This window comes from Carcharodon carcharias, chromosome 13 (assembly GCF_017639515.1).
Source record: "Carcharodon carcharias isolate sCarCar2 chromosome 13, sCarCar2.pri, whole genome shotgun sequence".
Taxonomy (NCBI): domain Eukaryota; kingdom Metazoa; phylum Chordata; class Chondrichthyes; order Lamniformes; family Lamnidae; genus Carcharodon; species Carcharodon carcharias.
In genome coordinates, this window is record NC_054479.1 from 20,782,368 (window position 1) to 21,276,577 (window position 494,210).

A 494,210-nucleotide genomic window follows, 5' to 3' on the forward strand; every position below is an offset into this window, starting at 1 on the left:
CTTCAGGTATTTGAACTCACTGTCATTGTTCCACCAAAACTGACAGAAGCTCCCAGAGACTGTATATGTGCAGTTAAATGTGAAAACCCAGAAGTTGCTGTCAATGATTCAATGCTTTTCCATAGGGGGTGTGCGGTTGAAGTCCCCTATCTTTAGAAATCACTGATTTGACATGAATTTCCACCTTTACACTATTTGTCTCACTGTAAAAACCTTTGAAAAAGTTATGTCTAGTTGAATGAGGTGTGACTATGTTTTTAATGGTGCACTAGATGCAAATTTGAGCTGAACAATCTCTATGGTTCTGAGAAACAAATTTTATATTTGTGGAATGTCAATTTTTTACAAAAGCTGCCTCAGGGAGATTGAATAGAGAATAAAACATTTTAATAAATGATGTAAAAATTGATTTAAACATGTCCCCTCATGTAATGTGTCATGAGAGTTGGGACATGTTTGTGAAGGTTGGAAAATTAATTTATTGATTTTATAAAAGCTTCAGGAAATCTCATCCCGCCTGTGGATGAGATTTCCTGAGAAGCGCAAAGGCTGCTTGGGCTTTTTGGTTGCCTGCTACCCTTAAGGTTGGACAGGCAGCATTCTTAACTAGTTTAGTAATTACTTTCTTAATGGTCTTAATAGGTCATTGACATTTCGACGGGTGTGCAGCCGACTCCAGCGCATGCCCGCCAAACGAAATAATGCGATGGCATGTGATGACGTCAGGACACACACCTGACGTCATCACGTATCATTTTACGCATCAGCATATTGGGCCCGCCCCCACACGCCAACCGGAAGATTCAGCCCCTGGGCCTTGGTAAGTCTGGTAGACAAAAGGAAGTGAGAAGGGCTGGATCCTTGGTGTAGTGTCTTTATTGTACTGCTTGTGGGCCTGATGGAGCAGGACTATTTCCTCCAGGTCCATCAAGCTTATCTCAATACATACAGATTCTCATGATCAACTGACCCTCCCCTCCATTCCCACAACAATGACTGATTGATGCCCCCCTGCCACACCCCCCCCCCCCTCCCCCAACACCACAATGTTTAATTTCAACCTCAGTAATGTTAGATTTGCCCCCACCTCCTCCACTGCGACATCTGACCATTCCTCTGCCCCAGCTTTAAGGCTTCTACAGCACTGTCAAGGTGACCTGCTTGAAAAATTTGCAAATAATCCCTTCAGCTCTTAGGAACTGTGGGCTCTGGAGCTCAAATGCTCATGCCAAAAGTAAAGAATTTTCAGGGAGAAGGGAAAAAGAATTTCTGATTGTGAGTCCTTTTAAATTTTTGTACAATTTCATCTACTCATTCAGCCTTAGCATGTTCATATTTAAACTCAGCTTGTGTCTGAAACATACAACAAAATTCACATGATCAAGGTAACTTTGTTTTAGTCTTCAGAAGTTATCTGATTGTATAAATACTCTGTATTGTATATGAATAATATTCAACACTAAGGGTGGAATTTTCTGTGCCCATTGGTAGTGGGTGTGTTTGGTGGCATGAGCAGACAATATGTTGAGAAGGCCAAAAATCATGAAACCGGTTTGCAATTGTCCGTTCTGCCAATCAATGGTGGAACCATTTCCCGCTGTCAGATATCGGAAACTTCATTGTAATATATCTGCATATCTTTATAAGTGCAGCTCTTCAGGATCATCCCCCTACGTCAAATTTACCACCCACTTCGACAGGAAAACATGCTGGTGCACCACACATCTTGGCAAGTGTGACATCCAGAAGTCGGGACTTACTGTCAGGGCCTTGTTCCCATTGCGGATATCCGAGGAGCAGAAGATGCTGGAGTCTGACAGTAACAGGATTCTGGAGGAATGTCCATCACATGTTTGGTGAATTCTGATGGACATAGCTCCACTGTGAAGCAGCTCATGGAAGATGGAAATTCTGGGACTTCAGTGTCTTAGCCATGGCCTGCAATGGATGATTGTCAAGGGGGTGGAGAGGAAGAGCCAGCTGTGAGTGGGAGAGGCAGATGTACCGGGGGGCTGGGAGAGGAAGGTCTAGGTTCAACTAAGAGAGGAAGGTGTGTGGGGGGAGGGGCATAAGTTTGGGAGGGGGGGGGAAGAAGGTGTCGGAGGGTGATGTTGGGAGGGGAGGGACGAAGGTGTCTGGAGGTGAGGTTGGGAGGGGGAGAGGAAGTACAGGGGAGGAGAGGGTGACGAGGAAGTATACAGCAACTGGGGAGGTAGGTGCAATGGGGGAGGAAGGCGTACTGGAAGGAGTTCGGAGGAGGGAAGGAGTCCGGAGGGGAAGGAGTCAGGGGGAGGAAGGTTTCCAGAGAGGGGAAGGTGTCCAGAGAGGGGAAGGTGTCCAGAGAGGGGAAGGTGTCCAGAGAGGGGAAGGTGTCCAGAGAGGGGAAGGTGTTCAGGGAGAGGAAGGAGTTCAGGGAGAGGAAGGAGTTCAGGGAGAGGAAGGAGTTCGGGGAGAGGAAGGAGTTCAGGGAGAGGAAGGAGTCCTGGAGGAGGAAGGAATCCAGAGAGGAAGAGTTCAAGGGGGGGAAGGAACACTCAGGGAGGAAGGACTTTGGAAAGGGGAAGGAGTCCAGCATGAGGAAGGAGTCCTGGGGGAGCAAGGAGTCTGGAGTGTCAGGAAGATATAATAATTTTCATAATGTTATTTAGAATTTATTGTTGAGTAATAGTGGGGTCTGTGTCTATGTATGTGTGTGGGACTTAACTGAACTAAAGACAGCTGGACTGAAGGCTTTGATGTATCAGAAGACAAGCTAGGTTTGAAATGTTAAATAGGCAAATATGGTTGAAGTTGTCGGATGTGAGATGTAAAAGGCAAATTTGCATTTTTAGATAGACCCAAGTCGTGAATTTCAAAGAGGTGATAAGGTATTACACCTAGCCAACAGAGGCTAAGCCAAACAGTGTGCTTATTTTTCCCAAAGCTTACTGACAAAATTGCTACTATGAAGGATTTTTATTATTAGAAAAGTAGAGTTGAATAGATATATTGGGACAATGGGATTTGCATTGAAAAGGGGGAAATCTATATTGAGATGAGGCTGTGTGCAGGAAAGAAGGAATTCTAAGATCTAACAAGCCTCCGGCCTCTGTGCCCAAACTGCTGTCTGCAAGAACTGAAGTTAAGAAAACTCACTTTGAATTTGACTGTTCCGTATATCATGTTACTTTGCCTGGGTGTTTTAAAATCTGTGGGCTGAATTTTTGCTGAGTGGTTGGGTGAGTGCCTGACCTGCTCGAGCATAAAATGATGTGCGATGATGTTGGGCGAGTGTCCTGATACCATCACGCATTTGCACAATATTTCGGTCGGTGGGTGCGTGCAAGAGTTGGCAGCACGCCTGCCGACAATTAACAGGCCCATTAAGGTCTTTAAAATATTAATTGAATTTAATTTTTCGCTGCCCATCCAACCTTATGGTTGGCAAGCAAGCGAATCGACCAGGCGGTCTTCGGATTTTTTATGAAACTTCATCCACGGGTCGGATGAGGTTTCCAATAGGAATTAAAAATAATTTTAAAATGTTGAAATGCCATTTATAACATGTCCCTGCTCATTTGACAGAGTCACCTGAGGGGACATGTTTTTAACATTTGTAAGTTTTTATTTTTGATTTTAAAATTTTTCAGCTCCCTGAGGCAGCTCTGTGCCTCAGGGAACTTTCATTGTGCACGCCCGTGCAAACTTCCATGCTCGCCCTCCTCCTGTCTCCATCCCGGCAGCGCTCAGTATTACACCACGCATTTCACACTGCCTGGCCGTTAATTGGCCAGCCTGCATGAAATCGATGCTGGGGCCTAATTGCGGGCAGTGGTCAGCATCATGACTGCTCCTGGGCCCGCCTGACGTGCCCACCTGATGAAGTAAAAATCCTGCCCTATGTGTTTTTACTGCTTCCTTAACGGAGGTGTAACTGGGAGTTGGTTAATTAGGGGAGTTAAAAGTTATCATAGTAGTAATTTGTAGATCTTTGTATGTGCTTAAAATTTTTTCTTCTATTCATAAATGTTTAATTTAGTTTTGTGAAAAATGAATAAGACTCTGTGGTCTTATTACTACTGAATTCAAGGCATGCATCTTGAAATAAGTACAAATTGCAAATAGTTACGGCAGCTGCTTCAAGCTTCCCACTGGGATTTGAGCAGCTTGGAATTTACCATTTGCCTGCCATAACAGGAGAATGGAAGGAATAAAGATGGAGGAGGAAGTAATGGTGGAGGAAAGAGACGGGAAAGTGGAAGGAAGAAGGCTGGAGGGAAGAGTAAGGCTGGAGGATGATATAACGCTGGAGGAAGAAGAAAGGATGGAGGAAGGAGTCCGGAGAGGAGAAGGAGTGGGGAAGGGCTCTGGAAGCGGGGAAATGGTGTTCCAAGGGGGAAAGGAGCTTCAAGGGGGGAAGGAGTTCCATCGGGGGAAAGAGTCTGGTGGGGGGTAGGGGGGTTGATGTCCAGGTGAACGTGCAAGGGAGGGGTCTGTGGAGTCACTGACTGCCTCCTGGGGAATGAAGTGAGGGCGGGCGTGGTAGGAGGGAATGGTGAGAGTGACAGAGAGCAGAGTGAGGTGGTAAGGTGGGAGATTGAGATGGAAACAACGTCAGTTGAAGGGATGGCGAGTGTGGTTGGTGGGGATTTGGAGGCAGTCAAGGACCCTGGGGGTGGGAAAGAGGAGGTTGGGGAGGTTAACGTGGATGGTAGTGGGAATTTCAGGAAGGTAGGGAACATGCACGTTCACCTGAACATCCCTGAAAGAAAAGGGTTGTGGCTGGTAGCTGATGATGGATAGGTGGAAGGTGATACCGGGGTTGGTCAACAATGATGGGGAAAAGGACAAGGGTGACTGTGTTGGTGGGTGGGGGGTGGAGAGAAAGAGAAAGAACAGGGTCCTGAAGAAAAATGTACCACGTTTGCAAATCTGAAAGTGAAATGAAACTTGTGGTGGGTGGGAATAGGTTCTGCATGGGAATGTGATCAGTGGGTGTGTGGAGATGCAGGTCAGCTCAGATGGACAACTGAAAGCGAACACTAGTAGGCAGCATTGAAAATGCTCTGGACATTGAGATGAGTGTGATATCGGAAGGATCGCCGTGTGTGGATGAGTGCTTGTATGAGGCTCCAAAAGGCTCTGCCACACATGTACTTCCCCCTCCAGAATCACTCATGGGCCGGCTGCATGCAGCTGAACTGCTAGCGGGGGTTGAGAGGGGGATGCAGGGGGATGACTCACAAAGCCCATAAATTAAGCTGAAAGACACCATTACACATTATTCAGTGAAAATGAATATATTTGCAGATTATAAAGTGACAAAATGTGTTCGCCCATGCAACCAACTGTGATCAGAATTTCTTAACTTTTCTAGGCTTTTCACTTCTAGGTATTGCCCTGACATCCATAGCAGGGGTGGAGATAGCCTGTGCAATGGTTGTCCCTGTTGCCTCTGATGAATTTGACGTGGGTCCTCTGGAGACCCAAGGCCTTGGGGGCCCCAGCTTGCTTTGGCTGTCCTCCTGTGAGCCAGCTGCTCCCTCTGCGGTGACAGAGGACGAAGTTGAGGAGGTCACTTGGAGGGAATGGACAGCCTCTGAGATTCCCGAGTGGATGAGCCAGGGGTGTCCAGCTGCCATTCCTCCTCCCTTCAGGTGCCTGAGGTCTCCGGCCTGACTCCTTGAGGGGAAGGAGCACCTGGAGGGACGCTGAGGTGCCCCATTTCCCTCTCGCCTTGCCACTGCAGGAACTTACCCATGGCTACTGCGATGGAGTGCAGGTCTGCGCGTATCTCTGCGTTCTGCTGGACAAAGGTCTCCATGGTGTCCACCATCCACCCGATGGAGACTTCTGTGCGGGTATGTGTGAACACTGCTTCATCAAAGAGCAGGCGGACACACTCCTCTGACTTATGTGCCACTCTATTGAGGGCTTCCAACAGCTCTGTGTGATGTTCCCTGCCTTTTGCTCTCACCACAAATGAATTGTATGGTTGAATTCAAAGGCTTGTCATCTGATTCAGACCTCACAGATGCCTCACAGATGCCTCGGCAGTCCTCCGAGTGCTAGGGAGCTCGGCTGAACTTGCTTCCTCCTGCTGAGGACATGTGCTCATGCGGTGACCGCCAGATTGTAAACCCGAACTTGCTCTAGGTCTAGTTCCCTCAGAGGCATGTATCTCTCTGCTGGTGGAGGGTGTAGGTAAGCTCTGTGACAGGTCTTCCAGGCTGCTTATTTCCAGCTCTTCAATGGAGGCGGAGTCCTCTTGGCTGCAGGTGAGGACATGGATGGAGCTGAGGGGCTGGCTGGCTGAGGGTGTCGGTTGCTTGGCAGAGCTCCCTGTGAGCCAAAGTAGAGATAATTAGTGCATGGCAACAGAGTTGAAAGCAAGAGAGAGAGCACTCACAGTTGTGTTGAGAGAGGGATGATGTGGTGCAGGATCCTCATGTAGATGTTCCCCGCCGACCGCACCATGGCTGCAGGCATGGTCCATGTCCTCACCAGTCAGCACGATGGCACATTCCTCAAAGTGAGTAAGGGGCCTAATGTGGGCCACTCCACCCCTAGTCTGGAACCTCTCCCTGCTGCTTTGAGCCATCTTCTCCTGCATGAAAACAGATGGTGAGAGTGCGAGCAGAATGCATGGCACTGCATGGAATGTTTGTGTGGTGAGTACAGCCTTGGACAGGATGAGGACACGAGCTCCACAGGATATGAGCCTGATGGAGATCTGAGGAGCTGTGTGACAGTTAGCGGTGTTGTCCCTTGAGGTATGAGGTCCCTATGGATGTGGGATGGGTTTGTGAGTGTGTGAGTTGAGGTGAAGAACAGAGTGACATACCTTGACAAAATGAATAAGGCCATTTATCCTCTTTTGGCATTGGGTGCCTGTTCTCTTTTGCAGGGCATTGGCAATTGCCCTCACTGCTACTTCCTCCCATGCTGGATTGGTGACCTTGCTTGCTGGTCTTCACCCAGAGTGGGGGTAGAGGACATCATGGCAGCCCTCTATGGCATCCAAAAGGCACTCGATGGATATGTCACTGAATTGGGGGGCCGTAGTCTTCTTGCTTTTTGGAGCCGTGTCTCCTATGCAGTAGTCTTGGGCTAGAAGCACTAACATGTATGCGTGTGGCTGCAGTTTAAATATGGCAACCAACGTGAAGAATAGGCCAAGTGACGGCATGGTGGCCGAGTGTGAGCCCACCCAACATTGAAACGGCTAGTTTCCCGGGAATGCATGATTAATGAAGTGGAATTGGGATGATGTAGCATGAAAAGCCGCCATTGCGGCTGGCAGGTAAAACATTCTTTTTCCCGCCCGCTACCACACTTAGTATAAATCCGGGACAATTCTACCTTAAGTGTCAGTATTTATATATTCTTTTTAAAAAATCTTGTTGTGGAATTTGCTATTTTTTATTTGCTATTTCAATTAGAGCAGAGAAAGTTCATCATTGACATTATACTACTAATGCATATATACAGCACCTTTAACACAGAAAAACATTACAATGTGCTTCACAAAGGCATAATCAGAAAAATATGAAAGCTGAGTCAAGAATGAAAATAATAAGAGTAATGGGCAAAACTTGATGAGTTGGATTTTGAGGAGGGAGGTGGAGAGACAATGGGGTTGAGCATGGAGTCCAGACAACTGAAGACACTGTAGCCAATGTTGGAGAAAGGGGCAATCCACAAGTGACAAGAGACAGTGGAATGGATTGGGTATCGTTATAGAGCTAGAGAAGGTTACAAAGAAAGGGAAGACTGAGGCTATGAAAGGATATAAACACAAGAAGAATTTTGAAATTGGAAAGTTTGGGGGATTTGGGAACTAAAGAAAACAGCAATGGTAGTACACGGACTTAGCTTAAGTATATGGAAGGCACGATGCAAAACCAGCCAGGAGAGCATTGGAATTGTTGAAGCTGGAAGTGACAAAGCCATGGATGAAACTGTAAGTGGCATAGGCTGAAGCAGTTTGGTTATATTATGCAGGTTGATGTTGTTAATGTGCAGTATTAGGAGCAGAAGGTTAAGTCATGGTTGAATAGGTGCCAAGATTTTGAACAGTTTGGTTCAGCCTGAAATAATGGCCAAAAGGGAGGATGGAATCCATCGTGAAGATACAGTGTTTGTGGTGGTGGCTAAAGACAATGTCTTCGATCTTCTCAATGTTTAACTAGAGGAGCTTATCCACGACTAAATATTGGACATGTGGACTGACAACACATTGGCAAACGAGGGGATGACATAGGTAATGAAGAAGAGGTAGGGCTGTTGTCAACAGACATGTGGAAGTTGATTCCATGTTTGTAGATGATTTTATCAATGTGCAGCATGTAGATGAGGAAGAGGAGGTGGCCAGACAAGATCTTTGAGGACTCCAGAGGTAATAAAACGGGCAGGAAGATGAACCAAGCCGTAGATGGTTTGGGTGCAATTGGGCAGGCAAAAGTGGAACTGGCTATACCACTAAGCTGGACAACAGAATTTAAGCAGGATGCTGTTGCCAACCATGTCTAAAGCTTCAGAGAGGTCAAGGAGGATGAGGAACAACTGTGCATCACATTGGATGTTAGTGCTATGGCAAGGGTTGGAAATATTCATACATGTAATTGTAGGAAAGATAGACACAGATTTGAGGGGTACAACATGTTCAAGAACTTGGGTGAGAAAACTGAGACAGGCAGTACATTTCAATGATGGTGGAGCCAAAGAGTGTTTTTTTGAGGTAGAGACATTGACAGTTCAGAAAGAGAAAGAGGGTCAGTACCTAATGAGAGGGAATCATTTACAATGTCTGCTGTTGTGGGCACCACAAAGGTTGGGTGCTCATTAGTTATGGGAATAGAGTCAAGGGATTAGGAGGTGGGTATCATCGACAACATCAGCTTGGATGAGGGGAAATGGGAAAAAGTAGGGTTGTAGATTCAGGGTAAGGGAACAGGGATACTGGGCAGCCGAACAGATGGTCTCAAGCTTAGTGGCAACAAAGTCTAAAAACTCATTGCAATTGTTGGAAGTGAGGTTGGAGGGATTTAATATGATGATTGTAGAAAATAATCTGGGGTTTGTTCTTTCCTTTCAGCATGATCCTGAAGTAATGGACAGTTTTGGCAATGAAGAGTAAGGTTGCACTTGATGCTTAAGTCTTTGGAATTGAGGCACTGAAAATACAGGAATAAAGAGAAAAATCCTGAAAACATTCAGCAGGTCAGTGACCTTTCAACATCACTGGGAGATATTGGTGATAAACAGCTTTTAAGCAAATACATAGCCAGGGAAAAACTGATGATAGTGGGGGTGTGGGGGTGGGGATGTAGGATGAGGGGGTGGTGGGGACACAGGAAATAACCAAAGGGAAAGTTCTGTGACAGGCTGGAGGACAGGAGTGATTACGTGACAAAAGGGATGATGGTGCAAGGCAAAAGGAATTATTAATGGATGAACATACAAACAGATGGGTCTAGAGGAGTTGTAATTAGTTACAGGATGTTCAAGAGAAAATGGGAGCCATGATTAAGATCTAAGTTTACTGAACTCAATGTTAAGGTTGGAAGTCTGTAAAGTGAGTATTGGAAATATAAGATCGTGTTCCTTGAGCTTGTATTTAGCTTCACTGGAACAATGTAGAAGGCTGAGGACAGAAAGGTCAGAGAGGTTAAAGTGGGTGTGGAATGCTGAGTAGAGAATGGATCGAAAGGAATAGAAGAGAGCAAAGGTTTTGCTGGAGACAAAGATGGATGCGAGGGAGTGGTTGAGCAGATCAATAGCTGTAGAGGTATTATGATGAATAAAGGGCCAAAATCTAGGCATTGATAAACATGGCAGCCATGTGTAGTGATGTGAGAGAGAGCAATGTCAATCAATGATTCATTCTAGGGCAGTCCTGTATAATGGAACTCGTAGGTATTTTGCAGTGATGAGTAGAATTGCTTTGTGGGATTGGCTAGTTACAAGAATATTGCTTAGATATGCCTTTGTTAAAAGAAATGGCAACACTTTTTAAAGCCAGTCTTATTCAAGAGAAAACTCAATGGGTACAAGTCGATGTAAGACAATGTAATAAAGGTTATGCTCACTTTCACTTTTGCAGTACTGTATTGGTACTATTGATCAGTTTCTGATTTAAGAAGTAGCGTTGAAACTGTTCAAAAACATATCAATTGAAATTAAAAGAATAAACTACCCACCTTTTTGGATATCACTAATTTCTCTTGGTAGCGTTTTTGACTTACAAGATTGCCATGCCCGTTTTAAAATATATTGAAACATTTAAATAATTTATATAAACATTTGGATATGCTAAGGTCATGAAAGGTGCTATATAAATGTAGGTTCTTCATGTTTTTCTAATTGTCTTGTAATAGTTTGCACTGCCTTTCCAGAGAAATATCTTCTGGTAAAAAAAAATTTCACAGCTGAGATGCATAGCAATGTAATGATAAAGGATATAATTTTTAAAACATCTGTACAGCATTTTCAGATGGAATAGTATAGATTTTGTAAAGATCTCTGACATATTACAAAATAAATAATCATGTAATGAGATTTGGAGGCCAGTTAGCTCAGTCGGCTAGAAGGATCAGTTTAATGCCAACATTGCAGGGCTAATTTCTCATTCTGGCTGGGGTAGACTTGGGCTTGCCTCTTTGTCCAATCCATAGTAAAAGTCATGGCACTTTGCCATGGTTCAGCAAATAATTGCCAATGACCTGCCTTGGGCAGAGAACTCAAGAAGAAGAAGATGAGGTTTGTAAACCAATGGCTGATCTGTATTGGTTTATATTTGAAAAAATAGCAACTCATGATTTTAATAACAACTCTCTTGATTTTTAAGAGTTTGTCTTCTGATTTATAAAATGATGGTATTGGTATGCCTGTGATAATTGGGGAATTTATCTGTATGAATGAAAGACCAAAGGAGTGAAATAGTGTGCAGCATTTGGCATGTTTATTTATCTGTGGTTATCATGCCATGGCTTATGATAGATGCTAAAATATATTTGCCCCAGTAAAATTACACTCACTGTATTCTGTCCTGTAGAAGAAGCAGGATTGGTCAACTGAGGGTGGGATAGTGGGGAAGAATCAGACTTGAAATTTGGCTGGAAGGGGACTAAGATGGGATCTGTGGGCCCAAATGCTGAAGGGTGAGCTGGGAATTGTAGGCCCATATGCTGAACCTGGAGGCTGAAGCTTGGTGATGGAAGTTCCCGGGAGGGAAATGGAGGTAGTCCTCTAAAGATGCATTGGGCAACTTCAAAATGATTGTGAGGCCAGTGGGGGGACTACTCATGATCCTCCCTGACCCTCCATTGGCAACAATGCTGAGACAACCATCTTCTGAAAGGCAATATGAAGCCATGCCATTTGGTGCACTGGGCTCTGTTAAATAGCCCAGTGCTATTATGTTTTAAAACCAACTATGTTACTTATACAGAGCTGGTGCTACATAACTGGGATAGTGAATTACATTGCAAATAAGTAAAAGGACTGTGATTTGAAAACATGATCACAGGCAATTGAAATTACAGATATCATTGTATGAAAATGAAGCTATTTAATTCACATTGGCCACTAGATGGAGTCTGTGTCTTAAGTTTTTAAACTTATCAATGTGGAAAAACATGTTGGGGAATTGATGTCTGAAATGTGTCGTAATTGCAATCATGGGCCAATAACATTCTCATGTAGTACTCAGCATTTACTTGACTTAGAAAAGAGAAACGTACAAAGGAACTGAATGCTCTCTATAAGTGTAAAAAACAGTGCAAGCTAAAATTTAATACAGGTATCTATTTTGCACATTGGGAGAAAATGGGCATCGTACCTCCCTCCCTAACAGCACTGTGGGTGTACCTACACCAAATGGACTGCAGTGGTTCAAGAAGGCAGCTCACCGCCATCTTCTCAAGGGCAGTTAGAGATGGGCAATAAATGCTTGCCTAGCCAGCAACGCCCACATCCCATCAATTGATAAAAAAAGTATGAATGGGATAGAAATGGCTAACGTTGAAGTATAGATGGAATAGTGGTTGGCATTTAATATGTAAAATCATTGGGAATAGCAAGAAACAAATGAAAGTAGGACAATGTTGTTATATCTGTAAGATTACAGACCAGAAGATATCAAACTAAAACTGTTCTTATTCAGGCTGTACCTTTCATTATTATGTTCAGTTTTGGTAATCAAGATTTAACGGAAACATATCCTGGTATCAGGACATTGAGAGTAAAGAGGGAAAAACTGGACCCTTTAGCTTCGAAAGAAGACAATTGAGATGGGAACTTAGAGATGTACACAAGGTAAATCTAGAGCACTACTTCAAAGTAAGCCAAGATATTAGAACAAGTAGCAATGGTCTTCATGAAAGGTGAATACAGGCCTGATGTAAACAAGAACTTAACACAAAGAGTGGTCTTGAGGTCAGGTTAATTCAATTAATTCAAGATTTGGTTAGATAATATGGATGGAATGATTGTACATTTATTTAAATGGATGAGCCAAGAGGGTCCTATAGCCTCCCAGATCAAGCCTTTTCCAAGTGTCCTGGGACCTACCCTGTCTGTGTATTCAGTTACTCATCATTGAGCTACACAAACTATGAAAGTCCCAGGATTCATCCCTGGCTGATTTAGCTGATCTCAGCTGAAGCAGCTATAAGGACACTATAATTGGCTTTAGCATTCTGACAAAAATGGATTCTGATAAAATGGGTCAAAACTCCTGACTAGCGCAGTGGATTTTTTTAGAATATGGGGGTGAATATATGTGAATATATTGTGTTACAAGTGTCAGACGCCAGGCAGCACCTCACACAAACCACTATTCTTCCAAGTAAAGGTAAGTGTGTTTTATGATTATTAGGAGGCCTGGTGGGGGAGGGGAGGCATCCAGCTGAGCCCAATCCCCCACCTTCATCTGACATTCAAAATGCAGTTGCCAGAGGTAGGGGCTTGATCTGATTCATTTTAAATATAATAGATGCTGAGGCTGAAGTATTTCTACTACAGTCACTGAGTTATTGAGATTATAACCAGGAGAGGGTGCTTTTCTTGCCTGTTTTTGTTTCAGATTTGCTGCGGAGTCTTTAAACCCAGGCGCCATCTGTTCTTTCAGGTGGAAGTAAAAGATCCCATGACATTATTCTGAAGAATGTTGATATTCTCGTCTAAACATCTCCCTCAACCAAAATCACAAAAAAAACAATGATCTGGTTATTTTCACATTACTGTTTGTGGAAGCTTGCTGGCTGCCGCATTTCCTAGATTACAACAGTGACTACACTTAAAAATGAATTCATTGGCGATAAGACAATTCGCGACATCCGGAGCTCGTGAAAAAGTATTATATAAATGCAAGTTTTGTCATTCTAATCTAAAAGTCATCGACGTTAACTTTGTTTCTCTCTCCACAGATGCTGCCAGACTTGCTGAGTATTTCCAGCATTCTCTGATTTTAATTTCAAATTTGAGATACTTTCCCCTTTTTTTAACTGTTGACTATCTCTAAATGGCTGCAATAAAACCTGACTGTAAGCGTAGGAGGAAGATTTATGGACGAACTATGTCTCCCAAAGGTGCACAGATCAGAGTGGGCCGAGCCACAGCGACGGTTGGTATTCATGCTCCAATCACAAAGAAGCTGGTGGCGTAGGCAGGACGCGATAGGACGATATTGGTGTTGTTGGGCGGGGCTTGACGGGGATGGTCGTTATTTGAAGCTCGCGCTGAAGTGAACGGTTGCAAATGGAACGTTCCCGGGATCGCGAGCCAGCAATTTGATAACAGGGAGCAGGAAAAACCTCGGGATTCGGTATCCGGGAGACAACACGATTGAGAAAGGGTCAGGAAGTACTTGGATTGCCTGATCTCCCTGAGCTTCGAATTGTTCCTGATTGTTATTTTTAAGAGGAGACAAGCCATTTTTGTTCTCCCCCCACCCTTTCCTTCCCTCTGCTGGATTGTTGACCGAGCTGCCGGAGGAAAGAGCGCCGCACCTGCAGCGATTAAACTGTCAGTCCCCCGCTCCCTGTCACCGAGTGACAGCCTCTATCTACCTGAGTCCCAGTCTACTTCAGATCTACCCGCAAAGAACAGTGAGGGTGATTCGAGCTACAACCAACTTCCGCAAAAAAAAAAACGTTCTCCGATCAAGTCATCCCGCGATCCCCTCGGGGCTATTGAGCCAAAACCGCCCGGTCTGACCATGTCCGCAGACCGCTACTCCGCTCTGGACGAAGCGGCCCTCAGGAAACTGGTGAGAAAGAGAGAGCCATTGATTCGGGATTAAAATGTTGTCCGAACTCGGTGGCTGTGCTGGGTTCTGCTTTGCTAATGACGAATGTGCCAAGAAGCACATCATTATTATTATTATTGCTAAATCCCGATGTTGTACCTGGCTGCAGAATATGCAACTTTGAGGGATATTTTCTCAGGGTCACAGGCGGGTGCCCCACACCAGGGACAATGATATATTCTGCACCAAGGCACATCGGCACTTTTTAAAACGAGAATTACCTTCTGTGATTTTGATTTTTTTTTGGGGGTCACCTACTGTTTAAAATGGGAAACTGATCGCAAACATTGTTACATTCTCACCATCCCTTTCAACCGGTTTTCTGAGCAGTCGCTGCACTCAATGGAGCATTTAAATATTGTTGGCATCATTCTGAGTCTGTCGTTTCCACTTTAAACTTTTTTTTTAAATGTGGGTTTAAATGAACATTGTTAATTTGACCCGCTGAGACATACAGTCCGATATTTGAACTGATTTGGGTTAGGGCAGCAATTGTGGCATTACAAGTTAATCTCAGTGTCCTTTTCAGCTGGGGCTCTGGACTTCTGATGAACAGAGCACTAGGCTTTCCTGTGATGGCACGATTAATTGAATACCTTTCAGACTTTTCCCGCGAAGGTGAGATGGGGCGATGTACGCTTTAAGCCTCGTCGTACTGCCTACTTTCAAATCTATGTCGATCTCCCTGTGGCCAACTTGATCCAAATTTTGTTGGTTTTCTAATTAGAAAGGATTGAATCTTGCTGGAGAAATAATTATGTGTTAACGATCCTCGCTATTAATGCGCAAACCAGGAGATTAAGAAATACCTATGAGTTGCGAATCTCCAAAAATTTCTGGCTGCTTTCTTCGCGGTTAGAGTTAAAGTAAATATGCAAATGATTTTCAAGAAGGAAAGTTAGTTTCGTGAAATATAGGTGGGTGAGCTAACTATACCTGTACATTCCCACCTCACTTGTAGCCTGATCTCTCATTTGGAAACATAAGGGTGCTGTGATAACGAAAAAAATGCTGGAAATAAAAACGCAAATTGTAGAAATATGTAGCAGTTCTATTCGCATCTGAAAAATAGAAACGATTAACTCCTCAGATGAAGACTTTTTTTGCTGGAATCGGGAATACAGTATGCTATACTACAGTATTAGACAAATGGGATGAGCATCATATTACATCTGTCAGTTCCGATTCCCTGAAATTTGCACTAGCTAAATTGGGGGACAGATTTCCATGATTGCAAAATTATGCTCATGAGAATTAGGATGTGTCTTAATGTCGTAAAAGCCACGCATCCACACCATCACTAAGACCACCTACTTACACCTCTGTAACATTGCCTGACTTGGTCTCTGTCTCAGCTATTCTGCTGCCTGAAACCCTTTTCTGTGACTTTGTTACAATCTAGGCTTGATTTACTCCAGTACATGTCAGCCTGCCGCCTCCATAAATTTGAGGTTATCCAAAACCTTGTTGCTTCTGCCCTGTACAAGTTCCATTCACCTATCACCCTTGTGCTTGCTGACCTACAATAACTCCTGTTTAAGCAATATCTTGATTTTAAAATTCTCATCCTTGTTTTCAAAACCCCTTCATGACCAATCTTGTAATCTTCTCTATCTGCCCAACCCTATCAGTGCTCTTCTAATTCTGGCCTCTTCAGCATCCTTGAATGTAATTGTTCCACCACTGGTGGCAGTGCCTTCAACCGTCTACACCCTAAGTTCTGGAATTCCCTTCCTAACACACTTTGCATCTCTATCTTTTTATGTTCCTTTTCTCTTAAGATGCTCCTTAAAACCTATCTCTTTGACCAAGGTTTTGGTCATCTGCTCTAATATTCCTTATGTGTTTTGGTGTCTAGTTTTGCATTACAATGTTCCTGTGATGCACCTTGGGAGATTTTATTATGTTAATAAATAAATGCTATATAAAACAACAAGTTGTTATAGATGGTATAATTTGCAATCTTGGATTTGGAACCATTGAATTCTTTGTTTAGGCAACATGTTATCTTGCATCGTACCTTCAAGCAGTCAGATATGGAGGGATGTGGAGAATTAGTCTTGGTCTTGCAAGTTATGCCAAACCATTAGTATTTTTATCTTAACGTGACCTCTTATCTCTGCCTGTACTTTATGAAAATATGAGTGTGTTGATTGGCTGGCTAGTTTGTTTTTAAGGACAATTTGCCAATAATAAGGATAGTTATCCTGTTGCACTTAACAACTGATTTAACTAATAAAGTAATTGAAGTTCAGTCCTATAACTTGCACAGTAGTGATTCCTAAGTATTGGAAACACAGATAGAAGCCTGAACTATTGATAAAATAAAGCAATAACTCATAGAAGCCAGACTTTGATCGTAATTTTCCTTTGCTTTTCTCTCTGTTCCTCTGTACCCCTGGGCTGAAAGCAGTAGCTTTCTTGTGCACCAAAGATAATCTGGTACAATGCCTAAATGATAGTTCTTTTTAGTTCTAAGTGCGGGCCTGGATAGTGAGTGTCATTGAGTTGTTTGATTGATTGAATATTGCTGAAAAGAGATATGTTGCTGAAGCTTTTTGTCTTGCATTCATTAGGACAAACGCAAGAATGCCAAATTTCAACTGATAACAACAATTTATACCACAGGAGAGAAAGGGTCCTGATTGGTTAGCAAGTTGACTCTAATTGGCTGAGACATAGCTATACCCAAAACAGTGGGGGACTATAGGCTCCCCATGCTACTGGGTAATTCAAAAAAGGCACAAGGCTTGAACGTATTCCTTTTGTTTGCAGAGAATAGGTCCCTGCATATGATTATATGTTGCTTCTAGCAAGCGTATATGAGCCGTGTTACAAGCTTGACTGATTATCTTAAATTGGTTGTTAGCTTGGTTATTAGTTTGGGTTGTTCATCAAGTGCTTCCCAATCGCAGATTCACATCTAACAGTAGACATTTAACTTTGGGTTTTTCAAGCATTGCCTGGTTGTGTATGGTTTGTACTTTGTATATTATGAACAGCTGGAGGAACATAAAAACAAAAAACTGCGGATGCTGGAAATCCAAAACAAAAACAGAATTACCTAGAAAAACTCAGCAGGTCTGGCAGCATCGGCAGAGAAGAAAAGAGTTGACGTTTCGAGTCCTCATGACCGTTCGACAGGGGTCATGAGGACTCGAAACGTCAACTCTTTTCTTCTCCGCTGATGCTGCCAGACCTGCTGAGTTTTTCCAGGTAATTCTGTTTTTGAGCTGGAGGAACATGTTTGATTTGTTACCTAATCATTGAGACGTATGGCCTACACTCCCAGCATCATACTGGTGCTGAAATTAATACAAGACATTGCTCAGTTCTGTGGTAGGCAGAACATTTTTTTGTATGGGCGGCTGCATCTTATTAGTGGAAAATACTACTTGCATCGGCACTGCATATAGCAGCATGAAATGGCTTGCTTAACCTGTTGTTCAAATTTTTTGCGATACTTTGCCTTTGTGGGCACTGTTCAGGTTCGAAAGTAGCGGTCTTTGGCTCATTTGTGAGTTTGTGTGATAAATGATCTGATCGGGTATGTCCCATTATGTCCTATTTTATCAGTAGTGTTTTAAATATCCCTGAATGTTGCTGTGTGTTTAGTTTGGAAACTGAATTGAATATACACTTGAATGAAATGTTGGGTGTTATAGCTGTTATAAATCCTACTATGTTGTCTGCTTGTTTGGATCTGGAGCTCCACTACAAAATTATGATATCACCTAATAGCCTTTGATGCTCAGAAACAATTTTGTGTGCACAGATTCAATCATTTTTAAAAATGAAAATATGCCATGTGTAAGTATGTTATTTAGGCATAAACATATGGAAAATATGCAAATGTTATCACAAGGAGAAACTAAACGGGTTGTTACATCGCCATAAATATAAACCCAATGCATTAATTATTGTAAAATACATTTTATAACCTTGCTTTCAGTATGCTGCAGTGACTGAATGATTCTGGTTGCTATTGGGAAGTACTTTGGGACACTAAAGCTTTGAGCAAACCTGTTCCAAGTGATCTAATTCATTTCAAATGTTTATGGGATGTGCAAAATCCATTTTATGATTACCAGCTGAAGTATCTGCAAAATCACATACAAAATGTTGAAGTTACAGAAAATTTTCCATTATTACTGTATTCTTGGGAGCATCTCGTTCTTTTTCACTAAGTCAAATTGTATAATAGCAGGTGTAATTTTAAATTTTGGTATAAATTGGCTGCAGTTTTTCTGGCATTTTCTGGATTTTATTGTAGACTACTTTTTGGGGAAGAGGAATGAAGGGAAAAAAGTAGGAATTATATATTTTTATTTTATCTACTCTTTAATTTTGGCAGAGCAGGTTTTCTTCCCATCAGCCCTGAAGGCATTGTCTCTTACTGTTGTGTCATTTCACAGATGCTGGTAAGCTTGCCCAACTAGCTATTTTTCGTTAATGAGCCAAGGTAGTGAGTATTAGCAGGATACTTGATAACCTCAACCCTGCCTTAGCTTGATATGCACACATTCAAATAGAGCTGCTGCATTACTACTGGAAGTGGAAATCCAGGCTGGATTTGTAACCCTGCCTTATCACCATCTTCAACTCTGGAGTGCCATTTTATCATCCCAACTTTCCTTAGTTGAGATCAGCAAACTTTCTCACAGATGAGAAATTGCACTTTGAGACCTGCTGGTATGTATGGCTTGTTTGTTTAGTGATATTACAATTGGGCACCAGGAGGGGACGTTTGTAATAATTGTCAAGGGATAATTTTTTGGAATAAATGGTGAATACTTGATCAGAAATAAAGTGCTACTGGAGAGTGGAATAATCAACTTGTATTTTTAATATTTCAGTAAAAGAAATATACAGAATTAGCTCTATACATGTGAATATAATACATGAGGTCAGTCTCCAAATTCACCTTCAGTTCAGGTCCATAAATTTTGAAACGTCCGGTTACAAAACATTTAAGTAACTTTGGAAATGAAAATGTGTGGGATGCAATCATTTCTTAAAATTTCAAGCTGGCACAAATTACAATTTAATGCAAGTTATTTGTGGGTTTCTTTAATATGCTGTAATTAATGATTAGGGAAGTATTTCAGTTTGACAACTCTAAATTGAACTTACTACCTGGAGGTTTCAAGAATTTCCAATATTTTTGTCATGGCTGACCATTATATTTGACTTTTTGTAGGGGAGGAAGTGCTGTCAGTAGGGATGTTATAAATAGCTGCAGCACCTCTAGTTTAGGAAAGGGAAACATTGTCAGTCATTATTCTGGCTCTCAGCCACTATCCAGTGACTCCAGCTGCAAAGTGCAGGTTGTGGATCTTGGGTGGGAAGTATGGTTAGTCCTTTTTGACCTTCCTGTTCCCATCCCAATCATGGAATAACTTGGCAATATTTTAATCTCCACATATGAAGAATTGCTGCTTGGTTGAGGTACCAGAGGCCTGGTATTGTATATGGAGCCATTTTATATAAGTTTGCTCCTTCAGGAGAAGAGAATTAAAGGAAAGGAATTGGAGATTTTAAAAATGTACTTGTGTTATCCTTGATGTAAGCAGCTCCTTACAGCTGTAAATTTTAAAGAATGCGCAGTTGACACCATGTTCTATGTTGTATGAATGAGGTACAATTTTTTTTAATGCACAAATGAACAATGATTGGGGATTAGTTTGCCAGACACCCTGCTTATGTAGCTCAGTATAAGTGGGGCTCCTTAAAGGTAATCTACCTGGGACAAGGAAAAGCTTTAAAATACAACAGCTGCAAGTTCCAGCACAAGTCAGATAGAGACACATAGATAAAACACCTTTTGTCTGCAGGAGTACGCCTTTGATTTAATCTGCATCTCGGTTTGCAGGTTTCAACATGATTACTTGAAATATAATGCTGATTTGGAAAGCAAACCTGTAGAAACTCCAAAATTATTTGTATTAATCTTGGATTTAATAGATTCTAATCTGAGGTACAAGGCTAATAGAGTATTCCATTACACATTTGAGGTTTAGGTTGTAAGCAAAGGTGGTGTGACAACAATGAGATACTTTCCATTGTCAGATTTAGCTGGATGACATGAAACACCATCAGAGTTTTTGCCTTGCCAAAACCATTTATTACTGTATTCTAGGATGATCCTGGAAAGCGAAAATAATCCCAGCCTCTCTGCACTGTCAAGTGTCATTTTAAACCCTATTACCCCATCCCCCTCCATCCTCTACTCTTTCCACCAGTTAATGAGATTACTGAGCTGCCTCATTCTCCCGTTTGTCTTTTTCACCAAGCCAACCCTCCCTGCTGTTTTCCCCCACCAGCACCCTAGTCCTGAACCTGCATTTTCTTGTTTCCTATTTCTCCTTTTGCTTTCTCAACTCATTTTGTCCATGACACCCACCTGCTCCCTTGATCCTATTTTCAGTAAACTGCTGACCACCCGACTTCCTAGCACCCATGCTAGCTGGCATTGTAAATATTTCCCTTTCCTTAAGTACTGCCCCCTCCATTTTAAAAACTATTATCTCTTCTTAACAATGACTCCTTTTATTGCTGTAAACTACCACCCCATCTCCTACCTCCTAGTCCTGTCTAAAGTCCTTGATTGTGTTGGTGCCTCTTGAATCTATGCCCATCTTCCCTGAACTTAATGTTTGAATCTTCACTGCTGGAAATATACTTGTGAATGCTGGGTGAATAGAGACTCAAGCTCGCCTGTGATAACATGGTCAGTGACGGACCTGGTTCAAACTTAGATGGAAAATGACTGCTTAGTTCAAATGCTGAAATAGGTGCCGGATAGGAAACTTATTGATAAAACTTAAGCTTACAGTATTCAAGGGTCTGTGGTAGCATTGATAGGAAGTTACTGAAGGACAGAAAACAGTAGTAGATGCTTTTTGAACTGGAGTCACTGTTTATAGTATTTATGGATAATCTGAACTTTGCAATGGGGAGATATAAAAAAAAACTATTTTTGACGAAAAATATGGACTGTGGTTAATTATGAAATGAACGATAAAGCACTTCAGATGACAGTTTATTTGTCTGAGCAGAAAATGTTCAATGTAATTTGTTGTGGAGGAATGTGCAGCATTACATTTTGAGGAAAAGTATAGAGATTATAAAAGGAGTAGAAAAGAGGCTGATTTTAGATGTACAAATCTTCAGATATGAAAGGGCACATTAACAAAGCTTTTTCTTTAAAAGCTGATAGGATCCAAGGTTTGATAGATTGGGTACAAAAACAAAGTAATGCTAAACCTATACTTGTCGTTGGTTAGGCAGCATTTAGTATATTGTATCCAGTTCTAAGTGCCCAACTTTGTGAAATTTATCATTGCCTCCAATGGGCCAGCTCAGCTTTAGGCTGGCTGAGGAAAACAGTATTTGAGGACCAGGATCGCAAACCCGAGACTGATGTCAAGGTTTACCGGGCAGCAGTAATCCCTGTGCTCCTTTATGCTTTAAAGACTTGGACAACCTAAAGCAGGCACCGCAAAGCACTGGAGCAGTATCATCAGCAGTGCCTTCGCAAGATCCTCCAAATCTGATGGTAAAAAAGGCAGTCCATCAGCAGTGTCCTCTGCCAAACCAACATGTCCAGCATCGAGGCACTAATCATTCAAAACCAATTCTACTGGGTGGGACATGTCATTCCTATGCCTGACAGATTCCCAAAACAACTCTGTTCTGCTCTGAACTCGATTGTGGCAGGAGACTCCTGGGAGGAGAACATATACTTTAGGGATGTCCTCAAAGCATCTGTGAAGAGAACAAACATCCACACCAACTCATGGGAGTCCCTGGCTTGTGACCGACCAAAATGGAGAAAGTTTATTCAGGAAGGCATCAAACCCATCGAGAGATCTCGTTGGGAGCATGCAGAGGCGAAATAGAGACATTGGAGAGATGCACAAACCTCCAAACATCTCATCTGCCTGACCGCCCCCCACCCCCAGCCCAAACACCACCATTTGGCAGAGTCTGCAGATTGTGCATTGGAATCATCAGCCGTCTCAGGACCCATTGAATCAGAGTAGAAGCAGGTCATCCTCAATACTGAGGGACTGCCTAGTAAGACATCAGTGGTTCTCAAACTTTTTTGATTGAAGAACTCCATTTCAAATGGATTAGTGATCACATTAGTAATTATTAGTAATCAGGGAGGTGGTGGCATAGTGGTGTTGTCATTAGACTAGTAATTCAGAGACCCAGGGTAATGTTCTGGGGACTTGGGTTCAAATCCCACCATGGCAGAATTCAATAAGCGTCACACAGATGCAGCTCCCTGGAGAGCAAGGTTGCACACACATTCTGCTGCAGAGTAGTTAGATGAGGACTTCAATGGGGAACTATACAGAAAAAAGCTGATGGGCATGCAAAATGAAAAGTGTGGTGCATTTGTAAGAGCTGGTAGAAAGTTTGTCATTGACAAGGAGCATGGAAGAGTCCAGCACCAACTTGGCACAGGGCTTTGCACCCATCCTTTCCAGTTGTGAAACAGTGGCCAACTCCATTCGACTAGCCCTATACTCACTGGTGTTTAGGAGAATGAGAGGGGATCCCATTGAAAAGTATGGAATGCTGATAGGGCTGGACAAACTGGATGCATGGAGGATGTTTCCACTGGCTGGAACAAGAGTTCACAGTCTGTGGATGCAAGGTAGACCATTCAGGACTGAGATGAGGAGAAATTTCTTCACTCAGGGTGGTGAACCTCTGGAATTATCTACCACAGAAGGCTGTGGAGGCTAAGTCATTGAATATGTTTAAGAAGGAAATATTACAGAATCACAGTTTAGAAGAGGCCCGTTGAGTCTGCACCGACACGTGAGAAACACCTGACCTACCTACCTAATCCCATTTACCAGCACTTGGCCCATAGCCTTGAATGTTATGACATGCCAAGTGTTCATCCAGGTACTCTTTAAAGGATGTGAGGCAACCCACCTCCACCACCATCCCAGGCAGTGCATTCCAGACCATCACCACCCTCTGGGTAAAAATTTTTCCTTACATCCCCCCTAAACCTCCTGCCCCTCACCTTGAATTTATGTCCCTCTTGTGACTGATCCTTCAACTAAGGGGAACAGCTGCTCCCTGTCCATGCCCCTCATAATCTTTTACACCTTGGCACAGGGCTTTGCACCCATCCTTTCCAGTTGTGAAACGGTGGCCAACTCCATTCGACCAGCCCTGTACTCACTGGCATTTAGGAGAATGAGAGGGGATTGCATTGAAAAGTATGAAATGCTGATAGGGCTGGACAAACTGGATGCATGGAGGATGTTTCCACTGGCTGGAACAAGAGTTGTTATGACATGCCAAGTGTTCATCCAGGTACTTTTTAAAGGATGTGAGGCAACCCACCTCCACCACCCTCCCAGGCAGTGCATTCCAGACCATCACCACCCTCTGGGTAAAAATTTTTCCTTACATCCCCCCTAAACCTCCTGTCTTCTCTGCTCCAATGAAAACAACCCAATTCTATCCAACCACTCTTCATAACTTAAATGTTTCATCCCAGGCAACATCCTGGTGAATCTCCTCTGCACCCCCTCCAGTGCAATCACATCCTTCCTATAATGTGGCGACCAGAACTGTCCACAGTACTCCAGCTGTGGCCTCACTAAGGTTCTATCCAACTCCAACATGACCACCCTACTTTTGTAATTTATGCCTCGATTGATAAAGGTAAGTGTCCCATATGCCTCTTTCACCACCCCACTAACATGCCCCTCCACCTTCAGAGATCTATGGACACACAGGCCAAGGTCCCTTTGTTCCTCAGAACTTCCTAGTGTCATTCCGTTCATTGAATACTTCCTTGTCAAATAGATAGATTTCTAGACACTGAAGCCATCAAGGAATATGGGGAGAGAGCGCGAGTATGGTGTTGAGATAAAGGATCAGCCATGATCATGTTGAGTGACAGAGCAGGCTCAAAGGGCCGAATTACCTATTCTTATTTTCTATGTTTCTAACTCCATGAGAACACTTGCAGACCCAACCATGATGAGTGTCTAATGGCTGGTGTCTCAACTCCCATTGTTACAAAAGCAGAAATCACCAAGTGCCTGAGTACTGCAGTGGAAGCTCAGACTGCATCAGGTCATTGCCATCCACTTATGGATTTCTACCATGCAGCCTCAGACTGCTGCCATCATAGCTACAGATATCAGTGATCAAAGGGGCTGGCAAGCCTTACTGAAGTCAATAATCTACCCTGAGAGCAGATTACTGAGGTGCCCAGGAGAGTGGCAATGGATCCCTGGAACACAAATCTGCTGTCCTCTCTCAGGATGATAGCCTTCATCCTCCCATCGCTGGCACTCCACCAGTGCTCCTGCTGTTGCCTGTCAGCCCAACCCAGGTTGTCACCCATGCAGGTGGTACAGTCTGAAGCTGAGTCTTCTAGGAACAGAGCTGCCCAAGGTTGCCCTGTAAGGCCATCGGCAGTCTTCCCCACTCGAAGTCAACTCCGTTCCACCAGCCATGTGGCAGCCACTGGGACAGCAGTGCATAGGAGCACTAGGTCAGGCAAAGGCACCCCACAAGACAGGTGCTAAACATAGCATAAGAACTAGGAGCAGGAGTAGGTAATTCAGCCCCTTGAGCCCGCTCCGCTATTCAATACTATCATGGCTGATCTAATTTCGGCCTCAACTCGAATTTCCCGCCCTCTCCCCATAACATTTCAAGCTGTTACTAATTAAAAATCTGTCTATCTCCTCAAATTTATTCAGCGTCCCGGTATCCACTGCACCCTCTGAGGTCGTAAATTCCACAGATTCACGACCCTTTGAGAAAAGTAATTCCTCCTCATCTCTGATTTAAATCTACCACCCCTTGGCCTAAAACTATGGCTTCTCGTTCCAGAATGCCCAACAAGGGGAAACATCTGCTCCACGTCTACTTTGTCTATCCTCTTTAGCATCTTATATACTTCAATTAGACCTCCTCTCATGCTTCTAAACTCTAGGAAGTATAGGCCTAAACTGTTCAATCTTTCCTCATAAGACAAGCCCCACATCTCTGGAATCAATCTAGTGAACCTCCTCTGAATCACCTCCAATGCAACTACATCCTTCCTCAAGTAAGAGGACCAAAACTGTGCACAGTACTCCAGGTGCGGTCTCACCAATGCCTTGTACAGTTGCAACAACACTTCCCTATTTTTATACTTTATACCTTTAACAATAAATGCCAAAATTCCGTTTGCTTTCCTTATTACCTGCTGTACCTGCATACTAGCTTTCAGCGATTTCATGCACGAGGACACCCAGATCTCTCTGCACTGAAGCATTCTGAAGCTTCTCTCCATTTAAGTAATAAGTCGCCTTTTTATTCTTCCGACCAAAATGGATAACCTCACACTGATCCATGTTAAACTCCATCTGCCAAATTTTGGCTCATTCACCTAGCCATCGTCCCTTGACATTCAATGGCATTACCATCACTGAATCTCTCACCATCAACATCCTGGGGTTACCATTGACCAGAAACTGAACTGCACTAGTCATGTAAATACTGTGGCTACAAGAACAAGTCAGAGGCTAGGGATCCTGTGTTGAGTAACTCAGCTCCTGACTCCCCAAAGCCTATCCACCATCTACAAGGCACAAGTCAGGAGTGTGATGGAATATCCTCCACTTGCCTGGATGAATCCAGTTCCAACAACACAGAAGCTTGACACCATCTAGAATAAAGCAGCCCACTTGATTGGCACCCCATCTGCAAACATTCACTCCCTCCACCACTGGTGTACAGTGGCAGCAGTGTGTATCATCTACAAGATGCACTGCAGGAACTTACCAAGGCTCCTCAGACTGCACCTTCAAAACCCACGATCGCTACAATCTAGAAGGACAAAGGCAGTAGACAGTTGGGAACATCACCACCTAGAAGTTCTTCTCCAAGCCACACTTCATCCTGACTTAGAAATTTATCACCATTCCTTCACTGCTGGGTCAAAATCCTGGAACTCCCTCCCTAGCAGCACTGTGAGGGTACCTATACCACATGGACTGCAGCGGTCAAGAAGGCAGGTCACCATTACTTTCTCGAGCGCAATTAGGGATGGGTAATAAATGCTGACCTAGCCAATGACGCCCGCACTCCATGAATTAATTAGAAAAATCGCCATCTAATTTATGCTATATGGCACTCAAAATATTGAAGGTTTGCATGTAAAATATATTTTAATAATGCTTTGAATAAAGCAGCTGTTTACTTACAAATATCAGGTGTGCCTGCTTCTTACTGGAGAGTCTGCTTATCCTCAGCATTAGCTCAGATCGAGCTGGAGCCCAAGGATAGTGGAATACAGAGGAAGTATGAAGGGAACCAGGGGAGAGCAGGAGTAATGAGGGAGCACACCACATTGAATATAAAATCATGTGGCGAGCAGGAGCCCAGAGAGTAGGATTGCAGAGGATAAATAGCATGGAGAGTGCATAAGAGGAGTGAGGGCAGCAGAGGATGCTGCTGCTCACTCATTTACTTGCTTCCATGGCTGGTTGCCTGCTTGTGGGCTGACCCTGTGTTGCGGATCCTCTGGAAGGTCTTTCCAGCTCCCCCAGGGATTTAGTACCCAAGTTTGAGAACCATTGCCCTACATTATGTCAGCTCAGTTGGTAGTAGTCTCGCTGACCACTGCTGAAAGTCAGAGCTGCCTTATTCTGACTGTTGACCTCCATTGGTTAGGTAATGTTTCTGATTAGCTATGAGAAGGGAGGCATTGATAATTTTCTTGACACACTTTAGACTGGAAGATGTGAACAACGCAAGTTCCCCTCAGCCCTTTTGCATATTGCAGCATGCAACCACCCCATTTGCAACCTGTAATCCAAAGGAAGTAAGTAAGAAAACACAGTGCCCAGAGGTGGAGTTCTATGGCCCCTCCTGACGGTGGGATGTTCTGGTCCTGTTGAAGTCAATGAACTTTTGAATGGCTCCCTGCATTTTACGCCCCTGCCCCTGCCGTGACGGCCCCATGATGAGCAATGATTGCTTAACGAGGTCAGGGAGGAAAAATCAAAGATGCAAATTGCAAGCTCAAATACCTTGCAGGTGTACTGCTCATAGTGGCGTACCAACCCAAAAGACCTGAGTGTTATCTTTTAAAACCAGCTTGCAGTCTGGTCAGTCTGTTTGTGAAGTCAGTCCTATCGGATTTTATTCATTGGTGTGCCATAGAAAGACATGCCAAGTTAAAATTGCATTGAGGTCCTAATACTGTCATAGAACCTCAATTTGAATTTATTAATAATTCTAGCAGGTGTGTTTTGGAACTATATCAGCTCCAGAGATAAAATGGCAGTCAGTGGTTTCTGGAGTGGAAAGCTGATTTTAACCATCTTCCCATTTCATTATTACCAGGCAGATTTAGTTAAATTTGTCCCTCAACCCTACGGCTTTTTCTGGCCAGGTTTATTCCATCCTGTTTCTACCTATATTGTTGGCGATTGTGGGTACCATCTGACATCTCTACCGCAGTTAGAGGACAATTAAGAAGAAAATGCTGTTTTGATGGAAAACCCAGGGGCAGAGAATTGGATCTGGCTTGATTTTATGTTTCATAATCTTGATTCCATGCAGCACCTTTTGTCAGTAGGGCTAAACCTTTGGATTATCCCATATCAGCTGTTGTTCAGAAGTTGCAATCAGTGTAGAGTTTATTTGGTTTCAGCTAGTGGGCACTGCTAAAAGCTGTTTGCTGTTTTGATTTTATTAGTCACGTTTTTCTATTAATACAGAGCTTTTCACAGGATTAGGATTTGAATTCCACTGTTTTTATGGACATGTGATGCAAGTGTTTTTTTAACTCTGTTTAAAATTTCAAATCATAATCCATGATTAGTCAGACTATAATACACTGGCAACCATTACTGTTCTGGAACTGGACTCTATTAAAATGTGTGATTTAGAAGAACAGTTTTGTACTATCTTTTTAAATATTTTTTGCTTATTCCCTTTTACTAATTTCATGGTGCCTGGGAATTTGGTTTTGCTAAGTTATGGAGAAGCCATGCATGAAGAATTTGTTTGGAAGTATTTCTTCCTGTGCCATGGAGCTGGAGGAGCAAATAGATTTTGACCAAATCTGTTTAATATTGTTTTATTAGAGGGTGTGCAACAGCAACCTAGGTGATTTGTTTTCCTGATCAAAGTGAGTATAATCAAAGGAAAATAGGGCAGCTGTACAGCTATTTTACTGGCAAAAAAATGCATAAGCTCAAACTGATGTCATCTATTAGAATAGAGATGGAAGAGGACAGAGCTCAAAAGGAGGTGGTTAGCATTGAAACAGTAGTGGTTAGTGGGCTCAAAGATAGTGACAAAGTTTATAAGCCTTACATGAGGTAAGAAGAAATTCTTGCACCTGCTGGGGAAAAAAATAAGTGTTTATACTTATGGGGTTAACCATTGCCCACGTGAGCCAGCTGCAGATGCCCTATTCACTGCCCTTGAAAGGATTCTTTATCCTCTCTATTCTGCAGATGTGGAAACGTAGAAGAAAATATGGACAGAGATCACTGCTCCATCACCATTGGAGGCAAGAGTATGGTTGCATATCATATCGCACCTTATTGTGTCTCGTATATAAATATCTGCAAGCATTACATACAGATAAATGCTTTCTCAAATGTGGCACCTGTAAGATTAAAACAATTTTGGTGTTGAGGTTGACCAATTCATATCTATATAGTGCTCAATTCCCTTTTTAGCAGAGAGTGATCTAGTTTTTATTTCCGTTGTCAATTAATCCTAAATTATCTGGGGAAGAATTTTCCCATCGGCAAGCATTGCTGACGCGGAATGAAGTCAGGTGGAACTCCTGTGTCATTTGCATTTTCAGGTTGCGGGGGCGCAGCCGAGTCAGCTGTGCGCCCCTGATCTGTCAACGGCATATTGAGGCCATTCAGAACAAACAATTAAACCAAATAGTGGACTTGCCCGTCCAACCTTAAGGTTGGCAGACAGGTTGGGAGTGTTGGCGGCCACCTGAAAAAGCATGAAACCTCCTCCACGGGTGGGATGAGGTTTCATGACTGAATTAAAAAATTAAGATTCACTTTTATTCAAAGTTATGTCCATGTTCCAACTCGTGACATTGTCACATGGATGGTAAATGAAGTTTTTGACAGAATAACTTTTTCACTTTGGGAACCAATCTCCCCGAGGCAGCACTTAGTCTCAGGGAGATCGGAGCGATCCTTTGCATGAAGGAGCGCACTTCCGCATTTGGCATTCCCACCTCCCCCCACCTGCACAGAAAGCGTATAGCACTTCTGTGCAGACGTCATGGTGGATGCCTTTGGCAGGCACCCCCCCCCCCCCCCCCCCCCCCCCACCCAAACGGGGTGAAAATGTTGCCCCTGGATTTTCAGGTGCTGCACACCCCAAGTCTAGTGGAGTGGGTGCAAGGGTAGAATTTCTTCTTACCTCAGTGCCAAAATTCACAAGCCTTGCATATCTTTGAGCCCACTAACCACTACTGTTTCAATGGTAACCACCTCCTTTTGAACTCTGTCCTCTTTCGCCTCCATTCTTCTATATGATATCAGTGTTTGAGTTTATGCCTTTTTTTTGCCTGTAAAGTATCTGTTCAGCTACCCTATTTCCAACTTGAGTCTATAAACCCAGTTTATTCCCTTCAAATCAAATACAATCTATTTCCTCGACTCTCTTCCAATTCAACCTCTGATTCATCAACTTCCCCTCCATGTTGACATAGTCAACTGCTCCCAATCTTCTGGTACTTCACTCTCCCTATTAAAAACCATTGTAATCATGCCACTCCTTTTAAATGTATCTTTGATCCCTCCATCATTCCTTGACTCTGTCCCATCTCTAATTTCAGCTTTTCTCTTTAGGGTTCTGGAACATTGGGCTGACCTCTATGTGCCCTGCTGGATGTGTTTTCGGCAGGTGCCAACTCCATCACCTTCCTGAGCTCAACCCTATAATGGGGTGGGGTGGGGGCACTGAAATTGGCAACCCGTCTGCCATATTTAAATAAATAATCAAAGGTCAATTGAGCTCGTCAACAAACCAATTGATCCCAATAATACACTGCCTATGCCATAATACAGTTAGCATGGGTGGTCAGGCTGATTTTTTAAAAAACCTTTTAAAAGGGTGGTAAGGAAGGGGGTGTACTTACTTTGGGGCAGTGCCTTTTGTGCATTGGGTGGAGGGGGGGGGCAACCTCCCCTAAGATAGTACTCTTTTTTCCGCCCCCCCCCCCCCATCCCTTCTTCCTACTCTGTAAAATCACCACCATCGCCACCCCCTCCCTAAGCTGCCCAAACCCTCTCTGCTTAATACCCTGTACTTACCTTGCTCTGGGATTCATGAGCCTTGTTCTTGGGCCTGCTTGCAGCCCTGGCAACGACTGTCAATGCGCTCTTGGGGCTGCCTGGACTGCAGGAGCCAATCTGATTAGCTGGCGGCTTCTGAGGGATGGGATTTCTTTCCAGTGAGGGGCAGAGGTTGCACTGGCAGTTTATTTAGCTCACCCACAGTGCGTTCTGACTGTGGGGTGGGTTGACATGGAGCGAGCCATCTGCACCCCCCCATCCCATAATTTGCTGCCAATTGTTCCTGCCCATCTCCATCTGTTTGAATTCCTTTTGGTGCTGTGGGTGTGACAGAAGATAAACAAGACTGCCTAATTTCAAAATTACCAATTAAATTCTATGTGGTTGTGTTAGCCATCCATGTATTCCAGTATCTAGTTTCAATTAAGCAACTGCTATGCATTGAACATACCCTAAAAGTATCTAGCCAATGATCATTCCCAAGTGTTAATGAAGACGCTGTGGAAAGATAATTATTGAATATTAAGATTTCAAGCAACTTTTCAGCAGATGGAATTTTATCACTCCTGAAACTACTAGTTCTGTTCTGAAAATTCTTTATTTACACTGAGAATCAAATCTTCTGCACCACATTTACTGTTACTAGTTTGACAGTATTTGAATTACACTTGGGGCGGAATCTTCTGGTCCCGCCAGCAGCAGCAAGGGTGGTGGATGGGGAAATTAATGTCATGTGAGGCCAAAAAATCAGTTTCCTGAAGCAGGATGAACTGTAGGAATTCTGTTCTTGGGACTTTAAAGGTGGGTCAAGCTTCCTGATGAGCAACGTCTTAAGGAAGGTTGGTAGTGTCATGGTAATGTTGCTGGACTGGTAATCAAGGCCCAGGCTAATGCTCTGGGGACATGGGTTTAAATTCCACCACGCCAACTGGTGGAATTTGAATTCAGTTAATTAACCTGGAATATAAAGCTAGTCTCTGAAATGGTAATCATGACAGCTATTGTTAATTGTCATAAAAACCCATCTGGTTCACAAATACCCTTTAGGGAAAGAAATCTGCCATCCTTACCTGGTCTGGCCTACATGTGACTCCAGACCCACAGTAATGTGGTTGACTCTTAACTGCCCAATGAAATGGCCTAGCAAGCCACTCAGTTTCAAGGGCAATGAGGGTCTGGCAATAAATGCTGGCCTTGTTAGCAACACGAACATCCCATGAATGAATAAAGAAACAAAAATGTCAGTAAATCCTGGAGTCACATGTAGGCCAGACCAGGTAAGGATGGCAGATTTCTTTCCCTAAAGGGTATTTGTGAACCAGATGGGTTTTTATGACAATTAACAATAGCTGTCATGATCACCATTTCAGAGACTAGCTTTATATTCCAGGTTAATTAACTGAATTCAAATTCCACCAGTTGGCGTGGTGGAATTTAAACCCATGGTCATTAAAAGGCCATCTTACCAGAATTAAGTTCCCCCGGCCAATTTAAGTTCCCCACCAGCGCGAAATTAGAACATTCACTTTTACAACTGTATTTAAGTGGTGTGCACCTAGCGAGTACTACTTCCATGACTTTCAGGTGAGTAGATGCTGCTTTCACCTTCTTGGGGACCACTCACAACTTGACACACAAGCTGTGTGAATGCTGGACACGGGAGGCAGGCTAAGGCTGGAAACGGTGGGGGTAGGGTGGAGCGAAGGCTGGACGTGGGAGGCAGGTGAAGGATGGAAGGTGGAGAGAGTGTCTGGGGAAGGAAGAGATTGTCTGCAGTGAGGGAATGCAAGGGTTTGACGATGAGATGGAGGGAAGAGCCTTTCATGTTGGGTCTGTGACTGTTTGGGGGAAGGGGATATATGGGCAAGGATGGTTGGAGAGAGATGGTCCTAGAGGGTGGGATTGATGCTGTCGATGGTGGGTTCCTGGGGGTTGAACTGAGGGTACTCGGCAAGGAAGGAACAGTCAGTCAGAGGGAGTGGGGTGTGGTAGGGTGGCAGGTCCAGGGTGATAGTTGGGTTAGTCAGGGAGACATGGAGGACCGAGATGTCTCCTCTGACGATGAGGGTGGTGATGGGAATAGAGCTGACAAGGGCCTGGATGTCACTGAGCTATATGCAGAGGTCATAGCAGAGCTATGATGTGGCAGGCTGGCTCCTGCCAATCTGATGGCTATCAGATTCCGGCAGAGTAAGCCGCCGACACATTTCTTTAACATTTTGGTTTTCTATCCTCTGGCTGGAAGGCTCTAGCTCCTTTTTTTTTTGGCTACAGACATTATACTTTTCTCTAATGTACCTTGGTTTATGATAGCTGAATTAAATTGCCCCAGTTACCATCTGCCCTGCTGGTGGTTTGATCCTATGCTATTATGCAAATCCTGGCCCTACATGCATGCATGTGAACCTACACAGCACTCTGTTCTCCCATGACCTCGTGCACTTAAGTAGAATAGTGCATGGCAACTTGGAAGCAATATCAAATCTAACCTCACCAGGGATGCACCCATGTCACCCTCATACCTGCTCCCAAAGGCGGGGCCAACCTGGCAGAGAGCTCTTTCAGGCAGAACCAGATAGATGTGTCCACAGGGAGGAGCAACATGAGAACACCATTTGGCCCCTCAAGATTGCTCTTCCATGCAGATTGATGAGGAAAGATAGTGTTCCTGCCCCCCTCCAACCAGCCCCCAATCGCCACTTGCTCATTGTAAACCCATATCCCTGGACATGTTTATCCTGCCAAGAAATTTTGAGATAACCTTGGAGTCCACTCACTGAGTGCCTCACCTGCAGTATGGATTGCTGAGGTGCAACCACTCTGGACCCTTCAAACCCAGAGACTCCAACAAGTCAGTCCTAGATGGCCTTAGCATTAGTGTGAGACTATGACCCGTCATTGTGGAGCTCTCAGCCAAGGTAAACTTCTTCTTTCTTCCATGAACCCTGCAGAGGCCTGTGAGAACTGCTGATGCTCCATATGGATAGTCTCACTAAGCACAGTCCAGCATTCAGGCCCATTATACTCTCTCTCACCTCATGCAATAAAACCCTAGTTCTTCCATGATGTCTGATGCAAACCCTTTGTGAGGTCTACTGCCATCCTTGGTAAGGAAACGAGCAGGCCAAACAGATCTCCGTGTGAGGTGTGACAAAGGCTTCAGTCTGTTGCACACACCTCTTAAATCCTACACTCAGATCCCTTTAGCATTAATGCTAGTTTTCCCATTGCCTTATTACTTGCTGCCTTCACCTGCATGTTAGCTCAAAATGACAAATCACCAAGGAAAGCCATTAACGATTGGACATTTCCACCGCAGCTTCCTCCAGACGTGTAGGGCAGCCTCTGGTTTTCTACTGTTAAGGTGACAGTGTAGAGCTTCACTCTCAGCCCTGAAACTGCATCTACAGTGTTACTTTCCACTTACATAGCAGACTTAACTCCCCTCGAGTGTCTCGCATCAGGGCAACAGCAGCAGTAGGAGATCCAGTGACCTTGATGAACACAGTTTCAGAGGTCAGAACATGGTGAGCTGCAAGTAATGGCTTGCATGATGTGTGGCCAGGTAACACACTCTCAATGATGGCCAGTGCTTTAATCATGCTGATAATGAGAGCAGTGAATCTATAGGAATCATTATTGGAGTTTGAGGGCCCACATTCCAGACCCTTAAATGTAACAACCATTGAAGCAACTAGCAGTAAGATGGAATCCAAGAACTTCCAAACAGTGCAAGTGAATATATATTTACAAGCACCAAAACTATATACAATGGTTATATGCCTGTGTATCCATCTGTGTGCCTTCAGTGCTTCTTAATCATTCTTTGCCTATTGCTACATCCAGGTGCAGCCCCGACATCTGCAGTGAAGGTGGAGGCAGCCTGCTGATTGCTGTGCCCTGTTGACTGTGATGACTTTGGCAGGCATCCTCTGGTGGCCTGGGGCCTAGAGGGCCCTGGAATACTTAATGTCTCCTGCTCAGGTGCAGGTGCACCCTCCTTGGCCTGACCTGCTGGAGGTGATGTGGCACTGGCACAGGGGAGGTGGAATGACAGGACACCCAGCAGCCACTGTGCATTCTGCTGGACCTGAGTCTTCAAGGCGGCCACCACCCTTTCCATGGAGGCAGCCAAGCACTTGCATGTCGGAGCCATGACATCAGATGGAATGTGGATGGACTCTCCAGCCTTCAGTCCAGTCTGCACATGGTCTCTGGCAACTCTCTGATGTTTCCTTGCCTGACTCTGCATCACCAACATGTCTCTTAGGGCTGACTCCAGAGGTCCGTCACTTGCATGGGACTGAGCAGGTGCCTGGTCCAGCAGTCCTCCGAGTGTCAGAGACTTTGGCTGTCACTTCCTCCACCAGCTGTGGACCCATGTCAATGATGTGCTCACCAGATTGTGACCCCAAACCTACTCTAGAATGTGACCGACGGAGGTGACTTTATCTGCACTGGTGAAGTGTGCAGACAAATGCCACGATGGGGTATCCTCCCCAGGTGTGGTTGGACATAGAGCTGTGGCTGGTCTGGGTTGATGGCCTACCTCTTTTCTTGCTGGTACCTGGAATAGAGAAGAAAGATTTAGTGACTGACTAAGCAGGCTCCTTAATTAAATATGTCTCACACTGTGGGTGCACTGACAATTGCAGACCAGAGTCATCCCTCAAGATAGGGAGACCTATCTTGCCTGCTGCACCCCAGCTATCTCTGTGGCCTGCTCCTCATACGGGGTGAGGACTTGAATGTCTGGAATTCCACCTGCGGTCTGGGCTTGCTCATGCTTGTGGGCATTCTTGTCTTGTAGAAGGACAGAAAGATTGTCATCCCAATGGACATTTCAGGAGCATGCATGCATTTGGCAGCTGCTGAGCCTTCCCCAGTAAGTGATTAAGAAGCAGTATGTCCTGCAACTCATAAGGTTGAGAGCATGAAGTGGCTGGCACACATTTATTGCAGATGCCCCATCTGCTGGTGAGTGTTCCAATCCAAACTTGTGTGAAATTCCTGTGCACTCGTAGATTAGGACTGCTTGGTGCATTTATGAGTGTCAGTTTGCAGTGAGTAGATGGTGCACTTACCCTGGTGGAGCACAGCAGATCATTCATCCTCTTGCAACACTGTTGGGCCCTATGAGTGCTTACCTCAGCTGCGACCTCTGTCTAAGGGTGCCCTGGTCAGACGGAAGGGTCTCCTGCCATCCTGGGGAAACAGCACCTCCCACCTTTTCTGGACAGTCTGGAGGAGAGTCTCCAGGGAGGCTTCAGTGAACCATGAGACTACGTGTTGCTTTCTTTTCTGGGACATCCTGGTCTCAGCAGAATCCGGACCCCTTGGCCTGCAGTGAATGAATGGCTGTCTGGGTACCCTTTAAATATGCCCTTGGAGCCCATCAAGTAACAGTGGAGATGGTGACTTCCTGCCTGCCCCTGCCATGAGATTCAATGTGCTCTGCACAGATGCATAGATAATGAGCTAAAGACGGCAAGATCACATGTGGTTAGCTGTCCTCCACCAACTGTTGTCGCTACCCCCCCCGCAACCCACTCACCCACCCACTTTGAATTCACTTAAACCTCTGTGCTGGACTTAAGACTTCAGAGTGGAATATTCCGTTCTTGATGTCTACTCCAATATTAAAAAAAAGCATATTAAATGGACAGATTAGGCTACATTAATCATGTGTGATCGGCTGCTTAATAAATGGATGTATGTTGTATTCATCGAGAATGCTTCAATTCTGAGTTGTTGCTTGAGGGGGATTTGAATGTTGCATATTGGTTAATTGTGTTTTGGATGAGTGTTTAAAAGTTGGGACTATTTTTTAAAAATTTGACAAGCAATTTTCAGGCTTTCATCATTTTTTAAGCTGTACTGGGACCACTGCTGTAGCCTAGTTATCCTATCCTGAATGAGTCTGTTATTTAAAAGGTGAACCTGGCAATTATAACATGCAATGATGAGCAATTACCACATCAAAACAGCGGTGTATAAAAAGATGCAATTAATAAAGTTTATTAAAGGTGATCTTTGTTTAATTAATCAATTTTCATTGTATATGTTGTCTTTGTATATAGTACACTTGGTTTTCGACTATCTGAATTGGCTTAAGAGTTAAAATCTATTTTATCTTCCTTATATTTTTCCAGCAGTTAATTCTTAACTCTCTTATTGCGGTACTGGTTAGTTCTTTTTTATTTGTTCATGGAATGGTGGGTGTCGCTGGTAGACCAGCATTTATTGCCATCCCTAATTGCCCTTGAGAAGGTGGAGGTGTGTTGCTGTTGTTGTCACAGTAGAAATAAATGATTTGTGTTCAGAACTGGGTGGTGATCTATCTTGCCCCATGGAGATTGTAGCTCTAGGGCTTAATTTGTTAATTGTATATTAATTGTATTTGTACGTAGATGGTAAGCATTAATTGGTGATTCTCTTGAATCCCTATAAATAGACACTGACTAAAACTGGTTGTTGGGTTAGGAGGTGTATGCTTATAATATGTAACTTTGTCATTATAAAAGTATGTAAAATTGGCTCCAATTCTATCCTTCACCAACTGTCTTTCTGGAATATAACATCATTAACATATGCTTTCCTTCTCGAAGCTAGCTGAAATAATGTCATTGATAGGTGGGAGTCAAATACCAGCCGCTGCCAGGGACCCATTAAATGGTAGAAGAGCAAAATATTGCTGATGCTGGAAATCTAAAATAAAAACAGAAAATGTTGGAACTGCTCAGCACATCTGACAGCATAGAACCATAGAAAAGTTACAGCACAGAAGGAAACCATTCAGTCCATCTTGTCCATACTGCCCGAGGACACCCACCTAATCCCACCTTCCTGCACCTGACCCATAGCCTACAGCTTACAGCACTTTAGGTGCAGATCCAGGTACTTTTAAAAAGAGTTTAAAGTTTCTGCCTCTACCACCAACTTGGGCAGCGAATTCCAGACACCCACTATTCTCTGCGTAAAAAAAGTTCTTCCTCATGTCCCCCCTACACCATCTGCCACTTATCTTGAATCTATGTCCCCTGGTTTTAGAATTCTCCAAGGGAAACAATTTTATCCTGTCCACTCTATCTATTCCCCTCATAATTTTGTACACCTCAATCAAGTCACCTCTCAGCCTTCTTTGTTCTAAGGAAAATAACCCCAACCTATCCAATCACTCCTCATAGCTACAGTTTTCTAACCCTGGCAACATTCTTATAAACCTCCTCTGCACTCTCTCCAGAGCTATTACGTCCTTCCTGTAATGTGGTGACCAAAACTGCACACAATACTCTAGTTGTGGCCTCACCAGTGTTTTATACAATTCCAACATTATATCCTTACTTTTATATTCTATGCCTCTGCCAGTGAAGGAGAGCATTCCATATGCCTTCTTTACAACCTTGTCTACTTGAACTGCTGCCTTCAGAGACCTGTGTACTTGTACGCCAAGATCTCTCACTTCATCTACCCCTCTTAGTATATTCCTGTTTATTTTGTAATCCCTGTAACTGTTTCACCTCCCTAAATGTATGACCTTACACTTCTCTATGTTAAAATCCATCTGTCACTTTACCGCCCACTCCACCAACCTATCTATATCGTTTTGGAGATTATGGCTATCGTCTACATTATCCACTACTCGGCCAATCTTTGTGTCATCTGCAAATTTCCCAATCATGCCCCCCACATTAATGTCCAAATCGTTAATATATAACACAAACAGCAAGGGTCCCAACACCAAGCCCTGTGGAATACCACTTGAGACAACTTTCCATTCGTAAAGGCATCCATCAACCATTACCCTTTGTTTCCTGTTACAAAGCCAATCTTTTATCCAGTTTGCCACATTACCCTGAAAATCATAGGCTTTTACTTTCCTGACCAATTTGCCATGTGGGACCTTGTTAAATGCCTTGTTAAAATCTCTGTACACAACATCCAATGCACTATTCATCAACCCTTCTTGTCACTTCTTCAAAGAATTCAATCAAATTTGTGAGGCAAGACCTTCCTTTAACGAATCCATGCTGACCATCCCTGACTAGTCCATGCCTTTCCATATGACAATTAATCCTAACTCTCAGGATTAATTCTACTAATTTGCTCACCACTGATGTAAGACTAACTGGCTTATAATTGTTTGGCATTTCCTTTGATCCCTTTTTAAACAATGGAACTACGTTTGCATTTCTCCAGTCCTCCGGTACCTCCCCTGTATCTAGTGAAGATTAGAAGATCATCCTCAGGGCATCTGCTATCTCCTCCCTGACTTCCTTCAGCAGCCTCAGAAACAATCCATCTGGCCCTGGTGACTTATCAACTTTCAAAGATTTCAGCCCTTCCAGTACTTCCTCTCTCTTTATGACTATCCCGTCCAATATCTCGCAGTGTTCCTCCTGGATTACTATATCTACATCCTCCCTTTCCTTTGTAAACATGGAGACAAAATATTCATTCAAAACCTTTCCCACAGCCTCTGCATCTACACAAGTTTCCATCTTCATCTCTGATAGGCCCCACTTTTTCCTTAACTAACCTTTTAGCATTAATGTATTGGTAAAACATCTTTGGGTTATCTTTAACTTTACTTGCTAATCTTTTTTCATGCCCTGTCTTTGATTTCCTTATTTCCTTTTTTACTTCATCCCTACACTTCCTATATTCATCTAGGCTATCTGCAGTACTTAGTTCTTTGTGCGTATTGTACGCTTTCTTTTTCTGTTTGATCTTCCCCTGTATTCCTCTAGACAACCAGGGAAGTCCGGATTTGGCAGTACTACTCTTATTTTTGTAGGGGACGTGTGTACTTTGTACAATTAGGATCTCGCTTTTTAGTGCTTCCCACTGGTTTTCCACTGTTTTATCCTCCAGCAGTGCTGTCCAGTCCACCTCAGCCAAGTCCCTTCCCATTTCTGCAAAATTAGCACCCCCCCCACCCAGTTCAAGACTTCTACTCCTGCCTTATCTCTGTCCTTTTCCATGGTAATGCTAAAGCATCTGCGGAGAGAGAAACAGTTATTTTTAGGTTAGCTTCGTTGGAGTTTTGTTGACTGGCTTGAGATGGTGCGGATTTTAGCCTGCGGCGTTCCTGTAAAATGGTGGGGGGATAAATGGTGGAATGAAAAGGAGGGATTAAAATATCTAACAGGTTACACGATTTTTGTCTGAGGTTGGTTGATATTCCATTTGATTCCAGTATTGATGTACGAAAGGTGCAGCCCTTTCTTCCTCCCCCACCATTCCCTGCCCAATAAAAACACACAGGCATCCAAGATGCACCAACTAGAAAAGACCAGTGTTATATTTATCTCTTCACCTGGAAATTATGGCTAGATCAGGCTATTGCTTTTCTGGCAAGGAGGTTACCCCCACTGTCGTAGTTATGGTGTTGAGCAGATATGGATTATTAGCCCCACTAATCTTTTCTTCTTGCAAGTACTTTTGCTGCTCTTGTGCATATTTCCTGTGGCAGCCAACTTTCAAGAGTCCAACAAGTATACGCAAAACTGGCTATTGCGAGGATGATGTCAACATTTTTCTGCCTCAGTAGAGTTTGGAGCAATGTGACCAAGATTGTTTGCATGTACCCTCAAACATGCTTCCCCACCATTGTCTCACTCCATATGATACTGTGAATTGGGCCACCCCACTATACTTTGCCAATAACAATTAGGGCCTCAATATTATCCTCCCTCCCCCGCCCCACAGAGAATGAAGTGTTAAATGTGAAATGTGACCCCAACCAGCTGCACCTGCAAAATGACAGCAGCTTTCGGAGTGTGAAGTATGCTGTTGTTGAGCGACTGGATGCTTAATTAACATATTTCCTACATTACAACAGTGATAACACTTTAAGAGTACTTCCTTGATTGCAAAGTGTTTTGGAATGTCCTAAGATTGTGAAAGATGCTATATAAAATGCCTTTCTTTTCTTTATTTACATATGGCTCCTAGGCGGAATCTTGATGAGGAGGTGTTGGGGTCTTGCCTGCTGGCTGGTGAGCCAGCGAGTGGCCCGCACAGCCTCTCTTCAGGAAGGCCTGCTGAACCACAAGCAAATCAGGCAGTTGCAACGCCAGCGATGGGCCTTCCCTTGGAATCAAGGCTCCCAGGGGTGGCAGTCTCGTCTATTGAGAGCTGTTGCCTAATCAGAAGCCAGCAGCTCCTGCACTCAGAAGCGCTACAAAGGAGACCTTGGTTGCTGCTGGAAGAATAGGCACTGAAGTGCCAGGTTCACAGAGCGATTCCTCAGGTCGTAGATAAGTAATATGGGTCGGGGAGTGGGGGGTTAGCGGGGTGGGGAGAGGGGTACAGGGGCTGGCAGCAAGGGCAGGGGGGGGCTGGTGACTCTGAGCTTCCCGGAGGTGACAAGCTAGCTGCATAGTTTTAGCTGTCATGCATGCCGCATGGTGACGAATACACCTGCAGCTGAGTTAATATCAGCAGTGGCGGGATGAGGCCCTTAAGGGGTCAATATTTGGCCACTTAAAAGCCTTAATTGCGGTGGGTCGAGAAGGCCAATCATACGCCTTCCCGCCCAGAACTTAATTTGGGTGGAGATGGGGATCCCCTAATTAAATGCCCTTCCCACCTCCATGCTTGCCACCAGCAAGAGCGCAAGATCCCGGCCCTGAAGTATAATTTGGAGCCTAATGTGAAATTGACTGCTGCTACACAGGTTTCCTAATGAAAAGGAGGTGGGATTTGCAAGCTGTGGACCAGGAAGAAGTGGAGTGCTCCCTGCACCCCCTGCCTCCCCACTCACGCCCCTTTAGGAAGCCTTTGACCTTCCCCAGTTCTGATTATCAGGGATTGGACCCAAGGGCCACCAGCAGTGGCCTTCTGCTGGTGCTCCTGTTGGACGGGCTGTCAGTTTGTCACAAGATGTTAATCAGGTCCTACCAAGAAGTTTGGCATGAACTCTATCTCTGGCTGCTTTCAGTCTTGCATACTCCTTCCTTGCCTCTCTACAAGTATCTTCCCTGTGGTTCAGAGGAAAATACTTTTTGACAAGTAGACACGATGATGGTTGCAATTTGTGTCTGAACACATTGCATTTTGAATGTCACTTATGTTTGCAAATGACCTCGATAGAATGGAAATGATGAGATTGCTCTTTCTTTTTGAGATCTCAAAGGAACACATTGAAGGAAGTAATTTCAAGATGTTTATCGTTACCATAAAAAGCTGACTTATCTCTCAAAACTGAAGCTGTCAGCACAGGGGAAATGTTAGTGACATTTATGATCAGCTAAAGTGTCCATGATAGTGAATCATTTATAAGCAAATGGCATTTTGTTTATGTTTGAGATGTACCTTAAAATAAGCCACACTTTAAAAGCAAGTCAAGTGTTTAATAGTTGTAACTGTTTGTTTGCTTTTAGCAGTGGAGATGGTGGTGTAGTGTAGTGGTAATGTTACTGGACTAATAATGTGAAGGCCCAAACTAATGTTCTGGGGACATGAGTTCAAATCCCATCATAGCAGCTGGTGAAATTTCAATACAATTAATAAATCTGGAATGGAAGGCTAGCCTCAATAATGGTGATCATGAAGCTATCATTCATTACTGTAAAAACCTATCTGGTTCACTAGTGTCATTTAGGGAAGGAAATCTACCATTCAGGCCTACATGTATGTGACTCCAGACCCATGACAATGTGGTTCACCTTTTCTGAAATGGCCTAGCAAGTTCTGTAATTGTTGGGTTATCTTGGCAGACAATGGGTGTCTAGTAAGAGGTCTGGCTGTAAGGTCAAGCGTTTTTCCTTCGAAATACTTTTATTAACATAACTAACTATTTACAAGGTTATTAAACATTAGGACACGGCTACAACTCCTTTCTTAGGTGCTTTTTCCCCCTGTGAGTGACATCATCATGACATCGCTACTGAGCATGTACGTAAGAAGCTATTAGTAGATTAATGCTAGAGTTAACCCTTTATTCTGCATCTCCCCCTAAGTCTTTACCTCTAGATTATTATATGCACAACTCCCTCCACCTCCCCCCAAAGCCTCTATTTTTAAAGGGACAGTCTCCTTGGTCACCAATCTCTGAATGTGTTCCAAAATCATTCCCTGAGGATTGTAATTCCCTGCTCCTGTTGTTAGTGGTCTTGCAGGAGTGATGTTCTCTTGAGGATCAGGGTAATAGTCCATCCTGCTAACGATTTCCTGTTCATTGAAATCAAGGCACGTCTGTTTCTTAGGTTGATACCTGTTTCTGTTTGGATCAGCTATGATCTTGGTTGTTGTAACTTCTCCGTTATGGTACCTTCCCACTGCTGGTCTCTAATCCATACCATCTCTCTCCTTTCGAGAATTGAAGGTCGTGAATCCTGTATTGTTGATTGAAAGTGCAGGCTTGACCTGTTCTGTAACTTTCTGGCACAACCATAGTCTTCTACTGATATATTTGGCATCAATATGTGGGGAAGGAAAGGCAGTTGTGTTCTTAGCCTGTGGTCCATCAAAAGCTTGCAAGGGTGAAACTGTTCAGCAGTGGTGCAGAACGATAACTGAGCAGGGCTAGCTCAGGCTTCATTTTCTCTTAGTGGTCTTTTAGAGTATGTACTCCTTTCTCAGCCACTCCATTGGACTGCAGGTATTTTGACCAACTTGTGATATGGACAAATCCATATGCAAAGGATTGGAAACACTCTTGGTGAATTGTGGCCCATTGTCAGAGACAACAATGTCCAGAATGCTGTGTGTGGGAAAACATCCTCTTCAGGGAGGTTATAATGGCCTCAGATGAGGCTATGTAGCTTTTGCACCTCCATCCAGTGAAAGTAATAATCTACTCCTATGAGAAATACTTTCCCTTTGAATTCAAATAGTCTACACCAAAGTGTTCCCAAGGCCTGGAGGAGAAGGAAGAGGGCAGAAGTGGCCCTTCCTGCTCCTGTCTGTGAATGGTGCAGGTGACTCAGTTGGAGAGCATGTCTTTGATAGAGCGTGAAATATCCGGCCACCATATGGACTGTTGTGCCTATGCCTGAGACTTAATACCAAGATGTCCTTAGTGAATCTTCAGGAGGTCTTCCAGGCAGAGAGCTTGTGATACCACTGATCGCTTGTCATAGACAAAAAGGTTGTCTATGATGCTAATGTGGCAATGTTGTTCAAAATACTGCCTCAGAACAGGGTTACTAGGAAAACAACTTGGCCATCCATCCAGGCAGTATGTATGAATCTGCACTCATTCTTCAGCTCGCCTTTGAATCTCTCAACTCTTGCAACTTCCACTTTATTGCTGGCAAGTATTGAGTGGTTAAGGTCGAGAAGGCCTCGACTTCCTTGATGAAAGTTTTATCATCTTGTTCTGAGTAGTTGGTGGGTATCCATAACAGAGGGTGGAGTTTTCAGTGCCCGCTGGCGTCAGGCGCGTTCAGTGTCGTGAGCAGACAATATGGCGGGGGGGCCAGAAATTGGTTTCACAATGTTGTGAAACCAGTTTGTGATCATCTGCTCAGCCCATTGATGGCAGGCTGTGTCTCCTGCCATTGGATATTGGGAACCTCTTATAATACATCTACATATCATTATAAGGCAAGTCCGCTGGAATCATCATCCCTCCCACCCCCCTCAAATGCTGGATTGTCCGCCCACTTCAGGGGAAAACATGCCAGTGCAGAACATGCATTGACAAGTGTGACATGCAGAAGTCGGAACTTAACACCTGGGTCTTGCTCACTTCGCAGACATCCAAGGAGCAGAAGATGCTGGAGCCCAATAGCATTGGCACACTGGAAGAACGTCCATGGCATGCTGGGTAGATTCTCATAGACATGGCTCTGCTGCAAAGCAGCTCATGGAAGTTGGAAAGTCACTGTTGAAGGTCTGCTCACAAAGGATGATGGTTGAGGTGGTGGAGAGGAAGGTCTGTTTGTGTTTGGGAAAGGAAGATGTACTGGGGGGTGGGAAAGAAAGGACTAGGATTGACTGGGAGAAGAAGAGATGTTGGGAGAGAGAGAGGCGAGGTTGGGTGGGGGGAACCAAGGTATTGGAGGGGGGAGGTGAGGTTGGGAGGAGGAGAATGAAGGTGTCAAGGGGTTGAGTTGAGGGGGTAACAGGGGAGAAGAAGGCAGCTGGGGAGGTAGGTATAAGGGAGTGGAAAGTGTAAGGAGAGGAGAGGGATTCTGGGGGAGGAAGAAATAAGGGTGTGTGAAGGAGTTGGGAAGGGAGAAGGAGTAAGGCTTGAGGAAGGAGTCGGGAGGGCAGGGGCTTGTGGACTAAGAGGGGGGTGGAGGGGTTCCAGAGGAGGGAAGGGGTCCGGGGTGGGGAGATGTGCAGATGAACATGCAAGGGAGGGCTCTGAGGGATTTTCGGGAAGGAAGGGAACATGCATGTGCAGCTGGACATCTCTGAAAGAAAAGCATTGTGGCTGGTAGATCACGGAGGTGGAAGGTGATGCCAGGGGCGTCAACAGTGATGGGGGAAAGGAAATAGGTGATGGGGGAGGGGACAGGACAGGGGGAGCGAATGAAATACTGTATCACCACCATGCTGTCTAAATCGAAAGTGAAATGAGAATTGTGGTGGGTGAGATCAGATGCTGTATGGGATTGTCATCAGTGGGTGGGCGGAAATGCAGGTCAGCTCAAATGGATGGAAGAAAGCAAACCCCAGCAAGCAGCATTGAAAATGCCCAGGACATTGAGATGAATGTGATGCAGGAAGGATCTGTGTGCATGGTGGAGTGCTTTTGAGGCTCTGAAAGGCCCTGCCAAACACACACTTATCCTCCTTCCAGAATCACTCATTGACCAACTTCACCCTCTGCATTGACAGAGGATCTCAAGGGACAATGCCACTAACCCTTACATCTTCATGTTCATATCCTCTAGAACTCACATCATTATCCCATCCATGGCTCCATCATGCAGAGCTACTGCATTGACAGAGGATGAGGTTGAGGGGCTCACAGGCCAAGGGGACTTGGAGGGAGAGAACAGCCTCTGAGATAACTGAGTGGCTCTCGCGATGGAGTAAAGGTCTGCACACATCTGCGTTTTGCTGGACCAGGGTCTCCATGGTGACTGACATATTTCCCATGGAAACCTCCATTGCGCAATGTGGACACCATTTCATAAGAGGGCAGGCAGACTCGTTCCTCCGATTCACGAGCCACTTCGTTCAGGGCTTCCAGTGGCTCTGCATGATGTTCCCTCACCTTCTGAAAACTCTCCAGGAAGGCTAAATCTAGAGGTTTTCATTTGACTTGGACCTCACAGATGCCTCTTCCCCAGAAAACCTCCGAGTATCAGGGAGCTCAGTCGCATCTGCCTCCCCCTGCTGTGGATGTGTATCTGTGCAGTGACCACCAGATTGTGAACCTGAGCCTGCTCTAGATCTAGATCCCACCAAGGTGCCTCTGCGCTGGTGGAGGGTGTGGGCAAACGTTTTGATGGATCTTCGAGATTGCTTATTTCCAGCCCTTCAATGGCTGGAGATTTCCTCTTGGCTGGAGGTGAGGACCTGGATGGAGCTGAGGGACTGGCTGGCTGAGGGTGTCAGTCGCTCAGCCGAGTTCCCTGTGAACTAAAGTTGAGATAATTAGTGCATGGCAGCAGAGTCAAAGCAAGAGAGAGAGCACTCACACTTGCGTTGAGAGAGGAATGATGTGGTGCAGCTTCCTCATGAGGGTGTTCCCCGCCAACCTTATTGTCATGCAGGCATGGTCCATGTTCTCACCAGTCAGCGCAATGGCACATTCCTGAAAGTGCGCGAGGGGCCTAATGTGTGCCGCTCCGCTCCTGGTCTGGGACCTCTCCCCACTGATGTGAGCAGGCTTCTCCTGCATGAAAACAGATGGAGACAGTGTGAGCAGGACACATGATACTGCATGGAATGTTTGTGTGGTGAACGGAGCCATGGATGGGATGAGGATGTGAGCTCTAGAGGATATGAACATGATGGAAATGTAAGGGTTAGTGGCGTTGTCCCTTGAGATGCGAGATCCATGTGGATGTGTGATGGGTTTATGAGTGTGAGTTGAGAGTGATGAAGAGTAACTTAACCTGGCGAAACGGATCAGACCATTCATCCTGTTGCACTGGGGGTGGCTGTCCTCTTTTGCAGACCATTGGTGCTGACCACTGCTGCAACCGCCTTCCATGCTGGATTGGTGATGCTGCTGCCCATCCTGCAGCCAGAGCAGGGGTAGAGGACATTTGGTGCCTCCATGGCGTCCAAAAAATGCTCGAGGGATGCGTCACTAAACTGTGGGGGCTGCAGTTTTTTTGCCTTTCGAGGCCATCCTGTCTTCTGTGCAGCAGCCCTGGACTGGAAGCTAAAGGTGTGACGCCCAGTGTGATGAAGCAGTGAGGTGATGGCGTGGCGGGTGAATGAGAGCACGCCCGCCATCGAAGTGGTGTGTTTCCTGGGAATGCATAATTAATGCAGTGGGTTTTGGACGATATGGCACGAGAAACCACCATTGTAGCTGGCAGGTAAAACGTCATTTTCCCACCTGCTACCGAAACTGGGACGATTCTGCCGAGAGTGTCGGCTGTAGCCTGGCATTTACCCTGTACATACTACGTGGTACTGTCATAATGCATGAGCCTCAATCTGGATCTCTCCATTTGGAGTGGCATCTTTATGATTTCCTTTGTGTTCAACAAAGTCATCAGCGGCTTTGAAGCAGTTTTGATCTTGAAATGTAGGCCCAAGATGTAATCAGAAAATTTTTCACATGCCCGAGTTGTTGCGAGGGCTTCTTTTTCTTTAACAGCATAGCACTGTTCTATCTTGGTTAAGGACCTTGATGCATAATAATAGACAGGTCATCTTGTTGCACTACTTTGGACCTGGAATAACTCTGCTTCCAATCCAGTTGTTGAAGCACAGCTGCTACAATACTTGGAAGTTTGGAATTATAGTGAGCTGGGATCTGCAAACATGTAAGAATGTTTTTTTTTGTTCAAATGATTGTTGATGCTCAGTCTAGCACCACACCTCGTCCTATTGCAAAAGTTACTTTAGAGGTTTATTTACTTGAGCTAAGTGAGGCAGAAATTTTCCCAGTTGGTTCACCATATCCATAAACCTTTGTAGTTTGGTACTATTCTTTGGTGAAAATTCTTTATGGCTTTTGCTTTCTTTGGGTCTGCCGTCATTCCTGTTGTCTGTATAATATGGTTTAGGAATTTGATTGTGGATTTGGAAAATTCATAATTCTTATTTCAGTGTTAAGCCAGCATCTTGCTTCTTATTATTTCTATTACCCTTATGTCATTTTCTTCCTTTGTTGAGCCATGAATTTTGGACATGGTCGTTTGGAAAATTTCCGGCACAGACGTGAAGCCGAAAGACAGATGGTTGAAACAGTAATGTCCAAAGGCTCCTTCGACAGCACCTTTCAAGTTCATGAACACTACCATCTAGGGGGACAAGGGCAGCAGACAGATGGGAACACCACTACCTGGAAGTTTCCCTCTAAGGTACTCACCATTCTGACTTGGAGATAGATTACAGTTCTTTCACTGTTGCTGGGTCAAAATCCTGGAATTCCCTTCCTAACAGCAGTGGGTGTACCTACAGCACATGGACTGCAGGGTTCAAGAAGGCAGCTCACTAACACCGTCTCAAGGGCAATTAGGGATGGGCAATAAATGCTGGCCCAGCCAGTGAAGCCCATATCCTGTGAATGAATAATAAAAAAAAATGTAGGTGGTTAGGAGTTTTGACTCCTGATTCAGTGGTAATTGCCAGAATCTGCTGTTGGAATCGATCGAGCGAGATAAAGATTGTATTCTTCGTGAGTTTGGCTCGGTTATTATCTACTGATGCCATTGTATGTACTACTTGTTCTGCTGCCTTGTTGAGTTGCATCAGATTAGTGCTGATTTGCATGGAGCCATTTGGCTTTTGAACTGGTACAATACCAAAGCACTACCTAGTTGGTTTAGTGACCAGCAAAATGACCTCTTTTTGAAGCATTGCCTCTACCTCAAACCTGAACCATTTCAGATGTGGATGTGGGACCTTCCTGTGTGTAAATAGACAAATGAGTTTTGCATCTGTCTTGAATGTGATGTGACACACAGTTTTCAATTTCCCCAAGCCTCAAGTGTTTTGGAAATTCTCTTCTAAACTCATCTTGTTCTTCTCTGCTGACTTCATCAATTTTAAGGATTAGGTTCAGACCTATCCAAGCTTTCCTGCTCAAAAAAGAGCATATCTGATTCTGAATAACAGTGTCTCAGAGATTTTCCTATCTTTGAACTGTAGGGTTGCATCATGCTGACCTTTAACATTCTAGCTTGACTTCACCTGGACCTTGGAGCTGGATTGATGAAGGTAGCAGGGTACTTTCTTTGCAGCCATTGAACTCTGTCAGATAAAACTGAGACTCCAGTTCCTGTATCCAATTTAAATTCTGCATGATGTCCATTGACTTCAATGTTAGAGTTCCAGTACTGACTTGTATCTTTTATTTCTCCTGGGAAGGTAATTTCCTGGTTGTCTGGTTCCTGTATCTTTTTGTATAGAGCTTCATTTAAAGGATCTATCTTTCTGCTTTGCAAACACAAGTTTCTATAAGCAGCATACTATTTTAAAATGATCCATGGCATTGTGCGGTTCAGGTGGGACATTCTTCATGCCTGTGGACCTTTTTCCTGCCACAGTTGCAACAATGGGAAATTGCAGTTGGCACCCTTTCAGTGTGCTTTCCTGGTTGCTGCCTTGATGTACTTTCAGTTTTGCACCTCCACTTCATCGAGCTGTTCCTCTGGGATTTCTCTTGCACCTCCTCTATTCTGCCTTTGCTCTTTGGCCTTGCTAGCCAGTTGTACAGCTTTTACTTCGTGTTAGTTCCTCTGGAGATTGTAGAAAGTCCGCCAAGTTTTCCTCTAAGACACCTACAACTATTCTATCAATGATCAAGTCATCTTTCAATGTTCCGTACTCAATTGTGAGCCAAATGATGATAAAGATCATTTATGAATGAATTGATTCCATCACTTTGTTTTTGACTGTCATTTAAATTTTGCTCTCGGTTACAATGTTTGGATGGAGACTAAAGTATGGGTCAAAGGCTCCAATGACATCATCGTAGGGGGCAGTCTGTTCATTCACCCACTATCAGACCAGCATGTCATCCGCAATGCTGTCTGGCATATAGCAGAGTGTTAACCTGGTCCTTGTTACTCTTACAATACCTGAAGCATTGCAATACTGGATGAAATGCCTTCTCCAGTTTTGCCATTGCTCAGCCTGTCTGGCATCCTATACATTCTGGAATTATCCTGGGAGAAGTAAGGTAGAATCCATTGCTCACCCTGGGTCAAGGTTCTTGTTGTCCACGCTGCTTCCCTGTTAGTCACTGGGCTATCCTGGTGTTTTTCTTCTCTGGTCTTATTGCTGGGTTTACTTTTGAAGTCCTTCATCCGCTGATGTCTGCTGCTGGGCTTCTCTTCAGGCTGTTTCGCACCACTTTTTACTGTTTCCTTGTGGGTGTAGTCACTGCTGCCACCATCTATTATTGGGTTATCTCGGGAGACATTGGGTGTCTAGTAAAGAGATCTGGTTTTATGCAAAGGTCTTTCCTTCAAAATACTTTTATCAATATAACTATTTACAAGATTATTGAACATTAGGACATAGCTATAGCAACTTTTTAGGCTTTCTCACTCAGCCCTCTCTTCTCCAATCTGTTCATGTAACTGAAGTTCCTTATCCCTGGAGCCATTCTCATGGATCTTTTCTGCATCCTCTCTCATGCCTTCCCATCCTTCCTAAAATGTCATACCCAGAACTGGATACAATACCATATTCACATTGAGGCCGAGCCAGTGTTTTATACAGGTTTAGCATGACTTCCTTCTCTTTGTACTTTCTGACCCTATTGGTAAAGCTCATGGTGCCCATGTTTTATTAACTGTTCTCTCAGTCTGTCCTGACACCTTCAATGATTTATTCACGTATGCCCCCAGGTTTCTCTGCTCCTCCATCCCTTTTATAATTGTACCCTCTGGTATTGTCTCGGTTTTACTCCTACCAAAATGAATCATTTCATGTTCCTCTACATGAAATTTTTTCAGCTATTTGTCTGCCCATTCAACCAACCTGTACAAGTCCTTTTGAAGTTCTACACTATCCTCCTCTCAGTTCATAATACTTCCAAGTTTTGTAACATCTGCAAATTTTGAAATTGTGCCCTGTACATCAAGGTTTGAGTCACTAAATATATATCACAGGAAGAGCAGCCATCCTAACACTGTCCCCTAAGAAACTCTGTTATAAACCTTCCTTCAGTCTGAAAAACAACTGTTAATCACTACTCTTTGTTTTCCTGTCACTCGGCCAATTTTGTGTCCAATTTGAGACTGTCCCTTTTATTCCATGAGCTCTAACTTGGTTCACAAATCTTTTTAACTTGTGTGAGTTGTGCTATGTTTGGGCAGAATTTAACGCCTTCCCCTATGGCAAGCTTGTTGGTGGGGTCATTTAATTGGTCAGGTGGGTGGGGTCCTGCTGCCTTCCCACCTCTGCCCCAGTTAAGGCTGTGGTAGGAAGTCACAGTGACTTGCCATGTGGGAAGCCCGTAAAGCAACCCCTGTTGAGATTGCTTGTGAGCTTCCAGTTGGGGAGGGGTGTTGTCCGGGGTTGGGGAAAGGTGGAGTTCCTTGTCAAAGGTATCCAGTGCCTGAACAGCATGAGAAGTAGGTGGGGCCCTAAGAGCCACCCCCTGCCCTTGCTTCCTTCCTTGCGATCCTCCTCCTGCAATCACTTGCCTGTGGCGTGGTGATTCTGAGCCTTGGGTGGGTGCACTAATGGCAGTAGCCACTTCCTCGGTTGTACTGCTGAGCAATGAAGAACTGCCGGCCCCTGGCATCTCTTGGCAGGCAGGACTTCTGCTCCCAGGGTCCTTGATTGGCCCTTAATACAGTGGACCTTCCCGAAAAGAGATGACTTGGGGCTGTTGCTGGCTCTACAGCCAGTGGGCAGACCCATTGTCGCCCACATTAAATTCCATCCTTTGACTCAGTTTGAACTTACATCCTGTGGATGGTACTATACAGATATACCAACATGCTTCACAGCCAGTTAATTACACTTAAAGAGTAGTTGGTGTTATTCAGCAGGGTAGAGGTTAAATGAATCATGAGAACTGTCTAGGTTTGCTTGAGCCCCCTGTTTCTTCACTAATCAGAGTCCAATATCTGCTGTCAGTTTTTGTTTCCTTAAGTCTCCTTTGGGAATTTTAATTATATTCTTGTTTTCTGTACTGGAAATTTACTGTAAACAATTTTTTTAAGGGTATGTAATGCTGGATTGATGACTAAACAAGGAATTCAAGATCTGGGATGTGCCACTGGAATGGACACTAAGGCAAGGTTAAATACAGTTTTTGTCACAAGGGAGAATTGGAAGGATAATTCTGAAAGCATCCTATTTCCTCTCCATCCCTTTTCCCCACCCCACCCCACCCTGTTCAACTTAACCACCCATACCATGACTCTTGCTTACCTCCTTGCATTCCAAGCAATTTAGCATTGCCAGAGGTTTTGTATCCTGCAGCTGGAATGAAAATTATGGGTGGTGTACTATTTTTAACTACTTCATGCAAGTGTAGAACCATAAAGTTTAATAGAGAAAGACTGTTTTAGCCTTTGGGCTTTTGTACACTCTTGTAAAGAGCTATCCACTTAGTTTCCTATTCTTACCCTTTTTCTATATCTTTTTTATGTCGAAGCATTTATCCACTTTTAAAAGCAATTATGGATTCTGCTCACACTTTTTCTGTTAGGACATTGCCAGCAATCATCTACATAAAATCATTTCTGTTTGTTTTTGATGATTATCTTAAACCCATGCTCTCTAGTTACTGACTCAGTGACCAAGGAAAATATTTATCTTATTATAATCACTCATACTTGAACATTTTTATCAGATCTCCTTTTAACCTCCTCTGTTGCATGATGTCAAACATCACTTCCTCCTCCTGCCTCACCAATTTTCTCTCTTCCATTGTGCAAGATATTTATGGGGAAGGTTAAGGGAAGCCCAAGAAAGGCCAAAGAACGGGGACCTCATCTTTTTTCGTTCTGCTTTCCTTGGCAATCAAAATTGATGGGAGGTCAGTGATTGGGGCTGGGGCAGGGGAAGTTGGCAAATGTAGCAAGGGGATGATCACAGATTATGTTAGGTGGGAGGGATGGCATTGGAACCTTGAGGGACTGGGGGCAGCACTCCCAGTTCTGATCCACAAGGAGTGCTGAAAAAGATGCTTGTTTTGTCAAGCCAATAGCTTCCTTGCAATAGTGAAAACCTGATTTTAAATATGTTAATTAAACATGCCTCACCATGCGGGACACTCACACCTTCTGATAACTGCTGCTGTCTTTTTGAGGTGTAATTAATAATTCTATAGCTTGTTATTGTATACATTTTGAGACGTCTAACTAGGGAAGTAGAGAGGGTTTTAAACTGAATAGTGGGGGCAAGGGATCAAATTTGGGAAGGTGTGGTAAACCAAAAAGTCGAGACAAGGCAAGAGAGACAGGTATTAATATGGGAAACGGTAAACAGACTGTGACAGGAAGGGACAGAGTAGAAATCTAAGAGTCAATCAGCCGGTAAGGCTAGATGCTGCAAAAATAAAGGGCAAAACCAAAGGCTGTGTATCTAGATGCACGTAGCATTCAAAACAAAACAGATGAACTGATAGCGCAAATAGAAATAAATAAATGTGACCTGATAGCCATTACAGAGACATGGTTATAAGATCATAGATTGGGACCTGAACATTAAAGGGTAGGTGACATTTAGGAAGGATAGGAAGTTAGGAAAAGGTGGAGGGGTGGCTCTGTTAATTGATGATGGTATCAGCACATTAGAGAGGGATGACCTAAGTTCAGGAAACCAGGATGTAGAAGTGGTTTGGATTGAGATGAGGAATCATAAAGGCAAGAAGTCACTTGTGGGAGTGGTGTACAGACTCCCTAATTATAACTACATAGGACAGAGTATAAAAGAAGAGATAATGGGAGCTTGCCAGAAAGGTACAGCAATAATCATGGGGGATTTTAATCCACACAAACTGGAAAAATCAGATAGGCAAAGGTAGCATAGATGAGGAGTTCATAGAATGTTTTTGGGATAGTTTCTTAGAACAGCACATTCAGGAGCCAACCAGGGAGCAGGCTATACTAGGCCTAGTATTGTGCAACGAGATATTGTAAGGTACGTATCTTTTTATTTATCTTTATTTCTGTGGGATTGTGGTTTCAAAAATTGGACTGTGGCTTTAAAAACTACCATGGTTGCAGTTGAAAGACATGTTCACTGGAACAGGATGTGGAATATACAATGTTGCTCTTTCCTGGAACAAAGTGTGCCAGGTTGGACAAAATGGCGCTGGAAAGGGGAACTGCCTAGCAGCAACATTTTAATTGGCTCCTGATCAGGTGACCAAGATTTTGTGTGAGCACAGAGATCTAGCCTGCAAAGAGAACACGCCTAAAACTGTCTCTCCTGTGTGTGTAAGATTCCATTAATTCTACAAGACTAGCTAGCTGGCTTTTTCTTCATATCTCTATAACCTGCTCTCTCTGAAGAAAAAACCTGTGTCAAGAGAAAAAGGGGAAAATCACCAGTGGAGACATTGAAAAGCAAGTTTTCAACCTGTGAGCAACTGAGCTGGAAAGTGCTGGAAGACCACCTTGGGTCATCAGCAACAAACTGTAAGGAATTTGGGAAGACATCAATCGAAATCAACCCGTCTAATCCCGTACTCTAGATTGGTGCTATTGAACTGTTTTATCTCATCCTTAAGATCCATGTTTCGTATGGGCAGAATTTTTCGCTGAATGGGCGGGCGCGTGTCCGACCTGCTTGAGCGTAAAGTAATGTGCGATGATGTTGGGCGAGCGTCCCGACGTCATTGCGCATTTGCCAGTATTTTGCTCAGCAGCCGCCAGTGGGAGTCGGTGCTGTGCCTGCCATTAACAGGCCAGTTAAGGCCCTTAACGCCCCAATTGATGGCAATTTTAATGTTGCCTGTGCGGGTTTTTGCTCGTCACTGGGCAAAACTGGCAGACCACAATTTGCAAAACCTCATCCATGGACTGAATAAGAAGGGTCAGCAGCATTGTCAATGTGATTAGTGAGGAGTTTTGGAGATAGTTTGCTGCTAGTGACTTATTGAGGCTTGGCAGCTTATTCTCTGATCGAGGCTTCATTCTTAGCATTTCCAGGCCTCATTTCTGGACTCATTGGTGTCTTCCAGGCCCTCTGAGGATTTGGACCTTGTGGACCCTTCCAGGTATCAGACAGCATTCCCACCCTGGTGATGGGGATTGTGGCCTCTGCTGGAGGCACCTCCTCTGAGGAGGGGCAGAAGGGAGAGAAGGCCAGTTGCCCCAGTGCAGCTTCCAGGGCTACACCCTGTGGGAGGAGAGGCACAGGCACAAGGGGTGCAGGGCCAGCATGAAGCCTAAGGCGGAAGGGGCCGCAGAAGATGCCACTATCCTGCTGCCAGGGTTCACAGGCGGCGACGCAGATACCTCAACATGTCTGAGGTGCAATGCTGAAGGAGGCTCGCCTCTCAAGAGAGACTAATCTCCATTTGCCAGATGATCAGACCTGTGATCAGCTCTGACTGTGTAGGTGGACATCCAATGCCAGTGGCTCTGAAGGTCACAGCAACCCTCAACTTCTATACCGATGGCTCTTTCTGGGATCTGTGTGGAGTCTCCCAATCAGCTGTCCATAGTTGTGTCAAGCTGGTGGCAGAAGCTCTGTTCATGCGGGTATTAATCTTCATTCATTACTATATGGACGAGGCCAGCCAGACTCTGTGAGCCAGAAACTTTGCAGCGATTGCTAGCTTCCCCCACGTCGAGGGTGCAATTGACTGCACACGTCGCCATCAATGTGCCAGTGGGTCAGCTGGATTTCTTCATCAACAGGAAGGGATTCCACTCCATGAATGTGCAGATTGTGAGAGACCACAGGATGCAGATTGTGAGAGACCACAGGATGCAGATTGTGAGAGACCACAGGATGCAGATTCTGCAAGGTACCTTGGCAACTCCCATGACACGTACATTCTCAGACACTCCAAGGTACCGAGGCTCTTTAGTACTCCAGCCTGACTGTATGGATGGTTTCTGGCTGACCAGGGCTATCCATTGAAGAGGTGGCTCATGATGTCCCTCTGCCACCCAAGAACAGAGGTGGAGCCTGGTACAACAGGAGCCATGGCTCCACATGGGCGGTGGTAGAGAGAACCATAGGTCTTCTAAAGATACACTTCCAATGCCTGGACTGATCAGGAGGTGCACTGTAATAACCCCAAGAGTGGCTGTCACTGATAATGGTTGCCTGCTGTGCTCTCCACAATCTGGCACTGGCAAGGGGAGACCCACTGGAGGAAGAGGATGTTGACCCAGCTGCACTGGCCACAGAGGATGAATCCAATAGTGAGTTAGAAGAGTAGCACGTTGAGGAGAACGCTGAGAGTGTGGAGCCAGATCTCCGTAACCTTAAGGGAGGCAGGGACACCAGGAATGCCTTGAACAACGCTCCTTCAGCTAGGCTACCAAATGAGAACTACCACGTCCATCATGGATTGCAGAAATGACCCTTTCCTTTACCCCTAAGATACACCCAGTGCCTGTGCAATAAAGGTTCAAGTCACCCATGTCCAGCATTACATACTGGCCTACACTGCACTTACAAAACAAATTAAGTATACGCAGGCCAATAACGCAAATGCCAATTTAATTGCACGTTTGAACTCACATAGACTTAAACAGATAGAAACCGGTGTTGGTGGTCACACCATTTTAAAAAAAAACAAAATAGGGAAACAAAAGATCACCTGTGAGCAGTCCCTCTTGTGCTTAAGTGCTTTAAATTTATGTTTATGGGTGCTCCACCGAGCTGAAAATTCTCCCCCTGGTCTCCTTATTTAAAGAAAATGTTTTTAATGCATTCACATCTTCAGAGAAGGTTTACTAGACTAATAGCAGGAAAGGGTGGGTTGTATTATGAGGAAAGGCTGGACAAGTTAGGCTTGTATCCACTGAAATTTAGAGTAAGAGGCAAGTTGATTGAAACGTAAGATCCTGAGGGGTCTTGACAGGGTGGAAGTGGAGAGGGTGTTTCCTCTTGTGGGAGAACCTAGAATTAGCTGTGACTGTGTTTAAAAATAAGGGGTCGCTCACTTAAGACAAAGGTGAGGCAAGTTTTTTCCTGAGGGTTATGAGTCTTTGGAACTCTCTTCCTCAAGAAGCGGTGGAAACGGAGTCTTTGAATATTTTCAAGGCAGAGCTACATGGATTCTTGATTAACAAGGGGGTGAAATGCTATCGGGTATAGGCAGGAATATGGGGTTGAGGTTACATTCAGATCAGTCATGATCTTATTGAATGGCAGAGCAGGCTCGAGGGGCTGTGGCCTACTCCTGCCCCTAATTTGTATGTAAATAAATTTGCTGTGTCTAAATGCAATGTTATTTTTGCTAAAATTCATACATTTTCTTGGCTATATGCAGATTTTATTAAAGATTTTTTACAAAAAATGTTGCTCAAATTTTAGTTGAGATTTTCAGGTATAACTGTTATGGCACAGCAGGTAGTAAGTGCTCAGCTGCTCAAATCCCAGAGGGAAACTTGAAGCAGCTGTCACAGCTATTTGCAATTTGTATTTATTTTGAGATGCGGGTTTTGAGTTCAGTAAAAAGGCCACTGAGGCTTAGAGGGTTTTTACAAAACTAAATTAACCATTTATTAACAAAAGAAATAATGTTAAGCACATAGCTAGGTCTACAAGTTACTACAACTCCTAGATCCCCTAATTAATCTAACTCCCACTTACACCTCTATTAAGGCAACAGTAAAAACACACAGATTTTAAAAGACCCAGGCAAAGTAACACCATACCCTGAACAGTTGAATTCAAAGTGAGTTTTCTTAACTTCAGTTCTTGCAGACAGCAGTTTGGGCACAACTGCTGCAGGCTTTTCACACTTGTTAGATCTTAGAATGCCTTCCCCTGGACACAGCGTTCTCTCCTTTATACATATTTTCCCTTTTGAATGTAAATTCCCATTGTTCCACTATGTCTTTGGACCTTACCTCTCTCTAATAATAAAAGTCTATCATAGTACCAATTTTACCAGTAATCTTTGGGAAAAATAAACTCACTGTTTCTTAACTTCCTGGATAGGTGAAACATTTCTCCCCCTCTTTTGAATTCATGCTAGTCTGCAAATGTTGCCTTTACACCTCATGTTCTAAAACTTCACCCATTTACCTATTTAGCATCTCAAACCTAGCTTCTCTTCTTACATCAAAGCCTTCAGACTATTCAATCAAGTGCCACACACACAGACACACACTACATACATAGACACAGACCCCACTATTACTGTACTTTACAATAAATTCCAAATAATATTATGCAAATGATAGCTTCCTGACAAACTTACTGTGACATTTTTCAATCTGAGCATAAGAACTTCTGAGTCCCTGCTGGTGTGAGATTTCTGATTTGCCTTCAAGCATTATGAGCTAATTTTATTGCATAAGTACTGTTCAGTGAACTGTTTTCTTTTGATTTTTCAACTCATTTTGAGGCTTTGCTTTTGTGCTGTACTATTCTGATTCTCTTCAATATTTTAACACTGCTAGAGAGCGCTCTTCGTTTATTCCTTAGGGAATCATTTTTCCTGATGACTGGAACATGTTGGAGAGATTTGTAAATACCTTTCTTCTGAAGAGGGTATAATTTTTCTAATCCCTTCATGTGGCATGGAAATCCACATCAGACAGCCCACCAGAAAACGTAGAATTAGTAACATTTTCACTGGTTTTGCTAAATCCACAACTTGGCAGCACAGCTACTTGATGACTGGCTTGGCTTAAATTTGGTCTCTCTTTCAAAAACGTTTATCCATATAAGGCCATTGACTGAGAGACTGCTGGAGGCTCAGCAGTGTGTGTGCAGACATTTGCTCTCCCTCCTCCTGGGACAGCCAAGATGATAGCTTAAGGAAGGCAAATCCAATTGCTGTACAACCACAGATAATTTCAGTAAAAATTGACAATTGTTTAACCTTTCCACTAGTATCTTGCTGATTTTCTATCCTTTAGATGCTAATTTTCTGAAGTTGCTCCTTTTAGATGAGGAATTCTGAAGCAAGTTGTAGCACCACATCAAGATACGTGAGGGGTGAAACAAAGATGAGTGACATTCAAAAGAGAAGTGCAAGATACTGCATATAAGGGAAAAGGATGACAGAATTCTCAATTTAATGCATTTAGGTGTCAAAATAGTTAAAGATAAAGTTGAGAGCTCCAAGAATCTAAAGCCTTGATTAACCTGCCTCCTCCACTCCACTAATGAGTGAGGCAAAGGTTAATGATTTAAATACAGGGAACATGTCCCCAGCCTGCTGCACAAGCACCCATCACCTTTGATATTGGGGGTCAGTGTCCCCCAATTTGGCACTCAGTGCAACTAGGAGCCTGATTTTAAAATTCATTGCTGTTGCACAGGCTTCCTAGGGGCCAGGATACTTTGCAGTGAAAGGGATATGGAAGATGCCAGCTTCATGAGGTAGGTGTTTTTTTTCTGCATTTTTTTTTGTTGTCTAGGAGGAGTAGGAGTGTTCTCTCCCCAGCACCTCAAGAAAGCCTTTCGCATTCTAGGCCTAATTGTCAGACTCTATTGTTTTTTTTCCCCCACCACCCCACCTGATTGTTGCCTTTTTTCTGATCCATGCCTCTCCAGATTGCCAGGGGCGGATTCTTCGATTGTGTTGGCATCACAGATTAACATCCGTATTCTGCCAACGTTTAAAAAAAATTATGGGTAACAATGTGATAATGACCAGATAATCTGTTTTTGTGAAATTTTTGTTTTTGTGCCCATCTCTCACACCTCTCTCTGCCCTCACATCTTCGCCTCTCTCCCAGAACCATGATAGGGTCCCTGCTGCCCTCACTTTTCACCCCACTAGCCTCCGCATTCAAAGGATCATCCTCCGCCATTTCCGCCAACTCCAGCATGATGCCACCACCAAACACATCTTCCTCTCACTGCCCCCGTCAGTATTCCATAGGGATCATTCCCTCTGGGACACCCTGGTCCACTCCTCCATCACCCCCAATACCTCATCCCCTTCCCATGTCACCTTTCCATGCAATAGCAGAAGGTGCAGCACCTTCCCCTTTACCTCCTCCCTCCTCACCATCCCAGGGCCCAAACAACCCTTTCAGGTGAAGACCTGCTTCATTTGTACCTCCTTCAATTTGGTCTGCTGCATCCGCTGCTCCCAATGTGGTCCCCTCTACTTCAGGGAGACCAAACACAGACTGGGTGATCACTTTGTGGAACACCTCCGGTCTGACCGCAGGTTCTACTCTCACGCTCACATGTCCGTCCTTGGCCTGCTGCAATGTTCCAGTGAAGCCAACGCAAACTGGAGGAACAGCATCTCATCTTTTGATTAGGCAGCTTACAGCCTTCTGGACTTAACATTGAGTTCAACAATTTCAGACCATGAAATCGCTCCTCCGTCCTCACCCCCTTTTTTCTTAACCCCCTTCTACATTTATTTTTATCTTTTATCCACTTGTCTTAGTTTTATTTTCATTTTTATTAATTTATCTATAGTTTTATTAATTTTTTAAAATCCCATTTTCTATCCTCCCCCCCTCTCCCCCCCCCCATCCCCTACAGAGCCATCTGTCACTTGTTCCATGTTGTTCTTTCACACAATGCTACCCTTGTCCTGCTGTATTCACCTTCTACTTTCATATCTTTGTGCAACTATTAGCACCTTTTTTAGTACCAACCACCACCATTTAACAATCCCTTTGTCCTTTAGTTCATGACTTCTTTGTTAATCCCTCCTTTGCCCCCTTCTATCCAGCTCCACCTGCCCCACCCCCTTCAGTAGTATAAATTTCATCACATTTCCCCTTCTCTTCAGCTCTGAAGAAGGGTGATATTGGCTCAAAACATTAACTTTGTTTTTCTCTCTCCACAGATGCTGTCAGACCTGCTGAGTTTTACAAGAATTTTCTGTTTTTGTTTCAGATTTCCAGCATCTGCAGTATTTTGCTTTTATCTATTTTTGTGACTTTGATTGAAGAACACCAGTATCCCATGAATTAATAAATTTTTTAAAGGATAGATACTGGCCAGGACACAAAGGGTAACTCCCCTGCTCTTCTTTGAAATAGTGCCATGGAATCTTTTACATCCACCTGAAGAGGCAGATGCAACCTTTAACATTTCATCCAAAAGACAGCATCTCCAACACTGTAATGCTCCCTCAGTACCGCACTGGACAGTCAGTCTTGGTCTTTATGCACTCAAGCCCTGGAGTGGGACTTGAACCCATGATTTTGTGCTTCAGAGGTGAGAGTACTACCAACTGAGCCACAGCTTTGGCTGTGGCCTCTTATTCCTACTGCAGGTGTCCTCTCCTGGCTGCTGATCAGGCTATCAATTTAGCTGGCTGTCAGATGGGAAATGGAACTAAAAATGCATTATTGAACACGTGCTGTTTGTTTCATCAGGCTTTACTGTATTCTTGAGTTGTTTTCAGCCTCACTTGCATCTATCCTGTAATTTGAGGGCCTAAGGCTTAATGCTGAGCATGTTGAGTGCGTATTAATGCCTTTCTGGTGTTCAAAGAAAGATCAGGTACAAGATAATAAAAATGTCAATTAAACAAAACTAGCAACTCTATGCAAATTCCTACTAGGCTGTCCATCAGTCATTCTTGGAGGTAAGCCAAACATTCATAAAGAGCCCATCTGGAAAAACAGATGTCTGGCAATCTGTTCAATCTGCTTCTGTGGATATTATTGCCAAATGGCCTAATTGGGGGATATGAGGGGGTAACGAGGAGGTATTGGGAGTTTGTCAGGGCGCTTGGTGAGGGCTAGAGGGCCTAATGACCATGAATTCAACTGGGCCGGTGTCCCAGAAGTTGAAGGTGGGCCTTTTAAACCACCAGTTTTGTGATCTGCCAGTGTCTGTTGCCACCTCTGGCCTGCCTTCAGAGGCAGCATGCCTGTTTTCAGCCCATGCCCGCCTCCCCGACACGAGAATAGGGCGGGGAGGGGCTCCTCCAGGACAGATGGGATCACAGGGTCAGGAAAATTCCTGACTCCTGATACCCAGGTCCTTGATGAAAATCCGGCCCTATACATGTGATGTGTTATAGTGCAAAGTTAAAATTTAATACATTGGGTAGATCAAGACACTTCGTTACTTTCTCTGGGGAAGCAATGGATTTTGTCATTAAGCAATCTTATATCCTTAAATTTGAGTCCCAAGTACTGTTCTTGTAAGCTATTGAGATGGCCCACAGCATTTCATTCTTTTTCACTGTCAGTTAGAAATGATTCCAGTTGTGCTCTTAATCTATTTAAGATGGCCTTCTGTTCCTGCTACACTTCTTGTGAGTTAGTCTGGCTGCTAATATATACGTGTGCCTATGTGTGATAACTTGAAACATGCAAGAAAGGAAAAAAATATTAAGTTGCTTCAGTATGTTGCTTAGGTTTTCAAGTATCAATGGTATTTTTGATAAAATAAATAAAAAATGAGTGTAGTAATAAAACCCTTCAAATGAAAATGGTTGAGTTGGCTGTGGCTCTCTGGAAAAGTGATTACTAAGTGAAGACCTAATTGAAGTTTTCACCATTATGATGGGGTTTGGTGTGGATGTGGAGAAACTGTTTCACTTGAGTGAGTCCAAAACAAGGGGGATAAACGTAGGACGGTCACTAACAGATCATCTAGAGAATTTAAGAGGACTTTATTTTAGTGGTGAGGACATGGAACCTGTTGCCACAAGAAATGTTGAAGTAGACTGTATTTGAGTGGGGGTGTTGGTGCACATGTGAGAGAGCACGAAGTAGGGAGATATGGGGCAGGGTGGGAAGAGGTAGTGGTAGGAGGGTCATGTGGAGTATAAACACAATTACAGATAAGTTGGGATGAGTTTCCTGCTTCGGTGCTGCAAGTTCAATGGTTACTACAGATGAAAACTGTAAGTTAACTGTTCAGTTCCATTTCTGTTGTTGGGCTTCCAGCCCTACCTACGGTGTTTACAGTAATTTGTTCTTCTAGGACCATTTTGCTGAAAAATTATATCAGGAAACTGTTGCACTTTCAACATTCACTTCTAGATAAACAGTGTGCCCCTAATACAAGTAGTGCATAGGCATAGTTCAACTTTTGAGTCAATACACTTGTAAATGTACTGTTTTAGTTGCTTTCATCAAACAGGAGAACTATTATGAAAACGTTGCTATTTAAAAATGATCTTTAAACTCTTGAGCTTCAATCTTCAGCCTGATATAATAGTTTTTTAAAATATAGGACTGCACCTGTATCCATCACAGTAAATATATAATTGTTTACTGTGACAAATGTACATGCCAATGATACTGTAAAGGCCAATATATTTAACCAAATTGACTAGTTATGAGCTACAATTATGGAATCCATCAAAGCCCATTTTAAAAAAATATTATTTTTTGAAATTCTGTCAGGGCTGATCAATTTGTGGTGTGTGTTTACTCAATATAATCTTGGAGTCACTTATGGCCTACCTGTTCCTCATCTATAACCTTCAAGAGACATGCTGCTTCTGTGATTGCATTTGTGGTTGTATAAAATTAGAGACTGCTAGTTCTGAATTAGTGCTAGGACTTCACACTGAACATACCCTTCATCGTGTTGTGTGGCACTACTATGCTCAATGGGATAGATTCAGAATAGATCTAGCAGCTCAAAACTGAGCATCCATGAGGCACTGTGGTCCATCAGTAGCAGAACTGTATTTGACCACAATCTGTAACCTCATGAATTGGCATATCCCTCTACCATTACCATCAAGCTAAGTCGGTCCTGGTTAAATGAAGAGTGCAGGAGGGCATGCCAGGTGCAACACGAGGCATACCTAAAAATGAGATATCAACCTGATGAAGCTATAGCACAGGACAATTGTATGCCAAACAGTGGAAGCCATATGATAGACAGATCAAAGGTCAATCCTGCCATATCCAGTTGTAAATAAGTGAACAACTAATAGGAGGAGGAGGGCCCTCCAATATCCTCATCCTTAATGATGGGGGAGCCCAACACATCAGTGCAAAAGACCATGTTAAAGCATTTGCAACCATCTTCAGCCAGAAGTGCCCAGTGGATGATCCATCTCACCTCTTCCTGAGGGCCTCAGCATCACAGATGCCAATCTTCAACCAATTCAATTTGCTGCATGTGATATCAAGAAACAACTGAAGGCATTGGATACTGCAAAGTCTATGGGCCCTGACAACATCCACACTGAAGACGTACACAAGAACTAGCTGCACCCCTAGCCAATCTGTTTCTAGTAGAGCTCCGACCCTAGCATCTAACTGTCATTGTGTAAAATTGCCCAATTATGTCCTGTCCACAAAAAGCAGGACAAATCCATTCCGGCCAATTACTGGCCCATTGGCTTCCTCTCAATCATCAGTAATGTGTTAGAAATTATAGTCGACAGCACTGTCAAGTGGCACTTACACAGCAGTAACATGCTCATTGATGCTGAGTTTGAATTCTGCCAGGACCACTTGGCTCTGACCTAATTATAGATTTGATCCAAATATGGACAAAAGAGCCAAATTCCAGATGTGAGATAAGAGTGACTGCCCATGACATCAAGGCAGCATTTGAACAAGTGACATCAGGGAGTTCTTGCAAAACTGGAGTCAATTAAAAAGAAGGGGGAAAACTCTCCTCTGGTTGGAGTCATACTTAGCACAATGGAAGATGGTTGTTCTTGTTGGAGGTCAATCATCTCAGTCCTAGGACATCACTGCAGGAGTTCCTCAGGGCAGTGTCCTAGGCCCAACTAACTTTAGCTGCTTCATCAATGACTTCTCTTCCATCATAAGTAACCCCCAAGATGTTGATGGTGGGGGTTCAGCGATGGTAATGCTATTGAATATTAAGGTTAGGTTCTCTCCTGTTGGAGATGGTTATTTCCCAACACTTGTGTGGCATTAAATATCACCTTCCACTTATCAACCCGAGCCTGAATGTTGTCCAGGTCTTGTTGCATATGGATATGTGACTGCTTCTGTATCTGGCCTCTGGGCGAGGTCCCCCCAATCTGTTATGGTCCTGGATGAGATACCCCAAATTGTTAACTTCATGAATAGGACCCCAATTTTGTTATGCTCCGGGTGAGGAGGAATGAGCTAGCTCCCCTTCTTTATTCAACCCCCTAGGTTGGTCGCAACAATGTTTAATTTAAAAGGGATCTCTCCCCTCATGGATATCTTTTCCCAGCCCAAATATATTTATGTTTTAGAAGGTGTCAACTTAACCAGGCTTTCTTGACACAAAGAATAAGTTTATTAATTTCGAAAAACACAAGAAAAAGTAATAAAATCACCACACAAATACCAATCAAATGAAAGTTGAGTCCAAAAATAAAAGTTAACGGTATACGAATCAGTCTTTGGCTTGTCCGAGAGGAGTAGATTGTGAAAAATTGCAGCCGTTAAGTTGGGTGAGTATGGGAGAGCTTACTTTGGCAGTTGAGCAATTGGTTTGGAGACGCTTGGTCCTGCAGGTTAGCTGAAGGAGTTGTCCTGTTTCATTTTTGACTGTGGCTTTGCTGACTTGCCTCCAGGCACAGAGAGAGAGAGAGAGACTTTTACCTGAAAGCTGCAGGGATGGCTAGTTGATGTTCTTCTGCTGTGACCTTTACAGCACACGAGAACACACTCGTCAGGTTCACAGCTGACTTTTCAACCCATTTCCTTGTGTATTCCTGGAAGGGAAAAAACAAACATGTCATTTGCCCAGAACCTGCTTTCTTTAAACTCATACCATTTCTACATTCTGAGATGTAACTCAACAGTAGATGGTTTCTGTTGAGATGTGGTAATCCATTGTCTCTGCAACCATAGGAGATTAAAGTTCAGTGTTTTGCATTGCATCTCTCCCTTTCAAGTGTCTCTGTCTGAAGTAGGCCTTGGCACCTTTTTTTAGGTACATCATTCCATGTTCTCTCTGGACTAGTTAGTCAAGTATAATCCACTTAGGGATTTTCCAGAAAGTGGTTACTTTACATTCTCGGCCAGCTTTTGCTTGTAGGTCTTTTTTTAAAAAAACACCATGTCTTACTTAAAATGTTCAATATGTCTCTAAGTAATTCAAGGCTGCGATCCACTGTCATGACACCATTGACCAGAAACTGTGCTGGATTAGCCATGTAAATACTGTGGCTATAAGAGCAGGTCAGAAGCTGGGAACTCTGAAGTGAGTAAAATGCCTTTTGACTGCCAAAACCTGTCCATTACTAAAAGGGACAAGGCAGGAGTATGATGGAATGCTCTTCAATGCCTGAACAAGTGTGGCTCCAACAAACTTGAGAAGCTTGATATCATCCAGCACAAAGCAGCCCACTTTATTGGCACCCCATCCACCAACCTAAGCATTTGCCCCCTCCACCACCGATGCACAGTGGCAGCAGTGTGTGCTATACACAAGATGCATTGCTGTAACTCTCCATGCTCCCTCGACAGTACCTGTCAAACCCGCAACCTCTTTGAGCCATAAGGACCAAGGCAGCAGACAACCTGCAAGCTCCTTTCCAAGTCACACACCATCCTGGCTTGGAACTATATTGCTGTTCCTTTACTGTCACTATTTCAAAATCCTGGAACTCACTTCCTAACAGTGCTGAGTGTACCTACACTCCTTGAACTGCAGTGGTCTAAGAAGGTGCCTCAGCGCTACCTTCTCAAGGGCAGTTAGGGACGGGCAACAAATGCTGACTTTGGCAGCGACGCCCACATCCCATGAAATAATTTAAAAAAACTTGGATTCGAAAGAGAAGTGGTGGCATGCATGTGGGGTTGCTTCATGGTGATTCTGGAGCAAGCCTTTGCTTATGGCCAAATAAAATTGTGGCCCTCCTATGTTATTGAGTAGCATTGAATAGAAGTTTCACTATTCAATTCAGCAATCTTAAACAATCTAGATTGCATTCCCAAAAGTGTTCCCTTGTATGGTGATTGTGCGATCCTGTATTTCTTTGAGCTACATGAAATGAATATATTGATTTTTTTTTTAAAAACACTACTGACAGATTGATGACATCTGTAGAATTCCACCACCATTACTGTCAAATTACTTAAGGCATTTTTTTTTTGTCAGCTTGGCTCAGTTGGCCTTTCTTGTTAGAAGGGTGTGAGTTCAAAGCATGCTCCCAAAATTGTGTGTAGTCAAAGCTGACACTCAAATGCATAGATAGTGGAGGTGCAATGCTTTGGATGAGCTACAATAAAGTAAGGGCTTTACCAATGGTTATGGTTGATACTTAATAATGTTTGAAGAGCAAGGAGTTTTCCAGTGTCCTGAGCAACATTCCTTTCTTCACCACAACCACCAAAGATAGATTAACTAGTTATTTATCTCATGGAGCCAAACAACTATCTCATTTACTTATGTAAAACACTGCGCTTAAAAGTAATGTATAGATGAAGTGCTTTGGGATGTTTGAGAGAAATTAGGTACTTTGTACATATTATTTCCTTTTTTATAAGGGTGCAAAACTTTTTTTTCCCTTTTAAATAAAAGCAAGTTACTGAGGATGCTGGAAATCTGAGACAAAAACAAAATCCAGCATTCTGGTAGCAACCGCAGAGAGACAAACTGAGCCAACATTTCGAGTACAATGTACTGAGGAGTGCAGCATTTTCTGATTTTGTTCTTTTTCCCTTTGCTTCTTTCCTCTTTCCTCTAAGGCCATACAACCATCTTTCCTTTTTATTCTCTGATTTGCTGGTTCTGCCACCATTCAACTCTTTTGGATCGAAGGGAACTGGTAACTTTGACTTTATTTTACCTTTGGCTTTTGCTGGGCACCTCCCATCGTAGTGCAGTTGAAATTGGATCTGTGTTGTGAGATGGGCGAATTTGCATCATACAGCCTTTTAATTCCTGTTGATGCTCCAATTTGTAGTATCACCATGCAAGTAGGAAATTTTTTTTTTCCTGCCCCCCAAAATATACATGAGATTAAAATAAAACTGCTTTGTCCACTCAATGAGTCCATGGCCTTATACCGCACCAATACAAATCAGATACATGCCATTGGATTGTAAGATTGAGTCTGGATGCATGTGATTTATGTTCACCTGTTGAATTTTCTTTTGTCAATTTTTTGCCTACTTTCTTAAGATATCAACTCCTGTGTGATACAGTTTCATTGATGTTGGTCACCCTCCAGCACCTTGTCAAAATGAACATTCCCCTTGTACAAATCTTGACTGTACATCTTGGCAGTCGAGTACTGGGGAACATACACAGTAATTTCTTGCTTAACATCATAGTTGTGTTCTTGAAAAATGCAACTTTAAATGAAATACGTTAAGCTAATCAGATTTTCCCATTGCAACCAATGTAAAAGCTTTGGTTAGGTTCTGTAGGACCTTTCCCATCAGAAAACAACAACATGCCCTGTAAGATTAAATACCCTACATTGCTTAATTACTATATCCGTAAACAAAATAACTAAAATAAATTTTAAATATAAAAAAGGAATGTGCTTTTCTGACTTACCTCCCAATCCTCATGTCCTGCTCACCACCTCCTGCCTCCCGACTTTCCGGCTTGCAGCCAATTGTGCATCCTGACCCTTCGGCTGACTGACTGTTTCCCTATCCTGAGCCCTTGCTGAGGGGTGGCGAGTGGGAGTGTTAGGAGCCGGAGGGTCAGCAGGGAGGGTTGGGGAACAGGAGAGGCTGCTCCAAAATGGTGCCAACTGGTCATGTGACCCTATGTCACATCTGGCTGAAAACAAGTTTAATGCAAATCCACAACGTTAAATATGAATTCTGGCCCCATTAAAAACAAACATTAAATCAAAACAACTTAAAATAGGGTGACTTATAGCGAGGACTTAATGCATTTACAAAGTTGTCTGTCTTGCCCTTACCATGTATTAATATATATTTTCCAATAGGGGTCACTGATGAGTAATTGAAGCAGCCTAGTCCCTTCTTCCATTCCAAATTCAGAAGCTGTGGTCACCTTGACTAATTCCGTAAGACTGAAAATCAAATCATCAATCCTGTAGTCCATATTCCTCTGTTTCACCCTGCCAACTGAACCTATTTTGTTTATTCTATTTCAATATGTTCTTGGAATGTGCAAAAAAAAATTATTCCTTAATCATTTTGTTAGATGATCAAAACAAAGTTCAGCAATTATTTAAGTATCAGGCCATCATAATGGCTTAGCCCTTGCCACCACATGTATGGCAAGCAACTGAAGAGGAGCAGGAAGGAGAAGTGGGCTTTCCAGTACTGCTGACCATGATTTGTTCATTTGACTATCCTCTCTCAATGACCATCACAGCATCGTTTTGGCCCCCACAAAGGAACCATTCCAAAGCAACTTAATAAACTAGCCATCTAGTATTTCATAAAAATGTCTAGTAATTACTAGATTGCTAGTGCTTTCCCTTTAGCTTATACAAGTATATAAAAGGAAAGAGAGTAGCTAAAGTGAATATTGGTCCCTTGTAGGATAAGACTGGGGAGTTATGGCAGAGACGCTTAATCAGTATTTGCCTCAGTTCTCACAGTCGAGGACACTAGTACCACCCCAATAGTAACAGGTAGTGCAGAGGGTATAGAGAAGGAGGAACTTAGAACAATCACCATCACTAGAGAAAAAGTACTGAGCAAACTATTGGGATTAAAGGGTGACAAGCCCCCAGGACCTAATGGCCTACATCTTAGGGTCTTAAAGGAAGTGGCAGTGGAGATAGTGGATGCATTGGCTATAATATTCCAAGATTCCCTGGACTCTGGAAAGGTTCCAGTGGATTGGAAAAATGCTTATATAACGCCTTTATCCAAAGGTGGGGGGGGTGGGGGGGGGTGGAGGCAGAAAGTAGGAAACTATAGACCAGTTAGTTTAAAGTCTATCCTTGGGAAATTGTTGGAATCTATTATTAAGGGATTAGTAATGGGGCATTTGGAAAGTCAAAATGCAATCCATCAGAGTCAGTATGATTTTATGAAGAGTAAATCGTTTTGACTAATTTGCTAGAGTTCTTTGAAGATGTGACAAGCAAAGTGGATAATGGGGATCCTGTAGATGTAGTATATCTGGACTTTCAGAAGGCCTTTGATAATGTGCCGCACAAAAGATTAATACACAAGATAATATCACATGGAGTTAGGGGTAATATATTAGCTTGGATAGAGGATTGGCTAACCAACAGAGAGCAGAGAGGATAAATGGGTCTTTTTCTGGATGGCAAGCTGTAACAAGTGGGGTGCCACAGGATTTGGTCCTTAGGCCCCAACTATTTACAATCTATATTAATGACTTGGATTCTGGGATAGAAGGTACTATAGATAAATCTGCAGATGACACCAAAATAGGTGGGAAAGTAAGTTGCAATGAAGAAATAAGTAATTTACAAATGGATGTGGACAGGTTAGGTGAATGGGCCAAAATTTGGCAGATGGAGTTTAACGTGAATAAGTGTGAGGTTATCCATTTTGGTTGGAAGAATAAAATGTGAATTATTATTTAAATGGAGAGAAACTTCAGAATGCTTCAGTGCAGAGAGATCTGGGTGTCCTTGTGCGTGAATCGCTGAAAGCTAGTATGCAGGTACAGCAGGTAATAAGGAAAGCAAATGGAATTTTGGCATTTATTGCTAAAGGTATAAAGTATAAAAATAGGGAAGTGTTGTTGCAACTGTACAAGGCATTAGTGAGACCACACCTGGAATACTGTGCACAGTTTTGGTCCTCTTGAGGAAGGATGTAGTTGCATTGGAGGTGGTTCAGAGGAGATTCACTAGATTGATTCCAGAGATGTGGGGCTTGCCTTATGAGGAGAAATTGAACAGTTTAGGCCTATACTTGCTAGAGTTTAGAAGCATGAGAGGAGATCTAATTGAAGTATATAAGATGCTAAAGAGGATAGACAAAGTAGAGGTGGAGCAGATGTTTCCCCTTGTTGGGCATTCTGGAACGAGAAGCCATAGTTTTAGGCCAAGGGGTGGTAGATTTAAATCAGAGATGAGGAGGAATTACTTTTCTCAAAGGGTGGTGAATCTGTGGAATTTACGACCTCAGAGGGTGCAGTGGATACCGGGACGCTGAATTTTGAGGAGGAGATAGACAGACAGATTTTTAATTAGTAACGGCTTGAAAGGTTATGGGGAGAGGGTGAGAAATTCGAGTTGAGGCCGAAATGAGTCAGCCATGATAGTATTGAATAGCGGGGCAGGCTCGAGGGGTTGATTTACCTACTCCTGCTCTTAGTTTTTACGCTATGTTTAGCACCTGTCTTGTGGGGTGCCTTTGCCTGACCTAGTGCTCCTATGCACTGCTATCCCAGTGGCTGCCACGTGGCTGGTGGAACGGTGTTGATTTCGAGTGGGGAAGAGTGCCGATGGCCTTACAGGGCAACCTTGGGCAGCTCTGTTCCTAGAAGACTCAGCTTCAGACTGTACCACCTGCATGGGTGACAACCTGGGTTGGGCTGACAGGCAACAGCAGGAGCACTGGTGGAGTAGCAATGATGGGAGGATGAAGGCTGACCTCCCAGGGAGCCATTGCCACTCTCCTGGGCACCTCAGTAATCCTAGTAATCAATGCTGTCCTACCTCTGGGCATTTTACTGACGGCGGGACTGGAAGTGGACCCAAGGAAGCAGGCAGCCAATTTACATACTTGAAGGACCATTTTACTGTGCTGTCGGCATATTGCTGACAGTGGGGTGACTTCTCACCACCTGGGGAAGCTGCCAACTAAATGTAGGGAGGTAGGTGACCTCCCAGGAGCAGCCCAGGGAAGATGACCAAAGACGGGGCGGTGGGCAGGGAATGCAGCAGCCTTGGCCCCAATACTCGACCGCATAAATTTTAATATAATTTTTCTTTACTTTCCTGGCCCAGCTCCTGCATTCCTCAGCAATGACCATCGCTCCCACTAATACTATTGAGGCTTCAGAGCTACAGGCTCCATGAATCGGGTGGACAGCATCAGGAGCCTGCCCACCACTCTTAATTGGACCATTTTAATTAGGAGGCTGCCTGTGGGATCCTACTGCTGGCAGGTGTGCCCTTGGGATCCACTTTTTACCCCAACTTCAGGGTTCCCACTCAGCTGATAAAATTCAGCCCCGGGATTTTTTGTGAAGTTGGGAAGAGTCCATGAACCTTTAAAAATGGCAAATGGGACCTGGATGCAAAAGTCCTGCACCCATTTCCAACAGTTCCAGTTTTTTCCAGCAAATGGAGAGATGCAGGAAGCCTAAACTCAGCAGGGCCATTTGAACTTAGTGCCAGTTTCAAACAGACTCCATTTTGGCTTTTGTAAGGGCCTTAACCCACTCCGTGGGAGTCATGAATTGATAAAGTAGACATAAACACTCTTGAAGGGCAGATAAGGTCTGTATGAGTATCATGATATCAAGTTTTAAATATCCCGCTCTTTAAACATCAGGCTGTGGCTGTCAGTGAGTTTTTAAAAATCAGTCTTCTGAACTGCTTTGATTAACAGGCCATCTTGTGTAAGTTAGAAAAAACTAACATGTTTGTGCAGTTTCAGTGCATTTCTTTGTTGACATTTCTTAAAGGACTATTATTATTTCATTATGAATGCTTGGCAGAGTTTCAAAAGCTATAATTTATCATGCAGGGAATTTGAAGTTCACAGTTTAAAGAGGCTGTTAAATGTTTAGCTGTCTTTGTGGGGTCTAAATAGAAGTTTATTTTTCTGAGGGATTAACCACTTGAGATTTAAAAGCTTTGAATTGATTTTATGAATAGGAGCTTTTTCACTTTCAAGCGTGTATACGTAAGAGCTGCATTAGATTTGTTAGAATTTTATTATTTTCATCTCCACGTGGATCCTGAGGTCTGCCCATGGTGGATACTGGGTGAGTGGCTATAGAGATGTCATGGGGGTTAGGGGAGATCATGGGGCTTGTGTTGTGGCCTGTGTCCCGTACACACGCACGCACGCACGCACGCACGCACGCACGCACGCACGCACGCACGCACACACACACACACACACACACACACACACACACCCCCCCCCAACCACCACCACCAACCCTGGAACAGAAATTGCATGTATTAGGACTTTTTTCCGACTTGTGGGAGCCACCTCAGTACATTTACTGACTCAAGCTACTCGCCCTGGTATTGAAAATCTGGCCCCATGTACTCTGGGGTATTGATTTACAAGTAGAAAATATTGTTCATGGCGGGATGCTACAGACATATCAGTGGTAATTTTAGGTGGTTTGCAAACGTGGGATGTGACTGTGTTCCTTTCCATAGGCACTTGCATTACTAACACTTCATGCCTATATAGTGGGACACTTTTGACTTTCTAATACAGCTCTGTCTTTGTCTATATTTTATTGAATTTACATTTAGTTTTTGATACTACTGAGCACAATGAAATAAACCAACTCCCTATTTTCTCACAAGTCTGTTACAGGTAACTTACTTGAGTTAATATCAATTAATTTTCAATTTTCACTTTATTGTCCATACAGAAATTCATTTTGGGTACATTGCTTGTTTGTTTAAAAGTTACACATAAATGAATAATGATATTAAAAAAAAAATGACCCTATGTATGAAAAATCTATTCCAATGCATTAAAATAATCAGTCAGTGTGTTCCCCCCTGAGTGCATATCCTCATCCATACATCAAACTTCTGTTAAAAGTTCTTATAGAGAAAGGCGCAAGCAAATTCAGGAACTGATTTATCCTGTATCTGCGGGATTGTAGCCTAATCTCTGAATTCCTCTAGCAGTGTAACTGAGACGAGGGGTGATTCTCATTGTTTGTGACACTTTCTTTTCTTTTGTCAATATTCTTTGAGAGTAGAATTTGTCGACAAAGATCTGCTCATCAAATACCTTCCTGTCTGGTTCAGCCAGCTCTGTACAGTAGATTAAAAAAATCTACTTTCCTAAGATAATAGTAGCAGGCAAGACATCCAAAAAGGATAGCACTCAAATACAGCTATATGGAAGAATTTTGTGAATGTGGGGTCTACTCAAAAGAATTTAATTTTTCAGAGGTAGTATAATCATGTATATCCCTTGGTCACCACATCTGTACACTGTTCACTCCAATTCAACTTATCATCTATTTGTATCATCTATATGTTGTATAGTGGCCTAGAGATAGTGTGACTTAATTTTACCCATGTTCCCCTTTCTCTTTCCCAGTGAGTAAGTGCTTGACTCCTGTTAACTTTTCCTTCACCACAGTGGCATGGGGTGGAATTTGATGCCCTCACCTGTGGCAAGCTTGGTGATGAGGGGGGCATTTAATCTGGCTGGATGGTGATGGGTCGTGTCCTGATCATCTTCCAGCCTCTATCCTGATTGGGCCTTTCCATCCTGCTGCCTGTCGTGGCCCTTGTGGGCAATTAATGCTCACTTAAAGGCCTCATTCTGCTGGTGCTGGTATTAACCCAGCGGCAGGTGGAGTCTAGCCATATGGAGAACATGACATGCAAACTCTAGCATGTTTGCTTGTGAGCTCCCAGGAGTGGTTGCTTGTTCCAAGGCACTCAGCACCAGATTGAGGAACCTGGCATCGGGAAGTGGGGAGGCCAGCTGAGAGTCACCTCCCTTGCCTTTGCTGCTGACCCTCTTCCCTCCCAACCCCTGTGATTTCCCCCTCTTGCCATCATTCACCAGTGGTCTGGGATCGAGTGATGATCCTAGGCCTTACGTGGGTGTTCGAATGAGTTACAACATTAGAACGGTTAGAACCGGTGCGCTAGCTTTGTGAAAGCTTAATGCTGAAAATTTAATAACAAAGATTTCTAATTGATAATATTGCCCAGGCTTACAAAGGTCTGTGCATTTCTCCAATTAGGAAAGAATTCCCCCTTCACAAAAACAGAATTACCTGGAAAACTCAGCAGGTCTGACAGCATCGGCGGAGAAGAATAAAGTTGACGTTTATCCAAGAATTTCCCCTTGTTCTTTCCTTTCTGTATCAGCAATGCCACTTCCCACACACCAAGATCCTTGAGGCAGCAGAAAGTCCATGCCAACATGTCCTTTTGCAGAAAGATTCTTTTCTGAGAAATGTTTAGGACCAGTTAACTCTTGCAATGCCTAATTCCTCTGTTTGACAGACAGCTTTCTGCGGGTGGGACTTCTGCCCCTGGGGTCCTTAATCCCGTGGATTGCCTCTTGCTGTCCAGTCAAGTGCCTGATCGGCCCTTAATTTGTCAGGACTTCTCTAAAAGAGATGGTGCAGAGCTCCAACTGGCTCGCCAGCTACAGACCCCGTCGCCTCCATCAAATCCAGGCCAGCAATTAGCTGTATGGTCATAGCAATTGTCATTCCAATTCCAATTTCCTGTAATGGTGCTATTGTATTAAATGCCATTTTTAACAGCCATATTTAAAAAGGGGCAAAGTTTTCTAATTATGTTTTGAAAACAATTTTTGGGATTTTAAAAGTACTCAAAGATTGAAGGAAGGAAAATGCTGTCTTGAACATGGGTGTAACTACAGTTCTCTAATGCCGAAGCAGGGTCTAAATTTAGTTAATTGCTACCTGTATATATGATTACAGATAACGCAGACAATTCTCAGTAGTACAGTGTGTGCAAGCTCTGCTGCTTCAAAATGGGTGTTTGACTAAAGTGAGGTATTAAGCATTTCAACATTGTTAACTGGCTTGAAACTATAATATGTAAGGGTCTGAATAAATTCCTTGCAGGATGATATTAGAATTAGGATTCGAGATTACTATCCTTGCACAACCAGGAATCTTTTATGGTGTGTAATGACTGGAAATTATGCTAAAAGTGACTGGTTTCTCTCTCTTGTCTGAAATAGATACTCCGTCCATTTCAAATTCCAACCATACTTCACAAAATAATGATTAACCTGTAGAGAATCCAGCCTGACTTCATCGGTTTACAAGTAATTTCTAAAATAATTGAAGTGAACCAGGTTATATTTGTGATCAGTAAAATATTCAACTAAATATTACTTGAATACTCAAACCTCTGCTCCCAAGTTCAATTCGGTAACCAGACCAAGAAGTTCCATATTTGATTCCTGATGGGCAATTAGCTAATTTTCCTTCGTGAAATGGGTTGGAAATTAAAATGGGCAGAGCATCTATTTCTGGCAATGGGGAGAATCCAGTCACCTGCTGGCCCACTGCCTCCAATCAGTTACACACCATAAAGAAGGTTCTTGGTTGCATAAGGATAGTAATCTAGATACAAATGGCAGCCTTCAAGCAATTTAATCAGACCCATATATCCCTTATTACATGTCAGCAATTTCAGTTAACTCTTGTAATTCCTGGATTAACTGAATCTGATCCAGCTTTTTTTTACTGCAGATTTCATATTCCAGCATGTAAAACTGATACAAATCTTCACATGAGATCATAATTCAATTGCAGTGCAAGAATATATAAAAAGAGCTTGCAATTATATAGCACCTTTCAGACCTCAGGATGTCCCAAAGCCTTTTAGAGCCAATGAAGTTCTTTTGAAGTTATAATGTAGGAAATTCAGCAACCAATTTGTACAAAGCAAGATCTCACAAACTCCAATGAGATAATGAGAACCTGTTTTAATGATAAAAACAAAAAAACTGCGGATGCTGGAAATCCAAAACAAAAACAGAATTACCTGGAAAAACTGAGCAGGTCTGGCAGCATCGGCGGAGAAGAAAAGAGTTGACGTTTCGAGTCCTCATGACCCTTCGACAGAACTACTGTTTTAATGATGTTGGTTGAGGGATAAAAATTGGCCAAGAACCAAGGAGAACTCTTCTGCTCTTCTTGGGAATAATGTCATGAGATATTTTGTGTCCACAAGAGTGCAGATTGTACCTTGGCAAATACCTCATGAGAAAGGTGGCAGTTCCAGCAATGCAACATTCCCTTAGTTCTCCTCTGGCGTATAAACCTGGATTTTGTGCTCATGTCTCTAAAGGAACTTGAGCCCCAACCTTCTGACTCAGAGGTGAGAGTGCTACCCTTGACACCTCGCTCCATGCTTGAAAGAATGATCTCTACGCTTGATGCTCAGCTCCTCCACACCCTGAACCATTCTCCACAAGCTGGCTAGCAGACTGCCCAGTGCACCTGGCATTTCTTGGTATATGCGCATCAGGCTTCAATACTGTAAGTCCTTGGTTAGTATCTGAATCCTCTGCAGCAGAGCCAGTATGTCGTCTCACTTGCCAATGAGTTCATCCTAGCTCCCTGCCCTAGTCCCTGCATGTGTGCCCAGTGATGCACTGTATAAAAGGCCCTTTAATATATGGGTTGGGCCATTCTCTGAGATGGTGCATGTGCGGTCAGATTGGGTGACAGAAAATCTTCAGGAAGTCTGCTCTCCTGAGAGATGATGGGTGCTGAAAGCAGGGTGCAGTGTGTGTACTAAGATAGAAGTAAGAAGAGGGTAATGTGTTAGAGACTTTTTGTGATATATTTTCCAGCATTGCTGTTCGCCACAGCATTCACTGTTTCCTCTGACTGACTAAGACGTTGAATCTATTCCCCAATAGGTTCTGGCTTGGCGTTAACAGGAGGAGAGTAGAGGGATGAAGACCAGAGGTCCGGGTTAGAGATAAAAAGGGAGCTGTTAAACCTTAAAATTTCACTCTGTTGTCATGATGTGAATATTTTGTCTCAAAAGCAATGATCTCACTGTCATCTAACTCTATCCAATTCAGATATTGAAATGCTAGAGACTTAGGCCTGAATTTTTGTGAGGATGGAGAGGGTGTCTGGCTTAGCCAAAATGGCACCACAGCCCCAATTCTGCAAGTCCCGAACTCGGCACCCACCATTTTCACCGGGGGTAGAGAGGAAGGGGTAACAGGGATGGGTTGCAGTTTGTACATCCGTGCTTCATGGAAGCAGCTACACATATAAACATGTACTTGCCTTCAAATAGATCTAGTTTTCATTAATGAGATGTCCAAAGCATGACTTATAGGCTTTATACTTATAAGGTGAAGGTCTAAACTTACTGGAGTTCTTTTGAGAGGTAGGGTAGCCTTTTGGAGAGGTAAGGGATCCCCTTTGATGGGCCGAGGGACACCTTTGGGAGAGATAAGAGACCCTATCGGAGAGGTCATATGTCCTTTGGGATTGTTAAAGATAGGCATAAATGTGCGTAAGAAATTGATAAATTCATTGGTGCTGTCAAGAGATTTATATCTCCTGCCTTTTAATTTTTTTTATAAAACAGCCTGCAGTTTAAAACAAACATTGCTTGCTTTTTGGCTCTGTCTGTTAACATAAGCCAAAGGACTATCATTATAGGATATGTGCTGCACGATTGATTTCATGATCTATCATTATCACAGTGGGTGCGTGTCAGATCAGTTTTTGACAGCTCCAATTGGTTATAAAGTCTTTGATGTGGGGTTATGAATTCAAATACTTGTTTTTTTTATAAGGGTTTGGGTACTTGAAAGAAATGTTTGTTTTTAAAAGGGATTGAGTAGTTAAAGGAATTTAAATGTAGTGAATGGGTTTTTATCAAGTGTTTTTTAAATAATGAAGTCATCAACAGACACTTAAAACTTGACACTATTTCATCTCAGCATAGTTCCTGAGGTCTGCCCATGGTGAATACCAGGTGAGCTAGCATGGAGGGTGTAAGGGCAAAGGGTGATGGGTGGGGGTCATGAGTTGGCACTAAGTTGGCATTGCGGTTATTAAGGGTCATGGGGTGGGTAGAGGGGCATAGGTTGGCATGGAGGATATGAAAGTCCTTAGGGGTGCAGGTCATGCAGTGGCATGAGTTGGCATGGATGGGGAGTGGGTGAGGCCTAGAGGGCTGTATTCTTTTTCTTAAGACCCTGAGCACTGAGGCCAGTCTTTCGCACAGCCCACCTCAGCACCCAGTAGCCCCGTGGCTGCCTTTGCACTGTTTCCAGGAGCAGTGGGCCAGACTCCCCTTAACAACTATCCCCCACTGAACAAAAATTAGAACATCTCCCAAGTCGGGTTTGTGGAGTTGGGAATTTTCCTGACTCAGTGCTCCCTACTCAGGAGCAAAAATCCAGGCCTTAGCTTGAGGAAATTATAAAGAAATTTGACATATATAGAAAGTAAGTTTACAAACTAATCATATCTGAGAATAAAAAGACTTACACTAAAGTGGCATATGATTTTGAGTAATACGCCACATTGCAATCGAGGGAGAATCTTAAATAAATACAAGTAAAGCCAAGTACTTTAAATAAAATATTTTTGTCCAGTTTTCTTTACTTCATAATCTTTTGTGACTGATACCGGAATCTTCATTTCACAGCACTAAAGCAAAAGTTGTATGACTCCAGAAACATATTGCAGCGTATCCTAAAGTATATTTGGAAATGACTGACAAAGCTGGGTTCTGAGCAATGGTTAACTCAGTCTATATAATTAATAGCCAGGAACTGAAATATGAGCAGCTCTGATTTAAATGTTTATAATACTCTCAATTGATGCTGCAGATTGCTAAATTCTAGCTGCATTTTAAGTATTTACCATTTCTGAAGTATGCCATGATGTGAATTAACGGCTTGCTGCTAAAGCCAGAAATAATATTGCTGCAGTTCAACTTTTATAATATTTTTTATTTCTCTTCTGCCATTCTTTTTAATGTCTCTGGTGGCTGTTGAAATCCTGCCCAAGATACTTTCTGTTATGCTGGCACACAGCCAGGATCTCACAGCAGAAGCAAGTCAGTAAAGTAACGGACAGATAGATGTAGCAGAAGATTATAAAATAATCCAGTAGTAGTGAGCTCTAATTTGAGAGTTACAATATTCAAAAGTTTCGTTTCGTAGTCACATGGAGCACTTGCCAATATCAACAGTTTCCTTATTTATAAGGACATGAGCTCAATAAGACAACACACATATGTGTCACTAGAGGTTTCATTAACCGCTATTTCCCAGCTGTGGCTGCTGACTACCTAACAAATTTAAACTGACTATTTATATAACCACTGCTTACATTTTAAGACCATTTTTAAAAGTTTCAACTATCCTTTGTCCAGCAATTGGAAATAATGATCCCCTTGAGTATTAAAAAAATACAAGCCTTTCCTGTATATAGTTTCTAGAAAGAGGCACTGCAGAGTAAAACAGAAATCAAAGATGATCTCATTGTAACGGAATGTATTTATTCTAATTTGAATACAAGTGAAACTCAATTCATCTTTTTTTCTTGTCCCTTCTCATTTTATCCACCTCAAACAATTCAAATAGTTTCTTTGTTTTGATTTCTGGTATCCTGGAGTCATGTCTTAATCTTTGAGGCATTGGAGTTCTTGATTTGGAATACTGGTTGTAAAAAGTGGGAAAATTTTCATTCAAAATGTGATTTTTGGTTGGAATAAGTCACCATTTTTAGACTAAATAATTCTTGCATTTATATCTTTATAATTGTTCAATTATTGGCTGCGGATTCAGACTTTTGCCATGAAACAGTGCCATGCCCCACGTGTGGCATGATTGCATTTGTTCAGGATGTTATATTTAGATGGGGAGAAGGGTAAAGTAAGTTGATCAATGTTTAGATAAGTGTATATTGTACAACTAATCTGTATTTCAGCATATGTAAACATTTGTGCATCCCATGTATATGTTGGACTTCTTGAATACAGAATAAAAATAAAAGATATTTTCCTAATGTCGTCGCCCCCCCCCCCCCACCCCAAACACCGCCATCAGTTGATGTGCAGAAGCTCATGCTATCTTAACTCTGGAACGCTTTCTAACAACACCCTAATGTTTCAGCTTTTTTTTTGTACATGAAGACTTTGCAGTTTTCAAAATGAAATTTCTTATTTTAGTTCTGTAATTTTCCCAGTGTAATTGGGCTGTAGGTAACGGTAGCTCCCAAGTTTAATTTATGCTCTGTGCTAAGCTAACCGATCTCAGACTTAGTGTGATTGGAACCTCCCTGTGACATCTTTATTGTCAAATCGTTTCAGCCTCAGTCAGATAAAATGCACCTTCATGAGGTGAAGAAGGTTAACTGGTGCCAATGCAACCATCATAACTCACGATTTTTGAAGCGATAACATTTGGGATGAGTGGAAGAGGAAGTTGTATTAGCCTTGGCTAGGCTGGATAAAATCATCAATGTTTCTTCAAACTGTAATCCAATGAAGCTTTAATTTATAATGTTGGATGAGAATTGGAGCATCACAGCTAAATTCAATCTATATTCAAATAGTCAGTTGTTACACATGCAGTAGGAATACATGAAGGATGGCCACTTTGGCAAAGTAATATTTCTGCCTTTTTAAATTTGTTTAGGGAGCTATGTAATGTACAGGTTTCTTCATTACATTTTGCAACAGAATTCAGCCTCTGTTAACAAAGCTGCCTCTTTTGGTTGGTGCAATCCAGATCAAATTGATTACTTAATTAGAATATTTTTAGAGCTGAATGTTGAGGGAATATCTCTTGGGTTTCTCTTTCTATTTATTCTTGGGATGGGGTGACACTGGTAAGCTCCTGGGAAGGCCGTCTTCTTCTTCTTCTTGAATGGTTGGCATCCTTGTGGCAATTGTGTTCCAACAGTGATATTAGCTGGGAATTCAAAGAGATTGATCCACTAACAATGAAGGAATACTGATATGTCCAGATGGGGTGATGGGGAGGGTTTACAGCATCAGGTGGGAAAGGTAGTATAAATACTAATTCAGTAGAAAATGAAGAGTGTATTAGAAATTGTGCAGCAGACACCATGAATAAAGATAAAGCTAAAAGATGTAAAGTAATTAAAGCAGGAAAGAAATGAGAAATGTGTGAGGAAAATTACTATTAGAGCAGAAGGACAAGTTAGGTTGTGTGGCCTAAATAAGGTTCCCCATACAACTGATGAGACATAATGACCCACCTGCCTTCTTTAGGTTGAGATGTCTGGTATTAACAGCAATTCATCCAGCTCTCATTTGAATATTTTTGCAAAATTTACACGTACTGCACAGCTATTTGTTTTCAGAGGAAGTTCTTGTCTGCCTTGTTGGTCAATGGTGAGTTGCCACATGAGGCTTTCTTAATGGTCAATAGTCCAATGCAATTGGCATACAAACAAGGACAGCAACTTGTGACACTGGGCAGATAGCAGGCTCTTTGCATCTATGAGTGGGTAAACTTTGCAGGTAAGAGACCTTCTATTGATCAGTAATCCATTGCCACTGGCAGAGTGATTGAACATATGAACAAGGACGGTCAATTAAAGTATGACTTAACTTATGCACATCTTCATTTGTACCCTTCCTCTTCCCTGATGCCCCTTTTTTTGAAATGTTGCCCTTTGTCTGCATCTTCAGTTCAGGTGTATGTTTTAGTTCTCCATGTCATGCATTACAACATCATCAATAATGATTTTTTTCTATAAAATTCTACAGTAGTATATAGTATTTGTTCAAGTTTCGCAAATCAAATGCTACAAACTTTGTGTTGTTACTCAAGATACTTTATATAATTGTTTCCATGATTGGTGCTGATCAAACAAGTCTCACAATAGTGCATTATTTATTCAACTTAATTATCAGATATATGTTCAGTGAACTTGTTTATTACATAGAATTTTCCATTCTGTTATTTCCTCTTTGGAGGTCATTATTTACTGTTCATTGGTGTAACCTGATTTACTAACTGTGGCTAATGTTTATAGACTACATTCTTTTGTGAAGTAAAAGTTTATTTAGATAAATTTATTAAAGATGTAGTTGTTTGGTTAACAAAACCAAAGCGTATTCCTATCTCCCTTCTTGCTGTGGAGTTCAGTTTCCTGCTTGATGCTGAGGTCAGGTTAAAGACACTGGGTTTAGAACAGTATGTGTAAGGTTACCATTACATGACACTAGAAGTGAATACGTTCTAGTAGCTTACTTAACACAATCCTGTAAATCCTTAAAACATTGTTTTTCCATGTTGATTAATGATGACATTCAGATTTCAATATTTCTCAACTTTGAGTTGCTCCCAGTTACATAACTGCTCTGAGGTTTGTTTGGCATTACAACACCTTAAATCAAAATACATCAAGGTCCTGATTACAAGGAACAAGCTATTTGGGTTTTTTTAAAGAACATAGAACATTACCAACTGAAGAGGGCAAGGGGTACAGTAACTGAACAGCATATTATTTTCAAGCTGCCCCTTGTTGCTGTTTCACCTATCGGATTTGTTTAGGATTTATAATGCAATTAAAGTGCGGCAAGGATTACGGTCATGACAAATGGTTCATAGAATCTTACTGCACAGAAGGAAATCGTTCTGCCCATCATGACTATCCCATATTCCAGCCTTTTCTCCATAACCCTGCAAATTAGACCTCAAGTATAATAAGAACAACAATGACTAATGTTTATACAGCACTTTTCACATAATAAAACATCCTAAGACATATCAGTGTTACATTTTGTTTAATAATAAGGCAATATTAGGTCAGATGATCAAAAGTTCAAAGAGGTAGGCTTTAAAGAGTGTCTTAAAGGTGGAAAACTAGGTGGAGATGGAGAAGTGTGGGGAGGGAATTCCAGAACTTACAGTCAAAGCAGCTAAAGGCATAGTCACCAATAGTGGAGCAATTAAAATCAGGGACGCTCAAAGAGACCAGAATTGGATGAGTGCATATATATCTTGAGAGGGTTGTGGGGCTTGTGGACATTACAAAGATAAGGATGGTTGAAGCAGTTTAGAGGGATTTGAAAACAAGGATGAGAACTTTAAAATCAAGACATTGCTAGATTGGGAACCAGTGTAAGTCAGTGGGCACAGAGGTGGTAGACGAATGGGACTTGCTGTGTGTAAAGATATAGGCAGCAGAGTTTTGGGTGATCTCAAGTTTATGGAGGGTAGAATATGTGAGACCAGCCAGGAGTGTGTTGGAAAAATCATGTAACAGAGGCATGAATTAGTGTTTCAGCAGATGAGCTGAGATGGGGGCAAAGCTGGGCGATATTATGGAGGTGTGAATATGTGACTTTGGTGATGGCATGAAATGTGGTCAGAAGCTCATCTCGGAGTCAAATGTGACGCTAAGACTGTGACCGACTGGTTTGGTCTCCTTGCAATGTTTCCAGCGAGAGAGATGGAGTCAGTAGCTAGGGAATGGAGTTTGGAGTGTGGACTGAAAACAGTGGCTTCAGTCTTCCCAATATTTAGTTTTGAGGAAATTTCTGCTTTTACAGTACTGGCTGTCAGATAAGTAGTATGATAATTTAGCAACAGCTGAAGAGTCAGAGGTGGTGGTGAGGTAGAGGTGGATGTTGGCAGCCTTCATGTGAAAACTGTACCTTTTGGATGATATTGGCAAGGGACAGCATGTCCAATTGTCCTTAAAGTTCATATGGAATACACCACCCTTTTAGCTAATGCATCCCTAATCTTGAAAACTCTCTGCATGAAGAAATTTCTCCATTTCTACAATCCTCCATTTCTAATTCTTTTGCCAATTATTTTAAATCAATTAACCTCTGGTTATCAACTCACTTGCTAGAGAAAATAATTTATCCCTACTTTTGTATTCAGTGCCTCTAATTACAAACCCAAGTATCTTTCTTACGCTTTCTTAGTCATTTTTATCAACTTACCCAGCCATCTTCAAATATTTGTGAATTATGCATCTTGAGTGTTAATTCCACTAATTGTAATTGTAATGAGGAAAGAATGAATCTAAGACAGTCTTCCCTCTTAAAGTAGCTTTATTTCCAAGACAACAGAGTAAGAACACAGATTCTTCCAGTTCCCTCCCCCAAAACCTAGTGTGAACAGGTTTTTATATTCTTGCAATGAATCCTTCCCCAGTTGGGGACAGCTGCTGTAAATTGTCAACTTAAATCATGTACTCTATTGCGGCACAATTTCAGCATTAACATTGAGGTCCCTCTGTTCTTGCATCCACCTCCAAAATTGCACACTTTTAGATTACATTGTCCCTGTGTGTTGTTTCTCCCAAAGTACATCACTTCACTTCACATTTGTTGCATTAAATCTGTCATATGACTTCCCATTTTACCAGCTGTCCTCCTGACATATACTGTGCTACCATCACGCTTACTACTTACGATGTTTCCAAGTTTTGTATTGTCTGCAAACTTCAAAATTGTAATCCTAATACCCAAGTTCAAGTAATTAATAATAAGAAAAACAATTCTGGGGCCCCCCACTGCACACTTCTCTCCAGTCAGTAAAACATCTGTTCATCACTACTTCTGCTTCCTATCCCTTAGCTAATTTCAGACCCCAGGTACCATTAACCCTTCTAATATCATGGGCTGAATTTTCTGTTTGGCAGTGGGGATGGAGCTGGCCTTTTTATGCAGGTGGGCCAATTAAGGCCCGCCCAGCGTAATGCATGACTCCCAAGGATAGCGGGAGTGGGTGGGCGGTGGTGTGAGTGCATTGTCCACCGGATCTAATGACAACCTGGTGGCCTGTTTATTTAAAGCTCACAATTGCAAGTGGAAGGGCTCATCAGAGGTCTTCTGGTGAGCAGGCCAGTTCGGAGGGTTGGCCAGCGGAGCAGGCGAGGAAGGAGGTTAGGGCCAGTGTGCCCCTCGTTTCTTGGATGACTGCCTTGCTGCCCACCTCGGAGGGAGGTGCTGGTTCCCCAGGATTGGAGGAGGAGGCTCCCCCACATGATGAAACGTGCCTGGGAGGAGGTGACAGAGGTGGTGAGCTCCTGCAACTTGCCTGTGTGATCTGCAGTACTTCAAAACGCATACCAGCTGCTTGGACTGGACTCTTAACCTTCAGGTCAGCACACTGCAGTGAGGAATCTTTCTTGCATCTGCAGGTTTCAGGAAGCCTTCCCTTAGCCTGGGAATGGGAGCTGAACTGTCCACTGGAGGCTGCGAAGCCTCTAGCTCACTGTGCCTGGCTTGCCTGGTCCTAACGGTAGTGGATGAAGGTCAATACACACCTGAGCAGTGCATCTGTAACCTGCTTTACACAAGTGTGGACAGCTGATTTGGGAGACACAGCAAAGATCACCCACTGATCCCTGGAAGGAACAAGAGGCGTAGAAGTTGAGGGCAGCTGTGACTTTCAGAGCCACTGGCATGGGGTGTCCACCCACACAATTAGCAGAGATCTCAGGTCCTATCATCTGACAGATATAGTTGACTGTCTCCCTTGAGAGATGGAGCCTCCTCCGGCACTGCACCTCAGACATATTGAGGTAGCTGCTTCGCCGCCTATATACCCTGGCAGCAGGATAGTGGCATCTTCTGCAGCCCCTTCAGCCTTGGACTGCCTCTTGAACCTGCACCCCTTGTGCCTGCACCTGCCCTCCCAAAGGTGGCTCCCCTGGAGGCTGAATGTGCACTCCTGGCCTCCTCCCCCTTCTAGCCCTCCCTTCCTCCTCAGAGGAGCTGCCTCCAGTGGACAGTTCAGCTCCCATTCCCAGGCTAAGGGAAGGTTTCCTGAAACCTGCAGGCCCAGAAAGGAATACTCAGTGCAGAGTGCTGACCTGAAGGTTAAGAGTCCAGAAAAAGCAGCTGGAATGCATTTTGAAGCACTGCAGATCAGACAGGCAAGTTTCAAAAACTTTCATAAATAAATACTTGACTGTGCACACTTGCGACCCCAGTGAGCCCTCTTATCCTGCCCATGGATGAGTTTAATACAAGTGTGTCCTACCTGCCTGCCCGTTGTGCCTGTGCGCCGACCCGAAGATTGCACGGGCACCGAAAAATCGGCGTCGATTGGTTCCTCAAGGGCCTTAAGTGGCCTGTTAATTAATGGCGGGCGCATGTCGGACATGATCGCACGCCCGACCAGCGAGAGATCACAATAGCGCGCACTACTGTTGGGACACTCATTTGACATCACCGTACGTCATTTTACAAGCGGACATGTGGCGCCCACCCCTGCACGCCAAAGGGAAAATTCTGCCCCATGTGTATCTATTTTCTGAATAAGTCTGTTAGGTTAGTTACTCATGTTTTGCCTTTACCAAATCCGTGCTAGCTGTCCCTTGTTAACCTATGCTTCTCCAAGTGAAAATTAACATTTTGATTTTTACAAAGTAGGTTACATTTTTATGAGTTATAGTAATTTTACCTTATCTAGGGAAATGAGACCAAACTCAGCACACCTGAAGTGACCAGCCAGCCAGTAGAACTTAAGGATGCCTTGAATTTGCCACCATAAATGCAGAAATCTAGTAAAAGATCTTGTAGGAGTGTGAAGCTTGCCATAAAAGCATTAGTGCAAATGCTTCTTTGCATGATTCCCTTCTCTCTCACACTCTCACTCTCACTCTCACTCTCACTCTCACTCTCACTCTCACTCTCACTCTCACTCTCACTTTCTCTCCTCCTCCTCTCCTCCCCCCCCCCCCCCACCCCAATCCCACACCAACAAAATTTCTGGCATTTATTTTTAGAACACACATTCTGGCTGTGGCAAAAAACTGATGCCCTAGCTCCCTGTTGAAGTTGATGTAAAGGTACCCATGGCACTTTATGAAGGAGCAGGATCTTAAAGTGTCCGATTGGCTTAGTGTTGTGTGGTAAATGGGATAAATTTCAAACAGATGTAGCAACTCAACTGGACATCCATGAGGTGCTGTGGACCATGAGCAGCAGCAGAATTGTATACTACCACAATCTGTAACCTCATGACCCAGCATATCCCCTAAACTCATTACCATCAAGCAAGGGGATCAACCCTGGTTCAATGAAGAGTACAGGAGGGCATGCCATGAGTAGCACCAAGTATACATAAAGATGAAGTGTTATCCTGGTGAAGCTACAACACAGGATTACTTGCATGCCAGACAGCGAAAGCAGCATGCCACAGACAGAACTAAGTGATCCTACCCTTAGACAAGCTGCTCCAGTATAGCTACAACACTGGCATCTACCCAGCAATGTGGAAAATTACCCAGACTGCACAAACAGCTGGACAAATCCAGCCTGGCCAATTACCGCCCCATCAGCCTACTCTCAATCATCAGCAAAGTGATGGAAAAGGTCATTGTCGGTGCTATCAAGCAGCTCTTACTCAGCAGTAACCTGCTCACTGGTGTTCAGTTTGGGTTCCACCAGACCCACTCAGTTCCTGATCTAATTACAGCCTTAGTCCAAACATGGGCAAAAGAACTGAACTCAAGCTGAGGTGAGAGTGACTGCCATTGACGTCAAGGCAGCATTTGACCAAGTGTGGCATCAAAAGGTCCTAGCAAAACTGGAGTTAATGAGAATCAGAGGGAAACCCCCCACTGGTAGGAGTCCTACCTAGGAAGATGGTTGTGGTTGTTGGAGGTCAACCATTTCAGTCCCAGGACATCACTGTGGAAGTTCCTTAGAGCAGTGTCTGAGGCCCAAGCATCTTCAGCTGTTTAATCAATAACCTTACCTCCAGCATAAGGTCAGAAGTAGGGATGTTCGCAGACGATTGCACCATGTTCAGCATCATTCACAACTCCACAGACACTGAAGCAGCCTGGACAACACTCAGGCTTGGGTTGATAAGTGGCAAGTAATATTTCACGCACACAGGTGCCAGGCAATGGCCACCTTCAACAAGAGAGTATCTAACCATCTCCCCATGACATTCAATGGCATTACCATCACTGAAACCCCTACTATCAATATCTTGGGGGTTACCATTAACCAGAAAATGAACTGGACCAGCCAGATAAATACCGTGGTGACAAGAGCAGGTCAGAAGCTGGGAATTCTGTGGAGAGTAACTCACCTGCTGAATCCCCAAGCCTGTCTACTACCTACAAGGCACAAGTTAGGAGTGTGATGGAATACTCTTCACTTGCCTGGGTGAGTGCAGCTCCAACAATACTCAAAAAGCTCGACACCATCCAGGACAAAGCAGCCTGTTTGATTGGTATCCTATTCACTACCGTCAACATCTACTCCACCATTGATGCACAGTGGCAGCAGTGTGTGCCAATTACAAGATGCACTGCCGGAACTCGCCAAGGCTTCAACAGCACCTTCCAAACTCTCAAACTCTACCATCTAAAAGGACAGGGGCAGCAGATGCATGGGAACACCACCACCTGCAAGTTCGCCTCCAAGCTGCGCACCATCCTGACTTGGAACTATATTGCCGTTCCTTCACTGTCGTTGGGTCAAAATCCTGAAATTCTCTGCTTAATAGCACCACACCACTTGGCCTGCAGTGGTCTAAGAAGGCAACTCACCACCACCTTCTCAAGGGCAATTAGGAATGGGCAATAAAAATGCTTTCCTAATCAGTGATGCCCAAGCCATGTGAAAGAATTTTTTAAAAATCGGATTATTTATCTAACTTGATGTTTGTGGGGACCCTGCTAACTACATATTTCCTGTTGGGTTTCTCCACATAACGATTGTGCTTGAAATTTTTGATTTGGATATGAAGTGCTTAGAGATGTGCTTGGGACAATGCACCATAAAAAAAAACTTGTATTTATCTTTTACATGCTGGTAGAATTTTTAAATCTCCAGAATCAATTTGCACAAATTCTCCAGGCCTATGAACTACTTGCAGTTTAAACTAAAATCTTTTTACTCATTTTTGGTGAAATACTTTCATTCCATTTGGCTTAGAAAGTAAAACTGGAAGTAGCACCACATAATCCACGTGAACCAGGGTTGACTTTAATCTTAAAGTCTACCTCCCAGTTTTTCTATATGAAATAGTACCTCTGGCCAGTAAACAAACATTGTGCTGTCTGGGCAAGTGAAGGTGATTAGGCAAGATAAGCAGTCAAGTAGGACTGTAGGGGGTTGCTGGCTCACAACTGTGTTCCAGATTTGATCACCTGTGGAAGGATATGTGTATCATTCTGTGCAGCTGCAAATTGGATTTATTATAATACATTACCATTATTCCATGCATGTTCATTTAGCATTTTCATTTATTGAGAACCCAGTGAAGGGCTGGATAGTGTATGTTTTCAGTTAAAGTCAGGGATTATTAATTAGGGATGTTAAGCAAATGTGCTTACCCACAAAACTTGAAAAATCTGACTAAAAGGTGTAAAGCTGACTTATCCCTCAATATGTTGATAACTGACAAACAGCCCATGAGTGAAGGTTTATGACCAAGACTATTGCTTCAAGGTGACTTAGGTTAAATTTGTCTTTATTACATTTGTGTTTCAAGATGTTTATTCCTGTTTTGGGATTACTCATGCAATTCAATGTCTTTTCTATTGAGACCGAAATCTAATGGTCCCATGTATGAACTAATGATTAAGCTAGTTACAATGAGGGAACTGAGGCAACAACTAATGCTGGAAGCACATAAGAAAGACTTGCATTTATATGGTACCTTTAACTGCCTCAGGGCATCCCAAAGTGCATTAAAGTCAGTGAAGTACTTTTGAAGTGTAGCCACTGTGGGAAGCATGAGGAAGTCTGGAACCTTACTGGTACATTAGCCATCAAAACTCTCCATGTGCAGGGTGGGCAGGGGCAAAGGGAAGGAAGAGTTTACAATTTTTTTTAGACTTAAGGCCACAAGTGTGCACTGCCAAGGATCAATCCTTGTCCTCCCCCATTTCTCATCTACATGCTGCCCTTGATGACATTATCTGAAGGCATGGTGTGAACACATACACTGATGACACCCATCTCTACCTCACTGTCACCTCTCTTGACTCCTCTACTGTTGCTAAGTTATCAGGCTACTTATCTGACATCCAGCACTGGATGAATGTAAATTTCCTCCATTTTAAATATTGGGAAGACTCAAACCATTTTTTCCATCCACATTTCAAACTCCGTTCCCTAGATATCAACCCCACCCCTCTCCTTGGCAATAGCCTGAGTTTAAGCTATTTTGTTGGCATCCTTGGTGTCACATTTGATCCTGAGATGAGCTTCCGACCTCACTTGTACCATCTCTAAGTCTGCCTATTTCTACCTCAGTAACATTGCTTGACTTTGCTTCTGTCTCAGCTCATATGTTGCTGAAACCCTCACCCATACCTTTGTTTCCTCTGGACTTGACTATTCTAACACACTGCTGGCTGGTATCCTATATTCTACCTTCCATAAACTTGAGGTCATTCAAACTCTGTTGCCCGTGTCTAAACTTGCAGGAAGTCCCGTTCCCTTATCACCCCTGTGTTTGCTGATCTACATTGGCTACTGGACAAGGAACATCTTGATTTTAAAATTCTCACCCTTATTTTCAAATCTCTCCATGGCCTTGCCGCTCCCTTTTTCTGTAATCTCCTCCAACCCCACAGCCTTCTGAGATATCTGTGTTCCTCTAATTCTGGCCTCTTGAGCACTCAATTTTAATTGCTCCACTATTGGTGGATGTGCCTTTATTTGCCTGGAATTTCCTCCCTACACCTCTTTGTCTCTCCCCTTCGCTTTCCTCCATTTAAGGCACTTCTTAAAACCCAGCTCTTTGACCAAACTTTTGATCATCTGACCTAATATCCCCTTAGGTGGCTCAACTGTCACACTTTGTTTTAGAATGTTCCTGTGATGTGCCTTCATTATGTTAAAGGTGCTGTATAGCTATAAGTTGTTGTTGTTGCCTGACCTATAAACTGCATTGGCAGCCCCAATTTTTTATACAAAGAGAGGGCAATGAAGGGTCCAATATGATGCATGTATGCATTCATTCATGCTGGGTATGCATTGCATGCCATATTGGGCAGGGCACTGTGTAATTGCCCAGAGCATCTGCCTGAAACTGGCTTGAGGCCTATTGCACATGCAAACCAAAGGTTCTTTCAAGCCCAGTTACAAAATTAGTGAGATAGTTGATGCGTTGGTTTTAATTTTCCAAAATTCACTAGATTCGGGAAAGGTTCCATTAGATTGGAAAATAGCAGCTCCTTTATTCAAAATGGGAGGGAGACAGAAAGCAGGAAACCTCAGGCCTATTAACTTAACATCTGTCACATAGAAAATATTAGAAGCTATTATTAAAGCCGTTATAGCAGGGCACTTAGAAAAATTCAAGGTAATCAGGCAAAGTCAACATGGTTTTGCGAAAGGGAAATCAGATTTAACCAACTTATTGGAATTCTTTGAAGGAGTACCATATGCTGTGTATAAAAGCGAGCCAGTGGATGTCCTGTATGTAGATTTTCAGAAGGCATAGGATGTAACATATTGGCATGGATAAAAGATTGGCTAGCTAAAAGAAACAGTGTAGGCATAAATGGGTCATTTTCTGGTTGGCAAGATATAATGAGTGGTGTACCACAGGTATCAATTTTTTAACAATCTTTATAAATGATTGGATGAAGGGATGGAAGGTATGGTTGCTAAATTTACTGATGATACAAAGATAGGTAGGAAAGTAATCTGAAAAGTGCATAAGGAGGCTACAAAATGATATAGGTTAGAGGAGTGGGTAAAGATCTGGCAAATGGAGTATAATAAGGGAAAATGTGAAATTGTCCATTTTGGCAGGAACAATGAAAAAGAAGCATGGTATCGCAAGCAATTAGGAAATCTAATAGTAAGTTATTGATTATTGTGAAGGGAATTGAAAACAGAAGTAGGGAGGTTATGCTTCAGTTGCACAGGGCATTGGTTTGACCATGGGCAACATTTTCCCCCTGTTTGGGGGGGGGGGAGATGAGTGGGAGCTGGCATGGGCAGGTGGGTTCCCAATTGGTGCCACCAGTTGGGGGCGCGCTGCCATTTTGTGGGCAGGCCAGTTAAGGCCCGCCCCGCGTGATGTCCGCTTGGAAGCACTGTGCGCTCCCTGTGTGTGTGGAGGGGGGGATTCCCTGAGCCGGCAGTGCGCTCCTTCGCGCATGCACGCAAAAGAGTGCACAGATCTCCCTAAGGCAAAGTGCTGTCTCAGGGAGATCGGCTCAAAAGTGAAAAGCAGTTTAAAGAATAGAAATAATTTTACTGACATTTCCCCTCATGTGACACTGTCACATGGGTTGGGACTTGTCCATAACTTTTATTATAAAATATTCTGAAATTTTTAAATCCCTCTTGAAACCTCATCTCGCCTGTGGATGAGGTTTCATGTTTTTTTCAGAAGCCTACCTGGGCTCCCAGCCTGCCCGCCAACCTTAAGGTTGGATGGGCAGGTTCATTAATGGCTTAATTAGTTTTTCAAAGGCCTTAAGTGGCCGTTGACAGTTCAGCTGAACTGAAAATCTAAATGACACAGGGTGACGTCGGGATGCATGCCTGATGACACCCTGCATCATTTTACGCATCAACAAACGGGCCTTACTGTGTACTGTATTGGTCTCCTTATTTAAGGAAGGATGTAAATGCGTTGAAAGCAGTTCAGAGGTTTACTAGATTAATATCTGGAATGCGCAGGTTGTCTTGTGAGGAAAGGTTAGGCTTGTACCCGCTGGAGTTTAGAAGAGTAAGGCGACTTGATTGAAACATGTAAGATCCTGTGGGGTCTTAACAGGGTGGATGTGCAGAAGATGTTTCCTCTTGTGGGATAATCTAGAACTAGGGGGTCACTGTTTAAAAATAAGGGGCTACCCATTTAAGACAGATGAAGAAAAACTTTTTCTCTGAGTTGAGTCTATGGAACTCTTCCTCAAACGGCGATGGAGGCAGTCTTTGAATATCCTTCAGGCAGAGCTAGATAGATTCTTGATAAGCAAGGTGGTGAAAAGTTACTGGGGATAGGCAGGAATGTGGAGTAAAGATTAAAATCAGCTCAGCCATGATCTTTTAAATGGTGGAGCAGGCTGAAGGGGCCGAGTGGCCTACTGCTCTTAATTTATATGTTCATAGTCCTGTACTGTCTGCAGCCTGGGCAATGATGTTACTGTCAGTTTTCTCAAGGTGGAAAACAGTCACAGTAATGTCTTTGATGCAAAGTCTTTAAACTGAGGATCAATGTTAATTTTAGTTTGTCTTCAGTCTAGCAGGGGTTACCCAGTGTTTGTCAACTAAAGAATTTTATGGAACCAAAAGAAGCCATTCAACTTTTAAACTCATACTCTGAAGGAACTATCAACTTAGTTCCTTTTCCCATACCATCTAAATTATCTTTTAATTTAGAGATGGTAACCTGTAAATTTATTTTAACTTTTCTCATTCTTTCCTCTCCGTCAGTTTAAGGTCATGCAGTGAGATATCCAAATGTGCTGGTAACTGAAATTTTAATGCTTTTCATTAAAGGTAAAAACTGCCACCTGCTGGGTGCTACAGAAAACCACAGGCAGCATCCTTCCACATGTTTTATTTGGTAACCCTGTCTTAGAGTTCTGATTTCAAGTACAGTTAAGGGATGACTAGGTATTTTGAATTTATTAAATACCATTAACACAGAAAAATATCCTGGGGTGCTTCATGGAAGTATAAGGGAAAAAATCATTGTTAATACTTGTATTTATGTAACACCCACCCTTCATAGCTGATATAATTGCCATTGTATATGGGCCAGCTGACTCCCCCATGACTACAGCTGTGTCACCAGGTCAGAGGCTAGGAATTCTACAGCGAGTAACTCACCTCCTGATTCCCCAAAGTCTTATCCACCATCTACAAGGCGCAAGTCAGGAGTGTGATGGAATACTCTCCACTTGCCTGGATGAGTGCAGCACCAACAACACTCAAGAAGCTTGACACCACCCAGGACAAAGCAGCCCGCTTGATTTGCACCCTATTCACAAACATTCACTCCTTCTACCACCAACACTCAGTGGCAGCAGTGTGTACCATCTACAAGATGCACTGCAGGAACTTACCAAGGTTCCTTATACAGCATCTTTCAAACCCACAACTGCTACCATCTGGAAGGACATGGGCAGTAGATGCATGGGAATACCACCACTTGGAAGTTCCCCTCCAAGCCACACTGTCTTGACAAGGAAATATATTGCCATTTCTTAACTGTCGCTGGGTGAAAATCCTGGAACTCCCTCCTTCCCTAATAGCACTGTGGGTGTACCTATACCACATGGACTGCAGCGGCTTAAGAAGGCAGCTCACCACCACCTTCTCCAGGGCAATTAAGCATGGGAAACAAATTCTAGCTTAACCAGTGACATTCACATCCCATGAGCTGCATCAGGGAGATTAAGTTCATATTTAAACTTTGAAATAAAGAGAGAAAAAAATTATTCAGACATGTCCCCTCATGTGCCAGTGTCACATATGGAATATGTTTGTGAAGTAAGCACAATTTATTTATTAATTTAATAAAACCTTCATGAAACCTCATCCCACCCGTGGATGAGGTTTCATGAAAAACGTGAAGGCTGCTTGGACTCCTTGCCTGTCCGCTTTGAGAATTAGTTTAATTAGTTTACTAATGGCCTTAACAGGCCTTTGACAGTTCGGTGGGCGCACAGTCGCCTCTGGTGCGCGGCCGCCGAACAGAAGATTGGAATGATACGCGGTGACGTTGGGATGCACACCCGATGTCACCTTGCGTCATTTTACGCATTGGCATGTGGGGCATGCCCTCGCATGCCAATGAGAAAATTCTGCCCCTTGTTCGCATTCCAAATCTAATTGCCCCGCCAGTGGATCATTAGACTGGTCCGATTCACGATTGGATATAAGTGACATTGCACCCTGTGTTTTTGCTTTCTGTGTTTTCCCTATTTTAACTTTTCTCATTCTATCCTCCCCATCAGTTAAGGTCATGCAGTGAGATATGGCGAACTGCACTTCACTCTTGACTTCAAGGCTTATATGCGTAGTGTTCACCTACCTTACACTACACTCCTCTGACTCTGACTCTGTGCAAGGCATGACCAGTGGGAAGGGAAGAGAGGGTGGAAGACACATGCTTGATTAGGGTTGGTGGAGGGTTGACTGGACAGAGCCAATGGAAGGAGTGGACAGAGTCACTTATTGGAGGGTGGTGGTGGTGGGAGGGAGGTTAGTGACTGGAGCCCGGGAGGGAAGGGGGAGGCAGAGACACATGACTGGGGAGGGGGCCGCTGTTGGGCATGACTGGAGCCCAGGAGGGAAGAGGTAGACAGAGACACATGACGAGAGGCATGGGTTAAAGGAAGAGGGGGATTGCAAGGGGAGGCTAAAGGCCCCTGAGGAACATGGGCTCCATGAAGACCCAGAAGCTGTGGAGGAGAGACCAATTCCATGGGAGCATTTGACAAGGCCTAGGGCATACTGAAGACGCCTCTCATACTTGCAGGTAAGTGAGAGAGTGCCACAGACTCCTTTGCTTGTCAAGGTGGCTCACATTGGCCACATTTTTCGGGAGGATCTGACACCAGGGACTGGAAGGTCATCCATTGCCAGTTGCTCTAAGGGTCACCACCACACAACTTTTTTGCAAGTGGCTCATTCCAGGGCTCCACTGGAGGATCTCTGCGGAATATTACAATCCTCCACTTATAAAGGCATACAAGAGGTCATTGATGCCCTCTTCAGTAAGGCACACAATTATGTCTAGTTCTCCCTGGATGAAGCCAGTCAGGCTGCCAGAGCAGTGGGATTTGTAACAATCGCTGGCTTCCCACGTTGACTGCACACATGTGGACTTACATGCTCCCTGGAAGCAGCCACTAAGATTTATCAACAGAAAAGTCTTCCATTCTCTCAACGTGCAGTTGATTTGTGATCACCGAAAGCAGATTATCTTTGAGGGCCCTCAGCGCATTCAGGGTTGGCTCCTCTGTGATAAAGACTACCTGCAAAAGATGTGGCTAATGATGCCTGTTCGGCAGCCACAGAGTGCTTCAGAGGAGGGGCTCAATGTGGCTCTTTCTGCAACATACTCCTTGATTGAGTAAACCATTGTCATGTTGGAGATGTCTTTCCAATGTCTGGACCAGTCAGGCAGTGCTCTCCAGTACTCTTCCCAGAGTCCCAAATCATTGTGGTTTGCTGCGCTGTACACAACCTGGCGCTCCAAAGGGAGATGGGTTGCCAAAATAAGAGATTGAGGAGCTGCACATCCCCTCTGAGGAGGATGCTGAAATGGATGACTTTGAAGAGGGCGAGGATGTTGATGCCTCACAAGAGGGGGCCACTGCACAGGCCAGAAGTTGCAGGCATGCCAATGGGACCCTTACAGTGACAAGGTTCACACCTTCTTTCCTATCCTGAACATCTCACTAAAGGTCATAAATCTCAAAGTGTAGAAACAATTTTGCTTGACGATGGCCTCATCCTTGAAAGGCTAGGCTGCCTATGGAGCATGTGGCCACTCACCCCCTTGAACCTTCTCTGCCATTAATAAGAAAATGGCTGATCTGATGGTAACTTCAACTCCACATTCCCACTTACCCCTTATAACCTTTCACTTCCTTGCTTATCAAGAATCTATCTACCTCTGCCTTAAAAATATTCAAAGACTCAGAGTCTTCCTCTGCCTTTTGAGGAAAAGAGTTCCAAAGACTCACGCCCCTCGAGCAAGGGATGAGTAGGCATGAGGATCAACATCCTCAGGAGCAGATGCAGACCCCTGTACATGAAGAGGAAAGAGGAGGGAAACAAGGGACAGGAAAGCAATGAAGGTCATACCTTCAGCACTAAGTGTACTGCTGACCATTAAGAGGGCAATTAAGCCTATTAAAGCGATCTGTCTAACCTTACAGTTGGTGGATGGGCAAATCTGCCAGGCGGCATTTTTTATGAAACCTTATCCAAGGGCGGGATGAGGTTTCTGTTATTAAATTAAAAAAGTATGGACAGAATTTTCATCATGTATATGTCCATGTGACTGATTCTGATGTGTGGACATTTTTTTCAGATTTCAAAATCTTTATTGGTTTTAAATTCTTCAGTTCCTTGAGGCAGCTCTCTCTGCCTTCAGGGAGTTTTCATTCCGTGCTCCCCCATGCCCACACTTACACCAGCACCCACCCTCCTCCCACCCCACTCCGGCAGCGCTGAGCATTTCAGCGCATACCTCATGCTGGCTGGCCGTTAATTGGCCAGCCAGTGTGCAATCGCAATCGGGGGCCGATCGTGATCAATGGTCCGTTCCCTGGTCGCTCCCGGGCCCACTGATCGCATCCACATGCTGACCTAAAAATCCTGCCCCCTGAGTTGCATTTGCAAGAGATTTTGTTCTGTATGCTGTGCCATGGAGTGGTGTGTTCTGGGATTGCATGCTTAAATTGCCACATGGAACAACAGCGATGAGCTACTCCTCTGGAGTGAGGGACGAAGAATTAAAAGAACACCAGCAATGACCAGAAGCAGATTGCTCACCTGGATGGATGCAGTTACAACAGTCAGGAAGCTCAAGGTCATCTAGAATGCAGCACTTTGCTTGTTCGGTGTCCCTGCCACTGGACTCTCTCCACATTCTCCATTACTGGTGTACTGTGGCCACAGATTATATTCTACAGGATGCACTGCAGCAACTCACCAGGTTACTTTGGTAGAGGTCACAAGGAAGGAAGATGTTATCATTGAGAAATACAAGTGCAGCAAGTCATGGAAACACCATTCCCTCCAGATCATATGCCATCCTGAGATGGATATACAATGCCTATCCTTCATGTTTTGCTCATAATCCTGGAATTCCATACCTAATACCATTGTGGGGCATGATCACCACAAGGACAGCAGTAATTTAAGGAATAGGTCCAGTGTGGCCATGATAGTGTCACCCAATCCTAAGAAGCTTTTATTTTTCAAAAAATGAGTTCCATGCTATGGAATGAAATTGTTATGTTAGTGTTCTTGGTGTGTGTGGCAATCCATTTTGTGCTGGGGAAAGATGACTGTATTTACTACATTCTACATGAGCGAATACTTCTGTGTTTTCAGGGGACAATAAGTTTGCTTCTTTTTACTGATTTGAAACTAATTTTATTTAATCAATGGGCTTTTGAACTTGCATGATTATTACTGCTTGATTTCAATGGGAGTCCACTCAATGGAGGTAAGACTTCAATTGAGAGACAACAGATATGAAGACTGACATTGTGGATTCCATTTTAATAGAAAGAAAATGCAAAATTGTTCTGAACAAGTTTCTGGAAAGCAATAAATAAGCCAAGTGATAAGTTGGGTTTTCTTCATTGAGTTCGTGATCTCATTTGTGTGGCTGTGGTGAGATGTGTCTTGGGGCTGAATTTTCCCCCTGTTGGGGGGGGGGGGGGGTTTGTGTGGGATTGGGCAGGAGCTAATACGAACCTGATCGGCGCCCCCGATTGGGTGCATGCCGCCATTTTATGTGGGCGTGCCAATTATGCCTGAAGTCCTGAGAAATGTAACAAAGGTCAAAAAAATTTTAAGGACATGACCCCTCATGTGAAACTGTCACATGAGCTGGGACATGTCCATTAACTTTTTCAAAAGCTTTGATTTAATTAATGAACCCTTCATGAAACCTCATCCCGCCCATGGATGAGGTTTCATGAAAAATGTGAAGGTTGCCTTGGTTTGCCTGCCCGCTAACCTTAAGGTTGGATGGGCAGCTTTCCTAACAGCTTCAATTACTTGGTTAATGGCCTTAATAGGCCTTTGACAGTTCGGTGGGCACGCGGCTGCACGCCCGCCAAACTGGCAATCAAAATGACGCGCGGTGAGCGGGCCCCGTCCATATTCGCCGATGGGAAAATTCTTCCCTTAGAGTACAAACATCTTATGGGGGAGGAATGACACCAAAGGGGACATTGCGATGTTGTGCTATCTGGAACCATTACAGGAGGTGTCTGAATCTAGGGGTGCCAAAGATGAGGTAAAATAGGGGAGAAGATAATACCATAATGTGTAAGTGCTGAAAAACAGTTGCATAGATTCTCTTTAGTTTTATTGTTGCTAAATCAAGCATTGCAATCTCCACTGATAATTTAATGCGAGTAGCTGCATCATTATAATAGTAAGGTCTGAGGTTTAATTCATAGTCGGTGCTCAGTTAGCTAATATCAGCTTGTGATAGAAAGGACGTTGCAATTCAAGGACAACATCAACCAGTGTTCCCATTCCTGATTGCTATCTAGTAACTTGCTGGAAATGTACATGTGTGCACATTCGGTGAGAACAGGATCAGGCTTGGGCATTATGCCTCTCAGTTGAATTATTTGCATTGCCAAGCATTATGTGAATATTAACCATTTTGTCAAAGTAATGGGCAATTGAATGGAGCTTCTGGAACCACATGAAAGCACAAGTCATTACCTTCAGCAGACTATGGGAGAAAATTGGAGTGGCAAGCAAGGAACTAAACAAAGGTCCTGATGGTGAGGTTTCTGTTTTAGCATTATGGCATTGATTTTTCTGTCATGGTGATGCCTCTCACCCACAAAATTAGAGCTGCTGGATATTCCTCTCTAGAGATTGAGGGAGAAGAGGAACTTGAGGGTGAGGTACTTTCTTACCTGAGATCAGCTAATTCACCATAAACCAGAGAGAATGTTAGACGTTTCTGGCCTGTGGGGTTGATTTGCAAACTAAGAAGGAAAGGGTCAACAAGTGGACATTTTAGCACATTTTTGTCTGAATGCAGCCAATAATTCTTGGCTACAAATTAATTTTTCCATAAACAATTTATCCAAAAAAGATTTATGACATTAATTCTCAAATGACATTGCTCAGCTCATACAATCCATGATTGCTACTCATTTGTTTTAATTTTTTAGCGATCTTGACAGAATGCTTTTTAAATAGCTGCTGTTAAATTGTGAACATTATTAAACACTGCATTAGTTTTGCAGGTCTGGCAGCATCGGCGGAGAAGAAAAGGGTTGTTGTTTCGAGTCCTCATGACCCTTCAGCAGAACAGTTCTGCTGAAGGGTCATGAGGACTCAATGTTAACTCTTTTCTTTGCTGATGCTGCCAGACCTGCTGAGTTTTTCCAGGTAATTCTGTTTTTATTTTGCATCCGCAGTTTTTTGTTTTTATCACTGCATTAGTTTTATTCAGACCCACTTTCTTTTTCCAAAAGACATAAAGCTGTTAATTAGTATCAGTCTTGTATCATTTGTTTCCATTTAGTTGTCAGAAGAGCGCTTGGAGAAAGATTTAATCTTTTAATGAATTTGTGATGTTTTCCCCACTTCAGTTGGCTTTCTATCTGGTTTGTTTAAACTGTTTGTGCATGAAGATCTACCTCACAGGTCTCCAGACTTGCTTGGCGTTAACTATTTTCCCCCATCTTGTGTGGCAGAGATTAATGCTTGGGTACAGTTTCTTATTCAACTGTATATTCTTGGAATGCAATCCAACCATGATTATTTAGGCGACTTAACAATGATGTGCATCACTACGAAGCCCTCACCTGTCTTGTATGTCCACATACATGCAAATGAATGCATAAAGGGCAGAATTTTCTGCCTGTCGGGGGTTTGTGCAGGTGCTTTTGTGGGCGGGTGGGTTCCCGATTGGCTCCCCCTGTTGGGAGCATGCCGCCATTTTACATGGGTGGGCCATATAAGGCCCACCCAGCGTGACGTCTGCCCTGAAGCGCTGTGTGGTCTGTGTGCGGGCAGGGGGGCGATTACCTGAACAGGTCTATGCGCTCTTTCGCGCATATGCGAAAGAGCTCACAGATCTCCCTGAGGCAAAGTGCTGCCTCAGGGAGATCACTACAACCTTAAACTGTGCTGAACGGAGAAGAAAAAAATGATTGACATGTCCCCTCATGTGACACTGTCACATGAGCTGGGAAGTGTCAATTACTTGAATGTTAAAACTTAATAAACATTTTTAAAGCCCTCATGAAACCTCATCCTGCCTGTGGATGAGGTTTCATGTTTATTCGGAAGCCTGCCTGGGCTCCCGGCCTGCCCGCCAACTGTAAGGTTGGACAGGCATCCCTGACAACGATCTCAATTAGGCAATTACCAGGCCTTAATAGGCCTTTGACAATTCAGCGGGCACGCAGCTGATTCGGTTGCCCGCCTGCCGAACTGAAAATCTAAATGACATGGGGTGACATCAGGATGCTCGTCCGACGTCACCCCGCGTCATTTTACGCATCGGCGCGTTGGTCCCACCCCACCGCACGCCGACTGGGATTTCTGCCCAAAGTTTCTAGCAGAAGTTGCTAGAATGTAATCAGGAGCGTAAACCTTTTATTTCCAATCCTTTCCTAACAGAGTGGTTAATTGTATAAATTTCACTATTATGTTAGTGAACCTGAGATCTTCCCGGTCTGTATGAGGCTCTGTATTAAAGTGATTTTTACTATGAGTCATGAGGGTGAGGGGGTGGGGGGGATGAGTTGGAAAAGAGATGAAAAGGGGAAGCCTATCTACCAGACATAAGCCAGCTATTAATAGGTTTCATCTTTTTAGGAATAAACTGATTTTGGGGAGAGTAACTTTAATAGAATAATTGTAGATCCAAAACATTATGTGAAAGATAACATATAACTGGAATCTTACCAATTATTATCTATGAAAAAATAATAGTGGAAGTGAGACATTTCAGTAAGTAGAGGAATTAGGTAGTTGACCAATTTGGCTGCTGTTCCATGACTCTTGACAGTTGGCAAGAGCATAAAGGGGTTTTAGAGAAGGTTGCCTGCCTCTCCCTTTTGATTGATGAATGGAATGTGGTGTGTGGAAGAGATAAATTAAACATCTTTTATTACAGTGCCAAAGATGCATTGAGTTCATTTGTGCAAAAAGGGGACAATGTTGTTTGATTTCTCGTTTTGAACAAAACTTCTTTTTTAAAAACCCCTTAACCAGAGCCAATGAAACAGAACATCTTTTCATTTAAATCATGGCTGTTTATGGGACATCACTATGCTCAAATTGGTTGCTACCTTCCCTTCCATTAGAACAGTGACTATACATTGCAACTATTTCATTGGTTTTCAATTACTTTGGGATATTGTGAGGTTATGAAAGTTAACATGGATGGAATTCATTCTTTCCTTCCTCCTGCCCTTCCTAAAAGCTTCTAAAATGTAAATGGGACATAGTAAAAGTTAAGCAATTTTTGCATTTCCATGTTTTGTGATGTCGAAGCAGCAATTAATTAGTTTCATTTTAGGTTTTTAATTAGCTTTTATCACCCACAAAAGATTTCAGAACTTGATATATGAATTCACTTATTTCTGATGAAAGGCTTGAAACATTAACTTACTTCTTTCCACAGACACTGCCTGACGTCTTGAGTATATTCAGCATTAAGTGTTTTAGTTAAGATTTCCAACATCTGCAGAATTTAGCTTTTGTATTTCACTCACTGTCTGGTTTAGAATCGGCAAACAGTAATTTTATGTGAATCTATCTAAATGTTTTCCTTTTTCCTGGAACAGCTTGAAGTGACTGATGACCTAGATGAACGCAGACTTATTCGTTCCGCTATATGTGAACTGAGGAGAAAAGAACTAAAAGGAATGGAGGAAGCACTATCTTCCAAACGCTTTCGTTCTGAAAGAACAAATGAACGCCTTGAAAACAAAGAGAATCGTCTACGGTAAGATTATATTCAGTACAGCAGTGAGTTTAAATATTCATGGCTTAAATAAACACTGGTCATTAGGCAGGGAAATGTACACTGGTGCCAGCTGTATATGGAAACTTCTTACCTGGTCTTTCTGGTACAGAAATGTATATATCAGAGTTTCCTGAAAGCTCAATAGGGAAACTTACTCCTTCATCTGGACTTGGGCCATACAGATAAGCAGTCCCCAAGGCTCAAACACTAATTCTGTGCCTTGTTATTGTTATCTCAACTGAAGCATTAGTGGAAGCACCACATTTTGTCTGCATGTCTCTAGATTAGGGTGAGAGACAAAGTCTATGATCAATGCTGAAAAGTGCACTTGTGTGGTTCTTTTGTGTGAGGACAAAATTGGACTCAATATGATGGCTTGTCTAGTTGAACTACATACCTACAGATTGTCTGGGCTTTTGCATGAAGAATGGCCACTTGCATGAAGAGCAGCAAGCTGAAAAGAGTTGCAATTGTGTAAAAGCAATAACAATATGGTAATTATAATAGGCGATTTCAACTTTCCCAACATTAATTGGGATACACATAGTGTTAAGGACTTGGATGGAGTGGATTTCTTGAAATGTGTACAGGAGAACTTTTTAGGTCAATATGTAGAGGGTCCAACAAGGGACGGTGCAGTGCTGAACCTAATTCTGGGGAATGAAGCTGGACAGGTGGCTGAGGTAGTGTTGGGAAGTATTTTAGTGATAGCGACCACAACATGGTACAGTTTAAGTTTGTTATGGACAAAGAAATAGACAAGTTGCAAAAAATGTTTTAGATTGGGGGGAAGAGTGGATTTTAGTAAAATAAGGCAGGATCTGGCCAAGGTATACTGGGAACAGTTACTTGTGGGGAAATCTACAGAGGAGCAGTGGGGGGTGTTCAAAAAGGAAATGGGGAGGGCACATGCTCAACATGTTCCCTCTAGGGTGATAGGAAGGAGTAACAAGCCCAGAGAACCATGGATGACCAGAGATATTCAGGTTACGATGAGAAGGAAAAGAGAGGCTTTTAGCAGGTACAAGGGGAGCAAATGAACAGAGGCTTTTTACATGGGTGGGCCATATAAGGCATTTAGCAGGTACAAGGGAAGAAAGTCAGCAGAGGCATTAGTGGAGTACAGAAAGTGCAGGGTGGGGCTTAAGGAAGCAATTAGGAGAGCATAGAGGGGATATGAGAAAGCTCTGGCTGGTAAAAGTAGGGAAAATCCCTAGATATTCTATAAGTATATCAATGAGAAGAGGATAACCAGGGAAAGAGTAGGGCCCATAAGGGACCAAGGGGGCAATCTATGGGTGGAGCCAGAGGACATTGCTAGAGTATTGAATGAATACTTCACATCCATCTTCACCCAAGAGAATGAGGATGAAGATATCGAACTCTGGGAGAGAGACTGCGAGGTTTATGAGCAAATTGATATAAGGAGTGACAAGGTGTTGGAGATGTTGGCAGGCTTAAAAGTGGACAAATCTCCAGGTCCAGATGATTTGTGTCCCAGACTGCTGAGGGAGGCAAGGGAGGAGATTGCAGGGACTCTGACCCAAATTTTTAATTCCTCTCTGGCCACGGGGAAGGTGCCAGAGGACTGGAGAACAGCTAATGTGGTTCCTCTATTTAAGAAGGGTTGTAGAGATAGGCCAGGGAACTATAGGCCAGTGAGTCTCATGTTAGTGGAAGGGAAACTACTGGAGAAAGTTCTGAAGGAGAAAGGCAAAATTTGATCAGGGATAGTCAGCAGGGCTTTGTCAGAGGGAGGTCATGCCTAACAGATTTGATTGAATTTTTTGAGGAGGTGACCAGGTGTATAGATGAGGGTAGTGCAGTTGATGTAGTTTATATGGATTTCAGCAAAGCCTTTGACAAGGTCCTACATGGGAGACTTATAAAGAAGACAAATGCACATGGGATACAGGGTAATTTGATAAGTTGAATTAAAATTGGCTTAGTTGTAGGAGACAGAGTGTGATGACAGAAGGATGCTTTAGTGACTGGAAGCCAGTGTCCAGTGGTGTAACACAGGGATCTGTGCTGGTTCCCCTATTATTTGTCATCTATATAAATGACATAGATGACTATGTGGGGGGTAGGATTAGTAAGTTTGCGGATGACACAAAGATTGGCTGCGTGGTTAATAGTGAGGTTGAGTGTCTTGGGCTACAGGAAGATATAGATGGGATGGTCAAATGGGCAGATAAGTGGCAGATGGAATTTAACCCTGAAAAGTGTGAGGTGATGCAATTTGGAAGGAGTAATTTGACAAGGAAGTATTCAATGAACAGCATGACACTAGGAAGTTCTGAGGAACAAAGAGACTTTGGCTTGTGTGTCCATAGATCTCTGAAGGTGGAGGGGCATATTAGTGAGGTGGTGCAAAAGGCATATGGGACACTTACCTTTATCAATCGAGGCATAGATTACAAAAGTAGGGAGGTCATGTTGGAGTTGTATGGAACCTTGGTGAGGCCACAGCTGGAGCACTGTGTGCAGCTCTGGTCGCCACATTATAGGAAGGATGTGATTGCACTGGAGGGGGTGCAGAGGAGATTCACCAGGATGTTGCCTGGGATGAAACATTTAAGTTATGAAAAGAGGTTGGATAGAATTGGTTTGTTTTCGTTGGAGCAGAGAAGACTGAGGAGCGATCTGATCGCGGTGTACAAGATTATGAGGGGCATGGACAGGGTGGATAGGGAGCAGCTGTTCCCCTTGGTTGAAGGGTCAGTCACAAGGGGACATAAGTTCAAGGTGAGGGGCAGGAGGTTTAGGGGGGATGTGAGGAAAAACTTTTTTACCCAGAGGGTGGTGACGGTCTGGAATGCACTGCCTGGCAGGGTGGTGGAGGCGGGTTGCCTCACATCCTTTAAAAAGTACCTGGATGAGCACTTGGCACATCATAACATTCAAGGCTATGGGCCAAGTGCTAGTAAATGGGATTAGGTAGGTAGGTCAAGTGTCTCTCATGTGTCGGTGCAGACTCGATGGGCCGAAGGGCTTCTTCTGCACTGTGTGATTCTGTGATAACACCTTGTGGAGGGAACTTTTAACCTGAAGGTTATTAACAGTTATGATAAAAAGACTTCAAAAGCAAGGTGACTGGAACAAAGAACAGCAGAGGTACCAATGGATCCATGATTCAAAGGTCAGACATTTTGTGACAAAAAAATTAAATCCATGTTTGGGACCCAACTAGAAGCCTTTGAATCTTGGCTAACACAGAACCACTCAGCTGTGGTAACAGACTTTTCAACATGCTAAAAATAAATTAGTGAAGAGAAAAAACAGTGCCAATGTTTTAAGAGTGTCCAGCTGTAACAAACTGAGCTCAAGTTGTTTCCTTATAAATTCTAGAGAAATATTGCTGCAGTGTGAATTAGCACAAAGGTTCATGAGAGCTTACAACAGTGGTAATTTTAAAAACGATTCTCATCTATCTCCTTTCTCATATCTTAAATGCATGTTCTACATGAATAAACTCAAAGGGTTTGATTTAAAGGTCTCTGCTGGTGGATTTGAAGGCAGTGCGTCTTGTTAAATCCAGCAGCTGGCCTGCCCACTGCCTTCCCACCAGCCCCTGCCTCCACCAGTTATATCTGTGGCGGGAGTGGGGTCGGGTCGGCCACCTGTCAGTAACCCAATTGAGGCCCTTGAGTGAGTAATTAATGGCCACTTAAGTGTTGCATTATCTTGTTCTATAAATACAAACAAATCTGAAAGCAGGCTTAGAGGTTGAACACATCTTTAATAGAGGCTTCTTCTTACTGCTGCTATACATGCTGCTCACTGCAGACTAACTAAGACAGCTGTTGCATCACTGACATTGCATCACTTCCTGTGATGACATAACTATTTATATAACTTTGTTTAATTGAGTATACTTTACATATTAGCAAGCATGCTTTCACAACATTAAGGGCCTCTTCCTGCCACTGCCAGCATTTAACAGATGGCGGGGGAGGCCCAAGCCAAGCAGCAAGCCTGGCAGGTTTGCCGATGCGGTCTTGTGGTGGAGGGAGGTAGATTTCTCTTTAACTGGTCCCCTGGGCTAATCCTAAATTTGCCCTTCCCCCAATATTTAAAACTTTAGCCCACCCAACCCCCATTCACCCCCTATCCCCTGCCAGCTTGGCATCTGATGAGACCCCCAACCATATCTAAGTTATACAGCACTGCATGCCTGAAGTGCTGGAGAGTTGCCAGCCTGTGATTAGCTGGCAGCTTTCTGAGGTGGGACTTGCTGATCCAGAAAGGCAGAAGTCCTGCTTAGTGGTCCTTAAATGGCTGCAGGGAAGCTGGTGTACTCCTTGGTGAGCTCCCACCCCTGACTTCTGAGCCGAGAGGGGTTTGGGAATCCATTACCTCACGTAATTCAGCCTCGTGCGTCCATGTCAGAAACGGATTGTTATGTTTCAGAGGAGACAAAATGACTCTTGAACTTATGTCTTTGTGAAGGTGATGACAACTGTTAATTTTGTCATCTTTTGAGACACTTAGAGTTGTCTTTGAGGTTAGAAGTGGCAAAATTGTAATCTTTGTTGTTTTCATCCTGTCCACTTGTTCAAATCTGAAATCTTGGCAAAGATAGACCAGCCACTTCTCAAGTACTACAGAAACAGAGTTTTGCCAGAGAACTTAAAAGTGACAGAAATTACAAACATGTGTTCTAGGAAAGATATACTATACAATCAATGCATGAACTCTTGCACTGACTTGAGAAGCACTTCAGCAATTTTTCTGGAATTCACAAGCAAGTTATTTAGCTTGGGGCTAGGCTGGTTGTGCAGCCATGAGTTCTATAATCTTAAAGGGAAGGGTCATGAGGACTCGAAATGTTAACTCTTTTCTTCTCCGCCGAAGCTGCCAGACCTGCTGAGTTTTTCCAGGTAATTCTGTTTTTGTTTTGGATTTCCAGCATCAACAGTTTTTTGTTTTTATTTAGAAGAGTATTAATCTTGTTTATAAAAAGGCTAAGAAATTTTCATTTTTAATGTGTGTGCATTCCTCCAGATGAGAAACTAGGGATGTATTTTAAAAAGGTGAGGAATGGGCCGCAGCAGAATTGGAGGAGGGCTTTGACTTCCACCTGAAATTTGCATGAAATATACTCTTCCCCACTAGTACTGGCATCAATGCCAAATGAAATCGATTTTGGTAACAATCACATTGATGTTGTTTGTGACCTTGACGATGACACTGCTGACAAGCATGGGACTAAGGAGCAGAAACTGTGTGGTTAGGAGCTGGAATGTGAGGATGTTGGAACAGGCAGTGTTCTTCATGGACAGCACCTTTAGTGAGTAGTAGGGGTGTCAAGAAAGAGGAGGAGCGAGAGGGAACAGATAAACAACAAATTATATTGATTTTGGACATGGAAGTTTTTGTTCATGGACAGCCAGTAGAGACTGCTTGTTGTGGAGTTACTTATGTTCTCTAAAGATGCCCTTAGTTGAATGGGGATTTGAGGGGAAGATGTTGAAAGAGCTTGTCATGGTTGAACCATATTTGATGTACCTTCAGAAAGTTGTCTTCAGGCACTCGATCTTATTGTTTCAAGCCATGAATGTACTGTGTGAGTTCTGATAGGGATGAGTCTAAAAGGATGAAGTGAGACAGTTTTGCAGGAATTTGACAGAGGCATCCTTGATGAAAGGTTAGTTAAGGGAAGTTTACATGGTCTTGCGCACATGAGGGGGTTGGGGCCCACATGGGCCCCAGCTATACCTGTCTCTTTATGGGGTATGTGGAACATTCCTTGTTCCAGTCCTACTCCGGCCCCCTTCCACAACTCTTTTTCTCCAGTACATCGATGATTACTTCGGTGCTGCTGCATGCTCTTGTCGGGACTTGGAAAAATTTATTAATTTTGCTTCCAATCTCCACCCCTCCATCATTTTCACATGGTCCATCTCTGACACCTCCCTTCCCTTCCTTGACCTCTCTGTCTCAATTTCTGGTGATAGACTATCCACCAATATCCATTACAAGCCTACCGACTCCCACAGCTACCTCGACTACAGCTGTTCACACCCCGTTTCCTGTAAGGACTCCATCCCATTCTCTCAGTTCCTTCGCCTCCGTCGCATCTGTTCTGATGATGTTACCTTCAAAAACAGTTCCTCTGACATGTCCTCCTTCTTCGTTAACGGAGGTTTTCCAGCCACAGTCGTTGACAGGGCCCTCAACTGTGTCCGGCCCATCTCCCGCGCATCCGCCTTCACGCCTTCTCCTCCCTCCCAGAAACATGATAGGGACCCCTTGTCCTCACTTATCACCCCACCAGCCTCCGCATTCAAAGGATCATCCTCCGCCATTTCCGGCAACTCCAGCATGATGCCACCACCAAACACATCTTCCCTTCACCCCCCTGGCAGCATTCCGTAGGGATCGTTCCCTCCGGGACACCCTGGTCCATTCCTCCATCACCCCCTACTCCTCAACCCCCACCTATGGCACTTCCCCATGCCCACGCAAAAGATGCAACACCTCCTTTCTTCCTCTCTCCTCACCGTCCAAGGACCCAAACACTCCTTTCAAGTGAAGCAGCATTTCACTTGCATTTCCCCCAACTTAGTCTACTGCATTCATTGCTCCCAATGCGGTCTCCTCTACATTGGAGAGACCAAACGCAAACTGGGCGACCGCTTTGCAGAACACCTGCGGTTGGTCCGCAAGAATGACCCAAACCTCCCTGTCGCTTGCCATTTTAACACTCCACCCTGCTCTCTTGCCCACATGTCTGTCCTTGGCTTGCTGCATTGTTCCAGTGAAGCCCAACGCAAACTGGAGGAACAACACCTCATCTTCCGACTAGGCACTTTACAGCCTTCTGGACTGAATATTGAATTCAACAACTTTAGATCTTGAACTCCCTCCTCCATCCCCACCCCTTTTCTGTTTCTTCCCCCTTCCTTTTGTTTTTTTTCCCACCTATTTCCATTATTTTTAAATCTCTTATGCCCTGCTAGCCTTTCCACCCCACTCCCACTAGAGCTGTACCTTGAGTGCCCTACCATCCATTCTTAATTAGCACATTCATTTAGATAATATCACCACCTTCAATGCCCCTGTGTTCTTTTGTTCTTTTGTCTGTGACATCTTTTGATTATCTGCTCCTATCACTGATTGCTTGTCCCTACAACCACACCCCCCCCACTTCTCTCTCTCTCTCTCTCTTTTCTCTCTCTCTCTCTCTCTCTCTCTCTCTCTCCACCCCCTCCCCAACCACCACCACCTTAAACCAGCTTATATTTCACCCCTCTCCTTAAGTTCACTCAGTTCTGTTGAAGGGTCATGAGGACTCGAAACATCAACTCTTTTCTTCTCCACCGATGCTGCCAGACCTGCTGAGTTTTTCCAGGTAATTCTGTTTTTGTCAGGGAGTTGAGGTGTTGTTTTTCCAATAAGTTGGAAGTTAATGGAGCTTTTGGGGACAGATACAAGAAACATGGAAGGAATGATGTCCAGAGGAGATCAAGAAAGCTCTGTTTCTGATAGAGATTGAGATCTTAAGGCTGTGTGAGATGCCAAGGTTGGGGTAGAGATGAACCTAAAAGTGGTGAGGGGAAAAGGAAGTTGGTAAAATGGTGGAAAGTGAGTTAAGGTAAATATTCAAATAACCATAAAGTGTTACAAAAATGCAGGAAACACTAAATGTATTCCAATTCTTTCATTTAATTATAGGTAAAAATGCAGTGAAGAATTTGAAGGCTTTTGGCTAAAAGCAGAATGTGCAATATTCCCTTTACCTAGAATGCATCAGTAGCATTTAGCTCCTGAAGCTGCTGGAACATTTTTTCTTCAACTTCTAACAGTTTGTGCTTTGTTGATTTTCAAAATGATTTGAAAAGTTAGGTGACAAATTTTTAAAAATAATTTCAAGTGCAGTTTATTGTGAGCATTTTTAAAAGGTGTGGGTGTGGGGAGGTGATGGTGTAATGGTGTTGTTGCTGGGCTAGTAATCCAGAGACCCAGGGCAAAGCTCTGGGGACCCAGGTTCAAATCCCACCATAGCAAATCTGGAATTAAAAGTCTCATGATAACCATTGTCAATTGTTGTAAAAACCCATCTGGTTCACTGATGTCCTTTAGGGAAGGAAATCTGCTGTCCTCCAGGGATGGGTAATAAATGCTAGTATAGCCAGTGATGCTCACATGAATAAAAAAAAATTGGGCAGAGTGAAGGAAAATCACTGCATTGATCACATACCTGTTGTATCTAGTTTCATATTCTATAAGCTTCAAAAACATAACAAATTGAGAGGCAATTATTAGCTTGATTTTCTAATTAGTGTTCTTTCTTAAAATACAAACATGAGTAAAATTTTGAAGCAAACAGAAAACTTTTACTCACATGATTCTAACCTGTATTTTATTGATAGTTGCAAGATGTAAACAATCTAATTACTAACAACTGTCAACCAGAATCGGTGCTTTCTACATCTCAATTTGAGCTGGTTTAGAACACATGTTGGTTCAAAATTACAATCTTTACATTTTCTGGCAGCTATTAGATCCAGCAAATGAAACACACAAGTAAAAGTCCAGAGACCAATGTTGATAAGTTATTAACAAGTACTGCTACAAATGGGTTGATGCTTGGCCTAAATAGCCAAGTGGTTATGGTACTGGGTTTGTAACCCCAAGATCGAGAGTTCAAATCTCACAATGGCAAACTGTGAAACAATGTAACTTCATCTGAAACAGATGGAAACGGGTTTGTACTCGAAAGAGTTACAAAAGAAAGAGATGCTAAACCACGAAAATCGCATTTAAAAAAAAAAGATTATCAAGAGTTCATTTTCTTAACGATCTCGTGGAGGTAATTGTGGATTCAGTTGGTTTCCTGATACTGAGGAGAGAAGGTGTGTGGTGTTGGTGTTGCTGCTCCTCAGTGTTTCAACTGTTTCTGCTGCTGCCTTTGGGGTTGTTGCTTCTGCTGTGTGCTGCTGCTGCTCCTCCAGTGCTGCTGCTGCTGCCTTGCCCCTGTGGTGCCAAAGGAGAGAGAGGGAGAGAGAACAGTTGCTGCTGTTGTTACAGGACAGGAAGGCCAGGAGGCCAGGACTGAGTTGAAAAACAACATCCTAGGTGGGTGTCTGAACTGTGTATTTTTGTTTAAGGTGGGGGCAATTAAGGACTGTGTTTTGTAGGGGGAGGCAAGAAGACTGCCAGAGGAGTTGGGGAAGGGAGGGAGGGTGTGTGTGTGTGCTGAAACCATCTTTCTGCCACCCCTCCCCCCAACCCAGCCCTTTTCCCAGTAGGGCCAGCAATAGCTGGTGAAGACATCGCCTCCCCCTGCCTGAAGAACATCAGGCCCCCACCCACCGTCCATCCACCATCGAGGACACTCACTTGGACATTTACCTCTTTCCCTCCTGTGCCTCCCTGTCTTTTACTCCTCTCCCTCCTCTCCTCTCCTGCCTAAAAGAGGGGAGGTTGTTTCTACCTCTCTCCCCCACCCCCTTTCCTCAAACAAAATGGCCAATCCTTCCCAGGGTGGGCGTGGCTCTGGCCCTAAGGCCAATTCACCATCGCCTGTGGCCGGGCCCTCGAGGGCTAATGTGGAGGCGGTTTTGTCACCGGTGGCAGGGCCTCAAAAAAAGAAAACCTATGCGGGGGTGGTTGCTTCTGCGGCTCCAGCTGCTCCCGCTGCCCTGTCACCATTCCGCCTCCTCACCAGGGCCCTTGGGGTAAAGAGCTATGCTCACCCTGAAATGACAATAGAGGCCTGCGTAAAGGCTATGGCTGGGGTCGTCGGCCCCTCAGCCATTGTCGCGGCCTCTAAAATGTATGGGAAGGCCATATTCTTCTTGAGGTCCGAGCGGGCGGTGCGCCTCGCCCTGCAAAAAGGACTCACTGTGGGTGGGACTTTTCTGGCGGTGGACCCCCTTGAGGCCACCGCCCAGAGAATTATTATTTCGAATGTCCTGCCTATTCTATCCAGTGAGCTCCTCCTCCCCCACCTTAATAAATTGGGGGAGGTCAGGTCGGGGGTTGCACCAATCCCGCTCAGCCTCAAAGACTCGGCCCTCCGCCATGTGTACTCCTTCCGGCGCCAGGTATTTGTCCGCTTGGCCCAGGAGGAGTGCCTGGAGGGGGCCTTCATTATCAATTTTGAGGGGACCGCCTATCGGGTCTTCTGGACCGTGGAGGGCGTGCGGTGCCATGCTTGTAAGGAGGCGGGGCACGTGAGGAAGAACTGCCCCGCCTCCAAGGCCACGAGCCCCACCCAAGCGGCCACGGCTGGCACCGCCCCTCCTCCCCCCGCCACCACTCCATCTTCCTCCCCGCAAGGGGAAGCGACGCCGGCGGCCACTGCCATCTCGGCTGCCGGTGAGGCGGGGGGAGAGCCCCCGCGCCGTAAGAAGGCGCGGAGGAAGACCCGCAACCTGGAGGCGGCCCCTGAAACGCCCCAAAACCCTCAAACACCTGCAAGCACCGGCTCGGGGGAAAAGACATCATCCGGCCCCGGCGTCGTGTCCGCGTGTGCTCCCGGGCCCGTGGGTGCTAAGGCGCCGAGTGCTGGGCCCGGCGTCGTCCCTGCGTGTGCTCCCGGGGCTGGCGGGGAAAAGACGCGGGACCCCGAGCCGGGGAATCTAACGCCCAAAACCCAGAGGGTGGAGTGTCCGGGAGGGCTGGACAAGGAGGAGGGGGCCTCGGAAATGGAGGTCTCCCTAGCCCCCAGCCTGACCCGGAAGAGACGTCACGCTTCGGAGGAGGAGGTGGGTGATGCCCAAACTGAAGAAGTTGGGTGTGTCCCTTCCCCCGATGAAGAGGTGGTGGCGTCTCCACCAAGTAAAATCTCGCCCTGTCCTCTGGGGGAACTCAAAACCCCTGCACCGACTCCCACCACTGTTACCCCCGTCAACCTGCTGCAGTCCCCTGAACAGGGCCCCTCGGGGGTCACTGAAGGCACCTCCCTTGAGGTGGTGCCCGACTCAGGAACTCTCGATACCCCCGAGGTACCTTCTGGCTCGTCGGGGGACTGTAGCTTTCAAAATTTTAAAAATGTTAACGGGTCATTGGGTGGCGACGAAAAGGAAGGCCTTCCCGCTCCCTCCCAAACCTTAGCACCGGGCGTCCTAGTTTTGGGTCAGGAGCTTGTCCTGAGCTCCCCGGATGACCCGGTGCCGGGAGGAGAGCGGGCATCAGAACTGCCGCTGCCCTCTGACCCAAAACCTTTAGAGGAGACCAGAAAGGACCCCTCTGGCCTTGATCCTGGGGGTGGGATCGAGGTACAGGTGGGGCCAGCTGGCAGCTCCGAATCAGCCCCCGTACTCAATGCGGGGGAGGGGTCGGAAGCTGGAGGCAACGACCTGGAGGAGGACGGGGTGTCCGTGGTGAGCGCTGGAGATTACGCTGAGTCGCTCTCAAGCGAGGTGGTGGATCCCCTGGTGCCCTCCACTGACTCCCCCCTCATCCCCCCAAGGGAACTCCGGGACTTTTTGGCGAGTCATCGCGGTCGCCGAGACAGGGTTCAGTTGGCCTTGGACCGGTGGCATTCTTTTCCGCTGGTGTTCTGGTCCACTCGCGAGGCTCTCAAGTCTCCTGAGTTGGATAGGAACGCGCGGCGGAGGGTCCAAACGTTTCTCGCTGGGCTCCTGAAGGAGAGGAAGGACTAAAAAGTCCTCTTCTTCTTTTTATTGACTTAAGGTGAAGGTTTGATGTACCTTTGACAATGAAGACGACTATAGCCAGCCTCAACATCCGCGGCAGCAGGGCCGCACAGCGCAGGTTCCAGAACTTCTCGGTCCTCAGGGACGGGAAGTATGCGTTGTGCTTCCTGCAAGAAACCCATACCGTTCCGGGAGACGAAGCCACGTGGCTCCTGGAGTGGCGAGGGGGGGTCTACATGAGTAACCTAGCCTCCAATTCTGGCGGGGTGGCTATCTTGTTGGCCCCGCATTTTCAGCCGGAGATCTTGGGGGTCAAGGAGCCGGTGCCAGGCCGGTTGCTGCACCTGACTGTGCGTCTGGGGGGGGCGGTGCTTCACTTTGTGAATGTGTACGCTCCCCTGGGCACGCAGCAGCAAGCGAGCTTCTTTGAAGAAGTGTCCACTCATCTTGGCTCCATCGACGCTGGCGAGTGCATCGTCCTCGGGGGGGATTTCAATTGCACCCTCGGGGTCCGGGACCGTTACGGTACCCCGCACTGCACGCGAGGTGTGAGTAAGTTGCGGGACCTGGTCAGGTCCTTCGACTTAGTGGACGTCTGGCGAAATCTCCATCCTGACTCCAGCGTGTTCACCTTTGTGTCACCTGGAGTCGGAGCGTCCAGACTCGACCGCCTTTACGTTTCGAAGGCGTACGTGTCCTGCGTTCCGGCTGCTTCTATACAGCAGGTTCCGTGCACGGACCACCGTCTGGTGTGGGCGGAGCTCACTTCGTTCTGCGCTCGGACGGGGTCCGCGTACTGGCATTTTAATAACCTGTTGTTGGAAGACCAGCGGTTCCTGGACTCGTTCCGTCGCTTCTGGGCCGGCTGGAGAAGGAAGCGGGGAGGCTTCCCCTCCTTGAGGCTATGGTGGGACGTGGGCAAGACTCACGTCCGAGTTTTCTGTCAAGAGTACGCGAAGGGGTCGACAAAGAGACGCAAATCCAGGGTCGAGGAGTTGGAGAAGGAGGTGCTCGACCTGGAGGCACGTCTCCGTCAGCCCGACGCGGACCCGGCCCTGCGGTCGGTGTACTATGAGAAGAAGGGCGCGCTGCGGGACCTGCAACTGGTCGGGTCTCGGGGCGCGTTCGTGAGGTCGCGGATCTGTTTCCTTAAGGAGATGGACCGTGGCTCTCCCTTCTTCTACTCACTGGAAAAAAGGCACGGGGTCCGTAAGCAGCTCTTTACGCTGCTGGCCGACGACGGATCCCTTGTCTCGGATCCGGAGGGCATCAGGGCCATTGCCCGAGATTACTACACTGCCCTGTTCTCTCCGGATCCGTCCAGTGAGGAAGCTTGCAGAGTTTTGTGGGAGGACCTGCCGCAGGTCGGCCCGGAGTGCGCCGGAAAGCTCGACTCCCCTATAAGTCTGGGGGAGCTGACCGGCGCACTCGACGGTCTTTCTAGGGGCAAAACCCCGGGACTAGACGGGCTGACCGTGGAGTTCTTCAGGGCGTTCTGGGACGTCTTGGGGAGCGACTTCGCGGGGGTCCTGGGGGAGAGCATTGCTACCGGGGAGATGCCCCTTTCATGGCGCAGGGCCGTGATTGCCCTGCTGCCGAAGAAGGGGGATCTCCGCCTTCTTAAAAACTGGCGCCCGGTCTCCCTCCTCAGCACGGACTACAAAATCTTTGCCCGAGCCATGTCTTCTCGGTTCGGCACCGTGCTGGACCACATGATCCACCCTGACCAGTCCTACACCGTCCCGGACCGAACCATTTATGATAACATCCATCTGGTCCGGGACATCATCCACCATTCCCAGAGGGCTGGTCTGTCGAGCGCCTTCCTGTCTCTCGATCAGGAGAAGGCGTTCGACAGGGTGGATCACGAATACTTACTCGGAACTCTGCGAGCTTTCGGGTTCGGGACGCGTTTTGTCGCCCGGATCCGACTTCTGTACACCGCCGCGGAGTGTCTAGTGAAGGTTAACGGGTCCCTGACGGCGCCCCTTCGCTTTGGGAGAGGGGTACGTCAGGGCTGCCCCCTGTCTGGCCAGTTGTATTCTATTTGCGTGGAGCCTTTCCTGCGCCTCTTGCGGAGGAGGTTGTCGGGATTGGTTCTGCGCGGGCCGGGCATCGGGGTGGTCCTTTCGGCTTACGCCGATGACGTGCTCCTTATGTTTAGTGACCCGGCTGACCTGCGGAGGATGCGCGAGTGCCAGGAGGTCTACTCTGCCGCTTCTTCTGCCAGGATCAACTGGGGTAAATGTTCTGGACTCCTGGTCGGTCAGTGGCAGATGGATCCCCTACCCGAGGAGCTCAGGCCTTTCACCTGGAGCAGGACCAGCCTCCTCTACCTGGGGGTCCATCTCTGCCCCGCTGAGGAATTCTGGCCGGCAAACTGGCAGGAACTGGAGACGAAAGTCACCGCTCGCCTGCGGCGCTGGACAGGACTGCTCCGAGTGCTATCTTACCGAGGTCGAGTTCTGGTCATAAACCAGCTGATCGCCGCCATGTTGTGGTATCGGCTGGTCACTTTGACCCCTCCCCCGGACTTTGTCACAAGAATCCAGAGATTGTTAGTCGACTTCTTCTGGGACAAAAGATTGCACTGGGTCGCTGCCGAGGTTCTGAGTCTCCCGCTTAGGGAGGGTGGTCAGGCGCTAGTGTGCCTACGCACACAGGTGGCGACTTTCCGCCTTCTGACCCTACAGCGAAACCTCTACGTCGAGCCTCCTCCTAGATGGTGTGCCCTGATGACGTATTTCTTCCGTCAGGTGCACGGCCTGAATTATGACGTGCAGCTCCTGTTTATAGAACAGCTGGGCCTCGGTGGCTCCTTGCAGGCGTTGCCCGTCTTTTACCAGGACCTGATCAAAGTCTGGAAAGTGGTCGCCTCGCGACGCAGCTCTCCCCCGTCAGGAGTAGCGGCTATCGTCAGAGAGCCGCTGCTCAGGAATCTGCCCCTCCGTCCTTTTCAGTGGTTGGCGGAGAGGAGGGCTGTGGCCGCAGGGGTGACCAGGATCGGGGACGTGCTGGGTGGCGGAGGACTGGGCTGGATGCTCCCGCAGGAGTTGGCGCGACGCGCGTCTGTGAGTGTCCAGGTCGCAGCCGATGCCATCCAAGACCTGAGAACGGTCGTGCTCGGACCCGACGTTATTTTGGGTCTTGAGGTGGCCCAGGTGCGTGGTGGTCTTCCATCTGAGCGTTCCCCTGTTCGGACGGAATTCCACATTGGCCCCAAGCCCCGAACCCTCCCTCGGGTGCTGGTGCCCCGCAATATGAGCCGCCTCGGGGACATGCCCTCTGTGCCTTTTGGCACGGCAAAGAGGGGCTTTTTGTACGGACTGCTGCTGCACACCTTCCATTTTCTCGCCCTTGTCCGTCGACCGGACACGCCCTGGCGTGCCTTGTTGCCGTCCGGCGGCGGAGGCCCCCGATGGGAGGCCCTCTACGGAGGTGTCCTCCCCCTTTCTATCAGGGACCTGGGTTGGAGGGTGTTGCATTCAGCAGTCCCTTATAATAAGAGGATGCATAGGTTCACGGACTCTCAGGACACATGCCCTTTTTGCGGTCTTGTGGAATCCGTGGACCATGTATACATAGGGTGTTGTAGGCTGCACTCCCTTTTTAGTTATTTGAAAAACCTTTTATTGATGTTTTGTTTGCACTTCAGCCCCACGCTCCTGATCTATGGGCACCCGGTGCGGAAGGGGGTCGGGAAGGAGGAGGACCTCCTCGTGAACCTGCTCCTGGGCCTGGCCAAGTTGGCCATTAACAGGTCCAGGCAGCGGGCGATCGACGGGGGAGTCCCGCCCGATTGTTTGTCCCTCTTCTGTGGCTACGTTCGCTGCCGGATGTCCCTGGAGAAGGAGCACGCTGTGTCTGCTGGCACTCTCGAGGCCTTCCGTGCTCGGTGGGCACCGCGGGGACTGGGGTGTTTTGTTGACCCCTTTAATCACATTTTGATTTAAAGTTTGTAAGTTTCCTTTAAACTTTGTTCTTGGTTTTACAGCTGACCTGAATTAGGGGCTGTGCCTGATTTATCCCAATTTTGTTGATTTGGTTTTCATTTAAAAGATTATCAATAGTTCAAATCTCACAATGGCAAACTATGAAACAATGTAACTTCATCTGAATAGGAACAGATGGAAACGTGTTTGTACTCGAAAGAGTTACAAATGGGTTGATAACCTTTCATCAGGTGAAAGGACATTGGCCTGAAATGATGGGCTTGATTTTTGGCTCCTGGTGGGATCAGAAGCAGAGATGGCCAGAGCTAAAAATAGCCATGCTGGATTCCTGGTTCCATCCTGCATCTGGACCCATTTGTGGAGATAGGATTGGGATGGGGATGGTGGTGGCAGCAGGACTGGCTATCCGTCACACGTGGTCAGGTAATCGGGCTCATTATAAACCACTTGAGACCAATTAAAAGAGTTTAGGTGCATGCTGTGGCCTTTAAGTGGCAGGCTTAGGGTGGGGAATACAGGGCCAATTCAGAGGGAAAATTCAGCCCTGTAACTCTGTTTCTTTATCTATGGATGCTGCCCCACCTGCTGAGTGTTTCCAGTGTACTGCTTTCTATTTCTGCTACACTGGGATTCCCTTCTCCTCAGTCAGTGCTATTTGGCACAGCTTCCACCCCACTCCCCTCACTGCTGATTACCAAAAAATTGCATGTGAACTGAACCCCCTCCGTTCCATTCCCAGTTCTGCCAAATCTCAAGGTTTGCCTTCAGCTCCACTGTAGTGCAGTCAAACATCAGAACTGCCAAAGCCCAGGACCATCTTTATTTCTACCAAAGCAAGGACTGCCCCCAACCATCGATAAATCCTGTTCCAGTTCCCCAGTGCTGTCAAACGCAAGAACTACTTCTAAATGGTGCATTTTGCATGCATCTTGCTGTGCTCTCTCTGGTTCAAAAATAGTATGGGAGAAAATTTAAATACATGGGCAAAGGGACGTGTAAATATAATTTACATGTTTTGCCTGATAGCTCCCTTAGGCCTACCCTAGCCACGTCTTTGGCTTACTTCAGCTTAATACCATTCAATTTAATCCACTCATTGGTTTATTTTGAATTTTGGTTGGTGGATTGTGCTGATCAGCGCAACCTGGGGGTGAAAAGGTCTTTGTAATTTTGAGGCCCTGACCCCACTTAAATCAGGCAGGCAAACTGCAAAGTGTTAAATAAGTTGAGGCCTCAAAATTGGGCAGGAGTGGCCACCATCAAGGTAAACTGAAGGGGTGGGAGCGGCAGTGGGGGTTGAAATCAGGAAGGGTTAGGGCCCCAGGACTGACAGTGGCACAGATTATTTTTATGGCCCTGGTGGAGCACTTCTGCCCTTCCAGGGCCCACAAAAACACTTGCCTTTGGCAGACCTCTTTGCTTCCACCATACATGGATTTGATTGGAGCGTGCACTGTGCAGAATCTAAAACAGTTCTAACCTAAAATGCTAATTATGATGTAAATAGGACACTGATTTCCATTTTAAAAGATATCTAGCGCCTGAAACAGGTGGTGCCTTGGATACACAATGGTAGGTACATTTTCAAAATTGAGACAGCTGCATCACAAGTGTTCGTAGACCAGCAAGACTATTGACCCCATTTTAAAGCTATTAACATCCTATTAATGCCCAGTGAAGACAGTCAAAATGAACTATACACTTGTCATCTCATCCTACACTTTTTACAATTCTGGGACCTCCAACTTCCATGCCTTCCCCTTTAGATGGCTGGTAAAACCAAGTATATTTCTCAAACTGAGTTTGAAATTCAAACTAAATTCTCCAGTTTTCCCATCGAACTAAAATTTCTATTTAAACTGTTCAGACATCCCTTTTTTTGTTGAGGTTGACAGTTGACACGGAAGGAGACAAATGGAGATGCACAAAAAGAAACTAAGAAATAGGCTCTGGACAGAAACAGAGATAAGAGATAAAAAAAATTGCACAAAGACAAATAGGCAGATAGAGATCAACTAGTGTAATGAGGCAGCTTGCTGGATTGAGGCCTCAAAATTGGGCTAGAGTGGCTGCCAACAAGGTAAACTGGTGGACAGGGGGTGGGTGGGCAGCATCTTGCATTTATGCAGTGCCTTTAAGCTAGTAAAACCTCCTAACATAAGAGTGTATCAAATGAAATTTGATATTAAGGCAAAGATGGATTTATTATGCCAACCTGATCAAAGAGGTAGGTTTTAAGGGCATCTTAAAGGAGAAAATGTGGAGAGGTACAGGGAGAGAACTAAAGGGCTTGGGCCTTCAGCATCTCAAGGCAAGGCTGCCAACATTGGGGCAATTAAAGTTGGAGATACACAGGATATCAGTTTTGGAGGAATACAGATATCCAAAGGCTGTAGGGCTTTTTTTTCCCTTTTTTTCATGTGATGTGTGTTGCTGGCAAGGGCAGCATTTCTTGTCCATCCCTAACTGCCTTGAACTAGTGGCTTGCAAGGCCATTTCATAAAGCAGGTGAGAGTCAACCACATTGCTGTGGGTCTGGAGTCACATGTAGGCCAGACCATATAAGGACAGCAAATCTCCTTCCCAAAAAGACCTTTAGTGAACCAGATGGATTTTTACAACAGTCAATGATAGTTGGCTGGAGGAGGTTACAGTGATGGGGTGGGGTGAGGCCATGGAGGGTTTTGAAAAAATTTAAAATCAAGGTATTGTCAGACTCTGAGCCAGTGTAGGTCAAAGGGTACAGGGGTGAAGGGTGAACAGGACTTGGTGCAAGTTAAGACATAAGCAGCAGAGTTTTGGATGAGCTCAAGTTTATGGAGGGTAGAAGATGGGATGTTGGACAGGAGAACATTGCAATAGCCAAGACTTGAGGTAACAAAAGCATGGATCTGGGTTTCAGCAGCACATGAGCGTAGGTAGGGGCTGAATCAAGTAATGTTATGGATATGGATGTTGGTGGTCTTGATGATGGCACGGATATGTGTTTGGAAGCTCATCTCTGGGTCAAATGTGATACCAAAGTTTGGATGATGTTGACGAGGGGTAGTGTGTAGATGAGAAATAGGAAGGGTCCAAGGATAGATTCTTGGGGAACTCGAGATAATAAGGTTACAGAGCTAGGAGAGAAGCCGTTGCAGGAAATTCTCTGGCTGTATCTGGATAGATAAGAATGGAACCAAGCCAGTGCAGTATCACCCAGCTTGATGATGGAGGAAAGATGTTGGAGGAAGAAGCTGTGGCCAACAACATCAAAGGATGAAGCCAGGCTGAGAATGAGAAAAAGGGATTGTTCATCATGGACAGAGTCACAGGATATAATTTGTGAGATGAGAAGGGCTATTTCAGTACCACAGCAGTACCAAGGGATGACATTGGACACATTTAAGAGTCAGAGAGGCAAAACGTAGGCCAAGATATCAGAGAATAAACAGATGAACAAGAATAATTACAAAGAGGAGGAGAGAACGTGGCAGGTAACAGATTGGCGTGAACCGAATGACATCAGGGAGAAGAGGCACTAATATTGTACAAGCAGAGAAATCATACAGCGATTGGGGGATGGGGAAGTGGACCACAAATCAGGACATTGAAAAATATGTCTCGAGCAAAGTAAGACATGGCGGGGGGTGATGGACGGAGACAAATATACATTTACCTCATTCGTACAAAGTGGGATATACACGAAGGTCAAGGTGCACAAGTATTCGAAGAAATCTACTAGTAATATATTAAAAATTTATGGTCAGAATTTTCTGGCCCCATTGGCGTGGGGTGTCATGGTGGGTGTGAGCAGACGACATGGTGAGAAGGCAAAAAATTGCGATCGTCTGCGGCACCCTTTAATGGCAGGCTGCATTTCCTGCCGCCGTATGTCAGGAACATCATTTTAAAACATCTGTTTCTAATTATAAGCCCTGCTCGCCAGAATCATCACCCCACTCTGGAACATCCAGGCATGTTGGTGTTTCACAACAGCATTTAAAAGGTGTGCACCTGGTGAGCTGAACTTTGAGGGGAACTCTGAGGTGATTGCACACTAACATTGCGCAACGCTCACGAGGGTTGCCTGTTCGACTTCAGGCGAGGGCACAGGCAAGTTGCTCTTTCCTGGCTGACTGATACTGCGGTGGGGGGTGGGGGGGTGTTGCGGTGGGGGCAGTGGTGCAGTGATGGTGGGCAAGGCAGCACGGTCTGAGGGTAGCGCGCAAGCACATGGTTGGGGGAGGGGGGAAGCGGCCATACATTACCTTGTATAAAGTGAGCATTCTTCTGCAGCTAAGATAGTTCAGGCGCAGCTACATTAACATGCTTGGAGTTGGGCCTCTAACTTATCTGCCCACTCAAGCAATACAGAGGCATGAAAGTGCCACCAAATGCTCCTGAACTTTTCATCCCCTGAGCACAGACTGCAAACTAATGAGTGTTTTAGTGGATTGCAGAACAATTGGATGACTTGGCAAGTTGTACAATCTCCTTGTGAAAACTGGCCATGGAGCAGTTACTGGTGGAGGCACTCACAGTTCCTTGCAATGTCTTCATTCAGTTTTGGACCAGTCTTCCTCATGGTTCAAGCTAACAGCGCTGTCTTGCAGAGCGGGTTAGGAGAATGCCTGCGCCTGAGCTGAGAGCACAGCATGCAGTCCAGTGGGTGAAACCACTGCCACTCGGTCAGCTGGAGTGGGGTGGAGGTGGGCGGGGTTTCAGGCAGCCATGCAGCGCACTAAATCCTGGCCATCCAAGTGATGGCTGACATTCTCTGGCACACATTAAGAGGCCTTCAAACTTAACCAAGAGAGTTGCTAGTACACCCATGCTAACCCACATGTCTCTTTCTTTCATCCAGTAGGAGGAGTACATCAGGAGCATGGAGCCTGGTGACCTAGCTGTATGCCTCATGGCTTACAGGGAGCAGAGACGAAGGAGAAGAGAATGATGGAGGTGCCTGGCTGGGCAGAGGGAGGAGCAGCAGCCTCAAGAAGAAGGGCGGCTGGGACTCCTGTGCATACCGCTGAAGAACCACAGCAAGCCACTGTGGGTCGGCACCCAGCTAGACTACAGATGGTGCTTGTCATTCATGCAGATGACAGAGAACCAATGTCGCCGAAGACTCTGCATGTTCAGGGAACTGGTTGGTCAAATCTACCACTTGCTGCAGGATTTGGCACCACAGGGACATGGAGGGCATCCACTGCCAGTGGCTGTAAAAGTCACTGCGCCAGTGGCTCTTTTCATGGCTCCACAGGTGACCTCTAAGGGATCTTGCAAGTCTCCATATACATTAGATCCAGGTCACGGATGCCATATTCGAGAAAGCAGTCAACGTTATGCCTTTTGCCCAGGATCAGGAAAGCCAGGAAGCAAGAGTGCTGATATTTGCGCATATCTCAAGTTTCCCACAGTTGCAAGGTGCCATCGACTGCACTCACATGGTGCTTAGATCTCTGTGGCAACAAGCAGTCTGCTTCGTCAACTGCAAGGGCTTCCACTCGCTGAATGATCAGCTGGTGTGCACCCACCACAAATCCATCCTACAGGTCCATGCACTATTCTCAGAGAGTGTCCACAACGCCTACATTCTCAGTAGGTCTCAGATTCCTGACGTCCTCCAGAGTCCACAGAGGCTGCAGGGTTACCTCCTCAGGGTCAAGGGCTACTTGCAGAGGAAGTGACAGATGATCCCAGTGCGGTGGCCTCAAAATGAAGCAGAGAGAAGGTACAACAAGGCTCATGCTGCAACTTGCTCTTTGGTGGAGCAAGCCATTGGGATGTTGAAAATGAGGTTCTGGTGCCTGGACCAGTCTGGTGGAGCCCTGCAGTACAGTACACAGAGGGTGTCATGCATCATCATCGCCTGCTGTGCCCTTCACAACCTGGTGCTGCAATGGGGGACGAGCTGGCTGAAGAGGAGATGGAGGAGCTGCATGTCTCCGATGGGGATGACGTCGAAGGGGATGAGGGTGATAAGGTCCTCGAAAGCAAGGATGGCGGCGATGAGGCCATCATGTCGTCCAGACGAGGCAGATGATCTTGTGAGACCCTCGTAACCACTAAATTTGAGGAGGATGACGATGATATGCAGTGAGGAGACTCCATAGATCCTCACATTGCATCTGTGAACGTTTGACTCCTGTCTGGCAGATGGCAAATCGTTTGCACTCTGTGAACAGGGTCCTATCATGGAGATGCAGCGGGGAAACTTTAACTTCTTATTCTATGGCATCTTTTGTGAGCTGAACCCTTCATGATCATGTTGTCAGATGCTAATGAGATTGCGGGGGGTCCAGCTGCACCTCAAAGGTGCTGAGAGCACCCAGAAAAAATGATGGAACTCTGTGCTGCTTGCCCAAACATTCTGGCAGCAATGATAAGCCCCATCAGTATGCTGGGAACGTTGCACAAAGCACAGGGAGGAGGCCCTGCACTGAGACACTTGCCTTTATCTTGTTCAGGAACCAAGGTTTCACATCACATCATAACAAGAAGCCTTAGGCAAGGAGACACGCTTGGGAGTTTATTTGCAATAGTGGAGATTATGTACAAGTGATTAACACCTGTGCTCAGGCTGTTCAACGACATCTTCTTAACCTTCCTAACCCTGCCACTATGTTTTGGCATTCCCCTGACATCCACAGTGGAGGTGGAGGTAGCCTGCTGTGAAACCTGGAGGGTCCTGGCCTGTTTTCGGGGTCCTGCTTTATGGCAGTGGCATCCTCAGCCTGTGAGCTGGAGCTACTGGAGTCACAGGAAGAAGGGATTTAGATGGACTGGACACTCCCATGGTCACCTGGGTGGATGGCCTCGCGGTATGCACCTGCTGATCCTCCTCCCTATGGATGCCTGAGGGCCCCTGGCTGGCTCCATGAGGCGAAGGAGAAGCTGGAATGCGATCGAGCCTGCCTGCACCTCTCTCGTGTTGACACTATTGGAGGCCAACAATGGCATTAGCGATGGAGTTCAGCCTGCGCAGCTGTGCAGGATCAATATCCTGGACCAATGTCTCCATTGCGGCAGCCATCCTACCAGTGTTGGCCACGGTGCCTTGGTATGCTGGTGTTATCACCTCCAGACTGAAGGCGGATGGACTCCTCCATTGTGCCTTGAATCTGAGGAGTGCAGCAGACATCTTTTCCTGATATTCCCATCTTACCTTTGCAGCTTCAGCAGCTGAGGTATGACCAAGTTCCAGAGGCTCCTCATTTGAGTCAGCAGATTTCTGGCCTCCAGCAGTCCTCCGAGTGCTGGAAACCTGGGAGGTCCCTGCCACCTCCTGACGTGGATCAGACAGTGCAATGTGCTCACCAGATTGTGACCCTGCAGCTACTTGAGAACTAAGTCCCACTGAGGTGTGTGTCTCAGCGCTGGTGAAGGGTGTGGATGAGCACTCACGCGGTTCTTCAATTAGGCTGTCATCAGATTCTTCTCCGAGGTGTCTTCGGGGCTTGAGTTGAGGACCTGGCTTGTGGACTCCTCTACTGCTTTTCAAATGTGCCTGTGAAAGCAAGGAGAGATAGTTAGTTTGTGGCAGGGGACTGCGGAACAGGGGAACTCATTCACAGCATGGCAGTCTGATGGATGTTGTACTGCTGGATCTTCACTTGGTTGAGCGCCGCTGACCTCACCGTCAGCACAGGAACTGTCCAGATCACTGCTGGCCAGCTGGATGACTCTATTTTCAAACTCTGAGGACCTTTGATGTCAGGCATTCCTCCACTAGTCTGCGACCTCTTTTGTTGTGTGCCAGCTTGTCCTGCATGAAGACAGATGAGAGTGTAAGCAGGTCAGATGAGCAGGATGCCTGGCAAGTGCGTGTGGAGGGGGTGCCATGAATGGGATGAGGACATGATCCACAGGGCAAATGATGGTGTGTCTGAGAGAGTGAATGGTGATTTCCCTTGAACTGGCAGTGAATGAGATCCTCATGGATGTATGATGGGCTTGTGAGCATGTGAGTTGAGTGAATGAGATCCTCGTGGGTGTATGATGGGTTTGTGGGCATGTGAGTTGAGAGTGATGAGAAGGGTGACTTATCCTGAAGGAGCGGAAGAAATCATTCATCCTCTTTCGGCATTTGGTAGCTGTCCTCTTTTGGAGGGTGTTGGCGCTGGCCACCGACTCCCATGCTGGATTGGTGACCTTGCTTGCTGATCTTCGCCCAGATCAGGGCTAGTGGACTTTGCGGCGGGCTTCCACTACGTCCAGTAGGTGTTCGGGGCGGAGGCGTCACTAAATTTGGGGGCAGTGTGTTTCCTTCCTTTGACAGCCATCTGTTCCCAGCAGCTTCCTATCCCTTGAAGAGTGCTAGCTCAGTGCAGGGGCGACCTTTAAATATGGTGCCAGGTTTACTGAAAGCCTGAGGTGACGGCAGCATGGGCAAATTAGAGGCCACCTCACAGTGACCCGGCAGTTTCCCGGGAATGCATAATTAATGAGATGGGATGCATGAGGAATGGGATGATATGGCATGAAACGCCCCCATTGTGGCCGGCAGGTAAAATGCCCTTTTTCCCACCCGCTACCATGCTTAGTGCAAATCTGGAATGATTCTGCCCTACCTATTGCATGCAATTTCAAAAAGCATCACATATTAGCACATCCCTTGATTAATTGAGAAATGCAATGGAGATCTGCTAACTTGTTATATACTGTGAATCAAGTGCATAATAATGTTTTAATTTCTCTCTTTTTGAATGTGTTTTGTCAGATCACACCGACAGGAAGAGGATCAGAAAGGGTCTTTGGATATCCTTTCGGGGAAACTGGAGTCAATTAATGACATTGATGAGTTGACAACCTTGGTGAGCAGCATCATTTCGTCAAAGAAAGTGTGTTGATAATATATGCAGCCTTTCTCTTTTCATAGTTTTCCAACATATGGGGTGAGCATTTGGAAGACCTAGCTTCTCCATCTTGAGAACCATGTATTGGTGGCACTTATTAGTATAAATATCACTTACATTGGCAGTTGCTGGTAAAATTTAAGTTGATTGGTTATCCTCAACCTTTCAAGAAACCAATTGGTCTGCATTGCTCAGGTAAACATTTAACAGTTTAATATATTTATGAATTTAAGAGCCAGCAAATTATACTGGGCTGGACCAGATTTTTGATTTGTCCTCCAAGGGAACCAGACACACTCAACAGTTTTCCTGGAATGTATAAATAGATTCAGTTATTGTCAGGCAGGTAACCGAGTTCAGACAAGACACCATGCTGATACCATTGCTTTCAGAGAATGCATGGTGCTCATACTGTTGAGTTTGGTTAGGAAGGGGTGAGGCCTTTGAGAGATCTCAACATGACGATGAGAATTTTGAAATTAAGGTGCTGGTGGACAATGAGCCAATGTAAGTCAACAGGCACAGGGGTGCTGGGTGAACAGGATTTGCTGTGTGTTCGGATACATGCAGCAGATGTTTTGGATGAGCTCAAGTTCACTGAGGGTGGTGGATAGGAGGCTGTCCAGGAAAACATTGGAATAGTTGAGTCTGACAAAAATACAGATAAATGAAATGTCGTGCATGTTGGTTGGACCAACACAGAATGAAGTCAGTTTTAAAAAACTATTTATCCATTCTCTGGATGCAGGAAAACCAGCATTTATTGCCCATTTCTTGTTGCCCTTGAAAAGGTGCTTCTTGAACTGCTGAAGTCAGTGTGGTGAAAATACACAAAGTGCTGTAGGTCGGAAGTTCCAGGATTTTAACCTAGTGATAATGAAGGAATGATGATATATGCCCAAGTCAGGATGGTGTGACTTTGAGGGAAACTTGGAGTGATGTTCCTATATGCTTGCTGCCCTTATTCTTCTCAGTAGTAGAGGTTGTAGGTTTGGGAGATGCTGTTGAAGAAGCCTTGGTAAGCTGCTGCACTGCTTCAGTTGTTGATCTCCAGTGGTAGGGGAAGTGAGTATTTCAGTTGGTGGATGGGATGCTGATCAAGCAGCTGCTTTGTCCTGGATGTGGTTGTTGGAGGTACACCTATCTAGGGGAGTGGCCTGTACTCCATCATGAAATTAACATGTGCCTATTGACCTCATCGTTCTCTTCAATGTAATTTAGTCTTAACTGCCCCCTGAAATAGCCTAGTAGGTAACTGAGTTGTATCAAAGCACTACAAAAAAGTCTAATAAGAGTAAAACTGGGTTGATCATCTGACATCAACCTAGGCACCAGAAATGACAATCACATCCTTTCTTGCAGGAGTTTATTTTGGTTGTAATTGACTATACTGTTTCATGATTTTTACCTTTTTAGATTGGAAGGGATTTGGGTTTACCTTGAGATTCGGTTCACAAAGGATTAGCTTCCAGAGAGGCCAAAGCTAACTAGGATGCTGTGTAGGACAAATTGTTTGGAATAGCAAATGTCTGTTCCCGTGCACCAGACCAGTGGAGGTATTTGCACCTCTCTGCCTATTAATCCTTCATGAACTAAATCTTAAATTAAATCCAAATCCCTACTCAACTAAACCTTTAAAAAATCTTGAAACATTTTGGTCATCTGACCTAATACCTCCATATCTGGCTTGGCGTCATACTTTACTTCATAGTGCCCCTGTGAAGCATCTTATGGCGTTTCATTGCATTCAAAGCACCATATAAATGTAAGTTGATGCTGTTAACTGCTCTCATCCAGGGCAGTTATTACATACTAGCATACTAGAATGAGAAAAATCAGCGCCATTTTTGGCTTCTGATTACTGTTAATTACACCTGCTAGAAAATGTGTTTGTCCAAATGTTGTATGACCCCAGGACTAGGCTTGTTTGTGATGCTATATGGTCAAGCAGTTTGATCACACTTGTTACACACAAACATACAAACATATGAGTTAGAAACAGGAGTAGGCCTGTTGCCCTTCAAGCCTGCTTCACCATTCAATAAGATCATGTTGATGTGACTGTAATCTCCTGCCTACCCCTGATAACCCTTCAGCACTTAGATTCTTGAAAAACAAGAAAACCATCTACTTTTGCCTTGAAAGCATTCAAAGACTCTGCTTCCACTGCTTTTTAAGGAAAGGAGTTCCAAAGACCCTGTACCCTCTAGAGATAAAATTTCATCTCAAGTCTGTCTTAAATGGGCGACCCTTTATTTTTAAACAGTCACCCTTAGTACTAGATTCTTCTATAAGAGGAAACATCTTCTCCACATCCATCCTGTCAAGACTCCTAAGGACTTTGTATGTTTCAATCAAGTCGCCTCTTACTCCTCCAAACTCCAGTGGATACAAGCCTAGCCTGTTCAATCTTACTTCCATAAAACAACCTACCCATTTCTGGTATTAGTTTAGTAACCCCTCTCTGAACTGTTCCTAATGCATTTACATCCTTCCTTAAATAAGGAGACCAATACTGTACATAGTACTCCAAAACCTCTAACAGCCATTTGATGACGGAGACCAGAAATCAATCTTTTATTCAGTTTTGATTTATTCTCAATGTGAAATATTATCAGCGTAGAGCTCCTGACCCTACTCATCCTACTCACCCCACCCCCTTTTCAATAAGTATCTCTTTATATGTAGTCAAATAATGAATGCCCTTCACCGGTTTATCCCTACCCTTAATTTATACAATTAACAAGATTCACTATCTAAGTTACACACAAACAGAATTTCTGCTTGGCTGATACCCATTTAATAATAAACAAGCTAGAACCTTTGTAAGAGAAATAGAGGGGAAAAGCTGGCAAAATAATAGCTTTTGAAGACGGATATAAGTACATAGTGGAGCTGCCTAGCGTCATGAAAAAATAGAATGTCATAATCTGGAATGAACTCATTAATAGACCATCCCTATGTGTACTGATAAGTGGAATAGATTTGACTGCTGAACTTTAGCATGAACAGTTTTTACACTCATCCTTATTCAGACTCTGGAACTTGAGTGTGAACCAAAGGCCCTAATTTATACTGTTAAATTTGGCTCCCTTACTTGCTAGCAGAATCACAGTTCTCCAAAAATTTGGGTCTTTGATTCTCCTCCTAAGTTACGGGAACTGGATTGAATAGTGTAAATGTGTGAGATCTTCTCACGGAACACTGGTCTTTTGGGATCTGAATTCAGTGCTGTTGTGTAGTTTGGACAGTGCTGTTCTATGCATTGCCTAAAGAGGGAGCTGCCCTGCAGTGTTATCATATTTGAGTAGGATGGTAGGTCATGTACTCTCATTAACTAACAAAAACAGATTTGTTTTAAAATTTACTTTAAATAGTATTTTTTTAAACACAACCTTTCTGGTTACCAAGGCAAGAGATGTTGGTGCAGGCAAGTAGAGCATTTTCCATTTCAGGCAATCTTTACTGCAGATGCATTACAGCAACTCACCAAGGCTCCTTAGACAGCACCTTCCAAACCCATGACCTCTACCACCTAGAAGGACAAGGGCAACAGATGCATGGCAACACTACCACCTACAAATTTCCCTTCCAAGTTACACACCACCTGACTTGGAACTATATACCGTTTCTTCACTGTTGCTGGTGTTAGAATCATATCTCACAACACTGAAGTTTTCTTTTGCAAAATGGAAGTACCTGGCATGATCTGGTTATCTAGATGCTAATCTGGAATGTTTTTAATAGAAGGACATAAGTTCACCTTGGAACTGTAAACAAGCAGGCCTCTTCCAAGAAATCATCTGACCTATAAGGGCAGAGAGATCTGGGTGTACAGGTCCATAGGTCTCTGAAAGTGTCAACGCAGGTGGATAAGGTAGTCAGGAAGGCATATGGCATGCTTGCCTTCATTGGCAGGGGTATTGATTATAGAAGCTGGGAAGTTATGCTGCAGCTGTATAGAACCTTGGTTAGGCTACTCTTGGAATATTGCATGCAATTCTGTTTGCCACATTACCAGAAGGATATGGAGGCATTGGAGAGGGTGCAGAGGAGGTTTACCAGGATGTTGCCTGGTCTGGAGGTTATTAGCTATGAGGAGAGGTTGGAGAAACATGGATTGTTCTCACTAGAGCGACGGAGATTGAGGGGCAACTTGATAGAAGTTTACGAAATTATGAGTTGCATGGACAGAGTAGATAGTCAGAAGCTTTTTCCCAGGGTGGAAGAGTCAATTACTAGGGGACATAGATTTAAGGTGAGAGGAGAAAATATAAAGGTGATGTGCGGGGTAAGTTTTTTACGCAGAGGGTAGTGAGTGTCTGGAATTCACTGCCAGAGGAGGTGGTGGAAGCAGGTACGATAGTGGTGTTTAAGAGGCAGCTTGACAAATACATGAATAGAATGGGAATAGAGGGATACGGACCCCAGAAGTGCAAAATGTTTTGATTGGCGCAGGCTTGGAGGGCCGAAGGGCCTGTTCCTGTGCTGTACTTTTCTTTGTTCTTTGTACATGGTACTTGAGAAGGAGTTGTTTATTTGTGTTGAATTGCAAAGAACTTTAATTAATGAAAAGCTGGGAGACAAAAAGGCAATCACATGGCAGACAAAAAGGCAATCACATGGCAGAGGAAAAAACTTAAGTTATGAACCTGGCATTGACCTAGGCACTGGAAACGGCAAACCCAGCCCAGGCGAACCTGCAAAGTCGTCCTTATGACTATCTGGGGGCATGTGTCAAAGTTGGGAGAGCTGTCCCACAGTTTAATAAAGTAACAACCTGACAAAGACATACTCACGGAATCATACTTTACAATGTACCAGACACCACCATCACCATACCAGAGGTGGTGGCATAGTGGTATACAGTCGGGAGGGAATTCTCCTTGTAATTCCTTAAATCAACTCTGGACCCCATGAAGTCTCATAGCATCAGGTCAAACATGGACAAGGAAACCGCTTGCTGATTACCACCTACTACACCTCCTTCGGTTGATGAATCAGTACTCCTTCATGCTGAACACCACTTGGAGGAAGCACTGAGGGTGGCTCTGGTACAAAATATACACTAGGTGAGGACTTCAATGTCCACCACCAAGAGTGGCTTGGTAGCTTCACTACTGACTGAGCTGGCTGAATCCTAAATCTGTTAGACTGCGTCTGCGACAGGTGGTGAGGGAACCAACAAGAGGAAAAAACCTACTTGACCTCATCGTCATCAATCTACCTGTCCATGACAGTATTGGTAGGAGTGACCACTGCACAGTCCTTGTGGAGACGAAGTCCTGACTTCACATTGAGGATACCCTCCATGTTGTGTGGCACTACCACTGTGCTAAATGGGATAGGCTTTGAACAGATCTAGCAACTCAAAACTGGGTATCTATGAGGCGCTGTGGGCCATCAGCAGCAGAATTGTATACAACCACAATCGGTAACTTCATGGCCAGGCATATCCTCCACTCTACCATTACCATTCAGCTGGGGGAACAACCCTGGTTCAATGAAGAGTGCAGGAGGGCATGCCAGGAGCAGAACCAGGCATATGTAAAAATGAGGTGTCAATCTGGTGAAGCTACAACGTAGGACTACTTCTACGTCAAACAGTGAAAACAGAATGCGACCAATAGATCAGATCTAAGCTATGCAGTCCTGCCATATGCAGTCATGAGTGGTGATGGACAATCAAACAACTAACTAGAGGAGGAGGCTCCACAAATAATCCATCCTCCATGATGGAGAGTCCAGGACATCAGTCCAAAAGACAAGGTTGAAGCTTTTGCAACAATTGGAAGTGCCGAGTCAATGATCCAGCTTGGCCTCCTCTTCAAGGCCCCAGCATCACAGATGCCAGTCTTTAGCCAATTTGATTCACTCCATGTGATATCACGGAACGGCTGAAGGCGCTGGATACTGCAAAAGCTATGGGTCCTGACAACATTCCAGCAATAGTGCTGAAGACTTGTGCCCCAGAACTACCTGCACCCTTAGGTAAGCTGTTCCAGTACAACTACAACACTGGCATCTACTAGGCAATGTGGAAAACTGTCCAGGTATGTCTTGTCCACAAAAAGCAGGACAAATTACTGCTCCAACAGTCTACTCTTGATGATCAGCAAAGTGATGGAAGAGGTTGTCGACAGTGCTATCAAACGACACTTACTCATCAATAACCTGCTCACTGACACACTTGGTTTGGGTTCAGTCAGAGCCACTCAGCTCCTGACCTCATTACGGCCTTGGTCCAAACATGGAGAAAAGAGCTGAACTCAAGAGGTTAAGTGAGAATTACTGCCCTTGACATCAAGGCAGCATTTGATCAAAGGGCCCTAGCAAAACTGGAGTTAATGGGAAAATGGCTGTGGTTGTTGGAGGTCAATCATCTCAGTCTCAGGACATAACTGCAGGAGTTCCTCAGGGTAGTGTCCTAGGTCCAGCCAGCTTCAGCTGTTGCATCAACAACCTTCTGTTGAACATAAGGTCAGAAGTGGGGATGTTTGTTGATGATTACAGAATGTTCAGCACATTCATGACTCCTCAGATACTGAAGTAGTCATACCCATATACAGCAAGACCTAGACAATATCCAGGCTTGGGCTGAGAAATGTCAAGTAACATTTGTGCCACACAAGTGCCAAGCAATGATCATCTCCAACAAGAGAGAACCTGGACATCTCTCCTTGACATTCAATAGCATTACTATCACTGAATCCCCCACCATCAACATCCTGGGGGTTACATTTGACAAGAAACTGAGCTGGACCAGCCATATAAATACTGTGGCCACAAGAGCAGGTCAGAGGCTGGGAATTCTTTGGATAGTAACTCACTGCCTGACTCCCCAAAGGCTGTCCATCGTCTACAAGGTACAAGTCAGGAGTGTGATTGAATACTCTCCATTTGTGTGGATGAAAGCAACTCCCAGAACACTCAAGAAGCTCAACACCATCCATGACAAAGCAGCCCACTTGATTGGCACCCCATTCACCACCTTCAACATTCACTCACTCCACCATCGATGCACAGCTGTAGCAGTATGTACCATCTACAAGATGCAGTGCTGGAACTCACCAAGGCTGTTTCGATAGCACTTTCCAAACTCGCAATCTCTACCACCTAGAAGGACAAGGGCAGCAGGTGCATGGAAATGCCACCACCTGCAATTTCCCCTCCAAGCCACACACCATCCTGACTTGGAACTATTTTGCTGTTCTTGCACTGTTGCTGGGGAACCCCCCCAAAAAAAAGCACTGTGGGTTTGCCTCCACCACATGGTCTGCATGTGATCTCGCTTTCCTGTGAGTAGCCCCCTACCTACTACTACTCACCTTCACAAAGACATTTTTAAGAGATGTTGGTTGACATTAAGTGGCATCTCTGAAGCCCAGTTTATTGCCCTTCCAACAAAACAGGTGCATAAAAAATAAGCAGTGCAGGTAGCACTAGCCCCGCACCTCATTCCAGGTAATGAATGAGTTTCTGCCAGAACCCCACATTGTTCTTGCTTCCCCGTGATATGTGAAGGATTTTGAGTTAAGAAAAACATATAGACTGCCTATATGTGGAGATTTCTTCATTTCTTTCAGAATATGTGACAGTCGTGTGCCACAATCCCACCTCTTCATCCCCACCAGTGCTGAAACAATACACTTTTGAGCACAAGGTTATCTGGTTAGCGTCAGTTTAGCTTTAGTATAAAGTGAAATTTAAAGTGGCATAATTCTTAGGCTTTATACAATGCAACAGTAGAAACTTGCATGTGGCACAAAGGGATGGTAGAATAATAATGTTACTGGACTAGTAATCCAAAGGCCTGGAATAATGCTTGAGAGACATATGTTTGTATCCCACCGTGGTAGCTGCAGGAATTTAAATCTAATTAATAAATCTGAAATAAATGCTAGTCTCATTAAGAATTGTGGTAACAGCCTATTTGGTTCACTAATGTCCTTCAGGAGAGGAAGACTGCTGTCCTAACCTGGTCTGGCCTACATTGCTCTGGGCTACAGGGGGCACAGAGCAATGCGGTTGATTCTTATCTGTCTCCTGCAATGGCCTGGCAAGCCACTCCAGTTGATTCAAATCACTACAGAAAAGTTGATGAGCAATTAGGGATGGGCAATAAATTTTGGCTTTGCTAACAACGCTCAGATCCTAAGAACAAGTAAAATATTCTGCAATGCCGTTGCATTTTCATCTGTATCTATAGCAATTGGTTTCCCTAAAATCTACCAAACTAATTTATTATTCAACTATATGAGGAAGATGCATATGTTTAAAGAATTCTTATCAGGTAGTTAACTTGCCTTAGTCCTTGAATTGTGTAAAAATCCAATATTTGTTCCAGCATATATTTGCCTGCTCCAGAAAACTCAAAAATATTCAATCATTTCAAATGTTCTAAGTTTGAATTTTCTTGTTAGCTCTGTTTTCAAGAACAACACTTATGACATCTAATTCCACTAACAAATGTGCTTTTTTCAGCAAAGTAATAAATTTGTTTCAGAATAATTAAAACAGCATTTTTCTGAGTCCTGAGGGAATCTGGGCAGGTCTGGAACAAACTCAGTCCTCTTTAATGATAGGAAAAAGGTCAGTGTAGTCCTTTTTGTTGCCATTTCAGGGGGCCAATAATAAATTACCTGGTTGGCTGAAGAAAGCTCCTTTGTCTTGTCAAGGAAACGATGCAAGAAACTAGACTTTCTAAAAACTTCTATCTGTGGGATAATGAATCTTTGGGCTGGTCATGGATGATTACTAAAACTTCAGGCTCTATTAATCTTTTATTTCCATTTGGTGTGTTGTGGGAAAACTGGCATTGATTAAACATCAGAAGATTTAGAAGAGGACTGTTTAAGTTTGCAATTCATTGTATTTATTCAAATGCTTATTGTTTGCATAACGTAGGACATTAAAAGAAATTCAGAATGTTGCATACACTGCAAAAGCTATTTATGTAGCTATAAAACTGTGCTGCTTGTAGCTTATCCCAAATCCAGTTCCTCCTGTACATCACCCCTGTCATCACTGACTAACATTGGCTACCACTCATGCAACATCTCAAATTTCTATCCTTGTGTTTAAAACCCTCTATCTCTGTAACTTTCTCCTGCGCTATAACCCCTCCTCCCTTCCAAACCCTCTGTTTCTACTCTCTTGTGCATCTCCTTCCCTTGTCCCACCATAAATTCCAATGTCTTCAGCCACCATGGCTAGCGCTTCTGGGAATCATTCTTAAGTCCCTCAGCCTCCTTTAGCACTCTCTCCATAAAATCGATCTCTTTGTCTGGGATTTCAGTCATCTCTCATCTCCTTCTTTAATTCACATCTATTTATTTAATTTCCCTATACTTGTGTGAAGCACTGCAGAAGATTTTTCTACGTTGGTGGTTCTGTATAAATGTGAGATACAATTGCTAATGGCAGTGAAAATTATTGGCACTACTAAAGCACTTGCCAAATTATTTTCCAATATGACCCCATTTTAACACTTGAAAATTAACACAACCCCAGCTGCCGGTAGAAACAAAACAGAAATAAAGCAGAATAGTATCATTAAGTATATAATTATTAAAGTTTGCGTATTATGGATCAACATATATAAATTTGAAAATCTGTGTTGTTAAAGTACTTTGTAAAAGTGCTATTTTATGCCCTCACCAGTCCACTATTCATCTCAGCCACTCCAGATCTTGGACATCTGCCAGGAAGCAGCAGAAATGCAGGTTGAGTGTCTTGAGGTGGCTGACATTGGAGGCCAGATCATTCAGCAGTGCTAGGTTGGGCTCAGACAGACCAGAACTCAGCAGTGAAGGCATCAACACTGGGTTCATGGTTGGGGCCGGGCTTCGAGATTCAGTGAAGCGGCCACTGGCAAGAGCCCCTGGCCTGGCGAGAGAGAGAGAGAGACCAAAAAACAGGCTAGGCAAGGGAAGGCTGGACACTACCTGGGGCTTCATGCCAATGAGGAGTACAGTCTCAGAGGATAGGGCACTTGCGAACCCATTCACTGTTTTTGCAATCCCAGTTGGGCTTCTGACCCACAGTTTGGGAATGCTGCACTGCTGAGCCATGTGCCTTTTGGTGAATTGGGACCTTGTATACACAAGTATCTCTGGCTCTAAAATAGTACCACATTCTAATGCATTGACTTCTGCTTGTTTCCTCTAAGGGTTACCGTTACCACGACACTTGGGTTGAAAAAAAAATTTAGACCAATTGCAGGTTTTTATGAATAAAAATAAGGCAATGAATGCCTTCTTAAAGGGATACCACCGATGAACTATAACAGAATAAACAAACATGTAAAGGAAATGTAACAATCAAATTGAAATGATATTCTCCAGGTGTTGATGCACCCCAGTCCCTCTGGTGCCCACCAGTTATGGATGCCTGAAGCATACTGGCGGACACCACGTGTTCCACCTCCAAGGATAGCTGATTGTGGATGTGACCACACTTTGTGCACTGCTGTGGATATCTGAGTAGGAGCAACTGAAGACAATTGCCTTCATGCTCCTGCCTCTGTGTGTAGCACATACTCTTATCACTGCAGCCCAGCCTAATTTGAATCCATTCTGAAATTTAAAAGAACCTGATCCTTGTCTCTAGAGAAACCCATAATTTACAGCCATGAGTGAATATAGGTTGAGGGGATTTCTGCTTATCAACAGGTTGCTACCATTTGAAGTTTGACCCTGCTAAATAACAGCCCTTCGGGTTTTTCATCACCTTGCAATCAAGATCAAGACGTGTGACACAGTCATATGTTAAGGTTCATTCAGGAAAACACTTGAGTCATTGACTCAAATAACATGAGCGGGATTTCCACTTATTCAGTGGGGAGCTGAGAAAAAGGAAGTGACACCTTGTCTGGAATGGATCTCTGGAATAGCTTAAACTACAACAGGAAGGTGCTGCAAAAAATTTGTCATGTGAACAAGATTTTAACGGTTTAGATTTCAGCAATAATTATTAAATTCAGATATATTGAATTCAACTTTTTTATTCCTGCACTTGATTCTAAACTTTGTCTTTGCAACAAAAGGGTTTGTGCTTCGTGCGCACACCATTAAACAAAGGCAGTTGCTAAAGAGAGAAGTAGGAGATAAAGAAAACAAACACAGATTAAGTTGTGCCAATGTGTTCGAGCAACAGTATGGAGAATAGTAGGAAACAGTACAGACCCTTCACTCCATTTGAATTACCAATGACACATGCTGTGGGGAAGGTTAGTCAATGGTGAATCAAGTTGGAAGTTGGTTATGTGGTCCTGTATAGCCTGAAGCTGTTGGATTTTTGTCATATAGCCCACTGACGGTAATCTGTAGTCAGAGTTCATTGGTCTGTGAATTGGACAGCCCCTGAATTGTTGCACCATTTGCATTTCAGAAACAATCGTGTAAGTTGAGCAAGGATTCAGTTCTATGAACTGATAAAATGTTCCGAGTATTTATTGCAGGAAATCCAAAGGACTAGCATGTTGCTGTTACGCTAGCCTGCTATGTTTTGGCCTTCAGTCAAGTGTTTTGATTTGTGTTTGGGATGACCTGAGTGAGAGCAGATCACTTGAAAGCCCTCTCCTTCCAAGGGAGACCTCAAGGCCATGCTTCCTAGGGGCCTAAAGCCACCTTCTACATGATAGCCCCAGAAAGTGGTGGTAGTTGTGGCTGATAGGAAGAAAATTCTTCAGACTGTTTTTCTGGAGAAGTGTGTGGGTAGGGATTAGCCAGTGGCAGCCCCTCCAAGGTGCAGAATCCTGGTTGGGATGGTATGGCATACACTTCCACCTGAATTTATGCCCATTTTCACTGCCAGCTGTATCTTACGAAATATAGAATGTGAAAACAGTGACTATTCCATTCTATATAACTTCCAATTGTTCCCCTAAAAATTGTTATTCTGCAGCTGAAAGAGAGATAGGGATTGCTGGATTGAGATAAAAATGTTCATGGAAATGATAACTATGATTACAATTGTTTTGTCCAGTGTATATGTTTGACTAATTCCATTTTATCCATTTATAAAGAATTGTTTGTCGTTGTTGTTTGGAATGTTTTCTTTCCATTGTTAGTTTCATGTTTTTCAATACCATTTAGTGAATCTGATGATTATCTTTGTGCTTCAACAGCTCCGAAATGCAGGTGAATATGAGGAACGTAAACTGATTAGAGCTGCCATTCGCAAGCTCCGAGAACAGGAAATTGAAGGTGGGTTAATTTGTGTTCTTCATGCACATTTCCATTCAAATGTGTTTTTATTATTATAGTGCTTGTGCCCATGTGACGTGGAGATTTGTTGTCTTTGAGTAGCTGGGTGAATTGCCGTTAGCTACATTTTATTCTGCATTATTGTCCTGTGAAAGTGACATAACCCCACACTAGAAAGTCTAAGTTTAAAGAATGGATTTGGGAAAAAATTGAAACCAAGGGGAATTATCCATGAGCTGTTATGGTCAGTACTTGACCACAAAAAACCCTTCCACCAAATCTCTTTTTAAAAACAAATGTCGGGTTTTAACTGCAGATCTGAGGAATTATCAGACAGCAGTCAGGCACAGGAACTTCAACTGACCGACTGGTTTCTCCACCCTTTGAGAAGAGTTCTGTGGATTGCTTTAGCACCCGTACTACTACCCTAGCTGAGATTAGCTGGCATAATACAGGTTAATAATCAGAATTAGGAGACTTTATTGTCTGTACAGTTTTGCACCTATTGCAGTCAACAGAATACTTTTGAAGTGTAGTCACTGGTAATGTAGGATAATGGGCCCCCAGGCACAGCAATTAAACAGGTGACCAGATAATCTGTTATAAATCTTGATTGAGAAATAAATGCTGGTTATTACACTGGGAGAACTCCTCTGTTCTTTGAGTATTGCCAGAGGATCTTCTGTACCCACCTATGTGAGCAGTTGGGCCTCTTTATTATTGCATTTGAAGGCAGTACTTTCAGTGATGCAATGCATTCTTCAAGGCTGCACTGAAATGTCAGCCTAGATTGTGTGCTCAAGTCTCTCAAGTGGGGCTTCAAGTCATAACCTTCTGACTCAGAAGGGAAAATATTACCAATGAGCGTAGGCAGATACCTAGCAATTTCTGAACATTACCCATGGGTATCACATTGTGTATTTCTGATCATTAATTCATGAGCTAATCTAAGCAAGTTAGGTATGTGTTCCAAAGCTCCTTGTGTAAGGAAATAGAGACAGTTTATGTAAGTTGTATTTGTGGGTGTTAGGAATGAGTTTTAGCTTTAATGTTTAAGTTTGATTTGTATTTCTGTATTTGTGTGTTAAGAAAATGTCAAATTGAGTTTTAGATTCTCCTTAAAAGGTGCCTGAATTTCTAATGAGAGGTTTACGACTGTTGCAGCTAACAAGAGTAGAGAAACTGGGTTGTTGCCTAGCAACAGGGATCCAGAGAGACAGGTCCCTCCCACAGACACACACAAAAACTAAAGAAACAACAGTTTTGAATTCAGTTTTGAAGACCGGTGCCAGGCAGAAGCAGCCTAGAGGGGGCAGATAGCCAGTTCCAAGTTCCAGTTGGTTGAAAGTAGCTGCCAGAGTGAGACTGGAGTAAAAGAGACAGATTACAAGTCCCAGGCTAAAGCAAAGTTCCCAAAATCCAGGGGAGTGGAACAGGGGAAAGTCCAAAGAAGACTTTCTAGTCAAAGGAAGGACAGGAAACTGGAGAAGGTCCTGTTAAGTGAAGTTAAGAGCGAGGTGCAGAGAGAAAGGCTCCAAGTTTCAGATTTAAAGAGACAAAAGCTGCAGAAAGCAGATTGAAAGTGAGAACAGCTTGCAAGATGCAAGAAGGTCCAAAGAGATGGCTATAGCTCTTTGTTATGGGCATGTGAAGCAGTGGTGTACTTTTGACGGCTGAGTTGGTGAGAGAGTGTGTGTGGAAGACAGCTTGAATGCATGTGGTGACCCAGGGAAGAGGAACTCTCAGGAGGTGAGTTCAAAACCCTGGAGGCAGAAGGCATCTGAGAGAAAGCATCGGTTTGGGAGAAGATTCCAAAGCAAGTTCTTAGAGTGGAGATTGAAACCCTTGGGTGAAAGACAGAGTTCATTGAGACTGGCTCACAGTGTGACAAGCGTATGGGAGAAGTTGAGGAGAGATCCACAGCATCTGGTTGAGATGGCATCTGTCACTTGGTTTCGTAATGTGGTGTGTCTGACCATGGATTGCCTATTGGTTTACATGGACTGTGTACTTACTGTGAACATTAGAGTATAACGATAGCTTTTGTAACTTGTGTTATCCTTACAAATCTGTATATATCTGTAAAGGTATTCTTGTGTGTGAAGGAGCATTGTAATATAGTTTTCTTGTTAAATAAATGTTTTATTTTTTAGCTAAAAGTTCATCAGCTGACTTCTGTGACTCTGTTTTGTAGCTACTCCACGTATCTAAACAAACAAATTAAAAGTTAGGATCTATCAAGGCTTGTCCAGGGGTAACATCAGCTGGGGATCATAACACTTGTCTATTACATTAACTTGTGACCTTTCTATTTATTCAGCTGCATCCATTGCAGACAAGCCAGATGACATGCTAGTCCATAATAGAGCACTGCGAAGTGAAAGGACAGCCAGCACTTACCGTCTGGACATTGCACCACAGACAACATGGTCAAGCAAGGACCTATCTACCAAACACAAGGAGAAGGTTCTTCAAAGACGAGTGAGTGTTGTATTAATATAATGAATAATCTAGTTTCACTTCTGCATGTTATGCAGGATCTTAACTGTCTTAAGTGCTTTTAAAAACAGATCACCCAAAAATATGAATTAAGTACTAACAGTTTTACAATTTTGTGTGTTTGTTTCCAGTCAAAAAAATAAATCAGGATAAAAGGAGAGGAAAAGTAAGCACTTAGCTTTACTGCTAAATCAAATGATCCTTGAAGTTTGCTTTGAACTGGCTATGCAACATGATTTGATAAGCTGCCAAAGGTGAACTGGTGTGGCAACTGCAGTTGTGGTTTTGCTTTTGCAAATTTTTGGTTTGTTTGGTATAAGTAGCTTCATTGTCCTTTACTCCCTGTTAGGTGCTTCCTGACAGGCTAATTATTCCTGGTACTGATATTAGATTGCCACAAGTGATAGGTGCTGATGGGGGACATCTCTACTTTCATTGTACTGGATTATTTCTGTGAATCACTCAGTTTCTGTCACCAAATTAACTTGAATATTTTGGATATATGCTGTTCATCTTGACCTGGGTGCAATGTTTCCAGTGTAGGATGCATATTTTACTGAAAAATCCTATTGTTTTCCTCTCCTTCACCCCCCCACATCCCCCCATATTCCCAGAAAATGCTGGCTCATGTTAGCTACAGTTCTACAGGCTGCCTTTTGATTCCTTGGCTGCATTTAAACATAATTGGTATTGTGTGATTGGTTCAAGAACAACAACTTGCATTTATATGTCATCTTTGATGTTAAAGTCCCAAGGTACTGCACAGAGGGGTGATTAAAAAAAAGGATGTCAAACCAAAGAAGGAAATCGTAGGAGTGACTGAAAGTTTGATTAAATAGATTAATATTAAGGAAGGCTTTCAAAGAGGAAAAAGATGTCACGAGGTGGAGGAGTTAAGGAAAGAAATTTGGAGCTTGGGCTAGGGGCGTGGGTACCAGTGGTGGAATAAAAGGAGCGGGGGGATGCACAAGTAGCACAGTTGTAGTATAACAAGAGCATTAAACAGTTTCAGTAAAGTTGTAGAAGATAGACATAGGCCAGGAGGGGGCTGTGGAGTTGATTACTGCCTCCTGGGGAGTGGAATGAGGGTGGGCTTGGTAGAAGAGAATGGTGAGTATGAGAGGGGGCAGAGTGAGCCGGAAGGATGGGATGGTGAGGGTGCGATGGTAGCATTAGAAGGGATGGCGAGGGTGGCTAGTGGGAAGTTGGAGGCAGACACAGACTGTTGGGGTTGGAAGGATGAGGTTGGGAGGTCAATGTGGGTGGAGGTGGTATTCTTGGGAAGATAGGGAACATGCACATTCATCTGGACATCCTGGAAAGAAAAGGGGTCTGGTTCGTAGTTGACAGCAGGGTGTTGCCGGGGAGTCAGCTGTGATGGGGGGGTAAGGACATGGGTGACTGGGCGAGGGGAAAGGACTGGGGAGCTGAAATCAAATCTTACTACAGCCATGCTTCTGAACTCTAAAGTGAGAGGAGCCTCGTGTTGGGCAGGCACAGGTGCTACATGAGAGTGTGATCAGTGGGTACGCAGGGATGCAGGTCAGCTTAGATGAGCAATTGAAAATGCTCGGGACATTGAAATGAGCATGATGGAGGAAGGATCCGTGTGCGTGGGAAAGTGCTTGCACTAGGCTCCTTAAGGCCCTGCCACAAATGCACTTCTTCCTCCAGCGTCACTCATGGTCCGGCTGCGTGCAGCTGAACGACTAGTGGGGGCGGAGGGATACATGGGGTGCACTCACGAAGCCTCTTGATGAAGCTGAAAGACAACATTACACATTAATCAATGAAAGTGAATGTATTTTCAGATTATAAACAACAGTGTGTTTACCCATGCAACCACATGATCGGAAATTCTTAACTCTTCTATGCCTACCACTTCTTCTAGGTGCTGCCCTGAAACCCACAGGAGGGGTGGAGACAGCCTGTGCAATGGTTCGCCTTGCTGCCTCCGATGACTTTGGCGTGGGTCCTCTGGAGAGCTGAGGCCTAGAGAGCCCTGTCTTGCTTTGTCTGTCCTCCTGTGGTAGAGGACAAGGTTGAGGTGGTCACAGGCAACAGCCACTTGGAGGGAGAGGACAGTATCTGAGATTCCCGAGTGCATAACCCAGAGGTGTCCAGCTGCCGCTCCTCCTCCCCTCTGGTGCCCTAGGATCCCGGCCTAACTCATTTGAGGGGAAGGAGCACCTGGAGGGACGTCAAGGTGCCTCATTTCCCCCTTGCGTTGCCACTGCAGGAACTCACCCATGGCTACCGCGATGGAGTGCAGATCTACGTGCATCTCTGCGTTCTGCTGGACTAGGGTCTCCATGGTGTCCATCATCCTCCCCATGGAGACCTCCATACATGCACGTGTGGGCACCACTTCATCAGACTCACTCCTCCAACTCACGTGCCACTCTGTTGAGAGTTTCCAACAGCTCTACGTGATGTTCTCCCGCGTTTTGCTGACTCTGCACAATGAGTTGGAAGGCTGAATCCAGAGGCTCATCATCTGACTCAGACCACAAAGATACCTCTTCCCCAGCAGTCCTCCACGTGCCAGGGAGCTTGGCTGAAACTGCCTGCTCCTGCTGCAGGCATGTGTCCATGAGGTGAGCACCAGATTGTGAACTCAAGCCTGCTCTAGATCTACGTCCCACAGAAGTGTGTATCTTTGCGCTGGTGGAGGGTGTGGGTAAGTGCTGTGACAGGTCTTCCAGGCTTTGCTGTAGGTGAGGACCTGGATGGAGCTAAGAGACTGGTTGGCTGAGAGTGTCAGTCGCTTGACAGAGCTCCCTGTGAATCAAAGTAGAGATAATTAGTGTATGGCAGCAGAGTCAGAAGCAGGAGAGAGAGCACTCACAGTTGCGTTTAGAGAGGGATGATGTGGTGCAGGATCTTTACATGAGTGTTTGGCACTGACCTCACCATCATCGCCAGCATGGTCCACATCCTCACCAGTCAGCACGATGGCACGTTCCCCAAAGTGGGTGAGGAGCCTAATGTGGGCCACTCCATCCCTGGTCTGGGACCTCATCCTGTTGCTGTGAGCCAGCTTCTCCTACATGAAAACAGATGGAGGGAGTGTGAGCAAGACGCATGGCACTGTGTGGAATGTTTATGTGGTGAGAGGAGCCAAGGACGGGATGAGGACGTGAGCTCGAGAGGATGTGAGCCTGATGGAGATGCGAGGGTGTGTGTGAGAGTTAGTGGTGCTGGCCCTTGAGGTGTGAGATCCTTGTGGGTGTGTAATGGTTTTGAGTGTGTGGGTTGGGAGTGATGAAAAGAGTGACTTACCCTGGCGAATGGATGAGAGCATTCATCCTCTTCCTGCACTGGGTGGCTATCCTCCTTTGCAGGGCATTGGTGCTGACCACTGCTGCCACTGCCTCCCATGCTGGATTGGTGACCTTGCTTGCTGGTCAGAGTGGGAGTGGAGAACATCGCAGTAGGCCTCCACTGCGTCCAGTAGGCATTTGAGGGAAGTGCTGCTAAATTTAGGGATAGCATGTTCCCTCCCTTTGGCAGCTATCAGCTGCCAGCAGCTTTCTGTCCCTTGAAGACTGCTAGCTCTAGGTGGATGAACCAGAGGTTGTCCCACCAGCGACCTGGTGTTTCCTGGGAATTAACTATTAATGAGATAAGGCACGCTGGGAATAGGATGATGCAGAGTGAAAAGCCGCCATTGCGGCTGGTGGGTATAACGAACTTTTTCCCGCCCGCTGCCGCGCTTAGTGCAAATCTGGGATAATTCTGCCCTTGGGTGATATTAATAGAACCAAATTACTATAGACATTGCTCATAAACCTGATTTCTCTCCGTGCAATTCCCACACCTCCCCCAACCCCCAGTCATCCATCATTCTCTAAATCTGAGGAAACGTTATTTATCATAGAGCTGGAAATTCTTATTTGTTCTCAATGTAAATTTAATGCAAAAGATTTATTTATTCTCTGCATTCATTTTTAAAAGTTAAAACTACTTTCTAGTAAGAAGCCTCTTTTCTGGCTGATTTATAGAGAAACACCAGAGCCTGAATTTTTCCCACGTTGGGCGGGCTTGGCGGGAGCAGATGGGCAGTCGTGGAGCTGGCTGCCAATTAAGGCCCGCCCAGCGTGGATCGCAAGTGGGAGTGCTGAGCGCTACCTGTGTGGGCGGGAGGAGGAGGGAGAGTCGAGTCCAGCACTTTTTCGTGCACGGAGCTGCCTCGGAAATTGAAGTGCTTTTTAACTAATTAAAAATTTAATGAAACATATCCCCTCATGACTGTGTCGCATGAGATGGGACATGTTTTTATTTTTCAAAAGAAGTTTTTATTCAATTTGTAAAAGCTTTATGCCTTAATTAGGCCTTTTAATTATCGGCAGGCATGCAGCCAATTCCGGTGCATGCCCGCTGAATGAAACATCGCGAGACTGCGTGATGATGTCAGGACGCACGCCTGACATCATTGCGTGTCATTTTATGTTCTGACTTGTCGGGCCCGCCCCTGCACACTAAATGTAAAATCCTGGCCCAAGAGATTTGATTCAGGATTATTTGAACTGAAACCTAGTCTTTTGGTAAAAATGTAGGCATGTAGCATTCAGCTAAGCCTGAGCTGAGCAAATTAGAAAGTCCTGTGAGTTTATTAAGGTTCTCTATGGCTATTTTTTCTGCAAGTGTGTGTGTCGTTTTAAGTTTTCAGTTTGAATGGCAAATCCTGGTTGCCAGAAAGGAAATGATTTATAAACTCTCATTACAAGTTGGTACACATGTAGTGTGTTTAATCATGTATAGCTCTTTTGTGAATGCTATTATTTGATTTTATTAGATGCTGCTTTGCTGCAATATTCATTGTAAGTTGCTGTCAAAATGTTAACTTGGAAATGCACCATTTGAACAAGAACAGCACACACCTTTAATGCTATGCTCTTGGCTGACTGCCCAGTAACTTGGATCACCTGATAAATGATAGTTCATCTTTACTAAGCTCCAGTGTACCATGTGGGGAAAAAATCATCTGCAGAAATCTGGAAATAAGTTTAAAAATGCTGCATTTGCTGAATATATACTAGATTTTCTAATTAAAGAGTTTTCCCCCTGCTGCCTTCCACAAGCATTTCAGATAAGATTAGTCAATAAATATTCCTTGTTATGCTGAAAGATAAATACTGGTATGCATACATTAGGTATTCACACTTGACCTTGAAGTTGTGGGTATGATACATAACAACACAATTTTACATTTGTGTTCATGCTTCATCTGGTCGAGGTGTCTCTGTTAAAGGAATGCTGTGGATGGTAAGATGTGTAGTTCTCGCTTCATCAACAGCAATCACAAATAAAACACTGGCAACCTGTTCAAATACAACTGCACCAGAGATGCACATATCTCTTCATTTCAAGATTTTATTAGAGATACCAACCATGGTCAGCAACAAATGGGGATACAGATCCTGCGATTTACATATTTTTTCAACAATATATTAAAAATTATGCAATTGCATGCATTTCCTTTCTCAATAATTTGATTTTGGTCGTCATATTTTTGTTACACTTTAGTGGTAACATTTTCATTATAAATTCCTATGTTCGCATTAATAATGGTTTCAAGTGTCCTTGGAAGAAGTTTTACAGCTGTCTGTGCTATCTTGGTGATAGCTTGAATGTTTTTTTATTCACTCATGTAATGTCGCTGGCTGGGCCAGCACTTATTGCCCATCCCAAGTTGCCCTTGATAAGGCAGTGGTGAGCTGCCTTCTTGAACCTCTGCAGTTCATGTGGTGTAGGTACACCCGCAGCGCTGTTAAGAAGGGAGTTCCAGGATTTTGACCCAGCAATGTGAAGGAACAGCGATATATGTCCAAGTCAGGATGGTGAATGACATGGAGAGGAACTTCCAGATGGTGGTGTTCCTATCTATCTGCTATCCTTGTTCTTCTAGATGGTGGTGGATGTGGGTTTGGAAGGTGCTGTCGAAGGATCCTTGGTGAATTCCTGCAGTGCATCTTGTAGATGGTACCCACTATTGCTACTGTGTGTCAGTGGTGGAAGCTATGTTTGTGGATGTGGCGTCAATCAAGCCGACTGCTCTGTCCTGGATAGTGTCAAGCTTCTTGAGTGTTATTGGAGCTGCACTCATCCAAGCAAATATTCCATCACACTCCTGACGTGCCTTGTAGATGGTGGACAGGCTTTGGGGATTCAGGAGGTGAGTTACCTGTCACAGGATTCCTAGCCTCTGACCAGTTTTTGTAGCCACAGTATTTATATAGTTAGTCCAGTTCAGTTTTTGGTCAATGGTAACCCCCAGGATGTTGATAGTGGGGGATTCAGTGATAGTAATGCCACTGAATGCGGGGCGATGGTTATATTCTCTCTTGTTGGAGATGGTCATTGCCTGGCATTTGTGTAGCACAAATGTTACTTGTTACTTGTCAGCCCAAACCTGGATATTGGCCAGGTCTTGCTGCATTTGGGCATGGACTGCTTCAGTAACTGAGGAGTCACGAATGGTGCTGAACATTGTGCAATTATCAGCAAACATCCCCACTTCTGACCTTATGATGGAAGGAAGGTCATTGATGAAGCAGCTGAAGATGGTTGGGCGAGGACACTACCCTGAAGAACTACCTGAGGACACTACCCTGAGCAGCAAATAAGTTTCACATGTAAATTTCAGAGTCAGATGTGCTTGCTTTTTCACCAACCCTACCCAATTCTTGTCCCTCTACTTCCCTTCTCCTATTCCTCTTCCCCCTCCTCTTGCTCCTGCTCCCTCTTTTCCACCCTTTCCCAGAGAGTCCGAAACAAGAGAGAAGAGTCAGATATAGCAACCCAAAGGTATCAGAGACTGGTAAAAGAGTAACCATATTCTCTGATGTACTTCATGCAATGCCACAGGAGATTGATGGGAGTAAATTGTAAATTGCATTGCCTGTTTACAAACCTATCACAGCATCCAACTATCTCTCTTAGACATTCAATGGCATTAGCATCACTGAATCCCCCACTATCATCCTGGGATTGTTAGTGTTTTTTAAGTTCTGTTGATAGATGTTAAGCACATAGTAATTTAAGGTCATAAGATAAACAGGTGTTTGGTATTGATTAGTTTAATATACTTAGATGTGTATATAAAGAAGAGTCAGCCAGCACTGGGGAGGGTCTGTTGAGTGGAGAAATAAGCCCTGTGGCAAGCAATAAACAGTCTTTACCAAAGCATCCTAGTCTCAGTGTCTTCTTCTTAAACAGGCTCAGGAGTTTCATCTGACATGGGTTACCATTGACAGAAACTGAACTGGACCAGCCATATAAATACTATGGCTACAAGAGCTGGTCAGAGGCTGGTATTTTGCAGAGAGTAACTTACCTCCTGACTTCCCAAAACCTGTCCACTATCTACAAGGTACAAGTCAGGAGTGTGATGGAACATTCCTCACTTGCCTGGGTGAATGTAGCTCCAACCACACTCAAGAATAGGACAAAGCAGCCTACTTAATTGACACCCCGTCCACTGCAATTGACATTCACTCCCTCTAATACTGGTGCACAGTGGCAGCAATGTGTACCATCTACAAGATGCAATGTGGCAACTCATCAAGACTCCTTCAACAGCACCTTCCAAACCCGCCAATTCTGCCACCTGGAAGGACAAGGGCTGCGGATGCATGGGAACATCACCACTTACATGTTTCATGCACCATACTGACTTGGAACCATATCGCCAATCCTTCACTGTTGCTGGGTCAAAATCGTGGAACTCCCTAATAGCACTGTGGGTATTCCTACAACATGTTGACTGCAGTGGTTCAAGAAGGCAGCAACCATCTCCTTCACGAGGGCAATTAGGGATGGGCAATAAATGCTGGCCTGTAGCCAGCAACACCCACATCCCATGAATGAATATTTTAAAAAAAATCTTCCAGTTTCACCAGCAGTGGAAAGCTTAGCAGTTGGGGGAACTTAATTTGGTAGGAGGGCAAAAATCATTTTCCCTATATTCCACTGTTGTCCTGGTGTGTTTCACAACTCTCCTCCTTGCTTCTTATTCTGCACTGTATTCTGTCCCCGCTGAACTAGTTTGGGTTTTCGTCCCTCAATGAATGAACATTTGAATGTAATCCACGTGCTTAAATCCCTTTATGGAATTGCCCCCTCCTAATCTGTAACCTCTTCAACTCAGCAGCTTTCTCTGAACCCTGAACTATCCATTCCTCTCACTCTGGCTTATTGTGCATCTCTCCCTATTCATTTGATCATTGGAAGTTATGTCTTCAGTTGTCTAAATCCCACTTGCTGCATCTTCCTCACTAATAAGCTTTATTTCTCCATGTGCCTCTCCTACTTTAAGGTCCTTCTTAAAACCTACTTCTTTGATCAAGATTTTTTTCCACCCTTCCATAGCTCAGCATCCATGTTTTGATCATGGCCCTGTGAAGTTCCTTCTGACATTCTTTCTATGTTAAAGGTGCTTATATGATTCTGTGCCACATCCCCAGGGAGGAGAGGTCACTGACCTACTCTTAGGTTTTTGCTAATATTGCTGTGTTCTTGATTACTAATTGGTATGCAAGAACATTTGACAAATCATAGCCCCCAGGCCAGGTACTATTCCACGCCTCTTTAACATATTTTTTAAATTGCCATCTTAGACGAATGGTAAAAAAAAATGATTTTCTATTCAAAGGGTTGTGTATTTGTATTATTTAATATAACCTCCAGGAGTATGGAAAATTGAAATTTTCAGTTGTATAGCTGTTTTTCTTATGTTCTTCAAATATTTTTAAAAAGTGTAAAATTAGAAATGCGAACACTGTGTGAGACAATCTAGTGTGCTATAACCGGGAATCTGAAGTTAATTATTGTTGATGACTTTTATTACAGTATATGTCTGGTATCAATGACAGTTAGTTTATAATGCAATATTTCTACTGGCAACTTGATGAGCAACTGACTGTTATCAGTGCAGAGACAGGATACGCAATAGAACATTTCAGAAAAGTCTACTGACTTTTCCCTGAACTCCTCACACTTTCTTGTTTCAGTTCCATTTTCCTTTAGAGTAGAAAAGATTTGGCTGTAGCCAGATAAACTGATAACACTGATAAAAGATGTGCTGGCATTCCATACAATTCATTTTGTTCTCTTTGCTGATAGGAGTTGGAGAGGATGGAGATGATGTAATCTTTCATGTGCTGAGTTCTGATGACATCTACTGGCAGTAATAGGGCATGGATGCAGTCACAGGAAGCATTGAGTCTGTTATGTTGTGATTCATATCCTGAATTCAGAACTTCCTACATTTCCATTATTTGCACGCCACAGGCTGATGCCTAAATATGGAATTGATTTCTTTGTTGTGTCAACTTGAGTTTAATTCATGAAGAAGGGTTTTTTTTTGATCTGACATGTACTATTGCCAATTCTTTTCCTCACAGTCAAAAAAACAGATTCACAAAATTAAATGAATTGAAGGATTATTTTTTAGAACGTGTTGTCTAATAACTGTACAATTCTACACACCAATGTAATCACTTCTTGGATTTCTCGATAATAGAGGAGCACAGTTAACGTTTCGAGTCTGAATGACCCTTCAACAGAACTAAGTAAAAATAGAAGAAAGGTGAAATATAAGCTGGTTTGGGGGGGGCAGGGGGCAGTGATAGGTGGAGATAACCATAAGATGTCATAGACAAAAGGACAAAGAGGTGTTGAAGGTGGTGATATTATTTAAGGAATGTGCTAATTAAAGGTAGAAAGCAGGACAAGCAACTCCCCCCACCCCCCCAACCTTAAACCAGCTTATATTTCACCTCTTTCGTAAGATTCACTCAGTTTTGTTGAAGGGTCATGAGGATTCGAAACGTCAACTCTTTTCTTCTCTGCCGATGCTCCCAGACCTGCTGAGTTTTTCCAGGTAATTCTGTTGATGTTAACTCAGTGTCTGGTTCTCTCTGTAATAGATACTGGGTTTCACTCTATTTTTTAATATATTATTTCAAGTTTATTTTCTATTTTCTTCCCTTGTCTCCTGGCATTGCTGACTCCTGTTGCACAGGCATCGGCAGGCTCTAATACAAAAGCAAAATACTGTGAATACTGGAAATCAGAAATTAAAAATAGAAAATGCTAGAAATAACCAATAGATCTGGCAGCAGCTGTGTAGAGAGTAAATGATTTAATGTTTTAGATCTGTGACCTATCATCAGAACTCAGCAGACTCCAGTGCCTTTCTCAAGTCGTCATTTTTCAGCTAATCCCAGCTAAATCTGATCCTGCTTAAAAGGCATCCCCAAAATGATCACTTTGAGCAGAAGCCATTGGATTGCAGTCAGTAACGGAAACCCTGCATGATTGTTTTCTGTATCCTTAGCTCAAGATTACTGAGTTCAATTGTAGCCCCCCATGACTGATATCAGCCAACTCGGCAAAAATCAGAATCAAACCTGGGAGATTCTATACTTAGGACTATATGGGAACATGTCTTTACCTGCAATATAACATGTTATTATATGACATGTTATTACCAAACAAGTGGTCAGAGGGTTAATATCCATAGTACTTTCATAGTTGTCACAGAACTCCAAATCAAGTGGAATAATGAGGTAGGCATAAGTAGTTGTACTATTTTAAAGTGCTCTCTTTATTCTTTGTTCCTGGCTGCTCTTTCCTTCTGAGTGTGGTTTACCATGGGTGTAGCTGTCCCACAGACCCATTGATAATTTCCTGCCCTTTGTAACATATTAGATTTCAGCGCTTCTCATTGTGCTTTCCTGCCAACAGTCCTGTGACTCATTTACACTTCATAAGCAAAATTGGCAGCAGCCTTGTGTACCTGCCTGTCTATATGTGCTTCCCGTGTACAGCTCACACAGAGGGATTGACTGTAGGCTGAGAAACAGACTACTCAAGGGACAGCACTAAACTTCCAACGGTTGGGCTTCTTAACTAAAGGTAGGAAAGACTTCTGTACAACAGTTTAATTGATTCAGTTCACAGGAATGAAGGGAATATTATCTTACCAAGTTTGATTATTATTTTCAAGTTTATGTCTGTGTGTGTTGGGATAAATGCAGATCAAGATTGAATTGCTGGTCACATTTTCAGATGTTCTTGTGTTTAACTTTTATGCTGCTCCAGATGTATAAAGAATAGTGTAGCTCCCCTGAAAGTACAGTATGCCTACTGTTTTATTAGTCTATTATGACACAATTTTACCCAGTTACGCCACTTTCCTCTTAAAGCCCATCCAGGCAACTTTCTTTCAAAAATTTTCTCAATTTCTCTCATTTCCTGAATTGTTGTTCTTGGGGGATAGCTTCAACAAATACTCTCTAATATCGTGCAATTCTTCAAATGTAAAAACAGACTCTGCGTTTGGCAAGCTATTCGTAGGATATACTTAGAGGGTATCACAGCTGACACCACTCCCTGTCTGAACCAACTCCGTTTAACAGTGATCAATGAAACACTTACAACATGCTTTTTGCAGCACCTATAGCTTCCCTCTACCCCAAAGATTCTATCTGGCCTTGTGCTGTCCCTTTGAAAGATCTATCCAAATAGTTCCACTTCCCTGCTCTATCCACATATACTTGAAAATGTTCTCTTTTAGAGTATTTATCCAATTTCCTTTTGAAAGTTACTATTGAATCTGCTTCCACCATCCTTTCTTAGATTAAAATAGTAAAACATTCCAAGGGGGCTGACATGGAAACCAGTACGTTGCTCTGTGCTTGGGTTGCATCACTGCATTGGTAGTTTAGTAGAGAGTAGGGTCCTGCTTAATCATTTAAATCAGGTTGTAGTACTCATTATTGTTTGGCCCTGCCGTCTATCAACTTTCAATGATGTTTAGCTTTTATTATAGTCTCCCAGGAGCAGTTTTGATTTTCATCAAATATTCTTTATTTAGGCATTACAAAATGTTCTATTAGCAATACAACACAATGGGCTGAATCGTCCCAGATTTGCATCAAGTGCAATAGCAGACGGGAAAAAGAACATAATACCCTGCCGCAATGGCGGCTTTTCACACTGTATCATCCCATCCCCCGGCGTGTCTCGCCTGTTAATAATTTATTCCCAGAAACACACCAACAAAGAGGACAGCCACCCAGTGCCGCAGCAGGACGAATGGTCGTATCCATTCTGCCAGGATAAATCACTCTCTTCTCATCACTCATAACTCACATTCTCAGATCCATCACACATCCACAGGGATCTCACACCTCAAGAGACAACACCACTAACACTCACGCACATCCTCACATCTCCATCAGGCTCATATCTTCTGGAGCTGGCGTCCTCATCCTGTCCATGTCTCCGCTCACCACACAAACATGCAATGCCATGTGTCCTGCTCACACACTCTCTCCATCTGTTTTCATGCAAGAGAAGCTGGCTCACAACAGCAGGGAGAGGTCCCAGACTGGGAGTGGAGTGGCCTACATTAGGCCCCTCATTTACTTTGAGGAGCATGTCATCATGCTGAATGGTGAGGACATGGACCCTGCCTGTGGCGATAGTGAGGTTGGCGGCGAACACCCACGTGAGGATCCTGTACCACATCATCTCTCTCTCAATGTAAATATGAGTGCTCTCTCTGCTGCTTTTGACTGTGCTGCCATGCATGAATTATCTCTACTTTGGTTCGCAGGGAGCTCTGCCAAGCAACTGACACCCTCAGCCAGCCAGTCCCTCAGCTCCATCCAGTTCTTTGACTCCAGCCAAGAGGACTCCTCCTCCATTGAAGTGCAGGGAATAAGCAGCCTGGAAGACCCATCACAGTGCTTGTGCACATCTCTGTGGGACTGAGATCTAGAGCAGGCACAGGTTCACAATCTAGTGGTCACTGCATGACTGCAGGAGGAGGAGGAAGGTTCAGCCAAGCACCCCGGCACTCCGAGAACTGATGGGGAAGAGACATCTGTGAGGTCCAAGTCAGATGATGAGCCTCTGGATTTGGCCTTCCAACTCATTCTGGAGAGTCAGTAGAAGGCGGAGGAACATCACTCAGAACTGTTGGAAGTCATCAACAGAGCAGCACATGAATCGAAGGAATGCGTCCGCCTACTCTCTGAAGAAGTGGTGCTATATGAGTGCGTATGGAGATCTCCTTGGGGAGGATGGCGGACACCATGGAGACCCTGGTCCAGCAGAATGAGGAGATGTGTGCAGATGTCTCCATCGCTGTAGCCATGTGTGAGTTCCTGAAGTGGCGATGTGAGAGGGAAACGAGGCACCTCGACATCCCCCTCAGGTGCTTCTTCTCTTCAAGGAGCCAGGCCGGGGGCTTCGGGCACCCAAAGGGAGGAGGAGCAACAGCTGGACACCCCTAGGTCATCCATTCAAGAATCTGAGGCTGTCCACTCCCTCTGAGTCCCCTTTGCCTGTGACCCCCTCAATCTCGTCCTCTGTCACCGTAAAGGGAGCAGCTGGCCCGCAGGAGGATGGCCAAAGCAAAAGCTTTCCATAGGACCCATGCTGAATGCATGAGAGGCAACATGGCCAACTATTGCACAAGCTGTCTCCCCCTCTGCTGTGGATGTCAGGGCAGCAACTAGAAGTCTAACGCATTCAAAAGTTAAGAAATTCTGATCATAGTTGGTTGCATGGGTGAATACATTTTGTTACTTTACAACCTGGAAATATATTCACTTTCACTGAATAATGTGTAATAGTGTCTTTCAACTTCATTGACAGGCCTCACGAGTCCTTACTGCAACCTCCCCCTCACTAGCAGTTCAGCTGCATGTAGCTGGCCCACGATTTATTTTGGAGAAGTGTGTGTGACAGGGCCTTTTGGAGCCTCGTGAAAGCACTCTCCTACGCACATGATCCTTCCTGCATCACAGTCATCTCAATGTCCTGAGCGTTTTCAATGCTGCTTGTTGGGGTTCGCTTTCAGTTGACCATCTGAGCTGACCTGCATCTCTGCACACCCACTGATCACACTCGCTTGCAGCACCCGATCTCGCCCACCACAACTCTCATTTCACTTTCGATTTGGCAAGCATGGTGCGACCAACATTTTTCTTCAGGTCCCCCATCCTTTCCCCTCACCCAGTCACCTATTTCCTTTCCCACATCACTGTCTATATCACCTTCCACTCCCCCTCCATGGCCTTCCAGCCACAACCCTTTTCTTTCGGGGATGTCCAAGTGAAAGTGCTTCCCTTCCTTACCAAAAACCCCACACAAATCCTCTTCCTCCTTCCCACCCCCAGGGTCTGTGTCTGCCTCCAAGACCCCACCAACCACCCTTGCTATCCCTTCTACCAATACCATTGCATCCGCACCTTCCCACCCTACTACCTCACTCTGCCCTCTGTCATTTTCACCATTCCCTTGTATCAAGCCCACCCTCAGTTTGCTCCCCAGGAGGCAGTCATGGACTCGTCAGAGCCCTCCCTTGCATGTTCACCAGTACAATCCCCCTCTGGACTCCTTCCCTTGGAACTACCCCCCCACCTTCCAGACACCACTGCACCCAGAATTCCAGCCCACCCCACCAGAGATCCCCTCCCCCTTACTCCTTCCCCCTTCCTGTCTCCATTAGACACCCTTACTCCTTCCTCCACCCTTATTCCTTTCCCCCCCGCCAACTCCTTCCCTTACACCCTCCACTGATCTTTCTCAGTAGTTTGGAAAAACTCAGCAGGTCTGGCAGCATCGGCGGAGAAGAAAAGAGTTGACGTTTCGAGTCCTCATGACTCGAGTCATGAGGACTCGAAACGTCAACTCTTTTCTTCTCCGCCGATGCTGCCAGACCTGCTGAGTTTTTCCAGGTAATTCTGTTTTTGTTTTGGATTTCCAGCATCCGCAGTTTTTTTTGTTTTTTTCTCAGTAGTTTGCTGTTTCTGTTGTATTCAACAGACAAATCAATGAAATAATGTGCTGGTTGGCAATTTATTTCAGTCTAGCAAAATAATGTGCTTTAGCCATCACTATTTTGTCAAGATTAGATCTTGGCTCATGAATATCCCAGATAAAGACTCAAAAGCAAATGATGAGACTGGTGTGGGGGAGGGGCAGAAATGTCTGCAATAGAATGAGATTAACTTGCAGTGATATCAGTGACTTGTTGACTGAACTTAATATACAAAAGAGATAATGTTACAAAGGCCCAATATTCATAATCAGTATTAGCAACTAGGTGTTAAAAGGTAACTTTGAGTAAATACTTGCACTGAAAAGAGATGGCAACTGAATTAATGACAACAAATGTTAATGGAGGCAGTAATTTTCTAACTACTATTACTGATCAGTATTTGCGGTTGATGCACTTTGTTTTTTTCTTTAATTTCTTGTAAGTTTTAAAATTCCTATTTACTGCCTACCTCCATTGGCCCATTTTAAGGAGTACTTGTGCTGGAATGCTAAGGGATGGGGAGCGAAGGATGGCATGTCCATTCATGAGCATTGGAATCAGTGATTATAATCATTTTAAAAGAGCATGATGGTTGGATTTATTTTCTGTCTTTGCTGAGTTCCAGGAATCTTGATTTCCAGAAAAGATAGAAGTGTCCATTGGGGAATTGTGGAAGTAGATGAAACCTAAATCCATGAGACCAGAGGCCAGATGCTTCCTTTTTCAAGGTGAAGCCATTAAAAATTCAGACAGCAGTTGGTCCATCCAAAGCAAACATTAACACAATAAGATAAAAATAACAGCAATCAAACTTAAACAATAAGATCAGAAGAGATTAATCAAAACTATGGGTGGAATTTAATGCCATCACCACCGGCGAGTTTGGAGGTGGGGAAAGCATTTAATCGGTCAAGGAGGTGCGGAGTGAAAGCCTTGCCACCTTCCCTCCTTGAGGGAAGGCTTGTAGATGGCCTTCTGCATGGATGCTAATTGAGGCCCATAAGTGAGTAAGTAATGCATACTTAAGGGCTTCATCCTGCTGCTGCTGGTGTTCGAACAGTGGCAGACAGGGGAGTTGCCACATGGGAAGCTCGAAAAGCAAACCCTGTCTAGTTCACTTATGGGTTCTCAGGAGGACTACCTCGTTCAAAGGCACTCAGAGCTTGATTGATGAACCCGACTTCTAGAAGCGAGGGTCCCACTGAGAGTTACCCCACTATCTTCTCTTCCGATACGCCCTCCCTGGCCTGCCAGCAAACTCCTCTCTGCGACCCCACCCCCCCACCATCCCACCCTCACTCACCTGTGGCCTGGGTCCCTTGGCAATCTTAGGCCTCTGAAGGGTGCATTATGCACAGCAGCCACTGCTCCTATTGGTGCTGACGGACAATGGAGAGCGATGAGCCTCTGGCCGGTAGCTCTTGGTGGTGGCGGGTGGTGGTGGGGGGGGGGGGGGGTAATTTCTGCCTCCGGAGTCCTAAATCATGGGGAAGGTACTTTGGCTGTTAAATACCTGATGCTGCTTAATTCAGGCAGGCGTCCTCCAATGGAGGTGACGTGGGACTCCTGCAGGTTCCCCAACTGGTAGGTGAGACTCCTACTGCCGACATTAAATTCCACTGTACTTGTGAGAAAATGATAAAGATTTGGCCGGGTACTCCCTTTCTTAAGTTCAAAGTTAAATGAGGAGATAGAATTGACAAAATTTATAACTGTTTAAAAAAAAATTAGATGGCTTTTTGAGATGGGCTCTGAGGGAGGAACCAAATTTCAAATACAGACATCTTTTGGTATGTTTTTTAAGTAATAATTGATTTCCCATGGCATTGCACACAGTGGGCAGAATCTTGTGCCAGTGATGGGGTTCTTGGCTGTCAGCTGGAGAGCCAGTGAGACCCTTGTGCCTTCTCTTTCTAGAAAGGTCCACTGGTAGTGCATGCTGGTCGGGCTTGTGAGAGACCGGTGGCCTCCTTTCCCCAGGATCAGGACCCCAAGGGCAGAAGTCCCACCTGCCAAGAGTTTATGGCCAATTAGAGGCTGGTAGTTGTTTTGAATGGCAACACCACCAAAGGGGCAGTGGCCATTTCAGAACGACAACTGCCTGAGGCCCTGGACCCAGGCCACAGGTGAGTGATGGCGGGCGGGGGTTCACAGGTGGGGGTTGTGGGGTCGCAGGTGTAGCGGAGTTGGCAGCAAGGGCAGGGGGGTGGCTCTTAGCGGGCCCCTGCTTCCTAATGCCGGTTCTTTCGATTACCCTCAACACCTGGGAGCCAGCAAACATGTCAGGGTTAGCTTGTCATGCATGCCACATAGCAAGTCTCCTATCCACTGCTGGGCTATTGCCAGCAGTGGCAGAATGAGGCCCTTAAATGGGCATTATTTGCCCACTTAAGGGCATCAATTAGCGACAGGGTGAGAAGGACATCCATGAGGCGCTGTGAGCCATCAGCAGCAGCAGAATTGTGCTCAAGCACAATCTGTAACCCCATGGCCTGGCATATCCCCCACTCTGCCATTACCATCAAGCCAGGGGATCAACCCTGGTTCAATGATGTGTGCAGGAGGGCATGCCAGGAGCAGCACCAGGCATACCTAAAAATGAAGTGTCAACCTGGTGAAGCTATAACACAAGATTACTTGCATGCCAAACAGCATAAGCAGCAAGTGATAGACAGAACTTAGCGATCCCACAACCAACGGATCAGATCTAAGCTCTGCAGTCCTGCCACATCCAGTCGTGAATGATGGTGGACAATAAAACAACTCACTGGAGGAGGAGGCTCCACAAATATCCTCATCCTCAATAATGGGGAAGCCCAGTACATCAGTGCAAAAGATGAGGCTGAAGCATTTGCTACAATCTTCAGCCAGAAATGCTGAGTGGATGATCCACCTCAGCCTCCTCCGGAGGTACCCAGCATCTCAGCTGCCAGTCTTCAGCCAATTGAATTCACTCCACGTGATATCAAGAAATGGCTGAAGGCATTGGATAGTGCAAAGGCCATGGGTCCTGATAATATTCCTGCAATAGTACTGAAGATTTCTGTTCTAGAACTTGCTGCACCCCTGGCCAAGCTATTCCAGTACAGCTACAACACTGGCACCTACCCGGCTATGTGGAAAATTGCCCAGGTATGTCCTGTACACAAAAAGCAGGACAAATCCAACCCAGCCAATTATCGCCCCTTCAGTCTACTCTCGATCATCAGTAAAGTAATGGAAGGGATCATCAACACTGCTATTAAGCAGCACTTGCTTAGCAATAACCGGCTCACTGACGCCCAGTTTGGGTTCCGCCAGGACCATTCTGCTCCTGACAGCCTTGGTTCAAACATGGACAAAAGAGCTGAACTCCAGAGGAGAGGCGAGAGTGACTGCCCTTGACACCAAGGTTGCATTTGACCGAGTGTGGCACCAAGGAGCCCTAGCAAAACTGGAGTCAATGGGAATCAGCAGGAAAACTCTCTGCTGGTTGGAGTCATACTTAGCACAAAGGAACATGGTTGTAGTTGTTGGAGGTCAGTCATTTCAGCTCAAGGACATTGCTGCAGGAGTTCCTTAGGCCCAACCATCTTCAGTTGCTTCATGAATGTCCTTCCTTCCATCGTAAGGTCAGAAGTGGGGATGTTCGTTGATGATTGCATAATGTTCAGCACCATTTGCAACTCCTCAGACACTGAAGCAGTCCATGTCCAAATGTAGCAAGAACTGGACGATATCCAGGCTTGGGCTGACAAATGGCAAGTAATATACGCGTCACACAAATGTCAGGTAGTGACCACTCCAACAAGAGAGAATCTAACCATCGCCCCATGACATTCAATGGCATTATCATCACTGAATCCCCCACCATCAACACTCGGAGGTTACCATTGACCAGAAACTGAACTGGTCTAGCCATTTAAATAATGTGGCTTCAAGAGCAGGTAAGACGCCAGGAAGCCGGTAAAGAGTAACTCACCACCTGACTCCCCACAGCCTGTCCACCATAGGCACAAGTCAGGAGTGTGATTGAATACTCTCCATTTGTGTGAATGAGGGCAGCTCCCAGAACACTCAAGAAGCTTCACACCATCCAGGACAAAGCAGCCCACTTGATTGGCACCCCATCCACCATCTTCAACATTCACTCACTCACTCCACCACCGACGCACAGTGGTAGCAGTGTGTACTGTCAACAAGTTGCACTGCAGGAATTCACTAAAGTTCCTTAGATAGCACCTTCCAAACCCATGACCACTAACATCTAGAAGAACAAGGGCAGCAGATAGATGGGAACACCGCCACCTGGAAGTTCCCCTCCAAGTTGCTCACCATCTTGAACTGGAAATATATCGCCATTCCTTTGCTATCACTGGGTCAAAATCCTGAACTCCCTTCCTAATAGCACTGTGGTGTACCTATACCACATGTACTGCAGTGGTTCAAGAAGGCAGCTCACCACCACCTTAAGGGCAACTAGGGATGGGCAATAAATGCTGGCCTAGCCAGCAAAGCCCACCTCCCATGAATGAATTTTTTTTTTAAATGGGCCTTCCTATTGCGGACTTCATCGGGTTGGAAATGCAAAGGTGGCGGGGTTCCCACCTATCACCCTCCCAGCTGATTAAATGATGCCCACCACCGAACACGCGACAGTTGAGAGTGCAAGAATCTGCCAAGTAAATCAGACAATACGGATCTTTTTCACATGTTTGTTGTTGTTATTGATTCTCTGTGTCTGCTTCTGCTGCTGTCCCTTCTTCTTTGTATCTTTCACCCCAACACTTTTTCTGCTTTCTATCCTTTTTTGCTACCGACTTTTTTTTCCTTCCTTATTAGTTAGGAGATGGCGAATAGGTTGGTGTTGTGTGGTGAGAAGGGAGCTATTGAAAGCTACAGGCTTCATTTTGCTCTGGAGGCTTCATGGAAAATGTGATCCTCACTGGTTGTCTTTTCATTAATACCCACTGTCAGGTGTTATTCATGATCAGCTTCTGCTCACTCAATCTTCCTGTGCTCACACGGGAATCAAATGCAGTGTTATTTTTCTTATAAAAATTAACATTATGAATTTCTAAAAATCTGATGTCTGGCTCTTTGCCTTGGCCCAGTTGAGACACATGATTACTCCTTTGAATGCTCTCTTCTGCCCCCAGACAAGAGTTAAAGGTTTAACATCAATTTATCTCAGTGGGCTGCTTCACCCCACCCTTCCAGTTTGTAGGGTGGTGAAGAGCTCGCAATCAATCTAGGAATTCCAGAATTAGCCCCTTTGCCATAGCTTTCAAATAGTGGGTTATTTATAAAAGTGGCTGCTTTTGAGATTTTTAAAAAAACAGAAATATCCACTTAGTGTATGTTTTTTAACAAAATGTATATGGAGAGATTCTTTGTAAAAAAAAAAAAAGTAGGTGGCTTTTGTGATTAAAAATAAAATATCTTTGTGAAAAAGAGTGAGAATAAGGGAGAGCATTTAAGTGGCAGCTTTTAGAGCTAAGTAAAGGGTCAAGTGGAAGAGGTAACATTGATGAGAGGCCAATGACTTGGCAAACCCACAGAACCAGCAGTGATTGCGACAAAAACAAAAAATGCTGGAAATATTCAGGAATGTGTATTGCTCAGCTGTGGAGAGAGAAGCAGAATTAATGTTTCAGATTGGTGATCTTTTGTCAGTAGTGATTGGAGATGGACTGGTAATGGCAGGTAGAAGGAATACAGGGGAATATGTTGGAAAGTCGAGACAGTTGAGAGAAGTTGAAAGTTGAATATTGGGGACAGAAATCAGGAACACTGGAAAATTGGACAATGAACGGTTGACCAACTGAAGAGTGGGATGGTGAGGAACCACGATTGCCAACAAAGGACTGGAGACATTGGTTTTGATGGCCAATGCACAGCAGTGGGAATCACCCACCTTAAAGATCTGGGAGAAGGGGCAGACATCCCTCAGAAGCAGGAGCCTGGGTAGCACCTTGGGAAGTTTTAATATGTTAAAGGCCCTATATAAATGCAAGTTGTTGTTGTAGTTGCAAGGATAATGTGAGTGGGAGTATAGCTAGGCCCTAATATCTGATTTTAAAAAAGCAAAAACTATAGGAAATGTAGAGAGAACAAGTTACTCCTTGGTGTAATTACTGTTATGAAGATAGTTGTCAGAGGAATTGGAGGAACTAGAAATTGTTCTGTAGAGTAACTCAGTAACCATAGTTAGCTATCATGCAGTCAAATTTGACAAAAACTAGTTTTGTATAACATTTAATGTAATAGAATATCCCAGAGTGCTTCACTGGAGCATCATAAAGCAAAGTTAGACTTTGAGTCACATAAGGCCATATTGGGGCAGATGATCAAAAGTGTTGTCCAAGAGGTAAACTTTAATGAACATCTTAAAGGAAGAAAGAGAGGTAGAGAATCAGATTTCCTATTAAGCTAGTGTCAGCATCATCAGAAAATATTACATAGGACTTTCCAATGAAATGTGGTAGAACAAAGTAAATTTAATAATACATAAATATATTTGAATGGTATCTTTTTGAACTAAATGGCTATTTAAAGTTGTTTGGTACTGTCCTATTTTTAAGTTATTTATCAACATAGTTTTTTTTCCAAGTCTGAGAAGCTATCTGAAATATTCAAATCTGGCAGATACTTTCTGGTACAGTATGAACAAGAAAGAAACTGCCACATTGGAAGTATTCCTTATTATAATGGTATAATGTAGCAGTAATGCACTATTATTTTCTACTATTCCATGAAAAAAGCAAAGTTTAATAAGTACTATAAAGACATATTATTTGCTTATATAAAAACAGAAAATGTTGGAAATACTCAACAGATCAGGCACCATCTGTGAAGAGAGAAATAGAGATGCTGCTTCAGGTCGATGGATACTGCTAAAACTGCTTCACATCAACTGGAAAAAGGTTAGAGTTGTAACAGGTTTTGAGCAAGTACAGTGGCAGGGGAGTTAAGAAGAAAGGGAAAGGTCAGTGACAGGGTGGAAGGCAGGAGAGATTAAATGACCAAAGGGATGATGATGCAAGACAAAAGGACATGGTAATGAGACAAATAAACAAATAATGGTCCTAGAGGGAGAGTAAATGGGAATAGCAGATCCATTACAAACAGCAGTTGTCCATAAATGAAAAATAAAGGTCAAGTTTATGACCTGAAATTGTTGAATTTAGTATTGAGTCTGGAAAGCTATTAAGTATCTAAAGGTAAGATGAGGTGCTGTTCCTTGAGTACCTGTTGAGCTTCATTGGAATAGTATAGGAGACAGAGGTCAGAGTGGCAGTGGAGCGAAGAACTAAAGTGACAGGTGATTGAAAGCTCATAGTCATGTTTGCGGACTGAATGGAGGTGCTCAGCAAAGTGGTCACTGGATCTGCGTTTGGCCTCTCTAATTTAGAGGAGAGTGCATAGTGGGCAGTAAATACAGTATGCTGAATTGAAAGAAGTACGAGTTTTATTTAGAAGGAATGTTCTGACAATGGACAGTGGGAAAAGAGGAGATAAAAAGGCCACTGATAGGGGAAGAGGAGGGAGTTTTGGAAATGATTGAAGAGTGGATCAGGGTGTTGTGGAGGAAATAGCCCCTTTGAAATGCTGAGAGGAGAGGGAACATGTATTTGGCAATAGTACCAAGCTGGAGCTGGAATGAATGGTTGAGAATGATCCTTTGAATGTGGAGGTTGGTGAGGTGGCAGGTGAAGACAAAGGGAACCCTACTGTGGCTCTGGAAGGGAAGAGATAAGAGTAGTAAAGTAGGAAATGGCATGGATACAGTTGAAGGCTTTGTCAACCATGGTGGAAGGGGATCCTCAGTTGAAGAATAAGGAAGACAAATTGTTGGCAACATTTTGTAAGGTGACATTGACTGAACAGATGAGATGGGAAGAAGAGACTGGTTAAATAGAATCAAGTCCTTACAGGAAGCGTGGTGGGTGGAAGTCTAGTCAAGGTAGCTGTGGGAAACAGTTGGCTTGTGGCAGATATTAGTTGACAGCCTATCCCAGAAATGCAGATAGAGAAGTTGAGGAGGGAAAAGGGAAGAGTTGGAGATGACCATGTGAAGGTAAGGAAAAGGTAGAAACTGAAAGCACCATTGATTTGAAATTTCAAGTTCAGGACAAGAGCAGGAAACAGCACCAATACAATCATCAATGTACCTAACAAAGAGGTGAGGGAGGGACCTGAGTAGGACTGGAATAAAGAATGTTCCACATATCCAATGAAAAGGCAGACATAGCTAGGACCTATATGGTTTCCCACAGTAACACTTTTTTTTATTTGGAGAACAAAGCAATATGTAGGCAAGTTTTAAAAAACCTCTCTGGGGCCCAAATTTTCGTCCCCAGGTCAGGTTTGCTGAGTCAGATTTTCTGACTCGGTGAACCTTGACCTTTAAAAATGTCTGCCTGCAGGTGGGATTTTCAGTTAGGGCGGAGGGGATTGGGGGTGTGAGCTGAAACAGGAGTCTGAGCGGGTGACCCAGAACGAATCTGCAGGCTGCCTGACATGGAGGTGGTTGGGTGCAAGGCCAACCAATTTTGGCTATTTCCAGGATTTTGGCCACAATGGAGAGGCTCTCAGCCATGGTGAAAATCCAGGCCTGCGACACAGACAGCTGGGGATCATTTGCAAAAGTAACCTGAGAAATGGAAGTCACAAATATCTGGAGAAATAAAGTAAAGAAATCTGAGAAAATGTGATCATGCAAAACCCATCTTTCATAGAAGCCACCTATTGAATTAGTAGACACTACTCGTGGATCATCTATTTTATGAAAGGCTTGTGGATTGTGGGATCAGCCAAATGATATATCAGCTTCTTTTCCTTTAAAAAGGTGGTGGCGTTAATATCACTAAACACTCGGAGCTGTAGTGCACACCTCTGAATTTTAAACAAATTTTTAACCAATAACAGATCGTTTTAACAGATCATTTTAAACTAATAACTGAACCAACAAAATTAATTTAAAATGGTAAGATTTCAGATGGAATTAAAATAAAGACACCAAGGAGTTTCACATGAGGGTAAGTAATAATGTTTCCTGTGAGCTGTGTGTACATGCGACCACACAGTAACCCCAAAGGGACCACACAAACCGCTTTCAAGATGTCACCTTTAAGATGCCAGGCATGCACGCCATACAAAGAAAATTAAAAGTACTGCACCTTTAAATGAAAAGGCCACACACACAAAAATTTAGAGAGAATATTGGTCAGCAAACAAAATTTAGTTGCTGAAAAGCAGAATGGATCCTAGCTATGCTATCTTTTTATGGGATATGTGGAACGTTCCTTTTTCCAGTCCTACTTGGGCCTCCTCCCTCCACTCTTTTTCTGGTACTTTGATGACTGTATTGGTGTTGTCATGCTCTCACCCCGAATTGGAAAACTTCAACTTTGCTTCCAATTTCCACCCTCTCTTCAGTTTCACGCGATCCATCTCCAACTCTTTCCTTCCATTCCTGGACTTCTCTGTCTCCATCTCTGGTGATAGGCTATCAACTAATTTTCACTATAAACCCACTGACTCCCACAACTACCTCGACTACACTTCCTCACACCCTGCAACTTAAGGACTCCATTTCATTCTCCCACTTCCTCCACCTCCATCGTATCAGTGTTTCTGAGATGTCGCCTTGTTTCCTCAATGAGGATTCCCACCACGGTTGACAGGATCCTCAACTATGTCTACCACATTTCCCACCCATCCGTTCTTACCCCTCATCTCTCAAAACCACGATAGGGTTCCCCTGGTCCTCACCTTCCTCCCCACCAGCCTCTATATTCAACAGATCATTTTCTGCCATTTCTGCCACCTCCAGCATGATGCCACTGCCAAACACATCTTCCCTTCCACTCTGCTTTCAGCATTCCAAAGGGATCTTTCCTTCCCCCCGCAGAGGATAGCAAATATCTAGAATTCACTACGGCAGAGAGTTGTGGAGGCTAGATCACTGAAAATATTAAAAGAGGAGGTAGATAGATTTTTGAAATGTTGGGAAGTTGAGGGCTATGAGGAGCTGGCAGGAAAGAGGAGTTGAGGCCTGGAGTAGATGAGCCATGATCTTATTGAATGGTGGGACAGGCTTGAGGGGCTGAATGGCTACTCCTGCTCCTATTTCTTATGTTCTGTTATACCCTGGTCTACTCCTCAATTACCCCAATACATCATCCCCTCCCATGGCACCTTTCCAAGGAAACACAGATATAACACCTTCCCTTTTTACCTCCTCTTTCCTCACCATCCAAGGCCCCAAACACTCCTTCCAGATGAAGCAGTGATTTAAATGTACTTCTTTCAGTTTAGTATAATGTATTCACAGCTCGCAATGTGGTGTCTTATACACTGGGGAGACCAAACACAGATTGGGTGACCGCTTTGTGGAACATCTCCATTTGGCCAGCAAGTATAACCCCCAGCTTCCGCTGGCCTGTCACTTTAATTCTCCACCTTGCGCCCACGCTGACATCTCTGACCTTGGCCACTTGTTCCAGTGAAGCTCAAGGTAAACTTGAGGAACAGCACCTCATCTTTTGATTAGGTACTTTTCAGCTTCTGCACTCAATATTTGCTGGGATTTTCCTGTAGCAGCCCTAGGTGGCTTCCACTTTTCCAGGACATTGGCATTAACCACCACTGCCACTGCCTCCCAAGCTGGATTAGTGAGGTTGCTGCCCAACCTGCGGTCAGAGTGGAGGTGGAGGACATCACAGTGAGCCTCCGCTGCGTTCAAAAGGCGCTGGAGGGATGCATCATTGAACCTGGGAGCTACAGTCTTTTTGTCTTTCAGGGCCATGTCTTCTTTGCAGCAGCCATAGACTGGAAGCACTGAGAGGTGTGCGTGCAGCTGGACTTTAAATATAGGACCCAGCCTGATGAACAGCGAGGTGATGGCATGGCAGGTGAATGAGAGCCCACCCATCATGGAATCGGCATGTTTCCTGGAAAAGCATAATTAATGTGACGGGATTGGGACAATACAGCTTGAAAAGCCACCATTGCGTCCGGCGGGTAAAACATGGTACTGCACTTAGTGCAAATCTGGGATGATTCTGCCCATTGAGTTCAACAAGTTAAGAACATAAACTCCCCTCATTTTGTTTTTATCTTTGCACGTTTCAGTTTTTCTCTTATTTTTGCTTTCAGATACCAGCACACCCGCTCCAAGCACACCTTTTGTTTATTTTATTGCCCCTTCACCATTTCCTTTGGCTCCATATGACTAACTCTTCTGTCATTCAATCGCTCCTGTTTTTCATCCTATCACAGACTTTATTTACTTCTGGCCTGGGTCACTCTGCGATCCTGGGCCTTGGGTGATGGCAGCCATTGCCTCCCTGGTGGCAATGCTGAGTGAACGAGTTGGACAGAAGCTCTTGGTAGGTGAGATGTCCACCTACAAGGTCCTGATCCAGGGGAAAGGTCTGCAGGTGGCATGTCAAGTGTCTGATTGGCTTGTGATTTGCTGGACCTTCCCCAAAGAAGGCATCCTGGGTCTCTCGCCACCTCTCCAGCTGGTAGGTAAGTCTCCCATCGCCTCCACAAGATTCCGCCCATTAACTCTGTTTCCCAATCCATTGATGCTGCCTGACCTGCTGAGTATTTCCAGTATTTCTATTTTAAAATTAAGTTAACATTGTTCTTTCAGTGGCAGTGAAATTAAGATAGACTGGAAACATAGGAGTGATTTCTAGAAAAATGAATCTAGAATAAATTTCAGTTTTTCAGCATGCCTAATTCCTGTTTGTATACAGTCACATTTATTGCTCTGTACTCAGAGTTTCCCCTGCTTCTTTGCTTAAGTTGATAAAAGCATTCTGTAATTAAGCCTTTGAAACCAGCAAGTCTCAGGTCGGTGCTGAGCAAGCTGATCTAAGTTGGAGCTTGGGAGTGGAAAATAAGCAGGACTTCCTGTTGCTGATTGCTGACACCTGCCAAGAAACACGTGTGCAGACATTCATAAAAATTAGCAAACTTTGAATTGACTGAAGATTGAACCTAGAACCTCTAGTCTGTATAATTCACCTGCTCGAAGTCTTCACCAACTCAGCTGAGGGGAATATTTTGTATGTTATTAATTCTTTCTTTTGGGAGTCTGCATCGGTGGTCTTGATGTCTAATGTCAGCCAGTGTAATAATTCAACTTGTCAAGAATAACAGTAAAAATACAAACAAATTACTGTTCAACGGCTATATAGTGAAGGTGATTGGCTAGTAAATTATTTACTGTAGTAAAGACTGGCCATAGAAATTTGTAACATATATACTTGTCAGGGTGATTTTACTATGATTTGAGCTCTGTTGTGTTAAATAGGGTTAGTCTTAGATTTTTCTCAACCTAGGTGCCCCATGATTATATATTGACAATATTGTTAGAGATTACAACAACAACTCATCCTCTTGAAAGGTGCTTTACAAATATAAAACTCCCAAGGTGCTTCATATGAGCATTATAAAACTTTTTTATATCCAAATGATAAACATATTTGAACAGGTAACCAGCGGTGTAGCGCAAGAGGTAGGTTTTAAGAAGTGTCTTGAAGGTAGAGAGGCAAAGAAGTATAGGGAGAGAATTCCATCTCTTAGGGTCTAGGCCTTACGTATAGCTCCTAATGGTAGAACGATTAAAATTGGGAATGCTTAAGAGGCCAAAATTTGATGAGCACAGATATCTGAATGATATGGGGCTGGAAGAAATTACAGAAGTAGTGAGGGATGAGGCCATTGATGGACTTGAATTCAAGGATGAGAATTTTGAAATCAAGACATTGCTTGATCAAGAACTAATGTAGGTCAGTGAGCACAGGGCTGATAGGTGAATGGAGCTTGGTATGAGTGAGGGCCCAGGCAGCAGAGTTTTGTATGAGGTGAAGTTTATGGAAGCATTATGATATGGCGGATGTTAATTGCCAGGCTGACCAAATCCCAAAGGGAAACTTGGCCAAGCTATCACAATGATTTGCAATTTGTATTTTTATTAAGAGAAGGTATGTGCACTGAAGTCAGAAGTAGAGTCCACTACCACTTTTGGAGACTTTAAATATTAAAATAAAACATTTATTAACAAAAGAAAAAACTTAAACGCACAAGATTACAGTTACAGCTTAATTTAGTCTTATAACATTCCCCAAAAGATTTCTACTTAGCTAAACTCCCAAATCAACACTCTTCTCCAGACAACAGTCCAAATAGATTCTTAGTCTATAAAACATCCAGTAATGTTACCACAAGGCACCCATTGTTGCTAAAAGGGAGGTATTTCACATGACTTTCCTCTCCCTAAACAGTGGAAATCCAAGGCTTGTAACAAACCCTTGCTTTCTAGAACAAACGAGCACTTCTCTGGGATGGCTAGAGACTGATTTTCCACGAGTCTGTCTTTGCACAGCCCGTCTTTCAAATCTCAAATGGCCACTCACCATTCAGCTTTCAATCTTTCCTCAAATATGTTTCCCCTCTTTTATCTCTAAACCCATTGTTCTAAACTTTCTTTGAAACTCAAACTCTTCCAAATATAAGATCTTTCATGTTTCTATCTTGGCTTTGCTTTTGGGTCAATAAAAATATGATATCCTCACTACTGGTTTGCCAATAACTCGTGCAAGATGCAAACATTTTCCTTTTCACCTTCTAATTCGTCTTTGAAATTCAAACAACCGCTCAACTTATCGACAAATGCAAATGTTAGCTTGTCCATTTTCATTTCAAAATGCCTGCTTTTATACGTAACCCGTTTAATGATTTAAACCTTGCAGTCTGACTGTCTGCAGTTTAACTTAATTAGTCACATACACACACACACATGGCCCCCACAGTAATATCAGGAAACATGATCTCTTTGCAAAGGCTAGAATATGAGAGACCAACCAGGAGTGTATTGGAATAGCCAAATCTTGAGATAAAAAAAGGCATGAATGATGGTTTCAGCAGCAATTGAGCTGAGGCAGAGGCAAATTTTACAAGGCTGGAAATAGGCGGTCTTAGTGATAGCATGACTATGTGATCGGAAACTCATCTCTAGGTCAAATATGACAGAAGGTTGGAAAATACTGGTTTAGTCCCACTCAGTTTCCAGGGAGAGGGAATGAAGTCAATCGCTAGCAAATGAAGTTTGAAGCATGGACCAAAAACAATGGCTTCAATATTCCCAATATTTAATTGGAGGAAATTTCTGCTCATCTACTACTGGATGTCAGATAAGTAGTCTGATAATTTAGCAACAGTGGAGGAGTCGAGAGAGATGGTGGTGAGGTGAAGCTGGGTGCTGTCGGTGTACATGTGAAAACAAATGCTGTGTGAATGTTGCTGAAAGGCAACATGTAGACAGATATAGGAGGGGGCCAAGGATAGATATATGGGGGACATCAGAAGCATTGTGCAGGAGCAGGAAGATAAGCCTTTGAAATTGATGCTCTGATGACAATTAAATAACTAAGAATAGAATCAGGGGAGAGCAGTCCCACTCAGATGGGCGAATAGAGAAGTGTTGGAGGAAACTGGTGTGGACAGCCATTACAAAGGCTATAGGCAGGTCAAGATGGATGAGGAGGGATAGTTAGTCTTTGTCACAGCCTTATAGGATGCCACTTATGACTTTGATAAGAGCTGTTTCGGTACAATGGCAGGGATGGAAACCTAATCTGAGGGATTCAAGCATGGAGTTCTAGGAAAGATGGGTATGAACTTGGGAGGTGACAACTTGTTCAAAGACTTTGGAGAGGAATGGAAGGTCGGAGCTGGGGTGGTAGTTTACAAGGACAGCAGGGTTATGGGTTGCTTTTTTTGAGGAGAGGCCTGATGACAGCAGATTTAAAGGACCAAGGGACAACAACAGATGAGAGAACCGTTAACAATATCAGATAACATGGGGACCTGGAGAATTGGGTAGCCAACAGTTAATGGAAATAGAGTTGAGGGAGTGGGGGGGTGGGGGTCTTGGGGATAAGATGAGGGAGATAGGAGAGCAACTAGAGAAAGATGTGAATTCAAAGCTTTGATAGAGGAGCTTTGGAGGAAATTTGTCCTGTTGGGCCAATGGAAGGGAGGGAGACACATGTAGTTGCTCGGATGGCCTTGATCTTGGTGACAAAGTCACCCATGAGCTTCTCACACTTATTGTCGGAGGAGAAGTGGAGAGGGGTTTAGGAAGGTGATTTCCAGTAGAGAAAAGAAACTAAGATTATCTTTGCATTCCAGGATGATCCTGGAACAGTGAACAGTTTTAGCAGATGAGAGCAGAACCCTATAGTAGTTTATGTGGTCTATCCAGATGTGCAATGCTCTGGTGTTTGATGTCATACATATGAACACACAGATTGAGAACAGGAATAGGCCATTTGGCCTCTTGAGCCTGCTCTGCCATTTGATAAGATCATGGCTGATCTGATCGTGGCCTGAACTCTACTTTCCTGCCTACCCCCTAAAGCCTTTGACCCCCTTGTCAATCAATAATCTATCTAACTCAGCCTTAAAAATATTCAATGATCCTGCCTCCACAGCTCCCTGGGGAAGAGAATTCCACAGACTAAACTTTCTCCTTTGAGGGAAAACATTTCTCCTCATCTCTGTCTTAAATGGGAGACCCCTTATTTTAAAACTGTGCCTCCCTAGCTCTAGTTTCTCCCGTAAGGGGAAACATCTTTTCAGCATCCACGCTGTCTATTCCCTTAGAATCTTATATGTTTCAATAAGGTAAACTTCTCATTCTTCTAAACTCTTATTGATCAGCTCTCACTTTCTGCAAATGAGTTCTGGAAAATTACAAATCGATAGAATGAAAAGTACTGTGCGTGTAAACCAGTACTTTAAACACTAGCACCTTTGCCTGAAACTCCATAGCAAATACTGAGTCCACAGCTTATGTTATACCAACAGAATTGTTCATACCTCTCTTGAAAAAATCTTTAAATACTATAAGTAAATAGAACAAACATAAAGCTCTTGCTTATCAAAGATTCAACTTCTTAACGTTTAGATGCACTATACAGTTGCTAAGTACCAGTGAACTGTCTCGACCTTGCTCATTCCCATGTCTAATTGTGGAAATGCACCTTTTATGGGCAAGGAAAAAGAAGCCAATGAAAACATAAATTTGCCGATATTGTCAAACCATTCTAACTATAGTTACCAATTCTGGTTGAACATTCTCCTGGAGGTGTCATCACATGAGTTGAAACTGCCCAACCCAATCAAACAACCTTTTTTGCTATCTCCAATATTTTCAAAATTAATAAATGGAAGTGTTCAAAGAAAAAAAACACTTTTTTCCAATATGCCTATGCTATTTTTCCTCTCCAGCTGCTTATAGCAGTGTCCAAGAGGCTAATCTTTAATTTGTTGAGACTCGCAATGATGGTTGGCTTCCCCAATGCTAACCAACCATCATTGCCTAATAAAAACCTTGAGGAGAGGGAAGGGAGAGTTTGGTTTTTCTATCTTGTAGGATAGTTTTTTAAATTCAGGCAATTGTTGAACAGCAGGAAAACAATATAAGTTAAAGGTTATTTGAAGCACCACCATGATTTGCAATGGCAAGAACTCCATGTATTTTCTCCTCGGGTAAAATTTTTAGCTCAGTGGGTGGGCATGCACTCGACCAGACCGAGCTTAAAATGACGCGCAATGACGTTGGGCTTACGTCCTGACGTCATTGTGCAGTCACGTGATAATTGGGTCGGTGGGCGCGCGCCAGGGTTCGTAGCATGCCCACCGACAATTAAAAGGCTTATTAAGGACATTAAGTTAATTAAAATAAATTTTTCACTGCCCGTCCAACCTTACGGTTGGCAGGCAGGTGATAAGACCCAGCGGCTTTTGCACTTTTTTGGAAACCTCATCTATGGGTGGCGTGAGGTTTCCAAAAGCAAACAAAAACTTTATTTTTTCATTATTAACCTGCACTACACCAAGGAGGCAGGGACACCCAGGAGACTTTAATCCAACGAACCTTCAGCTAGTTCCACACAAATGGATCTGGAGGACCAGCATTACCTAGCGCTTCCATACGCAACACTTAACACTTAACGCTACTTCACCTGCCACTTCATCAGCTGCACCTAAGGGCTTTGGACATAAACCTCAATGTCTACTCAAACACTCATGACATGTCTGTAAAACATACAAATGCAGCACAAAGGAGCCACCCTCAGCCATAGTAACACATGTGGATTTTATTTTGATCCATCATATGGCCCGACAAAATGAATCCAAAATGTTTTTACAACTGCAAAAAATAATCATTCCCTAATCTAGGGCCATCACAAAAGCACCAGTGAGAAACGTGGTGTACCTAAGGTGCCTATGCTTATGTTTACAGCTGCTATGCCTTGGTGCCGCTCCCATCGCTTTGAGTGGCTTCTGAGACAGTCCTGCTGACACTGCTGTGCTGTTGGCCTCGATGACCTTGGTGGACGTCCTCTGGCCCATGGAGCTTGTGCTGGCCCCGCCTGGGAGGGAGCTGCCAGTTCCACAGCTGGCATCTCCCCAGTCATCGCAGCCTCAACAGATGCAACGGTCACGGGCAGAGGAGCTACTGCCCTCATCTGGAACGCCCTGAGAAGAGCCTGCAGAGATGATAGGCAGCTGCTGCGCCGATGTGAGGTCACTTTGGACCTCCCTGCTCACCATGGATGGATGGGCACTGAGCTGGGACACTTGGCGCCCAGACCATCTCCCACATTGCCAATGACCAGCTGTGGCCACTGGCGCTGTGAGGGCATGCAGGTCCAAGTGTATCCCCAGGAGAAACTGGTTGTTCTCCTGGAAGCCCCTCTCCAGGAGAGTTGTCACTCTCTCCATGGAGGAAGCATGACGCTCTGATATGAGGCTCATGACACCACTCATGTTCCACGTGGACTCCTCCACCATGGACACCAAGCCAAGCATACTCTCATGCAACACTCCCAGATGCTCCCACACACCTGGCTGCATTTTCTGCAATTGCTGCATCACGGACGACTCCAGAGGCACATCATCACGGCCCGACTCAGCATGTGCTTGGTCCCCTGAAGTCCTCCGGCTGCTGGTGCCATCGGCACTCTGTCTCTGCCATCCCCTCCAGCGATTGTGAAGTGCCCTCTCCACTCTGCCCCGGGACACTAGCCGATGTTACAGTTCCCACTGATGTGCTAGTATCTGCGCTGGTACCTGCCTCGCAGAAATGGTGTGTCGCAGGTGACATTTCAGGGCCCTCAGGTGTGAGAGGGGGCATCTGCAATGGAGCCTGGTCGGCAGCCTCTGATGATGCTGAAAATAACAACAAGGACAGTGGATCACTTCATCCCTTTTCCCTGGGCTCATAATGCGCTCAACCTTCCAGAACCTAAGGAGATGAACTTTGGTGGGGTGGCAGATAATCAGGAGGAGGCCCAAAAATTACAGGCAGATACAGACGGGCTGGTCAGATGGCCTAAGGAATGCCTAATGGAATGTTATGTGAATAAGTGTGAGGTGATGCACTTGGGCAGGACAAACAAAGTACGGGAATACACAAGGAATGGTAGGACTGTGGAAAATAAGGACGATTAGAGGGATCTTGCTGAGCATGTCGACAGGCCTGTTAAGGTAGCGGGACAGGTACATAAGGCATTTAAGGAGGTAAATCCCATACTTGCCTTTATTAGCCGAGGAGTGGAACGTAGGAACAGGGAGGTCATGTTGCAAGTGCAGAAAATGGTGCTGAGGCCACAGCTATACTTTTGCGTTCAGTTGTGATCAGCGCTTCATGGGAAGGATGTATTTGGAGTGGAGAGAGTGCAGAGGTCACTGACCGGGATGCTTGCTGGCCTGGAAAGTTGGAGTTATGAGGGAACATGGCAAATATCACCAGTGCATGCTGTGGAGTACAGGGGATTAAGGGGTGACATTATTGAGCTTCATAACATTGAGGGGCATAGATTGGGTGGACAGAAAGCAACTTTTCCCCTTAGCGGAGGGATGACTAATCTAGTGGCATTTATTTAAGGTAAGGGGCATGAGGTTGACAGGTGAGGTGATGAGGAACTTTTGCACAGAGTAATGTGGGACCCACTAGCTGAAAGGGTGGTGGATGCAGAAACCCTCCTAACATGTAATAAGTATTTGAATGTGCAATTGCGATGCTATGGCATACAAGGAAATGTGAATAATGGTCAGAAATGGGATAAGGTGACTTGGAACGTGCTAGACACACGCATCTTCGAAGGGCTGAGGGACCTTTGTCTATGACCCACTCATCTGACTCTATCAGTCTGTGAATGATCAGTTTTGCTACATTAATGATTCCAACAATCATCAGTGCTTTGCATGGTGGGAAGACAGAACGGATGGGACTGTGGACCTCATACCTGGCCCACTCCACCCCAGCCTCACCGACATCTGTGGACCTGGGCGCATGGCGCTTTTCAAGCTCCAGGGCCTTCTGCTGAAAACGGCTCAATATCACCAGCTGGGCCTGGCCGCCTCCAGTGCGCAAATGCTCATAAGCGTTCTGCGCATTTTTCTCCTGCAAAACAGAGAAGACCATTTATTGGGGCTGATCTCTCATGTGGTCTGCATATGCACGCTGCACCCCATCCACAGTGGCCCATCTGAGGCCTCCAGTGCCTCCTGTCCATGCTACTGTTGATCGGTCACAAAAATATAGTATGGCTGCTCCCAGTGCCCCCCCGCAATAGCCACCTTGGACACATTCTGCATCCATCACTTTCAGAAACACATGGTCTTAGCTCCCATGGCAAGGAGGCGCAACTAGGTGCGGCACCAATGGCACCAGATGGCTTTTGGCCATGAGACCTTGAGGCTCCCCTTCCACAATCTCATCACTGTGAATAGGACATGAGTTCTGAGTATGCGCTTAGCTGCATCTCCTGCAGTGCCCCCAGATTAGTCATGTGCGACTAAGGCCAACCCATCTTCTCATGAACCACTGATGCTGATGTAAGCATGGTCACTATCTGCTTGCCCACCCAGTGTGCGACAAATGCCCAACATGAGTCAATGCAGTCACAACAGTAAGATGTGGGGGAAGGGAAGATGTGGGAGCCATGGGAGCAGTCATACTATATTTTTGTAACCTCAAAGGCTAAAGCTACCTGCTAGGTTAAATACCCAACACCAACATGGTACTCACCCTTCCAGAGCGCAATAAATTGTTGAAGCACTTATGGCTCTGGATCCAGTATGTCGTGGGAGCTCACCACCTCCGCCACCTCCTCCCAGGCACGCTTCGGGGGGCCATCCTCCTCCCATCCTGGGGAACCAGCACCTCCCGTCATGCTGCCATCTCCTTAACAAGGGCAGCAAGGCAATCATCAGAAAAGCGAGGGGCACATTGCACCCCCCCCCCCCCGGTTGGCGTACAGTGCAGCCTGCCCTGCTCCTGGGCCTTCCCTCAACATTGACCTGCTGTGCAGACCCCCTGCAGTACCACCTGTAGCTGGCCATAGTGAACAGCCTAAAGGAGGCTGCCAGGACTTTTTTTAAACAGACTTCCGGGTGGCCATTGGACCAAGCGGTCTGTACATGCCCGCCACAAAATTCAGACTCCCTCTCTCCACGGGAGTCGGAAATACGCCGGGCCAATTAAATGGTGGCACAGCCCCCCATGTCAGCACCTGCTTCGCCCGCCCGCCAAATGGAAAATTTTGGCCCTGGACTTCTTGATTTGATTACAGCCTATAGTTTGCTCCTTGTTTGCTCCTTGTTGTCCATTATTCTACATGTACACTTTAAAAATTAAAGCACAGAAATGAACTTTCTTTATTGGACTGGTGATTCCTTCCATGGTCAGATAGGCAGCAACATTGTTTTGTGAAACTATCTTATTTATGGTGTAGATACATTTTTCCATGCTAAAGAAAATGACCACTGCAGAACGATGCGGTTCACTGCAGCTGTCATTGCTGTGACTATTTTGATAGAGCTCTTCTTGCTGTATAGACATCTTGTTTAAAAACATTCAATTTTTTTAATTTCAAAAACTTCTTGTCATAATATCCAATTAAATAGAGAATTATTGTTAATTTTAAAAACATAAACTCCATCAATGAACTTATCCTGCAAATAGCTGAACAATTAGACAAGAACCTAGCAATAATTCTTTGTCTGTGTTAAGTTAACTAAGTTTGGCAGTCCTCAGTATCTCAAGCCAGGGAGGGTAAAATTGTCTGGATTCTTGCCCCTGATCATTGTGCAGCAACAACATCAGATTGTGTGCAATCTGAGTAATTGTGTCCCGGGAAGGAATCATAGCTTTCAGTCGGGAAGAGGCAATGGTAAGAAAATTAAAATGATTTTAAAATATTAGGAGGGATTCATTAGCTTGTCTGGTTTTACAAACTGAGGCATCAAGGCAGCTTAGAAGAGAAATTTAATGTGTTGATAAGGCAAACTTGAGTAACTGCTATGAAGGTGGCTGAGGCCAAAGACACCACCTCTGACATCTACTGACATGAGAGTTCTCCACTTAGTTCTGATGAAGTAAATAAAACCTGGCTAACAGCTGGTTTTGTTTATTCCTAATTGCTTGCTCATTTGTACATCAAGTCATTTTGTTCTTAGTAACTATCAGGGTAAGTCTATCAGAACTGTTCCTTTTACTGTTATCTTTGGCTGTATCCTGTTGTTATGCTAGAAAATTTTAAAAGCACATTTCCCTTTATAGTCATAAATATGAGCCAAAAATTGCCCTTCTTTTGAGTGAAGTCCACATCCCTTGAATGAAAAAGAAAGATGCTAACCTCAATTTGTGGTCTATGGTGCTTGTAACTCTTTCGAGTACAAACACGTTTCCATCTGTTCCTATTGAGATACAGTTACATTGTTTCATAGTTTGACATTGTGAGATTTGAACTCTTGATCTTGGGGTTACAAGCCCAGTATCATAACCACTTGGCTATCATACCAGAATTAAGAAAGATACTTACAGTGCAGTGCTCAAGTATGTAATGTAATGATGTGCTTGATTGTGTAACTCATACAATCTGTATTTAAATAGGTTCTGGTTTGTGAGAATGGCTTATGTCTTACCAGCTGCATCAATGAGACTGAAACCAAGCCAGTGGTAGGTGTTACACCAGTAAGATATTCAAATTTGGATTTTCTTTTGACCTGGATGCATGGAACTTCAAATTCAAATATTTTTGCTTACCTTGAAGACATTGATTTCTTGCTTAAATAGCCATTATTAATGTGTGACATTAGACTATGAGTGTTGGCAAGAGTAGTTAGCCTTTGAATAGGGGGTGACATTGCAGCTGAGTCTGATCCTATTCTCACCTGACATCCATACATATACTTCCCAAAAGGACTGCTGGATGGAAATCAGGAGTAGGAATGCTGACTGGAAGCCCCTTTCCCTAAGACTGTAGTGTGAATTCAGGACTTTTCTAGTCTATTTGGATTGACCATTCACTGAATAACCCTGCTGAGCAAATGGTGTGTAGAGTACTTTATTTTTACATCAGATAGCTATTTATAAGGTTGCTTACTCTGAACTTGAGTAAAATGGACCTTTTCAAACCTATACTGCATACCATTCATTCTTTTTCAAAGCAACACTTAGAGAACATCTGATCTAATACCTCTCTAGTTCTGTGATATGCAGAAGCTTTTCATCTATGGAAACTATCATTGTTTGAAGATTCCATTATAGTGGTGACAGCAGAGAAGCAGCTGCAAAAGTTAAATATTGTGACTTTTCACTTACGGCCATAGACTTTCTCTGCATCTTTAGAAAATTTGTATTTGCCAGCAAGACATGGGGCATGGGTTCAAAACCCACCATGGTAGCTGGTGGAATTTGAATTAAATTAATAAAATCTGAAATTGAAAGCTAGTGACCATGAAACTATCAGAAAACAAAAACAGAATTACCTGGAAAAACTCAGCAGGTCTGGCAGCATCGGCGGAGAAGAAACCGCCGATGCTGCCAGACCTGCTGAGCTTTTCCAGGTGATTCTGTTTTTGTTTTGGATTTCCAGCATCCGCAGTTTTTTGTTTTTATGAAACTATCATAGATTGTTGTAAAAATCTATCTGGTTCACTAATGCCCTTCAGGGAAGGAAAACAGCTATCCTTACCTGGTCTAGCCTACATGTGACTCCAGATCCACAACAATGTGATTGATTCTTAACTGACCTCTTCAATGGCTGAACAAGCCACTCAGTTCAAGGGTGATTAGGGATGGGCAACAAATTGCCAGCAACGCCCACATCCCGAGAATGAATAAATAAAATGTGTTATGAATAAAAACCCACTTTTACATCAATAATTTTCTCTTTGGAATTGAAGTATGTCACTTGCCTGCAATTATCTTACAGAACAAAACTTATTCGCTATCCTAATTTCTTTCTTCCTTAAGCTCTTTTATTCATTCATGGATGTTGGCGTCACTGGCTTGGCCAGCATTTATTGTCCATCCTTAATTCCCCTTGTTTAGAGGGCATTTGAGTCAACCAAATTGCTGTGGGTCTGGAGTCACATGTAGGCCAGGCCAGTTAAGGACAGCAGATTTTCTTCCCTAAAGGACATTAGTAACCTGATGGGTTTTTATGACAATCGACAGTGGTTTCATCATTAGACTTTTAATTCCAGATTTTTATTGAATTCAAATTCTACCGTCTGCTATGGCAGGATTTGATCCGAGGGCCCCAGAGCATTACCCTGGGTCTCTGGATCACCAGTCCAGTGAAAACCAGTATGCCACCACCTCCCCTTATTACACACATGGCTGAGTGTTGAGGCATCTCACCCAGTGAAAATGGGGTGGTGATACCAGAAAATGGCATGAAACAACTTAACACATTGTTCCTGCCACTGCTGTTCCCAATTTGCTGGGGTCCTCCGAATAGCGGCTGACAGGTAAATTTCCTTTTTTTTTTGCATTGGGTTGGGATAGTAGGAATGCTCTTGTGACCTCCACAAAAGCAACTTTGGCTGCTGCTGCTCTGGCTTCACCAACTCCCATAATTGGCACCCCGGTGGACCTTTTTTTTCTGGCTTGAGGACCGCCTAGACTGGGGGCATTGTGGCAGACCAGAACTAACAAGCAGCTCTGGGGCACTCGATTTCTGCCTGCAGCTTGGTGCTAATGAAACATGTCCTTCAAAATGACTGATCATCAAATTCTGCAAGCCAATTCATGTAAAATTCATTGTTTTAGAGGCATCAAATTCTCTTGGAAGGACACTTTTTAGTTTTAATGTTTTATCTTATAGGCATAAAAATGAAAGGTTTTTGTTTGTATGAGAAAGCAACGTTATAAATGATGATTAAGTACAGGTGACACATTGGGTCTCATTTAATAAGTAAAGCACAATTCACCAGGAAGGAATAATAGGTCCTTAATTTAAATGGGAAATGAGTATTACTGCCTTTTCCTGATCAATCTACTCGATAAACCTTTCATATTTTTAGGGCTCTTTGTATTTATTAATAACTAAAGCAGGCATTAAAAATTGAAGGATATCTTGAAACGCTTTGGCGGAGTGGGTGGGTTCAGAGCAGCAACCAAAGCTGGCACTGTTGTGCTGGAACGTGACTCTGCTCTTCTGGCTTCATTTGCTCTCTACTGTGACCACCCCAAGTGTTCCAAGTTTCATGCTATATCCCCTGTGCTGTTGGCTGCAAGTGAACCAGGTGTGCAGCATTCCCTTGGTATCACTGCTGAATTCTCTAGGTCTGTCTCAGACTGCTCCAGGCCTGCTTTGCTGCCCAGTGCCAGTTCTGAATGCTCTAGCTATTCTATTTCCAATGCCTCTTCTATCCAGCAGAATTCAACAGGAAAAGCTAATACAGCCAGAGGATGGGTAAAAATTGGCTGAGACTCTTTGAGATAAGGCCATGTGGAAATCTCATGCTTTTGCTGTTAATCTTCCACAAAGCAGCTGTGATCTCTGGTTGGCACTAGTTTTCTCTGAAGATAGCAGACGGAAGTATGAAACTCATATCTCTACTTGCATGTAAAATAATCTGAAATGAAAATTTTATCTTGGGTGAGATTTCTTTTTTTTAAATTCACTATTCTGTTAAATCTAGTCTTTTGTCCATAAAGAAATCATTCCATTTTGCATGCAGACTTTTAAAACTATGAGATACCTTTCAGACTTGATGTGAACTCTTGTAATATGTAGTTGTTCTAGATATGTCCTGCAGATAATTGTGTTGAGATGAAAGCTTCTTTGATCAGATAGAAAACTGAAAAATTAGTCTCATTGTGCATGCAATCCTTAACTTGTTGAGACAACTTTTGGCTCAGCAAAAACTCATGAGGAAGCTGCTGCTTATTCCAGTTATGAAGAAGAGTCATACTGGACTGGAATTGTTTCTCCCTCTATAGATGCTGCCAGACTGGTGGTGTTTTTCCAGCACTTACTGTTATTATTTAAGATCTCCAGCATTCACAGTATTTTACTTTTATTTTAATGAAAACTGATGTCTATTTTCTCATCAACGGCAGTCACAAATGCAATAAGTTTATTGTCCGCTGTCATTGAAGCAGTTATTAGTCAGCAGAAATAGATTACACAGGTACCATTACTACAATTCGTATTGAAATGTGTTTAATAGGAATGAAACTGTAAGTCATAAGGTGATCTTTTGTAAGTTGACTTCTGCTAATACCATTCTGAGAAAAAACACCATTGAGACAACAGCAGTCTATTAGAAATAAAAATGGTAACTTTTAATAAAAGCATACTTTGAATAGAAAAAAAAGAGAAAAATAGAGAAAATACCTTGAAAAATGTTGCTGTGGGTTATTATATTATTTTGCAAAGATTGCTCTTATTCTAATTTTCTTGCTTTTTGTCTCTCCTGAGATGTAATTTTGCATAGGCACTAGTCACCCTAAAAGACAGCTTAGTCAACGAGTGTTGGCAAGCTGTTTGATTGTGCAGAGCGTGATTCTATTTTCAGGCAATATTGGCACCTGCATTTTTTGGCAGAGCCACCCGATAGCATCAACTGTGGGATTCCTGCTTAATTTTCCTTTCTGTAGACCACAGTCATTAAAATCAATTGCAGCAATCCTACTGCCAGTTTGGTTGAGATAAGTTAAATGCTGCCTTTACCAACTGACCTGTCGGAGGAATGCTGTAAACTAATCTGTATGTCATGTTGCTTAGTTGGAACTTACTTAATTTTTTTTCGATTATAATGCAGTTATAAAATATAGAAAAACTATGTACATATGATTGGAAATTATGATTAAAGATCATAAACTGTAATAGACAATGAAGACAGTTTGGATATTTAAAATTTATATACTTGGCAATTTTGCTTAGGTAGTTTACTACCTCAAGCATTGGTGTAAAATTTCTTTGCACTTTTTTAAAACACAATCACTAAACTGTTTATTTAGAACAGATTAATGATAAAATTGTGCACAAAATAATCATACATTGTGCCTTAAACAGTGCAATACTGTAAGAAATTGAACATCCAAAAGGGAATTACTGCAAATGTTAATATCAATGTGCATTTGCTTCGGCTGCAACTGAGATCAAATTGTTTGGCACATGCCTATTTTCCTATTGCTGAGAAAAGACATTTGTCAAAGCTTTTCGTCTTATACTCATCAGTCCAATCGCAAGAATACCAATGAATTCAACAACTTTATCCTGTATGAGAAAAGAGTAATGATTGGTTGGCAAGTGGACTCTGATAGTGGTGTTGCCATAGAAAATGCACCAGTTAATTTAAACCAGGCAGCTTGACTGATTAGTCAAGGCATTGTCTTGAGGAATGAACCAGTGAATGGCGAACATTTATTTTGCCTAACTGAAACAAGCGCAATATGTGTACATGTTCTTTTTGTCTGGAAAGAACAGGGCCCTTTTATTAATATATCTAGCTTTCAGTACATGTAAATGCACCACACTGCGAGCCCGACTGACAATCTGAAATTCGTTGTCAGCATAATTTTTAGCACACTGAGGATTATTTAGCAAATGTTGTCCAATCGTGGAATGACATCTAATGTTGGACGCTGTTTTGAGTTTTGCAAGTATGGGCTGTTTGGGTAAGGTCTGTAGCTTGCGTGTTGCGAACAGCAGAAGGGACATGCTGTTTTTGTCAGTCTTTGGGCAAAAAATGGTCTACATACTCAGCATTACACTGGGACTGAAATTCATATACCACATTACCCATACAGTATAAAGTGCATAATACACTTTACTGCATAATGTGCCAATTATAAAGGTTCTGGAAAGAAAGGCTTGCATTTATTGAATACCTTATCATAATTTTCAGAAGCATTCACATAGACTGATCTGAAGTACATTCACTGTTTATATTTATGTTCCATTAAAGTTTAATGGTCTTATGCACACATCATTTGAAAATGCAATTTGCAGTGATATCCACAATTCAGCAACTGAACTCACTAGCAATTATGATTTTTAAAGGAAAATGCACAAATGCTGGAAATCTGAAATAAAATGCAGAAATACACAGCAGTAAGTCATTATAGATGAGACAAAGAAAGATTGTTTTAGATGAGAATCTTTATCATCACAGCCAAGGGAGAAATTGGTATAGGTGAAGAACGTAGTTAATTTATTTTCCTCGGGTAGCTAATATTAGTTTATGGAATTGTCTTGCTCTGCACTTGTAGTTTATTGTTCACGTTAGAGACCTGCAGATATAATAATTTGTTTTACAAAGTAATTTGGTTATGCGCTTGTAAATAGATTTAAATTTGCTGGAAAGAGCTGGAAAAGATTATATAATATACAAAGTGCATTTTGACTAGCCATTTAAGGGCTGTAGCTGCACTGCACACCACACATTGTACAATTGCTAAGTTTTCGCTTCGAGACTAGACTGGAGCAAGTAACAGCTCAATCATAAAAAGCTTCTCTTAGCACTAGAATATTGCATTTTGCAAGGTATAACATACTTATGAAACAGTGTATCATTCAATTTGCTGTGAGCAATTTGTGGTGTGAGTTCGTGTGTCGTACTTTGGCATTAAATTCCCACTCTTCAAAATGCTGTTGGGCTGCTAGTGCATTTGAAAAACTGATGGCTATTCACAATGACAAGGTCTGGACAGTAGTTTGACTGTTGCTTAACATTCTTAGGCTTTGACAAAGCATCAAATGGTAAACAATTTTCCCAAACCAGAACAAAAAAACAGTAAAAACTGTGAAATAAGAATACTGGTCCGAACTGGACTTGTATACCTTAAAATGGAACACCAGTAAAAACTGGGAAATAAGAATACTGGTCCGAACTGTTTGTTTCCTATTGGGAATCTTTTAGGAAACCATGGAATTAATTGACACTAATTTTCTATTGTAAAATTAGATGATGAATTAGAAGGTTGATATGCTGCTGTCCTAGTAATGATTGTTCACATGTAAATGTGAATATTGCCTTTTAACATTCAAGTATCTTTAGAAAGATAGATAGCAGATCTAGTACTTTGATCAAAATATTCAGTTTGATAAGAAAGATGCTCCTTGATTAAGTAGAAGCAAAGAATCTGTTGCCCTATGTGTGTTTATTTATCCTGTTATCATGTTTGTTTTGGAATGTCTGGACTAAGTTATATTGCTGATATGTTGAATGCTTAAGTCTGCTGCTGAGACATATGGTACCAAGATATGAAAGAGCAAGGTGACTGAGAAGAATGCATTCGATAATTTTTTGTTGTTTTCTCATGTGCTGATGCTTGCCGTGATGTGGTTCTACAGCCTTCAAATACTGAACGCAAGGGGCCATTTTTCGTTTGTGAATGTTTGTCAACAGAAGTTGGGATTGGAATAGTTAGGTACTTGTTTGATAGGCTGAAGGGCCTTTTTCTGTGCTGTAGACCTCTGACTCTTTGACTATGATTCTATGACTCTGAGTCTCTGAGAAGTGACTGTGTAGCATTGAAGATCAAGAACCCTCACTGTTTTTCCCCCGTTATAGTCAAGGGGCACTGAGGTAGTTGCTGCCCCAAGTAAGACACTTTAACTAATTACAGGCTACTAATTGGATCTCTGATCTTCTGATCTCCATGGCTTTGCACTGCCAGGTTGTGGCTTTATTCACTAGGCATAAAAGGTAGTTAAAAGCAAAATACTGCAGATGCTGGAAATCTGAAACAAAAACAAAAACAGCCGGCAAAACTCAGCAGGTCGGTATTTTTTTTCTGAGATGAATATCCTTTCTATTGTAAAGAAAAGGTCAATTTTTCCAATATTACTGTGGGATACTGTGAAGCAGGCTTCTGGGTGTGTGTGTGCATATGTATCTAATTTAATTAAACTGAAGACAGTCACTGCAAGGTTTAAATCATCAAAGGGTTAGGTGCAAAAGCAGGCATTTTGAAGTGGAGATGGACAGCTTGGATGGTATCCACATAATACAACATGATTAGGAATTTGCATTAGGAGATAAATGAGGAGTTGAATTTTTGGCTGTTGAATTTCAAAGAGAAAGAAAAAGGAATTTTACAACTGGCAAAGATCATAAGTGAATAAAGCAAAGTTATTAACTTTACTTTCCCCGACAGTGGTGGCTATGAAGAGAAAATGAAAGATTTTTATATTCTGGGAACGATAAATTTGAAAGAAAGTTAAAATCAATGGGTTTAAAGATAAAAGAGAAAAAAAAATATATTTAAAGAAAGATTGAAAGTTGTATGGGGTGTGGTCATGTGAGATCTTGAAGAGTGCGCTGTGCGAAGACAGACCTGTGAAGGAAGCTGCCTACAGCCACCCCAGAGAAGTGTCTCGTTGTTCCAGAAAGCAAGATTTTGTTACAAGCCTTGGATTTCCATTGTCGAGTGAAAGAAACCCTGAGATGCCTCCCCTAAGGCAACAGTGGGTGCTTTGCAGTAATATTGCTGGATGTTTTATAGATTAAGAACAGATAGGGATTGTTGCCTGGAAAAGGGTGCTTATTTGTGAGTCTAGCTAAGTAGAAATCTTGTGGGAAATGTTATAGAACTAAACTTAACTGTGTAACTGTAATCTTATGTGTTTTAAGTTTTCTTTTCTTAATAAATGTTTTAATTTAAAATTTAAAATCGCAAAAAGTGGTAGTGGAATCTTTACTTCTGACTTCAGTACACATACCTTCTTGTAATATCTACAAATTGCAAATCGTTGTGATAGCTTGACCAAGTTTTCCTTTGGGATTTGGTTAGTCCAGCAATTACCACCTGCCATATCATAACACTGTTAATTGGACATTAATTGTGTTTAACTATATGACAGTAACATGTGCTTCACGCGAACCTCTATAAATATACACTGACTGAAACTGCAGTTAGTGGGTTAGGAGATGAATGCTTGTAATGTGTGACTTTGTAAACCAGTATAAAGTGTATAATGTTTGGCTCCACTTCTGTCCTTCACCAACTGGTTTTCTGGTAGTAGAGGATTGTAATTTAAAGGTGAAGGTTGGAAGCTAAGAAAAGAAAATAATCCAGACGGAAAACTACAATTGCAGTAGCTATGATGGAAAATGGCAGAAATCAAGTGTAAATTGTCAGGGTACGATTACCTTCTGAGGTTCTCAGAGTTTGAAATTATGAAGAATGAAGTGGATATGTGGATTACATCCCTACTAAAGAAGAAACAAGCTTTGGCCTTGATGGTACACATCCTACAAGAAGTAAAGTCAGAAGTAAAGTACTTTGTGAGCTGGATCCCCATCAGCTGGATAGTGATGAAAGGTTGGACCTTCTGTTTGAGTTCTTGGGTGAAACATGCAAGATGATTTGTTAAGTGCCTATAAGGCATCGTCGGTCTTTTGTAGATTTTGGAACACAGATGGACATTCAATGGAAGAATATATCATGGACTTTAATAGATTGAAGTTTGTCAGTCTTTTATACCGTATAGCCTGGTTCAGTGCTAGCATTTAAATTGCTGGATTGTGTAAAGGTGTTGCATCTGGACAGGCCCTTGGTTCTAACTGATGTTTAATCCTCAGAGATTCGCTGCTGGTAGCATGCTTACCTTTGAATCACCAAGTTCTGAGTTCAATTCCCACTCTAGAGCTTGAGCACATAAAGGGCTGACACTCCAGTGCAGTACTGGGGGCATACCATTTGTCTGCTCAGGTAAGTGTAAAAGATCCCAAGGCACTACTTTGCAAGGGAGTAATCCCTGGTGTTCTGGCCAATATTTATTCCTCAATCCCAAAAACAGATCATTTTCACATTTTCATTTGTGGGAATTGGATGTGTGCAACTTGACTGCTTCAATCCTACATCACAACTACACTCCCCACACTTGAAAAGTACTTAATTGGCTATAAAGTGCTTTGAGACATCTGGTGGTTAAAAAAGTGCTAAATAAATGCAAGTCTTTAAAAGATGCTGCTGTAGTTGATGAAGTGTATATAAGGCTAACAGAGATTAGTGAAATCTGTAAAATGTATCAGAGGATGCAGCATGTAAGCCTTCCATTGGTATATGATTTTAATAAGGTAGTTTCCAGAAGTCTTGTGGCACCGTGGGGAGTGTCCCTACCTCTGAGTCAGAAGCTCTGGATTCAAGTCCCACTCCGAGACTTGATGACCAAGGAAAGTGCGTTCATAATGTGGCCAAAAAGTTTGAGTATCAATCTGCAAATCCTTCTAACATATGGCAATGGCAGGTGGTAAGAGCAGGGGAAATTCCTGGTTAGCCATCTGATGGAAAGAAAATTGGAGTATCTACTGTCATTATACATCTGAAATACAACAAGTGTCTAAAAGTGCATGTTGCCACAGCAACTCGGACTCCTTAGCGGGGCTGGTTGGCTCAGTTGGCTGGATAGCCGTTGTGGATCAGATTGGTGCCAACAGCATGGGGTTTGATCTCTGCTCTGGCTGGGGTGGATAGGGACGGGCCTTCTTGCCCTGCCCATGGTGGAGATTGCAATGCTGTGGTTCGGATCTACCTTTGGGCAGAGAACTGAAGAAAGGATAGTTGCCATTGATCAAATGCATGGAATAAAGATGGAAATATTTTCATTCTACATTTTGTAGACCTGGCAACCAGCTAAGAACAAAAGGATTATTATAGACAAAATTCATGGAAACTGGACCTGGGGATCTAGCAAAGTTTCTGACTAGTAATGGAGGAGGATTTGCCAATGTCAGTTCAGAGTCATTTGTGAAAATGTGATCATTACGTCATTAATACCTATGGATTCTGAAAGGAATCATGCAGTGATTGAAGAAATGTGCATAAAATTTTAGCTGATCTACCAGACAGGGTGGTTTATGCAAAAGGTTAATTCCAGATGGTTGGAGGGTAAGTCCCTATCAATTACTGTATGAGGGTCAAACCTCCTCCTGGGCCCATACATGCAGTGTGCAGGCCTACTGGCAAGTTAACGTGACCCGGCACTCATGAACCAAGCTCTCATCTGTGAGCGAATAGCTCCAGTACCTCGTGGATACCTCAGAAGAGTTGAAGGCTAGGGAAGTGAACCCTGACAAAAAAATCTGGAGTGGAGCCCAAAGGCGGATTGATGTCTAAATATGTCAACCTTTCGGCACCTTCTGCAACCAAGCTGGTGTCAAATATAGTGCTTTGCAGTTCTTTGGGCTCGACTGGGTGGTCAAGAGGGGGTCCCTGGCATTTGGGCAGCTTAGGGTCTCTATAAATATTGCCCAAGCTTGTGCTCTGGAGTTTCACTGCATAGTGTGAACACAACATGGGAAGTTGCAGTTCTGAGTGAAGAGCCCAACACACTTGGCATAGAGAATGAGTGCATACAGGCTTTCTCTGACGATGGGAGGGACCATCATGTCCCACTGGTCAGCCACTGCCAACCTTGAGTTGGGCAGCATCTGACTAGTAAGGTGCTGTCACATCATGGTCCATCTATTTTAGTGGGTGCTTTGAGTTTAGAGTCTCTGTTGAGCAAGCAGACAATCCATTGCACCAGATAAACAAAGAAAACATACAAAAAGAAAGATGCCAACTCTTCAATGGCAATCTGGAACATCAAGACCACATGCACAGGATTGACAAACGACTTAAGGTTGGCGGACAACTGAAAAGCCCAAACGGCTTTCGCGTTTTTAAGGAAACCTCATCGACTGGTTACAACCCTGCCAGAATATTCGGATGTCCTTCGACGCAGGGAATGTTGGGGTATGTAGACAAAAAGGCAACAGGTTCATCAGCAAATAAAATGGCTCCATTAAGAACAAAGGCAGGGAAGGTCATCACTGTCTGCAGTAAATAGTTGGATGCTTGGGTGGAACACTACCTTGAGATAGGGAGAACACTGTCACTGAGGAAGTTCTAGATACCAGAGAAAGCCTGCCTATCATGGAAGAGCTGGATATCTAACCTACAGTGGAGGAGCTCAGCAAAGCTATTGACTCACTTGCCATTAGCAAAGCTCCAGGTGCTGATGTCATATAACCTGAACTCATCAAGCATGGGAAACTGGCATTCCTGCAGCATCTGCAATAACTTCTCTGTCTTTTGCTGGAGGGAGGGACAGTGTGCCAGAATATCCATGATGCAAAGATTGTGACCCTATACAAAAAACAAGGGTGACTGCAGGGATTGCAACGACTATCGAAGCATCACCCTCCTGAGCTTCATGGAAAAGTATTTGCCCATGTTGCCTTTGTCATGCTGCAAATCTTGACTGAATGCATCTATTCAGAATCCCTGTGTGGTTTCAGAACTGGAATGTCACAATTGAAATTATCTTCAGTCCAGCAACTGCAAAAAAAAAGCCGTGATCAAAGGAAACCACTATATTTTGCCTTCATTGATCTCACCAAGCCATTCGACCACGTGAGGAGAGGTTGTCTATTTAAGTTGCTGGAAAAAATTGGTTGTCCACTGAAGTTTCTCAATGTGACCTCTTCTTTTCATGACAACATGATGGGTAAGGTCAGCTATAACAGGGCAATATTAGAACTCTGAGATCCACGGTGGGGTCAAACAGGGTTGTATTCTGGCACTGACCCTCTTTGGCATAACCTTCTCTTTGCAGCTGTCATATCCCTGCATGTTATCTACAGAGGGTGTCTATTTACATATGAGAATTGACATAAAGCTGTTAAACCTTGCTCTCCTGAGATCCAAGACAAAAGTGTGCCAAGTCCTCATTAGAGAGTGCTCTACGCCTACAGTACCGCACTAAGATTCCATATTGAGGAACGACTACATTGCCAAATGTACAGGCTCTCTCACGTCTGTAAAATGTTTGGTTTGACCATCAGCATCAGGAAGACAAATGCCATGGTACAGGAGATTGCCATACTGCTACCTAGCGGCATTGACGGTGTGACACTGGAGGTTGTTGATAGCATCACATATCATGGCTCCACAATCACCAGCATCTGTCACTTGATGCAGAAATCAGCACATGCATTGCAAAAGCTGCAGCTGTTATGCCCAAGCTGAGTAAGAGTCTGGAAAAATAGCAAGTTAACTGTGGACACCAAATTGTGAGCCTACCAAACCTGCCTTCTCAGTGCATTCCTCTACACTAGTAAGACCTTGACAACATACAACCTGGCAGAAAAAAGGCAAGAGAAAAGGCTGAACAGTTTCCACTTTTGCTGTCTCAGGTGTATCCTCGGCATCTCTTGGCAGGATAAGGTCACCAATTCTGAAGTCTTGAACTGTGCTAATTCCATCAGCATATGCGCTTTGCTAAGCCAATGATGTCTGTGTTGGCTAGCTATGTTCACAGCCGTGTACCCAAAGACCTTCTGTACCGTGAATTGGCCACCTGATCGTGACCACCTGGGTGTCCATACCTCCACCACAAGGACACCTACAAATGAGATACAAAGATGGTGGACATTGACAGGGACAACTGGGAGACGGTCTCTGATGGTCGTGATTTCAGGAGCCTGACTGTTTGGAAGGGCATTGAAAGAGGCAAGCTGAAACTGAAAACTCAGCTGGCCTTGAAGAGGGCCCAGAGAAAACAAGAGGTTAGTGAATCGTGCACCTTCTCAACCCATTGTTTTCCTCTGTAGCAAATGTGGCAGAAACTGCCATGCCAGAGTGGGGCTCCTGAGCCACACAAGATGGTGCTTAACACAGTTGATCACCATGACGCAATTACATGATCTTAAACACCGAGCAGCGGATAGAAGTCAGCAAGGTACCTTATACCTCAAGTGCTCATGTGTTTTGTAATGAAGATCCTGAGGAACAGAATACCACAGATCATGTTGGAAAGTGGTAATGAGAGTGATCATAACACACAGGGGTTTCTTATGTGGTGGTACTGCAGAATTTGAGAAATGTGTTTAGAGTAGAAGTTAAATTTAAAATTGGGAGTAAAGCTTGAGGCTTTTAAATATATTGGTTTAAATGTTAAGTAGAGTGGGTCTGGAATAGCTTTAAATCAACAATCCTATTTAGAGAGCATTACTTCCATCCCAATTCAGTGTACCAGATCCTCAAAAAAACATGAAAGAGACCGAGCATTTGTGAAGCCTGATTGGACATTTAGACTAGATCAGATGCTAGTTTTAATGTTTTGGTGTTAAGTATTACAATGAAACACCCTAAAGTCAAGAATGTTTTAAGGGCAAATTAAACATTAAAAAATTAAAACTGGAAAAGTATATACTTAAGGCCCGAATCTTCTGGTCAGCATGCGGATGCGGGCCCCACTTGTCGACGCATAAAATAATGCGTGATGACGTTGGGCATGCACCCCACGTCACCGCACATCATTCTGACCTTCAGTTCGGCGGCCGCGCACCTGAGTCGGCTATGTGCCCGCCGAACTGTCAAAGGCCTATTGAGGCCATTTAAAAACTAATTGAAGTCCAACCTTAAGGTTAGCGGGCAGGAGAAGAGCCCAGGCGGCCTTCGCATTTTTCATGGAACCTCATCCACTGGTGGGATGAGGTTTCATGAAGGCTTTATTAATTTAATAAATTGTTTCATGTGAATTGATAAACATGTCCCACATCATGTGACAATATCACATGAGGGGACATGTCTGAGTAATTTTAATTTTTTATTTATCAAATTTTTTGACTCCTTTCTCTCCCTGAGGCAGCTCCATGCCTCAGGGAGATTTTAGCGTGCGTGCACGAAAGGGCACAGGCCCCGGCTCTCCCTCCTCCCCCCCAACCGGAACAGGGAGCGTTGAGCACTTCTGGGTGTGTGTCACACTGGGTGGGCCTTAACTGGCCCATCCACGCAAAATGGCGGTGATCGGCTGTGAGCCCACTCCCGCCCAGCCCGCCTGATGGGGAAAAACTTCTCTCCTAAGTTTCCATCCTTAGGCCACCCAGAGAACATGAAATTAGTCAAGTAAGTAGCACACAGTTGGAGCTTGATTGAGTGTAATGAGACAGAGTGTTTAATTTTGGGAATTTGGTAAGTGAGAGAATTTGGTGCAGTGAGGAAGGAAGCACAGTTTTGGTCTTTTAACAAATAAAGGATTGGCTCAACAAAGGGAGCCAGGGATAGTGAGACCTGAGAGCTGAAGCCGGAGGTATTAATTTCTTTCTCTAAACTGGGACAGTAATTTAAACTGGTACTGGGGGAATTATTGTAGTATTGAATTTATAGCGTAGCTAGTCAAACTCCATAATATAACTACAAACAATCATCGAGTAATATTCCTAAACTAGAAGCCTAATTAGTTAAATAAAAATCAATAAAGATGGCAGGGATGGTGATGTGTTGCAGCTGTAGCCTGAGGGATTTGGCGACAACTGTGTGATTCACAGCAAGCACATCTGTAGTCGGTGGCTGCGGCTGGTGGAATTTCAGCTCAGGGCTGATGAGCTTGAGTCCGAGCTTCGGACACTGTGATGTATCAGGGGGGAGGAAAGTTTCCTGGATACTTTGTTCCAGGAGGCAGTCACATCCCTGAGGCTAGGTACTTTAGATTTGGTCCATGGTCAGGAACAAAAGAATGCAAGACTGCAAGACAGGCAGATATGGGGATCCAGAGCAATGCAGAAGACTCAGTCCCCGCAGGTTTGGTGTTCTTGTAGCTTGTGTGGATGACTGGAGGGTGGATAAGCAAACTGACCACAGCACCATGGTGCAGGGGACCATTCAAGTGGTGGGAACAAAAGGGAACATAGTTACAGTAGGGGCCAGTATAGTTAAGGAGATAGGTACTGTACTCTGCAGCCAAGAGTGTCAGTTCTGAAGGTTGTGTTCCCTGCCCAATGCCAGAGCTAAGGGTATCCTCTTGGGAGAACTTAGAGTGGGAGGGGCAGGATCTAATTATTGTGGCCCACATCAGTACAAATGACATAGGTAGGTCTAAGAAAGAGGTTCCACTGAGGGAGTATGAGCAGCTAGGACCTAAATTAGAAAGTAGAAGCAGAAAGATAATGATCTCTGGATTGCTACCTGAGCCACAAGAAAATTGACAAAGGGTAAATGAAATCAGAGATTTGAATGCATGGCTGAAAGATTGGTGTGGAAGAAATTGGTTTCAATTCATGGGGCACTGGCACCAGTACTGTGGAAATAGGGAGCTGTACCGTTGGGATGATCTTCATCTGAACTGTGTGGGGACCAGTGTCCTAGCGAATTGTATAACTATGGATGTAGAAAGTGCTTTAAACTAAATAGTAGGGTGGGGAGTTCTCGTGATGGGAGATTCAAAAAGTTAAAGAGAAAGGATAGGGCAATAGTACAGGGTAGTGACATGGTTAATGACAACCAGAGTGTGAAGGAAGGGACAGAGTGCATAAACATAAGAGTGCAGCAGTAAATAATGTCAGAGTAGGGAAAAGTAGTAAATGGACAATTAAAGACTGTATCTGAATGCATGCAGCATTTGTAATAAGATGGATGAATTGGCAGCAAATACCGAAATAAGAGTATGATATGTTGACCATTTCAGACACCTGGTTGCAAAGTGACCAAGGATGGGATCTGAATGTTTAAGGGTATTTGACATTACAGAAGGACAGGAAGAAAGGAAAAGGAATTGGGGTAGCCCTATTAATAAAGGATGAGATGAGTACAATAGTGAGAAATGATCTTGATTTGGAGGATAAAGATGTAGAATCAGTTGGGTGGAGATATGAAATAGCAAAGGAAAGAAGTTACTGATAGGAGTGGTTTATAAGCCCCCTAACAGCAGCTACACTGTAGGACAGAGTGTAAATCAAGAAATAATGGAGGCTTGTAAGAAAGGTGCTGAAATAGTAGTGGGTCATTTTAATCTTCATGTAGATTAGAGTTAAAGAGGGATATTCTTGCATTGGAAATAGTTCAGCTAAGGGTCACTAGGCTGATTCCTGAGATGGAGGTTTTCTTCTGAGAAAAGGTTGAGCAGGTTGTACTTATAGTCATTGGAGTTTAGAAAAATGAGAAATGACCTTATTGAAACATGTAAGATTCTGAGGGGGCTTGATAGAGTAGATACTGAGAGGATATTTCTCTTATGGGGGATTCTCGAACTAGGGGGCACAATTTAAAAATAAGGGCTCACCTTTTTTAAAAATTCATTCATGGGGTGTGGGCGTCACTGGCTAAGCCAGCATTTATTCCCATCCTTAATTGAGAAGGTGGCAGTGGGCTGTCTTCTTGAGCCACTGCAGATGGAGTTAGTGATAATTTTCTTCTCTGAGGGTTGTTCATCTTTAGAATTCTCTTCTGCAGACAGCAGGAGAGGCTGGGTCATTGAGTATATTCACAACTAAGCTGGATGGATTTTTGATCTACAAGGGAGTCAAGAGTTATGGGTGGCAGGCAGTAAAGTGGAGTTAAGGTCACAATCAGATCAGTCATAATCATACTGAATGGCGGAGAAAGCTCGAGGGGCTGAATGGCCTATTCCTGCTTCTATTTCTTATGATATTTTTAGCAATGCTTCACATGCTACTCTTCCTGATGGGGTATTCTAATGTAGCTGATATTTCTGATCGGTGAAAATGGGAAGTATTGTCTTTAGCTTGAGAAGCTAAGAAAGTTGAAGAGGTTGTTAAAAGTACTTTGGCTTCTGAAACACGGGCTTTCATGTAGGTGATGAATATGGGATTCTCTTTGAAAAATATTTTATGTGAGATTCTGTGCAATAGGAATACTATTGTAGATAATATACCCATTGAATGTTATGTAGATAATTGTTCCTTGTGGGATAATGTACACTCCACGAAAAGTGAGTGAGTTAAGGTTATGGATTGACCTTGCTGGCTTGAAACAAATGCTGGAAAGGAAATTTGGAAATTAAATGTGTGGATGATGGTCAACAACTGTCTGACTGCTTTACTGGAAGAAGCTGTTAGGGGTCCTAAAGGAGGGATGTCTTGCAATGAAATGCTTTCTACAAAATATGGAGCATTTTGATTTATTTAAAAAATAGCAGCAGGAGTAGGCTATTGGGCGCATTGAGCTTTCCCCACCATTCACTTAGCCTACCTAAATCCCTTTGCAGACTTTGTATCCTACCTATCTTTGTACTGTAGCCAAATTTGCAGATGATACAATCAGTTCTTTCAATTATGTCATTAATATAGATCATAAGTAGTTGAAGCCTCAGCACTGATCATTGTGGCACACTACTCGTTATAGTTTGCCAAACTGAATTTTATCTTGTGCCATAACCTTATATGTGGCACTTTATCAAATGCCTTTTGGAAATCCAAGTACACATCCACATCTACAGCTTCTCCTTTATTGACCCTGTTTCTTACCACCTCAAAGTGCTCTAATAAATTTGTTAAACACTATCTCCCATTCACAAAACCCCATTGACTCTGTCTGATTGTATTATGATTTTCTAAATGTTCTGCAACTACCTGTTTAATAATGGATTCTGGCATTTTTCCAATGACAGGTGTTGCACAAACTGACCTATAGTTTCCTGCTTTCTGTCTCCCTCCTTTTTTGGAATAGAGGTGTTATATTTGAGTTTTTCCAATCTGCTGGGACCTTCCAGAATTTAGGGAATTTTGGAAGATTCCAACCAATACATCCACTATCTCTGCAGCCACTTCTTTTAAGACCCCAGGATTTGGGTCATGAGGTGCAGGGAACTTTTCAGCCTTTCGTCCCATTAGTTTTCCTGGTTCGTTTTTCTCTAGTGGTAGTGATTGTTTTAATTTCCTCCCTCCTGTTTGCCTCTTAATTTCATATTAATCTTGAGATGCTTCTAGTGTTTACTTCTGTGAAGACAGGTACTAAAAGTACCTGTTCAAAGTCTCTGACATTTCCTTGTTTCCTATTGTTAACTCCCCAGTCTCACCTTCTAAGGGACCACCGCTTGCTTTAGCTACTCTCTTCCTTTTTATGCACTTGTAGAAGCTTCTACTGTCTTTTTATATTTCTTGCTCATTTTCTCTTTACTCCAATATCTCTCTCTACTATTATTTTAGTCATCCTTTGCTGATTTATTTGCCAATTTAATTTGTTTCGAGATCTTTGTTGTACATATTAATTTTTTTATTTAAAGAGAAATTAGACTCTTAATTGTTCTGTATATAAATTATATAGAGGTGGTGGACATTAATGGGACATTTACTTGCTCCACCTATAAATGGACACAAATTGAAGCTATGGTTGCTGTGTTAGGAGATGTATATTTGTAATGAATAACTTTGTAAAAATTGGATTCAGTTCTATCTTTCACCATCTGGCTTTCTAGAATAATGCAATGCCCGCACTCCCGCATTCAAAGACCTAGTATCTGCATCTCTAAAGCTCTTGTTTAAGAATCGTATTATTTGGTGTATCCTTCCTATTACCGATCTTGTTCTCAAAGTTTCCAGTTTACGGAGGTCTTGTACGCAGTGGGTAGCATCTCTGTGTCTGTGCTAGGAGTTCTGGATTTGACTATCACTCCAGGACTTGATGGCTATGGAAGGTGTATTCGTAATGTGGCCAAACAGCTTGATTATCAACCTGTAAATCCTACCAATAAGCCTATGGCAGGTAGTAAGAGTAGGAGAGTCTCCTGGTCAGCAATGCTTGATGTGGAGTGCACCCCTCAAGCCATGCGCTCTGGTGACAGTCTGGTGACCTGTTCCAGGAAAAACTAGCTATGGAAACAGACATAAACACATGCTTCATCTGCCTTTTGTCACTAGGCATGGGAGAGAATGAAGGAAGGACTACTTTTACACTTTATGACATTGTATTGCATCTACTTTTGCCTATCCACCTGCCTAGCTAATCCTTATCCTCAGAATTTACCATATTTCCTAATTTGATACAGTTGGATCCTCTACCCTGGTTTGTTGGAACTGAGGGATCTGGGCTGCACACTAGTTTCAGAGTGACCGAGTTGGTACCAGAGACAGAGAAGATCAGTAGACAGTTCTTAGAAAAAACACGTTCTGTTTATTTACAGAAGGAACTCAGCAGCTACACTTGTGTGCTTACAACTCGAAACTCTAACTGTACTCTTCAGACTCTAACTTAAGCCTACTGACTACAGAAGTAGCATGTGCTACTCTGCTATTGGGTACTAAGATCATGTGATCTTCCATTATAACATTTGACTTAAAGGTATATTACGCATCAGATTACTACATCCCTCCCCCTTTACTTAGAAATACATTTGACATTTTTTCTCAAGCTATCAAATTATTCTGACACACAATTAATTTACAAGTCAGCCTTTCTGGGGGGGTTTCTTATGTGAGTAGAACATCTCAGCTCTACAGCTTCTGATGTTTTATCCAGAACCTCCTTCAATAGTTGTCTGAGCATCTCGTTCTTCGGTAGGTACCTGCAAGTCTGTTTCTTCGACTCCTTCAGGTTCAATCAACCCTTCAGACACATCTGTACTCAGTTGAGTTCTTTCAACAGGAGATGTTGATTCAGTCACGAACACAGGTGGAATCATTTCTGGGTATTTTGTTTCTGCTCCTCATATGATCCACATGTCTCCATATAACTCGATCTTCTTCACATGGTAGAAAAGAGATCCAGTTACTACTTTTATTTCACCAAACAACCATGTTGGTCTTTCTCTCAAATTATTCACGAGTACTTTCTCTCCTACGTTAAACGTCCTGTCACGACTATGACAGTCATGTCCAGTTTACTGACTTCCCCGACTCTTTTCCACATTCTCCCCCAAGTTTGGCATAATTAGGCTAAGTCTCGATCGGAGACAGTGCTTCATCTATAATTCTGCATGTGTGACACCTGTTGTTGTACGAGGGATGGTCCTATAATGGAAAAGGAAACGTGCTAATCTAGCCGCTACAGAATCTCCAGCTTTTCATACCAGATTTGAATGTCTGAACAGCTCTCTTGGCCAGTCCATTTGAAGAAGGGTGATAACGGTGAAGTTTTCACATGAGTAATACTGTTGAGGCTGATAAATTCAGCACTCATAAATACCATTCCATTGTCTGATATGAACTCTTCTAGTAGTCCGTTGATAGCGAAACTATGACGTAGCTTATCAATTGTAGCAGAAGATGTTGGTGACTTCACTTCACTTCATATATGTCGATCCGTTTTGAGTAAGCGTCGATGATAAGGAGAAACATTGTTCCCTTAAAGGTCCCACATAGTTGATGTGTAAATGCACCCATGGACTTCCTGGCCACTCCCAAGGGTATAATGGAACTTTGAGGGTAACTTTTGCACTTGCTGACACTGCATACAACTTCTCACTAAGTTTTCTACTTCTCCATCCATCCCAGGCCATCATAGATAGCTGCATGCTATTGCCTTCATTCTGGAAATTCTGGGATATGCACTGTGAAGTTCAGACAACAATGGCTTTCATCCTTTTGGAGGAACAATCACTCATGCTCCCCACAACAAGACACCTTCTTGGCTGGTTATTTCATATCTTCTCTGATTTTTGTCCATGTGACCAACCATGAAGAACTTGTTCTCATACTTTGGATAAGGCTGGATCTCGATTTGTCCAATCTTTAATCTGTCTAGCACATATCGGTGATGAATCCAGTAAGTTCAATAATAAAACGAACTCTTGAGGAATTGAAACATCCTCCTCTTTTACTTGCGTAGGCAAATGACTGAGTACGTCAGCGTTTGCAATTTGACTTCCGGGTCTATGAATGAAAGTATACCCATCTGCTGCCAAGGTCAATGCCCATCTTTGTATTCTTTCTGAGGCTATAGGTGGTGTAGCCCTCTGTTCACTGAACAATTCCAATCATGGCTTGTGGTCTGATATGATAAAATAACCGTGTACATACTGGTGAAACTTCTTAACATCAAAGATGACTGACAGGCCTTTTTCTATCTGTGAGTACCCTTTTTCTGCTGTATTGAGTGTTCTCGAAACATATCCTATAGGTTATCCTAATTCATAATCCATTCGATTGGAAAGCACTGCTCCCACTCCATAGGGAGAAGCGTCCCATGTCAACACCAACTCTTTTTTTAGGATCAAAATGTACTAGAAGTGTAGATGATTGCAACAACTGTTTCACTTTTGTGAAAGCTTCTTCCTGTGGTGTTTCCCAGACCATCACTGCTTTTTCTTGACCAAGTAATACAATGGTGCCAGTTCTGTGGACAAATTAGGCAAGAAGCGTCCATAGTAATTGATCATCCCCAAGAATGATTTCAGTTTGGGTGTATTTTTTGGCACTGGTGCCTCTTTAATGGCTTTCACTTTTTCTTCAACTGGATGTACGCATTGGAAATCTACCTTGTGACCTCGGTAGGTTACCTCTTTCGCTTGGAATGTGCACTTTTCTTTTTTCAAGCGCAGTCCAACCTGCAAAAAACATCTTAAAACTTCTTACAAGTTTACAAAGTGTCCCTTTTCAGTAAGTCCTGTCATTAGAATGTCATCCAAATAAACCACAACGTGGGGCAGTCCCTATAGTAAACTTTTCATTGTTCTTTGGAATATGGTGCAAGCTGAAGTTACGCCAAAAGGTAAATGTGTGTATTGGTATGTATTAATGGTGACAAACTTCCAGGAGGCCTTCTCTAATTCCAATTAGTGATAAACATGATCATATCAAGCTTTGTGTGGCAGTTCCACCTGCCAGTTTAGCGTACAAGTCTTTAATTTTTGGTATGGGTGTCTGTCCAATGTAGCTGCTTTATTGACTGTTAAATTGTAGTCCCCACAAATTTGAATGCTTTGGTCAGGTTTGAGAACAGGTACAATTGGTGCTGCCTACTCTGAAAATGGCATTGGTTGTATCACTCCCAATTTTTCTAATCTGTCCAGTTCGGTGTCTATACCATTTCCCACATTGCATAAGTCTTGGAGTTGCCTCTGGATCTACATGAATTTTTGCTTGAAGCCCCTCAATCTTTCCAAGTTCGTCCATGAAGACTGAGGTATATTTTTGTAGTAGCTCTGATAGCCCATTAGTTCTCAGTTGGAAGATTTCAGTCCATTCCAATTTAATTTCTTTCAGCCATTTTCTTTCAAGGAGACTAGGTCCCTCGCCTGCTACCACCAACAAGGGTAATTTCACTGTTTGATCTCCGTAGTGTAGTGTGACTTTACTTGTGCCCTTGACTTGTATGTCTTCTCCTATGTAAGTTTTCAATTTGGCATCTACTTCCCCCAAATGTAGTTACGTTCCCCATGATTCAGATATTTAAACGTACGCTCGCCTATCACCGTAGTGGCTGCTCCAGTATCCACCTCCATTCTAGATAGCCCTTTCATTCTCTCTTATGTTTACATAGGTTCTGTTCTTCCTAACTTTAAATTATACAATGAATAAATATTTGAATCTATTACTTCAAGCTTTTCAGTGCTGTTGATCTCATTTGGTTTTTGCTTTTGTCTGAAAATCTGCCTGATTCTATTTTTATAATGTCTTATGAGGTGCCCATTTCGATGACAGAAAAAAAGTTTGATCTTTTAAACTGTGATTCATTACAAGGTTGTCTGCTTCCACCCCTGTTATCATTATGCCATGTTTTTGCTGCTAAGTTATCACTTTTCATTTCTCTGCTAGCGGTGGCTGCTTCCTGCTTCTGAGCAAAGCTTTGCACTTTCGCTCTTATTTTGGATAAGGCTCCCCGCCCAACGTGGAGGATGGCACCATATTGTGCTCACTGTATGGCTTTCGAGTCTCGCACTGCACCTTCCATTGCCAGAGTAATTTCCAATGCCTTCTGAAAATCCAAATTTGTTTCAGACAGTAATCTCTTATGAATCACATCTTCATTTGTACCGCACACTAAACGATCTCTAAGCATATCACTGATAGGTGTACCAAACTCGCAATATTCTGTTAATCGTTTCAGACTTGCCACATAACAAACAACTGTCTCCCCACAGCTCTATTCCTTGAGTTAAATCTGAACCGTTGCATGGTCACTGAAGGCTTAGGCTGGTAATGATTCTTTCCAGGTTCACTAAGTCATTAGAACTTTTCGAATCTGGGGCACTGGGTGCCAGCAAATTTTGAATTAATCCATAAGTCTTACTCCCATACATGGATAAGAGGAACGCCCGACTGGATGGATGGCTGTTGGGTGACGAGGACATCTGTTGAAGAGGTGGCTCATGTCGCCTCTCCGCCACCCTAGAACAGAGGCAGAGAAGCATTACAATACGAGTCATGACTCCACAAGGCCGATGGTAGAGAGGACCATAGGTCTCCTCAAGATGCGCTTCCGATGCCTAGACCGTTCAGGTGTAGCACTACAATACCCCCAGGGTGGATGTCACTGGTCGCGGTTGCGTGCTGCGCTCTCCACCATGTGACGCTGATAAGAGGGGTCCCACTGGAGAAAGGGGATCTTGACGCAGCTGCACAGGCCACAGATGATAAGTCCAGTGGTGAGTCTGAAGAGGAGAATGCTCAGGGCATGGAGCCAGAACTCTGTAACCTCCAGGGAGGCAGGGACACCTTGATCCAGTGCTCCTTCAGCTAGGTTACCAGCTTCAAATGCACGTCAGGGCTGCTGCCTCCATCCCGGATGTCTGAAAGGACTCTTTCATTTGAACACTAAGAGCATTCATTACCTATGCAATAAAGTTCAGAGCCACGTACGTAGAGCATTACATACCGGCATTCCCTGCACCAATTACATAAGAAGGTGAAGCATCTTTAGGCCATGATGACAAAACCAGATTTATTTCATTTCCACTTGTACAGACTTCTGACGTCAACCTCTATGGTCTCCCAGACCAGAAGACAGTAACTAAACATAAATGAACATAAAATCACCTGTGACCTGACCCTCTTGTGCTCATGGTGCCTTTAACTTATGCTTCTGAGTGCTACATCTAGGTGCTCCCCCCCTCGCTGGCACCGGCATTGGAGACAGCTTGCTGACCCTGCTGTCTTGTTGGCCTTGATGACCTTGACAGTCATCCTCAGACCAGTGGAGCCTGCGCTGGCCCTGCCTGGGAGGCCAGTGCCTCGCCTGGCATCTCTCCAGTCATTGCAATCTCATCAGATGCTAAGGTCACTGGCAGAGGGACAGGGGAACTGCTGCCATCATCTGGAGTGCCCTGAGAGGAGCCCGCAGAGACAACAGGCAGCTCGTGTGCCAACGTGAGGTTGCTGTGGACCTCCCTGCTCACCATTGATGGACAGGCACCTAGCTGCAAAACTGGGTTCCTCATCCACCTCCCACACTGATGCTCAACACCTGAGGTCAGTGCCTGTGTGAGGGCTTGCAGCTTTGAGTGCAACCCTAGGAACCCCTCATTCTGTCCCTGGAGCTGCCACTCCTTGAGAGTTGCCACTCTCTCAATGGAAGAGGCAGTGCGTTCACCCAAGAGGGTCAACACAGTGCTCATGCTCCGCATGGACTCCTCTATCACGGAGACCATGACACACATACCCTTATAGATCTCCCCCAGATGCTCCCGCGCATCTTGCTGGACGTCCAGTATGTGCTGCCTAATGGACGACTCCAGAGGCTCATCATCAGCCTTTGACTGAGCAATGACCTGGTCTGCAGCATCCTCTGACCCCTGGGCACTCTTTGCCTCTGCCTGCCCCTGAAGTGAGTGTGAAGTGCCATCACCAATGTGCACCGAGATAGTAGCGGCCAAACTAATGGCCACCGAGGTGCTGGTATTTGCGCTGGTGCCTGCTTCAGAGAGCGGGTGTGACGTAGGTGACGGGAATGCCTGGTGGTCCTCTGGCATCAGGGGTGGCCCTTCGGGGTCTGGAGACTGAGCATGTGCTGGAGAACCTAAACTGGAGAAGAAGGACACGTCATTAGTTACAGTCATCACACTGTCACTGTGCATGCCAGACAATGGAGATCTGTATAATGGTGCCATCATCTTCAAATGATCAATTGGGACTCCAGGTTCGAGGCTCACTTCAGTGAAGAGGCTGCACTAGAATGGTTGCACAATCTGAAAGTCTCACCTCTGTGCAGTGCGCTCTTATCTTCGTCTGGCACCCCTGGCTCTCCACACCCAGTTGCATGGGAAGCGCGCTGGCTCTCCAGATCCAGGGCATCTTGCCCCAATCTGGTGAGCAGCAACAGTTTGTGTGGCCTTCTGCCATATGTCCCCTCTTGGCCCGCTTATGGCCTGTCTTCTCCTGAAAGGATACAGGAGCATTAATCCATTTTCCACCTGCAGCACCATTGCAGCCTGGCGAACCCTAGCTGAAGAGCAACTCACAGGTCACAGGGAACATCCGAGTTGTGGTCCTTGAGCCGCATGGCACTCAGTCCAAGCAGCCAGGGCTCACCTTTTGGTTAACAGTTGGCACTCAGACTCTAGCACTCCTGAGGTTCATTGAAGGATGGCAACATCTTTACATTTCTGCATACTGACCCATGCCAACATGGTACTCACCCTTCCTGAGCACAGCAGGTCTTGAAGCACTTCCGGCACTGCACCCAGGAGTGCCGCACCACATCTTGGTTGTTCACCCTGGCTTTCACCTCCTCCCATGCCTCTTGGTGAAGTGCAGTGGCCACCCCCTCCCATCTCTGGGGACAAGGGTTTCCCTCCAGGCAGCTACCTCCTCCAGGAGGATGACGAGACACTCATCGGAAAACCAGGGGGCTGCGTGCCCACTTGACCTGCCCTCCCACCTGGCTTTTGCTGACGCATTCAACTGCATCATCTGTCTGACTGCTATCCAGATGCCTTTCCCTGACAGCCTTTCTGGGCTGCCTGGGCCTTCTTTATACCGGCTGACTGGTTCAATGGCGACCCAGTGGCTAACAGGCCCCTGCTCCCGCTCAGCCCTTCCTGGCCAGTGCGGCACAATGTTTCATGCTGGGCAGGCCTTAATTGGCCCGCCCGTGTGAAATCATGGCTGGGGCCCAATCGCGGGCGGCGGTTGCTTTGGCAGCCGCTCCCGGGCCTGCCCACTGTGCCTGCCTGACGAGTGCAAAATTCAGCCCAATGAGACCAGTCGTCAGAGGTTGGATTGAAAGGCTCAACTCTTGCAAATTGCAGAATGTTCTGAGGGGATTGTTTCGATGATCAGGATGGAAAATTTTCTTTACTTACAACCACCATGCAAGGTACAGCTTGATTTCAGTTGTCTTGATTTCTTTCATTCTTTCTTGCTTTCTACCTCGTCCTTTTGTATCTTGTTTTTTATTCTCATCACCAGTTTGTTGGATCCTGTACCATGGTTTGTTGGGGCTGAAGGATTCGGGTTGCATGCTTGTTTCGGGGTGACCAAGTTGGTACTATAGACAGGGAAGATCAGTAGACCGTTCTCAGAAAAAACACATTCTGTTTATTTGCAAAAGGAACTCAGCAACTACACATGTGCTTACAACTCAGAACTCTGTCTTACTCTTCAGTGTCTAACTCAAGACTACTGACTACAGAGGTAGGCTGCGTTACTCTGCTATTGGGTAGCAAGATCATGTGATCTTCATTACAAGATTTGTCTTAAAGGTATATTACACATCAGATTACTACAGGTAATTTGGCAAATTTCAGTATAATACCTCTTGTGTTCAAATCTTTTATAGAAATGGAAATCCAACAAGGTTCTAGGATACAAAAACAAAAATTGCTGGAAAAGCTCAGCAGGTCTGACAGCATCTGTGGAGAGAAAGAATTAGCGTTTTGAGACCAGATGACTCTTCAGAACCAAAGAGAAGTAGAAATGTGGTGAAATATATACTGTATAAGGGCAGTGGGACAGATGAAGCTGGATAGAAGGCCAGTGATAGGTGGAGGCAAAGTTGAGATCGCAAAAGATGTCATGAACAAAAGGTCGAAGGGGTGTTGATGGTGGTGATACTGGCTAAAGGAGGTGCTAATTGGCTTTATACAGTATATGTTTCACCACATTTCTACTTCTCTTTGGTTCTGAAGAAGTCATCTGGGCTCGAAATGTTAACTCCTTCTGTCAGACCTGGGTTTTTCCAGCAGTTTTTGTTTTTGTTTCAGATTTCCAGCATCCACAGTATTTTGTTTTTACCTTAAGGTTCTAGCATAGATTTCTGGACCAACCTACAACTTACATCCTGCTAATTGACATAAAACAGACATACCTCTGTTCTGAAGAAGAGTCATACGGACATGAAATGTTAACTCTGTGTCTTTCTCTCCACAGATGCTGTCAGACCTGCTGAGATTTTCCAGCATTTTTTGTTTTTGTTTCAGATTTCCAGCATCCGCAGTATTTTGCCTATACTTCTACTCTTTGCCTTCCATCCCTTTAGCATACTTTAGTCACAGTTATATTTGCTGTCAACCATGAGGTTAATTTTTGCAACATATCGCCTTTGTGTGGCACCTTTATTAAATGCCTTCAGAAAATCTATATAGACACCATTCACTTTATTTCCTTTATCTATACACTGAGTCCTGTGATTCTTTGATAGGTTCAATTAAGTTTGTCAAGTTAACTTGCCCTTTACAGAATCCATGCGGACTAGCCTTTATTTGTGTTCACTAATTTCATCCCCTTTTATGTACTCTAAATGTTTATCCACAATATACGCCAACACTTGTATGTATAAGCTACCTTTAACATAGAGAAATGGTAAAGCCATTTCACAGAGACATAATCAGACAGACTGAACACACTGAGTCAAAGAAAGATATATTTGGAAAGGTGACCAAAACCTTGATCAAAGAAGAGGATTGTAATAAGAATCTTCAAGGAGGATGGATGTGGATAGGCAGAGGACTGTTTAGGGAGGGAATTGCAGAGCATGGGGCCTAGATGGCAAAGCCACTGAAGGTGCGAGGTGAAGGTAGAGAAGGATGCATAAAAGGCAAATAGGGGGTTTGAGAGAAAGTCACAGGACTGAAGGTAGTATGGGGATATGGAAAGATGAGACAGTGAGGGGATTTAAACAGAGGATGAGAACTCTGAAACTTTAGGATACAGGCAGCAGAGATATGAGAACAGACACTCAGCTTAGCTAATCTTTTTTATTACTCATTCATGGGATGTGGGCATTGCTGACTAGGCCAGCATTTATTGCCTATCCTTAATTGCTCTTGTTCAGAGGGCATTTAAGTGTCAACCACATTGCTGTGGGTCTGGGGTCACATGTAGGCCGGATTTCCTTCCCTAAAGAACATTAGTGAACCAGATGGATTTTTATGACAATCGGCAATGGTTTTGTGGTTATTATTAGACTTTTTAATTCCAGATTTTTAATTGAATTCAATTTCCACCATCTGCCCTGGTGGAATTCAAACCTGGATCATTCCCCTGGATCTCTGGAATACCAGTCCAGTGACAATACCACAATGCAACTGCCTCCCCTTTAGTGACAATGAAGGCAACAAAACTTTCCAGCCTATGTGCACTCGTTAACCATACAAATAAAAGAGTAAAGTTCTGTCCAGTGTTTCCGTTCTGGAGAGCACAGCCTTGAAAAATTACTGTTGGCAATGCTTAATCCATTCATTCGCAGGACATGCCTCACAGCAGAGTTTAACTCGGTTCTTAATCTTTTACTTCAAATGGGTTAATGTGTCAAAGTAATGAAATATTACAAAATAAAGGAATACCACAAACACATTAAGCATTTGTTGTCATTCTGAAGATATCAAAAATGTGATCAAACTTATATGCACAACAGATTAGCTAGACCATTAGATGACTACTAAATTAGTTAATACTTTTAATTAAAACTTCCAGCATTAAATTTTATTTGATTCTCAGAACGTTACACTTAAAGAGATGAAGAGAAAAAGATTGCTGATGAACTCACCAGTGTTAGAGGCATTAGGAATAGACTGGGAGACAGAATTATTTCAGAGTTAAGGTCTCTGCAAGATTTGCTTCAACTATGATAATTTTGCTGCTGCTGTCCTTCAAAGCAGAGACTGCACAGGATAAAATGGTTGCACAATGGTAGGAAGGTAGATCTGCACAATGAATGTCTGCACAGTTCATTACTCTTATGGGGAAAGTGCACGCCCTGGGGCTGAGCTCATTTTAAACAAGTGATTAAGCATCCGTTTCCACAAAGTACTACCTTCCTGCAACAGTGATAGAGAAGACAGAGTGCCTAAACTGCTGCAGTAGTCTGTCTGCTTCACAATCTGAGAAGATGGAAAAGCATTTAATAGTAAGTGTGGTGTAATTGAATTTTATTCTGTAAGTTAACACTTTTGAGCCTAGTGCTTGCTTGCTAGGACAAGGCTCCACTACACCCATTTGAGACGCATTTCTGGTGATACTCTTTATTTTGTTATTTCCTAACCTTTTTTTAATTTCATTTTTCTGTAAAATTAGCAAAAACAGCCTTATCCATGAATCACCCATATTACACATCTTGCCTAATTGAAGGATGGATTGGGAAACTTCCCTGTGGCCTCTGCAAGTGCTGTTGTATAGCCATTGAGGGGAGTGTGTGTCCTGGAGCAATTGTTGCCTTGGCAAGCTTGACCTTTGCTTGCTACGGTGGGATGGTTGAGATCAAAGACTCACCATGCGCAGACTCATGTTCAAGCATTCCATATAGCTCCAAAATAACATTGGCGGAATCATCCCAGATTCATACTAGGTGTGGTAGCGATTGTGAGAAAAGCCTTTTTAGCTGCCAGCTGCAGTGGCGGGTTTTCACGCCGTATTGTCCCATTCCTGGCATGTCCCACCTCATTAATAATGCATTGGCAGGAAAAACTCAGGATCGCAGGCAGTTGGACTCGGATTACCTGTCATGACCTCAGCACTTCCTCACTCCAGGCGCTATATTTAAAGCACACCAGAGTGCATGCCTACATTATGTCTTCAGATTGGGACTGCTCCAGGTGACAGATGGCCCCAAAAGCAAAGAAGATGGTAGCCCCCAAATTTAGTGACGCCTGTCTGGGGTGCCTGCTGGACACAGTGGAAGGCTGCTACAATGTCCTCTTCCCCCCCGCTCTGGCCACAGGAGGTCTACCAGAGTCACCAGAGGGAGAAAGGAGCGCGGGAGGGAGAGAGGGAGGGGAGCGCGGGAGGCACGGAAAGTGGTGGCAGCAGTGATCAGCACCACAGGAGCGCAGAGGAGCTCAGCCATCCTGTGCAGAAAGAGGTTGAACGCTCTCATCCGTTCTGCCAGGGTAAGTCAACCACCTCATCACTCTCAACTTTCATATTTACAAACCCATCACATATCCACAGGGTCTCTCACCTCAAGGGACAACACCACTAACTCTCACACACACACTCTCAAATTTCCATCAGACTCTCATCGTCTGGAGCTCATCTTTATCCCATCCATGGCTCCGCTCACCACACAAATATTCCACGCTATGCGTCTGGCTCACACTCAATCCATCTATTTTCATGCAGGAGAAGCTAGCTCATAACAACAGGGAGAAGGCCCAGACAGGGGGCAGATTGGCCCACATTAGGCAATGCACTCACTTTGAGGAGCGTGCCATCACGCTGACTGATGAGGACGTGGACCGTGCCTGTGGCGATGGTGAGGTCGGCGGCGAACACCCACGTTAGGATCCTGCACCACATCATCTCCCCCCTCAATGCAGCTGTGAGTGCTGTCCCTCCTGCTTTTGACTCTGCTGCCATTACCTCTACTTTGGTTCACAGGGAGCTCTGCCAAGTGACCGATGCCCTCAGCAAGCCAGTCCTTCAGCTCTATCCATGTCCTCACCTTCAGCCAAGAGGAAACCTCCTCCATTGAAGAGCAGGAAAGCAGCACCTGGAAGAACTGTCACAGTGTTTACCCACACCCTCCTCCAGTGCAGAGACGACACTTACCTCGGTGGGACCAAGATCTGGAGCAGGCTTTGGTTTACAACCTGGTAGTCAACGTGTGGACATGTGTCTGCAGCAGGAGGAGGCAGGTTTAATCAAGCTCTCTGGCACTCTGAGGACTGCTGGGGCATCTGTGAGGTCCGAGTCAGATGATGAGCCTCTGTATTTGGCCTTCCAACTCATTGTAGAGAGTCAGCAGAAGGCAGGGGAACATCACGCAGAGCTGTTGGAAACCCTCAGTAGAGTGGCACATGAGTTGGAGGAATGCGTTCACCTGCTCTCTGATGAAGTGGTGTCCATGTACGCGCATGGAGGTCTCCATGGGAAGGATGGTGGATGCCATGGAGACCCTGGTCCAGGAGATGCATGCAGAGTTACACTCCATCGCGGTAGCTATTTGTGAGTTCATGCGGTGGCAATTTGAGCGGGGAACAGGGCACCTTGACATCCCTGTCAGTGCTCCTTCCCCTTAAGGAGTCAGCTTGGGGCCCATGGGCACCCGGAGGGAGGAAGAGCAGCAGCTGGACACCCCAGGTCATCCACTCAGGAATCTGAGGCTGTCCGCTCCCATCACTTTGCCTATGATGCCCTCAACCTTGTTCTCTGCCACCACAGATGTAGCAGCCGGCCCACAGGAGGACAATCAAAGCAAGTCAGTGCCCCAAAGGCCTCGGCTCCCCAGAGGACACACGAAAGTCATCGGAGGCAACAATGCCAACCGTTGCACAAGCTGTCTCCACCCCTGCTGTGGATGTCAGGGCAGCACCTAGAAAAAGTGGTAGGCTGAGAAAAGTTAAGAAATTCTGATCAAGTGGTTTCACTGGTGAACGTTTTGTTACTTTATAATCTGAAAATACATTCACTTTCACTGAATAATATGTAATGTTGTCTTTCAGTTTTATTGACGGGCTTCACGGGTCCTCCCACTGTATCCCCCTCCACTAGCAGTTCAGCTGCACGCAGTGCAGCTCCGAGTGATTCTGGAGAGAGAAGTGTGTGTGTGTTTATGTAACAGGTCAAACACTCTCCCACGCACGCGGAGCCTTCATCCACCACGTTCATCTTACTGTCCCAAGCATTTTCAATGCTGCCTGCTGGGATTCTCTTTCAGTTGTCCATCTGAGCTGACCTGCATCTCTGCCCACCCATTAATTGCACCTGTGCCTGCCAACACAAGGCTTCACTCACTTTCAATCATGACTGTCGACACCCTCTTCCCTCCCCTTAACATCACCTTCCATCTCCCCTCCTTCACCTACTAACCTGAACCCTTGTCTTTCCAGGATGTCCAGGTGAACGTGCAGGTTCCATTTCTTCCTGAGAATCTCATCCTGATTGACCTCCCTGATCTCCTCCTTCCCACCCCGAGGGTCAGTGCCTACCTCTGAGTTCCCGCCAAGCCACTCACTGTCCCTTACAGAGAACTCTCTCTGCCCCCTCTCATTCTCACCATTCCCTCCTACCATGCCCACCTTCAGTTCGCTCCCCAGGAGACAGTCATTGACTCCACATACCTCTCTCTCTTGCATGTTCACCTGGACACCTCCCCCACGTTACTCCGTCGTGTCCCCTGGGCACCTTCCCCCCTCCAAACTCCCTCCCTTACACCTTCTCCTCTCCCCCTCCCCCCCACCCCCTTACACCTACCTCCCCATTTGCCACATTACATTACATCCTTCTCCTCGCTCCCAACCTTAGCCTACCCATTCACCCCCCCCGCCGAACATCTTCCTCTCCTCTCTGTCTCCCCTCCCCCCACTGCCCCCACCCACTGCTGATCATCCATAGCAGTCCATGGCAAGGACTGTGATGTTCTGAAGCAGACCCGAGACACCAACGGAGACCTCTCACCTTCTGTGAGCTGCTTCGCAGCGGAGCCATGTCTGAGAATCCACCCAGCATATGGTGCATATGTTCCTCCAGGGTCCGGTAGCTGTAGGGCTCCAGCATCATCATCTCAGATGTCCCTGATCTGAGCAAGGCCCTAACCGTACGTTCTGACTTCTGCACATCACACTTGTCCAGACGTGATCTGGGCCGGCGTGTTTTCCCGCTGGCATAACGGTAAATCTGGCATGGAGGGATGATTCGGGTCTGCCTTACTTTGCATCCCATTACTGGGTTGCAAGTTGGGTTCATGCCAGCCTCCAGCAGGATTTGCATTCTACCATGGCAGACACCATCAGATGATCCTATTATACTTTCATGTTGGCGTGAAATCGATTTCTGTCCCTCACACCAAATAGTCCGGGACTGGATGGACCCGCCCTCTGACACCTTCAGGTGATGAACTGAGTTCAATTTAATTCCCCAAGTCTTATGATGATGTCTTGTCTGTGTGAACTCATTCTCCTGGTGGTGCTAAATTATTCACTTGCTTTTCCACTGGCTAACGAATAAATACACTGACCGCTAAAGCATAAACACCAGAAGGTTTCACCAGCCTGAGCTGAATTAGCTAATTTCAGCTATGTTTGGATTTAACCTTCTATGTTGCACTGGCACATTCATTTAAATAGCCTGTTGACACTGAGAATGCATTCATACATGAAATACAAATGGTGGTAGAGTCCTTGTTTTTAGATTATGTACAAGCTGTAAGTGACATCATCGTTTTCTGAGGGTCCTCTCATGATTGAAAAGTCTGATGCGAGATGGACATCCACAGAACTGGTAGTTCATTTCATGGTTTGTGCTTCAGGGAACTTTTGCAGCTGTGCTACCTCTGGTCTTCCTCTGGGCATATATGTTCTGGGTTTTGCATAGATGGTCTTCAAAGCATGCTGAACCAAATTTCAGGGCTTATTTCCATATGGACCAGTCAGCTGTAGTGTTTTCCCAAGAGAGTTTATCTGTAATGCAGAAGTTTGTAAGCCTCTTAGAGTGTTCTTGTTTTGTTTGTACTGATCACCTTGGTGTTGTTTGCCCTGAGGCAGTTCCCCGTAGTTCTGCTTGGGAATACTGTAGACATCTATGCAGGAGACATGACCTGGGCATCTAAGTTGCACTTTCTGAAGGGTAGGCTCCTTGCTGCTGAGCCCAGTACAATGAAGGACCTTGTTGCTTTTAATTTTATCCTGCCACTGAATTATCAACAAGCTCTCTACCATTACAGATAAAATGCGGCTACTTTGGTGTAATCCTGAAGGGTGGCTGAAACCTGTGAAACTGTAGCACAATTTGAGTGCCTTCAGTGGAGGAGAGGAATAAAGAATAGAAAACTGGAAAAAGAGAAAAAAATGTCCAGCCTGATGATTGTGTTGACTTAAGCAGTGTTTTTTCCTCCCCACACTTGGCTTATGTTAATTTAATGAGGGGGCAGAAAGGTCAATAGTAAATTTCATATAATTTCTACTTTGTGATTTGAAACACATAGTTAGAGATTCACCAGAAATGTGATTTTCAGTATATTGTAAAAGGAAATTTACTGCTCAATCATCTATATATTTTTTCTCTCATGGGATATGGGCATCTCTGTCTAGGCTGGTATTTATTGCCCATCCCTAAGTGCCCTTGAGAAGGTGGTGGTGAGCTGCCTTTTTGAACCACTGCAGTCCATGTGGTGGAGGTACACCCACTGTGCTGTTAGGAAGGAAGTTCCAGGATTTTGACATAGCGACAAAGAAGTAACGATAATATAGTTGATGATGTGTGGTTTGGAGGGGAACTTCCAGTTGGTGGTGTTTCCATGTATCTGCTGCCCTTGTCCTTCTATGTTGTAGAGGTTGTGGGTTCAGAAGGTGCTGTCGAAGGAAGCTTGGTGAATTGCTACAGTGCATTTTGAATATGTTGCATGCTGCTTCCATTGTGCGTTGATGGTGGAGGGCGTGAACGTTTAATGTGATGGAATGGGTACCAATCAAATGAGCTGCTTTGTACTGGAAAGTGTCGAGGTTCTTGAGTGTTGTTGGAGCTGCACTCATCCAGGAAAGTGAAGAGTATTCCATCAAGCATCTGATTTCTGCCTCATCAGGAGATGAGTTACTCACCACAGAATCTTCTGCCTCCTTTGACCTGCTCTTGTAGCCACAGTATTATCTGGCTGGCCCAGTTCAGTTTCGGGTCAATGTAACCCCCAGGATTTTGATGGTGGGGTCTTCAATAATGGTAAGGACATTGAATGTCAAGGGGAGGTGGTTAGATTCTCTCTTGTTGGAGATGGTCATTGCTTGGCACTTAATAGCCCAAGCCTGAATGTTGACCAAGTTTTGCTGCATATGGATACGGGCTGCTTAAGTATCTGAGGAGTCGTGAGTGGTATTGAAGATTGTGCAATCATCAGAGAACATCCTCACTTCTGTCCTAATGATAGAGGGAAGGTCAGAGATGAAACAACCAAAGACAGTTGGGCCATAGGACACTATACATCCCAGCAATGCCCTAGGACTGAGATACTTGACCTCCAGCAACCACAACTATCTTCCTTTGTGCTAGGTATGACTCCAACCATTGGAGAGTTTTCTCCCTGATTCTCACTCTATTAAATATTTCCTTGATTTCAAGGACAGTCACTTTCTCACCTATTGTTCTAGGACTTCCTTTATTTTTAGTTTGTTATTTTGTTACCTTGCTGACATGTTACACTGTTTCATGCTGTGTTTAAGTCAATGAACTTTGGTTTGAAAGGAACGTGGCTTGTTCAGGTAGACTCATAGACTCATAGACATCTACAGCACAGAAGGAGGCCATTTGGCCCATGGTGTCCGCACTGGTCAACAAAGATCTGACTAAACTAATCCCATTTCCCAGAGCTTGGCTCATAGCCCTGGAGGCTATGACAATACAAGTGAGTATCTAAATACTTAAGTGTTACAAGGAAGAGGGAGGAAGTACTAGGTGAGGAGAGGGTAACGGAGAGAAGATGGCAACTCAGGAGGTATTTGTAAGGGGGGAGTATGGAAGGTGTAAGCGAGGAGTGCGGAGAGGGGAGGGAAGGGAAGGGAGCCCGGAGGGAGGAAGGAGTGCAGAGAGAGGAGGGAATGGAGTCTGGGGGCAGGAAGGAGTGAGGGGAGGGGGTGGAGTCTGAGTGGAGGAAGTAATATGGAGTGGGGAAGGGAGGGAGTCTGTGGGGGGAGGAAGAAGTGCGGAGAGGGATTGGGTGGGAACCGGGTGGAGTGGTGGGGAGAGGTAGGAGTGCGGGGAGGGGAGGGAGTTTGGGGAAAGGAACGAGTGTGGAGGGGAGGGGGAGGGGGAGGGGCAGGGACCCAGGGGGAGAAAGTAGTGTGGGGTTGGGAGGGAGTCCAGGGGGAGAAAGGAGTGCGGGGAGGGGAGTGTATCCAGGTTAGTGGGGAGTCGGAGAGAGACATGGACACTGGGGCTGGGAAAGAGGAGGTCAGGGAGGTGAATATGCATGGAGGTAGGATTTTCGGGAAGGAAGGGAACGTGCGCGTTCACCTGGCCATCCCTGAAGGAAAAGGATTTAGGCTGGTAGGTCACGGAGGGGAGGTGGAAGATGATGCCAGTGGGGTCAACTGTGATGGGTGAAAGGAAATGGGTGACTAGGGGAGGGGAAAAGACTGGAGAGCACATGAGAAACCGAATCCAGACCATGCTGTCTAAATCAAAACCTAAATGATAGTCGTGGTGGGCGAGATCAGGTGCTACAAGGGAGTGTGATCATTGGGTGGGTGGAGGAGGTGTCCCCTTGGCTGTAGTTGAGGACATGGATAGAACTGAGGGAATGGCTGGCTGAGGGTGTCAGTTGCTTGGCAGAGCTCCCTGTAAACCAAAGTAGAGACAATTAGTGCATGGCAGCAGAGTCAAAAGCAGGAGAGAGAGCACTCAGATTTGCATTGAGAGAAGGATGATGTGGTGCAGGATTCTTACGAGGGTGTTCACCACTGCCCTCACTGTCACCGCACGCACAGACCACGTCCTCACAAGGCAGTGAGATGGCACACTCCTCAAAGTGAGTGAAGGGCCTAATGTGGGCCACTCTACCCCCGGTCTGGAACATCTTCCTGCTGATATGAGCATGTTTCTCCTGCATGAAAACAGATGGAAAGAGTGTGAGCAGGACACATGGCACTGTATGGAATGTTTATGTGGCGAGTGGAACCATGGATAGGATGAGGATGCAAGCTCGAGAGAGAATGAGGCTGGTGGTGATATGAGGGTGTGTGTGAGAGTTAGTGGTGTTGTCCCTTGAGGTATGAGATCCCTGTGGTTGTGTGATGGGTTTGTGAATGTATGAGTTGAGGGTGATGAGAAAAGTTAATTACCTTGATGGTAACCATTCATCCTTTTTCAGTACTGGGCGGCTGTCCTCTTTTGCAGGGCATGGGCACTTGCCACTACCTCACTCACTGGATTAGTGCAGTTGCTGCCCATCCTGTAGAGGACATCACGGTCATGCCCCACTGCATCCAAAAAGCGCTGGAGGACTGCGTCATTGAACCTGGGGACTGTAGTCCTTTTGCCTTTCAGGGCTATCCTGTCGTCTTTGCAGCAGTTGTGGGTTGGAAGCACTGAGAGGCATGCACATGGCTAGACTATATGGCGCCTGGCACGATGAAGCGGTGAGGTGAGGGTGTGGTGGGTGAATGAGACTCCACCCACCTGCAATGGTAAGGGTGTGTTTCCCGGGAATGTATAACTAATCCAGCGGGTTTGGGACGATACGGTGTGAAAAGCCTCAATTTCTGCCGGTGGGTAAATTGACGTTTTAGTGCAAATCTGGGATGTTTCCACCCCAAGTTTTATTAATGTTACAGAGAGATATTTAAGATATCCATCAATGTTTAAAGTAATATTTGCCTTAAATTCTCTTGTAGAAAGCTACCGAGTCTAGCAAGATGCCTCTACCCCAGTTAAGGGGAGAACTATCATCACTATCTTACTTTGAGAGATGCTGGAGTGAATCCAATGGATCTAAAAATCCTACTGTGTAGTTCCAATATTTATACCCTAAAAGAACTAAACCAGTAGAAACCACATTGAGTATTCATGCTAGACAACATCCTTTGTTTTTCATCAACATCCTTCAGTTCAATTGGATACCGAGAGGTGCAGACAGCGGTCACTTCCTTGCAACACCCAGTTTCCAGGATTCAGTTAACAAATTATTTAGGGCCATCCTTAAGGTTATCCATTGTTAGGTTGTAGTATTTTACAATTTACCAATACCTTAATGAGGTAATGAAAAGGCCAGTTCCTGTTTTTTTCTTTCAGAAATGCCTTGTATTAGAGGATATGCCACAAGATGTTGTTGTCCATGAGCGCAGGCATACTTATAAACTAAATGGCTTACTTCTTATTTTGAGACTGTCCCCTGGTTCTGGACACCCCCAACCAGGGGAAACATTTTTCTGCATCTAACCAGTCTAACCCTTTACGAATTTAATTCTTCTAAACTCTAGAGAATACAGGCCCAGTCTCCTCAATCTCTCATAGGACTGTCATGCCATCCCAGGAATTAGTCTGGTGAATCTCTGCTGCACTCTCTCTATGGCAAGTATTATCCTTACTTGGGTAAGGGGACAAAAATTTTACACAATACTCCAGGTGCGGTCTAACCAAGGTTCTGTACAATTGAAGCAAGACATCTTTACTCCTGTACTTAAATGCTCTTGCGATAAAGGTCAACATATCATTTGCCTACCTAATTGCTTGCAGCACCTGCATATTAGCTTTCAGTGACTTATGAACAAAGACACCTAGCTCCCTCTAGACATCAACACTCCCCAATCTTTCACCATTTAAGAAATATCCGGCACCTCCATTCCTCCTACTAAAGTGGATAACCTCTCACTATTCAGGAAAGGAGGGAGATGGAAAGTAGGAAAGCAGGCAGAGTTAATCTAACATTTGTATTAGGAACATGCCAGAATCCATTATTAAGCAAGTAGTGGCATGACACTTAGAAAATCACAATACGATCATGTAGAGTCAACATGGTTTTGTGAAAGGGAAATTGAGTTTGACAAATTTATTAGAGTTCTTTGATGATGTAACAAGCAGGGTGGATAAAAGGGGAACCGGTAGATGTAGTGTATTTGGATTTCCAAAAGGCATTCGATAAGGGCCACGTACAAGGGTACTGTTCGAGACAAGAGCCCTTGGTGTTGGGGGTAATTGATTGGTGCTGGTGCCTCAACTATTTATGATCTATATTAATAAAGGGACAGATTATTGTAGCTAAATTCGCAGTTGATATAAAGCTGGGTAGGAAAGCAAGTTGTGAGGAGACAAAGTTCCGGATAATTGAGGCGGGCATTTTAAACAGACTGCCTCCGAACTGTTTTTGGGTCAGTGGGCCTGACTCTAGCATGCACACACCCCTCCCCGCAAACTAAGATCTCGTTATTTGGGCATTTTTTTTCCGAGGTGAGTGCTGAGCGTCAGGAAATGTCCTGAATCTGCGCACTTGCCTTGCGAGCAAAAATCCAGGCCTTTCTTAACTCTTGTACCAAATGAAGCCTACAATGTAACGAATGAGGCACTTTTAATGTAATTCCTAATGTTAAGATAATAAGATTTGCCATAGCGCAATTGGCTCTGTAGCATCTAATGAGATGGCTTGATGCACCTTGAGGTGAGTCATGATAGTTGGTATTGTGGGAGCAAACTTAAGGATCCTCATTTCCTTTCTGATTTTTTTTACATTGGTTTTTCTTTGATTTAAACTATCAACAGAACCACCTCTTCCATGGTCTGACCTGAAAATAGAGGAAAATTGCATTCGTGATAATTTACCTAAAGATGTTATGGCCCTTTATCAAGCAGCTTATCTTTAAAACTAGGTCTGAATGGACATAAATGACATTGGGCAATACTTCAACTTAAACATTGGGAGATTTAATAGGCTTTTAATAGCCCTAAATACTTGCAGTGTGTAAACAAAATGAATAAGTCAGAGTACATGTGGATTTACAAGTAGATTGGAAGATCTTAATGGGAAAGTTTCCAGTGGGGATTGAATGGGGAGCGTTTATGGCTCTTATTTATGGCCCCCCTACATTCCTGAATACCGTCAATGGGAACTGGTACCACATGGTGGAAAAGTTTCTGGCCTGTCTCTATTCCACCCGGAAAAGACTTCACCTGGGTATGTGGGTCCTTCAGCTAGTTGCAATTAACATTTGGTAGGAATCAGCATCTTTCCACTCCTGGATGCTGCTCGTCATGCTCAACCCAAGTCAAAGGCACAGTGCCAGGCAGATAAGCTGCTTTTGTGGATTCAGAATTGTGATGAGCCGGAAACAGAACAGTATTCCAGGTAGCTGAAGCTGTTGCTCAACGGTTTCTTTTGGAACTGTTGTACTCGTCTGACTTCTGTTATCTACTGAGTCACTTACTACAGAAGATTTCAGCATTTAGCTATAAGACATCTGCTTCTAGAACTTGGTGTTGAATGCATTGTGTTTGGCTAGCACTGTGGAATTTTGTGAAATGATTGTGTCATGTGTACAGTTATTGTGTATACTGAGGATGGGCAATAAATTGAAAAAGCCAAATCTTATCTATATCAGTTTTTTTTTCATTATACATTAAAAACCTCATACCAGCTGGGTGGTAAACAATTTATAACTTTTATCTAGTTAGATGTAACAATAAATATGTGACTGATCCCTGATGGTCCATAGGATGTGGAGGATGTGTTCATTTTCACCATGTGCTCCAGATTTGGGAGGCTTGGACCTGGGGTTTTTAATTTTGACTTCACAAATCTTAAAGTTAGAAAAATACTGCAGCTGCAGTTCCAGCTGAAGTCTGAAAAGCAGAAAATGTTGGAAATGCTCAGGTCAGGCAGCATAGTTGGAGACCAAACAAGGTTAATGACCATAAGACCATAAGACATAGGAGCAGAAATTAGGCCATTCAGCCCATCGAGTCTGGTCTGCCATTCAATCATGGCTGATAAGTTTCTCAACCCCATTCTCCCGCCTTCTCCCCATAACCTTTGATCCCCTTACCAATCAAGAACCTATCTATCTCAGTCTTAAATACACTCAATGACCTGGCCTCCACAGCCTTCTGTGGCAATGATTTCCATGGATTCACCACTCTCTGGCTAAAGAAGTTTCTCCTCATCTCTGTTCTAAAAGGTCTTCCCTTTACTCTGAGGCTGTGCCCTCAGGTCGTAGTCTCTCCTACTAATGGAAACATCTTCCCCATGTCCACTCTATCCAGGCTTTTCAGAATTCTGTAAGTTTCAATCAGATCCCCCCCTCATCCTTCTAAACTTCATCGAGTATAGACCCAGAGTCCTTAAACATTCCTCATATGTTAAGCCTTTCATTCCTGTGATCGTTCTCGTGAACCTCCTCTGGACCCTCCCCAGGGCCAGAACATCCTTCCTGCGATACGGGGCCCAAAATTGCTCACAATATTCTAAATGTGGTCTGACCAGAGCCTTATAAAGCCTCAGCAACACATCCCTACTTTTATATTCTAGTCCTCTCGAAATAAATGCCAACATTGCATTTGCCTTCCTAACTACCGACTCAACCTGCAAGTTAACCTTAAGAGAATCCTGGACTAGGACTCCCAAGTCCTTTGCACTCCAGATTTCTGAATTCTCTCCCCATTTAGAAAATAGTCTATGCCTCTATTCTCCCTACCAAAGTGCATGACCTCACACTTGCCCACACTGTATTCCATCTGCCACTTCTTTGCCCATTCTCCTAACCTGTCCAAATCCTTCTGCAGCCTCCCTGCCTCCTCAATACTACCTCTCCCTCCACCTATCTTTGTATCATCTGCAAACTTAGCCAGGATGCCCTCAGTTCCTTCATCTAGATCATTAATGTATAAAGTAAAAAGTTGTGCTCCCAACACTGACCCCTGCGGAACTCCAGTAGTCGCCGGCCACCATCGTGAGAAAGACCCCCTTATCCCCACTCTCTGCCTTCTGCCAGACAGCCAATCTTCTATCCATGCTAGTACCTTGCCTCTAACACCATGGGCTCTTATCTTACTGAGCAGCTTCCTGTGCCTTCAAAGGCCTTCTGGAAGTCCAATTAGATAACATCCAATGGCTCTCCTTTGTCTAACCTACTCGTTAACTCCTCAAAGAATTCTAACAGATTTGTCAGGCATGACCTCCCCTTGATGAAACCATGCAAACTTCGCCCTATTTTACCATGCAACTGCAAGTATTCTGAAATCTCATCCTTAATAATGTACTCTAAAATCTTACCAACGACTGAGGTCAGGCTAATAGGCCTGTAATTTCCTGTCTTTTGCCGTCTTAATGTTTCAGGTCGATGACCTTTCATCATAACTGGAAGGTTTCGAGATGTAACAGATTTTAAGCAATTACGGAAGCATGAAAAGAGGAGGAGGGTGGAGGGGGGAAACAAAGCGGTGAATACTGTCCATGAGCTAAAAATCTATTCTCATAGCATCACTTTAAAATGGTGCTGCATAGACTACATTGGCTCCCTCGGGGGAGGCAGCGTTGCAGGACACTTCGTCTGTGAGCTGCACAAGCTTTCTCCTTATCAATAAAATATGCAGTTTGCATAGGTACTGCCGTGTGCCACTACCTGCCCTTATGGAATCGACATAGTCTGCATAACACCGCTTTGAAGCAACACTATGCAAGCAAACCTTTAGCCCCATAACTTGTGTACCATTTGGAATAGAGTTTTATGAATATCGATTGAATTTATTTATTTTTTTTACATGTGTCTTGAGGCTACTTGAGCATATATGCATGGAGCACATAACATGGAGCTTATGTTGTCATAATGTTCAGTTTCTGAAAGAAATGGTTTCTTCCACACAGATATTGTTAAAAGATGGGGAACTAAAGAATGAATACCTATAGCTTTTCTGTGTTTAAGTACCAGGACCTGGTAGATTTTTCCCACCTCTTTTTCAGTCTAATAAATTGTTAAATACTGAGATCAAAGGTGAAAAAAGAGCCCATTGTCAATCCAAGGCAGGCCTACATATTTAAATGGAGTGCATAGCAACAGGCTGTGCTGGTTTCCTGCATATGGAGTCTTCATATTTAATTTATTTAAATCTCTCTGGATCTTTTATTGTTCCTATTCTTGCTATTTCTGGCCTCTAGGTTAAAATAAAAATACATTACAAAAAACACCAGAGGAATAATTTTCATCAAAACAGCTGAAAACTGATGTTACTTTTATAAAAGAAACTAAATTTTCTTGTTCCCTATTTCAAAGCGACTGTACTGAATTTCCATCCTAACCAATTATGAGACTGTATCTGCGGTGGGGTGAAGTATTCTTTTTCTCTTTTTTCTGTCACTTTTCTACTCTCTTTTGCCGTCCCTGCTGGGGTATAGTTCCATGGAACCAATCATCCTCTCTCCCTCACACAGGGAGGCTAGGAACTTGAATGAGTCTGGTTAGTGTGTGTCAGCGCACAGTTCTATTTTGGGTGAGTGGAACATTGCAGTCAACTGCAATCCTATCCTCATCTGAGGTAGGTTTTTTTTGCATTGGTGGATCTTGGAATATGAATGATTTCTATTTAACCTTATCTCTTGGAACACACCATGCTTATGCTGTAATAATATTTAGTTTCAGAGTAAGGTCAGTAAAGGCAATGGGGTGGGCTTTTTATCCACCTAACTTGATTGTCACTGACTCCAGCAAATTTTCTGAGCTTAGCTTAATTCAAGTAATTGACAGGCTCCTAGGATTTTTTTTGTAATAGGAAGCCAAGCTTGGGGTCAAGAGAGGGAAAATGGACCTTGTAGACAGGGTGCAACTATAACCCTATGATCAGTTGCACTCTTTAATGGGGTCATTCTCACATGCCATATCAGTGCTGAATGCTATGGAAATTAAGGTAACAAATGTGATGTATAACATACTTGAACACTTCCCGTTATTTGGATGCACTCAATAGTTATATTCACTTCCAGCAGAAAATCCCAGGCTGGCAAATGCAGGAAGCTAAAAAACAGCTGATTCCTTGCCTCACAGCTAAATACAAATAAAGTAAATGAACAGAAGTGGGAGGGGATGGTTGCAAGACTCAAATGCAGACAGTGCAAGAAAATTGTAGGGGGTTTGAAGAGTATACCAATGTAATGTAGACACAGATAGTATCACATGAAAAGGAAATCATGGTATCAAGGAGCAGCTGATTAAATGCCAAGCTCAACGACTACTTTAAAATGTTATATTACTGCTACTTACTTTAGTTTAGGAAGGTTGTTTGGCTGTGTTACTCTGCTATCTTTCAATGGTAAGACATTGAAGGCATAGAATAGAACCAATTGCTAAATCAAACTAAAATCAGGGGCTCTCTTTGTTAACAAAAACAGAATTACCTGGAAAAACTCAGCAGTTCTGACAACATCGGTGGAGAAGAAAAGAGTTGACGTTTTGAGTCCTTATGACCCTTCCACAGCAGTTTTTTTGTTTTTATTTTGGGTCTCTTTGTTATCCTGGGCACATTACAAGATATGTATGAATATCAGGACAAATGAAGATACACCAAGGACAGAAGGAGTTAGGACTTTCTATGATAGCGGTCTAAAACACAGAAGCTAAAAATATTTAAAATAAAAATGATAAATGAAACTCAAATGTAACACACACAACTTTAATAAAAGCACTGTACAGCTGAGGTTTGCATGATAAGGAAAGACCTACAGGATTGATTTTACTGGTTGACAAATCTGTAACCAGAACTTCTATTATTAGAAGAATGAACGGGAATTTTATTTATTTTTTATCTGAAGAGTTACTAGAATATGGAATGCTTAACCACAAGTGACTGTAGTTATAGTCCAGAAAGCTAGGTGGTGATGGATTGAACCAGATCCAATCTTTATACACTTTTATATTTATTTACAGAGATATATAATACAGACTGGCACTTCTTCAACCACAGTTTCAACCTGTACGTTTTTATAGGGGCACAAATGAATTTCCAGTTAATGCCCACAACCTGCCATGATTAAAAAATTAATATACAATTAAGAGCCCCTTATCTCTTTAAATAAAAACGAGAGTTTATGTGCAACCTAAATTTCAAAATAAATTAAATCAAAGACCTCCATATTCAATACAAAGGATTGCATTGCAAGTTGTCTCCTCTAGGACTCAATTTCTTCACACATACATTTCTTTTTGTAAAACAATCCAATAGTTGATGACTTGCATCCACCCATTTAATTTTAGGGATTTCCTTTCTTTCCTGTAGTTGTTAAGCCAACGAGGATAAGTTAGTAATCTTTCTCACTCAAACTCTACAAAAAATCTACATACGCCATCTAACAAAGAATGATTATCTACAAATATTCAACGTGTATACTATCTTCAGTATGCCAATTGTAGAGAATCTCATTTAAAATATTTGACAGGTAGAATCTCACATTCACTGCCTTCACAAGAGCTTGTGTTTCGGCAGCCTAAGTACTTAACCCTCTAAATTAAAGAAAAACATTTTCCTATCTTCACCCATCAGAAATATTATGAAACCAGCTCCATGAGAATACCTATAAAGAAGGCTAGCACGTAAAGCATCACTAAAAAAAAAAACAGTTTAATGTTCTTTGGATTACCCAGAAGTGGTAACTTAAGTGCACATTTCTCCAGATTTATCTTAATGTCTTGTTTGCCCTTAAAACATTCTCAATTAAAGGATGTTTCATTGCAATACTTAACTCCAACATGCCAAAACTAGCATCTGGCCTAGTCTGAGTTCCCAACCAGTCAGCTGACCAATCAAGTTTCACAATTACACTGTCTCACCTTTAGATGTAACATCTTTTGTGGCCTTCTATGATTAACCTGGATGGAATTGACAATCACCTTTTGGACTGTTGATTTAAAGTTACTCTAGTCCTACTTTAGCTGAATATCTAAACCAATATAATTAAAAGCTCCCAAGCCTGACTCCTAATTTTAAATTCTACTCCTGTCTTTTAACACATTTCTCAAATTCTGCAGTACCACCCCATAAGAAATGCATCATGAAGATGCCTGGAAGTTTCCATTTATGATGCCAATAAAATATTGTGGGATCTGCTTTTAGTTTTCAGCAAAACAGATCTCACTGAAAAATACCAACCCTTTGAGACATTATTCAGGACATAGACATATTTGTTTATAGTTTCCATAGCTTTCCTTCTGCCTCTGCTGTCTCTTTGGATAGTTTCAGAAACATCTGAAAAGTACCCCCCTACAGATATGCAGCTTTTACGCCGATTTACCTATACCGCCATGAATAATTGGCCAAATGAATTAAAAAGATTTTGAAGATTACTTTTCCAGCTGTGGGAGAGTCCTCTTAAATATCTGTATTGCCCAGTCGCGCTTCAAAACCCCTAGCAACTAGCCTTGTTTTAGCCTTATAAGTCCCACCTGCACATCCCACAATTGTCACAGCCCTCCATTCACTAGACACATGTGGAAATGTTACCCAAGAACCCACTCTGGACAATTGGCCTGTGGATGTGATAGCTCTGTTAAGTGTGTCATGATCACTCATATTGCTACTACCCAGTCCTTGATCTGAACATTTTGCTCCTCAGGACATCTAATCACAAAACACCTGTACATTTGAGGTACTGGTGCTTCATTTACTTCTATCAGCTTCTGAGATCTTAATAATGCATTTTTTCCTTATTTTTATTACCTGATGCCATTAATACTTGTCTAACACTCTGTTAGGAAACATCAAAATTTGTTAAGCAGGTACAAGAATTTGCAACTAGGTAAACTGCAAAACAGTTCACTTTCCACAAATAATTGCCATATCATATTCCATAAATAGTTTCATTTCTGCATTTTTTATAGAAGGTTTACTCAACAGCATAGGTGATCTTACTAGAGATCATTGGCCAGGATTTTCTGAGGCTATGGGACCCTGACGTTGGGACAAAATGGGCTCCCGAGTCCACAGTTGTTGGCAGTGGGAGCAGCTCAACAATTTTACCAGAGGCACCTCCTAACTCGCTGTTCAGTTAATGATGACAGACAGGCTCCTGATGCTGCTAGTCCAATCAAAGGGCTGGCAGCACTGAATCCTGAGGCAGCTTGCGGATTGAGATGGCATCTCAACATAGAGGGGCTCTAGGAGTAAAAAATTAAACGTCAGAGGGGCCATGCAGGCAGATCCTTCTGAATGAAGTCATGGGGGCGGCTTTCCCTGCCTGTGGCCTTCTCTTTGGGGCATGGAGGTTCCAGTTCAAATGGCCCACTGGACAGCTGCAGGGAGACCACAATGAAGCTGACTGCCTCCCCACCCGGCGGACCCAAAGCTTTGACCCTAATAGGGTCCTTAAATATTTAATAGGCTACTGCCTCCATTCAGGAGCCTCCCAACCCATCAGCCTGAGGTCAGGAAAATCCTATCCCACATCAGTACTTACAAAATGCTTCAGTTATTACAACTCTCTTTGGTGACCTCAAAGTGTTGTAGGTACCAATCCTAAAGCAAGTCGTATCTTTACATTCCTCAACCTGACGTAGATCTTTACTACTTAATGAATCAAGATAACATTTTAACCAACCACTCCAACATACTGTTGACTTACAAGTATTATCCAGAGTTAAGTGAGTCCACAACTAACGTGAGGCCTGCTCGCCGCCTACCCGCATGCCCCGAAGCTGTCTCACATTTTACAGGGTGGTGGTGGTGAAGCAGGCAGCCCACTCACCCTCGGGCCAATTGAGACCCTTAAGTGGCTAATGAGCACTAATTTACCTGCAGCAAGGAGAGGCCCATGTCATGTGTGAAGCCCGATAGCTTTAGCTGCACAGGCTGGTGTCAGGCAAAGAGTGGGGCTGGGGACCTCTTTTGTGGGTCCCTGGGTCCCCTTTGCCCATATGAGGCCTTCTCCTAAGGTCATCCTTCCCCCTTTAACCCCCACCGGCTGCCTTGCCTGACATGGTCCTGAAGCCCCTCAACGGGCTTGCTAGCCTGGCCCCAGTGGTAGCCCTGGGGTAGACTGGGCTCCTCTTCATCAGGACTCTCTCTACTCCCAGCAATGGCCACAGCTTCCACCTGACACAGCTGGAACTATAAGTTTCTGACCATTCAATTGGCCGCCACCTGTCTAAGGTGGGATTTCCTCTTCGGCTAGGGGCGGAAGTCTCATCCTAAAGCAATTAACGCTGCTACTGTCGTTAAATTGCTGAGGGGCAGCTGTCATTATGGTGGGCGGGCTAATCACTGACTTTCTAGCCAGGTGGTCAGGGTTATGGTGCCCCATAAAATCCAGCCCTTTGTGACCATTATAGCTTGTTTGGATTCATTGTTATCTTAAGCCACTCTCTCAGAATTCCCATGTGTCATTTTGAGGACCCTATCTCTGCTTTGAGCAGTTCATCATATCATGATTATCTTCAAGTTATACCTGAAGCATTTATTAACCTCCTTGGGCATTCATTCACTTATTATTGTCATTCCAATTTTGTCTTTTGCTGTAATAGCCAGCTTTCATCATCTTTCTGTCTATCTTTAATCTTTCCATTGCAATAACACCCATTTACGGTATCTGGACTATTTTGAAATCTGGCAATCATTGATTTAGTCTCTATTCTTTGGACAGAATTTAATGGAGCCTGTTGGAGCAAACGTAATAGCAGGGGGCCAGGAGAAGCAGACAAGAGAAGCTGCATTGGATTCCCAGCATCAGGAAAACTGCCTCCAATCAGTTTGGGGTGGGAAGGGCCTGGCCCAGGAATCCCACCTGCTGTGGGATGTCAATTAGGCTCTTTAATGAGCCACTTGAGAACAATTATCCTTGAGCCCTCTGGAATTTAGTGGTTTAGTGAATTTAATGGGACTCACACAGCTCATCCATGTCTCCCAAAGGCCACCCAGCAAACTGTTGGATTTGGTGGCAGCCTCATGGGGAGGTATCTTAGTGAGAGACTTGACATCAGGAACAGGGAGGAGCGCTGGAAGTCACCATCCTGCCCTTTTATTCCAACCCTCAACTCCCCTTTGATGACCCTTACCCCACCCTCATTGACCTGTGTCCAGGGATCCAGTGGCAATCCTCAGTCAAGGCCTGGGAGCATTACTGGCAGCAGATACTGCTCCCAGTGATGCTTTGTTATCCTGACTGCACACACAGTTTACACACAATTTTTCATAGATCTGCCATAAATCCCCTTGGTTAAAAAAAAGTAGCTGATTTAGTAATAAGTAATACCATGCTTACTGCAGCTGACAGCATGTATGAAGTTCCATTACAAACCCACCGACTCCCACAGCTATCTCGACTACAGCTCCTCACACCCCGCTTCCTGTAAGGACCATCCCATTCTCTCAGTTCCTTCGCCTCCGTCGCATCTGTTCCAATGATGCTACCTTCAAAAACAGTTCCTCTGACATGTCCTCCTTCTTCCTTAACCAAGGTTTTCCACCCACGATCGTTGACAGGGCCCTCAACCGTGTCCGGCCCATCTCCCGCGCATCTGCCCTCACGCCTTCTCCTCCCTCCCAGAAACATGATAGGGTCCCCCTTGTCCTCAATTATCACCCCACCAGCCTCCGCATCCAAAGGATCATCCTCCGCCATTTCCGCCAACTCCAGCATGATGCCACCACCAAACACATCTTCCCTTCACCCCCCTTATCGGCATTCCGTAGGGATCGCTCCCCCCGGGACACCCTGGTCCACTCCTCCATCACCCCCTACTCCTCAACCCCCTCCTATGGCACCACCCCATGCCCACGCAAAAGATTCAATACCTGCCCCTTCACTTCCTCTCTCCTCACCGTCCAAGGACCCAAACACTCCTTTCAAGTGAAGCAGCATTTCACTTGCATTTCCTCCAACTTAGTCTACTGCATTCGTTGCTCCCAATGTGGTCTCCTCTACATTGGAGAGACCAAACGTAAACTGGGCGACCGCTTTGCAGAACACCTGTGGTCTGTCCGCAAGACTGACCCAAACCTCCCTGTCGCTTGCCATTTTAACACTCCACCCTGCTCTCTTGCCCACATGTCTGTCCTTGGCTTGCTGCATTGTTCCAGTGAAGCCCAACGCAAACTGGAGGAACAACACCTCATCTTCCGACTAGGGACTTTACAGCCTTCCGGACTGAATATTGAATTCAACAACTTTAGGTCGTGAGCTCCCTCCCCCATCCCCACCCCCTTTCTGTTTCCCCCTTCCTTTTTTTTCCAATAAATTATAAAGATTTTCCTTTTCCCACCTATTTCCATTATTTAAAAAAAACCCCCCACTAGAGCTATACCTTGAGTGCCCTTCCATCCATTCTTAATTAGCACATTCGTTTAGATAATATCACCAACTTTAACACCTATGTGTTCTATTGTACTATTGTCGTTGACATCTTTTGATGATCTGCTTCTATCACTGCTTGTTTGTCCCTACAACCACACCACCCCCCCTCCACCTCTCTCTCTCTCTATCTCTCCGCCCCCCACACACACACCTTAAACCAGCTTATATTTCAACTCTTTCTTGGACTCGAACTCAAGTTCTGTCGAAGGGTCATGAGGACTCGAAATGTCAACTCTTTTCTTCTCCGCCGATGCTGCCAGACCTGCTGAGTTTTTCCAGGTAATTCTGTTTTTGTTTTGGATTTCCAGCATCCGCAGTTTTTTTGTTTTTATTTAGCATGTATGAAGTGTAGTGTGTGAAGTTTTTTCTTTCAGATGAGTTGGTGGACTGCATGAGACATCTCATCTTGTCACTCAAGTGGATGCAAATAGCTACCGTGTGTTTTATAGCTACCAGCATGTTTTATAAGGCTGTGAATTACTGATAAAATCCATGTTTCAATTTATGAAAATTTTACTGCATCAGATGTTTAATTCTTGAGTATAAATGCCCTTTGCTGTAGACACTGGTGCTCCACCTCGGTCTCTACCAGCAAATAAGCAGTGCATTAAGTTTATACAATCATAAATTTGTGGCAGTAGTGTTTTCTTTTCTTGTATCTCACTCTTCCTTTGTACATCAAAATAAATGCAGCCTCATCTAACTGATAGGACGTTGATATTTGGTGGTGGAAAAGAGGGTGGGAGGGGAGGGGAGGGTACCTAGTACCGTTGCTGTTTAACCTCCTGACAGGAGATACTTAGAGGAATGGGTGAGCCAACTCGTTTACTGTTCCTTTACTTAGCATAGGACAGATTATTTTCTCTCTCAGTTTCCTAGCTGGCATTTGGCAAGAATAAAATATCTTAATCCTTGGCCATTGTAGAATTGAGGTTCAGTTAAATGGAAGAAAATGAGAATAAATGGGACATTTTTGAGTTGGCAGGCTGAAACTAGCGGGGTATTACAAAGTATTTGAGCCTCAGCTATTTGCAGTCCATATTAATGACTTAGATAAGGAGACTGAGTGAAAAATGGCAGATGGTACACAAAATGTGAAGTTATCCGCTTTCTTAGGAAGAATCAAAAAGCAAAATTTTTTTTTGAATAATGAGAGGCCGGGTAATGTTTGCATTTAGAAGGATCTGTGTGTCCTTGAACATGAATCAAAGAAAGTTAACATGCAGGTACAGTAAGCAGTTAGGAGGTCAAATGTAGGTTAGCTTTTATTATGAAGGGATTGGAGTGGACCAGTAAAGAAGCCTTACTACAATTATCCAGGGCTTTAGTGAGATCACTTCTGGAGTAGTGTGTGCCGTTTTGGTCTCTTTGTCTAAGGAAGGACATACTCCCTTGAGGGAGTGCAATGACAGTTCACTAGATCTGTTCTTGGGATGAAGAAGAAATTTTGTAGACTAGCCCTATATTCCCTGGCATTTAGAACAATGAGAAGTAATCTAATTGAAACATATAAAATTCTTAAGGGGATTCACAGGGTGGATGCTGAAAAAATGATTTTCCTGGCTGAGTAATCTAGAACATGCGATCAGTCTCAAAATAAGGGGCCATCCGTTTAGGACTGAGAGGAGGAGAAATTTCTTTACTCAAAGGATTATGAATCTTTGGAATTCTCTACCCTAGAGAGCTGTGGATGCCCAGTCATTGAGTATGTTCATGATAGAGGTTGATAGATTTTTTGGCACCAAGAGAATTAAGAGCTCAAGAAGATGGAGTTGAGGTAGAAGATCAGCCATGATCTTGTTGAATGGCAGAACAGGCTTTACCTTCATTGTTTTCCTGTTGATTGTTTCCATTGTTTTGATTTTAAGATGGATTAAGTGCTAAATTGTAAAGCACAAGCTGAGTTTCTTCCCTGACTACTGCTCTTAAATAAACTGCAATTGTGATACTCTACAGTATATAAGGGGACATTATGAACTGTTGCATTCATATGAATTGGATGTTATTTATCTGAACTTCCAGAAGATAATTCAGTAAAATCCCTCATAAGAGCAAAAGTTGACGCTCAAGAAATTGAAGACAAATAATTAACCTGGCTAAGAGATTGGCTCAGCAGCCAATGGGGATAATGGCAGGGATTCTAATTGGAAGAAGGTGACTAGTGGGATTCCAACAGGATCTGTGTTGGGGCTTCAACTTTTCACGGGCTATTGACTATTTAGATAATGGATAGAAAGCCACTATCCAAATTTGTTGATAACATAAAATCTGTGGCTGTGGATTTCAAAATAGGCTGGTGCGATAGCAGCCACAGTGGATCTAAAAAGAATAGTTCAGAGTACTTTCGAAATGGTGAAAAACTAGAAGCAATGGAGATCCAAAGAGACCCTGAGGTCTTTGCACGTGGATGATTAAAATGCCATGGGCAGAAAGAAAAAAAATTAAAAAGACTAATGGAATGCTGGCATTTATATCTAAAAGACTAGCATACAAGGGGTTAAAAGTCATGCTACAGCTATACAAAGCCCTGGTTAGACCACATGGCACCACTTGAAGGGAGTATAATGTAGATTTACTTGAATAATAAGCTGGAGAACAAGGACCAAATTCTGAGGAGAGTGTAAGAGGAGGACCCTGGGACAAGCAGTCAGCAGCACCTAGAAGAGAGTGCAAGAGGAAGACCCTAGGACAGGCAGTCAGCAGCACCTAGAGGAGAGTGTGAGAGAGGACGCTGAGCAGGCAGTCAGCCTAGCACCTAATATCACAGGAGAAACAAAAGTTCATTGGTTGGTGAGAAACTGCTGTTAGGGAGTGTCATCAAGTAGCTGAGAATTAGAAAAACACATCATTTTTAAAAGATGGAGCTACTTCCATTTAACTAAGAAACACAAGTAATATGGAAATAAAGTTAAGTTGCAGCCAGGTAAAGTAAAGTTGCGTAAGTAAACCAAAGTAAAATAAAGTTAACGCAAGGGAAGTAAATTGAAGCCATGGCAGGACAGCTCAGTTGTGTGGAATGTGTGTTTTGTAATATGTGGGAACTTGTGGATGCTATCAGTGTCCTAGATGATCACATGTGCAGCAAGTGTCTCCAGCTGCAAAACCTTGAGCTCTGGGGTTTGAAGCTCAAGCGACATCTGGAGTCACTGTGGCGCATCCGCGAGGCTGAGAGCTACGTTGTATAGCACATTCAGAGAGGTGGTCACACCGCAGTTTAGGAGCCTGGAGGCAGAAAGGGAATGGGTGACTGCCAAGCAGCCGAAGAAAATTAGGCAGATAGTGCAGGAGTTCCCTGGGGTTCCACTCACCAGTTTGGTTTTCCTTTTTTGATACCGGTAAGGGCATTGGTTCCTTGGAGGAGTGTAGTCAGAACCAAGTTTGTGGCACCACAGGCATGTCTGCTGTATGGGAGGGGAGAAAGAAGAGGGGAAGAACAGTAGTGATAGGGAATTCATTAGTTAGGGGAACAGACAGGCGTTCCTGTGGCTGTAGACGTGACTCCAGGATGATATGTTGCCTCCCTGGTGCCAGGGTCAAGGATGTCACGGAGTGACTGCAGGACATTCTTCTGGGGGAGGGTGATCAGCCAGAGGTTGTGGTCCACTTTGGTACCAATGACTTAGGTGGGAAAAGGGATGAAGTCCTGAAAGCAGACTTTAGGGAGCTAGGAAAGAGATTGAAAAGCAGGACCTCTAAAGCAGTAATCTCAGGATTATTCCCAGTCCCATGTGCAAGTGAGCATAGAAATAGGAAAATTGAGTGAATAAACACCTGGCTGGAAAGCTGGTACAGGAGGGGGGACATCAGATTTCTCAGGCATTGGGACCAGTTCTGGGGAAGGTGGGACCTGTACAAGCTACATGGTCTACACCTGAACAGGACTGCGATGAATATTCCTGCAAGGAGATTTTCTAGCACTGTTGGTGGGGGTTTAAACTAGATTGGAAGGTGGATGGGAACCCGCGGGTAAATTCAGAGTAGGGAATGGGAGATGGAGAATTAGTGAATGACTCAGAAAGACAGAAGCAGCACAGGTTAAAACGTGTACAGCACAGGAATTTGGCAGTGTTAAAAGATATATATGTAAATGCAAGGAGCAAAGTAAATAAAGCCAATAAGCTGAGGGTACAGATTGACACATGGCAGCATGATATCATCGCTATTACGGAAACTTGGCTTAAGGAGAGTCAAAAATGGCAGCTCAACATCCCTGGATATAGAGTTTTCAGACAGGATAGGGAGCGGGATAAAAAAGATTGGGGGGGTGGGGGGTGGTGGCGTGTAGCATTATTGGTTAAATAATCAATTACAGGTGTGAGGAGGGATGATATACTAAATGAAACATCAAATGAGGCCATTTGGGTTGAGCTCAGAAATAAAGCCACATTGCTCGGAATGTATTATAGACCCCCAAATAGTGGAAGGGAGTGAGAAGAGCAAATATGTAGGCAGATTTCTGAGTGCAAAAACAATAGGGCAGTAATTGCTGGGGACTTCAACTACCCTAATATCAATTGGGATACGAAAGGCACAGAGGGCATAGAATTCTTAAACTGCATTAAAGAGAACTCTTTTAGCCAGCCTGTAACAAGCCCAATGAGAGGGGGTACAATTCTAGATTTAGCCTTAGGAAATGAAGCTGGGCAAGTGGATGAAGTAGCAGTGGGGGACCATTTTGGAGATAGTGACCATAATATAGTTCGATTTAGCATCATTATAGAAAGGGACAAAGATAGAGCAGGAGTATTAGTTCTAAATTGGAGGAAGACAAACTTTACAAGATGAGAGTGAGCTGGCGAGAGTGGACTGGATACAGCTATTAAAAGGAATAACTGTCAAATCAGTGGGAGGCATTCAAAGGCAAGATTCTACAGGCACACTGTAGACATGTCCTTGCAAAATGAAAGGGTGGTACTGCCAAATCTAGAGCCCCCTGGTTATCCAGAAGCATACAGGCCAAAATAAAGCACAAAAAGGAAACTTATGACAGTCACAAAAGACTTAATACTGTTGGAAGTCTAGAGGAGTATTGAAAGTACAGGGTTGAAGTAAAAATGGAAATTAGGAAGGCAATGAGATGATATAAAAAATATTGGCAGGTAAAATCAAAGAAAATCCTAAAGTGTTTTCCCAGTACATTAAGAGTAAGAGAATAACTAAGGAAAAAAATAGGGCCTGTCAGAGATGTACATGGTAACTCGTGGGCTGACGCAAAAGATGTGGGCAGGGCTCTCAATGAATAATTAATCTCTGTCTTCAGAAGGGAGAGGGCGATGCAGACATTCTAGTTAAAGAGGAGGAGCGTGAAATATTAGATACAATAAGCAAAGTGAGAGAGGAAGTACTGGAGGGACAGATGGATTGTATCCCAGGCTGTTGAAGGAAGGCAGGGAGGAAATAACAGATGCTCTGAGGATCATTTTCCAATCCTCACTAGATGCAGGCGAGGTCCCAGAGGATTGGAGGTCTGTGAACGTTGTACCATTATCTACAAAGGTTATGAGAGATAGGCCAGAAAATTATAGGCCGGTCAGTCTGACTTTGGTGGTGGGCAAATTATTGGAAACAATTCTGAAAGACAGGATAAGCTATCACTTAGAAAGGCACGGATTGATTGGGGATAGTCAGCATGGTTTTGTTAGGGAAAGATCGTGTCCTACTAACTTACTAAAATTTTTTGAGGAAGTAACAAGGAGGATTGATGAGGGTTGTGCAGTGGATTTTGTCAAAGTGGATTTCAGTAAGCCTGATTTCAGGAAAGTGAGATCTCATGGGATACAGGGGAAGGTGGTAGGTTGGATTCAAAACTAGCTCAGTGACAGGAAACAAAGGGTGATGGTCAATGGATGTTTTTGCGAATGGAAAACAATTTCCGGTGGTGTTCCACAGGACTCAGTGTTGGGTCTTGCTGTTTGTTTTATATATTAATGATTTAGTCTTAAATGTGGGAGGCATGATTGGGCAATTTACAGATGACACAGAAATTGGCCATGTAGTTGATAGTGAAGAGGATAGCTGTTGACTCCAGAATTATATCAGTGGTTTGGTTGAGTTGGTGGAGAAGTGACAAATGGAATTCAATCCAGAAAAGTGTGAGGTAATGCATTTGGGGAGGGCAAACAAAGCAAAGTTATTGAGAGGGGTAGAGGAAGTGAGAGACCTTGGAGTGCATGTTCACAGGTCCTTGAAGGCGGAAGGACAGTTGGACAAGAGAGCATATGGAATGCAGGGATGAAATGATGGAACCATATAAAACACTGGTTAGGCCACAGCTGGAATTTTGTGTATAGTTCTGGTCACCACATTACAGAAAGGACATAATTGCTCTGGAGAGAGTACAGAGGACATTTAGAAGAATGTTGCCAGGGCTTGAAAATTGCAGCTAGGAGGAGAGATTGGACAGGCTAGAGTTGTTTTCCTTAGAACAGAGGAGACTAAGGAGTGACCCAATTGAGGTGTACAAAATTATGAGGGGCCTAGATAGGGTGGACAGGAAAAACTTGTTTCCCCTAGCTGAGGGGTCAATTACCAAGGACATAGATTTAAGGTGATTGGTAAAAGGATTAGAGGGGATATGAGGAAAAGATTTTTCACCCAGAGGGTGGTGGGTGTCTGAAATTCACTGCCTAAGTTGGTGGCTGAGGCTGAAACACTCAACTCATTTAAAAGGTACCTGGATCTACATCTGAAGTGCTGTAACCTGCAAGGCTACGGACCAGATGCTGGAAAGTGGGATTAAAGTGAGTGGCTAGTTTCTTTTTTGTCTTTTTGGCCAGCGCAGGCACGATGGGCTTCTTCCTGCACTGTAACTTTTACATGGTTCTACAACTGGGTTGTATTCCTGGAATTTCAAAGATTAAGGGGTAATTTGATTGAAGTTTACAATATATGAAGGGGAACTAACAGGGTAGATGGAGGAAAATTATTTCTGTTAGTTGGGGAATCTAGGACTAGGGCACATAACCTAAAAATTTTCAGGAAGTAAGTTAGGAAACGCATGCAAAGAATGAAAGAAGTTTGCAATTCTCTCTTGCAAATGGCAGTTGATGCTGGGTAAATTGTTAATTTGAAATTTGAGATTGATGGATTTCTGTTAACCGAAGGTGTTAAGGCATATAGGACCAAAGGAGGGTATATGGAGTTAGATCATAGATTCAACCATGATCTCATTGAATGATGGAACAGCCTCAAGACTAAATGGTTTCCTTCTGTTCCTATGTTCATAATTGATATTATATTTTTCACCTTTTTACAGCACTTAGGGGAGTGAAAACAACACATGAAAGTAAGTTTGAAAAGAGTGGCATTTATGAACCATTCATTACAAATTCAGCTGGATAAATGTACAGTATTTCATAACCTGGCTGTCTTTCTTTTTTTGATCTCCTTTCATACAAACAATGTACTTGCTGACTAAAAACTGTTGTTTTTAGGCAGGAGAGACTGAGGACTTGGAACAGAGACAAAGTATCCAAGAACTCCGAAACCAGAGGTGTAGCGGCCAGAGTGAGCCTGATGGTATGTATTGAGGCTATTCTGCAATCCTTTTTTCTCATAAGACTATTTTGAGAGGACTGCTTGACTTAAAACAATTAATTGTGCTGTAGATTGAGATAATTCCAACCAAGGTACAGTCTTCTTCATTGGATTATGTTGCCATGTCCTTTACTCCATGTGCTGTATATTCAGCTCAAGCAAACAGTACAAAAATATGTTCAATAATTAAAGCTGATACTGTTTGTTTGACAACCAGGAAAAAAGGCCTATTGTTGGGGATATGTGTATTGGCACACTGAAAGGTTGTTTCAGTGAGCCATGCTTTTATTAATTTCCTGCTGTCTGACAAATCAGGTTTGTTTCCAATTAAGAAATGAGCTGTACTACATCTTGTATAAAAACAGAATTACCTGGAAAACTCAGCAGGTCTGGCAGCATCAGTGGAGAAGAAAAGAGTTGATGTTTCGAGTCCTCATGACCCTTCAACAGAACTGAGTGAATATTAGGAGAGGGGTGAAATATTAGCTGGTCTAAGGGGGAGGGGGTGGGGGGGTGTGTGTGGTTGTAGGGACAAGCAAGCAGTGAAAGGAGCAGATAATCAAAAGATGTCACAGACGGAAGAACAAAGAGGTGTTGAAGGTGGTGCTACATCTTGTATGTTTCATGCATCGTGTGGCCTACAAATCTTCTCATACTGAATTACCTTATCTGGTTTAACTAATTAGAGTCCTAGATGCTGATTTCAGTTTTATTAGCATAAGCAGATTGTCAGTTCTTTTGACTTGTGAGAAGCTGTGGCTTGTTTGTTCCAGTCATGTTGTTGAACCCCTTGATGCAATAAATTTTGTCCCAAGTTGCAGATAAAGAAGGCTGTCAAGTCTCTGTTTATTAATGAAGGTCCAAATAGTAGACTGCTTTCACACATGAAGATAACAAGTCAACAACAACAATTGAACTTTGCATTTATATAGTGCTTTTAATATAGTTAAACAAGCTAAGGTGCAATATAATCGGAGAAAGAAATTGACGTTGATCACAAGAAGGAGACATTGGGACAGGTAAAATAGCTAAGTTTTGGAGTGTCCTAAGGAGGAGAGAGAAGTGGAGAGACTTAGGTAGGGAATTCCAGGGCCTAAAGCTTGGAGGCCCATTCGCCAATGGTGAGGCAAAGGAAACCAGGGGTGCACAAGAGGCCAGAATTAAAGGAAAGCAAAATTCTGAGGGTTATAGGGCAGGAAAAGTTACAGAGATAGGAAGAGGCAAGGCCATGGAGAAATTTGAACATGAGGATGATAATTTTAAAATTGCCAGTATAGGTCAGTGAGGACAAGGATGATGCCCAGAAGGAAAAAAACAGTTTGGACCAGCATTCTTATTTCCCAGTTTTTATTAGTGTTCCATTTTAAGGTATACAAGACCAGTTCAGACCAGTTATTTCCCAGTTTTTACTGTTTTTTCCTTCTGGGTGGGTGAACAAAACTGGGTGCAAGTTCGGATACAGACAATAGAATTTTCTGTGAGCTGAAGTTTGTGGAGGGTGGAAGATGGCAGCATACTTAGGGGTAATAAAAGAAGCTCTTTAATACTGTTAAGATCTTAAAACAATTTTTGGATTAGCTGTATCAGAGTTTAAGTTGATGTCGACATGCAGAGTAGGTATTTGGTATTAATGTGCAGAGAAGGGATAAAAGCAGGATGTTGACATAAAAAGTTTGAAATAAACGGATAAGAGTATATATTCCATAATGCTACAGAATAAATATTTGAAGCTTTAATTTATGCTGATATTTTTAAATCTAAAGGATTAACATTTACTCCGTACTTTGGTTTAATGTTGTGGTACTTAGCCATACAGATAAGAAAGGTGTAAGATTTAATCACTGGCTGCTCTGAGGTGGCTAATCCCAGCTGGAGGAGAGTTAAGGGAACTTGCATTTGGCTTAAGGGCTGCCAGTAATGGGGACTAAAAACATCCAAGTTTCCTTTCATAATCACTATCTAGAAATCCTTGTTGTAAAGAATGCACTTGAGGACAGGATCTGTTTTCATTGTGATATCCCCGAAGGTAGGAAAAACTACAATGGTCACCATAACAGGTCACATATGAAAAATAGCCGTTTGGATAAATGGCTGCAAGTAGAGGCACTGTAATCCAGCATGTGTCAGCAACTTCAGCAGAAGAAGGGAAGTAAAGCAAGAAACATTGATGTTACAAACTTAGGTATGTTGCAGGCATCTACTTGGGTTTAATGGTGTTGGTCACTCCATTAAGCAGTTTGGCTGTCTTTTTTTTAATGGAAATTGACTCCATTGCTAGCACTGTAATGAATTTGGGTGTGTAACAATAAAACTTCCTTGTGATTTGGACTAGACTGTGCCTAAGCATGTATATCCCTTTAGTCTAAAATTGGACTGGTAAACCATATTGTTTGACTTAGTCAACAAGAAACACAAGATAGAGAGCATTGAGTATGATGAAGGTCACCTAGTATAAGCAGTTCCATGCCTGTCACATTATTATTAAAAAATAATTCTTGTGCACTAGCTATGTAGTTATTGCTAATAAATGAGTCATTTTTCGGGAAGTCTTCAAAACAATGGTCCATCCTGCACTTGACTGCCACTGGATTGATACCTTAGCATGCGTGGTTTAAGGGTACCTGACATGACAAGGGTTTAATTTGGGACTGGGAAACAGTACTGCCCATAGTGTGATGTAAAGAGACACATGACCTGAGACAACCTGATTGGTTGTGAACTGAACAAAGACATGTGTAAAAGCAAGCCTGGAGTTAGCTCATGGCTTGGGTTATACCCCCTATATGTGTACATAGTTATGTATTATGAATCAACACTTAATGTTCAACCACACTAGACACAGAACCTCTTCATGAGACCTACTGAACTGAATATACAACATGGTGACAGCTAATGGAAAAACCCCAAACCTCAGAGAAGCTGGAGCAGAAAATCAAACATTGGAAAACTTAAGGAATAGTATTCTGACCTGATTAAAAGCACCTGAAGTTAAGGAAATTACCTGAAAAAAGATCCTTTGCAGAATTGGAAGCAGAAAGGCAGAGAAATAACTTCGCTGAGGACTCCACAAGGTCTCGTGGGGCCCATTGTGAATGCCCGCAGAGTGCTGTAAAAGGAATTAGCAGAGGTGAGCAAAAAATTCAGTTCTAAGCCAGGGCTAGTTTAAAAAGCTTCAGTGCTATCAAAAAATCAGAGCAGGCCATTTCCGAAAGCATCGTGGCCAGCTGGGTTCAGAAACGGTGCCATACCACGTGGTAGCAGAGCTTGTAAGAAGGGAAAAAGGTCTAAATACCTCAGCCAAAACCGGGAATCGATTGTAAAATGCCTGAAAATCCTCCAATATCTCGGGGAAGGCCCAGAATAATTGATTGAGTAAATTGTTGCACAAAACTAAAGATAAAGAGGTCAAGACCGCCATCGCCATGGGACCCTGCCTGGCAGGCATGGGAAGACTCTTTGAAAACGGTTACTTTAGCAACATCTTTAAAACCTACACAGCATTTAAAGCTGTACTCACCTGAATTTAATGCAACCATGGACAACATACCAATTTGGATTGATCCAAGGGCCAGCCCAAACACAACATAGGGGACTTTGGTGGAAAAGATTCTTAAGATACATGATAGCTTCAGGATTAGATAAAAAGACAGAAGCTGAAAAAGTGAATACACTACTTCATTCAGCAGGTCCAATTATTGCGAGGCAAGGAATAAACAAATCCTCAGACAAAGTTGATGAAGTTCTAAAATCATTTGATCTGTACTTTAATCTAGAAAGCAACAACATTTTAGAGAGAGTGAAATTCAACAAACGTACCCAGCAGCCTAGAGAACCGGTTGGCTCTTTTATAAATGAATTATACAGATTGACTAAAGGCTGTGACAATGGTGACCTTAAGTCAGAACTCAGAAGGGACAGAATTGTTGTCAGAGTGGCTGACGATGTGCTTTCAGACATACTACAAGCTAAGGAAGAGCTGACTCTAGAAAATGTTATTCAAATGGTCAGTCTGAAATCTACCAACAGCACCAATGTGGTGAAAGCACAGAACCCAAACTGCCTAGATAGTAAAGCAAAAAAGGGTCAAATAGACTCCAAGCCAAGGAAGGCAATATCCAAATCAATCACAAGAGGGTCGGTGACCATGTTAGTGAGTCAAATGACCTCACAAGAGAGAGCAATGTCCAGCAATCTCAGTGCAGTGTTTCAGCTACAATTGCCTGAGACACTTCGGAAAGCTATGCAAAGCTAAGACACCCAGACTGGTAGAGGACCCCAAGACAATCCACGAGATTGAGGTACCACACCAGGAAGAGACCCAACCGTGATTCTTGGGTGAGGTCAAGGACCTTGGATTCTCTTTTCAGAATGTGGACATCTCAGTAAACAGTCACCTCACCAACCTCAAATTGGACACAGGAGCCAGTGCTACGGTCCTGCCGTCCAGGAAGCGCAGCTGGTGACACAACGCCTGATGCCACCCATATCATAACTATATGGAGCAGATGGCATCAAGCTCCCAGTTAAAGCTACATTGCAAGTGACACTCCAATACAAAGATAAACTAATATGGGAGACATTATTTGTAGTCCACAGTCAAGAATTTTCCCTTTTAAGCAGAAAGGCCTGTCTCAACCTCACCCTCCTTCAGAAAACTGTTGAGAGCAACAAGCAAGGGTCTGATTCCAAATTTTAAGAGTTTCCCAAACCCTTCACTGGATTGGGGTGACTGAGGACCCGATACAGTAGTACATTAGGGGAGGATGCTAGGATCGTGTGCCTGTTCGTACCACGGAAATTACCGTACCCGTTCATGAAGCAACTGCAGTAACAACTGAACGAGATGAGCAAAATGGGGGTTATCCCCCTCCCCCTTCCCCCAACCCCTCCCCACCCCCCATCACCCAGCCGAATTTTAACACTGCACCAGCTCCCTAAGGTATCCACGATGGCTGAGGCGGGAAGGGGTGTCCACACCATTAAAGCTCTTCTGAGAAAGAACATCAACTTCCCAACAACAATTTTAACTTATAGATCCATTGCGCTGCTGATGGGCAGAATCCAACTCCCAGTGCTTCCTAAGAAACTAATCCCAGGGTTGGCAATCAAGGACTATCGAAACACTCAGGACCACGAATTGTCCTGTGGGCAGCGGCAGACTTCCGCCTTCAATAAAAGGTACCACACTAGAAACCTGCCACAATTACATGAAGAGGACAGTGTATGGATCAGGGACCTTGAAAGGGAGGACGTCATTGTCTGGAAAGATGATGACTAGCCAAGGTCATACCTCATCCATACATTGGAAGGTATGATCAGGAGAAGTCTCTTCCTCATCCCTCGAGGTGAACCTCCTACTATACAGTTGAACAAAGAAGACAACCAAGTACCAGAAACACAGACTACAGCTCAAACTCCGAGTCAACAAAGGTTGCCCAAATCAACAGAGCCTACCACTCCTCCGGATGTGACCAGAACAAAATCTGGAAGCATTGTCAAGACTCCAGACCATCTGAATTTAATAAGTCAGAGACTTGAGGTGGGGAGAAGGGGTAGCAAGATTGTAATATAAATATGTTGGGTAATGACTTGCGAGGAGGTTTAATATAATAAGGGTACCTAATATAGCAAGGGTTAATGTGGGACTGGGAAAAAGTACTGCCCACAGTGTGACATAAAGAGACACATGATCTGAGACTAGAGTCATTTGTGGACTGGATAGACACGTGTGTAGAAACAAACATAGAGTTAGTGCATAGCTTGGGCTATACCCTGTAAATATGTACATATTTTTCTCTTATCAATAAATACTTATTGTTCAACCATGCTAGACTCAGAACCTCTTTGTGAGACCCATTGAACTGAGCATACAACGTACAACAGCATGGGAGTCTCTAGAGAAGCTAATCCATTTTGGTTAAGTTTCTTGCTCAACATACATGTTAAAACAGCTCATATCTGGATCCTATTCATGGATAAATGGCCAAGGAACTCTGACCAATAACAAATGGAACTAAATGAAGAAAAGAGAGATTTTTCACTAAAATATTTTCTGTAAGATTTCCATTAATGATCGTTAATTCTTGCTACGATCTATAAACGTGTTGGCAATTTTCATGTACTTTTAGAAGATACAACCACCTCATTTTGGTCTACTTGGAACGATAGCAATACAGGACAACAACTTTAGAATTTAGAGTTGACTAACCATCCGTTTAGACAAACTATAAATAGTATTTGGCATGTTAGAAGTTCTTACAGTTCAGAAGAACTGCTGTTGTCTTCTTGTAGAAATCAGCTCCTTATTTGGTATCAAATACAATAGTGAATATTGTGCTTCCAGACCCCTGTTCAAATTTCAAAGAAAGATACCCTATGAAACACTTTTCCTTTGTTTTCCTGATATTGAGTTGAAAGAGGTTCTTGCTAATCTTGGGCTTGAGGTTGGCACAAAGTTGGTGGAAGAATCAGGGGTGCTAGAATAATCTGGAGGCATAGAAGTTAAGGGCTGTTGTGACCATCAAAGACACTAGTAGTTCTGCATTTGCAGATGAGTCATAAGATCATAAGAAATAGAAGCAGGATTAGGTCATTCAGCCCCTCGAGCCTGCTCCACCATTCAATAAGATCATGGCTGATCTGATTTGGCCTCAACTCCACTTTCCTGCCTATCCCCCACCACCCTTGACTCCCTTGTCACTTTTCAAAATGTGGCATGACTCATTCATAATGGCAGCCTGCCCAGAAATTACTTTGAAAGTTTTAGATATATGTATCTCAGTCTGTAAATATGGGTGCTGGGATACCAGCCAGTGTGCACTGGTGCAGCCTGACCTATCTTGCATCCCTCACCTGGTTTTCCTCTGAGGCTCTTAATTTTTGCACCCTGGGCTGTTTCCAGGTTGCATGAGGTCACAATAGGCAGCTCACCACTATCTTCTCAAGAGCAGCAATGGATGGACACCAAATACTGGACTTGTAAGCAATGCTTCAAGCAGGTCAGTGATGTCTTCTTTGCAAAGGCCAATGATAACCTCCACCATTGAAGGTGGGCAGAGGTAATGTTTTTGTCCCCGTTTGTAAGTCTGTTTGTAAACAATATATATCAAAAACCAATGGATGATTTCAACAAAACTTGGTACACAATTAGGGTATGGCCCAAGGAAGAACTGATTAATTTTTGGCAAAGACTCAGATCCTGGGATTTTTTTAAAGGATCTGTCAGGATGAATTGACTTTTTTTGTAAGAATATCATGGATTGTTTTATTTTGCATGTTGTTGATTATTTTATAATGTTGTGGATTGTTTCAGCTACTGTGGTGGAATTAGTTATTGCTGTCAATATGTGAGCAGAATTTTTAGAGCAGGTTGTTGGATATGGATTGGCCTGAAACCTCCTCAGTGAGATGTAAGCTCCTAATAAAAAAATCCTTTTTCAGCTTTGAGTTACAGAGCATCACTCAGCAGGGAAAACCTCAAGGAAGGGCTACGTAATTGGAATAAAGCGGAGTTAATACAGCATGGCACAGGTCTGCGCTCTACTAGGTGCCTTCTTCACTTATTTTATAATGTTTTACATGGATGCCAACAGTCAGTAGGAAAGATTATAGGCTTTGCTGCCATTGCAGTCTTCCCTCAAATTTAGGATGGGATTGATAGGACCCATATGGCCATCAGGGCTTCTCCCAATGAGGGAACAACCTTCATGAACAGAAAAGACAGCCATTTCATTAATGTTCAGCTGAGGAATAATACTACAAGCCGGGTTCTGCCCAGCTTTTTGGCAACTGTCATGATGCTTGTATATTGAGCCATTTCACCAAAACCACCCTCCCCACAACCCACAGCTCTTTGAATCCAGAGGCAAGCTGCTTGGACATAGGAGCTATTGGCCATAAAATTTGTTGGCATAACGCTGTATTTTCAGTGTTATGTGTGCTATTTTAAATAGAACTCTATTATAAAATAGAAGTAACGGAGTGCATACACATTCCTGATGCAGGCTTCGCTGGATGTCATTTTGATAAGGGAGTTAGTGCAAGCACCCTCTCTGTGAGGTATGCAGAGTAGACAGATCCTTATGTTAGTCAACGTATAATGCAGGTTTGACACGAGCAATGCCATGTTCGAGCTAAACATTGCAATTAATACCCCCTCTTAACCTCACAAAGCTGAACATGCATTCAGTAGCAGGAAGGACTCCCACATCAGTGCTATTTAAAAGAATCATCAACTCAGGCAAGTTGTTGATTGGTTCCACTGGCTGCTGCTGAGTTTGAGAATCAGCAGAGGCAACACATCTCTTACAATTTTCCTGCCTCAACCTTAGTGGGAACACCTTGTCAAATGTCTCCGCTTCTATAAGGAGGTGCTCACTGAAATATGCTACCTGTTTCAGCCTAAACTGCAGCCTCAGAATAGGAGAGGCACAGCACAGATAGTGGCCGCAAAGTTGACAATGACCATGAACTCTTATGCTTCAGGTTCCTTCCAGGATGAAGCAGGCAATATTTGCAACATCTCCCAGTTCATTGCCCATTTTCATCTGTATTACAATAAACCACAGGGTGGCCGCATTCATAACAAAAGCTATGCTGCCACACAAAACGTAAGAAAGCAGGCCAACATGGACCACTCTGGAAGATCCCTGCAGTATTCACCAGAATGCGTGCCATGCTTTGTGGTGGTCTGCTATATGCTGCACAGCCTCACGTTGTGTGGACACAGCCCTTGCCACCAGCTGATAAGGAGGAAGAGGAGAAACCTGAGGAGAAGGAACAGGAGAGGAAAGGGAGGAGACAACATACCCCATTCCTTGCTGTGCTGTCTGTGATCAGCTCATCCAACTGAGCTTCAGTGAATACAACCCCAATTCCCCATTCATGAACAGTCCCACACTTTACCTTTCCTCTGTTACTGACCATCACAATAGCCTGCTAGCTACAATGCTGAAATAAAAGCCACCGCAAAACTAATATTCCAAACCAACTTCATCAAACAAACCATCCAATATTTCATATGAAAGTTAACAAATTCCTTTGTGCATTCCCTTAATGGTTGTCTTCTATGTGCCTCTGCTTGTCCTCGGGCTGCCATGCAGTGCTACTCCAGTGGCTGCAGCATGGCTGGTGGTAGGCTGCTGAATTTCATGTGGGGAAGACGACAGATTGCCTCAAGAATGATCTCAAGCAGCTCTGGCCCTCAAAGGCCCAACTTTGACATCAGTATCTCAGTATGGGTGGCAGCACCCTAACTTAACGGGCAACAGCAAAGGCATTGGCAGAGTGGCAATGATGGGAAGACAAATGCTGCCATCAGCTTCGTGCTCTACAGTGCCACTGCCAACACCAACCCCCGGGTTTGAGTCCCATCCCAGGACTTGATGGCTAAGGAAGGTGTGCATCAACCTGCATATCTTTCCAACACAGGCCAATGGCAGGCGATAAGAGCAGGAGAAATTCCTGGTCAGCCATGTGATGAAAAAAAGTTGAAGCCTCTACCATCACTATCCATAGCTCTAGACTACAACATGCATGTGAAAGTGCATGTTGCCATAGCAATTTTCACTGTTGCTGTCAACAGAAACACATCACCACACCATTTAAAATATGATGCACATTTTATATTTGTGTGGCAACAACCTGAGCTTGCAAGACTTCAGTCTGTGCTTCCACCACAGCACCCATATGTTGGACGGCTTCTGCTTGTGCTGTAATGGAAGCTGAGACGTTGACCATCAAACACTCATCTTGATTGGCCCTGCAAGAGTTTTCATGGAGTTGATCACCACTTCCACACTAGGGTGGGGGATAAAAAAGATCTGTGCAATGCCATATGCCAAGTTAGTGCTTCTTGACAGTAACTGCAATCTGACATCTGCCAATGCATCAAGCAGTTCATTGTGCATGTCCATCAGTCTTTGGGGATTCAGGACTTGCCATTAGGCTCAAATGGGGGTCGAAGCACGCACTGTAAAGTAGGGAACAGTCACTCGCCTGTGATTTTCCCTGAAATGGCCAATCAATGGCTAGAAGGAGGGCTTGCTATCCAATTAAGGATGGCAGTGGTCACTGAAAACTTGAGGGCCAATAGGAGACCCTCCAGCCAGAAAGCAGCAGCAGGTAAGTGAAGGGGAGAGTTCCCCAAGATGGAGGTGCCCTCTCTCCAACTTTCTTCAGTCTGAAATAATAGGCTTTTGCAATTGGGGCACCACTGAGAAGGGGGAGCCCCTCCCCACATTGAGGCTTATGGCTGCAACTGAACCCTGCCAGGCAAGGAGAACCTGTAAGCCTGCCACAGGTGCTGCCTGTCTCCTTCCCCCCACTCTACCCCACCCCAGTCTGCCACTGAGTGGCCACCTTCAGGCAGATGCACTGTGCCCCAGAGTCTACAGGGACCTGGAGGCCAAGTGGAAAATCCCAGTCTGCCTACAATAATTAGCCTTAATAGGCTTCTAAGTGCTTCAGCTGGCTACCCGCCACTTGCAGGTGGGTAGATCTGCTCCCCCACCCCATTCCTCCTCTGGGAAATGGCTCAGGAACAGGATGGAGCCAGGAAACGGGCATGCCGGCTGACGGCACAAAATTCCACACCCACCTGCCTCTGTTCCTCCCCCAGCAGGGCCAACAATCCAATCTCTCATACCATCATCTCTGATGATTTCAGCCTTGCCACTGGCCATCACCTCAGTCCTGCTTTCTCCATGGGGGTAAGGATATGCAGCTTTGCCTGTCCTCCGCCAGTTAGATGCTGCTGCCTCCAGTTATGCACCACTCTACGCAGCAAGAGAGAGCTAAGTGTGTTGTTAATTATGATTCGATCTGTTTGTGTATGTAGCTGTTTTGGTTGAATAGCTGACAGGGTGAGTGAGATGTGAGTGTGAGTCTTGCAGCATTGCTAAATATGTGAGGATCAGGTGAAGCTATGAATGAGGTATGTCATGATTGATAGATTTTTGTTAGGTGAGTGCAGTAGGCAATGGTGAATTAAACGTTGGATGAGGCTAGTGGCTCAGTTGTAAGGATATGGCATTGAAGATCATTATGATACGGCAGGTAATGTTTGCCAGGCTGACCAAATCCACAAGGGAAACTTGGTCACGCTAACATAACAATTTTGTAGGGTGTGTTTATTACGAGAAGGTTGGTGCACTGAAGTCAGAAGTAATGAATCCACTACCACCTTTAGAGATTTTAAAGATTAAATTAAAATATTTATTAACAAAAGAAGAAAAAACTGAAACACACACAAGATAATAGTTACATAATAGTTACTTAGCCAGATTTCCCCCCCCCCCCCCTACTTTAAGGCAACAGTCCAAATAGATTCCAAATTTATAAAGTCATTTGAACATATGAATTAGGAGCAGGAGCAGGCTATTTGTCCCCTTGAGCCTGCTCCGCCATTCAATAAGTTCATGGCTGATCTGATTGTGGTCTCAACTCCACATTCTGTCTACCCTTCTAATCTTTGGCTCTCTTGTCAATCAAGAATCTAACTCAGTCTTAAAAATATTAAATGGTCCTGCCCACTGCTCTCTGCGGAAGAGAATACCACATACTAATAATCATCTGAAAGAAAAAAATTCTCCTCATCTCCATCTTAAATATAAGACCCCTTATTTTTAAACTGTGTTCCCTAGTTCTAGTCTCTCCCACAGGGGAAATATCCTTTCAGCAACCACCTTGTCAAGTCCCCGCATCCAGCAATGTTACCACAAGCACCCACTGGACAATGGAATTCCAAAGGCTTTTAACACAACCTTGGTTACAGGAACAGCAAACTTCTGCAGAGTGGCTAGAGGCTTTTTCCCCAAGTCTGTTTTACACAGTCACCTTTCAAGATCTCACATGGCCAGCCCTCACACAGCCTTCCATCATTCTTTAAATATGTTTCTCCCTTTTTGACCTGTAAATCCCATTGTTTCAACTTGTCTTTAGAAGTTACTTTTCCCAGAATATAAAAATCTTTCATGTTATCATTATGGCCAGCATTTTTGGGAAAACACAAAGTAATAACCTTGCCTTAATTATCTTGCCAATTGTGAACATTTTCCATGTCCCTTTGAAAATCAAACACTTCTCCACTTATCTAAAAATGCTAATTTCATTCACACCGTCTCTGCTGAGACCTGACCCTAGCTTACTCATCTCCATTTCGAATGCCTATTTTACACCTAACTCATTAGATAGTTTAAACCTTGCAGCCTAATCGTCTCTAGTTTAATTAAATTAGCCACACACACAGAACCATACACACACCCAAACATAAGCCTGCTTTAAAGTATCACACAGTAATATTAGGAAAAATATGATAGTTCCTTGACAAGATGAATTCACTGACCTTGACCACTCATACAAAGTCATTGAACTTCTTGTGGCGCTGCATCCTGGTCGTCAGAGCTACAGTACCTGCATTGACTGCAATGGTTCTCTTGTCCCACTGCTTTTGAATATCTGTCTGGAGGGTGTCCTGCCCCCTTGTGGATAGAGGACATCTCTCACCTTCTCTACTTATTGCTTGGAGGTCTCCAGTGCTCTGTTGTGTCTGAAAATCTTGGAGCATGCTCTCTGCCCTGTTGTGCTATTAACTGCTAGAAATGTTTTCTCTAGCTACTTCCAGCATCTGCTGCAGCCTGAATGCACCTTCCCTTTAAGAGGTATAAGCTGGCCAAGTGGCGCTAGGCTTGTGTGAACTTGGACCCCTGCTGAGGCATACAGCCACTCAACAGTGCATTGTGCAATGGACTACATGAAGCTATTGGGTAACCCTGCAGTAAAGAAGTTCCAATCTCTGACCAACTTTCATATACACGATAACTGACATTGCAGGCTCAGTTGCTAATATTGAATCCCATTAGAGGCAAAATTGCAGTCAAAAGCTGTGAAACATTTTAATGATTGACAGAAAATCCATAGTTTCACTTTGTATTAACCTGTAGTGCTTTTCTCAAGTGATTTCTTGCCTAAAGTAACATGCTGTTTGAGCAGTTTCAGCGTGGGTGATGAAATGCTGCTGATTCTCTGTTGAGTTATGTCAGCCACCCCTCCAAGCTCAAACCTTAGAGAGCCTAGCTGCATACTGCCATTTTTCAACTGCCACCAAGTTGGACTGGCCCAGCTGCTTTCTGGCACTATGGCAGCCATTGGTTAACAGGTTATGGGAGAGCCAATAAGTGCCACTTATTAAGCTACGCCTTTGTGGTTGCGGCTCACCATTCCTACTGATTTGCAGGAGAGCAGATGGTAGATGCTCTGTAAAGTGATTGAAGCACCTATTCATGCATTCCCTCACCTTTTTGAGAGGGAGTTAGATGCTGTGATACACTCAGTAGCTGTCACAATTGAATAGCTGACAGAGTGTGCAAGCTGTGATATGTGGAGAGCCTGGAACCTAAATGGGATTAGTTTGAATTTTGATTAAATTAGCAAGAGCTGATGATATGTTCCGGATGGCATGTTCCATTGATACTGCAGAGTTCATTTATATAAATTGTAAGGAGTTGAGGCCCCAGCACTGTTCCCTGTGGCACACTGCTCATTACATGCTGCCAACCAGAAAATGATCCATTTATGCCTATCCTCTGTTTCCTGTTAGCTAGCCAATCTTCTATCCATGCCAATATGTTACCTCCTACACCATGATCTCTTATTTTCCGCAAAAACGTTTGATGTGACACCTTATCAAATGTCTTCTGGAAATCTAAATACAGTACATTCACTGGTTCCCTTTTATCCACAGCACCTGTGATTCCTTCAAAGAACGCCAATAAATTGGTTAAACATGTTTTCCCTTTTATAAAACCATGTTGACTCTGCCTGATTGCCTTGAATTTTTCTAAGGGCCCCTCTGTAACAGCTTTAATAATAGCTTCTACCATCTTCCATTTGATAGAAGTTAAGCTGTAGTTTCCTGCTTTTTGTCTTCTTCCCTTTTTGAATAAAGGAGTTATATTTGCCATTTTCCAATCTAAAGGAAACTTCCCTAAATCTAGGGAGTTTTGGAAAATTAAAACCAACGCATCAACTATCCCAAGGTAAAAATCAAAATATTGCGGATGCTGGAAATAAAAACAGAAAATGCTGGTAAAACTCACCAGATCTGGCAGCATCTGTGGAGATAGAAACAGCGTTAATGTTTCAAGTCCATACAACACTTCTTCAAAGCTAAATTATCAACTACCCCATTAGCCACTTCTTTTAAGACCTTAGGCTGAAATCAGGACCCAGGGACTTGTAAGCCCACAGCTCCAACGATTTGCCCAATACCCCTTCTCTGATGATTGTAATTTTCCTGAGTTCCTCCCTCCCTTCAAATTCCTGATTTATATCCATTTGGCACTTCTGGCTGAAGATTGTTGCAAATGCTTGTCTTTTGCTTTGATGTGCTGGGCTTCCCCATCATTGAGGATGGGGATATTTGTGGAGCCTCCTCCTCCAGTTAGTTGTTTAATTATCTACCACCACACAGTCCTGTATAGTAGCTTTACCAGGTTGACACCTTATTTTTAGGTATGCCTGGTGCTGTTCATGGCATGCCCTCCTGCACACTTCATTGAACCAGGGTTGATCCCCTGACTTGATGTTAATGGTAGAGTGGGATATATGCCAGGCCATGAGGTTACAGACTGTGGTTGTATGCAATTCGGCTGCTGCTGATGGCCCCACAGCTCCTCATGGATGCCCAGTTTTGAGTTGCTAGATTTGTTTGAAATTTATTCCATTTAGCACGGTGTTAGTGCCACACAACACAATGGAGGGTATCCTCAATGTGGAGACTGGACTTCGTCTCCACAAGAACTGTGTGGTGATCACTCCTACTAATACTTTCATTTAGCACGGTGTTAGTGCCACACAACACAATGGAGGGTATCCTCAATGTGGAGACTGGACTTCGTCTCCACAAGAACTGTGTGGTGATCACTCCTACTAATACTTTCTGCGACTGGTAGATTATTGAGGACGAGGTCTGGTAGGTTTTTCCCTCTTGTTGGTTCTCTCACCATCTGTCGCATATGTAGTCTAGCAGCTATGTCCTTTAGGGCTCAGTCAGTTTCGAGCTACTCATGGGGATGGACATTGAAGTTTCCCCACCCAGAGTACATTCTGTGCCCTTGCCACCCTCAGTGCTTCCTCCAAGTAGTTTTCAACATAGAGGAGTACTGATTCATCAGCTGAGGGGGGCAGGAGGGGGTGCGTTAGGTGGTAACCAACAGGAGGTTTCCTTGCCCATGTTTGATCAGATGCTATGAGGCTTCATGGGGTCCAGAGTTGATGTTGAGAACTCCCAGGGCAATGCCCTCCCTACTGTATACCACTGTGCTGCAACCATGGTTGGTCTATCCTGTTGGTGGGACAGGACATAACCCAGCGATGGTAAAGGTGGTGTCTGGGACACTATCTGTAAGATATAATTCATTGAGAATGACTGTGTCAGGCGTTGCTTGACAAGTCTGTGGGACAGCTGTCCCAATTTTGGCACAAGCCCTCAGATGTTCCAAGAAGTACTTTGCAGGGTCAGCAGGGCTGAAATTTAACTTGAAATTTAAACTTAATCAGGGCAGAGGCGGGAAGGTGACAGGGCCCCTACCCACCACTCTTCCACCTGAGTAAGTGACCCCTGCCTCCAAACATGCCTCAGAGGAGGGCATTAGATTTTGCCTGCCCTGACACTGCCCTGGTAAGCTTTCAAATACCTCATATGACTGTACACATGCAGAAATCAATTTTCTTTTGAATGTGGCATTTCGCTCCTCCCCAAGCAGAGCTAGAAGCCCAGTTTTCCCTTGAGTGAATCATGTCCTGGGCTTTACTTTCCGCTATCCTCTGTTCTCGTTCACCTGTGCTGTGTGATTTTTCTTATACAGGCTCATCTAACTTGCTATCTTTTTTACCTGGGTCCCAATTCCTCTGGTGATGCTTGGTGGAGACTATTGTGTTCCTCCTTGTCATATTCTGCAGATGGGCCTAAAAAAGGGGGCATTTAACAAGGGTCAGCATACATGGAAAAAAATAGAGTGGCAGATGAAGTCAGAGTTATGCACCATCAGGTTTTCATGTCATATGTATGTAAGAAAATACAATACAAAAAACAGTAGTTCTATGGTGCATTGATAGAGCCATTTGGTGTGGTGGTGTGGTAGGGGTGGGGGGGAGCTGGGGAGTTGGGGATCAGGGGGACAGTTCCACTCCCAATCATTTTTGAGGTCTGCCAATGTGGCTGTGGAGAATTGCCTCCACATTACTCACAGGAACCTCACCACCTTCAGCCTACCTGTCTGTGTGGTTCTTGGCTTGACTTCAGGTTAGGCAAGTTGGCAGTCCCAGGTTCCAAGCTTGGTCTTTTTCCTGCTTTATTGACCAAATCTGGGTTTCACCCCTACTATGACTCAGATCTAGCTCTGTTGATGCCATGAACAGATTGCAGCTCAGTGATATAGTGAGCAGCAACAAATGAACAAAATATGACATTCAGAAGAAAGGAGAGGATGAAAAGATAATAAATTGGAGATAGAACAAAAAGCACCCAAGATTAACTATTAGCAACCTAGTGAGTTGTTTTACAACTCATCAGGACAGGTTGGTAACTCTTGCTCGTCGACAAGTGAAACACTATTTCAAACTAATAATCATAACTGAATAAATTAATGGTTGTATTTTCTGAAGTTTAATATAGATGCCTTAAATATTTTGCATTGATAAGACTGAAAATATATGAATGGCTATTTATAACTATTGGAGGAGAAATTCATCTCGCCACCATCCATTTTGTGCCTTAAAGCAGGCAGCCATGAGTGAAAAATTGGGAAAACACCTCAGGCAACCCATTATTGCCAAGGGGCACCTGGTTCCCATATTCAGGTGAGCCTGTAAAAATGAGAGTAGCTTGCCTGACCAAAACAGGCTGCCTTTCAATGCAAATTGGAATCCTACACAAATTGGTCATAGGACACCATGCACAATTTGGTTGGAAATGGGCATAGCTTGTGTCATGCAAGCTCTGCCTCCTTGTCTCAGGGTCAAGTGGCCTAAAGAATGCTTTTTTGAAGGGACTACAGGGAGGTGCTCAAAACCGCCTTGAAAATTATAGTACTATTTTGTTGTGAAGAGCAGGAACACTTCATTCTGGCACCACAAAAACACTGCAGATGGTAGAAGCTCAGGCTTGCTGTCCCCCCCTTGGCTTTTCACCCTCCTCCTTATTCCAGGATCCACCCAAGGGCTGGCTTGGAATTGGAACAGGCCAGAATCTGTCGAGTTACAGCCACCAATCTGTATCACGATCACTGTTTGATGCCTGCAGTTTGTCGCTTCCAGTCAGATGCGGCCCAATGCTGAATTTGGTTCATGCCTCAGGCTGCCACAGACTGAATGCCGAGCAATCCCTCTGTTGATTTACTGTGCAATTTGGGCTCAGGTCCAATGTCTGTCTCATTGAATGGATCTTATACATTCATTTTAATCTTTTTCTTTTTTGCCCTGCAAAAGATAGGCCTGTCCCTTGCTATATTTTGCTTAGTCTTTGCATTGGGATCTGTAGGCTGTTGTACTGGTTTCTTGCCAATGAAATAGGACAATACATGTTCAAAAGCATTTCCTAAAGCACTATTTCGGTGTGACCTGTGGTTGCAGTGTTGAGCCAGTATTACAGCCATGTGTACTTGCTGAATATGAGATTGGCATTCTGCTAATTACTGTGCATAGTAATTGATACATACAGTTATTTTAAAGTTAAACTTTGTTTCTTCTGAACTACAGAAATGGCCTCTAATGTGGTTGCTGTTTTCGATCCACCGAAGAAAATTGATGAAAGTTCAGTGAAACATCTTCGAGCATCTCAACAGAGGGTAGAATCCTCTCGTTTGGACCATTGCTCGTCTTGCACTGACTCTGACTGGGACTCTGAAAGTGGCAAAGATTCCAATGCAAGTATGACAGCTGACAGTTCCAGGGGCACATTAGAAACACATTGGACAATTGGAACACAACACAATGAAACAATGCAGCAGGAAAACTCTTTGAGCATTGACGAAGAAGATGATGCAAGAAAAGAAACTGAAGTTTTTAAAAAAATTAGGTGTCCTTCAATTAATGAGAATGAGAATATCATTGCAAGGCTTCTCACACCTGAAATGGAGACTACAGATAGTATTTCCCAGTCAGAGATAAGCTCCAGGAATGGGAAGCTGGCATCTGTCCAGAATTGGCTGAATTCTGACATCAATGACAATATACCTTCAACTACAGGAAGAATCAGTGACGATGAACAAGGGGACACTTGTTTCAGGAAATTTGAAAAAAAGGTAAAATTGCCTGGAGAAGCTGCAAAATAGGAGTCACTTAATTGAAAATATATTTTCAAAGAATTATTGTGAACAGTGTGTTCTTATGCAACCCATTCTTTAATAAAACATACCAGGGGTGGGGAGGAAAAAGTAACATTGATTAGGGAAAGAGGTTACTGAAAAGGTGGGTTTTGAATGTGGAGATATGAAGCAAGATATAAGGGTTTAGAGAGAGTGGATTGGCTAAAGGAATGGAATTGGGGCAAATCAACAGTTGGCCTAAGAAAGAAGTGTGGAGGATCCAAGATGGAAGATACAGCTGGAGATGGTTTCAGACGCATTGTGGTACAAAACCATGGATGGGTTTGTAACAAAGATGAGAATTTTAATATCAGTGTATTAGTAGATGGGGAGTCACTAGTGTTTGTGGTTCAGTAATGGTAGGCACGATAAGTGGCTTGTGTTTATTACAGGTTAAAGTGCATACTGGAATCTATATACAGTGAAGCTTGGGAGGCTGGTGAGGAGCACATTGGAGGTCAGGGCTTGAGGTGACAAAGGTGTGGATAGGAGGTTCAGTGGATAGGAGGTTTTGTGGCCATTGAGCATGAGATGTAGATAGTTTTGAAAGATGTATAGAAAGTACTATACAAATAGAAAATAAAATCAATTTAAATAATTTTATTTTAATTTATTTAGGAATAGTACAATAAAATATCTAGAAGCTGAAAATAGTTGCAAATGTCAAATGTGGGTTAGATAGTATCTCTGAACCTAACCCATGATAACTTAGTTGTTAAATTTGTTGCCAGTGTGCATCAGAATGGTTTCAGGTTTGACCCCCAGCATACAAAAAGTGTTATAACAGAGCTACAGGAAGTTGCAGTTTACACATGGCACTCTGTCAGGTGATATCAGACAGTACAGAGCAGGTAGACCAAATACAAAGGGATTGTGAAGATGATCTGTTGAATGACAAATAACATTCAGTGTAGATGAGCTTGTGGTAATGATAACTAGAGAAGTGAATAAATAATGTCAATACAGACTAAACTGGACACAGGAGTGAGATCTAGGAGCAGTGCTAGTTAGCTCACTAAAGCAATAGTGCAGTATGTCTAAGCAGATAGGATAGGTAAACTAATTGGATTTTGTAAGCACTGCTAAAGGGTAGAGCATAAGTACCAACAGATGACGAGACATCTGTATGGCGTAGTGTTAGCTCATACCCAGAGTACTCAGTACAATTTTGGTTTCTGTATGATAGCAGAGATATCAAGGGGGTGCTGGTGGTATCTATACAGGTTGGTGTTAATCTGTTCCTTAAGTGGTCTGGTTGTCTGTTCATTACGAGCCTACTGACTCGCACAGCTACCTCGACTAGAGCTCCTCACATCCTGCTTCCTGTAAGGACTCTATCACATCGTCCCAGTTCCTCTGCCTCCGATGTAACTGTTCCGATGATGCTACATTCCAAAATGGCGCTTCTGACATGTCTTCCTTTTTCCTTAACCAATGGTTCCCTCCAACTGTGATTGACAGGAGCCTCAACCGTGTTTGACCCAGCTCCTGCACCTCTGCCCTCATCCCTTCGCCTCCCTCCCAGAACAATGATAGGGTCCCTCTTGTCCTCACTTATCATCCCACCAGCCTCCACTTTCAAACGATCATCCTCTGCCACTTCCGCCAACTTCAGCATGATGCCACCACCAAACACATTTCCCCTGCCCCCCTCCCCCCGACAGAATTCCCTCTGTGACACCCTGGTCCACTCTTCTATCACTCCCAACTCCTCATCCCCTTCCCACGGCACCTTCTCATGCAATTGCAGATGGTGCAACACCTGCCCCCTTTACCTCCTCCCTCCTCACCATCCAAGGCCCCAAACATTCCTATCTGGTGAAGCAGTGCTTCACTTGCACCTCCTTCAATTTGTCCTCTGTATTCGCTGCTCCCAATGCGGTCTCCTTCACATTGGGGAGACTAAATGCAGACTGGGTGACTACTTTGTGGAACACCTTCGGTCAGTCCGCAAACATGATCCTTCCTGTCAATTGCCATTTCAACACACCATCTTGCTGTCATGCCTGCATGTCCATCCTTGGCCTGCTGCAATATTCCAGAGAAGCCCAATGCAAACTGGAGGAACAGCACCTCATCTTCTGATTAGATACTTTACAGCCTTCCAGACTTAACATTGAGTTCAACAACTGCAGATCATGAACTCCCTCCTCCATCTTTACCTCTTTTTAAATCAATTTCTTTATTATTATCTATATTTATTTGTTCCTATTTATTCATTCTTTTATAAATTTTACATATATATTTTTTAATCCATTTTTAAAATCATTTTTCCTCCCACCCTACCACTGACAGGGCCATCTATTACTTGTTTCTAGTTGTGCTTTCACAGAGTGCTGACCTTTGTTCAGCTATTAACACATTCCATCTTACCTTTATGCCATTATCAGCACCTTCTTTAGTCTTTAACACTACTATTAACGCTCCCTTTGTTTCGTGTCCATGACATCTTTGTCAATCTTTCCTGAGCTCCCACCTAACCCTGACATTCTATTTTGCTCCTCTTGCTCCACCTCTCTTAAACAGTACAATATCCATCACATTTCTACTTCTCTTTAGCTCTGAAGAAGAGTCATACAGACTCAAAACGTTAATTCTGTTGCTATCTTCACAGGTGCTGCCAGACCTGCTTAGTTTTTTCAGCATTTTCTGTTTTTATTTCTGTATTTGCTGGAACTGTTGAAGTATCCAGGAGGGTAACCTGGAAACTCCATTCTAACCTGGGCTGGGTTTTAGCCTCGAAAGCACACACAGTTCCTTAATCTTTCTGAAAACAGATAGAGTTAACACTAGACAAGGTGTTGTTTGATTTGGTTCATAAGCTGCTTTATTCCACAGTAGGTAAAACAAATAAAATATGAAGAAAGTCACTCGGCATAATCAGTTCAAGCTCTGTTTGCATGCCATTACAGAAATAAAAAGATATAGAAAGAATAGAGTATACTAGCCCACTTTGCTAGACTCATTATTTAATTCAAGATTATAAACTCTCTTTGAACAGTACAGAGATTCCGCACTTGAAGTCTGCTGCATCCTGAAAACTCTGCCACAGCCTCCCTGCTGCCTTCCTCACTTCTAATGTTTGAGTTGATGATTGGAAAACCTCCCTTAAAAAGACTAACAAAGATCCAAGATTTTTGTCAACAGCAAGATGTCAGATGTCTCCTCGAATGACCAAACATTACTGAAGAATTGGGTACTATCCAGTTCTGTGCAAAACAAGTGTCCATAACTGTCCAAGCATTTTTTAAAAATTCATTCACTGGATGTGGGCTTCGCTGGCTGGACCAGCATTTATTGCCCATCCCTAGTTGCCCTTGAGAAGGTGGTGGTGAGCTGCCTTCTTGAACAGGGGCAGCCCATGTGTGTGGGCACACCCACAGCCCTGTTAGTAAGGGAGCTCCAGAATAGTAGGCTGGTTTGCTCCCAAAATATTAAAATTTCTTTTGTCCAAGTCTTTTTCACAGAAAAATTGGCTAAAGAGTCTCAAATCATGACAATGATGGACTTGATTTTCTTTGTTGCCTCACAGATCACTTATGAAGATCAAACATCAAGGAATAGAGAAACACCGTCCAAGCAGAAAGAGTTAACTGGTGAGACAGAGTATTTTGTTATTTAAATAGCCTTGCCATTCCAAAATTGGTTATATACGTCACAGATTCCAAGTGCCAACCTCAGATATGAACTATGTACTGCAGCAGAAGTAAAAAGATTCAAAGGAAATTTGACTGAGCAGCTGGGTGCTTTTGTTGGTAGATTGATGTACTGAGTTGAGTCAGCAGGAGCTCAGAAACCAACTTTTTTTGCTGGTGTAAGATTATAATAATATGAAATATGATAACCTACTTGCGCCATTAAGCTTTTAAGGTACAGTGTTTTTTCCAATACTGTTAACATTTAGTTTAGAATGTGATGTATTGGGATGGAGATGGGCCTGCTGCCCCCGGATGCCAGTTGAAGGTCATGGGCTGCCAGGTGCTGAGGCAGGTGGTTTAAAAGGTCCAGCTTAGTTCTCTGTAACTTCATCCCAGTTGTTTTGTTAACCATCAGGCTTCAAGCGCTCACCCCTCACACCCCCACTCATTCTCATGTCCATAGATACCAACCCATGCCTCCCCATCACAGCCAATGGGCCCTTACATCCTCCATGCCAACTCATGGCCCCTTATACCCCCTATGCCATTTTGATGTCTACTCATGCCAACCCATGCCTCCACTACCATTCCTTGCCCTTATGCCCTCCATGCTTACCCAGTTTCCACCTTAGGCAGACCTCAGGAGATATGCTGAGATGAACTAAAGTCCTAAATATCTGTTACAGGCCACTATGTAAAAAGACAATGCCATTCATGAAAGCCAATTTAAATCTCCTCAAGTACTTAATCCCTTATAGAAACAAATATATGTATTCATAACCCCCAGATCAAATACACCTAACCCTTTTATAACCTCTTTGAGCTGTCAATCAAATTGCAAATTTACAAATCTCCACTGTGATAATATAGCTTAAGGAAAGCAGCCAAGCATTAATAATAATATAATGATAGCACTAGAGGTTATGTCAACAAACAGCTATTGAAACTGCTAGAAGAGGTTTTTTCACTCTTACAGGCACATGTAGGCAGTTTGGTTTGCAACTTTTAAAGGGCTAGCCATTCAAATGACTTGACAACTTGACAGTTCTACAGACCTTATCAGCACTGAGTTCAAATTTCCTGCTGAGTTCGGGTTTCCCACATGTGGGAGTCACATCCCCCACCCCCCCTCCCCAAACACCTGCCTCCCTGCGAAAATGGGGGCAGGACTTCATGAGGAACCCATCTGCCATTTTTAAGCCCCTAGAGTCCTCACGATTCCATGGAATTCTGGTCCAGTATTTATATTCAAGTATTGTAGTTCTTTTACAGTGATTATATATCTATGGTCACTCCATTACTAATACAAATGCCAAAATGAGAAGCAGTCCATGTCCAAATGCAGTAGGACCTGGACAATACCCGAGTTTGGGCTGACACGTGGAAAGTAACATTTGCACCAGACGTGTTAGGCAATGACAATCTCCAACAAGAGAGAATCCAACCATCGCCCTTGATGTTCAATGGCATTCCCATCACTGAATCCCCCACTATCAACATCCTGGGCGTTACCATTGACCAGAAACTGAACTGGACTAGCCATATAAATACTGTGGCTACAAGAGCAGGTCAGAGGCTAAGAATCATGCGATGAGTAACTCGACTCCTGATTCCCCAAAGCCTGTCACCATCTACAAGGCACAAGCCAGGAGTGTGATGGAATACTCCCCACTTGCATGGATGAGTGCAGCTTCCATAACACTCAAGAAGCTTGACACCATCCAGGACAAATCACAGAATCACAGTGCAAATGAGGCCATTCAGCCCATCGAGTCTGCACCGACACGTGAGAAACACCTGACCTACCTACCTAATCTCATTTACCAGCACTTGAATGTTATGACATGCCAAGTGCTCATCCAGGTACTTTTTAAAGGATGTGAGGCAACTCACCTCCACCACCCTCCCAGGCAGTGCATTCCAGACCGTCATCACCCTCTGGGTAAAAAAGTTTTTCCTCACATCCCCCCTAAACCTCCTGTCCCTTACCTTGAACTTATGCCCCCTTGTGACTGACCCTTCAACCAAGGGGAACAGCTGCTCCCTATCCACCCTGTCCATGCCCCTCATAATCTTGTACACCTTGATCAGGTCGCCCTTCAGTCTTCTCTGCTCCAACGAAAACAACCCAATTCTATCCAACCTCTTTTCATAACTTAAATGTTTCATCCCAGGCAATATCCTGGTGAATTTCCTCTGCACCCCTCCAGTGCAATCACATCCTTCCTATAATGTGGCGACCAGAACTGCACACAGTACTCCAACTGTAGCCTCACTAAGGTTCTATACAACTCCAACATGACCTCCCTACTTTTGTAATCTATGCCTCAATTGATAAAGGTAAGTGTCCCATATGCCTTTTTCACCACCCTACTAACATGCCCCTCCACCTTCAGAAATCTATGGACACACAGGCCAAGGTCCCTTTGTTCCTCAGAACTTCCTAGTGTCATGCCGTTCATTGAATACTTCCATGTCAAATTACTCCTTCCAAAGTGTATCACCTCACACTTTTCAGGGTTAAATTCCATCTGCCACTTATCTGCCCATTTGACCATCCCGTCTATATCTTCATGTAACCCAAGGCCCTCAACCTCACTGTTAACCACCCGGCCAATCTTTGTGTTATCTGCAAACTTACTAATCCTACCCCCCACATAGTCATCTATGTCGTTAATGTAAATGACAAATAATCGGGGACCGAGCACAGATCCCTGTGGTACGCCACTGGACACTGGCTTCCAGTCACTAAAGCATCCTTCTGTCATCACCCTCTGCCTCCTACAACTAAGCCAATTTTGAATCCACCTTATCAAATTACCCTGTATCCCTTGTGCATTTGTCTTCTTTATAAGGCTCCCATGTGGGACCTTGACAAAGGCTTTGCTGAAATCCATATAAACTACATCAACTACACTACCCTCATCTACACACCTGGTCACCTTCTCAAAAAATTCAATCAAATTTGTTAGGCATGACCTCCCTCTGTCAAAGCCATGCTGACTACCCCTGCTCAAACCTTGCCTCTCCAAGCGGAGATAGATATCCTCCTTCAGAATTTACTTCAATAGTTTCCCTACCACTGACGTGAGGCTCACTGGCCTGCTTGATTGACACCACGTCCTCAAATATTCACTCCCTCCACCACCGATGCACAGTAGCAGCAGTGTGTACCATCTACAAGATGCACTACAGGAATTCACCAAAGCTCCTTAGACAGCACCTTCCAAACCCACGACCGCTACCATCTAGAAGGACAAGGGCAGCAGATAGATGGGAACACCACCACCTGGAAGTTCCCCTCAGAGTCACTCACCATCCTGACTTGGAAATTCCTCCACTGTTGCTGGGTCAAAATCCTGGAACTCCCTAACAGCACTGTGAGTGTACCAACACCATATGTACTGCAGTGCTTCAAGAAGGCAACTCACCACCAACTTCTCAAGGGCAACTAGGGATGGGCAATAAATGCTCTCCCAGCCAGTGAAACCCACATCACATCCCATGATTGAATAAAAGAAAAATGAATGATATTCTTACGTGAGCATTAAATGGTGTGGTGCACTTATGTTGTACTCGTGCTAGTTGCCTAATGTGCTGCACTTTTCTGCTTTCCACTTCTGAAGATCATTGCCTTTTGCTGTGTTTTAGCCCAATTGCAGCAAAACTCTTTTTGCTACCTCATCCAATTGGCAACTTAATGTGTGAACTTAGACTGTGAAACTTGGCACTTAAGACAGCACTACGGAAGCTGATCCTATGATATTCACACACTAATGCTTTTTAACTGAAGTTACTGGATAATGATCCATAGTAATAACAACAGATGAATTTCCTTTTCATGGTTAGGAATTGCTGATACCAATTGTAGCACTCTTAATATTCCCTTGGCTGAATAAGTAAACTCAGCGTGGAGCCAGGATTAAAGTTGAACTTGGGACCTCCAACTTCTTTAGTATTCATCTGATGTATAGTTTCCCAATAAAGGCTTGTTACTAGTAAAGATTTTTACAGTTTTTCTGTGGCAGTGGAAAAGATATGCAAGAAGTATTTAATCCCAGTCAATCGTGTTGATGTATTCTGCTAAAGATGCCAAAATGAATCCTGCAATTTTAAATTATCATGTTAATTAGGAAAAATGCTTTCCTCTATTGCCTGGCAATTTCTTATTATGAGCTTGTAAATTTTCCATTTTTGGTGTGTTTACATTCATTCAGTGAAGCTTTTAGTTTTGGATGAGGTGGACCCAGCAATCAGATAAACAACTGCCTATTCCTTTTTAGTGTATCAGCAAAGACTAGCCTCAAACATGTGCTTTCCCACAGAGTAGAAAAAAATACGCAGCAAAAAAAGATGTGTGGTTATGGCATTCATTGGAATGATGTAAAAGCCATGTCACAGCCTCACATTTTTTATCCCAAAAAGGAAAGAATTTTTCCAGTAGGTATATTCCAAACAAGACACAGTAGAACCTGTTTTAATCCAATGTTGAAAGATTCTCTTAGCCTTCACTGGCTGCATTTCAAAACTTAAATATAAACAACTCTGCACAATCTCAGACCATAACTTTGCATGCTTGTTATAAATATTTAAGTGAGCAAATTAAACAGATAAAATAGAAACTAGTTAACTCTTTCCTTCCAACTGTTTCTCTTGCACTCATCTCCTGAAGGCAAACATGTGCCCTGTAATATCTCTGCAAGCTTTTTCAGTGACCGCAGACAGTGTTTGTTGGCAGGCTACTGTACTGTGCAATGTACCATGAATAAGCCTGATTCAGTTGTCAACTGATTCCTAAACATGCACGTCCTAGAGCCTTGCCCATCTGTTCTTGGACATGTTGTGTGGTAGGGAGCCCATTTAAAAAGGAAAGATAGGATATAGGTTGTTACACTTTCAACCCCCTCCAATTTACCAGCTGACCTTTGGTTTTCCTTCTTTTGGGGCAGGGGGGGGAAATTACCATTGGTAGTTACCATTGAATATGGTGCTTTTCCTTTTGGGATGACCTAATGGTGGTTTTCTGTGAAACATCCTTACCCTCATTCAGAAGGCATGGTCATAAAACACTGAGCAGATTCTCCCCTGTCTTCACAAGTTTATACATTGAGTAACAAAGCTAAGCGAATACCAGGTTCAATGCTAATCTAAGGCAAAAGCAAAATACTGTGGCTGCTGGAAATCTGAAACAAAAACAGAAAATGCTGGAAAAACTCAGCAGGTCTAGCAGCATCTGTGGAGAAAAAAACAGAGTTAACGTTTCAGAGCTCTGAAGAAGGGTCAAAAGCACTCGAAACATTAACTCTTGTTTCTCTCTCCACAGATGCTGCTAGACCTGCTGAGCTTTTCCAGCATTTTCTGTTTTTTGTTTCAATGCTAATCTAATTTGACTGTCATTAGGGCACTTGAAGCGGTCTCAATGTTCTCCTCTCAGGAGGGGAAAGTAAGGAGGTTTTGCATAATTCCTTGCTGTCTAGAGGATCTGCTAAAAACAGTAAGTGCACATGTGATAATTGGATGAGGACAAAATTGGTTATAATTGTGATGTCCACCATTATTGAATTGAGGATCTTAACTAAACACTTAATTGTTTTGCTGCACCGTTTGCTGTTATAAATGTGTCTACACTCTCTTGCCATTATAGTTCTGTTTCTGATCTAGAACTTTAGTATGCAGCATAGTGAGATGGGCTGAAGGGTGATGAGGTGTTAGTTATGTTAGGTTGCTGTATTTGCTCTGGTCTAAAGCCATGAGCACATTGAGGTTATTCTAAAGCTGACAAAACTACTTGCAGATGAGGCTGATAGATTGGAGGGTCAGGCATTTATGGAACTTGGACACCTTCTGAGCAGTGAAATGCGTTTTATTACTTCTACTGCAAGCCAGAAAAAAAATCCTGTGCAAGCCTGGACCAAGAGTGTCATAGTAGTGACACAGGCCTGGAATCATAGCTCAGGATGATACTACTCTCATTTGATTTCTACACACACACACTTTCTAGTGTCTGCTCTCATGAGTAGGGATAATGCATGGAAGGAAAAAGAAAACATAATGAGGGGAAATTTTTTTTTTAAACTCTGAGCTGCTGAATTCAGCATTGTAGAATACAATTCAAAGCAACTGACAACAGTAATTAAAGTTGAAGCTTTTATCCAAACAATCATCAGGTTATAAATGCAATATTTTTGTTGACCCCAGTACATATTTGCATTTTTCATTTATTATTGGCTCAATTTGTGCTGCAACTACAAATACACACTGGAACCTTGTAGTATTGATGTTGTGGAACTGTTTAATGGGATATTTCCACCTCCTAGTTGCCAACTGGCTGTCTCTCAGATTTATACCTGATGTCCAGTTGTGAAGCTTTTCCCACATATCGGGGAATTCCTCCCTTTTCCACCTTCAGAACCATAAGAATGAACAGTAATGTTGAATGTAAGAGCCCCTATTTAATTATAATTTAGCCTTCTGTATGTTAATGCCTAACAAAAATGGGTTGTTCACATTGTTTTCTCTAGTTGATAGATGGCTGCTATGGAGTAAACTCTCTTGAGATATAGAAGAGTACCATATGAGGTACTGTACTAAATTCGATTTAAATAAACATTAACTGAACTCACCATAGTTATAAAATGGAGATGGTGTTTTGACAGGCACATTATATCATAGCTTACCATCTGTGTCCTTCAAATTATTTGTTGTAACCTTTTAAAGTAGCATTGTTTCATTATTTACAATTTTTTTTCTCAAACCAAACATTGTTACTTTATTTCCACCCAAGCCATTTTTATTTAAATTTCTTTGATTGTATCTAACCTCCTATTTTCTTCCCAGTCATGGTCATCTCTCTGACATTTCAGGACCAGCATATGACATTTGACTGGCTATCCTGCTCCCCCGCCTCCCACCAAATGCTGCTCTGCACCAGCTTCTGGGATATATGTGACAGTGGCTTATGAACAATTCTTGTATCAGTTTTCTTCCCCAACACAGTTGAGATTGAGACTTATTTAGCATGTTAAATTACATCTGTCAGTCATCTCACCCACCTCCCTGCCAAAACCAGTAGCTGCCAGAATTTCAAAATTAACCTGATGCTGGTTTTTAGAAATAGAGAAATTTGTTTGCCAGGCTACTCTTATTCCATTAACCTATTGTCATTCTATGGGTTAAAAACGAAAAACTGCGGATGCTGGAAATCCAAAACAAAAACAGAATTACCTGGAAAAACTCAGCAGGTCTGGCAGCATCGGCGGAGAAGAAAAGAGTTGACGTTTCGAATCCTCATGATCCTTCGACAGAACTAGGTGAATAAGGAAGGGGTGAAATATAAGCTGGTTTAAGGTGGGTGGGGGGGGGTGATGGAGGGGAGAGAGAGAAGTGGAGGGGGGTGGTGTGGTTGTAGGGACAAACAAGCAGTGATAGAAGCAGATCATCAAAAGATGTCACAGACAACAGATCAAAAGAACACATAGGTGTCGATGGGTGATATTATCTAAACAAATGTGCTAATTAAGAATGGATGGTAGGGTACTCAAGGTATAGCTCTAGTGGGGGTGGGGGGAGCATAAAAGATTTAAAAATATTTTAAAATAATGGAAATAGGTGGGAAAAAGAAAAATCTATATAATTTATTGGGAAAAAAACAAAAGGAAGGGGGAAGAAACAGAAAGGGGGTGGGTATGGAGGAGGGAGGTCAAGACCTAAAGTTGTTGAATTCAATATTCAGTCCGGAAGGCTGTAAAGTGCCTAGTCGGAAGATGAGGTGTTGTTCCTCCAGTTTGCATTGGGCTTCACTGGAACAATGCAGCAAGCCAAGGACAGACATGTGGGCAAGAGAGCAGGGTGGAGTGTTAAAATGGCAAGTGACAGGGAGGTTTGGGTCATTCTTGCGGACAGACCGCAGGTGTTCTGTAAAGCGGTCGCCCAGTTTACATTTGGTCTCTCCAATGTAGAGGAGACCGCATTGGGAGCAATGAATGCAGTAGACTAAGTTGGAGGAAATGCAAGTGAAATGCTGCTTCACTTGAAAGGAGTGTTTGGGCCCTTGGACGGTGAGGAGAGAGGAAGTGAAGGGGCAGGTGTTACATCTTTTGCGTGGGCATGGGGTGGTGCCATAGGTGGGGGTTGAGGAGTAGGGGGTGATGGAGGAGTGGACCAGGGTGTCCCGGAGGGAACGATCCCTACGGAATGCCGACAGTGGGGGTGAAGGGAAGATGTGTTTGGTGGTGGCATCATGCTGGAGTTGGCGGAAATGGCGGAGGATGATCCTTTGAATGCGGAGGCTGGTGGGGTGATAAGTGAGGACAAGGGGGACCCTATCATGTTTCTGCGAGGGAGGAGAAGGCATGAGGGCGGATGCGCGAGAGATGGGCCGGACATGGTTGAGGGCCCTGTCAATGACCGTGGGTGGAAAACCTTGGTTAAGGAAGAAGGAGAACATGTCAGAGGAACTGTTTTTGAAGGTAGCATCATCGGAACAGATGCGACGGAGGCGAAGGAACTGAGAGAATGGGATGGAGTCCTTACAGGAAGCGGGGTGTGAACAGCTGTAGTCAAGGTAGCTGTGGGAGTCGGTAGGCTTGAAATGGATATTGGTGGACAGTCTATCACCAGAGATTGAGACAGCGAGGTCAAGGAAGGGAAGGGAAGTGTCAGAGATGGACCACGTGAAAATGATGGAGGGTTGGAGATTGGAAGCAAAATTAATAAATTTTTCCAAGTCCCGACGAGAACACGAAGCAGCACCGAAGTAATCATCGATGTACCGGAGAAAGAGTTGTGGAAGGGGGCCGGAGTAGGACTGGAACAAGGAATATTCCACATACCCCATAAAGAGACAGGCATAGCTGGGGCCCATGCGGGTACCCATAGCCACACCTTTTATTTGGAGGAAGTGAGAGGAGTTGAAGGAGAAATTGTTCAGTGTGAGAACAAGTTCAGCCAGACGGAGGAGAATAGTGGTGGATGGGGATTGTTCGGGCCCCTGTTCGAGGAAGAAGCTAAGGGCCCTCAGACCATCCTGGCGGGGGATGGAGGTGTAGAGGGATTGGATGTCCATGATGAAGAGGAAGCGGTTGGGGCCAGGGAACTGGACACCTATGTGTTCTTTTGTTCTGTTGTCTGTGACATATTTTGATGATCTGCCTCTATCACTGCTTGTTTGTCCCTACAACCACACCACCCCCCTCCACTTCTGTCTCCACACCCCCCCCCACCGCCCCACCCACCTTAAACCAGCTTATATTTCACCCCTTCCTTATTCACCTAGTTCTGTTGAAGGGTCATGAGGACTCGAAACGTCAACTCTTTTCTTCTCCGCCGATGCTACCAGACCTGCTGAGTTTTTCCAGATAATTCTGTCGTTCTATGGGTGACAGTTTCATTCACATAAGGGTAGGAGTATCTAAAGGGCCGTGATATAAAACTTGACTGAATCAGTTACTTTTTACAAAACAACAGCCTAAGTGGTGAATATAGCAATGAAAATGTGATACCTTAGTGTAACATCTTTTTAAAGCTATTTTAATCCACTTTTGTTTTAAATGGTAAATAGCCATTATACGATTGCCAGACACATTAAGCATTTGATCACAAGTAACATCAATACTCATTTCTGGATTAATTTCTGCTTATTATTTTAGGTTAGATTCTTAAATATATAGCTGCACTTCATCAATATTTGTTTACTCTCTCTTTCTCCACTTCTATTCACCATTCTGCAGCCAAAAAAGCGAACAAGTGACTTATTTGCACTTTACTGGTACCCCTTTGTAAATTACTGGACATAAAAACGGCCTGAAATAATTTATCATCTAAGCTTTCCTACACTGGCAGTCTTTTAGAGATCAGGAATGTGGAAAATTACAGGCACAAACCAATATGCCTACCGTATTCCCCAATAACATCACTGTAGGTGTACCTACACCACATGAATTGCATTGATTCAAGATGGCACCTCACTACCACCTTCCCAAGGGTAATTAGGGATGAGCAGTAATTGCTGGCGTTGTCAGCAATGTCTAGATCTCATGACCTATGAAAAGAAAAAATTGCTTATCGCGCAATGAACGTGCTCCATTGTGCTTCATGGCCAGCTGTATCATTGGTATAAAGTAATGTATTTTTTCCAATTCCCACGTCATCTCCTCAAGAATACTTGGTATTGCTGGAGTACAGTTCCATGGCCAGTTGGAATCCTCCAGTTCCTCAACTAAATAGACATTTTTGAGCCTACACAATGACTGTTTGAAAGCCATTCAATTCTGGTAGTCACCATAGCACAAACCTGTTATTGATCTTTTTCTGATCTCACCCCTTCAAGCATAAACCTTGCTGGGGCGGCCAATTTTCTTGGGCAACAGCACAGCCTAGATGTTGGGCCAGTCATCACTCTGGGCTTTGGCGACCCCTCCCAGCAGCTTGTTGATCTCTCCGTCGTTGCGGATGGTGAGCTACAGGTGGCGGGAGATGATGACGGTCTTCTTCTCGGGCCACGTTGCCGCCAGCTCGAGGATCTCAGCCGTCAAGTACTCGAGGATGGTGGCCAGATAGACGGGGGCCCTAGCTCCAACATGGCATAGTGACCCTTGCGCAGCAGCTGGTGGATGCGACCGAAGGGAAATTGGGGACTGGCTTTGGAGGACCGAGTCTTGGCCTTGGCGTGCCATTTCCCTCCAGTTTTACCACGACCATTGTTGTTGCCCCTGCTGAAAATCTTCACCCCTGCTATTGCTGAACCTCCTTAACCACCCAATGTTTATAGAACCACTGGATAAGAGTTAAGAGCAGGAACCCAGGCCCGCTTTCCAGCGTAGGGGCACTGAAGCCAATTGTAGCTCCTTAACTGCTGCCTCAATTCACAGTAAAAATATGTTGTTTATGGCATTACAGCAGTTTTTAATAGTGAGTGACCTGACCTCCCACAGTGATTTGTTGCTGCTTGGCTGCAGAATGATGCATATCATCTTAACCTGCAGACAATGGGCGGGATATTGCACATCATCTTAACCTGCAGATAATGGGCCTCTTCCGCCGGCTGGATCCTCCCGTCCCGCCAAAGTCTATAGACTTTTGAATGGCTTGCTGTATTCCTGGCCCCCAGTCCCACCCCCATCATGACGGGGACGTAAAATTCTCCCCAAAGCTTTTTATCACCCCTGACAATTATCTAAACAGATACAGCAACCAGCAAAGTACAAATATTTTTTGTATTTCTCTGTTATCGATGTTTCTCTTTTGTTATGATTTCTAAATTTGGCATACTATGCGTATAGAACACCTTAATTTATTGGAAAACCTTTAGTAAGGACAGCTTTGCTCATTATATCCCTCACAAGCAGACCCTGACAAAATGCAACAAACTGTTTTTCTCTGCTCATTTTCCTTGCCAATTTTATTTTCACCCTCCTTTCTTGAAGATAATGAAATCCACTAGGGATTTTCTTTTTAATTCAGCTCCTTGTCACCTCTCTTCTTCTGAAGATATTTCTTTCTTGCTGATTTACAGTTTTATGGGGAGCAGTTTCTCTTCTTCACCTTGCCCAAGTACCAAGTAGCCTTATTCTTGAAGCCTTGATAGTATTAACAAGCTCTTCATATATGGGAGACATCACAACTAAGCCCATTACTTGTTCTCACCAAATCATCATATTTTATTTTCAATGCATTCCCCAATAAAATGACCAATTAAGGCGTCACCAAACTGCACGTAAGCTGCCTGCGCTGAAATAAGTTGCGAGTGTCCTTGAGGAGGAAGAGCGCCCAGATACAAAGACTAAAAAATACAGTTTGTTTGATGTATTACCTCAGGCAAACTGGATTTCTCAGTAGTTTCAGTTTGGAGATTTTAGCACTCTGCTAGGTTTTTGTGAGTGTCAAATACTTGACTGACAGAAAATGTTGTGTGGACAGCAGAGAGATATTTCTGAGTGAGGCTGGTTGTGAGCCACATAGAATGTTACTGTGCAGAAATAGGCCATTTGGCATCACATCTGTGCCAATGTTTTTGTCCACATGACCCACCTGTACTAATACCCCTCTCCCACTTGCTTCTTTTAGTCTTTAACATTCCTCTTTTTGAGCAGTTATCTAAATCCCCTTTTAAAAATATTAGGAACATAGGAACAGGAATAGGCCATTTAGCCTTTGAAGTCTGTTCTGCCGTTCATTGAGATTGTTGCTGTTCTTTGACCTAACTCCACATACTTACCATTGCCCCATATCATTTACTACCTTTGGTTAACAAAAATCTATAAATCTTAGATTTAACTTTAACAACTGAGCTAGAATTAATTACCGTTTTCAGAAGACAGCATGTAGACATGTTTCTTAATTTCACTCCTGAAAGGCCTAGCTCTCCTTATTGGACTATGTCTCCCAGTTCTAGACTCTCTTAGTAGCAGAAATAATTTATCACTATCTACCTCATCTGTTCTTATTAATACTTCCACTGAAAACTTCAATTAAATCATGCCTTAACCTTTTAACTTCCAGAGTATACAACCCTAGTTTGTGTAATTTCTCCTCTTAGTCCAGTTAACATTCTGGTAAACCAATGCTGCATTCCCTCGGAGATCACTATATCATTTCCAAGCTGTGGCACCCATGTCTGCTCACATTACTGCAAGCAGGGTCTTATCAGAGCTTTGTATGGCAGAAGCATGACTACTACCCTAAGATAAAAGCAAAGTATCATGGATGCTGGAAACCTGAAATAAAAACAGAAAATGTTGGAAAAACTCAGCAGGTCTGACAGCACCTATTGAGAGAGAAACAGAATTAACGTTTCGAGTCTGTATGACCCTTCTTCAGAGCTGACTACTACTCTTTTGTGTTCTGAGTTCTCTAGATCAAAAAGGCCAGCTTTCTATTAGCCTTTTTGGTTATTTTCTGTGCCTGTTCATCACATTTTAATAATCTATGTACCTGGGCCCCTCAAGTCTCTTTGGACCTCCACTGTTTCTAGCTTTTCCACATTTAGAAAGTCCCCTGTTCTATCCTTTTTAGTCCAAAATGGATGACCTCACATTTGCGTACATTGAAATCCATTTGCTACACTTGCATTCATTTACTTAATTCATCAACATCTCTGTCACATTATACTTCCAGCTACACCACTGAAAATGCCACCCATTTTTGTGCCATCGGCAAATTTGAATGTGTGGCTTTCTATCCCATCATCTTAGCCGTTAATAAATATGGCAAGTATCTGAGACCCCAACATGGATCCTTGCAGCACATTTCTAGTTATCTTCTGTCAGTTAGAGTACCTGTCCATTGTCCCTACACTTTGTCCCCTGCTACTCAGCCAATTTCCTTACTAGGTCAATAATTAGCCTTCAATTTCATGAGCTTCACTTTAGATAACAGTCTTTGACTTTATCAAATGTATTATTGAAGTCTGTGGGTGGAATTTTCTGTACCCGCTCGTGTCAGGAGAGTTCAGTGGAGTGAGCGGACAATATGGTGAGAAGACATCATGAAACCAGTTTGCGATTGTCCACTCGCCTTCAAACATTGGGAACTGCATTGTAATACATCAGCAGATCACTGCAAGGCCAACCTGCTGGACTCATCCCCACCACTGCATCATCCACCCATGTCGGCGTGAAAACACGCCGGTGCAGAACACACCTTGACAACTATGACATGCAGAAGTTTGGACTTACTGCCAGGGCCTTGCTCACATTGTGGACATCGGAGGAGCAGAAGATACTGGGGCCTGACAGCAACGGCACACTAGAAGAACATCCATGGCTTGCTGGGTGGATTCTCATGGACATGGCTCTGCTGCGAAGCAGCTCACGGAAGTTGGAAAGTCACAGTTGATGCTCACAACGGATGATAATCAAGGGGGTGGGAGAGGAAGATGGAGGATTGACTGGGAGAAGAAGAGGTGTTGGTGGGGCGGTGAGGTAGGGAGAGGGAAATGAAGGTGTTGAGGTGGTGAGGCTAGGGGAATGAAGGTGTTGGGGGGGTGACGTTGGGGGTGAATGAAGGTGTTGGGAGGGGGGAATGAAGGTGTCATGGGGGGTGGGGTAATGGGGGAGAAGATGGCAACTAGGGAGGTAGGTCTAAGGGCAGGAATTCAGAGGGGGAAGGAGTGCAGAGAGGGGAAGGAGTCCAGGGGGAGAAAGGAATGCAGAGAGGGGAGGGAGTCTAGGGGGTGGAAGGAGTGCAGAGAGGGGAGGGAGTCCAGAGGGAGGAAGGAGTGAGGAGAGGGGAGGGAGTCCAGGGAGATGAAGGAGTGCAGAGAGAGAAGGGAGTCCAAGGGGAGGAAGGGGTGTGGAGAGGGGAGGGCGTAAAGGTTGAGGAAGAAGTAAGGATGGAGGAAGGGAGACAGGAAGGGGAAAAGAGTGAGGCTGGAGGAAGAGGTAAGGCTGGAGGAAGGAGTCAGGGGTGGGGGAAGGACTGAGGGTAGTGGGAGAAGCAAGGTTGTCTGAGGGAGTCAGGAAAGGCGGAGGGGATTAAGCTGGGGGTGTCTGGGGTGGTGAGAGGACTAAGGGGTGTGGAAGAGGTTTTGTGGGGGAGGGGTCCGGTGGGGGGTTGTCCAGGTGAACGTGCAAGGGAGGTGTCTGATGGGTTCATGACTGCCTTCTGGGGAGCGAACTGAGGGCGGGAGTGGTATAAGAGAATGGTGAGAATGACTGAAGGCAGAGTGAGGCAGTAGGGTGGGACGGTGAGGGTGGTTGGTGGGGACTCGGAGGCAGACACGGACTTCGGGGGTGGGAAGGAGGAGATTGGGGAGGTTAATGTGGTTGAGGGTAGGATTTTTGGGAAGGAAGGGAATGTGCACGTTCACCAAGACATCCTCGAAGGAAAAGGGTTGTGGCTGGTAGGTCACAGAGGGTTGGTAAAAGATGATGCCAGAGGGATCAACTGTGATGGGGGAGAGGAAATGGGTGACTGGAGGAGGGTAAAGGATAGAGGAGCGAAAGTAAAATCAAATTAGCACCATGCTGTCCAAATAGAAAGTGAAGTGAGAGTTGTGGTGGGTGCTGCACAGGAGTGTGATCATTGGGTGGACAGAGATGCAGGTCATTTCAGATGGACAACTGAATGTGAACCCCAGAAGGCAGCATTGAAAATGTTCAGGGCGTTGAGATGAGTGTGATAAAGGAAGGATCTGCGTGCATAGGAGAATGCTTGCACGAGGCTCCAAAAGGCAGTGCCCCACACACACACTTCTCCCCCAGAATCACTCATGAGCTGGCTGCACCCTCTGCACTAACAGAGGATGAGGTTGAGGGGCTCACAGGTAAAGGGAACTCCGAGGGAGTTGGACAGCCTCTGAGATTCCTAAGTGGATGATTCAGGGGTGTCCAACTGCTGCTCCTCCTCCCTTCGGGTACCCGGGGCCCTGGCCTGACTCCTTGAGGGGAAGGAGCACCTGGAGGGACGTAGAGGTGCCCTGTTTCCCTCTCACGTTGCCACTGCTGGAACTCAGTCATGGGCCCCGTGATGGAATGCAGGTCTGCATGCATCTCTACGTTCTGCTGGACCAGGGTCTCCATGGCATCTGCCATCTTCCCCATGAGTCCTCCACACAAGCATATGTGGGTGCAGCTTCATCAGAGAGCAGGGGGATGCATTCCTCCGACTCGTGTGCCACTCTGTTGAGGGCTTCCAACAGCTCTGTGTGATGTTTGCCTGCCTTCCGCTGACTCTCCAAGACAAGTTGAATGACCTAACCCAGAGGTTCATCATCTGACTCGGATCTCACAGATGCCTCTTCCCCAGTAGTCCTCCGAGTACCAGCGAGCTCAGCTGAACCTGCCTCCACCTGCTGCGGATGCTTATCCATGCAGTGACCACCAGATTGTGAACCTGAGTCTGCTCTAGATCTAGGTCCCATCCAGGTGTATGTCTCTCCGCTGGTGGAGGGTGTGGGTAAGTGCTGTGACGGGTCTTCCAGGTTGCTTATTTCTAGCTCTTCAATGGAGGAGGTGTCCTCTTGGCTGGAGGTGAGGACATGGATGGAGCTGAGGAACTGGCTGGCTGAGGGTATCAGTCGCTTGGCAGAGCTCCCTGTGAAGCAAAGTAGAGATAATTAGTGCATGTCAACAGAGTCATAAGCAAGAGAAAGCAGTCACATTTGTGTTGAGAGAGGGATGATGTGGTGCAGGATCCTCAGATGGTTGTTCACCACCAACCTTACCGTTGGCAGGATGGCACGATGGCAGGCTCCTCAAAGAGAGTGAGGGGCCTAGTGTGGGCCACTCCACCCCCAGTCTGGGACCCCTCCATGCTAATGTGAGCAAGCTTCTCCTGCATGGAAGTAGATGGAGAGAGTATGAGCAGAACAGAATGCACTGATTGGAATGTTTGTGTGGTGAGTGGGATAGGATGAGGATGCAAGCTCAAGAACATATGAACCTGATGGAGATGTGATGGTGTGTGTGAGAGTTAGTGGCGCTGTCCCGTGAGATCCCTATGGATGTGTGATAAGTTTGTGGGTGTGTGAATTGAGAGTAATGAGAAGAGTGAATTACCTTGGCGAAATGGATGAGACCATTCACCCTGTAGCGCTACTGGGTGGCTATCCTCTTTTGCAGGGCATTGGCACTGATTACCAATGCTACCACCTCCCATGCTGAATTGGTGATACAACTGCCTATCCTGCGGCCAGAGCGAGGTAGAGGACATCACGGCAGGCCTCCATGGCATTCAAAAGGCACTCAAGGGACACGTCACTAAATCTGAGGGCTGCAGTCTTCTTGCCTTTCAGGTCCATGTCTTCCGTGCAGCAGTCATGCGTTGGGTGTACTGAGAGGTGTGCGCATGGCTGGGCTTTAAATATAGCACCCAACGTGATGAAGCAGCGAGGTGATGCCATGGGGGTGAATGAGATCCTGCCCGCCATGGAAATGGTGTATTTCCTGGGAATGCATAATTAATGCAGTGAATTTGGGACGATATGGGGTGAAAAGTCTCCAGTGCGACCAGCAGGTAAAATGACATTTTATCTGCCTGCTACTGCACTTAGTGTAAACCTCGGTCGATTCCGCCCTGTATAAATAACATCCATAGAAATTCTCCTGCCCACAACGTTAGGCACCTCCTCAAAAAACTTCAATCAGGCATGAACTGCACTTTACAAATACATTCTGGCTCTCTCTGAGCAGTTGAAAGTTTTTATCTCTGTGTTTAATTGACTGCCACTGCTCTTCAAGAACTGCCTACCTCCTTGAAGAAGTTCTGTTCTTCTCTGCGGCAAGATTTCCGTACCTCTCTTTTGCCTTGCTCACCTTCATTGCTTTCCATTTCCCTCCTGGTGTTTGACAAGGTGTTTACTAAAACCCGCTTTCACAGCCATATCTCCTTTCTCAGTGACTGTCTCCGTCTCCGACTTACCCCACGTGGATTTCAGCTGAAATTCCATCCCTCATGTTTCGAACCCACCCAGGATTACAGGTATCTCCGGGACATAAAACGTTTCTCGGACTGCTGTTCCCGTCACATTCTGAAATCCACTCAGTGCCATGCGCCACCATATGAACACACTCGACCTCTCCCTCTAGCAGCACCGCCGTATCCTTTTTCAAAGCTGCGCGTGCCCCCAGTTTCATTTTATTCTTCGGATCATCCAACGCCTCAACAAGAAACTTTTTCTCTTTCTCTCAAGTGCTAAGGAACGCAAGCTCCAACAACTCATCGACACCAACACCCATCTAGGACCCTCCACCCCTGCCTGTCCCTCCGTCCCCACCCCATCTTCCAATCCCAGCCCCAGCTGTGTATTCACTATACCCCCTGACTTTCCCCTCTCTGATGCTGAACGTTCAGTGCTCAGCAAAGGACTTAGTTTCATACCCTTACGCCCTCACCTCAATGAATTTTGGGCTCGGCATGATGCTGAACTCTTCTTCCGCCGTCTTCGTCTCCGGGTTCACTTCTTTGGGCAGGAGTCCTCTCCCCATTCAACGGATCCTTTCACCCACCTCCAATATTCTCCCTCCACCTGGACCCCTCCCTCTGGATTCTTACCTTCTCTTGATCTTTTCATTGAGAACTGTCGGCGCGACATTAGTCGTCTCAATTTCTTTGTTCCTCTCACCCATTCTAACCTGTCTCTCTCTGAACTTACTGCACTCCATTCTCAGGTCCAACCCTGACATTGTCATCAAACCCGCTGACAAGGGTGGTGCTGTTGTTGTCTGGCGCACTGACCTCTACCTCGCGGAGGCTGAGCGTCAACTCGCAGACACTTCCTCCTACCTCTCCCTGGACCATGACCCCACCACTGAACATCAAGCCATTGTTTCCAAGACTGTCACTGACCTCATCTACTCTGTTGATCTTCCTCCCACAGCTTCCAACCTGATAGTCGCCCAACCTCGGACGGCCCGCTTCTATCTCCTACCCAAAATCCACAAACAGAACTGCCCCGGTAGACCGATCGTCTCAGCTTGCTCCTGCCCCACAGAACTCATTTCTCGTTATCTTGACTCCCTTCTCTCTCCCCTTGTCCAGTCCCTTCCCACCTACATCCGTGATTCCTCTGACACCTTACGTCACATCAACAATTTCCAGTTCCCCGGCCCCAACCGCTTCCTCTTCACCATGGACGTCCAATCCCTCTACACCTCCGTCCCCCACCAGGATGGTCTGAGGGCCCTTAGCTTCTTCCTCGAACAGAGGCCCAAACAATCCCCATTCACCACTACTCTCCTCTGTCTGGCTGAACTTGTTCTCGCGCTGAACAATTTCTCCTTCAACTCCTCTCACTTCCTCCAAATAAAAGGTGTGGCTATGGGTACCCGCATGGGCCCCAGCTATGCCTGTCTCTTTATGGGGTATGTGGAACATTCCTTGTTGCAGTCCTACTCCGGCCCCCTTCCACAACTCTTTCTCCGGTACATCGATGATTACTTCGGTGCTGCTTCATGCTCTCGTCGGGACTTGGAAAAATTTATTAATTTTGCTTCCAATCTCCACCCCTCCATCATTTTCACGTGGTCCATCTCTGACACTTCCCTTCCCTTCCTTGACCTCTCTGTCTCAATCTCTGGTGATAGACTGTCCACCAATATCCATTACAAACCCACCGACTCCCACAGCTACCTCGACTACAGCTGTTCACACCCCGCTTCCTGTAAGGACTCCATCCCATTCTCTCAGTTCCTTCGCCTCCGTCGCATCTGTTCCGATGATGCTACCTTCAAAAACAGTTCCTCTGACATGTCCTCCTTCTTCCTTAACCGAGGTTTTCCACCCACGGTCGTTGACAGGGCCCTCAACCGTGTCTGGCCCATCTCTCATGCATCCGCCCTCATGCCTTCTCCCTCCCAGAAACATGATAGGGTCCCCCTTGTCCTCACTTATCACCCCACCAGCCTCCGCATTCAAAGGATCATCCTCCGCCATTTCCGCCAACTCCAGCATGATGCCACCACCAAACACATCTTCCCTTCACCCCCCTTATCAGCATTCCGTAGGGATCGCTCCCTCTGGGACACCCTGGTCTAATCCTCCATCACCCCCTACTCCTCAACCCCCTCCTATGGCACCACCCCATGCCCACGCGAAAGATGTAACACCTGCCCCTTCACTTCCTCTCTCCTCACCGTCCAAGGGCCCAAACACTCCTTTCAAGTGAAGCAGCATTTCACTTGCATTTCCTCCAACTTAGTCTACTGCATTCGTTGCTCCCAATGTGGTCTCCTCTACATTGGAAAGACCAAATGTAAACTGGGCGACTGCTTTGCAGAACACCTGCGGTCTGTCTGCAAGAATGACCCAAACCTCCCTGTCGCTTGCCATTTTAACACTCCACCCTGCTCTCTTGCCCACATGTCTGTCCTTGGCTTGCTGCATTGTTCCAGTGAAGCCCAACGCAAACTGGAGGAACAACACCTCATCTTCCGACTAGGCACTTTACAGCCTTCTGGACTGAATATTGAATTCAACAACTTTAGGTCTTGAGCTCCCTCCCCCATCCCCACCCCCTTTCTGCTTCCCCCTTCCTTTTGTTTTTTTCCAATAAATTATATAGATTTTTCTTTTCCCACCTATTTCCATTATTTTTAAATATTTTAAAATCTTTTATGCTCTTCCCACCCCCACTAGAGCTATACCTTGAGTGCGCTACCATCCATTCTTAATTAGCACATTCGTTTAGATAATATCACCAACTTTACCACCTATGTGTTCTTTTGTTCTATTGTTGGTGACATCTTTTGATGATCTGCTTCTATCACTGCTTGTTTGTCCCTACAACCACACCAACCCCCTCCACTTCTCTCTCTTTCTCTCTCTCCGCCGCCCCCCCCCCCCCCCCCCCCCCCCCCCCCCCCCCCCCCCCCCCACACCTTAAACCAGCTTATATTTCAACTCTTTCTTGGATTCGAACTCAAGTTCTGTCGAAGGGTCATGAGGACTCGAAACGTCAACTCTTCTCTGTCGATGCTGCCAGACCTGCTGAGTTTTTCCAGGTAATTCTGTTTTTGTTTTGGATTTCCAGCAACCGCAGTTTTTTTGTTTTTATGAAAGTTTTCAAGTTCATCAGTCATCCTGTCCTTATAAATACTTTAGAAATGTCCAGATAACACGTATTAGGTCAACCGATCCATAATTCCCTGGTTTCTCTCAGTCACATTTTTTAAAAAGTGGCATAATGTGCTATTTTCCAATCTAAAGGAATGGTTCCTTAATAAAGAGGACTTTGAAAGAGTATAGTTAGGACATCTACAATGTTCCCACTTAGTCTCTTTAAAACCTTGGGATGGACGCCATCTGGTCCTAGAGATTTGTCGCTCTATATTGCCTTTATTTTCGTTGCTTTATTTTGCTATGTTAGGGGAAGGCAGTGGGATAGTGGTAATGTCACCAGACTAGTAATCCAGCAGCCCAGGCTAATGCTCTGGGGACATGGTTTTGAACCCCACCATGGCAGCTGGTGGAATTTAAATTCAGTTAATAAACCTGGAATTAAAAAACTAGTGACCAAGAGTGACTATGAAACCATTGTCGATTGTCACCAAAAAAAACCCATCTAGTTCATTAATGTCCTTTAGGGAAGGAAACCTGTCTTCCTTACCTGGCCTGGCCTACATGTGACTCCAGACCCACAGCAATGTGGTTGACTCTGAAATGGCCTAGCAAGCCAATTGCATCAAACCACTACCAGGCCTACAATAAGAAATGAAACTGGACAGATCTCCCAACATCAACCTAGGGACCGCAAAACCAGCCTTGTTGATCCTGCAAGGTCCTCCATCTGTGCCAAAATTGGGAGACTACAGTATAGAGTACAGACCATAGGCAAGTCAAGCAACAGCTTAACATTGCTTGCATGATTCCATGATTATGTTCCAGACACCACCATCTCTACCCCTGATTATGTGCTTTTGTCCTGCCCCACTGACAGGACAGACCCACCAGAGGTGGTGGAGTTGCCCTGGGATTTCACAACATTGACCCTGGACCCCATGAAGTCTCATGGCATCAGGTCAAACATGGAAAGAAAGGAAGGAAACCTCCTGCTGATTACCACCCGCCCGGCCTCAGCTGATGAATCAGTGTTACTCCATTTTGAACACCACTTGGAGGAAGCAATGAAGGGGCAAGGGCAAGAAGATACTCTGGGTGGGCTACTTCGATATCCATCACCAAGAGTGGCTCTGTAGCACCACTACTGACTGAGCTGGCTGAGTCCTAAAGACATCGCTGCTAGGCTGGGTCTGCGGCACATGGTGAGGGAACAAACAAGAGGGAAAAACCTACTTGACCTCGTCCTCACCAATCCATCTGTCGCAGATGCATCTGTCCATGACAGTATCAGTAGGAATGACCATCGCTGTCCTTGTGGAGATGAAGTCCTATCTTCACCTTGAGGATACCCTCCATTGTGTTGTGTGGCACTACCACCATGCCAAATGGGACAGATTTCAAACAGATCTAGCAACTCAAAACTGAGCATCGTATACAACCACAATTTGAAACGTCATGGTCCTGCATATCCCACATTCTACCATTACCATCAAGCCTGGTTCAATGAAGGGTCCGGGAGGGCATGCCAGGAGCAGCACTAGATATAACTAAAAATGAGGTGTAAATCTGGTGAAGCTTCAACATTGGACTACTTGCATGCCAAACAGCGAAAGCAGCATGTGATAGATAGAGCTAAGCGACCCTACAACCAGCAGATCAGATCTAAGCTCTGCAGTCCTGTACATCCAGTTGTGAATGGTGCTGGGCAATTAAACAACAAACAGGAAGAGGTGTCTCCACAAATATCCCAATCCTCAATGATGGGGGAGTCCAGCGCACCAATGCAAAAGACAAAGCTGAGGCATTTGCCACAATCCTCAGCCAGAAGTGCCGAGTGATGAACCACCTTGGCCTCCTCCTGAGGTCCCCAGCATCACACATGCTAATCTTCAGCCAATTGGATTCATATGAAGAGTGCAGTCGTAGAGAGTTTAAACTAGAATGGCAGGGGGATGGGAATCTAAGCAGGGAGACAGGGGGGGAAAAGCAAGGATAGAAACAAAAGACGGAAAAGTAAGAAGCAAAAGTGGAAGGCAGAAAAAACAAGGATGAGAAACAAATGGGGTCATAGTACAAATAAAGCTAAGATGACTAACAAGGTTAAAAAGACAAGTCCAAAGGCATTGTATCTCAATGCAAGGAGCATTCACAATAAGGTAGATGAATTAACAACGTAAATAGATATAAACGGTTATGATATAGTTGCAATTACAAAGACATGGCTGTAGGGCGACCAAGGATGGGGACTGAACATTTATGGGTATTCAATATTTAGGAAGGACAGATAAATAGGGAAAGGAGGTGGGGTAGCATTGTTAGTAAAGGAGGAAATCAATGCAATAGTGAGGAAGGATATTGGCTCGGAAAGTCACAATGTGAAATCTGTTTGGCTGGAGTTAAGAAACACCAAGGGACAGAAAATGTTGGTGGGGGTTGTCTGTAGGCCCCCAAACGGTAATGGAGATGTAAGGGAAGGCATTAAGCAGGAAATTAGAGATGCATGCAATAAGGGTACAACTGTAATCATGAGTAACTTTAATCTACATATTAATTGGACAAACCAAGCTAGCAATAATACTGTGGAGGAGGATTACCTGGAGTGTGTACGTGATTGTTTTTAGACCAATAAGTTGAGGAACCAACTAGAGGGCAGGCTATCCTAGACTGGGTTTTGTGCAATGAGAAAGGATTAATTAACAATCTTGTTGTGCGGGGTCCCTTGGGAAAGAATGACCATAAAATGATAGAATTGTTCATTGGGATGGAGAGTGAAGAAGTTGAATCCAAAACTAGTGTCCTGAATCTAAATAAAAGGAACTATGAGGATATGAGGCACGAGTTGACAATGCTGGATTGGGGAACCTTACTAAAAGGGCTGACAGTGGATAGGCAATGGCTAATATTTAAGGAATGTATGTGTGAATTACAATAATTGTTCATTCCTGTCTGGTGCAAAAGTAAAACAGGAAAGGTGGCTCAACCATGGCTTACAAAAGAAATTAGGGATAGTATTAGATCCAAAGAGGAGACATATAAAATTGCCAGAAAAAGCAGCAAGCTTGGGGATTGGGAGCAGTTTAGAATTCAGCAAAGTGGACAAAAAGATTGATCAAGAAGGGGAAAATGGAGTAAGAAAGCAAACTTGCAAGGAACATAAAAACTCACTGTAAAAGCTTCTGTAAATATGTGAAGAGAAAAAGATTAGTGAAGACAAATGTAGGTCCCTTACAGTCAGAGGGGCAAATTATAATGGGGAACAAAAATGGCAGAAGAATTGAACACATATTTTAATTCTGTCTTCACAAAAGAGGACACAAATAATTTCCCCGAAATGTTAGGGAACCAAGGGTCTAGTGAGACGGAGGAATTGAAGAAAATCAGTATTCATAAAAAAATGGTGCTAGAGAAATTAATGGGGTTAACAGTTGAAAATTCCCCAGGACCTGATAATGTACACCCCAGAGTACTAAAGGAAGTGGTTCTGGAAATACTGGAAGCATTGGTGGTCATCTTCCAAAATTCTTTAGACTCTGGAGTAGTTCTTACAGATTGGAGAGTGGCAAATGTAACCCCACTATTTAAAAAAGGAGGGAGAGAAACGAACAAAATTACAGACCAGTTAGCCTAACATAAGTAGTGGGGAAAATGCGAGAGTCTACTATAAAAGACGTGGTAACAGAATACTTGGAAAGTATTAATGGGATTAGACAAATTCAGCATGGGTTTATGAAAGAGAAATCATGCTTAACTAATCTACTGGAGCTTTTTGAGGTTGTAACTAGTAGAATAGATAAGGGAGAACCAGCGGATGTGGTGTATTTGGATTTCAAGAAGGCTTTTGATAAGGTCTCACATAAGAGGCCAGTGGGCAAAATTAAAGCACATGGGATTGGGGGTAATATACTGGCATGGATTGAGAATTGGTTGGCAGATCGGAAGCAGAGAGTGGGAATAAATGGGTCTTTTTCCAGGTGGCAGGCAGTGACTAATGGTGTACCGCAGGGATCAGTGCTTGGGCCCCAGCTATTCATGATATATATAAATGACTTAGATTAGGGAACCAAATTCAATATTTCCAAGTCTGCTGATGACACAAAACTGGGCAGGGTTGTGAGCTGTGAGGAGATTGCAAGGAGGCTTCAGGGCGATTTAAAGAAGTGTTTGTGGGCAAACACCAGGCAGATGCAGTATAACGTGGATAAATGTGAAGTTATATGCTTCAGTGTGAAAAACAGAAAGACAGTGATATTTAAATGGTGATACATTGGGAAATGTGGATGTACAATGGGATCTGGGTGCCCTTGTACACCAGTCAATGAAAGTAAATAAGCAGGTACAGCAAGCAATTAGGAAGGCAAATGAAGGCCTTCATTGCAAGAGGATTTGAGTTCAGAAGTAGGGATATCTTACTGCAGTTATACAGGCCTTGGTGAGACTACACCTGGAGTATTGTGTGCAATTTTGGTCTCCCTACCTAAGAAAGGATATACTTGCCATAGAGGGAGTGCAGCGAAGGCTCACTAGGCTGATACCGGGGATGGCAGGACTGTCGTACGAGGAGAGATTGGTTCGACTGGACCTGTATTCACTTGAGTTTAGAAGAATGAGAGGGGATCTGATTGAAACGAATAAAATTCTAACAGAGCTAGACAGACTGGATGCAGAGAGAATGTTTCCCTCTGGCTAGGGAGTCTAGAACCAGGGGCCACAGTCTCAGGATACGGGGCAGGCTATTTAGGACTGAGATGAAGATAATTTCTTCACTCAGAGTGGTCAACCTGTGGAATTCTCTACCACAGAAGGCTGTAAAGGCTGGGTCATTGAGTATATTCAAGAAAGAAATTGATTAATTTTTGGATATTAGGGGCATCAAAGGGTATGGAGAGAAAGTGGGAATATGGTGTTGAGATAGAGGGTTAGCCATGATCATATTGAATGATGGAGCAGGCTCAAAGGGCCGAATGGCCTACTGCTCCTAGTTTCTATGTTTCTATATCAAGAAACAGCTGAATGCACAGGATACTGCAAAGGCTATGAGCCCTGACAAGATTCAAACAATAGTACTGAAGACTTGTGCTCCAGAACTAGCTGAACCCCCAGCCAAGTTGTTCCAGTACAGCTACAACACTAGCATCTACTTGGCATTTGTGGAAAACTGCCCAGGTGTTTCCTATCTACAAAAAGCAGGACAAATTTAAGCGGCCAATTACTGTCCTACCCGTCTAATCTCGATCATCAGCAGAATGATGGAGGAGGCTATGGACAGTGCTATCAAGCTGTGCTTACTCAGCAATAACCTGGCTCACTGCCACTCAGCTTCTGACCTCATTACAGCCTTGGTCCAAACATGGACAAAAGAGCTGAACTCAGGAGGTGACGTGAGGGTGACTGCCCTTGACATCAAAGCAGCACTTGACTGAGTGTGGCATCAAGGAGCCCTAGCAAAACTGGAGTCAATGAGAATCAGGGGGAAAACTCTCTGCTGGTTGGAGTCATATCTAGCACAAAGGAAGATGGTTGCGCCTGTTGGAGATCTATCAGCTCAGTCCCAGGACATGGCTACATGAATTCCTCAGGGTATCCTTGGCCTAACCATCTTCAGTTGCTTCATCAATGACCTTCCCTCTATCATAAGGTCAAATGTGGGGATGTTCGCTGATGCTTACACAATGTTCAGCACCAATCGGGATTCCTCAGACACTGAAGCAGTCCATGCCCATGTGCAACAAGACCTGGACAACATTCAGGCTTGTGCTGATAAATGGCAAGTAACATTCACGCCACATAAGTGCCAGGCAATGACCATCTGTAATGAGAGAGAATCCAACCCTGTCCCCTTGACATTCAATGGCATTTCTATCGCTGACTCTCCCACCATCAACATCCTGGGGGTTACCATTGACCAGAAACTGAACTGGACCAGTTAGATAAATACTGTGGCTACAAGAGTTGGTCAGAGGTTGGGAACTCCGTGGAGAGTAATTCAACTCCTCGCTCCCCAAAGCCTGTCTACCATCTACTAGGCACAGGTCAGGAGTGTGATGGAATACTCTCCACTTTCCTGGATAAGTGCAGCACCAACAATACCCAAGATGCTTGACACCATCCCGGACAAAGCAGCCGCTTGATTGGCACCCATCCACAAAAGTTCACTCCCTCCACCACTGACGCACAGTGGCAGCAGTGTGTACCATCTATAAGATGCACTGTACTAACTCACCTAGGCTCCTTTGACAGCACCTTCCAAACCCACGACTTTTCCATCTACAAAGACAAGGGAAGCAGATGCGTAGGAACACCACCACCTGCAAGTTCTCCTCCAAGCCACACACCATCCTGACTTGGAACTATATTGCTGTTCTTTCACTGTCGCTGAGTCAAAATCATGGAACTCCCTCCCTAACAGCACTGTGGGTATACCTACACAACATGGACTGCAGCGGTTCAAAAAGGCAGCACACAACCTCCTTCTCAAGGGCAATTAGGGATGGGCAATAAATGCTGGCCTAGCCAGTGATGCCCATGTTCTGTGAAAGAGTAAAAAATAGCATTGGTGCGTTGCAATCAATGTTCCCACAACTCTGTCTTTGCTCTGCAGGCCCTGTTTGGTGAACTTTTGTTAAGCTGCAGACCCATGCAGCTTAGATGGGAATATTGGTTTCTGTCCCTGTTTCAATATTAGTTTCCTTGGGATTTCTGGCACGCTGACCTCTTTATAATAAACAAAAACAGAATTACCTGGAAAAACTCAGCAGGTCTGTCAGCATCGGCGGAGAAGAAAAGAGTTGACATTTCGAGTCCTCATGACCCTTCGACAGAACTTGAGTGAGTCCAAGAAAGGGGTGAAATATAAGCTGGTTTAAGGTGTGTTGGGGGGGAGTTTGGGTGGGGGGAGAGAGAGAGAAGTGGAGGAGGATGGTGTGGTTGTAGGGACAAACAAGCTCTTTTGTCCATGTTTGTCCCTACAACCACACCAACCCCCTCCACTTCTCTCTCTCTCCCCCCACCCAAACCACCACCACCCCCCCCCCCCAACACACCTTAAACCAGCTTATATTTCACCCCTTTCTTGGACTCACTCAAGTTCTGTCGAAGGGTCATGAGGACTCGAAACGTCAACTCTTTTCTTCTCCGCCAATGCTGCCAGACCTGCTGAGTTTTTCCAGGTAATTCTGTTTTTGTTTTGGATTTCCAGCATCCGCAGTTTTTTTGTTTTTATCTTTACAGTAAATACTGACACAAAGTAATTATCAGTACGTATGCCATTTTGTTATTTCATTAACGATATCGCTATCAGTTTTCAAAGGACCCACATTGCTCCCAACCATCTTCGTTTTCCTATGGAATTGCAAAAAATTATGTTGATTTTCATATCTGCTGCACGTTTCTTTTGTCACTGTGATTTGTAGCTCTTACTATGTATTTTGTCACCCTTTGCTGTTCTTCTATCTTCCTCATTTGCCAGGATCAGCACTTTTTTGCACTTTTGTATGCTTTTTCTTTTAGCTTTATGTTCTTTCTTATCTCTTCAGTCATTCATGGTTTGTTTTGACAAGTAGGTCTCTTGCCCCTTAGGGATATAAATTGATTCTGTATCACAGATTCTTTTTGAACATGTTCCACTGATCATCTATCATTTTTCCAATTAACAGTTTACTGTGGACATTTTCTGTCTCATCTTATTGAAGTCAATCTTTCCTAAATCTAGAATCTTGGTTGGTTCACAATTCTCCCTTTCAAACAGTATGTTGAACTAAACATGATATGATCGCTATTAGATAAATGTCCACACAATGTTAGGATTTTAACTAAATCTAGCTCATTATTCATTATTAAATCTAATAACAACATTTCTTTCTTATGGAAGTATGAGATTGACGAACCCTTACTACTCCAACTGCAGTCTATCTAAGGTAGTAGCAATGGTATTCAAAATTATAGTTTTCCAAAGCAGAGTGTCTTCAAACTAACCAATAATTTTAAAAGCTTTAAATTCATAACAAGATACTTGGTATAACATGTGATTTTAGTACATTTTCATTAGTTTTTCACCACTAGTCAGTATATATCCTGAACTTAATTTGTTGGATACCCTAATTTATTAACATTCAGTATTTATTCTCACACACAATATATTTTTGCGCTCATTTTTTATACTAATATTGCTCCCACTCATCCTTTTTTGCAACAGTTGACTGATTACTTGGGTACCATTTCACAGGTGCATTCAAGTGTGACCTTGACCAAATACCCATTATCTACCTGCTCTCTCAGGTGGTTGTAAAAAATCCCAATTTAGAATTATGTACACACTTTCCAAATGCTGTTTTCTTATTACCACTATTGCTGCATTTCTTTGGGGTCCAGTAGAATTCTCCTCAATAATTTTTTAAAAAATTATTGCCTTAAATGATGCACTCTAGTTAATTATAAAAACTTTTAACTTTGCAATTAATAGATTGTTAATCTTTAAAAAGAAAAAACAAAATAAGCAATATTTTTATCCATATTCAGCAGATAATTAAGTGACTTCCAGCAAAAGCTTTCCAGTCACACTGTCCTCTAATCGCCTTCTATGACCCTCCCCACCTTGTTTACTAAGATACTCACAAAAGACTGTTTCGCTCTCCAAGCCCTTTTCAGTGCAACATCCCCCTCCTTCCGTGCTGTTCCACTTTGACATAAACAGGCTTTGTTTAGATCTTATCTAATGTGACTTGGCCCTCACTGGATGTTACTAGTGCCTTTCAGGTTTGATCATTGAACTTTAGGTGGGAATTTTCACTTCCAGAACCAGTCAGCAAAGCTGTGTGCAAGCTGAAGCAGACACCGGCAGTTGGACAAAGATTAGCAAATGGAGCACAATGACTTTCTAATCAAAATCTTTGAGGTGTCAAATAAGCTGTTGTGAATTTCTACTCTGTAATATTTACACACAAAGTGCATGGCTGCCTATATTCCAGACTGCACTATTTGAACCTTGCCTGCTGCCCTTGCCCAAATCCAGCAGACATTGTGAATTTTTTATGAAAAGAATGTTCATCCAGTAAGGATACATGTGCTTGGTTATAGACAAATTTCCAGATTTCTGCCTATTAAAAATACATATTTTGCCACTAGATGGTTGAGTTGTAAGATAAAGGGCCATACAATTACCTATAGTTTTTTTGTACTGCTGAGTAAATGGTCCTCACTTTGTGCTTGATTTTCAGAAATAGCCAGTGATATACGCATGAACAGCTCACCTATCAGGAGAACCAACTCTGTACATGATCGAATGAAGAAATTTACGATGGACTCATCTGACCAACCGGTTGAACTTGGTACAAACTTCTCTATTTGGAAGAGAAACCAAATAAATGAAGGCAGAAACAGCAGAATTCTCCAGCAACAGCAGCTATTTTCAGGCAGCCCTGTATTGAAGATAAAAGCAATTAGGACTTCAGACTTGGAAACATCTCTTAAAGGGAAATCTACTGATCTTAGGGATGTATGGGAAGTGGGCAAATCTGCAGAAAAAACAGATAAACAGAATGAATACTTACTGTCCAACAGAAGTAACAAACTCACAGGCTCAAATAGAAGTAATGGGACAGAGCAGGACAGATCTACATCATTGACGGAGAGCATGTTCTGTTCTATCCAAAGGGATGGAAAGCATGCATCACAATCTGGTTATAGCTTAACTCATAGCACTGCAAAATCTAACTTTGCAACTCCAGAGGTGCACAAAGGCCAGCCTAGGGCAATATCTTCATCAGTTTCTTCTTCTGGAAGCTTAAGTCATCCGATTGCATCTGAAGTTACTTCAGATAAATCAAGTAAGCCAACATTACCCTTGCTGTCATTTGACAAGGACTGCACTAAGAAATCTTTTTTGCAAAACACTGTTACTGATAAATCATACAACAGAACTCCAGGGAGGAGCAACATAAGCAAGTCACAGACACATCAGCCTGCGTCAGAGAAGGACTGTAGTAAAACCTACACAGACAGCTCAGTGCAATTAGACCAACTCAGCTCTGCAAAGCACTCAGACCTTTCTGCTAGAACATACAGTCACTTAGAGCAAAGCCTTTCCAGACAAAAGGAGAAAGAAAAGAGATTGAACAACAACGAAGACAACATGAAGACACTTGTGACAATTGAAATCAAGGAGGGATGGAAACCAGATCTTGCCTCTACAAGGATCTCTGGCACATCTTCCTCACAGAGGGGAGGTATGTACATTTAGGGGATATCTGTCTGTTTAAGTTACAAAGGCATATCTCAGTGTCTCAATAATTATCATGTCACTGTTCCATAAAGAAATTATTTTAATATCCATTCCCTTTTAATGCTGTACTGATTTTGTTTATATGTGAAGTATTGAATTTTTATAAAACATTAGCCTTTTATTCAAGCAGGACACTTCTACCCTGTGCTGATAATGAGTCATTACCCCTTTGGTGATTTTGCAGCAAACTTTCTGAATGGAGTCATTTGCAGAAGCATTAAACAGTTGTGACTTGAGAAGTTTGAAATAAGACAGACATTTTTTCTTCATCCTCATAAAATACCATTGGCACATTGTATCACATCGAACATTCAATTGGCTATATTTCAGATGTGAGGCACGACAGTGAGACCTGTCAGGCATAAAAATTGAGTACAATTCCGTTCATGCATGTACCCTTTCTAACAAGTGTTATTGGATATTGAAGCCTGACTGAATTGTTTCTTCACCTCATCCTAGGGATGCTGAAGCCAAACTGCTCCCAGGATACATATCATCTAATAAGGGCACATACTAAGGTCTATGATGAGGACATTTATCTTCAGCTTCTGAGAAGGCAATAGTTAAATGATATTTTTTGGTAATCATCAATGCTGCTCATGGCATACTGCCAGGATATGTGTAACACACTTCAAAGAGAAGTATGAGCTGATCCCAGTTAAAGCATGCCGGTAGATATGTCAACTGCTGCTGGCACTGTTTTGGTATATTAGCTCTGGTTAGATTTTGCAAAGGCTATAAGGTGAAAAAAGAAGGCTGAAAGTGGCTGCTGTAAAGGGAGTAAGGAAGAGATACATGGTCTTTGGACTGCGAATGACATTGTATTGATGACCTTTCATCAGAATTGGAAAGAGTTAGGAATGTAACATGTTTTAGACAAGAACAAAGGCAGGTAAAGTGGAGCGTAGGGAAGGTTTGTGATAAGGTAGAAAGTAGGAGAGATTAAGAGTCAGATTTTGGTTGCTGGTCCTGGAACCTGACATGCGGATGAATTTCGGGTCTTAAACTTGAGCCCAATTGCATCGTTCTCATGAAGTAATTTTTAAATGTAAATGGCTTAATTGGCCAGGAGGCAGGCATGATGCCCAATTTGAAATGTTGCCATCTCCAGGAGGTGGAAACTGCCTGCCTGGCACCAGCGGCAAAGGCAGGTAGCAGCCTTTCAAAATTCAAAATGGTCCTGGAGGCATCGGAATTCTGAGACGATCTCCAGGACCACAACTTTCAGAGCCTGCCTGCATTGGGTTCTAACCCCATGGCCCTTTGAGGTTTAGGCCGGAATTTTCTGGCCCAGTTGGTATCGGGCGTCAAGGCAGGTGGGTGGAGACGATATAGCGAGAAGGCCAAAAATCGGTTATATGCTATCATGAAACCAGTTCGCGATTGTCTGCTCCACTCATCAATGGCGGGCTGCCGCACATCAGGAATGTAATTTTAATATATTTGCATCTAATTATAAGCATGGCTCACTGGAATCATCCCCTGCATTAAATTTACTGCCCAAGTTTGCATGACTTCAGAACAGCGTGCTCTGTGATTGCCTTTAAAAGGCATGCACCAAGTGACCTGAACTTTGAGGGGAACTCAGAGGTGAGTGCACACAACCTTGTGCAGTGCTCGCGAACATCGCCTGTAAGACATCAAGGAAGAGGCGCCACACATATGCAGGGGCCACAGGCAAGTCGCTTTTTCCTGGCTGGCTTTCAGTGCAGTGCTGGGGCAAGGGTTCCAGTGCGGGTCGTGCTCGGGGAGGGATGGGGGAAAAGGCAACATGGATGGAAGAAAGTACTCAAGTATATGCCGGTGGGTGTGGAGGTGAGGGACGTGGCCACGCATTTGGAAAAGCCTGTTAAAAGTGAGTATTCTTCCGCAGCTAAGACTGTTCAGCAGCAGCTCCATTGACATGCTTGAAGTCTTTTCTCTGAATCTTTTCTGTTTACTCAAGCAATGCAAAAGCATGAAAGTGCCACCAAATGCTTCAGAACTTTTCACCCCTCATGCACAGACTGCAAATTAATGTGCGTTTTAGGGGGCAGCAAAGCAATTGGCCTAGTGGGCAAGTTGTACAATCCCTTGGGAAAGGTGGCCTGGTGCAATCACTGTTGGAGGTACTCACAGCCCCTTGCAATGTCTTTATTAAGGTTTGGATCAGTATCCATTATGGCTCAAGCTAACAGCGCAACCTTGCGTTATGGGTTAGGAGAATGCCTGCGCCCGAGCTGAGAGCACAGCATGCATTCCAGTGGCCGAAGCTGCTGCTAATCGATCAAGTGAAGTGGGGCGGAGGTGAGTGGGGTTTCAGACACCAATGAATGCATGACGCGCTGGGCATTCAAGTGGTGGCCAGCACTCTCCAGCATGCTTGAAGGGGCCTTCATACTTAACCAAGAGAGTAACCCACAGGTTTCTCTCTTTGGTCCTGCAGGAGGAGAACATTAGGATCATGGAGCCTGGAGATATAGAGGTATGTCTCAAGGCTTACAGAGACCAGAGAAGAAGAAGAAAAAGAAGAAGAGAGTGGTGGAGGTGCCTGGCTCGGCAAAGGGAGGAGCATTTCCCTCAAGATGAAGGGGTGGCAGGGCCTGTTGCACATGAAGCTAAAGATCCACAGTGAGCCCTTGCTTGAAGGTGCCTCGTGAGAACCAGGGTCTATAGATGGAACCTGTCATTCTTGCAGATGACCAAGAATCAGTGTCACCGAAAATTGCACACGTCAGGGAAATGGTCAGCCATATAATGCCACCTACTACAGGATTTGGCACCATGGGGAAATGGAGGACATCTGCTGCCAGTGGTCATGAAAGTGACCACGGCGCTCAATGTTTTATGGCTGTAGCTCCATCTAGGGCTCCATAGGTGACCTTTGCAGGATCTCGCAAGCCTCCATGCACAAGTGTATCCAGGAGGTCACGGACACCATTGTCACAAAGGCATAGAACTTTGTGCATTTCACCCCAGATCAGGGAAGCCAGGAAACAAGAGCGCTGGGATTTGCGGCAATCTCTGGTTTGCCACAGTGGAGGGTACCATCACATGGAGCTTAGAACTCCGTGGCAACAAGCAATCAACTACATCAACTGCAAAGGCTCCCACTCACTGAATGTTCAGCTGATGTGCGACCACCAAAAGCGTGTCCTACAAGTCTCCCAGAGAGTTTCCATGGCTCCTACATCCTCAGCAGGTTTCAGATCCCTGACACCTTCCAGGGTCCCGAGAGGCTGCAGGGTTGGCTCTTCGGGGATAAGGGCTACCCACAGAGCATGTGGCTGATTGATGCCTGTGTGGAGGCCTCAGAGTGCAGCAGAGTGATGGTATAACAAGGTTCATGCCATGACCTGGGCTTTGGTAGAGAAAACGATAAGCATCTTGAAAATGAGGTTCCAGTGCCTTGACAGGTCTGGTGGCGTAGTGAAATACAGTCCCCAGAGGGTGCCGTGCATCGTTGTGGCTTGCTACGCGCTCCACAACCTGGTACTGCAAGGGGGGGAGGATCTGGCTCAGGAGGAGATGGAGGAACTGTATGTATCCTCCAATGAGGAGGATGTCAAAGGAGCAACGGGGATAACAATGATGAGGTCCTTGAAGGTAAGGATGCTGGTTATGAGACCATCGCACTGTCCAGACGAGGCAGGCGCACATGGGAGGCCCTGATAGCCACAAGATTTGTAGAGGAGGATGACGAGGTGCAGAGAGGACAGTCCTGACATCCTCACCTTGCATCTGTCAATGTTTGACTCCTGTGTGGCTGATGGCAGCACACATACCCTCAGCACTCAGGCTCATGTCATGGAGATGAAGCAGAGGCCCTAATAGTCGCTAGATTCCAGGAGGATGATGATGATATGCAGTGAGGACACTCCATACGTCTTCACATTGCCTCTACGAATGTCTGACTCCTGTCTGGCTGAGGGCAGCTCACTTGTGCTCTGTCATCAGGGTCATATCTTGAAAATGCAGCTGTGAAACTTTAAATTCACCTGCTTTTTGTCAGCCTTCAGCACCTGACCCCTTCAGGAGCACACCATCATTGGTCACAGATGCTGAAGAGATGGGGTGCCAGCCCCACCTCAAAGGTGCTGAGAGCACACGGAGAGAATGACGGAACTCTGTGACGTCTTCCCATGACATTCTGGCAGCAATAACAAGCACCATTAAGGTGCAAGCATCACTAATGTGTCCAGTTTGGTGTGAAAAAGGGAAGAGACCCTGGACTGAGACACCTGTCTTTATCTCGTGCAGGAACCAAGGTTTCACATCTGAGTGACGCAAACACTGCTCATCAGAACAAGGAGCCATCAGCAAGGAGTCATTCTTGGGAGTTTATTAACAATAGTGAACATTAAGTACAAGTGATTAAAACCCTAAACCTGCTGCTATGTCTTGTTTCTCCCCGACATCCACAACAGATGTGGGGGCAGCCTTGTCTGTGACAACCTTGGCGGGCATCCTCTAGAGGGCTGAGACTTGGAGGACCCTAGCCTGCTTTCGGGATCCTGCTGTGTGGCAGTGGCACCCTCCCCTGCCTATGGAACCGGAGCTGCTGGATCACAGAAATAGAGAAATCGGATGGGCGACACTCCCAGAGTCACCTAGGTGGATGGGCCTGGGATGTGTACCTTTTGATCCTCCTCCATATGGGTGCCTGAGAGCCCCTGACCTCTCGAGTAGAAGGGTAAGCTAGAGTGAGATTGAGCTGCCCCGCACCCCTCTCACATTGACACTGTTGGAGGCCAACTATGTTGTCAGTATTGGAGTTCAGCCACGCAGCAGTGCGGGGCTGATGCCCTGGACCAAGGTCTCCATGGTGCCCATCACCCTACCAGTGTTGACCTTGATGCACTGTCATGCCAGTGATGTCACCCCAGCCTGAAGGTGGATGGATTTCTCCATCATGCCTTGCAATCTGAGGAGTGCAGCGGGTCTCCCTTCCTGATGTTCCCGAGCTTGCCTTTGTAGCCCCAGCAACTGAGGTATGACCGAGTCCGGAGGCTTTTTATCGGACTTGGACTCAGCAGTTTTCTGACCTCCAGCAACCCTCAGAGTGCCAGAAACCTTGGAAGTCACTGCTGCCACCTGCTGTGGATCAGACAGTTGGATGTGCTCACCAGATTATGACTCCAAAGCTACTCTAGAACGAGGTCCCACTGAGGTGTTTGTCTCTGCGCTGGTGGAGGGTGTGGGTGAGTGGGTCTTCAGTTAGTGTGTCCTCAGATTCTTCTTCCGAGGTGTCTTCAGGACTTGAGTTGAGGACCTGACTCATGATCCCCCACACTGCTTCCTAGATGTGCCTGCAAAAGCAAGGAGTGATAATTAATGTATGGTAGAGGACTGTGGATCAGGGGAACCGATTCACAGCATGGTTGTCTGGGATGTTGCACTGCTGGATCTTCACTTGGTTGAGCACTGCCGACCTCATTGTCAGCACAGAACGGCCCAGATCATCGCCACCCAGCTGGATGACTCCATTTTCAAAGTCCATAAGAACTTTGATGTCAGGCATTCCTCCGCCAGTCTGCGACCTCTCCCTTTTGTTGTGTGCCAGCTTGTCCTGCATGAAGACAGGTGGAGAGAGTGTAAGCAGGATACCTGTCAGGCCAGATGAGGAGGATGTCTCCTATGTGTGGATAGTGAGTGGTGCCATGGACGGGATGAGGTCACGATCCACAGGGCAGATTAAGGTGTGTGCGTGCGTGCGTGCGTGCCTGAGTGAGGTGTTACTAAATTGACAGCAGGGTGGACAAAACATGGGTCATCCTGCCAGAGCTCTGGCGTGTTTCCCGGGAATGCTTTATTAATGAGACGGGATGCGCTCGGAATCGGACAATATAGCGTGATAATCCGCCAGTGTGGTTGATGGATAAAACGTCCTTTTTCCAGCCTGCTACCGCACTTTGTGCAAATCAGACAAATCTGCCCTTAGGCTAGGATTTTCAAGAGGAACGATGATGTAAGGCAAAAGAAGATGGGAGAAGTAAAGAAACATGGGTTTCTCCACAGAAGTTGTGAATGGAAAACAGAATCACCGCCAACAGTTGCTGTCCAAAAACACAAAGGGCAGAAGTTATGATGTGGTCATATAATCTGCATTCCAGCTCCCTGCTTTTACTATCCACCTCTAATCATTCATGACATTTTTTAAAAATTCAGCTTTGCAATTACTATGGTTTCTTTTTTTACCTCTGATTCTTAAAATGTTTAGTTATTGTTATTTCAGTATCCTGTCTGTCTTATATCCTGTTCTTTTTGTGTTTGATAGTGGAGCTCAGACCAATTCTCCTCAACAACAAAGATTTTACAAACTGTTAATAGTTTCATCTTCTAATAATGTTTACAGTAAATAAATATTCTATAATTATATCTGTCATAAATTGTTATATTGAAAAGCATTGTAACATCTCTTCCGTTACTGGTTTCCTGTAGCAATTTGTTTAAGTAGTGTGTGTGTGCGTGTGTGTCTGTGTGCATGTGTGACATAGGGCTGGAATTTGGGTTTTGGGTGGAGATCTCAACTTCCAGGTCAAATGGAGATCCCAACCCAACACAACATTGTATGGAAATCAGTCACCCAGCAAGTGATCTTCTCCAAGTTGGTCAATTAGTGGCCAGAGAACCTGGTCGCCGTCCAAATAAAGAATAGACCCTCAAAGTTAGAGGGCCAATTGGAAGCTCTCCACTTGGGAAGGTGCTGCAGCCTGCCATTTCAAGTAAGAGATGGTGGCGCCCTCTCAGCAAGTTTTAAAACTTGGATTAAGAAATGGCCACAGCTGCCAGGCCATCATTGTGGAAAGGAAACTCCTCCACAGGGAGTCCTGTGACTGCAGTTGTGGCCAGGCAGGTGGGGATGGCCTTGATCTGCTGGCAGGAGGCCACTCCAGGCTTCTGGTCTAGGTCCTGATGCCATGGGGGTCCTGCAGACCAACTGGAAAACTATAGTCAGCCTCCAAGAATTGTTCTTAATAGGCCATTTACTCATCTTTATTGACTAGCTGCTCCTTGCAATCAGATAGACCTACCATCCTTGATCCTGCCTCCAGAAAATGGCCAGTGGGCGGGATGGTGCCAGCAAACTGCCACATTGGGCAGTAGTGTATATTTTCAAACCCACTGTCTCCGTTCTCGCCCCTGCCCATTGAGGGGGGGAGGTGGGTAGAATTTCGCCCATGGTGTCACTGGCTAAAATAAAAGCAATAACCGAATCATGTTTCCAGGTGGATCATGATCAGTGATTAAATATTCTTGGGGTCCAGGTCCAGGAGGTAAGCACCAAAATCAAGGTTGATACTTCTGTGCAGTGCTGAGTAAATGCCATGCCGTTGAAGGTGTTATCTTTCAGATGAGACAATGAATCAAGCTCCTGTCTGTTTTCTTGGGTAGACACAATGAACCCAGGGGAGTTTTACCAGATGTTCCGGCCAATATTTATCCCTCAATCAACATCACATAAAACAGATTAATGGCCATTATCATATTGCTGTTGTACTTTTGTACATTTTTTGTACAAATTGATTACCGTGTTTCCTAAATTATGACAGTGACTAAACTTCAAAAGATACTTCATCAATTCTATATTGCTTTGGGATATTCAGTAGTCATGAAAGGATCTACATAAATACAACTTCTAGGTATGTTTAGGTGGAATAGATAAGGAAAGGAGGTCAACAACAACTTCCATTTATATAGTGCCTTTATTGTTGGAAAACATTCCAAGTGACTTCATAGTAATATAATTGAACAACAATTGACACTGAGCCAGAGCAGAAGATATTAGAAAAGATGACTCAAAGCTTGGCAAGAAATGTAGTATTTAAGAATGGTCTGAAAGGAGAGTGGTGAAGAGCCAGAGGTTAAGAGAGGTAATTTCAGAGCTTTGGGCCTAGATGGCTGAAGGCATTGTTAATTGTAAGTTAATTGAATGTTAAATGTTTTCAGATGGTGGGTATTAATTGGGGACTCATCTGTGCTTTACATATATAAAGCACAAGCAGGCTGAGAGTTTTAAGTTCTTTTTGTTGGAGGTGCAGGGTATGCAACATGTGTCTCTACAAGTAAAAGCTTGTAAGTAATTGAAGATCGAACATCAGTATTCTATTCTTCACCACCTGGCAGGCATGGCTACCAAAAGAGGGTTTGGGTGAAGAGAGTAGGGATGTACAAGGCTGGAGTTTATAGAATGATAACGTAGGAGACTCATCTTTCCAGTTATTTGAAAGAGCTCAATTTGTCCCACTCTCCTGCTCTTTCCCTTTGGCCCTGCAAATGTTCCCCTTTAAGTATTTAGGAGTTGGAGGAATGTAGAGTGTACAATGACATAATTATATCTCCATTGAAGTATTTTTAAAAATCAGGTATTATGCAATTCTTTGTTTCAGCATAATTTCAAGGATAATTTGATCAGTGTTGAGATAGCTCTGATAACAGATAGGTAAAATGATTATTTCTCTCTTCTTTTTCTCAGAGCTGACATTTGGCTTGCGAGCTACTCCATTCAGAACACTGGGTTCCAGCAGCACGATGGTAAGCTTTGCTTAAGATCTCAGTAGAGACCAGTAATATTTTTATATTTCTTTTTTGGAAATCTGAAAACCCAGGTATTTACTAAAGGAATAAAGCCACAAAATACATTGCTTAAAACAGAAGAATTTTGCTTTACAAAAATCAAAGAACCGGACTACTAATAACTATCTGCTTTCTTAAATAGCCAGTTATGTTAAAGATAGTAAAAGCACAATGAACACACTTACTTATACTCTAAAACAAAAATAAAAATATCTGGAAAAACTCAGCAGGTCTGGCAGCATCTGCGGAGAGGAACACAGTTAACGTTTCGAGTCCGTATGACTCTTCAACAGAACTAAGTAAAAATAGAAAAGAAGTGAAATATAAGCTGGTTTAAAGGGGTGCTGGGTAGAGCTGGATAGAGGGCCAGTGATAGGTGGAGATAACCAAAAGATGTCATAGACAAAAGGACAAAGAGGTGTTGAAGGTGGTGATATTATAAAAGGAATGTGCTAATTAAGGGTAGAAAGCAGGACAAGCAAGGTACAGATAGCCCTAGCGGGGGTGGGGTGGGGTGAAGGGAAGGGATCGAAATAGACTAAAAGGTAGAGAAAAAACAATGGATGGAAATACATTTAAAAATAATGGAAATAGGTGGGAAAAGAAAAATCTATATAAATTATTGGGAAAAAAAAGAGGGGGATTGGAAAGGGGGTGGAGATGGAGGAGACAATTCATGATCTAAATTTGTTGAATTCAATATTCAGTCCGGAAGGCTGTAAAGTGCCTAGTTGGAAGATGAGGCGCTGTTCCTCCAGTTTGTGTTGAGCTTCACTGGAACAATGTAGCAGGCCAAGGATGGACATGTGGGCATGAGAGCAGGGTGGAGTGTTGAAATAGCAAGCGACAGGGAGGCCTGGGTCATGCTTGCGGACAGACCGAAGATGTTCTGCAAAGTGGTCACCCAGTCTGCATTTGGTCTCTCCAATGTAGAGGAAACCTCATTGGGAGCAACAAATGCAGTAGACTAAATTGAGGGAAGTGCATGTGAAATGCTGCTTCACTTGAAAGGAGTGTTTGGGCTCTTGGACGGTGAGGAGAGGGGAAGTAAAGGGGCAGGTGTTGCACCTTCTGCGGTTGCATGGGAAGGTGCCGTGGGAGGGGATTGAGGAGTAGGGGGTGATGGAGGAGTTGACCAGGGTGTCCCAGAGGGAACGATCCCTGTGGAATGCCGCCAGGAGGGGTGAAGGGAAGATGTGTTTGGTGGTGGCATCATGCTGGAGTTGGCAGAAATGGCGGAGGATGATCCTTTGAATGCGGAGGCTGGTGGGGTGATAATTGAGGACAAGGGAGACCCTATCATGGTTCTGGGAGGGAGAGGAAGGTGTGAGGGAGGATGCGCAGGAGGTGGGCTGGACACAGTTGAGGGCCCTGTCAACCACGTGGGTGGAAAACCTTGGTTAAGGAAGAAGGAAGACATGTCAGAGGAACTGTTTTTGAAAGTGGCATCATCAGAACAGATGCGACGGAGGCGAAAGAACTGAGAGAATGGGATGGAGTCCTTACAGGAAGCGGGGTGTGAGGAGCTGTAGTCGAGGTAGCTGTGGGAGTCGGTAGGCTTGTAATGATATTGGTGGACAGTCTATCACCAGAAATTGAGACAGAGAGGTCAAGGAAAGGAAGGGAAGTGTCAGAGATGGACCATGTGAAAATGATGGAGGGGTGGAAATTGGAAGCAAAATTAATAAACTTTTCCAAGTCCAGACGAGAGCATGAAGCAGCACCGAAGCAATCATCAATGTACCGGAGAAAGAGTTGTGGGAGGGGGCCGGAGTAGGTCTGGAACAAGGAATGTTCCACATACCCCATAAAGAGACAGTCCTGTTTGTGGATTTTGGGTATGAGGTAGAAGCGGGCCGTCCAAGGTTGGGAGACTATGAGGTTGGAAGCTGTGGAAGGAAGATGGCCAGAGGAGTTGAGGTCAGTAACAATCCTGGAAACAATGGCTTGATGTTCAGTGGTGGGGTCATGGTCCAGGGGGAGGTAAGAGGAAGTGTCTGCGAGTTGATGCTCAGCCTCTGCGAGGTAGAGGTCAGTGCTCCAGACAACAACAGCACCACCCTTGTCAGTAGGTTTGAAGACAATGTCAGGGTTGGACCTGAGAGAATGGAGTGCAGCAAATTCACAGAGAGACAGGTTAGAGTGGGTGAGAGGAGCAGAGAAATTGAGACGACTAATGTCATGCCGACAGTTCTCAATGAAAAGATCAAGAGAAGGTAAGAATCCAGAGGGAGGGGTCTAGGTGGAGGGAGAATGTTGGAGGAAGAGAGAGTGTAATGGCAATGTGAACAGCCCCTTTCTACCCAGAATGTGCATGAAGAATTACTTTGAGTGAGATACCAGTGACTGGAACCTCAATTGCCCATTAAGCAACAACTCTTACCTTGCCTTTGTCACTGACGATCATATTTCCATCTTGACCACAAGGCAAAACTAAAAGCCACCACACAATAAACATTCCACACCAAATTTATAAATAAAATCATGCCACATTAGCAGCAAACACAGGAGAAAATGGCCTGTGATTGGAGGAGCAGCTCCATGCAGAACATGTTTGACTGGCATTTTGAAAACTGGCTCTGGGGGCCACATAGAGGGGCTTCACAGGCCAAATATTGGACAAGCTTGCCTTAATACCTGTATTCATGTTCCTTTAGCTATCCAGGTGTTTCTATGTAGTGTTACCCTATTGGCTGCAACATGACTGGTGGAAAGCTGCTGAATTTCAATGGCATGGACTAAGGTGGTCTTGGAGATGATCTTGAGCAGCTCTGGGCTTAAGAGGCCCGGTTTCAAACTGCACTATCTTGGAATGAGTGGCAGCAGTCTGGGTTGGCTGGCTGACGGGCAACAGCAAGGGCATTGGCAGAGTAGCAGAGATGAGACCACGAATACTGTAATCTTGAGAGAGGACAGAAGGTTTACGTTCCATGGAACTACAACCGCTCGCCCAGAGCTGCACCTTTGCAACCCAGTAATCTGTTGCTATCCAAACCATGATAGCAGCATTCTGAGCTTGCATGGTAGCAAGCTGACCCTGCATAATTTGAGCCTGAGCTTCCATAGCAGCACCCAGACTTCTAGTGGAAGCTACTTGTGCTGCAATGGATTCTGCATCTAATCACATGCAGATCTCATCTCTGTTATCCTCTAAATTACATGCAGCGTCAGTTTCTGGTCGGTGCCTGTGAGTGTGAAAATGGATGATGATGTGTCTTCATCATCACTGTCTTTATGTTTCTCCACTACCTGGCCAGTTTGCATTCCTTGGGTATCTGAAAGAAGAAAGGCACAAGGCTAAAGTTGTGGTGAGAGGAGAGGGTGGGAAAGTAATAGGTACATGCTTACACCATCTTGTAAGTCAACAGAGATTGTGGGATGAAGAAGTGGGACATGAGGAGATTTAGGTGTGAGGATATCATCATCTTCAGTGAAATCCGTCTTGCCACTGGCCACAGGAACAGCTATTGCTATTAATGGACAGCACCATCTCTTCCTTGAGTGTTCAGACTTGCAGGCGTGTCCACAATCCCCTGGTTATCTCCTGCTGTCTCTGGTTAAGCACCATCTTGACCTGCCAGAGAGAGGAAAATGTGTCATTGAATGTGGTGCAATGTATGGGTGATGTGGCTGTCATGGCTGAACAGCTGGCAGTGTGTGCAAGCTACAAAGTGTGGATGTGAGGCATGCAGCAGTGCTAAGTGTGAGGTAAAGCTATGAATGTGAGATGTGACATGATTGTCAGTAGGTGAGTGAAGAAGTGTATGTGTGGAAAGGGGTGGGATGTGGCTGTTGAAGATATGTTCACTGGCCTTAGCCATTTGTGTGAGGTCATTGAACTCGCAACACTACATCTATCTCCTCGTAGCTGGACTTCTGACATTGACTTTGACAGCTATCTCCTCCCATAGCCTTTTGTGTTTGTGTCTGGAGGACCACCTAGCCCCCTGCAGTTACAGGACATCTTTCCTACTTTCCACATTCTCCTCCAAGGCAGCATCTGAAAACCTTGGAGCCTGCACTCTCCCGTTTTATGTTATTCTGCATGGTTTCCCCAGTCAGATTCACTTCCTGCATGATTGCCAGCACCTGCTCCAACCACAATGCCCTTAGCATTTAAGCAGCGTAGGCTAATTGTAAGAAGTGCTCAAAAGTTATGATTTTAGGTCCCCTGCTGATGTTTGCAGCCAATGGACAGTTAGTGCTGGCTGCATGAATCAATCAGTTTAATAAGCAGGTAGCACAATGGGATGCTGGCTGCATTTCAACATCATGATCTCCTTGCATTTAGCACACAATGCCTTTATCTCTCGGCAAAGCTGGTCTGCAATTGATAAGTGTGAATTATGAGGCAGTCACACAAGATGATTCAGGCTGAGTTCAGAACTCATAATGAATCTCCACATTTTCTGAACCCTGAAACTTGAGAGGAGTAATGTTGTTTGCTCCCATATGCATTCTTTCAGTGTTTTTTTAAGTATGTAGATTTGTGCCAAGGACCAGATCATCTGCCTAAATGTTGGGCTGATTAAATGAATTTTTGCAGCATCCACTGTTTATGTCTAATTATATGAAATCAACAGTGCCAAAATATAAGCATTTGTTATATAAGCAATTGCTTAATATGCATCATGGAATTCATGGAAAGATGTTGCAAAGTTACTAATTATTGACTTTGATTTAATAGGATGTGTTGTTGGGTGTTGGATACTATTCAGTAGGTCTTAATGAAGTCTTCTTAGTCTTAAGTAGGTTAACTGTATGTATCTACTAACTACAAGAACTGTGTGCATATTGTTACGGTCTCAGCTACTATTAATACTAGACAATTCAGATTCCAAAGTGAAACCTGACTCGATAGATTTTTTTTGGAAATCATGGAGGAAAGTTACTGAACAAATTAACAGGAGTTTGCTGATGAACTTTTAATACAAGGAATAAAATATTTATTGAAACAAGTGAACTATATTACACCAGATGAACAGGTTGGAAAGATCTCAATACAAACACAAGACGACAGTTCAAAATTCCCACTATTCCTTTACCCCAGCAATATCTTTACAGACAGATAAACCAGTGTAGAGTTATCACTCGCTTGACACAAAGGCTTCTTGCTTGAGACAGGCGCAGTTGCAAACTGTTTTCTTCTGGTGAATTCCTGAACATTCACTGGATGCTTCTCACGCAACTTGTATCTCTCCCTGAGATAACCAAACATACACTCTAAACTCACTGTTTCTTCAACTGCAGGGCAAACAAATAAGTTCCATAAACTCAGTCTCTGAGGAGGTGCTAACCTGATAACTTTACTGAGTTTCATATTTGATTATTCAGTTAACTACAGCCTACTAGTCTTGCATCTTTTTCTTCATAGAAAGCTTAAAATACCTGTATTCTCTCTCTGACACACACTGAACACTCACTGTCTCCACTCTTTTCTGTCTCTGAGTCCCTAGATCACCATTGCTGAGGCATCAGTAGAGCTTTTCTACTTTGTGTTTTGTTTCCAGAATCACTGTTCTTTCAACCCTTTAAACCCATCTCTTTAATTTCAGGGGTTGTAAGACCTCATTAAAAATGTATATATACAAACAAACGCAGAAGACCTGAGACATTTTAATCACAAGTCTCTCCAGACACCCGGGCATCAATGTTCATAAACACAACCTAAATGAAACTGAAACCATTGTACCTTTCTTAACACACAAATATATACATTATGTGTGTGTAATATATAAATTCAACTTAAAACTGTTCATTGTTCATAACAATATATACAGTCAAAGGTTCAAGCTAGGAGCTGTCTCCATGCTTGCTTGTGCACATGGCTCTCTCCAACATTAGAATGACCCCTAGGTGTTGGGAATGTGTTTTCTTACATCACTGTGTGGGCGGTACTGTACTCAGTCCCATGTTATAGGATGTTTCTTTTCTATCAGTTGAGAGCTTAAGTATTAGACAACACACACAAAATGTTACTAAATAAACACATTTGGCACGTTACTATATCTTAAAGCAGTGCTTCCCAAACTTTTTCCCGATGTGACCCAATTTTAATGCCTCAGACTTTGTGTGACTCCAGACTGAAAATTCGGGGGATGAAAGTTGTTGAGTGGGAGGTGGTGGGAGGGGGGGCTAGCTTTAGGTCTCGACAGGGGTGGAAAAACAGAAGTTCAGCATGGGGGGAGTTGATGAAAAAGCAGGATTTCTCCAAAAAAGACAAAACTACTATTCACAGGCTTTTTTTGCAGTAACCACAGGCCTTAAAAACCAGTCCATTAGGTCACGCCACCAACAAAAAACAGCAAGCATTTAAAGAGGCCTTGCAGCTGTCAGACATCAGTCCAAGCTCCACAACAGGCAGTGCTGCCTTAGAGCTCAAGACCCGATCTTCTGGCCCCACTGGGGATCGCCATGCACAGTTTAAGAAGCCCTATCTTAAAAATGTACTTTGCATCTCTGGATTAGGGTTTCTCTGGAACCCCTTTCTGTCACTGACTCTTCTCCCTCTTTTTTTATAGGATTTCCCTCCTTTACCTCTCCCTTTCTCATTTTGGTCATGTTTTCTTCTCTTCCTTCCCATCCAAAGCACTTAGGGTGGCCTGGGGAGAAAATTGATGATACATAGACCCATAGTAATGTTGATGCAGGTTAGATCCCTCTGCTCGTACTGGGACACTATGAAGTTTCATAGGGTAGTGGCCTCTTTCCCTGTTCTACTGAAACATGGGCAATGCTGAGACAGGCTTGCCTTGAGGCTCAAGATCAACCAGAAACTTGCACACTCAATCTATTACACTCTATTCTAATATCTTTTTTCCCTCTTTTTGTGAGGACAACAGTAATTCTTTGAAGGATTAACAGCCTTTTTTTATAGTTAGTCTCATTTAAATGGAGTTTGTAAATGTGCCAATTACTGCCTGGAATTCATGTATGGCAGCTCGTGTGACTTTCTTTTATACTTTCTAAAATAAGCCTAAAGGCCATTTTCCTGTCCCCCCAAAAAATACTCATTTGATCCTGCTGATTAAGATATTCACAAACTTTATAAAACAATTATCCTAATGGATCAGCGAATAAAGCTCCTGCCCAGTCTGGCACAAAGCCAAATAGATTGAAAAGCAAGCAGTTCAGTTCTGTGTTATAGCTGATCAGCTTGGTCATCAGTTGAATTGCTCCAATAGCCAATAGCCAGAGCACCATGGACTTTTTAAAATAAACCCTTCCTTTGACTTTGGAAAAATATACTGATAGGTTGTATAATATTGGCTCCCAAACCAGGGCTCTTGCTTCTATTTGCAATACAGTGAGCAATTCAAGAGCATATGCACATTTGTATGCCTGATGAGGATATGATTGAGGTTCGCTGCGATAGCTCACATGATCAAGAAACCAGCTACAATTCAGGCCTTGGCTTTCTCCATGTATTCCCACCCCTGCCCACCAAATGGGGTTCATCTCTGGGTTGTGACAAAGCTTTTACCTCCTACAACATGCCTCACTGGCCCTTGCTGAATTTCCATCATATTGGAGGCAGACTCCCAAGTCTCTTGTCAAAATGAAAGCAATGCTGACATGGGGGCTCTTGGATTGCTGAGTGTGGTGAGCGCCAGGCAGTTAGCTGCCACAGTGCTGGCATACTAACAGGCTCCGTGCTGCCTGCAAAACAGTGTTTTTTGTTCCAAAAGATTCCTGGGCCTGTGCAAGCCAGTCCTTCTTGGGTACTTGCACAGGTGCTAGCTGCTCAAAGGTTTCTAGTACTTGATCTGTCTATCATTAAACACTGGATACTTGGACAAATCAGACAACACTCATGATCAGCATCTAAACAGTGCAAGTGGTGTGTAATTCTGTTTGCCGATGATGGATGGGTTTTTTGTGCTTAAGTGGAACTGGTCCCTTTGCAGTAAGGTGAAGATTGGCAAAGCTTTCCATCCCTGGTGTGGAATCTTGTTGAGGCATTGGGGGTCTTGCCTGCTAGCTGGAGAGCAAGTGAGAGACCTGTACTGCCTTTTTTCTGGAAGACCCACCGAACCAGAAGCCAATCAGGCAGTGGCTAGGCCAGTGGCTAAGTTAGCGGTGGACCCTCCCCTGGGATCATGACCCCAGGGCCAGAGCTCTCACCTACTGAGAGCTTCCGGCCAATCTGAGGCTGGCAGCTCTTCTGCACAGCAGTGCCACAGGGGAGGTGGTGGCTGCTGCTGGAAGGAAAGGCACCGGAGTCCCAGGATCGCAAAGCGGCCCAAGCCACAAGTAAATAATATGGGGGGAGGGGTTCGCAGGATGACGGTCATGAGGAGAGGGGCATAGGTGGTCGGCAGTAAGGGCAGGGGTTTGTGATTCTCAGCGGACCTCCCTGATGTCCAGTTCCTCAATCAGGCACTGAGTGCCTTTGATCGAGGGACCACCTCCCTCACCAATAAAATGGTGACAAGCAACCCGCACAGGTTTACTTGTCATACAGGCCGTGTGGTGACAGGCCAGCCTACAGTTGGTTTAATACCAGCAGTGGCAGTATGAGGCCCTTAAGTGGTCATTTATTGGCCACTTAAGGCCCTCAATTGGCAGCAGAGCAGGGAAGTTGACCATGGACTTTTCCGCCAGAAATTAATTTGGGCAGAGGCACGAAGGGGGCAGGTTTCCAATTCACCATCATCCCATCTAAGCACATGCTCTCCCTGTCTCCAAGCTCACCACCAGTGAGAGCACAAATTTCCACCCTTGTTCTCTATGTCTAGACTCATACTTGAAGAATGGATAGTTGGTGAGGTATCGGAGGGTGGCCAAGTACTTGATCTGCATCAATATAAATTTACATCTTCAGAGACCAGAGTTAAAAATTGGCAGATTACAAATTTCATAAAGTAAAATAGATGTATTTACCTTTGAGTTTGAATGCAGTAGGACAGCAGTGCTTTCTGGATTTTCAGTGAATTTTGTTGGATAATAAAAGCTTGCTTTTCAACAGCTCCTTACCACAACATAGAAACATCTCAAAGCACTCTGCAACATGAATTACTTCGAAATGCAGTGACTGCTAACTGTTGTGACTGCAGCTACTTTGTGATCAACAAGACCCTGCAAATAGCAGTGAAATTAATGATCAGTTTAAAACCAAAACAGAATTACCTGGAAAAACTCAGCAGGTCTGGCAGCATCGGTGGAGAAGAAAAGAGTTGACGTTTCGGGTCCTCATGACCCTTCAACAGAACGGGTCATGAGGACTCAAAACGTCAACTCTTTTCTTCTCCACCAATGCTGCTAGACCTGCTGAATTTTTTCAGGTAATTCTGTTATGGTTTTGGATTTCCAGCATCCGCAGTTTTTTGTTTTTAATGATCAGTTTATCTGTTTGGTGTTGCTTGAGGGAGGATTATTTCTCAGCATACTAGGCTCTGCTCTTATTCAAGTAATGCCATGGAATGCTTAATGTGCACTAGAAGCACAGATCAAACAGGGGACCTTAGTTTAATATCTCATGCTTCAGTACTGCACTGAAGTGTCAGCCTAGGGACCATTAGTTCTAATAAGGGTAAAATGTATTCCTCTGCAAAACAGAAGTCTAATCATTGAGCTGAAGGATACTTGGGTTTTGTTGTAATCCAGCTCATTCCAGTTAGCAGGTTATAATGAATAGAACTACTGACGCCATACTGCTTTGTGATAATTCAGGACATACAAGTAGTTGAGTCAATAACGTTAATGTAACTAAATTAATCAGTTTCCACAGCAGTAATACTAGTGGTTGCAGGCCCCAATCTGAAATTGAGACAACTTCAGATTCAGATGGTTGGATTTCAGTCCTACATATGAACATACAAATTAGGAGCAGGAGTAGGCCATTCGGCCTCTCGGGTCAACTCCACCATTCAACAAGATAATTGCTGATCTGATTGTGGCCTCACCTCCACATTCTGCCTATCCCTGATAACCTTTGACTCCCTGGTTAGTTTCTTCACTATCTACCTCTGCCTTAAAAATATTCAATGACCCTGCCTTCACCGCTCTCTGGGGAAGAGTTCCAAAAACTCTCAACCATCTGAGAGAAAAAAATCCTCCTCATCTCCTTCTTAAACTTGGGTAGCAATTCCCTATGTAATGGGTTGTCAAATATTGGACTGATAAGAATCGAGATTTTTTTAAAATTCAGGTGCACTAATGAAATATAACAAGATTATTTTGTTCATTACTTAATTTTGAAAAGGCTTCAGCTTAACTAATGCTCTACTCTTGTCAGCATTTGACCGTAGTTAATTTGATTGTTGAATTTCTTTGAAGATATAATCACCCAAAGCACTAGTCCATTCACTAATGGATTGTGTTTAAGTTCTAATGTATTTACTAACTATTGTTGCTACTAGAGGAATTAATAGTTATAGTATTTCTTTACATAGGTACACAAGCTGTTGAAATTTCCACAATCCAAATATGTGAAGAATGATCTTAAAATTTAAACTGAATGAATAAAATAATTAATGAAAATATCGTTTAACTGTTGCACTGCCTCAAATTCCACATTTAAAAATTAAAATGACTCCAAAATGGAAAATGACTCCTTCCAATTGTCAGTACATATCTCTTTCTAATTTCCAAATTTAAACATCTTGTTTCTGTACTTTGATCTTATTGCCTGACTTATGCTGCACACTTATTTTTATGTAGATTATTGGATATTAGCAATATCACTTAAATGTAATGACATTAGGAAGAGAATTGCAAACTTAGTAATAAGATTGTGTATAGTAACAATTTGAAGCTGTTATGCTTTATAGGCTATTAATTAGATTGATGCACAATCCTATACATATTGACAAGAATTTTAAATCATTTCTGATATTTTATTAAGCTGTAAGATCTTTAAGATCTGCACATACTTCTACAAAACCTTACTTTCTGATGTGATGTTCTTATCACAGTTTTGTGTCAACTTTTTCCATTATGAAATTCTATGTTTTAATTTCTAATGGAAATTACCAGTATAAACTTGCCATGTTATATGTGCATTTGGGAGACAACTGGAAGACAGTTGTCTTGGTGCCATGGCCTCTGGAGGCTGACTGTTTGGAGGGGCATTAGAAGAGGTGAAAGAAAGCTCAACTGGCTGGGAAGAGGACCCAGAAAAAACCGAGGCCGATTCCTGCACCATCTCAGCCCACTGCCTTCATCTGCAGCAGAGACTACCATGATAGAGTGGAGCTCCTGAGCCACACCAGGCAATATTTAATAGAGTTGATGACCAAGGTGCAAACCATCGTTTTGCTAAGCAGAAGGCTACTAGTCTATACTTGCATTGCCCCCCAACCCCCAGCTCCCAGACCCCATTCCAAACTTCTGTTGGTGACTCTGCAGTGCCTTAGTTCTGCATCTTGCAGCTACTAAACTTGATTTGCACATAGGACTTTATATAGAAAAGGTTGATGGGGTGCATGCAGAAATGAGATTTTAATGTGTTTATATAGTTTAAAAAAATTATATTATTAATTTATAAGGACTGGATGTATTAAACGTATTTTCTATGTATCATTTATCTAGCTATATCTTATTAAAGATCATACACCTGTATGGCTTGGTTAAACTAACCCCTGCTTTTTAATCTTGTTTCACTTAAAGACTACATTTAATTGACTTCCAATGTGCAATGCCATGGGAGGTCAACCCAGGTACATATACATTGCTTGATCCCTCTGAAATCATTGAGTAAGCAGTAAGGGTAACTCATGTTGGTGTCTGCTATTCTTTCTTCCTGCCATTCTTATCTTTTAAAAAAAATGTTAAAGAAAGAAAACTCATATTCCTATAGTGCCTTATAGGACCTCAAAACACTGTTCCACAGTAGCCAATTTCATAGCAAGGTCTCACTAACAGCAATAAGAAAACTGACCAGATTATCTGTTTTAGTGATGGTGATTGAGGGATTCAACCTGTATATTGGAGGGATTAAGTATAGATTTGAGACACTTGATAATCAGCACAGCTAGGTTATGAGATTAAAGGTTTTGGCTTATTTGTATAGTTAGTTCACCAGAGTCTAGTTATCAGGTGAGCAGCTTGTCAGACTGTAGTATTCTGGGTAATGATCTTGTTAATTCATTAAAATATTAGTGATTCAATGCTGGACTGTTGGGAATTCTGTCCTCTCTCAGAATTTGCATTTCTCCAGTTCAATACCAAGTTGAAAGTTAGGTTATAGTTTTTAATTAAAGGAGGACTGAGGTAAGAATTTATGTGGCCTATGTATTTGTAAGCAACTGGTGTAGAAATTAATTGTTGTTGTGTGACCGGGGAGCTGTAGGATGATAATCTTACAGTGTATTAGGTAATTTCATATCTGAATTTGCTGTTAATTTCAGATGATGAATGTCTATAACTTTATTCACTAACAGTAAAGATGCGAATTGCTAACTGTGTTAACATTTTACAAAGGGAAGTGGAAGTCTGATTCAGTTGTCCAAGAAGCTCCTTAATGCTCAGTTTATAAACTGTCCCAATGGAGCTAAACTGTGAAGACGTTCAGCTTTTGAAAGTTTTAATTTTTGGGTGTTCATTTTAAGTAGGATTGCTTATCATTGTACTGACATAGAATGTTTTTTAAACCCAGGGCTCAGACTGTGAATTGTTCCTCCTGTCTTCTGCTTTATTGTTTCAGTGAATCACCCTGTAATGCTAAACAAAAACAGAATTATCTGGAAAAACTCAGCAGGTCTGGCAACATCGGCGGAGAAGAAAAGAGTTGAAGTTTCGAGTCCTCATGACCCTTCAGAACTGCTGAAGGGTCATGAGGACTCGAAATGTCAACCCTTTTCTTCTCCGCCGATGCTGCCAGACCTGCTGAGTTTTTCCAGGTAATTCTGTTTTTGTTTTGGATTTCCAGCATCCGCAGTTTTTTGTTTTTAACCCTGTAATGCAATTTTTCTGGCTCCCTGCTGCCACCTAAGACATTGACTCATACTGACCTATATTGCACTAGCACAAGGTTACAATACCTCCACCATTCTTCACTTAAGAACCTGAACAGTGAGATAATCCCACAATTGAGCAGATCCTTTTCTCACCTGCAATACACACTTTCCAGAAAGGAATCAGTCAGGAATTCCATTCCCTTCCTCAACCTGTTAACACTTTGACCATTTACAATACTTTTTCTGCTTCATTGATTAAAATCAATTTAACTCAATCTAAACTGGAATTGAACTGGGAACTTACTATGTTATAAACTCAACACTACAAGTGTCATTTAATAATCAGGTAAACCACTGTAATCCTGCAATGTTCTCTTTAAATGTATGCCTCCCAAAGAAGATGTAAGTAAATTCAAAGTAATTTGACCAGAAAGAGTATTAATATTCCAAATGTTGTGTGCACATATAACACAGTTCTGTGGAAAAACCCATGAAGAGTTAAGAGTTGGAGGAGGCCTTACCTAAATTGTGAATGGATTAGTCCAACTTGGAGAAATTCCATCCTCCAGTCAGAAAGAACATACTACTTTAGAAGTGTTTTTAAAAAGTAGGTTAAATTTGTACGTCCTATGTAATATTCATTGGGGAGCGTTTATGTATGTGCTACATCTGTTTGAGTATAATAGAATTGTAACATAAAGGTAGAATGGCATTTGATATTGTGTGATTGAGACAGGGAGGTTCACTTTCTGCTTAAAGGAGATGTTAACAGATTGATTTACTTAGCACAATAATAAGCAGTTAATGTAGATTTGTTTGCTTAGCCAATTGGTAAAAACCAGCTGTATTTCACATTTTGGCAATCTCCAAAAATAAAGATCCTTCTTTGATGGAGAATATGCATTTGTTGGAGAATATGAGTTTCCAGTAACATGCAGCAAATTTAAAATGATATCGCTGAATTTGCAAGCATATAGTTCAATTACATCAAATGGACCATGTGATAAAACAGTTCAGTTCAGATCATGTTATGGAACAGTGATTCATCTCAACTCACATAACTGGATTGTGCGACGCCAATGTTTGTCAGTGTTGGGTATCATGGTACTGAGAAAAAAAATCATAATGATGTAAAAATACCCCTCAAACTGTATTTGCTTGTCTTACATAGAACACAGGCTGTGCTTCACCCTCAAAAATGCTTTCCAGTATTATTCCTTTATACAGCAGAGCAACAGATGGCAGGGTTCTGTGATCAGATCTCATGGCTTGAACCGAAATCTTCTTGAGGATTAACACCTTTGAATCCATTCCTGTCTTGTAAAATATTTCAGCCCATTTGTTATTCTTTATAAGGGAAGTACAATTCTAGGATGGGAGAAAGGTTAAGGTTATTTTTGAAGGTGTATAGTATTCCAAAATTTTCAAATATAATGGCTCAGATTTTGCTGAAGGACGGCATCTTACAGGGTGCCCTGGTGGAATTTTCCTCTCATCCTTCAGTTCAACATTTTTTTTGCCCTACAAGTTGCCGGAAGTATGTGATAACAGTGTGACAGTGGTTAATCTGCTGCCACTGCTTTCTAAGTGTCTGTCTGGAGTGCTTCTTTGCCTCTCCTATTCTTAACCTTCTGGGCTAAGGCCTCCAATGCTGTGTCAGAGAACCTTGGAGCACACTCTGTACATTGTTGCACCATATTTCCTCCAGTTGCAAATCCGAAACTCTTCCCCAGTCACCTCCAGCATCTGTTGCAACCAAAATGTACCTCCTCTTCAAGAGGCGCAGGCAGGCTTTAAGGAGTGCAAGCTGGGTTAAGTAGTGTGAGCCTTGAATGACCTTAGGCCCTCTGCAGAGGCCTGTGGCCAGTCAACAATGTATTTAGCACTGGGTTTCATGCCACTATAATGAGCAGACAAAATGAAGTTTGTGTGATGCTTGCATTACTTTGAATGGGTGCAGGTTAATATCGCATTACGATCCCTGCACTCATTTTTTGGTTCTTATCCAATTTTTTCCCATATTTTCACTTTAATGTTCCGTGTTTTTGCCGAAAGTATAAATAATAATTTAATTGATCATACAAACCTTAAATATGTACTTGAATATATGTCTTGTACTATTTGAAACCAAAATTAGTGGGCATGAAATGTGAATCAGTAGTGTTGCTGAAGCCGTATTCTCTCCTGGAAGTGTGTGCTGCACTGCCAGCTGCTTCAATACTGCCCACCAAGACCACCGTCTTGAGAAGGAAGCTCATGCAAGTGTGGAGGTAAATTAGTACATCCTTATTCTATCAATCCAGCCAGCTAATGTGGTGCCCATTTAGCAAGCTTGGACAATGCAGGTTCATTCAACAAATTTCCATGTCACTTACCAAAGGTGAAGCATTCAGCTGCAAGTTGGGCTGTGTGCTAGAGTTATTTTAAGGGCCAGACAACCAACTTATATATAAGATGATTTTGATGAACTGCTGCTATTGCAAATGGTCTGAAATTATTCTGGAGCATTAGCAGCCTGTTAAGCCTCTTGAGGAGCTTGTAAACAGGCTAGAAAGGGCAGGAAGGCCATTTTCAATTTGTAAATTGCCAAACCTGAGCAGCCTGGTGCATGTTGGTGCACAGCTGACAGTTTCAATGCAGGCAGAAGTTAGAGGTTCTTTATAAAGCTGAAAAATTTCGGGACTAGGGGACCTTGCGTTGGATTGTGTGTATTCCCTATCATTTGACAATTTGGCCACTTCCGTACTCAGTGAGGCTGCTGGCCCTTTGAATTTCTACCTGCTGTCTTCTGCAAGGCAGCAGCATGCCTCATTATGGTTGCCATCTGCCATTGCCACTCGTGCCATGCAGGTAGCTCCTGCTTCCTGGTAACATTTGGTGTCACTAATTGGGTGCCAAGATTACCTCCGGCCCAGTTAGTGCATTACATTGTTATGGACAGGAGAGAGAGGCAAACTGAATTCCTTTATTTTTCTTGCCATCTGTCCGTAAGCGGAGGTGTTTTAATTTTTGAAATAGGCTGGGGTGTTTTTCCCCAAACCCTCTATTTGAGAAGTCGATTTTAAAGTGACCCGCAGAAAACTCTCTTTAAGGTTAAATCAAAAGTAGTATTTATTCACACATTCAAACCCGGGGATGATCGTCTCAACTACATGCCCACAAGAAGGAGATAAGAAACAAAAGAGTTTTACAACCTGGAATAACTTTTTAAAAAAAAACAGAGATATGGATCTTAATTAATGTAAATGTCAGAGTCCAGTGAGGGGTTCCATCATGTAGGAGATAAAGTTCAGGCTAGTTGAGAGCAGGGGTTGCCAAATTCCTTCAAAGTTGGTGATGACATGGCAATGTGAGGTTGGTATACAGAGACTTGGTCCGCTCTACAGGTGATGGCAGGAATCTTTCAGAGAACCAGGCTTTGAGGAGGTTTAGACTTAAGACAGGCTTTGTTGTCAGCCTGGAGTCCTGCAGGATGGATGTTAACAGTATACTGCCCTGGGAGTCCAGGAATATAGCATTAAACCTTTCCCAAGGATCTTGGGTCATGGGGGATTGTCCATTGATGAGTCAGTTTCAGGTTAACAGTTTGATTCCGCCCATAGAAACTTTCGAGGTTTGCACTAAGTGCGGTAGCGGATGAGGAAAAGGACGTTTTACCCGCTGGCCACAATGGCAGGTTTTCGCACCATATCGTCCCACTCCCGCCTCATTAATCATGCATTCCTGGGAAACACACCGTTTTACTGGTGGGCGGCCTCTGATTCACCCCCCACGCTGTCAACTCGCCACTTCCTCATGCTGGGCGCCGTATTTAAAGTGCAGCTGCACACACACCTCTCAGTGCTTCCAGCCCAGGACTGCTGCATAGAAGACATGGCCCCAAAAGGCAAAAAGACTGCAACCCCCCTATTCAGTGACACATTCCCGGGCCGCCTTCTGGACACTATTGGAGCCTGCTGAGATGTCCTCTACCCCCGTTCTGGCTGCAGGAAGCCCAACAGTGTCACCACTCCGGCTTGGGAGGCGGTGGCAGTGGTGGTCAGTGCCAACACTGCACAGAAAAGGTTTGCCATCCAGTGCAGAAAGAGGATGAATGACCTCATCCATGTCACCAGGGTAAGGCAACCATCTTACCACTCTAAACTCTCATACAAGCCCATCACACATTCACTGGCATCTCACTCACTCCTGCTCAAGGGACTTCACCACTTGCGCTCTCTCTCTCTCTCTCTCTCACACCCTGACATCTCCATCCGGACTCATCCCCTCTAGAGACTGCCTCCTCAGCCCTCACCCTCTTGCGGCCACTTGCACAGGTCAACGTGTATCCCCACACTCTGTAATACCCGCCCTTCCTCAGTAATACCCGAGCTTTTCAGCCTCTTCCCTTGCCTGAGGCCACTCCTTCCCCATCCTCAAGCAAGCCATAGCCTTGCAACTGTTGAAAAGCCACCCCACCTCACACCTTTCATATGTAGAAAGCCCCCCTAAAAGTGATGTGGTGCTGCCTGCAAAACCTGGCGCTGATGAATGTGAGTGCTGCCCAAAACAAGTTAGGCAAACAAACCTTGAAGTCCTGAGCAAAGTGCAGCTTGCCAGGTGCACGTTGCTTATGTTCAATTGTTAAACATGTCGGTGTGCAATCACAATGACATGCCCAGATGATCCACAGTGGGGGGTGATTCCAGTGAGCTGGGCTTATAATGATATGCAGATGTATTATAATGAAGTTCCTGACGTGCAGTGGCAGGAAACATGGCCACCATTGACATGCAGAGCAGACGATTGCAAACTTGTTTCACGATGTTACAAACCGATTTTGGCCTTCCAGCCATATTGTCCACTCAGGCCCACCATGACGCCCAATGCCAGCAGACACGGATAATTCCGCCCGATATCTCTGATCAAAATCCATTGTTCACCGTAGATAGTGGCTATTAGTGCTTCTGCAGGTATAACAAGTTTCAAAGGCTCTCTCTTTATTGTAAGGCTGGGGAGACACATCGTCTATTGCTCCCTTATTTCATTGATTATAATGGGTCCACACAATGATAGGTGTAAGATTCCACAAGGATGAGGGTTGAGCTTTGTCTGGTAATACTGTTGGAATTGTAGCCAACTTGCAAACTGTGAGACCTGGAGCAGTCATGTTTTTGGTCCAGCAAAGTCCATTTTTAAATAAGCAGAAAGTAAGGTTTGATTTACACAGTTCATGCATTATGGACATGAAAGCATTTACATTTGAAGATGGCATCACATGAAAAGATGTGTCGTGGAGTCGGTACCTGGAAATTATTCAGGGATTGGGTTCCTGACCCAAAATTGAAATACAAGCCCTTAATGTGAGTGAACTCATTTGAAACATGAACGTTAGTTAAAAATAAACTCACGATATTAGCATGGCAGTAATTGTTGTGGAAGATAATATTAGATGTGGACAAAAGAGAACTGGTGGTAAAAATAGAACTGTTATTGAGTCAGATCATGATGCACTAATGGGCAGCTACCACAACCCATTGAAAACATTAATTCTTATGATTTGCTGCAGAAATTGCTATATGATGAAAGCCATCCCATTCTCTCAGTTCCCCCGCTTCCATCATATCTGTTCTGATGACGCTAACTTCCAAAATGGCACTTCTGACATGTCTTCCTTTTTTTTATTATTCATCATGGGATGTGGTCTTTGCTGGCCGGGCTAGCATTTATTGCCCATCCCTAGTTGCCCCTGAGAGGGTAATGGTGAGCTGCCTTCTTGAACTGCTACAGTCCATTGGTGTAGGTACCACCCACAGTGCTGTTAGGAAGGGAATTCCAGGATTTTGACCCAGCAATAGTGAAGGGACAATGATATATTTCCAAGTTAGGATAGTGAATGACTTGGAGAGGAACTTCCAGGTGATGGTGTTCCTACCTATCTGCTGCCCTCGTCCTTCTAGATGGTAGCGGTCGTGGGTTTGGAAGGTGCTGTCTAAGGAACCTTGGTGAATTCCTGCAGTGCATCTTGTAGTTGGTACACAATGCTGCTACTGTGCGGTGGTGGTGGAGGGAGTGAATGTTTGTGGATGTGGTGCCAATCAAGTGGGCTGCTTTGTCCTGGATGGTGTCAGGCTTCTTGAGTGTTGTTGGAGCTGCACTCGCCTTGGCAAGGGGCGTGTTCCATCATACTCCTGACTTGTGCCTTGTAGATGGTGGACAGGCTTTGGGGAATCAGGAGGTGTGTTACTCATTGCAGGATTCCTAACCTCTGACCTGCACTTGTAGCCACAGTATTTATATGGCTAGTCCAGTTCAGTTTCTGCTCAATGGTAACCCCCAGGATGTTGATAATGGGGTATTCAGTGATGATAATGCCATTGAACATCAAGGAGCGACAGTTGGATTCTCTCTTGTTGGAGATGGTCGTTGCCTGGCACTTGTGTGGCACAAGTATTACTTGCCACATCAGCCCAAGCCTGGATATTGTCCAGGTCTTGCTGCCTTTGGACATTGGCTGCTTTTTCCTTAACCAAGGGTTCCCCACCCACTATGGCTGACGGGGGCCTTAACTGTGTCCAACCCATCTCCCACACCTCTGCCCTCACCCCTTCCCTTCCCTCCCAGAGCCATGATAGGGTCCCCCTTGTTCTTACTTTTCGCCCCACCAGCCTCCGCATTCAATGTATCATCCTTTGCCATTTCCGCCAACTCAAGCATGATGCCACCACCAAACACATCTTCCCTTCACACCCCCTGTCAGCATTCAGTAGGGACTGTTCCCTCCATGACACCCTGGTCAACTTCTCCAACTCCTCATCGGCACCGTCCCATGCAATCACAGAAGGTGCAACACCTGCCCCTTTACCTTCTCCCTTTTCACCGTCCAAGGCCCTAAACACTCCTTTTGGATGAAGCAGAACTTCAATTGCACCTCCTTCAATTTGGTCTACTGTATTTTCTGTTTCCAATGCAGTCTAGTCTACGCTGGGGAGATTAGATGCAGACTGGGTGATCGCTTTGTGGAATGCCTTCACTCAGTCCACAAGCATGACCCAGACCTTGCTGTCGCTTGCCATTTCAACAACCCATCCTGCTCTCATGCCCACATTTCTGTCCTTGGCCTGCTGCAGTGTTCCAGTGAAGCCCAACGCAAGCTGGAGGAACAGCACCTCATCTTCTGATTAGGCACTTTACAGCCTTCCAGACCTAACATTGAGTTCAACAACTTCAGACCATGAACCATCTCTACTCCTTTATTAATCCAATTTTTAAAAAATTTTTTAAATTTTTATTCTTATTTATTTTTATTTATTCATTCATTTTTTAAAATCCTTTTTCCCCAACCTCCACGCCCACAGGGCCATCCATCACTTGTTTCTATGCTGTGCTTTCACAGAATGCTCACCCTTGTTCTGCTATTAACGCATTCTGTCGTTATCAGCACCTTCTTTAGTCCTTACCACTACTATTCTAGAGTCCATTATAAAAGATTTAATAGCTGAGCACGTGGAAAACAGTGGCAGAATCGGACAGAGTCAATATGGATTTATGAAAGGGAAATCATGCTTGACAAATCTACTGGAATTTTTTGAGGATGTAATGAGTAGAGTTGATGAGGGGGAGCTAGTGGATGTGGTTTATTTGGACTTTCATAAGGCTTTCGACAAAGTCCCACATAAGAGATTGGCGTGTAAAATTAAAGCACATGGAATTGGGGGTAGTGTATTGAGATGGATAGAAAACTGGTTGGCAGACAGGAAACAAGGAGTCGGAATAAACAGGTCTTTTTCCGAATGTCAGGCAGTGACTAGTGGGGTACCGCAGGCTCCGGGCTGGGACCCCAGTTATTCACATTATATATAAATGATTTAGATGAAGGAATTAAATGTAATATCTCCAAATTTGCAGGTGAGACAAAGCTGGGTGGGAGGGTGAGCTGTGAGGAGGATGCCGAGATGCTTCAGTGTGATTTGGATAAGCTGAATGAGTGGGCAAATGCATGGCAGACGCAGTATAATGTGGATAAATGTGAGGTTATCCATTTTGGTAGCAAAAACAGGAAGGCAGATTATTATCTGAATGGCTATAAATTGAGAGAGGGGAATGTGCATCAAGACCTGGGTGTCCTTGTACACCAGCCGCTGAAGGTAAGCATACAGGTGCAGCAGGTGGTAAAGAAGTGAAATGGTATGTTGGCCTTCATAGCCAGAGGATTCAAGTACAGGAACAGGGATGTCTTGCTGCAATTATACAGGGCCTTGGTGAGACCACACCTGGAATATTGTGTGCAGTTTTGGTCTCCTTATCTGAGGAAGAATGTACTTGCTATACAGGCAGTGCAGCGAAGGTTTACCCGACTGAAACCTGGGACGGCAGGAATGACATATGAGGAGAGATTGAGTCAATTAGGATTATTTTCGCTGGAGTTCTGAAGAATGAGGGGGGATCCCATAGAAACCTATAAAATTCTAACAGGACTAGACAGGGTAGATGCAGGAAGGATGTTCCCGATGGTGGGGGGGTCCAGAACCAGGGGTCACAGTCTAAGGATATGGGGTAGACCATTTAGGACTGAGATGAGGAGAAATGTCTTCACCCAGAGTGGTGAGCCTGTGGAATTTGTTACCACAAAGTAGTTGAGACCAAAACATTGTATGCGTTCAAGAAGGAATTTGATATAGCTCTTGGGGCAAAAGGGATCAAAGGGTATGGGGAGGAAGCGGGAACAGGCTATTAAGTTGGATGATCAGCCATGAGTGGAGCAGGCCCAAATGGCCAAATGGCCTACTCCTGCTCCTAATTTCTGTGTTTCTATTAACACTCCCTTTGCCTCATGTCCATGACATCTTTGTCAATCTCTCCTTAGCTCCCACCTATCCTTGACCTTCTATCCTGCTTCCCCTGTTCCACCTCCTCTTAACCAGTATAAATCCATCACATTTCTACTTCTCTTTAGCTCTGAAGAGTCATATAGATTCGAAACGTTAGCTCTGTTTCTCTCTCCACAGATGCTGACAGACCTGCTGAGTTTTTCCAGCAGTTTATGGTTTTATTTTAGAAAGTGCTATATAATTAATTCACTAAAACATTTTAAACCTGTGAGCTAAGTGTTCCCCAGAACTGCACTTTAGTGATGAGGATTTGACGAGAGATTGAGGCCCAATTTTATTCCTGGATCATGTGCACAGAGCCAGATGAATTCCAGGCTTTAAAAATGGTTAAAGCCTTTAAAAATGGCTGCCCTTAGATTTTTGGTCTTGGGTGGGGGATGCGTGTTAGAATGGGAGTCGGGGCGGGCGACCAGGGAATAAGGGAGGAGACTGCCAGGTGCAGAGGCAGGCTAGACGGGAGGACTGCCTCTGGGCTCTGGCACTTTATTAAAAATGATTAAAACAAAAACACATCTCTCCAGCCCTCACTCCCACACAGTCCCCATGAACCTATGTCATTTCATGCTCCTTCCCCCCAACCATCCCCCATGTCACATCATACCCCCTATGCCTCCCCATTTATCTCCATGGCCCCTTATATTACTTATACCAACTCATGCCCCCACTCAACATCATGTCTCTTTGTAGCCCCTGTGCCAACTTTGTGCCAACCCATGACCCCAACCAACACCATTTGCCCTGACCCTTTCCATGCCAGCTCACCCAGTATCCATCATGGGCAAACCTCAGGAATCGTGCTGGCATAAAGCAAAGTTATGTGCCTATTTATGACCACACTGTTTAAAAAAAAAACACTTCTTTTAAAAAAAACATTCAATACTTTGAAATTCCTTCAACTAATCTCTTATGAAAATAAACACTTCTACTCTATAGCTACTAGGGTCTGTTAATCAAACTGCTCACTGAACAGGCACCACACTGTGATAATGTTAGGCTGTAAAATCAGTCATTGTAGCACAAATCCTATAATGAAAGCCCTCAGAATGAAATATCAAGCATGGATTTTTTTTTAACTCCACACTTTATTTTAATTATTTTAAATTTAAAGCCCAGCAGTGTTAAGTCCCTTAAGCTTTGACAATGAGTGTTGACGGTTCTTTGCCAGCTTTGACAGTTCCAAAGAGTTCATGTACTTTTTACACACAATCTTGTCTATTTTTAACAATCTCAAAGGGTGCTTTACTTCCCCCAAAGGTGTCCCAGGACCATTTCCAAAGCGGTACTTTATGCCTCCAAATAAATCCACCAAGTTCAGACCAGTTCTTATATGGTCTAATTTACACATGTCGGGTTTCACGTAGCTTACCTACTAAAATACCACTTCAGTGAAGGCGACTGATGATTTAAAAAGCCAGCTGCCTACATAAACCACGCATGTGTGAATCCTGTTCAGATTCCATTCCCCCAAACCTCGGAAATAGTAAAAAAGGTGGGAGTTGCGAATAGTTATGATTTTTGGCCATTTCTGCTATTTTCACCACAAGGGAGAACTTCTCCATTTTGTCGAAATCCAGGCTTGAATGGTGAAGCTTTTTTCTAAATAACAGCAGTAAAATTGCAAATATTCCTCCCATTGTCATAATTTCTGCCTGAGTAAAATCACAGATAATTATGATGCACGTTAAAGGGAAATAGGTTTCAAGTTCTGTAAGTGCTTGTATTCCAAAATATGGCTCTTAAGGCTGCTATAAGTTTAATTTTAGTTCAAATTTGAGCCAGTCCTTCTTGCACTCAATCTCTAATAGAACTGTTGTTTCTTTTTACTTTGCAAAAGTGCTTTGCTCACTTAACTCTGCTCCCACTTTCTCAAAACCAAGACATAGAAATGTGCATTCAGAAATGGATGAAATTGAAGTAAAAACAGTGGGCAAATTTTCTGCACCCATTGGCGGTGGGTGTGTTTGGCGCTGCGAGTGGACAATATTGCGAGAAGGCCAAAAACCGGTTTCACAATGTCGTGGAATGATCACGCCGGAATCACCCCCCCAAGTTGGATCATTCAAACGCGCCAACATGTTTCACACTGTACATACGTGTGACGTACACCTGGCGAGCTGCACTTCATTCGGGTCTTTGAGGTTTGTTTACCTACTTTGCTTCGGGCAGCAGTTACATTCATCAACACCAGGCTTTGCAGACAGCACCACATCACTCCTGGGAGCTCACGGGCAGGTCCTTGCCAGACCAGCCATAAAGCGGGGGTGGCTTTTCAATGGCTGCAGGGCTAAGACTGTAATGGGGAAGGGGGATATTCCAGGGTGAATGTGTGGGTGCATAAGTTGATCTGCAACTGGCCTTAAGATGTTGAGGGCTGAGGAGGCAGTCTCCAGAGGAGGTGAGTCCAGATGGAGATGTGAGGCTGTATGTGAGAGAGTGAGTGGTGATGTGAGTGAGATGCCAGTGAATGTGTGATGGGCTTGTGTGAGAGTTTAAAGTGATGAGATGGTTGCCTTTCCCTGGCAGCATGGATGAGATCTTTTTCTGCACTAGATGGCAAACCTGTTCTGTACAGCATTGGCAGTGATCACCACTGCCATCACCTACCAGCTGGTGTGGTGAGATTGCTGGACTCCCTGCAGCCAGGTGGGAGTAGAGGACATCACGCAGCTCTGTGCCTCAGAGAGATTACGAAGTGCCCACTTGTGCACATGCATGATGTTTGTGCTTGGCTCACTCGCACTCCTCTCCACTCCCCCATGCTCAGTGCTGCTGCTTGTGTTTCACACTGGACAGGCCTTAATTGGCCCACCAGCATGAAATCACGGTCCAGTGCCAATTGTGGGCAGTGGTCGGCTTCCCGATCACCCCCACTAAGCCTGCCTGTCAAGGGCAAAATCCTGCCTCAGGTTTGAACAAACAAATGTTTGGTAAGCTATAACTCTGATATTTTTGTTGTTATACCAAAGATCCCTCAGAAATCCAAAAGCCCTATTTGCTTTGGATGTTATCTGCTGAATGTGGAATCCCCATTGAAGATTGGTTTTTAAGATGAACGCCCAGGTATGGTTATGTATCTACCTGTTGGAGAATTTGATTAGATTTAGTATGATTAGAGATGGTATTGACATGTACATAAACATATGAATCATTGAGGCGATGAAGGCTCCTACTCCATTTCATCTCTTCCTACTAGATGTCAATTCTTCCCATTACTGCTTTTTTACTTAATAGACAGGATCTCATTGTCTCACCTGAAATGCTGCACCTTTGACAATACAGCACTCATTCAGTACAGCACTGGATGTCAGCCTGGCGTGGGTCTCAAAACTCACATTCTTCTGACTTAGTATGGTCAAGCAAGCCATGTTGATTTTTGTTTCATTTCGTGGGATGTGGATATCGCTTCGAAGGCCATCATTTGTTGCCCATCCTTAACCGCCCTTGAAAAGATGGTCATGAACCACTTCCTTGAAGTGTTAAGGGTCCATCTGGTGCAAGTACACCCACAGTGCTTTTAGGAAGGGAGTTCAAAGGTTTTGATACAGTGACATAGTCCCAAGTCAGAATGGTGTGTACCTTGGAGGGGAGCTTGCAAGGTCACGGTGTTCCCATGCATTTGCTGCCCTTGTCCTTCTAGGTGGGTAGAAGTCAGTGGCTTGGAAGGTGCTGTTGAAGGAGAATTGGCAAGTTTTTGCAGCACATCTTATATATGGTACACACTGCTGTCACTGTGTTTTGATGGTGGAAGGAGTGATTATTTAAGGTGATGGATGAGCGCTGATCAAGTGGGTTGCTTTGTCCTGAATGATGTTGAGCTTCTTGAGTGTTGTTTGAGCTGTTGCTGTTGTCGTGACCACAACATTGAGGCACATTCTAGGTTATTTTCGTTTCACTTAAAAGGACTCGAGCAATACCTGGTAGTAGATAAGAAAGAAGCAACAGGCACTTATTTGGAAAATGAAATAAGGATGAAGCAGTACTGACTATAGTGTCCAAGAAATCAACATTGCAACTCCTGTTGTTTCTAATGTGCACTAAATTCAGAAGCCAAATGCAAGTGGTCAGATTTAGAAATGGTAGCCAAACTAGGAATGAAACCTAGGAACTATAAAATGAATTCACTAATTTCTGTAAGTGAATGTATCGATGGCAGATGAAATGCAATCATACAATTGTAAAGAATTGCCAATAGAAGAAAAATGGTTGGCATTACTTTCCATTAATAGTGTTCCAGTAAGGAAGGTTGAAGTTGAAAGAGATCTTAGAGTATTAATAGTATTGACAGTCAACATGTCAAATCACTATATGGAGCAGCAATCAACAAAGTAAGTAGAATGTTTGAGAGCCAAAGGATAATTTTCCAATTGCATTAGTCACTACACCGAATAAAAGAACTTTAAATATTGTATTTTCACAGTTACAAATAAAACTCTACGTCTCCTGTGCTGATTATAGGTAACCTCAACTGGGGGGTACTTCAATTGACATTAGTGATTTAGTGATTTCCCCCCCATCCGTACCCCCCCCCCCCCCCCCCCCCCCCCCCCACCCCCCCGGATCACTTAAACTTCTGACTATACAAAGGTATTGTGGATTTTTTTTTTCTGATTTGTTAGTTTATGGATATAGTTTTGTAGAAATCCTGATTTCTTCTTGTTCATCTAAACTTTGAGTAACATATTTGTTCAAAATAGCATCGTAAAGTGACAAGTGATTGTCAACACAAAATATTTTTTCCACAAAATCACTAAGATGATATGTTAAACTGATATATATGTACATATATATATATATATATATATATATATATATATATTACAACAATGTAATATGTATATTTTGATGAAATGTGATTAGGAATTCTTCACTCATTTGTTCAGGTTGGGAATGTAATCAGTAGACTAATATTTGTTGCATTGTGCACTGTTTTGGAACTGAGAAAGTAGGCATCTCATGCAAGAATAATGCATAGGTTTGCATCTCAGATCCTCGAGGTTGTCAGATTTCTGTGTTGCTATCATTAGATTTCTGAATTCTTCTGTATTTTGCTGGGAAGTTCCTCCACTTCCCTTGCTCCACCAGCTTAACTTCGGCAAAGGTTTAGTGTAAGCAGGGTTTCTGTCAAAGATATGGCAGGAGAAGCCCCAAGGAAATTCCTGGGCGAGCTATTCTAAACTCCATTGACTTCAGTGGGAACATAAAATCCCGCTGCCGTAAAATTCTGCCCCGGTATTCGTTTGTTTAATGGTGCAAATGTAATTAAGAGGTTATGATTAGCAATGAACAGTCATTATTAATGAATTAGCAGCAGCCCCACAGGTGGCTGAAGGCAGCGATACAGTATAAAACCTGCAATATAAAGAACAAATGGTGGTCAAAAGGTGTGCGGGAGATCCAACAACTCGCAGACACCAGCAACATGTGTGGTTTCTTCAGTGCTGTCTATGGCCGAAGCACTGAAGGCAGCACAGACATGGGGTGGAATCATCCCAGATTTGCACTAAGTTTTACCTGCCGGCCGCGATGGCAGGTTTTCGTGCCATATCCTCCCAAACCCGCCACTTTATTTATACATTCCCAGGAACCGCGCCATTGCGATGGCAGGTGGGCTGTCATTCATCTGCCTGCAGTCACCTTGCTGCTTCATCACTCCTGGCGCCATGTTTAAAGTGCAGCCACGTGCACCACATCTCAGTGCTTCCAGTCCACCACGCTGCAGGGAAGATGTCCACGAAAGGCAAGAAGACTGCAGCCCCCAGATTTAGTGAAGCATCACTGCAACGCCTTTTGGATGCCGTGGAGGCCTGTCGTGATGTCTTTTACCCTGCTCTGGCCGCAGGATGGGCAGCAGTGTGACCAACCAGGCTTGGGAGATGGTGACAGTGGTGATCAGTGCCCTTGCTGCACAGAAGAGGTTGGCCATCCAATGCAGATTGATCTCATCTGTGCAGCCAGGGTATGGCAACCATCTCATCATTCTAAACTCTCACACTCAAGCCCATCACACGTTCACTGGCATCTCACTCACTGCAAGCTCAAAGGACATCACCACCCATTCTCACACACATACTCTCGCATGTCTATCTGGATTCATCTCCTTTGGAGGCTGCCTCCTCAGCCCTCACCATCTGGAGGCCACTTGTGCAGCTCATCATGTGCCCCGACATACACCCTGCTTCCCCAGTACGGCCCTTGTCCTGCAGCCTCTTCCCTTGCCCAAGGCCACTTCTCTCCCTTCCCAAGCAAGCCCTAGCCCTGTAGCCATTGAAAAACCACCCACATATGGCTGGTCTGGTAGGTAGAGACCTGCTGCGCGCCCCCTTAAAAGTGATGTAGTGCTGTATGTGAAGCCTGAGAGTGCTGACCAAGCCAGATCGGCAAACAACCTTGAAGTCGAACGCATTGCAGCCCTCCAGGTGCATGTCACTTATGTGCTGTTGTGAAACATGTTGATTGTTTTTCCCGCTGGCGTGGGCGAATGATCCAGCACGTTGGGGGGTCGGGTGACAATTCCAGTGGGCTGGCCTAATAATGATACGCTGATGTATTACAATGAGGTTCCCGATGTCCAATGTGGGAAACGCAGGGCTGAGCGGACAATTGCAAACTGGTTTCACACTTGTGAAACCAGTCATGCCATACTATCCACTCATACCACCGAACACACCTGACGCCAGCGGGCACAGAAAATCCCGGCCATGGTCTTCACTGCACAGCAAATTCAAGAAACTTACAAAGAACAACATCAGCCGCAGGCCTTTTTGACCTCACAAAAGTCTTTGACTGTCACTTGGAGACTTGAAGCATCCTCTTCAAATTTGACTGCCCTTAGAAATTCTCCCTACTACACAATGACATGCAAGCAGTGATCCTCACCGTTGGAACCACCATAAACCCTATCTCAGTGAAGACTGGGGTCAAATAAAGCTGTCATTGCACCAGCTTTCTTCTCCATTTTCCTCCACAATACTGGACCTTGTCTAACAAATTACCTCCAGCAAATTACCCACAAGCGTGGATATAATTTACAGAACAGATGGAAAACTCTTCAACTCATGCCACCTTCAATCCAAAATCAAAACAGTTCCAACCTCAATCATAGAGCTTCAGTATATAGATGACACTTGTTTGTGTGTTCACTCAGAAACTGAGCTCCACGTCATTCCATGTCGTTGTCAACGACTCCTCTGAAGCATATGAGAAAATGGGTCTTTTGCTAAACACCAGAAGACTAAGGTCCTATTCCAACCAGCTCCCACAGCACAACACCTCAATTAAGACCAACTGTGAGACCCTGGAAAATGTGGACAATTTTCCATATATTGGGAGCCTTTTCTCGATGAAAGCAGACATAGGCGACAAAACGCGTTCCTCCTATGTGCCAGCTCAGCCTTTGGCTGACTTGAGGAAAAATGTATTTGAGGAATAGGATCTCAAGCCTGTAACTATGGTCATGGTTTACTGGGCAACAATGATTCCCATGCTCCTATATGCTTCGGAGATGTTGACAACCTACAGCAGGCACCTCAAAGCACTGAAGAAGCATTACCAATAGTGCCTTCCCAAGATCCTCCAAATCTGGTGACAAGAAAAGCAATCTAGCAGCAGTGTCCTCTCACAAGCCTATCTGCCTAGCATCGAAGTGCTAATTACTCAAAACCAGCTCTGCTGGGCAGGACATATACCTGACACCAAACTTCAGAAGCAACTGCTCCACTCGGAACTCCGTCGCAGGAGGCTCCCAGAAGTACAGTGGAAACATTTCAAGGATGTCCTCAAAGCATCACTAAAGAGGTCCAACATCTCTGCCAACTCATGGGAGTCTTTGGCTTGTGACTGTCGAAAATGGAGAGGGCTCATCTGGGGAGGTACCGAACATATCAAGAGGCTTTGGGAATGCGCAGATGCAAAGTCAGGCATTGGAGGGAGCACACCTGCCCAACCCTTCAAACAGCACCCTCCCTGCATGTGGCAGAGTCGCAGATCGCAAATTGGACTTGTCAACCATCTCAGGACCCAGTGAACAGGAGTGGAAGCAAGTTATTCTCTATCGTGAGGGACTAGCTAAGAAGAGTAGGCTGCTTAATACAAGTGTTTAATTTCAAATGTTACACTTTTCTAAATTCGTCTCATGGAAATCAGGCTGATGATACTGAATTTAAATTTCATCAGAGCAGATAGAATAGCAGAGACTAATGCAAGAGATTGCATGCATTTAGAAGATACAGAACTTGGCATTTCTATAGCCAGAAAAGTGAGGTTGGGGCAAGGTTTAAATAAAAAACTCTCGTCCTTTAATTAACTATGAATACAATTCAGGTCAGCTACTGCTACATATTCAGTTGCGATTAAATACTGGAACCCCTCAAGGTGATTATCTTTTCAACTAGCCAGCTATTAAATTTCATTGCTCCTACACAGTGCAGCTGAAAATTGCCATGCCAAAATAACCATGCTTGCCAGGTAAAATGGGTTTGACTTTAATAAAAGGAGTGCTATTCTTTAACATTCATTTGTTTCAGCTTCTTTAACTAAAGTTGTGACTCAGCTAGAAAGATAGAAGCAGTGGTAAAGTTGTGATATTTGTCAGTGTTGAACGGGCAACCTGCCATTCAGGGCCAGGTTACGGTCAGTTCTGCCAGCATACAATGAAGATACCAGGTGGCAGGAATACTGCTCTGCACGAGCAGATATAGCAGACTTCATACTGTAATCATGATATTTGCAATTCTGATATTTAAAATCATTCTTAATTTATAAAACATTACATGTACAGAAAATATTAGAAATGCACAACAGCCTGTCAATATCTCAAAAGTAAAAACCAGATGGGAACCTCCACAGAGCTGGCATAGTTAGAAGCACTGAATTGTTCTTTTTCCTTTATCTTTCATCGGTCCCAAAATAGCCTCTTCTGCCAACATTGCTTAACATATGGCCAAGTTGTATTCTGCCAAACGGTTTAATTGGAGCTGTGGAACCATATCAGAATGCTGTAGAGCTTCAGTTGAAGAGAACCCAATCCAGTACTACATCTGGCATGTCCCAAGATCCAGCCTTATTGTTGCATGCCATATAAAAGATCACCTCACGTTTGAATCAGATTCAGCACATTATCTTTTGGGCCTCCCCATTCCCCAGATGCAATCCCAGGTTCTTGGATTTCATCCCAACCATAGCCCAATTGTGTGTCCATGAGGTGACAGTCAAAGGCCCCCTCCCCATCTCTTGTTTAACAGAGTACAGTCTCTGGAAACAGCCCAGTCTGAGAAAATAAAATAGTCCCTGAAACTGAATCAGAATTGTTTTGATATCTGGCTCTGATTCCAGCATGTGAAGATTATTCCTTGCAATTAGCCTCATGCTCCTCATAGTCTTTTACAATCTGACTAATATTCCGCGCTTAAGTCTGAATTTTACTTTGGTGAGGCCTGAATTTTACTTTGGTGAGGCCTGAAATTTACTTTGGTGGGCAAGCGCAATCAGCGGGCCTGGGAGCGGTCGGGAAACGGGCCCCTGACCGCGATTTCACACTGGCTGGCCAAATAACGGCCAGCTAGTGTTAAATGAGCACTGAAAATCTCAGCGCTGCTGGGGTGGGGGCGGGGGATGACGTTTCTGTGGCACGGGTGAGCGATGCACAAAACCTTTCTGAAGTCGGACAGCTGCCTCAGAGCTGCAAACCTGAAAAACCTAAAATAAAGGTTTAAAAAGATGTCCATGCATCACAATCAATCACCTGAAAATATAGCTGATAAAAATACTGTCCACAGAAATTTATTTTTATTTTATTTCATAACAGAAATTTCATCCTGACCTTGGATGAGGTTTGATGACAAATGCAAAGGCAGCCTGGCCGATTTGCCCGTCTGCCAACCATGAGGTTGGATGAGCCATGAAAAATTGGAGACAATCATGCTGTTAATGGGCTTAATTTCCCTTTTAATTGTCAGTGGGTGCGCTTCCAACTCTTACACGCGCCCACTGAGCAAAATATCGTGCTAGTGCGCGATGGCTTTGGGACACTCACCCGACATTATCATGCGTGATTTTACGCTCAATCAGGTCAGGCGCACGCCTGCCCGCAGGACAAAATATTCAGCTCTTCGAGATATATTACAATATTAGGATCACTAATGGTGCAGCAAAGAATTGTTTCCTTTGAGATCGTATACAGCCTTTTCTTTGGCAAAGCTTTTCTGCTTTCTCTGTCTGATTTTTTTCATGTGATGAATTTAAGTGATCACAGTGTGCAGGAGGCAATAAATGCCATGGGCACATGGTGTGAAAGGTACACTATTGCCTTCCTGATCAACATGTCATCATTTTCAATCTACAGGATTTGCTTCTCTGGTTCTATTTGTGTTTTTTTTTGTTGTCTTAGCTGCAGCACTCTTCATATTAATGGTGTGTTTGTTCTTAGCTGCACAATAGGGTGGACTGCAGCAAAGATAAAGAGAAAAAGACATACACTGCATATTTTTTAACCACAGCAAATGCATCTTTTATTAAAAATTGTTATGTCACCAGTATCTTATGAATTGGCTCAGCAGTCCACTCAGCCTACATGTTGTCGATCTCAGTCACAAAGTCCTTCAAAACTCTGGGTAGGATTTTCTGGCCCCGCCCACCACTGGGATTGTCTGGTCCCGCCGAAAGCAATGGGCTTTTGGCTGGGCCGCCAAATCTCCCATGGCAGGTCCCGCCATGACAGGGCTGGAAAATCCCACCCTCTGTCGCCTTCACGAGGAATTTCAGCTCCTTTTCTCCTAGGACTTAGCCTAATCCCCAGCTTAGAGCAGTGCACAACCAATCCAAGTTTCACAGGCATGGTCTTCATCAAAAATGGCATGCATCTACAGATCCCCCTCAACTTGGCCTGGATGCCACAGATCCACCAATGTTATCATCAAGTGACAACAACTATATTCTTGCTTATTCCCAGCTTTTGTATCTAGCCCATGTTGTCTTCAGCTTGCTTGAACTGCACCAGAGGATACATCAACTTCTACTGACTCCTGATACCTGTGTCCTTTTTTAAATGCTTTCAATTAGGTTCAGTCTCCACAGAAGTTTTGGTTTCTAATCTCAGTTTCAGTCTTATTTTCCTTAGCAACTGGAAGGGTCAGTGTCCCCTTTTTTTCCTGTCTCCCCTTTTTCAGTTAGAGTTTGTCTCAAAAAATACAAACTCAGAAACCAAAGATTTGTTCACAGCAGGAGTAGACCATACAGCTCTGCCATCCAATATGATCGTGGCTGATCTTGGGCTTCAGCTCCACTTTACCATTCACTCCCCATATCCCTTGTTTCATAACCTTGATAATTTTAATGGATACAGTTTGATGTGTTGCTCTTGCCTTATTAAGTGCATTAATGGCAAAATTTTTTAATTCTAAAGAGACAATATTTAAAACTGTCTGAAATGCCTTGAGCAATAGAAACGGGGGATTCACAGACCAAAAATTTGTCTCTTCCAACCTTAAGTATATTCAATGATAGAACATTCACAACTCTCTGGGAATGAGAATTCCAAATATTCACATAAATTTAAGTGGAGAAATTTCTCCTCAACACAGTCCTAAATGACCATTTCCTTATATTGAGAGTGTGCCCCTATATTTTGGATTTCGCAGCCAGTAGAAGCAACCTCTGTGTCTACCTTTTCAAGCCCCTTTAGAATTTTCTCTTTTTTTGACATGACAAGAACCTCTTGAAGGAGTTTATTATCCTTCAACCACTTTTTAAATGTGTTACCAGAGTTTATCCTGAATCCTTTGAGTTTGACTAGTGGCTTTTCATGTGGAACTTTAACACCTATGTGTTCTATTGTACTATTGTTGTTGACATCTTTTGATGATCTGCTTCTATCACTGCTTGTTTGTCGCTACAACCACACCAACCCCCTCCACCTCTCTGTCTCTCTATCTCTCCGCCCCCCACACACACACCTTAAACCAGCTTATATTTCAGCTCTTTCCTGGACTCGAACTCAAGTTCTGTCGAAGGGTCATGAGGACTCGAAACGTCAACTCTTTTCTTCTCCGCCGATGCTGCCAGACCTGCTGAGTTTTTCCAGGTAATTCTGTTTTTGTTTTGTCAAATATCACTTGGGTGTCTGGGTACACTATGTCCTCCCATACTCCAATTGGGATGTCAGTTTCTGAAAGAAGTGGAGGAGATTGGTTAGGCATAATCTTTCCCTTCCAATTCCTGTTGTTTACTATGTTACTATAGTATAGATTCTCAAGTTTACCACCTGTGGCTCATCAGCGTAAAAGACCAGAGATGGAGAAAGTTTTATTTAAGAAAGCATTTGGATACCCTAATTTTGCAGCAGTTTACTATTAATGTATTTTATTAGAAACCATTTTTAAAATGCTTTAGTGCTCCTGTATTGGCAAAGATAGTGTACAACTATGCAATGCAGACTTTAGGTTCTAGGTTTAATCTTGAATTTATGATGAGTTTGCTGATTTCAGCCAGGGCAGCAATAGCATCTCTACAATTGGCCCCGATATCCTTGGGTTCCTGAGGGTATAATCATCAGGGTTCTTGCTCATGATTGTTATTGTTGCCTAGTGGAATCTGTGTGCAAGTCTGGTGACGTCAAAATCATACATGATAACTCCATACTCAAACAGCCTGTCAATGTTTACTGTCAAAAGTTCCCAAGTGAAAAAAGATAACGTGAGCAAGTTTCCAGGCTGTGGCTGGCAACCATGATGCAGTATCCTCACAATAATCAGTACTTTCAGCAAGAAAGGTAGAAAATTTGAGGGAGAATCTTCTACGTGTTTATCATTTTAGATGAAAATTTTAGGTCATAACCAAAGTAATGGGTGGTATAAGATTATATCAGGGAATTAATATAAAATATTTATATGTGAAGTCCTAAGATCCTTGTGTTCTCGTGAAAAGCTTTGTGTTTGTCATAAGAATGCACTGTACAAAATAAAAATACTGAGCGTTAGGAAAATGTTACTGTGCAGTGATTAACTTTCTCACATGTCACCTGTCCGCTGTCAATTATTTGATTGCTACTTTGCATCCCGTATGTTTGGAAATACAACAGCTGCTAAATTTGAAAACACTTCTGGGAAATTCTATTTGAGATCTGTGTTGCCTGTGGAGTCAACATGTAAATTGCTTGCCAACAGGGACAAAGCATCATGGATAGAAGGTTATGGAAATAGATATGGGCAACTAAAGACCATGCCATGGAGGAATATACTTGCTTTTATATTGCTGTACCTTATCTTAGAGTAATGACTTATTTTAATAGTGCCTCAACACTCTAAACTATAATGAAGTGGATGTGTTCACATTTTGTTAATGTGATCCAACAAATGATGTCTTTCAGAAGTTTAAAAGCTATGTAATGCTGGCCCTCCAGGTATCTTTACAAACTTATTTCATATTATAAACATTGATACTCTTGTTGGGCAGGATTTTCCCGTCGGCGAGCGGGGGGTCCACTCACTAACGCATAAAATATGCGCGGTGACGTTGGGTGGAGCTCTCGACATCACCGTGTCCCATTTAAATTTTCAGGTAGGTGGGGGTGCAGCAAAATCAGCTGTGTGCCCGTCGACCTGTCAATGGCCAATTGAGGCCATTGACAGAGTCATTTAGCTAATTAATGGACCTGCCTGTCTAACCATAAGGCAGGCCAGGAGACTCAGCAGAAATTAGAAAAAGCATGAAACCTCATCCATGGGTGGGATGAGATTTCTTGTAGGTTTTTAAAAATTTTATTAAAGTTTTAAAAAAAAAATAATGGACATGTCCCAACTCATGTGACAGTGTCACATGAGGAGATATGTCAGAATTTTTTTTCCTCTATTTTTAATATTTGTGACAGAACAGCCAATCTCCCTGATGCAACACTTAGCCTCAGGGAGGTGAGTGCACTCTTTCGTGCACATGCATGAAAGAGCACACTCTTGGGTTTAGGGATTCCCCCCATCCCTCCCCCCCCACCCCCACCCCACTGCCCACACAGGGAGCACATAGTGCTTCTGAGCGGATGTCGCGTTGGGCAGGCCTTAATTGGCCCTCCCACGTAAAATGGCGCCGAATTGGAGGCGCGCCTGTGCATGGCCACAATTCAACTTCGCCCCCAATGGGGGAAAAATCCTGCCCGTTTTTTATACTCTTGTAAAAGTTGAGTTTTTGAGACCAAATTTTTAGGTAAAAGTAGGGGATCAACTTATACACGAGTAATATTTTCAAGGGGTTGAAATCCATGCATGTTCTTGGGGGCGATGACTGACACACTTAGCTTCGGGGCTTTCACTTTAGTGTTGTTTCACACTGGGGCCAACAGAGTGTGCTTGACCATGTAGGTGCTGTTTTGGTGTGGGCTCTCTTACTCCCCAAGACCCTCTCCCACATCACTTCCCTGCCTGACTCACTGCAAGCTACTTCCCTGCCCAACTCACTGCAAGCCACTTTCCTGTGCAACTTGGACCATTCGCCGCTTCCCTGCCTGACTCGCACCACCTGCAACTCCTTTTGCTCACTCCCCCACCCTCGCCAACCCTCTCGCCACCCTCTCCTAAGCCCTCGCTCGCAGCGAGGGTTCAGGAGAGAAAGTAGTGAGTGAGAGAGTCAGGCAGGGACGTAGTGGTGAGCAGGTGGTAAGTAGAAAGTTAGGATTTTTTTGGCCAAATGTCAGGGGTCGACCTGTACACGAGATCGACTATTATTTGAGTATATGCAATAATTAAGGAAGCAAAGGAGTGAAATGCTTGTTTTATCCATTGTGTTCTAATTATTTGCTCTTTCCCATCTCAAATTGTTTCTCCTTTCTTCATGGTGCTTTCTCGGTTGCAGTTCCAGGAGTGCTACTTTTCGCTATCGCATTGAAGTGGCCATTCTTCATGGAAAGATGTTCCAATGTTTCATTACAAAACATTTCTGTGTTAGAATTTCCCTCCTTGCTGAAGGCAATGAATCATACTAATAAACCTCTAATAAACCTCCAACAATTCACCGTGGCATTTTTCCCAGTTTGATCCCCCATTTCTCTTGACAATGCTGGCTCATGCTGGGACACAATTTCTTGAGCACTGGCAGCCCCTTGGTACCTGACCTAAACTAGATATTCTTTGTATGGAAAGCTGGAGTTCCATAGGAATATGAGAAACATAAGTCAGAGTAGGCAATACAACTCCTCAAGCCTGCACCACTATTTAATAACATTGTGGCTGATCCTCAACCTCAACTCCACTTTCCCACCCATCTCCATATCTCTTGATTGCCTTAGAGTCCAAAATCTATTATTGTCAGCCTTGAATACACTCCTTGACTGAGCATCCTCAGCCCTCTGAGGCAGAGAATTCCAAAGATTTACAACCCTCAGAGTGAAGAAATTCTTCCTTCCGTCATTTCAAAATGACCCTCCTCTTGCCCTGAGGCTATGCCCCTCAGTTTCATACTCTCCAACCGGGGAAAATAGCTTTTCAAATTCTACCCCCTCAATCTCTCTCAGAATCTTTTATATTTAAATAAGATCATCTCTCATTCATCTAAACTCCAGAAAATATAGGCCTATTCTACTCAATTTCTCCTCTTGGGACAACCTTCTCATCCCAACAATCAATCTAATGAACCATTACCTTAGAATCCCTCTAAGGTAAGTATATCCTTTCTTAGGTACTGTACACTTTACCCCAGGTGTGGTCTTATCAAAATCTTGTTCAATCACAGCTAGACTTCCCTGCTCTAGTAGTCCAACTCCCTTGCAATAAAGATCACCATAACCATTTGCCTTTATAATTGCCTGTTGTACCACCAGGTTAACTTTGGGCTGAATTTTCCCCCCTTCGGGGGGGTTTATGTGGGGGTGGGCGGGAGTGAACCTGAACCCAATCGGCGCCCCGATCGGGTCCACGCTGCCGTTTTACGTGGGTGCACCAATTTAGACCCAGTGACACTTGCCCGGAAGTGCCTGGGCATTTCACCTGCCCACCAGCCTTAAGGTGGGACGGGCAGCTCATTTATCTATTTTAATTAGTATTTAATAGGCCTTTGACAGTCCGGCAGGTACGCAGCCAAGTCGGCTGTGCGCCTGCCGAACTAAAAATCTAACTGACATGCGGTGACATTGGGACACTCGCCCGATGTCACTGCATGTCATTTTACGTGTTGGTGAGTGGGCCCCTCCCTTGCTCACCGACCAGAAAATTCTTCCCTTTTTTTCTTGCTTAAGGATCCTGAATACCAGCATTTAATTGTTTCACTCCGTTAAAAAAATGTTTTCCTAGCAACATGAATAACTACACATTTCCCCATATGATATTCCATCTGCCAGCTTCTTGCCCACTCATGTAACCTGTCTATATTCCTTTATAGACACTCTATGATCTTCTCACAACTTACTTTCCTATCCAACTTTGGTTCACCAAAAACTTGGATGTTGTACTCAATCCCTTCATCTAAACCATTAATATAGATTGTAAATAGATGAGGCCTGAACACTGCTCCTTGCCATACCCAACTAATACAGCCTGTCAAACTGAAAATCACCCATTTATATCTACTGTTTTCTGTCCTTTAACCAATCTTCTACTATGCTGATATATTACCCCTAATCCCATGAACCTTTATTTTGCACCAGTTGGCTATTCTACTGTAGAAGCAGCTAGATCATGTTCTTGCCCTTTGTCCACAGGTGTACCTTGCAGTATGATTCACTGGATAGTGATCAGGAAAAGAAACCTATGCTGAATTTTTCTTCTCTCTGTTGCTTGGAGTTGTGGAAACCAATTGTAGTGTCTGATTATTGCCAACTTCACTGCAATCACATGACCTGCACAGTCTGTCACAGACTAATAGAGTAATCAAATTTTGAACACTAGTTAATACAGGGCTGGTTGTGTCAGTTAGTGAAAAGAAAGTAAACTACCAAGTGCAACAATGGCAGTAAGTAATTTTTGAATAATATTCCCATCATAAGTTGAAATGTTTCAAGTTACTTATTAAAATTGTTCATTGAACTCCTGCATGTGTAAATCGAGCTTGGCACCTGAATGGTTAATATCTGGGTTTGTAGTGGGTTGTAGTTTTTCAATCTGTTATAGATTGAGACTTTTATCAAACTGTCCTGACGTGTCCTTAAGCTAGGTCAGTCACTCCAGCTGTCAGTTTTTTAGTGTCTGCTGATGCTTCAGATACTAATTGGCTTCTAAGGTTGGCAAGCCAGCCAATAGCATTTGTTTGTCCTGCAGAGACCTAAAAATAGACAACTTTCTGTAAAGACAATGTATTTAAATATAGACCTAGCTGGTGGGTTTGTTGCAAAAGTGACCTTAGGAGCTTTTGTGTGCATCCAGACCATGCAATTGGATTGCTACTGAACTGAACATTGTTACTTAAGCAGATGTACATAAGTTTAGAGAAGATTAGTGACCGTATCTGGCATTGCATGTCTGGTGTGAACAGAACACGTGTCCACCCTTGTACATAAGGAGAAGCTTAGAAGCTACTCTACATCTGTCAGCATGCCTGGTGTCAACATTGAGAACTTAAAGAACGAAAACCTTCACACCCTCACCACTGTGGTTGGGGACTTCGAAGATACGCTGCGCAATGCAGTGAAGGAGATCCACATTGATCTGCAAGTTTTCAGGAAAGTGATAAATGGACAGGTGGAAGAAGTCACCAACCAGATTCTGCCTCTGGCCACCACTGTGAATGACTTACGAGAGGAGAATCTGCAGCTCAGAGTGGAACAGCAGAGGTTGGCACAGCAGATCAAGTCATTAACTAAGTTCCTAGGGCTGGAAAAAAATGAAGATTTGGTGGCGCATCCTCCAACTTTTGCAAGCACCCGGAGGTTGTCCTCCTCAGGAACAGTTCATCTCTCCAGAAGCAACAGTTTGGTTAGTATGAAAGCAAATTTCTGTAGTATGATGAGAAAAAGCTCAGCCATTCTTGATGCTGATGTCAAGTACTATCTAGACAATAGAAATTATTATTTTTCACCACAAGATAGAAAGAGCAAAGAAATAAGATAGTAATAAATGTATTTTTGTCAAAAAAATCAAAACCATAATGTACATGCAACTAATGGGGGCAGATACGTTTCCATGAAATTGCACTATAAAAAAGGAATTGGTATAGCAATAAGCTGAAACTCCACTCCAGGGAAATGAAGGGGAATAAGTGAATCTAACAACTCTAAATAATTCTCTCAAATATATTTAGTTTCTGGTTTACCTATTTCAAACAACTAGTTCAATGTATGCAGTAGAATCTACTAGTTGCTTCTATCTCAGGAGAATGCATTATGACCAGCCTCCGATTTCCTGAAACAATAATAAATAAAGTATCCTTGTGAGTAAGGTGCCATTTGACCCCATGATCTGTACTGAAATTACGGATCACAGCCTTGATGGTTCAATTGTCATTAGGCTTCCTGAGCTAGGGGAGGGATAAAGTAAGTCTTTGCTTCTACTGCTGATCATTTAATGACACTTGCAGGAAGGCACACACACATGGACATGGTTGAAAATTGGCTTAAGATTGGCTGTGATGTCCTCACTTTTTGAAAAGCCTATCTGCATACGTAATTGGGTTCACAAATAGTGAATGGGTTTAGGAGGTTGGTGGCACTTGTGAACTGTACCAGAATGAGTGCCCTGCCTTCCGGAGGAAAAAGGGTTAAAACTGGAAATAAAAATGTGACTGCATATGGAATGTTGTGGCATTGCACTGGTAAGTTCTACTTTTTTATATTTTCATTGAAACTTATTGGTTTGATTAAAAACTATGAAGTCAATGGGTGAACAAACCATTGGGAAACTGTTTGATCATTGTGCATATATTATACTTAATGTACAATATAATTTGATCTAATTTCTTGATGATAAGACACCCTTTGAAAAATTATTGTTAAGTTCCTGCTTGTCTAAACACTGAGCATTGCTCATGCCTTTATTAGTTAAGCTCTTAACTTTTCTTCTTTGCAATATAACAGTTATTCTTCAGGCCACGTATAAATAATCTTTAGTTTCCTCTCAGGAGATTTGGATCAGCACAGTGAGGCACCACAATAGTCAATATATAGACATGTTAGGTCCCTTTGGTCCTTATAAATCACAGTAATGCAAGATTTTTTCTTCCTTAAAAGTTAGTTTAAGAACCAGTGTAAGTTAGTGTGTACTTATCTATCTAATGACAACTGAACTTTTAGGTAAGAAGGTTTGATTTTTGATCTGGGCACTTCACCACTTAAATAATCCATTTAATGCTGAGATGAGGAGAAATTTCTTCACTTAAGGGTTGTGAATCTTTGGAATTCTCTACCTTAGAGAGCTGTAGATGCTTAGTCATTGAGATATTAAGATAAAGGTGGATAGATTTTTGGGAATTAGGGACATGAGGATTGTGTGGGTAAATTAAGTAGAGTTAGAAGCTCAACTGTGGTCTGGTTGAACTGCAGAATAGACTCAAAGCCAAATGGCCTATTCCAACTCCCTTTCTTTAGGTTCTTATTAGATTATGACTGGGATGCAACAATTGATTTCAACATTTTCTGGGTGAATGAGGAGCACAACCAGACAGAAATTCTACTCTTAATAACTGTCCAGTGACTCTTGCTGGAATGTTCATGTGTTGGGAAGAGTAAGATTGAACTCAGCTGGCATGTGTCTTCAGTTAAATAGCCTACTGATGCTCACTGTGTAGGTCATACTCACGTGGAGAATGTTTATTTTAGTGAGTTAGCAGTAACTTTTACTGCTGCTGTAATGCTACATAGTTCCACAAGTAAATCATCATTTCTTCACAACACCATGAAACCATTGTCGATTGTCATAAAACCCCATCACTAATGTGGTTTAGGAAAGGAAATCTGCATCCCAAATACGGAAAGGAGAAACATCCCTTTTTCCATTCCTAGCTACCATGAGGTAAACTCAGATTGGAAAGTGTATGGATGCCATGACAACAGGCTAGGCTCAATTCTGATTGGGACGATTCTACCCATAGTCTATATTTGAAAGTCAGATTTGCACTAAGTGGGGTAGTGGGTGGGAAAAACGGTTTTTTACCTGCCGGCCACAATGGCGGCTTCTCACGCTGTATTGTCCCAAACCTGCGCATTAATTATGCATTCCTGGGAAACATGCTGTTTCCTTGCCATGTGGGCTCTCATTCGCCCGCCACGTTATCACCTCGCCACTTCATCAGGCTGAGTGCCATATTTAAAGTGCAGCCGCACACTCACCTCTCAGTGCTCCCAGCCCAGGACTGCTGCTCAGAAGGCAGGATGACCCTAAAAGGTGAAAAGACTGCAGCCCCCTGGCTTAGTGACATGTCCCTTGAGCACCTTTTGGACATAGTGGAGGCCCGTCATGATGTCCTCTACCCCCACTCTGGCCGCAGGATTGGACAGCTGCATCACCAATCCAGCATGGGAGGCGGTGGGAACAGTAGTCTACCAGTGCCCTGCAAAAGAGGATAGCCACCCAGTGCCACTATGAATGGTCTCATCCATTCTTCCTGGGTAACTTGCTCTTCTCATCACTCTCAACTCTCGCACTCTCTCTCCTGCTGCCATGCACTAATTATCTCTACTTTTGTTCATGAGGAGATCTGTCAAGTGACTGACATCCTCAGCCAGCCAGTCCCTTGGCTCCATCCACACCCTCACTTCCAGTCTAGAGGACACCTCCATTGAATAGCTGGAAATAAGCAGCCTGGCACTTACCCACATCCTCCATCTGTGCAGGGACACACAACTCGGTAAGACCTAGATCTAGCACAGGCTCATGTTCACAATCTGGTGGCCTCCGCAGCAGGAGGAGGCAAGTTCAGCCGAGCTCCCTGGCATCTGAGGGCTCCTCAGGGAGAGGCATTTGTGAGGTCAGAGACAGATGACAAGCCTTTGGATTTGGTCGTCCAACTCATCCTGGAGAGTCAGCAGAAGGAGTCACGCACAGCTGTTGGAAGCTCTCGGAGTGGCACTCAATCGGAGGAGTGCGTCTGCTTGCACTCTGATGAAGTGGTGCCCACATGTGCATGTATGGAGGTCTCCTTGGGGAGGATGGCAGACGCCATGGAGACCCTGGTCCACCAGACAGCAGAGATGAGTGCAGACCTGCACTCCATCACGAGCCATGGGTAAGTTCCTGCAGTGACAACGCGGGAGGGAAATGGGGCAACTCGGTGTCCCTCCAGTGCTCCTTCTCCTCAGCAAGTCAGGCTGGGGCCTCCAGGCACCCAAAGGGAGGAGGAGTGGTAGCTGGATCCAGTAGGTATTTTCAGAGGTTGTCCTCTCCCTCCGATTCCTGTGCGCCCCTCAACCTTGTCCTCTGTCAACCACAGAGGGAGCAGCTGGCCAACGAATGGTTCTGGAGGGAGAGATGTGTCTGCAGCAGGGCCTTTCAGAGCCTCGTGCAAGCACTCTCCTACGCATATGGATCCTTTCTGTATCACACTCATCTCACTGTTCTGAGCATTTTGAATGCTGCCCGCTGGGGTTCGCTTTCAGTTCTCCATCTAAGCTGACCTGCATTTCCGCCCGCCCAATGATCGTACTCCCATGCAGCACTTGCTCTCATCCACCATCGCTCTCGTTCCATTTTCGATTTAGACAGCATGGTCATGATTCAGCTTCTTGTGTGCTCCCCCATCTTTTCTTTCTCCCATCACTGTTGACTCCCTCCCCCCACCGCCCAACTCCAGCATCACCTCCCACTGTGATCAACCAGCCACAACCCTTTACTTTGGGGATATCGAGGTGAATGTGCACGTTCCCTTCCTTCCTGAAAATCCCACCCCCATCCACATTAGCCTCCCCGACCACCACCTTCCCACCCCAAAGGTCTGTGTCTGCCTCCGAGTTCTCACCAACCACCCCTACTGTCCCTTCTACTGCTACAATCGAACCCTCACCCTCCCACCTTACCGCCTCGCTCTGCCTTCAATCATTCTCACCATCCCCTCGTTCCACACCCACTCTCAGTTCGCTCCCCAGGAGGCAGTCATGGACTCAGAGCCCTCCCTTCAACGTTCAACTGGACATTCCCCCAACCCCTTTCTCCTCCTTGGAACCCCTTCCCCCTCCTTGGAACTCCTTCCCACACTTGGTCCTCCCCACACCACTCTCCACCTCTGCTTAGTCCTTCCCCTTCCTGACTCCTTCAGACACCCTTACTTTTTCCCCCAGCCTTACTCTCCTCTCCGCACTCCTTCCTTCCCCTGGATCCCCCCCCCCAACCCCCATTCCAACCTCACCCCATTCTGACACCACCTCCTTTCCCACCCCCGGCGCATCTTCCTCTCCTACCCCCTCAACCATTATTCCCTCTGAGCAGACCCTCAACGGTGACTTTCCAACTTCAGTATTCGCAGCAGAGCCATATCAATGAGAATCCACCCAGCATGCCAATGGACGTTGCTGCAGTGTGTCATTGCTGCTGGGCTCCAGCATCTTCTGCTCCTCAGATGTCTACAATGTGAGCAAGTTCCTGGTGGTAAGTCCCGACTTCTGCACATCACATTTGCAAGAGGTGGTCTGCACTGGCATGTAATCATGCCTACATGGACAGATGATCTGGGATGAGGGATGATTCCAGTGGGCTAGCTTATGATGATATGCAGATGAATTACAATGAGGTTCCCGACATCTGATGGCAGGGAACACTGCCTATGTTTAGTGATATCTTTATTATTTTATGTTGTTGGGACGGGAGTAGAGAAATGTTTAATTCTCTATTTTACATTGTTCACAGGTCATTTAAGTGTCTTAAGTAAGCAATTTTTGGGTTTTACGTAGGAATTTTCTAGGATTCCCTGACACTGCCCATTCAAATTTTCTACAGCCTTTTACTGCCCAATATTTAGGTAAATGATAATGAGCCCCAAAGATCTTAAGAGAATTATCACTCTACACTGGGCACGACTGAAAATGTCACATTCCACCACTTGACTCTCTGAAAAATCACCTAAATATACACACTTACTACATTTAAAGTGAGGCTTTGAGTGAACAAATTATTTTGTTTTTGTAAGGCATTTAAATGAACAGTACACAGTGTAAAACACTGAATTATACATCGATTTATTCTTCTCCAAACAACATAAAATAATGAAGATACTTCTTCACTGCAAACATCGATTTCTGAAATATTCCGCATTATCTAACTGGCCAAGCGCCTTTGCTTGTTGACACAACTAAACAGACTTCTTTGGCTAGAAAGCTAAAGACTGATTGTAGACTGCCTTTCTCAGGCAAACTTATTCACAAAAATAAGACACATTCATTTTGAAGTCATAATGAAAAAAGGCAATAAAACAACTGTATCTATCATAATACATTAAATCAGAAGATTTTGCTTCAAGATGAAAATGGAAATCCAAGCTTTTGATTGTAGCAAGGATGCTTGTGATTGAAAGTGATGTTTCTCTTCAGTTAACACCTTAGACAACCCATTGTGCTTTTTAATGATATATAACCAGTGAGTTGACAACTTTTCTGCTGAGAAATACCCTTTATACCTATGATATTTGTCCCTTGCATTGATTCTAGCCCCCGTAGAATGCAAATCGAAAAGTGCAGTTTTGCTGCCAGTTTCCACAGTCAAAAAGCTGATGTACACTTACCCTCTGAGTTACTATAAGAAAAAGCTAGATTCAGAAGTCAAGAAACTCTTATTTCCACTTTAAGGAGAGGAAGAAAATCACACCAAAAATTGGGGGAACATGAAATAGCAGGACATAAATTAACAATTTAATAAATAAACTTCTGTTGCAAAAAGCAAAATGATGCAAATGGCTGCTAAATGCATTGCTTTTTGACATACTTATTTTGCTCCCCTCCCTCCACCCCTTTACATTAGTGTATTTTTTTCCAATTGCTTGCATATACGGAGTGATACCACTCCTAGAATTGCCATGTTATTGACATACACTTGGAGGATCCTATGTCCTAAATACTGGAAAATGGCATTCATTACCTAAATAAAACATCATGATCATTGCAGAAATTATTTTTATGGTAGGTCAGGATTGAAAAAACATGGAGTAAAACATTCTCAAGATGCTGTATTATTAAAAATATGCCCTAAAACTGAGAAATTAATGACCTTGTGGATCTACTAATAATCCACTCTATCTTTCTTGTTTCTCTGTGTTTGTTCATTTCTCATTCTGATTTTTTTTATTCCTAAATTCTTGGGCTGAATTTTATGTACTTTTATGTACTTGTGTAAATTGATTGTGTCAGCTGTGGATTTGTTGGTAGTACACTCACCTCTTAAGGCTCTAAGCTGATACTCTAGGTGGATACTTCAGTGTAGTCCTGATAAAACTTCAAACAGCGTGCAAAATGGATGAAAATGTGTTCCTGAGACATAATGGAGTTGAAAATTTTGCTCCCCTATCTTGTTTTTCTCACTACACCTGTCTTTACAGTGTCTGTCACTCGGAATCCTTCTTGCCTTTTCTTCCTCCATGATTTGAGGTGAAATAATGACCTTGGACACCCTTGGAAAGCTTTTGTGGACCCAAAAATTTGCATACCCCTGTTTGAAAGCACGCTTTAGTCTCCTTATTCCTTTCCACCCTGCTACAGATGATACCCTTGATTTTACTGCAATTTTTTTGCAATGACGAGAAATTCAAAACCAAATGTATTTCAGCAGCAATGTTTTTGGAAACCCACAATCAGGATTTCAAATGAAATATTAAAAATATTTTTTTAAAAAAGAGCCTAAACTTTTACCTAGCCTCTCATTCAAACATAATGAAAATAATAAAATGTAGGGGGATCTGTTTACTAACTGTAGAGAGAAACTTATGTATACAAAGTAGGATTCAAGTACAATGGTCGTCTTTGTTCTCCAATAACTTAGTATTTCATTAAAATTTCTTTTGGCACATTAGTTGAATGTTGATGGGGAGCTATGACTAACATATCAAAGTTTTGCTGCATTCAGAGTGCTTAGGAGTTTCTTTGTGTACACCTGACATGTATTGGTTGTACTTTTGTATGGCTGGAGGGAGGTGAGCAATGTCTGATTTTTAAGTCCTAATCAGAAAGATAACATCAATCAGTAAGTACAAGAACATAGATGTTTACCACATTCTATCATTGCAGTTTTTGTGCATCATTAATGATAATTGCTACATAAGCATTTCGTTTATCTTAATTAGACGGTAGGAAAGTGAGATTTGAGTTCTGACTTTCCATGCATTTATCCATACTGAAGAGTTGTCACTGGGTGAAGCTACAAGTGGTTGTTTAGCATTTGTTAACTTGGGAGAATGATGTTCTATTCCCTGAGTTATGTATGATATGAGTAATTCAAGAGGTGTATTCTTATTATAATGAAGGCCAGCCAGACAGTAGTTATTTTGAAATTGGGTTACAGTAAACTGAGTACATTGACCGTGAGCATATTTTTTGCTTGGTAAAGCAGGTTCCAAAATAATTTACAGATTTTAATTAGTTTTTATATATTTCTTTATAATTTGAGCTTTAGATAATGTAGCAAAATTGTTGTTTGATGCTAATGTTTGTGTTTTTAATTAAGAAAGGTGCAACTTGGGATGCACCAGTTTTGCAGAGGTTAGTGCTGTCAAAGTAAAACCATTTTTATTCTGAATTATTATCACCATTAATAATAAATTATAAGTGTTTGCTTTTCACATTTCAGTTAAAAATCATGCTTCTATTTATCTCTAAAGCATGATTGCACAATTTATATTAATATGGATACAAAAATTTGATATAACTTTTTCTTTCCCCTCTAATCAGAGGCCATGCCTCAAGAGAAGTAGAATTCCACCATTGTCAGTAGGAATCCCATACCTCAGAAAAGTGGTGTTTTCTTATGTGACCCGTAGAATTTCAGCTGAAATTTTTCAGAAGAGCTGCAGAATCCAAAATACTATTTTCCACTGATTTCATGGCTTCTCTGTCAAAGTCCCAGTGAATGTGAGCAGGTTATTCAACTTTGGGTGGCATTAGGGCAGAGCTTAATCCTACCACAGGAAACACCCGTACACGTGTATTTTGCAGCAAAGTTTTCTGTGAAGTGGCAAGAAGATAAACCATAAGTTGCTTTTTCTCCCTCCTAAATCCAGCAATAGGAACCAATTGTGACATCCTCACTGCTGCAAAGGCAGAGATCATCTAATTCAGAACATCTTAGAGATCAACCCTGGTACTTTTTTTGGTATGTGGCTTATTGTTGCTGCCTTTCTTCGGGATCATACTGATCACTTTGGAAGTTTTCTGCACAATAGTGTGGGTGTGCTTTGTTTTGTGAGTTGAAGTTGTTAATTTTCTATGACTTAGACTTTCTAAGCCTGAGGGTGGAATCGTCCAGCCCCATTGGCGGTGGGCATCATGGCGGGCTGGGGAGGGGGGGTGGGGCGGGGGGGTGCTAATTTGGTATGAGGGTCAGAAATCAGTTTCATGCTGGCGTGAAATCACAGCGGGATCATCCTATGGTGTCCGCCATGACAGAACGCGAATCCTGCTGGAGGCTGGCATGAAGTTAAATTTCATCCTGGTAATGGGATGGAAAGTGAGGCCCAACTGGAATCATCCCCCTATGCTCAATTTACTGTGACACTGGCGGGAAAACATGCCGGCCTAGAGCACGTCTGGATAAGCGAGACGTGCAGAATCAGGACTCACCTTTAGGGCCTTGCTCAGATCGTGGACATCTGAAGAGAAGATGATGCTGAAGCCCTACAGCTACTGGATACGTACAGGCACACATGCATCGCATGCTGGGTGGATTCTCATGGACATGGCTGCGCTATGAAGCAGCTTTCGGAAAGTGGGAGGTCTCCGTTGATGTTTTGGGTCTGTTTTGGAACTTCACGGTCTTGGCCATAGGCTGCTATGGATGTCCAGTGAAGGCGGGGGTGGGGAGGTGGAAGAAGTGCGAGGGAGAGGAAAGTCTAGCTGTGAGTGGGAGAAGAAGGTGTACTGGGGTGGGGGGTGGTGGGGGGGAACAGTGGTGGTAGAGGAAGGTCTAGGTGTGAGTGAGAGGAAGGTGCTCTGAGGGGTGTGGGGTTGGGATGGGGGGTGGGGGACAAAGATGTTGAGTGGGCTTGGTTGGAATGGGGAGGAGGGTGTATGGGGGAAGAGGTTGTAATGGGAGAATACTACAAGTGGGGAGGTAGGTGCAAGGGAGGGAGTTCAGAAAGGGGAGGAGAAGGTGTCCGGAGGAGGAGGGAGTTCAAAGGAGGGAAGGTGTCCGGATGCGGGGGCGGGGGGGTGCCCAGGCGAACGTGCAGGGGAGGGGTCTGTGGAGTCAATGACTGCCTCCTGGGGAGTGAACTGAGGGTGGGTGTGGTAGGAGGGAATGGTGAGTGTGCGAGTGTTCAGAGGGAGGCAGTAGGGTGGGAGGGTGAGGGCGAGTCAGTAACAGTAGAAGGACAGCGAGGGTGGTTGCTGGGGACTCTGACACGGACCCTGGGGGTGGGAAGGAGGAGGTCGGGGAGGTCAATGTGGATAGGGGTGGGATTCTCAGGAAGTTAGGGAACATGCACATTCACCTGGACATCCTGGAATGACATGGGTTTGGGTTGGTAGGTGATGGTGAGGAGTTGGAAGGTAATGCCAGGGGTTCAGAATGATGTGGGAAAGGACATGGATGACTGGTGGAGGGAAGTACGGTGGAGCTGATGCAATACTTGACCATGACCATGATTGTCAAAATTGAAAGTAAGCAGAGCCTTATGTCAGATGGGCAGAGGTGCTGTTTGGGAGTGCGATCAATGGGTGGGCGGAGAGCAGGTCACCTCAGATGGACAACTGAAAGAGAACCCCAGCAGGCAGCATTGAAAATGCTCGGGACAGTAAGTTGAGTGTGATGGATGAAGGCTCCACGTGCATGGGAGACTGCTTGCATGAGGCTCCAAAGGGCCCTGCTACACACATACTTCTCCCTCCAGAATCATCTGTGGTCCAGCTGCGTGCAGTTGAACTGCTGGTGGGGTGGATGCAGTGGGAGGATTTGTGAAACCTGTCAATGAAGCTGAAAGACAACATTACACATACGTTCAGATTGTAAAGTGACAAAACATGTTCACCCATACAACTACTTGTGATCAGAATTTCTTAACCTTTCTCAGTCTACCACTTTTTCTAGATGCTGCCCTGACATCCGCAGCAGGGGTGGAGACAGCCTGTGAAATAGTTAGCTCTGTTGCCTCTGATGAATTCGGCATGCATCCTCTAGAGAGCCAAGGCCTTGAGGGTCTCGGCTTACTTTGGCTGTCCTCATGTGAGCCAGTTGCTCCATCTGTGGTGACAGGAGGAGGTTGAGGGAGTCACAGGCAAAGGGGATTTGGAGGTAGCTCACAGCTGTGGCTGCTCCTCCCTCCTGGTGTCTCAGGGCCTAGCCTGACTTCCTGATGGGAAGGAACACCTAGACGGACGTCAAAGTGCTTGTTTCTCTCTTGCATTGCCACTAAAAGAACTCACCTATGGCTGCCGCGTTAGAGTACAGGTCTGTGCAGATCTCCCCATTCTGGTCCTGGTCCAGCATCTCTATGGTGTCAATACACGTACATATGGGCACCACTTCATCAGAGAGCAGGCAGACGCATTCCTCCAACTCACATGCCACTCTATTGGGGTCTTCCATCTGCTCTGTGTGGTGATCCTCCGCCTTCTGTTGACTCTAAATGATGAGTTGGGAGGCCGAATCTAGAGGCTCATCATCTGACTCAGACCTGTGCTTATTTCTAGCTCGTCAATGGAGGCTGTGTCCTCTTGGCTGGAGGTTATGGACTGGCTGGCTGAGGTGTCGGTCGCTTGGCAAAGCTCTCTGTGAACCTAAGTAGACATATTAGTGCATGACAGCAGAGAACACAGAGAGAACACTCAGTTTTGTTGAGGGAGGGATGATATGGTACAGGATCCTCACATGGATGTTTGCCACCAACCTCACTGTTGCTGTAGGCACGGTTCATGTCCTTACCAGTCAGCACAATGGCACATTCTTCAAAGTGAGTGAGTGGCCTAATGTGGGCCACTCCAACCCCAGTCTGGGACCTCTCCCTGCTGTTGTGAGCCAGCTTCTCCTGCATGCAAACAGATGGAGAGACTGTGAGCAGGACACATGGCACTGCGTGGAATGTTTGTGTGGTGAGCGGAGCCATGGATGGGATGAGGACACAGGATACGAGTTTGATGGAGATGTGAGGGTGTGTGTGAGTTAGTGGCATTGTATCTTTGAGGTGTGAGATCCCTGTGAATGTGTGATGGGTTTGTGAGTGTGAGTGTGAGAGTCGAAAGTAGTGAGGTGGTTGGCTTACCCTGGCGGAGCGGATGAGAGCATTCATCCTCTTCCTGCACTGGATGGCTGATCTCCTCTCTGTACTCCGGTGGCACCGACTGTCACTGCCACCACCTCACAGGCTGGATTGGTGACTCTGGTGGAGCTCCTGTGGCCAGAGCGGGGATAGCGGACATCGCAGTGGCCTTCCTCTGCATCCTGCAGGTGCCCCAGAGAGGCGTCACTAAATTTGGGGGCTGCCATCTTCTTTGCTTTCAGGGCCATCTCTCACCTGGAGCAGTCCTGGTCTGTATACATGAAGTAGGCTGCACTCTGGTGTGCTTTAAATATGGGGCCTGGAGCAAAGAAGCGCTGAGGTCACGTCCTGGCCTGACCACCAGTGATCTGGAATGTTTCTCGTAAATGCATTACTAATGAGGGGGGATGCACAGGGAAGGGGACGATACAGTGCGAAAATCTGCCGTGGCGGCCGGTGGGTAAAATGTCGTTTTCCACACCTGTTGCCACATTTAGTGAAAATCTGGGACGATTCACCCTTAGCCCTTTCAGAGGTATAAACCTTCTGGAAAATGTTTGTTTGGTGTGTCTTAAACACAGAAAATGCTTTTCTATGTCTAAGTTTAACAATTGCTTAAATAAATTTTGTTAAATTTTATTTTATAAGAAACCTTATTTTTGTAGCCAGCATTTCAGATAGGAGAGTCCAAGTTGGTGGCTAAAATTGTTTTCTAAAAATGTTGTGAGCAATTTGATTGGTTTGCCTTTCAGTCAATAGAGATTGTTTGGTATCCATTAACTTTTTTGATTTATCATTTTATCAGCTTGATATTTGATCATTTTCATGCTGGCTTACTGACTTATACATTGCCTACTAGTTTAGTTTTCATTGTTTTGTGAATATAAAACCTGAATTAATTGGGTGAAAATGTGACACAGGTTTCTTTAAGCGTAATGGATAAATTGGATCCTAGAGATATTGGAGTTGATTTTAGTTTCAATTGCTTCCCAGAAATAGATGCAGGCACAGCATAAAGGAGGATAAAATGGAACTGAAGAGTTTATGGCCTTGACTGTTTTATAGTTATCCAGTAGTCTGCTCCCACACAAACGTCTGGCTGGAGTGATTAATTGCTGGAGCTGACGCACATGATGAGTGTTTTTTTTAGTGCAATGTCACAACCGTATTACCCTGCTGAAATAACCAGAGAAACGTGACACAACATAAAGGCCCAAGCATCCATGTTACGTGCTCACTGATGCCTTGAGTTGAAGTATCAGTATCAACATAGAGGTTGATACTGAAACCCTGCAGCTATCCGCCAGCTTCATTTCCTTCTTACGTCGGGGGTACAGTTAGGAAGAAAAAAATGCACACCATACATTTTAACTAAGGAGAAACACCTGGATAAAGCACTCTGCCCTTGTATTGTTTTGTGCAGTTGTGTTCAAATAAAATTTGGGTTGACTAATTTTGTGGGGGTGAAAATTAACCTTACTGGGGCACAAAATGGGTATTGGCAGATACAGGTTGCCTTGTAAGAGTCAACAACTTGGAGAAGAGGAGAGGAATGAGATGTATAGTAAAATTTCTGTTATCTGGCTCTCTACCAACCGGAATTCTCTAACTGGAATTCTGGGGTTGGACCTGCTATATGATTGAATATATCAAACTCACTGGTAGTATTATCAACGGCCTGTCCTCACTCAGGTCTCTGTAGCACCTATCCCCCTTGGCACCGCTCGCTCGATTTGTGTGTTCCTGCATCCCTTGAAACGTCAACACCTACTTGACCATGCTGAAGCTTTCTCGTTGGATGAAAACAGGGAACCCACCCCATATTTCAGCTAATTGGCATATTTGATTAACTGGCGCCTCCTATTTCTGGAGCATGCTGAATAACAGAGATGTTCCTGTATTATTTCCCAACATCTGAATAGGAAAGAAGGAATAAAAGAGGAAATTTAATGCCTGTGGCATATTTTTGAATTAAAACAGTGACTAAGATGTACAAGATTATGGGCGCAATCTTCCTAGATTTGTGCAGTAGTGGGTGGGAAAAAAGTTATTTTACCCACTGGCCGCAATGATGGGTTTTCACGCTGTATCATCCCATTCCTTCCTCGTTAATTATGCGGCCATAGAAGCACATTGTCTTGTTGTTAGGCGGCCTCCAATTTGCCCACCATGACATTATCTTGCCTCTTCCTCATGCAGGACACCATATTTAAACTGCAGCAGTGCGCACACTTCTCAATGCTTACTGCCCAGGACTGCTCCGGTGAAGACATGGCCCCAAAAACCAAAAAGAGTGCAGCCCCCTGATTCAGTGAAGAATCCCTGGAATGCCTTCTGGATGCCGTGGAGGCCGACTGCAATATCCTCAACCCCACTCTGACCTCAGAAGGCCCATCAGTCTCCAGCTTGGGAGGTGGTGGCAGAGGTGGTCAGTGCCAATGCTGCACACAAGTGGTCGGCTATCCAGTGCAGAAAATGGATGATTGATCTCATTCGTACTGCCAGGATAAGGTGACCATCTTACCACAATAAACTCTCGCACTCATAAGGCCATCACACATTCACTGGCACCTCACTCACTGCCACCTCAAAGGACATCACCACTCACTCGCACACACCCTCACATCTCCAGCTGGCCTCATCTCCTCTGGAGACTGCCTCCTCAGCACTCACCATCTTGAGGCACTTGCACAGATCAGTGTGATTGCAAAACAGTGCAGAACATGTCTTGACAACTGTGAAATGCAGAAGTAGGGACTTACTGCCAGGGCCTTGCTCACACCGCTGACATCCGAGAAGCAGAAGAAGCTGCAGCCTGACACCAATGGCACACTGGAGGAACGTCCATGGCATGCTGAGTTCATTCTCATGGACATGGCTCTGCTGCAAAGCAGCTCATGGAAGTTGGAAAGTCCGCATCTGCTCACAACGGATGATGGTTGAGCGGGTGGAGAGGAAGGTCCAGCTGTGTTTGGGAGAGGAGCATATACTTGGGGGTGAGAGAGGAAGATCTAGGATCAACTGGGAGAGGAAGAGGTATCAGAGTGGGTTGAGGTTGGGAGAGGGGCAATGAGGATGTTAGGATGTGGTGAGGTTGGTAGAGGGGCAGTGAAGGTGTCAGGGATGGGGGGAATTAAGGTGTCAGGATTTGGGGGTAATAGGGAGAAGATGGCAACTGCAGAGGTAAGTGTAAGGGAGATGTAAGGTGTAAGATGTAAGGAGGAAGGAGTGCAGAGAGGGGAAGGGAGTAAGGCTGGAGGAAGGAGTCGGGAAGGAGGGGGGGTGGGGGCGGGGGTTGGTGGGGGACGACATCCATGTGAACATGCAAGGTAGGGCTCTGGTGAGTCCATGACTGCCTCGGTCCACACCTACCCTCTGTTTGCTCCCCAGGAAGCAATGGTGAGAATGACCGAGGGCAGAGTGAGGCAGTAAGGTGGGAGGGTGAGGGTTCAATGGTAGCAATAGAAGGGAAGGCAAATTTTGTTGGTGGGGACTCGGAGGCAGAGACAGACCCTGAGGGGTGGTCAGGGAGGTGAATGGAGATGGGATTTTCGGGAAGGAAGGGAATGTGCACATTCACCTGGACAGCCTTGAAGGAAATGGGTTGTGGCTGGTAGATCAGAGGGGAAGTGGAAGATGATGGCAGCAGTGATGGGTGACTTGAGGAGGGGAAAAGACTAGGGAGTTGATGAAAAGGTGATTCCAGACTATGCTGTCTGGGTACATTCTCATGAACATGGCTCTGCTATAAAGCTTCCCCTGCTGGATTGGAGATGCATTTGCCCATCCTGTGGCCAGAGTGGGGGTAGAGGACATCACGACGGGCCTCCACTGCTTTCATAAGGTGCTCGAGGGAAGCACCACTGAAGGGGGGGGCCTGCAGTCTTTTTGCCTTTCGGGGCCATCCTGTCTTCCGTGCTGCAATCCTAGGCTGGAAGCACTGAGAGGTGTGTGTGTGGCTGCACTTTAAATGTGGCGCCTGCAGTGATAAAGCGGTGAGGTGATGGCATGGCGGGTGAATGAGAGCCCGCCTACATGGAAACGGCGAGAATGCATAATTAATGTGATGGGTTTGGGACGATATGGTTTGAAAGGCTGCCATTGCGGCCAGCAGGTAAATACCAGCCTACTACACACAGTGCAAATCTGGGACGATTCCACCTCACAAGGTATTCCCCACTGGACATGTATCTTGACCTGTGGTTCCTTGACGAATGGCATATTCACAGCCCCGAATTAATATTGCAAACTTTTAAAAATAACTCAGGAGGAAGAATGTCCAAAACTCAATGTTCTCCAAATTTTTCAAAAAACAGATTCCTCACTGAACCCACTTTATTGTTTTGCCAATCCTTCTGCATAATTAGTATGCTTACGTCGAAGATAAGAAAAACATAACGGTGACAGCAGACTTTCTGGTAGACATCAAGCTTTTCATTGCACATGTCCATCAGCCTTTTCTTGTACGGCACCCCATCTAAGTTCTCATCTGAGTTCTCTGTAGCAGAACTTGTCTGTGACCTTGTTCTCCAGAGTATTGGCATTTATGCCATCCTTTCCCAGTTCCTTGGCTGCAGGCCACTCCTACCCATGTGCAGATCCCTCCTCTATGTTACCCTCTAAAGTATGTGCCATTATCTAAGCTGGCAGCTGTCAGGAAGATACAATAATTTTCACAATATTATAGGAATTTATTGTAGAGTAATAGTGGGGCCTGTGTCTGTGTGTGTGCGGGGCTTAACTGAATTAAAGGCAGCTGGTCTGAAGGCTTTGATCTAACAGAAGATACGCTAGGTTTGAAATATTGGGCAGGACTCCCTCCCACCGGGGGCAAAGTTGTAGGGTGAGCGCACACAGGCGCACTTCCGATCAGCACCCCCAATTGGGGGCATGGCGCCATTTTACGTGGGCGTAATTGGTCATTGGCAGGTTGGCAGGCAGACAGCTGATTTCACTGTCCGCCTGCCTTCCTCAATACTTAATGGACCAGGATGATGTTGGGGGTTCCTCCTGACGTCATCCCACGTCATTTTCCCGTCGGCGAGTGGGCCCCACCCTCAAATTGCCAACGGGAAAATTCAGGCCAGTGTATTTATTTTTCCCAGAGATGACTAGTAAAATTGGTACTTGGATGTATTTTTATTATTAGAGAAGAAAAAGTGCAAAGACTTAGTGAAACAATGGGAATTTGCATTCAAAGGGGAAAATATGTATAAAGGAGAGAAGGCTGTGTGCAAGGGAAAGAATTATAAGATCTGACAAGTGTGAAAAGCCTCCAGCATCTAAGCCTCAAGCTGCTATCTACAGGGAACTGAGGCTAAGAAAAACTCACTTTGAATTCAACAGTTCAGGGTTTGTGTGTTACTTTGCCTGGGTCTTTTAAAAACCTATGGGTAGAATCTTCTGTTTGGCAAGCAGGGGCAGGGCCTGCTCACCGATGCATTAAATGATGTGGGGTCCCGATATCACCCCGCATCATTTACATTCTCAGGTCGGCAGGTACGCAGCTATGTCGGCTGCGTGTCCGCTGACCTGTCAACAGCCTATTAAGGCCATTAAAAAACCAAATGAAACCATTAATGGACTTGCCCGTCCAACCTTAAGGTTGGTGGGCAGACCGGGAGCCCTGTTGGGCTTCTGCAAAAGCATGAACCTTCATCCGTGGGTGGGATGAGGTTTCATGAGGGATTTTAAAATTTCAGAGTGTGTTAAAATAAAAGTTATGGGCATGCCCCAACTCGTGTGACAGTGTCACATGAGGGTACATTGGAGCAAAATTTTTTCTTCATCTTTATTTAAAGTTTAAAGTCTGAGCTGATTTCCCTGAGGCAGCACTTTGCCTCAGGGAGATCTGTGTCCTCTTTTGCGCGCATCTGTGAAAGAGCACGCTCCCGACTCAGGGAATCCCCCCACCTGCACAGGGAGTGCATAGCGGATCGTGGCGCACATCACGTTGGACGGGCCTTAATTGGCCCACCCACATAAAATGGTGGCATGCCCCCAACTGGGGGCACCGATCAGGAACCCCTACTTCCACACATCCCTCCCCTCCCCCACAACGGGGAGAAAATGTTGCCCTATGTGTCTCACTGTTGCATTAACGTAGGTGTAACTGAGGGTTTAGATTAATTAGGGGATTTAGAAGTTATCATAGTAGTAATTTGTAGATATATGCATGTGCTTAAAATACTTTCTTCTATTAATAAAGGTTTAATTTAGTTTTGTAAGAAACCTATAAGACTTGGTGGCCTTCTTTTTACTGAATTCAAAACCTGTATCTCGAAATAGGTACAAATTGCAAAAACTTGCAGCAGTTGCTTCAAGTTTCCCTCTGGGATTTGGGCAGCTTGGCATTTATCATCCACCTGCCATAACAGCGGCTGTGAGTGTAAGGTCGAGTAATAATATTTTATCATCAGCATCTTGCTCCTCTTGCCCTTCATGCTTCTGCACCTCTACTGGCTAGGTGGGAGTTCTTGGGTATCTAAAAGGAGAATGTTACAAGGGTAGTAGTGCAGTGAAGAAAGGCGGGACGAGTAAGAGGTTCATGCTTATATCATCTGCAGCTTGTTAATCGGAAGAGATTGAGAGGAAAGTGGGCTGTGATAAAGAGAATTACGTAGGAGCATAAAGTTATCTTTATGTTTGCTGGTGGTTAGGTGCTGCTGCCTGTAGTTATGCATCACCTTGTCCTGCAAGAGCAAGGGAAGTGTGTCTGTAGTGGCGCAATCTGTTTGGGTAATGTAACTGGCAGTGTGTGCAAGCTGTGAGATGTAGACATGAGGCTTACAGCAGTGTTAAGTGTGTAAGGATGAGGTGATGGAATGAATACACAATGAGTTGTGGTTGATAAGATTGTTGTTAGTGAGTGAAGGTGGAAGGGTGTGAATTGAACAGTGTGAGGTTCCATTGTAAGCATTTGGTGATGCACGCACTGAGCTTGATCACTTGTGCTAAATTCCTTGTTCAATGGATACTCCATCTAGGTATTTGGGTAGGGGGTGGATGAGGGTGGTACTACGCTGCTGTAGTTCACCACGATGGCTATGTGCTCCCATTGACTGTGCAATATCTATTCTGAGGGCCTCCTAGTTCCCTGTGGATAGATGACCTCTCTCTTCCTGACCACCAAAAATAGAGTAGAATTTATTTGGAAGAACAGTAAAATATTCTCACCTGTTTGAAGAGCTTGTTATCTATTTTGGAATGTCATCTGGGAAAAGAGAAACAGTTGCCTCAAGAATCCAGGCTATATTGGGATTCAGATGATGGATGGGTTTTTATGAAATTTAGAAAACAGTAGATTCAGTTAGAGTAAACAGTCAGCTCAACTTGACTTTGATTCAGAGACCAATTGGAAACCTCTAAACCAAAGAAGGTGCTGTGTTCCTTGCCACTTCGATCTGGTGCCTGACATGAAACTGTGATATATTTAAGAAGGATTGGGATTGTGAGACTGACTGACTGGTTTTCCTGTAGCGAAATTCATTTGATAAAAATGTAATTGCAAGAATATGTGGAAAACGAGCAGATGACAATTAAAGACATTTACCGGAGGTACCAGTTTCCATGGATGACTGAGATACATTCTATTGCTCCTTATGGGTTCAATAATGAGCTCTTAGATTTTCATTGTAAATTGGTCATAATTTTATTTCAATAAGAGCATTATTCAATTCTGTTTGGTAATTAAATTGGATACTTGTTTATTCTTTCAGTCTATAAGTAAAGTGGCCCACAATCCAAATTGAGAACATATTGAATAATTGACAACTTGAATTTTTGGGGTTCCTGTATACATCAATAGTGAGGTAACCTATATGCATCTGCTGTTCTGTCCTGGTTGCTAAATGTGTATGATATATCAATCTAGTATATACTCATGAAGTAGATCTGTTATGTTCTGACCAGATAAGAACAATGTCGGTAATGAACAACAATTATATGAGAGAGCACAGGTGATGTGATATTGAAAACAATCACTTTTTCTTCTAAAATCAAATGCATTTAAGGTATGTTTCTTTCAGCTCCTTTTCTCATGAGTTTTTTTCTACCTGCCGCCTATTCTGAAGGTGGTGACTATTTCTCTAGTAAAGTCCTACAGGCATTGAATGTTTCTGGGATGTTCGGCAAATGGTTTTCTCCATGTTTGTGCCAAGACAATGAATGTCAGAAAGGTATTTTATCACAGGGCTTCAGTGTTCGGCTTAATCTTCTCACCTGAGGTCCATACACAACTCTTTCCAACAGAGGTTGTTGCATAGCAATCTTGAATATCTAGCTTTTCCTAACCTAGGAATATAAGGACCAATATGTGATGTCCCTACCATAGCTCATGCAAAACTCAGCTAATTTAGTAAAGACGCATTGCACATTCTGGTAAATGTAACACAGTTTATTTCAGAAAATGGTGGAAGTTTAAGAAATTTGTCTGTAAAGAGAATAATGGAATACAGACTTCTAATCAAGTATCTAATTGACTGCTTTAAATTTTGTCATAAACTGAACAGTGGTTTTTAACTTTGATGCTATGATAATTATACTGTTTCAAAATCATGGTAGGTTATTATACAATAATAATTATCTTGTGAAGCCCAATGAGGGATAGTCCTGGTAGAAGTTGACAGCCAGTGTGCTCCTTGAGGTTGCTGTAAGACAATACTTTCACTGAAGGATGCGCAATTGTGATGAAACTATTACAAGTATATCTGGTGTAATTACTGAGAGATAATGCTGGTGGTATGAGTTAGTATGGTATTTTTGGTGCCAGTGTTGACACAGATGTGATGTAGAGCAAAGCAGCTGCCTGCATTGCTACAGTGAACTTAAGCCAAAAAAAAGTTCCATTTACTAAAAAAAAGGGTCCTTGTTTTTTGTTGTCTATTTTTAATACTGGCAGCAAGGCTGACAAGCATTGCTAAGGGGTCATGCTGATATTTAAGTGCTCGGATGGGCATAGACTCAAAAGATGCTTTCTGCAGTACTGCTTATATTAAATATTAAACTTTTAAAATAAGTGTTCTTCTAAGGTAAAGAATGATAGTCCAGCTATCAGTGATTGGATAAAAAGTAAAAATCAAGGGCGGGATCTTCTGGTTGGCGAGCGGGGGCGGGGTCTGCTCGCCGACGCGGGATGACATCAGGTGGAACTCCCGACGTCACCCCGCATCATTTCCATTTTCAAGTCAGCAGGGGTGCAGCCGAGTCAGCTGTGCGCCCGCAGGCCTGTCAATGGCCTATTGGGGCCACTGAAAAAGTAATTAAAATCATTAATGGACCTGCCTGTGCAATCTTAAGGTTGGCAGGCAGGCCAGGAGCCCTGGCAGGCTTCAGTAAAAACATGAAACCTCATCCACGAGCGGGATGAGGTTTCATGAAGGTATTTAAATTTTTAATAAAGGTTTCAGTTAAAGTTATGGATATGTCCCAACTCATGTGACAGTGTCACATGAGGGAACATGTCAGGGAAATTCTTCTATCATTTATATTAGAAATTTTAATTCAGAACTGATCTCCCTGAGGCAGCACTTAGCACTCCCAGCTAAGGGAATTCCCCACCCCCCCCCCCGCCGGCCACCAACCCGCATAGTACTTCCTGGCGGACGTCACGCTGGGCGGGCCTTAATGGCCCACCCATGTAAAATGGTGGCATGCCCCCGATTGGAGGCACACCTGCTCCTGCACTTCCCCACCGACGGGGGGAAAATTTTTCCCCAAGTGTTCTGTAACCACTCCGAATGACCATTTGAATATACTTTAATATGACTGTTTCTAATTATGTACTCATGGGGCACGCTTGCCGTTAACTTCAACTTAAAATTAATATTTTTCATTTGTGCTGAGATCAATAAATATAAGTTCCCTGTCAATTTGTCTGAACATTGCTGCTATATCTTTTTAGAGTGATTATAATGCAATTGGAAATGGTATTTTGAGTTGGAGTAATTGTGGAAATGGAGAGAAAATACAAATTTTAATTTGACTCTGAAGTTTTCATAACTCATAGTGGTTTCACACAGCCCTTATTTTTGACTTCGATATTATTTCCCTGGTAGACATACCCACTTCTACTAAACTAGGTTAGTTTTCATCAATGTGAGAAGATTTGAGCAGGAAATTTCTGTGAGCAATAATATACAAACCAGTTCATATCTAATTGGTCTGTCTGCTATTTCATCTGAAGTATTAACCCACTTAAAGTAATAGGGTTAAAGCCTTGTTAAAATGACAGTGCGGGGATTTGATGCAAATACATTAAGCATTACTATAACATCACTCATAGTTGTGACTTCCAGGCTTTAGGGTTTCATTTATTAACATTACCATGATTATTGCTGTGATTTGAAAATAAATCTTTTAATTTGCTTCTTATTCATCATGCCAACTAACCCCATAAGATAATTATAATTCACTTAACATTTTTATACTCCTAATTCTGTTTGGTTTTATAATATTGTTTGATGTGAAAATACTGAATAATTTGCTGTGGGAGTAGGTTGGAATTTTACTGCATACTAACAAAAATCAACAGAAATAAATGAAAAAAACAATGGTTATTAATAATTATTATAATTCTTTGTCAATGCTTGGTTTTCCCAGGGAATTCTGATGATGGAGCTCTCTGCGGAAGGGCCATTTTCTATCCAGGCCATTGAATTTGAAATAAACCAACCTTTAGACCAGAAAAGTTAATTAAATGAAACCTGTTTATTTGTCTTTGCAGATGGACACTGAGCCAGTGATGACTGAAGCAGCCCAATCACTACAACAGTTTAAGGCTATTTTACCTGACAGTATGGAGGAGAAGGAAAAGGAGAATGTGAAAGAGAAAAAAATCAAATCCAATTTGGAAGATTTGAGTGCTATTGAAGATGAAGAGGTCCTGGATAAAATGGTATGTGTTCATTATAGAAACCAAGGACAGAATTTTATGGTCCGCTGCCAGCAGGGTTACAGGTGGGGACTGCCCGTAAAATTTGTCAGGTGGTCTTCCTTTTGCTGTCCACTCATCCTGGAACTATCCGCAATTTTAAGGGGGGCAGGCCAGGTCTATGTGGCCTGCCCACTCTCACCCCATTTAAGGCCTTTAAGAGCTACTTCCCACTGGGCTCAATTTTAAGGCTGGTTGAGGGAGGTTGGGGCAGGGCAAACCTGGTAAGTCAGGTCCTGGGTGGGGTGACGAAGGGGCAACTCCCACAAGGGACTCCTTTACACATCAGGTGCCCTCCACCCCTTGCCCCAACACCGCCAAGGCTCTGCCCTCCCTCCCCCTCCTGCCCCTGGCCTCTCCATCAGCACTCTCAACCTCCTCTCCATACCTGCCCTGGGCCTTATCTCTGCTGTGAGCGCACACACACACACACACACACACCACACACCACACACACACACACACACACACACACACACACACACACACACACACACACACACACACACACACTCTCTCACTCTCACTCTGGGGATTGCTTGTAGTCCTAGTCCTGGCCACTACAGCTGCTGGAGAATCTGATTGGTTGGCAACTCACTTGAGGTGGAATCTCCACCCAAGTAAGGGGCTGGAAGCCCCATCTCCAGCCAGTTAATGCTCTCAGTGAAATTGGCTGCAGGGTTGCTGTGATCGGTGGGCTTGCGAGAAACTCCCCTATCCGAATAATCTTGTCCCATGATGGACAGCACGGAAAAGTTAGGACTAATTGATTTTAGTTGGTTAATTATATTTTTACCACTGTTAGAATAGTCTGAGTGATTTGTTCATAAGTGACCCACCAATGAACCAATTCTTCAAGTACACTAAGTAGAAGGAAACAGCTGAAGATCTATCCCTGTAACCGAAAGCAAAATGCTAACCTAAACTTTGGCTTCAGAATCAAACCATTGAGCAAAAAGACTAATATCCCAAATTATTCAAATATTTTTTCAATATTTACCCTTTGAAAAGTTCTATTATAGATTGAAAAACTTGAGAGTGATGATTTTGGTGGAAAATTAATTGTTTTGTGGTTTTCTAAGTATATAACTATTTGGGATTATATCACACAGGAAAAAACAATCCTGCGTTGTTTTTTTGCTGGAATGTTGCACTCCATTGTGAAATTATGTTTGACCTACTGATTATTTATATTTTTTTCATTAAAGTTATCAAAAGTTTTTTATGCATTTAGCTACATCAGTCTGAATATGCTTGATCTTGGTCGGCTCTAAAAATGCAGTTGTGTCCCACATTGTACAAGGCATTTGGGACTTTGGACATATGAAACTTACAGTAAGGTCAGGAGAAAACAAAACTTAATCTAGTGAGGGTTTTACTGACTTAGTAACCAAATGGTATTGCCAGTCTTTAACAAGCTACAAAACAACTGATGCTGGAGTATATGATGAACAAGGAGAAACTCCAGCTGAAGTTTCTATATTTAATTTTCATTAATCCAGCAAGTGTCAATCACAGTCTTTTAGCTTTTTTTTCCACGTTTATTCCCCTTTTATTCCTGCAAATATAATCCCCTTTTCTGTTCCTGAAGGTGTTTGTTCCTTGCTTGGAAATGGTTCCATGGACATTGATCTACTACCTCACCCAAATGTCTATTCTTCACATGTTAGCTTTTTTTTTATCCATTCATGGGATGTGGGCATCGCTGGCTAGGCCAACATTTGTTGCCCATCCCTAGTTGCCCTTGAGGAGGTGGTGAGCTGCCTTCTTGAACCGCTGCAGCCCATGTGGTGTAAGTACACCCACAGTGCTGTTAGGGAGAGAGTTCCAGGATTTTGTTCCAGCAACAGTGAAGGAACAGCTATATATTTCCAAGTCCAGATGGTGAGTGGCTTAGAGAGGAACTTACAGGTGGTGTTGTTCCCATGTGTCTGCTGCCCTTGTCCTTCTAGATGGCAGTGGTTATGGGTTTGGAAGGTGCTGTCTGAGGAGCATTAGTGAGTTCTTGCAGTGTATTTTGTAGATGGTACACACTGCTGCCACTGTGCGTCTTTGGTGGAGGGAGTGAATATTTGTGAATGGTGTGCCAGTCAAGTGGGCTGCTTTGTCCTGGATGGCATCGAGCTTCTTGAGTGTTGTTGGATCTGCACTCATCCAAGCATGTGGGAGAGTATTCCGTTAGACTCTTGATTTGTGCCTTGTAGATGGTGGACAGATTGTGAGAAGTCAGAAGTGAATTACTTGCCACAGGATTCCTAGCCCCTGACCTGCTCTTATAGCCACAGTATTTATATGGCTAGTCCAGTTCAGTTCCACCTGAATGTTGATAGTGGGCGATTCTGCGATGGTAAATCCATTAAATGTCAAGGGGCGATGGTTAGATTCTCTCTCGCTGGAGGTGGTCATTGCCTGGCAATTGTGTGGCGAATGTAACTTGCCATTTGTCAGCCCAACCCTGAATATTGTCCAGGTCTTGCTGCCTTTGGACATAGACTGCTTCAGTATCTGTGGAGTCGTGAATGGCCTGAACATTGTGCAGTCATTAGCAAACATTCCCACTTCTGACCTTATGATGAAAGGAAGATAATTGATGAAGCAGCTGAAGATGGTTGGGCCAAGGATGCTATCCTGAGGAACTCCTGCAGTGATGTCCTGGAACTGAGATGATTGACCTCCAACAACCACAACCATCTTCCTTTGTGCTAGGTATGACTCCAACCAGTGGAGAGTTTCCCCCCCCGATTCCCATTGACTCCAGTTTTGCTAGGGCTCCTTGATGCTACACTCAGTCAAATGCTACCTTGATACCAACGGCAATCACTCTAACCTCACCTCTGAGATTATTTAGCGGACATCAGCAAACCTTTTGACTGTGGTGAACATCATAGCCAAGACCTGTTCTTTGAATACCATGTATCCACATGCATGCATTTCCAGGGTGGTTGCTGAATAGTGATGGCGAGAATGGAAACCTCAACCAATTTTTTTTTTCCCTAGCCAATTTTCGTTGAAGTCAATTGGAGAAGCAGTACAGCCAGCTGGTTGAAATCAACTAATTCAGCACAGGTTGAAAATCAAGCCTAGGATTTTCCTGGTTGAGGTAGCACATCGACTTACTGCCATAACCAGTACTATGAGAATCTAAATCTTGTAAATTTAGCAGAACAGAAGAACAACAGATCTATTTACAAAAACTATTACAATTTTATAATACTGTTTTCTTCATCTATATTCTAAAGCTTGATGTAACAACAGATTTTGAAAAAAGGAAGATGATTCGAGCTGCAATGAGGGAGCTCCGGAAAAAGAAAAGAGGTAGGTGGCTTAAACAGGAAGGCAGCATAGCACAGCACAACTGATTAAGTATTATTCCTGTGATCTTGCAAATGGGGAGTCACTGGTCTTGGACATTCCACAGTGGGGAGATCCCAAATGGAAGCCAGACAATGTACACTGAAGGATAGTGTAAGACTCCAAATTTCTACTTGTCTCTAATGGACAGGGCAAAAGTTTCATTTGTAAATAAGTAGAGTCCTTACTGGAACGTGAACAGGTGGTCTGAATTAATTTCTCAATGGATATTAGCAACCCAATGTGAAACCCATTTCTTAGTGCAGTTCCCTTTTAAATCTTTGTACAGATGCACACAAGCATTATTTATGCCACAACAAAGCCTGTGCAGTATTTGTCAGGCTGCTGTGTGGCTGCACACCCTTGTAGCTTGGTGAGAACTTTGGATTTTAATCCACAGCACATATTTATTTTCACAGTTGGTAAGGCAGTGGTAGCGACATTCCTTCATACTCAAGATTGTAATCTTGTTTTGAAGAGAACTGGTCATAAGTCTGCTTTTGCCTATTAAGGCTAATATGAGAGAGACATATTGCTTGTTTTATTAACCTAAACAACCTGAATGGTTCGACAGCTTGCCGTTGTACATGTTTGCATTTTTACTGCTCCTCTTTCAGCAGATCTAATTCTGATGATCCTACCAGTTAACACCACCCTGTAATACACACCACGAGTTTATTTAGTCAACAGTAAGGTTTTCCCAGCTAACAGCTTGGTATTGCATAGCATGATCATCCTTGCATTGGTTTTGCTGCCCATCTGCCTCTGCCTGCCTTGTTATAGCTTACAGTACAGAACCTTTTTGGCATTCTGAAATCTTCCATATAGCCAACAGGCCCTGAGTCAGCAGGTCTGGCAGCATCTGTGGAGAGAGAAACAGAGTTAATGTTTCGAGTCCATACAGGTCGAAATGTGATGGATTTTATACTGTTTTCATCACATTTCTATCTCTCTTTAGCCCAGAAGAAGAGTCATATGGACTTTGAACGTTGACTCTGTTTCTCTGTCCACAAATGCTGCCAGACCTGCTAAGTTTTTCCAGAATTTTCTGTTTTTATTTCAGATTTCCAGCATCTGCAGCATTTTGTTTTAGCCTTGAGTCAGCATAGCTGTGGTCTTACCAATATGACCTCAACACTGATGGAACAAAAATATGACCTCAACACTGATGGAACAAAAACAAAACTTGCTGGAAAAACTCAGCAGGTCTGACAGCATCTGTGGAGAGGAAGACAGAGTCAACATTTCAAGTCTGTATGACTCTTCATCAAAACTTTTTTTTTCTCTTTAGTTCTGATGAAGAGTCATACGGACTTGAAGCGTTGACTCTGTCTTCCTCTCCACAGATGCTGTCAGACCCGCTGAGTTTTTCCAGCAATTTTTGTTTTTGTTTCAGATTTCCAGCATTCGCAGTATTTTGCTTTTATCTCAATACTGATTGTCTTGGTGTGATCAAAGATCATGCTGTTAGTAACTTTGTCTTGCCACATGATGTATTTGATGGACCTCAAGTGTTGTGGTGGATCTTGTCAAATTACTGAACATGATAAAAAGGAAGTAACATGCAATAATGTAATGCCTTTCGTGCCCTAAGGATCTTTATGCCCACAGGGTGTTCCTGATACTCTACAGTGTCAAGGAATTACTTTTATTGCTACTATTAAAAGTGCCACAAGATTGTTTATGCCCTTCTGAAAAAGTAGAAAGAGCCTATATTTAGCAAGTTGCCTGAAATATGGCACGTCTGACAATGCTGTGCACTCCTTCAGTACCCTGGCACATGCATGATGGGCTGAATGGTCTGCTTTGATGCTGAATCATTCTATGTTTCTATGTACTAAAGTGGCAATCTGGATTATGTGCTCATGCCCTGCAGCGGTGACATGTTCAGGATTCCCATCTATTTAGATGGGTGATTATTGCTGCAGCCCTGTATTCTTTTATCTTTATTATGAGGTTATGCCTTTGCTGTAACAAGTCATTTTATTTTCGCTCAATCATAAAACTGCTTTCTCTGTTACATGAGAGCACTTCATATCTATTAGTATATCATTTGTCAACACACAACCCAGATAAGTGAACTAACAGGTGCAAATGATCTCACTGGATTAGAAATGGCATTGAACTAGCAAACAGAATAATTTTTTATGTACGCTTTTCTTGTTTCTTGATATCATGCCATTATAGATGTTCTTTTGAATGGGGAGTTTAGAAGTGACAAAAAAGGTATGACTATAGGTGTTAGGGGTCTGACCATTTTCATTTATCCACTAAATTAGACAACTATCCTGTACAATATTCATTATCTGTCAATTCAGGTAGAGTCTGTAAACCATATCACTCTGCACATGCTGAAAGTAAAAACTTTATATTCAGAAAGTTAAAAAAACATTTTTTTTAATAGCCACATAGAAGATTTGAATAAAACATTTTAATTTAGATGAATCACTTTTTTCTGACAGAGGTAGAATAAGAAAAAACTGAGTTAATTGGTAAGGGTCATAATCATAAGGGTGGAAGGATTCCTCTGGGAGGGAGAAATCCAGGTTATTACTCAAAACCCATGTTAATTTTCAGCTTTTGAAATATTTTTGAGGAAAGTAAGATTTTATTATGTTACTAAGGTAAAAGATGATAATTATTAATAGCAATAGGAAAAGTATGTTGTTCATCTTTTATTGGCAATCTTCATTGCCTTTTTTTTAGGTTTATGCAGAAGTGTAGAGTATTATGGAGAGCAGAAGTAAGAAGTTCAGCAGAATTTGTTCAGAATTGCAACCAAGGATTAGTGCAGGATATCAGCAGCAGATGCACCCATGAACTAATCTTTAGACTTGTGTCTAAATGTCCAACTTTCAATTAGATATTGGGCATTGTCTTTGCATGCAGTGGTGCTTCAACTCCTTACAATTGTTATGTTTTATTCTCTTCAGATGAGAGAGAGAGAGAGCGTGAAATGAGACTACAGGAACTGAAACAGAAAGCCGAAGAAGAGAAGAAAGCAAAATCTTTAAATGCTTCTGAAATGACTCTATCTAAAACACAAAAATCTGCAGATGGGAAGACTGTCACTTCCATCTCAAAGACTGAGAAAATCACCCAGTCAGGTAATAAATAATGCAAAGTGAAGTTATGGAAAGTAACAGTGATCAATGGTTCATTGAAGAACATGCATTTTATCATGGCTTTGAGCAACTTGTGAAATTTGACCAAAAGCTACTGCAATTGCAGCCCATGCTAATGCTTTTTGACAGAAGGTGTGAAGTTGAAGTCTCTAAGCTGGCAGTCATGCATTAGCAAAGTTAACTAAATCGTCATAGGGTCTTCTTTATTTAGCTGAAGACTTTGGATTCAAAAGTTAAGAAGAATTCTAAAGTAAGATGTTGTCCAGACGGTATAATAAAGGATAACTAAATTGACACTTGGATTAGATACCTCATCCAGGGGAGAGTTTCTACAAAGTAGGAATATTTATGCTAAAGAAAATAAGGCCCAATGAAGATCTCATTAAGATTTCTAAGATTTAAATAGCATTGATAAACTGAAATAATACCTTTTTATGTTCATAAACTCTACAAAAATGGGTATGTGTAGAAACTTAGGAGAAAGAAAGCAAAATCTTTAGCTTTAACTACTTTACACTGAGGGATTGGAAAGTATGGAAGAAATTGCCTTGAGGAGCATTTAGGGTGGACAATATTGGCAAATTCAAGGAGGAATAAGATCTGTATTGCTGAAAAAGTGATAGATGCATATTATAGCCAAGTAGTATAAGATATTTAGGGTTGGATAGTCGTCCAGTCCTATGCATTCCTATGTTCTTGCTGTGCACTAAATTGCCAACTAGACTGAAAAATTCTATGCTACCACTCATCAGTTAGAAAGGGGTTTACTTTCTACATTGCTAAGTACATTATTAACTTGTGTATATATAATGGTTTTACTGTAACAAAACATCCCAATGATTTTCAGAGGAACATTATAACGCAAAATTTGACATTTGAGTCCTACCAGGCTATATTATGGCAGTTGGCATAATTTTGATCAAAGAGGTAGGTATTAAGGAGCTTCTTACAGGAGGAAAGAGAGGTAAAAAGGAGAATAGGAAGGGAATTCATGAGTTTAGGGGCTAGGCAGCTGAAGGCACAGCAACCAATGATAGAGCTATTAAAATCAGGGATGCTCAAGAGGTTATAATTAGTTAAGTGCAGATATTTGGAGTGTTTTGGGACTGGAGGATTTTGCATTGAATGGTACAGGAGAGACTAGATGGATTTAAAAACAAGGGTGAGAATACTAAAATCAAGGCTTGACTGGAAACCAATGTAGGACAGTGAGCACGGCGTGGTGGGTGAACAGGACTTGGTGCAAGTAAGGACACAGGCAGCATAGTTTTGGATGACAAGCAGAGTCAGGAGATGTTACAGAGATGGAAATAGACGGTCTTAGTGATGAGTTTGTAGCTAGGGGACAGAGCATGTGGTGAGGACAAGATAACAGCTTCGGTCTTGCCAATCTTTAGAGGAAATTTCTGCTCATCCAGTACTGGATGGTGGACAAGTGGTTTGATATCTGAACAATACTGGACAAGTGAATAGAGGTAGTGGTGAAGTAGAGTGTTGTCAGCGTACATGTGAACATAATGCTACGCTTTTGGATGATGTCATTGAGTGCCAGTTTGTAGATGAGAATTATGAGGGGACCAAGGATAGCTCCTTGGGAACACTGGAGGTAGTAGTGTGGGACTGGGAAGAGAAGTCATTGAAGGACACATATTCATGTTTTTTTTTTGTGACCTGCCTGCTGAATTTATATATTGAAGAAAGTAAGACAAAGATTCTAATAGTTAGTGTATCTGTGGACATCCTTAATACTAAGTATAACTGGCCCATCAGAAGTTTCTTAGGTCTTCCAGAGGAACTGGTGAGCCCCAACCCAAAACCACTGATGGCCATGTATTAGCCTTAGTTTAGGATGGTCTGGTTCGAGTCAATTGGAAGCTGGTTGTGGTTTTGGTGTTTTCTCACGTTTCTGGGATTTATTGCTAGGTTAGAGGGGACTGCACACTTGGAGAAGGCAGCTAGGTGTTACTGGGAAACCACCTTTGAGCAGCTTTGCACCTCTCAGTGACAACTGAAGATCAATGCAGACAAATGCATGTTATTAAATACATGAATTAATAATAGCATAAATGTGTCTTGCATTGGTGGAACAGAACTCACCAAGGGACATATCAAATGAGACCTAGAGGATTTACTTGACTCTTTGGGAGTAATCTTAAGATAGGTGAGTGCAGGAGTTTGGGTGTGAGTGCGAGCAGTTACGTCATGGAAAAATGGAAATGGGTCAGGAACTACTTCCAACCACACGCACACATACGTTTACTTGCATTTCTTTCAATTCAATATATATTTATCACTCATGATGCTCTACACTGGGGCAACCAAATGCGGACCGGGTGATTGCTCAACAGAACACCTCCATTCAGTCTGCAAGCATGATCCTGCGCTTCTGGTTATCTGGTTTTTTAATTCCGGTTCCACTTCCACTCTGACATCTCTGTCCTCAATCTGCTCTACTATTGCCACAGAGAGTTCATTTAAAAATGAGCTGGGAGAGTGGAGAGATTTCATTTAAAGAGAGTGGGGAGTCTTCATTTTAAATAAGAGCAGGGAGAGTTCATTTATAAAAAGCGGGGAGACTTCAGTGAGACCAGCAGCGGAGTGACGTCACGAACCACAACGTGACACGAGTGCAAGTAAATCAGCGGATTGGTGAGTATTTCTAGTCTTTAAAGTAAAAGTAAGGTCTTTAGTTTGTGTTTAGGTCTCTAGTCTTTTTTTCTCTCTCTTTCACAAAAGTAGCTCATTAAGTATAAGATTGATACTGGTGTGTTAAAATAAAATTACAATGAAGTATAAAGAAAGGTGGATTCTTCAAGTGTAAAGAGCAGAGATACTAGAGTAATTAATTAATAAATTAAATTAAATATAACAGTGATGGCAAGACAGGTGTTGTGTTGCTGCTGCAGCATGTTGAAGCTGCTGGACACCAAGGTGATCTGTAGTAAGTGTTTGCAGCTCGAGGAACTTCGGATCCAAGTTGAGGAGTTGGAGTCCGAGCTGCAGATATTGCGTCACATCAGGGAGGGGGAAAGTTACCTGGACAATTTGCTCCAGGAGGTGGTCACGCCCCTCAGATTAGGTAATTATAATTTTGTCTGTGATCAGGGACAGTGACTGCAGGTGAGACAGGTATGGGGAACCGGGGGTAGCGTTCAAGGAGCCTCGGCCCCTGCAATTGTCCAACAGTTACAAGGTTCTTGCAAGTTGTGTGGATGAGAGTGGGGACTGCAGGGACGATGAGCAAACTGATCATGGCGCAAGGAGACGTTCAAGTGGGGGGAGGAAATACGAATGTAGTAGGAGAGAGTATAATCCAGAGATAGATGCTGTTCTCTGCAGCTGTGAGCGTGAGTCCTGAAGGCTGTGTTTCCCGCCCAGTGCCAAAGCTAAGGACATCTCCTCAGGGCTGGAGAGGAACTTGGACTGGGAGGCAAGGGATCGAGTTGTCGTCGTCCACGTTGGTACCAATGACATTGATAGGACTAGAAAGGAGGTTCTGCTGAAAGAATTTGAGCAGCTAGGAGCTAAATTAAAAAGCAGAACCTCAAGGTAATAATCTTAGGATTGCTACCTGAGCCATGGGTAAACTGGCATATGGTAAACAAATTCAAGGAGTTAAATGTGTGGTTCAAAGATTGGTGTTGGAGGAATGGGTTTCAGTTCATTGGGCACTGGCATCAGTATTGGGTTAGAAGGGAGCTATTCCAGTGGGACGGCTTCACTTGAATCATGCTGGGACCAGTGTCTAGGCAAATCGAATAACTGGGGCTGTAGAGAGGGCTTCAAACTAAATAGAGGGGGGGGAGGGTTCTGGAGAGGGGATATGTAGGCTTACAAAGCAAAATGACATGGCAGCATTGCAGGGCAGCTATTTAGGTAATGATACCCAGAGTGTGACGGGAACGGACAGAGTTTACAAACATAATAAAAGCAGCAAATACAGTCAAAGGGGGAAAAAATGGTATAAAAAGGCAAAATGAATGGATCTTTACTTAGAACAAAATAAATGAATTAACGGCACAAATAAAGGTTAATGGGTATGATCTTATAACCATTATGGAGATATGGTCATAAGGAGATCAAAGCTGGGAACTAAATATTCAGGGATACGTGACTTTTCGAAAAGACAGGCAGGAGGGAAAGGGTAGTGGGGTAGCTTTGTTAGTACGAGGTGGAATAAGTATGATAGCAAGAAACGATCTTGGATTGGAAGATATAGAACCCATAAGGGTGGAGGTAAGAAACAACAAGGGGAAGAAGAAACTGATGGGAGTAGCCTATAGGCCCCCTAACAGTAGCTATACTGTAGGACAGAGAATAAATCAGGAGATAATGAGGGAATCCTGGGATGGTGAGACTGACATATGAGGAGAGATTGAGTCAGTTAGGATTATATTCGCTGGAGTTCAGAAGAATGAGAGGGGGATCTCATAGGGTAGATGCAGGAAGAATGTTTTCGAAGGTAGGGGAGTCCAGAACCAGGGGCCACAGTCTGAGAATACGGGGTAGACCATTTAGGACTGAGATGAGCAGAAATTTCTTCACTAAGAGAGTGGTGAGCTTGTGGAATTCGCTACCACAGAAAGTAGTTGAGACCAAAACATTGTATGTTTTCAAGAAGGAGTTAGATATATCTCTTTGGGTGAAAGGGATCAAAGGATATGGAGAGAAAGTGGGAGCAGGCTGTTGAGTTTGATGATCAGCCATGATCATAAATAATGGCGGAGCATGCTCGAAAGGCCGAATGGCCTACTCCTCTTTTCTATGTTTTCTATGTAAGAAAAGGCAGTACGTTAATCACAGGTGACTTTAATCTTCATGTAGATTGGGAAAATCAAATTGGCAGAGATAGCCACGAGTGAGAATTAAGAGTGTATTTGGGACAGTTTTCTAGAATGATGTGCTGTGGATCCAACTAGGGGTTAAGCTGTTTTGGATCTGGTAATGTGTAATGAGGCAGGTTTAATAAATGATTTCAGAGTAAAAGATCCCCTAGGAAACAGTGACCATAGCATGGTAGAATTTAGCATTCAGTTTGAGAGTGAGAAGCTTGGGTTGGAAACAACTGTGTTAAACTTAAATAAGGGTAATTACAAAGGAATGAGGGCAAAGTTGGCTGGAATGGATTGGGAAAGGAGTTTAACAGAAAAGATCGCTGATGAACAATGGCAAACATTTAAGAAAATAGTTCACAACTCACAAAAAAAAATCCCAGTGAGGAAGAAGAATTGTAGTATGGGAATAAACCAACCATGGTTACCCAAGGAAATGAAGGGTAGTATTAAATTGAAAGAGAAAAGATACAATGTGGCAAAGATTAGTGGTAAGCCAGAGGATTGGGAAAGTTTTAAAAAACAACAAAACATGACCAAAAAAAATAAAGAGGGAGAAAATAAACTTTGAGGGTAAGTTAGCAAGTAATATAAAAGCAGATAGTAAGAGCTTCTTTAAATATATAAAAAGGAAGAGAGAGGCCAAAGTGAACATAGGCCCTTAGAGAATGAGGCTGGGGAAATAATAATGTGGAACCAGGAAATGGCAGAGGGGTTGAATAAATACCTTCCACCTTAGAAGACACTAATGGCATTCCAAAAATACTAAATAATCAAGGGGCAAAAAGGGTGGAGGAAATAAATACAATAACTATCACTAGAGAAAAAGTACTAGGGAAACTAATAGGGCTAAAGGTATCCTAAGATATTAAAAGAAGTAGCTACAGAGTTAGTGGATGTGCTGGTGGTAATCTTCCAAGAACCCTTAGATTCTGGAAAAGTCCCAGAGGATTGGAAAACTGCCAACATAACACCCTTATTCAAAAAGGGAGGGAAACAAAAAACATAACTTTAGGCCAGTTAGCCTAACATCCATCATTGGTGAAATGTTAGAGTCGATTATAAATGATGTAATAGCAGAGCATTTAGAAATGCATAATATAATCAAGCAAAGTCAGCATGGCTTCATGAAGGGGAAATCATGCCTGATAAATTTATTAGAATTCTTTGAGGAGGTAAGAAGCAGGATAAATGAAGGGGAACCAGTAGCTGTAATATATTTGGATTTCCAAAAAGCATTCGATAAGGTACCGTACATAAGTCTACTTAATAAGGTAAGAACCCATGGTGTTTGGGTAGTATAATAGCATGGATAGAGGATTGGCTAACTAATAGAAGACAGAGAATTGGGATAATGGGGGCATTTTCAGGATGGCAGCCTGTAACTATTGGAGTGCCACAGGGATCAGTGCTGGGGCCACAATGATTTACAATATATATTAATGACTTGGATGAGGGAAGTGAATGTACTATTGCCAAGTTTGTGGATGACACAAAAATAGGTGGGAAGTCAAGTGGTAAGGATGACACAGTCTGCAGAGGGATTAAGTGAGTGGGCAATTACTTGGCAGATAGAATATAATGTGAGCAAATATGAGGTTATGCACTTTGCCAGGAAGAATAGAGGAGCTGAATACTATTTAACTTGAAAAAGACTGCAGAAAGCTGCAGCACAGAGGGATTTGGGGGTCCTCGTGCATGAATCACAAAAAGCTAGCATACAAGTTCAACAGGTAATAGAGAAGGCAAATGGAATGTTGGCCTTTATTTCAAAGAGAATTGAGCATAAAAATAGGAAGTCTTGCTAAACTATACAAGGCAATAGATGCCACCTAGAATACTGTGAACAGTTTAGGACCCCTTATCTAAAGAAAGATATATTGGCATTGGAGGCAGTCCAGAGAAGGTTCACTAGGTTGATCCCGGGTATAGAGGGATTTTCTTATGAAGATTGGTTGAGTAGGTTGGGCCTGTACTCATTGGAGTTTAGAAGAATGAAAGACGACCTTATTGAAACATATAAGGTTCTTAGAGTGCTTGACAGGGTAGATGCTGAGAGGTTGTTTCCCCTTGTGGAAGAGTCTAGTACCAGAAAGCATAATCTCAGAGTAAAGGGTTGCCCATTTAAGATAGAGATGAGGAGGAATTTCTTCTCTGAGGGTAGTGAATCTGTGGAATTCTTTACTGCAGTGGGCTATAGAGGCTGGATCTTTAAATATATTCAAGGCTGAGATAGACAGATTTTTAATCAGTAAGGGAAACAAGGGTTATGGGGAAAATGCAGGAAAGTGGAGTTGAGAATTATCAGATCAGCCATGATCTCATTGAGTGGTGGAGCAGACTCGATAGGCCGAATGGCCTACTTCTGTTCCTATGTCTTATGGTCTAACTAAACATAATCTTGATGAATAGCACTTTGCCTTTCAATTGGGCATTTTACAACCTTACTGACTTAACATTGAATTCAACAATTTCATAACCACTGCTATCAGTTTTTCGGAAGACAGCTGTTCCAAACTGTTATGCCCTCCCCATTTATACTTCATCTTTTGTTTTTTTAAATTATCCCATTACTATGTCCTTTTCCTTGCACCATCATCCCTTTTGTATTTTAATCTCTCCTGCCTTCCCTCTTTTCACATACTTACCCTTTTATTCTTTCCTCTCCTTCCTCCCTTTTCTCTGTCTCTGTGCTTCTTAAAACTTTTACAGCTCTAACTTTTTCTTCTAGTTTAGCTGGATCCCCCAGTTTCCTGGATCTTGACAGTGAAAACAAGGCAAGAGCACAGCAGCAATAGAGGGTGCAAAAGACACTGGGGAAATATGCCAATAAGTGCTGGTACCACATAGCTGCTCTCTTGCCTGTTTGTGTGTAAAGCTTTGTTCACAGTACTTATGCCGAACGGTTACTTTCATAATTTTAGAGGTTACTTTCACAACTTCGGAGGTGTTATCTGGACTTTGCAGGTTTGTATGTCTGACCTCCACTTTGGAGCTTTGATCTATCAGCTTAAGCTTGTGTTTCCTTGGACCTCAGATGAGGACCAAGGTGACCAGCAGGAACAACACTGCCAGGAGCAGCAACAGCCTGCCACCAGAGACCTAAAGCTCCACAGGAGAGAGAGGTCAGTGGAGAGATGCAGCTCTAAGGAAGCCATACTCACGACACAGGATCTGCAGGCAGAAAAAAAACTTCCTCAGAATACCAATGTTTCAAGAAACTTAGGGTGTCACATCTGATGGTAGCAAACGTTTGCAGCCTGCTGGAACAGGACCTGCCAAGTGGACCTGGTAACATGCTTTACCAGTGGCTGTTGAAGTCAATACCGCCTTCAACTTCTTTTTCTCTGGCTCTTTCCAGGATTGTCTTTGCAGGATCTTTCAGTTGGCATGGCCCAAATGCACAAGACTGATGGCTTGTTTGCCAGGGCCAGCAATTATATATTATATTTTCCAGCCACGACGCTCATCAGAATGAGCAGGCACTTGGAGCCTATGGCTCTGGCTGTCTTCCCATAGGTGCAGAACATCATTGATTGCAGCTGTGTGGCATTTAAAACATCCTCGGATGACCCAGAAGTATTCATCAACTACAAGGACTTACACACCATTTATGTGCAACTGGTGCACAACCACAGAGAGGTTTATGTTCAAGATTCCCGGGCAACTACCATGATGCTTTTGGCCTACAGCAGTTCATCCTCCTTGATCTCTTTGCAATTTGAAGCAGACGTATTGTCTGGCTGCTTAGAGGCAAGGGATACCCACGTAAAATGTTGCTGATGGCACCCATGAGGAACCCAACCAATGAGGCCCAGGAGCGTTACAATGACAACGATACAACAACCAGATGTATCATTGAACAAAACAACATCAGGTTGAACAGTGCTTTCAGTGCCTGAACAGATCTGGAGGTACTCTTCAATATGCACCGACCAAGATCTCTAGGATGGACTTGATGTGTTACATTGTGTACATCATTGCATAGCAGCAAGGTTTAGACCTGCAGGAGGAACAAGGCGCAGTACACACAGCCATTTCAGATGATTCCAAGGAGGAAGCGGAATATGATGTGACCAGTTAATGTCCTCATTATTGGTGGTCCACTTAGTCTCCACTGGTCCATTTAGTCTTCACCAGTCCACTCATCCGAAAACCACATGCAAAAGCTACTTCCCCACCAACCGCATATCCTCCCAATTATACCAACACAAAGCAGTCTTGCAAACAGCCAAGCCTCCCCTATTGTACATAAAAACAGAAAATGCTGGATAAACTCAGTTGGTTTGGCAGCATCTGTGGAGAGAGAAACAGAATAATGTTATAATTCCATATGACTCTTCTTCAGACCGTCCCCTATTGCTCAGCTTCAATTCAAGTCTTACCATTCATCAGTAAAAGACCACTTTCACCAACCAGCAACCAAAAAAGGCAAGACAGGAAAGTGGTGGAAATAAATAATATTACATGGCTCAAAAAGAAAACAAACTTAACATTCTAACATTGTGGAACACACTTATGTGCACATGCAACTACAACTCTTCCTCTTCCTAGCACTTCTACATGGTGGCTTCAGTGGAGGTAGGCTGTACAAATCACTGCTCTAACTGATGAGATGCTCTTGGCTAATGGCCTCTTGGTTTTGGAGCTTGTGAGGGACCTGCCAAAGACAGGCTCCACCTGCCCCTGTGCAAGGGGATACTCACCTGTTACGACACATGGCAGAATACAGGGGACTGATGGAAGAATGCAGAAGGCAATGGGTGAGAAGTGCAAAGTTAAAAATACACATGCCTACATAGACATGATCTATGATTAGTGGAGCAGCAAGGGTGGGAGGAAACCTGTGAGTGGAGGAGTTGGAGCTGGTATCCTGGACAATGAGTCTAACCCATTCGAACTTCGACATCCTCTGGGAAATTTAGGCGAAGCAGAAAATGATGATGGAGGAGGTGGACGGAAACCCAGTAATGAGGCCAGGATTAGGCTTGGAGGAGCCACCTGTACCAGGAATGTCGTCAAAGGCAGCAGCCAGCCTAGAGAAGATCCGTTCCACTTAAATTTCCCTGTAATCCTGTAGAGATGGAGTTCCTCTGAGAATTTGAATGGATTGATTGGACTCCATTTTGAAAGTAATACTTCATTCCTTAAAGATGATTTAATAGCTCACCAATGTTTTTCTGTCACATCTCATAGGTTTTGTTTTTCAAAATAATCTTCTTGTAATGGAACTCCTTTTTATTTTGTTTTCCCTGATGAAATGAGTTCTTTATCAGTCACATTTTGGACCCTCCAATAGTTCTGGTGATACCAGTGAATGTATTTCCCAATCTGGTTATTCGTGTCTCATTGGATGAATGTCATATGACATCATATCAAGCCACAAAGACCACAACAGTCCTAAATTTGATTTCCGTTTCATGCTGGGGTAGCTGGTTTCAGTTGAGGTGTTGGCAGGGGATGGTAGAATTATGCTTTGTATCCCTTGGCTAGTGAGACAGAAAAAATCAGCCATGATTCCTACTTCTGTCATTGCCTTGCAAATCGCAGTGGTAAATTTAGGTATTTAATATCTGGGATTACTGAGGCTCACCATTGGAAACTCGAGTAAAGGAAAAGAAGTTGCAATCAAGACAGTAAAGACTGTAACAAAATTGTACAGCTGTGTTGTCCCTCTGCATCTCCTCCATTGAGAATGAACTATTACTTATGTCATTAAATCATTTTTGGCTTTCAATCCATGAGCATGCCAGCACGCTTCTGCCGCTGACATCGTGAGAAACCTCCAACTGTGCCTTTTCTGTTTCACTTTCTCCTGTCAGCAGGGTAGAGTATCCCCTCGAAGACCCCCAAAGGCTTCACAGGATATCCAGGGAGATCTCATTAAAACAAGGCCCAGCGTTTGAATATCTGAACTCCATAATGCCAATTTCTCTATTGTGCTCCCAAATGCAAACTCCAATAAATTGCATATTTTAAATACTAGAGTTGAAATCATCCCCACCTTTCCAACGTTTCAAGCACACTGCAAAGTTAAAATACAACTCAATGTAAGGTGGAGGAAATGTTACAATGCGAAATTAGTTAAGTTGAAAGTCGTGAAGTTAGTATGTAGCTCCTTAATATCCTAGTCAATCTGCAGCTGAAGTATTGTGTATAGTTCTGGTCTTTGGAACGTAGAGAATATAAGGACAGTTTATAGGAGAACATTACTGTCTGACAGATTAGCTGTGAAGCAGAAAGGACTCTAGAACATTGAAAAGAAACATTTTATAAGGGAACATGGGGGAAGATGAGGTTCATAATAAAATAGTGAAAGTAAACCTGAAAATATTTCAGATAGACCAGGGTGAGATTCCAGAATGTGAACTGCAAATTTAGTTTAAACAGAGGATGATTCACAGCTGGAATGAATTGTCAGAACAAATGGTTCAGACCATTGGACTCATTTCAGAAGCAGCTAGGCATTGTAATGTAAAGAATGTAGAATTTTTCTTCCAGAAGGAGGAAGTCAAATGGGCTGACAGATCTTCATCCCCACCTAACAAAAGAAATTTCAACGATTTCTCTTTCCTATCTCTTTACAATATTGGAATCAAGACTCTGCACTCCATCTCATCTAACACCATCTTTCTCAATATCTAAAAACGATGGAATGATTTACCTTGTCTTCTATTCCTCTTACAGGCTGGAGGCTTTTAAAACTGGAACTTGATGTCACCTCACCATCTCTTCTTTAATTACTTTGTCTTCTCTCTTCCTATTTTTCAAGTTTGATGCACTTTGGACTAGAGCCCTTTGTCTACGTTACTCAATTTAAAAAATCTGTGCTCAATTATGGTGGTATTGGATCAATACTGATCCCCTTTTAATATTCAGAATTATTAAAAATTATTCTTGTCTTTCAGATGGTGGCAATAGAACTTTACGAACTACCACTGTGGAGTCCAGCATTGTAAAGAAAACTGACGGTAAGGGGAATCAGTTGGACTAATAAAAATTCTTGAATCATGTCCAGCTCTGCTATATCTGAAATAGCAGGGTCTTTGAATAGGACATCGCATTCAAATAGAATAAAGTTCTCCCATATCTTAGTTGGTAAGAGAACTGTCTAATATAGTATTCAGTTTCTCAAACAAGGAAGATCCCAGGTTTGATCTTCACTTTCAGTAAAAGCAATTGTTGTGATGCTACAGTTGACCTCAGAGCCCTTGGTTTGAAGGTGGAAAAATAGCCAGAGTTCTGCCCAGAATGTGCAATTCAATGACCCCTGCTTAAATGTGCTTGTGTGAAAGGTGAAGACGTGATCAGGCTTGGTTATGATGCGCACCACAAACGAACGGCCTGACAATCCTCACTGCTTTCAGATTATGTCACTGAAGGTCAGCATGTAGTTCAGAAGTAAGTGGTGGCCAAGGATAGATTTTTGGGGAACACCAGAGGTACAAGTGTGGGAGCATGACGAGAAGCCATTGTAAGTGATTCTTTGCATACGATTAGGTAGATAAGAATGGAATCAGGTAACAGTAATCCCACTCAGCTGGATGACAGTAGAGAGACGTTGGAGGAGGATGGCATGGTCAACCTTGCCAATGGCTGCAGACAGGTTGGGAAGTACAAAGAGGGAAAGGTTACCTATGTGTGAGGAACTACGACCTCACCCAGCTGGAATGAATTTATCAATTTCTTGATAAAATATATATAAAGAAATGCTCATTGCTATCTCAAACTTTCAAACTGGACAAAGACCTAAAATGGCTGAATCAATGGGCTGGATTTTCCACTCCCAGTTGCGGCTGGTGTCATGGCGGGTGCAAGAGCTAAATCTCACGAGAAAGCCCAAAACTGGTTTTCTGACTGCGTAAAATGAAGCAATTGTGCACTTCAGCCGTCAATGGCGGGCTGTGTTTCCTGCTGCCAAACGTCATTAACATAAATCAGATCTCATTATGATGTCTCCTCACTGGAATCATCCATCCACAATGGATTCAGAGCCTACATTGGTGTGCAACTATCGATGTATTTCACAAGAGGATATAAACGATGTGCAGCTGACGACCTGCACTTCACTCAAGACTCCGAGGTTAATTCGCATACCTTGCATTGCGCAGGGAACATGTTGAACCTGTACTCTCCCCATTTCCTTTTTGAATGCCCCACACTGCTCCTCTGTCGATTTCCCCACAAATAGCTGTTCCCAGTCTACCTTGGCCAGATCCTGTCTTATTTTACTAAAATCCGCTCTCCCCCCAATCCAAAACATTTTTTTGCAACTTGTCTATTTCTTTGTCCATAACAAGCTTAAATTGTACCATGTTGTGGTCGCTATCACTAAAATGCTCCCCCACCACCACCTCAGTCACCTGTCTGGCTTCATTCCCCAGAACTAGGTCCAGCACGACGCCGTCCCTTATTGGACCCTCTACATATTGTCCTAAAAAGTTCTCCTGTACACATTTCAAGAAATCCACTCCATCCAGGCCCTTAAAATTATGTCTATCCCAATTAATGTTGGGACAGTTGAAATCACCTCATATCACTATCCTTTTGTTGTTTTAACACACCTCCGCAAATTGTGCACGTATTTGCTCCTCATTTTCCCGCTGACTATCTGGGTGCCTATAATAAAAACCTAACAATATGGCTGCCCCTTTTTTATTCCTAAACTCTACCCACAAAGCTTCATTTGATGCCCCCTCCAAGATATCATCTCTCCTTCCTGTAATAACTGACTCCTTAACTAATGCAATGCCTCCTTCTCTTTTACTGCCTCCTCTGTCTTGCCTGAAGATTCTACATCCTGGAATGTTGAGCTGCCAATCCTGCCCCTCCTTCAACCATGTCTCAGTGATGGCTACAATATCACAATTCCACGAGTCAATCCTCACCCTTAAGTCATCTGTTTTACCTGCAATACTCCTAGTATTAAAGGAGAGGCAATCCAGCCTTGCCTTACTCCCTTGAAACTTAATGCAGCTGTACTCCCTCTGGCTTGATTGTTTTACTGTATTATGATGTGTCCCTACTCTGTTAACATTCTATGTCCCCTCCCCCTACCAAATTAGTCTTGGGAGACCCTGGGTCTCAGGATTAATAGTCCAGTGCCTATGCTACCGCCTTCCCCAATGTGGTGCACATGAACTTCCAAAAGGCATTTGATACACTGCCACACAACAGATTTGTGAGAAAAGTTATAGCTCGTGGAATAAAAAAAGGACAGTAGAAATGTGGATACAAAATTGGCTGAGTAAGAGGAAACAGCAAGAAATGGTTAATAGATACTTTTTGGGCTGGAGGAAGGTTTGTATTGGAGTTCCCCATGGGTTGGTATTAGGACTTTTGTTTTTTCTGATATATATTTATGATCTAGATCTTGGTATGCAGCGGATAATTTCAAAGTTTGCGGATGATACAAAATTTGGAAGCATTGTAAACTATGTGGAGGACAGTGTAGAACTTCAAAAAGACATAGACAAGTTGGTGGAGTGGGCAGATAGGTGGCAGATGAAGTTCAATGCAGAGAATGTTCAATGTGAGCTAATTCATTTTGGTAGGTAGAGCGTGGAGAGACAATATAAAATAAGGAGTACAACTATAAAGGGTGTGCAGGAGCAGAGGGACCTGGGTGTATATGTGCATAAGTAATTAAAGGTGGCAGGACAGGTGGAGAGAACAGTTAATAAAGCATACAGTATCCTAGGTTTTATTAATAGGGGCACAGAGTACAAGAGCAAGGAGGTTATGCTGAACTTGTGTAGGACACTAGTTGTTTTGTACCAGAGAAGTGGTACTGAGTAAATTGTTGGAGCTGCAGGCTGACAATTGCCCGGGTCCTGAAGGACTTCATCCTAGGGTCTTAAAAGAAGTGGCTAGTGAGATAGTTGATGCGTTTGTTTTAATTTTCCAAAACTCCCTAGATTCGAGGACGGTCCCATTAAATTGGAAGATAGCAAATGTAATTCCATTATTCAAAAAGGGAAGGAGACAGAAAGCAGGGAACTACAGACCAGTTAGATTAACTTCTGTTGTAGGGAAAATGTTAGAAGCTATTAAGGCAATCAGGCAGAGTCAACATGGTTTGGTGAAAGGGGAATCATGTTTAGCCAACTTATTGGAGCCCTTTGAGGAAGTAACATGTGGATGAAGGGGAGCCGGTGAATGTACTATACTTAGATTTCCAGAAAGCATTTGATAAAGTGCCACATAAAAAGTTATTGTGGAAAATAAAAGCTCATGGTGTAGGGAGTAACATATTGGCATGGACAGAAGCTTGGTTAGCTAACAGAAAGCAGAGAATTGGTATAAATGGGGTTTTTTCTGGTTGGCAGGATGTCACAAGTGGTATGCCACAGGGATCAGTGCTGGGGCCTCAACTTTTTACAATTTACTTACATGACTTGGATGAAGGGACTGAAGGAATAGTGGCTAAATTTGCTGACGACACAAACAGATAGGAAAGTAAATTGTGAAGAGGATGTAAGGAGGCTACAAAGTGACATAGGTTAAATGCGTGGGCAAAGATCTGGCAAATAGAGTGTAATGTGGGCAGGAAGAATAAGAAGGAAACTTATTATCTAAATGGTGAGAGATTGCAGAGCTATGAGATTCAGGGAGATCTGGGTATCCTGGTGTATGAATCACAAAAGTTTAGTATGCAGGTACAGCAGGTAATTAGGCAAGCTAATAGAATGTTATCATTTATTCTGAAGGGAATTGATTATAAAAGTAGGGAGGTTATGCTTCAGCTATACTGGGTACTGGTGAGACCACATCTGGAGAACTGTGCACAGTACTGGTCTCCTTATTTAAAGAAAGATGTAAATGCTTTGGAAGCAGTTCAGAGAAGGTTACCAGACTAATACCTGGAATGGGTGGGTTGCCTAATGAAGAAAGGTTGGGCAGGCCTGGCTTGTATCTGCTGGAGTTTAGAAGAGTAAAAGGTGATTTGATTGAAACATATAAGATCCTGAGGGGTCTTGATAGGGTGGATGTGGAGAAGATCTGTTTCCTCTTGTTGGAAAATCTAGAACTAAGGGTCACTGCTTAAAAATAAAGGGTCGCTCATTTAAGACAGAGATGAGGAGAATTTTTTTCTGAGGGTTGAGAGTCTTTGGAACATTCCTTCCACTGCCTTTTGAGGAAGACAGTCTTTTAATATTTTTAGGGCAGAGGTAGATAGATTCTTGATCAACAAGTGGGTGAAAGGTTATCAGGGGTAGGTAAAAATGTGGGGTTGAGGTTGCATTCAGATCAGCCATGATCTTATTGAATAGTAAAGCAGGCTTGAGGGGCTGAGTGTCCTACTCCTGATCCTGATTTGTATGTTTAGTACAGTGGTAGTGTCACACCGCATGAGAGAGGATATCCTCAATGTGAAATCAGGACTTCATCTCCAGAAGGACTGTGAAGTGGTTACTCCTACCAGTACGGTCTGGATAGATGCACCAGTGACAGATAGATTGGTGAGGATGAAGTCAAGTAGGCTTTTCCCTCTTGTTGGCTCTCTCATCACCTACTGCAGGTCCAGTCTAGCAGCTATGCCCTATAGGGCTCAGTCAGCTCAATCAGTCGTGGGGCTACCGAGCCACTCTTGGTGATGGACATTGAAGACACCCATCCAGAGTACATTCTGTGCCCTTTGCTACTCTCTGTGCTTCCTCCAGTTGGTGTTCAACACAGGACGTGGGCTTCGCTGGCTGGGCCAGCCCATCCCTAGTTGCCCTTGAGAAGGTGGTGGTGAGCTGCCTTCTTGAACTGCTACAGTCCATGTAGTGTGGGTACACCCACAGTGCTGTTAGGAAGGGAGTTCCAAGATGATTCCATGAGTATGACTCTGTCAAGCTGTTGTTTGACTCGTCTGCGGGACAGCTCTCCCAATTTTTGCAAAAGCCCCCAGATGTTAGTGAGGAGGACTTTGCAGGGTCAACAGGACTGGGTGTGCTGCTGTTGTTTCCATTGCCTAGGTCAGTTCTGGGTGGACCATCCAATTTCATTCCTTTTAGGCTTTGTAGCAGTTTGATGCAACTATTTCAGAGGGCAGTTAAGGGTCAATCACATTGATCTGGTAAGGACAGCAGATTTCCTTCCCTAAAGGGCATTAGTGAATCAGATGGTTTTTAACAACAATCGACAATGGTTTTGTGGTCACCATTGGGCAGCTTTTAATTCCACCAGCTGCCACAGTGGAATTTGAACCCTTGTCCCCAGAGCATTAGCCTGGGCCTCTGGTTTACCAGTCTAGTGACATTGCCACTACGCCACCACCTTCCTCCCTTAGTTTTGATTTCATATTGATTAAGAGCATTGATACTGTGATTTTGCACACCACAAGTTCCATATTTCATCCAGATTGCCAGGGATCTGGCAAACAGAAGAAAATGTCAGACCAGGCACCACAGAGTGTTATCATGTACCTTGTAGCAACTGGCTATCTAGTCCAGGGAAAAAAAAACTAAGGATCAACCAATCATGTAATCATAAGAGTTAATGTGAGATTTTGAATTTCATTTCCTGACTCATACAGCAACAGCAAATTGCATTTATATACTGTGTTTAACTTAAAAATCATCTCAAGGCATTTCACATGAACATCATCAGACAAAATTTGGCATCTTTAATTTTTTCTATCTTAACAGGTGGAACATCTGTTGTCCAGACCAAGTCCTCTTTCAGTTCCAGTCACACTTCATCCAAAAAAGTTGGCAGGTGAGAAGTGACTTTTTATCTTCAGAATGTAGCAGTAAATAAATTGATACCTTTTGGTCTGTGAAGGAAAGGATCAAGATTGTGCTTCTAAATTGCTACAGGGCAAGCCATGTGCTTCTTTTGATAACCAGTTCAAAATTGGCACTGGCAGATGTCATCCTCACTTAGCATTCTCAAACACAGAGGGCAGAATTTTGCCGTCGGCAAGCAGGGGGTGGTAGTAAGGCTTTAAAAAGTTTAATAAACTTATTATGTAAATTTATAAACATGTCCCATCGCATGTGACATTGTCACATGAGGGGGACATGTTAGGGGATTTTTTTTTTCTATTTTTAATCTTTTTCAAAGTGTAAGCGATCTCCCTGAGACTGGACTTAGCCTCAGGGAGATGTGCACTCTTTTGTGCACATGCGCGAAAGAGCGCACTCTTGCTTTTAGGGAATCCCCCTGCCCGCACAGGGAGCGCATAGCGCTTCCTGCTGGACGTCACGCTGGGTGGGCTTTAATTGGCCCACGTGCAGTGGGGCCCACTTCTCCAGCGGGGCTCGCTCCCCGCCCGCCAGAGATTGGGTTGGGCCCAACAGGCAGAAAATTCTGCCCAAAGGGCAGAATCTTCCAGTCCTGCCAGCGGTGGGTTTTGTGCAAGGTGGGAGCAGAAAATTCAGAGAGAGGCAAAAAAATCAAATTTCCTCCAGCGGAAACCAGTTTGGTATTTTCCCCTCACCACTTTCAATGCAGGCTGATGGCAGGTGGGGATTCCCACTAATCTATGTCAGGAATGATATTTGCATACATTACCATGTCATGAATGCTCATTAAAAATGTTAATCGCTGGAATCATGATCCATCTCCCAGCGGGAAATTAGACCATCTAAATCACATTGTAAATGAGTGGTGTGCAGCTGTTCGCCCTCACTTTGCTTGTGGCTTTGAGGTGAGTGCAACATTCAAAACCTATCTGTAACAGCACTACTCCAGATTCTCGCCAATGCCAGTGAGACATCACAATCGTGGAGTGTAGGTTTGGTCTGCTCACTGGCTTCCTCTGTACTCCAGAAGGGAGTGTTCTGCTGGTCTCAGGCAGGGCTGCACTCTGAAACAGAGACCAGCACTGTGGTGCTGAGGATTGGAGGGGGGTGGGGTGGGGAAGGAGGACGGAGACATATGGGACAATGGACTATGGCGGTGTTGGAGGTGGGGGGTAAGGAGGGTGGTGACATGGAGGACAATGTGCTATGGTGGGGTTCGGGGTTAAGGAGGATGGAGACATGGGAGACAATGGGCTATGGTGGGGGCAAGGAGAGCAGAGACATGGGGGGCAATGGGCTTTGGTGGGGTTGGAGAAGGGGAAGAAGGGATGAAACATGGGGTCAATGGACTATGGTAGGGTTGGGGTGGGGAGGAAGATGGCAAGCAGAAGGCAGACTGAGGAAGGGGAAGCTAGGGCCCGAGATGGAAGACCTGAACGCAGACACAGAAGGGGGTTGATGGGAATCAAACTGTATGAATGGGAGGGGATGCACACAGACTCCAGAATATGGGGAAGTGGTGGGAGTTCTGTTAGTGTGGCACAAGAGGGATAGGTTACACAGAGACTCATGGAGTGGGTGTGGGGTGCGGAGGGAGACTGTGTGGTCATCAGTAAAGAAGGAACGGGAAAGCTCATTGAACGTTAGTCTGGGGCCGGTGTGAGAGATTAAGGGCAGTCCTGGGGTTTTGTGGGCCAAGCTACAGGGCTATGCATGACACACAAATCATAGTCTCATTTCAGGGAAGGGGCAAGGCCTGTGTGCTCAGTTGGGATAAGGCACAGCTTGGTGTGCAGGGCATGGTCATGGACTTAGTCAGTGACCATGGGGTTATCTGGCTCGATACTGGACTACAGATGGGACGGTCATAGTTAGGGGAGACATTTGCAGCCTGTAACTGGGGAAACCATAACAATGAGGCGGGTATTCGAAGCTCTCCTTGGAGACCCTCCTCTGTATGTGACCATGCACACAGCCTTGTGATAGGGAAAGGTGAGATCAACATGGGGCATGGGAACAGTGATGGCTTCAGTGGGGGAGGCTGGAAGGTTCACCACAATTACAATATGATCCATGGTTACTGGGGGAGGCTGGAGAATAACTAGAGGGAGCTCTACTTGCACATCGTGAAGTTCCAGGAAGATTGGAGGGACCTGAGCAGTGACGGGGAGAGTCGAAGCTGGTCTCAAAATAAAAATGCAGCACCACCATCCTGAAACCCTGAAGTTGCGCAGTTTGAAATCTGCATGGGTGGGGTCTGAGGCAGTATGAGTGTAGCCCACAGCTGGACTAAGGGCCCATTTCAGGAACACCCTCAAACTGCTTAGAGAGACAGCATTGAAATAGAGTCAGAGCTGAGAGAAAGAAGGAGGCTTTCTTGAGAAGGTGCAATTGAAGCCATTGCCTTTTGCTACGCTTTAGCGAGAGACTGCAGGAGTCATTGGCTTCACAATACAGTTGCTCCATTTGAGCTTTAACAGAGATAAGTGAGAATGGAAAATACAGGCAACTGTTAAGGAAGCACAGCTGTTGCATACCTGCCAGATCATCAATGAAAGCCTTTAAAGTGCTTTCTCCAATTGGCGTGAATAGCGAGCCAAAGGGCATCCAATCATTTCTGAAGTGCAAGTTGAGATTGATCAGTATACCTGATCAAAGATTACAAGAGTGCCTTTGGTAAGGTGGCACATTTCATGAATGTGTCCAAACCTCTCCAACCTCTGTGGGATTGAGATGTCAAGTATCAGGGTTGGCACCTTGGCCACCTAGATTTGTAAGTGTATGTCTCAGCTGCAAGGCTGTATCAGCAAAAAGCTAGTAGCGCAGACACAGCTCTAGGGCATGACGTTGGCTTTCTGTTTGCGAGTGGGCAGTCTACTATATTAGCCCAGTGGTCATTAATCTGTTGCATCTATCAGTCCACAGAGAGAAGGCTGCGCTCAGTGCTGCCGCCTTGATGGCAGTGATCTAATTGGGGATGAGAAGGCCTTGGTGCCACCAAGTAGTGTAGTTTTGAAATGAGACACGGCCTGAGGTCCATGGTCCAGGTGAGCCCCAGCAACATTCAGAGGATGAAGAGGTTAGACCCGTCCCATGGAGGCAACTCGCACAACCAAGGGTCTACCGAAGAAGACTTTCCTATCTGGAGATGAGCAAAGGACAATGCCAGGCATGTCTGCACTTGTCAAGCAATGTGGTGGGTCATAATGCCATATTCTGTGGGATGATCTAACATCCCATGGACTGAGAAGGTCACTGCCGCATTCAATGTTTTGCCTGTGGATCATTCCAGAGATCCACAAGGGACCTATGCAGCATCTCACAATCTTTAGCACATAAATGTATCAAGGAGGTGACACACGCCCTCAAGGTTCATCATTATGTGAAGTTCACACTCACTGAAGCTATCAGGCTGCTAGATTTCTGAGGTTTGCAGCTATCTCAGGATTCCCTAGAGTACAGGGTACAATCAATTGCACACATGTGGCTTTGAGCCATGAGAGCAGCCTCTGATGTTCATTAGGAAAGGGTTCCGCTCCCTGAACATTCAACTGATGTACCATCATCAGAAACACATCATGCACCTTTGTGCCAGGTACCCTAGGAGTTCCCATGATTCATACATCCTGAGTTATACCCAGGTGCTTTACATGTTCGAAGGGTCTCAGCAATTACAGGGATGGCTGCTTGGGGATAAGGGGAACCCACTTAGATGATGGTTCAAGACATCCGTGCGTTGTCCTCAAAGTGCCTCAGAGGAGAGATGTAATGTGGCACATAGGTCAACATGGTCCATCATCTAGAAGACCATTGGCATCCTGAAGATGCACTTCCGATGTTTGGATCATTCAGGTGGGGCTCTGCCGTTCTCTACAGAGAGGGTGTTCCGCATATCTGTGGTCAGCTGCGCCCTTCACAACCTGGCGCTTCAAATGAGAGATCCCTTGATAGAGGGAGACGTAGAGGGGGCTGAGAGCTCCTCGGACAATGAAGAGCAGGAAGGGCAGGAATGTGAAGAGGGAGATGAGGGTCAGCTTCGACATGAGGGTGCCATCGAAGAAGCATGATGTGTAAGTTGTGGCCCCTGCCATACTGATAGCCACAAGATTCCAGAAGGAAGAAGGTGTAGGCAATGAAACACGGTCACATTCCTTCTGTCCCTTAGTGCCATGCCAATGCACTGAAAGGCCTTTTCAACCAGTTACATTGAGAGCAATTTCAGCATTTGGTCTTGCACCTTCAACCCTCATGATTCACCAGGCACTAATCTTTGGAAAGGTCAGCAACAAACCCTGTATCCGTTCGCTTTGGGAAATGAAAGTCTGCAAGCTGCATCAAAGGACTGGATGCAATCATTGCCACCTTAATGAGAATCTTTTAAACAATCATTTGGTAGTACAGAACTTGAGTATTGCTGAAAAAGATTTTGATGAAGCTTTTCATCTTGCATTCATCAGGACAATCACAAGAATACCAACATCAGGGGAACCAACAACTTTATACTGTATGAGATGAGACTGCTGATTGGTTGTCAAGTGGACTCTGATTGGTAGAGGCATTGCCATGGAGAATGCACCATTTAATGGTGACTAACAGTTAACTGCCAAGCATGGTTTGAAATTTTAAACTAGGCAGCTTGACTCTGGTTAAGGCAGTGCCCTGTGGAATGACTCAGCAAATGGCTATCACTTATTTTGTTTAGCTGCAGATAGAGTCCACTTGCCAACCAATTAGCACTCTCTTCTCATACAGTATAAATTTGTTGCTTCCCCTGACATTGTTATTCTTGCAATTGCCCTGAAGAGTGCAAGGTGAAAAGCTTTGACAAAAGTCTTTTTCCAGCACATGGCTGGAGAGACCATCATGGCTGCAGGTCTTGCGCTTTGGTACTTTAAATGAAGGCAGCCTTCTCATTTTGAGAAACAATTACAGCTATCCCTCCAAGGCTATTGAGCACACCTAACTCCATGTTGTCTTGTAAGGAGTATAGGTTGCTAACACATTTTGCAGACACTTCCAGTAAAGAGTTTGACACGCCTCCCTGACATGACATAAAAGGATCCACTAATTATCATGACTCAGCTACACATTACAAGAATGTGAGGCTCATAAAGGGAGGCAATCACTGAGTGGTAGCATGGATCACCTTTGCAATAAGAGGGCACATAGATACATTTGCATGACACTTTCAAATGATGAGACCATTCTCATGAACAGCAAATGAATTTACAAAGGTGTCTGACATGAACATGGGTGATTGAACACCCATGACCCAGAAGTGATGTCAAAGTTTCTTAATTTTCCTAACCATATCGACATCCAGCATAGAGTTGGAGGCAGCCTGCTGACTGCTACACCCTTTTGTTTTTGATGACTTTGGCAGGTGTCCTTTAGAGGGCCAAGACCTAGAACGCCCTGACCTGCTTTAGGTTTCCTGCTGTGGGGCAGGTGCACTCTCCTCAGCCTGTACAGCTATAGTTGATGGGATCAAAAGTAGAGGGGATTGGGATCGGCTGAACACTCTCGGAGTCACCTGGGTGTATGGCCCTGGGGTCTCCAGCTGCTGGTCCTCTTGTGGATGCTTGAGGGCCCCTGTCTGACTCTGCGATGAAATCCCCCACACCTCTTGCCTAGCCCCTGATGGATCCCATCAATGCTTAAAGCAATGGAGTGCAAGTCTGACTGCAAATCCAGCAGAATCTGTTGGGCCAAGGTCTCGATGGCAGCTGCCACCCTTCCCATGGAAACCTTGAGGTGCTTGCATGTTGGGGTCACAACATTAGACATCTTGTGAACAGACTCATCAATCCTTTGCTCCAGTCTGTTGACTGCCTCTCACAACTCTACCTTATTTTCCACCACCTTTCAATGCATTTCCAGCATGTGTGAGATACCTGTTTCCAAGCGCTCAATATCTGACTCTGACTCATCAGATGCATGATCTCCAGCAACCCTACGAGTGCCAGAGACCTGGGATGTTACTGCCTCCGACTGCTGTGGTGACATATCTTTGAAGTGTTCGCCAAAATGTGACCCTGAACCTAATATAGAACTATGATCCACCAGGGTGTGTGTCTTTGTGCTGGTGGAGGGTGCAGGTGAACGCAATCATGTGTGTTCCTCAAATAAATCCTCTTTCTCCTCCTCTGAGTTGGGCTGGGGCTTATGTTGGCTGTGCTTGTTGGTGTCTGGACCTGCTGCTGCCTGTAAGGTAGAGAAGATGGATTCAGTTCATGAACAGGCTGAATACAACATTGCATGTCAGTCACTGAGAATGTCAGAATGTGATCAACTCATGGAGGGCTCATCCGTACTGGCTTGCTGGAAGAGGCCAGCCTAACCTTCCCCAGGAGCGATCTCTGTCCTCCCCTGGCAATTTGGCGGCACCCTCCTCGAATTTGGAGAACTCCTGTATGTCGGCCGTCCCTCCTTCATTCTGGGATTTTTCCCTCTTGTGGGCAAACATGGTCTGCATGAAGACAAGTGGATAGAATGTGATGAGAAGGGATGGAACAGAGGTTGGGAAGCATGCATGCCTACTGTGCGTACTGAGCCCTCTACAGCTGAGGCTGGGGTTTGTGCAGCAAGTTGGTGAGATGCTGGTGATGTTAAAGTGTCTGTGAGATGATCAGTGCTGATGTTGTGTGAGATCCCTGAGCGGTGTAACCCTTTGAGTGCATTATGCCATTATGAGAGTGAGAGATTGGAGTGAGCTGAAGGTTGACCTATCCTGGGGAAACAGATGAGATCATTCATCCTCTTCCTGCACTGGATGTTGTTTCTCAGGCGGGTGCCCAATGAACTGACCTTCCTTGCAGCTGCCACCCAGACTGAAGAGGTGATATTGGTGGGCCTCCTGGAGCCATCCCTCGGGTAGTGGACATCCTGGTGCTGTTGGACTCCACGGATGAGGGCCTCAAGGGAGTCACTGCTGAACCTTGGTGCAGCTTTTATCTTGAACGAAGCCATATTGAAACATTTCCTCCACATAGCTGGACAGGAGAGAGTGTGTTTGGGTGGTGTTTAAATATGGCACCCAGACTTTTGATCCCATTAGGTAATGGCAAGGCAAACAAATCAGTTCCTGCCCCACCATGTTTTATGGAGAGTTACTCACCAATACATAACTAATGACCTTCGAGCATGAAATCAGGCATGACCATGCCGCTCAGCGGGCAATGTGCCGTGAAACCTGCCCACCACCACACTTAGTCTCCAAAATAGAAAATTCCTCCCATAGTTCCAGCAGGAAGGTCTGAATTATGATCAGAAATAAGAACCTGCCCAGTTTTCCATTCTCTTGCCCTAGTGTACGGACACCAATCATTATCAATCTGACCAAGATAATTTAAATGAGGAATCAGACCAAGGAAATACATGGTCTATATAATTCATTTACTCTCTGGGATAATTTGCTGAATCATCTGCATTTGGGAATTCTTTAATTTTATGGCTTCTCCAGTATTTTTGACAGAGAAGATGATGCACGATCTAGCAGTGTGTCAGCACTTGAGAGGAAACAGGCTGAGAAGCGGAAAGAGGTGATGAGGTCACAGACACTGCCACGCACTTCTGGAACACAGGCACGGAAGGCATTGATTGAGAAATTAGAAAAGGAAGGTGGAAGGTAGGACTCTCAGCAAGAAGTCTTTAAAATAGATTTTTGCTGTATTAAATGTATAATGTTTGTAAAATCAAAGTACTGAAAATCTCATATATAGTGCATTTTTATATTCAACACATCACTGCAGTATTATCTGAGAAAATTGCATTAATTTTGGTGCAGAATTGATTAAATGGAGTGTACTTTTTAAAATTTGTTTATGGGCTGTGGGAATCGCTGGCAAGGCCAGCATTTATTGTTCATCCCTATTTGTCCTTTTGAAGATGGTGGTGAGCTGCCCTCTTGAACCACTGCCATCCATCCATAAGTACACTCACAATGCTATTAGGGAGAGAATTCCAGGATTTTGACACAGTGCTAATGAAGGAACGGCAAAACATTTCCAAGTCAGGATGGTTTTTGGCTTGGGGGAACCTTGTAGGTGGTGATGTACCTGGGCATCTGTTGTCCTTGTTTTTCTAGTTGGTCAAGGTCATGGGCTTGGAAGGTGGTGTCAAAAGAACCTGTTGAAGGCAAATTGTTGCAGTGCATCATGTAGATGGTACATACTGCTGCCGCCACTTCCAGGTGCAGAAGCAAAAGTTCTGAACTAATATAAGGAATAGTTGGTTGGTTATGGGACTATAGATGCCAAGTGGATGAGCTGAAGTGGTTGTAATTTTCTTCAGTTGTCATCTATTTTCCAAACGGTTCAACCATTGTTCTTAATGCTGTGATTTTTTTTCTCTGTTTTATAGCAATTAATCATGCAAGTTCCATCTTCTGGGGCAGGGCTTTTTGGATGACAGGGTATCCCACCTGCCACCCGAGGAGCCAGCGGGGAATGTATACATTTAATAAGGAGCATTCCGAGGTTGGAGGGGTGGGGGTGGCGGCGGATGCAGATGTAGGATGGAGGCAGGCCTGCCCCATGCGCTTGGATGTGGATCAGAAGCGACCAGGGGGACTGCAAAGTACCAAGGCGGGCTGTTTAAAAGGCTTGTCTTAGTTCTCTGGGTCTCCATCCCAGTTGTTTTGTTAAATATTAGGTCCTCTATCCCTCACTGTCACCCCCCCATCCTCTCCCCATCCCCCCCATGCCAATTCATGCCCCAGCCATACACAGCTCTTTATAGCCCCATGCCAACTATGCCAATCTATTTTCCCTTGCATCCTAGTCCCTCTGTGCCAACTCGCCCAGTGTCTATCATAGGCAAACATCAGGAGCCATGTTAAGATGAAGTAAAATAAAGATCTAAATATCTTTAACAGCCACTACTATAATAAAAAAACACTCACATTCATGAAAGCTTATTCAAAACATTTAAATTACCTTAAACACTGAATCGCTGATAGAAACAAACAGACTTGTGTTCATTACCCCACATCAAAGATGCTGATCCTTTAATAACCTCTTTGAGCTGTCCATCAAACTCTGAACTTGGGATCCTTTTCTGAGATAAAGATAGGCTGTGGAAAGCAGCTAAGCATTAGTAGTGACATAATGGTAGCTCTTGGGATAATGTCAACAAACAGCTATTGTAACTGCTAGAACATATTTTTTTTCCAAGTCTCACTGACACAACTATTTTAAAATCTTTTTTAAAGGGCTGGGGATTTAAATGACTTCACAACTTGGCAGTTCTGCAGGCTCTTACCTCCCCTTCAAGACCATTTACAACCACTCTAAAAATTTGTAATTCCCACTCCGTGGATTAAGGCCCTTACTACAGTGAAAATGGGGTCTGTTTGTACTCAGCACTGAACTCAAATGGCCCTGCTGAATTTGCATTTCCCTCATGTGTGAATAATGCCATCCCCCTTTTCCCTACCAATACAAAGTTTGACAAGGCAGACAAGGGCAGTTGAGATAGGAAGAAATCAGTTCTGGGACAGGAAATGGCTGAGATGATAGATTCAGCTGGTTTCTTGCATTTGCGCCATACCCCTGATACCCTTATCTAACAAAACCAACTATCTCAGTCTTGAAAATTCAAATTGTCCTGGCAAAAACAACTTTTTGGGCAAGAAAGCTCCAGATTTCTATGACTCTTTGTATGAAAAAGTGCTTTCTGGTTTTGTTTCTGAATAGCCTAGTTTTAATTTTAAGATTGCAATCCCTTATTCTTGATTTGCGCACCAGAGGATATGGTCCTCCATATCTATCCTGCCAAATTCTTTGCCAATCCCTCAATCTCCTATACTGAAGGAAATAAACAACAAGCTTATGCAACCTTACCTCATAATTTAACCCTCTAAGCTTCAGTATTATTATAGTGAGTCTATGCCAGACCCCTGCCCATATCCAATGTACCCTTCCTGCAGTACAATGCCCAGAACTGAATGCAGTACCCCAGCTGGGCTGTGATTAAGGCTCTATACTCCTGAAACATAAATTCCACCCCTTTGTTTTCTGGCCCCCTTGAGATAACATTAGCCTTTTTGTTTGCCTTTTGCATCTGTTTATTGGCTTTTACTGATTTGTGTACTTGGACCCCCAAACCTTTTTGCTCCTCTAGTACCTAATTTCTCACCATTTAAAAAATACACTGATTTATCATTCTGGGCTCAAAGTGAATGATATCACACTTGCTTACATTGAACTCTATTTGCCATAATTTTACCCACTCAGTTACTCTGTCTTTGTCCCTTTGCAATTTCTTACTCCCATCTGCACTACTTCGTCCTTCTTAGTGTCATCTGCAAACTTGGCTGTACAGCTCTCTATTCCTTCATCTCTGTCATTAGTAAATATGCTGAAAGGTTGAGGACCCAGTATAGATCCACGGGGAACATTACTTTCCAGATTCAGATACAAATTTGGAATCCAATTTTTCAAATCCCCAAATTTTAACCAATTAAAGTTTATTCTTTCCGGGCTACAAATGAGGAGAGAATTTTCCCTGGTCACTATTGACCTGGTTTGTTTTTGGCCTATTTCAAGATAGTTGCAGGATACGAGAGACCATAAAATGCAGCAGGGAAGAATTCAGCATCTAGTTTTTCTTAATTTCGGATGTATTTCCTCACAATGCATTTAACATTTGATAAAGCAGCAGAAAGACTATTTAAAAAATAATAGGCTATTTGCCTATTGCATTTAGTTACCCATGGAAAAGGAAGAGTTTTTTTCCTGCAACCAACATTGTCATTACCCCCACCACCACCACCCCCCCAACACATGAACAAACATGCGCCAAGAGCTTGCTGTCAACCAAAGAAGATCCATTGATTAGAGTGAGGGATAGGAGGTGGAAGTCCTGCACTTCTGACAGAATTCCTGATACAAAGAGAAATCTACACTTATGTATTAATACATTGTAAAGAATTGTAGGATGATGTCCTCTAGTTAGTATTTTTCAGCACATTCATGATCTCACAAGAAATGTCAGCCAGAGAAAATTGTTTACACTGCTATACTACATAGCAAGTAGAGTAAATCATCCCAACAGGACTTTTGATAAAAATAAAATACTGCGGATGCTGGAAATCTGAAACAAAAACAGAAAATGCTGGAAAGACTCAGCAGGCTTAACAGCATCTGTGGAGAGAAAAACAGAGTTAACATATGACTCCTCTCCAGAGCTTTTGATCTTTGTTTTAGAGGCTATATCTAAAGTCTGGACCTACGTGTGTGTATGTGTTGAATCACAGAATCTTTGTGGATGTAATTTTCCTCCAGAAACTGTGTCTGGGAGACTATCAATTATGTAATTGTTTTAGTCATTTATAACAACCAAATTCATCTCTATTTATATACTTCAGTCCTGGAAATCCAGCCATTGCCAGGGTGAAAGTGCAGAGATCCTCAAGTTGTGGTGTGCCAAATGCTAACAGTATTAAGCAGATGCTACTTGACTGGTGTAGAGCCAAGACACGTGGTTATGAGGTGAGTGGGCACACATTCTATCTTATCAGGGAAAGAAAATGTAGAAAATATTTTCATGAAAGTGGGAGAGAAATAATTCAATTTCGCATCTATCAGGAAAGAGATTTTTTTAAATGTATGGAATTACAGGAGTTGGTCATTCAACTCTTCTGGCTTGTTAACAGTGAATCATTTAGATCATGGCTGATCTGCTCCATTTATCCGCTTTGGTCCCATTTCCATTAATACTTTACTTGATCTATCAATCTCTGTCTTCCTATTTTATTCCTAAATTACCTTTCCCTAATTTTACGATTGTGGGTTCTGTATTCCCCCACCAAAGAAAATAGTTCCTCTGTGTCTACTCTATCAGTTCCGTTTATCATTTTGTTTGATTGAAATTGCACGGTTCAATGCTAGTAACAAGCTCATTATCTGTTGCTTTAACCTGTCTGAGTTAACATCTTCATTAAAACAGCAAAGGAATGCCATATAAACTCACTAAGCCTCAATTACAGAACAAGAGTTTGAAGGTGACACATGTACTTAATAATTTCAATATTGAATATCTTTTGCACCTTTTTAAGATAGGTAATGACACCAGGTATTTCCTTTATTTTTAATACTAAATATAATGGTGTAGACGGAGAACTGTATTCTTTGATGTTCTTTAGTTCATAACAAGACAGCCTTGCTGTTGGTAACACAAATGGTAGTTCAAAAACGTATTTGTTACTTTGTATGGTATTTTGTTTAAACGATGAATATTGAGAACGCCTTTGGAGGAAGAGGCTAAGGGGTGGTTAAAAATCATTGATCTGTGATTTTTCAAGTTTTATTATTTCAATTTTGTTTTATATAGTTTTCTTTCTTTCAGTCCTTCCTTGCCATTTTGTGTGATTATGTTAATTAGATTTGCTGGATAAGTTATTTTAAAAGAAAATATGAGGGAAAATTTGTTGACGTTTATGTTACCTGGAAGTTGTAACAGTTTGATTTTAAAAAGAGCCAAATGGCAAAACTATCTCCTTGAAGGACGATTGTGTTTCTTTGTCAGCTTTGAAAGAGTGTTACACCATGAAATACATTATATTATGCATCTCGAAACAACTAACCCTCTGTTCACCTCACTCTAATGTTTTGCTTTGTCCATCAGCATGTGACCATCCAGAACTTCTCCTCCAGCTGGAGTGATGGAATGGCATTCTGTGCCCTGGTGCATAACTTCTTCCCTGAGGCCTTTGATTACTCAGAACTGAATCCCAGCAACCGCAGGCATAACTTCGAGGTGGCATTTAGAATGGCTGAGTAGGTACCATTTCTAGATCTTTGTGTGCATTGTATTAGCTAAGCATTTATAGAATGGTGCCTCAATCAGCAATTATTGAGCATTTCATTACAGAGTGTTACATTTTAAAAATGTGATAGCAGCATAATGACTCATAAAATAATAAACCACATTGCATTTTGGTTTCTAAAACGTAACTCAACTGGAAAGAAGAGTGATTATTGGGTTTTCCTGAAATAAAGGGTTAACAAAATGCACCGTACAATGTTAATGTGTGAGGAGATTGCTAGTAAATGGGCTGTGGAATCAAGAAACTGGGTAATCACCTTCCTGTGCAATATATGTAATCATCTTACTCATTTTAGGAGATGTACAATTCTCAAATATCATTGTCCATACGGTAATACTACAGTGTTTTCATTGTAGAGTGTGGAACAAACCTTGCAGAGGTCCAATAGACTTTATTTAGGTGTTGGTATCTTACATATTTAACAAATGCTTTAAGCTAGAGTCAGCTAAAAATTGAAATAAATTTCCTATGAAACTAAGTAACATCTGTCTATATAGCTGTGACCTCATTTACACCTAGGAAAAAGAATCACCAATGTATAATTTGTTGATTTCTGACCAGTTGACACTCATTACGTGTTCTGTACTCAAGAGTTACCAGCTGTAAAAGAAATTAATAACTGGTAGTGATGTAGATTAGTGCCTGTGTCGATGCAAGGCTGGATTTTCAACCCAGGTCGGGTGTGCAGAGAAATAGGAGGCGGGGCAGATGACCCCAGAGGTGGAGAGGGTTCAGAGGCGGGCCTGGCACATGTGGGGGACTTGGGCGCATATAAAAAGTGTGTGCTTTTGGGGAGGCCTTGGAGTGTGAGTCCTGGTGAATGCAGCACATGCAGAGCCTTGGAAGAGACGTTGTGGAGTGGTCAGGTGAGTGTCAAAGCTGTAAATGTTGTCCAACTGTCCTAGAATGGATTGCTCATCATGGGCTTTCCCTATGGAAGAACTGCTGGTGATGTTTCCCAATGAAACGTGTGATCAACTAAACTAATGATTGGATTCCCAAGACACAGCCATAGAGATGGTATTGTCTTGCCACAGCAACTTAATGCAGATAACATGTAGTGATTTAGTAACCTGGTGGCGTAGTGTGGTATTGTCACTGGATTGATAATCCATAGACCCAGGGTAATGCTCTGGGGACCTGGGTTCAAATCCCACCAGATGGTGGAATTTGAATTCAATAAAAATAAAAATTAAACATTAAACCATTGTCGATTGTCGTAAAAACCCATCTGGTTCACTAATGTCCTTTAGGGAAGGAAATCTGCTGTCCTCACCTGGTCTGACCTACATGTGACTCCAGATCCGCAGTAGTGGTTGACTCTTAAATACTCTCTCAAATTGCTTAACAAGCCACTCAGTTATATCAAATCACTAAAAAGTTAATAAAAAGGAATGAAACCAGGTGGATCACCCAGCATCAACCTAGGCATGGAAAATGAGAACGGCAAACCCAATCCTGTGGACCCTGCAGAGTCCTCCTTACTAACATCTGGGGGCCTGTGCCAAAATTGGGAGAGCTGTTTCACAGACTAGTTAAGCAACAGCCTAACATAGTCATACTCATGGAATCATACCTTACAGATCATGTCCCAGACACCACCATCACTAAGTCATGTCCCACCGGCAACACAGACCAAACAGAGGTGGCGGTCCAGTTGGGAGGGAGTTGCCCTGGGAGTCCTCAACATCAACTTCAGCCCTCATGAAGTCTCATGGCATCAGGTCAAACATGGGCAAGGAAACATCCTGCTGATTACCACGTATGCACCCCCAGCAAAAGATAAGGCTGAAGCATTCGCAACAATCTTCAGCCAGATGTGCCAAGTGGATGATCCATCTCGGCCTTCTTCGAAGGTCCCCAGCATAAGAGGTGCCAGTCTTCAGCCAATTCAATTCACTCCATTTGATATCAAGATGCGGCTGAAGGCACTGGACACTGCAAAGTCTATGGGTCCTGACGATGTTCCGGCAATAGTACTGAAGACTTGTGTTCAAGAATTAGCTGCTTCCCTAGCCAAGCTGTTCCAGTACAGCTACAAGAATAGCATTTACCCAGCAATGTGGAAAATTGCCCAGGCTATCCTGTACACACAAAGCAGGACAAATCAAACCCAGCCAATTATCGTCCCATGAGTCTACTCTTGATCATCAGTAAAGTAATGGAAGAGGTCATCAACATTGCTATCAAGTGGCACTTGCTTAGCAATAACCTGCACACTGATGCTCAGTTTGGGTTCTGCCAGACTTATTCAGCATCTGACCTCATTACAGCTTTGGTTCAAACATGGACAAGAGTCAATGGGAATCAGGGGCAAACTCCCCACCAGTTGGATTTATACCTAGCACAAAGGAAGATGGTTGTGGTTGGTGGAGGTCAATCATCTCAGTTCCAGGACATCATTGAAGGAGTTCCTTAGGGTGGTGTCCTTGGCCCAACCATCTTTAGCTGCTTCATCAATGACCTTCCTTCCATCATAAGGGCAGAAATGGGGATGTTCACAGATTGTGCAATGTTCAGCACCATTCGCGACCCATCAGATACTCAAACAGTCCATGCCCAAATACATCGAGACCTGGATAATATCAGGTTTGGGCTAACAAGTGGCAAGTAACATTCGTGCCACACAAGCATCAGGCAATGACTATCTCCAACAAGAGATAATCTAACCATCGCCCCTTGATACTCAGTGGCATTACCATAGCTGACTCCCTGGCCATCAACATCCTGGGGATTATCATTGACCAGAAACTGAACAGGACTAGCCACATGAATACTGTAATTACAAGAGCAGGTCAGAGGTTAGGAATCCTGTGGCAAGTAACTCACTCCTGACTCCCCCATAGCCTTTCAACCATCTACAAGGCACAAGTCAGGAATCTGATGGACTACTCTCCACTTGCCTGGATGAATTCAGCTCCCAACAACACTCAAGAAGCTTGACACCATCCAGGCCAAAGCAGCCCAGTGATTGATTCCACAAACATTCACTCCTTCCACCACAGACAAACAGTGACAGCAGTCTGTACCATCTACAAGATGCACTACAGAAACTCACCAAGGCTTTTCAGGCAGCGCCATTCAAACCCACGGCTGCTGACATGTAGAAGGACAAGGGCCGCTGATACATGGGAACACCATCACCTGCAAGTTCCCCTCCAAGCCACCCACGATCCTGACTTGAAAATACTTCATTGTTCCTTCAATGTTGCTGGGTTACAATCCTGGAACTTTGTCTCTAACAGCACTGTAGGTGTACCTACATCACAGGGACTGCAACTGTTCAAGTAGGCAGTTCACCACCACCTTTCAAGGGCAATTAGGGATGGGCAATAAATGCTGGCCTAGCCAGCGAAGCCCACATCCTTTAAATAAATAAAAATAATTATCCCATCCACATGCCCTACTGTCACTCGTCTCTCTCGATGCGCCCACACTGTGGACCCTTAACCAAATCCCTCACATTTGCACAGTGTAGTGGTATAACATTCTGAATAAGACTGAGTAAGCCTGTTGGTCTATCAGTTGTCCTTGAGCACAGCATGTCACCTTGGTGTGACAGCTGCAACATACCTGGCACCAAGTGTATGTGCAGAGCCCTTCTCTCAACCACACCGTTAAGGGTATTCATCGTTGAGATGATGTGCATGGTTAGTGCACATAAGCACCGAAACGTGAATTAGAGCAATGTATTTTGAGTTGCTCATGACCTTTCATACCTTACATTTACTAAGTCATAGAATGTCGCACAGATCAGATCCACCTCAAGGGATGGGACCAGCTGCCCCATATTTTTCCAACCAGGTCCTGTGGAGGAGGTGCAAAGGGACACCATTTACCCAGTTGGCCATTGGAAACTGCCTACCATGAGCAAGAAGGCATGGGTGCAGACTGCGGCGGCAGTGAGAGCCACCAGCAACCACAGAGGATCATGGAAAGGTAACCCTTTGCATTCTGGCAAGTTGAGTAGCTTGGCTCACAGACACACAGGTCCAAGGGAAGGTTCATGTCTGTATACTGCAGAAAAGGTGTGAGACATGTTCAATGTTGAAGCAGAGGATTGTATAAGCAGCTCATTTAGCCGTGCGCAAAACAGATGTGTATAGGGAGTATGATGCACAGGCATAGTGAAGAGCAATATCTTACAATTGCTATATATGTGAGAGTGACATAACTCTTCTATGGTTCTATGGTACGTATTGTATTTGCAGAACAACAGGGTGGAGAACGTGAGGGAGAGGCCCAGACTTGTTTCCCCTAACTGACGGGTCAATTACCAGGGGACATAGATTTAAGGTGATTGATAGAAGGATCAGAGGGGACATGAGGAAAATCTTTTTCACCCAGAGGGTGGTGGGCATCTGGAATTCACTGCCTAAGTTGGTGGTTGAGGCTGAAACACTCAACTCATTAAAAAAGTACCTAGATCTGCATCTGAATTGCAGTAATCTGCAAGGCTATGGACCAGGTGCTGGAAAGCAGGATTAAAATGAGCAGCTAGTTTCTTTTTTTCTCTCTCTGTCCGGCACCAACATGATGGTCTGGATGGCCTCTTTCTACACCGTAACTTTTCAGTGGTTCTATGGTTCTAGGCTTCATATTGTATTTGCAGCACAACAGGATGTAGACTGTGAGGGAGAGACCCAGATTGGGTGTGGGAGACCCTACCTGAGGCCCATGCGCTCTGTGGAGCAAATGGCCCTGGAGATCGTCAGGGTGGTGGAGCTGTTGGTGATGGTGAATCTCCAGTAGCAGGTGATGAAGGAGGTGTTGAGATTGCTTTGGCACATGGTGGTAATGGTGGAGGCCATGTTGTTTCCTCAATGAGCACAATGGGACTTTGTTGCACTCCCTCTCATGTCAGTGAGGTTAAGTCATGTGGACATGCATCTGAGCATGCTTTCACTTTGAGAAGGGCTATAGCTAAATATCTAATTTTATATCTCACACAGGCCCCACCTCTGCTGGATCCCCACCTCTTCCCACTCCCCCGCCCCCTCCAATCACCACCAAACCCCCAGTTCCATATCATCCCTCAGGCATCAGGAGGAGGAAGAGATGTCCAAGGAAGCAACGTCATATCACACTAGCCCACACCCCACCAATTCAGATACAGGCACTTTGGATTTGGATGGATGTAGCATGCATTTAGAGTCAGTAGCACAGGGTGAAAGTCACCACGCTAGCATGCAGGAGAAGGTGTCAGGATCAGAGACATCTGCGCACAGTCCCCCTTGGAGGAGGGTGGAAAGTCATGATGATGCTCCAGTGGACAGATACGTGGAACAGTGGAAGTCAGCTTTTGGGGCACAATAGTTGGCTAATCAGGAGCACATGTGTGGTCATCTGGCAGAGTTCCCTGAGGCAGTGGGAGCTCTTGAATTGCAAATGGAGGAGACCATTGCCATCATGGGCTCCATGTTGTCCCTAGGGCTCAGCTGCATGATTCTGACAATGAGTGATTGGCCAGTCTCGTGGAGACACACACTGCAACACTTGGAGTGGATGCAAGAGCAGTGTCTTGGCCAGGGAAGGGTGCAAGCCTTGCTCAGTAGTCTAGAGCAGTGTGCTCAGAACATGAGCGCTGATATCCATGGAATACATGAGGAGCTGCATACCCTTAACAGGATGATCGCATTGTTGGCCCAGTGATTGCTAGATTGGATGACTGTTGTGTGCCAGCAGCCAGCCCATCAACCCCACCTGAAGGCCAAACCAGGGCTGTGGAGGTAACTGAGGAGGATGAAGTGCTGAGAGCTCCTCAGCACCCTCTTACTCTACCAACTCACTGGCCCCTTTGCCCCAGAGTCCTTGTCTGCTCCACATGTGCTGCCCGTGCAGAAATACAGAGGCCACAGTCTGAGGGAGGTCCCCAACAGGTGCCTGCATGACAAGGCACGCCACCACGTTCCTCATTGCCTTTTAGACAGATATGTGCGCAGCCTGTGTCCAGCACCTCCAAGGCAACACAGGGGACACTTTGTAGAAGTGTGCACAACTGCAGGGTGCCATCCCGCCTAGAGCAATAATGGGTTCACTCTGGTTACTGTATTCACATTGTATATAGCACATTTGAACCCTTGTTCAATATATTTTTTTTCATTCCCACATGACTCTGTTTGTGTACAATAGAGAGCCCAAAGGAATGATAAAAATGTGAGTTAGCCTCTTACCAGTAATATTGGGCATGGCATGCTGAGTTGCATATTGACGTGCCTTCAGCAGGAGCAATAATGTGGCCTGATTGAGGCATATGAGAACCCATTCCATCTTTGTTGCATCACATAAGGGTCCAGAGGTCAAAGACTCGAGCACGAAGATACTCTTTGTATCTTTCAGTTTCCATCTAAGCATGACTTTGAGAGGCTTAATGAACCAACTCCATGACCAGATGCTGGTCAGCAAGTGCATCTGAAGCATGAGTGCTAGGTGCTATACATTCATCTGCACTGTAGTGTTGCAGTTGGTGTGAGCAGCGCAGCTCAGTAGGCCATGTATTGTCCAGTTAGTATGGGTTGTGTACAGTTACCAGTACAGTGGCTTCATTGTCATTTCTGGTGTCACAGGGTGTGGTTTGTGCAGTTTGCAAAGGTATATTTAAGCCAGGATTGATGCATGTGGTGCCCAGTGCTTAACTAGGACCATTGACTGGGATGGATGTAGCAGAAATTATTTCAATGATCTGTCATGGCACAGTTGTCTAATCATCACCCAGGAGATGCCATATTTGCACGTATGATGCAACATACACTCGTGTCAGGATGCATAGAGGTTAATGGATTCATTTGTGTCATTATCTGCATTGTGTGGCTTGATGATGGTCCATTTGGCAGCATGAGTGCATCATTCATGGTCAATGGCATTCGTGTGAGGGGATCAGGATGAATGGGACTTATTATCATGTGTGTTTGAAAGATGCTCACAACATCATGTTTATGATGGAGAGGATCTGCAGTTTGAATGTGACAGAATCTAACTCACTGATGTTGCTTTGCTTCTTCGTGAGGGATGGGCAGTCCCTTGAGAGACTGTCGCGTCAAGGTACAAGGACCTTTATGTGGAGGTATGTCACCAGGGACGGTCTATTGGTATTTGTTATTTTGGAGTAGATTATGAAAATCTATTCTGGACAAGGCCCAGCCTGGTAAGGACCCCCTCTTGCATGGAAATAGCCTTGGATGCATGTCCTTGCCTCCCTGCTGCTCTACCATTGGTAGGCTCATCATCCTCATCAGTTTCAGAATGGCCTGAATATACAAGTGCTTCCTCCTCCTAATCCACACCTCTTCCTCATCTTCTTCCCCAGATGTTGGGCTTTGTCCACATCCTCATTGTTATCAAATTGGGGGTTCCTCCGCTGTGCAGTGTTGTGCAGCATGCAGCAGACAACAGCTATTCTTGAAATCTGAGCGGTCAAGGCATCGGAATCTCATTTTGAAAATGCCAGCTGTCTGCTCAATGTTGCTCCTGGTGATGACATGGCTGCTATTATAGTTTTGTTCTGTCTCCGATTTTGGGTGCCTAAAGGGTGTCATTAAACATGTTCTTATCCCCTGGGAGCCATTCCCAGATTTGCATGGATGGATGAAATAGATTGGGGAGTTGCAAATTCCTTAGTATGAAGGAATCGTGGCAGCTTCCTGGGAATTTTACACACACTTGAAGAAACAGCTTATTGTGGTCACAAACCACTTGCTCATTGATGGAGTGAGATGACTTGCAGTTCACCAAGATGTCTACATGCTAACTTGGGGCCTTAATTGCAACATGAATGCGGTCAATGATGCCCTGCACTTGAGGGAAGCCTGCAATTTCAGCAAAGGCCATAGCTTCCTGAGCCTGAGACTCAAGATCCATGGGGAATCTAATGTACTCCCCCACATGAGCAAACAGGGTATTGGTCACTTCCTTAATGCATCTGTTTGCTGCTGACTGGGATATATCATCCAGATTTCCTGCTGAACCCCGGAAAGAGCCTGAGGCATAGAAGTTCGGTGTCATGGCTATCTTCACAGCCACGGGGAGGGCATGGGGCTCGATGGTTTGTGGCCCCAGTTGGCTGCTACACCATGCGATGAATGTCTGTCATAACATTACCACTCAATCTGAATCTTCTTTGGCACTGGTTTTCCATCATGTTGAGGTATGATGTCCCCTGTCTGTACACCCTGGCTGTCCTCCCCCTCCTCCTCCTCCTGCTCCTTCCTGGTGCTCGTGCCGCTGCCTTTTCCTCATGATCTTCAGCCCTCCTTTTGGTCTCCAGCTGCTCACTTTGACTGACTTCTATTGCCTCTATGTGAGAGGGTACCATGCCCATCCTCAATGCTTCTTTGGAAAAAGCACTATGTGTACTTCTAAAGCACTAATTTCTTCCTTGCAAGATTCAGTGGGAGCAACAAAAAATTGCCTTGGCAGACCAGCAGCCCTGCCCTCTCACTTCCTTGGGTCACAAGAGGACAGTGGAAGTTAAGTTCCTGGCACTTCGGGGCACTAACTGAAAACTTCAGTATAACTTTACAATGGTACCTCACCTCTTCTAAGGGGTACCCTGGCTCTCCAAAGCAAATGTGCAGAACACAGACCTCCTCTGACCTGGTCTGCTTTGCACACTTCGGAATTCACGCAGTTGGGTAAAAATCAGCATGGGTGATTTAAAAGGCCAGCTGTCACCACGAATACACATTAGCAAACCCCAGCCTTGTTCCAGTCCTGTCCCTATGAAGGTGGGAAATGCCAGGTTCAGCAGCGGGGCTTAGAAACTTCAGCCATTTCCAGGCTTCTTACCATGATGGAGAGCCTTTCCATTGTGGCAAACGCCTGGGCCCTGGTGTTGGTGTATGCTAATACAAGCATGATATCTGTCTGCCAGGTGGTGCCACTTGTCTGGTTTTGGGGTGAATGGCCAATAATTTTTGCATATCTAAACCAGACAGTAAAAGTTTACCTTTCAACATTTGCATTTAAAAATAAGCTGTGCAGTGTGTGATCAAGTCAGCCTGCAGCTCTAAGTTTACAAGTGAAGTCAGTCCAAAACCCCTACTCCTTGTCTGGTTGTGGGTTGACAAGAGATAACCCTTATGTCAATACAGGTTTGATTTTGGTACTACCTGCTTTTGATGCAGGCTTTGTGTTCATTTAGGTTAGTTTTAGTATTGGCCTGTTGTGTACAGTCTAACATTGCTGCATGCCTAATATTTGTAGGAGGTTAGTTTGGTACAAATGCAGCTTCAGTACAAGGCCTAGATTCAGTATAGATATCATTCATGTCTTCCATTAAGGTTTATCCCCTATTTTCTTTTCCCCTTCTGGAATCTTTAGTGGTGTTACTACAGTACATTTTTAAAGAATGTTTAAGTCTAATTATTATTGGAAGTGATAAATCAGACTTGAAGATTTTCCTGGGGTTCTGTTTTACTAAGCACATTATTGCATGTATAATGTTTATCATATTTCTGAACTTTATGATAAGCACACCATGAACATTTGACTGGTTAGTTTGAGCTCTCTGTTTATTGCATATGTTCTGAGCAATGCTTTCATGACTGTCTGCCAACTGTGGGTTTGTGATGATTTTAGCAATCAATTTTTCATTCAGACTTTTATACTAAATTTTAAGTGACATGATCAATAATCTCAGAAAATGTAATGTTAAATAAATTGTTGCAGTTGGGTTCATGTTGTTTCAATTCTTGACTGGGGACCTGTGGCTTCTAATACTGGATGTAGAGAAATGGATTACTGCACCACTCAGTATGCTATTGAATCATATAAACCAGGAAGATGACATTTGAACTTCTAAACTGTACTATATTTGCTCATCTCATTTGGGTGGCAGTGATAGGAATAATGTAGATAACGTAATGTAAATATTTTTTAGTGATTTCAAGGTTATAAATCTTTAAGACAGAATGGGAACATTACTTCTTATCTAGATTTTTTTTTCAAAGCTGCCTTACTCTTCTCCTCTACCCTTCTTTATTTCCCCTTACAATTTTTTCTCTGGTATTTTCATCTATCGCTTCCTTAAGGCACTGACTGCTTATTACGGTATGGTTCCTTGGATGCCAGGTATCTTCCAGTACCTTGCTCAAGTGACTTTCTCTCCAGCCTTCGAGTGTTATTAAAATGAGTGATTTTCCCATATTTAAGTCTTACCCCATTGTGCACCATGTCCCAGCTAAGAGGGCAAGCAGGAGACCTGCATCTTGGTGCTTCACATGGTCCCAGATGCACTTAATCCAACTGCTGAAAGATGCACAAATATGGCATGGGGTGACTCTTTCCCTCTTTGCAGAGAAGTGCCTGGCATGTATTCAGGAATTTGACAGCCTTTCTGAGATTGGAAACTTATCCTGTGGAGAATTGTGGATGTGGACTCAAATCCTATTAGTATGCTGGAGCCATCACTACATTTGCCCAATGTTTAAGTGGAGGTTGTTTTTGTTTCGTCAAGCCATGCTATTACTGTGTATATGTAAGTGTTCAAAACTCCAAGAATGTATTATTCTTCAATGGTTGGATTTAGATGGTTAAAGGTTTTAGGAAAATGAAAGAAGACAGAAAATAAATTAACTTGTTTAATTAATTTATTTTGGGATGGAAAAGAAAAAGCATAAATGGTTCTCATGATTAAGAAAAATGTGATCCTGAATAAAACTCTCATCTTTCTTTATTGTGCTATGGAAGTTATATGCATTTCTTGTATTCAGTATAGTAGCAGATTAAATTGAATAACATGGATCACTCAGACCTTCATCAACAGTGTAATTATTATTTGTTGTTTCAAGAATTGTTCGTTTTAGACTAAAAGCTACAGAAGAATCTGTTTTTAAAATAGATGCCATTCATTATCTGAAGCTGATTGCAATCCCAAATAAACGTTATCAAAGATATTTCTGAAGGGAAGTAACTTTTAAGATGCTCAAAATAAATATTAAAGACCAATATTAGTCTCAGAAATTATTACTTCTAACTTTTTTAGTTGAACTACAATGCAACAATGCAAGCACAGGTTTACTTGAGGGCTACTCTCAAGAATGCTGGAACATGCAATATCATCGAGCTGCATCTTGAATTCAATTCTGTTGATACTGAAAATTGGCAAACTGCTCTTGGTGTGCTATGAATACTGATACACTCCATTCTTAATGGAGCTAGAGAGCAAAAGAGTGGGAAGGGGTTATGAATGTCACAAGTCTACATAATAGATGGGCTGGAATGCCCATCATTGCTATTGCCCAACATGTATTATCTAAGAAAATTTCTGTAATGAGTTCAATAATTGACTCCTCGGGCAGAATTTAATGCCCTCCTCCATGGCAAGTTTGGTGGTGGGGGAGCATTTAGTAAGGTGGGTGAGTGGCAGATGGAGACCCCATCGCCTTCCCACTTTCACCCTGATTAAGTCCGTGGCAGGAAGGTTCATGGACAATCTGCTGCCAATTGGGCCCTTAAGTGTGTAATTAATGCCCACTTAAGGGTCTCAACCTGCCGTCACTGGGATTCACCCAGTGGCGGGCAGAGGGTTTGCCATACAGAGAGCTCAACACAAAAACCTATGCGTGGTTTCTTGCAGGCTTCTGGGGATGAGGTGGGGGTGTCCCTTGTTCAGAGACATTTAATGTCTGATCAAGGGTTCCAGCCGCGAGAAAGGGGGGGCCCCCTTTACTGCTGACCCTCCCTCACCACCACCTTCCCCTCGACTCCCCTCCCGCTATCACTCACCTGTGGCCTGTAATCTGGTGATGATTGTAAGCCTCTGGTGTGTATTGTACTGGCAGCAGCCATCGCCATCCTGGTGGCACTGCTATTTAATCAAGCTACCAGCCTCTGATTGGCCGGCAGCTCTCAGTGGATGGAACTTCCATACCCAGGGTCCCTGATCCTGGGAAGGCCCGCCACTGTCCGGTTAAGTGTCTGGGCCTTACCGAAAGGCCCGGTATAAAATTTCACACAGGGCTCTCCACCAGGTGGGCAAGACCCATCTTGCCTCCATTAAATATTGCTCCTCATCATTCCAAAACTTTTATTTTAAAATTATGACAGTGACAATTGAATGTGAGGTAAAAGATATTCATCTAAAATTGTATCTTTTGAGAAATACTCTGAATTTTTAACCCAGCCACCTGCCATTCCCCAAAATGATTGTCACAGGATAACCTGCTTTAAACTCTCTGCCTTAACTGAGAAACTTGTCTTTCCATCAAATTTTAGTGTCTATGTCCTACAGGGGAGACTCTTAGAAGGACTATCTTCCCTCTGGGAAAGATTTGACTCTACAGTTAATGCTTGTGGAGGAGGGTGTATTAGAGGTTTCGAGATGCTAAATTATCGCTTCTTTCTGTCTTGCTCTTGTTTGCTCCCTGCATCTCTCTCTTTTTAAATGAGGTTTTGCTTATTTCTCATTGAGAAGATCAAATGTGCAGTTACATTTGCCTATCTGCATTGCAAACTAAAAAGCATGTTGCTCAACCCAAATCTGATCAACCATACTTGAACAATTATTTATCTGCTAGAACAGTGGGCTTCATTAATTTATTTTTTTAAATGAGAATGAGTTAACCCTGGCAACTGACTCAGATATAGTATAATGAAGTGAATCATTAGGTTTTAGCGACATGTTGATACAGGCTGTTTTTAGCCCCTGAGGGTATTTTTTTATTAGATACTGCTTTGCTACAATCTTTGCCTTTTGTGCAAAGGGAAAGGTGGAACTGTTATCGTTGGACTAGATTTCATACTGTTTTTTTGCTGAGTTTTTTTTTGCTTTTTTTTCATAGAATGCTCTTTAGTTCCCAAAACTTTTAATTTGTTTACTTAACTTTCTGTGTTGGTCTTTTGTGTGCAATCATCGCTAATACACTCATAATTGTTATATATGTTCTTCTAGCAGTTACACATTTCCCCATTTTTCACTGGAACCATTGCTTTTAATGTAGTTATTGTATTCATGTCATGTGCTGCATTCCATGTTCAATGGATGCATATTGAGCACAATGTTATTGATGTTCTGTATCATGAAGCATGATTTTTCTTTTCGTTCATTGTATGTCACTGAAGAATGTAATTTATGTTTTTTGTTTTTTTTTCTTGCTTTTTTTTTTTCTCCCTCTCTCCTTCTGTTCCCTGTTGTGTCCCGTCTCCTCTCTTGTTTGACCCTCTCTCTGGTCCCATAGGAAGCATGCTGACTGCCCACAGCTACTGGATGTGGAAGATATGGTGCGGATGAAGGAACCCGACTGGAAATGTGTTTACACTTACATTCAGGAATATTATCGCTGTCTGGTGCAGAAGGGTCTGGTTAAAACCAAAACCTCCTCCTAGGGATTAACGGAGTGAAGGGTGAGACCTTATCTGATTTAGAAATTTTAGGCCTTAGCAGACTTTGGTAAAAGTAAGTTCTTTATTTTTCTGCCCTATCCAAATTTTTCTTATTAACTTTAACTATTCTTTGAACTTCTCCCTGTTTGATGCTGTACTGCTCCTGAGTTTTGGTTTTTAAGGATGCAATTGTTCTCTCTCTTCCATTATTTTGGGAGTGGTATAAAGGAACTTTAGAAAGGCAATAAATGCTTGGCCCTCTTTAATTATTTATCTCTCTATATCTGTTTATATTTCTCTGAATCTAGCTCATGCGGCTTCGCAGAATGTGATGTTTTATTTTTATGATGAAAATATACTTGTTTCATTGCATTTCTACTATATTCACGTTTCACTGGGCTAGATTTAGTGTTTCCCGCTGATGAGTTTGAAGGCAGGGGGCATGTTAAATACAGAGGAGAACCTTCCTGCATGGGCTGGTAGGGGTGTCCTCCTTAACGGGCCCTGTGGATCAATCAGAGGGCCAAACCCCCACCCCAAGGTTGTCCTTTCACCATGGTCTCTCAAACCCCAGCTCCCTGCCCCCCTCACCTTGACCTGTCAGCTTGGTACCTGGCAAGACACCCAAACACTGACCCAAATCTTGATCCAATGCCGCAAGCCTCTGTCTTCAAGTACTGGAGAGATGCTGGCTTCTAATTGACTGACAGCTCTCTGAGGCGGGTCTTTCCAGTCCAGAAGGACAGCAATCCTGCCTCCAGCCTATTAATGGCTAGCTGGCAGTTATTTGGCTGCAGAATAGCCGGTGTTCTCCTCAGTGGGCTCCCTTCTGACTTTTTAGCTGGGGGAGTGGGTGAGAAATTTAGTACCTCGAATAATTCAACCCACTGTCTCATGCTCTCCCTAATTCTTGACAGAATTTCAATAAAACAGTTTGATTCTGAATGTTATTTAAAGTTTTCCCACATGTTACTTATTCATTGTTTTGCTCCTGATCTCAGCTGAGGTGTTGGTGTCTTTTCAAGTAGCTGAGCTGTGTTATTGAGAAGGAGGAGTCTGGCAGCTCAATCAGTGGCATGTCTCCTTATAGAATGGGGCAAAAAGATCTATCAAAGCTTCAATTAGGCTTGTCTTAAAAATAGCAAGACACGTTGACCTTCACTTTTTGTTCTCCTCTGTCTCAGCTCTTTCAAATTACATTTTTTGTGAGGGAACAGTTGCAAATCAGGCTCATTAATTATAACTCATATTTAAGAACATAACCTATGATAAAAGCAGGAGGAATTTCCATGGTGTGGCACTGGAATAAAGGAAAAAATAAGTATGGGAAAAATGTCAATGCAAACTCACACACAAGTGCTTTTGCGGCTAACAAGTCATTTGTCCTTGAATACCATCTGTATGTGAAGCTCGTTGAATATTACTGTGTATGGAATTTCAAATAATGAAAAAAGCAGGAAATATATTTCTGCTACTGAAATATTTCAAGATTGGATTGAAAAAAGTCTGCAACTTACTTGCCCTTTTGAAATTCCTGTTGTTTTAATCCACACTATTAATCCATGCTGTACTTAAAGGTAATTTTAATTTGCCTTTTTGAAAAAAAGTTCATGCTTTAGCTGGGGATTAAACTTTGTTATTAAGTAACAGTTCATGATCTAGGACCTAATTTTTAAATAATTTACCTTGAGATCCCTGTTTATATTTGTACCAGAATATAAGGATGCAGTTACTTCTGTGTACTGACTAATTGCTGTTAGCAAAGGGCACACCTTTGTTTAAAATAACTCAATTATATTCGTACTACCCATTATACCATCTTCTCTGGCATATGAGAACATAAGAAAAAGGAGGAGTATGTCATTTGGCCCCTCAAATCTGCTCTGCCATTCAAAAAAATCATGGCTGATTTAATTGTGGCCTTAACTTCACTTTCCTGCCTCCCCACCACCCCCATAATCCTCGACTCCCTTGTAGATCAAAAATCTGAATCTAGATCGGCTGAGTTAGGTAATCATAAAAAAACAACCATTTGGGCAAATATCAGATGGCTGCCAACACTCATGAAAGTGTGCCAGCATGAAACAAGATCAGAAGGTAATGAAGGGAAAAAAAACAGAAGCAAAGAATTTCCACCATGTCGATATGAAAATACTGGTTAAATTACATAATTTCATTTCAATTTAGGCTACATTATGGAAAAATACGTGGCTCTTAAGTTTACTGTATCAAGTTGGTACTCTGGTTAGGATCTCATTCTAGCCTATATACATGCAAATACTTTGTAAACCTTTATGCTACAGACTCATTTAATGGTTCGTTCAGTGATTCAATAGGTACAAAAGCACCTAAAAAAATCAAAGAATTTTTAAAAAGCAGGAACTAAACTAAGGGTCCAGATGTAAACTGTACCATAATGGTGAAAATTTACTAATTTATACATTCCGTTATACTTTTCAGTATAGCATTATTATACACATAAATGTATAACAGTTTAGCTTTGTGAACTAATGCCAGTTTAAAGAAAAGAACATTTCCCTCCCCCTGACTTGTTATCCCTCCTCTCTTGTGTCCTTTTGCTTTCTAATTGGAAAGCTACTGGGAAAACCACTCATTTCCGCAAGTAGTTTCTAAAGGGTCAATGATTTAATTGATCACCGATCCCTTCAACATAATTTCTGGTACACTGTGTGTAGAATGTTTGAAATGTGGAGGTATACCTATCACTTGGGTGTATTGCACTAAAAGAAAAGCCAAATCATCGGTAGAGGGCATAATACAAACAGTTTCAGAAAGCATTTAATAAGGTTCCTCACAGGTGGCTTGTTACAAAGATTCAAACTTCTATAGTAGAATGGATAGAAGGTTGGTTGACAGTCAATAAACATTCGATTAGATTTAATGAGTTTTGCCTGCACTGTGGAAAAGATGGAAGTGGAGTAACCCAGGCATCAATACTGGGCCCACTTTTGTTCCAGATGGATAGATAGATAGATGATTTGACTTGGGTATAAGGAGTACAAGATTAAAGTTTGCTGATATAATAATGAAGGAGTCTGTGAAAGACTTTAGGAGGGCACAGGTTGAATTAATGTGCAGACTGGTGGCAAATGCGATTTAATGCAGAGAAGCTTGAGATAATGGGTGGAATCGTCCCAGATTTGCACCAAGTGTGGTAGCAGGTGGGAAAAAGGACGTTTTACCCGCCAGCCTCAATGGCGGCTTTTCATGCTGTATCAGCCTATCCCACCTCATTAAAATGCATTCCCGGGAAACATGCCATTTTGATGGCAGGCAGGCTCCCATTCACCCGCCATGCTATCACCTCGCCACTTCCTCACACCGGGTGTCATATTTAAAGTGAACACCTCTCAGTGCTCCCAGACAAGAACTGCTGCAAAGAAGACATGGCCCCGAAATGCAAGAAGACTGCAGCACCCCCATGGTTTAACAACACGTTCCTCGAGCGCCTTTTGGATGTAGTGGAGGCCTGCCGTGATGTCCTCTACCCCCAGTCTGGCTGCAGGAGGGGCAGCAACATCACCAATCCAGCATGGGAGGTGGTGGCAGTGGTGGTCAGTGCCAAGTCCTGCAAAAGAGGCCAGCCACCTAGTGCAGAAAGAGAATGAATGATGATCCCCATTCCACGAGGATGTCACTCTTCTCATCACTCTCAATTCACACACTCTCACACCCATCACACATCGACTGGGCCTTCACTCACTGCCAGTTCAAGGGTCATCACCATGCACTCTCTCATACACTCCTTCATTGTCCTCATCCCGTCCATGCAACCACTCAGCACCCACACATGAGACCGACTGAGAATGTAGGAGTTGTGGACGTTCCCTGGGACCCGTGTGCAGACCTAAGGGATGCATTTGTGGTGGTCGCACTACAGCTGAACACTCAGCGAATGGAAGGCCTCTAGTTGACATTGTTGATGGCTTGTTGCGACGGAGATCTGAGCGCCACATGGGTGCAGCCAATGGCACCCTGCACCTGTGGGAAACCTAAGATCTGGGCAAATCCCATCACTCTTGCATCCTGGCTTTTCTGGTCCCAGGAAAAATGCACAAAATTGTGTGCCTTCGTGAAGATGGAATCCATGACTTCATGGATGCATTTGTGGATGGAGGCTTGCGATATCCCACAGAGGTCACCTGTGGAGCCCTGAAAGGAGCCACTGGCATAAAAATGAATGGCGAAATCACTTTTATGGCTGTGGGCAGTGGATGTCTTCCATGTCCCCATCGTGCCGAATCCTGCAGCAGCTGGCAGATGTCACTGACCAGTTCCCTGGGCATGCACAGTCTTCAGCGACACTGGTTCTTGGTCATCTGCAGGAATGAAAGGCGGCGTCTATAGACCCTGGGTCTAGCTAGGTGCTGAACAGCGACTGCTCGCTGTGGCACTTCAGCAGTGTGTGCAGGAGCCCCAGCCATCCCTTCTTCCTGAGGCTGCTGCTCTTCCCTCTGCCCAGTCAGGGGCCTCGGTCGCTCTCTTCTCCTTCATCTCCTTACCTGTATGCCATAAGCCATACAGCTAGGTCATCAGGTTCCATGCTCCTGATGTTGCACTGCTGCTGGATGAAAGAAAGGGCCGCATGGGTTAGCTTGGGTGTTCTAAGAACCCCTCTTGATGAAGTCTGAAGGTCCCTTAGCACTTCCCAGAGAGTGTTGGCCACCACTTGGATGGCCAGAATTTAGTGCGCTGCATGTCTACACGAGACCCCACCTACCTCTGCCCTGCTCCACCTGACCAGTTGGCAATAGCTTTGCCCACTGGACTGCATGCCGTGCTCTCAGCTCTAGCGCAAGCATTCTCCTAACCTGCACTGCAAGGCTGCACTGTTAGCTTCAATCATAGGAGAGACTGGTCCAAACCTGAATTATGACATTGCAAGGGGCTGTGAGCACCTCCACCAGTGATTGCTCCATGGCCGGCTTTAACAAGGAGACTGTTACAACGTGTCCACTCGTCCAACTGTTCTACAGTCCACTAAAACTCTCATAAGGTGGTAGTCTGTGCTCAAGGGGTGAAAGGTTCAGGAGCATTTGATGGCAATTTTATACCTCTGTGTTTCTTGAGTGGGCAGATAAACTAGAGGCCCAACTCCAAGCATGTCAATGTGGCTTTGTCTGAACTGTCTCAGCTGTGGAGGAATGATTACTTTATACAAGGTTTCCCTAATACGGGGCCACTTCACTTCCCCCCACCCAGCAGGTGCTTGTGCACTACCATCACCAAGTCACCTCAACCGCAGTGCAGCCCTTGCATGCAATCGATGTGCTCAGATGATCCAGCGTGGGGGATGCTTCCAGCGAGCTGGGCTTATAATGATATGCAGATATATTACAACGTGGTTCCCGATGTTCGATGGTGGGAAACGTGGCCCGCCATTGGAAGGCAGAGCGGACAATTGCATGACGTTGTGAAACTGATTTTTGGCCTTCCTGTCATATCGTCCGCTCATACTGTCAAACACGCCCAAAGCCAGTGGGCACGGAAAATTCTGCCCAATGTATTTTGGGAAGAAAAGCAATGAATTCAAGTAATAAGCTAAAAAGAACGATGCAGAAGGGGTAGATAATGGAATGACCTAGGGAGCCAAATACATAATTCCGTGAAAGCATGAGTACAGATTGATAAAACCATAGATAAGCTATTAGCATTTTGGGTTTTAGAAATAGCAGCAAGAGTAATTAGGTGATGATTAGTTTCTACAGACATTGGCAGAGCCCTTTTTATAATACTGTATGCATTTTAGAGCACCCTACTATAAAAAGGACATTAAGTCTAGAAAATATATGGTGTGGACTGATACCAGGAATGAGAGAATATCATTGAGTAGAGCGGTCTTACAAAAGGTTTAGGTTTTTGATAGTCCTTCCCCATTTATTCTATGTTGTACAAGTTGTTTCTCTTTATTAAGGGAGTCAGTAATGAGATCAATTGAAAATTATTACTAAGAGAATAGAGAGGGCAGGGCTTTGGAATTAGTTTTGGATAGCTCTAGTGAAGTACAGCAGAAACTGGCTGGTATGCCTCTTGCTGTGCTGTAGGGCTCTTGGAGTGCTCCTTTTAAAGTCAACTCACTCTATTCTGTGTGTATTATATAAATTATGTTTTACTGCATTTTTTTTACAATATGTTTTTGTTAATTATCACAATTTGGATAAGTCATATCATCCAGTGATGAGAGTTTGCTTGTCAAACAATGCAGGCAGTCAATGATGCGTTAGCCTTAAGCTAGGTTACATCATATTTTGGCTTGAATTTGAAAATAACAATGGGGGAAGGGTTGAGCTAAGGTTTACATTAATATAGCAGTCTGTTTGTGAAGCAGCATGCGTCTCCTTGGCTACTAAACAGTGTACAAAACTGAAGCCACTTTATTGAAAAGATTTTCCACAGCCCCTGACATCTTGTTATTGCTGCAATCAATGATTGTGTATGTTTTATGTTTAAAAAAATTACAAGTTAAGTTTTTCTGTCAAGAAAATTAACAGGCATCTGTGAACTATTCCAACTTTTGAAGGTCACTGCCTTTGTGTGCTGTAAACATTGACTTTATATGGTGTTTCTTCTATGAGGCAATGATCACAATATGCCTTTGAGTCCTGCACATTATGACTTTAAAAGGAAGGTTGCAGTTATATTAATGAATTTGTTTCCTGCCAAAAATAAATTAGAAGGATTTATTTTTTAAGTGCTGTGCTACTTTCTTAGTTTCTTATTTGTAAAACTACCCTTATCAAATTCCAATGCCTGTCTTTACAAAAGAAAAATATAGGGCATAGTTCCAGCTGCCCTGATGGCTCAATTGATGGGGTGGAAATCTGTATCAGCCTGTTTTGGACCCAAACTTGGTGTTGTGCTGACAGCATACACCTAATCACGTGGCTGAACTAGGAAATCAAATTTGTGAGAGCCCCTCATTATCACGAAATAGGTGGGCTACCACCCGCACTGTTCATTCGCTGTTCATCCTATTGGGGGCTTGAGTATTTCTGACCTCATTTAAAGGCAACAGGAAACTTTTAAAGGTATACTTTGGCTGCAGGCAACTGGAAGACATGTTTTCAAAATGACAGGTCAAGGGTACACTGCTTCTCAGGTGCAGCATTCATTGCAGCATACAGCAATTGACCTTATATGGTCCATTGCCATACTCTGCATCCCCTACTATCCTCACCATCATTGCTTTTACCTCCTCTCTACTAACCTTCAAACACAAGCACCGATATTTGGTCTTGCTATGCACACCACGAAGTATCTTACTAGACCACGACCAGCGCACTTGCAGAGCACTTGTCCATCTTGCACTCTTTCTCTTCTCATATTCACATAGTTATGCCTGAAAGAATGCAGCTGCTTTCAGAAGCCACTCGCCAATCTCTGCTTATACTTGACACTAAAGGATAATCCTTGTTCTTCGCTTCACTTTCAGGTGAAGCAAATGCAGCATACCCAGAGGCTGAGGTAATTGAAGCGGGCAGCACTCATGATGACCATGGTGTCACTCAACAATCTTTGTAATCACCATCTCAAAAACTGGCAATATGGGTGGAATCTGAGCACCTTAGGCCCTGCCAGAACTGTGGGACCATTTCGGGTCTGGAACCTGACTCTCTGATTGGAGTGGCCAGTGGTTGCTCTTTACAGAATAAACTAATTGTGACCCCACTTCCAGATTCCCAGACCAGTTAGGGAGGGTGGGCAGGATGATGCTTCCATTCTGTCAAAGCAATGTCTTCCAATTAAAGGGACCATGGCATAGGTAAGAAAAGCTTACCAGCACTTGGAGCCTGCAGCAACCACATGAATGGAGAGGAGACTTGGCTGCTCCCCAGGCCCCTCACTCTTGCCTGGTAGTCCTTCTGTAGTATCTGAGGGATGACAGTGAGATGAGCTCTACCAAGGACAGGAGGAAGAGGAGAACCTCTCTGACCAAGCAGGTGTGGTGGAAGTGAACATCAGTATGTGGTCCCTCCAACCTGGAAAAAGTCCAGCAAGAGGATCTAGGACCTCAGGTGAGCATGACAGATGAGCAACATAACACTTTCAGGTGTCAAGCCCCACACTCTAACTTGCCCAGCATTCTCCTGCAGAGCATTCCTCAGATCAACACACCATGCAGCTCCACTTATTCCTTTTTCCCCAGGTACTTCTCACAGCCACTTGAGCTACTCATACTCACCCTCTGCCTATTGCCCTCTCAGATTCATATCTCACTGCAATCCTTGACAAATGATGCCCATCCATCCCCTCAAGCCATTATATCGACTTGCACCTCTTTGCCTTTTCTACTTGCAGGAAAGAGCACAAAACCTGGTGAGAGGAAGAGATCTGGGTCGATGCGCGCCATGCCCTCTGGTGACAGGCCCTTTGCTGACCTTTGCCAATTCATGCCCACCTGCTCTACTGGGAAGGAGGCCTTCTTCCAGGAGGCTGTAGATGTCCGCAGTGGCCTGCCATGAGAGCCTGGGTCCTTGAGACAATGGGACTCAAGTTATGTTGATAGAGATGATTTTCTGCCTTTAATCCCTGTGTTGGGAGTCTCACCTCCTAGCTGGATCTTGGTCTCGATCCCATCTGGTCTGTGGAGGGACATGTGGCTGAGGAGAAGGCAGCTGGTGTGGTGATCCTGCTGCTGCTGGAATAGCTGGCAGTGGTGTGGCCTCTGTTCTTGACCCTCAACAAAGGTGAAAGGTGGAGCTGCTTAAATTGCTCCCATGCCATGGTGAAGGTTGGGAGCGCATAACTGCAGCTGAAGGTGAGTGAAGTGCCACACAGATGAAATTACTTCCTATCAGTCAGTGCAGGCACTCTTTGAGAGAAGAAGTGCTTTGAACAGTAGTCTTGCAATGGCCATGGCTGCAGCTGTTCAGTTTTTAAAAATTTCACTGAAGAAGTTTTTTTCCACTGTGGACTCACCTTAGTGAACCTGGCAAGTTGATGACAGATCGGGATGGAAAATCCAGGATCCAGACTCAAGCAGCTCATAATTGGCTTCCTAACAATCGCAACAACTTCTTTATTACTTACCCGACAATTCCAAAGAGGTACCTTGCTCACCTTCAGTGCCACCCCAGGAAAGGCCAGAAAGGACAGGATCACCAGGATTTAGATCCGTTGTCAATTTCTGGAACTATCCCATCCCACTTGCCCCTGAACCCAACTCAATGACCTAGGACCTGGAAAAATGCTGCCTTATTTGTATTTTTAAAGGTGACGTCAGCTCATAAAAGCATCACTGGTACACAGGGTCATAGGCAGTGGAATGGGATGGCCCAGGAAGCAGCATGATGGAGGGAGAGCTTTCATCCTAGCCCTGGTGTGAGGACAAAGATGAAGATGTCAAGGGTACAGCCTACAGTGAAGGACTAATTTCTATAGACTAGGGTCTTTTGAGTGCAGTGGGCAGCCTACCAGCAAACTTGATCACTGTGGCATAGTGGTGTGCTGAGTTGTCAAGCAGGACTTTGAAAAAACTGTAGAACAGGTTGGTAGTTCTGTGAACACTGCAGTGAAGTCCACAATGATGGAGCCTCTGGTGACAGCTGTGACAGTTTCACTGAAAGTTTAGACTGTTGCATAGCTGGGATACAGCATCTCCTCAAATTTTCAATCCATGAAAGAAAACATGGATTAGAATGTGGAGAGCTTCCAAAGGATCTCTACACTCCTTCACTCTTCTCATATAAGTCATGAGAGTCTTCAGGCACAACCTTATGACATTGGCATTGAAGTCATAGGAGATCCTTCTGCTGCCCTCCCTCAGGACAACAAGATGTCTGGTTCCCTGCCAGCTTCTGACCCAGGACCTTTGTTGGTTCCACATGGCCAGCTATCTCAGACTTTGCAAGCTGATGTTGAGGAGTAGCAGTCTGCAGCTGGGTTCTCAAAAGTTAGACTGTTTGAGATTGCCCAGTACTTTAATGGAAGTGGGGTTCCCTTTAAATTGCACTGTTCTAGCCTGATCCCTGAGCATTTGTGTCATGTTTTCCTGCTTAAGAATGAGTCAATAAGAAGTCTCCAAACATAGTTTCCTGGAAGAGTTTTAATTAAAGCACAAGACCTCTGCTTAAATATTTTAATGAGCCCAGTGTTTATTTCAGGTGGCTGTCAGGACTGTCCAAGAGGTACTTTAACCAACATGACTGTGGTTACATTTTGTGCACGCTTCTGGTGAAAGACCATGAAATCGGTCTGCAGAATACCAATTTAGTACCTGAAAACTCTGAAATGCAAACAAATTTCTGCCCTAATAGATTTACTGAATTGTGTGAAACTGACTCATATACATCACTGGTATGATCCTCTGCCCAAATAGCTGACCTTTGCCAGGATGGCAGCTGAGGTGCTTCAATTAGTAGAAGGGGAAAGTTAGTGAGATTTGGTGTTCCTCATAATTATCTAGTGACCCCTATGCAAAAATGTCCATACGGGCACAGTGGGTAGGCATGAGTTTGGGTAACCTCAATGGAACTTGCGCATGAAGAATAGTTATTCGGGTGAGGAATGGCAGGCTGGTCAGTGCCTGTGGAACCGTATGCCAGCACAGGTCAGCATCTTCAGGAGTGATGAGAAGTTGACCCCCTTGGAGGACTTGTGGCACAGTGGGTATTACCCTTGCCTTTGAGCCAGAAGCTCTGGGTTCAACTCCACTCCAGGACTTCATGGCCAAGGAAGGTGCATGGCCAAACAGGTTGATATCAACTTATAGATTCTTCTAACATATGCCAATGGCAGGCAGTAAGAAGGGGAGAGATTCCTGGTCAGCCGTGTGATGGAAAGAAAATTAGAGCCTCTGCCATCACTAATCATAGCTCCAGACTACAACATCCATGTAAAAGTGCATGTTGCCATAGCAACTTGGACTCCTTGGGGGGAATGGTTGGTTAGATGGCCGGTGTGGATCAGATTGGTGTCTTCAACACAGGATTTGATCCTCGTTCTGACTGGGGTGGATTTGAGACCTCCCTCTTTGCCTTACCGTGGCACTGTGGGTAGTACCTGCTTTCAGGTAGAGACCTAAATAAGAAGAAGGTGATCCTCTGTAGTGTTGTTTTTGGGAATTCTAGCATTTAGGACATGATTATAATGCTTAGCTGCTAAGATGAAGCTTTGGCGTGTCCATGTAGACCAGCACTTGGATATTCTCTATAGTGATTTGTTCTACATGTGCATGTGCTAAGACCAACTGGAGGCTGAAGGACTTTTCTGTATATTGGCAACTCCGCAGTCCCTTTGGTCAGGGAAAAGCAGAACACCAGCAGGAATTAATTAACTCTCTTTTTATATCTGTACCAATTTGTAACATGTGCACTGGAAATTAAATTTCTTTATAGAAATATTGTTATGATCTCATAGAGACCAGTAACATTTTTTTTGTTTGAAAATCCAAAAATCTATTTACTAAAAGAATGAACCAACAATATTCAGTTTAACTCAAAAGAATTTTATAAAACAAATTGAAGAACATGAATACTGATAACCACACTCAATCTTAAATAGACAGCTACGTTAAAGATATTAAAGTACCTTGAATGCAGTTACTTATTCTCTAAACTGAAATTCTTAACTCATATTTCCTTCTACACCCATTTGACTTTCACCCCCAAAACTCAAATCAGATACTTATCAAAAATTGGAAGATTAACCACTAGGTCTAAGTACTGCATCAAAGATTTGTATAAGAATTGAGATTTCTTCAGCCTTCTCATTACTTCCACTCTGGCTCGGGAGGCAGAGGCAGTGGTGATCAGTGCCAACAGTGCACACAGAAGGTTGGCCATCCAGTGCTGCATCGCTGTAAACTCACATGCTCGCAAGCCCATCACACATTGACTGGCATCTCACTCACCGCCAGCTCAAGGGACATCACCACTCACCCTCTCACACACACCCTCACATCTCCATCTGGCTTCGTCTCCTCTGGAGACTGCCTCCTCATCTTGTCCATGGCTTCACTCAGCACACATGCATGTCTGGCATCTTTCTCATTTGGCCTGGCACGTGCCTTGCACAAACTCTCCCCATCTCTCTCCATCTGTCTTTATGCAAGACAAGATCACGCACAATCAACAGGAGAGGTCCCAGACTGGACATCAGGTTCCTCACCCTGTTAGAGAATTGTGCTTTATAGCTGGCCAGAGAGGACGTCGACCATTCCTGCAGTGATGGTGAGGTCAATGCCAGGTATCCACATGAGGCTGCCAAGAAGTAATAATCTTTACTTTCTCTCCTAGGCATATCTAACATGTTGCCCTCAGGCAACCTTGACCCCGACTCCAGCACTGAGAGCACCTCAGATAACCCTGAGGGCAGCACCTTTGAAAACCTGTCACAGTGCTGACCCACACCCTCTGCTAGCTAGGTTGGTGGGACCTAGGTATAGAGCAGCCTTGGGATCACAACCTGGTGTGTGCAGCACACAATCTGCTCTACAGCAGTTGGAGACAGGGGTATCCGAGGTCGCCGGCACTCAGATGACCCCTGGGGGCAAGGAATCTGCTGAGTCCAAGTCAGATGATGAGCCTCTGGACTTGGTCCTCAATCTGTTTTTGTAGCTGTAAAAACTATCATGGGAGCATCAGGGAGAGATGTCTGATGCACTCCTCAGATTGTAAGGGACAAGGGAGGAGTCCAACCACCTTCAGTCTGAGGTGATAGCGCCACCATGCTGATCCACCAAGCTCAACACTGGCATGATGGCGGCCACCATGGAGACCTTGGTCCAGGACATCAGTCCTGCACTGCTGCTTGGGCTGAACTCCATTGCTGATGCCATAATTGGCCTCCAACAGTGTCAACGTGATGAAGCTCAATCTCACTCCAGCTTCCCCTTCTTCTCAAGGAGTCAGCCAGGGGCTTCGGTCACCCATAGGGAGGAGGATGAGCAGCTTGACATTCAGGGGCCATCCACCCAGGACAGTCCCACCCATTGGGGAATGTCTGGCCGATCCAGATCCCCTTTTTCTGTGACCCCATCACCTCCAGCTCAACAGGCCAAGGAGGATGCACCTGGCCCACAGCAGGATACCCAAAGCTGGCCGGGTCCCTCCAGGTCTTGACCCTCCAGAGACACCTGCCAAAGTCATCACAGACAGCAGGGCGTAGCAGTCAGTAGGCTGCCTCCACCTTCACTGTGGATGCCGGGGAGCACCAAGATGCAGTAGCAGTGTTAGAAAGGTTAAGAAGATGTAACTCTTTCAAGTTAAAACCAATTAAACCAAGTTAAGAAGATGTAGTTGCATTGCGTGGCCACAGGTATTAATCACTTGTACATAACGTTCACTATTTTAAATAAACTCCCAATAATGTCTCCTTGTCTATGGCTCTTTGTTATGATGAGCAGTGTTCGTGTCATTCAGATGTGAAACCTTGGTTCCTACACAAGGTAAAGGCAAGTGGCTCAGTCTAGGGCCTCTTCCCTATGCAGTGTTGTAACCTTCAGAGCAAAGTGATGGTCCGGCTTCATGCTCACTAGACATATCAGTGATGCCTGCACCTCGATGGTGCTTGTCATTGCTGCCATAATATCGTGGGCAGGCGTTACCAAGTTCCATCATTCTCTGTGTGCTCTCAGCACCTTTGCAGTGGGGCTGGCCCCCCCATCTCTTCAGCATCTGCAACTGATGACGGTGTGGTCTTGAACGGGGGAGGTGATGAAGCTGCCAAACAATCAGGTGCACTTAAAGCTTCACAGCTGCGATCCAGGATATGACCCTCATCACAGAGTGCAAGCAAACTGCTTTCAGCCAAACAGGAGTCGCATTCGTAGATCTTCACGTCGCCTCTGTGGAGTGTACTCACTGCTTGTAGTCATCATCCCCCTGGAATCTTGCAATTATTAGGTCTTCCACTGTGTCTCCATGACATGAGCCCACGCACTGAGGATATGTGAACTGCCGTCAGCCACAAATGCACAGTGAGGATGTCAGGACTGTCCTCACCAGATCTCGTCATCATCTTTCACGAAACCTGTGGTTATTAGGGCCTCATGAGTGTGCCTGCCTCATCTGGCCAGTGTGATGGCCTCATCGCCGGGATCCTCACCTTCGAGGACCTCATCGCCATCATCCCCTTAGATGTCCTTCATATCGGAGGAGATGTGCAGCTCTTCCAACTCCTACTCAGCCAGGTCCTCCCCTCATAGCAGCGCCAGGTTGTGTAGCGCAGTAAGTTCAATGATGCACAACGCCCTCTGGGAACTGTATTGCAGTGCTCCACCTGATCTGTCTAGGCACCGGAACCTTATTTCAATATGTCTATTGTTTTGTGTGGGTCCCAGCATGACCGTCATTATACCATCTCTCTGCTACAGCCACATGGGCCTCATCAGCCCTTGTCTCCAAGGAGCCAACCCGGCAGCCTCTGTGGACCCTGGAAGATGTCAGGGGTCTGACACCTGCTGAGGATGTAAAAGCAATGGAAGCTCCCTAGGAATCATGTGCAGACCTTTAGGATGCGTTTGTGGTGGTCGCAGACCATTTGAACATTCAGCGAGTAGAAGTCCTTGTGGTTGATGTAGTTAACTACTTGCTGCCATGGAGATCTAAACACCATGTGAGTGCAGTCGATGGCACCCTGCATCTGTGGAAAACCAGAGATCTGTGCAAATCCCAGAGCTCTTGCTTCCTGGCTTGCCTGATACCGGTCGAAATGCACAAAGTTCTGTGCCTTCACAAAAATGACCTCCGTTAACTTCTAGATGCACTTGTGCGTGGAGTCTTGCGAGATCCCACACAAGGTCACCTGTTGAGCTCTGGAAGGAGCCACTGACATAAAAGTTGAGCACCATGATCACTTTCACGACCACTGGCAGTGGATGCTCTCCATGTCCCCATGGTGCCAAATTCTGCAGCAGGTGACATATGTGACTGACCAGTTCACTAGACATGTGCAGTCTTCAGCGACACTGGTTCTCAGTCACCTGCAGGAATGATGTGAGTCATCTATAGACCCTGGGCCTAGCGAAACACCCTCGAGTGACGGCTTGCTGTGGATCTTCAGCTGCGTGCGCAGGAGGCCCTGCTGCACCTTCATTTTGAGGGTGGTGTTCCTCCCATTGGCAAGTCAAGTGACTCCGTTGCACTCTTCTCCTCCTCCTCTGCTCCCTGTAAGCTTTGAGGCACACCGCTAGATCACCAGGCTCCATGATCCTGATGTTTGATCCTGCAGGATCAAAGAGAGAGACGTGTGGGTTAGCACATGTGTCCTAAGGGCCTCTCTCGGTTAAGCCTCAAGGCCCCTTCACCCATGCCGGAGAATGCTGGTCACCACTTGGATGGCCAGAGTGTAGTGTGCTTCATGGCTATCCAAAATCCCACCCACCTACACCCCACTTCACTTGACCGATTGGCAGCAGCTTCGGCCACTCAACTATATGCTGTGCTCTCAGCTAATGCACAGGCATTCTCCTAACACGTACTGCAAGGATGCGCTGTTAGCTTGATCCATGAGAGATACTGGTCCAAACTGGATTAAAGACATTGCAAGGGGCTCTGAGCACCTCCACCAATGACTGCACCATGGCCATCTTTCACAAGAAGATTGTACAACTTGCCTAGTCGTCGAATTGTTCTGCAGCCCCCTAAAAGACACATTAATTTGCAGTTCTGTGCTTGAGGGGTGGAAAGTTCATATTTTTTAGTTGCTTGAGTGAGCAGAAATGCTTCAGAGACCCAGCTCCAAACATGTCAATGGAGCTGCTGCTGAACGGTCTCAGGTGCGGAAGAATGCTCACTTTTGACAAGTGCATGGCTGCTTCTCTCACCCTCCACACTCCCCTACCAACTCCCCAGCATGTGCCTGTGTACTTCTTTCAGTCTGTGCTGCCTTGCCCCCCCCCTCCCCCCCCCGCCACCAGCCCCACCCGCACTGGAGCCCTTGCCCCAACACCGCATTGAAAGCCAGTCAGGAAAAAGAGTCTTGCCTGTGCCCCCCCCGCCAAATACATAGTGCCTCTTCCGTGATGTCCTATGGGCGATCCCTGTGAGCACTGGGTAAGGTTGTGTACGCTCACCTCCGAGTTCCCCTTGAAGTTCAGCCCGCCAGGTGCATACCTTTTAAAGGCAGTCGTAAGTCACACCGACATGGGAGGTAAATTTGATGTGAAGGGATAATTCCTGTCAGGCGTTACTTTGCATCCCATTAGCAGGATGCAAATCAGGTTTACGTCGGCCTCCAGCGGGATTCACAATCTGCCATGGCGGACACCATCTAATGATCCCACTGTGATTTGTCGCTGGCATGAAACCGATTTCTGCTCCTCCTGCTGAATTCTCTCCCACCCCACCCCGCCCCACCCGCCATGAAGCCCACCACCAATGGGAGCAAAAAATTCCAGTCAAAGACCTGCATGTCTTCTATGAGGATCAGGAATCCAAACTAAAATGGTGATAGTATGAAAGCAATAAACACTGAATCTTGCAAGGAAAAGCATCAGCTTTTCATCCTTTTCAGTTATGGCAGGGTAACCAGTGAAATGGCCACAGATTTCATTAGAGCACAGCATTCCTCACTTATTATTTAGCTTCAGGAAAACTGAATGCACTAAAAGTGGTGCATGTTGGACAGAAATATCCATTGGTCTGGCATTTCTTTACTTAAATTGACTTTGTTTGCTGGAATTGTAAATGTAAATAAATTTGCCACAAGGTTTTGTATGTGGAATCAATTTTCCTTTTATGGTGCTAATGAATGGTAGACGTTAATTATTCTGGATTTTGAGCTCCTAACTTGAGTCTTTTGCCAGTAATCTGTCACTTATGCACTAGCAGTTAATGAAATATTTCACATAAAATACTACTTAGTGAACACACTGTTGACGGTTGTCCCTTTAGTGATCTAGACCCTAATATCAGCTCCTTTGGCTAAGCTTCCATTTTTGTTTGATTTACACCTCTATGAGGTGCCTTGTGACATTTCTCTACTTTCTCTGCTTCATTAAACCAATTTTTTTTCATTCTGAGTCCCAAATATCTAGTTTTTCCTCCTAACTAAAGCACTGGCCCTGGTTGTTGGTGGTCCCTCGGAATCGAGGATGCCGTCCATCAGGCTTGGTGAGACTTCAGGTGACTGAGGAGCCCAAATCTGGATCCACATGTTCTTCTGCAGTGGGGGCATGTTGTTGTGCAAGGGTGTGGAAATCACAGCCCCAGGTTGGCTTCCTCCTGCTCCCTCTAATGCCACCATTTCACCTCGCTGTCAAATCGCTGAGCCTCAGTGTGGCTTGTGTCTTGATGGACCATGGTGGTGCCATGCCAAGCGATTGACAGCATTCTCCTCCCATTCAGTAGTGCTAATGTTTCCGTGCTTTAAGGTGACCTTGAGTTGTATCCTTATACCTTTCCCTTTGGCCACTCTCTGAGCATTGGCCAACAGAGAGCCATGAGAAGAGAACCAGCCAAGGGAGGCAGTTTTCAGGCATCTGGCAACTGCAGAGGTGATGATCCTGCAGGGTGCAGTTTCCCAGCCTGGAGAAATGGGACAGCCGATTTTTGTGGCACCTTTTCTAGCCCCCTCCCGATTCAGGGTATCATGAAGAGGACTGCTCAGATGCATTGCCTAAAGGCACCCCTATCCTGACACAGGTGCCTGACGACTATCACACATCCGCTGCGTGTGTGCAGAATCTTGTCTGGGGGCCTCCAGTTATTACAGCCTGCCCCTGTCGCCAACTCTCCATCGCCACAGGGCTTTTTGCCTGACAGAGGCCTGCTCATGGTGTAGTTTAGCGTGGGGACTCCAGTATGTAGCCGGGTTCCACACGGTGTTGATAGTTGGTGGCTGGATTCACTGGCGTGGTGGACTATGACGACTGGGGCCACTTGCTCTTTGCAGCCATTGGGGCCACAGTTCTACTCTGCATGCGCTACTATTGAGGACTTCTTGGATCGTTCTTTGTCTGGAACTTCCCCCTCAACCTTACCACCATGGGACACCCTACCAGGAGCATGAGACCATGAGACCATAAGACATAGGAGCAGAAATTAGGCCATTCGGCCCATTGAGTCTGCTCTGTCATTCAATCATGGCTGATAAGTTTCTCAACCCCATTCTCCCGCTTCTCCCCGTAACCTTTGATCCCCTTACCAATCAAGAATCTATCTATCTCGGTCTTAAATACACTCAATGATCTGGCCTCCACAGCCTTCTGTGACAATGAATTCCATAGATTCACCACTCTCTGGATAAAGAAGTTTCTCCTCATCTCTGTTCTAAAAGGTCTTCCCTTTACTCTGAGGCTGTGCCCTCGGGTCCTACTAATGGAAACATCTTCCCCATGTCCACTCTATCCAGGCCTTTCAGTATTCTGTAAGTTTCAATCAGATCCCCCCTCATCCTTCTAAACTCTATTGAGTATAGACCCAGTCCTCAAACGTTCCTCATATGTTAAGCATTTCATTCCTGGGATCGTTCTCGTGAACCTCCTCTGGACCCTCTCCAGGGCCAGAACATTCTTCCTGAGATACGGGCCCAAAATTGCGCACAATATTCTAAATGTGGTCTGATCAGAGCGTTATAAAGCCTCCATAGCACATTCCTGCTTTTATATTCTAGTCCTCTTGAAATAAATAAGCTTCAGACGGCACCGCTCTCGGGTTCATTGGGGGCATGCAAGCCTCTCCACCACAGCAAGGTGACAATCCTCGGAAAGGTTATAGTGAACTGGGATTTTAAAATATATTTTGTCTTGCTCCAGTGATTTCCACCAGGTCAGTGTCTATATCTTTTCTCCTTCCTCTATTATTAAGAATAACGAAGTGGATGAGGATTCTCCGAGAGCATCATTGCTCTCCATCTAATACTCTAACATTCCGACATTGGTAAAGGTCCACCCATCAAATGGGATGAAAGATAGTGTATGGCACAAGAGAGAATAAAGAAAATTATTTTTTAAGTATTAATTTCACAGCATTTTATAGTTCAAAGCGTTATTTTGATGTAATCTGCTTTATCTATATTTTCTCATTGCAGACAGATAGCTTCCTGTGATCCCCTGATTGAGGTAGAGGATATGATGATAATGGGCAAAAGACCTGATCCCAAGTGCGTCTTCACTTATGTACAGTCCCTGTATAATCATCTGCGGAGGTACGAGTAACAGAGTTGGGAGATGGAAGCCAAAATGTCTTGTCTTTCTGTTTTAAACAAAAATCAATCCACAGCATGCTTATGTTTTGAGACAGTTGTCAGAAAACATATATATATGTGAGTCACTGTGGGCTGCATTTACGCTTTGGGAGTTTGATTTTCTTTATGCATCAAGACAGGATGGAGATGTCAGGGTAATGAATTGTCTACTTAGTGTATATTGTAGAATCATAGTACATGACCATTTCTATTTCCAAATCAGTAAAAAATCAGCTTATAAATATACTGAGAGCCTTTTATATTATATATTTATCCACATACATATTTGCAAAGAGATAGGCATATTGCAGCACTGAGTTAATGTCCTGAGGCCACAAAACAACTTTTAAGATAAGGGAAAGAAAACTTGGGCATAATCAAGCAAATCTAATGATTGTAGATCTTGATTTGGAATTTTGATGCAACAACACACCAGTATTTTTCTCTCTCTCGCTCTTTCTATCACCCCTCTCTCACTCTCTCTCTCTCTCGTTCCCTCCCTTGCTCTCTCTCTCTCTCGCAACCCCCCTCTCTCTCTCGCCCCCCTCGCCCCCTTTCCGGCCTCTCCTCCCTCTCCCGCCCCCTCTCTCTCTCTGCTCCCCCTCTCTCTGCTCCCCTTTCCCCCCCTCTATCTCTCCTCCCCCTCTCTCCCTCCTCCCCCTCCCCCTCCCCCTCCCCCTGGTGCTCTCCCCACTTCACCTCACCTGGCCCAGATTCGGGTAGCATGCCATAGAATCTGGTCAATTTGTTGTCAGGGTTATTTCTAAATTGTACAATTGGAATTTGTTTTCAGGTTATATTTTTTATGGTTCACATCTACGAAAACAAATTGTGCATTGGTGAGACCAAAGGAAGTATGTGCATCATTTAGTTGTAATAAAAAGAGATGGCATTCCTTGTAGCAATCAAAATACTGGTTAATTTTAATAGATATTCTAATAATATAGCTGTCCTCATGCCTGGGTCTCTGAGAGAATATAAAATATACAGACACCAGGGTACGGATGCTGGCTTGCTGCAAAGCGTAAATGAACAGCTTCCTTTACATTCAAGCAAAGTGTAACAAGTGTGTGTCCATCTATGGAATTTATTGATCCAGAGAGCCAGTCACATTCTTTCACTATGTGATTCATATTCTTAAGTTACTGGCCTCAATCATATTAAGCAGTGCTGCTTTGGAACTATTAGTACACAATTTAGTTTTCTATGTATTCTGAGTTAGCTAATTTCAGCTGGAGCTTCAGTTGGAAGTGCTACAGTTGGTTTTAGCATCCCAGGCTAAAGATGAGGAAAGTCAGGCTGTGTTGCCATTCCTGATGACTAGCTAATGACTGCTGTTGGAAAACTTTCAAGTGTGGGAATGGAAAGAATTACACTTTGCTGTAGTGGTTACTTGGCATGAGTGTTGGCAGTTTCTTTCATCAAGAAGGGTCACTTGGGGAAGTAGATGAATGCTGCCAGTGACCATGGAATTGTACCCCAATAAGTCTCTACCTTCAGAAGAAGAGAAGAATAGAGGGAAGCTTTTTTTCAAATCAAGTACATACTTATGCATCATAGTTCCAAACCTTGCAACTATAAGTTTTCTCAAATTATTGAATGTGACTTACATTGACCTGTCCATAAGTTGTGGTAGTGTGTGCTGAAAGCTGAGAATTTCCTTCTCAACTGCTACACTTAAAAGTAGTAAAGTGTTATCAATTGTGAAGAATGGTGCGGTAAATGTATCATGTTGTACTCAATGACAGTAATCACTGTGATTCATATATTACTGTTGTGTTCAGCAAGGGACAATAAGAAATGGAGAAGTATTTTTCAGGCTTCAAGTATAGTAGAACAGGTAGTCAGGCAGGACTATGCTATAGAACTGCACACAGTTACAAGTTGGGTCATCACTTATGCTCACACCAAATCTTCCAAACCCAAAAGTGTTGGAATTCCTAGCCAAATTGCTTCACAGGGAGGAAATTCTTGATCTCCCACCATAACTTTGGTTGAAACACCAGAGAAACAATATTAACAATTAATTACACCATTTCTTGGGGATTCCTGATGATCTGCCACATTTATAGTAAGAGATCAAGAAAAATTCTCAAATTCCACTCCTAATAATCTTTTTCACTGTCTTTCTGGCTCTGTTCCTGAATTATGCACTTTTTCCCTTTCCACATTACTATCCTATTGATTTGATGGAAGTTGCAGATCAGCTCTTAGAAACTTGTTGACAGACACCACTACTAAGATAGTGATGTTTATGAGCTGGCAGCAAGAAAATACTTCCAGTGCATATTGAAAAATACAAAGGTTTACAACTCATTTCTCAAGGTAATACATTGAAGGTTAGTGCTTGAGTTGGGAGACTGGTGTGTTGTAGAACAAGCAAATTTGCTGATTTTGATGGCTTGGGAGTCCTGCACTTTGCTGCTGCTGTTTAACATCCAGAGCATCTTGACTAGTGCAGGACAACTAAAAGATGTCTCAACAATCCTGCAATGCTTTATATGTAGATTTAAACATTGTCTTTTAACTCTGTTTAGAAATATTTGAGAACTACCAGGTGAGATCATGCAAATTATTTTGGAAAATACATCAATAAATCCCCTATCAGACCGGATCATTAGTTAATATTAAATTATATAACTGAGCAGGGTATTTTGGTTGAGAGTCTTTTCAAGTTTCTGTTATGAAGAAGGAAGACTACATTGACTTGAAGAAATATATTTTCTTCAAAAGATAAAGAACTGCAAATACTTCTAAATGGAAATAAAAACGCAAAGCACTGACTGTGCAGCAGTCAGTGCCTCAAAGAGTTCTGACAAAGGCGACATCCAAAATATTAATACGTAATAAAAACAGAAAATGCTGGAAATACTCAGCAGGTCTGGCAACATCTGTGGAAAGAGAAACAGAGTTAATGTTTCAGATCAATGACCTTTCATCAGAATTCAAAACATTAATCTCTAAATTTGTATGAAACATATTTTGTGCTTTCCCAAAGAGACAGATGGAGAAAATTTATGATGTCCACTGTAGCCATAATAAATGATGTTAGAACTGTATATGCTTGAAGGTACAACAAGCATTTTATGTTGTTACTCAGTCACTTAGGCTGTTATACACTGATGCTTTTTAAAACATGAGTATATTTCCCCGGTTTGCCAATGCTGCCATTAAAGTGGGGGTATGTACAAAGTGCTTTATACTCAAAGTAACTTTTTCAATTACATTACATTAACAAAAAGAGAAAATTATACCCTGTGGTATGCTCATTATTCATGGCATCTAACTAACCAGAGAACAACATCACATCAAAACTAAATAAATATACTCATACACATCACATAACTAGTTAAGATTTCTGGTGCACAGTTGCAGTGGGTTCACATCTCTAGCACTATTAATACAAGCACAAACTGCACAGGCTCTTCATTTAAAATTACTTGAAAACTGTTCAGTGTGTTACTCCCTGCCAAGGATATTGTGTGTGTGTGTGTTTTTGAATAGTCTATGCAGGGCAAACTGACCACATGCATAATTACTGTATTAGTATAGCACTTAGTGCCACATTTCAAGAAAAAGTGCAATGTTTTTAAATGTAACCTGTATAAAGAAAACTGCCACTCATGCATGTGTGTATCTGTATATATTATTCTAGTGTTCACTTATTAAAGTTAGCATTAAACTTGCCACAATTTTTTAAAATTAGTTTTAACAATTGTTTTTGGAAATGTGGATTCTCTATCCTCCTTGTACTCGAGATGGTGAAATTCTTGGCTCAGAAACCAGTTGTTTTTTTTACAGACTTTGGGGTTGGGAGGAAGAGCTGTTAGCTTTGACCATCTTCATCTCATCTGACATCTGCTAACCATCCTGCAGTAATGAGCACAATTTAATGTAGGCAACAGGGGTCCCGCCCACTGGCAAGAGCTCTGCATCACCTGTTTTCAGGAAGGCCCGCCGCATTAAGTGCCTTTTGGGCATTTGTCTGGACAGCAGCAAACCTTCCCTGGGACCAAGGACCCTGGAGCTGGGGCGCCTGCACACTGAGAGTTGCCAGCTTATCAGAGGCCGACAGCTTTTCATTGCTCGTCACCACCACTGGTGGAGCAGAGGCTGCTGTTGGTAATGCACCCATCTGAGGCCCAGGATCACCGAGGGACCCAGGCCACAGGTGGGTGTTGGCAGGAGGGGGATCACAGGTTCGGGGGTTATGGGGGAGGGGGGAAAGGAGGCAGGCAACAAGGGCAGCCAGGTGGCTCTGAGCGGCCTTTCTCTTTCCGCCATCCTCACCACCCCATCACCTTCCCAAGGCCGGCTCCCTCGATTTGGGGACACCCCCACCCCCCCACACAGAAGGCCACAAGCAACCCAGACAAGGTTTGTTTTTCAGGCTTCCCACATGACAAGTTCCCCAACAGCGCTGGGTGAATACAAGCAATTGTGGGATGAGTCTGTTAAGTGGGCAGAGGCAGGAAGGTGGCGGAGACCCCACCTGCCACCCTCATACCTGATTAAATGCTCCCTTGCCACCAAACTTGCCAAAGTCGTGGGCATTAAATTCTACCCAATAGTTTCATCCATTACCCTATCACAACATACTTTTACAGGCACATGGCTCTCCTGTAAGCATTTTAGATCCAAATTGCCTAGAGTTCTGTGGATTTTGTAACCCACCATCACAGTAGATTGCATCTATTTTAGCATGCTAAGAGGACATTGTGATACAACCACACAAGAGGACAGCCCAGCTGCTTCTCACTTTCAGGATGCTGCTAATTAAAATAATATTTAAATTGATGTTTGACACCCACCTGCAGGGTTCAATCCTTAGGGAAATTAAGAAAGTTGGCTTAGAAAGTCATGAAAATCATAGACTTCACCTATCACCTATTTTATAGAAGGTGAGTGGCACGCATGGGACTGAATTTTTCCAGCCCCAGGATGGCGGGCTTGAAGGTAGAGGAAAATATGGGGGAGCTGTGTGGGGTTGGCTCCCAGAAACATTCCCACCACCAGGGAACTTTGCCAGGGGCAGGTTGGAAATCAGACCTGTTGCTACTCCACCAAGGCAGGCAGCCAATCACACTTGTTCAGGCCCCAATTAGGGGTGGTTTTGCAACCTTGCCAGCATTTTGCTGCTGGTGGAGTGGCCCCTCAGCTTGTGCAGAGGCTGCCAGCTTGATTGAAATGGCTTCCCTGTAGCAGGCTGGGATTCATTGTAGCCAGAGCCCCATTGAAGTGGCAGTGAGCATTAAAGGCCGCAATGGCGGACACATCCAAACCAGCAAATGGTTTTGCCCTCTATCCCTATGCACCTGCCACGCTAGATTTTGTTTACTTCTGCACTGTTGTAGAGCCCAGCGAGGTGCCCTTGCAGTCACCGACTTACCTCAGCAGGGTGCTGCTGTCACAAGGTCCCAAATTTTACTCTAAAAATGTCTTTAATGTTTGGCTTAACTCTGGCTGAAAGCTGCCTCTTTTAAGGGAGTTTTTGACAGGCTGCTTTGAAATAAAAGTAGTAATGCTAGAAAAATACAAGTTGATTGACATCTCAAAAACAGAAGTGAGAAAATTTTGGGTGTATTTTTCAACAGTTCAGATGTGACCATTCTGTTTTTTGTTTTTTTCAGATGCTAACTGGTCCGCTGTGCATTTTCTGTTTGTATTTCAGTTTTATAATATTTATAGTTATTCATTTTTCCTCTCCTAGTTTGAAAATAGTTTTGTAGCTACTATATTGGTTTTTGGGAACTTTTGCAATTCAGCAAGAACTTGGACCCTACAATTTCTTTTGAAAAAAGCTTCTGATTTTATTTTCCTGACATAATTGCACCAGATGCATAACCTTGCTAATGCCTTCTCAGTTGGAGCCATGTGCATTTAACATCTAGACAGTGACACCTACATTCTGTTGATGGTGCTGAACAGGTTAGAAGCGGAGCCTGGTACCAACCCGGGGATTAAATAGAAATTTGGGAATTTAGAATATAAGTTTTGAAGGTTACTCTGTCATTGGTGTCAGATGAGTTTTGGCTGATTGTTCAATTACATCTGTGCCACTGTTAATGACACTGATGCAATTTAAAGGTACTCCTTTTTGAAACCATGGATTTTAGCTCATTGGTACATGGAGGATAGTCATTGATGTAAAGAGGAAGACGACCTTGTCAGAAGTCACTAACGTATCTGAAGTGCGTGAAGGAGAAAGTGTTCTAAGCCCTGACTTTCTGGAAGCAGCATGTAAATTCCTGGTGCAGATTTGCATATTCACAAACTGGCTGCAAATTTACACACTGTGTTCTGAAAAAAGGGTACAATACCTTCTCTACTGCATGACCAATTTTAGAACTTGTTCCAATAGTTCTTCATTAGTTTGCTTTTTAAAAAACCCTAAGGGTTTTTGAAATGTACAAAAAACATTTGCACTGCCCCATTACTACATAATTACTTTCAGTGCACCCTGATATTCCATGTTCTTGGATCATGGACCCATTCCATTTTGTAATGCTGGTTAACATTTGCTTGAAAGTTGTTCACTAACCTAATGTTCTCAGAAATTGTTTAGCTGCTGAAATGTCTAACTTACAGGCAAGCCTGTATACTGACTACACTAATCTCACCCATTCACTTCAGGCAGGGATTTAGTTAGCCATTCTACTCCTGTAACTTTTAAGGTAATAATAATATCCCTTTATTTCTGGCTGACCCAACATACAATACAAACTGAACAAATGAAAAAGTAATACAAAAGCAATAAAACTTTATTTAATGAATATGGGTTATAGGAAATTTTCTTTGGAACTGCATCAGTGGTGTGTTTGGCCATCCCTGTCAAACCACCAACAGGAAGATAATTTTGATTTTTTTTGTTACTTTTAAATACCTCTTGCTCATCAATGTGAGGGATGCTAGAGTTGGAGGTGGTCATATTCCATTTTTTTGCAACTGGTCCAAACCTTATCACGTGAAGTGTAACATGGGTTAGATACTGATACATTATTACCCACTGCATTCTCCCATATTGAATCAGTGCTTATGATCCGGACAAACAAATTTATATGAAGATTCGATTTCAGACCATTTCTGTTCACTTACTTATGATAGTTGGTCATCAGTGACAAAACCCAAGCTTGCACTACTTAAGAAGAGCTGATTTACTAAATGATGGTAATAAGCTCAATTTAAGGCCTCACCTGTGTCCCTGCAGTGCACATGCAGACATAGTGACACAAACACACACTGCTTTAGACAAAACTTGAAGTCAAGTTCCTATGTAATTTGTGGAGCAGGTGCACATAACTATTTCCTCCTTTTTGAGTTTTCCTTAACTTAAATGTAAATTATGTTAGCTTTTTTTATTTTAAAGAGTTCACAACATGACTGTATTCCTGCTTGCACTATGTTGAGCTATGTGTCCAATAGGCCTGGCTTTACCTTCAGTGATGTGTATTATGTCTTTTTCAGGCCTTTACACCATTGTAATACAGTCAATATATTTCAGTATGTATTTTGTAACTTGTCTATTTTACATAGTATATACAGATATACACTAAAACACAAAATAAAATTATATTTACAAACAAAATTGTCTTGGTTTTGCTGATTTACCATTTCAAGTTGTTTCATTTTTCTTCATTTTTAGATGCCTTTGTTAATGTTCCTCCATAGCTGACCTCTCCTAACTACCTACTTTAATGATACAAGCATTAGGGGAAAAAAACCTTGCAGTTAAATAACACCTTATATCCTTGGGCCAATTCTAATGTATTTTATGAATTGTTTTTGAAAACATGTCACTTATAAAGGCAAACACAGCAGCCAGTTTGCACACAATAAGTTTCCATAAGCAGCAGCAAAATGAGCTGATAGCCTTTTTTATTGGCAGTGGTCAAAAGGAAAAAGTTGCCAGGACACCAGGAACCCATCCTGCTACTCAAATAATGTCAATGTCATCTTTTACATCCAGTTTAATGTTTCATTCTCTTGAGATTGTAACAGCCTTGGAATACTAGATTATATTCTCAAATCTGCAGTGGATATTGAACCCACAACATTCTGACTCAGGAGTCCTACTACCTGTGCTAAGATGGCATCTGTCTTGGAATTATGGTCTTGATATGTGACCTACCATTATGTGTACAAATCATCCTTTTTTTATTTCAAGAGTGCAACAATAATTTACACATTTCACCCTTCCTTCCCACCAGACCCTATTTGAATCCCTTCATTCTGGTCTCTAGCTGCAAATACATCTATGTTAATTATGCTGATAAGACCCAAACCTGAAAATGGTTCAGGCTTCCTAATGCTAGGTTAAAGCCAATGGCGTGGCTCTTCCACCAGCTTCATACCCCCAACTGCAAAATCAAAACCATCTCGATATCTTACATGATTAAAATGGCACAACTCTCCAGTTGTCCTTACCTTTTCTATGGCTTTCAACACTGGTGACACTCTATTCTTCCCATCTCTCCTCTCTGTGAACCATCTTCTTGGCACCAATCTGTCTTAATCCTGTTTTCCCAACAAAGTGATGGTTTCTCCTCCTCTGCCCACCTTCATCGCTGCCATGTCAAAATTACATCCTCATTCCCCTCCTTTTCCTGCCCTTCAGCAATATTGGGCAGAAGATTGCCCTCATTGGCCAGGCCAGGCCCGGGAGCAGTCGCAAACCAACTGCTGCCCACAATCGGGCCCCGACCACAATTTCACACTGGCTGGTCAATTAATGTTAATTGGCCAGCCAGCATGAAATGTGTGCTGCAGCACTTAGCGCTGCCAGGGTAGGGGCTGAAGGAGCATGAGCGCTGAAGTTTGCAACTGAGCACAGTAAAAGCTCCCTACTTCAGGGAACTGAAGATTTTAACCATAAAAATAAAGTTTTTAAAATCATGAGAACACGTGCCCTCATGACTCTGTCACATGAGCAGGGACATGTTAAATAGGAGTGTAAAAGTTTTTTTTAAATCACTGGTCGAAGCCCCATCCTGCCCATTGATGAGGTTTTGCCAGAAATGCAAAGGTTGCTTGGCCTTTTCATCCGCTGTCAACCAAACGGTTGGTTGGGCAGCGAAAAATTCTACTCAATTAATTGATTAAGGGCTTTAATAGGTCACTTAATTATTGGCAGGCACGCTGCTGACTCCCACGCATGCCCATTGACCAAAATATCATGCAAGTGCGTGATGATGTTGGGACACTTGCCTGACATCAGCGTGTGTCATTTTATGCTCATTCTGTTCAGGCACATACCCACCTGATGAGAGAAAACTTTTGCCCATCATCTGTAAAATGAGGTCAAATTTCACTTTAATACCGATGACCAAAAGCTTCACCTTGATATAACTATTGACTCCATGGTTGACCTTCAACTCCATAACCATCATTTTGTTATCTTACCGTCTGATGGTCAATCCTGGAGGAACCAAAATTAGGTTCAGCTCAACACCAGCAAGACACCCCAATCACTCTTCCCATTCCTTCATCCCAACCTGAAAATCATAAGTACTGGAAGTAAAAGTACTGTGGGTTCTGAGATTCAGGTACAGGAAAAACTAGTGCTCTGAACAAAGAACAAAGAAAAGTACAGCACAGGAACAGGCCCTTCGGCCCTCCAAGCCTGTACCGATCACATTGCCCATCAACTAAAACATTTTGCACTTCCGGGGTCCGTATCCCTCTATTCCCATCCTATTCATGTATTTGTCAAGCTGCCTCTTGAACACCACTATTGTACCTGCTTCCACCACCTCCTCTGGTAGCAAATTCCAGACACTCACTACCCTCTGTGTAAAAAACTTGCCCCTTACATCTCCTTTATAGTTTTCTCCTCTCACCTTAAATCTATGTCCCCTAGTAATTGACTCTTCCACCCTGGGAAAAAGCTTCTGACTATCTACTCTGTCCATGCCACTCATAATTTTGTAAACTTCTATCAAGTCGCCCCTCAATCTCCATCGCTCTAGTGAGAACAATCCGAGTTTCTCCAACCTCTCCTCTTGGCTAATAACCTCCAGATCAGGCAGCATCCTGGTAAACCTCACTGCACCCTCTCCAAACTTCCATATCCTTCTGGTAATGTGGTGACCAGAATTGCACACAATATCCCAAGTGTGGCCTAACCAAGGTTCTAAACAGCTGCAGTGTGACTTCCCAGCTTTTATACTCAATACCCCTGCCAATGAAGGCAAGCATGCCATATGCCTTCCTGACTACCTTATCCACCTGCGTTGCCACTTTCAGTGACCTGTGGACCTGTACACCCAGATCCGTCTGCCCGTCAAATTCACAATTTACCCAAGAGAATTCAGAGGAGCAGGTTACAGAAATGTTTAGAGATTTTTTGTGTGAAGGGAAAGTCTTTCCATGTGTACAGGATGGAATAGGTAAAAATGTTAAAAATTTAAGAGATACAGGGCCTAGTCAATCCTTAATGTGGGTTAGTGACATTTGTTGTCCAGAGGGAGTATTGTAGGAACAGGTGATAATAAGTGCGGTTCATGGAGATGCTAAAGCTATACCATCCTGGAAGGTAAATTTAAAGAGTAAGTAGAAAACAGACGAAACGACTGTTGGGATGGTGGAAAAATTGCCCATTGCAGGAGTTCAATTTATTCTGGGCAATGATATAGCTGGATCACAAATGTGGGTGATGCTTATGGTATTTGAGCAGCCTGTAAGGTGTCTTCAACAGAAGTGTTACAGAGAGAGCATCCTGGATTGTTTCTAGATTGTGTGATAATGAGATCACAGGCTCATAGGTTGAAACAGGAAGGACAGGCAGTTCAAAGGCAGGAAGAAGTTGTTGAAATCCAATTAGCTGACATCTTTTGATGATCTGCTTCTATCACTGCTTGTTTGTCCCTACAACCACACACCCCCCCCCTCCACCTCTCTCTCTCTCTATCTCTCCACCCCCCACACACACACCTTAAACCAGCTTATGTTTCAACTCTTTCTTGGACTCGAACTCAAGTTCTATCGAAGGGTCATGAGGACTCGAAACGTCAACTCTTTTCTTCTCCGCCGATGCTGCCAGACCTGCTGAGTTTTTCCAGGTAATTCTGTTTTTGTTTTGGATTTCCAGCATCCGCAGTTTTTTTGTTTTTATAGCTGACATTGTGTTTGATAACATTGTTCAGGAAGAAAGACTAAAGAACAATTCAGCCGAAATGTTTAACTCAAGGAGGTTAGTGGAGTTGCAGAAAAAAAGATTTGCAAATGCAACATTTATATCAGACAGCTTACTCAGAAACAGAGGCAACATGTATTCCAGAATGTTAATACCTTAAGGGTAATATTTTGATGAGAAAATGGAGGCCGTAGCATGTTTAAGCAAATGAAAGCTGGATGGGGTACATCAGATTGTTATCCCATTAGGGTAGCGATTCTGAGGATAGCTCATGAAATTCCAATGGGGGGACACTTAGGAATCAGAAAGACACAGGTGAAGATACAAAAACACTTTTATTGGCCTGGATTGCATGGGGATGTTATATATGTTAGCTGATAGGGAAACCACAAGCAGTGATTAAGACAGCACCTTTAGTTCCAATTCCAGCATTTGAAGAGCCTTCTACTAGGATCATGATTGATTGTGTAGGACCTCTCCCTAAGACTAAAAGTGGAAATCAGTATTTACTGACAATAATGGATGTGTCTACCAGATTTCCTGAAGCAATACCTTTGAGAAACATTACAACAAAAGAAAATTATGGAAGAGTTAACTAATTTTTTTTACAAGATATGGGTCAGAGTTTTCCGGTTGGCGTGCAGGGGCGGGCCTGACACACCGCATTGTAAAATGACATGCGATGATGTCGGGTGTGCATCCTGACATCATCATGCGCCATTGTGATATTTCGTTCAGCTGAAATGTAAACAGCCTATTAAGGCCATTAAGAAATTAATTAAAGCATTTAAGAATGCTGCCCATCCAAACTTAAGGTTGGCGGGCAGGCAAAAAGCCCAAGCAGCCTTTGCGTTTTTCAGGAAACGTCATCCATGGGCGGGATGAGGTTTCCTGAACCTTGTATTAAATAAATAAATACATTTTCACAAATTTAAAAACATGTCCCAACTCATGTGACACAGTCACATGAGGGGACATGTTTAAATAAAATTTTAAGTCATTTATTTAATCCTTTTAATTTCCATTCAATGTCCCTGAGGCAGCTCCGTGCCTCAGGGAGATTGCTGCGCTCTTTCACGCACTTGCTGGGCAGGCCTTAATTGGCCCACCTGCGTAAAATGGTGGCGCATAGCTGATCGCAGGCGGCGATCAGCTCTGCACCCACTCCTGCCCAGCCCACATGTCATAGGAAAAATCCTGGCAATTGGATCAGGGTTCAAATTTTACGTCACAGCTGTTTAAGGAAGCAATGAACAGTTTGGGGATAAAACAATTTAAGTCAACAGCTTAGCATCCTAAGTCACAAGGGGCTTTGGAAACTATGATGAGAGGGTACAGTCAGGATTATCCACAGGATTGGGATGGAGGAATTCCATTCTTGTTATTTGCTATTATGGATGCTCCTAATGCATTGATTGGTTTTAGTCCTTTCAAACTAGTCTATGGTCATGAGGTAAGGGGACCACTGAAATTGATTTATGACAAATTGGAGGGTCAAAATTCAGAAACTACTCTCCTGGATTATATATCAACCTTCAGAGAGAGGTTAGACAGAGCATGTGAGTTGGCTAGGGAACTTTTAAAGATATCACAGCAAGTGATGAAAGTGAAGGCAGATAAGAAACCTAAAGCTCGCAGTTTTATTGCTGGAGAGAAAGTGCTGGATCTGTTACTGGTACTGAGTGACTCATTAAAGGCAAGGTTTAGTGGGCCTTACAGGATTGCAAAGAAACTGAGCAAAGTAAATTATTTAATAAATACTCCAGATAGAAGAAAGAAGCAGAGGGTGTGTCAAGTAAATATGCTTACTAGTAATTTGACAAGGAACAGGACCAAAAGGAGGTATTAGTAATAGTAGATAAAGAGAAAGAAGTAGAAATGAAGGATTCTGATTTTCTTTTCCTTTAATCAAATTGGATAGTGATGGGGTACTTGAAAATTTAAATGTAATATTGAGTTATCTTCCAGGCAAGTGTCAAGGTGATTTGGAAAAGCTATTGCAGTCACACAAAGCTATTTGTTAGGGAGGACGGATTTAGCTATATATGATATGTCTGGAGAAGTTGAATCTTCAGTAAGGCAACATCCTTATAGATTAAATCCGGCAAAGTTATCACAAGTACAGCCAGCCCGCTATCGGAAAAGTCCAGGCCAGTATGTTTATTTTTCGCAAAGATTACTGGTAAAACTTTGTGCTATGAGAGGATTTTATTATCAGGGAGTTAAAATCCAAATACATAGTGAAACATTAGGTATTTGCATTCATAGAGGAATATATGTATGAAGGAGAGAAGACTGTTTATAAGTGAAGGCATTTTTAAGATCTTACAAGTGTGTGAAAAGCTTTCAACATCTATGCCTCAAGCTGCTGTCCTCAAAGGACTGAAATTAAGAAAACCCACTTGAAATTTGACTTGTTCAGGGAATCATGTTTCTTTACCTGGGTCTTTTAAAGTCTTTTAAATGTATCTTACTGTTGCCTTAACGAAAGTGTAACTGGGACTTAGATTGATTAGGGGATTTGGAAGTTATCATAGTAGTAATTTGCAGATCTATGTATTTAAAATAATTTTTCTTAACCTATAAGACTTGGTGGTCTTATTACTACTGAATTCAAGGCACGCATTTCAAAATTTATACAAATTGAAAATTAGTTGTGACAGCTATTTTAAGTTTCCCTCTGGGATTTGAGCAGCTCAGCATTTATCATCGGCTGTGTCATAACAGCCAGCATACGCAAATTGGGATCCTGTGCTCCTGGCTCCACAACATACTACAACCCACTGCTGGCCATTTGGATGCCTGCCTGCCCCCACTTCCCCCCTCCCAAATTTTACCAATCACTTTCAGTTCAACTCTCTCCTCGGGATGCTAATTTCTTGCCCCAGCATTGTGAGCTACCTGCTGTCACTTATTAAGTGTTCATCAGTTTGTCTGAATTATGCCAACCTGAAAATGGTTTGGGCCTTCTGACAGTAGCTTCAGCCGCATGGTGCAACACTCTTTGCCTATTTCATGCCAGTCCTAAGCAGGTTAGAAATTAACACCATGGGAATAGGTGGAGGCTATGTAATGCCCTTGGCCAGTTTATGACTTACTGAAAATGAATGATTTAATATTCAGACCACCTGAACAATCTATGTTTTTTAAAGAAAATTGGAGATCTTTCGCACTGTTGGTAAGGCTGCCATTTTGGAATTTAGACCTCAAACACCATTCAGTATAATAATAACTATATAATGTTATTTGTAAAATGATATAATTTGTAGAAGTTTTTAACAGTTGATTCTCTATTCAGTGTTTTAACAAGTTGTATTGTTCAGGAGGTTTCAGACTCCAACTCTCAGGAAAGACTCAATTAGTGTACAATAGAACCAAATTATGCCCAGTGGTATAGTGGCTAAGTGTGCCACCTGGTGTACTACAGAGCAACACATAACTGCTGGATCTCAGATTCAATTCTTAGTCAGCTGATTAAACTGTGTTCCTCAAGTAAGAAAGGGACAAGATCAGAAAAGGATTCCTGCTCATGATCCAGTGACCTTTGCTAAAAGGTATATCCTGTGGATGTCAAGTACAGAAAGGATGGAGCTCAAATTAGATGTGCCAAATGTCAAATAAATTGTTAGTACTCAATGTCCAGGTTTACCATAACCAAGGCTTGTGGAACAATATCAGCACGAATTAGCACCATTAGTGCAGAAGGGGAGAAAATTGGGTAAAAATGAAAATTTTTTTTTCTTCACAGATATACATGCCAGTGCAGTAAAATAAAATTTTCATAGTAAGAAGCTTGCTGTCAAAGAAATTAAAACAGTACATAAACCTGAAAAAGTACAACTCCCAGACTTTATTAAGAGTCTTAAATCTCACCACTCTGTGATATACAGTTTTTAAAATATATATCATCTTGACCCCAGAATGCATTACAGAAGATACCAATTCTGCTGCATTTTCTAATTGGTGGTATAAATAGTATTACCATGCACTACATATGCAAATTTAGTATTATAAGTCCATTTAACAATGTGCATATAAAACATAAACAGCTGCAGATGTGCCAGTTGAACGCCTTTGTTTAGTTCACTTTTCATTCTTAGCTTGAAACAGTTATTTTTGTCCAAGTGGGCTGATGTCCTTTTTTGGGGTTCTATGGTGTTCCAGTATAAACATTTGAACTATTCATGGTGGAATTAAGGTCACACTATTACTGCCCATACGTGTTTGAACTGTGTATGTCAACCTTGGTGAGCTCCTTGGTTTAGGTGAGTGAAACATTGACTCCTCTAAAGCCTCAATGCACTAAAACATAAAATATTTATTCTGGTCGTTTAGTTCCCCTTAGTGGTGACTATTTGCAAAGCACCACCACAATTCAATACAGCAGTGGTGGTTCTCAAACTTTTATGTCTGTGGACCACTTAGGTGAGCTAAAAAAAAAGTGCCACTGACCACCTACCAGTCCTACTCCACCTGCTCTCATTTGCCACCACAAAATGCTCATCAGAACTAATGGGAAGAATGGCACTGATGAGGCACCAACGAGGTGATGTTTGATTCTAAGCTTAAGAGCTTCAGTCTCATGTTGGGTTCCACATTCAATTGATTCTTTTTCTTGGTTTTCAGCCCCACAAGTGTTGAAAATCGGATCTCTCAACCCACTCCACCCTCTGTTGGGACCTGCACTACTGCACTGCCCCAAGTGGAGCACCAAGTCCTGGAAATTCATGTCCCAGGTTATACCATGAGCTTCTGGAAAAGTGAGGCTGGGACTTTGTCTGAGCAATGTGTCTGCATATTACTTGTAACCTTTCACAACATCGAGCTGGATTCTGAAGGCTGAAACCTGTTAAGGTCCAGCCTGTCAGTGCCATCCTAACTCTTGGACCTTTTCTCTTACCTCCAGGTTCTTTTTAGCAGCAAGAACCTCCTGAAGCAGATACCTCTGAGGAGGCCAATTCTCCTGAGAATGAACAATCAGGTGCTCCATCTCACCCAGCCACCAGCATAGACATTGGCACTTCATGTGGGTTAGATGGAGAGATAAAGTGGTCTGCATGTGGTGAAATGCCCAGAACATGTGAGTGGCTGAAAGTAAAGGTTGCAGGGACAGTTCAAGAGAGAGCTCAGTAGGAGAGCAGGAAGTTCAGGACAAAATTCAGAGGCCCAACCAAGAATATAAAATTTTTTGTCCCTCACAACCAGTTATATTAAGTGTTGGAAGACCTGCAAAGGCGTTTCAGCACTATGATTAGAAATGTAGAGGAGTTCACTTCTAGCCTGTGTAATGTCATCCAGCATGGCATCAGCATTCTGCCTTGAGGCACTCCAGCTGAGCCCTCATAAAAAGAGTCAATGTCACCAGCCCAGCATTTGTGGCTTTGGTGCAAGCTCCAACAGCTACCATGCAGGCTCTAGATTCCACCTTGGAGATACAGGTGAATAGAAAGAGGATAACAAGGGTTCACATGTTCAGCAATCTGCTCCATGCAGATCAGTGGAAGCGATGACGCCTAACCATACAGAAGTGGCAGTGGTGCAATGGAAGCATTTTGCATTGTATCTCTGAAGATGTCTAGCCTTTCGCCAGTCCCTGAACCAATGGTGCCAGTAGATTGCCCTGGCAGCATATGAGGTGCAGCACTTAGGCTCAAGAATCCAAAAATTACCAGCCAACAGCATATCAAAGGTCCCAAAAGCAGTCAATGCTTGAAGAGCATTTCTTGCTTGCCATTTTAACACTCCACCCTGCTCTCTTGCCCACATGTCTGTCCTTGGCTTGCTGCATTGTTCCAGTGAAGCCCAACGCAAACTGGAGGAACAACACCTCATCTTCCAACTAGGCACTTTACAGCCATCCGGACTGAATATTGAATTCAATAACTTTAGGTCGTGAGCTCCCTCCCCCATCCCCACCCCCTTTCTGTTTCCCCCTTCCTTTTCTCTTTTTTTTCCAATAAATTATATAGATTTTCCTTTTCCCACCTATTTCCATTATAAAAAGAGAAAAAGAAAAAAAAAATTATTTATTTTTTTTTTACATCTTTTATGTTCTCCCCAGCCCCACTAGAGCTATACCTTGAGTGCCCTACCATCCATTCTTAATTAGCTCATTCGTTTAGATAATATTACCAACTTTAACACCTATGTGTTCTTTTGTATTATTGTTGTTGACATCTTTTGATGATCTGCTTCTATCACTGCTTGTTTGTCCCTACAACCACACCCCCACTCCACCTTTCTCTCTCTCTCTCTCTCTCTCTCTCTCCGCCCCCCCACACACACACCTTAAACCAACTTATATTTCAACTCTTTCTTGGACTCGAACTCAAGTTCTGTCAAAGTGTCATGAGGACTCGAAACGTCAACTCTTTTCTTCTCTGCCGATGCTGCCAGACCTGCTGAGTTTTTCCAGGTAATTCTGTTTTTGTTTTTGTCCCAAAAGCAGTATTCTACTGGCTTTGCTGAGACCACTCCCATCACAGTTGTCCTTGGTCTGAAATGTAGTTTCTGAGGCTGCATGTCATTGGTATTGAAATTGGCTGAATGGTTTGAATATTCTTTAAAGCAGGATTAAGGGATAGAGAAGGATGTGATAAGGATTTGTCAATGCAGAGGGACTTTGTGTAAGTTTTCAAGGCAGGGGAGCAGGTTAGACCATATAAGAATTAAACATTTTCAAATGCAGCCACATTGAGCCTCTTCCCTTGGTTATTAACCAGGCCAGTACCAGGGTTAGGGGTTTGGACAATACCCCCTACAGCCCCACCACTCTGTAAGTGAACAGAAACTGGATTTTCCAGTGGAATAAATCTGACAAGTGCCAGTGATGAGGCTGAAGGAGTACTATAGTTCCATGCTCCCTCCCATTGCTCCCACAGACCTCAGCAGGGACAGTGCTGTAGGGTAAAGTTAGGTCAGCCTTGGTGAAAACAGGATCCAAGCAAACTAGGCTGTGAAGATTTTTTTATTTGTTCATGGGATGTTAATAGAGTTTTCCAACCCTCCAGGATTGGCTGGAGTCTCCAGGAATTGAAGATCAATCTCCAAAGCACTGCAGTTTGCACCCTGGAGAAAAATCATAAGGATATTAAAAAAGATTTTTTTTTGTAATTTTCTTTGAACATTTCTCTTTACCAGATATAAAAATATTGAAAATGGGAGAAAAAAACTGTTTGGTTGACAGTCAAACATCATGCAATTGGTTAATGAATCTTATTGCTTTCCAAGTGGGAAGTGAAGTGGGAAGGCTGTGAGTCACAAGAATGGGTGTGTTGGCTGACTAACGTCTGGAACATGGAGGGGCAAGTTATGTGATGAAACTTCCAGGAATACATTTAATCACAGTTGTCAACTCTAGATGTGAACATCACTTTTAAGGCCAGCATGAATTGCCCACCCTTAACTGCCCTTGAGAAGAGCAAAAAAGGACTCCACCAGAGCATGTAGAGGTCCATTCCAGACCTAATCAAATGTAGAGTCCAGGGACCTAGCCAGATCACAAAAGGCCCTGCAAAAGTCAAAAAAGGAAAAAAGGCATAAGAATAATCCACTGTGCAGATGAAAAGCCAGACCTGAATGAACACAGAATGTTCTTGAGTGTGTGACTTGAGGTCAGCAGTAATGTGGTTGACTCTTAGATAGCAAACTGCTAAAAAGCCAATAAAAAGGAATGAAACTGGACAGACCATCCAGACCTAGGCACTGAAAATGACAATGGCAAACCCAAGCCCTCTCGACCCTGCAATATCCTCCTTACTAACATATGAGGGCTTGTGCCAAAATTGGGAGAGCTGGCTCATAGACTAATCAAGCAACAGCCTGACATAGTCAAAAAAAAAGAAAAACAGAAACAGAAATACCTGGAAAAACTCAGCAGATCTGGCAGCATCGGCGGAGAAGAGCACAGCTGACGTTTCGAGTCCTCATGACCCTTCAACAGAACTAAGTAAAAATAGGAAAGGGGTGAAATATAAGCTGGTTTAAGAGGCGGGGTGGGGGGGATGGTTTGTTGGGACAAGCAGCCAGTGATAGGAGGAGATAACCAAAAGATGTCACAGACAAAAGAACAAAGAGGTGTTGAAGGTGGTGATATTATCTAAAGGAATGTGCTAATTAAAAGTAGAGAGCAGGACAAGCAAGGTACAGATAGCTCTAGTGGGGGTGGGGTGAAATAATACTAAAAGGGCATAAAATATATAGATAAACAATGGGAAGAAATACATTTAAAAATAATGGAAATAGGTGGAAAAGAAAAATCTATATAAATTATTGGAAAAAACAAAAAGGACGGGGAAGAAACGGAAAGGGTGTGGGGATGAAGGGAGAGTTCAAGATCTAAAATTATTGAACTCAATATTCAGTCCAGAAAGTGCCTAGTCAGAAGATGAGGTGCTGTGCCTCCAGTTTGTGTTGAACTTCACTGGAACAATGCAGCAAGCCAAGGACAGACATGTGGGCATGAGAGCAGGGTGGAGTGTTGAAATGGCAAGCGACAGGGAGGTCTGCGTAATGCTTGCGGACAGACCGAAGTTGTTCTGCAAAGCGGTCACACAGTCTGCATTTGGTCTCTCCAATGTAGAGGAAACTGCATTGGGAGCAACAAATGCAATAGACTAAGTTGAGGGAAGTGCAAGTGAAATGCTGCTTCACTTGAAAGGAGTGTTTGGGCCCTTGGACGGTGAGCAGAGAGGAAGTGAAGGGGCAGGTGTTGCAGCTTCTGCGTTTGCATGGGGAGGTGTTGTGGGAGGGAGTTGAGGAGTAGGGGGTGATGGAGGAGTGGACCAGGGTGTCACGGAGGGAATGATCCCTACGGAATGCCGAAGGGGGTGTGAAGGGAAGATGTGTTTGGTGGTGGCATCATGCTGGAGTTGGCGGAAATGGCAGAGGATGATCCTTTGAATGCAGAGGCTGGTGGGGTAATAAGAGAGGACCGGGGGACCTTATCATGATTCTAGGAGGGAGGAGAAGGCGTGAGGGCGGATGCGCGGGAGATGGGCCGGACACGGTTGAGGGCCCTGTCAACTACCGTGGGTGGAAAACCTCGATTAAGGAAGAAGGAGGACATGTCAGAGGAACTGTTTTTGAAAGTAGCATCATCAGAACAGATGCGACGGAGCTGAAGGAACTGAGAGAATGGGATGGAGTCCTTACAGGAAGCGGGGTGTGAGGAGCTGTAGTCGAGGTAGCTGAGGGAGTCGGTAGGCTTGTAATGGATATTGGTGGACAGGCTATCACCAGAAATTGAGATAGTGAGGTCAAGGAAGGGAAGGGAAGTGTCAGAGATGGACCATGTGAAAATGTTGGAAGGGTGGAGATTGGAAGCAAAATTAATAAATTTTTCCAAGTCCTGACGAGAGCATGAAGCAGCACCGAAGTAATCATCGATGTACTGGAGAAAGAGTTGTGGGAGGGGGCCGGAGTAGGACTGGAACAAGGAATGTTCCACATACCCCATAAAGAGACAGGTATAGCTGGGGCCTATGCGGATACTCATAGCCACACCTTTTACTTGGAGGAAGTGAGAGGAGTTAAAGGAGAAATTGTTCAGTGTGAGAACACGTTCAGCTGACCCCTACCTTGCAGAGGCTGAGCGTCAACTCGCAGACACTTCCTCCTATCTCTCCCTGGACCATTACCCCACCACTGAACATCAAGCCATTGTTTCCAGGACTGTCACTGACCTCATCTCCTCTGAAGACCTTCCTTCCACAGCTTCCAATCTGATAGTCGCCCAACCTCAGACGGCCCGCTTCTACCTCCTACCCAAAATCCACAAACAGGACTGACCCGGCAGACCGATCGTGTTGGCCTGTTTCTGCCCCACGGAACTAATTTCTTGCTATCTTGACCCCCTTCTCTCTCCCCTTGTCCAGTCCCTTCCCACCTACATCCATGATTCCTCTAACACCTTACGTCACATCAACAATTTCCAGTTCCCTGGCCCCAACCGCCTCCTCTTCACCATGGATGTCCAATCCCTCTACACCTCCATCCCCCACAGGGATGGTCTGAGGGCTCTCTGGTTCTTCCTCAAACAGAGGCCCCAACAATCCCCATCCACCACGACTCTCCTCCATCTGGCTGAACTTGTTCTCACACTGAACAATTTCTCCTTTAACTCGTCTCACTTCCTCCAAATAAAAGGTGTGGCTATGGGTACCCGCATGGGCCCCGGCTATGGCAGTCTCTTTATGGGGTATGTGGAATATTCCTTGTTCCAGTCTTACTCCGGCCCTCTTCCACAACTCTTTCTCCAGTACATCGATGATTACTTCGGTGCTGCTTCATGCTCTCGTCGGGACTTGGAAAAATTTATTAATTTTGCTTCCAATCTCCACCCCTCCAACATTTTCACATGGTCCATCTCTGACATTTCCCTTCCCTTCCTTGACCTCTCTGTCTCAATTTCTGGTGATAGACTGTCCACCAATATCCATTACAAGCCTACCGACTCCCACAGTTACCTTGACTACAGCTCCTCACACCCCGCTTCCTGTAAGGACCATCCCTTCCTCTCAGTTCCTTCAACTCCATCACATCTGTACTGATGATGCTACTTTCAAAAACAGTTCCTCTGACATGTCCTCCTTCTTCCTTAACCGAGGTTTTCCACCTATGGTAGTTGACAGGGCCCTCAACCATGTCCGGCCCAACTCCCGCGCTTCCGCCCTCACGCCTTCTCCTCCCTCCCAGAAACATGATAGGGTCCCCCTGGTCCTCACTTATCACCCCACTAGCTTCCACATTCAAAGGATCATCCTCTGCCATTTCCGCCAACTCCAGCATGATGCCACCACCAAACACATCTTCCCTTCACCCCCCCTGGCGGGATTCCGTAGGGATCGTTTCCTCCGTGACACCCTGGTCCACTCCTCCATCACCCCCTACTCCTCAACCCCTCCCACAGCACCTTGCCATGCAAACGCAGAAGATGTAACACCTGCCCCTTCACTTCTTCTCTGCTCACCGTCCAAGGGCCCAAACACTCCTTTCAAGTGAAGCAGCATTTCACTTGCACTTCCCTCAACTTAGTCTACTGTATTCGTTGCTCCCAATGCAGTTTCCTCTACATTGGAGAGACCAAATGCAGACTGTGTGACCGCTTTGCAGAACAACTTCGGTCTGTCCACAAGCATTACCCAGACGTCCCTGTCGCTTGCCATTTCAATACTCTACCCTGCTCTCATGCCCACATTTCTGTCCTTGGCTTGCTGCATTGTTCCAGTGAACAACGCAAACTGAAGGAACAGCACCTCATCTTCTGACTAGGCACTTTACAGCCTTCCGGACTGAATATTGAGTTCAACAATTTTAGATCTTGAACTCTCTCCTCCATCCTCACCCTCTTTCCGTTTCTTCCCCCTCTTTTTTGTTTTTTCCAATAATTTATATAGATTTTTCTTTTCCCACCTATTTACATTATTTTTAAATGTATTTCCACCCATTGTTTATCTATACCTTTTATACCCTTTTAGTATTATTTCACCCCACCCCCAGTAGTGCTATCTGTACCTTGCTCGTCCTGCTCTCTGCTCTTAATTAGCACATTCCTTTAGATAATATCACCACCTTCAACACCTCTTTGTTCTTTTGTCTGTGACATCTTTTGGTTATCTCCTATCACTGGCTGCTTGTCCCAACAAACCAACCCCACCCCCCCACCCCTTAAACCAGCTTATATTTCACCCCTTTCCTATTTTTACTTAGTTCTGTTGAAGGGTTATGAGGACTCGAAACGTCAACTGTGCTCTTCTCCACCAACGCTGCCAGATCTGCTGAGTTTTTCCAGGTATTTCTGTTTCTGTTTTTGTTTTGGATTTCCAGCATCCACAGTTTTTTGTTTTTATGCCTGACATAGTCATACTCATGGAATTTTATCTTATCAGCACCATCATTATCACTGGCAGCACAGTGATATGCAGTCGGTAGGGAGTTGCCCTGATACCAGTCTCATGGCATCAGGTCAAACATGAGCAAGGAAATAAATACTGGCCTAGCAAGCAAAGCCCACAACCCGTAAATGAATTTTAAAAATGTGAATGTCACTGGCCAGGCCAGCATTTATTGCCTATCCTTAATTGCCATTGAGAAGGCAGTGGTGAGCAGCCTTCTGGAACCGCTGAAGTCCATGTGGTGTAGGTATACCCACAGTGCTGTTAGGAAGGAAGTTCCAGGATTTTGACACAGTGACAGTGAAGGAATGCCTATATATTTCCAAGTCAGGATGGTGAGTGACTTGGAGGGGAACTTCCAGGTGGTGGTGTTCCCACATGCCTGCAACCCTTGTCTTTCTAGATGGTAGAGGTCGTGGGATCTGAAAAGTGCTGTATAAGGAGGCTTGGTGAGTTCCTGCAGTGCATCTTATATAAGGTACACATTGTTGCTACTGTGCGTTGCTGATGGAGGGATTGCAGACGGGTTGCTAATCAAGTGGGCTGCTTTGTCCTGGATGGTGTCAAAGCTTCTTGAGTGTTGTTGGAGTTGCACTCATCCAGGCAAGTGGGGAGTATTCCATCACACTCCTGACTTGTGCCTTGTAGATGGATGACAGGATATAGGTAGGGAGGAGGTGAGTTACTCACCTCAGGATTCCTAACCTCTGACCTGCTATTGTAGCCACAATATTTATATGGCTAGTCTAGTTCAGTTTCTGGTCAATGGTAACCCCCAAGATGTTGATAGTGAGGCATTCGGTGTTGGTAATGCCATTGAATGTCAAGGGGTGATGGTTAGATTCTGTCCTGTTGGAGATGGTCATTGCCTGGCACTTGTGTCACATGAATGTTATTTGCCACTTGTCAGCCCAAAGCTGGATATTCTCCAGGTCTTGCTCCATTTGAACATGGACTGCTTCAGAATCTGAGGAGCCACGAATGGTGCTGACCATTGTGCAATCATCAGTGAACCTCCCAACTTCTGACCTTATGATGGAAGGAAGGTCATTGATGAAGCAGCTGAAGATGGTTGGGCCCAGGACACTAACCTGAGGAACTCCTGCAGTGATGTCCTGGAGCTGAGATGATTGACCTTCAACAACCACAACCATCTTCCATTGTGCTAGGTATGACTCCAACCAGTGGATTTTCCCTCTGATTTCCATTGACTCCAGTTTTGCTAGGGCTGCTTGATGCCACACTCAGTGAAATGCTGTTTTGATGTCAAGGGCAGTCACACTCACCTCACCTCACCTTGGGAGCTCAGCTCTTTTGTCCATGTTTGAACCAAGGCTGTAATGAGGTCAGGGGCTGAGTGGCCCTGGTAGAACCCAAACTGAGAATCAGTGAGCAGGCTGTTGCTAAGCAAGCGCCGCTTGATAGCAACATTGATGACCCCTTCCATTACTTTACTGAGTGTGTGAGTTTAGAATGATGAGATGGTTGCCTTACCCTGGTGGCACGGATAAGACCAGTCATCCTCTTTCTGCACTTTTCTGTGCAGCGTTGGCACTGACCACCACAGCCACCGCCTACCAAGCTGGAGTGGAGAGATTGCTAGATCTCCTGCAGTCAGAGTGGGGGTGTATGACATTACAGCCAGCCTCCAAAAGGCATTCTAGGGATGGGTCACTGAACTGTTCTTGTCTTTCAGGGCCATGTCTTCACGCAGTCCTGGGCTGCAAGCATTGAGAACTGCGTGTGTGGCTGCAGTTTAGATATGGCATCCAAAGTGAAGAAACGGTGAGGTAACAGCATGGTGGGTAATTCAGAGGCCACCTGCCAATGATACGGTGTGTTTCCTGTGGCTGCATAATTAAAGAGGCGGGAATCGTACAATACCACTCAAAAACCCACCCTTGTGGCTGGTGGGAAAAACATCGTTTTTTCACACCTGCCACCACACTTTGTGCAATTCAGAGAAAATTACACCTAATGAATTTTCTGCTATTGCCTGACATGTGCACTAAGCTAGATGAATCTTTAAAAAATGTCCGTGTTTGTTTTTCCTCACTTTTTCACAGCTCAGTGTCTGGTCCTGGACTTCTGCCAGTGCTGTTCTTAAAATAGCCACTAGATGGTGCACAGGAACAGCATAAGGTCTCATCCCACTTTACTGCTTCCTCTCTCCACAGAAACACATTATCAGGCTGGAAACTCCCCAGTGAGGCTTTGAGTCTGTAACCCATTGTACCGATCTAGAATGGTCAATCAAAAATGGAATATATCGATACGGACTAGATTCTGTATTACAATATCTACTGAAGTAAAGACCAACATTGTGTGCAGTGCAAAAAAAAATCAGCGCTGAGCAATTTCATCACCTGCACCCTCCCCAGAACCTCAGTGGATACATGCACCAGCAAGTGCAGTGCAGAGCAGTACAGACTAGCAATGCACTGGGTTCAATCTCTGGATTATGCTGAGCAAGTTGGGGAACTATAGTTAGCTTTGGCATTCCTGGGTTATCAACTTGGGGTGTTGCAACTGATGTGGAAAGTGTGCACATGGGTATGTGAGTGAGGTCTGATTCAGGCTTAGTTGTGATTGTGTATTGCACTGAGTTAGACTAACTGCAGGCAGTCATTATTGAACTAACTTTATTTTACATCTCCCCAGCATAGAAGACAAGTATAGCAAAATGCTCAGCTCTTACAATATACTGCACGTACTTCCCACTTTAAAAAAGCATATATTAAAATGTAAAATGGTAAATGTATATAAATTCCCAGGCTACAATATGACTAAACCAACATCAGTAATACCTGAAAATCTAGCAGGTTGGATTGCATATTTACTTTAACTGTAATCACAACAAAAACATACATGACAGATGCAAGAGTAATTTACATGTTTAAAAAGTTTTTTTTTCTTAACATGAGTATGTCTTTAGCAAAAACATCATCATTTTAGAAGAAATATTGAAAGGAACAACTTAATTCTTCTTCCTTCCTACATACTGTATTTTCAATTTCTCTTTCTGACTTATTTCTCTTTCTGTCTGGTATCTCCTTCCATTTCCATTAGCTTGACTTTACTTTTTCAACATCTGTCACTGTGTCAAACCTGAACTTTGACAATGACTATTAACTCTAGTTGGGACTGTGACATTGATTGATTTGTCTTAATCAAAGACCCAGACTTACTTTGCTCTGCTGATGGATTCTGTAATACCGGCAAACTTTCAGTTCCTTTGTGGCTTCTGTTTTCTTCCTGACTTTCACTTTGGGCTTGCTTTTCTCTTACTTTGCTAGCAATGTCAGGCATACGCAAACTAAACCTTATCCTAGGAGTGTGTTTAAACACTAACTCATAAGGTGAGCAACCTGTGAGATTATTCTGTAAGAGAACAGAAAATTTTCTAGCCTGTGTCCAAGTGAAAGTTGGAAATTACTCCCTAGCTTGTCACCTAGTAAATGCTTCTGTAAAGGGGTGGAGATGGCATAGTGGTATTGTTGCTGGACTAGTAATCCAGAAATGGCTCTGGGCACCCTGGTTTGAATCCCACCATGGCAGATGGTGGAATTTGAATTCAATAAAAATCTGGAATTAAAAGTCTAATGATGACTATGAAACCATTGTCAATTGTTATAAAAACCCATCTGGTTCCCTAATGTCCCTTAGGGAAGGAAATCTGTCGTCCTTACCTGATCTGGCCTACATGTGACTCTAGACCTGCAGTAATGTGGTTGAATCTTAAATGCCCTCAAATGGCCTAGCAAGCCACTCAGTTGTATGAAACCGGTCAGACCACCCAGTATCGATCTAGGCATCGGAAATGACAATGGCAAACTCAGCCCTGTCGACCCTGCAAAGTCCTCCTGTCTCACAGACAAGTCAAGCATTGTCTTGGCACAGTCACCCTCATGGAATCTACCTTACAAATAATGTCCCAGACACCATCATCACCAGCAGCTGATGGTACAGTGGAATACAATGAGGAGGGAGTTGTCTCATTGCATCAGGGCAAACATGGGCACTGTCCTCCCTGAGCTGATGTATCAATGCTCCTCCATGTTGAACATCACTTGGAGGAAGCACTGAGGGTGGCAAGGGCACAGAATGTACTCTGGGTGGCTGACTTCAATGTCCATTACCAAGACTGGCTCGGTAGCACCACTTCTGGCTGAATCCTAAAGGACATAGTTGCTAGGCTAAGTCTGTGGCAGGTGGTGAGGGAACCAACAAGAGGGAAGAACATACTGGACTTCATCATCATTGTCAGGAAGCTATTAATGTATATAATATTATTGGAAAATATTTTTCTTTTAAAATAGAGGTTTAGTCTGTGGGTGTGCCTTAATTGGATTAAAACCAGTTGGTCTGGGTGCTTTGATGTTACCTAGTTTTGATTTGAAAGAGAGATAGAGTGCAGTTGCATTTGTTTGAACAGAGCATTCAAGAAGTGGCATGAAAACTGATATCTATCTAGCAGATACCAAGCAATATGTTTATATTAATAATAAAATTGGTGAAAGGGATTTTATTGTTCGAGAGGTTTAGTTCAGAGGTTGGTGATACAATGAGAATTTACATTCAATGGGCTGTGCTAGGTATAACTTCAGCAGTGTTGTGTGTGTAGAGCAGAGGCAATGTGAGATCAAATGCAGCTGTAAGCCTCCAACTGTCTCCACAGGAACCAAAATGAAAAGAACCTCGTTTTGAATTCGTAAGGTGAAAATGCTTTGCCTGGTGTTTGGTTCAGTCCATGGGTTGCTGTTGCCTTAATGGAGATTAGTTTGGGAATTTGTTAAAAGTTATGATAGTAGTAATTTGTAGCCATGTATATATATATGTTTTAACTTGTGTAAACTAATAAAATGTTTCATTTAATTTAATGTAAAATTTCGAGAACTGGTGGTCTGATTCCCGAATTTACAGTCACATCTCAAAGGTAACACTTAAAATTTTAGGTTATGACAGTTGTTTAAAGTTTCCCTCTGGGATTTTTAAATAACTCAGCTGTACCAACTGCTCGGTCATAACACTCACAAACCTGCCTGCCACTGATGCATCTGTCCATGACAGTACTGGTCGGAGTGACCACCATACAGTCCTTTTGGAGACGAAGTCCTGCCTTCACATTGAGGATACTCTCTATCGTGTTGTGTGGCACTACCACCGTGCTAAATGGGATAGATTTTGAACTGATCTAGCAACTCAAGACTGAGCATCCATGAGGTGCGGTGGACCATAAGCAGCAGCAGAACTGTACTTGAACAAAACTCTGCCATTACCATCAAGCCAAGGAATCAACCCTGGTTCAATGAAGTGTGCTGGAGGGCATGGCAGGAGCTGCACCAGGCATACCTAAAAATGAAGTGTCAACCTGGTGAACCTATGACACAGGACTACTTGTATGCCAAACACCATAAGCAGCAAGTGATGGACAGAGCTAAGCAATCCCACAACCAATGGATCAGATCTAAGTTCTGCAGTCCTGCCGCATCCAGTAGTGAATGGTGGTGGACAATTAAACAACTCACTGGAGGAGGAGGCTCCACAAATATCCCCATCCTCAATGATGGGGGAGCCCAGCACATTAGTGCAAAAGATAAGCCTGAAGCATTTGCGACAATCTTCAGCCAGAAGTGCCGAGTGGATGATCCATCTCGGCCTCCTCCGGAGGTCCCCAGCATCACAGATGTCAGTCTTCAGGCAATTCAATTCCCTCCATGGGATATCAAGAAACGGCTGAAGGCACTAGATACTGCAAAGGCTATGGGCCGTGATGCTATTCCAGCAATAGTACTGAAGACTTGCTGTGCCCCTAACCCAGCTGTTCCAGTACAGCTACAACACTGACATCTACCTGGCTATGTGGAAAATTGCCCAGGTATGTCCTGTATACAAAAAGCAGGACAAATCTAACCCGGTCAATTACTGCCCCATCAGTCTACTCTCCATCACTGGAGGAGGAGGCTCCACAAATATCCCTATTCTCAATGATGGGGGAACCCAGCACATCAGGGCAAAAGATAAAGTTGAAGCATTCGCAATCTTCAGCCTGAAGGGCCAAGTGGATGATCCATCTCAGCCTCTTTCAGAGGTCCCCAGCATAAGAGATGCCTGTCTTCAGCCAATTGGATTCACTCTACGTGACATCAAGATGCGGCTGAAGGCACTGGATACTGCAAAGGCTATGATAATATTTCAGCAATAGTACTGAAGACTTGTGTTCAAGAACTAGCCATGCCCCTAGCCAAGCTTTTCCAGTACAGCTACTACACTGGCATCTACCCAGCAATGTGAAAAATTTCTCAGGCATGTCCTGTACACAAAAAGCAGGACAAATTCAACCTGGCCCATTACCATCCCATCAATCTACTCTTGATCATCAGTAAAACTGGGAATTGGGGGAAAACTCACCACTGGTTGGAGTCATGCCTAGCACAAAGGAAGATGGTTGTGGTTGTTAGAGGTCAGTCATCTCAGCTCCAAGACATCACTGCAGGAGTTCCTCACGGTAGTGAGCTCGGCCCAACCATCTTTAGCTGCTTCATCAATGACCTTTCCTCCATCATGTCAGAAGTGGGGATGTTCGCTGATGATTGCACAATGTTCAACATCATTCGTGACTCCTCAGATACTGAAGTAGTCCATGACCAAATGCAGTAAGACCTTGCCAACATCCAGGCTTGGGCTGACAAGTGGCAAGTAACATTCATGCCACACAAGTGCCAGGCAATGACCATCTCCAACAAGAGAGAATCTAACTTTTGCTCCCTGATGTTCACTTGCATTACTATCACTGAATCCCCCATTATCGATATCCTTGGGGTTACCATTGACCAGAAACTGAACTGGACTAGCCATATAAATACTGTGGCTACATGAGCAGGTCAGAGGCTAGGAATCCTGTGGCAAGTAACTCACCTCCAGACTCCCCAAAGCTTGTCCACCATCTACAAGGCACAAGTCAGGAATGTGATGGAATACTCCCCACTTGCCCGGATTATTGCAGCTCCCACAACACTCAAGACGCTTGACACCATCCAGGACAAAGCAGCTCACTTGATTGGCAACACATCCACAAACATTCACTCCCTTCACCACCACCGATGCACAGCAGCAGCAGTGTGTACCATCTACAAGATGCACTGCAGGAATTCACCAAGACTCCTTAGACAGCACCTTCCAAACCCACGACCACTACCATCTAGAAGGACAAGCTGATAGATGGGAACACCACCACCTGCAAGTTCCCCTCCAAGTCACTCACCATCCTGACTTGGAAATATATTGCCATTCCTTCACTGTTGCAGGGTCAAAATCCTGGAACTCCCTTCCTAACAGCACTGTGGATGTACCTACACCACATGGACTGCAGCGGTTCAAGAAGGCAGCTCACCACCACCTTTTCAAGGGCAACTAGGGACAGGCAATAAATGCTGGCTCAGCCAGCAAAGCCCACATCCTGTGAATGAATTAAAAAAAACAGACCTCTTCATTATCTGTGGGTGATATGTTGGTATTAGAGTATGTTTGACTCAATTCCTACTCAGATATATGTCAAACTCTTCTGCCATAAAACGTGGACCATTATCTGACACCAACACCTCTGGCAACCCATAAATTGCAAACCAGCTTCTCAAACCTCAATAGTTTTGGCACTTGTGGTATTGGGCATAGACTCAATATTCATCCGCTTGATATACCCCTTCCACTTCAAAGAAATCAAGATGTACTTGTTTCTACAGTTTTCTTTTGTTTGACCATGGAATGAAAGGAACATTGTATGGATCATTTTTCATTCTGAGACATACTTCACAACTTTTCACCAACTCTTCAACATCTCTGTCTAAACTTTGAAAACCAAAAGTAACTTATTTCCACTGCTTTCATATGGACTATCCCCATGTGCTCTTGATGAAGTTCCTCTAACAATTTATTTCTAAACTTTGGTGGAATAATGACCCTTAAACCCCATTGAAGATAACCTTGATCTGCACACAGCCTTGATCTGCACTCAGTTAATTTCTATGTGTAAAATGCTCCTGCAATTTGTCATCATCATTACTCTATTTAGCCACTCATGACATGATTGAGCACTTTACTGAGCACCATACCTTTGAGAGTCCCTTCACTAATTTCTCTGCCAGAGACTGACATGCAATTTATCTATGTAAAGAAATTCACAGGTAATTCAGAGGCTAAATATGAATCATTCATCATTGGAAATCTCAAAAGAACACCCACATTTGCATGACCTGTTGACTTAACATTGTAATGATGGCTAATTCAATCATTTAGCCCTCCCTGTTCAAAGACTGTTTTGTGCTTTTTTAGAACTTCCTCAATGTCAATATATTCTTACTGACCCTTCTGTAAATAATGGCCCAGTTTTACCTTATCTTCTTAAGCCCATCAAAGAGACTTTGTTCCCTCCTACTAGCATGGCCAGTAATAGGATGCATCATCATATTCCACCCTAACACTGATTTGCACTGGAATATCTTTATTGGAGTAGGTTGTCAGTTTCAGACCAGTTCTGCATCAGGAAATGTGACTCTGAGACTTCTTGTACTCTCCTTCTGAGATAACTGACACTACTGCAGTAGTATCTACAATGAAAGTGAGTTGTGAATCTCTGAATTCCATTTCATTTGTGGGCATTGGAATTTTATCTTTGGCCCTGATCTTCCATATGGTGTTTATCTTGCCCTCTGATTGACTACAACTCTTGATCCTCCCGCTCAATAACAGCAACATCATATCTGTCATATGGGCCTTTGAGGATTTCCAGGCACCCGAACTAGCTTTAGATCTACCACAACCTCGACCTGGTGCATGGCTGTGACCTGGAATTTTACCATGATCTGGAACATTATTCCTGCATGCCCTCTGGATAAGACTGACTTTCCCACAGGCATAGCACTTTGACTGGAAATAGAGGCATTTAAACGGGAGCTCCTGGTGAAACCAGGTGGATCCACAAAACTAGGCCCCCGCAACACTCCACATATACTTTGCTTACAGTCTGCCTCCTTGACCCCCTAGGCACTCCACGCTGCTCCTCACCGCACAAACATACACACACATCTCCCCAACCCACCTCCCCCACTCAGCAGCTCCTCTTCCCAACTCCCCTTCCCCATTCACTCACTCAGCAGCCCCTCTTTCCAATCCCATCCCCCTACTCACTTAACAACCCCGACCCCCCCACCCCCCTCCCCAACCTCTGAATCTCCCCTCCTCCAAGACTCGGGCTGTGCTACTCTGCCTGCCCCCTGCCCTCCAATCCCGCTCCCCTGGGCCTGCCAAACTCCACAGAGACTTGGACTATACTGCTACTCCCCCAGCACGCTCCCCCTGGCCCAGGACTCATCCCAGACCCGCCTCCCCCCACTACCTCCCCACAAGGCTCGGGCTGTGGCGTTACTCCATCAGGCACCCCTACCACACCAGGCCTGCCAGACCCAGACACCCACCTTAACCTTCTTTCCGTGAGTCCTCCTTGGCTCCAGTCCTGACCTCCTCATGAGTCATGGTCAAGTGGGCTGACAGCAATGTATGCACAAGCACCAAAAATACAAGCGCAGCGGTAAGAGAAGATTCCTCAGCAGTGTCCCAGCTGCTGCTCAAGAAATATGGGACAAATGGCATCCTGGGAAGCCAACTTACAGGACAAAACTCAAAATTATGGGATGATCCTGTATAAAATGGGATGGTTGGTCAGCCTTTGGATCAAGCACCTAAATGGTGGCTGATACATGTTGAACTGTTCCCCAGCAATAAGCACTTTCAGAAAGGTGTAGTGGGATGGGAGAACCATACATATAAATCTAACACAGGTTTCAAAATCCAGCATTTTATTTTGAATTAGAATAGGAATACTTTGCGTGGATTACTGGATTCCTTGCAAAGTAAAGCACTCTGAATCCAAGTATGTAACCAGCAAGTGTATTTGAGATGATTTTAAAATTTAAAGATTGATTGAGAAAAATAAATCTCACTTTAAGATATAAACATCGTGTGTGATACTGCTAAGTGTTCCAGTCCTATCTCCCTCTTTATATTGCTTGCTTCCCTCTCCCTCTATGTTGTCTGAATCTCTCTGTGTCGTGTCGCACCTGCCTCTCTCTTTGTATAGTACCTGTCTATGTATATAGCCTGCCTCTCTCTCTCCCTGTGTATATGAAGGGAATTATCAATGTGTGGGACACAGTGATTTTTAATATAGCCCGCAATCTCCAATTAAAATCATTTTTAAACATTTTTAGAACACATCCCACACATTATATTATGCTCGTGACTGTGCTTAACTTTTTCAGAACTTTCTTCAAGTGGTAATGAACTAAAGGCTCTTAACTCAATATAAAATAAGCACAATTAGTTAATCCTGTGGAAACTTCAGGCAACATTTTTTTTATTTTCTGTCTTCCTAAACAAATGGGCTGGTTGCTCTTGCCCTGTCCTCGTGGATTGGTAAGATGCATTTCCATACATGTCAGTGTGACCTCAACCAAGTCACTGCGCTTCTTTTTTCAGTTTAGGCGCTGAGTGTTGCTAGGCTACTTGACCGTGGGATCAAACCTCTGCGTGAGTGTAATGTGATATTCCCGCTTATTTCCACACTATAGTGTGACATTCCCACACTGTAATGCGACATTTAGATTCACACTTTCCTGGAGAGCTCATCAGGTAACAAACAGAATTTGGGCACTTCTTTCCCTTCCTAGCTTAGGGTACAGTGCCAATCTTTGCCAACACTCCTATTGCTATCAGTGGCACAGACTGGGGATACTTTTGGTTATTCATTCATGCCCACATCCCATGCATGAATAAAAAAAAATCAAACCTGTAGTGTTTAATAGCTCGATTGATCTGTGTTTGATTGTTGGCCTGTTCATGGATCTATATTCGCTGTGATCAATTGCTTAAGCCTGTGGGTGGAGCTGGAGAGTTTATGTAAATTACCTCAATCAGAAGGTTTGATTCCTGCCAGGCATACTCCTGCTCCTCATTTGTATGTTCGTATACGTATATTCTGAAATCTGGACTGGGAGTATGTGTGTAGAAATCCTGTAATTGCTATATATTTTAAAGTACTGAAAATAAACCTGTTGTAGGCTTAGAACCAGTGTCATCATCTGCATTTCTCTGACATGAATCAACTATAACAGTAAACCAGCAAATAACTAACATGTACACTGAATCAGCAGGGTGAACCTGCCCACAGGTTCCCGCAAGCCATTATCAAAGAGAGGGCTGGCAAGCAGAGGACTGAGAGCGGACTCAAAAAGAGAGGACTGGCAAAAGGCTAATTAATAATCTTGTTGTAAAAGAACTTTTATGGTTGAGTGACCACAATATGGTAGAATTTTACTTTCAGTTTGAAAGTGAGGTAGTTCACTCTGAAGCAAGGGTGTTAAAGCTGAATAAAGGAAATTATGAAGACACGAGGGACAAATTGGCTGAAGTGGATTGGGAAAATGCATTAAAAGGTAAGAATGTACATAGGCAATGGATAGTCTTCAAAGAAATATTACATAGCTTACAGCACCTATACATTTCTTCAAGGTGCAAAAGCCCAAAAAATGTCAGTCAACCTTGGCTGATAAAGGAAGGTAAGGATTATATAAGATTAAGAGAAAAGGCTTATAAAGTTGCCAGAAGCCGTAGTAAACCTGAGGATTGGGAAGTTTTTAGAAAATGGCAAAAGAAGACCAAGAAACCAGTAAAGAAAGGGAGAATAGAATATGAATGCAATCTAGCAAAAAACATAAAAATGGACTGTAAAAGCTTCTATAAGTATGTAAAAAGGAAGCGTTTGGCTATATGGGTCTATTACAGGCAGAGTGAGGAAAAATCATAACGGGGAATAGAGAAATTGCAGAGAAGCTAAATGATTTGTGTCTGTTTTCACTGAGGAAGATACAGGAAATCTCCCAGATTTAGAGATCCAATGGACTAGGGAGAATGAGGAATTGCAGGAAATTAGTATAAGTAAGAAAGTTGTATTGGAGAAATTAATGGGACTGAAAGTTGACAAGTCCCCAGGACCTGATATTCTGTATCCCAGAGTATTGAAAGAGGTTGGTATAGAGATAGTGAATGCATTGGTGATCATTTTCCAAAATTCTATAGGTTCTGGAATGGTTCCTGAAAGTTGGAATGTAGTCAATGGCACCCCACTATTTAAGAAGGGAGGGAGAGAGAAAACAGGGAACTACAGACCTGTTAGCCTTACATCAGTGGTAGGAAAAGTGCTAGAATCTATTATAAAGGATGTGATAAATGGATACCTGGATAATCATGATCTAGTTGGGCAGAGTCAGCATGGATTTGCAAATGGGAAATCATGTTTGACGAACTTGTTGGAGTTTTTTGAGGATGTTACTAAAAAATTGATAGAGAGTTGATGGATGTAATATACTTGGATTTTCAGAAGACTTCTGATAAAGTCCCCCACAGGAGGTTAATAGCAAAATAAAAGCACATGGGATAGGAGGCAATATACTGGCATGGATTAAGGATTGGCTAACAAGCAAGAAAAAGAGAGTAGGAATAAAGGGTCATTTTCACATTGACAGGTTGGGTACCGCAAGGATCAGTACTTGGGCCCCAGCTGTTCACAATGTACATCAATGATTTTTACGTGGGGACCAAATGTAATATTTCGAAGTTTGCAGGTGATACAAAGCTGGGTGGGAATGTGTGTTGTGAGGAAGATGTAAAGTGGCTACAGGAGGATTTGGACAAACTAAGTGAGTGGGCAAGAACATGGCAGATGGAACATAATATGGAAAAACGTGAGGTTATTCACTTTGGTAGAAGGAATAGATGTGCAGAGTATTTCCTAAATGGTAAGAGATTTTGTATGTACAAAGGGACCTGGGTGTCCTAACATGCAGGCAATTACAAAAGCTAATGGAATTGCAAGAGATTTGAGTACAGGAGTAGTGAAGTCTTCAAGAAGTTGTGTGTGCAGTTTTTTTTTATTTGTCTAAGGTAAGTGGGCATCTAGCCAGCATTTATTGCTTATCCCTAATTGCCCTCATTCAGGCATTTAAGAGTCAACCACATTGACCACAATGGTCTGGCATCATATGTAGGCCAGACAAGGTAAAGACAACAGATTTCGTCTCTTAAAGGGCATTAGTGAACCAGCTAGCTAGCTGGGTTTATATAACAATCAACAGTGGTTTCATGGTCATCGTCATCACACTTTTAATTCCAGATTTTTTTAAAATTCAAATTTCAAATCTGCCATGGTGGGATTCAAACTTGAGTCCCCAGAGCATTATTCTGGATCTGCTGGAATATTAGTCCAGTGATCATACCACTACGTCACTGCCTCCCCTAGGGTCCCCTTCCCTCAGAAAGGATATCATGGCCATAGAAGGAATGCAGCGAAGGTTCACCAGACTTGTTCTGGGGATGGCAGGACTGTCTTATGAAGAGAGATTGGGGAAACTGGGCCTGTATTCTCTAGAGATTCGAAGAATGAGAGGTGATCTCATTGAAACCTACAAAATACTTAAAGGAATAGACAGGGTAGGTGCAGGTAAGATGTTTCCCATGGTTGGGGAGTCTAGAACCAAGGGACACAACTTTAAAATAAGGGGGAAGCCACTTCGGACCGAGTTGAGGTGAAATTTCTTTGCTCAGAGGGTTGTGAATCTTTGGAATTCTCTACCCCAGAGGGCCATGGAAGCTCGGTCATGTTTAAGGTAGGGATTGATAGATTTCTGATTAACAATAATGTAAAGGGTTATGGGGATGGTGTGGGTAAAAGGCATTGAAGTGTTTGATCAGCCATGATTGAATTGAATGGCAGAGCAGGCTCGATGGGCTGAATGGCCTTCTCCTGTTCTTATGTTCCTTCTAATTGGAGGATATTAAGTCAGTTCTGAGAGATGGGACACCAGGCATATCAAACAGAACTGTATCTCAGTGTTTTCCCACACCCTCCCTACCCAAAAATCACATAGCAATCACTGACCCAGCTCCTCCATTCTGTGGTGAACGCACACAAACTGCTGATGCATTATTAACTGTTGAATTTTATTGTAATCCAGGAGATGAAAACAACGTCAAACAACAATGAGACTAGCAGGTTCTTCCAGCACAAGTGCCCTCTGCCTCCAGGAATGTTTCACCTCCGCTCTCAGCCTGGTTACCTTTCAGCTGAGTGCTTCATTTGAATTCCTGCCGAGGCTCGAGGTGCTCATGTGCAAAAATCACCTGCCCAGCCTGAGATGCTCATCTGCTTTAACTTTCTTGATCTGGGCAGCTTCAGAGTGAACTCTGAAGGTCTGAACATGTTGCATTTGATTCAAAAATGCTTCCATTTATGATGGTACAAATACTAAAAATTAATTGTACTAATTTTTCCCAAAATACACAATGATGGATATGTCCAGTGAGAATGTTTGGAATGGCAGATGCAGAAGTCAGCTGACAGCAACATGCAACATGGTGGCTCTATTACCTCTTGTTAGCATTTCAGCAAGAGGCATTGAGCTAAATTTGATAACATGAGGTTACTGTTTTCTTTAAACTTTTCCATTTCCCTCCCCATAAAGGAAGTTCAAAACCCAGCGGCAGAGCCAGCACGACCACACAAGCTGCTTTCCATCACTGCCTCTGGTATAAGAGCAAGTGTGCCAACAGTGGAGATAATATAAAACATGCCTGCTGGCCTGGTGAGTAATTGAAATGATGCCACACTCCTGTGTTCAGTGTGGCCCACCCACCTCAATAGTCACTGGGAACAAAGAGATGTGCAGTAGACACATCTCCAGTAAGTTTATCAATAGCCAGAGATGATGTAATTTTTAAATGCACTTTGCTTCCAGCTGAGATGAGTGCAGACGTCAGTCAGCCACTAAACCTGCTGACAGCCCAATTCTTCTACATTCACAGCTGAGGAACTGCTGGGATCATGGTGTGCGTGTGGTGGTGGGGGTGTGTGTCTGGATAGGAAGAGGCCATAAGGAACAAATATCTGATGACAAAAAAAAATCAGTTTCCATCACACCCTGTGCTGGCTGCATGTAGAGAAATAGCTGCTGGCATTAGGCCTGGTATATGGGGAAAAACACTTGAACAAAAGTGGAAAATAGAATCAAACATCTCACAAAAAGAAAGTAAACCTTTACATTACTGTGTGGGTCTAATCGACAAACCCTTATTAAGGTATCCTGACTTTAATTTTCTAGCCAAGATTTCTCCACACCTTTTCCCGGAGCCAGTCACTTTTGCTGAGGTATAGTTTGATTATCTGTCCCCCGCCCATCCCCAGTGGCCATTCTTCATGTGTGAGCTTAGTCAGTAAGTATCTAGTGATTATACAAGCAAGCAGTGCATCACAGTCTAATGTTCTCCTGTCCTAACCTGATGGACAGACATGAAGATATACCAGGATAGTGGCCAGGAGCAGGAAGCCAAACTAAACCAGAGACACTGAGGCTACCAACCACTCTACCCTGCCTGCCATCAGCAAAGTCAGCACAGACCAGGGATGGAACTTGGTAACTTGCTGGTCCGTATGGCTCAGCACTGCACTGAGTAACACATTTACCAATTGAGCCACGAGTTTGAACCACTGTGTGGCTTTTAATTGTCAATAACTGGGCCCAAGACCCAATCACGTGGTGCATGGAGTCCTTCAACTGGACCTCTTTGGACCGATCAGCTCTCCCTCTTGTGAGGATGCTGTTGATGTCAGCTGACCGCAGTTCCTTAATCTGACCTGCTCTAGCTAGACCAGTTCTGTTTATCATCAACATACCTTTTATTTTCGAACATATCTCATACAAGAGACAGTAGGAGGCAATTTGTGAGATTCAGGTTACAACAGACCCAATGGGCCTCAGATGTTAACCATATAGTGGACTTATTAGTTAGGGAGATCTTATTTCTATTACTCCCACACCCACCTGCCAACAGATCCCATCTATTTGTTCACTAGTCAGTCAATAGCGTTTTGCCCTCACAGTTACCAGGGAGTTAAATAAAAAAAAAATGTTGATAATTAACAGATGGATGGTTAACGAGCAGCAATGTAATTACAGGGAAATCCAGGCTTAAAACTGAGACAAAACCAGTCAGGTTTACAATCCATTTATGGGTTATTTCCTTCCCCTTCAATTAGGGGCCATAGAGATTACACTTCAACCATTTGTCTATAGATCTTGCTTCAACTCGTCTGACTCCGCCAAATCTTCAGCCTCGGCCTGAACAGGTTTTCCTGCATGGGGGTCAAACTGCCTCATGGGTCTGCCTATCATCGGTGCATAGTAGAAATCAGTTGGCACTTGGGCATCTGGGCTTTCCTTCTTGTAAAATCCCAATTTCAATAGTAACTCATTGATCTCTTTCCTGGTCATTGGCATAAGGTCAACTCGCTGTGCAGACAAGAAGTGAAAGATTAGACTTGCAAATAAAATTGAGGATTGACAGAATCGTGATATCAAGGAATAAACTTCAAATGCAATGGGTTGCTGTACAGCCAGTGTGAAGGTGAGCCATGCAAACCCAGGTGGTCCAAGATACAATCTCTGGCCTTTACTGAGTTAGCTGATTGCTGCTACAGCAGGTATAGGGCACCACAATAAACCTCAGCATTCTTGAACTTTGATGAGGGGAAAGAGAAGACAACCAATCTGGATTACCACAGCTGTTTACTATCACGCATGCTTGTGTGTGTGTCTGTGTGTGTAAACTGATGAGGAAGGAGAACATATAGCTGTGACGCCCCATAATCATGTAGCCTTTTAAAACTCAGCGATGGGCTCACATATAAACAGTGGACACTTGGGTCCAAAACAGAAAACAACTGTGTTCTAGCTCCATACCCCAGAGTGATTTGCTATCTTTAAGAGAGGAGCCAAATGGAGGAAGAAAAAGACTTTGAGCATAAATCTTTTAAATAGTTATCAATGCAACATTTGATTCTGTAAAATACCAAGGTGCCCTATCAACAATGAATTCAATGCAGGCCAAGGAATAGCCTGTTATTCCTGACACACAGCGAGATGGACATGGTTTTTTGGAGGTCATGCATTGCAGACTCAGGATATTGTTGCTAGAATTCTTTAAAGCAACTTCCTGGACACAACCATCTTCAGGCAACTTTATCAATGATCTGGCCTCCCTCACAGGCTCAAGGGAGGGACTATGTGATGATTATTTTGGTGCCCCTATAATAAAACAGCCTGCACCAGGCTGCACGTAGATAATATCTGGGCTGGTAATATTTATACCGCAAGTGCAGACAGGAAAAATCCCCAACCACCTTCCCCAACCTTCAACAATACCTCCATTGTCAAGTACCCCCACTATCAACATCAGAGGGAGTCACCTCTGACCAGAGCCTTAACCAGATCTACCTATACCTAACAAAGCACCTACAAGAGCAGTGCTGAGCTTCAGCACTCTGCAAGAAGAAGTACTTTTTCTGAGCCCACAAAGTGTCCCCTACCTCTTCAAGGCTCAATTCAAGGTTATAATGGAAACTCACCATTCATCTGGATAGGCACAGCTGCAGCAAAACTCTAGGAACTCAACACCATCCAGAAAGATCTGTTTGATTGGTGCCCACCACTGGAATTGGTATCTACAGTGCACTGCAGCAACTTAATAAGCTTACAGCACCTCCTACCCTTGTAACCCTCACCACCAAGAACAGCAAGATGATGGGAACACCATCCCTCCAAGTCACACACCATCCTGGTAAACAGATATCATTGTTCCTTTACTGTTGCTAGGTCAAAATCCTGGAATTTCCTACCCAGCACAGCGAGGGCATTGAGGGAGAACATAAACAGAAGAAATACAGTTCCCAGAGAAGGTAAACCTCCAATTTTCCAAGGCAATTAGGGATGGGCAATAGGTACAATTTTGCCACAACCTGAGAAAAGCATTTGAAAAGGAATGGATCTAACATGGTCAATTAAATGTCACTGCGTAACACTCCACCCAATGAGGAGGGTTCTGGCAATTCTGAATTTTACCATAATAAAACAGACAGGCCCTGAAATTACACAGGGGTTCTCTCTATCTACTGTATAACTTTAACAAGCAATTAGGGGAACGCTCCCCCGACCCAGAGAAGCATCTGAAGTTACAGCAGGAGATTAGAATTTCCAGACTATTATTGTGGCAGGTTTAATGCGTTCTGAAGACTGTTTCACCAACTGACATGATGAGCCTGATCACGTCATTCTGCCCCATGGACAGCATAATACACAAACAACTTTCACATCCAAGGCATAAGACTGAAACTGCCTGTGTCACACAGGATTCAGGCTTAGGTCTGGCTGAACAGGAAACAGTACTGATGGGTGCCAGCTCCCATCAGCCTATACTCCGGTTAGAGCAGGAGAGACATATCAATATGGAAAAGGCTTAAGAAAATTACAAGGTAAAATAAAATTTAGAAAAGAAAATAGCTATGGAATGGTGCAGAGTGATACACTGCCCTTTCACCTTCAAGATTCGGGTTTAATTTAGAGGATAACAATTTCTTATCTGTTGGTTCAATGGATCCCACAAGAAACATGTTTGTGGAGAGTCAGTAAAATTCCAAGTGAGCCCACAGCACAAAAGTGCCCCAAGTTGGCACCAAATTGTCAATCTCACTGGTGCAGTGCAGGCCCCTATAATGAGGCAAGAAAGAGTTAATGTTTTGAATCCAGATGACTCTTCTTCAGAACTAGAACTTCAGTTCTACAGAAGAGTCATTTGGACTCGAAACGTTAATTCTGTCTTCCTCTCCACAGATGCTGTCAGACCTGCTGAGTTTTTCCAGCAATTTTTGTTTTTGTTTCAGATCTCCAGCATCCGCAATATTTTGTTTTTACCCCTATAATGACGTTTGGTTTACGGTATCCAGTTGAAACAGAGTATAAGGGGCTTTACTTCTCACAACCAGTGTTGTACCTCGTGTGTGTGCAAGATACTGAATTGGGTTGCAAAAGTCAAAATATATTTCATTTCCCAGCATGCACATGCACATGCACATGCTGTCACTCTTTTAAATGAGTGCAAAAGGAATTATATTAAAAAAAAAAATCGATGTCTTACAGCTAGCTCCTGGTAAGCGTAGTTCATGAGGACGAGTTCAGGATCCACTCCCGGGAAGTAGGTCAATGCCAGGTTATGAATTTAGTAGCTGGTCAAGAAATATCACTCAGACCCATGGGTACTGTCAGCAGGGAGATCCACCCCTCATGTCGTGGGCTGACTTTCATCTGGCAGCTGCCTCTGGCTACTGGATGATTCTTATCTCCTCCTCACCATGGGGAAGGTCAACCTTTAACACTGACAGCTTTCCCTCTCCCTCTCCCTCCTGCCCTCTCCTCACCCAGAATCAGGGTCACAATCCTACTCACTAAGATCCTTCACAGCACTTGTACATTAACTGATACTTATGGTCAGCCATTACAAGTTGGACACCCCAGCGGATTAGCCATTAAACTGAATAATTTTATTCAGAGAGGCACAGAGCTATGTGGACCAGGGAAGACCTCGTTTTGACTGTGATTTAGTTGTAAATCAGCAAACTTACTCAGAGACACCAAAGGATAGGAAATTGAGAAGGGTTCTTGTCTGTGGTTGGGGTCTGTATTGGGCAAAGTAGATGGAGCTTTACCTTTCATCTAATACACTGTACCTGATCTGAGTGTTTTTGATGCTAACATATCTTATCTATACCTGTCATATATTAAAAAAAAACAATATAACATTTTAAAATGATCTTACATTCAGCTCTTCAAAATTGTAGTTCATGAGGAGCAGTGCAGGAGTTGCTCCTGGAATGTACTTCAACACCAGGTTGTGACTTTAGCAGCAGATCAGGAAAGTTTGAACCAAGAAGGGTCACCGAAACAGGTACTGCAGCTAGAAAGGTGCAGCAGACACACATGGTTTATATCTGAACCCTACCCCTCCACTGGATTCCTCCCTCCCCGCCTTATTTCTTTCTGATGGAGGGGGGGGCGGGGGGTGGGGGGTAGTGTGTGTGTGTGGGGCGGGGGGGGGGGTGGTGGGGAGGGGGGGTGGGGGGGACACAAGTTTCTTGCCCCCTACCATCATTATCTTGGGTTTCTGCCCAAACAGCCAAAGATAGTTATCCAGAAAAAACAGAATGGTGGACGTGTAAATGTACAGCCTGATTGGCTGAGTTTTACAGACTAGGAGGCCTCGGGTTCCATCCCTAGTCTACGTGGAGTTATTTAATCTCAGTTATGGCAGTGGCGAGGCTACTACAATTGCTGCAGTCCCCCTTCAGCTGAGGAGAAGCTTTCTCTTAAATCCATAGCCAGTGCCTTTCTCTTCTCTCAGAGGATGAGCAAGCTGCTCCTCGCACTGGGGTTGCTCAGACAGAGCTGGTTACAATGGGTTGCTGGCATTACATATAGGTCTGGAGAGGGGCTGGGGAATGGAATTTTGGATCTGAGTATCAACATTCTCTTCCTGGTACCCAATACAACCCCAGCATATCTCTAATCTATAAAACCTTTCTATTATGAACCTGACATGTATTCCAAGGTTCTCAAAGGATACTAAAGAGGCAGGTCTTCCTCAACAAAAGCCTTTACCTGTGAATCAGAGAAGCAAAATCAAATAGAAACTGTTAGCTTCAGGCAAGATTAAACCATCTTGTACAACAAAAAAAAAATTACAAATGCTTTCCACAAGAGCACTTCATTCAGAAAATAACATTTTCCCTTCCTTTTTTCCCTCTCCTTCCTGAAGGTAACAAATCTCCCTATTGTAAAGTTCCATGGGCAATCAGCATCTCACGCAAATCATTTTTGATCATGGACAATGAGTGTTGGCTATCCAACTGTGGAAGGATTCACAGCCAAGCTGAAGCTCTTGCTCTTGACATACACACATCAGTGCTGAGTTTCTTTTTAAACATCAGCCAAATTACAGCCTGTATTTGTTACCTACAGTCGACCTCTTTGAACCTCAAACAGGAAAACTAATGTACTGGTTACTGCCCCAGCTCAGCCAATCAGTAAATGCCACTGGCACCTGATTGGCTGACAGCAGCATTTGCAGCTAAGTGGAGCCATCAGTCACTCATGTAGTTGTCCCAGTTCTCAATATTTAATTAGTTTCTGCAAAAAAATGGGCAGGGAATGATTAAACACCGGAGTTTGTGTCTGAACAGTATAAATTTGTTCTTTAGATTGTAACCTCAGTCACCAATTTGTTTCCTTTTTTAAAACTAGTTTTGTTTTTTCTCTCTTGTTTCTCGCTCATTTTTCATTTATTTTGCTATAAACGGCAGCTGTTCATCATTCTGCCATTCACACTTCCTCCAGACTTACTCTAAAAAAAATTATTGTATACACATCTTTTGTTTCTTTACTGTCCCATTACCATGTCCCTCTGGCCTAGCACCACAACGTCTTTTCTCATTTAATCACCCCTGTCTTCCAGCCTATCACAGATCTTCCCTTTTGTTCTTTCCCCCACCCAACCTCCTCTTTCCCTTCCTTAAAACCATGAAAGGTCACAGACCTGAATCGTTAGCTCTGGGCAGGGGGCTGGGGACCATAATGCCAGCCTGTTTACCAGTGCTGCACTTCTACCCAAAGCCAGTGAGATGGCCAGTGGCTGCCCACTCCTGGGCTGATTGAAGCCCTTACGTAGTGAATTAATGGCCATTTAAGGGCCTCTTCCTGATCCTGTTGGATCCATGACAAGTGCGAAGCCTGGCAGCTACAACTGCTCGAGCTGGTGGCAGGCGCTGGGCCCAATGAGGCCCCTCTCCGCCAAGGTATCCCCCCAACCATGTTTCCACATTCCCATCCTGCCCACTCTGGCCCCCACCTGCTGTTTGCCCCCCTCACTGGGGCCTGCCAGCCTGGCCCCAGTGATACACCTACCTCCAACTTACTTTCACATTCAGCTCTGGTGGTGATCTTTGTTGGGGGTCTGTAGGTGGTCCCAGCAATGGCCACCCCTCCTGGTGGTGCTGCTGGTACCAGAAAGCTGCCGGCTATCTGATTGGTCAGCAGCTCTCTGAGTCCCTCCCTGTTTGGAAGTCTTGCCTGAAGCCAATTAATGGCTCAATGATCGTTAAATGGCTGCAGGGAAACCAGACAAAAAGGGGGTGGTCTCACCCTCGACATTTACACAGAGGGGCCGGGGACCCCAGCCCAGTGTAAAATCCCAGCCTCTGTTTCTCTCTCCATATGTGCTGCCTGACCTGCTGAGTATTTCCAGCAGTTTCTTTTTTATTTTATATTATTATTACTTACTTTTCTCTACTTTTGCAATCGTCATTGTGACAGAATGTTGCCCTCCTGGATTTGTCAATGTTTTTCTACCTGATTTCAACGCAGGCAAGGCACAAATTGGGCAAATGCTCTATCCCCACCCTTACAAACAGTGATTACACTTTAATGTGGAACTGATGTGGTCTGTAGTGCCTCATTCAAACAAATGACTGACAGATTTAAGTTTCATTAATACTGTTATGATGGTAAATGTTGGATTTCCTGACGTTTGAGTTATCCAACGCTGAGAATTGTCCACATTTAAAAAGAGCATCAGTCACCGGTGCCAATTTAGCTATGAAACTTTAAACTGTTATGACTTTGCTTTACAACATTTCCATAGTAATTTTTGCCCCCTCTCCACCACAGGATCTAGTTTCAATGTCCACCTCCCAAATTCTAAAAAGCAGGCAAGTAGATTTCCATTGAGAATATTCCTTTATTTCTTGGAGAAAAAATAGATATGAGAGAGAGAGCAAGAAGACAGATTCATCAGACATTATGCCTGCCCTCTATTCATAAGTTAAAAAATTTAACTTACCGTAGATCGAGGTGTAGAAGTCGACCCAGTGTATAAGACAATCCTATTTTTCTTGGCCCCAATTATTGTGATTTTGCATGCACTTGGTGTATAAGTTGACCCCCACTTTTCAGCTACGACATGCTATACTTGTGTTAGTAGCCAGCCTCAATTTGCTGCCACAAATGCATGCAAAGAAATAACACCCACATTGCAGATATACCAGGGGTTCTAACGCCCATAGTTCAACCTTTGGATGTGTGCCTTATCAAGCAAGAATTATGTTTGCGCCAAATGGATGGATGATTGATGTAGAAAAAAGCCTTCACTAAAGGGTGGAAATGTGCACTGTGCCCTGATTGATGTTTTGTGTAGTTTCGTCATCAAATCGTGGGATGCGATTTGTGCACAAACACAGATTGCTCAAAAAATGTGGAATATCCAATTCAATGGAGAGGAAGATGATTTTTTTTGTGGAGGGATGATTCTCAGAGTGAAAGCATCTGATCCAGAGTGGGATCCTTACAATGAAGTCATTGCCAAAGTGTCTCAGAATGAATTTGATGAACTCTTTGCATCACAGCTGAAGACAATGAATTTTATGAGTTTTAAAATGCTTCCATTGTGGTTTTAGGTATCTTGGTACAATTATTTTATTCAATAAACGGTGCCACATTCATTTAATATGAATTACCGGCGTTATTTTTCACATTTCAAAATTTATATATTTTATACTTTTCAACCCCTGATTGTGGAATGAGTTTTGGAGGTTTCAAGGGTTGACTTATACACCCCAACATCTTTGGTAAGTGAAAAGTACTAAAGCATAAAATAGTAAATGCGTAACACTGAACTTCACAGACTAACCGTCCGACTTTGCACAGACTTTGCAAGTAAGGCAAGATCTGCAATTTATGTGTGCTCATGATTGACTTGAACTCACATAACTGTATTTTTAATTAATTGCTCTTCCCTGTGGACAAGCATGTGAAGTCATTAGACAGGGTGCAGAAAGGATTAACAAGAATGGTTCTAGGGGAACTTCAGCTATGTGGATAGATTGGAGAATGTGGGACTGTTCTCCTTGGGGAAGAGAAGATTAAGAGGAGATTTGGTAGAGTTTTCAAAATCATGAGAGGTCTGGACAGAGTAGATAGGGAGAAACTGTTCCCACTGGTGGAAGGGTCAAGAAGCAGAGGACACTGATTTAAAGTGATTGACCAAAGAACCACTGGCGACATGAGAAAAAATGGTTTTATGCAGCAAGTGGTTAGGATCTGGAATAGTCTGCCTGAGAGTGTGGCAGAGGCAGATCCAATCAAAGCCTTCAAAAGGGAATTGGATAATTATCTGAAGCAAAAAAAATTGCAGTGCTATGGGGCAAAGGCAGGGAAATAGGCCCATGTAAATTGCTCTTCCAGAGAGCAGGCACAAATACAATGGGCAAATGGCCTCCTTATGTGCTGTATGATTCTAGAAGCCTTGTTATAGGTGTGGATTTGCCATAGGTAGCTTCAATAATTCAGTGGCATCAGGCACTTTTATAAGTGTTGCCTCGTGTTTGTGGGAGTTGGCTCATGCTGCTGATCTCGACCTGCAAAATGTTAACCCAGGAGTTTAACATAATTAACCTACTGTTACCTGGACCTCACTCCGTGCCTTTAGCCTGTGTACTTCTTCAATCACTTTGAAGGCGAGTTCAGCAAACAGTACGTTAGACGAAGTTTGATACACAACATTAAGCTGCTTTATTTCACAATATATGAACATTGAACAATCAATCAGTAGCAGTTCTCTTTGTATAATACAAAAGTGCAAACACGCAATGCTGTCCCTGGTTAATTTTTAATATCAATCTGCATTATTTCCCGCCCACAACCTTTCTTTGAGATTTCACAGATTTCTAATTCAAAATCTTACCTGTTTATGCAGGGTCTTGTTTCTTGTCTCTGCCTCTTTCTGTTTTATCACTTGCTACCCACAACCAGAGAAATAAAGACTTTCTAATGAGCACCCAGGACAACTCATTCCCCACCCAGTGGGTATGATTGTTCAACCGATTGCGGCTAATGCATTGCTTATTATTTGCAATCTTTGAATAAACGGCATCAAACCCTCTCATTAACATCTTTATTGTCTTCCTTTTAAAAAATAACACACGTATTAAGACACGCATTTTTAAACTATCTTTTCCAGATTATTTCCGTACAGAAGTAGCCAAAAGATGCTGAACTGACACTCCTTGTTCCCCCACTGCTGGCAGTGTTTATAATTGAAGCACACATTCAACTGTCATGTTCAAAAACAAAAACAGGTTTCCTTTATTTATCGATTTCATAAACATCTCAAAGCATGGGCATGTTTATCTCGAAAAGTGGAAAAAAAGAGGAACGAAGGGAGAATCCCTTACCTCTGTCAGGACAGATAACTGTCATCCTCCGCAGGTCTGGAAAAGGGAGAACATCAATCACAATGTTGGAACATTTAAAAGTTGAGACTTTCGAAGCTGAAATCATTCCGACTAAGTAAGAGCCCAGAAAGTGGCACGGGAGAATGCCCCTCCCGTTCCTCTGGGTTGCATCTTATCCCATGTTATCACTCCATCGACACTGGCTTTACCTCCACTCTGCCTCGGGCCAGTCCTGGCGGCTTCTCCAAGTTGATCTTGTAGCAGGACGTCGCCTGAAACAGCCCCAGAATGGCCAGGAGCAGCAGCATGGTGCAAAGGGACACTGAGCGCTTTCTCCAAGGATTCAGCTCCACTGAACAACTCAGTTTTCTGCCCTTCTATAAATCCTGTCTGCCACGTCAGTTACTCCACCACGGCAGATGGGGGAGGTCGAGATCTGGGCTGGAGGCGGGGTCTGAGATTGAAACTGGAGACCAGTTCTGTGCATCTGATTGTACTGTAGCCCATCACCAGGAGGCAACAAGTGAGGCAGAGACAGTTCGTTTCCATGTGTCTCTAATAGCCACCTATCCCGCTTCTCTCACCTCTCTGATCTATTAGCAGATGTGGGCAGCAACTAGAGAGAGACTCTCTGCCAAAGGATTATTGGAGCACTAAGCAAAAATCTGCAAAACTCAAGAAAACAAGAGCCTTTAAAACGGCCCAATTAAACTAAAAACCTTAGCTCAAGTGGAAACAATTTGTGTCAATGAGAAATCACACAACCATTCCTTAACCTTCAGAAAAACAACTTATTAGGATTAACAAATAGATTTCTCAATGACTCAGATATACAGTTTTTCATGTCAGGAAATTTCCAACCTCAATCCCCAGTCTGAGTCAGGTGATCTAAGGGGGACAAGGTAGAATGCTTCCATTGGTCACCAGGCCCATGGAAAATTGGTGAGGATTCCTCTTCCCTATTCTATAGTACGAGAAGTTCAGGTATGTGGATGCTTAGTGATGAAACGAAAGGACTTGGCTGTGATACAATGGAATCATGACCTGTGTCAATGCCACATGTGAAGAATAGGCAATTGGATGACATGCCAGAGGATGTGGACTGCCCATGGAACAGAAGCAGAGGGAATCGAAGAGAAGAAAAATTGCCAGTGCCTTGGAGAGACTGCATCAAAAGATTTAAATTTACATATTAAAATGTTTTAAATGGTACTAGCGAGTAAAGAAAGACTTGCATTTATATAGTGCCCTTCACATCCTCTGAACATCCCAAAGTAATTGACAGCCAATCATGATTACAATATACCAATTTTTGCACAGCGATGTGATGATGACCAGATGATCTTTAGTAGTATAGCTATAGATATTGGCTAGGACACTATCAAAAAGGCACAATCTTGTGTACTATCTGGTGTAGAATGCCAAGATATCAGAGTTGCTCCCTGGTCTGTACTAAAATAGTTGAATTCAGCTGGAGGGTCAATATGGAGGCTGTAAATAGTCTCAGCTCCTTGGGCAAGACAGGGGATAAAGCAGCTGGAGTTCAAGCTGATGATTGTTACCTGATGAGTGGGCAAGATCCAAAGGGCTGGTAATTCCTGTGAACCTCAGCAAAACATCAGTGCCTTGGTGCAAGTGTTAAAAGAAAGTCCAATCTGAACAACATGTTCAGTTCCATTTAGTGATGAAATTACATGTGCAAGTACTAAGGCAATGTGCAACAATGCAGCAATAGGGAAGGAGGGAGAAAGAGGAGGAGTGGAGGTCACAGATATGAAGCTACTGCAGCTTCTCTGGTTAAAAATAAGTATTAAGCTGGCAGTGGGCAAAAACTCGGCCATGTGTTGTGCAGTCATATAGTGCACAAAGGTACCAGGCTCATTTCATGGTTTGTACTGAGGCAGCAGGTCTCAGTTAGTCCACCACTGGGCATTCTACCGTTGACCTCAGTGCCAATGGCTTAACCATGAGAGGATCAGGGTTACTTTCTGCTCCTGATCTGTGTTTAGTAACTCCTGCTGGAAGTGTGTGAATGTGCACATCAGCTGAGGAGAGAGTCGATCTCAGCTGTGATGCTTCCATGTTTGAATAGCCTGTTGAAACACATTCTCAAACACTTATCACTGGGTGAGGCAGCAGAAGATGGAGCCCAAATCTCAGCAAGGGCCAATGCCCTTAGGGAGGGGATTGTAGTCTGACACATATAGTGTTAATGTGGGACTGAGTACAGTACCGCCCACACAATGATGCAAGAGAGCACATGACCCATATCCAGGGTCAATCTAATGTTAGCAGAGCTTTGTGTACCAGCAAGCATGGAGACAACTCCTAGCCTAGGGTCAATAAAGGCTTATAGTTGACCTATGTAAGACCACAAAGACTTCTTCAGACCTACCGAACTGTAAGCAACACCCTAAAACAGAGAGAAGATGAGATTTTCATAGTAGAGAGGTCATCTGCCTTCTCTCATGGAACTTAGCTGTGCCACTGGAGTAAGGCAATTGGATGAGTGACGGAGTATAGCACATGTGCTTTGTGATAAATCATAAGGGAGGCAAAATCAATGAACCAACGCCCGCTTATAATCTTCCATAAAACTTGGGAGATTCCAAATTTTGAGGAATTTAATGATGGAAATAGGGAAGAGCGATTTTCACAGGTGAGTGGATCAGCAACTAGAGGCTTAAATAGAAAATTGTCACCAAAGAATGAAGAAAGAGGTAGAGGAATTGCATAGAGTATAGTATTGGGTTCCTACAACATGAAAAGAAATCCAACACTGTTATGTTCAAAACTTTATTCTTATCCATTTTGTAAAATGGATTTCCTGCAGAACCAAAAAGGATGGCTGCTACAAGTCACATGGCCACAGGGTTGGACCTTTGCTCTGGGAACTACCACCAGGAGTTACAAGAACAAAAGAATCCCTCACTCAGCCTATGGGATCTCACACCTTATTGTACAGATCCCTTATAATCAATGAAAGCAGAGGAAGTGCAGATGAACTGGCTCCTCCAACTGGAACTATCACAGAAGAGAGAGATCAAAACTCATTATACCAGAAGAGATGCTAATAACTACTTTGTATCTCTCCTAAGGAGGAACAATGGAATTCTGGCTAGAAGCACAGCTATCTACTGAGCCACAAGATGTCCCAGAATCAGAATTCATAATAGTTTTTAAAAGAGAAGTGGATGAAGATTTAAAAATAAATATTTAACTGAATCCTGTGATATGGTGAAGGGGGAGAAGAATAGGACAAAGTGGCTTATAGACAGCACAGGTGAGATAGGTTCAATGGCCTCTTTCTGTGCTGTAAAAGAAAAAGGGCCGATGCCATTGAAGCATCAAAGGTTGGTCAATGGTGTGGCTGGGGCTACCTGAGGAGAGGGCAGGTAAAATCATCAGCTAACTCCAAAGAAATAAAATGACTTTGAGAGTGAAATACAACAACAACTTATATGTATATCGTGCCTTTAACATTGAAAAACATCCCAAGGCACTTCACAGGAGCTTTAAAAAGCAAAATTTGACTCTGAAACAGGTAAGACAATGGCTCATAACTTCTGCACTCCCTAGTGCCGTATTTGGAGGGTACCTCAAAGATGCACTGGGGAATCCCCCTGGCAAGTTCCCAGACAAGGGCTTGCATGGCAATTTCCCAGAATTGCTGAAATCCTCTGGACAATTGCACTGCACTGGGAACCATCCGAAAATGCAATTTAAATCGTAAACTTTGGACAGTTCCCCTGAAGTTATACCAATAGTTACTCAGAAAAAGTTAGAAGAATTAAAACCTCTTCTAACTTCTAGGTAACTATTGTAACCAACCCCACAGGATTCTCCCCAATCCCCGTGCCTCCCCCACCCCCACCCGACCCCACAGGACTCCTCCCAATCCCCACACCTCCCCCCACCCAACCTCATGGGAGGAAGTTCCAGAGTTTAGGGCCTTGGCAGCTGAAGGCATGATCACCAATGGTGAGTAATTAAAATCGGGATGTATATGAGGTCAGAGTTAGAGGAGTGCAAATACCTTGGAGGTTTTTTGGGGCTGGAGGAGATTACAGAGATAGAGAGGGGTGAGGCCTTGGAGAGATTTGAAAACAAAGATAAAAATTTTAATATTGTGGCTTAACAGTTACTTAGCTGAGAGCCAATCTAGATTAGTAAATACAGGGGTGATGGATGAGAGGGACTTTGTACAAGATATGGCATGGCAGCAGAGTTTTGGATGACCTCAAGATTACAGAGGGTAGGATGTGGGAGGTAAGCTTTGGAAAAGTCAAGCCTAGCGAGAACCAAAACATGAATGAGGATTTCAAGCAGCAGATGAGCTGAGGCAGGAGTCAAGTCGGTCAATGTTATGGAGGTGGAAATAGGCAGTCTTAGTGATGATATGGATATGCGGTCGGAAGTTCATCTCAGGACCAAATATAGCACCAAGGTTATGAACAGATGGGCTGAAACTTAAACAGATGCCAGGTAGAAGAGTGGAGTTGGTAGTTAATGAACAGGAATTTGTCATGGGGACAAGCAATTTGACAATTTGGAGATACTGAAAGGTGGTGATGAGGTAGAGCTGGGTATCATTAATGTACAGGTGGAAATTGATGCTGTGTTTTTGGATCATGTTGCGTAGGGGAAGAATGTAGATGGGAAATAAGATGTGGCCAAGGATAGATCCTTGGAGGACACCAGAGGTAATGGTGCAGTAGTGGGAAAAGAAACCATTGCAAGTGTTAGTCTGTATACAAACATTTAGATAAAAACAGAACCAGGTAAGAGCAGCACCACCCAACTGGCAACAATGGAGAGGCATTGGAGGAGGATGGTGTGGTCAAAATCGTCAAAAGTTGCAGACGGGTCAAGAATGAAAATTTACCTTTGTCACTGTCACATGGGATGTCATTTGTGACTTTGATAAAAGCCGTTTTTGTACTGTGGGAGGGATGGAAATCTGACTGGAAAGGGACAAACATGGAATTCTGTGAAGAATGGCATGGACTTGGGAGGTGGCAACGTGTTCAAAGATTTTGGAAAGGAGAGGGAGGTTGGAGATTGGTAGTTTGCTAAAACAGAGGGATCAAGTTGTTGGTTTTGTGAGAACATACACCCATAATTAGTGACATAACAAAATGCAGCAATGAAAAGTTAACTTTATTTAACCAGTTATTAGTCTTTTTGTTTTAACTCTAATTGATCTTGCTATAGTCACGTAAAAACAACAAATGTACAGCTGTATCTCCTTTGCTGCAAGTTTCAAATTGATGTAGTATTTATAGCTATCACTAGAGGGCAGTCATTTACAACCTTGGCCGATTGTTGCTGTTTGGATTACAATCACTCACTGTGGTGTTGCAGCCTGGGTTTGGTTTACAGTCACCCATTCCAATTCTGTGGCCTGGATTTTCAATCACTGCAGTCTTAAACCTGGGTCTGGGATGCATGAAACCAGCTCAATTTTACACAGACCCAATCTGGGTTACAGTATAATCCAGCCATATTGTCACCCTGACACTTGGCTGAGGAAGAATAAATAAAAGCAAAATACTGTGGATGCTGGAAATCTGAAACAAAAACAAAAATAGCTGGAAAAACTCAGCAGGTCTGACAGCATCTGTGGAGAGGAACACAGTTAACGTTTCGAGTATGTATGACTGTTCGTCAGAACTAAAGAAATATAGAAATGTGGTGAAATATAAACTGGTGGGGGGGGGGGGGGGTGGGACAGGTAGAGCTGGATAGAGGGCCAGTGATAGGTGGAGGCAAAGAAGAGATTGCCAAAGATGTCGTAGACAAAAGGACAAAGGGGTGTTGACAGTGGTGATATTATCTAAGGAAAGTGCTAATGGTGACATTAAGGATAGAAAGCATGAAAAACAGGTGGCAGATGGCCCTAGTTGGGGGGGAAAGGGGAAAGGGATCAAAATGGGCTAAAAGGTGGAGATAAAATGGTAGATTTAAAAATAGGTGGGAAAAGAAAAATATATGAAAAATATATAAATTATTGGAAAAAGGAGGATTGGAAAGGGGGTGGGGATGGAGGAGAGAGTTCATGATCTGAAGTTGTTGAACTCAATGTTAAGTCCGGAAGGCTGTAAAGTGGCTCATCGGAAGATGAGGTGCTGTTCCTCCAGTTTGTGTTGAGCTTCACTGGAACATTGCAGCAGGCCAAGCACAGACATGAGAGCAGGGTGGTGTGTTGAAATGGCAAATGACAGGGAGGTCTGGGTCATGCTTGCGGACCGACCGAACTTGTACTTACATGGCACCTTTCATGACCCCTGGACACCCCAGAGTGCTTTAAAGCCAGTGAAGTGCTTTTTGAAGTGTAGTCACTGTTGTAATGTTAGAAACACTGGAACAAATTTGCATTTACAGTAAACTGCAAACAGCAATAACAAGATAATTGTTTTTTTTTGTGATGTTGATTGAAGGATAAATATTGGCCTGGACACCAGGGATAATTCCCTGTTCTTCTTCGAAATAGTGTCATGGGATCTTTTACATCCACCCAAAGGTGCACTACACTGCACTGGAGTGTCAGCCTAGATTGTTACAGTCCAGTCCTGATTCAGGAGTAAGAGTGCTACCAACTGAGCCATGGTTGACATTATAGATTTATTGTAAGAACTATATGAGCTAGCTTCCAGTCTAAGGAACCTACCCCTGACTTGACTGAGCCCTTGAAGATACTGATAAGGGGCTTACAGAGCACCTGTCCCATCTCTAATCACCTTTGGTTAGGAATCATCCAGATTTGGAGCCCTACCAACTTTGAGCTTTACTAATCTATCCAAGATGACAGAATTATTTATTTCAATTTTAATAAATCTACTCAATACCAAGCACTTCCCATCTGAATTATCTTCAGTGTTACAACTCAGATAGCCAGGCAGTGATGGCTGAATTGGAACTGAGTCTTTATACACTTACAAACTTTCATTTACAGATACACAAAAAATTTATCATTCACTTCCAATTCAAGCACCACAGCTTCAGTCAGCTTCTGTATGTAAGAGCACAGGTAAAACCCCAGTTAATACCTACCACAATTAAACATCCAGTTACTATGTAATTCACGTACAGAAGTATAGTCATTTAACAGTTCTGCCATAATATGAGAATCAGTTTGAATCTGTCCTACAATATCCTTCTTGACCCAATACAGTCCTTAATGGTCTTCTGACCATTAAGCTTTTGCTATTTTGACTACAGTTACACATCTCAGGCAGAATTTTTCTCTGAGTAGGTGGGAGTGGTGCCCGCCTGACCTGTTCGAGCGTAAAAACGCATGATGACTTCGAGTGAGTGTCCTGATGTCATCGCGCACTCGTGCGATATTTTGGTAGGTGGGCGCGAGCGGGAGCTGGAACCACGTCCACCATTAATTAAGGGGCCTGTTAAGGCCATTAAAAAGGCAATTGTTGCCAATTTTACCTTGCTCGTCGCATGGACAAAACGGGCAGGCGGCTAGCCGACAATTTGCAAAACCTCATCCATGGGCGGGATAAAAAGGGTCAGCAACATTGCCATTGTGAGTAATGAGGAGTTTGGTGGATAGTTTGCTGCTGGTGGCTTATTAGTACTTGACTGCTTCATCTCTGTTCAGCGCTTCATTCTTAGCATTTCCAGGCTTCATTTTGAGACTCGTTGGTGTCTCCAAGGACCCCGGAAGATTCAGATCATGTGGACCCTTCCAGTATCAGACAGCCTTCCTGGTAGTGGGGATTGTGGCCTCCACCAGAGGCACATCCTCTGAGGAGGGAGAGGCAGAAGGGGGAGGAGGCCAGGTGTCCCATTGCAGATTACAGGGGAGGGACTTGTGGGAGGAGAGGTGCAGGCACAGAGGGCAAAGGGCCAGCAGGTAGTCCAAGGCAGAAGGGGCCACAGAAGAAACCACTATCCCGCTGCCAGGCAATGCAGCTACCTCAATGTGTCTGAGGTGCAGTGCCCAAGGAGGCTCCACCTCTGAAGGGAGACTGTGACCTCCACTTGACAGGTGATTGGGCCTGAGATCAGCTCCGACTGTGTGGGGGGACACCCCATGCCAGTGGCTCTGAAGATCACAATGGCCCTTAACTTCTATGCATCCGGCTCTTTCCAGGCGTCAGTGGGGGATCTGTGTGGAGTCTCCCAATCAGCTGTCCATAGTTGCGTAAAGTTGGTGACAGAAGCTCTGTTCAGGCAGGTATTGATCTTCATTCATTCACGTATGGACGAGACCAGCCAGGCAGAGTGAGCCAGAGGCTTCGCAGCGATTGCTGGGTTCCCTCACAACTAGGGTGCCATCGACTGCACACATGTGGCCATCGTGGCGCCAGAGGGTCAGCTGGGTGCCTTCGTCAACAGGAAGGGATTCCACTCTAAAACATGCAGAAAGTGTGTGACCACAGGATGCATATTCTGCAAGTCTGTGCAAGGTACTCTGATAGCTCCCATGATGCATACATCCTGAGACACTCCCAGGTGCCGAGGCTCTTCAGTTCTCCAGCCTGACTGGATGGATGGCTGCTGGATGACAAGGGCTATCCGTTGAAAAGGTGGCTTATGACGCCTCTCCGCCATCCAAGAACAGAGGCAGAGCAGCGGTATAACAGGAGCCATGCCTCCACAAGAGTGGTGATAGAGAGAACCATAGGTCTTCTGAAGATTTGCTTCCGATGCCTGGACCATTCAGGGGGAGCACTACAATACCTCCCCAGAGTGGGTGTCACTGATATTGGTTGCATGCTGCGCTTTCCACAATCTGATACTGGCAAGGGGGAACCCACTGGAGGAAGAGGATCTTGTTGCAGCTGCACAGGCCGCACAGAATGAACCCAGTAGTGAGTCAGAAGAGGAGCATGGTGAACAGAACGCTGAGGACATGGAAGCAGACCTCTGTAACCTGCGGGGAGACAGGGACACCAGGGATGCCTTGATCCAATGCTCCTTCAGCTAGGCTGCCAAATAAGAACTACCACCTCACCCGAAGGCTGCCGCCTCCATCCTGATGTCTGAAATGACCCTTTCCTTTGACCCCAAAGTCCACTCAGTGCCTACGCAATAAAGTTTAGAGCCACCCATGTCCAGCATTACATACTGGCATACCCTGCACCACATTAAATAAAAAATGTGAAGCATACTCAGGCCATTACGACAAAAGAAAATTTATCTCATTTTGACAGTCAAAACAAATTAACAGAACACTCTCTGGTTTTCAACCCCAGACCAATTAAAATAAACAAAATATTGCACAACAAAAGATCACCCATGAATTATCCCTCTTGTGCTCATGATGCCTTAAACTTACATTTGTGAGTGCTACGTCTTGGTGCTTTCCCCCCCACTGGCAGCAACATTGGAGACAACCTGCTGACTCTGCTGTCCTGTTGGCCTTGATGACCTTGGCAGTTGTCCGCTGGCCAGTGGAGCCTGTGCTGGCCCCCCCCGGGATGGAGTGGCCAGTGTCACGGCAGCATCTCCCCAGTTGCCACAGCCTCATCAGATGCCATGGTCACTGGCAGAGGGGCAGAGGAGCTGCTGCCGTCATCCAGAGCACCCTGAGACGATCCCGCAAAGATGACAAGCATCAAGTGCGCCAACGTGATGTCGCTCTGGACCTCCTTGCTCACCATTGATAGACGGGCACCTAGCTGGGATACTGGGTGCTTCATCCACCTCCCACACTGTCACTGACCACCTGAGGTCAGTGCCCGTGTGAGGGCTTGCAGGTCCGAGCGCAACCCCAGGAGTCCCTGATTCTGTTCCCGGAGCTGCCTCTCTGTGATAGTGGCCACTCTCTGAATGGAGGAGTCAGTGCACTCAGCCATGATGGTCAACACAGTGCTCACACTCTGCATGGACTCCTTCAAAATGGAAACCATGGCACGCATACCCTCATGGATCTCTGCCACGTCCTCCTGCACATCCCATTGGACATCCAGCATCTGCTGCCTAATGGATGACTCCAGAGGCTCATCATCTGCCTTCGACTCAGCATCATCCTGGTCTCCAGCAGTCCTCCGACAGCCGGTGCCCTGGGAACTCTCTGCCTCTGCCTGCCTCTCAAGCAAGTGTGAAGTGCCCTCACCTCTGTGCACCAACATTCTAGCTGACGATCTAATGCACATCGAGGTGCTGGTGTCTGCGCTGATGTCTGCTTCAGAGAGCAGGTGTGATGCAGGTGCATTTGGACAATGGCGGTCCTCTGGCGTCAGGGGTGGCTCTTTGGGGTCCTAAAATTAGGTGCATGGTGGCAAATCTAAGGGAGAACAACAACATGTCATTAGTTTAAGTCATCACACTGTCACTGTGCATGCCAGGCACCCTGGTGAGACAATGGAGGTCTGCATCATGGTGCCATTGCCTTTCCATAATCAATGGGGAATCTAATTTTGAGGTTCCCATCAATGATGAGACTATACAAGAATGTTTGCACCATCCGAAACTCTCACCTCTGTGCACTGAGCACTTACCTTTGTCTGACACCCCAGCCTTTCCGCGGCCGGTTGACTGAGCTCTCCATCTCCAAGATGTCCTGCTCGTACCTCATGAGGATCAGGAGGTTTTGGGGGCCTCTGTTGGTCCATGACCTTTCGAGTTGTTATAGGCCATCTTCTCCTGAAAGGACAGGAGAGCGTTTGCTTTGTCCACTCTCTACCTCCAGTGCCATTGCAGCCTGGCCAACCCCACCTGAGGAACACCTTGCAGGGCACATCCAAGTCGTGGCCCTCAAGGTGCAAGGCACTCAGTCCATGCAGCCAGGGCTCACCCCTTGGCCAGCTCTGGCATCATTGACAGTTGGCACTTGGACTCTAATACCCCTGAGCTCCACGGCAGAGGGGGAGGGGGGCAGCAGGTGGATGGTCAAACCTTAACGCTTCAACACACTGATCCATGCCAACACGGTATTCAACCTTCCTGAGTGCAGCAGGTTGTTAAACCTCTTGCAGCACTGGACCTAGGTGCACTGCACAACATCATGGCTGCTGACCACCTCCTCCCAAGCTCTTTTTGTGAGGTGTGGTGGCCTCCTCCTTCCATTCCTGGGGACAAGGGTGTCCTTCCTAGCAGCCACCTCCTCCAGGAGGATGGCGAGGCACTCATCGGAAAACCTTTGGGGCCGGGTGCCCATCAGACCTGCCCTCCCACCTGCCGTCTGCAGCCACACTGGAAGCTATAATTCCCTGTTGACAACACCGAAGATGTCTTCTTCACTGGCGACCTTCCAGAGGCTGCCTGGGTCGTTTTTAAACCAGCTGCCGGGTCACCATTGGACCCTGCGGCAGATAGGCCCCCGCTCATCCCTTCCCGACTCTTGAGGAGCCGCGTTTCACGCTGTGAGGGCTTTAATTGGCCTGCCAGCGTGAAATCGCGATCAGGGGTCAATCGTGGGCGGCGGCTTGTTTCCAGGCCACTCCCGGGCCCAGCGATCACACCCGCCCGCCGAACTCAAAATTCTGCCCCTTGTTGTTTTCTAGAGGTTTCTTGGTAACTTTCTTTTTGGCCATTTTCATCTTCCTCAGCTGCATATGATCATTTTCCATGTTGTCCTGCGTTAAACAGATGCATTATTACATGGACGGCTCTATTCAAAAAAGAGCAGAGGATTCACCTGGTGCCCAATGAACAACTCTCTCTCAGCTACTAAAAACAGATCACCTGGCCATTCAGTCATGTGCTGTTTGTGGAAGATTACTGTGTGCAAATTGACTGTTGCGTTTGTTTACAGAACAACAGTGAATATATTTCAAAAATCATTCCTTGGGCATAAAACTTTGGGCTTGTCTGAGGACATGAAAGGTGTTACAAAATTACAAGTTTGTTCTTTTGACAATCACTTATTGCCGTGTTACATTGAGACACGCGGTTTAGTATTGTAAAGAGAACACATACTGTGCTAATACATAGAGGGTGCATACTGCATTTTAATAGAATTGATAGATTCTGTATTATATATATTCAGTATTAACCCAGCGGGGGTGGGCCTGTTACTACATGGGGAGCAAAACAAGCAAATCTGTGTGAGTTGCTTGTGGTCTCCCAAGATGGTCCCTTGTTCAAAAGCATTCAGAGCTTGATTGAGGGACCCGGCAGGGGGAAGAGGGTTCTGCTGAGAGCCAACCCCCCCCTGCCCTTGCTGCCGACCCTCCTACACCCCCATCCCTGTGACCACCCCCCCCACCCTGCAAAACCCCCTCCTGCCACCATTTACCTATGGCCTGGGTTGTTCTGCAATCCTGGGCATCTTGTGAGTGTCGCTTTGGCAACAGCCACTGCCTCCCCAGTGGCGCTGCTGAGCAAAAGAGCTGCTGGCCTCTGATTAGCCAGCAGCTCTCGGGCAGAACTTTCCACTCTTGGAGTCCTGATCCAGTGAATGGCCTGCCGGTGACCTCTCAACTGCTTGATTGGCTCACAATACGGTGGGCTTTTCCAGGAAGAGGCAGCGTGGGTCTCTCGCTGGCTCCCCAATGGCGGCCGAGGCCATCACCTCCATAAAATCCCCACCATTATTGTGTCTGATTTGTGAAGCTGATTGTCTGACATCTAGTGCTGGATTAGCAGAAATTTCCTCCAAGTAAATGTTGGGAAGAGCGAAGCCATTGTCTTCGATCCCCACCAAACTCCGTTCCCAGCCATCAACTCCATCCCACTCTCTGCCCACTCTGCTTGAGGCTTAATCAGATTTTTCGTAACCTTGGTTCTCTATTTGACCCCAAAATGAGCTTCCAACCACACATCTGTGCCATCACTAAGACCCACCTACATTCATCTCCATAATATCATCTGTCACCAACCCTGTCTCACTTCAGCTGCTGTTGAAACCCTCATCCATATCTTTGTTACCTTTAGACTTGGCTTTTCTAAGATACCCCTGGCTGGTGTCCCACTTTCCACCTTCCATAAGAATCAGCTCATCCAAAACTCTGCTGCCATATCATAACTCACACCAAGTCCTGCTCACCCATCATCCCTGGGCTTGCTGACCTAGATTCATTTCTGATTCAGCAACACCTCAATTTGAAAATTCTCATCCTTGTTTTCAGATCCCTCCATGGTCTCTCCCCCCACTACCTCTGCAACCTCCTCCAGTTCTACACCCCTCTGAAATCTCTCTGCTCCTCCAAATCTGGTTCTTGAGCATCCCCAATTTTTATCATCCCATCATTGGTGGTTGCGCCTCCAGCTCCCTCTGCCTAAACCCTCCCTAAGCCTCTTCGCTTCACTACCTCTCTTTCCAGCTTTAAGATATTTCGTAAAACTTACATCTTTGACCAAGTTTTCAGACATCTGCCCTAATATCTCCTATGTAACTCAATGCCAAATTTTGGTTGATTTTTGATCCCATGAAGCCTCTTGGGACTTTTTATTGTATTAAAGGCGTTGTATAAATGGAGAATGTTGTTAACTAGGTAGAGAATGCACTGTTGTATGTAAAGGATACATTACTTTATAAATATAATATATATATATATAGAGAGGTTACAAATTTCAAAATATATAGATTCAACACCATTATATATGAAAACATTATAAAAATCTATGAAGAATATACATCATAAGTATAGGGAATTAACACTGTATTTTATATCATATACACAGTATTATATATAGAGGATATGTACTAAATTACTGTTACAAATTCAGATCTGCCCTTTCCATGGTTCCAGTCACTTCTATACGCAATAAGATGCTCAACTTTATTTCTGTGATAGAATGACAACATAGTTCCAAGGCAGATGGTATGTGACTTGGAGATAGTGGTGTTTCCTGGAGTCTGCTGCCCTTGCTCTTCTGTGTGGTAGAGGTTGTGGGTTTGGAAGGTGCTGTTGAAGAAGCTTTGGCGAGTTGCTGCAGTGCATGTTATAGATGGTACACGCTGCTGCCACATTGTCCCAGCATCTTGCAAAGCAAAGGGAATTTGACTATATGTATAGATGGTGTCAGCCTGGCTCAGTGATAACACCCTTACCTCTAAGATCATGGTTTAAGAAGATTTACCCCAGGTACCTGCACATATAATCTAGATTGCTACAACAGTGCAGTACTATGTGTCGAGAATGAAAGAGAGGCAGGCTGAGAGGAAATGACAAGAATATATAAAATGGGAGAAAGGGATGGTGTAAAGAGGACAGGAATAGAGTGTATAAAATGCAACAGAAGTGATGTAAGGAGAGAAGAAGAACGAAAACAGAATAAAAGGCAATGGCACATGCTTCAGGCAAATAGTTGGAAAAAAAGCATGCAACAATTGGAAGATTTTTATTTTTATTTTTACTTCCTGGGCATTAAGCATCGCCTGGGCTAAATACAGAAAGAAAGGTGTATGGGGAAGATTGCATGCCCCTTACGGAACCTGATGGATTAGACTTTCACTATTGGAAGGATCATTTGACGGGTTCTGTTACTGGCTTCAGATTCTTCCTGACAGATCTTTCATTCTGCGCTGTGGCCAGATGATGCTTAACGACCAGGCAATGAAGATGATATCTACCCCTACATACTAATGTGTACCTATTGTATACAATAGTATGGATACACTATACATAATGATTTGCATTGATAATATATAATATATAATCATGTATATCTAATATAACATATATCCTCTATATATAGTATAGAAGAAAGAAAAATATGTTATACCTAATATGATGCACATCTTCAATAAATAACAGTCACTTTTTTGGAATTTTTAACCCTTCTTTTCTACAGGAAGGATTTAGAAGAAAAGTTACTTTTGATGTTTTGTTCTTTTCAAAGCATCAAGTCTTCATGTAAGTTAAATAAAGCATCTGAAATGGTCGGTAATAAACTAGCTTTGAGCTTGTTTTCTCGTAGACATAAATAATAAGAAATTCATTCACTTGCCTCAGTAGGGGGAGGTGATGGTGTAATGGTATTGTTGTTGGACTAGTAATCCAGAGACTCAGGGTGATATTCTGGGGACCCCAGGTTCAAATCCCACCACCAGAAAAAATCTGGATATAAAAGTCTAATGATGGTCATGAAGCCATTGTTGATTGTTGTAAAAACCCATTAATGCCCTTTAGCAATTGCCTAGCAAACCAATCTGTTGTATCAAACCACTACAAAGCCTCCAAAAAGGAATGAACTCAGATGGACCACCTGGCATTGACCTAGGCAACAGAAATGACAATGGCAAACTCAACCCTGTCAACCCTGCAAAGTCCTCCTTACCAACAGCTGGGGGCTAGTGCCAAAATTGGGAGAGCTGCCTCACAGGCATAGTCATCCTCACAGAATCATATCTTGCAGATAATGTCCCAGACACCACCATCACCATCCCTGATTATGGCCTGTCCCACCAGCAGGGTAGAGGTGGTAGAACAGTAGTATACAATTGAGAGAGAGTTGCCTTGGGAGTCCTCAACATTGACTGTGCAGATTACCATGTACTGCCCTCCCTCAGCTGATGAATCAGAGCTCCACTATGTTGAACACCACTTGGAGGAAGCACTGAGGGTGGCAAAGGTGTAGAATGTACTCTGGATGGGGGACTTCAATGGCCATCAAACCTAGCCAATTCCAATTACCACCCCATCAGTCTACTCTTGACATCAGTGAAGTAATGGAAGGGGCTATTAAACAACACTTGTCTAAGTAATAGACCTGCTCACTGACACCAAGTTTGGGTTCCACCAGGACCACTCAGCTCCTGATCTCGTTACAGTCTTGGTCCAAACATGGACAAAAGAGCTGATCTCTTGAAGTGAGGTGAGACTGACTGCCCTTGACATCAAGGCTGCATTTGACTGAGTGTAGCATCAAGGAGCCCTAGCAAAATGGGAACCAGGGGAAAACTCTCCACTGGTTGAAGTCATACCTAGCACAAAGGAGGATGGTTGTGGTTGTTGAAGGTCAGTTATCTCAGCTGCAGGAGTGCCTCAGAGTAGTGTCCTCAGCCCAATCATCTTCAGCTGCTTCATCAATGACTTCCTTCCACCATAAGGTCAGAAGTGGGGATGTTCGCTGATAATTGCACAATGTTCAGCACCATTCGCAACTTCTCAGATACTGAAGCAGTCCATGTCCAAATGCAGCAAGACCTGGACAATATCCAGACTTGGGCTGACAAGTGGCAAGTAATGTTCACGCCACACAAGTGTCAGGCAATGATCATCTCCCATAAGAGAGAATCTAACCATCACCCCTTGATGTTCAATGGCATTATCATCACTGAATCCCCCATTATCAATATCCTGGGAGTTACCATTGACCAGAAACTGAACTGGACCAGCCATATAAAAACTGTGGCTACAACAGCAGATCAGAGGCTAAGAATCCTGTAATGAGTAACTCACCTCCTGATTCAAAGCAGCCCTCTTGATTGGCACCCCATCCACAAACATTCATTCCCTCCACCACTGATGCACAGTGACAGTAGTGTGTATCATCTACAAGATGCACTGCAGGAATTCACCAAGGCTCCTTGGACAGCACCTTCCAAACCCATGACTAATACCATCTAGAAGGACAAAGGCAGCAAATAGATGGGAACACCACCACCTGGAAGTTCCCCTCCAAGTCACTCACCATCCTGACTTGGAAATATATCGCTGTTCCTTCACTGTCACTGGGTCAAAATCCTGAAACTCTCCCTTAACAGCACTGTGGTTGTACCTACACCACATAGACTACAGCAGTTC

At 43.8% G+C, this 494,210-nt stretch overlaps 2 protein-coding genes across 6 annotated transcripts; one reads left to right on the forward strand and one right to left on the reverse strand.

Annotated features, from left to right (window-relative positions):
- The first annotated feature begins 13,715 nt into the window (after nt 1-13,715).
- smtnb (smoothelin b) lies at nt 13,716-429,833 on the forward strand. 4 transcript variants are annotated; one of them, XM_041203609.1, is made up of 20 exons: nt 13,716-14,251; nt 102,811-102,971; nt 127,262-127,355; nt 139,528-139,606; nt 141,927-142,087; nt 236,547-236,631; nt 254,407-254,951; nt 258,547-258,610; nt 288,361-289,368; nt 297,880-297,938; nt 359,762-359,932; nt 363,208-363,283; nt 366,253-366,426; nt 378,185-378,247; nt 383,912-383,981; nt 391,473-391,637; nt 395,379-395,502; nt 396,638-396,789; nt 410,015-410,180; nt 429,153-429,269. In XM_041203609.1, the coding sequence occupies exons 1-19, from the start codon at nt 14,201-14,203 to the stop codon at nt 410,160-410,162; spliced, it is 3,450 nt and encodes a 1,149-aa protein (XP_041059543.1). In that variant the 5' UTR covers nt 13,716-14,200; the 3' UTR covers nt 410,163-410,180; nt 429,153-429,269. The 4 variants fall into 4 exon arrangements, with proteins under 4 accessions (XP_041059543.1, XP_041059544.1, XP_041059545.1 ...); XM_041203610.1 differs by lacking the exon at nt 410,015-410,180 and having other exon boundaries at nt 429,153-429,833; XM_041203611.1 differs by lacking the exons at nt 395,379-395,502; nt 396,638-396,789; nt 410,015-410,180 and having other exon boundaries at nt 429,153-429,833.
- Nucleotides 429,834-466,366: 36,533 nt separating this feature from the next.
- Nucleotides 466,367-477,962, reverse strand: selenom (selenoprotein M). 2 transcript variants are annotated; one of them, XM_041201911.1, is made up of 5 exons: nt 477,762-477,962; nt 477,553-477,588; nt 472,893-472,927; nt 471,411-471,489; nt 466,367-468,730 (listed from the first exon to the last, which is right to left on the reverse strand). In XM_041201911.1, exons 1-5 carry the CDS (start codon nt 477,858-477,860, stop codon nt 468,509-468,511), a joined length of 471 nt encoding a protein of 156 aa, XP_041057845.1. In that variant the 5' UTR covers nt 477,861-477,962; the 3' UTR covers nt 466,367-468,508. The 2 variants fall into 2 exon arrangements, with proteins under 2 accessions (XP_041057845.1, XP_041057846.1); XM_041201912.1 differs by lacking the exon at nt 471,411-471,489 and adding an exon at nt 472,089-472,167.
- Between the last annotated feature and the right edge of the window lie 16,248 nt (nt 477,963-494,210).

Excerpts from the sequence above, each read along its gene's own strand:
- smtnb (XM_041203609.1), top strand. The coding sequence starts at position 14,201 with ATGTCCGCAGACCGCTACTCCGCTCTGGACGAAGCGGCCCTCAGGAAA. Across the intron at positions 142,088-236,546 it reads AGAAGGTTCTTCAAAGACGA|GCAGGAGAGACTGAGGACTT; the intron begins GTGAGTGTTGTA and ends TGTTGTTTTTAG. Across the intron at positions 254,952-258,546 it reads TCAGGAAATTTGAAAAAAAG|ATCACTTATGAAGATCAAAC; the intron begins GTAAAATTGCCT and ends GTTGCCTCACAG.